Here is a 576,716-nt window from a genome sequence, read left to right as displayed (position 1 = left end):
ACTTCAAAAAAAAAAAACCAAAAACAAACAAACAAACAAACAAACAAAAAAAAAAAAAAAAAAACAGGAGAAAAACCTGTAGCTTAATGGAAGTTACTGGTAGTTTGGTTATGATTTTGAAGTCAATCTGTAGTCTCTGCATACTTTAGATTTAGACTTTGACAGAGAACAATGAACCTCACTTTGCAAAGCTCCTGATGACCTTCATAACAAGTAAAGTTGTACTTCTGTAATGGCCTCTTCTGTGTGCTAATTTCACATCAGAGAATGCTTGTCTGTTATTTAGATCACTATACTTTTCTAGCCCATTTTCCAGTGTCGAAGTTACTAAGTAATCATCTGTTACTTCAAATAATATAAAAATAGCATGTCATTACCATTAAGCACTAACTGCAAGGATTTAATTTTAAACCATTTCTCCTTTCCCTGACTGAAGAAATGGCTCTGCGATCATTTTTAACCTTTCATCAGCATAATTGCCAAATAATTAACAATAGTTAAATGATGAGAACCTGAGAGAATTGAAAATTATTATTGAAATATATATTTCACTGGAGCAATGACCTACATGAATGTTTCAAAATAAAAGCAATGTATATTTGGCAGCAGAGGCAACACACACTCTTTATATGTGCTAGATGTTCTTTATATGTGCTTATGCCTTAGTAACCTATAGCCATATAGGCACAAAGACACATCTCACTGAAGAAAACTGCTCCTCCAAGGTTATTTTACCATGCTTTGCAATGTCTTCATTTCCACTAACACAAATTACTTATTCCACAGAATAAGCAGTGGAAACCAGCATAAAGACTCTATAATCCCTTTCTAATTTTTGTATCAGATACTGCTTCCGTGCTTCTGCTAGCAGAGCAGATTAGTCTGCTGAGTTTTTCCTGCAGTTTCTTCATTTTCCTCAACGAGCTCCATGTGTTGACTTTATTTTTTTTTCTATACACCCTTTAGGAGCTGACAGTTGTCAGCCTCTCCGTCCTGTCTCATCTCTGTGAGTCATCAGGATTTACTCACTCCCCTTTGCCTTCTAACTTGTTTAGAAGCTGCTTGGATCCTGAAGAGCTGCTCATCTAGGTACTACCAGCACATCCTTTCCTGCTCTTTGTTCCAGGCACTCCTATCTATGATCCACTTACACAAATCTTAACATTTCTACTCCAACTGTCTGCATAGAAAGGTAGGAAGATGTGAAGGTACTGGTGGTATTTACTGGTGTCTGGAGGAGATCACAGGTAGGAGAAACCAAGGGGGCACAAATGTGTCAGAAGCTTGGCTGCTCCCCAAAGGAATAATTTTTCCCTCATCCCCTCCCCCCCCCCCCCCCCCCCATTTTTTTCAAAAGTTCGGGCACTTATCAGTGCACAATGCTATGATGGCACTATTAGAAATCCTAAATAAAACCTCTCTCTGGATTTTCATCAGCTCCTTCTTAAGTTCATCCTTCTTGTAGACAAGTTTGTCTTTCCAATAGTTTTTTGGTAAAATCATGGAAATTTCTCTGCGGCTTTCACTCCCCTTTTTAAGGGTGTGGATATATTGTATATGTAATCATACTTTCTGCAATATTCTTCTCTTCAGTTGCATCATGTACTTTTAGTGGTGGATGTGATCCTGCAGCCAGTGGCTGATGCAACTACCCTTTTAATTGCAGTTCCTTCTGGGTTCACTCAAGCCTCTCATAGCCACTTCTTTCTCTCTGCTTGCTTTCATCTATTGCCACACCATTTATATTGAGTCCAAGTTTATTTAATTTTCTGACTGAGGTTTTGGGGAAGTAGTGGTAGAAAGCATGTTATATTTTGTTTTTCTGCTAGTGGTTCCAAGATACATTGCTGAAGTACCAGTAGTGCCTATACAACCCTAGTGATCCTTCAACTCCTGTCCTGTATTTATGCCCTTGAGCTGTTTAAATCCAGAACACCTGGCTGGAAACAAAGGCAAGGGGTTGTCTGAGTGTTCTCACAAATAAAAGTAATGTGTCTCCTGCTTCAGCTACATCCCCGCCACTTCCTCATGGACTATTTAGCACAAGGGTGTTCAGCAGGCTTTGCTTTTGTTTGACACCTGCTCAGAAAAGCTTGTTGAGTACCAGAGTCCATTGGAGTATGCAGCCCATTAATGCTTGCTTTTGAAAATGCAGGTCTAACACTAGCACAGCAGTTGTGATCCTTTGTGGGAAAGTGCTCCAAATGCAAATTTTAATCAATGCTATTTCCTTATAAAATCAGTCCCTCCAGCTCCCTAATTATCAGTGCCAGGCTATGAATTGCCATTATACCTCTCATATTGAGGTCCAGATTGAAAATGATATCTTCCTGTGCTGCACAGGAAAGGATTATCACCCTGCTGCTCTACCAGGGATGGGAGCATACGTCAAGCTGATTAGAACATTTTCCTCTTTCCTGTGCATAAGGTTCCACCATTGCAGCTCTCTTACTGTAAAGCTACTTATCTTTATTCTTCTTATAAAAAAATAAAATAATAAAAAACCCTACATGATGCTTCTGTGTATTGTCATTTATAGCTATTTTTAAGAAATAGGAAAATCAAGGTTGAGCCAACATTAAGCTTATTTTTTTATGCAGTTCATAAGTACTGTGACCACACCTGCTGTTTCCCTTTCCTCCTATGCTAACATTTTTGCAGCCTTCTGCTTTCTCTGAACAACCAAAAGCCTCTAGATCAATAAAAGAAAGTAAATGTTCAACAGAATGGCTTACGGATACCTGAACTTTCAAAACCACTGTGAAATAATTTCCCTCCCATTAAAATAAATGTGAAACTGTTTGGCAAGCGAGTGCATGTTCTGCTTTGTTATGTGTAAATAGAATAAAAAAGAAAGCATGATTCCTACATTTGAATTGTTTGGAAAATAATTGTATGCTACCTGTTTCCATTACCAACAAGAAGAGCTACTTTTTTCATTTAATAATATAAAAATCATCATATGCTTTTATTAGGTTGTTTAGTTTCCTTGTGGTTGGATATAACGTTGTTATACTTTACTATATATATAATTTATTATTGGTAATATTTATTGCTAATAAAATAGTCCATGAAAATACAAATGTTATATTAAAAAAAAAAAAAGTTGAATCCTTTTGCTGCAACAAACTGTTTTTGCACATTTTAGAACTTCTTTGTAGATTCTTTAAATGGAGAGTCTTAAGAGATTTTTGCAAAGCTTTGAGGAAAGTCTTTCTTTTTGCAATTAAACCTGAAATTATAAATGCAGATTATATTTTTACAAGATTTTGCAGCAGCTCAGAACTCGGGATATTGTAGTTTATTGATGACTTCTGGGGACATGCTCTGTCAGGGAAGCCTGAAAATGTAATTGAAAAAAAAAAAAAAAAGCATAGTGGTCACAGATAAAAATAAGGATAATAACAAATATACAGAATAGAAAAAAAAATTGAAGGGTGAAAATTTTGAGGCATAATCTAAATTAAACCCAAATGCAATGTTTTATTTACCAACTACAACAAAGACAGTAGGCTTTTGTTTGCTTCTTATTTTGCTGTGCTGCAGATTAGCTGCTGCAAACGTTTAAAACTGTGTACCTGTGTCCTGCTCTGAGAGGGAAACAAAGGGATGCTGTGTGTTTGCAGTTGTGATCTGGGAAGTATCCAGCACACTCCAGCTCTGGGAGGGAAGCAGTGTTTGTGAGGAGTAACTTGGGTCTGGCCTCTAATGGCTGCTTTACAGAACAGAGGAATCCAAAGGTTTGTCAGTTTGACTATTATTTTCTGCAGCTAAACACTCTCTGTGTGCTTATTCCAAAGGATTTCTGGTAATTAGAAATCTGATTTTGTATCTTATATCATCCATATACTTAAATGGTTTATAGGTGATCTAAAGTCTAATCCACAGCCCTGCAAACAGAGCTACAGAAATGTCTGAAATGAACAGGGCTTCTTGTTGGCAGTGGCTGCCTATATGGATCCAAGCATGAGATGTGCACTCTGGTGCTAAATACTTAATTCTGCAGATATTTTACTCACATAAGCAACTTTATATGTGTGAGTAGTCACCTTGAATTATAAATATATTGAACTAATTACATTTCTGAGGCCTAGCAAGACTGGAACAGGAATTATTAAAGTTTTTTCTTCCTATTCTATCAAAACTGGTTTAATTTCTTACAATGAATGGAAATTTAAAAAAGAATGAAGGAAGAAGTCATACATGACAGCCTGAGGAATTGTTGTGCAGTGTACAAATACTGACTGATTTCAAAGCTTCTCTGTATTACCAAACATCTCAGCGTCTGTGTGATCTGCCACAGGGTGTGATGTTCATTCAAAACCAGTAAGCTTGGAAGACACCAAACTTGGGCTGGTTCCACTCAACCTTCATTGCAAAAATGAAGCTTAGAAAAGCCTGACAATTCAAATCAGTTGGACAAGAGAAAAGTCTTTGAAGAGGAGGCTGGCAAAGTCAAGGACTGATACTAGGCAAAGGACTCAGAGTACTCACATGCATCACTGAACAGGAGGCAATTGCTTTATACCTTCAGATGGAGTTTGTTGAGTGTGTCCTTGGTGAAGGCGCTGGCTGAATCAGCTGCAGGGGGCAGAAAAGGAGCTATTTCTGACTTTGGTCTCCATCCTGGCTCACCATGCAGCTGCACAAACCAAAATACTCCATGAAAAGGAAGGGGCAAGAGGGGCAGCTGCAAATGAAGCAAGGGCACATCAAATCTGGCCTGAGATGAACACCTGCAGAGGAGAGACTGCTAGAGAAAGCCGTGCCATCCATCAAGTTCCAGAGATACGGGTGGGCAGGTAGCTTGGGCACAGCGAGAAGAGTTTAACCTAAATCCAAAATGTGTTTAGAGCAGGGAGAAAATCAGAGAAATACACAACCAGGTTTCTACTGTTAGCTAAGGCAAAGCTGAGAAGGCCATTTATTTCTGCTGTGGCATGGTACTGATGGGGTAATCGCTGGGCACTGAACAGGCCAGTGAGCCCAGAGAAGGGTTTTGTGTGAGCTGGTGAGGAAGGTGAAGGGGAAGAGTTGCTACTAGTGTTAGTGCTGGTAACAGCAACCAGCAGGCATAAGGACATGTTTCTGGGAAGAGTAATAGGTGGCCTGGGTAGCAAGGAAGCCAGTGAAAACAGATGGGCCCTGTTTAGCCTAAGGAAGGTTTAAATCCATGCTGCCTCTGATGACACAACCTCGGTATGCTCGTGAATTTTAAGTGGGAAAGTTCATTAGGACAATTTGCTGCAATACAGACAACTCAAATGCTTTTTGCCAGTCCTGAAAACTATATATTTTTTATTTTTTTCCTACAAGCTTCATAGTTTTTATTATTTACTTATTATTTATTATAAAATTATTATTTGTTATATATTTACTTATTTATTATGTTATTTACATAATATTTATTAATTTACATAATATGGTAAAAGAAATATAAACAAAATATTTGCATTTAGGATAAAAGGCAAATAGCAGTCTGGATCCAGTCACTGATTATTGCTAGAGGACACAGGTGTTCTTAATGATAAAGCATGGAAGATATCCACAGCCAGTTAAAAGAGAGGGTTTAGAAGAATGAAAAACAATTACTTCATAAAATAAGGTGAATTCAGCAGAGTCCTTGTAAAATTTTTAAGCAAAAGAATCCCACATCCCTGCCTTTATTGTGTTACTTCAAATCCATCTGTATTTGAAATGTACTTCTGATTCAGTTAAAGCAAGCATTTCAGAAAACCTCAAATACAAGGCCATGTAGAGATAACCAATAAATGTCAGTAACAGTTTCAAACTCTGAGAAAGCAATGCATCTGTTGAAGAAACACAGAGCCTGAGAAGCCAGATTTCATTCAGTATAAATTCTGCTTCCCTCTCCATCTCAAACCTTGCAATACCTGAAAAGGAATAGAACTACCACAGTTTTGTTGAAAAGCTTAAGTGTACGATGTTGCAAATAGCTTTTCTGTGCAGTCTGAGGACAAACACAGCAGCCTGGATAGCTCACCCTAAAAGGATATAGAAGCCAGGCAGATCAGCGGGCCAGATCTGTTGGGTGGGCACAGGCAGGCTGGCAGGAGCGCTGTGAGTCAGCTGCTGCACGCCCTGCACCAGGAGGGGGAGGAAGGTGTCTAGCCAGCTCCCTGAAGCCAAACCAGCTACATGTAAGAAATAACAAGACCTTAGCTCTTATTCCTGAAACATGAAACGGATTTAAATGCCTTTATTCACAAGAAAGATGCTATTGAAGCAATAAGGTACCCATAGATATTTGTTACTGTGTAAGGAATCTGTTCATACACATGCAAAAGGACAAATTTAAAATTTCTTGCTTAATGAAAGAACAGAAATGTTTTCTCACAGTGCCATGCCTTAGAAGCGGAGTTGTGTACGTGTACATGAGCTGTCTCTGGCTGTGCTCCCTGAGAATCCTTTTCCTTTATCTGCATGCACATGGTAAATTTCCTTAGAATTTATAAAACCAAAAGTTATTGGGAAGATATAATTCATGGTACATTGGGTTTTCAACCTGCTCACTGACTCACAGGAAGAATACGAGGACTTTCAATGGTCTTATCTTTAGAAAGGATCATTTGGTGAAGTAATATATGCTATGAGTCTGTAAGATTTTTTTTTTATTCTTTTTTTTCCTTTACACACAGAAATGCACATTTTATATGTTTTGTGAAATTTTGTTATGTACTGTTTTATACTATATATACATATATGTGCAGTGATTCAGTGCAGGATAACATTCTTTGATAACCTTTCTTTTTATGGAAATTTTTATGTGTTACCTTATTAAGTAAAAATTGTTGCATGACTTCGTTCATCTCTGCCCTATTTTTCCCATCTCTCAGTATGAGCTGTTCTGAAATTATGTTCATGTACTAGAAGACAAAGTGCCAAGTACCTAATTTAGTACTCAACAGTTCCATCCAAATTTCAGTTGTTGTTTAACACCAAATACTGTAAAGCCAAAAAGCTCAAGAAATCCTTGCCTCAGACTTGAAAATTATCAGCACTTTGGTTTAGACAGTACTACTGATACTCTGCTTAAATAGTACCTTATTACCAAAGTGGCCTGAGTGATTTTAACAACCTACTTGTAATGCCTGTGACCTCCTTGAATGACGTCAGCATTGCCACCTGATTTGTATGACTTCTGATGCACGTGTGCAGAGAAGTGACACAGGAAGCCCTAGGGTTACAAAATACTTGGAAACAGTGCAAAACAACGACCAATGAGTGGGATTTTAAAACACTTATGTGGATTAGAAACAAGTCCTGTGATTAGCTTCCAAGGGTTTTGGATGTGTTTGAAAATCCTGGCCATTCTGACTAAGGTTACAGAAACATTTTAAGGTTAAAGATCAAAACAATGAATTATATTTGATACCACTTTTTCAAAAAGTATTAAGTTTGCACACAACAATGTTGATAAAGCAATGAGAAATTACTTCCACACGTTCCAAAATAATTTACTTCTCAATTATAATTACAGATGTAATTCCTTTCTTTGGTGAAATTGTTATTTTTTTAGCCATGAAATTCTGTCCTTCTTGAAGAGGATTTCTGACACATGGGGTGAACACCATATACTGAGTAACGGAACACCAAGTAACACCTTATTGCTGTAAAATGACCACTCTTCTACACCAAAGGTTGCATTGGTTGCATTTAAGACTCATAAATGCTTAATAAATATAATAAACTATGAAGCAAGGAAGCTTTAAGACTATCCATAGACTAGCAGACACAGTGATGAATTTTAAACAGCCTAGGCATTTACTCTTAAGAATGGCTTTTTTTTTTTTTTTAAGAGAGAGAGAAAGAAAGAGAGCAAGAGCAAGACAGCAAGGAGTTCTGAGTTATTGCCTCTAAAAATAATTCATATTTTTTATCCTCTTTCGATTCACTGTGTCTCACAATGATTGTGATTAGTGTTAGTATACACCCTGGAAGCCAATTGCTGTTTGTAAAGTTAGAAATCCAGCCTGTAAGAAGATGAAACTATTTAAAAATATGTATCTAAACTCTGTAACTGATCGGTTCTTAGATCATAGGTAGATCTGCTATTTTTACACTACAGAAAAAAAACTGTTATTGAGATTCTCCTTTCAATATATTCCCTTTCCAAATGATCCCAGTTTGATCCACATAGGAAAAGCAAAGATTTGTGTGTTTTTGTTTTGTTTTTTTTTTGTTTTTTTCTCAGGAACACACTTGTTAACTCTTCCTGGTGAGAACTGTGCCAGACTCCAGAATCACCCAATATGGGGAATGTGCCCAAAAGTGTAAAGCCATCTAAGACTACACTGCAAAAATCCTGTTCCTTGATTTTTGACTTTTGTCATCATCTAACCACCTTTATCCTGTCAACATTTTGCTATACTTGCTAGCAGTTCATTTTGAAGCTGGAAATTATATGTAAATCTAATGTAAACAAAAGAAAAGTTGGTGGTACTGCATATAGTTTTTTCAATAGGCAAATGCTAATAAACCCCATGGCCAAAGAGTGAGCAAGCTGCAGGGAGTCAGTAAGTAATCAAGCTTTCTGAGAAAAGTCTTTATTTCTTTATTTATTATTCTTGTATGCAAGCAGAAGAAGCAAGCAGTGCGGTTCTGGCACTGCTTGAGAGAGCATTAGGCACTTCGTCTAAGAGTCATTCAAAAGCATCACTGATGACCAGTGCTCTCTCTACTACTTCCAGAGTTAGCACTTCAGAGTCCTGTTTTTATTCAGAACTGTTATGCCTTGTATGATAACTGGTATGGTGAGCACAGTAGTTTCTCTTCTTCAGCAAGCACCACAGCAGTAATCCCTGATCATCCTGAGCCATCCATCACCAGAGTAAGCTGTAGACAACCCACCAAACCTGCTCTGTGGGATGGCACAAGCACCTAACAGGACAGGTAGGTTGGTGCTCGTCTCCTTCCCCAGCAGGCACAAAGGTGACCTGAGGCATGCCCATCTCTGTTCTGCTGTTAGGTGCCTTCCCACTGAACCTACAGAGACCAGCTCAAGATCCATACCGTTGTTATGTCACATGGAGACTCAAGCCAGAGCTGGTAGACCATTTTTCTGCATAGAAAGGAGCATGTTCCCCTTGTACTATGGGGGCTCAGGGTCTGTTGACAGGCAGAAACTATTTCTTCTTTGCAAGCTGTAATAAATTCCCGAGGAAACTGTGTTGAAGGAATGTGTGCAGCAGGACACTGACCACAGATAGCTTTTCTTCCCATGAAACATTTCTGACATTTCTCAGGTAGCTAACCCAAGTAATGCAGCTTTTAGGCTTCTATTTTATTTTTCTCAAGAAAGACCTTACTTCCTCAGTAGAAAGGAAAGGACAAGTTATGACGTATTTTATAGAAGATAAAAAGTAATTAAACGAAGTAATAAGTCACTGCAGAGCTTGCTGTGGGACATGCAATCCAACAGCTGATAATAGTACTTAGAAGGATACAATGAGATCAATGTCTTATTGTTTCCACCTGAGCACAAAGCATATGAAAAAAAGACACAAAATACAGTTTCTTCAGAACCTTGCAAAGATTCATACTACTGTCTCATTACAGATATGTCACTCATGCAAAGACCTTTGTAAAACAAAGGTTTTATCTTTAAAAAAAATATAATTTTAAGTGATGAACTTCAAAGTTATTGCCAACATGAGATAGCTATTTACAATATTGTTTTATACACTCTTTGTGAAGTATGATCATAATGAAATTTAGGTGCTTCAAAGCCTGTTGCCCCCACAGAGTGCCAGCCTGTGTTGGTCATTAAATGCAATCTCACTAGTTTGGGCTACCTGGGAACTTGAGTGTGGTTTCCATTATGAGTGTGATTTAAGGCTTTGTTGCAATTGTTTCAGAAGATCCAATCTCTCCTTGGTTCACGATTAAAAACTATCATTTGTGTTTAAAAGAACATTGCAAATTTTTATGCTAATAGCAGGTGAATGTGCTACCTTCAGAATTCATTGAGTGGTAGTTCACGTATTGAATACTGTAGCAGATCTTTTGTTTGTTTCTGTGATGTTTTGAATGTGTTCTGAATGCTTATGTTTCTGTCAGTTTCACTTACGAAGCCTTCTAATATTTATCAACATAGGAGGGACTTTTCCCACTGTTTTGCCAACATGAATCTGCCCGTATGACAAACATGTAAGGCTTTAAAGTAGTAGATAACTTTGCTGCTTACCCGTGAATACAACGATACCATCTTGTTATGATCATAAAATGCCACATAGAAAACATTCACCGTTTTTTATTTACAATTCATCATTGCCAGCCTACACTAACTGTAGTGCCTAAAGTTATTTACTGACTTACAATATGTACAATTTATGAAATGCAATGGTCTGCAACGTATATCTCTGGTTACTTATGCTAGATAGTGCTAGCTTGTGCTAATTAACTCTTCACAGTCATTTTTGACCTGCAGGTAAAAACAATTGTCTATCTACTGCATGGAGATGTAGAAGCAAATAGCAAGCAAGGCAGCAGAGTAAATCATTGCAGCTGGAGGATTTCCAGCCTGCCTGGTGCAAGGCTGTGCCCAGTAGCACTAAGTGGAGCAAGAGAAAGCTGTGGGAGGCTCCTCTGAGTGTGGCATGGGGTGCTGCGCAGGATGGCCACCATCACACCTGGTGGCACCTGGGACCAGTGTCATGGTGAGGAGCTGCTGCCCACTAGAAGTGTGTGTGGGGGTTGGTTTGGTTTTCTTTGATGACTGATTTTTCTGGAAGTGCAGCAGCTGAAGCTGGAAGCAGTAACTCCATTGTGAGAGCATGGCTCTGCCTGTAACAAAGGCTCTGTTGTGCTGGCACACAGCACAGCTCCCAAGGCTCAGGATGTTTTCAGCCTATTTACTTCTATTCATAGTTGAGTAAATCTGGCATGGCTGCTGGAAAATTATAACATATATGCAGGCTTGTTTTGATCAGATTGATCCTTGATACAAAAATACACAGTGAGTTCTTTTTACTGGCAGTTTGCATGGCACAGGCCACTAACTACAACTCTGAACTTCCAGTATAACTTCAAACAAAATTATTCATCTCAGAGTCTATCCTAGCAAATCCCTCAGCGGAGGAGACGCGGACAATTCTTTATCTTCAGCTCTCATACGTCCGATGGGTTGTGTTCTCTGAGAGAGGGACAGCTTTGTGACTCAGCGGAGGCCAGGGATGAGGTCAGTACCACAGATGTGCTCCAACTGGGACGCTGAGGGCAAGTCCTATAGCAGATGTTGACTGGCAGCTACAGGGAAAGCAGTGGTGCTTTTGCAAACTGTTTTAAAGGGAGAAACCAAGCAGTTGGAGCCTCTGTTAGATACAGTTCTCATACTTGGATTGAGATATAGTAATAGTCAATCATTCTGCAAATAACAAGAGCAAGATTATTGTTAGGATGAAGTTTGTAGATACTATTTTTTATTATGAGCAATTACGTTGCCCAAAAATGATGTCTTCAGCAGGAGATTTAAGACTGACAGCAACTTGACCTAGGGCAGTTAGACTGAAAGCAAGACGAGTCCCGGCTGGTTTTCTTCGGATTCCTTTCCAGCTTGCACATTTGTGCTTGAATTATTTTAGTCTTGGCATCATGTAGTTTCAGGATGTGCATCCAGGATTGGGTCAAGATGAGAGGTTATCAGCTGCAGTCCGGGGAAACAGATCATTACCTGTGTGGTGATGGAAACACCGCTGTCAAAAGGTCACAACAGGTGGAGGTAGCAGATAACGGCTCTGCCCACGCCGTTATCAAAGACCACTTCTCACCTGCGGTCACCCCGATCAGCTGGCGTCCAACACCCCGCCCGCAGGCTGGCTCCTTACAGGGGCCCTCAGTAATTAACGAGAAAGGGGCAGCACCCCTGGTGGCACCTCATTTACCGCAGGGTGCCGGGCCCCCTCAGCCGGCCGCGAAGGGCTGGGGCCAGCGCTCGGCACCCCCTAGCGGGGCGGCGGCCGCGCATTGTCTGCCGCCGGGGCGGGGTGGGGCTTCTCCTCGCCGGCTCGCGGCCGGGCCGGGACCCGCGCAGCGGCTCGGAGGGAGGGAAAGAAGGAGGCAGGGAAAGAAGGAGGCAGGGGCGGGCGGCTCCGCGCCCCGCAGGCGGGGGCTGCAGCGGCGCGGGGGCGGCCCCGGCAAGCCGCCGTCTCCTTGCTGGCAGGGGAGGGGTCGGAGCCGCCCGCCCCTCGCCGGGGGCCGCCGCCGGGCCAGCGAGGCGCTGCGAGCCCGGCCGGAGCGGGCGGGTGGGTCCCGGCTCCGCCCCGCGTCCGCCCTGCCGCCGGCCTCCAGCCTCCAGCCCGGCCGGGCCCCCGGAGCGCCGCAGCCCGGTGAGTAGGCGCCCGGGCGGAGGCTCTTCCCCCGCCGCAGCCCCGAGCGCGGCGCAGGCCCCGCGGCCAGGCCGCGCTTTGTTCCCTGGGCGGCGGCGGAGCTGCACGGGGCGGCGGCGGCGGCGGCTGGCCGGCTGCCTCGCGGCCCTGCCGGGCACCGAGCGGCGGCGGCCGGGCCCGGCGGCGGTGGCCGGGGGCAGTGCGCGCCCGGCCTCCCCGCGCGGCGCCGCCTCCTCGCCCGCCGCGGGCGGGCTGCCGGCTGCCTGGCCGCTCGCTGCCCTGGCCCCTCGCGGGTCTCCGGCCGGGGCAACCGCAACAGGTCCGGGCATTGTTCGCCCCGGCGGCGGGGTGGGGGTGCGTGGGGATGGGGGGGGCTCCTGGGGGACCACCGCCTTTGTGTGGGCGCCGCAGGGCGGCGGCTCCCTGCCGGCCCCGGGCTCCGGGGAGCTCCGTCGGGAGCCGCCTTGGCCGCCCTTGGGGCTCGCCCCGGGAGCCGCGGCCCGGGCGCTGCCTCGGCGTGGAAGCGCTGCCTGGTCGGGAGAGGTGATTCACGGCCAAAGCAGGGGCTGCTCGGAGCCGTGGCTGCCGTTTCTTTGGGTTTTTGGCAAGTCTATTGTCTAGCGATTTTGCCTTTTCTTCCTCCGTAACCGTAGCGTCTCTTGATACCCGCTAACAGAGCCTTTCAGGCAGATGGTTGTGGGCAGGAGATGCTCTGAAGTGCTCTTAAACAGTGTGTCACTGCGTGGATGCAACTGTTTAAGACGTGTGGATTGCTGCAGTGTGGCTCTGTGCTTCATGAATTTCTTTCTTCCTCTCAGTAAGCAAAACTGGCAGTACTTACACGGATTGGTGTTAATAGATGCTCTCGTCATTTGGTCTTTCATTTCATCCCAAAGGAAATACTGGTCTGCTGCCTTCTTAGCACTGCGGTGCCTGCATTGTCCTAACGATTGGATGCTGACTCTGTTCCCTCATTAAAATTCACTGTCACAAGGAAGCACTGCTTTTTCCCCTTCCCTGTTCCGTGATATCTGATAAGGTTCAGTGCACAGTAAATAACAAATACCATGATTACATTACGGGACAGCTATGGGGATGAACTTGTGTGCTAGTAAGTGCTCTAATTTTTCTGAATGTATGTCTCTTTATAGTCCTAGTGACATTGTCCATGCCAAGCACAAACTTAATAACGATGGAAGGGGGAAGGTGGACCACAGAGTAGAACTGAAGCTTGGTCAGAGAGGCCAGCTGCTTGTGCTTTGTTTTGTGAGGAAGAGCAAAACAAACAGAACTAGAGACAATTACAGTGTTGCTTCTAGTGATGGCTCTGGGGGGTTTGCACAATTCTTTATAGCATAAAATGTTGCATCTTAAAAAATCCGGTGAAATCATCCTAGCCAACTGTTTTTCTTAAAGTAACACGGTTGATGTTTTATTCAGTTTAGATCATCTGTAACATTGCTTTTCCGAGAAATGGAAATTAAGAAAACTTCGAGTGTCTTATAAGAAACAGTACCCTGATGTCTCCTTGCATCATAAGCTCTAATTCTCAATTAGCTTTGGAATCATATTGCTCAGTAAAGCTTACAGTAAGAAGGGAAATGCACATGGTTTTGGTGTTGATTGCTGTTTTCCAGCAGCAGGGGTAAGGTAAATTTCAGGTCAGTGTCAGTTTGCTGCTGCTGGAGAGGGAGGGGAACGGGAGGTACTTGTGGAAGATACTAAATCTGTCAGTGGTGAGCTTACTCATGATGATGATGCTATATGACTGGCAAAGTTTTTTAGGAGTAGAGCGTGAAGAGGAATAATTTTATCCCCTGAGTGATAATGACTCCTTGGGGAAATAAGGCACACTTATAGTAGGCAGCTCCTGATAAAGTAGGCAAAGCCTGCGCAAGGATCTAGCAGTGGCACAGGTCTTCCCCAGCATCTTTGCTCAAGTTGTCTTGAGCACTTACTATTGATATTATTGTTCCTGATCTATGGGTGTGTACTATTGCCTTCTGTCCATCTTTCTGGTGTATTTGCCTGACTGGCAAATTCCTGGTAATATCTCTCTTTATGAACTTAAAACTTGTTTTGAGAGAGTGCTGTAATGGCTGCTGCTGCTGAATAAATACCTGTGAAATGTGTTCAATATATTGGCTTCACCTGTGATACAATAAACACAGATCTGAGTTGTTGGATTTTATTGTTGGGTGGAGTTTGATAATGGCTGCAAAATTTCATGCAAGTCTTGAAGCATTTGCTAAGGTTTTTCATTTAATGCTGATCTCTTAATTCTGCATTTTCTAATACATAGAGGGATTATATCTTGAGTTCAATTTCTAATTTACTTTTTTAGTATTAGTTAACTTAATTTGTTGGAATACATTCATCTTCTTTTCACAAAAACAAACAAACAACAACAACAACACTGTTTTCATTTTGGCTAAAACATTGTGTAGATTACCTCCGCTAGAAAGCGTGCTGCAGGGATTCTGGTTCTTGTTGCTTTCCCACTGCTTCCGGTGCTGCCTCAGGAGCATTGCCTGCTAATTATAAACAATGTTGATGTCTACCATATGTTTTGGTAGAAAATATGGGATTCCTGCTGTCCTACTCAAATTGGATGCCTATAAGTATTTGTGAATGTGTAGTGGAGAAGTTGTTTTCCTTATCACATAACTTTCTAATAAACCCTTGTTTTCAGTCCCAAAGGAAATAAAATTTTAGTTTCAGGATTCATGTTGAAAAATATGGTCAAATAAAAATGTATTTTTTAAATTTAAACTTGTAGTATCCAGGATCTGGAGCTCAAACTTTAACGCCTACAGAAAGTGGTGTATTCCAGTACCAATGGTAAGAAAGATCAATCTGTTCTGAAAAGTAGATTGTTAAAAACTTCATGTGACTTACTTGGGTCTTATGAAGCTGATGAATATGCTGTGTTGAAAACTCTTTGCAGCTGGTGTTACACAAACTTCTTCTTAAGCTGTTACTTTTGTGTTTAACTTACCTACTTGTTTTTTCATCTTGTGATGTTTTAAAATCTTTAAAACCTGATATAACTAAACTGAAAGTTGAGATACTGAAGTTATGCTCGCAGTTCGTCTTTGGCATTATAAAGTAGTGCAATTATTGTCTCATAGTGTTAGTGTTTCTGAGCAGTGCTCTCAAATGTAGAGGATGCTTACTCAAGAGAATGGAGACACCTGCATTCTAAAGAGAGCTGTGATTGTGGGTGAGAATAAGGACAGGAGTTCTAAAAGCATCAAGGTAAATTGTTTCTGCTCTGCTAATGATAAGCCTGTGTACAGAAGAAAAATAAGAGACTTGAGCAAGTAGAATAACCCTCTGGCAAGACTTCTTAATCTTAGACTAAATGAGAATGAGAGATCTTGAAGTGAAGATATCCTTATGGGAGACACTAAACTCGACAGGAAACAAATAAAAATGAATATGGAGTGTTGTTTTCCTGTTTCGAAGAGAGAAGACAAGCTGCAGCGTTTTTGGACAAGCTGAAGTTTGGAATGCTAGGACATAACGTGTTAAGGAAATTACAGTAATTAAGAGGTGTTGAAGGTGTGACTTAGGGCTTTGCAGCAGCAATGATTCCAGGGAGATAGATGTAGTAGGCACATGAGAATGCAGAGACAAACTCTGCGTTCTCATGTGTTGGCAGAGTTGACTTTGAGATGTGTTCTTAGAAAGGTATCATTAAAGGATAAATATATACCAGACAAAATAAGGTAAAAAAAGGGAATCATAGGATAAATGGATTTGATGTTAACATACTGTTTTGGTCATTAAATTGCCTGTATGGCTGAACCAAAATAAATGGACATTCTTAAGGGAGCGGGTCAGAAATAACATCAAATACATAGATGAATGGTGCTGTGGCTTATACGGTATTGTGTATTGATGAAAACAATAGTTTCTAATCAGTATAAACTTAATGTATACTCATACTCTTGTCAGTTTTTCCCTATGCTAGCATAGTATTCGCAAATTCTTTCATGATATGTTCTAATTCAGCCCTAGTTCATGTGTTTTACACAGATACTTGTTACATCTATGCTTCAGGTAGCAGTTTTGAGCTTGGTTTTCATGTTCTCTGAAACGTGTGACCATCTGTTTATGATGGTGGAATACTGTATGTTTTATTGTGAAGGAATGGAAGAGAGGTGCTGCGGTTACTGCAGGTGGTTACTGTGGCCAGGTTCTCTTGTGGTTTGGAGCTGGAACATTCAGGATTTTTCATATGAGAACAAAATTGAAGATAACTGTTCAACTTAAGGAAAGATTTAAGATTTCTTTCACACAGTAACTTAAGGCCAGCACAGTTATTTTGTATAGCAATGAATCTGTAGTTCTGAAATATTTTGAAACTTACAAATGTGCATGGAAGCTATTTATGGCCCAGCTCTGGAATATTTCAATCATCTATTTTACATTCATGTTTGGTTAAGATTAGCAAAGTTCTCAAATTATTTATTCCTTCTGTAGGGATTTTAATTGTCTTCATTGTGTCTACCTTCTGTGCTGTGCAGTGGGGCTTGAGGAAGGAGGCCACTCCCATATATATTATTTGTAAATACAGAGGAAATTATTCATGGTGCTTTGAGGCCCACATGCAGATTTATTTTGGAGCTAGTAACTTTGTTTGTCAGATATCAAACATGAAGTTTTAGAGATGCGTAAACAGTCTCTTTATTAGCCTCTCATTTCTTTCTGTTTAGGCTTAGTTTTCTCCACCTAAAAAGGCTAACTGCTTTTGTCTGCTCTGCTTATGTCTGTGTTCCCCACTCGACTTTCCTCTCAAACAACCCCTTGGCCCCTGCCCCAGACTCTATCTGGCTTTCAGTTTAGAAGAGCATTTCGTTTTGCTTCCATGTAATTGCAGTGACATTATACTGGGCTGAGAAGTGATTCTGAGGGCCTGAGCTGCACGTACTTGTAACCAATGCCAAGTATGTGTATTGTTATGAAGTTGTAGAACTAGATTGTTTTCTTGCACAAATGTTATAAAAGGAACAAGAAGTTCTAATCTGGCACCCCCAGAGAAAAGTTATTTTTCATTTGCTCTAGACTGCCAACAGTTACACTCATCGGTGCAGCTGTTTGTCTTTTGACTTTGTCTTTTGATACAGCTGTTTATGGTATTGTCCAACCCCTTTCCTCCTACTGTCTATTTAGTTAGCTTTATAAAGTACTGAAGGCATAAGAGCTCTCTGATCTTTCATCACTAACTGGTTTTGGCCAGTTATTTAAAGAACTAGTGATAAGGGATTTGTTTTGGCCAGCTCTTTCATGCAAGCTTTTATGGTGGTTGGTTTGTTTTTCTCTTTTTCAGTAGAGGGAGCTAGAGGAGTCTGTCAGTTTATTCTATTATTCTATGATTTATTTTTTTTACAACCTGAAATTCAAACCATCTCTATGTGGGAGTTTACAATCTATATGATTTCTGTTATGTTTCCACGTGGTTTCCAACTAAGTAACATTTTAAGAGCTGAACCTGTGTTTTTTATGGTAATTAGCGAAGTGTCATGAGGGAGGAAAAAAATGTTTGTGCTATGCTTTGAACATAACATTTCAACTGACCTATTGGGAAGTAGGAAGGAATGGAAGAAGCCATCCCCCAAACTGCCTCGCTTCGCTTATTCTATGGTGCTCTGAAGTGAGTTGGGACTGTTGCAGATGACTGCAGCTTCTGCTGCATTGGCTGCCTGTTGCAAGGGAGGGAATAAGGTAGACCAGAGTCTTTTGCTGCTTGGGGAAACATCCTAAAAGAGCAAACTATGGAGTTCTACAGAAAGGTGAACACCAGGCTGCATAGTCCTGTGCTTGCCCTTATTCTGTGAGATGATTGAGGTATAGGTACCCTGTGTCCTAACTGTGGGTTGCTTGTTAAATTATTTGTGCTCTTCCTCTTCTTTCTCTCTGACACTTCCTCCAAGTCTGAGGAAAAGCTCTCATTCTGTGAAATGAATGGGTGACAGAGATCAAAGTTAAAACTTAGGAGCACCTCTTCTCAGATTGCATAGTTGCTCTTACTCACTTGTTCTCCATTTGCTTGCTCACCATTCATTAAATTGCTCATCACTTCTTTTTGCCACTCATCGTTCATTTCACTGCTCACAGAATGTTGAGGGGGAGGAAGAGGGTGGGAAACGAATATTGAAGATGGATTAAATAGAGGAAGTAGTTGTTAGATGCAGCTCTTCTAAATTTTGTTGCTAGCTCTAGTTAATTGACGAAGTGTGTAAGTTAGGACTTCAATGTCCAGATGAAAATGGGGCAGGAGAAATTGAGTACTCGTTCCCAGTACATTTGATATGTCTGCGACAATGTGCTTTTTGATGGCTTGGCAAACTGTTAACACAAATTTAAACAAAAGTTGGGCATGTTTTCCAATTGGCATTCATCTGCTGTCACGAGTTGCTGAGTTAAAGTACTAATTGCGTGTCTGTAATGTAACTGGCATTGTATGATTGTGTTTTGCTTTCAAAGTAAATACATTTAAATACTGATGAAATCTGAGTCTATAGTTTTTATTTTTTAACCCCTTAGTGTGAATTAACAGTTTGTGGAAGATCGGGAGTATTTTCTTTCGGTACAATTTGAAAATCGGGCACAATGTAAAATTTTAGTATGCCTTCTCTTTTCCTCTGATTTGGTCAAGAAGAATAATCATTTTATGACTGAACAAAATGGTTGGAAACAAAAATTATCTCAAAATGCAAGTTTTTTCTTTTTCTGATATCTTAAAAGACTCTGACACTTAAAAATAAATGAATAAGTAGTTGCTCCTAATATGCTAGTTATCTGCATTTGAGTACCTAAGCTGATGTTCATCTACCAGGTTTTATGGTGAATTTGAAACTGTCCAGCTGAGTGACCCAGTTCTGTGTGCTCTTTAATTAGAGACAAAGGTAACAAATGTTTACAGTCTTCTCTAACTCTTTGGGTAGGTTTAGTGTTCTCAAATTTCCCTGAGGTATCAGTGCTGGAGACACTGTGTCCTTCTCGACTTTTTGCCACTTATGATGTTGTCTCGCCCATAGCTTTAAAGGAAGGTGGAATAATAATCTATGTAGATGATTGTGATATTCAGTTTTCTCTCTTGCATATGAGGTTTGTGTTGAATGGATGAACTTTCTTTTAAAATCTTATCCAGGTTGTTTGGGCTAATACTTTGTGGGTTGAAGTTAATGTCTGAAAGAACTTGCATGCTGGTTTCAGGGAATGAAGCTGTTAATTTTGAAGGCCTGCAATTCTGAAGTTGATTTAAAAAAAAAAAAAAACCAAAAAAACACACCTTCTCCCTATACGATTGAGGCTTTTTTTTTTTTTGCAGTACTTCAGAATATCTATTGTTGTTTGTGCTATTGTTTGTGCCTGGACTTGCAAGCTGCTACAGTTTTGAATGTAGCTGCCCATCTGCTCCTTGGTTATTTATAGGCAAATCTATGGAACTCCTTATAATCTCCCAAGTCTGCAAAATGTTAATGAATTAAACATCACAATACTCCTGTAAAAAGGGAACTAATGTATAACATCTCCATTTTACAGATGGGGAGATTAAATGAAGACTAAAAAGCATAAATGACTTGCTGAAAGCCATATGTATATTTCATAGCAGAACAAGGAATGGGAACCAGATTTTTTTCTGAGTTTTGGTCCTGTTTAGCAGACCAGCCATGTTGCATTGTCTGATACGTGAAGAGAAAATGATGAAATTACCTGTTCTTTGAAACTTGCAGTAGATACTCATGAACAGACTAACCCATTTAAGGATCTTGCTCTGTGTACTATGCTGAACATTTCAGTTCTAACAACTCTGAGTAATTGTGTGTGTATTAATTCTCTGTGATCCTGAATTCATCTTGATTGTTGATGTTTTTACCAGTGGTTCCCATTGGATTGCTTAGAAAGAAAACATGTTAATTGCAGAGTCATGTTTGCTGTAGCATCCTCAAGGCATCTTACTTCCAGTCATCAGGTTGGTGCAAGACCTTCAGCGTCATCTGCCCTCTCTCTTCAGCAGACTTCTTTAAAATCATTTTAAACGGTGTCTGATTATTGGTTCTTATTTGATTAGTTTTATTGTAGAAGATGGAAGATATATGCAGAGCAAACAATATTCTTCATCAGAATTACACACTTTAACACACAGTTTTTATTGTAGGCCCTTTTTGTGAATTTGTTTCAATTTTTTAAAAGAATTTTTAGAATTTCAAACTGCTTTAAATTTAAAAAAAAAAAAAAGTAATTTACAGTCTTTCCAGAGCTTAGCTTTCCAGAGCTTAGAAATGACAGGAAATGCAGTCTGCCTAGTCGTGATTTGATTTCACATTGGAGTACAGCCTAAAATAGTTTGCATTTTTTATGTTCTATATTTTTTTTGACAACTTAGTGTCTCTCCAGTCCTTCTTCCTACCCCTTAACTATATCTATTTAATTCAAGTATGTCTTCAAGAGAATTTTATTCTCAGGTAGAATTAGTTTATGCTTTGTGGTGTGATGGGAAGAGATTTCTTTTCTTCTTTTTCTCTGGAACACCTTTCAAATGTTTAGGTCTTAAATACAGATATTGTCCGGATTTAATCTTGATGTATTTCCATAGAAATCTAAAAATGAACAAATATGTTGTTGGAGGTGAACATTCATGTATTGATTTAAAAACCTGAAAGCCCAGGTCATTCTAAACAAGTTCAGTGAGATTCTTTGGTGTGTTTCTTTTATTTTTAGCATGTTTCCTGTGTACACAAGTTTTATAACTTAGCCAATTAAAATACCATATGCCACGTAGAAGGGAGGTAGGCATACAGCACTCTAGATTGTTTCTGACCTTGAGCAAATGGATTTAATCTCTTTAACTCGTTTCATATCTGTATAATGAAGGATTGTAAAAGTTAGTCTTTGTTTTGGAATGGTAAAATGCAGCCTCTTGAAGCACTTGTCTTTTTGCAAGTGAAATCTGTTCTCTTCACTGCACTTGTTTTTCCTCTAGCTTTTTTCCCTGAGTCCAAATCCCTTTTTAATTATTTCTTTTTAATTTTCTTCTAATTTTTAAAGTAGGCAGGGGGTCTGCAGCTTTCAGCTAGACAGTGTTACAATACTGAGCATCACATCATTCATTCCTCATACTAAATAAAAAGCTTGATGGTCAGTTTAAGACTGCCATTTTGTCTTCTTCCAAACAAGTTAAAGACTTTTTTTTTAATAGTACTAAATATACTTTTTTTTTTAACATCATACTTTAAAAAAAATAATACCTTTGACAGCTGTCAGTGGAAAGTAGATGACAACTCTCTTGAAACTGTTTCACTTTCCAGTAGAAAAATATCATTTAGTTTTAATTCAACCTGAGATTCTCTCGTGGGCTAAGAATAGTGAGAGACAGTAAACATTAGTTCTGGAGGTTTTTATCTGGCTTGTTGTGGTAGTCTTCTGTTGCAAGAGCTCTCTTCTAGATAGAACAAATCAGAGCTCTCACAGAAGAGAGGTAATTGAAAACTTCCAGAGGTTCTGGAACAAAGGCTAGGTGTTTGAAATTATCATAGCTCTGACTCACCTCCCTCCACTCTCAGTGAACAAAATACTTCCTTTGGTTCCAGGAAATGCTGAACAAATGAGCTATTTTAATCTGTGGACAGTACCACTATTGTGGCAGAAAACCAAGCAGCACTTGAATATGAAATAAATCTGTGTTTTTACAACAGCAAAGTAATGTGTTCCCTAAAGTCACTAAGCTGATGCAAGCTTTTGTTCATATGTGAAAGTATGGAAATTCTGAAGTGTGAGTGTGCAAATTTGCCTTCTTTGTTGATTATAATACAGAGCCATTTGTAATAAGTTTGAAATCCCTCTTGGGGAAAAAAAAAGGAAAAATCATTACCAGGTGTGTGTTCCACATGTTAAGAAAGAAAAATGAATAGTGTCAAAGCTAAATCACTCACACAGCATGGTTTGAGCATGGTTGTAGTGGAGAGGCAAAAATGTCTGCTTGAGTCATTCTTGAGTTTGCTATTTTATGCAACAAATAGCCCACAATTTTTTGCCTGAATCATGCAGGAAGCTTTAATAGGATGCTTATCTGAGTAATTGTTTAAAGTGCAAGCTGTCTTGAGACTCAGTTTCCTGAAAGAGCCAGAACTTGTTTTTTTTTTTCTTTCTGTAATGTGCGAAATGTTTTATATAATTGATGAAAAAGACAATTAAATATGGAGATTTTGAATTAAGGGATGGAATGAACATTGTGAATCTTTACACATTAAAATAGGGAAGTAGAGTAAAAAGTTATTGAGTTATTTTTGTTTCCTGATAAAAAACAGTCATTTGGCTTCTTTCTGTTTGCAACGAAGCTTATTGCTTTAACAAAAAAGAACTAATGTATTTTGCCTTGGGTGTTCAGTTTGAGGCTTTTTTTCCCCCCTTCCACTAGATTACTTAGTCTTGATTCTCTTACCTGTTCCTTTTCCAAGGAAAAATGTTATTTGTATACATAAATACAGTATTGCCCAACAAGCTTCAGGTCTCAGTCTGAAGCCCTGTGCCTGGACATGGTTTGGTGTATTTTTCTTTTCCTTCTGGTTTGAGATGGAAATGAACTTAATCACGTAAGGATTGAGTTAATTTTGTATGTTGTTTGAAATCAGAAATGCTTAGGAGCTCTGGGTCTTGCTTTATCCTTTCAGCTATAGCAAAAAGACAATCTTCCTCACTGGGGTGGTGATCGTGAGCTACACAGTAGGAGTTAATGTAAAATAACAGTCACACTATCTCAGTGGGAACATCATGAGAAATGTATGGAAATAAAGTATTAGTGAAGTTTTCTCCTTGATCAGCATTGTGTTTCTTTTCTTAGGTCTCTCTTCCATGGCTTTCATGTTTCCTTAAAAAGCTAGGGAAGAAAGTCAGCATGCTGTTTGTCAACTGCTGCCTAGATGAATGTCTGTAGTTCTTATTCTCTGTAGGGCTGGGGTGGAATTCAGGTGCAAGATAATTGCATTGTGCTACTGTGCACTATGAGATGGTAAATATTTTTTCTTTATTTGTGTTATAAGGAGTGGGTGGTCATTCTTTCAGGATGGAAGTCGTGTGATAAAGATGTGCAGTGACAGTCATTTGTTGTTGTGCTTGCATGTTACTGTAGGAGTGCTGTTTTGCTTGGGGTTGAGTGAAACTAAGTGCATGGCACAAGTACAGAAAGAAAAGAGTCTGACAACATATATGGCAGCAATTTTAATCTTCAAATAGAGATATATACGTAGAAACATATAAAGTAGTAAATTGACAGGGTTGTCAAATACTGGGAAAGTGTAAATTGACAAAATAATGGACGGTTTTTCTTGGCATAGTGAATGCCACCTGAAATATTTTTGGCACCATTTTATCCAAGAAGCACTATGGCCCCCCAGTTTGAATGTTAGCAACAAAAAGCTAATCTGATGCTAAATCTTGGTGATCATATCCTAGCCTTTTGTCTGTTTTGACTGGTGGACTGGAGTGTACCTTCCCAGACATAGATCCAGACTTAGAGGAGGTTGGTGGAGCTGCCATGGAGTCCGTGATCTGTGGAGTCCATATATCATTCATCCAAGGTGATTAAAAGCCACTCAGTCAAGAGTCCTGTCTAAAACATACATGTATCTTTTTGGGTACTCGTCACCATCTCTGGCATGTTTGGAAAAAATGCAGATTTAGATTTTTTTTAAAGTTGTTTCTCATTTACCATTTGTATTCTTAAAGATACTTTTTTTCTTCATCATCTTCTTTTTCCTAAAAGTTTCTGCTCTTTTGCAGCTTGTCATTTACTAGTGTTCAGGCTGCAGTTTTTGGCATGGCGATGACCCTAGTCAGTCTGTGTCAAAATTTATCCTTCTATTTCTGTGAACTTACTCTACCTAGTTTGTCTAAGTTAATATTGTATCCTGATGTTCAGAGTTCGCTCCTGCTCTACTTCCTTCAGCTGCTTAGCTTACTCAATATATATCATGACCTGTATTGGGTTATTGATAGTTTCAATTGTCTCTGTGTCACTGAAACTTAACATTTCATGCAACTGCTTAGCAAACAATCATCAGTAGGAGTCACTTGTAATATAGTTATTCTATATAATTTTGGTTATATGTTGCCACAAGAAAATGTATCTTTACTTCAGCACTGAGATTTTTATGAAAACCAGTAAACTTAATACACTAATAACTAGTTTATGCCTAGTAAATGAAATGTTTCTCTGTGCTTTTAACTACAAATAAATTTCACGAACTTGCATGCCATTTTTGTGACACTTAAAATAGAGGGGGGGGTGGAAAGTAGTGTTTGAGCATCAAACCAATTTCTAAAGAAACAGTGTGCTTTAGTGATTTTCTTGGGAATGTGAGCAAGTTGTCTTAATTATTTCACAACTGGATTTTCAGTTGTGTCAGGAAGAGTTGTCTTTACATGCTTCTCTGAAGAAAGTTTGTCTATTTGGGAAGAACAAATGAATCTGAAAATTGTGATGCTGATCTTGGTGCAGGGGTAATGGGAGGGTATGAATGATGAAAGCTGGATGAAGTAAGTTTGTTACCAGGAAAGCACTGTACGTGGTGCTGCATAGTACAATAGGACATACATGTAGTAAAAACAAGCATGAACTCAGAGATACTTAGGGGAAGATGGCAGTTGATGCTTTGTGTGGGCTAGAAGAGGAGCTTGTAGTTCTAGCATGCTGCTGATAGCCCATAAAACACTGAGGAATAATCACAATGAAAAGTGATTTATAACACAATGGAAATGAGATGAAGGTAAGAAGGGAGTCGGAGACAAAAAGAGCAGAAGCGTTTCCATTTGTAGGCTAGACTTGCTCATTTTGGCTGTTGGTTGTTTTTTCTTTAATTGAAGACTTTCTAATGGCATGATAGTGACAGTGGCATAAGGTGTTTAATGATAATATACATGGTAATTTAAGGTAGACTACCCAAAAGTGGGTGAGAGTACCAATCTTATTCACACTTTCTATATCTGAATGATAGAGCAAAAAGATGATTTATGTGTAAATTAATTGTACTTTAGTGGACTTGGGGAAATAAGGCTTTTATGTGAATTATTTCTGTATCCTTGGTTGAGATTTCATTTTGATTTCTTTATTTTTTTATGAGGAGGAGGAAGATATACTTGTTTATCATCTTATGCATTTTTCATGTAGATATTTATTTTTTCCTTGTTTTTTACAGTGCTTTCAATTTATTATGTGTAATGACCTGATTTGTGATTTTGGCATTCTGTACTTTCTTCAGAAGAGTATAAAAGTGCTTTGGCCAGTGTGCTTTCTACTGAAGTGTTGCAATTGATTTTCCCTGCTTGGTGACTTCAATTTCTTGTGTTTCAGAGCTGTGGAAATTAGCTGCAGTAGAATGGAAGCGTCAGTAATATTACCCATTCTGAAGAAAAAATTGGCATTTCTTTCAGGTACAGTTTGTTTTCCTCAATCTGTTCCTTTCTGCATTATATGGATGGGATTTTTAGTTTGCTTTCTTCTATTTATTGGATGTTTGTAATGGAAATGAATTATAGGCCAGCATATTATCATATTTGAAAAGCATCTGTGTACATTTATTATCTAGTAGCCAAGCTATTGTAGTTGGCATTTAGCACTTGTTTACACTGTAGCCCGTAACTCAACTCCATGAAGCTGATGTCATGAAGTTGCAGCACATAAGTAAAAGAATGATAATTTAGCAGATGTCCAAGAATAACACTTTTTGTTTTGTAAGTGGTATTAAAAATGCAGGTGGTTAGTTTCAGGATTTCCTTTAGAAAATTTTTCCTTCCTTGTCATCCTTGTCTTTTTTCCAGTGTAGATGGAAGCAGAATTAGCCAGGCATTGCGACACTTGGATTTTTTTTTTTACTACCTAGTTAATTCAGGCAAGGTTGAAATGACTGTTCTTTTATGTATTCTAACTTCTTGAGTCTTGAATTAAATGTAACTTTCTCATCTCCACAAGCAAAATAAAAACAAAAGGGAATGCTTGAAATGATGAAAAATTGAAATTATGTGGATACAAATGTTGGCACTGACTTCTTTTTCTGGAAGCAGAACACAGTTTCTAGTGGAACAGTGTCTCATCAGGTTTGGAATTCATGGTGGTGTGCAGACAAAAGAAACTACAAAACAAAAAACACCACCAACAAAAAGAACCACTTCGGTGCAAACTAAATTATGGAATTTCACTTTTCGCTTTCTTTAGCTTACATGTATTTTTTTTTTTCAGTTTTCAGTTTGTAAACTGTACCACTTCTAAGTTAAGACACACGTCATGGTGATTTGCCATGGTGGTTTTTTTGGTTTTAGTTCTAAGCCTAAGGACTTAGCCTGAGAGTAGTGCTTCTTTGTAAGACAAATTCCAAGTTTATTATGCCTAAAATCATAATTGGATTTTGTGTTTCTCTCTTAGCATTGTATTCTGAATGTGGTAGTGAATGCTTATGGAATCAAATATTTAGAAGGATGTTAAATGTCATACAGCTAAGATAAAAGAGCAATTTACTTTTATTCAATTTAATAGTTTGTGTTAATATGGGCAAATGTAGACTGTATGATAACCATAATTTCTTAACTGGTACTTTTAGGGTAATATTTCTTTAAATCCTCAGTTTTTCAGTATTTCTTTTAAAACTAAAATTTTGAGTCAAAATGATTTTTATATGGGTAAAAATGAGTTAGCTTTTATATAAATCACTGGCTATCCTACACTGAACAAAAGAAGTGTTTTTTCTGGGCTCATCAAATGCTGTTTTAATGTAGGTATAAGAGTGAAAATTTCTGGGTGGCTAATATTTTACACAAGTAGACTTCATGTGATAATTCTAAATTTTGATTTGTAAGGCCTTTTTCAACACTGGAATCTTTCAAGTCTGTAAACTAAATATGAACTACTATTAACTGTTAACTTTCTTTGCGTGGATTGGTGCTAGTCTCATGAATCCAGAAATAGCATGGAGAAGAGCAAGTCTTTCAGCTGTGAATCAGCCATGACAAGACTAACTTTGCATAAATGCAAGAACACATTTCTGCAAACCATCCCAGTCCCCACTGCATATAACTTCAATGAAATGAACATCTTTAGGCCTCCATCTCAAGATCGCTCATAAGTTCATGGGAGGTGGTGAAGAGGGAGCATTAGATACCATACCTACAAATCCAGAGCTGCTGCCATGGCATGCATTGCTCAGCGTGGAGTTTCTGACTCTGGAGGTCAGATCAAGGCCAACTTTCAGTTGTTCCTTACGGAAATGCCTTCATAACTTCTGGTGTTATTACTTTTCTTATCATGAGCTCATTCAGTTTGATCTCCAGCTTCTGTCCATTCTGTGTTTTTAATCTTTATGGTTATTTGTGAAGTTTTTCTTTACTGTGTTTGTTTTTCATATTTTTCCATCTTGATGCACCTGAGCTGTTTATGAAATTAGCTGTTGCAATTTTCAGCTTTTAGTTTCAACCATTTTTTTTCCAAATTCTTAAAAATTGCTGTCCTCCTGCCTTTCAGAACTTTAAAAAAAAAAATCACAGCTTTTTGGATAAGGAAAGACCAAATGATGCCCAATCACACAGGGCAAGGCTTCATTCTTCATTTTAATGTTCTGTTTTTTTTTTCTTGTTGTTGAGATAGCTATCAAGCTATTGTTGAATCAGTATGGCTTCTGAGGTATTGTTTTACATCCACATAGCATTTTCCTCTAATTTGTTGGATTTAATGTGGGTTCACTAACCAGTGTAGGCAATGAGGAGAAATCATTTTTTCCACTCCAAGTGTGCAGATGAGAACAAATCTCCATTTTCTTTTAAGGATTGAGTTACTTTTCCTTCCTTTTTTTTCTTCCCCTCCCCCTATCCTTTTTTCAGGCTTTCTGACTGAAAAGGCTTTTGGCCTGAAACAGACAAGGATGAACAGTCTGTAAACAACTGTTCCTTTAAACTTTGAACTCCTTCATGGATTCTGGAGAAAGGATCTGCCTGTTTATCCTGTCTAATGTAGTACCACTCTTTAACTCTTATGTTTAGAAATACTTATTAAAATCTGTGTTATTGGTTTGCCAACAATTCCTCCCCTCCCTTGATTTCCCCATTTTCTCCCCCCCGCCCCTCCCCCCCCCCCCACACACACAAAAGAAGGGGAGGGGGAAAGGACACAACTGTTGGAATAGACCACCTATAAAGCAGTAATTTTGAAGATGTGGAATATACTCACCTGAATAGCAGTAGATCTTCAATACTCTTTGTGGAGCTCGGGCAGCTTTGGAAGCAATGAAAACATTGCAATTAAGATGCCAATGTATATTGTGCAAACGAACTTTTCATTATCACACCTGCATCTCTAACATTTTGGGGGGAAGTCTCAAATTACACCAATTTAGATATATACATATGCAGGCATTACTGTGCTGTACTTGTGTGCTTTGTCTTATTTCTCCACAGCTGTTGCTCTTTTTTTAAAAAGTTCTGCTTTTTTTAAAAAAAAAGTCCTGATTTTGGGGGGAGAGGGGAGGGCAAAACCATGATTTAATGGCTTTAACAACATAAACAGCACATTCATAATTTGAGAATAAAATTTTGCCCCCCCTCAGGACACAGGAAAAATTACTTTTCTTTCTCATCCCCGATGAAGCTGAGATTGTAACAAGGTCATGACAATTACATATTTAAAATCTGAAGTTACTAGCTGCCTCCTTGTATGTACTGAAACGGTTCCATGCTTTTGGACTGATTTTTTAATATACGTTAATTTTTTTTAAAGTTTTGAATAAAATGGAAAAGCCTTTAAAATGATCCAGACTGTGAGAAACTTACTTTGAAGCTGGTTTAATCTAGAGATGGGTATTAGTGTTTAAGTACAAACACCTAGCTATGGAGTCAAGCAGTAGGCCCTTCTGAAGTCTGTTCACATTCATTCATGTTTTTTATTTCATGTGTGAGTTCCCTTCTCCACTTCTCCTTTACTTTTTATCCTGTTTCCCTTTGAACAACAAATTTAATAAAAATAGTTGGAGTCTGAAATGATGTTTTTTTTAGCTGATTATAGACATTAAAAGATTTAAGGCTAGAGAGAAAAAAAGTAGATAAGCTGATTTGCTCAAACTAGCAAATACATAAACTAGATAGGAGCTGCTCCAGATTATGTGGAAAGATATAGCGCAGCTACCTCTGGCCCATTACTGAATTTAATTCTTTAACTTAACAGCTATTTACGACAAATTTTTTGATCCCAAGGCCTTGTGCATTCAGATCACCAGCCCAATCCCTGTACTTGGAGATGCAGTGAATATGGAAGAGTCTGCTGCATACCTGACTGGTTCCCTTCACACTACGAGATTTTCTGGCTGACTTTTCTGATAGAATAGAAGCACATAGCAGGGAGCTGTGTCAGTATTTATTTTTCATGTGATCTTGTTCTATTAAGTATTTTTGGCTTAACTTCCACTTTAAACTATGATAAAACCGAGTCCAAATCAATTTTGGTTGCTGGTTTATAGACATGTGACTCAAAAGTCAGTTTTTTAGAGCAATCACAAAATATCGGAGTTGGAATGGACCCACAAGGATCATTGAGTCCGATTTCTGTCTCTCCAAAGGACCATCACAAAAAAAAAAGAAAGGAGAGGACCAAAGAGAAAATTTCAGCTCTTTGAAAACAAAAACAAACAAACAAAAAAACCCCACAACTCTTTTTCCATTTAAACTATACTTTCCAGAGACTTTCTGGATCCTGTGTAATCAAAAATGACCCAACCCACAGCTGTAGAACGTTCTACTTAAATGTAGTACCTCAGCATCACTTAACAGTTGACCTTACTAGATCTTGTCATAGAAGTAAAAATGTGAGGCTAGCACTTTCCCTACTGTTTTCCTGTGTTTTTGTGGCTGTTACTGCCTGTATAACTTCTATTAGAAGGGTTTAAAACACACAAAGATTAAAGCAACTGGCTTGAAGTATTTATCTTAATTGTGAGGTGATTGTTACATGTTTGTAAGTAGGTATGGAAATCTTACAAGTTTGATGCTTGAATTATCAAATCAGAATATATTCCAGGGGCAGCCTGTGTGGTAAAAAGATCCACATATTTGTATAATGGGTGTTCCAGGAGGTCCTATGTTACATTTAGAGCTGCAGTGTGCTCACTCATCTTAGAAGCTTACCATGTCTCTGCCAGGCTGGTAGTGTAGACAGTTCAGGAAATGCTTTTTGGGAAAAGGAATCTAGATATGCAAAAATAATGCTTCTATTAAACTTGATGTAGGCTGCTGTTTATGTTGAAAGCACTAGATGAAAGACTAACCGGTATGAATGGGATCTATGCTCTGAAGCTTTGGTGATGCATTAAATGTTAGTGAGGTGAATGAATCGTCAAGTCTGAGGAGAAACTTCACTTGTGATTTTCACAGCAACTTGAAATACTGGATTTATGGTGTGTTTTGAGACCGTGTAGCTACTAAGTTTTTTGGTTTTGTTGTTTTTGTTTTTAAATTAACTTTTTAATGACTTTTTCACCCCCCAAATAGGAGGGAAGGACAGAAGAAGTGGCCTCATTCTGACAATTCCATTATGCCTTGAGCAGACGAGTATGGATGAGCTGAGTGTCACGCTAGACTACCTGCTAAGCATTCCAAGGTGATTTCAAAGGTGTTTGGCTCAGGGCTACGTGCTTTTCCAGTGATAGGAGGGGTCTCTTGTTGTTTTTCGTTTTTTTTTTTTTCAATGTGACTTTCAATACAAAATAAATTTTATGTAAGTGTTTAAAATGTGATACAATTTGATTTAATTAGAAACATATGTTTGAAAAAAACATCTATTAAGGCTTGTCAAAGTTCTTTCATTCTGTATATCTGGCTTTGGTTGTATTGTTTTTTTGGTTTGTTTTCCTTATGTATTTCCTCACTCCTTTCTTTGTATATCTTTGGTTATTTATTTCTAATGACAGTACATTTCTAATGACAGTACATTTGAATTGTGTTCTAGATTGAGCCACCATTGAAATTCTTAAGCTTACAAAGGTAGCATTGCAGTTGCTGAATTTACCCACAGTAAATTTTCTCCTCTTTTTTTATTTTGCTATATGCATACTCTCGCTAATCTCTAGAGCTTAACCATGTGCTGAGTTTAAAAATAGATGAAATCTCACTGAAGTTAATGAGTTTATGGAAATGTTTAAAGTTAATACCGCTTAAATGTGCTGAATTATGACTTGAGCGTTGTTCAGTCCTCACTGTAAAATAATTATGTTCTGCTTATATAACTCTGTAAATTTATGACAGTTTTTGGCCCTAGCTTAGCTGCATTTTGTTTTTTAAAATGTAGAGACTGGTCTTTACAGTTGCTTTGTATTTATCTAAAAGGAAAGAAGCCCGTCAACTAAATATTTGTATCCCTTTAAGTATGTTTTTTTTTTTTTGGAAATAAGAATAACTGAAGAATGTTTAGTGCACTTTGCTTATTGGAATCTACAAATGTGTTAAAAACATGGTTAAATAATCCAACTTCTTTTTGTATTTAAGGCTGTTGGGGAAAAATAAAAAAGCTCTGGTTAGGTAGAGAGTGTCAAAGAATAAGTTCAGTGTGTTTACAGGTAAAACATCAAAACGTGTATGTTGAACAGCGTTTTAGCTGTGGAAGCCTTAGGGTTTTTCAAACAGCTTGTCTTTTTTTTAAAGTCATGAAAATCCCAAATTGTCATCCATGCAAGTCATCTCATTGACTTAAGGACTTGGCCACGTTTATGGAACAGATGCAGGCATTGTTGTTCTCACAAGCATTAATTATTCTGCAGTCTCATCCTGCTATATGTTTTTACATATATTAGCGTAAAAATAACTGTCTGAAAATTCAACCAAAGCACTCTTTGTACTCTGTACAAGCTTGGAAATCTGTTTGAAAGAAAGGTTCAGTGTTGCCACTTTGAATGTTCTGTTTTTCAGTCATGTGGAAAAAATGACCTCTCTTTTATGGTGGCAGTATGGAAAGATTGTTGTCATTTTTGTTTGCATTTTGTTTGTTTAGTGGGAAGTGTGTACTTTTTGGCCAAAGCTCATGCCTTTTGTGTTCTGGAAAGAGTTGCTGAACAGTGTTTGAAAAGGAGGGATGTAGGAATGAATGTTGTCCCAACACTGGATAGCTGTCCAAGAAACATTAATGTTACTTTTTTCCCCAAAGTTCTATCTATAAAGTAACCTAATGTGTTCAACTTTGAATTTAGTTGTGCATTCTATATATTATAATTGTAACTATTTTGTAAGGCAGTTTCTTTTTTTAGCATTAGTGGTTAGTTGCTTCCAAATTTAAGAGGCGTAACTGTTTAGTGTCTCGGGTAACATTCTGTGTGTGAGTAACACACCTAGATCTTCAGAAATCACTTTTCTAAAGTTTCAAGTCAACTGTTATACTTTGCTTTGATGGAATTGAAAATTAGAGCCCTATTAAGAATATAAGAAAAGCAAAAGCAGCAGTGTTATTCTATTGTCTGTGATGGTAAAAGGTTGCTTGCTTTGTTGTGTTCTATGTACTGTAGTTCAAATCACTGAATTTTATTTTTTTCTTAAGTTTTCCTGTAAACATTTGTTTGGTTGCTGAATATTTCATAAGTCGTAGCTTACTTCTGGATTTGATTTTTATTTTTTTTTTTTTATGGGGGGGAATGGATTTAGTAGTTGTAGAGAACAGGTATGGATACCTGCAATACCTCAAGATGTTATAGTGCCACTATTCATCTTATTCTTGAAAGTACTGGTAGTCAGTCTTTGAGTTCATTCTGAACAAATATTGCATGCACAAGGTATGATTATTTTTTTTTTCAGAGTGCTTCCAGGAAAATCACATATGATTTTACAGGTTCCTTAAGCAAAATCAAAAGGACTTAAGGATTGGCAGCCAACTTTGTAATTAATGTTCTCCTAAATAGACATGTGAAACTTAATGCTTACTGTTAAAAGCAAGGTATGTTGCTTTTTGTAAGCTAAGGAGAAATGGCTTTGTTTTATAATCACAGGTTTGAGAACCTGGTCTCTAAAGAGACTGCACAATGCTTTTCTATCTTGTGTAAATGTCATGTTTTTTTAGTTACTTATAAATTTGCCAGATATCATTTCTCAGGTTGAAATTTTTCTATCTTATGTGGTAACTAATGTCAAAAAATACAAACACCTTTCCCTGACCTCTTCTGGCTGCTGCTGTGCTGATGGTCATATCCAGGGGTTGCTGCCACCTTTGAACTCTGAGCTGTTCTTGTTGGGCACCTTGCTGCCTGCTTCAGTTAGGAATGAGCTGGCCATCTGCTTGTGTTAATGTACTGAGAGCAAGGAAAGTTTTCACTGTTTTTTTCTCATTCAGTACTTAAAAATTCAAAAGCTATTACCACTTGTCTTTGCAACTGGTTTTTAAGCAGAGCTTTTGTATGTAGTATGCCCAGACTCAAACCTTCTTATTAGAAAAGATGTTTGTTTAAAATATTGTTTTCTAGATCTGTAGGCAAAGCCTCTGTCCTTGTAGAGATTTTTTTGTCTCTTCCCTGAACATTTAGACAATTTGTTCAGGGAAGAAATTCAAGGACGCTTAGATGACTTCCTGCTTGGACATGCATCAAATGATATATAGCTCTGTCCTCAAATCTGCACCAATTCACAGTGACCTCGTGAAAACTGGCATCCCTTTGCCTTTCATAGGAAAGTTTGATTTACAGTTTCATGTCTTTCTGAGGATTTTGTGAAGTTTATAGCAAAGTGGTGAAGTTTATGGTGTAGTTATGAAACCTTTTCAGAGATGCTAAAGTTTAAACAAATACTTTTTTTGTCATATCTATTATAATTTTTAATAATTATTGTGCATCAATATTGAAAATTACTCCTAAGTGAGCAAACCTAAGTTTTGTAAATAGTATTTTCAGAAGTAAACTATATAGCTGTATTTTTCAGTATATTTAAATCCAAAGTCATTGTGGTCTGACACTTGATGATGATTTTTTTTTACTTTTTCCTAAGCATTTTTCTTCTTTTTAGTGAAAAATGCAAAGCTAGAGGATTTACTGTGATTGTGGATGGTAGAAAATCTCAGTGGAACGTGGTGAAGACGGTTGTGTTAATGCTGCAGGTAAATCAATTTTTATATATTCATAGTTGACAGATTAGGTCTGTAGATGTAAACCTAGTAACAGTTTTACTGTAGAGGTAATAATTTCTTAATAGAGAAAGACAATTTATGGCCTTTTACAATCACAGAATATGTGCTCTGTACAGGAAGAAACAATCTGAAAAGGGAATGATTTCTTCACTCAAGTGAATGTGAAGTTCATTACCAGCTCAAAACATGAGTTTGTAGATCTTTTTCTAAAACAGAGTTTTAGTTTAAAGAATACAGAAGTATGCTCCTGTCAACAGCTATGAGTGGTAGGAATGTCTGCAGGGGACAGTTGGCACTGATAGTGTATCTAAGTAGGCTTTGATGCAATATGCTGTACTAATTGGCTTCCATTGGAATTGACTGTAGTAGTTGATTTTGTTGTATGTAATAGTTTCAGTCAAATTATATCCTGGATGCTATTCAAAATAGAGAGGGGAAAAAGTGCAAATTCCTAGATAGAGAAGTTCATAGTATATTATTTTATCTCTTCAGAATGGTGGGTTAATGAAAAAGTCTTATTTCTGCTAAACGGTGTAGGGTTATTTTCTGGTCTCAGTGGTCAAAGAAAATGTAAGATACAGCACACTGAAACAGAGTAGAGAACTTGGACTTTCATACTGCAATTTTAGTTAAGCCAATCATTCATGTTTTTCTGTATTAGTACGGCATGGTGTAGTGGTTGGACTTCAGGACTGGGAGTAAAGAGGTTAGATTTGCTTTTCAGTTCTGACACTTTTGCTATGCAGTTTAATGCAATCTAACATTAAGTATAATAGAGCCAACATGGAACATAGATGCAGAAAATTTTGTTTAATTTCTATCTGCAAATGTGAGTTTTTGAATAGATGGTGACACTTGAATGGAATTCAGTTCTGTGGAACAAGAAAGCTAAATCTTGAATGTTTTACTGGTTTCTTCCCCCTATCACCCCAATTTTTTTTACAGAATGTTGTTCCAGCTGAAGTATCGCTTGTTTGTGTAGTAAAGCCAGATGAGTTTTGGGATAAGAAGGTTACACACTTCTGTTTTTGGAAAGAGAAAGATAGACTTGGCTTTGAGGTATGTAGAGTTTTGTTTTCTTCAGTCAGAAATACTATTTTTGGAATACTAGATAAATGGATGCAAATGATTGTCATCTTAAAATAGTTTTATTTTAGATGCTCAGTGTATATTCTTAATAAACCACTGTTTTCTTGTTTTCTACTTGAAAAGAATATTAAATATAGTAATTTCAAATTAGAAATCTTTTCCTCAGCAAGAGGATAAAACTGTATGATACATTTGGCTGATGTTTTGACGGAGAAAATGCTACAGTGTTTAGTGTGAATTTTGTTCACGACTTTTGTACGAGATTGTATAGTGTCACCAAATCAGTAGTTACCATTTTGCAGAACATCTTATTGCTGCTGAATACCTCTCTCACCTTTGATTTTTTTCTGACATTAGCAACAAAGGTTACAGGGTCTTTCAGCTTTCCAAAAATAAGCTGATAGTATTACCTCATGAGGCAGAGTGTGTACAAGAGATTACAGCCTAATGTTATCAGTTCCATTTTTTATCTTTTTGGGAAGTTAATGGAAACTTCAGTTTTCCCTATTTTTAGGAAATTACCCGTATCATCAATCTTTTCAACTGTTTTTGAAGCTAATTTGTTTGAACTATGACAGGTTTGCTGTGTTTGCCAAATACTAAAATGCCTGCTTGTTTTGTACAAGGCACTATGAAAGCATTTTTTTTTTTTTATGACAGAGGTTGAAAAGAAAAGATTTTTGGCAGCCTTATCTTACACTGGTAAATTCTCTCAGATTGTAAGATTATAATGTTCTTGAATACTCCTGTTGAAAAGTTATTCAGGGAAAATGAGACTTGGAAATTGGCAGCTAAAGGTTATGTAACTAATAAGTAATATAGTCCTATATTAGGAAAGAGACTATCATCCAGATGAAACACTATTAAGTTGTATGATTTTTGTTCTCTTAAGTCTTTTATTATCAGACTTTACATAGAATAAGTGGCTTCGTTTCTTTTTTTAGAAACAATTCCTGCATGTCAAAGTGGTGTGCAGCAGTGGAACAGATGGCATGGGTTCCTATTTTCAGTCAAGTGGCCAATCCCTTTATTTTTTCATTTTTTTTTTTCATTGCATTACTTCATTTTCATTCTTGTAATGTGCTTTAGAGCCTTATAAGTAAGGAAGTCCTACATCTTTGTCTTCAGGATGTTTACCTTACAGAATAAGGTCGTATTTTCAAGTAGTTCGTTAAAGACACTTTGAAAAGTAGCCCAAATACAGTAGAGCAATGCAAAGAACCTTGGAAGACCTGTCTATGTTTCAGATAGCTAGGTGTTTGTTAATAAAGGTAATAAGGTAATAAAGGTAATTAAGTGCCTGAAGTTAAGGGCTGGAAGTGGTTCCAACTGTGATAATATTGTGACTTAAGGTACAGTTGCGTTCTCCTGGGTTTCACAGATTCTGTTTACCTTCACCTAAATCCCTTGAGGGGACTGACAAGGGGGTGTAGTCAAGGTTTCTGTCTTGAAGTTCAGCAATTAGCAGCTCAGCATAGTCACAAACAAGATTACCAGAGCAAAAAGAGATGAGTAGGTGATATCCACCTATTACATGCTAGTCAATTGTTTGTGGCACATCCAAGATGAGCATTAAAAAAGCAACTGAAGCAACCATCTGTACTAAGAAGTTTATTATTTTAATGCTAGGGCACCAGAATTCATATTTTTCATGGATTTTACCAAAAACGGATATAGCAGTTATACATTTTTTAAATAATCAAAATGGCATTTATTTAAATGCATCTTTCTTCCTCTGCACATATCTTTTTTTTTTTTTTTTTTTTTTTTAATTTAAACTGGAGCTGATGGGTCCTATGCTTTAAAAACCCGTGCCAAATCAGAGAATTGTCCCTGTGGAGCTAGGGTACATAAGCCTGTGTTTAGTTCACTTTCTGAATTCAGTTCTAAAGGAAGGTATGTTGAAAAATACCAGGTTTTGTGTGTCTATTAGTCTTTTCTCTAGGATGCAAAAAAGGTAATGTGTTATTGCCATGAGCCCAGAAGGGCAATGAGTAGGCAAAACTGTTTGTGCTGGAAAGTGAAGGAGAGGGTTATTGGGAGTGGAGCTGACATTCTGGTGGGTATCTAGGTTCTGCTTTCTGCTATTGGGTTTCTAGTATTCCAGATTTTCTGTATGATACTGACCAGATAAATATTTAACTTGTATTTCTCTACCTTAATGCTTAATCAAATAGTGTTTCAAACAATGTTTATCATGAAACAGTAGGATTTTTGTTCTTAAGAGGAGAAGTCTTTTTCTTTACAATTGTGGCAATGAATTGCCACAGACCTGGTAGGTGGGTAGTTATGTTTAGTCTGTTTAAAGTGCCATAGTTATTCTTGAAAAACCACCAGGAGAATAGTTGAATCCTTATTTCATTTTTCTGCAGGAGCTGAATTTGCTGAGGAATGAGCACAGCTAACTTGGGGGTGAGGGGGCAAAGATGAATCGGATTATTTGGAAAACAAGTAGGATTCATATTTGCTTTTCAAACAACAACAAAAAAAAAAAAAAAACAAGAAACGCATTACTGCTTTTTACACAAAGGCTGCCTTCAGCATATTGTGAAAAATGAAAATAGGAGTTCTTTGGTTTAGATTTTTCCACGGGTTGAAGTGCAAAGTTATGCTCACAATGTCTGCCTTGTTCATTGAAGATTCCTCTGTGTTTTCCAAAGCTGTTTGGGTATGTAAGCTGTTGGCATAATAGATCATCAAGAATCCATCCACTAATGGTGAATCAAAGAATCCTAGAATATCCTGGGTTGGAATAGATTCACAAGGATCATCAAGTCCAACTCATAAGTGCATAGGACGTTACCAATGCTTGGTGATAATCAAACAGGCTGTGACAGGGGATGAGCTTTCTGGTCTTCTGAGTGTTTCCTGGCAGAATTCTTGAAACATGGACAAAAACCCCTCTACTTAGGCCTCTTTGAATGGAATATGTCCAAAATTACCAACCTGTGGCCAGATAACTATGACCAGCTGTTTGCATGCATTAATAATGTTCTTTTAAAATGAAATCATACGTTTTAAGAATGATAGATTATTTTGATGTGCATTTATATACCTTCATATACTTTTGGAGAAGCTACATTTGTAGTCAGCTTCCTTGTAATATAACAAATTGGAGCAAAGAAACGTTACCATACATATTTAAAATTCTGTGCATAAGTGTTCTGGCTGTTGCATTTCTATCGCTTTCACATAACACCAAATCGCTATGTCTATTCTCTGTGAAATTCAGCGTGTTTTTAGATTTACGGTTTTATATAAATGTCTTTTAGTAATAAGAATACTTTTTTTAAGGGATGACACCAACTATTCTTTTAAACTAAATCTAATTTTTAAGAACTTTTAACTTTTAAGAACTGAGATTAAAAGGGGTTAATCCCTTTACAGTGCTTCTATATCTATTCCTCAGTATAATTTTTTTGCCCTGATGATAGGTATAGAATATTATTATTCAATTTGTTTAGATAATTTTCTTAATTTATCCCAGAACTGGAAAGTATTATTCATTGATATGAAGCTATGAAGATCAATACAGATACTTACTCCATTCAGAATATCATATCCTTGGATCACATTAGTTTAAATATTGTATTCTCAAGGAATATGTTTATGTTTTTTGAAATGTCACCATTTCATTTTAGATTCAGTAGCATAGCTGTTGTGATGTCATATGCTTCAGTTGCAAGTAACTTGTAACTGAAATACTACACCAGCTTGTCTTCCAGTAGTTTTTGGTTTTGACTCTGTAAATGGCATTTGTATTAAGGAGCTTTTTTATTCCCTAAAGGAAGCTTACATGGATGTTTCTATCATTTGGGGGGATCCGTTTGCACGTCCTATTGAATATTCAGAAGTTTCCATTGCTGATTTTGACATCTGCCTCCATCTGGTTGCAGACAATTGATGAAAACAGTTGGGAAAAAAAAAATGGAAATGACGTAGAGGGAGAGGTCAGCTTTGTACAAACAGTATTCAGAGCTCTTGCATTATTAGAGATTAGTGTTAATGGCACTGTTGCATCAATCAAAATCATGCTACTAGAAAAAAGTTACTGTAGTGTCCAGAGGAATAAAATACAGCACTTCTACTTTTCCCCAAACAATTGTCTATATTATTTCTGAAAAGGCTTTAACAATGTTTTGGCAGGCCAATATTGTCGATTAGAGTAGAACAATGATGAGAGGTGTTACCACTCTTACAGATTATAAAAAGAAGTGAGTACAGATGGTGATCAGTACCAAACAGGACACACTTGAAACCTGTTACCAGTCACCTTACTAGCTGTCACTTTGTCAGAAAGGGTGGGCCGAGTGGGAAAGGAAACAAAGACTTAAGGATTCAATAGGTAGTACTTTTCCCAGTCTTTGAAAGATCTTGTCTTACCATCTGTACAGACGTATTCATTTTTCCCTTAGGAGATTTAAGCTGTTCACATTATAGTCTGCTGTCCAAAGGTTTTTGCTTGAGATTGGAAAAAAAAATTTCTAAAGACAACATAATAAGATCATTTTGGAAAAGGAAAATCAGTCAAGTTGCAAGCAAATAGTGGGATACTTCTATTTTTATAACTGTAAATTGTCTTCGTTTATACCTGTGTCTTAACCAGTATTCAGAGCTGTCAATAGAGATGATAGCAATGAGAAGTCATCACGGAGAATGGCAGTCTTCACAGAGGAAAGAAATTAATGAAGATGTTCTTTGTGTTCTTTATGTTAAATCATGAAATACAGATGCAAAGAGGATAGAATGCTAATTCATAAAGAAAAATAGTCAGAATGTGGTGATCGGCTATTAATTTTCACAGAAGGCCAAAGACAATTACTGTGATCAGATTTTGAAAAAGTTTTAGGGATCTGACAGCAACAGTTTGTATGCTCTAAGTGCTGGCCTTACAGTAGAATTATCTAGAATAATAAGTAAAGATAGTCTAAGACAATATTCTATTAGTGTGTCTTTGAGAAGGGTCTTATCTGTTCTACAACATCACACCTTCCAGTTTTTAACCTTTTTTTTTTTTTTCTTTCCTCTTAGCCCATGTTCAAGTAGAGATCTGTGGTAGCTAACTAAAAGAGTAATTCAGAGAAAGTTACTAATGTAAAGCAAATGGAGGGAGTTAACATTAACACTGTCACTAGTCTAATTCAGTACAAGAGCTAAATTCTGTTGAGGAACCTCCCTTCCATTTCTACTTCATTAAAATTTCAAATGATTGCTTTCCTTTTTTTTGAAGTTTTCAAACAGGCTTACTGCAGTTGTCTGAAATAAGCCAATAACTCCGTTAGCTCAAAGTTTTTGAACTGTAGAGAATAAATGTTTTTTGGAGCAACAACATAAGTTACAACAAGACTTCTTATTGGCAATTTTGTCATCTTCAAAATTTTGCTAATAAGATGCACGTGAAGTTTGTGTTCTTTGATCAAATCCTACTTGTGGGGGGTGGATGGGGAGAAAGATTTTTATCTCATGTTGCTAATATTTGTTACATGAAGGTTTTGCTTTGCTAGAAAAGATTTTTTTAATGTCTCCATGGAACAAGTTTGTAAAGTGTATCCCCTGGTCTTACCCCTCCTTTGAAGTATTTCAATAAAATACTCAGACATAAGCAGTCTCAGTGCAGTCCATCCTTTTATTGAGGCAGTTTTCTTTTTTTAGAAGTGATATTTCAGTGGTATGAACCAGCCACTTTATTTACATTTGTTTCACTTCTGAGATGTCCTGAATGAGTAAATTAATTTTATTTTTTTATTAACTGAGAGGCATGGAAACAGAATGTAAAAATTACTTAAACTATATGTTCAGCACATTTGCACAGTAAATAGTGGTGCTTAACTTGTGTGGCATAAAGGACTGCAAGAGTGTGCTGCAAATACTTTTACTGCAAGAGAATACTGCAAACACTTCTAAGTACTTTGCAGCGTGATATCCTGCTACTAAGTTCACTAAAAATAGATCATGTGAAGTATGGCTTAAGATGCATCAGTTACCACAAAGAAAACAGCCAGGAACTATGTTTATTTCTCCTGCTGTACATAAACAAGCTGGTACAGGTGATTCTGGTAAAGGATTATGCATGAGATGTAAGCTGCATATAAAAACTACATGCCTGGTTTAGGTCCCAGTTAATTGCAACCAGTCATAATTGATATAAGTGTTTAGCAGTAAGAGGGTCCCTTCTTGTGAATCACAGAGAAGTTCTGTTCAGTACCTCTGGACACTTAGCACAACTTGTCAAGTACTTAAGTATAAACATTGCCTACACCTGTACCCAAAATTTCTTCTGTTGTTGCAGGTTATTCTGGTATCTGCTAACAAACTGACTCGGTATATTGAACCATGCCAACTAACAGAAGATTTTGGAGGAACTCTCACCTATGATCACATGGATTGGTTGAATAAGAGGCTGGTTAGTTTTCTCTTTCTTTCAAATGTCTCATTCTTGATCTATGAATTTTTATTTGTGTAGGAACTGCTCAGCACATAGATTTTTCCTATGCATAGAATTGCAGTTCAAATGGATGAATGTATGTAATTACTAACACTGGATTTTACTCAAGGGTAATTAAGCTAAAGTAATCAATTTATTGAATTAGCTTGTTCCTTATTGAAGCTCTCTTACACCATTAGAGCCTGAATGTATGGTATAGTGGCTGCAAAGGGAAACTTTCTGCCTACTCATAGGAGAAATCCCAAGCGAGGAGGAAATATTTGGACTCTGCAGGTGTTTTAAAGTTTTCTTATTCCTCAGTTACTGTGGACTGAGAGCCTGTCTATATGCTGCCCTACACTGAAATCTTTGTCAGTGCTGTGGATACAGGGATGCAATAAACGTCTAGGAGCAAATACGCCCCTAAATCATTAATATACACAAATTGTTACAGCGACTGTAGGTGCACATAGCACTGCAGAACGTTTCTAATCAGTTCTCCAATGTTACTTGTTTTCCAGTTACTTGAATCTTCAATACAACATTTAATCTTGAAAGAAACTGTTCTCCTGTGCAATGTGTTCTTCAAATGTGTATCCCCCTCTAGGATCTATAGGTGGGATTCTGGACACAAATTCTCCACAATGCTTTCCAACTCCAACTGCCCAAAGCCTTCAAAAGTACCATGCAGCCAATCTCATAGCAGAACTTCCCCTGAAAAAGTCTGAGGGCTATACCTTTTTCCCCATCTGGATCTTAGTAAATTGAAATGTAAGTGTTCAGACCCAAGGGCAGAAGGACAATCTACTGTGCCGCTGTTTTCTGTTAGTCTTTCATGAGGAGCAGTATGTGTGCATAGACTAGGGCATGGCAGCTTGTTTCTGCTCTTCCTGAAACCAAGAGAGTCTGGACACATGTTGGGGCAGAGGGAGGGGAAGGGATATTGAATATCTTCGTGGTCTTTCATTTTTTTGTCTGGTATCTACAAATGTGGCTTCTACTTACTTCTGACGTTCACAGAGTTGATCAGCACAGTATTTCCACTGTAGCTGGGACTTCTGTTTTAGTTCTGTGGATTTTTGTTTTATAAACCACTATCTTATAAATAAGCTTTTAAGAGCTGTCCACCTCTTGTCCTTCTTGTTTTTTCCTAAAATTTAACTGGTCTTACATCGGTTAAGGAAACTTCAGCTCTAGACCATGAATTAATAAATTATGAACATGAGAAAGACCTGAAAGTTACTGCCTATGTCAGTTCTGGTACCAGATCGTGTCTGGTTCTGTTAAAGCTCTGTTCTAGAGGAGTCATGTGAGCAGTACCCAATGTCTTACTAAACAGGTCCTGCTATCTATACGTACTCCTACACTTGAAGCAACTGATTAGGAGCATTTTTTAATTCATAACTACTCCTTCTTTTATATCAGTTATTTATTACACTATAGCTCTTATTCGTAGCAGTGAAAAACTGTCATCTTCACAAAGGTGGTTATTTTAATCCGTTCAAGCGAACTGTCAGATGTTTTTGTAACATTCATTCAGAATTATTCTTAAGATTTACTTAAAGATTGAGGCTTAAATCAAATGGTGGAATATATATGTCCATAAGGGCTTCCAGGTTTTGCAAAAATTAAAGATTTGTCAGTGTTTCAGAATTTAGCCCTTTTTCATTATATCCAGTGTTCTATTTCTTATTTTCTTAAGGAATCTTAGCGCTCCTAAGTGTTCCATGAACAAATCTTTTTATTTTCAGCCATTTTTACTGTGCCATCTGAATGCTGGGCAATAATATAAAGGTTGAAGTATATTATCAGAACTAGCAGATAAATTTGTAGTGATGCCTTCAAATACTGTCACTTAAAATTGTTTTTCTAAATGTAAAACATGTTTTATTTAGGTATTTGAAAAATTCACAAAAGAATCAACATCCTTACTAGATGAGCTTGCTCTAATTAACAATGGAAGTGATAAAGGAACTCAAGAAAAAGAGAGGTGTGTGGTTAGCTTCTTGAAATTAATGTTTTTGATATAAAATTTCATTGGAATTCAAAATGATATTGAAAATGTAATGTCTTAAATGTCATACAAAATATGTAAGGAAATTTTCAAAGTTTAAAATACAGACTACAAAATTTGTGATGTATGGATGCTCGCTTGGCTATTGATTGCATATAGCTGCACTTCTGATTTGATAAAAATGAGTACAAAAAGTGAGAATTTTGACTGGCTGTTTTTGCTGATACTTAGAATCAAGATGGGGGAGAGGGATTTACTCCCAGTACTTTGCTTTCTAATAAGCAGTTGTGTACCAGATGTAAACAGTCTCCAAAAGAAACTAAAGGACTATAAGATTTTTTTAACATGTGTGTTACAAAACATATCTAAACAATGTCAAAGGCAAGCTGATGTTTTCAGTTATTTCCTATGACTTTGATAAATGATAGCTCTTTCTATAGATTTACAAAGAGCTTGTTTAGTTAAGGAATTAGGCTGGGATGCAGGATATTTGTATTTCATTTTATACTTTGTTGGAAGTCTCTTACGACAGACAGTGCACAAGCCGGTGGGGCTATGGTCTTGTTCAGTTATCCTTGCTGGCAGGCCACATTTAAGTACAAAGCTGCTGCCTCTGTTACGCAGTTCTGTTAACTATGAATGCAGCTGTTTATCACTTGATCTGTTCTTTACCTATTTTGTAGTATATGATGTATTAGTTCTTTGGGGTATGAAGGAAGGAGAGGTGTGGAGGAAAGTAACATACAGTCTCTTAATGCTTTGTGGTAGCTCCAGTGTTGGTTGAAGCCTTGTAGTGCTACTGTATTAGAAATGAATGATTAATAACATGTTTATTACTTTATTCAAGATCAGTAGATTTGAACTTCCTTCCATCAGTTGATCCTGAGACGGTACTGCAGACAGGTAAGTTGAAAAATTATCATGTTGGTTAATAAAGTTCATTATTCATTTTCATGCCCCACATGAAAGCACAGAGGGCATGATAACTATCTTAACAAACATCTCAATGTAATGAATTTATCAATTAATGTAATCTTTAGATTAAAAAATAAATCTTAGCAAATACATGGAAGAACTCCAAATGATTTGTCTGTTTAAAATAGGTTTTAGTAGTGCTGATACCATCTTCATGGTGTTACCATAAATTCAAAGGTTTAATTTGAGAATACATTGCTTCTAGATGAATCTAGTATGTTGACCTTATGTAATGAATTAATCTCAGTAGCTACCAAATGGCTACAACACACATAGCATATTACACAACTCAGATAATTTGCATCAGCCTTGTTCTGAGTTGGCGATCTGTAGAAGTGAAACATAGTCTTCTGACTCTTCACTGCTTGGAATCTCCCCTGAACCTTAAACAATTACTTTTGTTCCTTTCTGGAGTCTTTAAAGCTTTTAAAATACAAAGTGTCTATAGACAATGTCAGTATATTTTAGTCTGATTATATATTCTCCTCTAATGGTAAGATGTTTGGACAAAGCATTTCAATTTGTTGAATAGGTGGCTACTAAGGAAGTTTGGAAACACTGTCTATTTTCTTAATTATTGCATAAAAAATTGTTGGAGCTTTTAAAATTTAGTAACTTTTGTCAAGTCACGGGAGTTCCCCACAGATAACTGTACTTTCTTTTTTTTTTTTGTCAGTTCCACTATATTGAAAGTTAGATATATTTTTTTCCCTGATTAGTTTTCTGTCTCATAAATGCAAATATGAACAAACCAAATGAAAAGAAGGAAAAATTGTAAGATTTGTTGGGGTGATGTTCTAAGGTTTTAAATAAAAGCCTTGCCTTCCATAATGTTAAGAACTGTTGCTTTCACAGGCTCCAAATCAAAATAAAAACTGCAGTTCTTAGTTTGATAAGAATCTAGTTTAAAAAAAAACAACAACAAAAAAACTTTTTACCTTGAAAATATTATTTACTGCTGAAAAAATACAGTAGAAATCAAAATTATCCTAGTATAACTGACTTGTAAAAACCTTATACTGCTTGCACTGCAGCTATCTGTGCCTTGTAGTGTTTTATAAGATGGAATAAAGGATGTTTATTTCCATAGCATGGCAAAATGTATTTGAATTCTTAAAGCTACGTTCATCTCACAATCAGAAATGCAGAGTAATTTATAGTTGCTTGCTGCAATCTCCAAAGCCTTTGGCATTTTGATTGTCTAGATGATACTAGTTGAATTTAGAGTCTATTTTTCTGCATTTTTCTTGAGGTACTGTAATTACTATTCCAGTGTCAATTTTTTTGTTTGCTTATTTTGGTGAACTGGCATGTTACCATTTTAAGTTCTGAATGGCTGATGTAGGTTTGGCAGATTTTTACTTGTATGCCAATGCTTCTTTACTGACCACTGTTTTATTTGTTAACTTGTTCATCGAGCTTTTGGGAGTACAAATAGGTTATCTGAGTTGAGTAGTACATGTAGTATAGTATTTATATGCAGAAATTTTTACCACAACTTAGCAATAACTTACATTCATTAAACAGTTTAATTGGAAGAATAAATAGCCAACCATGCTATTTTCATATATATGACAGTCTTTACACTGCTGGGATTCTGTACCATAATATGGTGTTTAAAAGCACAAATTAAAACGTGAGGACAGCAAGAAAATACTTTTGATCAAAATACTTTGGATTCTTTTATGCGCTTTCGTAGAAACTTATGAGCATTTTATAAAATCTTGTCAGCTAACAGAAGTGATATGTTTAATTTGTTAGTGCTTTTACATTGTTCATTTATTCTAAGAATACAAATGGTGTGAGAGAAATACTTTGGATGCTACACCATATTTTGAAATAAAAAAGAATACTTACAGTTGTTTCTGACTCAGCATTGTGCTTTGCAAGTGTTTTCTTATGTTAATATTATTGTCAGTGAATGTTAAATTCATGGTATCTCTGTTATATGTCTTATATATACCACTTTTCTGCCCTATTTTATGACTAGTACAGCGCCACAGACTGCCCTGTGCTCTGCATGTTAATAAAATTACATCATTAAATGTGCACAATGTATGAAAGATTAGCTACAGAAATGTACTGCTGGGCGGTCTAAAAATACATTTGCTGACTCGTCATTGTGTGCTTTTTTTGTATCCAAATTAACCATACCATTATACATTCTTTTAAAGGCCATGAGTTGCTATCTGAGCTACAACAGCGTCGATTTAATGGTTCAGATGGAGGAGTATCATGGTCTCCAATGGATGATGAACTACTTGCTCAGCCACAAGTCATGAAGCTACTAGACTCACTCCGAGAGCAATATACCCGCTACCAGGAAGTTTGTAGACAACGTAGCAAGAGAACTCAACTAGAGGAGATTCAGCAGAAGGTAATGCAGGTAAGGACGAAGTTGTTCTTGAATAAGATGGGGAAGAAGGCTTGAGCTCAAATCCCAGACTGTGTTCTCTGCAAAACTAAGAATCAAATGAGGAGCTTCTTGCTATTCTTCGTGATTCTTTTCACTCCTGAAACTGCAGCATGCTAGTTTGACCGGATGCTTTATATTTTGGCTACTAGGAGGGACTTTCTAAAGATTCCTCTGATACATGGAGGGGGTAAGAATGCAGAGCTCAGCTCAACCTGCTTTCACCCCCACACTGAATAACCTTCACATTGTCCCGTTGTTGTCTACTATGGCAATGTACTCTTACGTTGTTAGAGGGTAGAAACCTGACATGTTAGCAAAAGAAAGAACGTTGACAAATGAGACACAGTTGACTGTAGTTTTGCTTAAGAGTTGGAAAACTTCCCTGACACATTGTCTGTTACTGTTACCGAAAGTTACTGAAAGTTCCGGTTACTGAAGGTAAGCCATGATTCCTTTACTTGTCTAACAGTGTATTTTGAGGTTACTCTGACCAGAATGAACAGAAATCATCCTAATCAATTGTGTTAAAGGTCATAATGAATTGATCTGGTCCTTTGGAAACAGGCTTGTAATTGGCACTTCCAATATTTTATCATCATAGTCTTAGTAGAGATAAATTAATTCAATTTCTTTGATTATTTCTCAAGTGTTCGTTACTTGAAATTAGATTTATATGTTTTTAAGTTTCTGTGAAGCTTGACTATGGAGAAAATTGAATGAATAATGCTTTTAACCTTTACACACTGACATTTCTAAAGCACGGCGAGTGCAAATCAAGTACTGACACTTCAGTGTTCCAGGTATGGGAAGATAAAAACTAATCAATCTTGTTTTTATTTCTAGGAGTAAAAATATTAACCTACTGAGAGGAATCTTTTTCACTTGTGTAGTCATTCAGATAATAAAAATTTTTTTTAAAAAAGCGAACTTCTGATATTTTTGTGTTGGAAATTCAAAAAATATATGCAAAGGTTTCACCCTTCCTACTGTATAGAACACATTAGCATGGCAGTGTATACATGTATAATGGGGTGATGAGAATTTTATTCCCTGTGGTAAAGTTATAGTGGCTGAACAAGATGTGCTGATTGAAAAAAGAAATTTATAACTAGCTTGGCCAACTGCCATTGTTAATGCATTTAAATAACTTGTTTACTGTGGCATCAGCCTCATTTTGCAATATTTTTATTAGAAATAGTCTTTTCTTTGCTCTGTCTACAGTACGGATGCTGCATAATAAGTGAACTGAGTCTCAGCAAGAATGTGCTTTAATATTTTACTGAATTAATCTATTTTATAAAGTGCATTTTAAAGCTTTCTAAATGCTATACAAACAAAAAATTACTAAATCTATAAACTGATGTAGTTTCTTTTTGGCTTGTGGGGAAAAATTGATCTAATGGAGAAAAGTAAAGAAGGTAATGATGGACTGTTGGAGATAAACTGAAGTGGAATTTATTTTGTCAAAACAACTCATGGTATAACATGCAGTATTTTCAGTTGGAATGAGTGTGTGCAGAGAAAAGTTACTTGCTGTGTTGCTAATTTTTTCTGTTTTGATTTCCTGTTATTTTCATTGCAATTGCATCTCTAGTCATTAACATATGTTTTACAAAAATAACATTGCTGCCTTCCTCCAGCTCCTTTGGTGACTTTTCTCAGATCAAATATTTTTCACACAAGGAAAAATCAAGAACAGTAGGGTCTTAATATGACAACCGAGGGTTACTAGAAGTGATAAAAGTAGGGAAACCCCAGGATGCTTTTGGAACAAATATGGTGTGTTCTGAAATGGTGCTGCTTATAGGAAGGAGGCTGGGGTGGAAACCACAGACATAATGACTAAACATGAAGTGAATTGAGTTACCTTCGGTATGGATAATGGCATTTCTTTCCTACTGTTACAAAGTGGCCTAGCAGCACTAGAAAAATTGCCCAGTTGTCTCCTGAGTGTGTTTCATTTGTCTTTATAGTTACAGTGTTGCACTGTTACTGTATTTTTCCTGAAAAACTTTGGAGCTGTTCTGTTGTCTTTGTTTAAACAAAAGATGCAGTAAAAATTCATAGAATCATGGAATCATTAAAGCTGGAAAAGACCTCCAAGGTCATCTGGTCCAACCATCCTCCTTCCACTAACACTACCCACTAAACCATGTCCCTAAATGCCGCATCCAACCTTTGCTTAAAGACCCCCAGGGACGGTGACTCCAACACCTCCCTGGGCAACCCATTCCAAAGCCTAACCAAAGAAGCTGGCTTCCGATGTTCTTTCATTAAAGTTCAAAATATGAGGGTATTCATAGATTTCAGTAGGACTCGGATAGAGGACTCAGTAAGAGTCCTGAAGTAAGTCTCTGTAAGAGATTTTCTTTAGGTTTAATTATGGCTGTCTACATCCTGGAAATTTAAAGCTTTATTTTCCCTTAAGGTATAATCTGGTAATTCAGATGTGTATAAATTGAGATGCTCTGCTTTAATTTAAATAATAGCAAAAATGAGAATAGTTTTTAATAATAATAAAATCTCATGTCATAATCCAAAACTCTATCACCAGGACCCTGCAGAGTTCTGCCAGGGCAGATCCAATAAGATGATGCCATTAAAACTCTGTAAGAGGCTTCTGTAGTTTGAATGGAGCAAGTTGAACAAAATAAACATATAAAATACTAAAGGTATAAATTTTAATTTTGGAATAAATACATATCATGTACTTGTGTGTTAAGATATTCAACAAAACAGAGAGAAAACTCTCAGATGTGAGATTACAATGTACAGCTGTACATTGTAATTCAGTTAAAAAAAAAAAAGTCTTGTTTAAGTGTCCTTATCAAAAAAATCGTGTTTTAACTTGTTATAGACAGATACAAAGTGACACCAATCTTTGCTAGATCCCACCTGCTTTTATGGAGATGACAGGCTAAGGTTAATGAAAAGTAACTCCTACATAATGCTTTTGAAGATATGAATCGATTGAACAAGATAACTTCCATAGATTATATATTTCTGCTTATGTTAGAATTATTTTTTTCCCAGTTTTCATGTAATTGATCTGCTGTTTTATTCTTTGTCATCTTTATCTTGTTTACAGGTAGTCAATTGGCTTGAAGGACCTGGATCAGAACAGCTAAGGACCCAGTGGGGAATAGGTGACTCAATTAGAGCTTCACAAGCATTGCAACAGAAGCATGAAGAGATTGAGAGTCAGCACAGTGTGAGACTTCCACTGTCCTTTTCAAGTAGCAAAACAGTTTTAAGTGCTTGTCGTTACATGCAATGTTTTTTGGTTAGAGTACCTAGAAATTTAGTGAATGATCTTATGGTTTACTATCTAAGCAATGTAGGAACTTATGTTCACTGTATGTAGATGTTATTTATTTTCTTTTCCAGTGTGGAAAAATAATGATTTCTATTCATGTTTTTATTTTATTTTATTTTATTATGGTAGAGCATTTTTTTAAGGTTTCATATAGAACAGGTGGAGTGAATTTTTTTTTCCTCCCTGCCTCTGGTTGGGCAGGCAAGGGCTGAAAAATCCTATACTTCTTGGGTGAATAAGTTAATAATTTTCTTTATTAAACTACGTTTACCAGAAGCTGAAACTGGCTTAATGCTTTCATTGATCAAGATTTAAAATATACCTTTTGCTCATCATGAAATATTTAAGAGACTGTTTTGTAGGTGTACTGAATGTCTTTGCTTCTAAGTTCCAAGGCTGCCTAAGGTTCAGTATTTTTTTTCCATATATTATTAATAATTATAATTTATTATTAAACTTTAAGAATTTAATAATAACAATAATTTATTATTGAACCGGGATGTGAATTTTCAGTGTTCTCAAAAGGCAAGTCACCCACAGTGGATTTCCTCTTGTCTGACTTTTTTAATGTAGCCACTGAAAACTAAGCCCACTTTTCCGAAGTTCCCTTTACAGCTGTGGAATAAAAAATCACGGTTGGACTACAGCTTTTCCAATTTAGAGGAGAATAAAAAAAGCACACAGTAGTCTGAGAAACTGTGCCCTAGACTACATTGCTTCTGTTGGCTACGTCCTTTACTATGCTTTTGTTGCTCAGATGAAGGTGCATTGTAGGTATTCGTCTGTTTTGGTCAAGTGATCTCATCTCCTTTGTGTTTTCAGTGCTTTAAGCTCTTTGAGCAATGTTCTATGTTGAAAAACAGTATCTTCTGAAGTTTAAAGCATCTTATACTTAGAATCCTAATTTAAAACAAAAAAAATCCACTGCATTCTTTATTGACAAAAGTAATTGTGAAAACCTTTTAAACATACTAGCACTTCAGACTAACAAGTTAGTGTAGACTTTGTTCTCACTGTCTGTAGCATAGAGAACTATGCTTTAGCTGTGGCTAAATACAGTCTTTGAAGTCAGTGAAATCCCAGTGAAGTTTACAGTATGACCTACAGCTTGCTCATCACTGTAAGGCACAGAAAATGCCAAATATTTCCTGGTTCTCTTGTTGTGGCAGGATTTTGTAGAAACAGAAAAGTTATTTTCCATTTTTATACCAACAGTAATTATTAGGATTTCCGTTTATAAATTCAAACAATTTTTTGAAAACAGCAATGGAATGTGGTTGGCCTTTTTCTCTTATTTCTAAACATCTCACAATAGCTGAGTATTTTCTCTCCTAAAATTGATTTGACAGCTTGTTTTCTTTTTCGTTCATCTCTCTCATTTATTGCTGATTATATTGCTTGTATGTTAAAGACAATTCCAAAGATGCAAACAAGATTTGTTATCTTGTTAGACTTGTTATCAAAGTAGCCTTTTCTGCTTCAGTTTACTTTGAAAGTGGGAAAAAAAAAAAAAGGTATTTGTTTGTTATGTTTGGGGGTATCCCCATTTCCTGCCTGTTTTATTGATGGGCTCTATACTTGAGCTGTTATTTTTGTATGAGTGATGGCCTTTTTTTACATGGTTGAGGTGTCATGAACATCTTCGATATGTCCCTAGTGGAAAATAGGAGAAATACACATTTTATGTTTATTTTATATTATATTTTATTTTGTATCCATTTTAATTATATTATAAATATTATATAATTATAAGTATTTTATAATTATTATTTATATTATAAACCATATTGTATGGTTTACCAGTCTCTTAATTGCACTGATAGCTTACTGAAAATCAATTACTGCAAACATTTTACTTTCTTTAATGATGAAAATAAATTGTTGACCTAGATTTTTTGTTTGACTTGCAATGCTATGTTTGATTTGTCATGCTTGGTAAGCTTGATTTGTACGTTCAATATCTAAAGGTAATAACAGGTGTTGTGTAAACTGAGTTAATGAGCTTGTGTATCTATGTATCTATAGCACAAGTGTGATGATGGAAGATTTTTCACTAGCTGGCTCTTTTGGGGTAGATGAAAGATTTATTCTGCTCTTAAAATTTTGGTTGATTGCTAATTTAACTTTTTTGTGACTTTTTTTTCCTAATTGTATCTTATATTCTTTCTTCCTGTGAACAGATGGTAGAGAAAGCTTTGGGTAAAAAAAAAACAAAAAACACAACAAGAGCATGAATATTTATATTCTGTATTTTACATGCTTTGTGAATAAATGAAGCAAAAGCTGAAGGCATAACTTTAAAAAAAAAAAAAAAAAAAAAAGACAAACATCCTCACTGGAGATTGACAAGAATACTAATTCATACAGATATTTTAGGCCAATAGATGGTGCTGTTCAATGTTGTTAGAAATACATAGGGCATTTGAATGTCATTTTACTGTTGGCTAAAATAAAAGCTTCCAGGCAAATGTTTTATTTTTCAGGCATCTAAATAATGCAAGATGTGCATGTGATCTTGACATATCAAGTGATTTTTAAATCTCCCGGAATTGTTAAATATTTGAAGTACTTTCTTTTGCAAATATACCACCATGACAACATTAACTCCTGTATATGCATTCAGTAATCAAAACACTTGAAAATGAAGTTTTCAAGTTTTCTGCGCATTTTGAATTGAGTAGTATAAAGCTTTCCTTAAATAAGGAAGAAGGGTCATTTGGAAGTTCCAATATACAGAAAGCCCAATGTATTTAAAAGATGATGATTACTTTCACTTTGTGAACAGTAGTAGTTTTTTTTCTAAAGGTTTAGGAAAATTACTGCTGGTTTCAGTTGTGTCACTGAAAGTAACATCTAGATAGTCTTTTGAACACCCTTTGGAATGCTTTACTACTTGTCAAAAATTGCTTTATTCAATAAAGCACTATAGACATGTAAGTATTAGAAGTTTGTTTAAAAATGGTGGAATTCTTCTGTTGGTTCAGTAAAGTAGTTTGAGTGGGAGTTTGTGCTGGGAGATGGTAATTATGCTGTTTATGGTTTGTTATCTTCCCATCTTTCTACACCATTTTTTTTTATATTGCAGTATATGTGTTATTTAAAATGTGCTAAGCACTTTTTGAGTTGATTTAAAACTACAAAAGTTCTCCTCTCCTGTGAGATTTCATAATTATAGTGTAAGCTGTAATAAAATCATTTTAAAATCTGATTATTTATTAATCTGGAGTTAAGATGCATGCCATATTAAGAGAAAAATGTTTGGTATTATTTTAATAGTATTTTTTGTGTCTGTAGGAGTGGTTTGCTGTTTATGTTGAGCTTAATCAGCAGATTGCAGCTCTTCTAAATGCAGGGGATGAGGAGGACCTTGTGGAATTAAAAGCATTACAGCAACAGCTGAGTGATGTGTGTTACCGGCAGGCCAGTCAGCTGGAATTCAGGCAGAATCTATTACAAGCAGCACTTGAATTTCACAGTGTTGCCCAAGATGTAAGTTGTTCTTCCTAACTTTTCACGGGTTCACCTGCCAATGTGTTATTACTGTATTATTGTAAGCTTTCAGTTCATTGGAAAAGATTTAAGGAGGGAAGACAGAATGTCACTTGGAAAATGCCCTCAGTCTTCATTTACTGATTGAAACACTGGGAAGATGAATTTTTGGGAGAAAAGCTCATTGCAATATATCTTACATTTCAATAGCATTTGAAACGGAATGGCTAGTAAATAAAAAAAAATATATAGTTTTGCTCTTGCTTTTTTATTAGAATCATGTGCGTTACCTGTACCACGATGATACCTTTTTATTTTAAAGATTATTGGATATACACTTCATAGTTCCTTTTAAGAATTGTTTATTCCTTTTCTGTATTTGTTTAAAGAATCTTGGCTTTTTTTCCCCCACCTAGGGATGTATGCTTATAAGCAGGTGGGACATTTATCTCTCATCTTGAATTGATTTCCTAAAGATGTGAAAAGACACATATGAAATTACAGATTCCTAAACATTTAGGAAATAGATTGCAGACCCAAGTATCTCAAGCTCCAAACTTCTTTTTAAACAGCGATACTTGTTTTTTGTTTTAGTTGTCTCAGCAATTGGATGGCTTACTAGGAATGTTGTGTGTAGATGTAGCACCAGCAGATGGAGCATCGATTCAACAAACTTTAAAACTACTGGAAGAGAAATTGAAAAGCGTTGGTAAGCATAATATTTCTGCATTTCAGACTGATGCATTCTAATGAATGCATTATAGGAAAAAAGTGTCCTTGCTCCCCAAATCCCGTTTGAAAAGGACAGCAGATAAAGGAGTATCTGTCTCTTCAGATTTCTAGCTAAGTAAAGTTCCATCTAACTACCTTTGGCTTGCTGGTGCTGTCTAGTCTGGGGAAGTGTTCTGGAGTTGTCTTTTAAATGTTTTACTAATTAATTTACCGATTTACTAATTCATTTACTAATTTAATAATTAATTTACTAATTTACTAATTTATGTATTGGTTATATACCATTACTATGCATTTCATCTGTTAACAGACTTTTTCCCACTAATCATTCTTAATACCTTGAGAATATAGTGCTTAAATTGTACCCTTCTTTTTGTTCCAAGAACTGACCTTTAATGACTAAGATTGTCTTCCACTTGGTTTTAGAATGTTTGTTTCTAACAAGTATTTTGCAGTGTTTTGGAATGTGTATGTTAATAAACGCAACGCTTAAGCTTGTTACACTGTCAAGCTTATGTGGAAGAAGAATTGTAAAGCAAAATTGCATGTGGTAGAAATAATCATTCTTAGACTGTAACAGTGACTTATACGTGAAACAGATATTCCTTTAGGAGAATGAAGAGTAGACCTGCCAAATATAAATGCGATAGCAGATTGTAACTGTTAGCATATTTCAGTATTGAGAAATGTATCAACCATATCAGATGCATTATAAAATACTAACTTCTGCCATGGTGGAGCGTTTAGGTTACAACTGCCTAGCAGTGATGAACATTAGAGGTATTCTGAAACTGTGTGGATGAAAGATGTTAATTAGCTTTTTGTGTGCTGAAAATTTAACACTCACTGTCAGCTTTTATTCCTTTTCTTTTTATCTGCTAGATCATAAAATAGCAAAGACTTAGCTCTTTGTTCATCTGGAAGAATACTTGTGCAAACTTAGAAATTGGAAAGGGTAGAGAAATAGATGTAGTAACGTCCTTTTCACTTTCCAGCTACCCATCTCAGAGTTTCTATTTAATTTCTTCTCTTGACTTGAGGAAAAAAAAAGCACAAATGAGAAAGTTAAATTTTTGTTTTTTACTTTTTCTGTTTTCTTTTTTTTTCTTTAGACTTAGGCCTGCAAGGCTTGCGTGAGAAAGGTCAAAGTCTTCTTGATCAGATATCTAGTCAGGCATCCTGGGCGTATGGAAAAGATGTGACTATTGAAAACAAAGAAAATGTGGACCACATCCAAGGAGTGATGGAAGATATGCAACTTAGAAAACAAAGGTAATAACAGTCATAGTCACTAAGATTTTCATAAGCCATCTTAAAATACCTCTCTTTAAAAAGTCATCCTTAAAAAATCTCTTTTTAGAGAGACCATTTTGCTTTTTTTTCAGTGAAGAGATGTATTAAAATTCATAATTCATAATACATTCATAATATATTTTTTAAAAAGACAAGTTTCCATGTCTGGTCTACTGGAGCGTATTCCTAAATCCAGGCACCTTGGCATTTCAGTATTTGTTGGGAGAATTTGAATACTTTCCTATGCTCGTTCCTTTTATATGCAGTTATGGAACAGATGCAGGAGATCTTCTAAACGTTATCTGTTTGAGATAATAACACCAATATACCAATACTACAGTAGTGATCGTGGCTCTAAAAGTATGCACTGGTAATGTTCCAAATTTTCTACTTTCCTTCTCCAACCTCTACCCTTTTAGCTCTGTCCCCCCGACCAGCAAAAGGGGAGGCACAGAGTTCAGCTTTGGAAACATGTTCGGTGTTTTATGTAAGTTTAAAAAAAAAAAAACTTACATAAAAAGTTTTTTTAAAAAAAACTTACATAAAAACTTATGTAAGTTTTGGAAAAACTTACATAGGGTGGGGGATGAAATTTTAGCAGAGGAAAATACTTGGGAGAATTGTGGGAAGGATGGATTTTGCCACCCCTCACTTCATCCAAACTTTCCATTGATATATAATAATACTGTGGATTGGCTATATTACTGCCTTCTGCTCTATCTCAGAGAATCAGATGATGATGCTCATCATTTCTGTTGTAACATCTGAGACAATGAAGTACTCTCCATAGAAAGTGCCTGAACTTTGTGGATGATGGTTGAACAAAAAGGGGCAGCTAGGGAGCAATGAGGTTTAATGCATGTCAAGTTGCTCATTTTAGGAATGACTTCTAAATACAGATTGTTTTCTTAGGGAACTCAGTGTAAGGAACCACATAGTTTGATATCACTTAAAGAACATCCTGTCTTAAGTATGTCCCCTGAATCCTGTTTACTTGCGTAGTACTGTTGTTTAGAGGGCCAACTGCACAAAGTTTTGGAGGACCATGCGTCACTGCAGTAAAACAGCACTTGGAATTCAGAAGTAAGAAAAGAAAAGTACATAGGAAAGGGAAAAACTTGATATATGTAGTGATGAACTCTGAACTAGCTGCTACTTCCAAAGATCAAAGTTGGAGAAGTTTTTTCAAAGAAGTGTTTTGTCATACTGTGAGAAGCAAGTAGAATGCTAAGTATTATTAGGAAAGGAGTTGAAAACTAAAAAGAAAACATCTTGGTGCCGCTGTATAGGTGTGTGGTGCATTTGTGTTTGAAGCATTCCATAATTCTTGTCCCTCTCCTCAGAAGGGATATAGAAATGTAGCAAGTCAGAGGACAAAAAAAAAAGGCAATAAAATGCCTAGACAAAGGTATGAAACAGTTTTCAGATAATAAATGATTAAACTGAGTATCTTCAGCCTGGAAGGGAGACAAAAAGTAAGATAAAGGTCTGCAAGAAAGAGTGAGCCAAGGAAAAGATAGGGATAGGTTTTGTTTTTTTTTTTTCATTGCCTCTTTCTGTACAAAAGCTGAAGACATCAAATGGAACTGGCTTAAACGCTGAAAATTAAAGCTGGTAATTAGGTATGTAAATAAGGTGTGGAACTCTTTGCCACAAGATTGTTTAAGCTTAACTAGTTTCTGGAAGAGTTTGGACAAATTGTGGGAGGATACACATATCAAAGATCTTTAAATATAGATGCAACCTGTGCCTCAAAGTCAGTGGACTAGAATTGCTGGAAGCAAGCACATTTGCATTACTGTAAAATATTGCTGTATACTTCATCTGTTTGGATGCTCTTTCCTAAGCATCTGCTATGCCTATATGCTTAAATAGGTCTTTAAATGCTGCCTCAGCTCTCTAAGTCAGTTAAAGTCAGACATTACATGCCTGTAATTCTTACAGTTGTATGAAGTGATTTGTGAATCCCTAGGTTGAGAAGAAAGTCCTGTGCGTTGATATTTATGAGAGAGCAGATAAAGGCAGCAACTATTTAGATGATGTACTTCTTGATTAAAACGTTGAAGGACACTGTTTTAGCTCACATTTTCTCTGTTTCAGTCTTTCTACTTTAGCTTCAGCAAAGATCTTATAACCTCATGAATGTGTTCAACTTGACAAGGTTTTTAAACTAGCAGGAACTTTCATTCTGGCACATTCTGAATCTGACTTAATTGTCAGTATCCATAATCGTAATCCAGTTGCCCTAGATTAGCCATAGCTTCTTGCACCTGTTGTAGGGATTGTTGGAACTTTTCTTGGTTTTGTGTTCAGTTTGTGAACTAGATTTTTTTATGTAATATTCCAGTATATCAAGTGAAACTAAATGAAATTCAAATCAAGACTGAATAGAATCTGTATATTTTATTAGTTTTATTAGTGTAGTATCCTTCAGATGGTGAAAAGAAATGGGAGTTTGAATTTTAGAATGGGAAATTAAGTTTTTATTAGGTTTATGTAACTAAACAGCATAGCTTATTCCAGCTAACAAGATAAGCTTAACCAGGCGTGTAATACATCTTATCACAACACCAGAGGTTTCTTGGTTAAGTACATACAAGAGAGCAGGGTTTAGCAGTAGTCTTTTCTCATCAAAAAGATGTTTGTAGAGAGAAATAGAAAATAAGTGGTTGGGAAATTAATGTAATTTATTTCTGCCTTCTGACATTTGTTTGCAAAAGAATCAGACTTAACTTAGACTGAAAATAAAATTCTTTTTTTATAACTTTTATTAATTTAATTACCAAATTGTCATTGTCCGATGAAAAATACAGAAGGGTACTTTTAGAAAGTACAGAATACATAGTGTTCAGCGGTATTTTTTTGATGTTTAATTTTCCTCAAATTCAGTGGAATGTTTCTTGCTTACATATACATACAAGTAGTGTAATGTGTATTTCTAGGGACATTTTTCTGCCTTATTTATGCTTTCAGAGCACACAAACTCTTTCCTTGCATTATTAGAGCAATAAATTTCCTTTCTGTAAGCATTACAGCACTGCAAAGCACTTAACAAAAACACAGGATTATAAGGAACTGTTCTTTGGAAGTGCTTATGTGTTTGCAACCAGTTTGAAAAAGAGATGTGCCTGCGGTCTTTAGCATTTGCTTATAGTGCTAACTGTTGTTGACACTAGTCATTTGGTTTGCTATGTGAGACAGGAGTCTGAATTTTGCTGTTTACTTACTCTGAAATTGAAGCAGAAAGGTCATTCTGCTAAATGTTTTAACGTTTAGCTCTCACAGTTAAAGGAAAATGGGTTTCAATACTTGTTAATTCTGGCTACACAAAACTGCAAAATGTTCTTAATTCAGAGCAAGAGAATTGGAATTAGTTTTTATATGAATTAGAATCGTAAGGGTTCAACTGCTGCAATCTTTAGCTTAAAAAAAAAAGTATACTGTGATTTTAAACAGTTTACATTTTATTCACCAATAAAGCTTTGTCACCAGCTGACAGAACGAATCACAATTATGGCAGGTTCAAGACAGCTTTTGCCTAAATATTTCAGCAGAAAAAGTCTGTCTTAGCCATGAAAGCCTCTGGCCTGCAAATCACACCAGTGCAACAGGGTAAGGAATCTGAAATGCAGCTGGAAGGTCATCTATCTATTACTGGCACTACTTTCTGTAGCATAACCATGTCTAGACTCTTTAAGATTATGATGTCTGTGGGTTGTAGTGCTCAGTTCTTTTTATTGCTTACTTGTTTCTTCTTATTATGACAGGCAGTATTTATTTTGATCATTCTAAGCAGCACAAGAATGCTTTGGTCACCTTTCCATGGACACTTGCATTTTAATGTTGCTCCTTGAAAACATTATTGTCAAACTCAGAGTGTATTTTGTCTACTATGTATGTATGTGCTACTGTTAAAGGTGTGAGGATATGGTAGATGTGCGACGACTGAAGATGCTTCAGATGGTACAATTATTTAAATGTGAAGAAGATGCCGCTCAGGTATGGAAATGGCTACAGAATTTCATCATTCTGGTCTTTGTAATCCTCTAGCTAAATTTAGGGGGGATTGATAGTTGTACAGCATTATTTTTTGTCGCTTTCAGATGCTTTAGCTAATGAATTTCTACGGTGCAAATAAAGGATATGGCAGTGACTGAAAATAGTGGTTTGGGGGATTTCATGCACAATCTACTAGTTTAACTGATACCTTAACTTTTTCCAAATCAAAAGTATACACTAGTGTTGTAGTTAATTCACCCTGCTGGATGAATGTCATTTTAATTTCCTAGCTTTTATTCTTCTAATTTTTTTATATGTATTTTTAAGGCAGTAGAATGGTTAAGTGAACTGTTGGATGCTCTGCTGAAGACACATATCCGACTGGGAGATGATTCACAAGAAACAAAAGTTTTGCTGGAGAAACATCGAAAATTTGTTGATGTTGCACAGGTAAAATGAACTACCTGTAGCAGTAGTATGGGTTTGGTACAGTTTCAGAAAATGTCTTAAATAGGATTGCCATCTATATGTGCAGTAATAGAACAGCTGTTCCTCGTCTTCATGTTTTGTCTTAATGCTTGAACAAATAAATCATGATTCCTGAAATAGTTATGAATCTAATGAGATTTTGAAGTGAAGATTTTGGTGATCCATCACCAGTAGTGATGCTGCAGTTCTACTACAGCAGTTTACTGGCTATGCACAGGCAGTACAAACCACAGAACTTGAATTTCACATTGACCTTTTAAAAGTGTTTATTTTAAACAGCTTTGTAATGCTTTTGAAGGACTCCAAACAAAATAATGAAATGTTGGTGAGCAACATAATTTCAGTCTGTTTTGTGCTGTACTTCATGAAATGGAGACTGATTTTCCAGGTAGTTTATTATTGGTTTATGATAGTCCTGCTCAAGGAATATCTGTTTGGTAAGTTTAGATCAGCTGTCCTGGTAATGTTCCCTCCCCAACTCTTGCCAGGCTCTAGCCTACTGGCTTTGGGGGGCTTTGGAGGGAATCCTGGTGCTGTGCCAGCACCAGACAGCAATAGACAAAATAGCTAGCAATAGACAAAACACTGGTGTGATACCAGTGTTGTTGCAGCTCCAAGTGCAGAGCACAGCACTGTATGGGCTGCTGCAGGAAAAATGAATTCCATCCCAGCCAGACCCAGGACCCAGGTACATGTGAATTTCACCTAAAAGTAGAATATGTAAAAGCTATGCCTTTTTTATGTGCCATTTTAGATATATACTGTTTTCAGGAATGTCTAAATCACTGTTGCTAATTAACAGATGTAATATTTTGTAGTTACACCAGTTACACTAGAACTGATACTCTCTTTTAGTGAATGGAGACTATGTAAGGAGGAACTAGAGGAATTAGAACTAGAGGAATTAGAACTGACCATGACAAGGGGATAGCTTGTTGTCATAATTGTGTGCTACAAAGCACCTCGATGCTGTGTGACCAGAAACATGGTGATGGTGGTATCAGTGAGACGGTCATCTTGGCAGTAGATACCAAGCATACAGTGCAAAATACAAGCAGCTATTCTCTGTTTTCCAGAAGGTCTGCCCTTTTGCCTAGACACTGATATTTTTTCATTATTTTCTGGGGAGCATATTTTTATAGAACAAAGAACTGTTTGTGGTCATGACAATTTTATGCATGCTTCAGCAGCATTTTCTAGTAGACCGGATTTGTTCAATGTACTCCGTGGATCTAAGTTGAGGTTTCACAAACGTGTCTGCTGTCATTTTAAGATAACTTGCTCTTAAGTTAAATGCAGAGTTCTTATGTGTATCTTCCTGTCCTCCAACTTTTAGAGTACTTATGATTATGGAAGACAGTTACTACAGGCAACTGTTGTGCTGTGCCAGTCCCTACGATGCACTTCAAGGTCCTCAGGGGACACACTTCCAAGATTGAACAGAGTGTGGAAACAGTTTACATTAACTTCTGAAGAAAGAGTACAGAGGCTGGAAACGGCTGTTGCATTTCATTCAAGTGCTGAAAAGGTGAGTTGTTTTTGAGAAAAAAATCTATCTGAATTTAAGGAAAAATATAAGAAAAATGAAGTTCTCAGCATTTAAAACAACTTTTTTTTTTTTTTACCTCCCTAAATATAAAAATAAAAGATTTAGAATCTTTTATTAGTTAACTTCAGTACTTAAGGAAAAAAAAAAAAGCCAACCTAGGACATGGTAAAAGAAAAAAATTCAGTCTGTCATTGAAGGAAGGCATGGGCTACAAAGCAGGTTGGTATGCTCCTTGCTTGTATTCATTTCTTGTTTGTATAAATGGAAGATGTTTTGGATCCATAGGCATTGGGAGTTGCTGGTGATTCATGAAAGCAGAAGTATATCATCTGTGCTGCCACAGATGGCTGGAAAAAGTTTTACCTGATATCAAATTAGAATTCAGTGGTTCATAAACTTAAAGTTATCTCAGCCCATATTATGGATGTTCTTTCATTATTTCAATAGTTAATTGCTATATTGTCAGGCAATTAAAAGTAAAAGCAAGTAAGTGGATGGCTGAAAAAAAATCTGTTCATAAGCATGATTTTTCTAGCACTGTTGTGGCATTATTAATGAGACTGATGAAATTATGCTGCTAATGCCTATGCTTCATAGGAAAAAATAGGAAGTGTCAGAGGGAAAAGTGGAAGAAAATATAGAATTAAGTACAAATATTGGGTTCCAATACAGTCTAGAGACTTATATTCATATTTTATAAACCAGTCTGAGTTTTCTGCCAGATACAGGTTTTTGTTTTGAAGCAGCTTGTAACAGGCCCTTCAAAATTGTTTTTTTCCATTTTATGTGACTGTCTTGCAAGTCGCTTGATGCGGGCTACCATACTCACGCATATTGAATTTGTTGTTAGAATGTTAGCTAGCAAGACTTACTTTTTTAGTTCTTTGTTCTCACTTAACAGTACCATAAAACATACCAGTACAGAATATTGGTAGCCCGAACCTATCTTCTTGCTCAGTGGTAGCTTAACTGATGTTTTTGTTCTGGAATTTTATGAATATTTTCATTGAGCTCATTTAAATGTGGCAGTGAAGATGCAGAAAGAACATTCACTCTGCCCTGTAATGGCACTTAATAAATAAATAAATTACATTCTATGCCTTGTCTACCTTATTATATTTTGGGGGCGGTTGTTTTTTATTACAGATACTGCAAGAATGTCCAGAGCAGCCTGAAGCTTTTAATGAAATGGAGCAATTTCATGAAATTGAAGCAGTTGGGAAATCGTTGTTGGACAGATTAACAGTGCCTGTAGTTTATCCCGACGGGTATGGAAAATATTATTGTAATGCCTTTTGAATATGTTTTCGGTAAATTTTCATAATGCTTTCAATATGCAGAAGAATCCTGAATGCTTATTGCTGAAAATAAAAAGATAATGCACTTATCCTCATTAATTTTTCCCATCTTTTCACAGAAAGCAGGCAGATCTGATTTCAGACTTTCCAAAGACATGTCCACTATTCTCACACAGTAATTGTTAGATATATGCAGTCATTATACCAGCAAAGTATTATGTAGAAGCAACAAAAGTGACCAGTCCCAGTGTCTTTCCCTGAAAAAAAAATCACATTTGAATTATGATATTTGATTTATTCAGACTTCTAGCCATCTAAAGACTTAAGCCAATACGTTGAAGATATATTTACATTTGATTTATTCAGCTAATAAAACATTACTTCCCTCATGATCTACTCATACTAATTTAAAATTGGTGGTTGTATCAGGCTACAAAACAAAACTGAATTTGGAATTTCAACCACAATAACTATTCTGTTCAGCAAACTACAGTTGTCTGTTGCAATGCTGAGCTTGTGGTTAATTTCTTCCACCTTAGTGGAAGAAATTCCTCTAGTCCTGGAACTAGTCTCTGGGTGTGTAAGAGCACACCGTAATGAATGGGATTTGAAATCTGTGTTTTGAGTACTTTGAAATGATATCAAGCAACTTCATTATAGGCTACTTGAAGTTGATCTGAAAAATAGTTAAAAGAAGGTGGTCATGAAAATTTGTTTTGTCATATTGCCAAAATATTGTGTTCCCTGTGTGCTGTAGTTTTCTTTGGCAAGGACTATTTAAAGGCAGACCAGCAGCTGAACTAGTAGTAGTTTTAATTCCTTTCCAGTAGTGTATTTGAACAAGTGGAGTATTTAACAGCTGTGAGAAAAGAAAAGCGAAGAAATGTGTTGTTTGAAGCATTTTGGTTTAACTTTCATATAGCAGTTGTAGATGTATGATAAATGACCTGGTAAATACAGTAACTTAAAACTGCTGTAATTTGCAGATAGACTACTCAAGTGTAAATGGTAATGTTACTGTTTCATTAAATTTGCATGGCACATGTTAGAACCTGGGAAAGCTCTCCATGAAAAAAGGCACTTACTGCACTTTGTGATTTGAGTTATAACAGAGTGCTCTTATAATTCTAGATGTATACAACTATGTATTAGTTTGACTAATCCTGAATATTACTTATGTCCTCTCTGGCATTTCAGATGGGTTCTGCTTGTCCCCCTTTTCAAAGATGGGTGGTATCTTAGCTGTCCCAGATCCCAAGATACCCTGCTGATCTGCCCACAGCATTCTATTTTTAAAGCTAAATATAAACGATTGCAAAGGGTTCAGCCATTAGTACAAATAGTTTTTAAAATGTAGGTATAATAAAAATGTCATAAAATGCCTGCAGGCATACTTCTTTAGTCATCAGCTTCCTCACCATTTTGGACTTAGGTCAGTGTCTTCTTGCAAGTCCAGGTCACTGTTCCCTGTCCTATTCATGGCTTTTAATCTGCATCAGACAAAATGTCTACCCTCATTTGTGATCACATTTGCAGCTGTGCAGTCTGTTGTATTTGTGGATATCCCAAGTCAAACTAGTCAGCTTCCATATGAAATAACTTTTCTGTCTGCTTATGTCCATACCTCATTCAATCCCAAGTCCTTTGTCCTGCCACCATTTCCTCTATGCTTCATAATATTAGATTTGATACCTACTCTTCTGAAAGATTTCTTCTGTTCAAACCCTGGCTTTGCTGACAGCTCAGTTAGTGGTTTCCCTAACATTTCAGCTCTCTTTTGTTATATTTAAATAGGAGAAATCTGATTTAACAGCCGTATGTTCTTTACAATTTGAGAGAGAGATGATATGACTGTCAGCATGTGGCTGACTTTATATACAGAGTCCATCAATAAAGCAGCAATTGAATAACCTCAGTCAGAATTCATGTATAGACAGATTTCCTTGATTGTCATAGTATTCAAAATTGCAAGACTGGTTTGGAGAATGGAGGTGAAAATAGTGTTGGGAAGTCTCTAGTTGAGCTTACAGAACAGTGCCCTGCTGTTTAGAGAATATTTTGGCTGTAAGAGGGTCATTTGCTATTTATAATAATTTCATCAGGATTGCCAGACAAGTCTCATCACTGCATTTACAAAACTTTTTAAAGGTGGCTTTTAAATTTCAAGACAAAAAGTGCCTATTTTTCTTATGTTTCTTGTTATATAGATTGTCATTCACATGTATATTTGCACAGTCTAACTTGTCACTGATTTTCTTTTTTGTCTTTTTTTTTTTTTAGTTCTGAGCAGTATTTCGGGAGCCCAAGTGATATGGCTTCTGCAGCAGAACACATTAGAGAGAAGATGAAGCTAGTTAGCCTGAAAAAGCAGCAACTGAGACAACCAGAAGTCGCTACCCCAGAGAGCTAATACTGACCCTTGTCTGTCAATTCATAATAGGACTTCAGTTTGTAATCCAGCATGTTGTTTGCATATTACAGATTTTGGCATAATATATTAAAATGCATCTCACAGCCATTACGTCTCATCTTTTTTTTCAAAGTAAATGTTCTCAGCATCTTAACACTGTGCATCTATCAAGCCATAATTATTTAACATGCTATGAAACCATAGATTCCAAGTATCTTATGAAAAGGAACTGTAAACTTTGCACTGAAATTTGCTGTAAAGCTTTACCTGACCTGTCAGCTGCTTCTTAGTTAAACAGCTGATGCAAGCTTTGAATGGTGCTAATGAAAGTGTTAGGAGTTCCATATTACAAAATTGTAGTTCTTTGCTTCCCCCTATGCCCAGTTGATGTGGTAATTTTAGACTGTAGGTAAGGTACCTGCAGTGTAGACAGTGGTGACCCTATAATTTTAATTTGAAATACTTTAAAATAAGAGATTGGTTTTTTTATTGTGCCAGTATGCAACCTACCCATAAAATCTTTGATATATCAGATTCATTAAACAGATGTTTTCCTATTTGTATTGATAATGTATTAAAAGCTGTTTGTGCTTAATAAAAATCATCTTTTTAAAATCTAATAGAAATCTGTTCTGGCCTTTGTTTCCAAATGTTATTGCTATATTTTGTGATAAGTGGCAGTAAACACCCTCACTTCCCCAATATATTTATGCCTTGTTTTTGTTATAAACCACACTCTTTAACAGTGTAGCTGTAAGAGGAACTGCTCTAAACAATTATTATACAGGAGTGAGAGGCTGTGTCTTTTTTTTTCTGATAGAAGAACTCATACAAAGGTAAGATACTATGTGCCTAAGTCAGTGTTTTATTAACAATAGTTGTCTTCCCAGGTAAGACTGATATACATCTGTTGTGCTTTATTTTTAGGTCTTGTTTCTTTTTGAATTGGGAACCTTGAATAATGTAAATGTGAATAATGTGAATGCCCTTGGTAGTACCTTTGTCTAATATGAAATTGTTGACATGAAGTTTGTAAACATTGTGAAACCATGAGATTAAGTGAAATTTATTAAGGAAAGGGAACTGGGTTGAAACAAAATCAGCCATGTTCTTAATTTAGCTAACTTCTTACTCTTCGCGACTTAATTAGCGTAAATTGAATATTATATGTATATTTGCTGGAAGGTGGTGCATCTGACCATTGCATCTGACCATTTTAGAATACCGAGCGGAACAAAGAACTAGATCTAAGTGTTCTGTGTTGTCTTCTAACTATATTGTGCTCACAGTAAAGATCAGTGCCTGCAGGAAAAGAACATTTTATTGCTCACTAGGTTTTCTTGATGCATCTGTCATTCAATGTTATATTTACTTCTCTCAGTTTTTTCCATATTTTCTCCACAGGAAAGTGATGCATCAAATAAAGCAATTTCTCTTCAAACACAAAAAGAAAACATTAAAAATCAATGGTTTCTCTTTGATAAAGTGATAAAGGTATTTTTTTTTCCCCTCTCAGGGTATTTTGGCAGAGGAAATCCAATTATTCTTTTGATGCATTTGATGTAGTGCTGCAGTATTACATTAATACTAGCTTAAAATCAACTGAAGTTTCACAGACCTTTTTTGTATAGACTTTTTCAATGTAATAATTTAAAATTGGATTTGGTTGCTCAATTCTCTTTGAGAAAGCTGCTGACACTATTGCTAATATTTGGATGAGATAACTTTATTTTGAAACATGCAAAACAAGAAAAATCTGATATTTAATACAAAATGCAAAGACAAAAGTAAACTAAGACAATAGTCATTAATAAGCACTATGTCTCCAATTCTGCATCACTTGTTTATAAACTGAATTAGTTAAAGTAATTAATGGTCTGCAGTATGAAATCTTGTTGAAATAGTAGCTTATAATGAGTACGTATTACAAATTATATTTGCAAGGTTTTTATCTTTATTCTGTCAAGGGGCATAACATATGCAAAAGGAGAGCAATATCAGGGGCTTCTGACTCATTCATGTGACTGCTGTGCTTAAAATGTCTGAGTAGACCTAACGTAAATATCCTTGGCTTCTAACGCTTGATATGTAATAGTCTTTCTCTGGCAAGGCTGATTTAGCTTCAGATCACCTCTAAGTCTTCTATAGTAAACCATACCACTATCATGATATGACCGAAATGATCTGTATGACTGCTTTGCACGGTTAGCTAACATAGTTTCTTCTATGGAAGTGCAAATATACTGAGCTCCGCTGAGGATCCAGACATCACATATCCCAATCTTGTTCTGTCTGTTCTGCTGCAATTACTGTCAGTATTGGAAAGCAACATGTATGTTAAGCAAATTAAAAAAAAAAAAATCAAAAAGTGGTCTCATGGTAGCTGTGGGTCCTGGAACAGGCACAGTAAGCAGATGCTTGGGCAGTTCACTATTGGTATATATCACATGTTAAAATAAGGCTGTGACAGCTCAGTGCAGAAGAGGCTCAAGGCTTTGTGAAGTACTGAGAACCACTGGCTCCATATGAATGGATATAAATGCTCACTAACAGTGTACCTATAGGTTGGGCCTTAAAAACTTTCAGTTCGTTCCCACATCTTAAACCAAACATTAATTCTAATTATCTATGCCCAAGATGTTTATAGGAAAAGAGAGAGTGAATAATCAGTGCAACAGATTATCTTCCAATTCTATTTTCTTTTCCTAATGGAATTCAATAAGGGTAAGTAGAGATCTCAGATACACACATGAGCAAATAGTGCAAGACCTGAGGTGATTCAGGCTAACGGAAAGGTTTTGATGTCATGGAGATATGTAACAGCATATGTAGAAAGATGTTGCCCAGGGAAAAATAATGATCTTGGTGGTGATGATGATTAGGAATGGGATTGACATGGAAGATTCTCAAACAGCAGTAATTAATAAAGTTCTGGATTCAATAGTCTGGAAACATGGGGATCTCCATTGCTAGCAATCTTGAAGAACAGTTAGGACCTAAATATGCCAAGAAAATTGCAGGGTTGGTGTAGTTGGGTCCCTCCTGAATCTAGCCCTGTTTGTGACTTTGATTCTGTACTGAAGGAACTAACTGGTAGATCATTCTTGCATTAATTAAAAGTGCAATTTCTACTCTGATTTGTAAATGATAGCATCAGTTTTAGATGCTCTCACCAACCCCAAGTTTTATGTTCAAAACCAGCTAACAACTCAACTTCCAGCTACACAGAACCCAAAAGGAAGTGTCACTCAGCTGTTTCACTGGTTTGATGGTAAAAATTAAATTATAGAAATGAAATGGAGAGTGAAATTTATCTTAACTGTAAGAACAGCTTCTTACAGACACTGATGGGAGACCCATTACTCAAGACACTTTACATCAGAACAAAGTATGAACAAATACTTCACCTCTTTGTTACTGTTATCTTTTTTTTTTTCAGAATTAGTCAATGCATTAATTTCAGTGGTGTCACTTTTAGACATACTTCACTTATGCAAGTTTTGTAATGTATGGTTTACGATCTCATTTGACGGGATTTACTTTCCATGTTCACTGTTCATTTTCTAAATAACAGTTGCAGATGCTGGGCAAGTGACAGCACATTCCCATGTCATTGTTGACTTTCCAAGCATGCATGGATTGCTGATGTTCCCTATGCCTCACGGGACTGGAGGTTGCAGAGCTCTGGTAGGTTGGAGAGCTCCATTAAGACATTTTTCTAAAGTATAATGCCAGGATTTATTTTTATTAAAGCCATTGGCGAGTGGGAAGTAACGCTTGATGTTCCATTCTCTTAAGGATTTTTGGACTGCTAGGAAAAAGAGTAGCTTTCATGGTGTTTTGAGCATTTTCGCAGACATACACAGCATGGTTACTGGATATTTATTATGTTTGTGTGGTGGTGTGGGCCTGACTCAGAGAGACTTGGGGACAAGCCATGTTCTAAAACTGGTACTAAGTGCAGACTGTTCTTTCTGAACACTTGTATGCAGCTCTGCATGCCTCTATTGGATGATAGATATGTGCAAGCTAGGCTCAGCAGGGTGAAGATTGCACAATGTATTCAACACATCTGACTGCTACTCCACTTATCTGTGGTGATGATGTGAATGTGATGCCCCACTGCCTGTTTTATATCACTTGCTGCCTCTCGGAGCACGGCCTTCCTCTCCAAAACAAATGTATAGAAAGACACACAGTAAGGCGGTCAGCTGTAGCCAGGGTTTTTATTACTGCTTTTCTTGAAATGGCATAAAAAGGCTGCTGTGAGCTATATGCTCAATGAGCCTTGTAAGGTTTTCATTTTCCCCCATCATATATGGCCAATTTGTTGGGTGGCAGCCATTTGCAGACATCATTTCATGCTGCGTTACCTCTGCAGGACCAATCATTTCTGAAGAAGCCATGGCTTTTGCTCCTGCAGGTAACAGAAATGTGAATTTCTGGGGTTCATGTTGGTATTGTTGGTTGTGGCCCCTTCTCTAAGTATTGCTTTGTTTCCTGGGCCTGATCAGAGAGATGTCCACATTTCTACCACTAAACTTTCTTCTCTGCTAACGGTTTTGCAAAAGACCTTGCAAGTGATCCAATGTGTATTTTAAAGTGTTCCTTCATTGTTCCCAAGGAAGAATTGGTTGCTACTTCCAGTGAGTGTGCGCGTGCGCATGCCTGTGTTGGGAGGGGGTGACAGCTGAGTTCCGTGCTTTACAGGGGTGCTAGAAAGGAAGTCTCATTAATGTTTGGTAGTGGGTGAGATGATATAGTTATGGAAGTCACGTATGTGCACACAGGATATAAAAACTACAGCTGGAATCATTTTCATCTTAGAGCAATGAAGTGATGGGTTTTTTATCCTTTATATGGTAGTGAGACCTGAGGAGCAGTAGTTAGCAAAAAGAAAGGAGGGAAAAAACATGCACATGTAATAAAACCAGTTATCGAAATGAAGGGCTTTATCTGCAATGAAAACATTTGTACAAAACATATGGTGTCAAACAGGTGGGCTGTAAGGATGTTTGGGAAGATCAAGCTTCTCCCTTAAATGCGGTTAATCAAATATCCTGCAAATAGAACAGATCTAGCACAGCAAGAAAGAGTAACTCAGAGAAAGGGATTTAATTACAGAATATTTAGTAAATATCAAATCAAGTGTTCAAAAAAATTATGAAGCTTATTAAGTAGTCCTGCATGCCGTTTTCGTGCCTGGAACACATCAGGCAAAGTTCTGCAGTTCTGCAGTAAAACATGCAGTTCCTGCAGATCCTGCTGCATTGACTAGGTATGTCATCTAGCTCTGCCTTCTGAAAAGACTTCCATATAATGAAAGGATGACAGAGGAATTTTCAAGTGTTCAAATTAATTTAGGCTAAGTTCTGGGTTTCTTCACTGAAGTGAGGCTTTTAATCTTTTGATTCCTGGGACTGCTTATGTTTGATGAAAGCTCTGTCTTGGAGTTCAAAAATGAAGACAGTGAAATTTATTTTTTAACTTCCTCTTGATTTAGCTAAGAAGTAGAAAGCTCACAGTAGTTGTATAGCTGGAAAGAAAATAAATCTTTCTAAATGTGATATTCTATCTTGCCATTTTGGCTATGAGGATGATTACTTTTTTTTTTTTTTGTCAAATCAGAAGTATAACTCATTGCATGATTTTCAAGACACTGCAAAAATAGACAAATATGAAAGATTAGGAATTCGCAAATACATTAGCATTATTACTATTTTAAATTTACTTAGCATAAATCTCTTTTACCTCAGGGCCTGACAAGATGTCTCTTAAGAGTAAAAGCCTGTTTTATGGCCATTTGCAGAGTAGAGAATAGAAACAGACCAGAGCAAAACCTGCTGCACAGACAGTGGTATCTACTATAAGCCCTGTAGATATTCTTGATATCTCCTAAAAACCCTCTGTAAAATGTCAGTGGAGTTTTAATGCAACCAGTCAAAACCTTGATATAAAAGTTATTTTGCATGATGTGAACTTTACCTCAGCACTCTGGCGATGCTGTTGTTGCCAGTGGGGACACAGTACTGTTCTCAGGCCGTAACATTCAAGTAAATTAATGTGTCATCTGAGATTGTATTCCCCAGTATTCTGTCTCAAACGGTCTAATATTGAAAATGGGTTAAGGTTAAAAACAAATCAATCACCTCTGTGCAAATTTAAACATGCAAGGCTTTTTTACATTTGTACTTGATTTGACACTTCCTTCCTGCCCCCAACCCTACCACATATAGAGGATATCCAGTGCTGCTTTGTGTCAGGCTGCAAATTCTGTTTCATGTATAGAGCCTTGCATATACATTGCCTGCCTTTTGTCACCATACTGTGAGGAAGATCACAGGAGGTTACGCCAGAAAATCTTGCAACTACCATATCTTTAAACTTCAGTTTGTATCCTTTTTCAAACACAGTGATTATTGTCCTGTGCAAACCTGTTTTCAGGGTTGAAATTCAAGGTAATTAAGCAATTCTTGATCAAGGCAGCTGACTGCAGAGCTCATTAGTGGACTGTCAATTCAGAAGATACTTGTTTGAGAAACTGGAAAAAGTAGACAAAAATAAAATATTCAGTGATTCATGGGACAAGACTTTTATCAGGACAAAAGGATCCTGGTGACATTACTGGATGCTGTAAGAAGATTAAAGCTCTTGGAAAAGATACTCGAGTAAATGATTTGTTTGATCAATGCTGATGACCTAAGGTGAAAAGGGTCATAGCTAGAACTTCTGTCTCACAGGTCTAACACCAACAGAGGGGTCAGAGTAAATTTACTGATCTGGTTTGCAGCAATAGTGTAGTTTTGTAGTGAATTTCTGACTCCTTTCACTGCATGTTAGGCTATCAGAGCACTGTTACGATGTATACAATTTATTTTTCAGAAGGAAATCTGGAAGCTCAAATCCAAATATGATCTAAATTGTTCCAACAATTAGGTGTTTGACTAACCTGTGTGTCACCTCCCCACAAAATCCTTCAGATTATTTCTGACATGGTTCTCTTGCTACAAAGGGCAAAGTGCTGTGTACGCCCTTGCACTTACTGTTGGTTATCAACCTCTAATTCATTCCTGAAGTTCTCAGCTTCTCCTTTGAAACAGCCTTCTCCTGTTTCAAAATGTTTTCCAGTCTTTTCTGTTTCCCATCCCTGCTATGTTCCTTCTTCTCATCACTTTTATTCTTTAAATTGTTCTTTTTTTTCCTGGTTTTAAACTATTTTACCATGGTGAGAACTATGACTTCTGTCTCCTGCTGAATTCCAAGAGGAGAAACCTGAGATCCAAAGGTGGCTAGTCATTTATTTGTGTGTGTTGAGAGATGAAGTCTTTTAGAAACACAATTAGCTGACTCCTACTGCTTTCCAAACTATCGTCAATTTATCTTTTTACAGCTGTGGCTGCTCCTTAAACAACTATTCCCAAGCTTGCTTTCCACTATCCTGTCTCACAGAAGCTTTTATCAGATCAAGTGAGCTAACTCCTTTTAATCTTCCCTTTCTTCAGTCAGTTTCTACCTGAGCAGGAAACGGTCACAGGCTCTCATCTCCACCCTCTCCGCTCCAGTGGTAGAGGGCAGGCAGAGATGACATCTTCCAGTAGCCAAGACCTATGGAGCCATTGGACACCCCTCAGGAGAAAGGAGAGGAAAAAATATTCTTGAGGTTCTGGAGGAAGATATCAAAACCACTAGCTAAGATACAGGAAAGGTGATGCTGTCCTAAGGATCATACAATCTCACCAGCTAGCCCTCAGTTTTCCAGGCCCAGAGACTTTGGTAGACCACAGGCAAAAATAACAATAACAATAAATAAATAAAAATAATAAAATTGTTGCCATGCGGACAGCTTGGTTGCTGTAGTATCATTTGGCACCAACATGAAGAGCTGAGAAGAGGGTTGGGAAGAGAGAGAGAGAGAAAAGGAGTCTTGTTACCAAGTTTGTCTATTGAACCAATCTTTTTGCACTGGCCCACCTGCTACTGCATCCAGCAGCATTCATATTCAATGAACTCCGAGCACACAGTCCCAGAACAAGGAACAAATCACCTACTTCTACTGGTATACTACAGTAGTTTTTGCTATGGATGGCACACAGTGATTCTGTAGTGTGATAATCCACCTTAACTTTAGTTAGCACTGAAAGGGGGGGGGGGGGTTTATTATAGGCAATGCTTCCTAATTTTATGTGGGACTTAAATTACGCAGTGTAACGTGCCACCCTTTGTAGGGCATAGGGCATGAAGGGTCACTTGGATAACCTGGGAAGAAAGGGGGCTGATTCTCATGTACTGTAGTCACACCCCAGCTACATTAGGTGTCAGCAGTGAGCGCACATTTGTTTAACAACCCAGTGTCAGGCAAAGAAGCAGGGGGTGGGGGAAGGAGAGCTCAATTCTTCCTGCTGTTTTACCTCAAGTAGATCACACAATTCAGCACTTAAGTGATAGGTACAACAAGGACCTGTTATGTGCTTGCTGTATGAGGTAATGATTTGGAAGATGGAAATGTATGACTAGAACATATAGAGGAATGCTCAGCAGCATGAACCTTCAAGTAGCAGAGTTGCGCTATATGGAGTTACCACATTAAAACAAAACAAAGTGCTCCTATTTATAACTTCACTGATAAATGACTTTTTAAAAAGCCTTCTAAAGTCTCATGGTTCTTAACACTTGAAATTCAGCTACCCCGTTGAATCTAGCTTTTCTAGATAAATTCTTCCTAATATTAGACGTCTAAAGCAATGTGTTATTAGAAGTGGGGCTGTGTAACATATTTTGCTTTTTGCTCTAAATTGAGCTTTCTGAAATTTGTGCCTATTTAAATCAACTCTTCCAAACAATAGAAACAACATGGTTTGACTTTTTTCTTTGTGTGTGTGTGTGGTTAGTATGTTTATTATCTATTTAATTAGTCTTGTTAAATGAATGACTCACACAAATCTTTTTGGTATCATTGCTCACTGACTACTTTTGAAGAGGTTAAACAGATGTCTCACTCTTAAATGGTAGACCCCAGACCTAGTTACCCTGATGGTATATTTTCAAGCAGTCCATGTGTGTTTTTAACAGCTGGTTTTATTTTGAGTGTAATATATGCATCTATGTGTATAAACATTGAAAAATAAAGGGAAATAGTTTTTTAATACAGTTAAATTATAAATATAAACCAGAAATTGGCAACATGGAGCAAAACTGTTATTTACTGTTATTTACTGTTATTGTGTAATTACCTTATTAGCTGGACAGTTTGTAGCTGCCTTCAGACCAGACCTAGGATACAATCTGCATCTTAATTTATTTATTTATTTTTTTTTTCAGGGAGAAAGTGTAGCCTGGCTGACATCTATATTTGGTGCAGGATGCATACTCCTCTGCACTAACACACCACATCAGGAAGGAATTTCAAATGCTCCCAAGGAATTTAGTAACAAACGTCCTGCTGACTACATGCATGGATGAGGGAAAACACTAATAATGTTTAATAAACTGTTCTTTTTCTCCTGCTGTTCGTGAAGGACAAACAACAGATTAATGAGCTATCTAATATCTTTGTTCTCCTGATAGAATTGAATGCACTGGGCCACAGTTTAATTGTGCTTTTTTTTTTCTTTTTTTTTTCTTTTTTTCTGTTGACAGGCTTGTACCTGTGAGCTAACTGTTAAAACTGCTGCATTTCTGTATTCTACAGAGTATGGGTGTTTTGGACAACTCCTGGTGAGATACATATGTTGAGCTTCCCCTCTGGTGCTGTTGTAGAAAGCCTAGTTTCCTCAGAATCACATGGAGAGTGAAGGTGGTCTCTACTATTTCTTCAGTAAACTTAAGAGGACACACAGGTTGCTCTCTCCCACATCCCAGGTGGAATGAGATGTGATTGTTTCATGTTTCACACGTGGTAGGTTTTTTTTTGTTTAATCTTGTCACCCTATTCAACAGTTAACATTTTCCTTATTTATGTTTTGCCATTACATTGACATTTGAGAAGTCATCAAGTCACTCTTTTCTTTCAGTCTTTCCTGTAGCTGTTATTTTAAGGAAAGTTATAAATCCAGATTGTGTTTATTATTTTTTTTTCTATTGGCTGTGACAGTAGAAATAAAATTAAGCTTTCAAAGAAAGATGATACTGAGTAATTAATGTGTTTGGATTTGGAGACATCTGTTCAGATGAGTTAGTTTAGAGATGCATCTGTTAATCAGTCACAGCTGCCAATGTCCTCAGAATTATTGCAGAGACCTGTGTTGCTTGTCTCCCACCCCCTCTGTGATGCCTAGTGAATAAAAATGTAATCGGTCCTTATTTGTCAGTATTCCTTTTTACCCTGTATATGAGTCAAGTAAAGAACAGCAAGACCGCCCTTTTTAAAAAAATAAAAAAAAAAATAAAAATGTTAGCAATAATGGTCTATTACACAAAATTTAGGAGCTGGACTTTTAAATATAAAGGTTATAGAGCTTCCTTAAAATAAGCATGGAGGCTGAAGTGATATAACGTGGCTGTAAGCCCTAGTTAAATTTGGTGGATCTTTTCTATCATTGAGGAAATAGTGAGGACTTAGGTACTATTTTGACAAATGCCAAGTACAAATAGTATGTATACTTGTGGAAGTCAACTAGGGTCCAGTAAGAGGGTAACAAGGAAGAGAGTGCTGTGGGATGAAAGAGGAGCATGAAAAATTAATGACTAATGGATTGAAAAGCATCAGCTGTCACTGCTTTCCAGGTCTGTTTACTCTATGGGTTGTTTTAAATGTTGTTCTTGGAAGAACATAAATAAAGATTGTGCTCATATACACAGAATTAGCTTAAACTGTTTGCCAGTTTCTTGATCTCTGGTACACTCTGATTTTACACAGCAGATTGTTTTTCTTTCACAGAGACATTCAGTACATCAGGGATCAACCAGGATAACTCGTTTTTGGTCTTTTCTCTGCTTCATGTGACAGTGCTTTTCAAGTAGCTTTTTCTCAATGTGCTGCTTTTTCTGGGTGGCATGAAGCATCCTCGGGACTGGTGATAATCTAGCACGAGTAGAAGGGTTTTCATTAGGGTGATGACTAGGATGAGTGGAAAGATACAAGCTATAATGCTTAAATATGCTAATATGATTTTAAATAAGATAAATCTGTAAAGTGTAAAACATTAATTCATACATGGATGATGGTTCTTTCTCTACACTTTTTGCTGGGGGTTGTCTTTTACTCCTTGGGCACTCTTTCACAGTCATTTCCTAGTCCTTTACTGGGATTTCTGTGCCTTCTCTTTTTGTAGTATGCAAGTATGGCAAAAAAAAAAAAAAAAAAAAAATAAAATAAATAAAATAAAAATGGGGGAGCCACTGGGGTCACTGTTTTACACATGCCTTTCCTTAAGCTGGTGGACTCATCACTGATAGGGAAATGGTTTCTGCCCATACTTCAACCATTATCCACCTAAAATTAATCTCATTTACCTGGGCTGGCTCTTCAACTCCCTTACTCATAATAGTAACCCTGTTTTGGGTGTGGGGAGGTAATGCTTATTTGCTTGTTTCCCCCCCCCCCCCCCCCCCCCCTTCCCCCTTGGTGTAGGGCACCTGCCCTTCCTCAGGAGTTCTGACAGCAGTCTGGGTGCCCTGAGGTACCTGTGGGCCAGGGCCTGCAGCTGCTGTGGTAATATGGGATGGGTGTCCCTCTCCCACCAGTTCTGCTGAGGGGAGCAAGGTCACACCAGGCTGAGCTGCCCTTCACCTGGGCCATGGTCTGTGTCATAATCATACAGCCCTTGTGGTAGCATTGGGGTAACTTGTTCTCCTCATTGCTCTGCCTTCTGGGCACTGGGGCGACATTTTATGCCCAGCACCCTCTTGTCCTGTCTCTCTGGCCCTGAGTAACAGCTGAGGGTAATGTCTGCAAGTGCTTCCATTTCCTTCTGTTTTCTTGCAGCCTTCATAGCACGGGTCTCTCCAAGAAGCACTTATTTCAGCGTTTTCCCTATACGCATGTCAATATGACTTATGACATGACTTATTATAAAGGTTTAAATGCTCTGAGTCAGTGGAAGAATTATGTTAAACAGATGTATTCAGTAACTAGCAAACAAGTTTTTTTTTTTTTTTTTTTTTTTTTTTTTTTTTTAACCTGTAGAATGTGAAAATTTAGATTGTATAGTTGCATGCTTTGAAACCTCAGAACACCATATTTGTCTGTAGAGCCTCAGTAGTAAAATTGTTTCTAGCTCTTTTAATTTAAGAAACTTTTTTTCTTTGGTTAGTCAGTGCCAGATGAGGTTCATGGTTGCTGCACTTGACACTTCAGATGGTGACAAAAAAGAACAGACAGCTTAATGCTACCAAACTAGGGGTGTGTCAAATCTCTCTCTCAAGAATGATAAACTCAATGGAGTTGTCTATTTTTAACCTCCTGTTCTTTCCTTTTGGCAGAGTAATCAGTGTTAGCTGAGCTCTTTCACTGAATGAATCCAAGAAGCCCTGTTTGTTGCTTTCTGAAATGAGCAGTGGACCTTGTAAGAGCATTTCCAAGACTGCTTTAATGTATGAAGTCCCATTTTGAAACACAATGTCAAATGAAGCCAGTTCGGGGCAGAAGCTTTCTACAACAACTGTCAGTTCGGTTGCTGTTCATGCCGGGAATGCCAGTATCGTTATAGCTGTACTTAAGGTAAGGCAGCAACTGCTAGCACTTTGTTAAATATTCTGCACAAATGAATAGTTAGTACAAAATGACAAGGCAAGGTAATTTAGTTAATATCTGATAGAGATTCCTTGGACATAAACACTGTTTCTGTCCCCATTTTTTATTTTTAAATAGAATAAATCATTTGCCCAAAATATGTAGGCTCCTGGAAGCAAGTAATTCCTTCTTTTTTTTTTTTTTTTTTTATTTTAAAAGTAAGAGTGCCTTGAAAACATGTTTATAAACATATATTACTTCTTGAGGAGACTCAGCTACAATAGTTGTAATTTTTAAGTAAGGCTGCTTGTTATGTAAAATTATTGCTACCAACTCTGTAAATGCAGATTGCATTTATCTGTTTTGGAGTGTTTGCTGGAAATAACTACTCTTTATCAATTATAGTACTTTTTTATTTTTGAAAACTGTGAATTCATATTCACCCATGTACTTACAGAAATCCTGATGTGTGTATATAATTTTACTTATGAGAACCTAAAGGCCTGTTTATGAGCTGGAATCTGCACCTTCATCTCACACAAAATTTTGGTACATGGCATAAAGTAAACCTGGAGGTCTATGTACTGCATCCAAGCTGAAGTTTTTTGGCAGTTTAATTATTCATTTTCCAGGCAACTTGGAAAGCACCCTAGCCTCAGCCACTGGAGTTTGTCTATAGTGCAGAATAAGGTGATAATGTGTTAAGGCTGTCACCAAATTCGGGTGATTATTCAGTATGGGGTTACTTCACTTGTGCCAGTGGCTATGTTCCATCTTCAGTTCTGACCCTTTCTGGGAGACTCCATCTGCTGTCACAGGGCAGTGATTTTGTTTCAAAGATGCTTAAGTGTAGGATGAAGACACTAATTTTTCCTTTGAGTGCTGTGGGTTCCTTGTGTGCTAGCTTTCAGTGGCAACACCGCTTCATTCCTGGTCATCATCCTCTATGACTTGTATTTCTCAGACTGTAGCAGTTCTGCAGCACAGGGAGGAAAGAATTAGTTATGCTTTGGGTTGCTGTCATGCATCCTTTCTTTGTATATCCTCCAGGACAGTGTGAGAGATAGCTGTTTGGGTTCCTATTCCAACAGCTATTAATTGTCCCTGCTGCTTTGTGGAATCTCTGTATACCCAGTATTCAGGTATGTTGGATTTGTGTGCTAGAAATAAAATGTGGTATTAGAACTACTATATCTGCAGAAAAATATTTGTTCCTTCCCAATCTGAGTTTCCTTAACTGCACAGTCTTCAGCTGAAAGGGGAGATGAGTTGGTGGTAAGTTTTTGATTCATCGTGATAATCCTACTCTTCATAGGCAAAAGCAAAATCCCATGAGACTGGATAACTGGAGTCCATCGTTTTGATAGCTGCTTCAAATAAAGCTAGGTTTATATTGTAACCTCTGTCTTTGTTCTACAACTGAGGACGTCTATGTGTCCCTGTGATCCTATTACCATGGAAAGTATGTGTGAACTGAGAGTCTGTGTGAGTAAATAAATAAAGAAAATCCTGTGTTTTCTGAAGCCCGTAATTTTAATTTATTACAGTGTGGAAAATGGGTGAAGCTTCAGCTGGCTGAATCAACACCAAATTTATTAGAAATTGGCAGCAACCAAGATGAGACTAAAAAACTACTACAAGATCACGAACTCCTCCTAACTAAACTTAAGGTAAGATCTGATAAGGCAACACAAAAGTATATTGAATCGTTATGTTTCAGATTCAGTTGACATAGTTGCTCAGGCCTCCTGTTGTGATGTGTTTGTTAGGTAACTCCACATAGAAAAAATATTTCAACAGTTGTCAGTATAGCAGATCGATCTTAGGTCTCTGCATTGAAAAAATATGATCAATGATAATTAATATTCTGACAACAGAAGTAAAGGTGCACTGTTTTTTTCTGCTTTATGCATTACTGTCAAGTGAAAAATTCCTGCAGTCTTCAGTAACTGCTAAATATAAAATAATGTCATTATTATTATTATTGCTCCAATAGTGTGAAAAGTTTGGTTGTGTTTGCAACTTACTAGAAATTAATCAAGCTCTTCACAAGTGTGAAGTGGATATTCCAGGCACATTTTTATTGAATATTAATTGCTGTAAATTATGGTAAGAATGGTACTGTAACATTGAGTATTGCTTGTCTTGAGATAGGAAAATTTTAGCTAAGTAACAGAACTGAAATTAAATTTTAGCAGTCTTGAGAGCAGGATATAACAATTACATTTGGACACAGTGACATGCTTGCATGAAAAAGCTGATGTATCTTAAATATGAATGCTTGATATGGAGAAGAATGTAAGTCTTACAAGAAGGAAATACATTTTCCTGATTTAAAAAGGCAGATTGCTTTTATATGTGTAGACAAATTCATTTAAATTCTTAGAGCTATGCATAGTAAATTATCTGTAGACAAATAAATTCCGCTAAAATTTTTGATCTGTGTGCAGTGATTTATCTAACTGGGTTCTATCTATTTTATTTATTAACTTATTTATTGAGATTAGATAAAAAATCAGAGCTGACTGAGCAAACATGATCCGGATAGGTGTTAACTTGATTTAATATTAGTGACCACAGTCACATGTAAAACACATTTAAGGTAATTTAATATGGTATACAGAGAATGTAATATAATATAGTGTATAGTATAGAATTTGAACAACATGAATAGCATTAAAAAACAAAGAGTGGTTCTGCTGTCTTTGCTTGTGGAAGTGTCTCATCTTTATTGCCATCAGTGTTAGACTTGGGCATTTTTGGAACAAAATGCTGTATCCTGTTTGAACAATTCATAATTAGCTGAGTTCTTTACACACCGACAACATGAAGCTGAATTTTGTCTTCTAATACTCAGAAATTGTAAAGTGTGGAAAAAGAAAACATAATAAAAATCTTTAAAAGAAAAACAGATGTTCAAATAACATTTTACTGATGAGTCAAACCTTAAAACTTTATATATTCCTATTAAATATTGTTTGCTGAGGGGAAAAACTACTGTAAATATTGTTCTAAGAGATCTTGTGGTGTTACTGAAACTTATAAGGACATGAACAATGACAGTAAACAATAGAATCCTCCCTCTGGACTTCAACTTGAAATTACTGTATTATAGAAAACAGAAAACTTTTTTTTTTCCCTAAAGTATGTTTTGATTGGTCCCTAGATGCATCCCCAAGTTATACTTTTTTCTATTTTTTTTTTTAATCTTGAAACTAAAGTTAAGTTTTGGATGTTTCTTTTCATTACAATTTGCTTAAATACTGAGAATCAAATAATTCAAAAGCATTTCATGCTCTCTGATGCTAATTCGGATGTTTGACTAGTATAATCTTTCTATTCCAGTTAGTTTAGATGCATGGAGCCTTAAGTTCATTTTTAATTTAGCAGCACTTACTTTTCCTACTCACATCAAGCAGTAGGATAATAATAAAAAAAAAAATCACAGATATTTTAGTTAATATTAATGAAAATACTAACATTTTTCACTCCCATTTTTGAATCCTTATGACTGGCTGTTTGAACCCAGATGACCCATCTTTATATGGGTTTGAAAAGCATGGTAGATTGGATCAGAAAGGGTATTGTGCATAAACAGTTAAAGAATCCTAATTGGTAAAAACCTAATAAACACAACAAAACAACAACAACAAAAACTCATGATTTCATATTTTATACCTGTTATCCTATCAAAATTCAGGATTGATTAATGAACATTCTACAAAAAGATTAAACGTAAAATGAGTGTTTTTCTCTGTAATTTAAGAGCTGCAGTAAAACAAAACTACAATGTCATTATAATTCTTACTGACTGTGCATTATCAGAGATGACTCTGTCTTACAATAATCTGTTAACTCTTGCCAGTACTTATTGAGCCATGAGTTACTAAATCCACTCATCAAAAGTTTCATAAGAATGATTCTTAGTCTTGGAAGTATTGACAACTTTTTCCCCTGAACATTTGTTCATGATTTATGCATAAGTTATGTGAAGAAGGATAAAGAGGTATTAATGTTTCAGTCTTCAAAATCTATGAACATAAAGTTTTGATTTATGAAAGGATAAAAAAGAATTTAGAAATGTTAGTAGGAAAGAGGTTAAAAAGATGATATAGTAGGAAAGAGGTTAAAAAGACACAAAATTGCAGTTGTCAGATGACACATTTCGATGTAGTCCAGTAATTCTGTTTGGTCTTTTACCTTTAGTGAGAAACACAATTTTATGAAACTTAACAATAAAGAATTATGCATAAACAAGGCTTTAGCTGCGATCGTATCCAATGTAGCTTTTAATGCTTTCCTTTGGACTACAAGTTGTTACAGTAATTCACTGTCTTGTTCCAGCTGACTCTATCAATGTGGTCTACAGCAGTTTGTAACTTTTGCTCTTAATTAAATCTTGTAATTCGGAATGTATTATAATTAGTCTAAAAAAGATAAAGTTAAGGTCTTGTGCTCGGGTACAGCTAGCCTTACTACATTTTCATATAGTAAATCATAAATATCTTGTTAGAACAGCATGTTTATGAAAATGAAAGGTTTCCAAGAAATAACTCATGAATATCTTCCAAAAAGTTTTAGTTAAAAACAGTAAATTTATTGCACTTGCTATTATATTGATTATGATTAGAATTGCATCAAGTATTAAACTTAATTGAATATGAAAATTTGGTAGGGAACTTATTAGCTTCAATGCTTTTCATGATCCTTAAACTTTTTAAAAATATATTAGAAAGTTACAGTATAGCAAGAGTGGAAAAAAGCTTTTTCTACCATACTTCATTAAAAAGGATGCAATCCTATTTTTGAATTCTGGAGCTGGAAATAGTTTACAATGTAAACTATGTCAAAAAAAAAAAAAAAAAAAAAAAAACACTATAAAAATAGTGTAATTAAAAATGTCTCCATTTAGATCCTGAGGAAATAGTTGCAATTCTGTAAGTTGTACAATTTTTCAGTCACTGGAATTTAAAGTACAACACTGAGTCATCTTTGATTTTTTTTTCTTTCAGTTTCTCTTTTATGTTGTATTAAAAAAGATTGTGAAATGATCTGGGTTTTGATTCATCCTTTTGATTTTTAGTTTTATTAGTCTCATCCCAATATAAAAGTATTGTAAGTTATAATCAAAATATTCTGTCCAAATTCTTTTGTCAGCTTTAAAAGTTGAGCTTTTGCAGGTATAAGGAAGGATAAAATTTGGCATGGTAGTCTGTAATCAGTTTATAGTAAGCCTGATGGTACAGGAAAAGGAATATAATCCAGCTTGCCATTACAGGGAACTGACTCAGCAATGCCAACATGTTAAATAAATAAGAAAATAAGTAACCAGTTCAACATACAGGCATAGAGAATGGGGTACATTAAACTATGTTAGGAGAAGACCTGATGACTGAGAAGTAATTTCTGGAAAATTTATTTTCTGCTTTTGATTATCAGAATTAATGCGATAAAAATTGTGTGTGCCTTAGGATATTAGGAATTAAAAAACACCATATATAGTATAAACACCATAAATAGTATACTTCGGGAGAAAGTACTCAGTTACACTCATTACTGATTTAAACTTCTTCCATTTAATTTGGGAGTGGAAACACTCTACTTTTCATGAAAAGTAAAATAAAACTTTTCAAAAGGTCCACATTTCAAATGCTTATGGATTAGGAAAGACATATATTGCTAATAATGTGAAAGAAAAAATGCTGAGCAGGAAATATGTACATGGTCTTTACAGTATCTACTTAAAATTTCTTCATGTTCTACAGATCTCATTTTACTTGTGTGATGAGGATGTCCTTTAGAGTGCAATTATTCTGTTTTGCTAAATTGTCATATTTACTAATAGCGTCCCAGAAGGTTAATGAAACTTGTTTAGCAACAGACATCTAAAAGATAAACTATAGTTCAGTTGCCTTATTTTGTTCATTGATGCCTAACTGATCAGGAAAACCTATATATACTCATCCTTTTCCCTTCTTTTTAGACAAACATTGTTTGTTTGTTTGTTTGTTTGTTTTGTGGACATAAATTTACTGTTTGTATGTGTTAAAGAACTGAAATAAAATGTCTCTTATGAACAAGGTTAAGAATAATCATAAATGTTTTTAGATTTGGAACCAGAGCCTTTTCTTTGTGATTTGACCATTCAGTATTGTGATCTTATATATTCTGATTTAAAACTAGTATGTTCTATTGTTTTTTGGTAAATTAGACCATATCAGAAAAAGCAGTTTTGTAGGAAACATCAATTTCTGTATACCTCATTTTTGACAGTTTCAAAAATGTGAGCAGAATCAACCCCCCAAAAGCTTGGGAGACCAAAATTCTGGGGGTAAAATAATATCAATTACAGTGCATATACCTACTTTCTTCCATTCTCCATAATTCAGTTGTTTCTAACAGAAGCTCTACTGGGAGCTTCTCAGCTGTCTCAGTGGATGCTGTCTCAGTCACACAGAATCTCTAGGTTGGAAGAGACCTCAAGATCATCGAGTCCAACCTCTAACCTAACACTAACAGTACCCACTAAACCATATCCCTAAGTTCTACATCTAAACGTCTTTTGAAGACTTCCAGGGATGGTGACTCCACCACCTCCCTGGGCATCCCGTTCCAGTGCCTAACAACCCTTTCAGTAAAGAAAGTCTCAGTGTTTAAATCTCTCAATACTAATGTTTTCTGGATCATTAAAAAAGTGTGTGCACATGTATTGCCATGCTTTTGGCTATGACAATGTTAAAATCCCCAATAAAACAAACAGCAGCATTCTTGATTTGTCTCCAAAGTTCTGGTTTTTATTATGAAGCAGACTTGCAGAAGTGCTACAAAACACAAACAAATCAATTCTATAAACTTTAGCATCATCTCAGGGAGGAGGGCAGTTTACAACACTGCAAATTTTAAGTTACAATATTCACTGTAAGAATCTGAAGCTAGGCTTCTTTGTATGATTTTGACCTTTTGTACTATCTGATGCATTAAAAGGACTGCCTGAAATTACTGTTTCTAGGATGCAGGCACCTGATTTTTGTGACCCAGGTGTTGTAATCTTAACACAGGATGAAAATTCAAGGACCTATGTTTTATTTGAGTTCACCTTCACTTCTGAGATCCTAATTATACTATAACTAATAATACCTATTGTTCGCATTGGCATAAACTACTGCAAATTGTAATTTCATTGTTGTTTGTTTGTTTTTTGTTTGTTATACCTTAGATTGGATCAAGAACTGAGTTAGGAGCTGCTACCTGTCTAAAAATAAATATCAGGTAGTATTTAAGGGCAAAGCATATTTTATGATAATCCTGTTGCACAGATGAATGGCTTCGGGAAACAAAAGGTAAATGTTTTACTGACATGCAATTTTAGATTTTTTGAGATGCAAAGCAGTAAGGAATTTTAAGAAGAATGGGAGTAGTCCTACTTAAATTCTAACTGTACCTGACTGCAAACACTGCCATTCAATGATTAATTTCAAATTACATGCCATGCTTGCATTACCAAAGCATAAATTCATATCTGATATTAGCAGCCTTCTGGCGTAGGCCAAAGTGTCAGGAACACTGTCAAATCCCTTTTATTCAGGAAATTTTAGTAATCCAAATTGTTGGTAATGCCTGGAGGCCCCAGTCATAACATAACTGAACCTGTGGGATTGATTCACTTTTTTTTTTTTCACTGGTTAAACAAATAAAAAGATATTTTCATGCAATGGAAACTTGTATTCATTTTTTAAATAATTTGAGCCATTTTTTAACATAAACTGGGTTATGTTCTTTTTGTAATGGGATGGGTAGAACAAAGTTTCACAAATGTCTGCCACTCATGAATAGTAAGAGTGAAAACACTGAATTTGACCTATTTTTAATTTATTTTCTATTGCTCTGTTTGTTTCAGTTGTATGGTACGTTAATTATGATTCTGTGGTATGCTACATCTGCATTCTTAATTTTAGCTAGACGTGGAATATAAACTTATTCTAATAATAATAATAATTCATCAATAACATTATTAATAATAATTATTTGAATTATTAATTTATAATAATATTTTCAATTATATATAATATATGAGGTGTTAATAAATTATAATCATATAATACATTATAATATATATAATATATATGAAGAGAACAATATTATTAATAATATTAATTATTCATAATAATATTAAACTTTGTACTGAAATAAAGTGGCTCCATCATGCTTTAGTACTGCAGTAAGTAAACAATTGCTAAATTATACATATTATCCATTACTGTTACACCTTGTATTGCAGTACAGATAACACAAGGACTGCAAAGCATTTAGTGTTGACTTCCAAAGCACTCAGAACTGAAAAAAGTAGTTTTAATCCTGTGCTCCATCAGTCTTACAGGGTCCTCCAGCCTCTGAAGCCCATTCATACGCCTCATGCTAGAGCTCCTCAGCAAAGTATACTGTAATGTTGGTTTTTTCCTTCCTCTTCTTTTTAGAAATGATCTACTGTTTGTTTTAGTTGAAACTTTCCAGAAAAAAACAAAAACAAAAACAAACAAACAAAAAGCTTGGCTCAGATCCTGTTACATGAAATTTGATTCTGAACACTTTCTTTTTTAAATTCACAAGCAACAAGAGTCTTAAAATGACAGTGTCATAATTACAAGCATTAGTCTGTCTTAGGACTCCATGACCATAAAGCTTCAGAATGCTTAAACACCATGACATTGAACTTTTCTTCAAATGAACATACCAACAGAAAGGTTCTATAGAACTCTCTTCTGTTGTAAATTTATTGGCCTTCTAAATCAATCTTACTCTAACTTGTCCTCATAAATACTGTCTTTTCCTTTAGTTTTGCCCTGAGGTCAACAGCTCCATGCATCTTTTTGGATTGCAACATACTCTATGCTATCCACTCTAGGTCCCTGGGATGTTAAAGGCATATCTAGAATCTAGTCCTTATTTTAATCAGGAGTTTGCCAGTTTCTGACAGTACTTCAAGCTCCATAATAATTAGTTATCTTGCTCTGTCTGCTCTGCTTCCCAATCAAGAAGCTTTCTCAATGCACAGTAAGGGTGTTCTGAAATGTTCACTCAGGAAGGCAGAATTTTGCATCCCTCCAGAGAGGGACAATTTTCTCATTTCTTCAAAAAAATACAAAAGCTGTACTATCCTATCCATCACAGCTTGCATAAAAAAATGTTAACACAAGTTTCTAGACCTTCAGCTATTTTCTTGTATTTCCTTGGTATGGTATCAGGCTAAATGGAATGCCCTGAAAATGAGAGGGGTGAGTGCTGTGTGGCTGCACAACTGCTGTGTTTTGTGACAATGGTCATATATACCACAAGCCTGGGTTTGTGGTAAATCTTAATCAGAACATTGTTCCTTTCAAGCAACCAGTGTTCCTTTTATAGTATGGTGAATACAACAGTGTGGAAATGGAGAGGAAAAATAGCACTTCACAATTAAATTGAATTTGCCCTGTAGTTTTTAAAACAATGTTTTTCTGATGTGGTTTTATTGAGAACAGCAGAAGCTGCATGTTTGTACAAACTCCATTTTGATTACATGCCAGGCATTGCTTATATTGGCGAGCTTCATGCCAGCTCATCTGAGTTCAGAGAAACAGTTCTATTTTGGGGGCTTTAAAGTGCAAGATCACAAAAGGAAAAAAATAGTATATGAAGTGAAAAGTACTCTAGATGTGTTCATATCCCATAATTGTTAATCTGAGAAATAACAACATCATGTAATCAGAGCTGTGTTTCTTTTCTTTCCCCCAACATTAATTGTTAAAAAAAAAACAAACAAAAAAACCAAACTTTTCCAGGAAATAAAATCTTCACAGATTTGTTTCATTGAAACAATAAGTATATCAAAATGTATGGTTCTGATTTTTCTTTCTGTTATTTTAGAGATAGAAAACCAAACCAAACCAGAAAATTAAAACATCTGATTCAAAAATAATTGAAATAAATTTAAGGCTTCATTGGAATGCTCTGTAAAGTTAAATCAATTAAAATGACAAAAAATACCTCCCCCAAACAAACAAAAATAAAACAACTCCATCAAAATTCAGGTTACTGTGAAATATTTTGCTTTCCATGAGTCAATTTTTTGAATGGAAAAAAATCTGGAAATTGGGGGGAAAACAAAAAAAAGTGAAAGTGGTTTAACTGATATTACTTGAGTGTGGAAAAAACTCTTGTGATTAAATTCAGTTTAGAGTCATAGCTACTCCTGATGAAGGAAATTCAGATCCTGGGTCTTAAATAGTTGTAAGTCTGATGGGAGAAGGTCTGATGTCAAGTCTGATGTCCTTCCTAAAGGACATCACCTTTCCAAGGATGTGTGGAAATATTCTGAATTTCCTCAGCAGGGACTAACAATATGTTTTTTTCTATGGCCCAGACACAATAAAATGTTGCCTTTTTTCCTGTTTTTTTTTTTTTTTCAAAATAGCCTGTCAAAAGACACCATAAATTCCATCTGCCTGTTGCTGTTTTGCCTTTTTTTTTTTTTTTTGGTGCAGGTTCTAGTCTGAAAATTTTCAATAAAATTAATAAACCTAATGAACAGAGCAGATCACAATGCTTCAAGGCATTAGATTATTCTAGGTTCTGTAGAAAAAAGTGGAAAAGTAGGAGCTGATTTCCTTCCACTGTAAGGGTCAATGCAAATATTGGGAGGTAGAGGAAGAAGAGTGAATTTTCATATGTTTCTAATCATTGTTAATTGGCTATGTTCTGTAAAATAAAAATACTACTTGTAAGGCTGAAAAAAGCATGTATGGACCATAAAGCTATACATACAAACAGTGATTTTTCAGCTATCATGATCAAATTCCAAATCATACATTTCTGCAAATAGTCACAGTAACTATGATGGGATTAAAAAAAAAAAGTTTTATTTTTATTCATCAATTGATTTAGCTCACATAAGCAATACTGAATTGAAAGTATTTGTTGATATAGCATTCCAAATTGTTGCTCGGTTTGAGAGATTCACAGACTATCCTCCTAACAAATGCCACCACATTTGTGCTGGAAAAATGATTATTTGTGTGGATTCTACTACAGCAGTTTATATCTGAAAAAGAGATGCCCAGGAGCAACCGTCCATGGGTTATCCAAATGACTCTGCCATTGCTGTTTTAACAGTGTTCTGGTGTTTTCGGTATAGGAATGGAGTGCTTCATTCTGCCTGCTCATCCAACCCTTGATGCTTTTTTAATCTAGCATGAAGTTCTGCTGTCTCAAGAAAAACAGAAATGAAGAATGTATGTTTTTGGTTAGGAAGGTGAAGATGCGATTCACTGCACAACTTCTATTATTATTATTATTATTATTCAGAACATTTTTGGCTTGGGAAAAGCTGTTGGATATTTTTAAAGAGCTATTTAAGTTAAACTCTGAGTGAATTGAACATTAGAAGACTTAACTGTAGGCCATTTTGCCTGCAAAATGTATTGTTCCTCCTTACCCCACACTCATTGCTGTACTGTCTTTGACAGTTTTCAAATATTTCTTAAACATGCTATACAAAGGTTAAAGCAAAGCACTTCCTTGGCCCCAGAGCCAAGTAAACATTTTTCTTCACTTCTCTTCTCTTAATAATATATATTGTCTGAAAAACATTTTGTCTGCTGTGCAGGGAGCATGGAGCTGGCAACACCTGCCATATAACACTATTTCACACACTATTTTTTTAAGACTAAATTTAATTTTAGTTTATGAATTAAAATTCAAATTGTACTGAAAGTATAAAGAGATCCAATTACCCTTTATTATACGTTATATACCCTTTATTATATATTATATACTTAAATATGGGATTTGGCATTTGGGGGATTTATATATATATCATTCATTATATATATTATTATATATTTATTATTTTAAATATTTGTATATATTGTTATATATACTATATATTATTTTATATAATATATATTGCATACTTAAATATGGGATCTGGTGGATTTGATCTTTTTCTATACTATGAGGCTATTAGGAAAGGGATGCAGCAGAACAAAAAGAGCTAGTTTTACTGAGACGTTAGAAAACAGTATTCTCCCTTCCTGGTATTCAGAAAATAAAATTGAACGTTTGTATTTTTCTCTAAAACACTGGGTTTTTATTAGGTGCTCTTTATCACGGGTTTCTCACTAAACATTAAGTGTATTTCATTAGTGTAATTCGAGGTGCTGCTAATAATTACTTTTCCATGTACTTCAGGAAAAAGAAGGTTTGTTTGGTGCCCTTTTTGCCACTTATAGTATGACAGATGCATCTTTCATACACCACATTTTGGGTAAAGCCAACAAAAATTATTTTTTTTTTTTCTGAGTTAATCAGTATGTGAAGGTTAGTTAATTTCTTTTTTTTTTTTTTTTTTTCAGTAAAAGAATAAAAAATCCATATTTTTATACCACTCTTACAGTACTGCTTTTAGAAGCAGCTGATGAGCCTCTTCAAGCTGACAGTTTGAACTGTCAAGAGATTTTTGAGTTTTCCAATTTCTTAGTCTTCATCAGTTTGTGTCATGAGGATGATTTATCATGGATTTTAATTTGCCTAATATAGATTTCTTTTACCATTACAAATTCATGTGATAGCACTTGTAATAACAGCAGACATTGATACTTTTAGTCATGCGTATGATGAAGATCTGAGATAGGAAAAAACAAACAAAAAAGCCAACAAACACTAATCAATTTTCTTGATACTAAACATTTAAATATAAGCTGGAAATGGCCCAGCTTATACCTCTTTAACAAAGTTACCTTTGTTGTGCTGAAATTACTAAAGGGAATGAAACGCAATAGAATGGTTGTTTTGACCAGAGAATATTTATTATTTGGTGGCCAGCCTTGGCAATATGCAGTAAGTTGATCCTTGAAACATTGCATATATTTGGTGTTTTCTGGAGAATGCATGCTGTGTTCAAACTACTCTTTTCTGGATAGCATTGAACTAATCACAGATTTATTAGAAAGTTACAAGATAAAAAAATTACCAAAGCTTTACAAATTTTCTTCCTCATTTAATATCAATAGAGCATGACAGCATGTGGAAGAAGATCCAAAATATTTGTATTGCAACTACTTCCAGGAATGTTCCTGTGCTTAAACTGATGTAAAAGTAAATGAGTCTAAATTTTAGAGAGAGGATGATAAATACCCTTAACACTTGTTTTCATATGAATTTTCATAAAAATGTTTCCTCTTAAGAGCAGAAGAAAATCAGAATTTCACAATGAAACAAGCATTAACAGCTACACTCATATCTTTAGGAGCTGGAAATAGAGCATGAGTGAGAGATTTGTGGGTAGTTTCAGACCGACTAAAAAAGTATCCTAGTGCCAGTATTAGCACTGCATTTTGGGTTCTGTTTACAGAATTCGTTATCTTTTTCTTCCCAGGCTTTGGAAGACCAAGTATGGAACCTGCTGCATGAGGCAGACAAGGCTGCAGATGAGAACAAAGACAAGAGTCAGGTGTATGATGCCATGGCAGAGACACTCGGAGATGCATGGGATGCTCTCATCATTATGTTAGAGAAGCGACAGGCACTTCTGGAACTTACTTCAGTGTTCTTTGAAAATGCTCTGGAGGTTTGTTTTTAAATCAAATGTCTCTTAACTGGAAGCATTTCATGTCTTACAGAAACTCTTTCCATTGTGTTTTTACTCTGTTATACATGTTAATGTTAATTATACATGTTAATACATGTTAATGAACAATGTTATGCATGTTAATGTTTTATGTTAAATTAACATGTTAACGGTTTATTGCATTCCTAAGGGTTGAAGTGATCAAGAGATTATTATTTTCTTAATGTATCCTTTCTTTTCCTCCTACTCTGTAGTTCAGGATGAAATGGAACAAAAAATTAAAAAAAAAAAAAAAAAAAAAAAAAAAGATCTTAGTCATGATTTCTCCAAGATTTGTACTTGACAGAAAAGTAACAGTGAAAAATGGAACTGGAGCAAAACCTAAAATGCATAATTCGGTGAATGTGGACATTCTCCAGAGTTTGTTTCATTCATTGTGATTCAAATTATTTGGCACTGGAAGAGCTGAATTCTCAGATGTCTTCACTAACGATTATTGATGATTGGCCACAGAAGGTTTTACACTATAATATACATACAGTTATTGTAATTATGGTTGCAAACAGTAGTCTAACTTGCCAGTCCTTTACTCAAGACTTCCATGTCCTTTGCTCAAGACTTCCATTTGCATAAATACACAAAAAGGTATTTGTGTGAGTCCAGAAGACAGATTTTAGAATGTTGTTCTTTCCCCTGCTAATTAATTTCTGTGTCTCTCACCCTTGTCAAAGTGGTGATAATTCCTGTAGCTCCCTGCCTTCAATTTTCCTGTCATCTCTGGAACTTATAATAATTGTTTAATAATTTAACTTGATAAATTTCCTTCTACAATGGCTAAGGTTTACATATAAATTACCAAAGCAACCATTCAAATGCTAACTGTCCCAAGAGCTCCAAATGAAGGATCTGTAAGATCAACAGACTACTACTAATTGTTGTGTCCTGGCCGTGTGTATTATATGAAGAAATGAGTACAAAGTTGGTAAATAAATTCTGATATGATTCTATCATATTGATATGATTCTGATCATATTCCATATGATAAATTCTGTACCACAAAATGTTGACCTAGTGCAAATTAAATCCTTTAAGGGGTAGTTGAATTGTTCAAGCAACAGGTTTATATCATTAAAACACAGGGCAGCAGCTGAATCGTAGCACAAATCATATCTGTTATGTACAGATGGAAATTAAAAAACAAACAACAAAACACAATATTTATTTAAATAGGAATAACTGAAAATTCTTAGGGAAAGGCTTTTCTTTATATGACAACCAGTGATTATGGAAATCTTTGTTTTATTGTGATAGAACACAAACATTACCTCAAGAATTCTCTTTAACGAAAATCAGAAATCAAATCCCAAATGTTGATAAATAATACATTTCTTTTAGAGCAAAAGGGAAGGAAATCTGGAAAAATAGAAAAGGGAGAATAAGCAGACAGGTTTTCATCTTCCTTAATTTCATCATAGGTTTCAACATCTTTTATTACAGTGAAATGCAAATATGAACTCTATTGGTTTCTTCATTCTTGAAATGAAGCAATAGAATTATAAAGGTTAACTAAGATACATTATATGTGCCTAGGCTCTGAGGTACTCATACTTGGAGTTGTGCCTACACACTTTGAGTTGTGCCTACAAAGGTGCAAGCTGAAGAATTTCAATCCTATTTTTAACAATCTTAGCAGATTACCAGACCTGCTCCAAGAAACCTAGCATGTTACAATATTTAATATATGAAACCTATGGCAGAATGATTTGTAAGGAGTAACCTAACTTTAGGCTTCATTACAGAGATGCTGCTTCCCAATACAGGCAATCTATATGTTTACCATAATATAGCTTAAATTTTCTACTTATTACTACCTTCAAAATATTGCTTTGAAGATTGTATCTGTCTGATGTTTCCCTCAAATGTTTCTTTCCATCAACATATTAACGTGGGAAATAATTTCTGGGTAACATGGGAAATAATTTCTGGGAAGGAGATCTAAGTTAAATGTTTAATTCCTGTTAAATGAGATTTTACTGAAAGTTTTAAAATTAACAGATATTTCCATTAAGACTATCTTTGCAGTGTGTTTGAAGTCTATATTGAAAAGATGATTGACATCAACTGAAACTTTAGTTTCAGAGTGTTACAACTGAATTTTGGGTCCTCTTAGTCAATGCAAACCTCAAAAGAAGATACACTGAAAAACTGTATCTATCAGTCATTAAGAATGCTTTTTTTCAAGAACTTACAAATTCTAATGATTTTGCCCTATAATACGGAAATGAGGATTGAGTTCTGTAAAATACAGTTATATTGTATTTCCTCCCACTCTTTGTTTTCCTAATGCAGTTTGCTGTTAAAATTGACCAAGTTGAAGATTTCTTAAAAAATGCTCAAGAATTTGACAATATTGACACTTTGAAAGAACTCCTTCTGCAACAAGAGCATCACACAAAAGGTACAAACAATATTCTGCTCCTGGCGGTGTGTGTGTGTGCTGACTCCTTGGATAGTTTTTGTTTTCCCCTGAATAATTTTTTGAAAAATATCTCAGAACAAATATGATATTTTTTTCTAATATGCTGTTGAAAGAATTTAACTCTCTAGCAGTTTTTTATTGTGTTAAATGAAAATGTATTATGCTTGTGTATGTTAATAGGTATGCCATTTTAAAAATATTTGAGTAACATTTGAAAAATGGTATTAGATTTATAAATTATTTTTTCCTTGTGAAATTCTTTTCTTACAGAGCTCTTGGAAAAGTCGCTTACACTTCTAAACAAAAGCCAAGAACTAACTGAATTTATAGAAGGATTCAAATGTGAAGGGCCAAATGCAAATCCTGAGCTAATTCAGGGAGCCCATAGCAGCTGCTTGAAAATTGACAATCTCCTTGAACTGCTACAAGACAGGCGGCGGCAACTGGACAGATTTCTTAAACATCAGCGTCAAGGACTGGAGCAGGTTCTGCAAATTTTTTTGTGGCATCAACAAGAGAACAAGGTAAGACATAACAGTAAGGAAAACCACAGTTTAAAAAAAAATAAAATAAAACAATAAAAAAAATCATGGACTGTTTCACAGTAAACTATGGTAGAAAAGGAGCTTAAGTATATTTATTAGGGTAACATCCCTGGCTCGTTTTTTTTTTTTTTTTTTTTCTGTGAGATCCTAACTTGAATATTTGACTTTATATATAACATCCTCATAATTTATTTTAATATGTTTAATGCCTTCAAAGCAATATTTACATAGTGTAAGTTTCTTCTGTATTATTTCTGAAAAATATATCCTTCTCTAAGTTATCAAATGTGGTGCTTCAAAACAAACCAGATTCCCTTCAAATCAGATTCCCAGAACACTAACTAAATGAGCTATAGCAGCAACTGATAGCTGCAGAACGCTGTTTTTGGACCAGTCAGTTAAAGAGAAGATATAGCATAGTTAGCAAATTCGTGTGACTAAAAGTCTGACTAATTATTGTGTTCTTGGAGTCAAATCAAAAGTTTTTTCTGTATTGTTCTGTATTGTAAGGTTTCTGTATAGTTTAAAGGTTTTACATGCCTGCAATCTCTTTTTCTTCTTTCTCCCAGCTTAGCTCCCATCTCTTATTGAATCTCTCAAATACATCTTGGTTTTGTACCTTCCTTTCAAAGCCTAGGTATATCTGAATCTTACTCTTTCTTTTCCTCTTTCCAGTCCTACTGCCCTTTTCACTCTTCATCTCCCAGTGTTCAGATCAGATAACTTTTCTCTGTTTGTGGTGTGCATTATTTGATGAACTTCTGCAATAGCAGACTCTTGTGTGTCATTTTTATGGAGAGACACCACAGACTTTACCAGAGAAAAGATACAGGGAGAGTCCTGCTCTGCCGCCATGTCTTTGGATAGAAAGCATGCTCTGAGAAGGGGGAACATATGCAAATTTAACTGCCAAAGTCTAATAAGATTAAAGCTGAGTTATTTTAAGTGTTTTGTTAATAGGTTAAATTTTTGTATGGACCACAAACAGTACAGTTCTGATTGTAATGCCTCTGTATTCATTCCTTGCCTCCAAAATAGTTCCCCATTATATCAGTGGAAAATGCCAACCTATGAACCATAATCCATTCTGTAGGCACCTGCTCTGCACGTGAGGTTGCTTAAACTGAGAAGCACCTTACTCAACAAACAAAACTACTTGCAGTTTTGCATAGAGACAACATAATTGTTAAGGTACACAAGCAAACTGACAGCCTTATTTCTGGAGCACTCAACAGCAGTAGCTGCAAGAAACAGAGCAAGAATTATTTATTGATTAGATAGAACAGATAAAAATAGTGTTGTCTTTATGCAAATGCCCTAATCTCAATATCTAATTATAAAATAGCTGAAAAAAAAGCCCTTGATCTTATATGCTTACATGGAAATAATGAAAAATGAATGACAGTATAGAAGGCTTTATCAATTTCTACACAAACAAGTAAAAAAATATCTAGTGCCTGCTTAGAGATGCATATTGCTGTTACTGTTTTTCATGGCACTTTTTTTTTTTTTCCAGTACTACCACATAGCTATCGCATAAAAGAAAGATCTTAAGTTTAGTGAATTCTAATAAATTTACAACAGCAAGAATTGAACTGTCAGTATCAGTCTAACTCAGTAGATTGGAACTGTGTTGTTTTTCATCTAGGATTAAAAAAAAAATCCTTTTTTAAAAAAGGATTAGATATAACTACAATTACTTCATTATCCCTGTGTTGTCACATAGTATTCAAATATACAGGAACGCTCAAATGGAAGCATTTTTGCTATTGAAGAGTAAGAGAGAAATATGTGTTTGTTTGTTTGTTTTGACTCAAGCACACTTTTCAAAAACAATTCACATTATCTGAGATGGTAAAGACCACACAATTTCATAAATTTTGCCAAAGATTTCTACCTGTCCTCATTGTGCAAGGGCTAAATACTTGGGAGTAACCAAACAGCAGGTAGATAACCAGATAGGTATTTGGGAGCAACCAGACTGACCCTAATTTAAGCATAATTGAAAGAGGGGCTAGTATTTAACTACCTGTTAGCTCATACCTGCATCCAGTTTGAAGCTCGTATACACAAGGAATGACAAATTCAAATAGTTTTTAGAATCATGCTTTTTAGAATATACTTGTGCTTAGCCATTCAATCATGATTCATTACCAGTCAAGCCTGGTGTAATGTCTGCATCATTTACAAGTAATATATTCATATTTAAATACAAACACTGGAAAATTAACTTTTAGAGACTTTATGTAAAATGTCTCCCTCTGGTCTCTAAGACATTATGCATATATTTCTGTGCTGACAAATTCAATTCTTAAAGCCTCTCAGCAGATCTGAAATCTAATATTTTAGTCTCTGTACAGGACTGAACTCCGACTGATGTCAAATGTTGCTACATATGTAAGAAGAGCATATTGAACTCCCATTGATGTTAATGAGAGTTCAGGGGATACAGAGGAAGTGGTGTACTGGAGATGAGCTCTGCTGTGCAAGATACGAGTGGGTTTTTGCTCCTCTGTTTTGCTATGCACAATTACTAATGCAGATTTTTTTGTTTGTTTTTTTTTTTAAAAAAGCTGTAAAGTTTAAGTTTAAAGTTTAAAAATGCAGCACCTTCCTTTGATCTCCAATTGGAATGTGATGATAAGATGATTGCAACATGTTTCTTTATCAGTATTTTCATATGTGTAAGTGTACTTATTATACCTTTAGAGAAGGGTGTCTAGCCTTCCTTTTTGGAAGTGTCAGCATACTATTTTCTGATAATCTCATTAATGAAAATCAGTCAGACTAGACTATTTTGTGCATAATTAATTATCTTTGGAAGTAGATTTATGAATGTTTTTTTTTTTTTTTTCAATCATGCATATATGAGACAATTAAAATTATTTCTGGTTCTTGGTAGCATCAAGGGCAGACATAAGAGCTGAGTAAAATTCAGAGTACAGGTTAGTACACCCATATCAAGTATCCAGACAGATATATAGGAAACAAACTATCCTGGTGTAAGTCACAACTTCTTTTTTATTTTCTTTTCATTAAATGCAGTTTGACTAAAAAAAAAAAAAAAAAAAAAAAAAAAGTAAGGTATCTTTATCTTGGTGAATTATTCAGGGTGTTCTTCCCTTTTAATCTTTGCATAATAAATAGGTTTATGATCTTGACTAAAAGTATTTATATATGTCAGGATATAGAAAGGTTCTGCCGTTTCTTTACTTGAAATCAAATTTCCATTATGATAAATTGATATTTGCATTCTAACATCTAGTAAATATGATCTGGAAATACATACGTGAACGTGCACATACATGAGAAGAAATCTGAAGCGGTATTTAATGCACCAACACTGCTGTAGAGAATCATCTAAACATGGCCTACATCTGCTGGCAGTGTGCTCTTTGCTGATTTTTTCTGATAGCTGTGCCCAGCATTGTGGTGCTTCAATAGCTAGAATGAGAGCATCAAGTTTAGCTTGGACAATTTGGAGGCAAATATAACCATTGTCTTTTAATGTTTAGAACTATTTGAATGATTAAGATGTTGTATGAAGTTCATCTGTGAACTTTAGAGTTCACATATGATTCCAGCACATTCTGCAAAAAACATTTTTCATAAATATCAAAAATTATGTTTTACAATGAGTGCTGTCATATAGACCTGAATATAGTTAAGTTATTCCAAATTCTATAATCAAATCAAATTAAGGCTACTCCTCTGCTAGCTGCTAGTGGTGAAATCATGGCACCAGTGAATTTAGCTGTAGTTTTTCCATTGCCTTTGTTATGGTCAAGACTTCTCCCCTTTTGTATTTCCAAATGTCTGATCCCCAGTGCTGTTTTTTCTTAAAGTGGTAATTTAGTTCCTCTTACTATTTTTATATGTGGGGAGAGCCTGGGGTGGCTCTGTGCCAGACACAGCCAGTTTCAGCAAGTTCCAAGGGTGCTGTGGCAGAACTTGGCTGAGCTCTCCTTTAGTGAAGCTGTTGGTGCCTTAGTGAAAGCACAGTTGAGAAAGGAAAAAGGGCTGCACCAGCTGTGTGAAGAGTGAGGGTGGGGCAAAAACCTGTGAGGAACAGCCCTGAGAACACCAAGGTCAGTGAAGAAGGAGGAGGTAGTCCCGCAGGTGTCTCAGAAGGACACCTGCAGCCCATGAAGAGAAGCAATATAGGAGTAGCTACCCAAACTGTGGAGAAGGTGTGTCAATTGAGTAATCCCTGACAGAAGTGTAGCCACAGAGAGCCCATTTTGGAGCAGGGTATCCTGACAGGAACTGCAGCCCCTGGAGATCCCATGCTGGAGGAGGATAAAAGTGTGAGGAGGAAGCTGCAGCACAGAAAAGCTGTTATGTACAGACTGTAACGCCCTGGCCCCCCTGTGCTGCTTTGTGAGGGGAGAGATGTAGAAGAATTGGGACTGAAGGAGTGTGGTTGAGCCTGGAGAAATCCAAATCCACCATCTAAATCTGCAACTGGCAACAAATTAAATGAATTTTCCTGATATAGAGTCTGTTTTGCCAGTGATGGTAACCGTTAAGTTGATACCTTTATTTCGTTTGAAGAGCTTTTTTATCCTGTTTTCTCCCCCTGTTCTGTGAAAAATTGCTTCCAGAAAAAAAAAAAGTCAGTAAATACACATCTGGAGGATATGCTCAAGAAATTGAAGGCTTAGCAGCAACACAAATTGTTTACCTTCCAGGCTCTGTTGAGTAATTTGATAATTTGCTCTATCTTTTGTTTTTTATTTTTTAGATGTGTTGGAAACATTTTCAGTTTTAAGGTTCTTTCATTCTTAGAATCCTTTCTTTTTATTTAAAATAGCTTCTACATGAACAGATAGGAAAAAAATCTGGAGCATGCTTTAAAAATACGTAGTACCTGCAGTACAAAGTAATTCTGAGTATGCTATTAATTATTTAATTAGGGTGGTGATTTTCCAGACTTTGAAAAGGTTGAAAGAAGTCTACTTGATAATACTATTTTAAAATACAAAGCTTCACTCAGGAATTCCTGCCATGTGCAGTTTACAATGAAAGTGAGAGGTACATAAAATTAATCAAGTAGAAATAAATGCAAGTCATTCTGTGCAGTTTACAACAGTTTGACTAATGAAAGTGTTTGTTATTGACATTTGCTAAAGTCCAAATCTGTGAGATGTAGGATTTTTTTCATTTTGAAAGCTATTAAAGCTGTCTTGTTATATATATATTCCAGTATGTGTTTATTTTGATCACAATCCTTTTATTCTGTATTTATTAACTTTAAAATAGTACTAATGCAAACATTTGAATAAAAGTATCAACATTAGGAATGAAAAATTAAAAGAATGAAAATTAGGGCTGCTTTTTTAGATGAAACCATCTTGTACGTATTCAAAGAACGGACAGGCATTTTTCAAGTTTTCATTGACTGAGAATTCTTTATATTATTTATGTAGGTAACATCTTGGTACAAGAAGAACATCAGAGATTATGTACACAAGCAAAACCTAGGCTCGTCTTTATTGGAAAATGAAGAGTTACTTCAAGAGCATAAAGAAATGGAAGTCAAAGTGAAAGTAAGAAATATGATAACTGAATAGTGAAGTAACTTTAAAAATAAATATCAAAACATGAACTTATGAGTTTAATATATGAGTTTAATACACTCGGTATGTGTGGTATATATTTGTCTGAATTAGTGTGTTGTTTTTTTTTTTTTTCATTTTACTTCTTTTAACAAAAACTTTCATGTTTGACGGTATTTTTCACGTTTAAAACTTTAAAAGCTATTTACAAGGCAAAGGAAAAGTAATCCCTTATGCTGTTTAATTTGTTTTTCAATGTAGTGGCAATTTTCTATATTGGTAGTTTATGTATTAAACAACATTGCAAATACTAAAGAAAAACAATTTAATAAAATGTATCAAAATTAAAATTTTGATAGAGCATAAAAAGCCCGCCACTACTACCATAATCCATTCTTACTGAACTGCATATGTGATTGAAACAGGTGTATATCAATTTATTTATTAGGTACAAAAGTAATTGAAATTTTATTTTCAATGTGAATAGCAGTTTTCTAGAGAATAATCTTTTACCATGGCTCATAAAAGCAAGAAGGTATCTAAGAAAATGTTGATATCAAAAAAACACTTGTTTAATGTAAATTGCATATAATTTAGAACATTTCTTTAGGTGCTCAATTGTGCTCTCATCAGGTAAGTGCTGTTGCTGGGTCAAGATAAATCATCATGATATCATTTCTAACAGTTGTGTTTGGAGAACTCATGTGACCGCACAGCCTGTTTTCATCCAAAGACCATTCCTATAGGAACAAATACAGCATGTCAGAAAACAGATTTTCTTAATTTAGAGAAGTTTGTGTGTGAAAAACTAAATTCTTCTGCAGTGCTTGCACAAGCAAAGCAGGAGAAAAAAAAAAAGCACACAAAAAATTACATAAGTATGGTACGATTCCATGTCGTTTGGAAAATCTAGGAGCAGAAACTAAAAGTTTCTTTATAAAACTATTACGATAATGAACTGAATTAGTGCTTTAAAATTCCTCTTTTACAATTTTACTGTGTAATTTTATTACCTCTGATTCTTCAACATCTTGTCAAGATAAAAGCAGACAACTTTTGCTGTATATATATTGAAAGAAGAGCTTAGGGATATGGTTTAGTGGGGACTGTTAGCGTTAGGTCAGAAGTTGGACTCGATGATCTTGAGGTTTCTTCCAACCTAGAAATTCTGTGATTCTGTGAAAGCAATCTCTTGAGTAATAGCAAAAATACAGTATCAGATTTTTCTGGTAACACAAAAACTACAGATAGAATTGTCCTCCCTTCAGGAATCCCTTTAGTATCTTATATGCTAATTAAGAAGTAAATTGTTAATATTCTACATTAATTTCTGAGTGAAATGTAGTTTCCAGAAGGCTTCAGAAGTTTTATTAGATCAAACAGCTAACTGTTTTATCAGTTCATGTGAGCAAATATGAAAACAGTTGTGAAGAACTTCTCAGTTTATTTGCAGGCATAACTCCGAGGAGGACCTTACACAATACTTGGCCAATTAATTAATTACATGGTTTCTGTGGCTTGGTGATTGCTTAGAGCATAGCTGATGTCTGTTGTAATTTATGGCTAGTTCCCTGATTCCATAAACTGTGAATGTTTCCAAAAAGCAATTAGTAGCTTTAAAATATTTTATTTACCCCACTGCAATAATCTTAATTAGTGTCTTTCCCATACTGTCTGAATGGCCACTACGATTTCTAATAACATTCTATCAGAAATAATAAGGACTGATAAAATAAATTTTCAGATTTCTGTATTAGGTCTTACAGTGGTATAAATGCATCTTTTCAAGTAACATTTCATATGTATATTGTAGTTTTGAGAGTGTGGTGAAAAGTTGCTGTCATACAGACAAGTGTTAAGTGTTCCCATAGGGAGTAAGATAATGGAAAGAATTGAAACTGTGTTGTGAACAGTTTCAAACAGAAAATACGCTTTCGTTTACTTGCATGTATTTTTGCATTAAGATTGTCAGGGCACATGATTTGTTTAAATTGCTCAGAGGCAAGACTAAAAAGGATTCAGACCTTTATTTGTGTGACTGGGCTGACAGAAGATAGGAGAATGGTTTATTACGTTCTTAAGTTGGTATCTTCTCTTGACCTTGTTGAGAGGTGAAACCATTGAACATTAGTTCTGTCTTGTGCAATAACCAAGAGCAAAAACAATGATTCATAAAAAGAGGAAAAACAAAACAATACAATGCTACCCTCACAAACATTAAATGGGCCCCCTACACACTCCCACACCAGGTAAGATTTGAGAATAGAGGAGAGACAGATTGAAGGAAGAGTGATTCTAGTTCTTTCTGAGTTCATGCCTGGAATTCATTTTTCAGTGGGACTATGCTGGCACTAATTAACAACTTTCTGTCACAGTTCTGTGGGTTGCTTGACATGGTAGGAAAGAACCACTAGCAGTGCTTTGTGGCCAAATAGCGTTAGAGATAAAGGAGTAAAGGGTGCTGGAATCAGTCCCCCTTTTAATAAGGATTATTTGGAGAGCACGTCTTTCCTGTATCTGCATGGTTATTGAGTCTGTCATAGCCATCATAGGTATTAACATGCTCTATCCTGAAACTAGTGTTTCAGAATAGTTCTTAATGGCAAAATTCAGTATCACCATCACTGTTATCAACCATGTTTTTTGACATTTCATCCATCAGTTATAACCCTCTTGAAAAATACCTGATCAATCAAATAACCTAGGAAGAGCGGAAGAGCTCTTTTTTTTTTTCTCAGATGGAATAGTGAAACCAAATGTTTAAAAGGCTTACTACTGTGAGGAAAAAAAGGGAATAGTGATATAAGCTAAGGAGACACATTGAATATAGGCACATAATAGTGCTTTGCCGCCTCAGTAGGTCAGAGGAATTCACGCACGTTTCTTGTCAAAAAAAAAAAAAAAAGTCAAAGTAGTAGTAGCCTTTGTGTTCTTTACAGGGGAAATGAGTAACAAATATTTTAGTGCTGACAAGCAGACTGTTACAAATTTAACATGTTGGATGATAAAGTACAGAAAGAACAAAGATTTTTCTGCTGAGTTTGTATGTCCTTATTGACAGGAGGTATAGGCTTTTTACGTGTAGAAATCTTTCCTTGCAAATAGAAAGCTGGAAATACTAGAAATTCTCCAGCTACTTTATAGAAAGTTGAACTGGTTTTGAGTGGTGATGAAATAGCTTTTAGAGAGATCAAAATATTTTAAGAGTGTGCAAGGTTGTCATTTCCATACTTTAAAAAAAAAAAAAAAAAAAAAAAAAACACTATAAATTATTGCAATAAATTATGTTGTTTTATTTTGTTTTTAATATGTGTGTGAGAAAGGTTATGAAAGAAGTTTGGCTGAGTGTTAAAGAGACAGTTTAACCTTTGCTTCAAGATTATTTGAAAACTGCTATTGGGTAATATATACCCAATGGATTTGTGAATGTTTTTACAATGAAATCCTCTTGCAACTCTACAAGTTGAGTCAATTTCTTACAATTAGTCTTGCCTGCTGTAATGATGATTTACACATTGCAATACACTGAAACAATTCAGAACTTTTTTCTCTTTTTCTTTATCTGCTTCTAAGCTAACTCTAGAAAATTGCCCTTTTTGTTGCATTAAAATACTCTTTTTTCATTCTTGCATAAAATATTATTAATTATGATATGAATAGCATAAGAAATGAGGATGCACATATCCAACTGCACTTTCCTGGCCTTTTTTCAGTTTATTCATCCCAGTTAAAAGCTTCCAACTGTAATGTTTTCTAATTCTCATTATGTTTTAATGTAAACAAAGCTTTTTCTAATATGACCTCAGAATACATTTGGTACCACTCATTCCAGTCACATGTGCTGGAACATGGTGCTGATATTGTGGTGCTGATACAGTTGTATGTCAGGGGTCCAATTTAGCATGATTTGCTCATAACTAGGTCAATTAAAGTTGTGTGTATGGAGAGAGATCCTGTGCTATTTCCAACATAGACACTTAAGGTAAACAGGAATAAACATAGCACATTAGACCCTAATTAACCTCAAAAGCCTTATTCTTGCTCAACATTACTTAGAGCAGAGAGACAAAGAATTTTGTGAAAAGGGAGTTGTGCATTAAGGAATAGTGTATGATTTCACTTGATTAGAAGTGCAGACTGAAAATTTTTGCATCCAGAATTCATAAGTGGTCATTATTTTTTGTTTCAAATTAATACTAAAAAAAAAAAAAAGGAGTTTGCTACAGCTGTTTGTCAGTAACAGACAAAATGAAAGTATTTCAAAAGTAACAATAATAATTTGCTTTCATTGTGTCCCCGATTAATCTCTCTTTATTTCTCTAGGAAAATGGAGGTGTTCAGTTCAGGTTCTTAAGGAATACTTATATAGAATTAGAGGGTTTTCTTGGAAAAAAATGCAATTTCTTTGTGCACATTTCAGAGAGTTTGCATGGAAAAAATGCTCTCATATCTTTTAGATTTTTTCTGTCTGAGTTACCAGACATTTGATACAATTCTGTGGAAGGAAATGCTAAATTAATGTTTTAAAGTTTGTCTTATTTCAAAATACATTTAATTCATTACCAGAAAATGTGGAAGAAAGATGCTACCTAAGGCACTGGAAATTGCAGAATAGCAGATGCTCCTTTTGTTTTGAATAGCATGATAAGACACCAATTCTAAGTGCTGACAAACACAGCAGGGTCAAAGTACATAATGCAACTGTTACGGTAATTTATCATTTTCTCTATAAAAATGCAGCAAAATCAAATGACTAAAAACCAAAGCAGTAGTTGTAAGACAGGAAAAGGTGAAATTACTCTTAAAGTAAAACTCTTTTCCATTTGAGCTACCTAGTCTGATATGTCTATATGGTTAAGTCATAACCTAAAAAAGATAATGGGACTGAATACTGTAATAGTATTTACCATAGGTTTAGGAAAAAAATAAAAAGTTTGGTGCATGAAGGCTTAACCCCTAAATTTTAGGGATTTAGGGTCAGCACACTAGAAACACAAGTCAGTTCAGTGTGAGTAACTGAAAAAAGAAGTAGGAGTAAACATAAACAATCAGTTCTGATTAGATGCATCCACCTGGTGCAATGTATACAAAGTGTATGTAAACTTGTACTGATTCAACTGAATCCATTTTAAAGCACCTCGGTTTTACAGGACCTACCTCAATTAAGTGTCAGTAATGCTTTTGATTCTATGGCTTGAATTCCAAATTATGGTCTTCCTTTCTAAAGTACCTTTCCTTCTGTCTGTCACTGCCACTAGGAAGGTTCAAGATCAGGTAAGGCTTTGAATGGACTTGTATTTTGTCCATCAGGAAATCAGGGCAAATGTACAACTGATAGTTTTAGGGGTGATACCACAATTCACTGTAAAGGGTAGTCATCTGATTTAATTGATTACCAGACAGTTCTCAGCAAACATTGTCTTAATGGAAGCAGCTGTTACCCAGGCAATATTTTAATTTGTTCTTTGATGAACTGTTGTTTTTAAGGGGATGTTTGTCATAAAAGTTTTTTTATTGTTGTTTTTATGTTGTCCAGGCCATCTTGCCTGTGAAACTCTGTAAAGGAATGTAGGATGCCACCACTGACAGCTGTTACAAAGAAGACATAATTTGCTGAGAATTCATCCTAAAAGAAATAGCTTCAAACAGTGATAAATTTCAGGCTTGTAAACAAAATGTATGCTTTCAAGTATGAATAAGATGTTTGTGTAGGTATATTGTTTTCCTCCTGGTAATTGATTAAAACGGAATTTTTCCTATCAGGAATGGAACTCCACTGTGGAACAATTAGAGGCTGAAGCACTTAAGATTTTGCTTTCGGAGGACTATACAGAAAAAGAACATCTAAACCTCACAAATCAGAAAATCTGTCTGTTGCAAGAAGAAGTGTGCTGCCATATGGAAGAAAGGAAAGCCCTGCTACAAGAGGCCAATAACTTTTTTAATGCTGCTGGCAAGGTTGGTAAAAAGCCAAGCTTGTAATAATGTGATCATAACATTAGTGTACATTTGTGGGATGATAGGTGTGGGATTATGCAAACAGTTTTCTAAACAATTTTGAATGGAGAATTGCTAATCTGATTACCCTTTAATATGATCTCTTTTCTGAAACTTCTATCCAAAATGGCAGATGTATTTTTAAAAAGCATTAAAAATATGTATATATTGAGAAGAACACTCAGTTTCCCAAAAAAGTATTTGGGAAACATAGTTTGCGAAAATCTGAATTTAAAGGTCATTGTCTCTGCTATGATATCATTAAGCTGTATGAAGAGACAGAAGCTGTTATATAATACTCAAACTATTACAGGCTAGTTTGGATACCCGAAATGGTATATATTTACTTGCAGTGTTCTCCACAGGGGCTAATGTATAATCAGACATGAGGAAAATCAAGAACAACATACAATTCCTCATATAGGGCATACCATACAGTACATGCTCTATACATGACAATAAAAAAGCAGTCAGTTAAGACACAGAACTCCCATAATCACAGTGCTAATGATGAGACAAGGCCCACACTTGGGGTCCTTGCTTGATGCTGAGGTCAGCAAGATAATGTGTAGGTAGTAATTTCTATCAAAGATGTCCTCATCTGCAGACAGTGATTCAGGTTTGTGGTGGTTTTACTCAGGTGGGCAGCCAAGCTCCACCACAGCCGCTCTCTCACCCCCCCCTCCACTGACCAGTTGCTCTTGGTATAAGGAAAGTGGTTGTAATCCAGTTTCTAGTGGATGTGTGCTCGTATAATAAAAATCAAAACTCTCTTTAAACGCTAATTTGACACTAGCTTGTACTGTCTTCTAGAAACTCATCAGAGGTGAAAATAAAGTTGCATAAGACAATTTTTCCCCTTTCAAGTACTACTTGAGAAGTCTTGATAACTTCCAGTTTCACCCCAAACTGTTAGAACACCAGTGTTGTTCTAGCATTTAAAATGCTGGGGAGGGGAGGATGGTGCAATGTGTCTGCCAAAAATACAACAAAACTATTTTCTAGTATTAATATGCAACAATTTGTTAAATGAACTCTGATTTAGAGTAGAAGGATTAAGCAAGGAACCCTCTATCAGATTGGTGAGCTCTCTTTTTAAAAACAGTTTGTCAATTTTGTTGCCTTGATTTGGGGCATTAAGCTTTTGAGACATAAGGTGTTTAGCCAGCAGTGCTGGACCAAGTGCATATTACACTGAAGTTACACAAAACAAGGACTTGTGTACCCTTTTTGGAGATACTAGGTGCTTAGAATCTGCTATCTGAAGATATCCCATAGTCCAATTGATTTTTAAGTCCTTCAGAGCCTTGAAAATCTATTGCTACATTTGAAAATTTTCTACTGCAAAGCAGGACCTCAAAATTAATGACCAGACTTAAATTGTGAAAGCTCTTTATTTCTTTTTTACAATAAACCTGTTCTTCATGGGCACATACAGCAAGTAGTATTAGCTATGCATGTTTTTCCAAAACTTTTTAGTTAGAAACTAGTTAGAAAAGTTCCTAATTCAAGGTGGCCAAACACCAAGCGGTCTTCTGTAATTTTTAAGGCATGTTCTTTGTAGATCACTTAATGAAACTTTATAAGCAGATAACTTCCAGGGATAGCTCCAACAAACTTGATATATCTATTATACATGCTGAAAAAAATAACCAACAGCTTGCACTGGTTTTTGTTTTGAGCACCAGGTGGGGCTCTAACCATGTGTCTTTTAACCTATGATATATTCCTTCAGTATTTTTTTATTAAACGACATGTAAACATCACTTAGTATTGAAATTAGTTGTAGACCCTTGAAGTGACAAAGATCTTTTCTTCCAGTAACTATGATCTTTCTTGATCTCATTTACAATACAGAAACAGAGAAGGTTAGAAGGTTAGGTGGAAACAGTGCAAAAACTGTCCTTGATAGTGAATCCCCTTCTAATTTGAACAATGAGCTACATGAATTATAGGTCTGTTGCTTTGAGAGCAAAGGTAGCATCTTTTCATAATACAGGGCTGTGCTTTGTGAATGTACTTGATGAAGACAGGACTAGTTCTTGTGTCTGCTCAGCATGCCGCTGTTCCTGTTATGTGTAAGGGTGAATAAAACTGGATCTGCTACTCCTGTGGTGCACTGAAACTGAATCACTATAGTTCAGAAAAGACACATTTTCTATTTATTCTGAGGGCATATCTGAACCTTTGGACTATTTACATCTAATGAACAAATGAACAAAGTAGTTCAACAAAATTAGTTGTTTTGATGCTACTTTTAAGGTCACTGGAAAGCATAATACTTGCATTGTGTTTATGTTCATAATTTCCAGTGTGCATTTGACCATTTCTATTTTTACTGAAATTACTATTTACTAACTACTAATGGAGTATTTAAATGTTGCCTTCATTCAGCGTTAAAAGGCAGGAGTTGTCACTTCTGTTGTTTGAATGAGAACCTTCTTGCGTTAAAGAAAAATGGAGAACAAGTATAAGAAAACAGAAGTGCATGTCTGCAAAATCAAAGAATGTTTATAATAAAAATAGATTTAATTATAATTTACTTGTTGAATATGTTTGATATATTTAAAACATTAAAATAATAATGGTGAAACTCCTTGGTTGTGCTTCAACAAACCTGCTAACGCTGTCAATTGTATTAATCGTATTAGTGTTGCTATTTTGGTTCTGCTTCAGTATCCAATTTGTTTGACTATTTCTGAAAATTGAATAGTTTTAAATTCAGAGTAATTATGATCTTGCATGCCCATACTTGCATAAACTTTTGTTGAATTATACCTCTTTTCTTCTGTGACCTGCAAAATCAGTATCAGACCCTAAATTAAAATGTTGTTGTTCTGAGAAATGGGGAAACTGAAGAAATGGGCGATGTTAATTGCCCGTTGGTCATCAGTTTATGTAAAAGAATTTATGCTTGCATTTTAAATAGAAATATTGACAACAGTGTTTTTTTTTTTTTTTTTTTTTTTTTACAGGCACTTGATGCACTTGAAGATATTGAGAATTACTTTAGAATCCTTAATTCGGAAGGCTTAAGTCTGCCTATCTTGGCAATGAAGTACGAGGAATTAAAGGAAGAAATTAAAAGCTGCACAGCAAGTACTTTGCAAAAAGGACAAACTTTAGTTAATAAAGCAGATTCTCACAGGTATTCCCTCTATTTTTCATATTTGCTGTGTTTCTCCATATCTACCTGTAGCTTTACTACTGTACTAGTTAACTAAGTGTGGTTCTAAATGACCATTTCAGCCATGCTTACCTTTCATATCTCACTGCTGGCATTAATACAAACCTGTCTATTTAACAAAAATGTTTAGGAACACTACATTCTACTTTCAAGAGTGGTGTCAAATAGGGCATGGTTCAGAAATGGTGGTTTAGTTAACACTTTGGGAAAAAAACATGTAAAAGAAAATGTAAACAGCTGCAAACTCTTCCTGCAGCCCTTTTAGACCTTTTTTTCTGCTTCTAAAGGTATATATATATATATATATATATATATATATATATATATAAATGTCTGCTTGCATCATAAAAATAAGTCCTGTTGTAAGAAAACAAACATAATATGACTTTTCAATGCTTCCTTGCTGTCATTAGACCTCATGTGGAACACTTTACATGCCTAGGTATGGGCAATAGTTAAGGATTACAATCATGGAATAATTTATATTGGCAAGGAACTTTGGAGATCATTTAGTGCAATTTCTTGTTCAAAATGTTCAACTTAGATCAGGTTACTCTGGGCCAGGGTTTGAATATCTCCAAGGACAGACTTCACAGCCTCTTGGGCATCCTGTTTTAGTGCTTATGCCTTTTCCTTATGAAAAGTGTTTTCCTTTTATCTAGCCAAAATTTTCCTTGCTGTAATTTGTGAGCATTGCCTCTTGACCTTTTGCTGTACACCTGTGAAAAGACTCTGATCCTGCCTTTTGTGTAACCCCACTTCCTCATAGATAATGGAAGACAACATTTAGATCACCTCTCTACCTTCTTGTCTTTACTCTACACAGTTTCGTCAGCTTGCCAATGTACATCATGTGCTCCAACCCCCAACCATCTTGGTGGCCTCTGTTGAGTTCAGCTCAGTTCTGCTCCAGGTTGTCTATGTCTTTCTTGTACTGTGGGGACTCAAACTGGCCTCCAGATGCAGCTTCTTAAGCCCTTAATGGAAGGGAGTGACCTGCTGGCTAGGCTCTCCCCAATGCTAGTTTTCAATGCCACAATGATCCTGACTCACAGTCAATTTTTTGTACACGAAGACTAGTTTCTTTTTTTTTGTTGTTTCTTTTTTTTTTTTTTTTTTTTTTTTCCCAGTCCACAGCTTTTGGAGATATCGCAAATATTTCCAGCCAACTCATAAGCCTTCATTGCTTCATTGCTTTATGGCTGAAGCAATGAGTTCTGTCTGCAAATGTGCTAAAGTGTTTATATTGCAGATCAGTAATTTCCCCCAGAAACATTCATGTTTTGAAAGAGGGAAAACAGAGACCTTTGTCATGTATAAACTAGTATGCTGTCCATTAATACTGGCCAGTATTTAGCTCAGTGATTAACCCAATGGGACAACAAGATTTGTATGAACGGGTAAGGCCAAAGGAGGAAGATTTGTACAGGAAACAGGACTCCTATGAAGACTAAATCCTGATACTGTTCTGTTCCCATTATTGTACAGTTCACTGATAGCCTTAACTGCCTTCACAAACTTCCCTTTTCCTACTTCCCTGGGACTGGAAATCCTGACAAATATTGGCAGATGCCATTTGAAGGCAGAGAAATGGGTGAATCTGAAAAAATTATTTTATTCACTGTAATTACTTTTACAAAAAAAGAAAACAAAACACTGTTATTCCATAGGACAGATGTTTATAGTAGCTGGACTGTGTTTTAGGATGGTGCATTGACTTCAGTGGCATAATTGTAAAGCCAAATCACAGTATAAATGAAGACATAAGATTTTATTTCTGTATTATTTTCAAATCTTCTTAAAGCACATTACAACCCTATGCTAAAGTTGGAATTAGATGATCTTCAACGTCCCTTGCAACACAAACCATTCTATGATTCTAAAAGATAATACCAAGTAAGCTAAAACACTGAAAATATTCACATTGCAAGAGGAACGGAAAAGGACAGAATTCCTCCTGATATTAAATGTTATAAATTACATGACAAGCAATTGTTTTGTCATCTTTTCTTCTGTTAAAACATCATCCTTTAAAAAAATGTTGACTTAGAATGTATGAGACATTCATTGTCTACCTAATGTAATGACACTGAAGTACTTGAAAGTCCAAAGAAAACATTCTTTTTTAAAGTAGAAATTATGTTGTATAATTTTGCTCTTTTTATGGCCATTCTGCTTGTGGTCTCAGTCTTTAGATTAACTAAGGTCGTCAGTACTATTTGTAAAATTAAATATTTCTCAGTGGATATGGATATACGACAAGTGAATCTGATTTATGAAACAGGCAATAAATGATTTTTTTTTTGAAATGTCATGTCTGAGTGCTACTTGTTGTCAGTTTTGTTGGCATTCAGGTTAATATTTTTCTTGATTACTTTTCTTGTAAGTGTCACAGCTTAAAGTTCTTGTGAAATTACTTATAAAATAATCATAAATGTTGTTTTGTTTTTTAAGTCATTAAAAGCCTGATTGCTGAGCAAAACTGAGAAATGCTAATAGTTGCACTTTTCCATTTTAGCTCTTGGGTAACAGGAATTCAGAAAATCATAGAGTATGTTCAAAAAAAAGTGGATCAATTACTGAGGCAGTGTCCAGATTATAAAGAACTTACTTTGAAGAAACAACAATGGAGTACCTCACTTGAAGATCATCTAAATATGGTACATCGTAACATGCCTTCTTGTTAATATGTTAGCAATGCACTGCATATCCATAGTTTAACTATGTGAATATTAAGCTTAACTCAAATAACACAAATTACAAATAACACTGATTTGTTAGAGAGCACACAGTTTTAGTTAGAATGCTGAATGTTATCAGAACCAGTGAACCTAAAACTGTTCTGAGAAATGTTTCCATGAGAACATTTTACCAACCATCTTTTAATAAAGCAATGCTTTGCTTAGATAATGAGCTATTATGTAAGTTATTCTTTGGGAAATGAAGTGAATAATTAGTATTGTGACCTGCATACAGGTTTGCTATACTGTTTCTGTCTTCTGTTTCATTGTGCTGCAGATAAAAGTAGAATTATGGCAAAGTTGAGGGTTAATAAGCATGGTGGCTGAACTGCAGTAAATTTTTCAGTTAGGCTGAAGAAGAGTGGATTCTCTTCACTGAAATAATTCCTTTAATTCAATAAGATATGCTTTAAGGAAATCACAGCTTTTTTAAAGTGTTTGAATGTTCTGTAATAGTGTGGACTTTTTAATAATTTGTCAGAGATGAAGTAGACCCATGACTCCTAATTAAGGTTCCATATGTGAATTAAAAACAAATTAAAAAACTTACAATCTTTTAACAAAGTTCATACTAAGGAAATCCCAGAGTGTAGAAAAAAAGAAAAAGAAGTACTCAAACTTGATGACTGAATAATTAAGAATGTAATCTGATATTTCATATTTCTATGATGTTTATAATGAACTACTTTGAATCAAATGGCAAGGCAATTTGCAATACATTGGTCCCATAGCACGTTTTCAACAGAAGAGGCCTTAATAATATTAGAGTACAATGCGAATATTGTTGAGTTTGGTTGAAAGTATATTTGCTGATAGCTCCTCTTGGTATTGTAGCAATGATGTCACTAGCATACCATTGATCTTAAGCTAAAGCTACAATAATGAAGGTAATTTTTACTCAAAAGGTAGACCCTAATATTTACATGGTTTCATTCTGCACAGTTCGTTCTAATAACTTTATTCCCAGTCTTCCATTAGACAACATTTTGGAGATTTAAGTCATAATACATGATCATTCATACAAGGAACAGTGCTCGTTGTTATATTCCTACCAAGCAAAGCATTTCTAATCTTCTGCTAATACAAAGTATCCCAAAGAACATGGTGCTAAATTCAGCTGCCCTGAGATTTACTTCATGTCACATCTTAAAGTGACAATGAAATTGGAAAATGGAGTTGTGTATGTGTATTGAAAAATGAAAATAGGTCTTCTATCTTGGCAGAGAAGCCTTAAATGAACTTTCTGAAAAAAAGAATGTGTAGTCTTTTCATAGAATGGAGCATCACAAAAGTACTTATGCCAATATTACCATACCTAGATATTAATACAGCTGTGCCTTATTGAAATAACAAGCATGGAGTACTTAGCATAAAGGAAAAGCATTTCAGCAAAATGAGAGCAGACAGGAGTTTTTTCTTCAGTTTCTGACTGTACCTGTTAAATGTGCAATAGTAGAAATTTATTCTTTGGTCTTCTCATTTCTTAATTTCTCTGATTATAAAAAGTAAATATTTTAAACAGTGACAGCCAAGTGTTACTTCCTTTTTTTCTCTGCAAAATGATTTATTATACTGTCTACTCGTTTAAATTAACTATATAAATAATGCTTTCAAATAAAGGTATCACAGTTGATTAAAAAAATCACCCCGAAGCTTGCAGTTGCTTTGGAGATTGATTCCTGTTTGTCTGAGTCAGAAAGAATTTTGAATGAACACCTGGAACTGGCTAATCAAATAAAGGTAAAAAAAACAAACAAACAAAAACCCACAATAATGTTAATTAGTCTTAAAGACAAATGCTTACTGTATGTACTTCTAAGTAGGGTGAGGGCCTGAACGTTTTCTTGTATATTCTTGGAAAGAAAATAGGTCTATAGTTCTGTTTAAACACACAGATAACGTTGCAAGTGAGTCCTTGCCCATGTTGTCTCTTCATCTCTTGTTGTTTGTTTCTGTGTCAAGACTCTAATGCTGATAGGATCCAAGTGTCACTACCTCAAGATCCTAGTGTCAGCCCTTGAAAGAACAGCTCCAGATGTATATTCCTGCTCCCTCCTGAGGCACAAAATTTAAATATCGTGTATATAGAGGCACAGTAAACTATTCCTTTGTATTGTGGTGGTTGTGCCAAATAAAGGAGATGAATAAGGAAAAAAAAAAAAGGGGGGGGAGGGAGGGATTTTCCTCCTGAAAAAGTAGTTGCCAGGTAGAGGAACAGCAAAGAGGGCTGTAAAGCTACCATCTGATGTATCCATTGGTCATGTAGGGAATGCAGGCACTACATGAAAGCACTGCAGTACTCAGATCTGTACAAAGATAAGTTTGTTTTCAAGTCACATCTAGGGCCTTACCAGTTCCTCTAGCAATGCTGCAGTATCTAGAAGTGGGTTAAAGCCACTCCACATTTCATTCCCTCTGTGCTCTTGACAAAGGTGCTTTTATTGTGGTTAAGCTGAACAGCATTGCGGTGTATATTTTAGCTGTATCCTATGTTTTAGGAGCTCTTAAAAAACACGTTACTCCTATGGAGGTGTCTTTTGTTTCAGGCAACTTTTCAGTAGATCAGCAAGAGCCCATTTTTGTAGCACATGATGGTATAATAGTTTTTACTGTCTTTGTCAAATTGTTATTTGGAGGTAAGTCTAGGGTATTATCTCTTTTGCAGTGTACTATCTGCCTTGACAGCAGTAACCCATCACCTACCTATTCCTTCTATAGATTGTGATATGCTAGAGTTTGTGCACTTGGCTGAGTGACAGAAACAGATATGCTAAGTGGTTTGAGTTAAATATATAGAAGTAGATAAGCAAATCATTATAGCTATGCAGTGATTCTTATTATCAAGAGGTGAGACAACATTGTTAAAGGATCTTACAAGACAGTGTCTTACAATTTATGAGGTAATAATTCTGTAAAAATCTATTTTAAATAGGTATTGAATATCTTGGTTTCCAAAGTGATTTCCTGTTTCCCAGTTTTCTCATGTTTGACTGAAACCTGTTTACTTTGGCCTAAGCTGGATGTCATTCTTTCTTTATGTTCTTCATACGCAGTTGAGAACAAATGTTTTCTAGAAGTTCTATTTTGGTGTACGATTTCAAGGTAATGTTCAATAAGGGAAAATGTACATGTGCTTTATGTATGGTTAGGTTAGTATGATGCAATGGAAAAAGTTGCAAGTAAAATGAAGCCTTCATTCCTTGAATGAAGCTATGAGTTAAAACAAAGCAGCTGAAAACTATAATCCCAGCTGAACCATGGAAAATATTAGTAATTCCCAGTGTATCTGCATGACCACATACTGTGACTTTCTTCCGGGTTTGAGCAGTTGATGCTGTAACAGATATGACCTACTTTTTTGATCCCAATCTGATTTCAACAGGTTTACCCCATGCAAGAAAATGTAGCTTGGCAGGTAAGGACTAATCTGGAGCAAGGAAACAATTATTGATTCAACAGTGAAATCAGGGGTGGAAGTCAATTAATAAACCAAAGGGCTACAGGGACAGACCTTGAAACAATTACAGCAGTAGACTTCTGAAGACCCAGAGTCACACTCTAGAGTGTGATTAGAGAAAGAGGAAAAAAAAAAAAAAAGGAATGAGTTAGAAACATCTAAGGGGCATTTAGCCATAAGGAATCAGTTCAGATGATTGGGCTGTGTACCATTTATTCAAGGTAGCATATCAATTCTGGATGGCTGTGTTCGCATATTCTTGCACTGTGGTTTACTTGATCTGAATATGGAGATTCCTATTTTTTGTCCATTTAAAATGGCTATTTTGATAACTAAATGGATAATTTTTAGGTTTAAAATGTTGCAGGAAAGAAATGGTGTATTTCAGCACACAATGGACGTTACGAGCTCTTCAACTAAGTAATTGAATTATACAGAATAAAGTAATACTACTGAGAATTACAAATGTGTTATCAATATTCACAAGTTCATTGTGGTCATTATACATTTTGTTCTGTGTTTATGCCCTAAAAGGAAGCTTCACATGAACTGGAAGCAGCTAATGGAATCATCAAAGATATGGAAGAGTTTGAACCCAAGCAAATGGCAGCTTTTTCTAGCAAAACTGACTTTCTGAATGAAGAACTGAAAAAAATTGAAAGAAATATTAATTCAAAACTGGAAATCCTAACAACTTATGTGAACTTTTTAAAGTCAACAGTGGAGGTACAGATTTTTTACCTATTCTCTGACTAAGCAGTGCAAAAATCTTAGAAGGGAAAATATGTTTTAATTAGCTAAGACAAGTATCCTGTATACCATGAGATCCTCTATGAGAAGTATGCCTTGGAAGCTCCAAAAGTCTTGGTAAGCTTCTTTCTGCATTAAAGGAGAGCTGTTCCATCAGGGCAAACAGCCCTGATCATTGAACTTGCATCACCATAATGATTAGCCTACGTACAGATTTTCTACTGATCTATATCACCATAATAAGAAGTAATATCACTGGATTTTTGCTTTTCTCTTGTGTGTGTGTTCTCTCTTGTTCTCTCATTCTACATATAATAAAAATGCTTACATGTATGTACTCTGGCTTATAAATTTACCGGTTTTGTTTCATATATTTAAAAAAATATTTCTCATAACATATTTCTGCAATATGTTGATATGGATATTTATCACAGTCTTGCACTTCCACTGAAGGACTGATATTTCTGAATGGACTTAAAAATGAAATATAAACTAGTTCTAGCTGAGACCATAATCCATTAATACCATTAAAATTTTATCTGTGCTAATGATGCCCAGCGAAATTATATTTCATTTTGATGTAATGTTTGTTTTAATATTTTACAGCACTGTTGTTGTTCTTTTATATCTATAAAGAAATTGATGATGGAATGGAACCTATCAGATAAAATTAGGCATAAGATTTATTTGGTACCTTGCGTTTAAAAAAAGTCAAAAAATGGGATCACATCTACTTCTGATTCTTTCTAATACCATTTACTTGATATTAAACAGATCTGTGAAAATAATTGCATGGGTATCATGTTATAAAATATTTATGTAATGATATGTGACAAATTGAATGAATTACTGTTCTCTGCTTGCCATCTACTGGTATACAGGTTATTTGAAACATTGTTTATTGTTTAGTGTTTGTATAGGTCTTAGGGAGGAAGATAGATTTAAAAACCTGTAAAAGATTCAGTATAACATTAATTTTACCTTCAATTTTATAATGTCTATATACCTTCTGATTATAGCTATTGATTTTTTTTAATGTTTATTTTATATCTTTCATAGGTGAATGACCATATTCAAAATCTGAAGGATTTTTTTCAAACAGAACCACTACAAACAAGCAGAGAGGTTGAAAATAGAAGTGCAATAGAGTCAGCTAATACCAAGTGGCAAAAGACTATAAAGATGATTTTTTCCACTGAAAATTTGGGTCACAATTTCCTTAATTTAGCAAGTATGGTGAGTTTTTTTTTCATGGAGTTATCACTTTTCTCAAGGAACAAACTGAAATGATGACAGATAGGTGTAGTGGTTCTGCTACCCTTCATCAAAGAACTTGTCGAAGGCAAAGTGTATTTGTTCTTTGTTTCAGTAAGGAGAGTAGGGAGTTAAGAAGATAAAATGACTGTGATGTTTCTATGGAATCACAGTTAAAACAGAATAATTCTGTAAATTTCGCATTCCTAGTTCATGAGAAATTTTTCAGAATGAGAAACTTAATATCCATACTTTCACAGTATGGAGTTGTTAAAAAAAAAAAAAAAAAAAAAACACTTTGATTTGAAAATGTCAAAATGTTTACAAAATCAAAGTGAGGTAAAGTTTTAACCTGAAATAAGGTGATCAAACATTTTATACCACCATTTATACACAAGTATGTATAATATATGGCATGACTTTGCAGGTAGAACTTATCTCCCAAAGTTCTGAAGTATAAATTTCTCTTGCTCTGCACAGAATTGTTAGCTGTATCATGGTATTATTCACTGTTCTTTTGCATTTGTGAAGTGCCCTTTGCAGGCTTGGTACTTACAGAAAGGGCAAAAATGTGGAGATGTAGACCAGGAAGCCAAGTTGTAAGTCTGAATAAGCCAATCCTATGGAGTTTAGGCAACAAAGGTTATACAGCTAGCAATGCTATTTGTTTTGATGCTGAAAACCTGAAATTTCACTGAAATCAGAGCCTGCAAATTTTTTGTAATGGAAATTTGCCTTTTGTTATTATTAGCTGCACTGTACAAAATCTGTATAGATAAACGACCCCTGTGTAGAAATTCTGCAGCAAATGGTCAAATGCATGGGTTAATTGAGCATCCTATCCTGGTTGATGTGTAGGAAAGCTCATATTAAAAGTGTAAAAATCAAAGGAAGAATTCTGGAGGTTTTCATCAAGAAAATCTGCTGTGTGCCTTTTCGCTAGCAGGAGAGAATTGGCTTCTTGTTTTCTGTGTAAATTATCATAATCTGATAAACTGTAATGAGTATTTGATGTTTGCCTGTGATGAGGTTTAATCCTAATTCTGTGGCTGATGGTTTGTGACTTCTCCAGTACCTGTCCTTAAAGGGAGTAATTCTGCTATATATTTGTAAGATATGAAAGTGTGAGTGCTAATGGCATTATAACTAATATAAAAAAAAAAAAACTTGATTGGCAATGAAGTAATCCTTAATAAGTGACCCTGTACATACACATAAATATAATCCATGGACATATCAATTTTGCTCATATTGGAAAGAAGCATATATGTAAGTGCAGGATTTGGTTTATTTTACTTCCACTGAGAGTTATTCTTTACCAATGTAGTGTATGAAGTTCTAAGAAAATGGATGCTAGAGCTGCTTCCTTATAGATAATCTTTCCTGGTGTTACATTCTTTCTTGGGCTCAGCTGGATTGCCTGGGCATCCTTATCTAATTTTCCAACACCTCTTCATGATTGATTGGTTGAGATTTGCATACAATCATTCCCTAAACCATGCCTCCTGAACTGATTTCAGTTAATGTGGATAGCTTAGATACCCAGCTGTTATTTCTGTTTTCATTGGAGACATTAGAGAGCAATTACAATGAGCTGAGAGGGTGAGAAGGGGGAGATGGTCATGATAACATACAGGAGCAAGTAAGATGAGCTGGAAAAACCTACTCAGGGAAGGTATTCAGGCAGTTAGTGTGGGCTAAAGTGTGTGCTGTCACAACTGGATACAGGCAGGCATAGATAGTGTAAAGTCAAGCTGAATATGTCTCAATGTGCCACTTAAAATCTAAATGTGTATTCGGATGTTTTCTCTCTAAAGACCTTGAAGTGTGTTACCACCACAGAAAATACTGCTACTCTCTTCTCATGACACTCTTAGGTTGTAGATTTAAGTGTCTGGAAGGATACAGATCATGCTAGTAATCTACAAACGCTTTTCTTAAAAGAGAAACTCTGAAATGAGAAAAGCAGAAAGGGCATTACTAGATTTCCTACAGTGTTTCTGATATATGCTGTGCTAAAAAGAGGAAAACTCACCAATATTCAAATGCTGAACATGTTATCTCTCCCATGCTCCAGCGCTGCTTTGGTTATCAGCACAGAGTGGTCTGTTCTTCATACCCTTCACTTTCCAGCTGCTACTCCCCAGAAGTAGGTTTTTGGGTAGTTCTGTGTATTCAGAAATTATTTAAAGACACCTGGAGCATCAGAAATTTTCAATGAAAGTATTCTAGAATAATTGCTTTTTATTAAGTTCTGTTGGGACTTTAATGATTTTTTATTGTATTTTTTTGTTTAATTCAAATGTGGGAAAATGTGTGTTTATTTATTTTCCAGGCAAATGAGAGCTTAATATTGAAAGCAGAAAATAGTGTACAAGTAACAGAAGATACCATTATTAATCTGAGTAAAGGAAAGAAAGAGCTGACCGATCTTTGGGCAGTCTGGAATTTTAAAATTAATCAAGTAAAACCTATCAAGCAACAGTGCTTGATATTTGAAGAACAACTAACTAAGGTAAGTAAAAAAGCAAGAAAACAATGAGACAAGCATTTCTAGATTGTTACTGGTTTGTCTGTGACTCTCTCATCAACTGTTATAGGTATCATTTAAGAAAGAGAAATCATCAGTAAGATAATTCTCCATAGTCTATTCCACCACTCAGTCATTGAAGCACGAACAGTTTTTGATTTTTTTTTGCCTTTATTCAAATACATACAAGTACTCATTTCAAATTTTCAGTTTTAGTCAGTTTTCTGTACTATAGCAAAAGTGCTTTTTTATATGTTTTTCCTTTTTTTTTGTAGCAACATCTTGTTCTAATTTAAGTTACCAAATTAATCTGTGTCCTATTAGTTACTGAAGTCAAGTCCAACAACCTCTATGGCAGATGTGCAGTGTGCAGTGTTCCTTAAAAGCGATGCTAGCTGTGTTAGTAGCAGAACCAGAGGTTTATGGGCACTGTGTCCAGTGTGACTTAACACTAAACCACCACAACCACCACCACATCATCTGTTTTCACAAAGAATGCACTGTGTGCATGGGTCCTCCCATCTCAGTGTGTGAATCATTTTTGTGCACTATCGAGATCTCTTGTCACCCTTTTCAAAGTCAGAGGGTTTGAGGCAGAGGTTTATAGCTGGGGAAAAAAAAAAAGTTAGACTACATTAAAAATACAACAATCAACTTCAGAATATCCTCCTCATTATCCCCCCCCCCCTTTTCCTCCTAAACTGTTTAAGGAAATTTACTGACAGCTTTTATATCTGGCTTGGGAAAGGTTCTTGTTACAAATTTAGATTTGGGTTTAACTATTTTTTTATTTACTAAAGAAATACTGAAATGTCTGATTATCTTTTAGACTACTCATGGGCTAAAGATTCTTCAAGAGGCTCTTAGGCTTATATCAACAATTGATCTTGGAAGTGACCTTTGTATTGGCTTAGAACTGCAAAAGCTTAACAAAATGAAACCACAGTTTCAGGTGAGAAACTGGAATAGTGGAGTGTATGGTGGGTCAAAACCTTTTCTTTCTTTTTTTTTTTTTTTTTTTTAAATCTTGAGTAAATAATAACTGACATTGCTTTTAGACAGTGCCTGGGGTCTGTTCTACACTGTATATTGATTTTCCAGAAGGGAGGTTTTGTCTGTGTTGATGAGATAAGGGAGAAGATGTTTTACCTTCAGCATCCACAGAATATCTTGTGGAATGCTAACTGTGTATTGAAGTGACGCACAGGCATTGTAGGTGAGGAGAGTACAAGGAGATCATCAGCTTTACTCTTTGGAGTCAGAGATGGTCAGAGGCTGAGGTATATCATACTGAGTGTCCTGCATCCTCTGAATACTGTTACTAAGTTTTAGCAAGTAGGACAGTCTCTTGTTCCCCTAAGCATCAGAGCTTGACACTATTGTTTTGATTAAGGACTGTTTCTGGGTAATAGTTGATAATTCAACCTAGCAAAAGAGTAAAGAATATGGAGAGTGTTTTAAAGAGGCATTTATTTTTCCCTAAGATCATTTACTTTTCATAGGTTGTTTTATTTCATAAAATGTAAGGGAAATCGTGGAAACATATTTCTGTAATTTCTGCTCCTTTTTTCTAGCAACTGAATGCTGAAATGGAGTACATGATAAAAGTATTAGAATCGCCAAGTCAGAAAGGATTTCCTGTGAAAGAGAATTCTGAGAGAATGAGTGAGCTTATACATCTATATCAAATGGTAAAGAACACGATGACAGAATATGATGAAATTTTCAACAAAACAGTTAAATTCCATCATGTTAAAAAAGAAGTGAGTATAATCTTTTAAAATTCATCTTCCTTTTGTAGCCAGCCTCTTTTTTTATGTTGGTGTCTGTCATCTTTCCTTTTTCACCCAAATAAACAACATTCCCCTGCCTGGTGATCAGAAATTTTGGATCTAAAACTGCATGAGATTTGGAGAATTTAAAATAAAAATCTGAAATTTAATTACTCAAAATTTAGGTTAACAAGTTATGAATATGAAAGGAATAGTAAGCTTCCGCTCACATTCAAAACACACGCTGATTTTCAGTTTAATATATTGTAGCTGGAATGTCTATCAAAATCAGGAGAACTGGATATTCCTGAAATAACTGAGGGTCCTGAAGATGTGCACCATGCTAAAGCCTACCTTTTGAATGCTCAGAAGAAACATGCGCATATCAGACAGCTTTATAACCTGTTTATTACCCGGGGAGTGGATATCTTGTCTGCAGTGCAGCAAACTGTGAGTAAAATTTGAAGATTTATGCTTTTAGAGTTTGCTGATATACAGCCAACAAATTAAACAAAACATCTCGGAATTATATTTATTCTTCATTAGTTACTCTCACATTATAAACTGGTTTTGCTAAGAAGAAAAAAAAATGGCATTTTTCAAACCTTGTTTTAATTTTTTAATGATCTAATGAACAGATCTTACATTGGAAAGCCTCAAAATAGGTTTGAGATCAGGAGGAAATTTTAAAAATATAAGCATCGGGGCAGGGAGAGAGAAAGCACGACTTTCTGTTCTCTAGTAATTTTTGTGCAGGTCAAGGCCCTGTTGGTTGTTTCTTGAATGCCACACCTATGTATGAGACTCCTGATACTTTTTAAAGGTTATTTTGCATATTTATTCTCCTATAAGCAAAGGATAACAAAAGAACAAAAAGGAAATATAATGCATTACCTTATTAGTGGATTCCAGACTTGCTTGTATTGTGAAATGGATATAATTTAGAAAGGAGTTATATATTTAGGGCAGGATCGTCATTGCTCTGTATTCATTTACTATGCAGAAAACAAGACATTCCCTTCTGACCTGCTTAGGTTATCCATATTGCCAGCCTGTTCTTCATGCTCCATGGCCTGGTTGGCAGCAGAAATGAGCTAACATCCAAATGATAAAGACTTAGAGTATTCTCATTTCTCTCGGCTCAGAGAAGATACCATATGTGAGTTGTGATTTCGTTTCCTGGAAATAACCCCCCAGAATACCAGTGAATGAAATGTCTGTGTACTTGCTTTTGTTACAGGGGAGATATAATAGTTTAACCTAACCCATTGTTACTATTTATGCATGCTTTGCCTCAAAACAATTTCCATTTTAGATTGATTGAATTAGTGTATGCCCTGAATTTCATTTGTTCTTTTTCAGAATTGCTTGAATGTTTCTGTAAAGAATCTGAAGCAAGAACTTGCTAGACTTGAGTGCGACAGCATTAACTGGAGTTCCAAAGCAGATAAATATGAGGAAGAACTGTCACAGCATTTCCAATACTGTACCAATCAAGAGGAGATAAATGAGGTAAATGATATAAATACACATTAAAAAGGCTATTGTATTCTATATGTATATATTACATATATATACATTACTGTTTACTGTTACAGGCTCTGTCAGCTTCATCTGAAATGTAAGGATCTTCAGATGTCTTCCTTCTAAAGTTTGAAACAAAAGTAGAATTTACATCTCTTGCAGTTGTTAAGGCTGTTTCTTGTACTATTAAGAAGTTTCAGTCTTTTAATGAGTTCACAATAATTTACTGCTTGACGTTTTGTCAGAAATCCAAGATATGATGCTCAGAAAAATTGTTAGAGGAGAAATTTCCATGACATAATATTTTTTTATTATTTATTTATTATTTATAGAACATAGAACATAGAATAAATTTACAGAATTTATTATTGTAGAACATAGATTAGGAAAAAATGCTTAGTTAATATGATCATTAATTTAACATCTTAGTAGGCCAAATATAAATCCACTCACAATTTAGCAAGTAAAATGTAAAGACATTTATCTGCAAAAATCAGTTCAGGAGAAATATCCTATAGAATGAATCTTCCTAAAGTGATCTATTAAAATGAGAGGTTGAAGGCATTAGCAACTGCACTTGATGTTCTGTAGATGGCACGTCTGGGCGTCCAAAAAGTACAGAAACTCTTATCTGGAGATTCTTACCTGGAAAGATTTCATAGAATCATTTCATAGAATCATAGAATTATTCAGGTTGGAAAAGACCTCTAAGGTCATCTAGTCCAACTTTTAACGTCGTGCTGAAGTCCACCACTGAATTTCACACTAATGTTCCCAGAAGTGTGAAACATATGTAGAAGATACACAGGAGGTGGTGTTTTTTGGAAACAAAGGCATTGAAAGTTGTTTTTTCTTACTTTATCTTTCAGCAAGTAAATCCATACCTGAATAAAGCAAGACTATATTTTCTCAGAATCACCAACAATGAGGTGACTGAGATTTCTATCCCAATTATTTTAGTGAGAAAAATGTTTTTATTTTCTTTTACAAGACATTTGTTTGTGAAAAAAATGTAAAAGGTGAGAGAACATATGCAACGATATATATATTATACGATTACGTATCGATTAAATATATATATTTAATCTCAGTGGCTGTTCTACTCCATTGTCAGTTATAATCTGAATGTGTTGCACCCTGTGATGATCTGTGCCTCAGTCTCCTGTGATGTAAATTCTTGGGTGATGGTATAAGGTGAATGTCAGGTGATAAAGTAGAAGCACTCAGGCTGAGGAGCCATGCTGTAGAAATGAATGAAAACATGAATTACCTAAAAAATAGGTCCCATTATGCTTTGCAGTGACAGAGCAGATTGAGAATATTTGAAATTTGAATTTAACTATTCTCATTTTGTTGTTGTTGTTGTTTTTTGCTGAAAACACGTTTTCACGTTTTTTTGCTTCAATTTGTTGAAGATAAAGATAAATGTTTGCTCAGCAGCCCGTGTGTAAGACTGGCTATATTTGGACAGAAACTTGCATTAAATGGTTCTTGCCTCTTTCCTTAGTTTCTTGGGTTTCTTGGGTGAGTGCAGAATGTGATTCCTTTCTAAGAATTATTATTCTTCTATTTTCATTGCTCATTCTACTTTTTACTGAAAGCAGGATGTAGAAGAAAAAACCAATCATCTCTTTCAAATTTAAATGAAGAGCGTGTCAATTACACTTCTTACTTACCACGTCCTATATTATAAAATATGATGAGTGTCAAAACTTTTCGTAGTTGATGGAAACCCACTGCAAAATAATTGTATAGTATATTTTTAATTACAATATTAATTATATATTTTAGATTTTAAGTTGGGAATGCCATCGTGGCTGTATAGGTTAATACATGTTACATCCAGACCTACATGAATGTTGAGTGTAATCTAACAGAAATACAACTTGCCCTGTGAATATCTTTTTATTTAATTATATTCCATTTCTACTGAAAGTTAGCATAGAAGATATTTCCTAAACAAAGCTAAGCTAGTATACCTGTATATACTTTAATCTGCTGCTATTATGCTTCATTTTTCATTAATTATTTATAACTAAGTCTGTTTAGAGATAAAGAGCAAAGACATTGCAACAAACTAAAAGTTATGCGTATTCACTTAATTTATATTGTTAATTTTAACATCAGAAGTTAGCCTGAATATTGCTAGTATCTGATAGAATTATTTAAAATAATTATTTCTTTACCCTCTACTACATCGAAGAAAATAAATATTTCATTTTATGTGCCAGCAGCAAGCAGCAGCTGCTCATAGCTGTCACAGAGTAAACAGACAGCCAGATAACTTAGTTGTGATTTACCAGTATACAGAAACTTTAAAATTGACAGAAAATATTTAAAATTGTGATGTAAATATATAAATTCACATACATTTAATGTGTTGAATTTCAGTACATCCAAATAAGACATTTGGTGATTGGGACTCACCGGTGTTTGAAAATACCATACTTAAGTCAGACTACTTTACTAGCTCTGTGTGTTTGTAACATATTAGTACTTTTATGAGAAACACAGAAACAAAAAAAAATATAGCACAGGATATATAGAGTTGATTTAAAAAAAGTCTAGGAGGACAGAACAGTAAAATGTACATCTTTTGTGTGCTTTTGCTAACTTAAAGAAAATTTACAAAGGCCAAAAATGGATTTATGCCTTCTACATCCTGGTAAATATAAAGAAAGCTCGTATCACCTTTGAGATCTGCATTTGTAAATTTGGGCTTCCTGCTTCACTAACTAGCTTGAGTAGCAGCCTCTGAAGAGCCACAACTCTACACAACATTACATAGCAATCATTGGTGAAAAAGATGAATCAAGCATGTAGTTTAATACTGCATTGAATCTGCTAATAAGATTAACAGTTTCTTATAACCCTTTTATAACATCTTATAACCTTTTAATACCGTAACCCTCAAACTTCAAAACCCTTTTCACAAAAAACATTTATGTGTGGCTGCACAAAACTTGTAACAGAAGAGTGACAGATCCTGAAATAGGTTCTCTGCTCTCCCCAGCCATCTCAATTTTTTCCTTTCCACTTCTTTATAAACTTATGGAAAGGTATGACTGAAGATATGAATTTTAACCATGGAGAGTAATAAGCTATCTTAGTTCATTAGGCAGTAGGAGCTGATATTTCTTAGCGTAGTTCACCACTTGTAATTTATAAATGCTTGTGGTCCCAGAATTAAATAGACATTAATTAGACTTAATTAGACTTGAACAGCACTTTTTTTCTTACTTTCCACCTCCTGGCTGGCTTTACTTCAGCCTGTTAATCTTTGCCGTGTTGAAAATCTGTTTTTAGCAACTTACTTTCATGGGCTATTTTGATTCCTAGTGCTATTAAAAGTTCTGTGTGTAAATAAAAAGGGAAGAATAACTGGTTAATGACACTGAAATACCTTCTGGAAAGACTTACACAGAAATCAAAATGTTTTAGTGGAATTTTACTATTAACGAAAATGAAAACATTTAAAGCAGTTTTATAGCTTGCTTTTTCATTTATTTCATGATCGTGTGATAAATCTTAGCAATTGGCATCTAAACCCCTCTCCACCCGTGTTAGTCCAACTATAGTTAGGAACAGCTGCTGGATTAATGACTATGACACAATGGAGAAGTCACAAAGTTCCATTAAACTTGGCTGAAGTCACTGAAGCATATTAGTATGTATATAGACTTAAGTTATTCTCATTGTATTTTTCAGGAAATAGTGAAAAATTAAGATATGATCAGGTTTCTGTTTTCTAAAAATTGAGCTATATCGCCTTGGTACAGTTGCCACTGTTAACAGGCGTTAGGTACATGCACTCAGAGGATAATATACAAGTCTGAGCTGAAACTGGTTTTCCACTGAGGCTAAAAGAGAAAAGTGACAGCAGCTGCAGACCTTTGACACATGAGCTATCATATCTGAAACAAGGCGATCTGATTTCACATACTTCTTTGAGGAGAGCTTCTGTCCTTATAACCAGTCGCTAGCTTATGTATGTGCTTAAGCCAGTGAATAATCTAAAATAAACTCTCACTCATCTCTTGTTTTCCTCAAAATTAAATCAGCAAATAAGGCATTTGTGCTCTGAATACAAAATACTGTTCTATAGAGGTGGTTTTATTAACAGATTACTGTTAGGTAGATTTTATTATTCTGCATACTTAGGTGGGATAAAGAGTTTAAACGAATTGGAGACCACAGTGTAGGTGATAGAATTCCCTTCCTTTCCATTACACTGAGTGAATACCATCTGTCTGTTCAGTGCTGAAATAATGTGAGAGAATCCCACTAGATGAAATGAAAATGAAAAGAATATCCCTTGATGGATTAACATTAGTATGTAATGATAATGATGAATTGCTAGCTCTCCCAATAACAGCAACTGCAAAATGAGCATTCATTACTCTCTGGAGGGGGGGAAAAGGAGGGTAGGGGAAGAGAGATCTTTATATTGTGCTTCAAATATTTTAACTAAATATCAAATTGTGGGTGTCACCTAAACTTTTTAACATTAATCAAGTAAGTGAAGTTATTTTAATTAATTTTTATCTGGAAGAAAAAATCCTAAAGTAATAGAACTGCTGCATTTCTTTTATATTGGTTCCTTTGGATAAATACCACTTTACAGAGTTTATTCTACGTTCTTCTAAATGCAAAAGATTGTCAATCTGAAAGAAGTGAAAATCTCAAAAAACAAACAAAAACAAACAAAAAAACGAAAAACAACTTTCAGTCCTTTTTATATTCTTCCATTTCAAATGCTATAAATTAACACTTCCAAATTTTTTGTAATTATGGAATTGAAAAGTAATTAAAATAGTACCTTTTCTAAGGTATCAGCACCATATTTTAAGCAGGTATGTTTTTTTTTGCTGTTTGTTTTGTCTGGTTCTTTTCCTTGTTCATTAAAGGCATTTAAAAATAACTGTAATATATAAAAATGTGTTTTACAGATGTAAATGAAATTAAAATTATATAACTTCTAAAGAAAAATAATTCTGAAAAAAAACTTTTATACTTAAAGATATGTATGTATAGTGCTATAAAGATATTTTACCTGAGTTGTATAGTGCTATAAAGATATTTTACCTGAGTATGTTTGATATCGTTCTTTGTAGATCATTACTAATACATAGAATAAGATATGGTTGTATGGTTTATTAAGTGTATCTGGTGTACACACCCATACAATGACAATTAAGCAAACAGATACTTAGAGTTTGGAGAAAAAAAAAAAAGGAAATAAAAGGAAATGCAAATATGCTGTGTGTTATGGTAAAGAAATAGAGTTAAAGCTCCCATGGTAAAGAATACTGTCTTTACAAGTACTGATCATGTATAACCCTTCTTTTTGGTGTGTTTTAAAATAATCCTGGTAAATTGTCTAGCAAAGAAAGTGTAGTTTCCTAGAACTTCATCAGTATTATTTCTATCAATCTGAATTTTTAAAATATTTCATAGATTGAATAAAATATAGCCAAATTCCATCTAAGTAACAGAAAAGTTCTTCAGAAAAAATAGCAGAACTATATGTAATATTCATTATCTCATAGACTTATAGAATGGTTTGGGTTGGAAGGGACCTTAAAGATCATTTAATTCCAACCCCCCTGCCATGGGCAAGGATAGCTCCCACTAGATCAGGTTACTCAAAACCCCATCCAACCTGGTCTTCAACACTCCTAGGGGTGGGGCATCCACAGTTTCTCTGAGGAAGTCTCAGCTGATAGGTCCCCCTGAAAAGTCTAGAAAGGCACTAGTAGTTCATTATCAGAGCTACTAGTTCATAATTTATATGATTACAGTAATCATTTCCCCTTATGTTGAATTTGCTTTACCAAGCCAGTGCTAACTGGTAAAAATACTGTCACAGTACCATGTTTATGTAGTGGTAATAGATTTTATTTGGGTGTCTGTTAGGTGGAGTCACTCTGCTACCATACGGAACAGTTACTTAAAATGTAGGTGCTCATATAATCTACATCCTGATTCTGCAAAGAACCAGATTCATCTTTGTATGCTGTGAATAATTGTGCTGAAATGTTTGGACATTGTAAAATTGAGCACCTGTGTAACCTCTTCAGAAGCAAGGTTTCCAGTCTTATTCATTGCTAATAACTGTTATTTATTTCCATCTTATTTCCCCACAAATTTTATTACGTATTTGTCCATAGTTGCTGTAGTATAAGGATTATAGAATCACTGAACAATTTATTTTGGGAGAGACTTCATCTAGTCTTTAAATAAATCCTAATAAATATATCAACTTTTCTGACTACTGAATATTAGTTCCCAGTATAGTGATAAATTCCTATTTGGGGAAAAAGAAAAAAAAAAAAAAAAGACATAAATGAAATATTGTACTGCAGGAGAAAGATACTATTTGTAAATACAAATATACTTGCCCAAACCCAGTAAAATGATATTTTTCTGCAAACTAAATGTGTGTATACATTTACACAGCTACCATTTCCACCAAATGTACTACTGTTTGTATAAGTCACCTGTCTGTAGTTGAAGTCATTGAAAGCTCTAGAACAGGATTGTCTGAGCAAGGATCTCAACCTTTGAGTCAAACCTTTTTAACTCAGTCTGGAAACAATACTCAGTAGTCAGACTGCAAAAATTTTGATGTAGCAAGATTGAGTTTCCACTACTAGAAAAAAAATCTGAGGAAATAAGGATGTTTTATGAGATGGCACAGTGTTAATAATTTCTGTATTAAATTCTCAGTGTTCAGATTGTGGACAAGAAGCTCATGGAAAAAATACATGGAAGTGTGCTGATTTCTTTTTTTACTGACAAATATGCTTACTTTTTCAGCTCAGAGAATCATTTAAGGATCTCAAAAAGAAATTCAACAATTTGAAGTTTAACTATACCAAGAAAACTGAAAAAGCTCGAAATTTGAAATCCCTTAAAATACATATTCAGCAAGTTGATACATATGCTGATAAAATACAGGTAATACTAGAAATATCAGTCTTGATAAAGGCTTGACTGGTTGAATTGAAATGGCCTGTGCTTTGCAGTAAGAGATAACACAAAATGTATTGAGTTTCCCTTTCACTGTTTGGTATCATCCCCCTGTCTCAGTCACTGACATATTTCATTGTTCTGTTTCTTTAATTCTTCAGTATAATGATCTCATCCCAATTGCTAACTTCCTAAAGTTCAGTCCTTTTAAATCCTGTTTATCCTGTTGTTTTTTTCTGCATAGCTTTTTATTCTTCCTGCCTCTGTTCCATCACAGTGTGTGACCTCGTTTTCTTTCTCCTTAAAATAAATAAACAAATCATACATCCTATCAAAATTCTGAACAAATTAGCACATTCCCTTTTGTATCCGTTTTCCTTTCTCATTTCATCATGTAAACTTTCAGAGCCCTTCTCTGAATCCATTGCCTAGAGTTGATCATGCTTATGGCACCTAAGAGCCCTTCTCACTGGAAACTCCTCTTCCAAATCCTCCAGTGACCATTTTAGTAACCAAATTATCCTTTTAGTATCCGGAGCTAGCACTGCCAGTGTCCTCCTTCATAGTTTTTCTCAAGGTTTCAGTAGCTTCTATGATTCTATTCTTGCTATTTATTTTGTTATTACTTTTAAAAACTTTTCTTTCTCCTTTCTTGGTGATTTTATCTACAAATGTAAATTCAGATCACAGAATCAGTGGGGTTGAAATGGACTTCTGGAGATCATTTAGTCCAAACTCCTTGGACAGAACAGGATCAACCACAGCACATTGCTCTGTATAATGTCCAATATCAGATTCTTGTGCAATATGCTAATATTGTGGGGCAAAAAATGACTTGGTTTAAATTGACTTGTATTCAGTTGAAGTAAGTCTGAAGGATTCGTAATATTTTATTTTTTTTTACTTTGCAAATTCAGTCAGTGTTATTTTATTCAAGATCCCATGTTTTATTACCAGAGATATTTGTCTATAAACTGAAAATTTAATTCAATTCCATATTTAACAAATAATTATATTGATTTCAATCACATTGTAGATTTGCTTTGCTTTTGGAAATGCACATTATACTTGTCATTTTAAAACTTGGAAAGAGAATTAGATTTGTATATTTTTCGTACTCTTTTAACTTCTTATTTCTAAAAATAGAAATATTTTTTTTGTGGTGTTTAACATTGCTACATCTTTAAACAGGTTCTTAAAAAGAAGATGGATAATTTAGAGAAGAAATTCATTGACTCTGCAGGAAATGATGGTAGAGTCCTCTTGGGGTCAATTAGTGAGTTACAAAAACAGCTGAGTGACTTTGGCAGAGTTGTGGAGGATTACAGTCAAAATCTGAATCTCATGGAAAAACTGCAACAGATAATGGAAGAGGTACTAGTAAACGTGACATCCTCACTATGGCTGTAATAGCGATCCAGGACTGGGGTAAATAAGTACTTATAAATACAGGTAGAATTTGTGACTTCCAAAGGTTTGGAAAGTTCCAAGGTATTGCTAAAAATCTAGATTTTCTTTTTTTTTTTTTTGTAACTTTGTAGAGAAAAAAGGAAAAACATGCAACTTGACTATATTCTTGCACTGCTGCGCATAAGACCAGGTTGTGGTCTTAGCTGTGATCATACTTTTGAGCTCATTTACTGTAGGTGTATTGTGGGGCATTCTTTGATAGCAGCCAAATGACAAGAGACAGGTTATCACAATATCCAGTTGTCAGGAAGAGCTGTCTGTGAAGTGTGCAATTTTGGAATTGAAATTTAAAATATTCAATCAATTAACAAAAATGTAAAATGTTCAAAATCTTAACACCCTTTTTTTTTTAATACTCATGCTTGGTAAACATATATTTATTTATTTATTTATTTTTGACATGTAGCACAGTCTAAGTCTTTGAGGGGAATTCTCTAACTTAATATTGCCATATATTTTTTTAAAGTTTGTAACAGCATTTTCCCTTGCACCACACTGCATTGGTGCATCTGTTGTGAGTCGAGCACATTCCTGTCATCACTGTTTATATTTAGAAATAACACTGGTCAAATCTCCAAATTCATCAAAATGGCTGATGAATAAAATCCCTTAATTATGGGTCACAACACTAAAGTACGTTTTAAAACATGTTTTCATTGTCTAGTGATCACATAAATGTGTTATTTTATCTGTTGTTAGCAAAGAAATTTAAGTTATGCATTTTCATTGTTTAACATATGCCTTGCCCAGTCTTAAATTTGGAGAGCAGAACTTACTTTCCAGAGATAAACTTCAAGATTTTTTTTACTCATTGTGAAGTAGCACCTTTTACTTGTTTTCTTTCAGATGATAGGCACAGTCTTAAATGATGATTTTAATGGTAATTAAGTATACTGATAGCTGCTTGCCATAATGGTGTAATGCAGGTGATACTGAGTGAGTACCAGATTCAATTCTCTCGGTATTGTTAACCAAAACTTGTTAACCAAACTTGTTATTGTTAACCAAATTGTTTATTAGAGGTACATTCTAAAGACCTTTCTTGTAAATAGAAAGATTCTCAGCATCTTTAATGGCTGCTGAAAGTAACTTTGTTTGCCAGCAGGCTAAATCTAAGCAATCTTGCTGCCCTTACACAGGTATAACTGTGGCCATGATATGAAGTCTGTGAAATTAGACAGTAGATGCACAAAATAGAAAGAACTCAGAAATAAAACGTGTTGCAAAAGCTTTAACTAATAACTTCATGGATCTAATGATTAAAGAAAATGTAGCAGCTATTAATACTTACAACAGTATTTGTATTGAAAAAAATGTTTTCCAGGTTAAATTGTAATCACAGTATTTAAGGCATAGTATATGCCACTGAAAACAAAAAAAAAAGTCTAAGAATAGTCCACTCTATTCTACAAAAGCTTGAACTGCTGATAATTATTCATTATAATAGTGTTTTATCCTTCTCAATCTACTTTAGTGTCAATTTTGCTTTGAAGATGTGAGTGCAACAGTCATTAGAGTTGGCAAGTATTCTGCAGAATGCAAAACAAGAGAAGCAATAGAGACTCTCTACAAGCAATTCAATAAGTTTATTGAGTCTACAGTGCCTCAGCAAGAAGAAAAAGTTCAGCAGATTATAGACCTGGCTAAACAGTTATATGGTGAGGAGCTGTCTGCAAATGTTGAAAAAATAAAAATAGAAACAGTAGCTTAGGACAGAAGGAAGAGGATTCCTGGATTTGTTATTTAAGAAGAAAAGGTGTTTTAAAGTATTGACTAGAAGAGGTGAAAGACTTCAAAACAAACACCTAAAATATAGAAATATGGAAGTACTAAATAGTCTGGTAGTCTGGTAGCTATTTGTGTTTCCATATACAGACTGAGTTCGCCCTGAAATTTAAATGTGGATGTCCATGTAATATTTTGGGGCTTGTAATCAAGGCTTCGTGGCTTATGGTAATCCATAATAGACCAACCCTTTGAAGTCAAAATATATGAGAGAGTTATACTTCAGTGTTGGGTGAATTTTTACATTAATATTGTAAATAGCTAGTGGAATGTGATTGCCAACTTTATTAGCAAAAAAAAAAAAAAAGTGGATTTTTCTGTAAATATTGAATTTGCAATTGTATTGATTGGTAATGTTGACTTGATTGAAAAGAATGAAGGTCAGCCAGCTTCAGTTTCCTTTTTTTTTTTTTTTCTCCAGCTCAAAATCTTTTTACGCTGTTGAAGTTAACTTTATCCAAAAATAAGGTATCCATCCAGATGTGAAAGGATGGATAGCTACACATTAGTGTAGCCTAGAAAGTCAAGTAGTAAATATAATATATTTTCAATGCTGTGTTTTTAAATTCCTCTATTTTTATGTCAAAAAGACTATTTAGAGAACTGATCACCTTTTCTCCTTCCTTCCCTCCTTCCTTCCCTCCCCTACTCTTACCTTCCCTCCTCTCATACTCTCTTCTCCATTCTATCTTTTGTTATAGCAGGGATCTAGGTGTCTTCTGGCTATATAATTGGTCTAATAGTTTAGGAGATGCTTTGAGGGCAGTGGGTTTTTTAAACAATGTCACTTATCAGACAGTAGTAAGATCAAGGAGAAGCCCAACAGAAGACATGCGGATACTGTGAGGTCCAATCTCAAGTAATAGGTAGGAAAACACATTGTTCTGCATCATAGAACTCCAGCAAAAATAAGCACAGAGAAAAATAAAATTATTGCATTATATGGAGGATATAATGTATATTGACTGTTATACTTGTGTTTGAGGCATTTGGGGTTTTGTTTTTCATAAAAGAACTTTTATGTTATTTTGCCTTTTCAGGTTTTGAAGAAGGAAAGAAGTATGTTGAAAAAGCTGTATCAAAGTACAAAGAAATTCTTAATTCTGTTGATGAGTTGTGTAGATCTCTGAGAGAATTTAAGCAGATTCAGGTATTTTTCTTTTATGTGGAGAATATATTCCATCTGCATGAACATACCAGGTTTAGTGTCATCTATTATGGGAGTGTGAGACATTTCTTGGTTCACTTTTCCATTACCTGAAGTAATGATTATAACTCAATGAAATGCTACTTCTTTGGACACTAAATACTCATTGTGTGCCTTTTTTCATTTGTGGTTGTTGTTGTTTGTTCTGTTTTGTTTTGTTTCCTGGACTTCTTTCAGACCTGTTACTCCTTTCAAGTAACCTTTAGGGGAAAGTGTCACAATTTCTTTCTTTCAATACCTAGACAAATACTTTCTTCATATTTCTTTTCCCTTGGTACTGAAATACAGATAACTGCCAGATCTATAGAATGCAAAATGGTGTATTTTATTACATTATAGGAAAAAGTATCATGTTAATATATTGCAAATACAAATCATGTTAAAACCAAAGTCATTTAAATTTAAAAAGCCTGACTTATAAAGACAACAACAAATGTATTAGTTTTGTATTCTGCTATGCTTCTTTAAACATATCTAGGTAAAATGTATCAGCTAAGCCAGAATTATGGAAGACAGTTGGAGGGATAGATTTCTGAAATAATGACTCAGTCTACTCCATCCCGCAGTCTCAAAGTAATGCGTCAAACCACATTCAGCAATAGATGTTGGGGTAACTGTGTGAAGTTAGAAGAGTTAGAGGCTTAAATATCCTTGTTTTGTTTATGTTGAATGCTGTTTCACTTTTATTTTGTGGAATTTTTCATTATTTCTTATAATATAAAAACCGATCAACATTCGAATTATCCTTTAATACACTTAAAAGCAGTAAGAGATGCCAAAAGTACAAATGAGTTTCAAAAATCATTAAATGAATGGAAAGAAACTTTGCCCTTCATTGCTAGCATAAAGAAAAATGAATATAAATAACAATTAGCTTCTTTGAGGTTCTCCTTCTGGTTCACATATACATAATGGTACAAAATGGTATCTTGTGCAGAGCAGTAGCACCTGGTTCTGTCAGAACAGGGCTTCATCTTTTGATCTGTTTTGTTAGCTGAATACAATGTAATACTTTTTGATTTTGATAAATGTAAAGTTATCCCTTTAACAGAGGTTTTTGGAGAACATTTTCTTTTTCCTCACACACAATCATTCATAAACTATTTACTGACTGCTTTAACCTTTCATTTATGTGATACTTGGAGATGAATAAAAAATACTTATTGAATATTATCAAAAGGGAATTTTCTGCAATAGAGAGTAGTTATGCAACTTATTTCAGATGAAAGATTTTTTTTGTACTATATAGAGTATTCTGAGATTCTAAAACTAATATTTTTTTATTGTTTTCCACTGCATCTCAATAATTGATGTCTGAATCTTATGAGAAATCATTCAGCAAATTATCCAGACAAATTGACACCATGAGTATGCAATGCCATGGTTAGTAATTCAATTTCCTGTCATTTTTAAACTAACAAATTGAAAGAAAAATGTCATATTGCCTATCCCTTATTATCCTTTCCTTATATCAGGTACAAATGGGTTCCTCAGATTCTTGGCCATGTACTTGAGTTCCTCAGTCTTTAGTGTCCTATGCTTTCCCTACCTTGAAAAAGATCCCCTCAGCTTTAAAAAATGCTTTTTTTTTTTTTTTTTCTTATGCAGGAATGAATAAATCAGGTTTTGTGGCATATTTTTCCATAAGCCATATACAGCTGCCCTGATGAAAGGACAGGTCTATTTTTATTGTTTAACTACACCACTGTACAGAGCATGAGTACTAAGTACTTTCTTCTGTTGTGTATAACCTTAATTTTCTTTTCACATGGCAGAAAGATGAGTGTGTTAAAGAGTTGGTTACCGTGCAAAAAGAAGAAAGAAATAGCCAAGATGCATGTAAGACTGTTATAGATGAAGCAGAGGAAAAAAAGCAGCAGGTCAGTTCGATTTTTTTTTTTTAATTATTGTTGTATTTGTTTTTACCAGAACTATATTTCTTCAAAGATTTTGTGTATTACTGGAAACTTTACTACTTATCAGGCTTGAGCTTCCCTGAAATTGAATGCTGTCAGTGTACTCTTGGTATTTTAATTTCTATTTCAATTTTTTTTAGATGCCCCTTTGCCTTCCATCCAATGCATATATTCTTCCTTACTCACTTTATTATTTTTTTTAGCCTTTTTACTCATCTATGCATCTTCTCATCCTCCTCTAACAGAAGAAACAGTTTTATTTTTTTGAAAATCTTCTTTTCATACTCTTTTACCAGTTTTCCAATGTGGTACTATTGCCACAGTATTCATAACAAAGACATCTTATGTTTGACCATTCCCTTGAGGAAGGAGGAATGCACTCCCCTTAAGGGAAACTTAAGGGAGTATAGGAAGTAATAAAGGAGACTGTTGTTAGAATTTCTCAGAAACCTAACAGGCTTATAACCTCTATTAACAAGGTATGGAAGTATTTGAATTATAAGTAATATGCTATAATAGAAGACTCATAGCTTAGAACTTGAGCAAATAATGGTGGGAATTAAGATACTTTGAATCACTGAGGTCTTCATCAGAAAAAAAAAAATTAAACATTTTCATTTCAGACGGGATCAGATATATTGCTTACAACTTCAAAAAACATTACTGAGAAGAGAAACATGACTCCTACCAACACTAAGCAGGTATCTGCTTTTCATGTTGAGATTTATTTATTTTAAAATCATATTGATGGGCATTCTTGTGCATTCTCAAAGGAATTTTACTCCTCGTTTCATTGCTTGTCAGAAATAACACATTTTTACAGACATTAATGAGCTTAGATTCTCTTAATTACAGTATTAGAAATCCAATACAAAGCCAGAATTGCCTCACTTTTTCAGCAGTCTGAATAATAGAAAAGCAGTCATAGCAAAAACGTGATGGGACAAAACTACAGCTGTCAGTAGTTCAGTATGATGACATCATACAATCTGCTGTATTCTTAGTATGACATTATACCTCAACTAAACAGCAGAAATCAACATCAAATAGTTTACTTCACTCTCACATCAAAACACTTTAGTTACATTTCAGTTGCCAAAATTCCATGCAACAGAGATCATAAGTTCTGAAGTATGAATTGCATGTTGAAGATCATGCAGAAAAACAAATTAGGTATGTATTAGAATGGTAAAAGTTCTAGAAGACAAATGTCTTATTTACAAATACATGGTAAATGAATGTGAAAGATTTCAGATTGTCAATGAATAAATGTAGTCTTAGGCTTTACAAAAATAAAAATAAAAAATATAATTGACTTTAATTCCTTTATCTTATAGAACATTTTGATGCATTGGGGTCTTGGTCTGCAAAAGTAAATAATTCACTATGTGAAATCTTTCATGAGCATATGAATGGATGGTAGTGTATATATAAGTCTTTTCAAAGGTAGGATGCATTAGCAATTGATTTAGAGCCCTAAAATTTCTATTTTGCAAGCTGATAATGTAGACCAATATTACAAGACATTAAACTATGTCTAATAGAGATTCAACTAACATTAGCATTCCCTTCAGTTCAATACAGAATACCCTCTTCTCTGCTGATGAGACAAAATTGAGTTTAATTAACTTTGTCACCTCTGTTTCAAGCCAATGAGAGTTTCACCTTTGACTTGTAGCCTAGATTTTACTCAGAATTTTGTGTCTGTTTCAAAAAAGCCACCCTCCGGAAAATCACCTCACCCAGCAGATGGCCATAGCTCTATTTCCTATTTTGCAAGGCCACAACCCTGTCAGTCCTTGTCAGACTGTGCATCAGCTGTCAATGGAAGAAGTGAAGGGTATGCAGAACAGCAAATATCAGATGTGAAGTATGGCAACTATGATACCTCCACTCTTTTCATCACTCCATACTTCACTTAAAGAAGTAGTAGCTTCTTCTTACTAGAGCTTTTCTGTCTTCCATTTTCATTCCTTCTGAGAAAAGACCTGGCCCACTCTCAGCCTCTCCTCCAGTGAGACAACAGTATATACTTTTGTCTGCACTTCTGCAAGCTATTTTTGCAGTATTATTTTGCTTCAGTAATAAGTAGCACCCTCTAGAAAGTGGGTGCTTCTCGTGCTTATTTAATTGCAGGTATCACACAAGGACTAAAGACCTCATGCTGCCTGTCTGACAGTTGGCTCACTGCCCACCTGCAATTTTTTTCATCAGCACAAAAGCAGTTTCCCTAGGGTCATTTTGCAGCAGTGTTTCGAATAACTCTGCTCTATTCTGTAGTCCACCCCCTAGGTGTGTTGACCATGAAACTGGCAGCACAGCCCTGCACTAGGATACTAGATTAGTTAGTGGAGGACTCCAACATTGTTTTGGCTTTCCCATAGTTGCCCAAACATATGCCAATGTGTGCACATATGCATATGCTCTTCAATAGGATGGATCTGGATCATTAACTTCATTCAGACAATAGAAACTGTCAATTTGGACATTTTGACCCATGCTTTTTACTTATACCTGCGCAGAATGTAATATTCTTGAGACTCCTAACTTAATATTTAGTTAGGTTTGGTTTATTAAACTTGTTACTGCAATTCAAACTATAATAGCCTGATTTTTGCTGCCAAAGTGTCTATTAAAACTTAATTTAAGAAAGACTTGCAAATCTGGTCAGGCTTATGACTGACATGGTTACTTCGAACAATACTGGTAAGGATAAAAGAGCTGGGTGACAAATTTGCAAACCCAAGAAATTTTTATAAGCAAAATGAAATCTATTTCTAAAAATAACTATTTCCTAGGAATAGTTGACAATTATTTAGAAACCCGGTAAAAATTTTGAATACATACCAAGTGAAGAAGCAACTCAAGTGTTTATATTTTTTTCTTAGTAATTGGAAAGGTGAAAAAATTACATATTTCGCTAAACTGGAAAGAGAATTATTATGTTTATGTCCATGATGTATTCCTTTTCAGAGATATTTTGGGAGTTGGTGCTCATTAGAGCATGCATGTGGAAAGCATTTAATACACAAACTTGAGTTTCATCTTATAAGTGAAATGAATGTTTTAGATAAAATAGACACTGTAAAAAAAAAAACAAAACAAAACAAAACAAAACAACTTTCTTCAATTCATTCATTTGCATATTTGGCAAGGGTCATCTGGGTTTTAAATAATTATTTTATTAACTTAGAAAAAAATCTGTATTAATTTTACCATATCTACAGATATGGGTGCATACATACAGATCAAGTGTGCATGTAAGGTTCTGCTTCTTTTTTCTTTTACTGTGGTAATTAGTGCTCCAATGATTAGGTTCTATTATAAAGCAATAAAACAAAACAAAAGTCCAAAGAACTGTGCTGCTGCAGTTGTGTACTGGGTACTGCCAAAGAGGTCTGGTTTGGAGAGCAAAGACACCCGGTGTACCACACCATACCTTTGATTGAACTGTTTATAGGTGACAGAAACATTGCTTATTGGATTAAATATGTTTTTAAGAGAACAACAAGAGTACATAAGAAACATTGTGAACACCTTTGCTGTGAGCCATGACACAAACAAAGCCTGATAGCCCAGACTATGTGGTTACACACTAAACAAAACTCAAGAGGCAGGCAGTAATAAATCAAATGTCTTTGATGTTTTGCAATTGAAGTGAATGCACTCATGATAAATCCAATTACTTGTAAAATATGATGGGTTCAAGGAAATAAAAAAATAATTTTACAATTAATTTTGTGTTAATATCTGAACAAGGTCTTGTAACAACTGTCACAAAATAAGGAAAAGATAAAATGCTTGAAAAAAATGTCTTAAAGATTTAATTTTAAATTTTGAATATGACCAATGACTCAAATAACAGAAGTCCAGTTACTTAGCTGTTAATCTATTTTTGTTATGTAACCGTTTTCCATTGAGACGGCATTGTGCCATCTCCTTTCACACTCACACACTACAAATGCTCTTGTAAAAAGAGCAAGAAATCCACATGTTGTCATTTGTTTACAGGAAGAGGTACTTTTATTGTTACTGCTGTATTAAGTTCTTCTACTATGTTTTCTGCTAGTCCATCCAAACAGAAATTCCAGTTAACTTCTGCAAACTTTTCTAATGACTATCCTTTCCTCGTGTTTCTTCCTGTTTCTCAGAATAATTAAGCTTAATTAGAGGAAATATTCCAAATATTGTTGATAGCTTCTACATGAAAAGGTGACGCTTAGTAACTCATTCTTTCTCTCTGTTTTTCTTCTTTCGCTTCTCTTCTGTCCACTCCTAATTTAAGGAGAGGAATAAATTGGCTGATATTCCAATTATCTGCCCAGCTGGTAAGGATCTTGTTTCACAGGATACAGAGCTGTTATCTTCGGCCAAAGAGAAGAGCTTACAGACTGAGTTCCTGGCAGAAGAAATACCCTCTGGAGATGAATATGAGTGTATATCACCTGATGATATCTCTTTGCCACTGCTTTCTGAGACACCAGAATCAAATGTCTTATTTTCTGAAACGGAGCTAGAAGAGCAGTGCTATTGTAGTTCGCATAATCTGCATGCCAGTTCCTATAGCTTGCAAATACAAAAAAACCACTATTGGTAAAAAGTTGATGGAAGCATCTGATCTCTTAACAAATTCTACTTATGCTGATGCTACAAAAATTAGAATGGAAATTCCATCTGATCAGTTTGAGAAGTTTTATATCTCTTCAGCAGATTCTGATCCAAAAGTCAGAGTAGAAGCTCCTTTAGCTTATAGTTTACAAGCAATATCTGAGGCTAGCACTGCTTCCTGCACAGTGAATGCCAAACCAGTATATAGCATGAGAAGTGTGCAAAACACATTTGCAACACCTTGAACTTCGTAAAAGCATGGCAGAAGCACAAGAACAATTGCATGACTTGAATAACTGTAATAAAACCCAGGACAGGCTGCATGCTTTGCCTGATGCATTCTCAGGTTTCATGTTTCAATCAGACGCCACCAGAAGCTGTCAGAGGCAGATGGTTACCCGAGAAGAGATTAAAAGTGCATCAGAAAAGAACAGCATGGCCAGCCTAACTGGACAGGCGCCTAACTTCTCCCAGCTTCTGTCTAATGTAACCGTCATGGAAGGTTCTCCAGTAACCTTGGAAGTAGAAGTAACAGGATTCCCAGAGCCTACACTGACATGGTGGGTAGCTTATAACAAGAAAAACTAAATATACCTATTAGTGAAGCACACTGAATCACTTATATCTATATACATTAATCTATAGACTAGAATAAATGGCTTGTATCCTTACCACTCCACAGTTCTGCATGTTTCCCACTTTAAAAATTGTTTTGACAATTAACCTACTTGAAATAATCTCTCTGTACTTAATTATATGAATAATGAGAGTTTCAAACACATGCAAACATATCCAACATTCTTAAGTAATTCATCTTCGTTGTTTCAGGAACTTGCCACAATATACAGACAGACACAAATATTTATAGTCACTATGTATAGGTGTGCACAAATTTATACAGAAGTGAAAGAGTTGTCAAAACCAGGAGAGGTTACAGGTTAAAAAAACAAAACCCTAGTGTCTACACTATGAGTAACCATTTTATATGAAATACTTGCTCTCTCTGTTTCTCACTTTGAATTGCTACATGTCTAATTTGTCTAATTAGATTTCTTTATACTCTATTGTGAGAAATACAGATATTGTTATACAAACATTTTTTAATATAACTTTTTAAAAGTTCCATGCAAAGATAGACAGGGACTGAAAGAGGAGGCAGGATTCCAAGACTTCAGTGTTAGTCCTGTATTTGCTGGCCTATTTTTCATAAACTTTTACCTTGTTTGCCGTTCTGTCACTTATTCCATTAGACTTTCACAGTGGAGGCCTTCCTTTAATGAATTAAAGTAAGGTATGCCTCTTAATAATCTTAACTTGAAGACATTTCTAATAGTACACATGTAAAATATCTATATTGCGTAGAGGGCAAAACAAGTAAACTATAAGCTCTTAGTAAGCAGAATTTTATTCTATAGCACTGAGAAAAATACTGGACTGTGCAGCCTTGGCAGTACACTCTCTTGGTATCAATAAATTTAATTTAAATCCAATTATTCTACACTTTGAGGAGTATTGCTGGTGAAACAAGGTACCTTCAATTTTGTTTTATCATAAGAAAGCATTAATTTAGCTCAAAAGTATGTATACCGATGACACATGGTCTTTTTAAGAATAACATTCAACTGAAAGCATTTTGCAAACAATAAAGTTATGAAAATAGAAAATTAATCTTTGTGAGAAAAAAATAAGTATGGTAACACCAATACCATGTATGTTGTACTGATGTACACACTGTTGGATATATAGTTGGAAAATCACGTTTGCATTTGAATTAGGTTAAAAGCAGCATATACTGAAACACTATCAGGCAAGAAGAGCCAGAAGTTTCTCTCACTTCCAATTCGTAAATCAGGAGTCAATACCAATACTTGGTGACTGATTCTCAAGTGATCACCAATTTTCTGAAATAAATCAGGTTATGTTGTTCTATCCTGTCTATTATGTGAACTAAGTAAATGTAAGTGGGCTCAGGTGGAGGAATAAGTCCCTGACTGTTCTTTATGTAGTTCTTTGTAAGACAGAAAGTTTGTATGTTGCTTGTGCATTTAAGATGCTATTTCCCCTGATTTGAATATGGATTGACTGAACACTTTATTGGCAACAATGTTTCAGAACAAAATTGAGGGGACAGGTCTTCGTGCTACTCTCCTTGATTACTGCAGTGCGATAACTGGGTGACTTGTCCATGGAAAAACATTTTCAGAGCCACATTTTCTAGTGTTAAGATTGTCTTTTCCAACAATTTGAGTAATTTAAATATGCATCTATATTCATATATAACTTGGAAAAATGAGGATTGAGAGCATGACAGTGAACTCTCTCTTGCTGCCAACTTTGTGTTATAGAGGTTTTCTTAATTTGGAAGTTTCTGCTTGACATACATGATACAAATCTGACGTGAAAACTGACTCTCTGCTTCAGGTACAAGAAGGGCCAGAAAGTGACTGCAGATGAGCACTTAAAGCTTTTACAAAAGGAGAAAAAGCATACTTTACTCATTCAGAAGGTGTGTGATAAAGATGCTGGGCTCTATGTTGTTCGGGCTAAAAATTCTAGTGGCACCATATCATCAAGTGCCATTCTCCACGTGAAAGGTAACAGGCCACCTATTACAAGAATAGACTGGATAATGCTGTGTGTCATCTATATTAGCATATCACTAATGTACTGGCTGTTCACAAAAGTACAATATTGACTGCACTGTACTTAATTCTCACATGCTAAAGCAACATGAAATTTATTGTCCTACACCGAATCTTTCGCCATCTGTACCAAACTACTTTTGTGTCACACTTGATATATTGCTTGTTTCTCAATACCAGTATTATATGATTGTTTTTCTTTCTCATAGTGATGTTGAGATAAAAATAAGTTACAAAGATTTTCTAAAATTTAAGACCCTGTTTTGTATTCTAAATATGTTGGCAATATGAAGTGTTGAAAACAGTTTTAATGTCTATTACATGTCAAAATACACCCAGATAGTGCACTCAGATCAACATACTTTCTATGATACAATTTTTGTTGGGGATGGAGGAGGGCATATAATTTTATTTTAAACATAAGATTTATTATTTCCAATGATGTTTTTCTCATTTACCTTTTATTTATTTATTTATTTATTTATTATTTATCTGTAAGGTAAAGCTTCTTAGTATAAAATGGTAATATTCATGATTGTACTGCCATAGATCAGATTTAAATTTCAGTTTTATTCCAAAGAGTCATCTCCACAAATAAAAGCTGCAGTAGTTACAACAGAGATGTGATAATCTGCACTACAGAGATTTGACCCAGAATTGTCAGGATTTGTGTAAGCAATGCTTAGCATAAAGTAGAACAAAACCTGCAGATGTTTACAAAATGAGACCTTCCAACATATCCATCTGCTTAGAGAGATGCTTGTGATCATTCTCTGCCTTCTTATAAAATTAAAATTATAAATATTTATGATAGTTTTCTATACTGTTAATATAGAGAAAAAGAAAATTAATAGTTTATGAAATTAGCTTTTATGCACATTTAAAAATTTTAATGCACTTATTTCAAACAATCACATTGTAGAAATACTCAAAAGTACACTCACACCAAAAAATAAAGTAATTTAAAAAAATCAGTCAAATAGAATTCTTCTGTAACTTGAAAGTAGTTAATCCAGAGCAGAAATTTATCAACATATTGCATTTCATTCTTGACTAGGACAGCCGTAGATCTTATTTATTAAGTACTTTGCTTAAATATTTGATAAAAGCAACATAACTGCTAGTGGAAAAATTAATTCATAAATCCTTAAATGTCATTTGAATCCTTCTTTACTCCTAGTATTTGTTTAAGTATCATAAAACCAATTGAGAGAAAGACACATGATTTTTCCTGCATCTTTGATTTTCATCTTTCATATTATGATTATGGTGGTGTGGAAAATTTAGAGGAAATATTTACTTTCTCTTCCACATATTGCTGAAAGAAAATAAGCCTTCTACTGTGCAGCATGCTGTGAACAGAATACATATTGCAAATTGCAGGGCGTCAATGAAATTGAACACTGACATTTAGATATGTGAGTGTAACTTTATTAAAATTCCTGTACCCTTGAAGCAGGAGAAGTTCTTAAGGGAGTACAACCGCACAATTATAAGAGGGAGCTGGAGGAAGAGGAGAGGAGGTAGTGAGCAAATGATAAAACAAAATATTTAACTAAACCCTGAACGAGCAATTTTCTGAGTTCAGTCATCTCCTGAAAAAGTCGGTCCATTCTCCCAGCTATAAAAATCACCTCTTCTGTAAAAGTTTACTTTCTATTTCACAATAAAACTCTTTTTAATTAGAACAATTTTGAATGTTTCAATTTTCATAAAAGTAAAATTCAGTTTAGTGTGCTTATGCCCTTGTGACATTATCTGCCTTTAGTAGTTAGAAACATCCAGCAATACCTTCATGAGCAAGCTGACTTACCTAATTGTTTGTTACATTAAGTAGTATTATGGTAAGAACAAACTCCACATGACTCTCCTACACACTATAAAGCTTTGTCTGCTACACAGCTGCCAGTATAACTGTATCCTGTTTATAACACTTATTTTGTGTTTGGAAAAAAAAAAAAAAAAATCTTAGGTAATGGCTGCCTTCGGTGCTCTGTTTTTACTGAGAATTGTGACTCTTCCTGAAGCCCATCATTCAAAAATTAAAAGTACTCATGGATGTTTTGATTTGCTTTCTAGTTAACTTTATAGGACACTCAGATCACTTTCCCAGGCATTTTTGCCTTCAATCTTGAGGCTAAGTTTATGTACCAAGGAAGGAAAAAAAAAAAGGGAAAAAAGGGGGGGGGGGGGGGGGCAAAAAACCAGGAGAGAAAGCAAAGATGTTCTCTTCTGCCTTGCCACTTCCTGAATCAGGCCTTTAAATTAATCATTAACTGTCCTAAAGCTAGTACCAGAGTCAGTTCTGTAGAGGCTGCACTCAAAGCTGCATCATTTAACGTGTGGATGCTTCATCTTGAAAACCACAGAAAGTTCAATGCTAGAATAATCATTGTTCTGTCATCTTTATATGGTGAGTGGGTGAGTTCAGCACAAAGTTGACCTTTTGGTTGGAGGAAAGCCACTTGTGGATCAAAACAGCAATGCAGGGTGAGCTTCTGTCCTTCAGGAGTCAAGGATTCTAATTCTGTTCAGAAAATCTTGTCACAACCCCACTTGTAGTTCTATCAAAATGAAAAACTTGAACATTTCATCTTGTAATGGAGCAGAAACCAGAGGTAGCTTGGATATAGACTGGTAGTCAGATCCAGTTGCTTGATAGCACTTCAAGAAAGACTATTTACTATTTACAATAATCAGCCCTATGAGTTGAAAAGGCAACAGAAAACTCCTAGAGGGGTGTTCTTTCTCATTCCTCATGTACATCCAGACTGAGGAATTACAAGGGAGCAGCTATGTAGACCTTATCTCTCATACACATTTACATTAAATCTGTATCTGCTCTTATTCTTAATGTTACTTAAAAGGCTTTAGAACAAGCAGAAGAGATCTCAGTTACTTGGTTCATGTGAGATTTGACAGACAATATCTGAAGCTAGTTTGCAAAATTGGGTGAGAGAAAGCTTTGAACCCAAGTGGGATTTATTCAGTCTTTTCACTATTATTATTATTAGAAACTAACCAGTAATGTTATCTGCTGTTGGAGTTTGGGTTACACACACACTCTCAAGCATAGCAAGGAAGACTGTAATCTTTGTAATCTTTGTAATCTCTAAGAGAAGAAGAGATTAAAAGATGCTTCAGAGCAGGAGAGTAGATTTTGTTCAAACTGTTGAAAATCTATGTTCTATATGCTTATGAAGTATATTCTACCCTTTACAGTAAAACTCTGCATATGTATCATGCTTCATATTTCTAGTCTTGTATGCTTAACTTTTTGTACCCCTTTGCAGAAATACAATTAAAATCTGATTTTGTTCCTCTGAGTTATAGTTTAAATAATTCATGAAATGAGGATTGTTGCTAAAGATTGTATTTTCCTTATTTATTTTTATCTTTTTTAAAATAATATTTTGAAAGTCTTATTGGTAGTTCATATACTGAACAAGATATGGAAAAGTAGTTTATCTTAATGGACTTTTTTAAGGCATTGCTGTTTGAGTCTTGATTTAGGATGATAGTCCGGAAGACATTGTAGAAGAGGAAGCTGCATTGATGAAATGTTCCTGTAGATGATCACTGCTACAATATGGTGTTGAAACACCATCCATGCTCAATTTTGTTGGCTAGAGAAGGACATTCTTAAGCTACTTCTGTCTAAGAAGTCACTAAAGAAAAGCTGCCCTCTGACTGCGAAACTACCAAGGAAGAATGGTAGTGAAAGTCCACGCTTGGTGAGGTTAACACTCCTTTTCCAACTTGAACCATAAATGCCAGTTCTAACTGAAAAAATCCATACCTCAGATTTCAACAGATCCTCATCAAAGGAAAAAACAAAAAGTCAATGTCTTGTCTCCAGCTACATCGAGCAAAGCCAAAACAAAAATTATTCCCATGGGGATCACTAGAATGCTGATATAACAGTCTTTGAACACTGAGTAAAATTATATGCATCCAACGATTATATGGAAGACCCCAGTAGATTACCTGTCACCCAGGGAAGCCAGCTGCCTTTCTAAAGAAAGTAAGCATTAGTTTTACTGTTCAGTTCAAAAGCAGATGAAGTGGCTTATAATCTGTGCTCTTGCCAGCACATCCACTCTCATTTTTACTCAAACATGTTTTTTGTGAAAGAATAAGTTTCCTACCATTGGATTAAGTCCAAGAATTAAGCTTCTATTTAAATATTAAATGACATCTTTCAAGTTGTGAAAAGAGATTGAGATGCAAAGGAATCTAACTTTCAATATCTAAGTATACAATTGTATTTAAGGGTGCACAAAAGTATTACATTCATGCTGTTACTATGTTGACACACTGAAATAGTAAACATAGACCAACTCTGTACAAATACCTTAAAGGAGGCTGTAGCGAGGTGGGGGTGCCTGGTGACAGGACGTGCCTGGTGACTGGTGACAGGACGAGGGGGAACGGACAAAGTTGCATCAGGGGAGTTTTAGGTTGGATGTTAGGAAGAACTTCTTTACCAAAAGGGTTGTTAGGCATTGGAATGGGCTGCCCAGGGAAGTGGTTGAGTCACCATCCCTGGAGGTCTGAAAAAGACGTTTAGATGTAGAGCTTAGTGATATGGTTTAGTGGAGGACTTGTTAGTGTTAGGTCAGAGGTTGGACTCGATGGTCTTGAGGTCTCTTCCAACCTAGAAATTCTGTGATTCTGTAAATCAGTGCAGAAGTTTTTAATCTCATTTTTCATTAAAACATTCCTCAGAGAATTTGGAAATTTCTGTGAATTTTAGATTAACTAAACTTGGTTTTCACTTGTCTCAGAGTGAGTACCATATTGCATTGAACTTTAATCAGAAATATTTTTAATAGTTATGTGGATATCAGACACATTTTTAATAGCTGCAAGAAATAAAATTTAAAAAGGAAGAGGTTAGAGATACTGACTACACAGCGAGATACTTGAAAGCGTCCTGGTTTTTAATGCTTCGCTTTCTAAACAACAGTGTAGTCAATACTGAGTACTGCTTTGTTGGTAATCTGGTTTAAATACTCTTGTTTTGATGACTCTGATGAGTTCCACAAAAAAATTGCTGGAAAATTCCTGCCAGGCTTCCTTCCCCCTCCTCTCTCCCCACCCCTATTTTTTTTCTCTTTGTAGTTCGTGTTGTGTATACCTTGCTTCCTTCTTTTAACTATTCTGTACAAGCAGAATAGTACACATGGGTGTTTTGAATTCCATTTTTTCTGCATTCTTGTTTTACCATACTGAGCTCCCACGGCCACAGTTTTGAACCTACAATTAATGTAAGATCCAAGAATATTTATATCTTACTGACCGCTCTTTTAAGGAGCAGTTTTAGATATCTCTTCAGACTCACAACAAAAATATTCTGCTTAGGTACTTTACTAACCTAACTTCTCTTCCTCCTTCCCCATATACAGGCACCCGTTTAAAAAGAAAGTGGTGAACGAGATTGCATGACTAGAAGAAGTGGAATTATGTGAAAGGGTGCTTACACAAGGTGTACAAATTTGGAGGGGAAAGGGGAAATTCTTTTTATTTTTCAAAAGAAGCAGCTGATTGTGGGTCTAGGTGTGAGTCAATAAGCAAAGGGAGGCTGAGGCATTCCTCTGGTTGGCTTTGGATCAAACGTGGATGGAGCTGCAGTGGAGAAGGTGGCTTCCTCTCAAATGACTGGTAAAGTATGCCTATTTCTGCTCCTTTTTCTGGAGACTTTGGTAGACTAAGGTAGTATTATTTTGTGTGTGCGGGGGAGTCTTTAAAAATTACAGCTTAGTTTCCTTTTTGAGGCATGGTATTCAATGAGACTTGAGCTCTGGATATGGTTATTGCTGATCAGCTGGGATCATTGGCCCACTTGATTTTTCTTAATAAAATTCCTTCTGAGTGTGTTAGTAGCTTGACTAAAACAAAAATCACCAAACAATAAAATACAGTTTCAAGTAAGAGTAATGCTGAGAGTAATCCAAATTCTCTGAGCAGCATGGTATGAATCTCAGTCTAGTCTAAATTTTTGTAGACAATACAGTTAGACGTTGGTAAAATTTCCTAACATCGCATTTCAAGACATTCAGAGGTTTGAAAATTACATGCGCAGAGTAAACAGATTAAGAATAACCATGAATCATAGTAATAAAAACTGGCTGCTGAAAACAATTTGGCTTGATCTGGTACCACCTGTGTTTGAGCATCAGTGGGGGTGGTAAAAAACACGTGATGAAGTCAAACCCAGGTTTCTCCCCACCTGCAGTTTTTGCAGACCTCTGAGTTTTCCTTTTCATGCTTGCCAGTTCCCCAGTTCACAGCAGAATTGTACTGTTTCCAACATATATATAACATTTAATATTATGAATTGAATAGACAAATTTCTTGGATGAAGTTGACAGAGTGGGTTTTCAGTAGCCCTGACAACCTGAAATTTGGTTTCTTCCATAAGGCAGGGAAAAAAATCTGTTCCTGCTAAACTTTGTGGTTCATACGATGTCTATCCTAGGAATCATTTTTAATTGGCAAGTTGTTTTAGCTTATTCTAGCATTTCATTATGTTATCATGGGCAAATCATTGGTGAAATATAATCATATATTTCCTTTTGAAGGTTGCTGTCAGAGGAAGATCTCTCCTTTTTACATCAGAATGTTCCTTTGTTGGGTACTGTAGCATGTTCCTCAAAGAGTTGTAGTTACTGCCACTTCATGTTGTGTTTTTTGTTTTGTTTTGTTTTGTTTTTTTCTTCCACATACTTTTCACTTTGCTGTCTAGAAACTGGTCATCTTAGTTTCCGTGTTCTGCTGATTTAATGATCCAAAATCAAGATGTGATCTGATTGATCATTGTCACAGTTCCATTCAAATCTTTTATTCTTTGGTTGCTTGGTTGTTTCTCCTGTTGAAGTGAAGCTGCAAGTGAAGCTGCAGATTCCAAATCTCTGCAATGTAACAATGGTGGCAGCTTGTGTATGCTAGCTTTCAACAGCTGAGAGCTCAGCTGTTGATCTACTGAGCTATCTTAGGTTAGCAAGAGTATGAGAGTAAAAGTCACATACTTCTGCTTTGTGTTGTGGCCTCAGACCTACAGGATGGGAAGAATGTTATGCAGCTAAGACTTTATTGAAAGCTTCTTTTGAGTAATAGCTTACCTAAGCAAAGAATGTATTAATACAGGAGGTGAAAATGTCTGCCTCACCATGTTGACAGTCCCACGTTAGGCAAATACATCCAAAGGAGAGTGGCTAGTAATCCATATATTATGGATTTAAATGTTGCTGGCAACGTTTGTGACATATGCTGGTTTTTGTTTCACAATAACATAAAGCAAAAGTATTTATTGTAATACAATGGGGTGATGCTGGCATAGTTTGTAGTACATTTCAGTAACCTTCAATTTCTGAAAAGACTGATTAGTTTTGCTCAATATTACGGAGATATATTATAGTTTATCATAAAGAGGAATAAGAAATAGGGAAGCAAAATGTTTATATTTGTTACAGTATTTATCTTTCTGTGTATTCTGTGTGTTAGCATCAGAGCTGCTCTGAATTCCCTGTGTCATAAATACTTATTCTGAATTCTGAAGTCTTATTCTTCTTTTAATGTGGCCATGGAGGTAGAATTTAAGTGGAACTTTGGGTAGAAGTATGATGCTTCAGTACATCCAGCTTTACAGCTCATTAAAGTTATTGTCACATAAAGCAAAGCTCTGATTCAGTACAAACTGACTCAGATGACTGAAATTTCTTCAAATATTTCTGATGAGTTAATTTGTATTGGCCAGACTTTGTGCTCTGGTATTGGCTCAGGTATCATCTGTCCTCCTACAGTTGGCATGAAACCAATACAAACTCTACCTCATGTGCTCTGGTTATTGCAAAATAAATGCAATTATGTGTCCATGCTTCATCTAAATCAAATATGTACTGCATAATCTCATAGTGTGTGGCCTCAGTGTTAATGATGGCCAAAATATTGGTCTTGATGATAGTAGTACAGAGGCCGTGTTCTGGCTGTAATCATTGCTGTAAATATAGAACAATATATTTTTTTTTCAACAACATTTTAGACTGGAACATTGGAATAAAAAGAAGTAAAGTGTGATGTATGACAGTACACTAAATGCAAGTTAGCTGTCTTAACTTTTTTCCTTTAAACTTGTGTGAGATATTTATTTACTCTTCACTGAAACACAGTAATCCACATATATTTACCTATTACTACACAAAGAATGTGATTCGCTATCATTACGTGAATCTAATATCACTCCTGATGCATGAAATTCTTGGATGCTTTATATCTATGTGTTTCAGCAAACTTTATATTATGTAGATAAATGATGTCTGCCTACTCCTGTCTTGCAAACAAGTTATCCTGAGTTCCAGGTATCAGTGAAGGCTCTCTTTGTCATGGAATGTGGTAACGTTCTAACTATGAGAATGGATTTTTGCTTCAGTTGCTTTAGTTGTGCCATTTAAAGTAGAGTGAATAATTTTATTTATTTTTTTTTTCAGTACAGGGAAAACAGCCAAGCTTCATACAAAAATTTGGACATACAACTTTACAGGAAGGAGAAGATTTAATCCTACATTGCACTATACATGGAAAGCCCAAACCCCATGTCTGCTGGACTAAGGATGATATCCAAGTGGTAGCTGGAGATATCAGTGTATGTTCTAAAGTTCTTAAAATATTTCTTGGAGAGAGATAATACATTTTGCTTTATGCTCCTTATAATTTCCTATGTGCGTTCTATTGTTTTACAGGTTGAGAAATTAGGAGATACCTATTACCTCTTAAAAAGAAATGTAGTCCTTGCTGATACTGGGAAATATATCTGTGTTGCCAGCAATGAAGTTGGAAAGGCACACTGTTCTGCTGTTGTAACAGTGATAGGTGACTCACCCTGGCCAGCTGCATGCTTTAAGGCACATTGCCATATTACTTGAGAACCTAATTTCCACTTACTGATGTACATGTCTTGTTTCAGAGAAAAATAAAACCCCAGAAATTTCCACTGTAACTCAGACTAAATCAGAATGGAAAGATGGATATTTTTCAGAAAAAGTGCATGTCACCACAGGTGAACTACTACAAACCCAGGACACATTTTATGTGAGAGATCAAAGGCCAGTCACTAAACATCTCCCATTAAGGTAATTTGCAGCTTACTCTGTGCTACATCTTGTAATACTCAAATAGCTCTAAAAACTAATTTATGAAGCACCCATCAAACACTCTTTCTGTTCCTATGAATTTTTGCATAATGTAAACGAAGCACATACTGTGACCGCCTTTTGCATTTAATCCTGCATTAAAAGGTATTAAATTTTATTAGTTTAAAGACCTTGTAATACAATAGAAAAGTGAATTTATGTGGAACAAGATATTTAGTTTGGTGATTTATTTTTTATATCTAGCTATATTAATCTACATATTAACCTACAACTGAAAAACTCAAAGGTAAAAAGTATTCCAGAAGTTAAGGTTGATATGACTCAAGTATTTGTCCTTTGTTGTGCAGATGGACTTTTGACATGGCATTAGAGTATACCAATTTTTAGCCCATTAGCATTTCCTTTTTAAAGGAGAAAGTAGTTGCTAAATCTAACTTTTGTATTTAACATTTGCAGAACACCATTGGATATCTTGCAAAAGCCTTGAATCGTTTTCTTTGCAAGAGCATGTTGCCCAAGTAGAGCAGTTCACATTTTCTATATGTGCATACGTATATGCATAGACACTAATTTTCTTGTTTTACTGCAGTATATTCATTATTATTGTTGTTTATTAAAATGCAACATGCACAAAAACCTCTAGTAGCAATTATTTCTTATTATATGAAAGATCAGCCAAATATTAACCAACTATTGAATCTGTAAGTAATTGTAATACACAGGTAACATTTGACTGTACTGAAGGAGTATTTGTCTGCAAAATAATCCCATGGTATGTGATCTACATTTAAAAATTGTGATGTATTAATTAATAAAATAGTTGCAGCCTCCAGGACAAAGTTGATATAGGAGCTCCTTGTCTGCTGTGCCATGCAGAAATTTGTAATATTTTGGACCTTTAATAAGCAAAAGGAAAATGATCCTTATGAGAGTAGACCTCATTTTAATGTCATACATCTAGAACATGAAGTCTCAATAAACGAATATGCAAGCAAAGTTTTCTACTAGGTAAGCATCTTTGTAGAAGTATTAGTAACAATCCTACTAGCACAGGAGCAATCATTACTTGTTAACTGATTTAAGATGCCAAAGACATTCCATTATGCACTTTGAAGAGATTAAGTGAGGTATTTAAAGTCAATAGTCTTTGTGTTGACTTCCTGCACAAGGTTATATCTTGCCTTCTGAATTTAGGCTCTGATAGCCAACTGTAGCTTATAATGCTAGAACTTCATGTGCTTTGTTGTAACGTGTTCAGGGGTGAGTTTTTATATCTTGGGACTGTTACTAATCTGGTTTACTCCATTGTCAGTTCATTGTTTCATTGCGAGCATCAGGTAAGATGACATAAGATTGGGACTTGAGTGTTGGGAAAAGATTTATATTCACAGTTTTGCTGTCAGAGGTTTTCAACAGAAAATAACTGAACAATTCTACTAATAATGTATATTGCATGACTGAAACTAGTAAGAGTTTCACTGTTTTACAGTGAAAAGATGTTTTCACTAGGTATGGTAAAATAGCTTTCTTTCTTGAAGTTATTTGGAGCAATATAATGGAAAAGAGGCCCTGTGGGTCTCAAGAAGTAATGGTTAACGTAACTTTGAAAAGTGGTTGACAACCTGTGGGACTGCTGTCAGGCTTCTCCTTCATGGTCTTCTCAAAATATTAATTTTACACTGGTCATGTAAAAATGCATTTGCTTCCTGAAAATATCTAAATATATATATTTCTTTTCATACATAGTGAGTATTATGCCAAAAGGTCATAGAAAAGAGCAACATTTTTTTTTTCTTTCATCAGTTCTTGAGGCTTGCCTTATCTAGTTGTAGAGCACCATGCAAATGGAAAGTTATTCTATATGCTGATTAAAAAAGCTGTTCACATTTCATCAGAAGCTGCCTGCATGCTTTCTCTCATGGACGGCAGATCAAGCACTGGTCCCTTGTGTTTTGTTCTGTGTTTTCTATATCACTGTATCACGGTGAGGTGACGGGTATTCCAAAGCAATGAAATCAAATGCAAGATCGTGTTAATTTTATGTGGTGCTAATATAGAATTCAGTATGATTAAAACATGTAGATCATGCAGAAAGATTGAAATTCTTCTTTAAAAGATAATAATAATAATAATCTCTTATGTTTGTTATACCTAAAGTACTCTCTGATTATTTATCGTCAGTAAGATAGTGTTAGGATAATTTATGTTCTGTCTTGTCACTCTGCTTTTGCTCTTTGATCTCTTACTGCCTTAAGACCAACAACTTATGTTACCTACTATGGTGCTGATTATGAAAGGAAATGATGCAACAGCCACCATTTTAAAATATAGGCAATATTAACTGACTTTTTTTTTTTTTAATAGGTTTAAAGAGAAACTCTGGCTTCAAGGAGTGTATGTTGAACTTGTGAGGCCAACAGAGGTTAGCTTCAGTTTGGAACATGATCCTGTTCTGCATGCTTCAGAGGATCAGATGGACTGAACTACAAAATACCTGATTCATGAGTGTTCGTTTTGTTTGCTGTGTCCATTATTGGGTGTTGACCATGTGTGAGGAGAAAATGAGTCTTTGAGTGCTATTTGGTTTATATGTAGGTTACAATTTGTATTTTGGTTTCTCTGTAACTCATCATTAATAAAAATCCATCTGTGCACAGCATTTATTAGACTGGGATTTCTATTTATTTTGTTTTTCTTTGTGGTTTGTTAGACAAATCTAATAGAATAAAATGATGGGAAAAGGGAAACATTATAAACAATGCGTACCTCCTTGCTGATTCAGCAGTACCAACTGTTTTGTACTAATTCAGTCAATGACAATCAATTCCATCAACAGTTCTTCCTACTACCTTATATAGAGAATTCAGATGTAAACTCAGCTTGCAGAATGAGGAATTATGAGTTTATACTGTTTAAAGTAAAAAGCTCATAAACTGTATTACAGTTTATAATGTACTACTTTACTGTTTATATCTATTCCTGTATATTAAATACTGTGTTACCGTATTTCTAACAGTATTGAGACATTTCCAGAAGGGGCTGGGCTTCTAAAGAACTGGTAGCTAATTATTGCAAATGTTGTCTAATGCATACTTAGTACCAATAATGTCCTCAGGGAACAAGGAATCTCTTTAAGGCAGCATAACGGAGAATTACATAGCTTCTGTTTTCAGGATTGGATTGCTGTGACAAAGCAGTCCATTTCCAGTTGATGCATGTCATTGTGATCCAAAGGAGTGCATTTATGAAGCAATACCCTAGCTAGTTTGTAAGCTCATCCTTAGTTTAGCCAAGGGGATTCTTCCCCAGTGGTAAAATTGCTAAAGACATGCAGCATCCATTCAGGATACAGACAAAACCTGAACTGAAAAGTCATTTGGATTGTAGGGCAATCATTGGCAAGATGAAATTTTTGTTTTCATCTCTTGAATTCAGAGACTAGGTGTCTTTTTGAGTTGGAAAGCTCCCTGCAGAGAAAGAGGAGGACATTTGGAGTGTCATCCACTTGCAGCATTAAAACAATTGGCTGAGGAAAAGACCTGTTTTGGCTGGCTGTTTGACTGGCACAGAACATCTAGTTAGACTTGGGGCTATCTGTTCTTCACCTTGGTCCTTCTGATTCACATTTTCAAAGTCATAGTTAGCAAATGATTCCTGTTACTCATTTATCTATTTAGTGTACTGCATGTGGCTTGTATAATACAACAGATGCATGTGTTTTTTCTCCAACTGCCTATTGTGCAACAATTTGTCATTCTTTTTATAAACATTGATTAGTCCTACACTGGATTTATATATGACAACAATGCACTCACACTTCCCAGAGGGAGCATACAAGAGTTTAAGAAGCACAACATCTTTGTGCTACATCCAAGTAGATGTCATCTGTGCAAAATAAAGAATAAAATATTTTGACAGTTGCTTCAATCATAATGCCAAAACATTAAACATGTTTCCAACAGTGTGCAAGTTGGCTGGTAGTAACCTAGATTTCTCTCCAAATAAAAGCACAGTCCTAGAGAGGAAATGAGCTGAAAAAATATCATGTACATGTCTTCACCTGATCACATAAATCACTTGTTTGAAATTATATAAAAGTCAATGGCATTCTGCCCATGAAAGAGTCACAAGGCTGTGTATGTATGCATGTAAATATAGTAACTAAGGACTGATGTTCTTGCTCTTTTTAATTACACTGTATCTTTCACCAAAAGGAGTTTTTTCCAAGATGGAATGGAGACAAATATTAAACAACCAGTGGATCCCATACAACTATGTTTCTGCTAAACGTTTCTTCCTCTGCATATGTTGTTTAAAGATTTCAAAGGATATATTGTTTCTAACTGTAATAGCATGCAGAGGACTGAGAATATGTATCAGATATCTCAAAAAAAATGAAATCAACTCACCCTATAATAAATGTCCTTTTATCAGTGGAACTTTTAAGTATGGCTTATAAGATTTCCTGTTTAAAAAGCCATTCTGTAAAAATGAAAGTAGAATTCAGTGCCTTCTGATCTTAATATCTCAGCAAAGTTGCCTAATGTGTTGGGTGGTTCTTGCTTTCCTTCTTGATTGTCAGCCTGTAGAAATAAATTGAACTTTGTTATATGTGAGATGGGCTTTTTTTCCCTGATGCATATAGCATGACTTAAGTAAATAAATACATAATTTTCTTAAAACTTTTCTAAATAATACACAAGGCAGAACAGAAATCTGTGCATCTGTTCTGTCATATGGTTTTCTTACAAAACAGTAGAAACCTTTGTTTACAAACCGATAAAGAAAAGAACTGCCAACATTTTGTCAATGAGTAGCACAGATATTGCTCCAAATGATCCCATGGAATTTATCAGTTATGAAACATGTTAATTTTGTCTTTGTTTCTTGGTTTGTTTGCTTTTTTGCTTATCTTTTTATAAATTGTTGATGCCCAAGCTGCTGATAAAAGGTATGAAAAACTTGATGGGGCACATGCATCTATTAAATTCTAAGGAGTATCTCTGTGCAAGTTAATATTTGTCCCCACTATTAAGATTTTAATTATTATTTTGTGAAAAGAAATAGAATAGTTAGACATCAGTAAATATATTCTTGGTGTCTCAGGCGTTGTTGGTAGGACGTTTTCTCAGGTGAAGAGCTAAGTATTTTTTTATATGCCTTCCTTGCATATATGCCTTACATATGTAAACATGTGTATGAAATTGAAAAAAAAAAAAAAGGGAAAACTTGGTAAGTATGAGCTCTAAAGTGATGTCTGTAAATCTTGTTCTTAGATATTTCCAAGGATATGATAAGTGACAACTATCAACATGAAGTTATTGTATATGGATCCTGATAACTATTCCACACCCTTTCAAATCTAGTCACAGTTCTCAGTAAGTTGTTCACGCATTAAATAAATAGAGTAGTTTGAAAAGTTGCTTAGTGCCTTAGTTATCTTTTCTATGGTGGGAGCAACTGACAGTACCTTTTTCACTAGTAAGTAAAGCTATTTTCTTCAAGCAAAATTAGTTCATGTTGAAAAGGATTAATAGATCTTGCATAAACATGTAAAATATCTCGGATAAGAGATGTTAGCATTTGAAAATGTAGCAGCTTTTGAGAAGCCAGCTGCAGTACACAAACATGGTTCTTAATATTATGCAGTTTATAGTGTGTATTTAAGGTTCCCTACGTTTCATTACAAAGCACTGTTTATAGGATTTACTGGGTAAAGGGGGTTGATGAGGGTAGTGGAATTTTTGTGAGTTGATTTCAGGTAAGAATTTAATGGTTTAATGGTTATGAATTTTTTAGTCATTTCTAAGATTAAAGAAGGAAGGACTGTGAGGGGGAGGAACTGAAACCAATAGTTTTTTCAGAAGTAGGCTTTAGAAAATGGGAAATTCAGCAAGGATATAAGATATAACTACATTTCTAGTTGTGTTTTACCAGTCCTGTAAGGATTTAGGACAGCTTCTTATAGGTGAGAAATTTATTTAAAATAACCAAATGATTTTTTTCATGGCACATTTGGTTTTGTATATTCAGTTTGGAGGCAGAATGACATGAAAATAGTATACAGAAGGAGGTATAAAACACATCGTGTAGGAAAGGACAAAAATTATGAAAGAACCAAGGGAAAACAGAAGTAGAGAAGGAAATGAGAGATACTGGTTCTTTCCATGCAGTTTGCAAATTAACCTGTAGACAAATGAACAGAACCCTAGGAAAGAAAGCAGGGTTTATGTCATATTGCCTTTGCAGCTACAGCACATAGCAAACCACTGCTGATTAAGAAATTATGAAGAAAAGTTTGTGTGTTTTTTTTTGTTGTTGTTGTTTTAAAGCAAATTATGAATTTTCATTTCATTAAAACTGAAGTACATTGAAAACTTGCCCAAGCAGCTGTTTGAAGCTTTCAATATTTTAGAAAGAAAGATTTTGTTTCTAAGTGCTATTATTATTATTTCTAGTACTGAGCTTTCAAGCTATCTTCATGTGGGCCTACTCAAGTAATTGTTTCTTTTGTGTAGCTACGCTCATCAAGTCAATGGCATTGTTAGAGCTGAACAAGGTGAATCACATACAAAGTGGTTGTTGGTATCGATGCCACAATGTTTCATTATTATGTTACATTACCTGCTATTTCTCAAGTGTATTGCTGGCTTACAGTATAATATATATTCTGTAGTAACATTGACAATAAATAGTTTCTACTTAAAGTAATAGCAGCTTGAAGCAAATGCTGAAACTTGAATAATAATCCCCAGTTTTTCTGTCTGCCTGAAAAAAAATATCTTTGTTGTTATCTTGATCTATTTTTTCCTTGATCCTGAAGCAAAGAAATAATGTCATGTTTTTGCTAGCAATGTCTTTGCTACACAGTGTGAACACTGAACTTGTCCTTCTCCTTTGTATTGTAGATACACTATGTGACACTAAGCATGCAGAAATCACACTGGGCTGACCGTCTGTTAAAGCATGGGATGTAAATTATTCCTATTTCCTTAAGAGCATGAAAGAAATATTTCACTGATTTCATTTCTGAATCCACCAGCAAAAGAAAAAGTTGAGGAAGTACAAACTTTTATTCAGATGCAGGTAGATATAGTAGTGATCAAAGGCAATGTAAACCTTCTGGGAAAAAAAAAGGGGGTGGGGGGGAGGACTTGTATTAAAAATCTAGAATATTCTGTTTATATATTTGAATACAGCAGAATGTTTTTTCTTGTAAATTTCTATTTTTAGCAATTGTTGAATTGTTGCTGACTTGACTGAAATTGCAAAAATTGAACTTCTGGCTATCTCATCTTCAAAAGTGACAGTTTTCACGTTTCTCTCATTTAGAAATTACCACAATTTCATAAAAGTTTTCATTGTTTATTTGACTTAGACATCATCAATAAGCTGCCTTTTTTCTTTTTTTAATTGCTAAATTTGCAGATTTTAGACAGTGCGTTTTCTCCAAGTTGATTTTTTCAGTGAATATTTGAGTGTTCAAGTACAGAAAAAATTGCCATTTGCTATTTTAGCAAGTCTCTATTTAGAATCAGACCTTTACACAGATTTCTTCAGACATTCTGTATCCTTTAGTAGAAGATAAGTTTTCCTCTCTGCTAATAAGGTGCATTTGTTACCATGCTAAGTCTTATGCAGAAAAATTAGGTTCTCTGACATCTACTTGCACCAGAAATCAAATATGAAGCATAGTACTCTGACTTTCAACTTCTGCAAGACTCTAGATGGTACCAGTATAAGAGACTATTCCAGTTTCTGTTGCTGTTGTTACTGCTGCATGCTAGGTGTAGCGGTAAAGTTGATGTTATGGGATGGATAATTTAAAGGGCAGAGACCACCATAGTACAGATGGATAAACTGAAGTACAGAGTACTTCAGTACAGGCAGCAGTATGACCTTTCTTGTTTATTTCAGATCTGTTAGCCATAGTGTAACAACCCTCACAAGAACTATAGTAGTGGTGGTCTCTCTTGGCAGTTTCCGGAGCTCTTGCTGAAAGTTCCTTCAGATCATTTTCAAACACAACTTTAGCTGGTATTACAAAACTCCAACCTGTGTTTAATTTTCTAAGTATTCTTTTTAAACTGCCTTTCCCAGTTGTACTTTTCTTAATGTTTGGCGTTTGGCACTACTAGAGCCTTTTGGTTGAGATGGAATTGGTACTATGAAGCTGTTGGTCTCCTTCCTCCCTTAGTGGGAGCAAACCTATTATAAGGACAGCTCTCAGGGATGTGCTCAGGGGATCATTTTCAGTGCAGATCTTGGTAACAGCACACAGCCCCTTACCAAAAAGGCTAAGCACAAGCTTGACTTTAACCACATAAATAGTCTTATGAGACAATTATGTGCTTAAAGAGTTTGCCACATATGAGTTAGAAATATTCAATTTTATAGGGAAAGAAATGGATCTTTGAATAAGACAACAATGGGAACAGGCAGATGTGGAGCTGTGGTGATAAAACTCCCAGCTACAGACAAGAATACTCTTCTAATTCTGACCACTATTTCTGAGGGAACCAATCTAACAGCACAATTAGCTGCACAGGCTGGAGAAGCTGCAGCAGTGGAAGTTTGCAACCTAATACGCTAGTCCATGAATGATTAAATCTTCAGAATGCACAAGGCCACCACAGGTCTAGAAAAAAAAATGTTAGACTTAAAATCTACTTTTTAAGCAATTACAGTAGTTATCTATGTTAAATTATGCTCACCGAGTTTATACTTCTGCACTCTGCATACTAGTGTTTAAGCTCAACTGCTTGGAATATCCAACAGAAAAAATCATAAAGGAAACAAAAAGAATCAGTAGTCAAATCTATACATCCACAAATACGATTTTACAATTTACTGCTATGGGGAAAAAACAAACATACATACATTTTAACAGTATATTCTAATAGCATATGGCCACATGTCTGAGATCAGTATACTTATTTAGTCTGGTGATTGACAGATGCATTTGGTAGCTTCTTGTACATTTTATAAGGCAAGAAAGTAAGGCTAAATCTCACTGATGACTACTGCTGACTTGCCTATGTCCTCTGCTAAAGTTCTTACTAATTTTTCCTCTTTTGCTTCTAACTTAGGAAATCTGCAATGGCTTCTAAATTATATATTATAAACCAAACTGAATTATAAACCAAAATCTTTGGAACAGATGCTGTTTCCTCAGTGAATCCCTTCTGTGCTTCTAAAATTAGTATTGTCAATCAAACCAACAGGTGGTGTATGGTTACATAGAGTGGGTCCTCTCTCACAGGATACTTTCTTTTAGGAAACCAATCAGAATTGTCACTGGTATGGTGATGTAGACCTGTCAGCAGAGCTAGGGTATATAAAGTAAAACAACCATGTTAGCACTTCTGAGCAGTCGTGCATTCCCCGCCTCGCCTCGGGTGTAGGGATTGCAAAAACAAAACTACACTGTCAAGACTGTGTAGTTTTGTTTTTATGGTTAGAGGCTCTAAAATTCTCATGCTGGGATTGTCTAAAAAACCCTTACTCTGGATAAGGACGTCGTTCAAGAAGATTTCGTTGGGCTTAGCCCACTCCTACAGGCACTTTGAGAGATCAGGTTAGTAACACATTTCTCCTAATGTAACAAATATTTTATCAGTCAATAAGCCTAATGTGGTCTATTATCTATGTTTGCTCTTATGGGGTATAGACTTCAGACTATGGACATGGAACAAATAAATTGTCTAAAAAGATTATGTTTTAAATTTCAGGGGGTAAATTTTGATAATGCTCAGTAAAAAGGTTTTTACAGTATATTGTTAAAGTTGATTTAAATTAAGGTTTGAAAAGTGCATGGAAACATCTGCTTAAATTAAAAACTCCTTTCTGGTCTGAGTGTTCAAGGTTATGCCATCAAGAGATAAACTGAGAAGCTCCAAGAATAGCTCTGATAAAATGCATATGGTATCAGCTAAGCACTGATGACTTTTTAAGGGAATCAACTGCTAAGGTATCAATTACATGGCAGCTCTGGAACACTTGTCTGTTGTCATTCATATCTGGGAAGGTTATTTCTGGAACATGACATTTCAGATGCATACTTTCAATCCTAATTGTATGAAAAGCCTTATAAGATCAGATCTTCATCACCAAAATTTGCCTAGACAATGAAATACATAAATTTTATGTGAACTCAATGACAATTATACTTAAATGATTTCTAATCTATTCTAATGTCTTCAAATTTATGTATAAGCTTTCATAATGTTTATTTATATTGTAAGCTAATTTCCATGTATTTTAGCTGAGGTTCAAAACCTACAGTTGTAACTGAAGTAGATCTCAGTTAATTACATGTGAGAGGTATTTTTTTTTCACCTTCCTTTCAGAAAACTGCTGTTGTGCTAGGACAAACTGTTGGCCATTTCTGTCTAATTTGAACACATTTTCTCCCATGAAGCTGAGAAGTTTGATAGGAGTCTGTTTTCTGTCAAGCTTGAACAAGCATCCAGATAACTAGCAGGGGCAATAAAAAGCAGGTCTAAATCCTAAAATTATATCCATTGATTTCAATGAGAGAACTTGTCATGAAGAATTTTCACCCCTTTGAAAAGCTGCATAAATGTGGCTTGTTGTGAACTTCACCTTCTCGTTAATCTTGAAGTGTGGAACTGTCACAGAATCAGGCAGAAAAGTCAAAGTAAACACCAGTAAATGTGTGGGATTAATTTGAAAAGATAATGAGGTTAATCCTTTTTAGTAAAACATGATATGCTCAGAGGAGTATTTTTTTTAATGAGAAAAATGTAACTTAGATACATGATATTATTAAGATACTAGCTAAGTTTTAAAAAACTGAAAATTTAAAACCTTGAGTTTAACGTCACTGAATAAATATATTCGTGCAAATGTAAAATACTTCTGATAGAAACTTTTTCAGTAGCAGTATGCTATTTCAAAGTAGGATCTAGTGGCATAAGAAAAGGCAAACTATTTTTCTTTCAGATTTCACATAGGTCTGCAGTTGTCCAAACCATCAGTGTCAGTGGCTACCTTATACCCTAGCTCACATTTCGAAGGTGGTTGTCTCCCCATATTCAAAATTCCACTGAGATACTCTCTAAGAAAGAACAGTTTTATCTGTATCTGTAATGCCAGTATGGTTCTGTGTAAAATGAAATTATTAATTCCTTACAGGCTGCATTTCAAAGAGAGCCTGCTGGCAACTTTTTAATTATTAAAAGCCAAAATAGATTTTAGACCTTCACATGTTAAGTTGCTGCTTACTGACCTAGTTCTCTTCCCACTGCAGAATGCAAATAATTTACACTAACAAAATATTTTCAGATCATATCAAAGAACTTTTACATAGAGATTGTTTTCTCTTTAGATAAAGGAGAATAATGGAGAAATAGAGACTAGATGACCTTCACAAGGTCACACAATGATCAGGCAGAACTTCTGCAACACATTTGTAATGCCAATTCACAGCTTTACTAAATATAAGTTTCACATCCAGCTCAGCTAAACGTGCCCTAAGATTAACTTGCTATACAACTTTTCAAAACCTGCATTTTCCCCTTTCACCAGGTCAATGTGATTTAAAACTCTTAAGTGTGAATTATTATGAGTACAGACACTCCTAATATCTAGCAAGAAGAATGTGTGCATAGTAGTAATATGACCAGTGATATCTAATTATGTTTTTGTTGCTTTCAGAGTGCCTGTAAAGATGACGACAAAAGCACCAACATTTACGCAGCCGTTACAAAGTGTTGTGGCACTGGAGGGTAGTGCCGCAACCTTTGAGGCTCATATTAGTGGTAAGGTTTTGCTTCATTCTTGCAAGATTAATTTTTATTATTATTGTGATTGATAACATTTATGCTGTGGAAGACAAATGAAAACACTTATCATAGCTCATAATCTGAATGGGTAAAGATCAGTTGAAATATGTTGAAATATGAATGCATCCCCTCAGAGGTTGTGAGGTGCTGTCAGGTTTCCACAAACATACTGTACAAAATTACAATGGTTTCCAGTCAATAGCCAATCATCCTGCCAATGAGACTGGTATTGCAAGTTCTCATGTATGTTACAGTTGTCAAAACTGGGGGAAAATAGCATAAAAAATATATATACAGAAAAATGGATACTGTTCAAATCAGGGCCATTCATATCAGTGCAGAGAGTACTCTTATTTGGGTGATAATGAGAAACCAGGGTGCAAAAGTGAGGGCAAGTGCCAGTTCTTCATTGACCTAGTGCTAAGCCTCATTTTGGTTAAGGCATGCTTCTCCTTCTGTGTCCTTAAGTTTAGTTATAGAAGCACAAAATCTAGGTTCACATGGCCAATGAAGAGAGTAGCAAACTCTAATTTGCTAGGCAGTAGAGTTTTATATTGATCATGATAGTACAATGCTGAATTAATATAATCTAAGTTGTTATCACAATTTGAAGATGCATCATCACTTTATAGGATAATTCTTTTTGCCAATCCCCACAAAATGAAAACACCTTAGCATGTGGAAAAAACAAACAAACATGCAAACCCTGAGACAACGTTACCAGATAACCAACATGGTGTTCTAAGTGTGTCTCTGACCTCAGCAATGACTAAGTAAAAAAGGCACATGTTCTTGCTGGGGAATTATACTGTCTTACAGGCATTAGCAATGTGATGATCCACATACCATAAAACACTCTTCTGAGTCTGGAACTACACAGATGCTCTGTGACAGGTGCAAACACATGATCTGTCCAAACTATAAACCACTGACATCTATGGTCCACTATGATTCATCACTTGGACCCTTTGGCCAGCACTGGTTCGCACAAGGTGTTTGAACACCTTCATTTTCTGAAGACTAAATCTGTGATATTTTTTCATGTCATTTTTTGCTGTTCGGTCCTCTATACTTCAGTTAATTGTCTCTCTTGTTGTCTGTACATTTATGTGAAAAAGTTTTATCAAATAAATCCATTGTCCATTACAAAAAATATATAAATATGCCACCAGAAACAGTTAGGATGCTAGTATTATGGCTCAATGTGTGATTTCAGCTCTTTTCATTTGTGTAATATCATGGAGTACTTAGGGAGCTTGTTTTTCCTACAGAAGATACTGTATTTTTTCTAACTGTATATACCATATTTACCATATTTTTATTTTAGTTCCAAATCTCATGTGAGGATATCTCTTATTAGCTCTTACACACTCTGTGGGATTTTGGAATACTTCTGCACAAACAGCATTTACCAAGATTGACAAATTTGACAGTGGTTTAGTTTCTAATGCATAAGAAGTGTCAGTTTTCTTTCTTTAACTAATTGCATTAATAATGGGCTACACAACTTTATTTCTGCTGCATTATTCTGTCCTTCCCCTAAGTCATGAATTATTATGAACTTGAAATTCAAACTTTTGGTTTATCTCTGATGACTCATATATAACGGGCAATGTTAAGTATTAATACAGAGCTGCCGTTTGAATGTGGAAAGCCCGGTTAATCTAGGAGTACCATGAAGAGTTTAGCAACTGCCTGAGATGCAGTTGTATAGTCTGTAAGGTGAAACTGTACTGTATTGTATCAGACTGTGCATTAAGTACCATATTGTAGAATATTGATACCTGATAAAAATACCCAGTCTTTCTCTGTGCACTCAAAAAGTACAGCACCCTCAAGCCCCATGATTCAGAAGCAGTAAATGCTGGAGCAGCTGGTGCATAATCATAGGGATAGCTCTACTAGGTGAGCAGTGGCTGAGGGGAAACGAGACAGCATGTCACTGTCAAGAAGGTCTGCAGTGCAGCAGGTGTTAGAACTGTGCCCATCCTCATGTCTTCATAGTACTGATCAAGAAGTTCTGCTTATTTGTTTGTTTTGTTTTTGCTGTTTAAAGAATTAATGAGTACTTTTCTTGACTTTCTTTGAACCAATATATTGTTGTATTACCCAATGCAAGCAATCTTTACATTCGACATATTGTTGAAAGCAGTACATATATATGTAGGTTATAGGTTGGCAATTCCCATCACTTACATCATTGTAAGGACAATTTAATAGAATTAAACTTCTTAAACAGTAAAGCTGAGACACTTCATGCTCATATTCTTCTCTTTATCAATAAATCTCAAAAAACTTAAGTCGTAGTGTAATATGGTATGTACAAAAGTAAATCCCTACTCCATATAAACCAGGCAAAAATAGCAATAATCTGAAGTTGATTGTATCTTTTAGTACCCAAGCTTTGTGGCATTGAACTCAGGTTCAGAGTTTCATAATAGCTTCTTACTTTGGATCCCTTGAATACGACACTTTGAGAAATCAAAATTGCCTCGTTTTTAAAAAATATTTCCCTTGTTTGATTTACCACACAAACCCTTGTGTTCACTAATCATGATGTCACATAAAGAAAATAAAAGTATTGGCAATATTTCAAGAAATTCACTACCTTAATTTCTAATCTCCTCTAATATTAGCTGCATTTTCTCATTCAGTGTATGTGAATTTATATTTTACATGTGTGTAAAAATGTTTTTTTACACAAGTAGAACTTTCATCAAGTAAAACTAATCATCTAGTGTGACTACAGTCCTTCCTCAACAGGATTGCCAGAAACTGCAGTCCACTCTTTATTCAAGCAGTTCCCTGAATGCAGTTGCCAGTGCCCTTATCCTAATGTTCTATGTATTTTAAAGTCTTTCCTAAAAAAGAATTTCCTTTACTATTGTGTCACTGGAGGTATAATCATAGATCTGTGCCTATGCCATTGCTGTAACTGTGTATGCATGATCAAGTATTTTGGTGGGTTTGGATGTACAGTATTTCATAGAATCTTAATCTCATTTTCTCTTAGGTTTCCCAGTTCCTGAGGTGAACTGGTATCGGGATGGCCAGGTTCTCTCTTCTGCAACTCTGCCTGGTGTGCAGATCTCGTTTAGTGATGGCCGCGCTAAACTGGTGATCCCCACCGTGACAGAAGCAAACAGTGGAAGATACACCATACAAGCCACCAATGGATCTGGGCAAGCCACTAGTACTGCTGAGCTACTTGTAACAGGTATCAGGCAGCTAAAAAAAAAGATGTTTGTCTCTGCTAGTAATGTGAGAAAGGGAGCAATAGCAGAAGTGTCACAGATGATGAAAAAGGTTGGATAATCAGCAAAGAAATAAAGATTTTTTTCCTCAAGCAGCCTAGACTTCAGCATATATCCTCAACAAAAATTTATAATAGCATCCTTCACATGTTGACCGTATAATCTTCATTTTGTAAACTCTTAATCAGAATAACAAACATCTGTCCTACCCTACTCATCTGACCTGTCATATTGGTTACATTCAAACCAGTCATAGAAGAAGGATGAAGTTCTGCAGAATGGAGCCCTCAATGATATTTAGAAGAGTAACTCACTTACAGAGTCAGACACCCTCTGTGGTTATAATCAATGTACTTCTAATTCTGCAAACATTTCTAATCATGGGCATAATCAGAAATGACAGAAATGTAAAACATATGGAAAAAAGGGTGCTTGTGCTTTGGAAAATCAACTTCTAATGTTTTGAATATTTGAGAAGGTCTCTGTCAGTACCACATGAAGGAGAAATAGACCGTGTGCGCGTATAGTAAAGTAAATACCTAGCCCTTATAATTCTTTTAAATTTAAACTATTATTTTCTACTTATTTCTTCAATAAAACTGCAGCTGCAACAGCACCACCAAACTTCTCACAACGACTACAGAGCATGACTGCAAGGCAGGGAAGTCAAGTCCGTCTTGACGTGAGAGTGACTGGAATCCCTACACCTGTGGTGAAGTTTTATCGGGATGGAGTAGAAATTCAAAGCTCCCCCGATTTTCAAATTTTACAAGAAGGAGACCTTTACAGCCTAATAATTGCAGAAGCATATCCTGAAGACTCCGGTACCTATTCAGTAAATGCCACAAATAATGTGGGACGTGCTACTTCAACAGCTGAGTTGCTGATTCAAGGTAATTAAACTGAGATTACAAGCCATAAAAATAAGAGTATTTGTTGTTTTAATGGTACAATATGCACCACTACATCAAAGTTAATTTATAACTTCTTTCTCAAGAGTTACTAATTTCTAATAAAAAAGCATTCTCTGGTGAAATTTGCCAAAGGTTGCTGTCTGAGAATTTAAAAGGATCCTTTATCCAACGTAGGTCTTCTATAATCTGAGGGATATAGACAGTAGAGAGAATCAAGTGTAGAATAGTTTCTGTTGTTCTTGCTTTCTTCAGCATATTTATCAAGGTTATATTTTTAATCTGGCTTTGGTAAAATAGACATATTACCCTACATAACTGTACATGGTCTTGTAAGTAAGCTAGGTAAAATTGACAAATGTTCTTAGAGGAGAATTATAACACTGAATCATTCTACCCAGAGAAGCCTCTCTTGGATTTCATCTTTGTTAGACTTCCAAATTGCCTGTGTAGTCATTTGGGGTCCAGAACTGATTCTGAAGAATCTGCAATAAATGTATTTTCATTTATGTATGTTCTAATGATATAGTAATGCAGAAAGACAAATATTTTGACTCTTATCACAATTATCATTATATGGCTATTGCAGGAAAAACAGATGACTGCTTTATTCTTTCTCCATTGTTTATATACATTTTTATATAAGTTAAACTGACCGTTCATTTATTTTTGCAAATATTTATTGTTGCCATATGCAATTCTCCTGACCATATTTTCTCTTCCAAAAGGTGAGGAAGAAGCCGTTCCTGCTAAAAAGACAAAGACAATCGTTTCGACTGCTCAGATTTCACAAACAAGACAAGCCAGAATTGAAAAGGTATACTTTTTAAAAACAAAGGAGGTAAAGCTTAAATATGAATGATTATGTCTGCAGTATCTCAGACTTTTTTCTTGGTTTCATTGCAGAAGATTGAAACCCACTTTGATGCCAGATCACTTACAAGTGTTGAAATGGTCATAGAAGGTGCAACAGCCCAACAGCTCCCACACAAAGCACCTCCACGAATGCCTCCCAGACCTACATCAAAATCACCAACCCCACCAATAATTGCTGCAAAAGCTCAAATGGCACGACAGCAATCACCGTCACCTGTAAGACAATCACCGTCACCTGTAAGACATGTCAGAGCACCAACACCCTCACCAGTAAGGTAAACCTCATTAATCTTTCAAATAATATTAGGTTTTGAATCAGTTCTACCTATAGCAGAAATGCAGATTGAGAGAAATGAAAATGCACTGACTTAATATCAACTATGAGTTTATTCTGACTGTGAGATATAAAATGCTGTATTTGACACTGCTACAAAAGAAGTATGTACCTCCCTTCTGTAAATTTTCAGTCACATATGGAAGAAGAAATTTGTTTAGAGAATAAATCCCTTTTGACTATTTTACATACAACTGAAGTAGCGCACACAGCTCCAGGCTCATGATGAAAGAAGAAAACGGTCAGTTGTCCCTTGATGATTATTTTATACAAACAGAGAAAAGAGCAATAACACTGAGTGGCAAACAGAATGGAAGAATATACTTAAAATGTTATATGTACGTGCTCATAATGACTGCAGAAATCATGTTTAGAATGTAGGCAGGGTGAATGTGGTTATGGAAAATGAAATCTAGCTCTGCTGTATAAAGGGTCTTGAGGAGGAAGGTGAGTGATTTGAAGAGCAGGACCTGTGATCTGGGAGACCTGGGTAGGTCTATGCTGAGAGACAGGTAAAGAGATAATTGTTTCAGAAGTCCTGTAGTCCCAGCATCCCAAAGCAATATCTCCAAGCTCAGCAGAACCCCATCTAAATTGCCAATACTAGATGTGCTGATGAATTTTGCCCCAGCGAGAATAACTTGCAAGTACAGACAAAAATGAATTGATGCTAACAAGGACTAAAACGCTAGGTGAAAGAATAACTCAATAGTGCCATCTAGAGTGCATGTGTAACTAGAAGTCCCGTTCTGCTATGCTAGTCAAACCACTCGTAGACCAACATTACATTCGAAAATGAATCTAAAAGTTAATGTGATGCTGCTGCCCCCTACTGCTGTAATAGTGCAACATTAATGAACGTTATTTGGGAAATGAGACATACATGTATCTCCAAAAAAATGTAAGCTAGACAGCCTGTGAAAGCATTTTGTAAAGGCCTTTTATATCATTCCTATTAGGAAAACAAAGACAGAGGACATAGAGACTAATTATATATTTAGATATTTAAATATATATGCTTGTGCAAAATGCACTTTGACATTTGCCCTTAATTCAACTTGGAAATCTAAGCTACTGAAATGATGTGTTACAGTGATGAGTAGGAAAAGAATACACATTAAGTATAATTTTAAAAATAGATGTATGTAATTTTCAAGTGTAACACCCCAAAAGCTTAATTTATTACACTACATTAATACTACATCTTGTCATTAGGTCCGTTTCTCCTGCTGGAAGAATCTCCACCTCTCCTATTAGACCAGTGAAATCTCCATCTCCAATCCGTAAAACACAGGTAGTGACAACAGCTGGGGCTGAAGTCCTTCCTCCTTGGAAGCAGGAAGGATACAGTGCAACTACTGAAGCCCAGGTGAAGGAAACCAGATTATCTACAAGTGCTACCCAAATAAGAACAGAAGAAAGATGGGAGGGGAGATATGGGGTCCAAGAACAAGTTACCTTTAGTGGTGCCACCGCTGGTGAGGTTGCAACTGGTGCTAAAGAGGTAAAGTCTATTTTTGGAAAGAACATTGTTTTTGCTCTGTGTGTGGACTCACTACTGCTGAATCTGAGAGGCTGTGCATAAAGACTTGGGTGTAACTGCTGTTGAGAGATTCCTGCTGCAAATCTTTGTTTAATTGCAAAGTTCTTTCTATGTATTTGTCTTGTGCTTCTTTTGAGTGTATGCAAAACATGAAGAAATGTCTTTTGATGTGACTAATTTAGGTAAGAAAGGACAGTGAAAAAACAGCAGCTGTTGCTACAGTTGTTGCTGCTGTGGATCAAGCCATGGTGAGAGAGCCAGCTCCAAGTGTTGTAGAACAAACTGCTAAAAGGACAGCAGCGACTGCAGTACATGTTCAGGCTGTTCAGGAGCAGGTAGAAGTAGAGCACAGACATTTGATGATTTCCCCTTTATCCCTTCATCCAACATGCAAACAAAGCATGCGAAGAATTAACAAGCCATTACCATAAAAGCATGCATACTCATATAGAGCATCTGGACTGTAAAGGAATGCTTATGGATCACTTATTCCATCACTTCCCTTCATAGCAGGATTGAACTAATTATTCTTAAACTTTTTCTAAGTTTAAGAATGCCTTCTATGAAAGTGATCCAGTATTTTCCCTTATCAGTTATTTTCTAACATTTTTCATACCCTGATGAAGTCTTTCCTCTAATGTCTTATTTATACTTTCCCCACTAGAAATAAAATAATTCTCCCTTAGTATTTTCCCTTCACTTGCATTCCTATCTTCTTTTTCCTTCTTTTCATGATCAATTTGTTAAAATTAATTTTAAGGCTTTGGTTTTTTGTTTGTCTGTTACTACAAAAATCAGATGAGAAAGGAGGCAACGGTAGTACTTACCAGTGATAGAGCTACAAAACAAACAGTAATATCAAGATCTAGAGAAGGAATTGTTACTTCACAAGAACAAAGGCACATCTCTCATGAAAAGGTGAATACAGATGTTATCCACAATTCTTATACCCTATCTTATTTGAAAAAATCAAATCTGAAGAAGACAAGCCTATGAACAATGAAAATGACATCCAGTGAAATTATTTTCTCCTTTGATATTTTTCCATTCTTCTAGTTTACATTGCTATCGTTCTCTTGCCCCTCCTTGGTGATGCCTTTCTTTTTTTTTTTTCTTTTCTAAATTTTATTTCCACAGTTAATATTTAAGAATGTGATATATAACTTTCTGAAAATTTAACTTAGAAAAAAAAGCTATTGTTTATGTTAAATTTTCATATGTTTCTGTTTCTAAGCTTGTAGCCTGCTTTGTTTATTGGCAGCACAAAGGGTCAAAATAAAGAGGAAAAACTCATTCTGCATTGAAATCTGTTTTGACAATATTAGCAAGTGATTTGGGATTCAGGTTATTTTAGCATGTGTTTTATAAGATAAATTGATTTGATGGAATAGCAGCTTTTGCAGAGAAATGTTACATTTGCATTCTGAAATGCTGAAATGTGAGGAAGGAACTGTAATCCATGAGTACTGAAACAAAAACCCACCTGGACAGAAAATTACATGCTTGTGTTCAGGTTACATCTGGACTTCTTTGCAAAATGAAACTTACCTAAAACTTACTTTAAATATCCTACACTTTTTAAAGTGACTATGATGCAGAACAGTTTTTCTCTGATCCACTTTCTTTTATTACTGCTTTCAGTAGCAAAACAAGCATTTTTTCAATGTTTTATGATTTTTATGTTAAATGCATATATGTTTTATAAAAAGGTTGTTTATGTTGTTGGCATTGTTTCCAGACTAGATGATTTTGAAATCCAGATTTGGACATTTTTCCTGTCTTTTTTTTTTTTTTTTTTTTTGTGCTTGTTTGTTTGTTTGTTTTTTCTTTTGTATCCTTTTCCACTTTTACAGAAAATCACATACCTTATATTTTGAACAATATATAATTTTGAATTCCATATTTGTAAACATCCAGGTAAGAAAAGAACCAGAGAAAACTCCATTGCCCACAGTAATAATTGCCACAGACAAAGCCAAAGAACAAGAAAGAATATCAAGAGCTAGAGAAGAAGTATCTTCCAGACATGAGCAAGTGCACATTGCTCATGAAAAGGTGAGTAAAGATGTTATAGATTTTTATACTCTAACAAGTTTATAATACATCATTCCTCATCAGATGTCCCCTGCTTCTTTATGAAGAGGAAATTACAAAGTGAAAACTTATAAAACAACCTATCCAGTATTGCTGCTGCAGATCTACTGAATTCATATCAGCTCTGTCTACAGAGGAAGAATGTAGCTGTAGGTCCTGTGAGGATTATAGCTTTTATTGCCAATTTCATTTGATGATTAATGACCTTTGCTTTTCGTCTGAAGGCAGATTTATGAAGATAATTGTAAAGGTCATCCTATCATGATAGGATAATCCTTATTTATATGTGCAGATTGATTTAATGAAGTTCATATTTGTGTGAGGACTGAATGCACCTGCTAGATCATATTCTGGAACTATTGTTCATTGAAGTAACCAATGAAATAGTTCCATCTACTGATGGAAATAAATTAAGTCAATAATACTCATTTTTATTCAAACTTTTTCTGCAAAACATAGCAATAATATAGTACAATTGACTAAGAAGTGGGAAGATTCTTCTGTAATTCACACACAGATTAATGCAATATATTAATGGTTTTGAATAGAGTTGGTTCAGCTAGCATGTAAGATAGGCTACAACTGGGACTGTACAAAGGAATTATTCCATTTCAGCAGTAATGTTTTCTTATTGATATACATTCTGAAATCTTGTCCCAATTTCATGAAAAACTGTAATTTTGATGACAGACATTATTGATTACTATTATTTTTCTTTACCATAAAAACTAGATAAGAAAGGAAGATGTGAAACCTTCTGTACCTAAGGTAGTAATTACCACTGATAAACCTAAAACACCGGCCATAATATCGAAAAGTAAAGAAGGAATTGCTACCAAACAAGAACAAGTGAGCATAACCCATGAAAAGGTGAATAGCACTATAAAAACCTTATTTGTTTTGTTATCCTCTAGTCTTTGCAAATAGTTTCTTTCCCTGAACAAATACTAACTATACATTTACATCTCATTTTTTTCTAAGATTTATTCCACTTACAAACTTTTGGGATTGCCGTTAATTAGATTATATAATTCCACCTCCCATGCTCTCCTAAATGTCTTCATTAATAGGATGCCCATAATTATTTTTGACTGACTTGTGGAATGGACTGACTGACTCCTGAATTTTAACTTCTTTTTTTTTTTTTTTTTAAATCATGACTTTTACTTAAATAGGTGTCAGGGAGTAACAATACTTATCAGTATACATTTAATACAGAGCTATCTGCACTGCACAAGGTTATAACCCCTTAATTCACCTTCCCTGTTCCCATACCAAAAATGTTTTCCATTGTTCAAGTATCTTCCAAGATAACTGAAACTTTTATTTCTGCTGTAATAATTAGATTAAAAAGGAAGCTAAGAAAACTACTGTAGTTCCGAAAATAATTGCCACTGATAAAACCAGTGCACCAGTCACAGTGTCCAGAACTAGAGAAGAAATTACAGCCAAGAAAGAACAAATTCATCTAGCTTATGATCAGGTGAATACAGCTGTTGCAGATGTGAAATGCGCTGTTACAACTTGTCTTATCTGCAAAACTCACCTTTTAAGATCTACTTGAGTACAATAGAATGTATTTAAATTAATTCTTGTTAATATACCTGTTAAGTGGGTTGATGTCAAGTAATAGAACCAGTGTGATTAAATAAGTTTCTAGTGATACCAAGATTGATGCCTCACCTACATTATTCAGGTGAGGCATCATTCATGACTACATTCAGATATCTCTGTGAAAGCTTACTGACTACCAAAGTCTTTCAAGTAGTGTTTACTTGTCCAAATTTCTGACTCAGCAATCTTTTTTTCTACAAGCAGATTCCTTGCAAATTTATGGTTGTCAGATGAAACAACTTATCTATATTAAGGCTGGGATTATGTTGTTCTTTGTACAATGAAAACTTTAACATCAATTCAGTTCTGTTCAGTTGATTATTTCTGACAGTAAGACACTTGTTGACACTGTTTTATTCCAGTAGGATTACCATAGTAGAAAAGCTTTGCTATTGTAGTATAGCTAGGAACTCTTATCTATGGCAGAACACTACAGCTGCAAATAGCTTTTACTTAAAGTCTATCTACTTTGTTAGAAACAGTATGGAACATTCATGCAGTATTGTTATAAAATACAATTTAAAGATCATGGCATTTGAAAATGGCTAAAAGGAATCAGAATGCAAAGAGATCACAACTAATTGGTAGAAGATGTTTATACCAGCTTAAATTTGGTCCTCAATTCACAACAATTTTGAAATTGGCAGCAAACTGAACTGAGGTCTCTGTTACCTTAACACAAATTAAATAATTAAACAACATGTTTGTAAACAATCATATTTTGGCCTTGTTTAAGTCAATTTATTTTAATGCAATAATAATTTTGAAATCAACATTAGATTATAAATTAGTTTTGGAGGGGTTTTTTTGTCACCCAAAAGGCATATGTTTCATATGCTGTGTTGCTGCAGAGGACATCTGGATCAGTTACAGCAATAATACAGTAGGACCAATCATCTTAATATCTACTGTTCAATGACTGGACAGAAGTTTGGACCCTGATAACATTGAAGCTGACGTTATCCATCGGTTATTAGAAAAAAAAAAGGTCCCGATAAAAATACATTATTTCCAATTTCTCAGAAAGCATAGATTTCATTCTTTAGTAAAGTATTTTAAAATAGATTAGCATCTGAATTTACATATATGCTTGCAGTAGCTATTTCTATGGATATATTCCTTTGTAAATACATTTGCATCAGATGCCAGACATTTCACACATTTTTAGTAGCATCTAACAGTAGTATGGTGTTGATGAGCATACTGACTTGAAAATTGTGTATACAATTATATAGCTGTTGTACTCACAGACAAGTAGTCATAAATTTGACTAAAGTATTAAAAATGCAATTGCATAGAAATATTGATATGCATAAAGCATTCAAGCATAGTTATGTTCTAAATTTCTGTAGACAGAGCTTGGAAAAAAATATGTCTATATTTGAATCTACTGATTCTGAAGTGTATGGGTGAACATATTTGATGTTTGTTATTACTTTTGCACATCTATGTATGGAATGCACTATCTCTGTTTTGAATATACTTTACTGAGCAGTGTGTGCCCAGTAAAATACAAGTATTTGCCAAATATGCTAGCTGTTAGTATAATGATGAGTATCTGTATAAATTCTGTCCGTGTTATTTGTAGATTGAAGCTGGAAAAAGGGCTGAAGCTGTAGCTACAGTTGTTGCAGCTGTTGATCAGGCACGTGTTAGATCACCCTGGGAACCAGAGCAAGCAGATGAAGCTTATGTCAAGCAGAAAGGTTTGGAATACAGCTATAAAGAGCATGCTGTAAGAGAACATGTTTCTGAGGTGCCAGCAGAACATCATGTTGTCACTAAAGAAGTTAAAACTGTCTATGTTCCTCCTGAGAAACATATTTCAGCTGCTGAAAAGAAGGAAGTTCATGTATCAACAGAGGTTAGATTCTTTTTATGTTGTATTCTTTTCCAAAAACTATGTCCTGATTAAATCTGTTTCAGTTTGGAGAACAGCAACACATTCTCAACATTTTCTTTTCTTCATGTAGATTAAAAGAGACACAGAAACCAAGATAGAGAAAACAATTCATATAGAACACCCGCGACCCCGCACAGCAAGTCCTCACTTCACAGTCTCCAAAATTGCTGTTCCGAAACCAGATCATACATATGAGGTAAGAAGTGAAAACAGGAGAACAGCATGCTCGTTTATAATAACCACTAGCCACCCATTTTGTTCTTCCTCCAAGTCCAGTATGGTACTTTCTCAAGAAGGGTTGTATGTTCTCTACAGTTGTTTTTGTCATCTTCTTTGACTAATAAAGAGTAATGCTGTAAACAAACACACAAACCGCTAAAATGCGATGTGTAACTATTACTGGTTTAAACAAGATTATAGCATATTTAAGGATTCTGCCTCAATATTTTGCCTTGCAGTGAAACCGTAAACACTTTTCATACAACTTACATTTTTTAGAGCAGAAATATACCTTTTCAAGATTACTATTTGCATCACTTCACTAGCACATTGATAACAGTGCTTTCTTCTTTACAGATTACCATGTTCTAAGCTATTTAAAAAAAAAAAAACAGACTGCATTATACGACACTGTTTTTAGTGTTGTGTTTTCCATTCTTCTGACTCCTTCACATAATATTAAAAGTTCACAATTAATTCTCTCATTCAAACAAACCTTTTCTCCTCATCTTGACTTTGAGAATGAGCTTTTTTTTTCTCAAACATAATTAAAGACTAGAAACTTAATAAATACTTATCTATAGATTTATGCGTGTTTTCCAAATTCATTACACCTGCAATAACATTCAAAAATCTCTTTGAATGCATGCCATTTATATAATTAGAGGTATAGTTGGATGTAGAATCTATCAAACTGATAAAATGAAAAGCTAAGGCCTAAAGTGAATAAATCTAGGGGACTTTTTACAAGTTTCACTTAAGAGTTTCTTGACTGTTCAAAGATCAAATTCTAAAGTAAAAACTGAGAAAATATTTGAATATTAGCCAAATAGTAATAGTAATGCAGGCATTTTACATCTCCATTACTCTACTGCTGCAATCCAAACCTTCAAGTTGTTTCTATAGATATAGCTTTTGCAGCATCGACAAAGTAACAAGGGGAGCAACCATTACATATACAACCTGCTGAAGAAATACACTATGCTTTCGCTGGAAATAAGAAAACTACTAACTGCAACCCTTTTTCTTCTATTCTGTAGGTTTCAATAGCAGGGTCTGCCATGGCTACTCTGGAAAAAGAGCTATCAGCTACTTCTGCTGTGCAAAAGATCACCAAGCCTGTGAAACCACCTCAGCTAAAGCCACATGAAGTCAGGATGAAAGTAGAGCCAGTTGCTCCTCCACAGTTCCCCTTTGCAGAGGCTGCTGAGGCCTATAAGAGTCATTATGATGTTGAGACTAAAAAAGAGACAGGTGTAAGCATTAAAGGTGAAGCAGCACGGGAAGATCACTTGGTGTTGCGGAAAGAAGGAGAAGCAAAGGTATGTCATTAAGCAAATTTTAATCACTCTGACTTAAATCTTTAAAAATGAAGTATTGCTTATTTTCTATTTCCTCCTTGCAGTTTTCTCACTTTTACAAGATTTGACTGACTTTTATTCCTTTGCTGTTTAGCTCAAAATCTTCTAAAGACCTAATATTTACCTTTCTAATTTATTTTCTTACCTAATTCTGCTGTTTACTTCCTTGGCCTTATTAATTATGTTTTAAACAACCTAGGTGACAGAAACTGCCAGAGTTCCTGTGCCTACAGAAACCCCCGCTACTCCACCCACCTTAGTCTGGGTAAGGAATTTTTATGTAGATAAGGGTGTTATACTATGTTTACAATCATTTTGTACTGTGATTTTCTATTTTAATCTTTGAAAACTTGACTGTGAAAATTTGGTTTTATTTAATCTTTTTACCCTGTATTAGACTTACTCAACCATATACTTAATCTCTTATACAAACTATCCTGAATGAGTGTTATGTGGGTGAGTGTTCACAATCACGTAACACAGTAGGTTGACCTTTGCTGTTCTGAAAAAATTCTCACCATCATCTGGAATAAATATCAAGCTACTTTTTCATTTTCTTTTTAATGATAATAATGTTCAAAGATCCCAAATCCAGTTTCAAATACTTCCCTTTTAAAAATGCCTTTTTTTTTTTTTTTTTTTTTATGGATACACTGCTGAACAGAACACTTTTTTGTAGTAGTCATTAAATTTTCCATTTAAAGAGGTTTTAGTTGTTTAAATGTCTATTTTCTAGTGAAAATGTGTATTGACTGTGATACTTATTTTTTGTTATACAGGGTCTCAAAAATAAGACTGTGACTGAAGGCGAGTCTGTCACTCTGGAGTGCCATATCTCTGGTCATCCTCCACCTACTGTGACATGGTACAGGGAAGACTACAAGATTGAGAGCTCAATGGACTTCCAGATCACTTTCAAAGCAGGACTTGCTCGCCTTGTGATTCGTGAAGCCTTTGCAGAAGACAGTGGAAGATTTACCTGCACTGCTACCAACAAGGCTGGGAGCGTCAGCACATCTTGCCACTTACATGTGAAGGGTAAGTATATGTATCACTTTAGAATGATTATTGTTTTATTAACATTTATTGTTTTATTAATTTACTTATAATGTAACTTTGATATTTTGTCAGTTGTCAAGTAGAACACGTGCCTTGATTTATACTCCAGGGTAGTTAGGAGACAGAACTGGAAGAATATAAGAAGAAGAAAAAAAAAAAGGCTGACACTATTAATTTGTACTCTGTACAAGTTCATGGTCCTCTGACCAACTAACCAACTAGCTACTTAGCCTTCTTCTTTCTCTTTGTGTTAGCTAAACTCATTTCTTAAGCATTATTCTAAAGTATTCTACCATTCACTATATCATATTTGCCTTGCAGTTTCAGAAGAAACTGAAGCTCGAGAAACCGTATTTGAGAAGGCTGTTACAGAAGAGAAACGGTAAAGTTACTTCCTAAACAGATTGGTCCTACTGTGCTCATTAGTTTCCTGCACTATATTTATGAGAGCCTCAGACATCAGATCACTTACCTGCACTTTAATCTTGTTTCAGCTATGTGGAGACAAAGGATGTTGTAATGGAAGATGTCTCTGCTGCAGCAGAGGAAGTATCGGGAGAACCCATACCTCCTTTCTTCATAAGAAAACCTGTAGTACACAAATTAATTGAAGGTGGGAGCATTATTTTTGAGTGCCAAGTAGGGGGCAACCCAAAGCCACATGTCTACTGGAAAAAAGGTGGAGTTCCTCTTACGACTGGCTACAGGTATCTTAAATACAATGCACAAAAACTCTTTAAACACATTTTTAATACATGTTTAATTGGCAACTGAGCTGAATTAACCTGTCTTTTCACTCATTTCTGTGAAAATGATAGGATCTTGATGTGTAACTTGAGGTCTGCTGATTTTAGAAATATAAATATTCAAAAGATCATAAAATGAGAAATGCTACATATCTTTAAAAAAAATCTGGAAGAAATTTTGCATTTGTTTTATACTGTCTGTGCAATGTTTTCATTCTGTCTATGCAAGTGTCTGTAGAAAGCAATACACTTTCTAGCAGAAAAAATATGCTTCTGTAGTATTGACTTATATATTGACTCATTTAATGACCCGTATTAGAACAAACTATATGCACACTGCATGTAATGTTTTACCATGTCTAATAAGTAGATCTCTGATACTTCAATTCTGCTTTTGTATTTCATTTTTTAGTGACAACAAAAAGAAAATAGGCCTGTGCTCTAGTTTCAGTATGGTTACTTTTCCTGTGCTTTTTCTGCCGATTCATTAAGTTAGAATTGTCTGCAAAAGTTTCTCTTTAGTTGTACAACTAATCAGAATCACTGTTAAAATGAATTCATGAAAAATTCTGCTCAGAAGAATTATGGAGATACTGTACTTTTATGTTTTCTATAGATACAAAGTGAGTTACAAACGAGAAACTGGGGAATGCAAACTTGAAATTTCCATGACTTTTGCCGACGACGCCGGAGAATATACTATTATTGTTCGTAATAAATACGGAGAAGCTTCTGCAACGGTCTCCTTACTAGAAGAAGGTACATTGTAAATTAAAGGAATGAGGAAAATACTTTTTACAATTAATTTTAAAAAGAGAAAAACATTCTAAACTGTGCTGCAAATTCTTTGCAGTTTAGTTTGTTCAGTTCAAGAAACATAATGAAAATGTGCTGATACCCGTACTAACTGCTGGCTCTGTTTCTGCTAGGTAGTGTTTGACATCAGGTTCTTGATGGATTTATGTTCTTTTCTACAATGTGTAGCTATAGAAACGTTCTGTATGTTATAAGTGTATGTAACACATTTGCAGAGTTATGTGGGGAAAGGAGGTTAAAAAAGTATCAGGCTTTTCTATTACAGGAAAAGAAGTTAGCTTAGATCCACACAATATCCTTTTCTCTAAATTGAAGAGAGATGGGTTTGAAAGGTGGACTATCTGGTGGATAAGGGATTGGCTGGATGGCTGCAGCCAGAGAGTTGTGGTCAACAGCTCTATGCCCAGTTGGAGGCCAGTGAAAAGTGGTGTCCCTCAGGGCTCTGTCTTAGGACTGGTGCTGTTTGGTATCTTTATCAATGACATAGACAGTGGGATCCAGTGAACCTTCGCAAGTTTGTAAATGACACCAAGCTGAGTAGGTGCAGTTGATAGAACAGAAGAAAGGGATGCCACCCAAAGGGAGATGGACAGGCTTAAAAAGTGGGCCCATGTGAACATAATGAGGTTCAGGTGCAAGGTGTTGCACCTGGGTTGGTGCAATCCTAGACATGAGTAGAGACAGAATGGGAGAACTCATTGAGAGCAGCCCTGCAAAGAAGAACTTAGGGGCTCTGGTGAACAAAAAGCTTGACATGAGCCAGCAATGTGCACTTGCAGCCCAGAAGGCCCTTTGCATCCTGGGCTGCATCAACAGAGGAATGGCCAACAGGTTGAGGGAGGTGATAGTCCCCTTCTACTCTGTCCTCATGAGGCCACACTTCTTGGAGTACTACATCCAGGTCTGGGACCCCCAACATAAGAAGGACGTGAACCTATTGGAGCAAGTCCAGAGGAAGTCCTTGAAGATGGTCAGAGAGCTTAAGCACCCTTTCTATGAAGAAAGACTGAGAGAGATGGGGATGTTCAGCCAGGAGTTAGAGTAGGCTCTGGGAAGACCTCACTGTGGGCTTTCAGTACACAAAAGGGGCTTATAAAAAGAGGTGGAGATTGACATTTTACATGGGCAGATGATGATAGGAGAAGGGGGAATAGTTTTATATTAAAAGAGGGGAGATTTAGATTAGGTGTTAGGAGGAAATTCTTCACCCAGAGGGTGGTGAAGCACTAGAACAGGTTGCCCAGAGAAGTAGTGGATGCCTCATTCCTGAAAGTGATCAGTTCTATGTTGGATGGGTCTGTGGGCAATCTGATCTAGCAGGTGTCATCCCTACACATTGCATTGGGGTTGAAATTAAGTGATCTTTAAGGTCCCTTACAACCCAAGCCATTCTATGATAAAATTTGACGGTTATTTTCAGTTGTCCATGTAAAATGCATGAGACCCAGTTAGGTTGGAAAAGACCTCTAAGATCATCAAATCCAAACATTAACCCAGCAGTGTCATATCTACCACTAAAAGAGGTTGCAGGAGACAGAGCTGTGGGTAAAGAAGTAAATATAGTCACTTAAAGTGCTTCCACTTAAAGAACTAGAATACCTATAACGCAGAATAAAACTTTTACCTGTTTATAAAACTAGAGGGCACTAGTCTACATTTTATTAGCAGTTTCATTTTATTGCCTAGGCAGACAGAATCTCTGCTCAAATCACAAACCTTTCCCCTCCCCACACCCCATTGTACAAAATAACATTAGTTTTACTATTGCACAAAAGCAACAATAAATTAAGTTTGTACTTCTTTTTTATTTCAATCCAGTGAAAATCACAAACACTTAATGTTTTGTTAATTCTTAGCTGATTACGAGGCCTACATAAAATCGCAACAAGAATTAATGTACCAAACTCAAGCGGCTGCATATGTACAGGAACCTAAAGTGGCTGAGGTAGCCCCACCTATTTCATATGGTGACTTTGAAAAAGAATATGAAAAAGAACAAGCCCTAATTAGGAAGAAAATGGCAAAAGATACAGTGGTGGTCAGAACTTTTGTGGAAGATGAGGTATGTCTACCACTCCATGCTCATTTTGTATCCTGATGAAAGAAACTGTTTAAAATCTTTTTTAATTTTACCAGTACAAGTCATTTCTTCTCAAGGTCATTACCTGATATATGGAACTAATGGTCTTGCTTTTCTGTACAGGAATTCCATATTTCTTCTTTTGAAGAAAGACTTATCAAGGAAATTGAACTCAGAATTATTAAGACCACCTTAGATGAACTCCTCGAGGAAGATGGAGAGGAGATGATGGTTGATATTTCTGAATCTGAAGCTATTGAGGCAGGATTTGATTTAAGATTAAAGAATTACAGAACCTTTGAAGGCACAGGAGTTACTTTCCATTGCAAGACAACTGGATATCCATTGCCAAAGGTACTCCAAACCCGTATGACATTTTTGTATTTAAAAAAACCTCTGGTGCTCTACTTGAAAACACCCTTAACCATCTCACTGTCATAAATTCTACATTCTACACAGAAAATGGCAAATCTCAAAAGAAATGCCATCTTTTGTTTTGATATCAGCCTGAATTTTTCATTTGTCCCTTAATACAGCAGTGTTAGATTGGTTAGCTATTTCAAAGGTAGGTTAGGTTTAACTGTTAAGTAGGTCTTGCTTCTGAGTTTCTATGAGTTAGCACTCACAAGTGGGGAGCACAGCAACAAGTCTGGTCTAGGTCACTTTGCTCTCCCTCAAAAAAAAAAAAAAAAAAAAAAAAAAAAGACTTAAAAGACTTTGTTTCTAGCTCAAGAATATCAAAATTTATGTTTCAGGCTACTGTGGAAACATATTACTTTAGTCTAACATTTTAAACTAAGAAAATGTTAATACCTCTAGAGCAACAATGCATCAGCTGAAAAAACAGAAAGTTGTAATTGTTGTATGTACAGGCCATTACTGGATATTTGTCTTTAGCAGGGTTCACTTAGCATTCCTGTTTCTTTCCATGCAGATTGCATGGTACAAAGATGGTAAGCGCATAAGGCACGGAGAGCGCTACCACATGGAAGTTCTGCAAGATGGCAGTGCCAGTCTGCGTTTGCCTGTTGTTTTACCTGAAGATGAAGGAATTTATACTGTCTTTGCCAGTAATATGAAAGGAAATGCCATTTGCTCAGCAAAGCTCTATGTTGAGCCAGTTGCACCCACGGCAACTCCAGGTTATATGCCAGGACCAGAAATTATGAGAAGATATAGGTAGGTACACACTAATACACATTTCTTGAGACTTCACTCCTCTGCAATAGACTGTCCAAAACCTCATTATACAGAGGCTAAACCACTTAGGTTGTCAAAGCTTTCATGCTTCTGAAGTTCTTAATGCTGTTTCCATGGCTTGCACTGATTTATATGCCAACTTAATGTCTGATTTGCCTTTTTAGTGAGCACTGCATTTCTCAGAGTACTATCTTTCACATGCATATCCAGCCACAGTGTCAGATTTACAACCTCAATAGCCATATCTTTCTTAAAGTGGTTATATTTCACCAAAAATAAATAAATAAATAAATAAAATAAAATATTTATTTGGAAGTTTAGTACTGTATGCAACTCTTATTTCTACTCTTGAAATAGCTGTATTTCTATAACAGAAAAAAAAATCCAATGTTGCCATATTCTATGTAAATATACATATATGCACACGCATGCAAAAAGCATACACTGGATTACATTTGTGTCTGTACAGTGTCTGAAAAAAAATAAATTTCACTGACTGTGTTGTATCCTAATATGATTTGTCAATACAAATTGCTGTCAAAAAGAAAGAAAACTGACTACACAATTTCTCACATAGACAAATTTAAACTCTTTAAAAAATATCTTGTTAAAGGCAAAATTTGAGCTTTGATTATCACGTCAGCCCACAGCTGCATGACATTGCCATATCTTTTCGTATCCTTCCAGATCTATTTCTCCACGCTCTCCAAGCCGTTCTCCTGCCCGCAGCTCTCCTTCTCGTTCTCCTGCCCGCAGATTAGAAGAAACTGATGAAGGACAATTAGAGAGACTATATAAGCCAGTTTTTGTGCTGAAACCTACATCATTCAAATGTTCACAGGGGCAGACAGCAAGATTTGACTTAAAAGTTGTTGGCAGACCTATGCCGGAGACCTACTGGTTCCATAATGGTACATCAGTTTCATTTTCTTCAAATAATAATTAAAAAAATAATCTTTTACATCTTGTTTGGACACATTCTGAGTGCATTCTTTTTTGTTCATTTATTTCTGCAGGTCAACAAGTGGTTAATGATTACACCCACAAAATAGTGATAAAAGAAGATGGCACCCAGTCATTGATCATTGTTCCTGCTATGCCCGAAGACTCTGGTGAATGGGCTGTAATTGCTCAGAACAGGGCAGGCAAAGCTTCAGTATCAATGACGTTGACTGTGGAAGGTATCTATTGTGCATGCTATTTTTAGGTGGCTGGGCAATGTTTTCTATTAAAAAATGTAGTTATATCAATTCCTCTTGTGGTAACCTTCCTTTGCTCTTTCAGCTAAGGAAGACCTAGTCAGACCACACTTTGTGGAAAGGCTGAAAAATGTTAGTGTAAAAGAGGGCTCTAGACTGGCGATGGCTGTGAAAGCTACTGGTAACCCTAATCCTGACATTGTTTGGCTGAAGAACAGTGACATCATTGTACCTCATAAATATCCCAAAATAAAGTAAGCAGTTGTGGTTTTTATTTGTTTGTTGGTTGGTTGGTTTTGTTTGTAATAGTAAATGAGTTAATAATCACAGTCTTGTAAAGCACTGATTTCTCAATACTCTGCAGGCAAAACTGACATTGAATTAAAGGCTTCATATTACCTTCATTATCTGCTTGATTTGTAGGCATTGCATTCATAAACATGAATAAATGTAAGCAGCATGTCTAATTGCTCCAGTGAATTTCCTTTGGAGGCTTTGATCTCATTTTGGAGGAGTGCAAAAATGAGTAACAAGAAAGTGCAAAAATGGATAACAATGAAGTACTAAAACATTTTTTTACAAATTGTTTTAATATTTCAGGATTGAAGGAACAAAAGGGGCCGCTGCCCTTAAAATTGAATCTACTGCCAGGCAAGATGCTGCATGGTATACAGCTACTGCTATCAATAAAGCTGGGCGGGACACTACTCGGTGCAAAGTGAATGTTGAAGTTGAACATGCTGAACCAGAACCAGAAAGGAGGTTAATCATTCCAAAAGGGACTTACAAAGCCAAGGAAATTGCTGCACCAGAGTTAGAACCTCTCCATTTGCGTTATGGTCAAGAGCAATGGGAGGAGGGAGATCTTTATGACAAAGAAAAACAACAAAAACCTTTTTTTAAGAAGAAGCTCACATCATTAAGACTCAAGCAATTTGGACCAGCACACTTTGAGTGCAGGCTTACACCAATTGGTGATCCAACCATGGTGGTGGAATGGTTGCATGATGGCAAACCCTTGGAAGCAGCTAACAGGCTCCGCATGATCAATGAGTTTGGGTACTGTAGCCTGGACTATGGAGTAGCCTATTCTAGAGATAGTGGTGTGATCACTTGCAGGGCAACTAACAAATATGGTACAGACCATACATCTGCTACCCTTATTGTGAAGGATGAGAAAAGCCTTGTGGAAGAATCCCAATTGCCAGAAGGCAGAAGAGGACTGCAGCGAATTGAAGAGTTAGAAAGAATGGCACATGAAGGTGCTCTTCCTACAGTTGCAGTGGATCAAAAGGAAAAACAAAAACCAGAACTTGTTTTGGTTCCTGAGCCTGCAAGAGTCCTGGAAGGTGAAACAGCTCGATTCCGCTGCCGTGTGACTGGTTATCCTCTACCCAAGGTCAACTGGTACCTCAATGGACAGCTCATTCGTAAGAGCAAAAGGTTTAGACTCCGTTATGATGGGATTTACTACCTGGATATTGTAGACTGCAAATCATATGACACAGGAGAGGTGAAAGTCACTGCAGAGAATCCAGAAGGCTTTATTGAGCATAAGGTGAGAGTTGAGATCCAGCAGAGGGAAGACTTTAGATCAGTTCTTCGTCGGGCTCCTGAACCCAAACATGAACCTGTAGTGACAGAGCCTGGAAAACTTCTATTTGAGGTACAGAAGGTAGACAAACCTGCAGAGACAACAACCAAAGAGGTGGTGAAGCTTAAAAGGGCTGAAAGAATCACTCATGAGAAACTTTCAGAGGAATCTGAGGAGCTGCGCAGTAAATTCAAGAGAAGGACAGAAGAGGGCTATTATGAAGCCATTACTGCTGTGGAACTTAAGTCTCGCAAAAAAGATGAATCATATGAGGAAATGTTAAAAAAGACAAAAGAAGAACTTCTTCACTGGACCAAAGAGATCCCAGAGGAAGAAAAGAAAGCACTTCCTCCTGAAGGCAAAGTCACCATTCCAACATTCAAACCAGAGAAGGTTGAGCTTAGTCCAAGCATGGAGGCTCCCAAGATATTTGAACGGATTCAAAGCCAGACTGTAGCCCAGGGGTCAGATGCCCACTTCCGTGTGAGAGTGGTGGGGAAACCAGACCCTGAGTGCCAGTGGTTCAAAAATGGTGTGCAGATTGAAAGGACTGATCGTGTGTATTGGTACTGGCCTGAAGATAATGTTTGTGAACTGGTCATCAGAGATGTGACTTCTGATGATTCTGCCAGCATCATGGTGAAAGCAGTCAATATAGCTGGCGAAACTTCTAGCCACGCTTTCCTGTTAGTACAAGGTAATTTTAAATCTCTTACTTTTATTCTGCTGCCTCTCATATTTCCTATTATATTTAAGTGTATATGGCCAGTGCACTGTTGATTCATTGCATATTGTTTTGCAGCCAAACAGCTAATAAGCTTCACCCAGAAGTTACAAGATATTGTTGCTAAAGAGAGGGACTCCATGGCAACATTTGAATGTGAGACATCAGAACCCTTTGTCAAAGTGAAATGGTTTAAGGATGGAATTGAGATTCATTCTGGAGACAAATACAGGATGCACTCAGACAGAAAGGCTCACTTTCTTTCTGTACTAGCTATTGAAATGTCTGATGCTGATGACTACAGCTGTGCACTGGTAGAAGATGAATCCATAAAAACTACTGCTAAGCTTAATGTTGAAGGTAAGAAGCACACAGCTCCATACCATGGAGTACTTTTAACGTGAAATTTGCTTCAGGAAGAAATAAAACAATTTAGACTACTGTCTGATGCACGAAGAAGTGTTCAAGCTACTTTCATAGTTTAGAAATCCACTATGAAAGTTTATGTTTACAAGTGGTTACATTTTGTGTATATTTTTGTGTATATATTTCCTTAGGCTCAGTTTCATAAGAAATGGTTTCATCATGGGTGTTTAATCAACCTCATTCAGGAATGTAATTGTTTTTACCTGTAGGTGCTGTGGTTGAGTTTATTAAAGAACTTGAAGATGTTGAAGTCCCAGAATCCTTCTCAGGTGAACTTGAATGTGAGGTTTCCCCAGAAGATGTTGAGGGAAAATGGTATCATGGTGATATTGAACTCACTTCTAATCATAAATATGTGATTGCATCCCGCCGTGGTCGTCAAATCCTCACTATTAAAGATGTTAATAAAGATGATCAGGGAGAGTATAGCTTTGTTGTTGATGGGAAAAGAACTCACTGCAAGCTAAAGATGAAGCGTAAGTATTTCTAATATTTATATCACCTATATTAATATGTTTTATATTATGTATTGTTATATCTCACACTCTCTGAATATTCAATATTCTGGTTATCTGTTTTGAGGATTAATTAACCATTTCATTCCATAGCTCGTCCCATGATTATTCTTCAAGGACTTACTGATCAAAAAGTATGTGAGGGAGATATTGTGCAACTTGAAGTAAAAGTCTCTCTAGAAAATGCGGAAGGTGTCTGGATGAAAGATGGACATGAAATTCAATCAAGTGATCGCATTCATATTGTGTTGGATAAACAGTCACACATGTTATTGATAGAAGATGCAACAAAGGAAGATAGTGGAACTTACTCTTTTAGTGTTCCTGGTCTTGGTCTATCCACCACTGGACAGGTCACTGTGTACAGTAAGTCATTTTGTGCTTGATTTTTTGGGTTCTTTATGATAACTCTTTAAAAGTATAGCTTTTTCATGATGTTTATGTTTGTGACTTGGCAGGTGTGGAGATAATAGTGCCCCTCAAAGATGTTCATGTAGTTGAAGGAACAAAAGCTGTCCTTGAATGCAAAGTTTCAGCCCCTGATGTATCTTCATCCAAATGGTACCTAAATGATCATCAGATAAAGCCTGATGAACGTGTACAAGCTGTGTGTAAAGGCACTAAACAGAGGCTAGTGGTTACCAGAACCCATGCATCAGATGAAGGGCATTACAAGTTGATGGTTGGCAAAGTTGAAACAAGTTGCAATGTCACTGTTGAAAGTAGGTTTTGTTTATGGTGCAGATATTTTTGAAATAATTTCTTTAAATACAAAGTAGTGGAAGCAACTAATATATTTGTAATGTGCTCTTTTCTGTAGAAATTCAGATTATCAGAGGTCTTCGTGACATCACCTGCACTGAAACACAGAATGTATCTTTCGAGGTTGAGCTTTCCCATTCGGGGATTGATGTAATTTGGCATTTCAAAGGGCAAGAGATCAAGGCTGGTCCTAAATATAAAATTGAAGCACATGGCAAAATATACAAACTGACAGTGGTGAAAATGATGAAAGATGATGAAGGAGAATATGTATTCTATGCTGGAGAGAAGAAAACATCTGGAAAGCTGATAGTAGCAGGTTAGTAGGCTTTAAGTCCAAGATTATTTTACTGTGATTTAGAAACAATGCTCAGTGTACTGTAGTTTGTACATGTAGCAATTGTGTTGTTTCTATACTTTCTTTGCCTTTATTTTATCTTTTATTCTATGTTTTCCTTGATCTTCCCCTTATCTTTTCTAATCCATAAAATATGAATTCAACAGAGCTTTTAAATAAGTGCTTATACATTTTGCTAAATTAGAGTCATAGTAACAAACACTATAGTATGCTTTTGATAAAATTAATGTAAGAAAGAAGTTTGTTGTTTGTTTGTTTGTTTGTTTTCTTAAATGTTTGTTGTGCCTGTGTTGATAGCAAAAATAATAAATTAGAATAACTAGAATAGAAGTAAGAAACATTTTTTATGATGTTTAGGTCAGATTCTATTCTTGATTTTTCACAGAACTCAGAATGACTAAGGGCACGCTGAAAACTAGGGCAGAGAATTTTATTCAGCACCTGCTTTTCATGTGGTTGCATTTCCATATAGGGGCAAGTTGAACAGATGTGCAACAGCAACAAATGTGCTTTTGCTTTCCAACAGGTGGTGCCATTTCAAAACCTCTCACTGACTTGACAGTGGCTGAGTCCCAGAGAGCTATTTTTGAATGTGAGGTAGCAAATCCTGAATCAGACGGCCAGTGGCTCAAAAATGGTAAACCATTACCTATGACAGATCAGTACCGTGCTGAATCTGATGGTATAAAGAGGAGGCTTAATATCCCTGCCACAAAACTGGATGATATGGGTGAATATAGCTATGAAATAGCAAGTTCAAAGACGTCTGCTAAACTCAAAGTCGAAGGTCAGTATTTAGTGGTTTTATTTGTAAAACTATCTGATGCCTTTAAGACAGTCTAACATCACTCACTGTGTCTTAGATCAGGTCCTGAGATACAAACATATTTTATTTCATATTTTGAAAATAATTTTGTATTACGACATGCTTTGTGAGGTAGTGAAATTTTCTGTATTTCAGGCTGTCCATATTTGGAATTTAGCATATTTTAATAAAAACATTTTATTTGTGGTACTGGCAGATAGAAATAATTGCTAGTTGTGTAGTAAACATATCAAATAAATAAAATCTGTTTCTCATGGATAGTACAAGTAAATGTTCTTTTTTGTGTTCCAAGCACATTGCTTTGGTGGAAACTATATAAATTAATATATACATAATAGATTTTAAAATGAAGTGCCATAATACCATTTTATTATTCTATTTACTACAATTTTAAATTTTGGTCTCTTTTATCAATATTTTATTTTCTTCCCAGCTGTTAAGATAAAGAAAACTCTAAAGAACTTGACTGTGACAGAAACACAAGAGGCAGTTTTCAGTGTAGAACTGACTCACCCTGATGTGAAAGGAGCTCTGTGGATTAAAAACGGTGTTGAACTTGAATCAAATGACAAATACGAAATTTCAGTGAAAGGAACTGTTCACACACTGAAAATCAAACACTGTGTTGTCACTGATGAGTCTGTTTATAGCTTTAAGCTTGGAAAAATAGGAGCAAATGCCAGACTTCATGTGGAAAGTAAGTCAATCTATTTTGAAAATTTCCTTTAATGTGTGGTTTGAAATACAATTCAAGCACATTGATGAATCTTGCTAACTTTCTTCCTTAAGCTGTCAAGATCATCAAAAAACCAAAGGATGTGACTGCTTTGGAAAATGCTGTTGTCTCCTTTGAACTAAGTGTATCCCATGATACTGTACCAGTTCGGTGGTTCCACAAAAATGTTGAGCTTAAACAAAGTGATAAATACAAGATGATCTCTCAAAGGAAAGTTCACAAGCTGATGCTGCATAACATATCTCCTGATGATGCTGGAGAATATACAGCTCTTGTCGGACAACTTGAGTGTAAAGCTAAACTGTTTGTGGAAAGTAAGTGTTTTAAGTTTGTGAGAAAGTAATTATATGAGTTGCTATGCCAACTCATATAGAACAACTTGATCTCACACTTCATAGTCTTTACTCTTGTTTTGTGCTGTCTTGCACACATACTCACTTAATTTTTTTTTTCTTTTTTTTAACTTACAGCTATCCATATCACAAAGACCATGAAAAATATTGAAATCCCTGAGACCAAAACTGCCTCTTTTCAATGTGAAGTTTCTCATTTCAATGTACCTGCTGTCTGGTTGAAAAATGGTGTGGAGATTGAAATGAGTGAAAAGTTCAAAATAGTGGTCCAGGGGAAACTTCATCAGCTGAACATCATGAACACAAGCAGTGAAGATTCTGCAGAATACACATTTGTCTGTGGAAATGACAGAGTCAGTGCAACGCTGACTGTAAAACGTATGTAAATATTAAGTTAACCAGAATATTTTACAGTTAGCAATAAGAATTTATTTTAATACAGATACTTGGTACAATTCAGACAAAAACAGCAGTCTTGTGGAGATATTTTCAAATAACTGTGTGCTACATAAGTCACATTTTAAAAAGAGATATAGAAGCTGTGCGCTTGAAAGTCAGGTCCTTGACCCTTCTGTTTATACCAACATCCCTAAGCACCAGGTCACTATAGGAGACAGATTTGGGATTCCTATGTCATACAGAAGTTTTAGGAAATTTAACTGTAGTATTGTTTCTGGACACAGAGACCCAGGCTTTCATTTTCATATTTCCAAAAATCAGGATCTGTCTAAAAGAATTTTAAACATCTCTAAGTTAAAGTGTGTTTAAAACAAAACAAAACCCTAAACCAGGTTCATTTATTTTCTTTTAGCTATCCTAATTACCTCCATGCTAAAGGACATCAATGCTGAAGAGAAAGATACAATAACATTTGAAGTTACTGTTAACTATGAAGGTATCTCATATAAATGGCTCAAGAATGGGGTAGAAATAAAATCAACTGACAAATGCCAGATACGAACAAAGAAGCTCACACACTCCCTCTCAATAAGGAACGTGCATTTCGGTGACGCTGCAGAATACACTTTTGTTGCTGGAAAAGCAGCTTCATCAGCCACTTTATATGTGGAAGGTATTTGCTCTCTTGATTTGTATATTTAGTGACTTACAGTGGCTTAAATAGAAGTATGGCTCTCATTCTATTCCACCTTTCCACAGCTCGTCACATTGAATTTAGGAAGCATATTAAAGACATTAAGGTTGTGGAGAAGAAGAGGGCTATTTTTGAATGTGAGATTTCAGAACCTGACATCCAGGTTCAGTGGATGAAGGATGGACAAGAACTTCAGATTGGTGACAGGTAAATGATTGCTTCTACACCATATTGCCTTTTGTTATATATTTTCTCCCAGGAAATAACTTGTTCACTTTTTTTTTCCTGATTTCATTAGGATGAAAATTCAGCGTGAGAGATATGTCCACCGTCTCATCATTCCTTCCACAAGAATGTCTGATGCTGGTCAATACACTGTAGTAGCAGGTGGAAACACATCCAGTGCCAATTTGCTAGTGGAAGGTCGTGACATTCGTATCAGAAGCATCCGTAAAGACATTCAGGTACAGCATACACAGGAGAATAAATATTTCATAACTTTATCATTCTACTCAAATAATCATGCAAAGGAAGAGCAACAATATCTAACCTGCAAAAGTCCTAGGAGGACAAACTGTAAATGTAAGGTCAGAGCATTCCTCTAGGAAGGTTTAGTGAAGTGTGAGAGCATCTGTAAATACAAATGTTATTTGTAATATTTCTAATACTTGTTCTTAGGTCATTGAGAGACAAAGAGCTGAAATAGAATTTGAAGTTAATGAAGATGACATTGAACCACAGTGGTACAAGGATGGTATTGAGATCAACTTCCAGTATGAGGAAAGATACAGTTACGTGGTGGAACGGAGAGTTCATCGAATGAGCATCTTTGAAACCACTTACTCTGATGCTGGAGAATATACTTTTGTTGCAGGACGTAATAGGAGTTCTGTTATTCTCTATGTGAATGGTACGTATATCCAAAACCAATATTTTGACTTCATTTATTACCCTTTATTTTTCTGATATTTATATAGCTTTTCTCAAATTCTAACCTTGGAAATAAAAAATAAATCCAAAGGGAATCTTGTCTGCGGAACACTGCCAAAATCCTCATGTACCTGGATGTTTCTTGCTCTACTGAAATAGCTGTTTAGCTGCTGAAATGCAGTGACAGTTCTTTTTCCCTCTGTATTTGTTTAGACCAGGAAAGTCTGAGGTCCAAATAAAACTAATTTGCTCATATGGACAAATACACCTTGACAGAGGGACCAAACAAGCAATCATTGGAAGCATTTTGCCAAAAAAAAAAAAAAAAAAAAAAAAAAAAAAAAAAAGCCACTTATTTTAATGCAGCTAGTTCTGTTAAGACAGCTGCTTCTATATCATTCTTGCTTCTACCAAGGGCAGATTTTCATGAGCAAGCAAGACTGGAACAATAAGATTAAAATTGGGGATTTCCTTGCTAATATTTTTGAAGCCTCAGTAAATATAATTAATAAGATTTTTCTGTCTTTTTCTCCCTCTCTCACCTCCCCTTCCCCTTGCCTCCCAATTTGCAGCTCCAGAGCCACCCCAGATTATTCAGGAGCTAGAGCCAACCACTGTGGAGTCTGGTAAACCTGCTCGCTTCAGTGCTATGATATCAGGCAAACCCCAGCCAAAAATTTCCTGGTACAAAGACGATCAACAGCTTTCTCCAGGTTTCAAATGCAAATTTCTTCATGATGCACAAGAATATACTCTATTGCTGATCGAGACTTTCCCTGAAGATTCAGCAGTGTACACCTGTGAAGCAAAAAATGACTATGGAGTTGCTACAACTTCAGCTTCGCTTTCAGTGGAAAGTGAGTTTCCTATGCTCAAAATGAGCATGTCTATGAAATGACATTGTCAGTAATTAGTTGTATCTGATCTTCATCTTGAAAAATGGCTTCTTTTTCTTATCCTTTAGTCCCAGAAGTTGTTTCTCCTGAGCTAGAGGTGCCAGTGTATCCACCTGCTGTCATAATACCACTTCGTGATGCTGTTACATCTGAGGGACAATCTGCTCGTTTTCAGTGCAGAGTTACAGGGACAGGTGGGCTTAATGAAATACTGTACAACTTTTCATCTCAGAATTTTTTGTCTTCTTCTCAGAAGAGATGCTGTGCTATATATGCTGAAATCAGTCTTTCCCTAGAGATACAGTTGTCTGATAAATACACACTGCAAATTGTTACTCATTGACGACTAGCTGTTAAGCAAGTTATACATCATAGGTGGTAGCAAGCATGGAAATTATATTCTGTCTTAAAAAATAAGTATTTCTAAAAAGAATATCTAGCACATCTGATTAAAAAAATAAATGTGTCTTGGAAACTTCGGCGTTTCAAATGCTACCTGAAGTTGCAAAACTTTGTCACTGCAATAACATGCAGACTTTCTAAACAGAATATCAAGAGAGAAAGCCATTATCCTGTTACATGAACATGGCAAAGTTTCTGATGTCACACAGCATCACATCAATTATCTAAAGAAACAGACCAAAATTGTACTTTGATCATCCTATTATTGCTGAGTACTTTTACAAACTCTAAACTGCCATTGCATTATTTTCCTAGCTTTAAAAGGATTTCTAAATCTTTATTCATTGTCTTCTTAAGTGTAGAATTTTCCTTAAATAAGTTTTCTACTTTTAAGTAAATAGGATATCATCTTAAAATTTAAATAATTCCAAGATAATTAAAAAACAAATCAAACTACATTCCTTCACTTCAACAAACGGTCTTGAGTATGATTAGTAATAAAATTTTCACATGGCAAAGTGTAGAATAAGATCTAGGTCCAATCCCAAAGAATTTGCAATGATTTTACTATTTTAAAGATAAATAAAATTCCAAGTTAAGAAATAATATTGAGTGATATCTGCATAAAAATCCACAATAAATTGTTAGCACATGTGTATGTATATATACATATATATATACATATATATTTATACAGGCAAATATATAAAAGTTGCATTTCCATCACTTAAAGTCAAAATTCAGTTTTGATTTGTTTCTCCTTTTAAAAAGGCTGGAAAAATCTGTTTCTGCCATAAAAGTGATGATAAACTCAGAAAATACATATTCAAAAGACTGATCTGCCCTCTATGCTAAGCATGCTGGTTTAACTTTTTTTGAAAGAACTATATTTATGTGAAAGTTGTAGCACAGAGCATAAGGAACCTTTCATCTAACTCCCCTTTATTGAATACCCAAATGGATTTGCATACTGCTCACTTGTGTTATGAAAAATATTTCTATTACCTTTAGTAATACACTATTAAGAAACATTGTTTAATGGTGCATGCTGCAGCTGGCTATTGAAAACACTGCCTTTTTCTTCTAATGACAGTAATCACACTATTTGTGTGGAAAAAAAAAAAAAGAGAAAAAGAAAAAAAAAAGATTCATAACATAATATAGTGCCAGGTAAAGAAGCAAACTTCAAAGTCTGTTTCATTCCTTTTCTTTTCCAAGTCTATGAAATCTATAGAAGCAACACTTCTTATTTAGGACTGTTACAAAGAATCAAAGACAGGATATTTCTGGAGAGGTATGATATGTAAAACTTACAATATTTGCAATAAAAAAGGCAATATATTATTCTTCTTAGTAAAAATAAATACATAAATAAAACAGTTTTAATTTCTTCAAACAGTTCAGCATAACCTACTGATTTTATAACCTGTTTAATCAGGCAATTGTAGCATAATCCCTTTTAAAAAATGTGACTTTCACTAATTTTAGCAGTAGAAAAATATTTTTAAATGTATACTTTAAGAGAGGAAAGAGAAAACATGACTTTTATTCAGGACTATAGCCACACTAGAATAAGTTTTCCCATACAAATATTTTCAGGGTAGAAATCAAAACTTAAAAACCACATAGGCCATTTTCCAGTGATCGTATGTTATCAGTATAATGCAAGGCATATTCAAACTGATACTTGAGATTGAGACTTCTCTTACAAATAGAAATATAAAAATAGTATTTATTTACAAGTCTCTCATCATAACTTACAGATTTTTTTTTTTTCTTTCTGTTGGTTGAGCAGATCTGAAAGTCTCTTGGTATAGCAAAGACAAAGAGATCAAGCCATCACGTTTCTTTAGGATGACTCAGTTTGAAGACACTTACCAGCTGGAGATTGCTGAAGCTTATCCAGAGGATGAAGGAATCTATACTTTTGTGGCTAGTAATTCTGTAGGCCAAGTGACAAGCACTGCCACATTGAAGTTAGAAGGTACAGTGTACAATTAAAGATGTCTTGTTTAGGTCATGTTCCAATACTAATCTTAATATACACTGATGATATTTGAGTCAGTCTGTTGTCTTTTAACTCAACTAATTGCTACCATTTGCAGTATCCACAATATATGCATTATGCAAAGGAAAAAGTATTTCACAATTTTGCAATGTTCCATTCACATGACCTTTTCTTTCTCTCCAGTATTGTAATCTGGCATGCACCAAACATGGTAGTAATCTTATCTCTAATGGAAGTGCGTTGTTTACACATTCCTGCTTTTGATTGTGAGGAGGACCTAAGAAGAGATTTTGTGTAAAATACATTACTTCAAAAATTTTGAAAAGGATGTGTACCAGCCTTGGGAAGCTGAAAAGATGTAGTTTGCATTGATACATAGAATGGTTTTGGGTTGGAAGGGACCTTAAAATCATCTAGAAATACAAATTGATAAAACATTCATCAAAGTTTTAGAGCAGAAATATTGTTGGGAGAATCTGATATTTAAATTTTATATTGTCCTTGATATTACTTAACCATAAGCATTTTCTATGTTTTTGTTTTTGTTTTTGACAGATTTTTTAAATGATGCATTAGAATAATTAATGTTGTTAAGTTGCAAGTTAGAAAACAAAAAATCTTGAATGAAAGAGAAAACATAGCATAGAGTAAGAAATTAAAAGTTGGCATGCTTCTTTTCAGGATTTAAAAGGGTTGAAGAACTTACAACAAAGTCCCATTGGCATGTTTCTTCATCTATTTCACTTAAGGAGGAATTTATTGGCCAAAGGCCCACCTTTATCCAGCCTATTTCAAGCTGCAGGGTATGCAGTGGGGAAACAGTCAGATTTCAAGCTAGAGTCTCTGGCATGCCCAAACCAGAAATCCAGTGGTTTCATAATCAACACCTCATGTTACCAACAAAAGACTTAGTTTTCCACTTTGATGAGTCTACAGGTGCAGCTATGCTCATAATAGTAGATGCTTTCTTAGAGCATTCTGGCCAATACTCTTGCAAGGCAAGAAATAGTGCTGGAGAAACAACTTGTACAGCTACACTTACAGTGACTGAAGAAGGTAAAGCCCCATTTTTATTTCAGAGAGAATCAGTTTGTTGTATACCACACTTCTACACTGTTACTAACGTTCTTTCTTCATTTCACAACTTTTCTTTAGCAGCTAATGTTATTAGTACCTACTACCTGTAACCCAGACACTCTTATTTCTTCTGTTTAAACTATAACATATTTGAAGATTTTCAAATTTCTATCTTGATGTAGATCAAGAAATAGAATCATTTTGCTGAAAGGGTTCAGATTTTTTAAAATGGAATTACGTAATGGCTATAGCATTGACTGAGGTATTTTGCATTATCCTGTAGAAAATAAACAAAAAAAAAAAAAGAAAGAAAGAAAAAGAAAATACCTCCTTTAAAAGTTCCATACTAAGTTATCTAATACTGAAATTCGCAAGTGAAAGAAGAAACAAGCATCAACTGTGTATCAACTGCATGACTAGACTAGTCATCATTTGTCATTCACATCTGTGAATAGATATTCTTTCTGTCAAGAGCATAGTACATCTGGCATGCTGAGTTTTCAAGTGAAGATCATTCATTTTCATCCTCCGTGCTGTATGATTTTGTTCACATCATGGCCCAGAAGTTCTTTAGATACTAATATTGTTATTTTTTGTTACTTGATTACACAGTGCAAGCCCTAGATAGGAAAAGTTCTGGGAAAGATGTAAAAGAGTCTATGCGGTCGCAGGCTATATCAGAACATCATGTTGCTCCTTTCACAAAGAAGAACGTTAAAGCTTTTCAAAAAGAATTTAAATCAGTGCAACAACCATCACAGGAATTGAGTGTACAGGTTTATGAAAGCATATCTGAAAGTTTGACCATGAAATCTACATCACTTGAAGAAACAGAAGCTATGCACAAAACAATCTTTTCCCAAACATCTCAGGACACCAGAATCGCTATGGCCACTGCTCAGGAATTGAAAGATGTTCCTCCAAAGATTCTTCTGCAACTCAAAGACTTAACAGTGAAATCTGGTGACATTGCTCAGTTCATATGTGCCTTAGAAAATGAATTCTTCTCCGAGTTTCTTTGGGCTCATGAAGGTGAAAGGATAGAAGTGTCTGAAAAACTGAAGATATCACAAAATGGAAGTGTCCTACTGCTCACGATCTTAAATGCCCAGCTGACAGATCAAGGACTGTACAGTTGTACTGTATATAATAATCACGGAGGGACAACAACTACTGCAATACTAACAGTCAAAGGTGGTTATTTGACTTTAAAAATTATGACTTACCTTTTGCAACTTCATTGTCACAGCCTATAGGTCACTAATATTTCTTTAATTATCAGCATTTAATTGAGAAAGCTCTAGTAATAATTCTTTGGGTTCCCAAACGCACATACATTTATGGCTATATTCATAAGTGTTGTAACTTCACACTTCTTCCCAGTATGTAACAGAAGTCTGTGGCTTTTCATTCCTCATATCCTTCATGGTGTGCAATGAGACGTAAGGTAGAACAGGCTGGTAGGAAATTTTCTATTTTGAGAATTCCTGAAGATGGAGTTTAAGGGAGATAGGGATGTCAGGTAAGCAATATTAAACTACTGACCATTGTTTCAGATTGTAGGGGTCCAACTTGTTTCACATGAATCAGGATTGTAATTTGCTTGAAAGGATTAATGGGTGCAGGTTCTCTATGACTGCACTAATGGATTGTCTTTTTCCTTTCACTTGCTCTGATCTAAGTATTTATTTTTGCCAAGGCTCCTTTCACTTCTTCCTGACATCAGCATATTAAAGTGTTAGTTATTAGCAAAAAACTCAAAAATGTGTTATTACTACAATAGACAGGTTATAGTATTTCTGAGCTTGAAGGAATCAAGAGCAGAAAAATAATGAGGAAATTATTGATGCAGTAACATTGATTTGGCTCTTACATACTGACATTTCTTTAATCATTGCTGAACTGTGTGTAGTAGTTTACGTAATTTTCTGCTGCTACTTTTCTGCAGCTACATCTGCTGCTACATTGAAGCTCTAAAAAAGTGAAGATAGGTGTGTATTAGGCCTTATGGACCCAATCTTGGTCCCATGAAAGTCACATAGACTCAACTGGGACCTCAGCTTAGCAGGAAAAGAGCTCTTAAATGTGTAATCAGTCATATTTAATAGCCTTGTGACACTAATATGTTAGACATTCTTTTCAGTACTAATTAATGCTTGTTTTTCTTCCCCACCTAAATATAAGGATGCTTTTTATTCCTGCAAAACATCTGACCTAATCCTTTTCCTAACTTTATTCTTACCTAGCTAAAGAAGCACAAGCCAAAGCAGTAACAAAAATTACCCTTGAATCAGATACTAAAAGCTTTAAAGCAGCCAAAGATTGTCAGTTTAAAGCATCTGAAGTTAAGCAAGAATCATCCAAGAAAACCTCAAGCTTATTTGTATCTACCTCCCAAAGACTACATGAAGCTGAGAAGCAAAGAAGCAGAGTCTACTATCCTGATGTTGTGCCATGTGAAGACATTGCAGAAACTGATGCTAGAGCACCAAAGTTTCTTGAAACTCTTCCTTCAGAAACCATTGTAAAAGAAGGAGATGATGTTTTACTCTTTTGTATAATGAAGGGTGTGCCTACACCTTGTGTGGTCTGGCTGTTCAATCAGCTAATAGTTGAGGAGTCTGCATTGTGTTCCTTAAAACATGATGGGCCACTGTGCAGTTTAAGATTGTTGAAAGTTGGTCAGAACCACAAGGGTATATACAAGTGCAGAATAGTTAATCCTGCAGGACAAGCCGAGTGCAGCACCCATCTGAGAGTGACAGGTTGGCAACTGCATGCTCCTTCCAAGTATCAATTCCTCTTTCATAACATCATTGCATTACAGTACATTCATTCCCTGGGAGATGATAAAGAACGAGAAACATCTCATAAGCCTGTGGGTTGCTGAATGTTTTCTTCAGGAATTTAAGGCATGACAAAGGCATGTTACATTAGAAACCTTCTCCCACCCTTCCAAAAAACAAGCAAATCTTGTAGAGAAGTATACATTGCAAACAAGTTTGAAAGCATTCAATTACTCTGTTCTCAAAGTTTATCAAATATTTGAGTTGTTTGTTTGGCATGCATTTATGTGTATTCATGTGTGAATTTCTGTATCTTTGCAAGAGAGAGTGAATGTTTTTACTTCCTAAAATGTTGGCTCATACATTCAGCAATTTTAGCTCAAAATTTTTTTTTTTTTTTTTTTCCTAGCTCCTGAAAAAATTATTCATGAGAAGCTAGAGGAAGAGATTGAAATGGAAGTGAAAGGTACAGTCACTAATAATGTTACACTGAATAAGTAGTTACCAGTATTTAGTAACACTGTGAAAAGTGTTTATCTGCTTCTGTGTAGTGTCTGATGGGGAAAAACAGACACATTTTAAAGCATATCGGAACATGTTGCATGTTTGTTTTGATATGCAAAAGATTACCTGCATTATAAAGTTATTTAAGTTTTAAATTGTTTAAAACTTCAAATTTATAATTTTGCAGCTATATTCTGAACTTTTACTTCATGCTTTGCAGCTATTCACAGAGCTTTTATTTGTTCAATTTCCTTTTGAACGCATGGAATAGTTTACTTCAGAAGGAAGCTATATAAATTTTAATCATATTATTTTTAAGCAAGTTATCAACCTAATCTTAATCAGTTCAGTGGACATTATCAGATGGATGAATTCTACTAGAAAGCATTTGTTGTTTAGGATATGTGAAAGCTATACGTTCCCATTGATTCCTTGCACTTCATCTACGTACATTAATTCATCATTATACATCTCTTACCCTGGCTTGCAGATAGCATATGTGGTTCATGTTGCTTGCCTTTTTTTTTTTTCTTCCCTGTGCATAACACTGTGAAGTTAGTGGCTGTATTAGTTCGAATAAACGCCTTCTCATTTCATGTTAGCTAATTACTTATGTTTTTTGTATATCTTTCAAAATATTTTTTCTCAATTGTTTGAACATTTAATCTATAAACAGAAGGGTCAGAAAGGGCGTTTATTCTACTGTCTGCAAGTCAGGTAAGATTTTCTTCTTTGCTACCCAAAGACACACAGCTTTTCCAGGCAGCAAAAACATACACACAGAAGAACGTGTTATTTTGAAATTCATTTTTGCTTGTTCAAGAAGAAATTTCCACAGTCTGAAGAAAGAAAAGACAACGAACGATTTTCGTGTCAATCTTTTAAACAGAGCAAGGCATTGCGTTTATTCGAACAAATATGGTGAGTGAATTACTTTTTTTTCCTGGGTGTGTGATGAAATGTTGCATGCCCATTTTTTAATTCAATATATTGCTATTTAATTTTTTCAATCAGATAGCAGGCAGAGTGGGGCATGCTATAATCCAATCTCATTTTCTTGCAGGGCAGCACAGCAAGTTGAACCTCGAGGAACCTGAGGCAGCGTCAGTGTTGGACTGTCCCCAGAACTGCAAACCCACCTTCATGCAGGGCCTCAAGTGTAGGTCTGTTTTGGAGGGGGACCCTGCTGTCTTCCAGTGCAAGCTGGTGGCCTGCCCGCCACCCCATATGGCATGGTTTCACAACAACAGGCCAGTCCGCCAGGACTGCCGCAAAGTGATTCGCACTGAGAGTGAGGAGCACATGCATAGTGCCAGCCTGGAGGTGCGGGACGTGCGAGAACATGATGCTGGCAGCTACAGGGTATTTGCCATTAACAGTGAGGGCTCAGCTGAATCCACTGCCTCACTGCTAGTGGCACGTAGTGGTGAGCTTCAGGGCTTGGGTTGCAGGGAGAAAGTGGAGTTGATGCAGGAGAGCTGGGAGTGCCTGCTACAGCAGCGGCAGCAGGACCGGCTGCGGGTAGTGCTTCGTTGCACTGGTTCACCCTTTGACAAGGGGCAGGAGGCTGAGCAGCTGCTCCAGAACCTCTCCCCAGCCCAGGGCAGGGTACGAACCATCCGTTTCCAGAGGTTGCCACTAGTGGGATCTCATCGTCTGAGGCCAGCATGTGGTGGGGAGCAGAGAGACACAGTGGTGAATGCTGATGAGCTGTTGGATGAGGAAATCCGCTGGAAGCTGCAGCGGCTGCGGGAGGCAAAAAGGGCAGCACTGAAAAAGAAGCAGGAATGCTTTGTGTCTGTGCCCCAGGAGGGCCCTCCTGGGAAGCTCAGTCCACCTGAGGCACCTGGCAAGATGGATGGCTCTGAGTCCTTCAAGGTACAGGTGATGGAAGGGTATGGTAGGCCCAAGGCAGCAGGGAAGCAATGGCAGGCACCAGGTGGGCTCCTGGAGCCCTGCCCACCTCTCTTCGTCCAGGAGGTCAAACCCCAGGAGGCTGTTGAGGGGCACAGTGTTACCTTCTCCTGCCTCTTCCATGGCCGCCCACAGCCAACAGTCACTTGGTACAACAATGCTGAGCCTGTGGGGCGCATCCGGGGTACTGCAGTTCACACCACAGGATGCCGTTCTACACTGACCTTCCCATCTCTGCTCCCACAGCATGGTGGCACAGTCACCTGCGTGATCTTCAACCCACTGGGCACAGTCAGCACCTCAGCTGCACTTCATGTGAGGCGGCAGATGCCAGCCTATGAGGCCATTAAGGAGAGGGAGAAAGAGAAAGAGGAAGAGAAGAAAGAGGAGGAGGAAAAAGAAAAAGAAGAAGAGGAGGAGAAAAAAGAAGAAGAGGAGGAGGAAAAAGAAGAGGAAGAAGAGGAGGAGAAGGAGAAAGAAGGGGAGAAAGAGAATGAGGAGGAGGAAGAACAAGAAGAGGAGGAAGTCAGCCTGGCTTTTGCAGTGGAGCAGGGATTGCCAAATACCATTCCAGACTCAGACCTACTGTCACTGCCTGTGGAAATCAAAATCACTGCCCCCACTCCAACACCAGAGCAAGACACAGACATGAGGGAGACCACACAGCCCTCTCCAAATCAGGCTGCACCTGCCATAAAGCACAAGTTCAAGTTTTCATTTGATGTGGGAAATGAGCCACCCCAAATTGTGGCAGAAGCCCCAGCACACATCCATTGCTACGAAGGGGAGGTAGTTGTGCTGGAGTGTACTGTGTCTGGGCAGCCTCCACCTGCTGTGGCCTGGTCCCAGAACAGCCAGCATCTCTCTGCAAGTGAGAGGTTTATGTTTGAGGAGGGTGACAATGGCACTCATCGCTTACACATCCGAGGGGTCTCTGTCTCAGATGCTGGGCTGTATTGTTGTGTAGCCAAGAATGTGGCTGGAACAGCCCAGACTGTCTTTGAGCTGACAGTGCAGCCTAGTGCACACAAGTTGTATAGCAAGAATGGAGGTACTGAGGAACTGCCTGGCATGAACCATACCCTGCAACTCCAAGGCCTCAACAAACTTGGGAAGGAGGAAGAGGAACAAATCACATGCTCTAAGGAGGAAGAATCCCATCTGCTCTGGCCCTTGCAGTGGTCTCCATCTTCTCGTGAACAGGTGGAAAAGGATTTCAGGGAAAGTAAGATGGAGGAAACAGTGGTGCTGGATATCATGGAGGTTTGTTCGAGGCAGGAAATGGGTTATACAGAAGAGTGTGTGAGGGATACAGATGATATTTCTAAGATGAGGCAGCATAGGGGAAAAGCAGTCTCTGAAGAACATGGCTTTGGAATTGATGCCACTGTCCTGCACCCAAGTATGTCCAGGGAAGAGCATGAACTTGTGGCCAAGGATTCAGGTCACTTTTCAGAGGAGCTGGAGGTTGAAGGAGACAAGCTGGCACAACATACAGACAGTCTGTCCTGGGAATTCTTGAAGTCACCATTTATAGAAGTGAAAGGGCAAATGCCTGCCTCTGAGCAGTCTGCTCTGACAAGTGAGTGTGAGGATCCACAGTTTTTCATTCCTGTATCACCACTGGTGCAAGAGGAGAGTGACAGCTACTTGGAGGAAAGCAATGCACCTGCCTGGGAGGCAATGCCTTCTGATGGATCTCCTGTCGATGCACCAAGTGTGCCCCACCTACAGGACAATATTTCAAGCACACCCACAAAAGAGCCATTAGGCTTTTATAACTTCTGTGCAGAAGAGCAGCAGGAGGAAAAGGCTAAGCAGCAGGAGAGATCAGTAGATATTGAACAGAACATTGAGGTTGATGACCGCCTTCATAAAGAAGAAATGATTGGTGTTGGGGATGCTGCACACTGGGAAATATACAATGATAGACAAGTGCTGCAGGAAACAGAGCCTGACACAGGCAACTACTCTTTGGATCTAATTCTTACTCCTCCTGGCATAGAAAACACTGGTCAGGATTTTACTGAGGAAGCTGAAGTTCACCCAGAAACTCATTTCAAAGAGCAATTACTGTCATCTGAGACCAATGATACCAGTACCATATTTGATTTGAAGAAGTTTGTGGAGCCTTTGCCAGATAAAGAATCTGTGGACACAGAACAGGCACAACCCCCTGCAGGTTTGGAGAGTGTGCAGCTGGGAGAAACTGGGCCCATCTCTCCTGTGCACAAACATGAAGTGCTTGTGGAAGAGATTTCTCTAAGTGAGGAGCTGTGTCAGAGCTATAGGATGCAGCAGGAGGAGGTCAGTGCCCAGGAAGAAGAGCAGCCAACAGAAATTAGGCAGCCTCATTTGCGAATCCCCAGTGGGAACCTTGGCAGCATTGCAGTATTTGCTGAAGAGAGGACTTCTGCTGAAGAAATTAATGAGTCAGAGGCAAATGTCTGTGAAGAGGATTCACTTGAGGGACAAAATCATAGTTTTCTGGTGCAGCCCACAACAGAGTTCCAAAGGACAGTACAGAAAACACATGTGAGAGAGACTGGGGAGAGGCTGGAGTCAACAGACACTCAGACTGACAGCTTCATCAGTGACTTGAAAAAAGCTGCACTTGAGAGGAAACCCCAACCTGGGCATAAAATAGATGAGGAAGATGGCTCTGGGGTAGAAAAGATCTTTGAGAAAGTAGTCAGCAGTTCCACTTGTGAAATAGAAAGCACAAGTTACCCTGAGGAAACAGTCAGAGACATCCATCTAGAACCAAACACAACTAAGGGTTTCTCATTTGGGCAACTCCAGCTTGGTTCAATAATGGATGATTCTGTGTCACGGAAGGAGCAAAGGAAGGAGTGTGGGGACAAGAAGAGGACTCCAACTAAGAAAACCTCTGAGAACAGCTTGGATGGTGAAGGACTATGGGAAGATGTTTCTGCAGGTCCAGAGCCCAGTGCTGTTCAAGCCATAGAGTTGCAGCCTGACTTCTCCCTGGCCAAGTATTTAAGGTCAGCAGGGATGCAGGAAGCGCCAGATGTCAAAGGCACAGCTCAAAAGAAACAGCGAGAAACCATCACTTCCCTGGAAGTAGAGGAGGTTACCTTCAGCATGGTTTATGACTATTACAACAACCAGCAGGAGCAGGCCCGGCCCTTCTCTCCTGAGTCAGAAATGTCCATAGAGCTAGAGAGTGGGAACGGAGAGGAGTCACCTGATTCAGACCACTTCTACACACCTCCCTCTTCAGTGGAGATCTTCGAAACTGCTTCATCAGCATCCTACCACACACCACTCAGCACACCTGAGCGCTACTCCACTCCATCTGAGGGCTCAGAGTATGGCACACCACCTGAGCAGTACTCTACACCATCTGAGGGATCAGAGTACAGCACACCACCTGAGCGCTACTCCACACCCTCTGAGGGATCAGAGTACAGCACACCACCTGAGCGCTACTCCACACCCTCTGAGGGTTCAAAGTGCAACACACCCTCTGAGCGCTACTTCACACCCTTCGAGGGACCCAGCTCTGCGTTAGGGGACAGAACACCACCAGAGCGTTACCGGACACCCACTGGAGAGTATATGGATGCCCTGGCAATGTTTACTCCCTGTGAGGAAAGCTGTCAGACTCCAGACCACTCATGGGCTGAGGTGTTTAGGACCCCCCGTGAAGCCCTAGAGCCATCAGGCAATGAGATGCCACCTGCATTCCTCAAGGCATTGAGCAGGAGGAGGCTGTACAAGGGCAGCACACTTAGTTTTGTGGCTGAGGTGGTGGGTGTGCCTGAGCCAGGGGTGAAGTGGTATCATAATAAATCTCTTCTGGAGATGGATAAGAGAGTGCGGATAGAGAAGGATGGGAACAAGTGCATTCTGGAGATCATGAACATCCAGAAAGACAATGAAGGACAGTATCTGTGCCATGCAGTGAACATTGTCGGGGAAGCTAAAAGCATTGCCCAGGTGGAAGTTTTGTCTGAAGATGGGCGATCACTAGCACTGCCACCCCCTGTCACTCACCAGCATGTTATACACTTTGACCTGGACCAAAACACATCCTCACGGTCACCTTCACCACAGGAAATCCTTCTGGAGGTGGAGCTGGATGAAAATGAGGTGAAGGAGTTTGAGAAGCAGGTCAAAATCATAACTAATCCTGAGTTTAGCCCAGATAAGAAGAGCATGGTGGTTTCCCTGGATGTTCTTCCACTTGCCCTGTTGGAGCAAGTTTCAGGCTTGGCTTCAGAGGAGAGTGAGGATGTGAAAATTGATTTCCAAGTGACAGAAATGCCTCCCCGCTTTGTTGTGCCCTTTGCAGATGTGGAAGTTACAGAAGGTTCGGAGGTAGTCTTTGAGTGTGTGGTTACTGGTACTCCTGTCCCAGTAGTGCAGTGGTTTAAAGGTGACACCTGTGTGACAACCACCTCAGGGAAGTATGTTGTAAGTCAGAAAGAGGGACTTCACAGTTTGAAGGTCCTTAATGTAGGTTCTTCTGATGGTGGCTCGTATCACTGCCAAGCGATCAATAGGCTGGGAGAAGCAATGTGTAAAGGCTCCCTCATAGTCAGAGCTCAGCAGGGAGCAAGTGCTAAGTTAAGCAGTGAGGCAGACATGAGCAGTGAAACAGAGAGGCCCCAGAAGTGTGATTTGCTTATGAGTAAGACTGTGTCCCCAGGAAACTGGTCAGAAGTAGAGCTGGAATTTAAACCACACATGGAGAACTCTGAGAGAGCAATACAGCTGCTTGCAGTGACTGAACAGGAGCAAGAGGTGGAAGGGCAGAAACGTGTCGATACTAGTTTTGATGTGTTTGAAGAGACATCCCAAGAAGAACAGATTGATTTTAAAGCAGAGGACTCAGAGAGCTGCAGTTTTGAGCTCCAGGCCACAGAAACCCCTCCCAAATTTCTGAGGCTCATTTCTGACTACAGTACATTTGTAGGTGCCTCAGTTTGTTTCCAGTGTCTTGTGACTGGTTCCCCTTACCCAAGTGTTCATTGGTACAAGGATGAGATATTGCTGGAAGGAGACAGGTACTATGTGCAGGAAGAGCAGGGGGGTTCTCATAGCCTTACTATTGAAAATTTGATGCAAAGTGACAGTGGGAAGTACAAGTGTATAGCTATTAACAGGGCAGGAACTGCTGAGACTTGTGCAGTGTTAACACTATACTAAATGTCCGTAACTTAGAGTCTATTCTGAAACACTAAATGTTGTACACTGTTGTTCGCTACAGGTAAAAATGCAACAATCATTTTAGGGGCATTGATTTTTGTCTCTTTAGGGGTGAAATTCACTCCACATGGGCATGTTTCTATCTCACTTAAATTTACTTTCACTGGGGAATTTAAGTGAGATTTATGGTGTGCATAAGTTTTACACACACTTTCTGTACTGAGGTGCATTTCAGATTCCTCCCAAGCTCCTTACTCATTCTTGTAAAGATATTTTAATTGACATTCATATATATAGGAATCATTTGTATAGTGTACATACCCCTGTGTGTCTGTAGCCATGCAATTATTATTTTATGTAGGCTAGAAATCACCTAAAAATGCTGAATTTACTTTTATCTTGTAATCTAACAGTATGGAATACTGACTTAGGCTTGCTTTTTAGTTTGGACATAATTCCATGAAATAACTCCTTAAACTGGTATTTCCCCTTCTCACAATGTTGTGTCAGAAAATGTGAGTCTCTCTGATTCAAATCCTGTGTCTACAGTTTCTGTCATTGCAAAACTCTTATATCCATTTGTCTCACTCTGTTGACTCATGGAATCCTATGATTTTTTATTTATTTTTTTAATTCAGTCAAAGAAATTATTCTGTTGCAAAGAAAAGTGATACAATGGGAAGAGAATAAAAGTTTTGCTTTAGTAGAGACTGGACAGGATTTTTACTCTATTACCAAGTAATAAACATAAAAATCTATTTTGTACTGTATCTTTAAAAGTTAAAGAGAAAGGAGAGGGAGCTTAATAAATCCATGATGTAACTGTAAATTCATTAATATAATTTTTTTGGCCCCATATGCCAGTGTCATTCATAGGAAATACATAGTAGTAAAAAATAAATAAATAATTTTAAAAAATGCAGTATTCTTGTTTCACATTAGAACTAAATCTCTACAAATTCTTTTTTTTTTCCATTTCCTTTTTTTTTTTTTTTTATTAGTAAAAGTTGTGTGCTGTTTCAATATGACCAGAAGTAAATAGAATACATTCAATTGTTACCTGTGGCATTTTCTCAGCATAAAACATTTTTACATTAATGTTCTCAGTGTCAGTATATAATTTTGTATTTAAAAATAATATTTAGGAGGAGGAATCAGCTGTAGCTGACATAATTAAATCAAAGCTAAATTAATCTGTCTTACATAAACAATGATAATTTGATTAAGCATGTTAAAAGTATAAGTTATTAATATTTATCAGAAGTTAAATAACTGTAATGCATGTGCCAGCTTTCCAGTTGCAAATGTTCCAAAGTGAAACCCTAAACAACCCTTAGCAAAAATTACTTTTACTTTAATTATTTGTTTATGATGTTCACCACATTATTTACAAATTGCTATCTGTTGCCTTGCAAACTTCTTTAAGGAGAATGGTGATTTTAAGTGTGAGGGAACTATTACTACAGTACAGCCAGCTATGTTCATGAATGTTCTTGTTTCTGAGTTTGACATATCCTCACAATGAGGTCAGTATGCCTCAAAAACTCGATCTTTTAAGATAATCTCATCACTTACTTTGAATAGTCATTTTTGTTCAAAAGATACACTTTCCCCAATTCTGCTGCCCAGTATAAACTCAAATTGTAGGAGAGGCAACTTCTAGTGACCCAGTATGTGGGCAAAATGACTGGAGTGGTTAGGTCAATGCCATTATGTCACTTTGGTTTCTTCCCAGTCATGACCCCATAAAGAATATTTAAGTATATTGTTAATAGGTGGAGAAAATTTTAATTTTTTTTAGGTAACAGTGGTAGGAAAGAGAAGTGGGAGTGTCTGACCCAACATTGTGATGGGAGTTAATTGCTTCTTCATCTGTCCTTATCCATTCCTTGTGCAGATGTGTAACACTAACTGATTCATTAGGCAGCAGAGGTCCCTAGGAAAGTTGAAAAGAATTGTTCTATGCTATGCATTAGCTGTGACATGAGTCTTTTAGGTACAAAGTCAATGAGGCCAGAAAGCCTTTGGTTAGGCCCTAAGCAGTTATGACCTGTGTTTAATTTGCACATAAATTAACTGATTTTTTTTAGTAGAAATATGTCTACTTCAAAGCCTTGTATCCAAACAGGTCCAAGTTCATAATCACACCTGAAATATATGGCCAGGCATATTTATCTATATCTGTGCAGCAGTGTTTGTGTTTTTCTGTAAGCTTAAAAGTCTGATTTTAAGTTTCATACGTTAGCCAGGAGCACTATGTTGTGCGTGTAAAGATAGAAAGCCTTACCTAAGATACAACAGTATAAATCTGGAATAATTCTAGTTTAAATAAACTTCCTCTGGGGCAACTGGTATAGCGTTAAGCCATGTTTGATCATCTCCCTTCAAAATGTTTTGCTTTCAAAGGAATTTAAAATATCACAATTTTATTCTCAGGTTTAATGTCTTCCATTTTACAAGTCATGTATCTTTAAAAAAAAAAAAAAAAAAGTGAATTATGTTTGTCACCAATGTGTACATGTTAGCATGTATGGCTAATTTGTGAAATAAATATGTAAAATATTTAAGTCCATCGCTTCTTGTACTTTATTCATTTCACAGACATAGCTACAATATAAAATAATCTGTATTTTTTGTCATAAATATGACAAACATGAACACAAAAAAGTGCATTAATTTGTACTCCATGCCTGTATATAATGTCTTCCCATGTCTGTTATCATAAGTTCCTTTCTGCAATTTTTATACCTTCTTATGGGCCCTATTTCAATTGATCATTCTCAAGTTCACTAGCACATTATATTTCTGAGGAAGTTGCTCTACTGGTTTAATGAGGCTGTTAGTTAATACTAAGGGACAGATGTAATTTATTTTTTTTTTCCTAAGTGTCTCTTCTGTGCAGGTGATCACTGTACGCACTGTGCTATGTCAAGTACACTATGATGTTTGTTTTTAGCAATTATGAATCTTTCTACAATGAGAAATAATTACGTATGGCATATTCTGTTCTTCTCCATAGCTGTGAGGACAACAGGATTTGATTTCCAAAAGTTTTATTTGTGTTGTGCTTTTTCTGGATAGCTTGTTTTGTTCTGGGAAATCTCAGAATTCACTGATGTTTCTAGTGTCCAGGATCTGCAGAGGACAGACAACATGTTCTTTCCATGATGTCTGTTTCCTCACATTTCAAAATCACCATTAGAACAAAGTGGTTCATCATATAACTGTCCAAGTTCACAAAGGCAAGAAGAAAAACTTTGAAGTGCTCTAATGTATTTTTCTTGGGTATAATATTGGTTTTAATATGCAGGATAGTGCTAGGGAGGGGTTTAAAAGCAGAAAGGAAAATCAATGACATTAAATCAAGAATGTAAACTCATGGTTTTAGTAATAATGGTGTTGTAACTGCAAGGGTCTACTGTTAAAAAAAAAGGGGGGGGGGGAGGGGCAGGATAAAGGTGGTAAGGGAGTGGAAATATCTTGTGTTAGACAAAAAATAGAGATGAAAGTAGTGAAGTAACTGCACCAGAAGAAAGTCTGGTGTGCTGTAAAGTTTGTCATATTTTTCCAGAACTAAATCTAACAATCTGCTTTTTTCTTGGTGTTTTAAATTAAAACAGCCTTAGCACTGTTCTCCTGTACTTGTTTGTATGACTGCACATATAAGTATCTACGGCGCATACCACTTTAATTATATTTTTGAAATGTACCAATGTTGTGTAACTGTTACTTGTAGCATACATTGAATACTACAAGAGGTTATGACTAACCCATACTGTGATGTTAGTTTTAAAGAGAAGCCCATGTTGATCAAGATGGCAAGTTCATAAGTAACCTAACAGCACAATGTGTGTGGTTATTTATGGTAAGTGTGTATTTAACAGAAGGAGGACCTCATGTTCATTGCTACCTACTGCACAGTATTAAGAAAACCTCCACATATACAAAAATAGTTGCACTAACAGAGCTGTATTTTACTCTTCGCAGTTTATTGCTACCTTCAAGTGGTCACTTCAACATTCCAGTAAAACTAAACTAATTTTTTTCCCATACAGACTTCTCTAGTTCTCTTACTGTGTCTTCTGAGGAGGGAAGAAGTGAAGGCTACAGCAGCAGCTTTCAGTTGCCTGATAGAGAAAAAACACTTGAATTTGAGCCTGAAAAAACAGTTTATTCCAGTCAAACAAAGATGAAAATGGAGGAGGGGGGCAGTGCACCAGTTTTCCTCAAACAGGTCTCAGATGTTGAAGTCTGGCAGGGAGATGTAGCTAGGCTTTCTGTTACTGTTACTGGAAGTCCCACACCCAAAATCTTGTGGTTTTTCAATGGTGTCAAACTAACCCCATCCGCAGACTGTAAGTTAGTGTTTGCTGGAAATGACCACAGTCTCATCCTCCCATATGTGAGCATGCAGGATGAAGGCAAGTACACATGTATGGCCAGCAATGTACATGGTGAGGCTGAATGCAGTGCCCACCTCCATGTGCAGCAGCGGGTACCTGGGGCTCCTTGTTTTGCCAGGACACCAGACAGTGTGCAGTGTGCTCCAGGTTTCACCGCTGTCTTTGAGTACATCGTGGCTGGGGAGCCATGCCCTAATGTGGAATGGTTCAAGGGGACCAAGCAACTTTTTTCTGATGCACGTCATTCTGTGGCTCACCACCCTGATGGCTCAGGCTCCCTGACGGTGTGGGAGTGCATGGAGGAAGACACTGGTCTGTACACATGCAGGGCAGTGAGCACCTTGGGTGAGGCTGCATGCTCTGTCGAGCTCCTTGTGCTGCCCGAGGAACGTGCTGTGTGTAGGCAGAGCCCAGCCTTGCAGCACTCTGCAGTGGCAGAGGACCAAAGCCCCCTCTCCTACGAGGAGGCCAGCGAGCTTCCCACTGTGAAAGAAGCACTCAGTCTTGAGGCCATGAGGGAGCCCAGGGCTTTCTTCCAGCTCCAAGTAAGCCAGGTGGAGCACATGCTGCCCAAGGAGAACATCTTGCCTAGCCTGCCACCAGCCTGCCTCGCTGTGCAGAGTGTTGAAGAGATGCTGGCCCAAGCAGCCACAACACAAGAGACCAGCAGACTCCTGGCAGAGTCACTGCAAAACCTTCCTACTGGCCCCCAAGGTGCAGTGCCTGGAGCAGCAATTGAAACACAACTGCCAGGCTGCCTTGGGACTGTGGCTGCACAGATGCTCTTGCCCAAAGAGCGAGTCATCCCTGAGGAGGAGGAGCAGATGGCTGTCCTGGAGACAGAAGTTTCCCAAGCCCTTCTGCAGGTGTCAAGCACCACCGAGAGTTGTGCTATAGATGGTGACCACTTAAAAGTCCTAGAGGGCTTCCAGGCAATGAAAGGTGAGCTAAAGGCTGAACCCGGATTTCCCTCTGAATTGGCCTGCACTGGGAGTCAAGCTGTCCCCTTGGAGAACGTTTCTGCCCTGGAAACAGCAGAGGAAGATTTTGCTTCAAGAATTTGTGAGGGACAGGCTATAAGATTTCCCTTACTGCTAGAAGAAAAACAGTCATTGGAGGAAGAACATGTTGTCGATCTTGCCAGCCCACTTAGGCAGTGTCCAAGGGTAGAGAGACAACCCCGTGAAACAATGTACACTCACCAGCTCCAGGCAAGCCAAGTCCTTACCAAAGAGAGCCAGCTCACTGATCAGGTTCCCAAGAGCTGCAACCTCGACATAAAGTCCCAAATTAGGGATGCACTAAAAGCTGCAGTTGTAAGTGAGCAAAATGTCTTGTTTACAGAATGGTTGGCTGATAAAGAAAGCATTGAAGTACAGACAATTAATATCACCAAGGAACATAAACACACTTTGTGCACCTATGTTGTGACCACAGGAGGACTCACTCCCATAGAAGTCCCAATCTCCCTGGCAGAAGTCAGCGTTGAGACAGCTGACCAGAAAAAAGTCTTGAAGGAGGCTTTCTATTCTCTTATTTATGAAGAAAAACATCTCTTAACAGATGAAAAATCCAAAGCATTGCCAGTCCATCTCCATTCACTTAACTCAGGAAAATCCTGTGATGTAACCTCTGAGCTGGAGCAACAGCAGGCCGAGAGAACTATGGAGGCAGAAATACCCCTGGAGCAGCCTTTGCATGCAAAAGTAATCAATACTGTGACTGAACACAATCAAATCAAGGATGTAGGGGCAGCTGCAGCCACTGCTGATGTAGCCTCTGCAGGTGTTCCTGTTGAGAAACCCACAGAAATACTGAAAAGGAAGGAGAAAAGGGAAGAAATATGTGAGGAAGAGGGCAGAGGGGGTCTGGAAAACAAAGGTGGGAGTCTAGAGGATGAGTTGGGCAAAGAGAATTTCCCTATTATACACAGCACACTGGTCGATACTACTGTGGAGGAAGGGGAGAGTGTCAATCTAGTGTCTGTCATAACAAATGTCAGAGAGGTGAATTGGTACTTTGAGGGTAAACTGGTGTCTTCAGGCAACAAATTCAAGTGTTTGCAGGATCAAGATACATACACGCTAGTAATCAGCCAAGTGTGTGGGGACATCCACCAAGGAGAATACACATGTGAGGCACTGAATCAAGGTGGAAAAAGAGCAACAACAGCAAAAGTCACAGTTGTTAAAAGAGGTTGGATGATGGGGATAAAATTCTGCCTTTCTAATACACGGTTGTGCTAATGAAACTGCCCTACTCTGTCTGTCTGAATACAGATACAATACTAATATAATCACAACACTAATCAGAGGGTCCCCTTTCTCTCTGGATTTATGGTCTCCTTTTATCACATTGCAGTCTCTTAGTCTTGCATCACACAAGCAAGGTCAGGACAAGTTATACTGCAGTCCTGACTGCTTCATCCCATGATGAAGTTCACCTATACTTGCCACTTTTCTCACTTCTGCATCCAGTCTTCAGAGTCATTGCACTGTTTCAGCACAATTTCTTATCCACACCACCATTTCTTGCAGCTCTAAGATAATGTGTATATGTTTATATTGTAATGTTACCACATTGCTATTAAACATTGTTTTCCAGTTTCATCACTGTGTTTTCTGATGTCATTATGCACCATGACGCTGTCTGTCCACAGTTGTTTTTTGCCTTTACAATCACTTAATGTGGATTGCAAATAAATAATGTTTTGTTTCAATTAGTCACTTCACTGTTACTTTCTAGAATGCCAGTATGCATGGTTTTGAATTACTCTCTGCTTCTGATTTCAGTTGCACCAATCCTGAGAAGGCGGCTTGAACCTCTGGAGGTGGCCGTAAACCACGTGGCCAAGTTTACCTGTGAGGTAGAGACTGCTCCCAATGTCAGATTCCAGTGGTACAAAGCTGGCCGAGAGATATACGATGGGGACAAATATTCTATTCACACCTCCAACTACCTTTCTACACTGGAGATTCCGAGGCCTCAGGTTGTTGACTGTGGAGAATATAGCTGCAAAGCCTCCAACCAGCATGGCAGTGTAAGCTCTACAGCCCTTTTAACAGTAACTGGTAAGTACAGAGTCAAAAGCACTTCAAAAAATGTCTTGGTATATTGTAATGCTTTCTGTGGGTTACCTACAAACATTTCTGGTAGTGCTATTGTCATTGTTATACATAACGCATACCTAATTTTGATGAGCACAAGCACAGAGAAGGAATAATTTTTGAAAATGCTGCTTCTAGGCATTTTCTGTACCTAGTATGAAAAGTTTCAGGAGGAAAGAAAAATAGGAAAAGACTGGGAAGAACTATGTTGTCTATAGAATGGGATTGCTTTGTGAAAACATTCTTGAAGAGAGTTTATTTTACTTCCAGACAACAAGCAAATGTACAGTTTTAAATCTGATTTATTTGGTGTAGTAATCACTGTGCAATTACCCGACCATCTTACATTTATTCTTCAGTTATACTTCTGCGGCAGGCTGTGTGGCTATGCTTACCTAAACATCTGTGTACCAGAGGAAACTCTGTGTGATGGGGGAATAGATCATCTCAAGCAAACAAAAGACAGTTCAAAAGTTATTTCATTTTACAAAACTTTTTTTTGGTCTATTGATAACTATGCAATTATCTTCTTTTTTTCTTCCTTTTTTTTTTTTTTTTCTTTTAAATATCTTTTGGACCTTTGTGGGTGCATTTTTATTTTTTTCATTCCTATTTTTCGTTCTGTGGGAAGAGTCTTTATGTAGTCTTTGCTAAATGCCAGATGCTAGAGACTAAAGAAGGATACTCAAACTGTGCAGCATATGCAAACCTGTCTATCTTAAGGGAATCCTACACAAACATGTCACTCTTGGGAAAGGAAATTCTGTCTTTTGGTTTATTTTCCTTTGGTTTGTACATTGTTCCAGAGTCAACATGCCTTCAAGCTCTAGAGCAATATACAGACTCAAGAAGTACAAAACAAAAAGCCAAAATTCATAATCTTTTAACATCTCTTTTCTCCTTCACTGCTCTGGCCTCTTTTGCTTAAAAGTGTCTGCCCCCTCCTGCTCTCTGTCCTTGGGAAACTTGGAGAAACAGCATAAGCTCTATTCTCCACCTCCAGATAACAATGAACCCTTTATTTTGCAGAAGCACTTCCACCAACCTTTCTTACCAGACCTGAATCTATCACCACTTTTGTGGGCAAAAGCGCCAAGTTCCTGTGTACTGTTTCGGGCACTCCAGTCATTGACGTCGCCTGGCAGAAAGATGGCACGACCATTTCACCTTCGGACCACTACAAGATCTCCAAAGTGGAAAATAAACATGTGTTAGAAATTTCCCTTCTCACCACCAGTGACAGAGGGGTTTATACTTGCAAAGCTTCCAACAAGTTTGGGGCTGACATTTGCCAGGCTGAAATGGTCATTATAGACAAGCCCCACTTTATTAAAGTTTTGCAGTCAGTGCAGTCAGCAGTCAATAAAAAAATACGTCTTGAATGCCAGGTAGATGAAGACAGGAAAGTTACAGTAGGCTGGACGAAAGATGGAAACAAAATCCCTCCAGGCAAAGATTATAAGATTTTCTTTGAAGACAAAATAGCCTCGCTTGAGATTCCTCTGGCTAAACTCAAGGATTCAGGCCATTATGTATGCACTATCTCAAATGAGGCAGGAAGCAGCTCCTCTTCTGCCAGTGTCACAGTCAGAGGTAAGATTGTCCTAGGTACTGTTTACCTTTGCTCTTCTTCGGTTTCTGCTTTTTTCTTTTGCAGGTGAAGTCTTCTCTGGGGTGAAATCACACTGTGAAGTCTTCTGAGATCTTCCATCAGCTCCATTCACCTCTTGCTTTTTACCCAACTGTCTTCCAAAGCACTGTGTATTGCTTCAATATTTCTTCTGTTAGCCACATCCAAGAGTCACTCCTGCGTGTAGGGGAGATGGTGGGAGAGGGCAAGAGAGACCACAAGAATTGCAGCTCAGCGAATATTATGCTGATCTTTTCTAAAGTCATGTTTTGTTTTTGCACTAGGAACCAATGTCTTAAAACTTTGTATTTCAGACTGCTTTTCTTTCCCTCTCCTTTTTACCCTTTTCCCTTCCCTTCCCTTCCCTTCCCTTCCCTTCCCTTCCCTTCCCTTCCCTTCCCTTCCCTTCCCTTCCCTTCCCTTCCCTTCCCTTCCCTTCCCTTCCCTTCCCTTCCCTTCCCTTCCCTTCCCTTCCCTTCCCTTCCCTTCCCTTCCCTTCCCTTCCCTTCCCTTCCCTTCCCTTCCCTTCCCTTCCCTTCCCTTCCCTTCCCTTCCCTTCCCTTCCCTTTTTTCCTTTTCTTCTGTTTTCTTCCCATTTTTAGAACCACCATCTTTTGTGAAGAAGGTCGATCCGTCTTACTTACTGACCCCAGGTGACTCTGCACGCCTTCAGTGCAAAGTCAAAGGGTCTCCTGAAATCCAAGTTACTTGGTTCAAGGACAATAAGGAAATCCGTGAAACCAAGACACACAAGATGTCTTTTATCAATTCTGTGGCTGTGTTAGATATTTTGGAGATGAAAGTTGATGACAGTGGAAGCTACTCATGTGAAGCTGTAAATGAGGTTGGAAGTGACAGCTGCGCCACAGAAGTAGTTGTCAAAGGTCTGTTCTTCTTGCTACTGCCAGTCACACTTTTGAGGAAAAACCTTTTTTTTTTTTTTCCTGGGCAATTAATTCTTTCTTGCTGCTTTTATAGAGCCTCCATCTTTCATCCGAACACTCGAACCAGCAGAGGTAGTGAAGGGAACAAACACAATTCTTCAGTGTGAGGTTGCTGGCACTGGACCGTTTGAGATTAGTTGGTACAAAGACAAGAAACAGATTCGCAGTAGTAAAAAATACAGGCTGACCTCTCAGAAAACTGTTATTTCCCTGGAGGTGTCATCATTTAATAGCGCGGATGTTGGTGAATATGAGTGTGTGGTAGCTAACGAAGTTGGAAAGTGCATTTGCAGTGCAACATACGTCTTGAAAGGTCAGTGGGAGAGAGAACACTCCACTTACTGCAGGGAACCTCTTATTTCTTATAATGTATTTTCTCTGAATTTCTGTGTAGCTAGGGTGGTTGGGGATGGAGGGTATCTTCTTCTCTTAAAAAATTTGTATGTATCTTAACTCTTACCTGTCATCAAACCCATGAATTTGAAGAACATTGGGCTTAAAGGACTATTACTCTTATGCTTAAAAGCATTACTCTTTTAGCTGGATAATGAAGCTCTTCCCTTTTCCTGCTCTTTAGCTGAATTGTGCCATGTACTGTGTATGTTGTCTCATATAACTATCTTTGAGCATTAGCATGAAAAGGTGTTACAGCAGATGCGTATTTCTTTATGTCTCTTTTCTTTGAACTAGAACCACCATCTTTCATTAAAAAAATCGAAAATGTGACAGCTCTGGCTGGAGACAATATTACATTACAAGCTGTGGTGAAAGGATCAGAACCTATTTCTGTGACGTGGATGAAAGGCAAAGACATTATTCAAGATGATAACAAAGTGAGAGTGACATTTGAACATGGGCTAGCAACACTGCAAATTACTGGTGTCCAGCTGAGCTCTGGTGGCAAATACACCTGTGTAGCTGAGAATGATGCAGGAAGTCAGTCCTGCTTTGGTGAAATAGCAGTTAAAGGTCAGTGGAGGAGTGCTGCGACTTCTGCATTGTCTCCCACCTAAGAAGAGCAATTTACTTTTGTTCTTAACACTGATTGTTTAATTTTGTTGTAGAACCTGCCAAAATCATTGAAAAATCTGAAGTGATTCAGGTGACAGCAGGGGATCCGGCCATTTTGGAGTACACTGTCACAGGCACTCCAGAGTTGAAAACCAAATGGTTCAAAGATGGAAGGCCACTACCTGCCAGCAAAAAATACAGGATCAGCTTTAAAAATAACATTGCCCAGCTCAAGTTTTATGCCACTGAAATGCAGGACAGTGGAGAGTACACCTTTGAGATATCCAATGATGTGGGGACCAGTTCTTTTACTACCAGCTTTACTGTGCTAGGTCGGTACTGACCCTTGGCAAAGAGGCCTGTTATTCTGCTCTGAGCCCAGCAAAGCCAGAAGCAGAACTGTATTCTCTTTTGTTCATGTGTTGGTTTATTTTATTTTTTTTCATACCCAACAGATCGCACTCTCCCTCCCTTCTTTACCAAACCACTGAAGAATATTGACAGCATCATTAACACCTCATGCCACCTAGACTGCAAAATTTCTGGCTCTCTTCCAATGACCGTCTCTTGGTTTAAGCAGGACACTGAAATCACTTCAAGTGCCAAGTACACAATACACTTTGCAGAAGGCTCTGCATCTTTGGAAATAAAACACCTAGACGCAAGTGATGCTGGAGTTTACATTTGCAGAGCCACAAACTCTGCTGGTAGCAAAGACAGCAGTAGTACTTTGTTTATAAAAGGTTTGGCAATTTGTTTCAAAATTCTTGTCTTTTTTTTTTTTTTTTTTTTTCTTGTGATAATATTTTTCTTCCCCACAGTGCAAGCTGTGTGTCTTATTCTTGGCAATTGTTTCCTTTCAATGCAATCTAGAACCACCCAGCTTCATTGTAGAACCAGAGTCTCAAGATGTGCTGCCAGCATCAACTGTACGTTTCAAGGGCACATTTAAAGGCACAACACCACTGACAGTGAAATGGTTTAAAGAAGATACTGAGATGGTGACAGGAGGAGCTTGCTACATTATGACAGAGGCACTAGCAAGTTACTTGGAGCTTTATGCAGTCAAACCAAACGACTCGGGAAAATATATCTGCAAAGTCTCCAATGTTGCTGGTTCAGTAACATGCAGTGCAAACTTGTTTGTAAAAGGTTTGCATTCTTACTCTCTTTTCAACTTTCAGCTACTGGATTGACCCAGTGGCACATTTTGCTGCCTTGTTGATACTGAAAGCTTTTCTTAAATCCACAGAACCTGCTGCCTTTAAGGAGAAGCTAGAGCCAACTCACCTGGTCAAGAAAGGTGGATATGCTGAGCTGACCTGCAAAGTCACTGGCACTCCTGAGATTAAAATCACGTGGTTCAAGGATGACAGGGAACTGAAGGAGAGTGACAAATACAGGATGTCTTTTACAAAATCTTTGGCAGTACTCCATCTTTCAGAGGTTGAGACTGAAGACAGTGGGGAATATATTTGTGAGGCCAAAAATGATGCTGGGAAAGATACTTGCAGTAGTGTTGTTACAATCAAAGGTGTGTGTGCCATCCAAGCACTCAACCAGTTTTTCTCTTTAAATGCAGTGCAACTTTCCAGGCTTCCAAAGTGTGATTAATAAAAACTACACTCTCTCTTTTGCACTGTAGAGTCACCTTATTTTAGCAAGGAGTTTCAGTCGATGGAAGTCTTGAAGGATTCTGACGTGGTTTTGGAGTGTGAGGTGCTTGGCACACCTCCCTTTGAAGTGTTTTGGGTGAAGGATGATAAGCCTGTGCGGAGCAGTAAGAAGCACAGAATAAGCACTGAGAAATCTTTAATTAGCCTCCATGTCTTCAGATTTGATGCTTCTGATGTTGGCGAGTATCAGTGTAGAGTAACAAATGACGTTGGAAGCTGCCTCTGCAGTTCGGAGGTCACACTGAAAGGTTAGTACAAGGTGGAGAATGCCACTAGCATGATCTTATGCTGATGTGGGTTTCATGCCACATGGTCATGTACCAAACCTGTACTTACTTAGCCACTTTCTTCCTGCTAGAACCCCCACAGTTTTTGAAGAGGATAGAAAACATTAGCTCCCTTCGAGGGGGCACAGTCGTGTTTCAGGCTGCTGTTAAAGGCTCTTTGCCCATCACTGTATCCTGGCTGAAAGACAATGATGAAGTGATTGAAGACAATAATATCAAAATGACCTTTGTGAACAACATTGCCACTCTTCTGGTGAGGTCTATTGAGTTGAAACATGGTGGAAAATATTTCTGTCAAGCTAAAAATGAGGCAGGAATTCAGAGGTGCTCTGCTCTGCTGACTGTCAAAGGTTGGTCTTACACTGAGTGCTGGCAGTGATCTCAGACAGTTCTCTTGTTTTGGTTTGGTTTGTTTGTTTGGTTTGGTTTGGTTTGGTTTTACAGATGCTCCTAACTCCCTTCTCTATATCTCTGTTTAAAACAGAGCCTGCTACAATCACAGACAAGGCTGTGTCCATAGATGTGACTGAGGGAGACCCAGCAACCTTGCAATGTAAATTTTCAGGAACAAAAGACATTACAGCCAAATGGTTCAAAGATGGCAATGAACTGACTTTAGGCCCAAAATATAAGATCAGTGTTACAGATACCGTCTCAGTCCTAAAGGTGCTCCATGCGGAAAAGAAAGATAGTGGGGAGTACGTCTTTGAGGTTCACAATGATGTTGGGAGCAGTAGATGTTCTGCCAGCATCAATGTCCTAGGTGTGTATGATCTATCTTTTAGTATTTGTTTTTACTTACAAAATCTCTTCTCTTGACTTTGCGTCTACTACAATCATGGTTGAATTTCATATTTTATCTTTTCACTCTGTCTTGGATAGATCTCATTATACCACCTAAATTCACCAAAAAGCTCAAGAAAATGGACAGCATTAAGGGTTCTTTTGTTCACCTGGAATGCATAGTGTCTGGTTCACATCCTATAAGTATCCAGTGGTACAAGGATGGACAAGAAATAACAGCGAGTGAAAAGCACAAATACTCTTTCCATGATAACACTGCCTTTCTGGAAATCAATAAACTGGAAGGCACAGACAGTGGCTCTTACACCTGTGAAGCAACAAATAAGGCAGGAAGCAACCAATGCAGTGGGTTCTTAACAGTCAAAGGTTTGAAATTCTTCTTCTTCTCTTGTGTTAGGTCGCTTATTCATAATTTGGAAATTCACCTATCCTTGAGTAATCCTCTTTCTTCTTTTTAACATGTTATAGAACCGCCATATTTTGTGGAAAAGCCCCAGTCCCAAGAGGTTGTGCCCCATGCTAGGGTTCAGTTCAAAGCAATGGTGAAAGGCTCTACTCCTCTGCAGATAAAGTGGTTTAAAGACAGCCAAGAGCTCCTTTCTGGTGCCAATCGCTCTGTTTGGAAGGATGACACATCTAGTGTGCTGGAGCTCTTCTCAGCAAGGATGTCTGACTCTGGGAACTACACTTGTCAGATAAGCAATGATGTGGGGACTGCCACTTGCAAAGCAGCTCTGTTTGTAAAAGGTGTGAAGCCCAGTGTTCTTCGCATTGTTGTGTTTCTGATTTTTCTGTGCAATTTGGGGGGAGGAGTTAAGAAATGCTTGTATTTCCACAAACTACCATGAATATTATAAAGCCTCACCTTTTTTGTCTATCTTCTAGAGCCTCCAAGGTTTGTTCAGATGCCAACTCCTATAGTAGCTTTGCGTGACGGACAGTCCACCACTTTTGAGTGCCAGATAGTAGGCACACCAGAGATCCATGTAACATGGTACCTTGATGGGAATGAAGTGACTGATGGAGCTAAGTATGGCATCTCTTTCATAGATGGTCTAGCCACTTTGAAAGTCACTCAAGCCAGAGTATCGGATAGTGGGATTTATGTTTGTGAAGCCCACAATGATGCAGGTAGTGAGAGCTGCAGCATCGAGTTGAAAGTAAAAGGTTGGTCTTGAACATTTGTCACCACCCAGCTATGCCATGAAGCTGGGGTAATGCAATAAAGGAGACCTCTTCTTCCCTAATAACCATCAAGGTTACTATCTACTTTTCCCTTCTTTTTTGTAGAGCCTCCAACATTTGTTCGGGAGTTGAGACCTACAGAGGTAGTAAAGGGATTGGAGGCCACACTCGAGTGTGAGGTGACTGGTACTCCTCCATTTGAGGTGAAGTGGCTGAAGAACAATAAGGAGATGTTCAGCAGCAAGAAATATGCCATCTCCACCAAAGAATCAATATTTACCCTTAATGTGACCAACTGTGATGTCTCAGATGTTGGTGAATATCAGTGCATTATATCAAATGAAGGTGGGAGTTGTTCTTGTAGTACAAGGCTGAGCTTGAAAGGTCAGTCACTAAGAAGTGTATCCCAAACATTGTATCCCCCAGATGAAATGTAGTGACTAGGATGACCTTATATGATCTCTTCTCCTTCTTCCCTTTCCTTCTCTTCTGTGACTTCTAAACAAACAAAACCTCACACCACAGAACCACCATCTTTTGTCAAGAAGCTGGAGAATGTCACTAGCATTTTGAAAGGCACCGCATTATTCCAGTGTGTTGTAGCAGGTGCTCAACCCATATCTGTGTCATGGATAAAAGATGAGAAAATACTGGAAGATGATGATTACCACCATATTACCTTTGAGAACAATGTGGCTGCACTGAAACTTACAAGTGTTGACCTCAGCCACAGAGGGAGATACACCTGCCAGGCAAAGAATGAGTCTGGAGTGGAGAAGTGCTTTGCTTTGCTTTTTGTGCAAGGTGTGTAGAAGTCCCTTCATCCTGGATGAGTGCTTGGGAATTCAGTCACCTCTCTGTAGCTAACAACCATTTTTATACACTTTGTACCCCAGAACCAGCACGGATCACAGAAAAGGCTAAATCACTTAAAGTCACTGAAAGAGACCCCGTAACTTTGGAGTGTACTGTGGAGGGGACACCAGAACTCCGAATAAGATGGTACAAAGACGGCAAACAGCTTCTGCCCAGTAGATACTACACAATGAGCTTTGAAAACAATGTGGCCAGTTTCAGGATTGAACCTGTATCAAAGGAGGATAGTGGTACATACAGTTTTAAGGTTGAAAATGACTTTGGAAGTAGCACCTGCGAAGCTGTCCTGACTGTGTTAGGTTTGTATTTGGCAAACTCATGAAGCCAGCAGGGAGGGATTAAAAACAAACTAACAAACAAAACAAAGAAACAACTAAAAATAAAAAGTGTTTCTGGAAGATAAGGTAACCATTATGTTTTTGCCATGTTTTGTGTTGGGCAGATCAATCAATTCCACCCACATTTATCAAAAGGCTAACCAAAAAGGATACTGTTCTGGGATCTTCTATCAGAATGGAGTGCAAAGTCTCTGGATCACTTCCCATTACTGCAAAATGGTTTAAGGATGGAAAGGAGATAACTGACAGTGCCAAATGTAGAAGCCTGTGCCATGAGAACACCATGTCACTCGAGATTGCTAATCTAGAGCTGTCAGACAGTGCAAATTACACATGCAATATCTCTAACATTGCCGGAAATGATTCTTGCAGTGCTGTCCTGACAGTGAAAGGTTTGAAACTCTTTGCTACTTGTTATTGGTGATGAATGCTGGGAGAATATATTATATCTTGTGCTAACATAACCCTCTTATACTTCTTAATACTAATGCTGAAAGTCTGGTCTCCCTTTTCTTACTGTGTATCTTGAACCTCTTACATATTCATTGCCTCTGCTTGCCTCACTAACTTTCTTCATTCTTAGGCATTCATGATGTAACTGAACATTTCTTTTTCTTAAAAACTGCAGAGCCTCCAAGCTTCTTAGTAAAACCTGAAAGCCAGCAAGCCATCCCAGATTCCACGGTGGAGTTTAAGGCCACACTAAAAGGAACGCTGCCATTTACAGTAAAGTGGTTCAAAGAGGACTTAGAACTTGTATCTGGTCCAACTTGTTTCATTGGGATTGAAGGGTCAACTGTGTTCTTAACCCTCTATTCAGTGGATGCTTCTAGGAGTGGGCACTACACTTGCCATGTTTCAAATGATGTTGGCAGTGACTCTTGCACTACAATGTTGACGGTAACAGGTGTGCACACTTTCTAGATGTTTGGCAGTCTTTTTATCTATTTGTTTTCTTTCCTTTCTAACAAGCCTCCCTTAGTGATCTTTGATACCCTGTCAAGTGAATTCCCTGCCCTATATTTGCAACCAACTCTTGCTTGTTTTGCTCTTTTCCCTCCTTTCCTTTCTAGTATTAATTCAGACCTTCTGATACCACTTTTCTGGTTTTTTAGAACCACCCAAGTTTGCTAAGAAGCTAGAGACGGCAAGAGTAGTCAAGCAGGGTGATTCAGCCCGACTTGAGTGCAAAGTCAGTGGTTCTCCAGAAATGAAAATAGTGTGGTTCAGAAATGACCATGAAATTATTGCCAGTGAAAAATTCCGGACCTCATTCATCGACTCTGTGGCTGTGCTTGAAATGAATCATCTCAGTACTGATGAGAGTGGCGACTATATCTGTGAAGCTCACAACCCCGCTGGCAAGGCCAGTTGCAGCACCAAAGTCACAGTGAAAGGTCAGCTGTTCTCTTGTTCTCCAGTTACACCTTTTTTTTTTTTTGTGGTTTTCTTCCTTGGAAATCCATAGGAACATGAAATTAATTCCTTATTTCAGGGAATGCCTTTTTCTTCACATTCTGTTTGTTTTTTGATGACCCCTTACCCCCTTTGCTAGGGTCTGAACAAGGCAGTTGTTGTTCTTAATACAAACATGTCCTAGGTTAGGTGTTCCCCAGTTCTGTGATTGCAGGGTCCAAGACAGGTAGATCTGATATACCATGAAGCCAAAATATGAAGTAAAATAATAGACCCTAACTGGTCAGTGCCAGCTTTACACCCTGCATGTGAGACTACTGACAGCTAAATGGGACCTATATCCTCTCTATCAATCTTCTGTTTACCTTTCATACAGAGGAGCTCAGAGCTCCTCTGTATAAAAGGTGTATGTTCACCTGCCTGTTAGATCATTTCATTATGTGTGCAGAAAACAAGGAAAAACATGTCCCATTCAGTTAGTTTTCCCAGCAATCTTGTGGAATAGCTGATATCAGTAAACCGTTGGTCAAATGCCTCAAGACTCCTTTCTAAAAATGCTCCTTTCTTCCCTTGGTAGAACCTCCCGTCTTTAGCAGGAAGCCCTCTCCGGTAGACATGCTCAGAGGAACTGAGGTTAGCCTGGAATGTGAGATTTCAGGAACACCACCATTTGATGTTACCTGGTACAAAGACAGGAGACAAATCCGCAGTAGTAAGAAGTATAAGGTTACAGCCAAAAACTACCATACAAGCATTCACATTCTTAACGTTGAAGCTGCAGATGTTGGTGAATATCAGTGCAAAGCTCAGAACGACGTAGGAAGTGACACTTGTTTTTGCACTGTTAAGCTGAAAGGTAAGGTATTGGCACATATGCCTTCTTTAGCGCTCCCCGTGGCACTGCATTGCTCTTAATTTACGTGGATACCATAAGAATTTACTACAACTGCATGTTTCCTATCCAGAACCACCAAAATTTCTGACAAAAATAAACAGTGTGACTGTTGTGGTTGGCGAACCAGTAGAGTTACAAGCAAGAGTGGAAGGCTCACAGCCAATTTCTGTACAGTGGCTTAAAGACAAGGAGGAAGTTATTAGAGAAAGTGAAAACACAAAGATCACATTTATGGAAAACACTGCAACTTTACAACTTGTACACACAGAAACAAGCAGTGCTGGAAAATACATCTGTCAGATCAGAAATGATGCTGGAAGTCGGGAATGCATGGCTACCTTAACTATTCTAGGTTGGTAAAAAGCATATATTTTTTATGTTTTTGTTTTTTTTTTTTTTTAAAGTTAGGAACTTGTTAATTTAGTATCAGCTGCATGCTTTGCTTATACCCCTAAGTTCAAATAATCAAAACAGAATCCTTGTTTCTCCTTTAAATCTTATTTGGTTTCCTTTTTTTCCAATTGTGTAGGGGTTGTAGTGGAAAAAAATAATACAGGCCTTTACATTACGATGGAATTCAGTTGACTGTATTCACAGTCACATCTTCTGCTTGGAGGAGGACAGATAGTTGTATTTCACTCCTAGTAATTCCAAAATATTTTTACTTTATTTTGGGGAGCATCTGAAATCTCCAGATTAGGGTAGAATAAAAGGTGGAAAAAGCAGAGCTGAAAAAATTCCCAAACCCAATGAACTGAGATATCCTTAGTATCAAATGTATAAACCCCATCTTATAATGCAATAATACTTACAGCTAGTAGTAATCAAATCCAGTTTTCACCATCCTTGTTACTTGTCTCTTCTTCCAGAGCCTGCAGTCATTGTAGAGAAGGCAGAACCAATGAGGGTTACTATAGGAGATGCCTGTACTTTGGAATGCAAAGTGTCAGGTACACCAGAGCTTTCCACTGGGTGGTTTAAAGATGGCAAAGAGCTGACCAGCAGCCAAAAATACAGAATTACTTTCCTCAACAAAGTATCTACACTTAAAATTATGGATGCAGAGAAGGAAGATGGTGGATTGTACACTTTTGCAGTGCAGAACGACGTGGGCAAAAGCAGTTGCACAGCATCGGTTGATGTTTTAGGTTGGTTGGGTAGTTTTTCTTCCATCTTTTATCAGAACTTTCTTTTGGCCATGTTCTCTTTCTTTCCTTCCATTCCTTTACTCCTTTTCTCTCTAACAATGGATGTATTATATTTTCTTATGCAGATCGAATCATTCCTCCTTCTTTCACAAGAAAACTAAAGGAAACACCTGGTGTACTGGGTTCCTCAGCACTGCTGGAATGCAAAGTGTTGGGTTCACCTCCTATTTCTATTGCCTGGTTCCAGAATGGACTTAAGTTAGTTAGTGGGGAAAAACATCATATCACCTTTTCGGATAACCTATGTATTTTAGAAGTGAATTCACTGAGCAACTCAGATACTGGAACGTATACCTGCAAAGCTACCAACATAGCTGGTTCAGATGAATGCAGTGCTGTATTGACCGTACAAGGTCAGTATATGATGGTCAGCAACTTCTCTGAGCTACTCTTTTTCTCTTTCCCTCTTGAAATTCCCTGTGGTCTTTTGTAAGTATACTGAGGAAAATGTACTGACTAGAAAGTAAAGGCTTTGTTCTTTATCTTTGGTAGGTGTGTGGAAATGCCAGAGATATGCTGTATTGGTCTGTCTTATCTCTCCTTTTCTCTTGTGTGTTTAGAACCACCTTCTTTTGAGAGAACACCTGAACCTTTGGATGTTTTGCCAGGCACAAGCATAACTTTTACAGGTGTTATCAGAGGAACCCCTCCTTTTAAGGTGAACTGGTTTAGAGGGGCCAATGAGCTTGTGCCAGGGGACAAATGTAATATCTACTTGGAGGACTCTGTTGTGGAGCTTGAGTTATTTGATGTAACCCCTCTCCAAAGTGGAGAGTATACTTGTCTAGTGACTAATGAAGCTGGCAGGGCAAATTGTACGACACACCTTACAGTAAAAGGTTTGTAAAAATTGCATCCCTGTATTTACCCTAAAATGTTGTTGCCTTCCCTCCATTTGTACTGCTGTGCTCAACATTTCTGACTTCTCACCCTTCATTAGAGCCGGCTGTCTTTGTGAAGAAACTGAGTGATCAGTATGTGGAACCTGGCAAGCCCATCGTCCTGGAGGGCACTTACTCAGGCAGCTTGCCCATTTCTGTGACATGGAAGAAGAATGGCCACATACTCGCTCAGTCTCAGAAATGTAGCATCACCACCACAGAGAAATCCTGCATCCTGGAGATCCTTGACAGCACCAAAGAGGATGCAGGAGAATACACTTGCCATGTTGAAAATGAGGCAGGAAGAGATGTTTGTGAGGCTGTAGTCTCTACTCTAGGTGTGTGCTCCCTTTGCTTCTATTTTTTTCTTGCCTGTTCTTTTGAATGTATGCTTTCCAAGGCCTGGCACTATGATGAGCCTTTCTAATTTCTTCCTTTTTTAGAACCTCCATATTTTGTTACACACTTGGAACCTCTTGCGGTGTCAGTTGGGGATTATACAACATTGCAATGCCATGTTGCTGGAACACCAGAAATTACTGTGTCTTGGTACAAAGGTGATACAAAACTCAGGTCTACTCCTGAGTACAAAGTGTTCTTTAAAGACAACGTTGCTACGCTCATTTTCAACAAAGTGGTTAGCAATGACAGCGGCGAGTATATCTGCAAGGCAGAAAACAGTGTAGGAACTGCATCTACAAAGGCTCTCTTAACAGTTCAAGGTGATGATTTATACTGTTGCAAATTCTTCTTTACAGTACTTTTTCTCTTGAAAAAATATATTTAAAAAAATCTTCCTGGTGCATATTTATCCTTCACTTGTTTTCTTCCAGAGCGCAAACGACCACCTTCCTTTGCAAGAAAATTAAGGGACATCGAACACCCTGCTGGCTTACCCCTAAAATTTATGTGTCGACTCAATGGTTCAGAGCCCATTACTGTGACTTGGCATAAAGATGGTGTGCTGCTTAGTGATGACCACAATGTGCACACATCCTTTGTAGATAATGTAGCAGTGCTACAACTGGCACGAACTGAGATGAATCACACTGGACAGTACACCTGCACAGCCACCAATGCTGTGGGCACTGCCACCTCAAGTGCTAAACTCACAGTGGCAGGTGTGTTGGCTTACAGAACTTTTGCCCAGATCATAGGCACCCCCATCCCTTTCTATGTGTGCAATGGTATTTGTATGCTGGATTAAATTATTTTTATTATTATTATTATTTTGAGATATGAGTATTATTTTGTTTTCTTGTGTTTCTAGAACCCAAGCAGGCACCTATCTTTGATGCCAAACCAGAATCTATTGATGTGCCTTTGGGAGAAAGTGCTGACCTTGAATGCCATGTTACTGGAGCCCAGCCAATACACATCACCTGGTCCAAGGATGGTCGGGAGATACGAACTGGAGGAAACTACAATATTACATTTGTAGCTAACACAGCTCACCTTCGAGTGCTCAGAGTGGGTAAAGGAGACTCTGGCCAATATACTTGCCAAGCTAGTAATGAAGCTGGGAAAGACTTTTGCTCAGCCCAACTCAGTGTCAAAGGTATTGAGATTAAGTCACCTTCATTTCTTGTTTTTCTTTCTCTTGGATAAAAAAGGCCTCTTTGTTACTGAGCTTTGTCTTCCACCCATTCCAGCTTGGACATATACAGAAAGTAGCTTTTCAAAAAGCAGACATACCATGAGGTAACTCTCTGCTTCTATAATACTGCATGACAGTAGAAGCCTTGTGTACCTGCAAACTCTACAAGGGGACAGGTCTTCTTGCTAAGCTGTTTGTTGGTATGGATAAATGCACACAACACTTTCCTGCTTTTTACTTTATCATTAGTGCTTAAACTACAATTGCAGGGGTATTGATACGTATCATTACTATATGGAACAAGAGTAATAGGGTAAATACAATCACTTTGCATTTGTAGGCCAGCATTGGTGTCTCTTTCAACTTTTCTGAATGTTTCAGTTGGAGTAATGAAATGCTGATTTAATCTAGGCTCTAAATCATTTAAGTTCTTCAAGTAGAAATACTCATTAACGATGTGCAAACAAGTGAAACTGTACATACCATGTTTCTGCTGCTCCTGGGATAAGATCTTGGGGGTGATGGGATTATTGATGCTTTCATGCTGGCTTGGGGACATTTTTGCCCCCCAAACGAAACCGCAAAAAAAAAAGTCTCCTGGGTGGAGCAATCATCCTTCATGTGTCTTTTACAACCACAGATGCCTCAAGCAGCAGGCTCCAGAGTTGATAGAACCTAGTTGTAGTTGTTTTTGCTGTTTCCTCCTTGCATCTTTTCTTGAGAGGAAGCTCTTGGAGATACAGCCAGCTGCTGTAGCAAATTCACCTTGTTGCAGCCCAATATTCTTGCGCTCTCTATGACTCTTGCTCAGCACTGTAGATTTCACATGGCAAACGTGTGTTGTCACATGCTTATTTGTTCTGCAGAACCTCCTAAGTTCATCAAGAAACCTGAAGCTTTGCGATTCGTGAAGCACGGAGACGCAGTTCAACTTGAATGTAAAATCAGTGGCACGCCAGAGATCAGGACTGTGTGGTACAAGAACGATCAGGCACTCCAAGCAAGCAACAGGCTCCACATGTCTTTTGTAGACTCCATAGCGGTGCTAACTATCTTGGATGCCAGCACTGAGGATGGTGGTGATTACATATGTGAAGCCCAAAATTCTGCCGGCACTGCCAGCTGTAGCACTTCAGTAGCAGTGAAAGGTTAGCAGCACAGCTCTGCACACAACTAGAATCCCTGGCTCCTGGTCCTGGTCCTGCTCTCAGCTGCACAGCCCCCATGCCCCCCCCCCCAAACATGAAGCTGCTGCTGTGGCAGTCAGTGGCTGCTGGTGCAGTTTCTTTCCAGCTGCTCTCAGATTAATATGCTGATGCGTTGTAGACATCAGAGAGACTAGGCAGGAACTGGTAGTGGGTGTTGAGTGCTGTGCAGCCACTCCCTTGCCTTCCTATTTAAGCCAATTGTAAGCTGAATAAGGCAAGGTTGTTGGGTTACACAGGATGTGTGAACTAGATGAAGCACCAGCTGTGGTGAGAGAGATGGACACACTTTGTAGACATCCCTCTGCCTGTTTTTTTATATACAGTGATTCTGTCAGGAGTGAAATTTAAGAAGCAAGAGAGGGCTGTTGTACTGAGCCTCACTGGTGGTAGCTTTCATGATTGGAAAGAGGTGGGGAAAATTGGAATATGGTCCTGAAGAAAGGGGAGGGTGGCTTTTGGGAGGGGCACTAAGTACTAACTCCAAACAGGTGCAGAAATGTCATATTTTCTGCCCTTGGGAGTGCTTGGGATGGCTTTCTGGAAGGTGCCGGAGGCTCAGCATTTTTTAGAGATGAGACCACATATGATGAGGATGCTAAATATAGGTTTACAAGAAGAAGTGTAGGCCCCCTTCCTGAGTATGTTGTGTCTTGCTACTATCCAGAAACCTACTCAGGGAAGCAGTCTCAAATGTATGATGTGATTCTTTTTTTTATAGAACCACCTGTTTTTAGCAAGGTGCCGAGTCCTGTGGACACACTTAAAGGCTCGGATATTATTCTCCAGTGTGAGATAGCAGGGACTCCACCCTTTGAGGTGGCTTGGTTCAAGGACCGGAGGCAGGTCCGGAGCAGCAAGAAGTTCAAGGTGACAGCAAAGCACTCCATTGCCAGTCTTCACATCCTCAATCTGGAATCTCAGGATACTGGAGAATATCAGTGCAAAGCAATGAATGAGGTGGGAAGTGACACTTGCACCTGCCCAGTAAAATTCAAAGGTTTGTATGGTAGAAGACCAACAGCATCAGTGCCTTCTTCTCTTGATCTTCTGGCTGTACCTCTTCCAAGCAGGCATGCATCATTAACCTTCCTCTGCCACCTTGTTTTTGCCATCAGAGCCCCCACGCTTTGTCAAGAAGCTGAGTGACACTGCAATCTTCGTTGGAGAGCCAACAGCTCTACAGGCAGTGGTGGAAGGATCCGCACCGATTTCTGTTGTCTGGCTGAAGGACAAGGGTGAAATTATTAGGGAGAGTGAAAATGTCCAAATGTGGTTTATGGACAACATTGCAACTCTTGAGATTGCCAGTGCAGAAGGAGCTGATATTGGAAAGTATATCTGTCAGATCAAAAATGATGCTGGCATGCGGGAGTGCTCTGCTTTTCTACAAGTCCTAGGTGGGTATAGCCTGTTCCACAAGTATTCTATCTTGCGGCTCTCACAGTTGTCTCTGCCACCCCTTGTTTGCTGCTTGTATCCTATGCTCACTGGTTTGCAGGTGGATTTCCTGGTGACACACTGTCCCCTCCGTTCCTATTTCAGAACCAGCAGTAATATTAGAGAAGACTGAGCCAATCACAGTGATGGCTGGAAACCCTTTTACCTTGGAGTGCAAAGTAGGAGGAACACCTGAACTTATCACCAAGTGGTACAAAGATGGCAGAGAACTAAGGAGTGATCGCAAATACCAAATTACCTTTTTCAACAATATCTCCACTCTGAAAGTCTTTTCTGCAGAGAGGGGAGACAGGGGCTTATATACTTTTGAGGTGCACAATGAGGTGGGGGACAGCAGCTGCACTTCTTCAGTTGATGTTTCAGGTCAGCTCTATACCTTGTCTTTAAAAGCAGTGTTGTTGTTGTTTTTTGCTTTGTATTTGTTTTCCTTTGCACTGGAAACAAACAAACAAAACATTTTTCTTATTCTTCTTCTGCCTTGTCTTACTTAGATCGCCTTGTTCCTCCTTCATTCTCAAGAAAATTAAAGGAAACAAATGGGGTGCTGGGATCTTCAGTGCTGCTGGAATGCAAAGTGTCCGGCACATCCCCCATATCAGTGGCCTGGTTTCAGGATGGGAATGAGATTGTTAGTGGGGAAAAATATGAAATTTCATTCTTGGATAACATTTGTGCTTTGAGGCTCAATGCCCTGGATGTCACAGATACCGGGCCATATACATGTGTAGCAGCAAATGTGGCTGGATCTGATGAATGTAGTGCCTTCTTGACTGTACGAGGTCAGTGGAAAGATATTACAGCCCCTTCTACAGAACACTTCTTCCCTCTTTCTTTCTTATCTTTGATTTCCCATGGCTTCTTTTTCATAGTTTCTTTTTCTGTTTTCTGCCTTATTTTTATTTCTAACCTGCTTCAGTTTTCATCCCCAACAGGAACTCTCCTATTAACATCTTTCTCCTTCCTCACTTCTTTGTGTGACACTTAGAACCACCTTCTTTTGTGAAGACACCCGATCCCCAGGAAGTTTTGCCCGGATCAAGTGTGACATTCACCAGCTACATCAAGGGCAGCACCCCCTTCAAAGTCACCTGGTTCCGAGGCATCAGGGAGCTGGTGCCAGACAGTACCTGCTCCATTTCTCTGGATGAGTCTGTGGCACAGCTGCAGCTGCACAACGTGGAGCTGGGCCACAGTGGAGATTATGCTTGCGTGGTCACAAATGATGCTGGCAGCATCTCGTGCACAACTCAACTCTTTGTGAAAGGTGTGTGTGTGTGTATGTGTAGGTATCTCTCTCTTCATGGTCTGCCTGCAGCCCTGCCACATTTGTCCCTCTCAATTTGACCTTTGCCTCCACACAGAGCCTGCAGTCTTCGTGAAGAAATTAAGTGATTTCAGTGTGGAGCAGGGGAAGTCCATTGTTCTGGAAAGCACCTACATGGGCACCCCTCCCATTTCTGTCACCTGGAAAAGAAATGGAATGCCTATTGCTCAGTCTCCACGCTGCAGTGTTACAACTACTGACAGATCTGGCATTCTCGAAATCTTCAACAGCACTAAGAGTGATGAAGGCGAATACACCTGTGAGGTGGCAAATGAGGCGGGTGGGGATGTTTGCCACAGCCTTGTATCCATCTTAGGTATGCATCACCCCTGATCCCCAAGGGGACCCCAGTGATGCTCTGTCTCTGCTCACTATGCTCTTTCCTCCCCTAGAACCACCTTATTTTGTCACGCACCTGGACCGTGTGGAGGTGAAGGTTGGCGAGCCTTTGATTTTAAAATGCCAGATAGGTGGTGCACCAGAAATCAAGGTGTCTTGGTACAAAGAAGACACCAAGCTCAGATCAACACAAGCTTACAAAATGCACTTCAAGAATAACGTGGCAACACTGGCATTCTCTACTGTGGAGGACAGTGACATTGGAGAATATATCTGCAAAGCAGAAAATAGTGTTGGCTTTGCTACCACCACAGCTTTGCTTGTCATTAAAGGTGATGGTCGTGGGGCCACTCTTTCCTGGGGTAGTTTGTAGGCACTCTTTGTTGTCTACAGAAAGGGGTTCTTATTAAGTTCCGTGTCAATTAAATCTAGGTTGACAAGGTAGCTTCCTACTTATGGTGATGATTATTATTATTTTGCAGAACGTCAGCTTCCCCCTACATTTGCCAGGAAACTGAAAGATATTCAAGAGACAGTTGGTGCTCCAGTGACTTTTGATTGTCGCATAAATGGCTCAGAGCCTATCCAGGTCTCCTGGTATAAGGATGGGGTTCTTTTAAGAGACAGTGATAACGTGCAGACAACCTTCTTAAATAATGTTGCAGCTCTTCAGATCTTGCAAACTAGCATGGCTTACTGTGGCCAATATACTTGCTCAGCGCAAAATGCTCTGGGGACTGCATCTTCCAGTGCCAAGCTTCTCCTCACAGGTTTGTAGCTCACACTTAGAGATATTTTTTACCTATTTGCTGTCTTATTCTTTTACTCTTTCTCCTATTCTACCCATTACATGGTGGCAAGGGAGTGTGGGCATGACATGGTCAGGTGTGTGTTTAAAGGGAGCTTAGTGGTGAGCTCTGCCGTGCTTTCCTCTTTGCAGAACATCTACAACCTCCTTTCTTTGATGTCAAGCCAGTATCTATTGATGTGGCACTAGGCGAAAGTGCAACCTTTAAGTGCCATGTGACTGGCTCTGTACCTATGAGAATTACATGGACCAGAGACAACAGAGAAATCCGCCCAGGTGGCAACTACAAGATGACACTGGTGGAAAACACGGCCAGCTTGATGGTCCTAAAAGTGGGTAAAGGAGATGCTGGACTCTACACATGTACTGCTAGCAACAGCATTGGAAAGGATGCATGTGCAGCTCAGCTGGCTGTGCAAGGTATTGCTGGGATCTTTACTGTTCATCAGGCATTTCTTTGCAAGGCAGACACCCACAAAAAGCCCTAAATAGTTCGAACACATGAGACTAACAATCTTTACAAGAGGTCATGTTGAGATCTTTCAGTTAATTTAAATGTTATTTTAAAACTTAAATGCTTGTCCATCTTTCTTCTGGTCTGGTATAGTGAGTCTTATCAAGGGAATTCTGTCACTGAAATATTAACTCTGACGTAGTACCCCGTTGTGCTTTTATTAATAACTGTTGGCCAGCAAAATCTGTCTGCCTTAAACTCTTTCTCTAGTACTGTCATTTGCTAAATTGTCCAGGAGAGAGAAAGGTAGCTGAAAAAAGCAAGTCCACTTACAAGGCTTAAATGTATTTTTAACAGGTGTGCAGTTCCAGAAAATATTTGATAACTCCTGTTGTTGAATAGGAAAAATTGAAGGATCTGAGGGCAGACTTGGTGACAAATATCTGCTCTGCCAACACTTTACTTCTCTACATAGTGTGTGAATCTTATGATTTTCAAAGGTCTAAATTTATAACTGGATTAAACTGTCCTGGTACAAGTGACACTTGTACCTTACTGTAATTTCCTTAATGTAGGTGGGAACCTTGGATTTATAAATAGCTGTTCCGGATACTTTATTCCTACTGATTTTATTAAAGGACAAATGTGAAATACACTACTGAAATGATGCATGAGTTTAAATGTCCTTGTTGTTTCAGGGCATTCTTCTTTTCTCTCTCTGTCTTTTTTTTTTCTTTTTTTTTTTTTCCCTCTGTATAAGTTTGGAGGGGAAATCAAACATGTTACAAGAATATAATTGAATTATAATCGAGTCTTGTGGACTCAATGGCAAATAGGGATGCTGTTATTACACAGTTTGACTTTAAAAATAAATAAATAAATAAATTGAAATACTGTAAGAAGAAATCTAAGCTCTTTTAAAGATTTAAAGCTTATTTCCACAACAATCATAATTCTGTTTATTATTAATGATAAAAGTACTAATAGGTTAATTTGACTGGAATTATTCTACATAAAATGATCCTAACTGACCTTATTCCTTTTCTTACTCTTCAACTCTTTAGTCTTCAACTCTTTATTCATAAAATTGTAAATTATTCTTTTATTATTTTTTCAAGGATTATTTTTCCTTTAATTCTTCAGATTTTGTACAGATTTCCCAACGATGTAAAATTAATTTTGCTCATTGCTTGTCAGCCTATTCCTACAAAACTTGGAAGTGCAAGCTCATATGTGCATCGATTTGCATGTTTTTAATTTCAGAAGATGCTGTCTTATCTCTGATACAGTCTTTTGTTTGTAGAATCAAGATCTTATGTCCAATTGACTTTCAACACCTCCCTACCTCCCACTTTTTTTTTTTTTTTTTTTTTTTTTTTTTTTTTTAATCTAGTGTTCCCAATCTGGTTTTTAACACCTGCCTTAGGTTCTAGAACTACCTAACATTCTAAGTACTTTACTAACCTATACTCACATTTTTGGAAAGGAATGGAATTAGTGTGTGACTAGTCAGCAACTGTTAGTATGCAGATAGGAAATCAACTGTTTATCAAAATGAAATCTGATAACAAAGTAATGAGATTCCAAGAGTTGTTGTGTTAACAAGACGTAACTTTTATTTTTAGAAACTCTAAGGAAGTTTTGTTACTAACAACATAGGATGTTCTGCAAATGTCCCACAGATTGAAGTGACCCACAGTAAAATAGATATTCTTCCTACAAGTTACAGATACACAAAAAGGCAATTCATCCTGTTCTGTACAGAGATTTGTTACTTGTTCCCACATTACCACCTCTTGGTTTTACTGCTTTTATCTTTGATCCATGAACATTCAGTCTTGTGAATCTGAATTGTCTGCATGGTACTTGTGATGTAAAGTGTCAAACCTCCCTTTCTTTCTCTCCTTACAGAGTAAAATGTAACCATCTGGTTTACTTTCCAGTCATATGACCTTTAAACCCAATTTCACTAATACCAACCATCTCATAATTCTTCCCAGCATGACTGTTTTGAACTTCTCTTATTTGCTACCTGTGATCCTTGACTTTTAGTCCTTATATGCACCTTTATGTTTGGCTTTGCAATAAACGTGCAGAGGATTATAACTCAAATACACTTATCAACTGTATCAATTCTTAATGACATATTAAGTTATAAAGCAGTTGCTATAATCTCAGCCTAAATTATCTAAACAATAGCTCTTAGATGAACAGTTTGGATTCTTGAATTTCCATCAGGCATTTTTATTACCCATGTGCAGCAAGAGGATATTACTTAAAGAAAACCACACGTGTCAGCTGAACATAGAGAAGTAGAATGAGAAAACAAAATAAGGAGAAACTATCTAAAATGCAAATAGAGAACTTGTTTGCTGCCTATTTTGGACAAACTTCAAATCTAAATAAAAAAGAAAAAAAACAACAACAAAAAAAAAACAGCAATTACAAAATTAGAATGTTTGCATAAGTCCTCAAAGTTTATATTTTCTGTTAGATATTTGCCTGTTTATTCAAAGAATCTGTGCAGTTAAAAACATCATTTTCCATTTTTGGCTTTCCAGAACCGCCAAGGTTTATTAAGAAACTAGACTCCTCAAGACTTGTGAAAGAGCATGAGTCCACTAGGTACGAATGCAAAGTAGGGGGATCTCCAGAAATCAAAGTCATGTGGTACAAAGGTGAAACTGAGATCCACCCCAGTGAAAAGTACCGAATGTCATTTGTGGATTCAGTGGCAATCATTGAAATGCACAACCTCAGAGTTGAAGACAGCGGTGACTACAGTTGTGAAGCTCAGAATCCAGCTGGTAGTGCTAGTACCAGTACCTCACTGAAAGTTAAAGGTCAGAATCCCAGCTCTTCCCTTGCCTTTCTATCTGTATGAGTACTCTTGTGTGGAAAAGCTGTTAAATCCCACTTTCTTTAATCAGACAGACCAAAGCCTGTCTGAAAAGATGGCAAGCCTGCTTGTTATATCGTGGGAGATCTCTCACTTACAGTGTTCCTTTGCTGCTCACTATCAGTTTGGCTACTTGAATACTCTCCTCTTTAATATCATCAGCTCAAATAACACAGAATTTAACTCCTTTGTTTCAGCACCCCCTATTTTTATCAAGAGGCCCCATCCAGTCCAGACCTTGAAAGGGTCTGATATTCGTCTGGAATGTGAGCTTCAGGGCACTCCTCCGTTCCAGATTTCATGGTATAAAGACAAACGAGAAATTCGGAGCAGCAAGAAGTACAAGGTCATGTCTGAGAACTACCTTGCTAGCATTCACATTCTCAGTGTGGATACTGCAGATGTTGGTGAATATCACTGTAAAGCTGTAAATGATGTGGGAAGTGACTCCTGTGTTGGCTCTGTAACACTGAGAGGTTTGTATAAGGACTGTCGCCTTCTTGGAATTTCATTTTTCCAGTTAATATCCTCCTACATTTCCCCTCCTGGAGTGTTTTTTACTGTTAAATATCTTCTCTTAAATAGCACCACCAACCTTTGTGAAGAAGCTGAGTGATCTCACTGTTGTAGCTGGGGAGTCGATTGAACTGCAGGCTGCAGTTGAAGGATCACAGCCCATTTCTGTTCTGTGGTTAAAAGAGAAAGGGGAGATCATTAGAGAAAGTGAAAATCTTTGGATTTCCTATTCAGAAAACATTGCAACTATGCGGATTGGAAACACAGAACCAGCCAATGCTGGGAAATATGTTTGTCAGATAAAAAATGATGCTGGAGTTCAGGAGTGCTTTGCCACACTTACAGTGCTTGGTGGGTAACGTCATATAAAAAATATAATATGTTTTTATGGTGCTAATTACTATTGCATTGTTGTTTTTAAAAATGCTGTGACTTGCGTCTCATTGCAGAACCTGCAATCATTGTAGAGAAGCCAGGCCCCGTGAAAGTTACAGCTGGAGACTCTTGTACTCTGGAATGCACAGTAGACGGCACACCAGAGCTTACTGCTAGATGGTTTAAAGATGGGAATGAATTGTCTACTGACCATAAATATAAAATCAGCTTCTTCAACAAAGTATCTGGGCTTAAGATCCTCAATACAGGACTAGAAGATAGCGGAGAATATACTTTTGAGGTGAAAAACAGTGTTGGTAAAAGCAGCTGCACAGCTTCAGTGCATGTTTCAGGTTAGTTGACTACTCATTTTGAGTCACATCTGATCCAAATTTCTTTTATAATGCCTTTAGATAGCATACTGTTTCCCATGATTAGCAGTCTGGGGGACTCACTGCTTGTATAATCTTTGACTGCTTGGCACTCCACTGTCACAAGCATCAGGAACAGATGCCTACCTAGCATCTGAGGGGCAAGAGTTATAGCAAGGGTTTGATTTCTTCAACTTTAATCCATTTGTCTTTTCCATACAACTGGTGCAATATTGTTTCATATGAAAAAGAACTGCAAAAAGCAAAGGTATTCCTGAAGTTGATTCCTTAACCATCAACTATTTTTCAGTGTTTTACACAAGCAGGAGCAGATTGCTAATGCAGATACATCAAAATAAATGGGTTTCATTACGCACTGAGAACCCTCTGTATTTTAAACTCCTGTACTGAAAGGTTTTTGTTGTTGTTGTTGTTGTTTGTTTTATGTTTAAACAACTGCAGATCGTATTATACCTCCTTCTTTCACAAGAAAACTGAAAGAAACGTATGGTCAACTGGGTTCTTCTGCTGTACTGGAGTGCAAAGTTTATGGGTCACCACCTATTCTTGTTTCCTGGTTTCATGATGGACAGGAGATTACCAGTGGAGACAAGTATCAGGCTACCCTTACAGACAACACCTGTTCTCTGAAAGTGAATCTACTTCAGGAATCTGATATGGGAACTTATCTGTGCACAGCTACTAATGTAGCTGGATCTGATGAATGCAGCGCATTTTTGAGTGTTAGAGGTCAGTATCAATAAGAAACCAGAGCTGGATGACTCAAATTTGTTTTCAAAAAGACTTAATTCTTGGTTTTGTTATATATTTCTGATTATTATGCTCTTCATCAGAAGCTGAATGTACTTCTTCTCTGTTTTATTTATATGCTTAGAACCACCATCTTTCATGAAGAAACCTGAACCGCTGAATGTTTTCTCTGGGACAAACATAACATTTACGAGTATCATCAAAGGCTCCCCTCCACTGGAAGTTAAATGGTTTAGAGGTAGTGTTGAGCTAGTACCAGGGCACAAATGTAGTATAACCTTGCAAGACTCACTTGCAGAGCTGGAGCTGTTTGATGTACACCCACTTCAGAGTGGGGACTACACCTGCCAAGTCTCTAATGAGGCAGGGAAGATTTCTTGCACAACACATCTTTTTGTCAAAGGTTTGTCCAGACTACTGTTTCTTATGCTTCTTTTAAAATATATATATATATATATATATATCCTGGCTTTATTTAATTTATCTTTTTGTATTGTTCATTATAGAACCAGCAAAATTTGTGAAGAAGGTGAATGATTTAAGTGTAGAGAAAGGGAAAAATTTACTCCTGGAATGCACATATACAGGTACTCCACCAATTTCAGTAACATGGAAGAAAAATGGAGTAATATTAAAACACTCTGAAAAGTGTAGCATCACCACTACAGAAACATCTGCCATACTGGAAATCCCTAGTAGCAAACTAGAAGATCAAGGGCAATATTCTTGTCATATCGAAAATGACTCTGGACAAGATAATTGTCACGGTGCAATCACAATATTAGGTGCGTCATCAAGCCACCATTATTTCATCAAGTGTTATTTCAACTACTTGTGGTCATTGTGCAATACCTTTTTTGTGCTGTTTGTTCTTCAGAACCACCTTATTTCATTACACCCTTGGAGCCAGTGCAGGTGACTGTTGGGGATTCAGCATCCTTACAGTGCCGGGTTGCTGGAACACCAGAAATGATTGTGTCGTGGTACAAAGGCGATACAAAGCTGAGGGGAACGGCTACTGTGAAAATGCACTTTAAGAACCAAGTTGCCACTCTGGTTTTCAGTCAGGTGGACAGTAGTGACAGTGGGGAGTACATCTGCAAAGTAGAAAACAGTGTTGGAGAGGCTGCTTCATCATCTTTGCTCACAGTTCAAGGTGAATCATTCTTTCCTAAAAATTAGGAAAATGGCCTATGTTTGTTCTTTCAAATACAAAGATTGTCTTTTAATTTTTAAAAGCTCTATTCTTTTCTGACCAGTAAGATAACCTGTGGTAATGTGTTCTATTAACAAAGGTCTAACAGTAAATCTAACTTAAATATATCTCTTACTGACCACATTTCTTCTGTAGTGATAGAAGCTTCTGCATCTTCATTCCCCGTTTAGGATATTGCTTTGACTGTTTCTGCAGTTCACGAGTCCTGAGATCATAAGCTAGCTAGTCAGTCCTGAGGGTTAAATAGTCTCACTGGGTGTAAACAAGGGCAGAATGGTTATATATTTTCTTGCATCCATATGCACCATGTTCTTTTCACTTGAGCTCCCAAATTAAATGATGTACATTTAAATGTAACATTTTTTAATAAGTTAAAAGCAAAAATCCATCATACTCTACAGTATTGATGAGTACAACAATAGGTGCATAGCTTTTGAAAGACCTCATGGTACAATACCTGTTTTCTTACAGAGCGTAAACTTCCTCCTTCTTTTACCCAAAAAGTAAGAGATGTTCATGAAACCATTGGCTTACCAGTTACATTTGATTGTGGCATTGCTGGTTCAGAACCTATTGAAGTATCTTGGTTTAAAGACGGTGTACATGTAAAAGAGGACTACAATGTTCACACAACCTTCATAGATAATGTAGCAACTCTGCGGATTTTGAAGACGGACAGGAGCCTTATTGGGCAATATACCTGCACAGCAACCAATGCTATTGGAACTGCTTCTTCCAGTGGCAGGCTTGTCCTTACAGGTTGGTAGGCTGTGAAACATTCAATTGAAGTATCTTAAAACTTGCTTTTACTTTATATGTGTATTAAATATTGTACAAATAATATTTATTTTGAAAAGATTTAAAGCAAATTGTGATGTTAAAGTGATGCTTTTTAATTTCTTTCACTCTTTAGAAGGGAAGACTCCTCCATTCTTTGATACTCCAATTACATCTTTGGATGGTATCATTGGAGAAAGTGCTGACTTTGAGTGTCACATTTCTGGAACACAGCCTATTAGAGTCACATGGGCAAAAGATAACCAGGAGATTAGAACAGGAGGAAACTATCAAGTCAGTTATGTAGAAAATACAGCCCATTTGACCATCTTGAGAGTTGACAGGGAAGATTCTGGAAAGTATACATGCTATGCTAGCAATGAAGTTGGAAAGGATTCTTGCACAGCTCAACTGAATGTTAAAGGTACTGAACAAATAATACATTGTGTGTAATTTTTCTTTTCATTGTAAAGGAAGTTGGCATTATTGCTGCAAGAAAAGTTTGAGAAAAAAACTTTAAACATAACTTTTATGTTTATAAAACATAAGGTATAGCTAAAAATATCTATCTGGATGGTATAATACACATGGATCTTTAAGGAGAAATTGAAAGGACCATTAACAATGAAAGAAAGGATATTTTCTTCAGCCTAATTTCTTTATAGCCTTTGTGTTCTACAGGCCTATTTCTTCCTTGATAACTCATCAAAAAATCTTGTGTTTTTAGAGGCATTTGACTTAGATCAATCATCAATTAATCAAATAAGTGTGTTTTTTTCCTGTCGTTTTTCACAAATAAGAAAATCCACTAACACAGTGACTGTACAAGTAAGACACTTGCCATTGATCTTGGAGTATTTTCACTAAAACAAACAAACAAACAAAAATCCTATGTAAATGACAGCAACTATTGATTCCCCAATGTTTTTTTTTTTTTTTCTTCAAACACTTTCCTTAGAATTTTTTATTTCAGTTTTGGTGCATATGTTCTTTTTTCACAGAACGAAAAACTCCACCTACTTTTACTAAGAAATTGTCTGAAGCAGTAGAAGAAACAGAAGGGAATGAACTTAAACTTGAGGGCCGTGTTGCTGGCTCTCAACCTTTGACTGTTGCTTGGTATAAAAACAATCAGGAAGTTCACTCAAGTCCTCATTGTGAAATATCATTCAAAAACAATACCTTACTTTTGCATATTAAGAGTGTAGAGCAATCAGATGCTGGTTTATATACCTGTAAAGTGTCCAATGAAGCAGGAAGCGTGTTGTGTACATCTTCTGTTGTTATCAGAGGTTAGTAGAAATCATGCTTTTCTTTACTTCTTGATTTTCTTTCTGTGTTAGCTGCAAATAGCTTCTGTCTTATGACTTCGTACAGCCAGTAAACTAATTGTGTTGTGCTTAATTGTTTTTGTTTGCCTTAATATTAATAATTTGTACTGAGATGGACATGATAAAACTGGGTTAAACCACAAAATCAATAAATTATTTTGATTTTGTGATTTAAATTTGTGTGTGTGTAGGAGCTTCTTTTTCAGTACGTGCTATGACTGATCTAGAGTAAACACTGAAATCTGAAATCTTTAATGTGATGTTTTTTTCTTCTTTTTTTATTTTGCCTTTTTTAATTTTATTTATTTGTTTATTGAAAAACAGTTTTTCTGTGCAATTACAACTAAGCTTGTGCAGCTTTGATGATGTGTTGTGGCAGCAAGGCACATCATCCTAATACTATTGTAGGAGATTGCATATTTGATTCTGTACAGGTGTCTATGTAGTTTTGCAGCCTAATAAGTGTTTTAGTTATTCTAATATTTTTGCATGCTACTGTCCTTATTTTGTGGAGAAAACGTATTATATAAAACATTTCTCGCATGTTTGCATACAAAACATATACTGTCTTGTTATTAATTCTATTTTCTAAAACTGACTCATATTCTCAGACTTATGCTTATCCTTGTTCATTGCTTTCCTATGTCTTAAGAACTGCATGTGTTTCTTTTTCTCCTATGTTCTTCATATTTTCCTTCCTTGAATCATAGAATTATTAAGGTTGGAAAAGACCTCCAAGACCATCTGATCCAACCATCCCCGTACCGCCAATATTACCCACAAAACTATGTCCATAAGCACCAGATCCAACCTTTCCCTAAACACCCCTTGGGACGGTGACTCCACCACCTCCCTAGGCAATCCATTCCAATACCTGACTACTCTTTCTGAGAAGAAATTTCTAATTTCCAACCAACCTGAACCTCCCATGGTGCAACTTGAGTCCATTCCCTATAGTCCTATCGCCAGTTATCTATGAGAAGAGGCTGACCTCCAGCTCCGCACACCTTCCTTTCAGGTAGTACATAGAGAGCAATAAGGTCTCCCCTGAGCCTCTTCTTCTCCAGACTAAACAATGCCAGTTTCCTCAGCCACTCCTCAGAGGACTCATGTTCCAGGCCCTTCACCAGCTTCATAGCCCTTTCTCTGGACATGCTCTAGAGCCTCAATATCTTTCTTGTAGTGAGAGGCCCAAAACTGAATGCAGTTCTCAAGGTGTAGCCTCACCAGAGGTGACTACAGAGGGATGATCACCTCCCTGGTCCTCCTGGTCACACTATCCCTGATACAAGACAGGACCCCATTGGCCTTCTTGGCCACCTGGGCACACCACCGGCTCATCTTCAGTCAAGCATTGACCAGCACCTCCAGGTCCTTTTCCTCCGCACAGCTTTCCAGCCACTCTGGACCCAGCCTGTAGAGTTGCATGGGGTTGTTGTGACCAAAGTGCAGGACCTGAGACTTAGGCATATTGAACCTCTTCCCATTGGCCTCTGTCCGTCAATCCAACTTGTCCAGGTCCCTCTGCAGGGCCTTTCTACCCTCTGGCAGATCAACACTTCCCCGTAACTTGGTGTTGTCTGCAAACTTACTGAGAGTACACTCAATTACCTCATCCAAATCATCAATAAAGATATTAAAGAGGATAAAGAGAATTCACTGAAGCACTTTCACCTTCCAGAACCTAAAAAGCCTCCACGTTTTGACCAGCCCCTTCAGCCAGCAACAGCAGAGGAAGGTGGTAACATACAGCTCAGCTGCCATGTCCAAGGATCACAGCCAATCCGGATTCAGTGGCTGAAGGCAGGAAGAGAAATAAGAGCTTCAGACAGATGCAACTTCAGCTTTGCGAATGGAGTAGCTCTTCTGGAACTTGCTGCAGTTACCAAATCTGATTCAGGAGAATATGTGTGCAAAGCTTCAAATATGGCTGGCACTGACACTTGCAGATCTAAAGTGACTGTTAAAGGTACAGTAACATGAACAAAATCAAGGATTGTGGTGGAAATTTAAAACTCCATCCTACTTCATTTTGTGTGGAACAAAGACACTAACATTGTAATAGCAAGCAATTAGTATCTTTTAGTTCTTTTCAAAACTGTAGAAAACAGTACATTTAACAATAATTTATATATAAATAGAAACATAAACAATGGAATATCACTGTCAAATCAATAGCATATTCTTACCAACAAGATTAAGAATTTAGTTCCTATAGCTAATCACAGAATTTAAGAAAAATGCAATTAAGTGAAAATTACTTGTGTCTGCATATTTTATGGGAATAGTGGTGTTTATTTAAGAAAGTACAAAAATAATTTTATTGATAGTGTGGCCTTAGAGGTTAGCTGTTTCAAAACTATTACAGCTTCAACACGTTTTGGACTTTTAGCTAGAAGTAAATGTTGCTGAAGCATGAGAGCTTCCATGTAGAGTCTTGTATTTTTGCATTCAAGATATGCAGGTTCAGTAATATGTAGAAGCAGCATCTTTTTCACTACATGGGTGGCAGCAGAGCTAAGAACTAGTCAAAGGAAAAAAAAAAAAAAAAAGGGAGGGGGGGAAATAACAGATCAGTGTTACAAAAAGTTCAAATAACTCTGAGGGTGAGATTTCCAGAAGCAGAAAAGAGAACACCTCACTAGAAAAAATGACTAATTTTAGAAAATTCTTATTTGTATGAATTTGCATATCTATGCAGAATAAAAATGACCTGACTGATGTTAGTGGAAAGCATAACATGTCCTACAATGCTCAGTTTCATTTGCAATGTAAAATACAAGTTACTTAAAATATGAAAATATTTTACATTTTTTTGTATTTCACATAATATTTTGTTTCATCTTGTAACTCATTCCTTTTCACACAGGTAATTTTGGAGATTTTCAAAAGCCATCTAGACATGGTCCTGGGCAAACAGCTTTAGGTGTCTCTGCTTGATTGGTTGGAAAATATGACCTTCAGAGGTCCCTTCCAACCTCATCCATTCTGTGATTCTGATAAAACAGTCTGTTTAATTATTTGACTCCTTTTACTTATTTATTTTAGAAAAAACAACAGCTGCACCAGCAGCTAAGAAAGCAGAAGTGGAAGGAAAACTTTATTTTGTGTCAGAGCCTCAGAGTATCAAAGTCATGGAAAGTAAGAACTCTTTTTCAAAAAATTATATGTCTTCTATTTGTCTATACCTGTTGCTTGAGATTATGTCCTGTTGTCATAGAAACATCTGCAAAGACTTATCTTCCTCATTTGCATCTTTCCGTAGAGACTGTTGCAACATTTATTGCAAAAGTTGGAGGAGAGCCAATTCCAAATGTTAAGTGGATGAAAGGGAAATGGAGACAACTCAACCAGGGAGGTCGTATTTTCATCCAGCAGAGAGGAGATGAAGCCAAACTAGAAATAAAGGACACAACAAAAACGGATTCTGGCATGTACAAATGTGTAGCTTTTAACCAACATGGGGAAATTGAGAGGAGTGTCAACCTACAAGTTGAAGAAAGGAAGCAAGAAGTCATAGAAGGGGATGTCAGGGGGAAACTAAAAAGGTATATGCAAAGATTTTATAATTACTTTGCAATCAACACAGAAAAACTTTCTGATTAAACCTCTCAGATCAAGATATAATATTTTGATATTCATGATAAAAGTATAACTGTGTACTTAAAATAGAAGCACCTAACTAGGTTACACTAAAGGAGTGCACTACAGTAGTTCTGTGTTGATTCATTTTTTCATTGACCATCTTTCTAGAAATGAAGTATTGTATATTTAACTTATGTCATTGATTTGAATAGAACTCCAACAAAAAGAAAGGAAGATGAGGAAGATCAAACTATTGATATCTTGGAACTTCTCAAAAATGTTGATCCTAAAGAATATGAGAAATACGCTCGCATGTATGGAATTACTGATTTCCGTGGCCTCCTGCAAGCCTTTGAGTTACTAAAGCAAACCCGAGAGGAAGAAAGCCATAGATTGGTAAGATACAGTGTGACTACAGCATTGGCTTTAAGAGTAACACAGCCCCTGTGAACAGACTTGGTGTCCATGATGTGATATTACTGTGTGAACAGGATTTTCTGGTATCTGTTTAGATCTTTTAGTTCTCAAATTCTTGCATGCTCAAACTGAAAAAGAAGGAATGGCCCTTCTGGCCAGGTATGTTGTCTTGACAAATTGGTTGCTATTTTTTAAGATGAGAAGATAGGCTAGATACAGTATGGCTACAGCAAGCGTAAGAACTAGTTTTATGTTGGATAAAAATGACAGCTTGACATTTAGGATCCTTTAATCTTTAAGTACATTCTGTCTTATTACAGGAAATTGAGCTTACAGAAAAGGCTCAAAGAGAAGAACAGGAGTTCGATGAACTTGTATCATTTATTCAGCAACGACTATCACAGACAGAGGTAACTTATTTTTGTCCTGATTTGTGAAATATTCAAACCCATAACAGGGAACTTGAAACTAATTTAAATTAATATTTTTCAGCCTATTACTCTGGTCAGAGACATTGAAAATCAGACGGTTTTAACAGATGAGGATGCTATCTTTGAATGCGAAATTAAAATTAACTATCCAGAAATTAAACTTTCATGGTACAAAGGAACACAGAAACTGGACTCCAGTGACAAATATGAAATTAGAATTGAAGGTGATCGCCACATACTTAGGATCAAGAACTGCCAGCTTGAAGATCAGGGAAATTTCAGAATAGTGTGTGGACCACACATTGCCAGTGCTAGGCTAACTGTGATTGGTAAGTCTACTTTTGAACTAAGTATTTGAATTCTTTGATTATTCTATTGTCTGATGTCTGCTAAAAAATATATATATTTTAACATGCTAATAGAACCTGCAGTTGAACGGCATCTTCATGACACTACTTTCAAGGAAGGAAACATATGCACGCTCTCTTGTCAGTTTTCTATCCCAAATGCCAAGTCTCAGTGGTATAGAAACGGGAGGCCCATTAAGATAGGAGGGAGATACTCAACACAAGTCTCCGACAAAGTACACAAACTCATCATCAAGGATGTTAGAACAGAAGACCAGGGACAGTATACCTGCAAGCTTGAGAATCTAGAAACAACTGCAGATCTGGCCATTGAAGGTTTGTAAAAAGATGTAGAATCTCTTTATTACATTAGTGGTAAAGAGTTGCTGGATGTTCCATTAACAGAACAAATGAAAATAAAATGGATTTCTTAAAGAAATATCCTTGAACTTGGAAATGGATTAAACAAGAAATTTTGTTGTTCTTTCTCTTTGAACATTATGTGACATATTCATGTAAGTTAGTATTTTTAACTAAATCATCATTACTAATGGCCCCTTGCTCTCAAATTGTTTGTCATACTTTCTTTTAACTTCTTTTATCCTATTACTCTCCTGTTTTCCTCATATTTCCTCTTTTTCCATAATTATTCTTTACCTTCGCTTGATTTCCCTAATGGCTTCTCTTGTATATTTTCTGTACAACAATCTTATGTTTTTATTCTTACATCTTCTAATCTTCATTCTTATGTATAATACTTCATAGTAGATGGAATTCCTTTTCTCTTATTTGTTATTACATCTCATTACAGTGTAGCTATTTTTATGAAAACAGTGAGAAGGGATTAGTTAAACTAAATGACCTGGTCTTAGTTAATAACAGATTTTTTTTTTTGTTGTCCCTGAAACAGCTGAACCAATTCAGTTCACAAAGAGCATACAGAATATTGTCGTGAGTGAACACCAATCTGCAACCTTCGAGTGTGAGGTGTCTTTTGATGATGCAGTTGTGACTTGGTATAAAGGCCCCATTGAACTGAAAGAGAGTCCTAAGTACAGCTTCAGAAGTGAAGGTCGTTGTCATTATATGACTATTCACAATGTTACTGCAGAAGATGAAGGTAAAAAATCATGGCATATTTTGGCCAATGTCATTCTTTTCCGTGATTTTATGTTCTTTTTTTTCTAATGATACAAGCATATAAATATGAAAATTTGTGTCTGCTGCAGGTGTATATTCTGTAATTGCTCGTCTTGAACCAAGGGGAGAAGCAAGAAGCACTGCAGAGCTCTATCTGGTAACCAAAGGTTAGTGAATTTTCTAAACAAATTTATGATCCTAGCTACATATAAATTTGTGAGTTTGAAACATGATTCTGGAAAAACAAATAGTTCTAAAAGAAATGTATTACTCTTTTGCAGAAATCAAACTGGAGTTGAAGCCACCAGGTAAAGATAATGCACAAGATTACCACAAGATCATGTCTGTTATCTGTCATAGATATATTGCATTGTTCTGCTTTATCCTTTTCCCCTGGCTATAGAAAGTGAAACCTACAGTCTGAAAAAATATTCCTCAGCCGTGCATATGAGGAACTATTTATTCTTATACATAGTGGCAATGACTACTTTGATAACTCTGAAAGCAGTGATTATTTTTGGGTCTGGGTCTTATTTTGTTCTGGTTGTGTCTGGTCTTATTTTGTACAATATGGGAAGCCACATTCTATTAAAACAAACAAGTATATTTTTATTTAAATGACTGAGGAACAATGAAGAGGTACCAATGAATACATTCAACATCATCTGCACAGCTGAACAGTTAAACAAGGAAGAAAAATGGGTAGCAATCATCTCCTTATGATATATAATGACCTTCCTTTCTGAATGTTCTTAAGAAAGAGCCTACTCCAAAATGACGCAAATCTATCCATCTATCTATCTATCTATCTATCTATCTATCTATCTATCTATCTATAAATAAAATGAAACAGTGCAAAGTTGGCCAGATAAAAAGATTAATTAATTATCTATACATGGGCTTGCTTATGCTTGAGGAGCAAGTTACAATAATTGTGTGCTAAAATATAAACAAATAAAGGCCCATGAACTAATCTTGGGGATAGAAAATTCAGATCTGTATTTTTGATTCAGTTAAACATTTTGACTTTCCAGATGTTCCTGATGCCAAGGTAGCAGTTCCACCTCAAAAAACAGCTGAAGGTAGGATAAAAAACAAGCAAAAAAATACTTGTTGCATAGTGCTTTTTTATATCATCACTGAAGCAGCAGAGTCATGGGTACCTCAGAGAAAAATCTTAGACAGATCCAGTGATAAAATCTAGTTGATTCTCCCTGTAGAAATGTTATAAGAGAAAGCATTGGTGTGAATAGACTTCTTTTGCAGCATCAAAGATAAAAATTATACACAGAAAAGAATGAAGCTATGTCTCTTAAAAAGAAAAAAAAAATGCCCATCATTCCAGCTTGTTTTTCTGTCAGTCTGCTGTTAACTCCACTTTCCCTTTATTTCTGTTTTCCTGTTATAATCATTCTTCATTTTTACCATATAAATATCTTTTAAACAAACTCTCTGAACTGTGATTTTGAAAAATAAAATAAAATCTAGCAATAATAATAATTGGAAAATAAACAACAAAGTCTTTTGAAGACAGAATAAACAGTTTGCATGTGTATTGTCAGTGGACTTCTCTACCCAGGCTCTGTTATTCTTCTACAGACTACAAACATTACAAATGTTTCTGCTAGATTCAATCATTTAGTATAGATTGAGAAATGCAGTCTTCTAAGTTACATTTCCATGCCAATTTTGTAAATGCTTGGAGTGACAGCAGGAGGGAAAAGATTGATATTTAGATGAATTACTATCAGAAAAGATAGGAGAATGATGGCAGGAAAGAAAACAAAGCTGTGAAGGGTTGGGGTTCAAATAGCAGTAGACTGGAGATTCGCATTCAAAATATATTGTTCCAGATACAGTGGATGGTCAGAATGAGCACCATTTTTCCTTTTATTCATAGTTGCAATAAAATAATCTCCTCTGCCTGTTTTCCAAATGCACTAAGATATTTCTTCAAGAAGACTTGAAGAAATACTTCCACGGCTTTATTCTAAATATTTTGTTTTTCTCAAAGCTATCCCTATTCCTATTCTTCTGCCTCTTGTTCCAACACCAGAGGAGAAGAAGCCAGGTAAGAATATTTAAAGTACTTGGATAGCATGTATATGTTTAATTATAACTGCATTGTTTTGGTTTGTTTTAATTAAAATTTTACTTTTTTTTTTTTTTTTTTTTTTTTTTTTTAAGCAGAAAAGAAGGTTTCAGTAAAGAAAGTCACCAAAAAGGTGGTTAAAAAGGGTCCTGAAGACGTCCAACAACCTAAAGGTAAATTCAAAAAAACAAACAACAAAAAAAGTATCTTAAGAATAGTAAATTTACCTTCTGGAACAGACGTCTGTTTGATTTCTTTCTATATGTTAAACACATACGCATTTAAAATCCAAGCTGATTAGGACTGCTGGGGGAAAAAAAAAAGGGAGGGAAGAGGCACTTAAACTGTCTGTAAGGGAGAAATCATTTCATTAACTGTGATCATCCAATACACCTTGCAGATTCCAAGCTATATTTTATTTATTTATTTATTTGTTAAGTTCCTGAGGTTCTGCCAGAGAAGCCCAAAGAGGTCAAAATAACATCTATGGCAAGGAAAGAAGAGATTCATGAAGAAAAAAAGGAGATATATGAAAAGTCCAAAGAGCCTTATGAAGAATGGGAAGAAGATTATGGAGAAGAGCATGATTATTATTTCAAGGAAGAAGGTTATGATGAAGGGGAAGAGGAATGGGAAGAAGCTTATGAGAAAAGAGAAGTGGCTTATGAAGAAACACGAGTCATTCATGAAGAAGGTATAAAAGAGTTTTTATTATCTTACAGTTTGAACTTTAATATGCTGCCAAGTTGTGATTGCTACTTGACAATACAAGGAGCGTGGTATGGCAAGATATAGGTGCAGATAGAAAGTGATACATTATAATATGATTACCAGTGGACTTCGCAGATTGGAGCATCTTTAAAACTTAATGTGAATTTCTAGTTTGTAAGGTTATGTGTTATTTTTAGTTATTTCTCCTATCATTTTCATGCATTCTACATATACTTGATTTAGGTTACATGTTTCAGATATCAATTTTTTGATGTTAATAACTGGATAATTTTGCAAATCTTTGTATGCTTTAACTGTCTAAGGTGGTAGTAATGTGTATGCCTCTAGGACCAGAAAATGGTTCTGATGAGAAAATGTCAAACACAGAAATGAACGAAAAATTTTACTGCTACAGTTAGATCTTCAAAACTCAGTGTATGTTTCAACTTCATAATCATATAATTGCATAACTAATTACTTCTGTCCTTAGTAAGCCCTTAGACAATGCATTTTGCATCATTAAGAATTGTTTTTATTTTTAAAGTGGTTGAAGTTCCTAAGATGCCTGTTCCTGAGCAGAAGCCTCCAGCAATTACAGCAGAAAAGAAAGAAAAGAAAGAAGTAACAGTTCGTAAAGGTATGACTTTCCTGCAAAACTAACAGCAACATTCAAATTTCTCTCTCTAATGCATTCCCTTCAAGCTGAACTGTGATTGCTATTCAGATTTCCTTGAATAGGAATTTTCCTCATGTTGGACAGTTACATGACCAAGGGGCATGGCAAACCTTCCTCTTCTTCCACCTCAGATTTTCCAGCAGAGAGAGAATACTGGCAAGGGTGGTTGAAGCAAACCAAGAATTGCGAGCAAAATCAATCTAAGCTTCGGTTGTCTTTCCTCCTCACTATATATTAGCCTTGGCCCTGGGTGGTGCTTTCTAGCCAGTGAAAGCTGCACTTCTGAGAAGCATCCTCCAATCACTGCATATCTCTCAGGGAAAGTGGGCCATATCACCTGTTTCACATGTACCTTTACCATTATTGTAGCAAACAAAGCAAACAATACCCTAAGTAATGTATTGGATACACAAAGTTTATCACATCTTAAGCAGAGGAGGGAGAAGGGGGAGATATCCAGTTCTACCTGTTTTATGCCTAGAAAATAATTTGCAAGATGATTTAAATGATAAATATATATTAATCACTTACAGTTGTCAAGAAACCTGTTGAAGAAAAAGTTGAGATTACCACTCAGAGGGTTGCAGAAGAAAAAGTCAAACGGGCTGAGGGTAACTACTGTTTAACTGTGATACTGTTTAGTGTCATCTTTACATGAAAGTTGCAGTTGTTGTTACTTAGGTGATCTGCATATGCTTTGTCTTCAGTTAACATGGATCTGAACAATTTTTCAGCCTGAAACAGCTCTAGTAAAAGCTTCTGCTGAATTGTGTAAAAGGAAGACACACAAAAAAAAAGGGGGGGGGGGGGGGTGGAATAGAAAATGTAGATATTAACATTGAATGCTTTAAAACAGGAAGGGAGTGTAGATTTACATCAAGTGACAAAATACGTTCCACTCTGAGCTCAAGATGTGAAATCCCCGTCTTCCTCAGCTTTCCACCTTGACTTGTCTGTCAGGGTGTCTTGAATAAATGTTTGAAATAAAGATGCATCCTTATTCTCTTTGTAACTCACTCTTCTTGTATAGCATTTACCATTCTGCAGCTGGAGTCTGTTGAATAGAATTCAGAATATATCAGGATATGACCTTGTGTCATATCCTGAGCTACCCACCCCCTTTAGAAGGCAGCAATAAAATCAGTGAAGCAAACACATTCATTCTGTTGCTTTGCACAGTTCTGAAGAGCCTGGCTTAGGTGCTGAGCTTGATTATGTTTGTCAAGTGTTTTTTTTTGGTTTTTTGTTTTTTCTTTGTTTTGTATTTTCAGCATTATTCCTAAATAGCTGTAGATTTATTTTTATCTTGTTGACAAATATATGACTGATTAACCAAATTTAATGTCAACAGTAACAAAGAAAATTCCACCACCAAAACCTTCAATGATCATTGAAGAAAAAGTTATGAAAAAGGAAGGTACAGATCAACATCTTTCAACTGCTTTGTTTTCATCAGCACCCTGAGTATTCTTGCATCTCTTGTGATTTTGTATGGCTGTTTATGTACCTGAATTTTTTGTACTGGTCATGCTGTGACTAGTTGCATTGTTTAAAGCATTTGTGATTGTGATTGTGATTCATCTTTAAATAACTGGCAGGATATTGCAGTGTGACTTAGTTTTTTCTCTTCATATTCTCTGCCTGCTGACATATGCTTACATAATAATGGCCCTGTGTCCCAACACTTCTTTGAAGAAACGCCTTTGGTGTTATTCTGATACACCAGTTCTGAAAGTCTATGCATGCATATATTTTAAATTCTGGGGATAAAAGCGTCTGTTTCTTTACACTCTTAATAAATACTACATTTTTACTTGTTATGCTTGTTTTGTGTTCAGTATTTTAGAATGTGAATACTGACTGTCTAAATATGTCTAAGATTTAAGTACATAATACAGATAGAGATTTTGTAAAAACTCAAATGCTCTCTACCACTACTGTGGATCTAGGATATAAAATACTAAACCAAAATCCTATCTTTAAAGTACCGACAGTAGAAACATGGACTGTTTCAGAAGAAAAGATGTCGGTTTCTGTCCACAGAGAAGAAGAGTACTCATTTGTCACAGGTACGTACAAAACCAAAAAGCTGTACACCCCCCAATAAATAAATAAAATTAAATACAATGAAAAATAACACTAAACAAAAAAATCTACCTTGCTATACTTTCTTTAAATCTATTTTTATATGTGGCAAATTACATATTTAGACATATTGTACATTTACATTTCAATATGCATTGCTTCTTTTTGTTTGTTGTGTTATGTAGCCTGTTTTCTTTAGATTAACAGATGTTAACATCTAAGCTATTTTACCTTGTTAAAATGCTTTTCTTTGAAGAGCCAACAGAACATGAGAAGACAGTTGAAGAAAGATTCTTTGAAGCTGTTTACCCAACTGAAGGTAGATAATGAGAAGTTAATATTTAAGATTTTAAAAACATTTTGAATTCATTTGACAATCAAAACTCACTGTCAGATTTGCACATGCTGTTAATTTTCTGGCTGCCTTTTTTTAAACATATTAATGTATGTGTTTCAGTGGACCTTGGAATACTGGATACACATAGTATCTTCCTAAAATATTTCAGATTTACTACAGATGTTGACATTTCATATCTCCAAATTTAACATCTTTCAAATTCCTATTGCAGCACGTAAGGAAGTCACAGAGGAGGAAGAAGAAGAAGAGATCATTTCTGCAGAACCAGAGATCCCTCATGATGAAGGTGAACAATATCATCATCACGTGGCTAATTTTTTGGAGCTTTCATCTTATTTGGCTGTACTACTCTTTACCAAAGAACAGCATATTAGAATTCAGATCATTCCATTTCACTATGGGTCTACTCCCAAAAGTTCTATACCTACTGTATTTCTAACCTCTGCTTCTTCATGACTGCTTTAATTAATTGTTTGAAATTTTTTTTTTTTACATGAGACTGTTGCATCTGTCTGATAAAACAACATATTTTTTGACATATTGTGTTTGCTTACCCAGCATGTTGAAGGCAGCCTACAGTGATTTACTAAATATTTTCAGTCTTCTAAATGTTCACCACTTCTCTCTTCAAAGTGCCTGAGATACCAGAGAGGCATGTCCCAGAAGAAAGAAAGCCTGTTCCTGTCCCAAAAGAAGTTTCACCAGCTAAAGGTATTTCTACTGCCCTAGACACAAACAAACAAAAGAAAAAAAAAAAGTTATTTTCTTTCATTATATGTGTTTTAAGTTGTCTTGAATGTATTTATGAATTTAATGTTTATGTGGTTTTGGCTCTGCACTATCTCCTTTCTATTTTTTTTGCTTTGTTCTATAACGTTATTTACAGTGCTTAGGTGTCTCAGTATCCTTTCCTAACAATTTTGTGCTTGTTTGTATTTAGATTGTGTGGCTTTTGCAGATAAGTGTAGAGTGTTTTTCCTTCAATACAGTGCCATGAAAGATGATAGTACATTAATATTAATGTTGATATTTTATACTGTATTTTATTGTCTCTCCTAAGTAAAGACAATACATGCTGCATGTCCAAAAGGTTGTACAATGTATTGTGCTGTGGTGCTCAGCTGCTTGTCCAGATATTATGCTTTATAAAGCAATTTCATCACTGAAATCTGGATAAGTGTTACAAAAACTAAAGTTCTCTCACTTTGACAATGCTTTCTAAAGTGCCTGAGGTACCTAAGAAACACGTTCCAGAAAAGAAAGTTGCTGTTACTAGAAAGGAAGTGTCTCCCCCAGCAAAAGGTACAGCATCTTTTGAAAGTGGACTTTTACCAGTCCTGTACTATTGTTCTAACTTCTAAATATAAGTGTATGTAGACTTTGTGTGCTATGTTATATGTCTGTTCTTACCTAAGACAAACGCAAAAACATTGGAAAGATTACTGAAACACATTTTAATATCTTTAAAGTGCCTGAAGTGCCTAAAATACCTGTTCCTGAAGAAAAAGTACATGTTCCTGCTCCTAGAGAAGAACTTCCACCTGCGAAAGGTATACTTGGTGATGGACTATACTTAAATATCTGTTTCTGTTGTTGTTTTTGTCGCTGTTCTTAACCTACCTGTGTCAGAAAAGTACATATATATATATATATATATTTAAACTATAATTGTTTGTACATATATAACACTTTTTAAGGTCAGGTAACATACTTGAACAGCTCTTTCTTCAGTTAATAAATCTGTTTCAAAACACTTTCCAGTGAGTAGTTTAATATTTTTTTTCAAATATTTGTTGATCATCTTATATCTTTCCATGTTAAGTGTATTATTTATGTGTTCTGTGGTGTTTCTTGGTATCCTTCTAAACAAATGCCTTTCTATAAGGCATCTTTCAAAAGTAGAATCTTTCAAAAACAGTAGATCTTTCAAAAACAGAATTCAGTTGTCTTACATTTTATCTTTTTTAAGTGCCAGAGGTGCCCAAGAGAGCTCCCCCAGAGAAAAAAATTGCTGTTCCAAAAAGAGAAGAAGCTCCACCACCTAAAGGTATACCTAAATAAAATATCACTCTTTTCTTGTTATCTTAAACATCTTGATTGTGTGGGTTAAATTTCATTTTGATTGTTAAGTAAATCTGGTTTTGGTTGTACTTCAGTTATATTAGCTATGTACCTTTTGTGTCAGTTTTGTCAGTCCTTTAGATGTAGTCTTAAAACACCTGTAATTTGAGTTATTTAATATTATTTTAATTAATATACCTGAAGTGCCAGAAGTACCCAAGAAAACAGCTCCAGAAGAAAAACTACCATATGCTCCCAAAGTAGAAAAGGCTCCACCTGCAAAAGGTACAATATTGTTTATTGTAGTCTTCAGAACTTCAATATTTCCTTCAATTTGCTCAGATGTTGTGTTTTATAAACAGAATATGTCCATGTGCAATCTTCTTTTTCAATAATACATTTCTGTTATATGTTTCCTTTGCCAGTTTTGCACTTTCTAAATCCTAAAACTGAACGCTTTTTTTTTTTTTAAGTGCCTGCAGTTCCTAAAAAACCTGTCCCTAAAGAAAAAGTACTTCCTGCTGTTCCTAAGAAAGTTGAAGCTCCTCAAGCTAAAGGTACGCTTTCCAGTAGAATGAAAGAATATGCTGTTTCTCAACTTCTCTGTGATGTATGTTCTGTGTTGTTTTCAGTCATTGATTTGTGCTTGCTCTGTGAATTGTGCTGTACTGATTTTGTGACAATTCATCAATGGATTATTTTGTATGTGTTGTTCAGTACTTACAAAAATATTATTTGTAAATGTTGAATCTCTGTTATATGTTATTTGCTCAATGTCCTGAAACAATTCTTTGGAAACTTAGATTTAGCATCTTGCAACATTGCTTCCACACTGGGATTAGAAATTCATCCATTTAATGTTATTGTCTTTCAAAGTGCCTGAAGTGCAGAAGAAAGCAACTTTTGAAGAAAGAATATTCACAACAGAAGAAAGAATATCTGTAGCCATTCCAGAGGAAATTCCACCACCTGAAGGTATTCTATAAACAAACACTAGTGAGAAACTTGTACTAGAAGTCTGTTGTTCTAAAACCAAGATCAAAATAAAAAAATAATAAAAAAAAGGATTTGTTACTTACCTTGAATAAGTTTTCTAGTGAAATACTTTATGGACTTGCAGGCAGTTAAGATCCTCTGAGTGCCACTTACCATTTCAGTCCTGAATGCCAGGATCCCACCCCACTGACATGAATGGAAACTCTACCACCAAACACAATGATCTTAGGATCAAGTTCTCATGAAATCATAGTAAGATGTATGTGTAGGTGTATAGTGTTGAGGTTAGACTCCACTACTTAGGACTGTACCTATGAATTTCTTATAATCCCTACAATGTTCTCTGGAGCCCTGCAGATAGGTAGCAGTACTATGCTCTCTTCAGCTTTAGCTTCTCACTAGCTCTTTTAGGTCAGATTCTCATATGCAAAGGAGGTTGAGATCACTTATTTTAAGTTGGCATAATTCCAACAAAGATCTGTTCCAAGATATCCAATATCAACATTGTGACTGTTTTCCTATCCCATTAATGACTTGCCAGTCAATACAATTTACATATTCTCTTGAAAAATAAAAATAATTTTTAAAAAGAGTTACGTAAGTTTAGTGGAGGACTTAGTGTTAAGTCAGAGGTTGGACTTGGTGATCTTGGAGGTCTCTTTCAACCTAGATGATTATCTGATTCTGTGAAGTTATCCCTGTCAAATATGAACATGCAAGTACATATATTCATATGGATAGATACACTGTTAATTTCTGTTCCCCGCTTGTCAACCTTTTACACTCAAACAAGTTGATGTTTTCCCCCATACAGTCATATTTGTAGATATATGTATGCCAGGTTTTCCTTTCAATATTTGACCTATCCTTATGATCTTGGTTTTGTCCCTCTTACTTTTATGTAGCAGGGTCAATCTAATTCTTTGGCCCTTGTCTCCCCACATCAGTTGTTGTGATGGAGAGGTTTGGGGAGTTAAGGCATTCTGATGTACTGACCATTGACCAGTGAAAGATATTTGAGACAGATAACACCACACAATAGGGTACATGGGGCATGCATAACAGACATCATTTAGTGCAAGTCATACTTATGTGTGTGCATGGCAGTTTCATAGAATGAATCATAGAATGGCCTAGGTTGAAACGGACCTTAAAGATCATCTAATTTCAACCCACCTGCTCTGGTCAGGGTCGCCAGCCACTAGAGCAGGCTGCCCAGAGCCGCATCAAGCCTGGCCTTGAATGAGGGTGAGCTTCTGTATAGTATGCATAGTTTTTTATAGTTTCTGAAACTTCTGCAAGTTTCTGTATAGTATGCATATCTGCCAGTGTCATGCAGAACTTGTCTTGATCTTCTTGCCCATCCACTGATACATCCACCAAAAACCCTAAAACTAAGTATTTTCTTTAAAGAACCAACAGTTGAAGAATGGGCTGAAGAAGAAATAGAGGAAGTATCTATTTCCATTCACAGAGAGGAGATCTCTGAAGGTATGACCACAATTCAAGAATACTAGGCAGAAGCAAACAGAGATTTTTATTTTATATCAAAAATATCATAGATTCTAATTTAGTCTAATTAGAAGGAAAATGTACTACTGAATAAATACGCCTTAAGTTTCATATCTTACAAACTTTAACACTACGAATGTCTACATTTTCTTTGACTTGCTTCTGAAAACTGTGGTTAATCCTGTTTTAATATGGTGAAAATAATAAGTTATCTCTTGGGTGTTGAGAATTATCAGCCCTTCGCTATTTTTTACAAGAAAAATCTCTATTGAAAATTACTTTTTCACCTTGTTTCTCAAATGAAGTAAAGTCTCTTCAGAATATCATGATGTACTGTTTCCTCAGGCTGTTTCATGGCAAAATGACTAAATTGTTTCCACCTGTAAATTTATTGGTGGTAACATATACTGATTGTCTCAATTACCTTTACAGGTGACACCATAGAAAGTATTTGCAAAGGATAGCTTTAGCCAAAAAAAATTTCTCAATATCTGGGAGAGAGAGTTTCTCAAAATAGACAAATTCTAATATTAGTGAACTAGTGAGCAGAGGAATGGAAAGTGCTAATCTGGCATTTTAAATGCTGAACATTTTCAAATTCCACAGAAATACAAGATAGGAGCTCAGTCTCAGTTGTGTTTAAATTGCTTGGACTTGTTTCATTGGCTTCAGAGGAAGCAGGAGGGTTTGAATCTAGTTTTTGTAACCTAGTAATTCCAGGGGTGTCTTTTAGTAATGCACACTGCTTATTCTTGTCTTATCAAATATTTTATTACTTACAAAGGCTATAAAGACAGTAATAAATGTCAAATACTGAAATTCAAGTATCTTTATTTTACTATTTTCAAGTGACCGAAGAAGAGTCTTACTACATAGAGGAGAAGGTAACTCTTCCTAAAAGAGAGGAGGTCCCACCCACTAAAGGTACACATTAATTTCATTTACGAAATACTGATTGTTTCAGTGTTCCTTGTTTCATCAGTCTGAGTGTTGTCACTACACGTTTCTCTAGTTGTTTTTTTTTGTGTGTGTGTGTATTGTTTTTAATATATTAAGGAAAGCATGCATGTTTAAGTGGTACTATTCCTCTTTGTAAAACTATGTATTGTAATCTCTTAAAGTGACTGAGAAGCCTAGGAGAGTGGTCCCTGAACCAAAAATTCCAGCTGCCCCTCAGGAAGCTCCAGCAGTTAAAGGTATAAAACAGTTCCTCATCTGGGTCATATATTCTTGTTTCCTCCAAGGGGGTATTGTTTGCCTTACTGTCTTTCTGTGTTGACATGTGCAATGTCTGCTTTCAGTGATGAATGGTTGTCTCAAATTCCATCTTGTACTACGAAAAGTTTGTGATAACTCAGTAAAATTTTACTAGTTTAAAAAAAGAAAAAGGTAATAGACAATTACAAATAAAGCAGTTTAATATTATTTCTCAACTTTCCATCTTACTTATTTTTCTGAAGTACCTGAAGTTCATAAGAAAGCAGCTCCTAAAGAGAAAGTACTGATCCCTGTTCCTAAGAAAGTGGAGGCTCCACCAGCAAGAGGTATATCAGTGGTTTGCTCCTGTTGGAAAAAAAAAAAAAATAATAATAATGACTTTACTGCTGCATTCTTTCTTTGACATATATCATGATATATATCTTTAAATAGATATATCATACCAATTTTCTTCAACATCAATATCAAATTTCTTCAACATTAAACATGTACTTATGTCTGTTTGTCTACAATGTGGACTGTGTTCTCTGTCTTGCTAATGGAATTTATAAGCTATTTCATCTTTTATGTTATGCCTTTTGGTGAGATCAATCCAATTTTCTAAAGTTGCACAATCTTTTTTAAGAACCTCCAGAAGAACAAGTGTCCATTTTCGAGAGAGATTTTGAAGTAACTCCCTCAACCAAAGGTAAACAGAGAATGACATCATGGAGTATTTTTGGTCAGTCTTGTAGTACTTGTATTTAGGCATTTTACATAGATAAATTTGTTTTTATTAGTATCTGAAATCTGTCTGCATCTTCCAGTTCTTTTGGTTATTTACTGTGCTTTGTTTGCACTGTGCCTGTAAAGTACGCTCTTTTTCAGTGTCTTATTTTTGTTATTGAAGTTTCTTTAGCATTTTCTTTTACAAAAAAAAAAAAAAGGCAGATGAAGTAGAAAAATCAAATATATCTGCATTTAAAATACTACAATTAAATATTCTTATTCTTTTTAAGTGACTGAAGTGCACAAGAAAATTATCACAGAAGAAAAAGTTGCAGTTGCTAAAAAAGATGAGGCTCCACCCAAAAGAGGTATATAATTTTTCAGAGCTACACAAGAGAAGTCTTGTTTCAGAATACTGATTTATATTTGTAATGTCTGATTGTAACAAAACAAGTTGTTTCAATGTTTGCTGTCATTTCTTTATTTGACTTAAAGAATTGTCACGTCTCTGGTTTTGTGTTTTGTCATCTGATCATGTTAGCAAACTGTGATTAATTCAAAATCTTTTAAAATAAACATTTGTTTAATAAATAAATTTAATGCCAGCAGTGCCCAAGAAGACTCTGCCAGAAGAGAAAGTTCGTGTTCCAGTTTCACAGAAAGTGGCAGTTCCACCAGCTAAAGGTATATAAGTTCTTTTGAATGTAGAGAAGGCTTCTAAATATCAGATGTATGTATGCATCATATTCAACATCTGCCTGGTAATACAAGGCTCTCCCCAGGCTCTCCCAACTTGATTTTAAATTAAAAACAGTTTTGTCATCTCCCTTGCAAAAAAAAATGCAGAAGGTAATAGAGAACAGTCACACACCTGCATTCCTTGCATTTTCTAAGCTACTAGTAACTTAATTGATTACACTATCTGCTTAAGAGCTTTGGAAAGCTGAATGAAGACATTTGCTCGGCGAAGACAATTTATTCAATAAATATCAACACATCCTAGGAAAAAACAATCAATATTTTATAACATTTTCAATATTCAAAGTGGAGGGTTTCAGACTTAGAAATACGTCTTCTGCTTCTGTGATTTTCTTGTATTTGAAAAGCTATTTTGTAATGTATACTTTATATGTTGTCTTTTGTGATTAAATAATGTTTCTGACGAGCCTGGAGACATCTCACCTTCATCTCCATCTTTGTATCTTCATGTTGTGTCAATATGCTGTTTGCTTAATGATGCGATTTGCATTTCTATTCTGTCTCTGTATTTCTTATTCTAATATTTTATGTATTATTTTAGTATCTTATAATATTAACACTTGATGATATTTTTGCTGTTACTAAACTTGCAAGGTCTTTCAAAGCATCAAATTTACCTAGGGAATTTTTTCTTGGAAAAAAAAAAACAAACTAATCCTATGCAAAATACTTAATGCATATATAGCTACTATGCATTAAAATTTCAGCTGATATTTTCTCTGTGAATTAAATGTCTTTATCTTTGTATGTTCAGTGTACTTGTTGTGTTTATTGTAAGAGAAGTATCCTTGATATGTAATCATGCACTATTTCCCCATAATTGTTTGCCCTTAATTCTTTTATATGAACTTTGTATGGAAGTGTGTTACTCCTTTTAGAATTTAGTATTCTTACAACTACTCTTTCTTAAAGTGCCAGAAGAGCCAAAGAAAATTATCAGAGAAGAAAGAGTATCCATTGCAGTTCCAAAAAGAAAAGTGTCACCACCACCAGAAGGTATTCCTGCCCATGGATTAATCTATGAACTAAAAGCTCAGAGCTTTAAACCTGCCACTGGCACGTTACTTAGAGTTCTACTGCCTCAGTATTGTCCCAAATGAACCTTAACAGTGCCTTTGAAAAACACTAGATTTTCCCCAGTTACCCTGGGTGTGGGAGGTGTCATGAAATAATAATTAGTTTTCTAAGAAACACTTAATGGGGTATTTATTATTGTACACAATATTGCACCAGAGAAAAAAATGTTAAAGTTGGACTCTGTCTTTGAAGTACCAACAGAAGAAGAACACTGGGCTATGTCAGAGGAAGTATCCATTTCTCTTCACACAGAAGAGGAGATTTCATACACAGGTATGAACAGACTAAAAAGATTCTGTGTCCAAATTTACAAATTTTCAACTACTTAGCATAACATCCCCCCCAACCCCCCCAAAAAAAGAAAAAAAATAAAATAAAAACAGCCAATCATAAATCTTTGTCCTATGCAGATCACCAGTAACTGGTTTATCCCAAAGGTGTATCGTGTAGAGTACTAAAGGTACCCAAGGGATTCCAGAATAGCATTCCATTCTCACAAAAGTCTGAAATTTTCCCTCTTGGCTTATTGCTTTTGTCATAGTTGAAGACCAACCCTTTCACTAGCCCATCCTTTGCAAATCTTGCCACCTCTCAGACCTTTGAGGAAAAACAGGGCAGCCTTTTTCTTATTTAAATTAACATGCTTTCCTCTTCTGAAAAGAAAGTGTGTGTTTTCCTCTTCTGTGACAGCAATTTCCAACCTAAATCTGAAAGTCAAAGCAGCAGCCTTTACCTTTGCTCTGTTTACCAACTGGCTAAGACACTTAGCACAATCCCATGTATTGGACATACCAGTTCAATGGCTTTGAAGAAAGTCTCTTAATTCATTATCCTATTACTTTGGGTAACAGTCTATTGATTTATGGAAAATGAGTCACAAGATTCCTCATATTTACTACTTTCAGTCCTGTTGTTGGTGGTAAACATTATCAATCACTCTGAACATCGTCACACCAATGTGAAGTTAAATAATTTATTTAGTTTCTCTGTTGGAGATTTATGAGGGTAAAGGCAGATCATGATTATTATAAGGATAAAAGGGGAACTTTGTCTATAAGGCAGGAATAATATTCTAGTTCCTCTTGTAATAGAAGGATCAAAGCAAAAGGACATCAGATTCAACAGTTCTCCCATGGGATGCCAAAGAGAGGTGGTGTAGCAGGGACAAAACAATCAAAAAAATACATGACTTTCCTGACAAGGATACTGATGCACAATGCAGGTTTTGTAATCAAATCAACTGAAGTTACCAGGTCCAATCAGTTTTAGTTTAAGATTTCAAATGCACAAGTACCTGACCTTTACAATTATACATCAAGAGGGATTTTGCAAGAAAATCTTTAAGGTGGTGGTCAGTGTTCACATTGCCTTTAAAACTAACACCTTTTCTTCTGTTAAGAAAAGGCCAAAGTTATTATCTTAGCAAGCCCAGCTGTCTCCCAGATATTAAAATGCTAGAGTCATTTTTTTGTTCAGTTTCCTTTGATATTGGTCACAAAATCCCATGAGACCTGCCTCAGAAGACAAAACCTATGCACTGCTGCTCTAAAAAAAAGAGAATATGCTGCTTGAATATAGTGTGCATTCTTTCCTGAATAAATCTTACAAACTAAACATATTTGTATCAATCTTTTGGAAATTTTTCTGCCATTATAGGCAATGGTTGCTTGTCATGCCTGAATAAAGAGTCATTGTATAAAGCAATTGACAGAAGACAAACAATGCCTTCCCCATTGAACAATGAATTCTTTTGCCTTTAATTAGGTCAGAACTCTTATCCATTGTCATCCACTCACACAGCATTTTTTTTCTATATGCTCCTTTTTCTTCATTTGGAGTTTCCTTTGCAAATTTTTTGTTGGCAGTGATTGAGACCTTGCTCTATTGCTGAGGGTAGTATAAGATGTCACTGTTGTGGATAATGGCAGCCACAGAGGACACACATGGAATTTAGTGATTTTGTAGCTGTTTGAATTTGGATTTTGAGTTCTGCACATCAGGAACCTTAAATCCACTGCTGGCAGCAGAGGATGAACAGGAATCATCTCTGATACTTACGTTGGAACCTTGAAATGTTTGCTGTTGTTTTATTGAATAGCAGTCTAATTGATTCCATAATTACAAGTCCAGTGTCAATATATGTGGTTGTCTTCTATGTATCAGCCATGTATTTGTAAGATATTTTTAATGTGTTTTGACAATAATATTTTTGCTCTTAAACACCACTTTTTCAAGTTATTAAATATAAATGTACTGTATTTTTTAAGTGCCTGATGTACCAGAGAGGGCTATCATTGAAGAAAGAGTACCAATTTCTCCTCCTAAAAAAATGCCAAGAGCACCAACCAAAGGTATACTGGATAGAGTACTGAAATATGATTTAAATGTTTTTTTGTGTCTTATATGTTCCATGTACAGAGAATAATACTGATTTGTTTTCTAAGGAATGTTTGTCCTTTAGTGTAATTCTTACTTGACAATGCTTGTGATCCTTAGCGTCAGTAAGATCTACATGCTAAATTTTAAGATTCTTTTCATTAATGTCTTTTTAAGTGCCTGAAGCACGCAAGACAGTTGTCCGAAAAGAAAAAGTGTATGTTGAAGTTCCTCAGGATGAAGAGGAAGAAGTTCCACAATATGAAGAAGTAACCAGATACGAGAAGGAAGTAATCCATTACAAGGAGGAAGTCCACCATTATGAAGAAGTTAGTCCCTATGAAGAAGTTCCTCAGTATGAAGTTTCTCAATATGAAGGGGAAGAAGTCACTCATTACGAAGAAGAAGCTGCTTTTTATGAAGAGGAAGTTCCTCCATATGAAGAGGAGGAGGTGGAAGCTCCCCAGTATGAACAGGAGGCTCCCCCACCAGTTAGAGGTATACTTTAATTTTAGAACTGTGTGAAGAAAAAATAGTATCTGTTCCTTCAGTTAATGTATCCAAGTTTTGTTTCATATGTTCCAGTTAGTTTACATCTTACTTTTTCCAAGGCATTTTATGAATAGAATATACTGTAGAAAACAAGCTAGGCTGCTATATGCCTACTCTTCACTTCTACATATTTAAATGTTCTATGTCATAAATGTTAGTTCCTCTTTACATAAATTCTGTATAATCCACTAAGAAAAAATAATTTAAATTTATCTTTTCCTTGTCTGAGATCAAATTTTGCTATCAGCCTCTGAAATGTTTAGAATTGTGTATAAGAACTGTGTACCATGAACAAAATTATTTGTATTGAGAAAATATGTGGGGTATTTGAAAATAAGTGATTTTGGAACACTAGTCTTTTTTACTTCCTCTCAGAAATGTTTGAGAAAATCTATAGTTGTTAGTATATTTATTTTTGAAAGGGAACAATATATTGTCATGGAACACAATAAAAGTTCTATTAAATCTAGTTTAAATCTCTTACATTTAGATGTTTTCCTTAAGGTTAATGTATATAGTGATGGTGTTAATTTTCACTACTTAGAGAGGACAACTAGCTTTGGTCTAGGTCTTGCTAATAAAGTTTTGCTTCATAAAGAGATAGGCTAACTATATCTATTTTTCCAAAATTATATAATCATCTAAGAGTACATAAAAGAGTATATTTTCCAGTCCTGATTCAAATCACATAGTGCTTCTTCTCCAAAGGGAAGTTCAGGATTTCTTTTGACTAACTAATGAATTTCAAAACTATTTTTAACATTGTTTGTACTAGAATTTTGATACATTGATTAGCACATTTTCCTAGTAAAGAACAGGCCATGCTGCACACAGCAAAAGTGAAGTTTATCCCAAACAGGAAATATTAGGATTGGCTAAAGTTTTCTTGACTTTATTCTAGCAGTTAAGTTTAATTCGTACATGCATCAATCTCTCTCCAGTATGCTCAGATCAAATGATTACTCTCCTATCATCATAAAACTTGTATGGATATTTGGGCATTTTGGAGGACAAAAACTGTTAAGATAAAGTTTAGTTGAAATTTTTGCCTCACTGTAGTTAAAGGGAAAAAATCTACTTATTTCAGCATTCAGGATTTTATTTTATTTTATTTTAATTGAAGTACACCACTCATATACAATGCCTGTACCCACCAAATTATGGTATAAACTGCTGGGTACTTGTCATATATTTATAGTTGTGTGTTAGAGTTAAATCAATTGATAAACTTGATCTGCTTGCTTTTTATATGTAGATAGCACTTGGAAAAATCTGAAAAATAAAATGTAATCAGCAATATATATTCAATATATACACAAAACCAGCTTATTCAACCTGATCAGATTAGCACATTACATGCCTGAGAAGTGCTAGGATCATAGCTCTGGGGGAAAATAAGGAGAAAAATAGTGAAACCATAAAGTATTTAATAAAGTAATTCAAGCAGGCTTTTATTGCAATCTTTGTTTTCATCCACTGTTAGCATTTTAATTTGCTCCAAAAATTAGAGGAAAAAATTAAATTTGTATTTTTGCAAGTTTCCCTGCTATAATTCTTCCTGATCTTCTTTAATAGCTGGTTCTAAAAAGTCACTCTCTGTCTTCTTACTCTAAGCAACAGATAAACCCTTGAAATTAAAACTTTTTTTTTTTTTTTTTTTTTTTTTTTTTTATGGTATTAGTGGCTGAGCAGGAAGAATGGGGTTACACGCAGTAACCTGTTTTCTGTTTTATTTTGTCTTAGGGCTCAAACCATTTTAAATCATAACTGTATGTTTTGGTTATGTACTTGGGATTTGTGCTAGGGGTGCTTGCTTGCATTTATGTTCCTGTTGTTTTCCAAGTAAATACCTAAGATATTAATGGTATCTTTCAAGTGCCTGACGTGCCCAAGAAGGCTGTTCCAGAGGAAAAAATACCAATTCTGAAGAAAAAAGAAGCTCCTCCAGCAAAAGGTATATAATCTCTTGATGTTAGCAGACATTCTCTGAATTTGTAATTCACACTATATCTTAGATGCATTACTTTTTCTGTTCTTTTTGGAGGGGGCTCCGCATATGAAATATTTGTTCTGCTGTCTTTTTTGTTTTATTTCTGTTTTGAATAGTTTGTGGATTATGTTTTAATTAAAATAATGTTTTTGAAGTGACTGAGGTGCCGAAGAAACCTGCACCTGAAAAGAAGGTCCAAGTGCCAAAGAAAAAGGAAGCTCCCCCAGCTAAAGGTATAGCAACTTGTATTAACTGTGATCAAAAAGGTCTTCTAGACTTTATTTATCTTCACTTATGTTAAACAATATGAAAGCAAAAGGATTATTGATCTTAAGAATGGTGGTTCTATGTGTTTGTGTTAAATTGTTTTGTGTCACTGGCTTTTATGTAAAGGTGTTTTAGCTGCTTATTCTAAACTCATTTTACAATAATATCTTTAAAGTTCCTGAAGTGTCAAAGAAACCTATGCAAGAAGAGCAGGTTCCTGTCCTTGTAAAGAAAAAGAAGGATATACCACCAGCTAAAGGTATATCAGCTCTTGCCTAAATGTTTGAAAAAAACAAAATGTTCTTTGTTCACCCTTCCTCTTTAATGTAATATGAAGAGTCTATTCTTGTTAGTTCATTTTGTCATTCCATTATATTGATTCGTGCCATTCATATTGATTCATTCAATTTTTATCAATTCTTTACACTGTGGTTCAAAAATGAAATTCTTAAACTGCAACTCTATTTTTAAAGTGCCTGAAGTACCAAAGAAACCTGTGCCAGAAGAGAAGGTACTTGTCCCAGTAACAAAAAAAGTGCAAGAGCCTCCACCAGCCAAAGGTATACCAATTTCTGATTCAACCAAGTCATTCTAATTTTATTTCTTTGGCTTTAGAAGACAGCAAGTAACAAACCCATTCCTCTTCACTGTATTGTGACTGTTATGAGCATTTCTTTTTGTCATGGGTGATGCACACTTATTCTGTGCTTTGGAAATGTCTGTATCTGTGTCTTACTATTGTCTGTCTTTTTTTGGAGAGGAACAAAAGATAATTTTTATTTACATATCTGAATTATTTAAATGTACATGCTGTTTCAAAAACAGCTGCTCCAGAAGATAAACAATATTTATCTTCCAGAGATAAACATTAAACAGCTATTCTCTTCTCATAAGTGAACCCGTGGACAATGTTTCTTGTTGTTTTTGTATGATTGTTATTAGAATTTCACTGAAGTATCATAGCAGTTTGTGATGAATGTACTTGATAATTTAAACTCTTCATCTTCTGTGTAAATCATCCGTCTGCTTAATCTTCTTACAACTAAATACTATCTTTGAAATGACAGAAGTATCAAGACCTCCCCCTGAAGAGGTACCTGTTTTTGTTCCTGAGGAAGAGGAAGAAGAGGAAGCTATTCCAGAGATACCAGCAAAAGGTATAGCATTTCTTCCTGAAAATTACCAAAGAGCTCTGTCCAGTTTATTAAAAGACCTTCATCTCTGTTAGTTGTTTTAAGATGGATGTAAATCTTAATTATCTTTTTGAAGTGAGTTTTCTTCGTCTTACGGGTTTTTGTGATCATTTTCCACTTTTTTAGTAGTTTTGATGCTCTAAATATAATTGAAATTTTCTTATCAAAACAATATCTTTAAAGTGCCAGAGGTGCCCAAGACAGCTGTCCCTGAAGAAAAAGTGCATGTTGCAGTTCCCAAAGTAAAGAAAATTCCTCCAGCTAAAGGTATATCACTTCACAGTGTGTACAGATAATTCTGCTTCCTTATATTTTCATATTTCAAAGAAATCTCCTTTTAAAGATCAATTTATAGTCATTCAAAGTCAGATCCTTGGTTCTAGCACAGTTTTGCTTCCCAGCAAGCAGTACTAGATTGCAGATAGGGCTTGATTTTTCATTTTGTTCTAGACTTTAATCAGAACTCATGTTCCCAAGGAACAATGATTAAATGACGTTCCTGGAATAATGTCCTATGGGACTTTATCTCAAAATTCTTCAATTCAGAGAGATCTTTCCGACATGCACCTTGTGAGTGCATGTTAAAATTTCAAGCCTATTAGCTAAATTTATACAAAATAAAATGAAAGCACATTGGACTCTGTAAATAACCAGAAAATGGACCCTGTCAGCAAACACTGACAAGTTTTTACGTTAAAAAATTAGACTAAAAATCTTCAACAACCTCTCATTTGTAGTATATGTTGGTTATACAGTTGCCAATGATTATATGTAATTAAGAATTGGGCAAAAGAGCTAACCCTCATGTAATTCTTATAACCCAATCGCATTTTGCTATTCTTAAGGAAAGAATGAAAAATAATGAATTTAGTTTGCCTCATGTTTATTAGTGTTGTTAGTTTAAAGTTGGTGTCCTTGTGTTTTGTGTTGTGATGTTTTCTTTGGGATGTTGCACGAGTAAGGTTTTTAATATCTTTAAAGTGCATGAGGTGCCACAGAAAGTTGTGCCTGAAGAAGAGGAAGCTTTTCCAGAGGAAACTGTACCAGGAAAAGGTACAACATCTCTTCCAAGTTACCCATGTAATCTTTTTAGTTGATTAAAATGCTTCTTTATTTCTTTTTCTGTGTAAACCTTGATGATCTTATCAGGGTGTTTGTGATCTTGTTTCATGTTTTTTAATGTTTTTGTGCTCTGAAGTTTTAAAATGTATTTGCAAAATAATATCTTTAAAGAGCTGGAGATTCCTAAGAAACCAGTCCCAAAAGAAAAAATACCTGTACCCACTCCTGAGAAGCTGGAGCTTCCTCCATCAAAAGGTACATAAATTAATAACTAAGAAAACAATCTGTGCTGTTAGTCTCATTCTCTAGCTTTATTTATTTTATATTGTTTGTTAATGTTATTTTTGTGTCCCTGCTGTCTTTCTGTATTGATGTCTCAGAATACCTGTCTGATTCCTGGCAAAAATTAATTTCTGAAATGCTTTGACTTGCTCATGAAGTCTCACATTGATATAAAATGTCTTTTTATTTTAATTTCTTTTTAAAATACTTTAAATACGTTCTTCAAATCAGTTGTTTTATTATGTATGTATGTATGTTGTCTTCTGTTGTCTTTCTAATATTACTGGTAAAGGACATTCTAAAAAGAAAATAATATCTTTAAAGTGCCTGAGATGCCTAAGAAACCTGTTTCTGAAGAGAAAGTACCTGTTCCTAAAAAGGTGCCAGCTCCACCAGCCAAAGGTATTTCAGTTTGTAAATGCTGTGTCATTAATAGATAATACTCTTCATACAAGTTGACCTTAGCACGAGCCTTAGTATGTCTGTCTTGCATTATATTTGTCACAACACTGTAAGTTTTTGTTCTGCTGTTGGTAAGCTTCTTGGTTTGTGTTTATTTAAAAACTATGCAACAAGTACACTGAAGTCAGTCATATCTTTAAAGTATCCAAGGTGCCTAAGAAAGTTGTTCCTGAAGAGAAGGTAACTGTTGCTCCCCCTAAAAAAGTGGAAGTTCCTGCTGCGAAAGGTACATATGTTCCATAATGTTGTTAATATATATGCTAAAATACTTTTAACCTTCTTCGTTCTGACTTTTGTCATTGTTATATAAGATTTCTGCTCTAATTTATGTCAAAAATCTTCAGTATCAATGTTTGCATTGTAAAACCATAACACTGCTTATTGTGTTTGTTTTTGTTTTTACTTATACTGCTTTAAGTTTTCATTTTAATTGCTAAAAGAAAACCATATCTTTAAGTCCCTGAGGTGCATAAAAGAGCTGTTGCAGAAGAGAAAGTACCTGCTGTTGTCCCAAAACCCAAAGAACCAGCACTAAGTAAAGGTACAAATATTTTTCTTAATCACATTTTTTTTTTCCTCTTCACTCCTCAAATCTTTTAGAATATATATACTGTTTCAGTAGCATGTTCTTATATTTTAAAGTAACTTATGCTTGTGGTTATCAATCACATTTTCTGTTCTGTGTGGATGGTCTTGAACAACTGTAAAGAATATTATTGTAAAGTTAGTAACAATAATACTGTCTCTAAAGTGCCTGAAATATCCAAGAAACTCATCCAGAAAGTCCCTGCTCCTGCAGTGGAGAAGTATGAATATACATATGAGGAGTATGAGAAGTATGAGACATACGAAAGTATTGAAGAGTTTGAGAAGGTTGAGGAATATGAAGAAATTGAAGCATATGAGGAACCTGAAGAACCTGAGGGATATAAGGAGATTCAGGAACAGGAGTATGAAGAGGAAGCTGAGGAGAAGGAAGATATCTATGAGAAGTATGAGTTTAAGGAGAAGGAAGAGATCTATGAGAAACATGAGGAGGTTTACGAGGACGAGGAGACTTACAAAATCCCACCAGCTATAGGTACATCATGTCATGATTTCTTTATTCTTATCATTGTTTGTTGAGTTTCCAGATGCTGCTTAAGCCTCCATCTTTATATATTTCCCCATTTATACACCCATGTATGTCTGCTGCTGGTGATGATACATCCATTCAAAAGTTGTTTCCTACGCCTTCCTAAGGAATTCTTCCCTTCAAAGTGGAATAGAAAGATTCCCCATCTGACTGACAGAGCTAGTGTAGATATGATACAAGCAAAGTAAGTTATAATTTTCTGGTGCAGTTCAGATTCAGTCTGGATTCAACACTTTCACGTGTCAATGTGTTTCTTTTTCCCAGTTTAGCTCCAATGAGTTACAGAGATGTTAAAACTCATGTAGGGCCTTCCTTCTTATCATTTTTACGATTACAGGATCATAGGATCCCTCATGCCAAACAGAAATTGCATCCAAAATGCACCAGAAATATGTACACTGAAATTTCTTAGCTTTTGTTGCTCAAGATCTGAGTCAAATGTCTGTTCTTCTGGCTCTGCATATATTAGTTGATTCTTCTAAAATGAGTGATTGCTCTGCTTGATGTCTTTGTGTCTGTTGTAATTCCTCATAAATAACTTAAAATCCATAATTAAATATTTCTTAAAGTGCCTGAGGTGCCTAAAAGACCTCTGCCAGAAGAAAAAGTACCTGTTCCAGTTGCTAAAAAAGAAGCTCCTCCAGCTAAAGGTATGCAAGCTATAAGATAAATTTGAAAACACAGCCCTCTGTCTTCTCAGAATACTCAATCTAGTAGTCAAATCAAAATAGATTTGACTACTAGACCCTTAACTTTCTTTTCCAATGCAGTGAAAGACTGGGATTAACATACTAAAAAGATAAGTAAATACTTCTTAAATGAATCAAAATTTGGACAAATTACATGCATTGTGATGGCAAAGGAATTGTGAGAAGGACCTCCACTATTTAGTAGTTTACATGAGAATGTAAATTACATTTTTTATCTAATGATTGAAAACAAGCAGATGTAAAAATTAATAAAAGTCCATTGAGCTCAAAGTCTATGTCAGTTAAAATCTAGTTTCCCATCAAATCCCCAAAACCAAGGACTTTCTTCACCCTAATTACAGGCTGGAGCATGCAATTAGGGTGAAGAAAGAACACATATAATGTTAATATGTGTTCACTGTATCAGTCTTTATAAAAGCTAAGGGTCATGAATATAAATTGTCAGTGTATGTTAGTAGAGTTCCTGTACTAGTCCAGAGTTCTGTAGTTTTCTTTTCAGAGCACTTAATTTGCCAGAAACTCATCTTGCACTCATTTTTTTTAGCTGTTTCTCATTCAAATTGACAGAATGAAATCAGTGGGAAGGGGCTTAATTTTTACATGATGACTTGGAGTTAATTGATAGGAAATGATAACTTTACCATATTCCCAGATGGTATTAATACAGCTGACAGTCCATAAAGCCTGATTATTAAGGCGTATCCTGCTCAAATGTTCACCAAACAATGAGTGTGAATCCAAGCAAAATAGCTGAGATGTGTGGCCTTCAAGGTCACCACCCAATAGCAATGGCAATACAGCGTATTTTGTATTTTTCTAACTTCTGTGGCTCTTTGCATTGCTTGCTTCTTGTTTACCTTTTATTCTTACATAATATTAATACTGCAAAAATTCTTAAAAACACAACAATATTTTTAAAGTGCCAGCAGTGGTGAAGAAGCCTGTTCCAAAGGAAAAAGTACTACCCGCTGTTCCTAAAAAGGAAATGATTCCACCAGCTAAAGGTATATACTTCCTCTGCATTGTCCTCACAAATCATGAACTCTGATTTCAGTCTTTTGTCCTCATTATTTGTTGAGAAACATGTGTCTGTTTTATGTCTTCATGGTGCTTTTTCAGCTGTTTGTGATTGAGTCTTTTTTGCCTGTTTATGTCATTTTTTGAAAATATGTAAGTTGGGTTGAAAAATGTGTGTTCTGTCTTTAAGATACATATGAAAGAAGTTCAGAAAGAAAGAATATCTTTGGTCATTGTGAAAAGGAAGCAGTTTCCATCATCCAAGACTATGGCTGTCTTTCACTAAAATGTTTTTAATGTAATTCTTCAGTCTAATCTTCAAAATTAACATAGATATTCTTTCAGGAAGCATTTAATCCGTTGTTGCTTCATCAATCTGTCTTAGATTTGTTAGATTTGTTCTTCTTTCTAACTTCTTCCAAGAGATTTAAAAGCCCTAAAAGCAAACAATGTCTTAAAGGGCTGGCTGTTCTCAAAAGACCTGTTCCTGAAGAAAAGAAACCTACGCATGCAGCTGAAATAGAAGTTCCACCAAAGAAAGGTAGAACCTTTGATATGAGATTTTACAGAAAGGAAATATTTGCATTGTTTACCCCAACTAACACCTTCTAAAAGAATCCTAAAATTCTTTAGGCCATGACAAGGATATAATCTAGTCTCTAACTGCAGATTCAGCTCTGAGTGATAAATTGAATGCTCTTAGGCAAACATTTCATACATGTGCTATACATGTGCTAGATGGTAAATACACTGATTTATGAAAGAAAATGTGATGAGAACGTATTGCTACTTACACCATCTGTACATAAAAGCTTCAGTGCTTTTATTTTTGTGATGTAGTTGTAAATTCAATTTAAACTGGGAGTTGGAAACAAGTATAATGGTCATGATATTCTGAGAATTAATACAGCAAGAGCAAGTAAGTTTAAACCAAAAAAGCTGTTATAAATACCAGAAGGAAATATCAGCATGAAAATGCAGAGAGAAAAGCAAATGGCTTATTCTCTTTTAGAGCAAAAACAATGAATTTTCTACATAATTCATTGTTCTAGACTGTATATCTTTCATCAAAATGCACAGTATTTGGGCCATTAAAAAACCTTAGTTTTCTAGGTTTATTTCTGTTTGAGATTTTAGAAGTTGAAAAATATTTTGAGGTTACTAAAAAAGGGATAATATCTTTTCAAGTTCCTGAGGTTCATAAGAGAGCTGTCCTTGAAGATAAAGTATCCACCTTTATCGTTGAAGATGAACCTACTTTGTATGAAGGTACATCAGTGAAATATCTACCAAGAAGTAAACTGCAGAGATTCATGTTCTAGGTTGTTTTTTAAAACATGAGATGTTTTCAGTGTGTGTATTTTTTTTAGTTATTTAAAAGTAATTTCTATGCATGTTTTTGAGACCTTCTAACCCCAACATTTATAGTTTAACATTTTTTTAGATGTTCATTTCTTTCTTCTTGTTGGGTGAAAAAAGCATAAGAGAGAAACTAAATTTCTGATCCAGGAAAACACTTCAGCCATATTAGAACAAAAAAATGGACTAAAGTAGATGTTGGCTTAAAAACCATCCTGATTATGTCTTAGTTCTCCATGTTACATGGGACATTGTATTTGAATTGAGATTCCCATTTCCCCATCTGGAGTTAATTATCTATATCCCAGCTCAAAATTAATTAAGACAACTAACTAGAAAATAAAATGAAATATTTTTGAAAAATTGTATTATACTAATTGAGAATGATCACTTCTAGCAATAGTAGGTAAATGATCAGGCTGAAATGAGATATTTATGTTCAAACAGGTCTTTGTCCATATACATGTCTGTGCATTATAAGTTGTCTTTCTAATTTTGTCTTGTAAATAATATTAAAATCTGTAAAATAAACTAATATCTTTAAAGAGCCTGAAGTTTATGAAGATCTTCCAACAGAAGAAAAACTCCCTGTTGTTATTCCTTGTAAACCAGAAGCTCCAGCAGCTAAAGGTACAGCAACTATTCAAACAATATATAAAGTGATGTGTACCCTACAAATCAGTTATTCATTGTCATCATTCCATCTGTGCTCCAGTCAGCTATTTAATGTGTTCATTCTAATGTTTCCTTAGATACTATGTGCTTATCATTGCTTCTTTGTTTTGTTACTTACATTTTGTTATATGATAATGTTCTTAAAAATGTAATATCTTTGAAGAACCTGCAGTGACAAAGAAAACTGTCCCATTTAAGAAAATACCTGCTGCTGTCCCTAAAGAAGCTCCTCCAACTAAAGGTAGAGGATCTCCAAATGATTTTTTTTTCTATTCTCACAAAATTGAGGTACTAAGAGGTACCTCATGCTTGATTTTTCTGAACAGCATTATAAAGTGCTATATACATACTGTTTTCTCCCCTTTGATTTCCTATTATAAAAGTAATTTGTTTGTCTGAGGAGAGAGCATGTATACAGGGAGGTCAGAGATGAAAAACATATAATCATTTTGCAAATACAAAGAAATCCAAATATTTCATCAGCTTTCTTCGTATGTTAAACTAATGAATGAGCATCATTCAGGAAAACAAATGAATGTTTGTGTAAATTCTTATTTTTGGCTTGTGTGAGGGACTGCTCAAACATTAATACATTTTGCATCAAGAATTTAAAATTTAAACAGACAAATTTATGCAACTACTCCCCCCTCTCAATAAATAAATAAATAAATAAATGAAAATTAGTAGACAGGTAATTCATTACAGGCCCAGGGATTAACCTTATATTTTTTAACTTGTCATATTCCATTTCCCAAACTACATTCTCTGTTGCTATTAAAAAAAAAAAAAAGCCATTACAGAGCTTGTTCCTGAAGCACTTTTTCCAGTCATGTCAGAGGTTCTGATAAAGATTAGGTTAAGACTTCAATTAAAAAAAAAAAAAAAAAATTCAAAAACCCCACAAAATAATTTTATAGAAACATAATTTTGTGATATACAATTCCAGTGTTGAAAAACTATGACAAAATATTTGATTAACTTCACTGGAGTTTTGCTTTGCCTTTTTTAGGTAATTTTGAATTTTCAAAAAAATAAAAACATTTTAATTGACAAAATTCCTAAAGGTTATTTGATAACAACAACAACAAAAATTATTATCCTTTCGGAGAAGAGAAAATTCAGACCTGTAAATGTTAGGAGTTCCAAAAACAGAGAAATGCATGAAGTTAAGTTGCCAAGTTGTATTCACAGTTTAATAACATATATTTTAATATTTTTCTAGTAGCATTTTTTATGGTTTTACAAAACTGTAATACTTATTTCCTACTGCAAATTTGTAAAATAAACCAATGTTTTTAAGTTCCTGAAGTACCAAAGAAAGATGTCCGCAAAGAAAAAATACCTCCTGCTCTATCAAAAGAAGCTACGCACCTTAAAGGTACAAGACATTCTGACTGGGGTTTGAATGATAAAAGATATGTTTTCATGTGTATATCTTTAATGATTTTGAGAAAATTCTACGTATCATAACCTAAAGTGTAGTTAGCAGCCACTGTATAAAATTAATAAATAAATAAATAAATATATATATATATATATATATATATATATATATATATCACCTGGAGTTGTCCTTGAGGGGAAAAAATTGTTTAGATTTAGGGTCAAAAAGCAAGGGACCCTGCTGCATGAGATCAGTCCAAGGAAACAGACAAATTGAAAAACTGATAGAGAGTAGTTAGAGAAGTCCATTTCTCAGCACTCAAGAAGTAGCTCAGTTTAGAACATAACAAAAATCTTTCTTCTCGCAACCTGCAGAGGTCAGATCATACAAGCTTATTTCTTCCCTCATTTATAACAAGACTAAATTTTAGGGTTGATACAAAACAGACCTGTGTGTCTTAAGCGGCACCTGAACATTTGATTTTCTCTGTTATTTTCATATCGTCTTGTTGTATGAAGATATTACTCTGAGTTAATTTAAATATTTAAACTAATATCTTTCAAGTACATGAAGTTTATGAGGAAGTGTACATAGAAGAAGAAATTTCTACTGTTCATAGAGAAGAGGAGGCACCACCACATAAAGGTATATGATCTTCTTGATCATCTTTCCTGAAACTTGCAAAGTAATGACCTCCAAAAAATTAAATTAATACTGTTCATACTTTATGTATTGTTCAGTATAACTAATATTTGTGTGCATTCCTTTTGTTCTTTACTTACGTTTCTTTTTTTTTTTATGTATGACTTGTCTTTCTGTCCTATATAAATTCTTAAAATGAACTAATATCTTTAAAGTGCCTACAGTAGTTAAGAAAGATGCTTCAGAAGAAAAAGTGCCTATTGCTGTGCCTAAAACAACAGAACCTACACCATTGTCTAAAAGGCCAGAACCTCCACTATCTAAAGGTACTTTAGTAGCCCAATAAATCTGAGGTTGTCTTCTTTTGATGATAATATATATTTTGTGTTTCTTACGTCACTACTCATTTAATAGTTTATAATCCATGTCAGTTTTGTGATACTCATGTTACACATGCCTGTTCCTCTGTTTCTTTACTAGTCTTATTTATTTGTATGTTTACTTTAAATAATAAAATTTAAAATCAATAAATATCTTTATAGTGAAGGAAGTGCCCACAAAAGGTATCCCTGAAGAAACACCTGTTCTTCAAACTTCAATTTGTTTTTTGCTGAGACTTTTTTGAACATGTAACTGTTGTCAGACTGTCTTTTAACATCTACTTGTTTTGTCTTACTTCTCTGTATTCCATGTTTTATATTTCTATTTCTAAAAAGTACATATCTTTAAAATTTCCAAGCTACCTAAGGAATCTGTCTCAGAAGAGAAAGTACCTTTTGCTGTACTTAAAAGGCAGGAGTACCACCTGAAGGTTATATGTCAATAAAGGTGACACTCTTTCTCTTGGGCAGAAGGGTTAACATTAAAATAAAAAAATACCCTTCATTTCTCATTTATAAAAATTCCTAGTGCTGTGTAGTACTATACAAATCTTTTGCATTACATATTTCTTTTCATGTCTGATCTTATGAATCTTGACAATATTCTTCTTGTGACACTCTTTCTTCTTAATATCACACATCTTTAAATGCCTTACATATAACAAAAACTAATGTTGTTTTCTTTAAAGTGCCAGAAGTGCCCAAGAAAATTCCAGAAGAGAAACTACCTACTACTGTGCCTAAAAAACTGGAACCAACGCCAGCCAAAGGTATGTTTCATTACATATAACTAACACTTGGAAGAGAAAAAAAAACTCTACCCTGATTTGGTGAATTAGTTTTTGATTGCTTGTACGTGTTGTACTATTATATTTATTTTCTGTGGCCACAGTTTGTATATGTTACTGCTTTAGAAACTCTCTTAGAAACTCTCTTTCTTGAGCGATAGCTGTAAATAGCATATCAGTGAGTTAGAAATACTCATGAAACTGGTCAGAGATGAGACCAATACTCAAGGACTACTGAAGAAATCTTACAGTAAAAAATTAGCTGCAAAAGAGCATTTAAGAATCTCAAAATACACAGTGATACAGTCGTCTAACACAGGGGAAAAGCCTCCATGAAGAGACAAATTGATAGAGATGACATCATCATGCACAGAAGGATGTGACAAGGAAGGCAGAACGGACAACGGCAGCCTTTAGTTGAATGCAGGAGGTCATTGACTTAAATGGAAAAATAATTTGATAGGGATTAAATAGAAGGATGTGTTTAAGTCAGCCACCTTGTTGATCTGCATGTGACTAAGGCTTTAAAAGGCTCTGAGGTTTTACCTCAGACTTTACAGGGGCATAAAGGAATGTAAAGTCAATAAACATATTAGATCAATGGTTGCATTAATTTTCAGTTTGTACTCCGAAGTTTTGAATATAGCTGTAAAATCCTACATACTGATTGAAAATATTTTTTGTCCTCAAAGAGCCTGAAGTACCCAAGGAAGTAGTTCTAGAAGAGAAAATCAAAGCTCCTGTGCCTAAAAAGCCAGAAGTACCACCAGCTAAAGGTACTTGTCATTAATAAATCTATCACAATAATTTCTTTTCCTTCACTGATAAAATGTTTTGATACTATTTCCCCATCTTTTCTATCTCCTAAACTGTGATTTATATACTTCATTTTTGAAGCAGACTCTTTTTCCCCTTGATACTCTCAAATGTCTATCAATCTTGATTGAGAGCAAAACGCATATTTGGTAAAGGATATTATCTCTAATTCATCCTACTTGGTGTCCTTTTGTTTGTTTCTTTTTCTAATTTAATGCTATTTAAATTTCTTTATATTCTTTGTATTAACATAAGTATTAATTTTAAAGTGCAAGAAGAGCCCAGGAAAGTCCCAGACAAGAAAATACCAGTCATGGAGCCTAAAAAACCAGAAGTTCCACCACCTAAAGGTATTTGTCATTATGGAGAAAAATAAAATAATAAAAAACAAAATGGAAAATATTACTCTATTGTTTTGACACCGTAGAAGACAATACCCAAGTCCCTTGTGGAGATTTTCTTCTGTTGTCTGAGGTTTTTCAAGTGAACAAACGTGTTGTTTTCCAACGTGGAAAAAGATAATCCTTGTAACTGGAGTACTCACTAACACTATTCTGCTGTTGTTCTTTAATGCTGCTCATGAAATTCTTATAGTAAAAGTTATTAATATTTTTCAAGTGCCTGAGGTACCAAAGAAAGTGGTCACAGAAGAGATTTCAGTCAAAGTACCGAAGAAGCCAGAACCTCCACCAGCTAAAGGTAACTGCTGTAAACAATGAATGACAGAAAACCCTTTGTGTATAATTTTAATAAATTAGTGTATTATTTTAATAAATGGTTATTTTCTTGTATTATAATGTTCTATATTTGTTGTTGTTTAAATTGTACCTTTTATATGTGTGAGAGAGAAACAGAGAAGCTAACCTATTTGTAGCCCGTAAAAGACCATTACCTCAGAGAATATTTTCTGTAGGAATACAAAAAAAGTCGATATTTACATCCAAAACCACTGATGTTGTTATGTCCCTGAGTTTTACTTTTTATGTCCCAAGTGCTAAAGACACTCTGTTTGAATTTCATACAAATAACAGAAATTACTTTTTTTAAAGTGCCTGAAGTGCCCAAGAAAGTGGTTTCGGAAGAAAAAGTACACACTGAAGTTCCTAAAAAAACAGAACCTCCACCACCTAAAGGTACATTTTCAGTACTGATAAAATCACACAACATTTTAATTGGTTTATCTGAATATAATCTTTTTTTAATTCTGTGTTATCCTCTTTGTTATATTCTAATATTTGTAGGTGTTACAGTTTGAGTTGTCATTCCTTGTGAATAACTTATTTAGCAACAACGGCTATTATTGGTGCATGTTGCGCAATATTAAAAACAAATAGACTATTTATGAGGGGCATTTTTTTTTGATGTTGTCTGATAATTTTCTCTTTGGAGCCCCTTTTTAAGTCCAATTCTTCAAATTCCTGAAAGTAAAACAAATAAATATTTTTAAAGAACCTGAAGTGTCAAGGAAGCTTGTTCCAGAGAAGAAATTACCTGTTCCTAAAACACCAGAACCTGAGATTTTGCCTAAAGAACCAGAACCTGTGGTTGTCCCAGAACCAGAGGCTGTACCTGAAGAACCGAAACCTCTACTAGAGAAAGGTAAATGTCAACATTAACAAAGTAATAAGAGCAATATTTTCCTCTTTTCTTAAACACTGTGGTTTTCCAGGTCTTCTGTCTTCTGAGAGACTGGACTGTATTTGTTCTATGTATCTGCATATCTGTGTGAAATAGGCATACATGGGTCTTTTTGACGAATAGCAACAAATTCAGCATGTCTGAATTACCTGCATTTTTCACTTCAATTCTTCTTACTGTTTTGGATTATTCTTACCATTCTACTATTCTTACCATTACTACATGCTTTGGTTCATGAAAACGACCATAACTAATATTTTTCAAGCTACAGTAGTAAAAGAGGAGAAACTCTCCATTATAATAGCTAGGAACAGAACATACCAATATACTTGAAATATCAGAAGCTCCACCAAGAAAAGCTGGATGCCATCACTGATAATTCTTGAGTCTTCAGCTTATTACCTGCAAAATTATTAATATCTTTTGTCCTGTCTACTTTGTTTGTAAATGTTGTGAATTCTACATAGAGCTTAAGATATACTGTCAGTGCACGTGCATGCTTACATGTGTGGGGGCATGAGGTATGTATGTGTGTGTATTTGAAGTAAGAAAAGCCAAAATGTGTAGTCTCCATCCTTAAAAAGGCTAACATAAATGCTTGGTACCTCATACGTTTTTAATGTTTCCATTCCAATTGTCTTTTTATGTTTTATGATTTACTTAAAGTAGGTATATGTGTCTGAGCAACTGTTAATTTAGAACTAATATCTTTTATGTACATGAAGTGGTCAAGACAACTGTTCTAGAAAAGAAACTACCTGTTGCAGTTTCACGAAAACCAAAGGACATTGCAGGACCCCCCAAAATAAAACACTTTGCGGAACCTCAAGAACCAGAACCTGTGACAGTGGCCCAAAAAACAGTGCATGCTGTGTCACGTGAGGTTACAAAGTCTGTTGTGGCACCCCAAGAAACAGAGAGTTTTGTGGCATCTGAGGAGCCTAAGACTGTCTTGGCACACCGAAAAGCAGAAACTGTTGCAGCACCTGAGGAAACAGAGCCAGCTGTGGCAGCCCAAAAAACATTACGTGTTGTGGTGCCTGAGAAAACAGACCTTGCTGTGGTACCTGAGGAACCTAAGCTTGATATGGCACCCCAAGAACTAAAGCATGGTGTGATATCCCCAAAACAAAAGCCTGTTATGGTAGCCAAAAAAACAGAGCATGTTGATTTACCTGAGAAACGAGACCTTGCTGTGGTACCTGAGAAACCCATTCCTGATGTGGCACCCCAAAAAATAAAGCATGGTGTGATGCACTCAAAACAAAAGGCTACTGTGGAACCCCCCAAACTGGAGCCATTCATGGTCCCTGAGGAACCTGAGATCACTGTGGTACCTGATGACTCAGAGGCAGCTGCAGCACCCCCAAAAACAGAGCACATTGTGATGCTCCCCAAAACAAAATTTCTTGTGGCACCCCAAAAAGCAGAGCTTGTTGTGGCAGCTGAAGAAACAGAGTTTGTTGGAGATTTCCAAAAATCAAAGCCTACTGCAGTGTCACAAAAATCAAAGCCTGTTGCAGTGCAAGACAAGCCAGAACCTGCTATGGTGCCTAAGGAATCAGAACAAATTTTGGCACCCAGAAAACCAAAGAATTTTATAGCACTTCAAAAACCGAAGCCTGAAGTGGCACCTGAGAAGCCAGAGCCTGTTTTGTCACCTGAACCACCACTGGCCAAGACGGCTGAAAAGCCGGAGATTGTTGCCATACATAAAAAACAAGCAGCTCCACAAGCTAAAGGTACATTTTATGAATAGGATGTCTATTCTTTCTCTCAAGTATAGTATGTTTCACTGCTCACACGAAAGCTTAATACGAATAACTAAAATATACTAATATCTTTAAAGAGCCAGTAATGCCTGAGAAGGCTGTCCCAGAAGAGAAAATTCCTGTAGCTGTTCCTGAAAAATCAGAACCTCCATCAGCCAGAGGTACATATTATCATGAATATATGGTAGACACATCTAATCTTCTTAAATATGATTTTAACCTCTTTTGTCATTTTGAACCTTAGATTTTAAGTTGTGCTTGCCGCTACAAATCACAATGAGCATGTTTGTGACAGATTGTTATTTCACAAGATTTCACATCTTCTATGTTTCAGTCTGTGTACTTATGGTTAAATGTATTTGAATTGTAAAATGAATTACACTAATATCTTTGAAGTGTCTGAGAGGGCTGTCCCAAAGGAGAAATTTTCCAATGGTGTACCTAAAAAACCAGGAGCTCCACTTGCTAAAGGTACATGTCATCATGAGCACCATCATAGGGATGGTGGTTTTGTTGTTACTGTCTGTCTGTTTGTGTATTTGTCTTATTTATTTTTATTTTTTTTTAATGAATCCCATTTTAAATTGATCTTTTATTGTCATACTCTAGCACTGAAAATGTGTGAGAGATATACCGGATATGAATTAATATGCAAGGTTGTCAAATGAGGACTTTATTTTCTCAGAATACTAAGCTGAAAGATGTTAGAGTTGAAATACTCAAAACCTGTATGCATAACAAACTGATGCACTGCTTCACTATTTCATTACATTTAGAAAGTCCCAAATATTGTCTAGAAAAGTAAACATTTTCTCAGGCACCAGATTCCGTCCATCCAAAACACAAGGATATAATTCAAGTGAAGTGCTATTTGCCTCTGATGATGTTGAGAGTATTTAAATATTATAAATATTTTAAAAGAATATTACATGAAATAGCTATAAGCAGCATATAGTGTATACTGAAAAAAGAAATGAAAAGATGACAATGAAAGCATACCAAGCCAATAGCAAACAGTCATGAATGCTATGCAACAGACCTTCAAGTACAGTTGGATTCCATAAATGAGTTTCTGACCAGCTGTTAGAAAGATGGGGTGTGTTTTCTGCATTTTCACCTTACCTCAAAAACTGAAACTAAACAAAGACTTCCCACCTCCTGCATGACATCTTTGACACCCTTGGCATTCCATGTGTGTGAAGCAAAGCATAACTGGTGACTGAGTGTAAGCACAGCGCTTTCTCAGGGAAGACTGTGTGCGCATGTTATTGATTGTCTTATTGTTTCATATACATCTGTGCAGCCCACAAAACTAAAATATACTGATATCTTTGAAGTGCCCAAGGTACCCAAGAAGGCTGTTCTGGAAGAACCCATACCTGTTGCTGTGCCAAAAAAGCCAGAACCTGCACCAGCTCGAGGTACTTGTTACCCTGCACATAGACCCAAACAAGACTGTTTCTTACTATCTGAAATGTTACTTCTGAAATCTGATATCCTGTCCATTTATGATTACCTGAAATTTCCAAGTTCTGTGTGTGAATTGGGAATTCAATCTATTTAGTATTTTTTATGAACAACCCAAAAGATATTTTGAATGCACTGTTTCACTTTCATATTCTAAATCTTCAGACACAAAAATTTGATTTTAAAAATTTGGGTTTTTTTTTTTTTTTAGAGTATTGCCTAACAATATCTAAAATTGACAACGCAAATGTCCCCATGGCTATTTTGACAGCCTCAGTGACTGTGCATTATAAGCATGAGTCTTTCAGAATTTAAAAAACAAAACAAGTTACTCAGAAACGCACATACGAAGGGAGTTATAAGAACTGATAGCATATTAGTGCTTAAAGAAATATCTGATCTTTTCAGAGAACGTAGTGAAGAAGGAATGGTTATAAAATCCAGTGACCCATGTTAGCTGTGGGAGTTGCCACAGTGAGAGGAGAACTGAGGGATGAGAACTACTCAAGAAAATAAACCAGTGAAGTGGAAAGCATAAACAAAGAATGGAAACAGAGAAGGGCAGGAATAGAGATGAAGGAAAACCAGTGGGATTTCTGTTCCTCTCTTTATCAATGACTGTATGAGGAATGACAATAGATAAGGTATGGGCTGAGGTTGTTCCCAGAGAACCATCAGATCCCAGCAGGGCTGAGAATGACAGTGTCTCTGCTGGAGGGAAAGCTGCTGAGTACATGGAGGGGTACCCTTATTCTCACCTTGCCCTTGAGTTGTACATAAATACAGGCACTCCGTATCTGTTTGTGTTTTTGTGAGCAAGTGAGGGAGAGATGAGGTTGATACCATGAGACCAGTTTGGTTATTTTCTTGAGGGCACCTTTCATTTACGTTTCACCGTTCATCATTCTGTTCAGTGTATAAAACTGACTGTTACTAATATCTTTAAAGCGCCTGAAGTGCCCAGGAAGGCTATTCGTGAGGAAAAAATACCTGTGGCCATTGCCAAAGCTCCAGAGCCTCCAGCACCAAGAGGTACCTGACTTCATGGATAGCTTGACAAAGAAGATACTTTATCTCCTTCTCTTAAGTGTTGTCCTACCCTCTCTTGGCCTGTCTTTGTCTTAAATCTGAGACTTGCAAAATTATGCATGCTAGGCATACTGTGCAGTGCGTGTCAGGTTTTGAACAGGCTTTTGTGGTGTTCAGCGTCTGCGCTGCCCTGTTTTGTGTTCCTACTTGGCATGTCTTTTCAGCAATGTAAAATGAAACACACTAATATCTTTGAAGTGCATGAGATGCCGGAGGCAGAGGTCTCAGAAGAGGAAGAGGTGGAAGAAGTACCAGAGGAAGCGGTAGCAGTTGCTGAGCCTGGAGAGCCGGAAGCTCCTCCAGCTGAAGGTATATGGTGGTGTCCCAAAGCGCCTGCCGTGCTCTCGGTGTTGACACAGTACTGACTGCTCTTTGCCCCTCTGCCCCCTAGGGAGGGGTGTGAGCAGCATTTAGCCATGCTGTGTCTGGATGAGCCTGTATGGGCCTGTGGCAGAGGGTGGGGCTGGTTGGCAGACGCTCTGTCATAAGCCCCCACTCGTGTTCTTTGTTGCAAGTAGTCTACCTGAAGGAAGTGGTGGTGTCTGAAAAAGACTCTTCCTTTCCTGCTTCATTGCTTGCCATTAAGCTGTTTGCTGATCTTTGTCCCTGTCAAGTAAAACGAACTAATATCTTTAAAGTGCCTGATGTGGTTGAGGAGGAAGAGCCAGAAGAGGAGGTGTCGGTGGTTGTTCCCCAAAAGCCTGTGGCAGTGCCTAAGAAGCCTGTGGCTGTGCCAAAGAAACCAGATGTTCCAGAAGCTAAAGGTACATTTTTGAGAAGAGCTGCTTTATATTTTAGTATCTTGATTGATACTTAATAATTTCTTATTACCCTCCATTTTTGTGTAAGATTTCTTATGCGTGTCCATCCCCAGCTTCTACTGTGCATAAAGCTGCATATGTAATTAACCAACCACTCACTAGATGAAACTCAATTTTTAGAAATAGCTAATCTCTTTGATTCTGTCATCAGTTTTATGATCTTTTGTATTTTTTCTAAACTGCGAATTTAAGAGAAAATATCTTTAAAGTGCTTAAGGTGCCCAAGAAAGCTGTCCCACAAGAAAAAACACCTGTTGCTGAACCCAAAAAACCAGAACTACTGCCAGCCAAAGGTATATATCATCATTATAGTATCATCATTAGAAATAAACATAATGCTCTTCTGCAGTTAAATTGAACTAACTTTATGAATTATGTTCTGAGATACATGCTTAATTAATATGAAGTGGAGGGGCAAAAATGTGGCATGCATTACAGATAAATCTAGTTCATTTAAGAATATCATCAGCTTTCTGATCTTCTTGTAAACTTTAAAAATGAAGATTTTCAGAATAATTACTTTAAAGAGTATAAAATGTTGTTCTGAAAAACAGTCTGAAAATGTGGCTTCAGTTTAAAATACATAATTTAGCACCCCAGAATCTCTCAATAATCATTACTAATGGATGAGAGCAGCTGTATCAGTTCTCTATCTCTTTAAGGGTGAGTAAATTCCACTAAACTGGAGGTAGACTTGCTACTGAAAGAATGGGTATATCTGCTGATTATTCTGTTAGCACATGAAAGGGCCATTCATTAATATCAGCCAACAGAGAGGAGAGAAAGTACACATTTCTGTAGGAAGAGGGATCTGCAAAGACAGAACTGTGGAAAACAGAAAATGAAAAGGAGATAAAACTAATGGAAGTAACAGAGGAAAAAGGAGATTAATAGTTAAAGCAAATGGAAGTTTTGTTAACAGTTGAAACAGTTGACAAAGCAGTCATGAATGCTATGCAACAGACCTTCAAAGTACATTTGGATTCCATAAATGAGTTTCTGACCAGCTGTTAGAAAGATGGGGTGTGTTTTCTGCATTTTCACCTTACCTCAAAAACTGAAACTAAACAAAGACTTCCCACCTCCTGCATGACATCTTTGACACCCTTGGCATTCCATGTGTGTGAAGCAAAGCATAACTGGTGACTGAGTGTAAGCACAGTGCTTTCTCAGGGAAGACTGTGTGCGCATGTTATTGATTGTCTTATTGTTTCATATACATCTGTGCAGCCCACAAAACTAAAATATACTGATATCTTTGAAGTGCCCAAGGTACCCAAGAAGGCTGTTCTGGAAGAACCCATACCTGTAGCTGTGCCAAAAAAGCCAGAACCTGCACCAGCTCGAGGTACTTGTTACCCTGCACATAGACCCAAACAAGACTGTTTCTTACTATCTGAAATGTTACTTCTGAAATCTGATATCCTGTCCATTTATGATTACCTGAAATTTCCAAGTTCTGTGTGTGAATTGGGAATTCAATCTATTTAGTATTTTTTATGAACAACCCAAAAGATATTTTGAATGCACTGTTTCACTTTCATATTCTAAATCTTCAGACACAAAAATTTGATTTTAAAAATTTGGGTTTTTTTTTTTTTTTAGAGTATTGCCTAACAATATCTAAAATTGACAACACAAATGTCCCCATGGCTATTTTGACAGCCTCAGTGACTGTGCATTATAAGCATGAGTCTTTCAGAATTTAAAAAACAAAACAAGTTACTCAGAAACGCACATACGAAGGGAGTTATAAGAACTGATAGCATATTAGTGCTTAAAGAAATATCTGATCTTTTCAGAGAACGTAGTGAAGAAGGAATGGTTATAAAATCCAGTGACCCATGTTAGCTGTGGGAGTTGCCACAGTGAGAGGAGAACTGAGGGATGAGAACTACTCAAGAAAATAAACCAGTGAAGTGGAAAGCATAAACAAAGAATGGAAACAGAGAAGGGCAGGAATAGAGATGAAGGAAAACCAGTGGGATTTCTGTTCCTCTCTTTATCAATGACTGTATGAGGAATGACAATAGATAAGGTATGGGCTGAGGTTGTTCCCAGAGAACCATCAGATCCCAGCAGGGCTGAGAATGACAGTGTCTCTGCTGGAGGGAAAGCTGCTGAGTACATGGAGGGGTACCCTTATTCTCACCTTGCCCTTGAGTTGTACATAAATACAGGCACTCCGTATCTGTTTGTGTTTTTGTGAGCAAGTGAGGGAGAGATGAGGTTGATACCATGAGACCAGTTTGGTTATTTTCTTGAGGGCACCTTTCATTTACGTTTCACCGTTCATCATTCTGTTCAGTGTATAAAACTGACTGTTACTAATATCTTTAAAGCGCCTGAAGTGCCCAGGAAGGCTATTCGTGAGGAAAAAATACCTGTGGCCATTGCCAAAGCTCCAGAGCCTCCAGCACCAAGAGGTACCTGACTTCATGGATAGCTTGACAAAGAAGATACTTTATCTCCTTCTCTTAAGTGTTGTCCTACCCTCTCTTGGCCTGTCTTTGTCTTAAATCTGAGACTTGCAAAATTATGCATGCTAGGCATACTGTGCAGTGCGTGTCAGGTTTTGAACAGGCTTTTGTGGTGTTCAGCGTCTGCGCTGCCCTGTTTTGTGTTCCTACTTGGCATGTCTTTTCAGCAATGTAAAATGAAACACACTAATATCTTTGAAGTGCATGAGATGCCGGAGGCAGAGGTCTCAGAAGAGGAAGAGGTGGAAGAAGTACCAGAGGAAGCGGTAGCAGTTGCTGAGCCTGGAGAGCCGGAAGCTCCTCCAGCTGAAGGTATATGGTGGTGTCCCAAAGCGCCTGCCGTGCTCTCGGTGTTGACACAGTACTGACTGCTCTTTGCCCCTCTGCCCCCTAGGGAGGGGTGTGAGCAGCATTTAGCCATGCTGTGTCTGGATGAGCCTGTATGGGCCTGTGGCAGAGGGTGGGGCTGGTTGGCAAACGCTCTGTCATAAGCCCCCACTCGTGTTCTTTGTTGCAAGTAGTCTACCTGAAGGAAGTGGTGGTGTCTGAAAAAGACTCTTCCTTTCCTGCTTCATTGCTTGCCATTAAGCTGTTTGCTGATCTTTGTCCCTGTCAAGTAAAACGAACTAATATCTTTAAAGTGCCTGATGTGGTTGAGGAGGAAGAGCCAGAAGAGGAGGTGTCGGTGGTTGTTCCCCAAAAGCCTGTGGCAGTGCCTAAGCCGCCTGTGGCTGTGCCCAAGAAGCCTGTGGCTGTGCCCAAGAAGCCTGTGGCTGTGCCCAAGAAGCCTGTTGCTGTGCCAAAAGTAACGGAACCTATGCCTGTTCTTAAAAAACATGAAGTTCTTCCAGTTAAAGGTACATATATCAGTGACTGAGGCCATCCTTTTCTCTATTCTCTCCATTCAACTTTATAGGCAGTACATAAATATCTGAGTGTGTAATGTTACTGAAGCTTTTATTCTTCATATGTTGAATCTCTTCCTCATCATTGAACTTTTCATCATTGTGCATATATATGCATTTTATATTCACAAAAATGAAAATTAACTAATGTTTTTAAAGCCCCTGAAGTGACACAGAAAACTGTCCCAGAAGAGAAGGTGATTCTTGCAACACCTAAAAAGCCAGAATTTAAACAACCAGAGCCTCCTGCAACCAAAGGTACATATTGCTGGGAGATGCCTCCTGAAAATACATCCTTTCTTTTCTATTCCCTTTTCTTTGCTTATAACTCAGTATATAAAATGTGTCAGTTATATTACCTTGTTGACTACCCAGGGAAAGATCTTCTGTAGCATAAACACTCCTTAATTTTTATGGACTCTTATTCATTGTGATTTTCTGTGTTCTAGTTATCTTTGTCTTTCTAATGTTTCGTACATATCTTTGTATACATGCATGTAAAACAACCTAATATTTTTTAAAGTGCCTGTGGTGCCCAAGAAAGCTGTCCCAGAGGAGGAAATACCCATCACTGTTCCTAAAATACCTGAACCACTACCAAGTGAAGGTATAGGCCATCAAGGCTATTATCGTAAAGATAATCATTTTTCCAGTTCTTCCAAACATAAGCTTTAAAAATAATTTGTCCTCTTTTTTGCCATTCTAGTGTTTGTAAGTTTTGTAAGTTTTTCACTTCATGTTTTAGATTATATCAGTCTGTTTCTTACATCTAATATTATATTCTCATATATGAGAGTAAAATATAGTTTTTTAAATTAAGTATTTTCACATGATTCTACATGGGATATTCTTAAGAATGAGTATCCTATATTATTCTCTTTTATACAATAATCAATTCTCACTAAATTCAAGTCTCTTGCAACCTACTGTTTGGTATTTTATTCATGTTATAATCTAGAATGAACTGAGAACATATACCATTTTTATTCTTTCCAGTAACAAATACTCATCCACAAATTTAATTTTTAATTTATGTTGTACGCATAAAAAGCACTATTCTTCACACAACATTTAGTTAAACTTACATATAAATAGTTTTTTCAAGGCATGCACTAACTGCAGAGGTAACAGTATGAACAGATTCTGAGTGAAGGAATCCCAATGTGTTATTTGTCTGTGTATATTGAAGTAGCGTTCTTTTTAGTGTTATTTGCATGTTTGTGTGAAATGATCTTATCATTGGAAACTTACACCAGTTATCAATGTTCTTTAAAGAATATGAAATCTCAAAGGAAGTTGAACTTGAAGAAACAGAAGAAATTTCAGTTGCAGAAGTAGAGGCTTTGCCAGTTGAAGGTATACAAAGTACCTAGAGGCTTTCAGACACCTTTTATTTTTGTGCATTATTATTTTTTTCTTGCTGTGTTGTATGTGTACCTGTATGCTCTTATTTTAGTTGCTTTCTCTTTGTTTCCTGTCAACTGGAGTCTTATCATTTTGCTTCCCATGTTTGTTCTCATGTTATTAATGTGTTTTTTTTTTATATCAACTTGAATATTTGTGTTGTGTGCAAGCTACAAAGCAATAGCTCTTTTATACTCCAATTAATTCTGTGTGATTTTTTCATTAACCTAATTGGAAATGGAAAATTACCATCTTTATATTTGCACTCTTCACACACCTACTGTGGTAGTGAGTTTATATTAAATCTACCTAATATTACTTAAAGCGCCGGAACCTGAAAAGAAGCTTCCTGAAAAGCGAAAACCAGCAGCACCTACTCCACCAACAGAAGATATTAAATTGGCAAAAGAACTACTTAAAGGTATAAGCATCTGAATCCACCATTAACAATGGGAATTCAAGCATATAATCCTTTTTTAATTATACTGATGAATCTTGAAAAGCGTGCTTTAAAACATATCACCGTGGTTCATTTTTTTAAATTTTTTATTATTCTAATGGTTCATCTTACTAATGCTAAAGCCTGTATGAATTTTCACCATATTTTGCATATATATTTTTTACTTCACCAGTGTCATGCCAAGTCAGTTTGCGTGGGTTCTTTTCAAAACTTATTGATTAAATCCATGTATTTTAAAAAAATATATTTTGAAAGTTAACACATTCTTCTATTCTTAACATAATTCTGCTATCTATAACACAGTCTTGCAAATGAAAAGAACTACCAGCAATAATTTACTGGTGCTACTTTGTGAACATGGTTTTCAGATCAACTGTGATTCATCATACTTCTTCTAAACAGTTAATCAGCCAGAATCTTAACTTTGTAGTTCTTGTCTTTCTACTAGGTCAACAGTATTAATCAGTTGTTTGAATTTTTTGGAAAGTTTGAGGTTCTTTTGTTTTTTGTTTTTTGTTTTTTTAATCTAATGATGTATATGATAAAATTCAAATAATTTTCTTTAAAGCTCCTGAATCAAAGAAGAAAGTTGTCACTGCAAAACCTGTTGAGTCTCCAAAACTGGAACCCCCACCTGCTAAAGGTACCTACCTAATAGAAGCATCTTACTTCATTGAAGCCTCTTTTGAGCCCAGAGTTGTAGTTTTCAGTATCCTCTTCAATTTGCTTAGAAATACCAAATGTTGTCTTTATTAGGTTGTAATTCGAGTGGACTCCAGTCTTGAATATATATGTTCATGTTATTGTATTTATGTTCACTTTAATTTCCCATCTTGATATTAACGAACTGCAAAAAAAATGGTAATCACAGAAGAGTAAGAAAGAGAGTGGTTTTATGAGTTTGTCTCTTGTGTAGATGTTCATTTCAGTTCTCTGCTTAAGGAGAAATAAAAAGTACTATACTATTTAAATGTGTATGGCATAGTTCAACCATTTGTCTGAAATGTAACTTAATTTTGTGAGAAGACAAATTAGAGTTGGCAATGAATTATGAATTGACCAAGCAGCTTTACAAGTATTCCCTTATATTTTTCATATGTACTGGACCTTTAGACAAGCTGCTAAGCAGCACAGTAAACATATCTTTTTAATGCTGCTCAAAGTTTAGCAATTAAACTGACTATATCTTTATGAGTATCGTAGATAGTGCAGATGAGTTACATAAACATGTAATTCAAGAGAAAAAGGTGATTAAAATGTAACTATAACTCTTTGAATACATAACTTTTCTAGTCTTGTTAAACCATATTTCTCTTTTGTTGTTTTGTATGAAAATTTACCTTTATGTATAAGTCTGTAAGGCAACTGAAAACAAATAATATGGAAAAAGGATTAAAAATAATCCTTTTATTAAAAATAATCCAGTTTTACCTTTGCTTTGAATGTTCAGTAGTTGACCATCATTTTCTTTGTGTGTGTTTGGAGTGGTTAGTTGTTGATTAGCTCTCACTACTGTTATGAACCTGTAATAAAATCTGGAATAATATTCTTTTAAGTTCCTGGACTTGTAAAGAAACCTCGCAAAGTAATTCCTGAAGTTACCCCACCACCAAAAGAAGAAGTTGTTTTGAAAAGAGGTATAGTAGCTTGTAGTGGTATAAAAGCCCAGCATATTAACATCGCTCAGTGTATTCCCCTAAATAACTTTGTATGGTGTGAAAAATTACATGAACAAAGTACTACTTCATGTATGTGTATTGGGGAAAGAGTTTATAGCTGCAGAGATGAAGCAAGAGTATCCCAAAGTCTAACAAATCCAAAGGATGTATGCTGAAAACAGGCAAGACACTGAAAACTGCTTCCCTATTATAGTTTTCTTCTGTTTTCCTGTTCCATGTAAAGCTTAGGGAAAACTTCCACTGTCTTCAGCTTGTGGACACTTAAATATTTTCCAGCAATAGTGTAAATGTTCTTAAAAATCACATAAGTAAAACTGTATTCTCTTTTATGGTTTTCTTAAAAGTACTGCACCATTCCCAAGGGTTAGTTGGACTGTTGGACATCAGTGCTGTTTTCTGCAAAGTCTGGGGTCTTATGAATTACTTTGTGCTCAGTTACTGCTTAAAAAATAGGTAGCACTAATTCCCATTCTCTTTGAAACATGGGCAGGGATCATTATTCATGCCCATGTACCTTGCAGCTCACCTTCTAATTTCAGACAGTCTAGTAAAACATAATGTTCATTTTTCTGACATGTCTCATCAGATGCCCAAAATGAATATCTGAGAGGACAATTATAAGTAAAATGAAAAACAGCCACAATAAAAATTTTTCTCCAAACACAACAAATTATTTAGCCTTCTTCCATCACTGATGTCAATAGGAGTTTAATCCATAATCCTGTGTTTTGTCCCCTAAAATTGCCTGTAACTTCAATTATTAAGGCATGATTATGTACACTAATTCATCATTCAAATGTACTACATGACATTTTTGGCAGAAGAAGGCAAGGGACTGACAAGTTATTCAAGTATTCTATACAGGCACTTGTCTGCTAACCAGAGCTTCAAAGAATAAATCCAATATTTACTCAATGTAGATGCAAAAATACATTAAGAACAGTTCCTAAAATGTATTGAAAAGCAAGCATTAGGAAACTGAAGTGATGTTATTTAATCTAACACAGTTTTAATCTCATACTGGTTATGAGTTTGTAGATTAAAAATAACTTGACATGAAATGTCATTATTAACTAACCTACTTTACGCATATACGTGTGAATAGATCATGTTATTTTTTAAATCTCAGTATTATAATAATATCTTTTACTATTTTTCCAAAATATATACACACCATATCTTTTCCATGAAGGTTCTACAATAAGAAATTTTATTCTATCATTGGCAGTTAACACTCACATCTTTTCTCTCAGAGGGAATGGTCTTAAATAAGCATCTTTTTGCTCTAGATGACTTTGAATTTTAAAATGCTTTCATAACAGTATCTTACTAAATATTTTATGTGCTTAGTTCTTTATTGTTGTTTACATATGTTTAGTCTTCTGTCCTGCTCACTATACTATTATTTTGTTTATCTGTGCTTTAAAAACTGAAATTCCTTTTCTTTTAAAGTTCTTAAAAAGAAGCCAGAAGAGGAAGAAATTAAACCAGAGAAAGAACCTAAGCCTGAAGTTAAACCAGTACCTACACCAGTAGAAAAAATTAAGAAACCTGAAGGTATTAGTTTTCATTCAAATCTATCTGCTAAAACATAATGCCAAAAATAAATAAAAAATAAATAAATCCCACAATATTCTCTGAAATTCAGAGTTCAAAATTCTCTGATTTTTTAAATTCGTATTTTAATGGGTGGCTGTTATAAACCTAATTGTGTGAATTAAAGCTTTGCTGGAAGCATATCCAAATTTGTCATCCACATTTCCATATTTGGATCTGGTTTCTGCATCATGTGATTACTTCTCATCTTCACTGTGTATAGTCGAGAACTTTACAAGTAATTTATAACACTGATAAAAATATAACTATGCTGAAATAGTTAATCCAAATATTCTTTGGTTAAGGTCTTGCAAATATTTGTCCTTTTGCCCCCTTAGCGTTTCTATTCAAGTCCTTGTCTTAAAGATAGATTACAAAAATCTAAAACTCAAAGTCTAAAAAGAATGAAAACTTTTAAATATATTAGAGAAATTTGTATTTGGGGATGCAAGATGTTTCAAAATATCTTACAAAATAATATTTTAAAGTCCCAGAAGTTCCTAAGAAGAAAATTGAGATACCTGTCATAAAAAAGGAGGAGAAACATGTGCCTGAACCACCAAAAGGTACAGATGCGTGGTGCTATATACCTTATTGCAGCAACTAAATTATATTCCTTGCTGCATTTCATGCTATATTATACATATGCATAATATGCATTACTGTCATCCAGTCTGTCTGTGACATATACTGATTAACCACTTTGTGTTCTTCTGGATTTCTTTTTGTCTTTGATTCTTCAGTGCTTGAAAAATTCATCTTTTTTTCTCTCCCCCCCCCCCCCCCCCATTGTATCTGGCATTACAAGAATTCATCCCAAGTAAATTTCTTGCTTTTTGGCTAAATAAGATACAAATTCTGTCTTCTATTAACTTTCTCTGTAGTGTTGCTTCTAACTTTAATATTCAATGAGATTTTAAAACATGTACATTAACCTATTTGTAATCATTGTGTTTGAAATGCCAGAACCTAAGCAAGCAGCTATCCCAGTTCCTGGGCCTGAATCTAAGCCTGCAGTAGGTAAGTCGTCTTTAGTCATGAATACCAGTGTAGCCTTTCCTGTGTATCTTTTTTATTTTCCATTCAGAACTTTAAATTCAGAGATTTCTGGATAAAAGGACATTAAAAATACATCTTAGCTTTAGTACTATAAAGACTGGAACATTCGTACATTCTGCAGACCATCTTAGAGAACACGGTGTCTAAACCAATATTATTTATTGAAATAAATAAATGAAAATAAATAAATGAGAACTCCTTTTTTTTTTCCCCCTACAGCTTTAAAATCTCCAAAACCAGTAGCAGAACCAACGCCAGCTATTACTACTCCAGTGACAGTCCCTGTGGTTGGAAAGAAAGCAGGTATTTATGTTAGTTCTATTCTATTTATAGGGATTTTCTCTGTTAGATACATAAATACCTTCAAGATAAAGAGAATTACAAGCTGTACAATCATACAACTCATTCATTACAAGGAGATTTGAGATCCTATCCCAGTATCGTGTTATTCTTGATACTGCCACCTAATGTAAAAGAAGCTTGTGTCTGTGAGAAACCATTGAGATAAATCTGTACTCTTGTTTCTGGATAGTTAAATGTTTGTTTTTATTAATTGTCAAAAATTAATATGAAACTATGAAATTTGTGTTTTCTGTTGATTCCTTTATGCAGTTCTGTGTTTTGATGTATGTCTTACGACTCACATCTTAAGTTTTCTGTGTAGCAAATGAAGGTTTACACATAATTCTAAACAATTCCTGCATTATTTGGATTTCTGTTTTATAAATTGTTACTGAAATCATGAGGAACAGTAGCAGTAGTCTTGAAAAACTAGAGTATTGCTAGTTTCCTATTATATGCTTAGGATCCTAGGTTGTATCCACTGTGGAAAAAAGAGTCCTTTCTCCTGGAAGCACTCCAAGTCTGAAGTCTGTCAATAGAGCTGATGTACATGCTGCTTGCCCATCATTCAGAGAGCCTTATCTTAAAGCACAGCTCAGACCTTGGGCACTTGAGAAGCCCGCTCATGAATGTCTCATGGTCATTGATTTGGTGATGTAGCCAGACCTGCAGTGGCACCACTGAACCATTTTATGTAGAAGGCCATGTCTTAGAGAACCATTATTTTCTGGTACTTTCAACTTAGATTGGATTTGGATTGGCATACTAGTGGGATGATGCTCTGCACCATAACAGAGGTTTACTTAGGTCTGTTTGTCTGTGCCTTTCTTATCTTTTCTGTGTGTGTGTTGCATTATAAATTTTGTGTTATATGAAGATAGTGTTCTATGTTCACTTTATTTCAGGTATAGCTGGAAATTTTGTCTTAAAATTTATGATGCTTATTCTTATGGATTTTAACTCTCTAAATTACCTGTGAAACCTTTGTAGCTGCAGAAAAGCCTGATGCACCATCTGTACTAAAGCATAAAGGTAAAATGCCCCCAGTGGAAGAAGACAAGAGTGAGTCAATTGTGTTAAAGAAGATTTCAGTTGAGAAACACATACATGTCAAAGAGAGAGTAAGTCCTAAGGAGACAGTTCTGGATGTTCAAATGATAGAGCCACTTGAGTTGAAAATCTCACTGGAAACAGCTGATGGAATACTGAAGCTAGAGAGAGATGATCAAGCGGCCCTTAAATATTTTGTGCTGGCTCCTGAAGGAGGGGAGCCAGAAATGACACAAACAGGTTCAAGAAAAACTCCTACCCCTACAGGTGAGAAAAGAGAAGTTACAATAGATCACATTATTTATGAAAAAGATGAACCACTACTACCTGATGGGGAATTAAAGTTGATCTATATGTCATCTGAATATGAGGAAAGTGATTCCAGAGAAGAAAAGGGGGGTGGAACTAAATTGGCTGTTCATAAGAAACGTGCTATAGAGAGAGTCTCTGACAAGTCTAGGGTTCTTCAGGAAAGAAAGATTCCTGTGCATGAAAAAGGAGAGGAAACTGAGTCAGCTTCTGTACCTAAACGTATACTCAGAGAGCCTTATGAGCCCGGAGACCAGAAAATACTAAGAAAAGGGAGAAAATCAAAAATAAGTTTGCAGCCCGAGGAATCTCCCATTATGGATGAAACTTTGTTTGTAAAGAGTATCACAGAAACAAAAATAACTGAAATTCCTCTGATTAGAAGTGAGGAGAGAGAAGGATTTACTCTAGAGAAATCTGAAGTTCCTCTTCAAGAATCCATGAAAGACAGTGACATACAGAAGAAAACTCAACAGATGAAATATGGTACTACAGTAGCTGAAATTCCTATTGATGAGATTCTTAGTAAAGAAGCAAATAAAATGAAAACTATTCAAGATGATGAGAAAATGGACCTTACATCAGCAGAACCATATTCCTTAGAACTATATTCCTTAGAACTGTTGAATAAGACTACTGAGCCAGCATTGAAAAAAGGTGTTGATCTAGAATACCCCACTGAAGAAGAGGAGATTCCCAGAGAAAAATTTTACAGAATCTTTGAACAGTCTATTCCTAAGCCACAAGTAGTGGAAATGAAACCAGGAGCTAAATATTCTGCACAGGAAGGAGAACCCACTGAAGTTTATTATGCAGAGGGTTCAGAAATATTGACTGAGAAAGCACTACTAAGTGATAGAAAAATCAGCAAGAAGATAACATCAGGGAATGAAGACAAAACTACTTTCAGCACCCACTTAAAAGACAAATTTAGACAGTCAAATGCCCCTGAAAAGTTGCCTGTGGAGAAAGAATTTGATACAGTGATTACAGGAGGAGGAATAGAAGGTGAAGTTTCCATAGGAGAACATGAAAAAGGAGTCACAGATGAAATAGCTGACAGAACTGAGTCCATAAAGAAAGCTCTTATTCAGCCACCAAAAAGCCAAGATAAAAACCAATTCCATAAACTTCATACCTCTCCAGATGAAAGTGAAGAAGCTCCAGCCCTTAAAGGCAGCAAAGCTAAAACTGAAGAAGAGAAAGACTCTTTGACTGTGGAAGAAGTGAAGATTTCTAGAAGACAGCTTCAAGGTACAGAACCTACTTCAGATGAAAAAACAGCAGCTAAAAATGGCATTAGAAAAAGCACATCTCTTAGCAAGAAAAAACAGAAGGAAAACCTTCCAGACAAAATACCATCAAGCAAAGGAATATCTGCAAGTGAAACAATCACTCACTCCTCAAGCATAGGTAAGATAATCACTCCGAAGAATGTAGGAAAGAAGGAGTACTGGAAATCAGAACCCACTCACATGAATGAGCAGGCCGGTAGCCTTTTAAGTGAGGGCAGGAATTTGGATGCACCTGGAGAATCACATCAATTTCTGGACGTTCCTGCAAAGTCTCATGCAAAGCGAGGTGAGGAAGACTGCTGCCAAATTCTTCCACAAAGTGCTCTTACTATTTGCTTCAAGAGAAAATACTATTTTCCATTGTGATGTTTGTTTCTCTTCTTTAACACCATTCACATTTCCATCCAGTGTATTAGCTGGCTGCATTGGCATTCAGCCACTCTTGATATGTTTGTCTTAGTCTATGTATGTATATCCATGTAGTTTATGTTCGTTGTCTGAGCTTTACATTTTTGTAAGACAGCATAAATCATGTTACATGCCATTATCGCCTCAGAAAAACTAAACCATTTCTTCTAGTATTCATTTTTCCATCCACTGCAATAAAATCTGTCCTGCATTTCATTCACATCATTCTGACATTAAAAGTATATTTTATATTTCCTTTCACAAAATGATGATGAGAAGCAGTATAGTGGGTGAAATATTTTCAAAAGTTTTAGATGTGTCATCACAATTTGGGCAACTGATGGAAATTATAAGAATGTCACATTGTACCAAAACATATATTTAATTTTTACAACTTATATTTTTGTTGTCTTCATTAGTAAAAGTGTGTGTTTTTCTCAATTAAAATGTATTTTTTAATAGATACTTGAACTATTGTGGTTGATGGGTGAGTATTGATCAAGAGTTTAATTGTGAGAAAAGTGTCAGGGAATGGCAGAATTTTACAAAATAAGGGACAAGACTGAGGAACTAGGAGTTCCTAAGCTGCCTTTCAGTCCCCATTGCTGAATATATGGCTTTTCCACCCTTGAAGATACTGAACTTACCATTCAGATATAGACTGTATAAGCTGTATAGACATATATGTATGTCTATATCTTCCTTCCCTTGTATGTGTATATAACTAAAAAAAGAGAAAATCTCATTTATAAAAAAAAAAAAAAAACAAAAACGCTTGTCTTAATTTTCATATGTAAGTCTATTAAACTCCATTCCTAATGCTATTGCTGTTCTGCTTCAGAGGCCAAGCCATCAAAAGAAGAAACTCCGAAGGGTATCAGCCCAGTCAAAGGTAAAAGTTGTTATGTGATGGAGAATGGCTGTTAACCTTCTGTGCTTGTTTCAATAGCTAGACATTATGAGAATATTAGATAGGTCCAGAGTCAGATATAGTATGTATGTAGTTAGAGGTTGTGCTGGAGAACGGCTGTTAACCTTCTGTGCTTGTTTCAATAGCTAGACATTATGAGAATATTAGATAGGTCCAGAGTCAGATATAGTATGTATGTAGTTAGAGGTTGTGCAGACTCCCAGCACAGCTTCATCATGTAAGCAAGGCAATGCATTCCCCTTCAGGGCACGACTAGTCCACTCGGGGCAAAGAAAAGACAGTGGGAGAACTACTCCACCTCCTTTGAAATATATAAAAATCAAATAGTTTTTATGTTTAAGTTTAAACACAGTTTAAACACAGTTTCCATCAAAATACTTATCCCTTCAGATTCAAGACATAAATGCATGATTCTGTTCTCCCATGTTTTGATCTCAGTAGATGAGATTTGGTAATCAGGCATAAATTTTTGAAAGATTACATAGTAAAACTTGGTCAGCACAATTGTACTGAGACCCAGTTATTTCAGTTCAGGTAATATAACTCAAAAATTTAATATTACTCGCTAGCTCTGTTGAAATTCTATTAAAGGTTCCACCAACACTCTGAAATGCATCAGTGAAATAGGTGGGTCACAAACCCATTCCAGTTTGGCTCTGCAGAATACTTACAATAAAAGCAGTAAATCAGGGTTAGATTATTAATTTCTGCATCTGAATTACAGCCAAGAAGACACCTTCACCAGCAGATGCAGAAAGAAGGAAACTCAGGCCCGGCAGTGGTGGTGAAAAACCTCCTGAAGAGCCTCCATTCACTTATCAACTTAAGGCTGTGCCACTGAAGTTTGTCAAGGAGATGAAAGATATAGTCCTGACAGAAGCAGAGTCTGTTGGGTCTTCTGCAATCTTTGAAGTTCTTATTTCACCATCCACTGCAATTACCAGCTGGATGAAAGATGGAAGTAACATCCGAGAGAGCCCAAAGCACAAGTTTATCGCAGATGGAAAAGATAGGAAGCTGCATATTATTGATGTCCAGCTATCAGATGCTGGTGAATATACTTGTGTGTTACGATTGGGTAACAAAGAGAAGACCTCTACAGCCAAACTCATTGTTGAAGGTAATCCCTGTTTCAGATCTGTCAATAATTTAAAGGCTAGCTACTCCTAAAGCTAGTAATACTGTTACATTCTGAATTTACAGTGATTGTTAGATGCATTCTTTAATTTTCATTGATCACTACACAATTTGATATGTAAGATATTCTGCATGACACATTCTTTGTACAAATGAGACAAATCAAAACGTGTTTCCCACAGAACTCCCAGTGCGGTTTGTGAAAACACTTGAAGAAGAAGTCACTGTGATTAAAGGCCAGCCACTGTACTTGACCTGTGAGCTTAATAAAGAAAGAAGTGTGGTTTGGAGAAAGGATGGGAAGATCATCAAAGACAAGCCTGGGAAATTTGCTCTGGGTATTATTGGTTTGTCGCATTCCCTCACCATCACTGATTCAGATGATGCTGATACTGGCACCTATACTGTTACTGTGGAAGACTCTGAGTTGTCGTGCTCATCTTGTGTTAAAGTAGTAGGTAAGAAATCAAAACCAGGTTCTCCTTTCTCTGTGGGATATTGGGGCTGTTTTAAAATTAGTATTTTCCACATAGCATTACAGTATAAACTGGCAGATAACATTTTACAGATATTAAAAGCTTGTTTTAATATAAAATCTCTAAGTTCTGTTTCTTCTATTTTATTTATGTTAAAAGTCCATTAATCTGTATCTTGTGTAACTTTTTATGCAGAAGTGATAAGAGACTGGTTAGTAAAGCCTATAAGAGACCAGCATGTGAAACCAAAAGGAACAGCTACTTTCACCTGTGATATTGTCAAGGATACACCAAACATTAAGTGGTTTAAAGGAGATGAGGAAATTCCTGCTGAACCAACCGATAAGACAGAAATCTTGAAAGAAGGAAATAAAATTTTCCTGAAAATCAAGAATGCTGGCCCTGCTGATATTGGAGAATATTCAGTGGAAGTTGAAGGTCGCAGATACCCAGCTAAACTAACCCTTGGGGGTAAGGAACCTTTTATTTGCTTTATATTCAAAAATGAAAAGTCAAAATTAAAAAATCTCTAAACAAACAGGAAAAAAAAAAAAGGGTAACGACTTCCTATAAAGTTCTATCAAAACTTGCCTAATTATTTATGTGCTAATTTGTATATTCTAGAACGTGAAGTTGAACTTCTGAAGCCATTAGAGGATGTCACAGTTTATGAGAAAGAAACAGCAAACTTTGATACAGAAATATCTGAGGAAGATATTCCTGGTGAATGGAAGCTGAAAGGTGAAACCCTGAGACCCTCACCTGTAAGCATCCTTGATTTAACATAGTTTACTTAAAATTAAACACTGTGATCAGGTTCGCTTCAGTCATTGTGGTATGATCTTTGCAGGCATGCCAATTTTACTCAGCCCAGAATGTAGAAAGTTTAAATATTTTTGTTATTAAAAAAAATGTTTATTGAAATAAGAGTTATGTACCTTAAAGGCAATTTTTTTGAACTGTTTTGTTTTCTCACAGAATTACAGCATTTTATTATGACAACAATAAAAACATCTTACGTAGATTGCAGAGGACCATGCTGACATTTAAAAAAAACTCTGGAAGGCTGAAGAAATGTGCTCTTTTTTATTGTTATTATAATTTTTGAGTTAAATGTGTTACTTTTAACCTTTGAATAAGTTTGGTCTTCTTTCTGACTGACTCATTACTGTGTATCAAATATTTACAGAATTCCTTTATTAAAAATGTATAGCAGCAAGGAATCTGCATTTATTTACCAAAGTTTGTCATCCCTGCAGACATGTGAAATCAAAGCTGAAGGAGGGAAACGCTTCCTAACCTTGCACAAAGTCAAGTTAGACCAAGCTGGTGAAGTCCTTTACCAAGCTCTTAATGCAGTTACTACAGCTATCCTGACAGTGAAAGGTACAATGCAGCATGAAATGAAGTACAACAACAACTTAAAAAGTGTTCACTTTGAGTATGTTACAAACTACATGTTCCATTTTGTTTTCAGAAATTGAACTGGACTTTGCTGTTCCCCTAAAAGATGTCACTGTCCCTGAGAGACGCCAAGCAAGGTTTGAATGTGTCCTTACCAGGGAAGCCAATGTTATATGGTCTAAGGGCACTGATATACTGAAAATTGGAGAAAAATTCGACATCATTGCAGATGGAAAGAAACATATTCTTGTAATCAATGATTCTCAGTTTGATGATGAGGGAGAATACACTGCTGAAGTTGATGGCAAGAAGAGCACAGCAAGATTGTTTGTGGAAGGCAAGTATCTTATTATGTACAAATTAACAGATAATAAATATGTAAATAAGTATCTTTTAAAATCACATTAGCCTTTTTTCCAGTGGTACTTACATATGCCTTCTTTCTATGCTATAGGTGTGAGGCTGAAGTTCATTTCACCTCTACAGGATCAAACAGTGAAAGAAGGAGAAACAGCTCACTTTCAGTTTGAGCTTTCTCATGAAGACATGCCAGTGAAATGGTACAAAAATGATAAGAGACTCCACACAAGCAGAACAGTCGTAATTACTTCAGAAGGCAAAGTTCATAAACTAGAAATGAGAGAAGTAACACTTGATGATATCTCTGAAATAAAGGCTGTAGTCAAGGACTTGAACACACAAGCAAACCTCAAAGTCTTAGGTAATTATGGAAACAATATAAAACACACTATAGCATAAGTATAAGCAATGTTAATAAGTGGAGCGTGACAAAATATTGATCTTTTAGTAAATTTATATTACTAACTTAATGTTTCATATCCAATATGCCTTTTGTAGAGGCTGATCCATACTTCACTGTGAAATTACAAGACTACAGTGCTGTGGAGAAAGATGATATTACACTGGAGTGTGAGCTTAGCAAAGATGTTCCAGTAAAATGGTACAAAGATGGTGAAGAACTAGTTGCTTCAAACAGAATTTCCATAAAAACAGATGGTTTGCGCCGTATCCTAACGATTAAGAAGGCTACAGAGAGTGATAAGGGTGTTTATGAGTGTGACTGTGGAACAGACAAGACAAATGCTAATGTTGGCGTTGAGCGTAAGTCATCATGCCTTGGCTAAGGGAAAGTACTGCAACCTTTGTAAAACATTGTAGGCAAACAGACACTCTATAGAGTACAGCAGCAAAAAAATGTGCCTTTAGAAAACATGTTGTTATGATGAGTAGTTGAAATATCTAAATTTACAATTGTCAAATATATTTATGAGAAGAGACAATATATCTTAAGATACATAAATGGCTGTTTTAATGATAGCAATGGTCATTTTTTCCCTATGTCCATTTACAGTCAAGAAAACAAAATCAATTTATTTAACTGTAACATATAAGTGAATTACATGGAAAAATATTCTTACTGAAGCTAACTGAACTTTCAGACATATTACAGAAGGAGGTTATATACTGCCCAAACTTGAACTTTTTAAAAAAGAAGTTAGATACTTATTGGTGACAGTATATGAATTTCCTAAAGAAGGGATAATAAGAGAGCTGAAATCCTTTCCAGTCATGCATTTCTGTGTTACAGAATGAATAAATAGATGTGAACTTTTTTTTTTTTCTTTTAGCTCGCTTAATTAAAGTGGAACGCCCACTGTATGGAGTGGAAGTATTTGTTGGTGAAACAGCACGTTTTGAAATTGAAATTTCTGAGCCTGATGTCCATCCTATATGGAAGTTGAAGGGGGAGACCCTAACACCTTCACCTGTGAGACTGCTACTCTATTTTTAGATCATAATTCACACTAGAAAAACATATTTGATAATAATGTTTGCTGAGTAGTTTCCTAGAATACTCGTATTTTGATGGATTCTTTTTTCTTTATCACCAGGAGTGTGAAATCATTGAGGATGGGAAGAAGCATATTCTTGTCCTTCATAACTGCAAACTGGATATGACTGGAGAAGTGTCTTTCCAAGCTGCTAATGCTAAAAGCGCTGCCAATCTGAAAGTGAAAGGTACAGTATGCACTTTGCCAACATTTCCATGTGTGTCTCAGGGCACTAGAACAAATCTAAGAGCAGAATGATCTATATAAACCTATTACTGAACTGAAAGTGCTCTTCTTTGATTTCAGAATTGCCTCTCATCTTTATCACTCCACTAAGTGATGTGAAGGTCTTTGAGAAGGATGAGGCCAAGTTTGAATGTGAAGTGTCTAGAGAACCCAAGACTTTCCGTTGGTTAAAAGGAACACAAGAGATCACTCCTGATGAAAGATTTGAAATTATTTCAGATGGAACAAAACATGCTCTGATTATTAAATCTGTTGTGTTTGACGATGAAGCTAAATATATGTTTGAAGCTGAAGATAAGAGAACAAGCGCAAAACTAATTATTGAAGGTTTGTCTGACTTTGCCTTTCTAGGAAAGAGATACACCAAAGTTGTCCTTGAACAGTTTTTATTGGTAGCATTATTATTAATGAAATGTGTTGTTAATATAGGTATTCGCCTGAAATTCATTACTCCTCTCAAGGATATAACAAAAAAGGAGCGAGAAACTGCAGTGTTCACAGTGGAACTCTCACATGAAAATATTCCTGTTGTCTGGTTCAAGAATGACCAGCGACTACATACCAGTAAAGTGGTTTCAATGACAGATGATGGAAAATTTCATACACTCACAATCAAAGATCTTACTATTGATGATACTTCTCAGATTAGAGTGGAAGCTATGGGCAAATCCTCAGAAGCTAAACTCACTGTTCTTGGTAAGCATACCCAAAAGAATTCACATGAAGTATATTATCAGAAGTATTAATGAAAAATGAATAGATCATCAGAAAGTCTTGGGATTTGTTTGATTTGTTTTTTTTTTGTTGTTGTTTGTTTGGTTTGGTTCAGTTTGGGGGTTTGGCCTAAACCTCCTTGGTGATTTTTGACAATTTGACAATTTGCTTGTCTTCCTTGGGGCTCCACTTTCCAGAAGGATAATTAAAATCACTTCAAAATTTCATCCAAGTGTGGTGAAAATAGCTATAAAATACTTATATGTTGCTCTGAATATCCTAGAACAGCAAAATCATGTCGTCAATAGCATTAGTAGTACACTGAATTTTTTCTTAGCTATTTGTTGTTTTCTCTTTTTGCAACATAACTATGCAATAATTATAAGGACTGTATTTAATCCCCCTTGCAGGGCATAAGCATGAAATGTATCTTATGGTAAGAACCCTTTTCCTTTCTGAAAGACATAATCTTCATATTAAAAGATGTCTTAACTTTTACTTGCAGAGGGAGACCCTTACTTCACTGGGAAGCTTCAGGATTATACTGCTGTAGAGAAAGATGAAGTGATTTTACAATGTGAAATCAGCAAAGCAGATGCCCCAGTGAAATGGATGAAGGATGGAAAACCAATTACTCCATCAAAGAATGTTGTTATTAAGGCTGATGGTAAAAAGAGAATACTTATCCTCAAGAAAGCCTTGAAGAAAGACATTGGAAAATATATTTGTGATTGTGGTACTGATCAAACCTCTGCTAACCTCAATATTGAAGGTATGGTTATTTTACTGGGTTGCTATGTCAAAGAGAACTTTTGGATGTTCATTAGCAACTAAGGTAATCAATCATTTTTTTCCCACCTGCCTCCCCAGACAGGGATATTGAAATTATACGTCCGCTATACAGTGTGGAGGTGATTGAGACAGAGACTGCCCGTTTTGATATTGAAATCTCTGAGGAAGGTGTCCATGGCAATTGGAAACTAAAAGGAGAACCCCTGACTGAATCACCTGTAAGCAGATATTTTAAGATGTTTCTTATGTGTGGCTTAACAGATTGCATGGAACTGGGATGTGAAGGAGAAGCAGACAGCTGCAGAAATTAAGTGAAAATTCTTTCTGCTTTCTATTATCATGTGTCTGAAGTGCTAAGGCCACATAGAATTCTCTTAAACGTAATGGCATTTAAGAATTGAAACTTTGGATTTGGTGCATTTACCTTTTGTTTTTTTCTTATGTTTGTTTTAGATATATGTGGATGACATTTTCAAACTCTTCACTATTGCTGTAGTAGCTAAAATTTGTTTAAAATGGCATAATGCTTAATTAAATATTCTTAAGTCCTAGCTGGTAGGATGTGGAAATTAAAAAAATGCTACAATCATGACTAACTGTAATTTGGCAATGCTTTGATGTTACAGTACTGATGTGAAAAATACATAAAGATAAAAAGTTCCATGAAAATCAGTGTAAGGGTAAAAGAAAAAGACCCTTCTCAAGGAAAAGGGACAACAAAAGCTTAGTATTTCCTATTTCTTCTCAGCCTTCTGACTGGTCTGTATCTGCATATATTGGCTAGCCAATCAGCTAATGCATGCTACCCTCATTAATGCATTGCTTCTTGCCATTTCTTGTTAAGAGGAAGTAGATTGTATTAGAACAGAGGAGACTGAAAGAAAAGGGCCTAAACTATGGATGAAAATTTAGAGGGCATATTAGGGAGTTTGGGTCTGAGGTTTGTGGAGGAAATAACAGATCCATAGTATGAAGCTCTTATGCTGAGCATGGAAAAGATACTGAAAAAATTTGCTTCACTTTTCTTTTTGAAGGACTGTGAAATCAAAGAAGAAGGCAAAAAACACTTCCTTACACTGTATAATGTACGCTTAGATCAAGCTGGTGGAGTAGATTTCCAAGCAGCAAATGCTAAATCTGGTGCTCACCTTCGAGTGAAACGTAAGTGTCTTTGAAATTACCTAAATGAAAACAAGGTGGAAAAATCTCTATACTATACTCAACCCAGAGCAATTATTTCTAGAACAGCAACTCAAATATTAATTACTCAAGCTGTCTTCTCTTTAAGTTAAGGAATGTTCTCTCTTTTTCCATTTACTTATTTATTTATAATTTATGTAGTTTATTCATATGGGAAAAGAAAAAGTAAGGAGATGGTGTTGAATGCTTCTTCATGGTCTGGCATCATATGCACTTATGAAATCAAAGTATCATAAGCAGAGGCTTTACAGCATTGAAATATCATGTTAACCTGAGAGGATGGGATCACAGTGATATTTGGGGATAGGGTTAAGAATGTGATGGACAGGGACAGACCACATGGTTGAAGACCACTTGTTTCTCACTCCAATCCTAGCCCTCGCTATTTTGGAAAACACATGCCTTATCTAGGCATGCAGGGCTTGGCTGAGAGACAGATGCACAGCAACTTTCCTGCTGACCTTGTTCAATTTAAAGAAACGCGCTCTGCAAATAGGAAATTTTTGGTCACTAGCCCTCCCCCTAAAACCCCAGGGTGGCCCCTTCTATTTAGGGAATTAAACAAGCAGCACTGTGATGTCTGTTTCTCTTGAGGGAAGCCACCATGGAGATTAGTACATAAGGACAGTGGTTCTCTCTTGGGTAGAAGTGACTAATCTGAAAATAATGTTGTCTTCTTACCAAGCTCGAGTAATAGGCTTGCTGAGACCCCTCAAGGATGTAACAGTGACAGCTGGAGAATCAGCAACCTTTGACTGCGAACTCTCTTATGAAGGAATCCCAGTAGAGTGGTTCTTGCAAGGAAAGAAACTGGAGCCCAGTGATAAGGTAAGGAGACTAACCTTTATTTTCCCTCATATTTGTGCCTCCTTCCTCTCTTTCACTTTTCTTCTCCGTATTATTTCTCATTTACTTTCTGCCAGTAAAATTACTAAGTCACAAGAATATAATAGTGCTACTGTGTTGAATGGTAAAAATGGTAAATCCTCACTGAATCAGACGTCTTTTTTTTTTTTTTTTTTTTTTTTCCTGGAGAAGTTGGAGGATCTGGAATGCTATAAGTTTTTATTGTACAAAGGGAAACTATGACTTAAGTGCCTGATAACTGTGGGAGACTGAGCTACAGAGATACTGAAAGATTTTTTTTTTTTTCTCAGATTAATTGCAGTAACAGTGAGGAGGGTTTGAAAGGTGCTATCAGGAAATGCTTTTTTTCTACTGAATGCTGAGTTGCAGTCCAATTCTGCATATAAGGGGATTAAGAGGATTCAAATTCCATTTCAGGCATTTGTTCTGGCTCTCCAGATAACTTTCTAAACAGATTTGCTTGTCAAGCACTTCTCACTAACTATTTTTAACCCTTCATCAAGTGCTGGCTCTTAGCTTTGAGATCTGGGTAGTCTGGAATGCAGCCAACTTAATATTTAAAGTTAATGGAAGAGGAGATACTATAAAAAGATAAAATTAAAAAAAAAAAAAAAGAAAAAAAAGATTTTAAGACTGGTTTTAAGACTTCTTTTTTCTTTTTCTTTTTTTTTTTTTTTAATATTAGCCCTAAGAGAAGTAATGCAAATTAAAGTATCAGTTGTAAACCTCATACAAAGTAAACTTTAAAGGCATTATATGACGTAGCAAAGTTTAAGAACCTGTAATAATGTGGCTGACAATACTTCAGTCCATATTTTTTACCTTAAGATATAATTTTAACAGTTTGTTTTCAATTTTGGAAAATAGATCTTTCAAAGCTTCACCAGATTTGCTTAAATTAAAACTATTTCCTACAAAAAATAGAATATAGAAATCAGAAAAAAAAATCATCAAAGAAGTAGCAACTCTATTACTATGTTTAAAGACAGATAGGCAAAACTGAAAATCAACAGAAGAGACATTTAATAAATCAAGGTAATCACTTCTCAGCCTAGCTATAAAAATATGGAAAGGTATTAATCACTACAGTGACTTGTTAGTTATTACTGCCTCACAAGATACTACAAGTTCTATAGTTCTGTATGATGGAGCATAATTTTTTTCTTGTCTTTGCTGTCATTTGAATTTCATGGAAAAAAAAAATTCCTTCAGCTTACATATACACTCAAAACTGTCATTTGTCTTCACCTGAAATTTTGTGAAGTGGTGTTTATGTAGGAGTACCATGTTAAAATGCATCATTGCAAAGAATCATGTATTTTAATCATGCAAAGAAAACAAACAAACAAAACAGAAACGTTCCTTTACACAGAACCTTCTACCAAAACTTAATAATAGAAAGCGAATTTAGTATTTGAAAAAGGGTATATGGGGAGGGTGCCAAACCCCTTTAAATTTCTCTAAAAGTTTTTACTTTGATGTAGACAGGAATAACACATTTTCCCATAAAGTTATAAACTAATTAATTGGTGTTTATTAGTATATGTTCAAAATGAACATGATCTCAAGGTTCATTCTGAATTTGATAGTAAACTCAGGTTTTCTAATATAAAGACACAAGTAAAATGTGTGGGAACATGAAATTCCAGCTTCTCATGAGTGAAAGAACAAAACAGAAATGATTCTCAAAATCCTCACAACATTTGTATCTTGAGATATATCTAGTGTATACAAAAGGAAATAATCCAAACTTCATATAAAAGTAAACAAAAAACTCCACAGGTAACAATTAACAATTTCAGTAAATATTCCTCAAATATTTATTCTAGATATTTACACAGGTATTTTTTTATGTACTTTTTAAGGTTGTCACACGTGCTGAAGGGAGAGTTCACTCACTCACTCTTAGAGATGTCAAGTTAACTGATGCAGGAGAAGTTTCACTTACTGCAAAGGATTTCAGAACTCAAGCAAATCTTTTTGTGAAAGGTAAGTCAGTCATTTTAATTATACCATAGTCTCTATTAATAGTCTGTTCATGATTCACCCTGCAAAAGGACATAATATGTGTATATTATATGTACACCATATATCGGATTAGGAGGTTCATACATGCAATAGTGGACTGGTAGACAACTTTCATGATTAAAATATCCACTTAGTTAAAATGTTTATGCTTCACAGAAGATCTGGGGAAACAAAGAAATACTGGAAACATGTCAGATACGGGAGTTGAATTAAGGTTTCCAGGGCTTCACTGCAGATTTGAACATTCAGCTGGCCTCAACATGACCCATGAATGCTGGCCACTATATCTCCTCACAGCTTGCTTCTGATTCTTGCATTAGAGTATCTAGAAACCTGAGAGTACAACTATGACACCAGTCAAGTGACATAATATTGGCTAGATTTCTTAGCTGTGTGAAGCTAAGTCAAAAAAACTGCACACGCTTTTAATTTAGCTATTAAAAAAAAAGAAAAAAAAGTTCCTAAAGTTCAGGATAGAACTTCAGAGTTGCTGAGCTCACATGGCTGTAGTGTGGCTAAAGAAGCTGAGTTGCAATAATGTGATAATGGCTTTGTGATAATGATTTGCGATTAAAATCTTCTTGGACAAGGAGATAATTGAAACTATTTTTACAGTAAGCTGAAAATGAGTAAATTGGCTGAATTAACTGAGTATTATTAGGGATTAAAATAATAAAAAACTTCAGTAGAGAAGTCTAAGAACATTGTTAATTATTCAGTCAAAAAAAAAAAAAAAAAAAAAGGTTAGTAAACCACATGGGAGAGTTCTGTATTAGCAAAAGGCCGGAAAAAATTTGCATCTTTTCTATCGAAAATCTATCTCCCCCTTTCAGAACCTCCAGTTGAATTTACTAAACCACTCGAGGACCAGACTGTTGAAGAGGAGGCCACTGCAGTACTGGAATGTGAAGTTTCCAGGGAAAATGCAAAAGTGAAATGGTTCAAAAATGGAGAAGAAATTCACAAAACAAAGAAGTATGAAATAATTTCTGATGGCAGGGTCAGAAAACTCATTATCCATGGCTGCACACTGGATGACGCAAAAACATACACCTGTGATGCTAAAGATTTTAAGACATCATGTTTTCTCAATGTAGAACGTGAGTCATTTATGAATTTCTAGAAAATATCTAAGTACTACAGACACTATGTACATTGTCTATGTATATAGATACTATGTACTATATAGATACTATGTACTAGTATCTATGAATAGCAATAATAAATAATATCAGGTGCAGCAATTTATCTTTTTTTTGTTGTTTGTTTTTGTAGCAATTCGTGTTGAGTTCCTGAAACCACTAACTGACCTTGAAGTAAAAGAAAAAGAATCTGCTCGGTTTGAATGTGAAATTTCTCGTCCAGGTGTTAAGGTCAATAATAATAATTCTTAATCTGAGTAATTTTTTTTACTACACATTGTTGTGTTTTTTGTTTTGTTTTGTTTTTAATTCACAAGTTCATAGTGTTGTTGCAAAACAACACACAACTGAAATCTATTGTAAGTATATTAACGTTAATAAGCATGTCAATTTGTTCTAAAACAGGTGAAGTGGTTTAAGGATGGCATTGAAATTAGAAAAGGCAAGAAATACGACATAATTTCCAGAGGCACAGAACACATTCTTGTTATCAGTAAATGTGTCCTTGATGATGAAGCTGAATATGCCTGTGAAGCAAAAACAGCTCGAACTTCTGGCCTACTTACAGTGTTAGGTGAACACAGCTTTTTAATAACCTAATATATGAAGAAGAAAGAAATTTATTTTGATGAAAGTTTTTAATTGTTTTTCCAAATTCTTGTTGCAGAGGAAGAGGCTGTTTTCACAAAAAATCTTCCTGATCTTGAAGTAAATGAAAATGACACTGTAAAATTGATCTGTGAAATCTCAAAGCCTAATGCTGAAGTTACTTGGTTTAAAGGAGATGAGGAAGTGCCTGATGGTGGTAGATTTGAATACATTTCTGATGGTAGAAAGCGAATTCTTGTCATACGTAATGCTCATCCTGAGGATGCTAGCAAATACACTTGCAAGCTCCCAAGCTCTAGTACAACAGGAAAACTTACTGTACATGGTAAGAGAGTTACTTTTGTGTCTTTGTTTTCTGAAAAAAAAAAAATGTTCAATAAGAATACACTATTTGATTTATTCTCTTCATAAATAGAAAGTAAAACGTTTACCTAAAAAAATATTTTCTTTCAGAACTTGCAGCCGAATTTCTTACCAGACCACAAAATCTTGAGGTTCTTGAAGGAGACAAAGCTGAATTTGTGTGTTCAGTATCCAAAGAGGCAATTACAGTACAGTGGCTTTGGGGTGACACAGTTCTGGAGTCTGGTGATAAGTATGACATAATTTCAGATGGCAAAAAGAGGACGCTTGTGATAAAAGACTCTACTCTAGGAGATGCAGGAAAGTACATTGTCATGGTTGGTGAAGCTAAAGCTACAGCACGCTTAACAGTGATTGGTAAGCTTTATTTTATCAACATACAGGTACATATTTTACTGTATTCCTTCTACTACATGATGTCATATTTCTTCTGTTTTCTGAATTTCAGAAAAACTCAGGATTATAACTCCACTTAAGGACCAAGAAGTTAACGAGGGTCAAGAAATTATCTTCAATTGTGAAGTCAATAAAGAAGGTGCCAAAGAGAAATGGTACAAAAATGATGAGGCAATATTTGATAGTGCAAAATATATTATTGTCCAGAAGAATTTAGTTTACACTCTCAGAATCAGGGATGCACAGTTGAAAGATCAAGCTACCTATACTATCTCACTATCAAACCAGAGAGGAGAACAAGTCAAGAGCTCAGCTGCATTAACAGTATTAGGTAAATAGCTTCCACTGTATTAAAGCTGTTTAATCATCCTGTATTCAATTTCATGTAAGGATAATGAGGATATAAATTAATCACATTTTATTTTTTGTCCTAACAGAGGAGGATCTCAGAATTGTTGAGCCCCTTGAAGATATTGAGACCATGGAAAAGAAAACTGTCACATTCTGGTGCAAAGTCAATCGCCTTAATGCAACTCTCAAATGGACAAAGAATGGTGAAGAGATCACTTTCAACAAGCGCATTTTGTATAAAATTGATAAATACAAACACTCTCTCATCATTAAAGACTGTGGCTTTATAGATGAAGGTGAATACACTGTAACTGCTGGACAAGACAAATCTGTTGCAGAGCTTCTCATCACAGAAGCACCAGCAGACTTCATTGAACATCTCCGGGACCAGACCGTCACTGAATTTGATGATGCTGTCTTCACCTGCCAACTTTCCAAGGAGAAAGCTAGTGTGAGATGGTACAGAAATGGCAGAGAAATCAAAGAAGGCAAAAAGTATGCATGTTTTATTATGCTTGTTAATATGCTAAACACACTTGCTTTACTTTGTATCTTTATCTGGGTATTATAATGCTGCTTACTTATTTTCTCCCCATAAAGATATCAGTTTGAAAAGGATGGAAACCTGCACAGATTAATCATAAAAGACTGTAGACTAGATGATGAGTGTGAATATTCCTGTGGAGTGGATGACAGGAAATCTAGGGCAAGACTTTTTGTTGAAGGTATGTATAAAATTAAATAGGATTAATTTTTTCATTATTTAGTGATAGTAGAAATGATACACTAATACCGTCAAATGAATTGATGTTTATTTCAGAAATCCCTGTTGAGATTATCCGACCGCCACAAGATATCTATGAAGCTCCTGGTGCAGATGTCATCTTCATGGCTGAGTTGAACAAAGACGGTGTGGAAGTCAAGTGGCTGAGAAACAACATGATTATTGTTCAAGGTGACAAACATCAGATGATGAGTGAAGGAAAGGTCCATAGGCTGCAGGTGTGCGATATAAAGCCCCGTGACCAAGGGGAATACAGATTTATTGCTAAAGATAAAGAAGCTAGAGCTAAACTTGAATTAGCAGGTAAGTTGCTTTCTATTTACTTCATAAAGTTTGAGATCGGAGAATTAACTCTTCAAGTAAAGTTTTTAAAATGAATATGAAATCAGGCTGAGACTAGTGCAAGTCTGTTAAACTGTATGAATTACAATTCAGACAACAAATATTTTTTATTATACCATGCTTGTCCAGCTGTCAAGGAAATTATAGGTCGCTTTTCAGTGTCTACAGTAAAGAGCATAAATTGAGCTTACAGGATAAAAAATCTTTTCATTACATCACTGCGGATGAAAATTATTGCATTTCATTAGGTCATTGCAGATGCAATGCAGTATGCAAATTATTTGACCTACTAATTTCAGTCATATAAGACAATTAGTTCTTCATTTGTCATTTACGGTATCAGACCAATAAAATTAATGGTCAAAAAGCAGCTTCCTCTTCCCTCATTTTATAGGAGAGCACGGTACATAATGTCTGAGTTTCTTGCTCTCTGGAGCAATCCAATAAATATATAAAGGAATTTGTTTAGAATTGACACAACAGTTCCTTTTACTTTTCTGTGTGCGCTTCTTAGATGACTTCGCACATATATCATTCTTATAATTTGTAAGCACTCACTTGTCATACTGATCTTCCTTAGCTGCTCCTAGAATCAAGACTGGTGATCAAAACCTTGTTGTTGATGTTGGGAAGCCTTTAACTATGACTGTTCCATACGATGCCTACCCAAGAGCAGAAGCAGAATGGTTGAAAGGGGAGGAAGGTCTGCCAACAACAACTGTTGATACAACAACTGACTGTACTACCTTCAAAATTTATGAAGCAAAGAAATCAGATAAGGGAAGGTACAAGATTATACTTCGAAACAAACATGGCCAGGCAGAAGCATTCATCAATGTAGAGGTCATTGGTAAGTGCTCCCATTGTTAAAACCTTGAATACCTTTTTTTAGGCCAAAACAAATAAAAGATGCAATGCTCTAAATTATTGTTGTATGTTTCTTAGATGTTCCAGGTCCAGTTAGAAACTTGGAAGTCACTGAAACTTATGATGGTGAAGTTGGCCTTGCCTGGCAGGAACCAGAAAGTGATGGTGGAAGCAAAATCATTGGCTATGTCATTGAAAGACGTGATATCAAACGTAAGACCTGGATTATGGTCACTGATCGTGCAGAAAATTGTGAATACACAGTTACTGGACTTCAAAAGGGAGGGGTTGAGTACCTCTTTCGTGTTAGTGCACGGAACCGAGTGGGTACCGGTGAGCCAGTGGAAACAGAGAGACCAGTGGAAGCTAAGAGTAAATTTGGTGAGTAGAAGTTATGAAAAACTCACTGTTTTATGACTGTGGAAAAAAAAATATAACTAACTCTAGAGAACAGATAGAGAAACACATACCTTGTTTTTCCTTTTTCTTTTTAAAATAAAATTTAGAAGTTCCTGGTCCTCCTCAAAATGTAGAAGTTACTGATGTGAACAGGTTTGGTGCTACACTTACCTGGGAAGTACCTGAGTATGATGGAGGAACTCCAATTACTGGCTACATAATTGAACTGCGTAACAGAGCTTCCATCAAATGGGAGCCAGCTATGACCACTGGAGCTGATGAACTGTCAGCTGTCCTGACTGATGTTGTGGAAAATGAAGAATATTTTTTCAGAGTAAGAGCTCAAAATATGGTTGGAGTTGGCAAACCAAGTCCTGCTACACGTGCAGTAAAAATTATGGACCCAGTTGGTAAGTTCTATTGTGATTGCATTACAACTTAAGGACATTTTGGCTATTTAAATACTAAGTGTACAGGAATGTTCCCAAAAGCAATCAGAGAAATGGGTGCTGAAAATAATGGGTATAGCTAAACTTCTCCTGACTTTAGTATTTCACAGAATTTCACAGAATTTCTAGGTTGGAAGAGACCTCAAGATCATCGAGTCCAACCTCTGACCTAACACTAACAAGTCCTCCACTAAACCATATCACTAAGCTCTACATCTAAACGTCTTTTAAAGACCTCCAGGGATGGTGACTGAACCACTTCCCTGGGCAGCCCATTCCAATGCCTAACAACCCTTTCAATAAAGAAGTTCTTCCTAACATCTAACCTAAAACTCCCCTGGTGCAACTTAAGCCCATTCCCCCTCGTCCTGTCACCAGGCACGTGGGAGAACAGACCAACCCCCACCTTGCTACAGCCTCTTTAAGGTACCTGTAGAGAGCAATAAGTTCAACCCTGAGCCTCCTTTTCTCCAGGCTGAACAAGCCCAGCTCCCTCAGCCGCTCCGTGTAGGACTTGTTCTCCAGACCCCTCACCAGCTTCGTCGCCCTTCTTTGGACTCGCTCAAGCACCTCGATGTCCTTCTTGTAGCGAGGGGCCCAAAACTGAACACAGTACTCGAGGTGCGGCCTCACCAGAGCCGAGTACAGGGGGACAATCACTTCCCTAGCCCTGCTGGCCACACTGCTTCTTATGCAAGCCAGGATGCTGTTGGCCTTCTTGGCCACCTGTGCACACTGCTGGCTCATATTCAGCCGACTATCAACCATCACTCCCAGGTCCTTCTCTGCCTGGCAGCTTTCCAACCACTCATCTCCCAGCCTGTAGCTCTGCTTGGGGTTATTGCGCCCCAGGTGCAGGACCTGGCACTTGGCCTTGTTGAATGTCATGCAGTTGACCTCAGCCCATCGGTGCAGCCTATCCAGATCCTCCTGCAGAGCCTTCCTACCCTCAAGCAGATCAACACACACACCAAACTTGGTGTCATCTGCAAACTTACTGAGGGTGCACTCAATGCCCTCATCCAGATCATCGATAAAGATATTAAAGAGGACTGGCCCCAGTACCGGCCAGTACTTAAACAGTCTTTAAACATAGAAGAAGTACCTTACTATTATTTGACACAATAAGAACTTCCAATATTTCTGCTCTGAAATTAGGACCAAACCCCAATTTAAAAAAACAGTTTGGAAAAAAACTCTGCATAGGCTTTAAAACTAGTACTTAAATATACAGACAGCTGATATGCAGAGATACAGTCCTCTACCAGTTGCCAATATTTGTTTCTCTCAAATTATTTTCAGAGAGACCAAGTCCTCCCATTAACCTTGATCATTCAGATCAAACTAAGACATCAGTGCAGCTCACATGGGAACCTCCCCTCAAAGACGGTGGAAGCCCAATCTTAGGGTATATTATTGAAAGGCAGGAAGAAGGAACAGACAAATGGATCCGCTGTAACCCAAAGCTAGTACCAGCTCTCACTTTTAAGGTAAGATGTTTGATTTATCAACAAAGTACTCAAAATGTGTAGATCATCTTTAATATGAGTTAATAAATAATTATATGTGCTTTTTAGGTAACTGGATTGAAACCAGGATCCCGCTATTACTACAGAGTCTCAGCAGAAAATGCAGCTGGTGTGTCTGACCCAGCTGAGGCTATTGGGCCATTAACTGCAGATGATACTTTTGGTAAGCCATATGCTATGTATCAAAGATATTTTATCAGAAAAAGATGCACAATGAAAGTGCATCACGTGGCTAAGATGCATATCTTTCACCATCGGTGATGCCAACTAGCAAAAACAGCCTTAGACCTTTGAGATTCCGAGTTATTTCTCCTTCGTCTCCTTTGTTTCTTCCTGAAGGAGGAAAAGGCAGAGAAGACTAAAAAAATAAAAAATAAACAAACAAACAAACAAACAAACAAAAAAAGCTATAAAGTTTTTATATTAAAGGATAGATTAATCTCCTATCTATTGATATATTGGTATCTCCTACCTATGATCTATTTCTTAAAAAAAAAAAAAAAAAATTAGCTAAAAAACTAGCTGGGAGAGCTAATTAGCTGGGAGAGCTACAGCTGCAACCTGCTGGCAGAGATACAGTCAGAATAAGCCAGAAATCGTTAGCCATATTCAGAACATCTGAAAATATTTCATGGAATCAATTTTTCACTTTTTCAGTTGGACCTACAATGGACCTTAGTGCATTTAAAGATGGATTGGAAGTTATTGTTCCAGAGCCAATCAAGATCCGTGTTCCTATCACTGGCTACCCTGTGCCAACTGCCACATGGTCTTTTGGTGATCAAGTCTTAGAAGAGGGTGATCGTGTAACAATAAAGACCACTGCCTCCTTTGCAGAACTTGTAATTACTCCAAGTGAACGTCCAGACAAGGGAATTTATACCTTAACATTAGAAAACCCTGTGTCATCTGTTTCAGGAGAAATTAATGTTAACGTTATTGGTAAGTGGATGGATACATATATTCCAACAGTAACATTTTTAGATTAATAATGTGAAATCACACAACTTCCAGTAAACCAAGAATATTAAGACATAACTAAAAACTAGAAATCCATCCCATAAAAGATTTTTCTTGTTTTCAACATCCAGCTGTTTGTTGTTTTAGGAAGAATAACTAAGTACAGTAAGTCTTTTGATGGGTAAATGAAATAGAGATGATCTGACAAGTTCTGATTACAGAATTAATATTTTTTTTTTGATTTCTAGCTCGCCCAAGTGCACCAAGAGAACTTAAAGTTTTAGACATAATCAGGAACACAGTACAGCTGTCATGGGAACCACCAGAAGATGATGGTGGAAGTCCGGTTACTGGCTATATCATTGAAAAACGTGAAGTAAGCCGGAAAACATGGATCAAAGTAAGTTCATTTTTTCTCACTTCTGCTTCTGTTTGCTATATTGTTTCCACACATGCTACTGAATTTTATGTCATACTTTTGTGATTGTTCTTTGGAAATAAATTTTAGAAGCACAGTGGATTCTTCCTTCTCTTTAGGTTATGGATCAGGTCGTTGACCAAGAATTCACTGTTCCTGATCTCATCCAAGGAAAAGAATATTTATTTAGAGTTTCTGCATGCAATAAATGTGGCCCAGGAGAACCTGCATATATTGATGAACCTGTAAATATGTCAGCACCAGCAAGTGAGTCACCTTTATCATATTGTTGGTGATTTTCTTGCTGTTTCTAAAAACATTGCTGATTTTCTTTATGATAAGACAGGAAAAAAATCTCCCTTATATGGTATCTTAGAAACCGGTCTGTATTTAATTTTCAATAGCGGTGCCTGATCCACCAGAGAATCTTAAATGGAGAAATCCAACATCAAAAGGAATCTTCCTAACATGGGAACCTCCCAAATATGATGGTGGTGCCCGCATCAAGGGCTATCTGGTAGAAAAATCACAACGTGGCACAGATAAGTGGGAGACATGCGGGGAGCCTGTTATTGAAACAAAGTAAGTAAATTAACATCCTGTCTTATCACTATTTATCTGGAAGAAGAGGCTGACCCCCAGCTTGCCACAACTTCATGAGTTGTAGAGAGCAGTAAGGTTTCCCCTGAGTCTCCTCTCCTCCACACTAAACCCCAGTTGCTCCTCATAAGACTTGTGTTCCAGGCCCTTCAACAGATTCAGAGCCCTTCTCTGAACACACTCCAAGGACCTCGATGTCTTTCTTGTAATAAGGGTCCCAAAACTGAACACAGTATTTGAGGCGCTGCCTCACCAGAGCTGAGCACAGGGGGACAATCACCTCCCTGGTCCTGCTGGCCACACTGTTCCCAATACAAGACAGGATGCCATTGGCCTTCTTGGCCACCTGGGCACACTGCTGGCTCATGTTCAGGCGAGTATTCATGGTGGAAATTAGAAGAAATTTCTTCTCAGAAAGAGTGGTCAGCCATTGGAACAGATTGCCCAGGGAGGTGGTGGAGTCACCATCACTGGGGTGTTTAAAGAAAGACTGGATGTGGTACTCAGGGACATGGTTTAGTGGGTAACATTGTTGGTAGGCAGACATTTGGACTAGATAGTCTTGGAGGCCTTTTCCAACCTTAAGGGTTCTATGATTCTATGATATCCCTTCAATTAACTGTATCATCTGCAACACTTTAAATATTTGTTTGTTGTTCTTTTTAACAACCAGAATGGAAGTAACAAAACTGAAGGAAGGAGAGTGGTATGCATATCGGGTTAAGGCTTTGAACAGAATAGGAGCTAGTAAGCCAAGCAAGCCAACAGATGATATTCAGGCCATTGATGCAAAAGGTAATTGCATATATCACTGAATTACAATAGACACTATTTTTACTTTTATCACTTTATGATGTGATATATGGTTTCTATAACAATGGCTTACTTTTCTCCTAAATCAGAGGCTCCAGAAATTTTCTTAGATGTGAAACTGCTTGCTGGACTCACTGTGAAAGCTGGAACTAAAATTGAGCTGCCAGCTAAAGTAACTGGAAAGCCAGAGCCCCAGATTACTTGGACAAAGGCTGACAAAATTCTAAGACCTGATGACAGAATCACCATTGAAACCAAACCTAATCATTCTACAGTCACTATTACAGACAGCAAAAGGAGTGACAGTGGAACCTATATTATAGAAGCTGTAAATTCCAGTGGACGTGCTACTGCTGTTGTTGAAGTCAATGTTCTCGGTATGCCTGTATTTCATATTGTTTATAAAAATCATCAGTAACATACTGAGGTATGCAAGCAGAAGATTAACGTCTGAATCTTGTCCACTACAGATAAACCTGGTCCACCTGCTGCATTTGATGTATCAGAAATCACAAATGAATCCTGCCTTCTGACATGGAATCCTCCCCGGGATGATGGGGGTTCTAAAATTACAAACTATGTCCTTGAGAAAAGAGCTACAGACAGCGAAATATGGCATAAGTTGTCATCAACTATCAAAGACACAAAATTCAGAGCTACAAATTTAACTCCTCATAAAGAATATGTTTTCCGAGTCAGTGCTGAGAACATGTATGGTATCGGGGAGCCAGCACAGTGTAGCCCCATCATTGCAAAATATTCATTTGGTTAGTGAATTAAATTAATGTTTACTTTTGACAGTATTTTAACAGAGATAAAAACACTTGTGATGGTTTTGATTTTGTTGTTTTTAATTTGTTAATTTATACAGACCCACCAGGCCCTCCAACAGGTCTCAAGCCTATAGAGGTCACTAAAGATTCAGTGACCCTAACGTGGAATGAACCAGATGAAGATGGTGGCAGTCCCATAACTGGCTACTGGGTTGAACGATATGATCCTGAACAGGATAAATGGATAAAATGCAATAAAATGCCAGTGAAAGATACAACATTCAAGTAAGATATAGTTACTTTAGACTGAAATAGGTAACAGAGACATATGAAAGTAGCCTTTTAAGCAGTTCTTACATTATGCTTGCTCTTTTTTCCTTGCTTCAGTAAGTTGAGATCCAACTAGCATCCAGTGACATGCTTCATTTCATAGTTAGTTTTTAAAAAGAAGAATGTCTTTACAGAAGACTGAATCATTCTTTTTCTTTTTTAAAAAAAAAAAAAAACTTTAAAAAAAAAACTAACTTTAAAAAAAGAAACTTTAAAATTTAAAAACTTTTTAAAAACTTTTTAAACTATTTTTAGAAAACTTATTAAACTTTTTTTTCATTTTTTAAAAACTTTTTAAAAGATCCAACTAAACTTTTAAAAGATCCAGCATCTAATGATATGCTTCGTTTCATAATTAGTTTTAAGAAGAGTGTGTTTACAGAAGACTGAATCATTCTTTTTTTTAACTGATATGCTTAATAACTTCTGCGCTTTGTGATTACTCATTCTAAACATTCTAAACACAGACATTCTAAGATCTCAGACGTAACTACCTAATGCATCCGTTTGCTAACATCCCTTTCTTTTTTCCTCCTGAAACATATTAGCTAACAATAATGCAACAAGCAGAAATGCAAGATGGCTCTCAACACATTGATTTCTCCATCACAGCACTCCATTCTATTGTTGGCATTTTACCTATTCTGAATGTTCACATTTTCATATAACATTAACAGTAACCTGGGTAATCTCAGATTGTCAAAGAAAATCATAATATGAAGAATATGGAGGATAATGTTTTAGGCAAGAGTTAACGTGTAGATTTTGTTTAATCAAATTTAATTTTGATTTCCAGAGTTAAAGGTCTTACAAATAAGAAGAAATATAAGTTCCGTGTCTTGGCAGAGAATCTTGCAGGACCTGGAAAACCAAGCAAGGAAACAGAGCCAATCTTAGTGAAAGACCCAATTGGTATAATAAATGCATTTTTTTCCTGGTTTAATTTAACAATATATAAATATGTATGTTTGTTTTCAATCATGTAATTAATATTGGGCTCCTGCCTAGATCCACCATGGCCCCCTGGAAAGCCGACAGTGAAAGATGTTGGCAAGACATCATTATTCCTGAACTGGACAAAGCCAGAACATGATGGAGGGGCAAAGATCGAATCTTATGTCATTGAACTATTAAAGACTGGAACAGATGAGTGGGTGAGAGTGGCTGAAGGTGTTCCCACAACTGAACACTTCCTCAAAGGGCTTATGGAGAAACAAGAATACTCATTCCGTGTAAGAGCTGTGAACAAGGCTGGAGAGAGTGAGCCCAGTGAACCCAGTGACCCTGTGCTGTGCAAAGAAAGGCTGTGTAAGTACCGTTTCAGAGAGTGTTGCTACTGCAAGTACACTCTCACTATATTTTTAAAAAGCGCTATGTCTGCCTACCTGTGTAGGTACTAAGTGAACTCTTCCAGGTTTATGAAATACTAAAATCTCCCCTACTTCATCTAGGAAAATACAAAGTTTTTATAGTTTCAGTATTATTCTGTGTCTTCCAAGATCTTTTTCTATCAACCTTTTCCTTGTATTGATATTTTACAGATCCTCCTTCACCACCTCGGTGGCTTGAGGTTATTAATATTACTAAAAACACAGCGGATCTTAAATGGACAGTACCAGAAAAAGATGGGGGTTCTCCAATTACCAACTACATTGTTGAAAAGAGAGACGTAAGGAGAAAAGGCTGGCAGACAGTTGATACAACAGTAAAAGATACCAAGTATACAGTGAGCCCACTGACTGAAGGCTCACTGTATGTTTTCCGTGTGGCTGCTGAAAATGCCATTGGTCAAAGTGACTACTGTGAAATTGAAGATTCAGTTCTTGCTAAAGATACTTTCAGTAAGTATGAGATTTGCTAGCCGAGTGGTCAGTAGAACAGCTCACTTGTCATGGGTTCCTCTTCTTTTCATGTGTGTATGTTTTTTTCTTTAGCAACCCCTGGGCCTCCATATGCTCTTACAATAGTTGAAGTGACAAAAGGTCATGTTGATTTAAAATGGGAACCACCTAAGAATGATGGTGGCAGACCAATTCAAAGGTAAGATCATTTTATGTTTCTGTAGTGTTTCCTGTAGATTAAGATTATTTTTTTTATAAATGAAGATATTTTAGTCAACATTTTTAAATTTTAAATGGACACATTTTATATGAAAAAGAGGTGAATTTATGAAAAAAAAAAAAAACAGCTATACGATTACAGCAATTAAGAATTTAAAGTGGAAGTTATACAAATAGATATGACATGATGTGCATAAACAATGAATGTGTCTAAACATTATCAAAAGAGCATCTAATCAAATCAGATTAAATTGAATTGTAAACAAAACCAAACTTTAATGCAGCTGTAGTCTCCATCTCCAGCTGGAGCTCTAGCCACTTGGCCGGTCTACCAAATAACATTGTTACATTTTCCTTTTGCCTGAGTTTCTCATTCAAACTACATATACTCTGCTAGTGCAAAGCCTCATTGTTTTATGTTTATTCTCCTTGTTAAATTTTTCAAGCAGACATTTTTCCTCCTTTGGGTTTCTTCTAGATTCTCCTTTTCTGTGACTTCTCAAATATCTGAGCTCTGAAATTTACCTTGAATACTAGTTAGATTTTTCTCTTCATATTTTCACCTTTCCTCTTCTTCCCAATCACAGCAAGCATATTTTAGACAAACTGACAACTACAGAGATCTGCCTGAAGCAACATAAATCACTCGATTTGCATTACTTTCCCATAGCCTGTCATAGACAAAATTTTGACAGCTGAACAACTAATAGATAATATCTACAGATGTTCTCAGTGGAACTTATCCACTGATGACTGAATTAGTGAATATTTAAGTTTAGCATGGAGGTTCTTTTCTTCACTTCTGCAACTCTCCAAAACCTGATAACACAGCAGAAGTTCAGGAATAGTTTTTCGAAATTGGCTCTGTCATTAATGTCAACCTCATTATATCCAAGACCTACTAGGGCAATCAGGAATATGTCGCTGATATATGAAATAAAGCCTACTGAGTCTGTCACCCATGACTGTCTTTACCTTTCAATTGGCCACATCATTCCAGTCTCTCACTATTTATTTTATTGAGCATGAAGTCCAAAATGTTCGTATTTCACATGCCTGATATTATTTACTCCTTCAGATATGTTATTGAAAAGAAGGAAAAACTTGCTACCCGCTGGGTAAAAGCTGGCAAGACATCTGGTCCAGATTGCAATTTCAGAGTGACTGATGTCATTGAAGGTACAGATGTGCAGTTTCAGGTTCGTGCAGAAAATGAAGCTGGCTGTGGTCATCCCAGTGAACCAACTGACCTCATTCATATTGAAGATCCAACAAGTAAGTAGTGTAGTAACGTACAGTATATGAGTTACGGAAACAGGGTGTTTATCTAGAACAGATATTCTGGGGGAAAAAAATCAAACAATTCTTTTTGATTTTTGCAGGCCCTCCTTCACCTCCTCAGGATTTACATGTCACAGATGCAGGTCGAAAGCATATTTGCATCTCATGGAAACCACCAGAGAAGAATGGTGGAAGTCCTATTATTGGGTACAATGTTGAGATGTGTGAAGCAGGAACAGAAAAATGGATGCGAATCAATTCTCGGCCAATAAAAGATCTAAAATGCAAAGTGGAGGAAGGTGTTGTTCCAGACAAAGAATATGTGCTGAGAGTCAGAGCAGTCAATGCTGTTGGAGCTAGTGAGCCATCAGACATCTCAGAAAAAGTTGTTACCAAAGACCCAGACTGTAAGAATAGATCTCCTTTTTCAAATCCGCATAACTGATAACTGAAAAATGACTTCACTGTATGGCAACTTTCTAATAATTTTATACTTACTTTTACAGGTAATCCAACAATTGATCTAAAAACTCACGACATTGTTGTTGTTAAAGGACAGAAATTAAGTATCCCTGTGCCCTTCAGAGCTGTTCCATCCCCAACTATAACATGGCACAAAGATGGCAAAGAGTTGAAAGCTGGTGACAGAACAACAATGAAGAGTGATTACACTTCTGCACTGCTTGAAGTCACAGACAGTGTTCATGCTGATGCTGGTGTTTATACAATCACATTGGAGAACAAGCTGGCATCAACAACTGGCTCAGTCAATGTCAAAGTCATAGGTAACTAGATTTCTTTAATTCTGTGAGAGAGATTTATCTCCACCTGAACCCACCAACTGATGGGAGAAAAGACTAGTAAAATCTCTTTTCCATGATGTAGAGGAATCACTTCAACTCAGACGCCATGCAAATTGCTGTGAATACCTTAATGTTACAAAAATCCCACCAAAAAAACATGTTAACCCCAAATTGTTATGACTGCTATTTACTGGGTGCAGTGGCTACTCAAAGTCCAATTACTAAGAATATTCATCATATAAATATAAAAAAATCTTTTAAGAATTATGGTTTTCTTCACCTTTAAGAACATAAATTCATACATATGCTGTATGGCTAACATTTGTGTGTTGGTCTGCTTTCTGCAGAGCAAAGAAATGCAGTATAATTGTATATTTGTAATAATACATATCCCATCTATTTAGTTAATTCTTAATTAATTTTATTATTTTTATTACAGGTCCACCTGGACAGTGTAAAGACATTAAGGCAAGCGAAGTAACTAAGAATTCTTGCAAGGTAACCTGGGAACCTCCAGACTTTGATGGTGGTACTCCTATTCTGCATTATGTTCTGGAACGCAGAGAAGCTGGTCGTAGAACATATATCCCAGTTATGTCTGGTGAAAATAAACTTTCATGGCAAGTCAAAGATCTTATTCCAAACAGTGAATATTACTTCCGTGTTAAAGCTGTCAATAAAATTGGAGGAGGTGAATATCTTGAACTAAGAAACCCAATTATTGCAGAAGATCCAAAACGTAAGTTTGATACTAAGTGACCTATCAAGTTGAATTTTAATTAAAATCTTCTTTTTTTTTTAATTTATTTTTTTTTCTCATATGATCCCTTTTTTGTTACTATTCCACAGAGCCACCAGATCCTCCTGTTGACCTTGAGGTCCACAATCCAACATCAAAATCAGTAACGCTTACATGGAAACCACCTTTGTTTGACGGTGGAAGCAAGATTATGGGCTATATAATAGAAAAGCTTGCTAAGGGCAAGGAGAGGTGGGAGAGATGCAATGACTATCTAGTACCTCTGTTAACCTATCCAGTGAAAGGTCTTGAGGAGGGGAAGGAATACCAGTTTCGTGTTCGTGCTGAGAATGCTGCTGGCATCAGTGAGCCTTCTCGTATTACTCCTTTTGTGAAAGCTGTGGATCCTATTGGTATGAATTGTTTTTTTGATTGTTTTTTTTTGTAATTGCCATTCATCCTCAAACACGTGGGTAGATTCTACTCTCCATTTGTCATTCTGTATTATTACAGAGGCTCCAAAAGTTTTCCTTGCTGCAAACCTGCAGTCTGGCCTTGAAGTGAAGAGAGGTGATGAGATCATACTTGAGGCACATATTTCAGGGTCACCTTATCCATCTATCACTTGGCTGAGGAATGATGAAGTTGTCAGACCAGAGGAAATCAAAAAGAGAGTAACGACATACACTAGAAAGAAGAAGGGTGAAGCTGAAGAAGAAGAACCTTTTCAGCTTTCACTGCCAGAACGTATGAGTATTGACAACCATAAAGAAGGAGAGTCTGTGCTATCAATTCGTGACTCCATCAGAGCTGACCATGGCACATTTACAATTAAAGTGGAAAATGATCATGGTGTTGCAAAAGCCTCCTGTGAAGTCAATGTGTTAGGTGTGTAGTGAATATGCTTGTAAACAGCTACTTGTTCAGAGAGTTGTGTGACAAGTACACCAAATGAGTACTCATCATTTTTCCTTGCTTTACTAACAGATACTCCTGGACCTCCAATCAACTTTGTATTTGAAGATGTGAGGAAAAATTCTGTCATTTGCAAGTGGGAACCTCCTCTTGATGATGGTGGAAGTGAAATCCTGAACTATGTACTCGAAAAGAAAGACAATACAAAAGCTGAAATGGGTTGGGTCACTGTCAGTTCTACACTCAGGCAGTGTAAATTCCATGTATCAAAACTGATTGAAGGGAAAGAATATCTCTTCCGTGTATTTGCTGAAAATAGAGTTGGATCAGGGCCACCGTGTGTTTCAAAACCACTGACAGCAAAAGACCCTTTCTGTAAGTTTCCATTTTGAAATACAGTCTTTTCAGAAAACCACTGTAAATCTGCATAGGCTCTTAGAAAATTCAACTTCATCCTTGTGAAAGTTTTCCAGAAGAAAATTGAGCAACATGATTATTGAACACCATGGAAAACCATTATTGAAATCCGTGGAAATAAAGGGAAAAAGCATTCTAATTTCAATAGTGAAGAAATAAGAATAAAATTCGCTGTCATAAAACTTTACATTTACAATGCTTAACATCTTAACCTTGATATTCTGTGTTCCATAGACTAATATTCTTACTGAAAGAGAGAACCAGTGCAAGCTTGATGACTGATTGCAGTTAGGAATCAAAGTTACTATGAAAGAGAGTAAAATAATTAAGGATTACTTAAAATCGGTCATTTCTCATATCTTTGTTCTATCTTAGCTCTGAATAAGACAGCCGTGATGACAAAATTATAACTTTTTTTTCAGCTCCACCAGATCCTCCTAATAAGCCTGATGTGGAAGATGTTACCAGCAACAGTATGTTGGTTAAATGGAATGAACCAAAAGACAATGGCAGCCCAATCATAGGATATTGGATTGAAAAACGTGAAATTAATAGTACTCACTGGGCTCGGGTCAACAGGAACCTTGTGAATGCTCTAGAAATCAAAGTTGAAGGACTGTTGGAAGGGTTAACCTATATCTTCAGAGTATGTGCTGAAAATGCAGCTGGCCCTGGTAAATTTAGTCCACCATCAGATCCAAAAACTGCACAGGACCCAATAAGTAAGTAGCTTACCTATGGTAAGATGGTAGCAAACTGATGACAGAATAGGATTCATAAACTTTAACTTCAATTTACATTTTTTTTTTTATAGTGCCACCTGGCCCACCCATTCCAAGGGTTGCTGATACAAGCTCAACTTCTATAGATTTAGAATGGGAACCTCCTATGTATAATGGTGGTGGAGATATCACTGGTTACCATGTATACAAACAACTAATGGGAACAAAAGAGTGGTCACGCTGCACAGAGAAACCCATTAAGGTTCGGCAGTATACTGTTAAAGAAGTCAGAGAAGGTGCAGACTATAAACTCCGTGTCACTGCACTTAATGCAGCTGGTGAAGGACCACCTGGTGAAACGGAACCTGTAACAGTTGCAGAACCTCAAGGTATTGCAATTATAATATTTTCAAGAAATGTCCAGCTCCTTAAGGTGTATATGAATCTCTGTTTTGAACTAATGAATTACCCATTTCTCTGTCTTCTGCAGAACCTCCCACTGTTGAGCTGGATGTTTCTGTCAAAGCTGGCATTCAGATCATGGCTGGGCAAACTATTAAAATTCCTGCTACTGTGACAGGGCGTCCTACTCCCACCATTGCATGGACTGTCGAGGAGGGTGAATTAGACAAAGATAGAGTTGTTATTGAAAATGTTGGTACAAAATCGGAGTTAACTATTAAGAATGCACTGAGAAAAGACCATGGAAGATACGTAATTACTGCTACCAACAGTAGTGGTTCCAAATCCGCAGGAACAAGAGTAGAAGTATTTGGTGAGAAAAATATTTTCTGAAATCAACTAAGCATTTCTTTTGGTAAAATAATCTTTACACTTTATCCTACTTGTTTGATTTTTATTTTCAGATGTTCCTGGGCCAGTCCTTGACCTAAAGCCAGTGGTCACAAACAGAAAGATGTGTTTGCTCAACTGGTCTGATCCTGAAGATGATGGAGGAAGTGATATCATAGGCTTTATTGTTGAACGGAAGGATGCCAAAATGCATACATGGAGACTAGCTATAGACACAGAAAGATCTAAATGCGATATTACAGGTCTAGTTGAAGGGCAGGAATATAAATTCCGTGTCAGTGCCAAGAACAAGTTTGGTACTGGTCCACCTGTTGAAATAGGACCCATTCTTGCAGTTGATCCGTTAGGTAAGATGATTAATTATGCTTTTGTTGTTGTTTTTACATAATTTAAATCTCTAGGGATACAGGTTAATAAAACAATAATGCTGTGTGGGTTGCTTTCTGTACAGTTAGTGTTATTTTCTTTCTCACTACCTGGATAAGACATCTACCTTTACAGACCATTTACTTAACTCAGACCGTAAAACAGTTCTGTAAAATTACTATGTCTTTTTATGTAGTGAAATACCAGTGTCTACTGAAGCGCTTCTTGTTGCCTTTTTATCCGTATACATTAGAAACTTTCTAGTATCCATAACCATACGCAGATATTTTGCATATGAAAGATGCAGATTTAAAAAGCCAGAGCTATTGTAGCTACTGTATTCGTATAATTTAAAATTATTTAATATTGTCAATGTTTTTTCCATATGATTTATCTGTGTTAATAGGTCCTCCAACAGCACCTGAGAGGTTCATGTATACAGAGAGGACAAAGTCAACCATTACACTTGATTGGAAGCCTCCACGTAGCGACGGTGGTAGTCCTATCTTGGGATACATTGTTGAGAAGAGGAGACATGATGCAAAAGACTATGAAAGAGTTAACACAAGGCTCTGTCCTACCACATCACTTCTTGTTGAAAAACTTGATGAGCTCCATATGTATGAGTTTCGTGTCAAAGCTGTTAATGCCATTGGAGAGAGTGAACCATCATTGCCTCTCAATGTAGTTATACAGGATGATGAAGGTATACCTGCTTTAAAAAGATCTATACAAATATCTCCAAAAACTGCAATACATCTTCTGTTTCATCTCAATCTTCTCTGTCCCTTTGTGTGTGTGTTTGTGCTTTTCAGTGCCTCCAACTGTAACATTACGCTTGTCTGTGAGAGGAGATACTATCAAAGTGAAGGCAGGAGAACCAGTTAATATTCCTGCTGATGTGACAGGACTGCCAATGCCAAAGATTGAATGGGACAAGAACGAAGTTTTAATTGACCAAACATCCAGTGCACTTAAGATAACCAAGGAAGAAGTATCTAGAAGTGAGGCAAAAACTGAACTTATTCTGCCTGCAGCAGTGAGAGATGATAAAGGCACTTACACTGTGCGAGCTTCCAATCGTCTTGGTACTGCATTTCGCAACGTGCATGTTGAAGTGTATGGTAAGGATATGACATTTAAATAAAATGACAGCTAATAAAATGTTTTTATCTTTTTCTTAATGTAATTCTGTGTTCTTTTGCTTTCATGCAGATCGTCCTTCTCCACCAAGAAACCTTGCTGTTTCTGATATTAAAGCAGAATCATGCTATTTAACATGGGATGCACCTCTTGATAATGGTGGTAGTGAAATTACCCATTATATTATTGAGAAACGTGATGCTAGTAGAAAGAAATCTGAGTGGGAAGAAGTCTCCAAAAGTGCTGTTGAGAGAAGATTTGGGGTAATTTATAAAATATTTTTATTATGTACGTCAGTTTGCTTTAAAAAATGACAATAATTCACACTAAATGAAAACTGCTACTTGCATAGATACGTATGTTAGAGTCCATAATTACTGGATGCATGTTGCCTATCTATGTGGATGTATTTTCCTCATGTGACAAAACAAAATAAGTTGTTCCTTTTTGCTGTTTAATCTTAGCTGAGTTTGAATGACATCTTCTTTTCAGTTTTTCAGTCTTACTTGCAGCTTTACCAAATGCAAAGAGAAACCTGGTGATGTTTTTATTTATATTTGGTCCTATGAACGCGAATAAAAATATACCCAGGGCATGGCATGCGGCTACATAGCTACATATGCAAAAGTATATCAATAGTATTACAAGATATAATGTAAAGCCAAACCCCCTAAATAACTACAAATAAACTTATTCTGAATATAGACGCATATTGACTGAAATCTTATTTTTCAGGTGTGGAATCTTGCAACAAATGAAAAGTATCAATTTAGAGTCCGGGCTGTAAACAAATATGGAATAAGTGATGAATGCCTCTCAGAAAAAGTTGTTATTAAGGATCCTTACGGCCTTCCTGGACCTCCCGGAAAGCCAAAAATTTTAGATCGCACTAGATCATCAATGCTGGTGACATGGGAGCCTCCTTTGGACAACGGTGGCAGCCCAATAACTGGTTATTGGCTGGAAAAGAGAGAGGTGGGAGGTGTTTACTGGTCACGTGTTAACAGGGCTCCAGTAACAAAACCATCAGTAAAAGGTCTAGAGTACAACGTGCTTCGTCTGGCTGAAGGTGTGGAATACCAGTTCAGAGTTATGGCTGAAAACCTTGCTGGAATTGGCCCTCCCAGTGAACCATCAGATCCTGCTTTAGCAGCAGATCCCATATGTAAGTCTATAATTTGTATGTCTACTTTTAACAACTGTATCACACTAGAACCACAATGTGCTAAATGTTGAATTTAGTGCAGTTAATCAAATGCATTGTTTTCCTTAAACCAAAAAGATGTTGTTGATGCAAAATAGTTGCCTATTTTGCTGTTTTTCACTGTTTTAAAGATAATTAGCTAATTTTACTTTCTTACATGTCTTTTACGTACATTAAACTGTGATTATATCTGTGCAAATATTGCCAAATATACCTGAATTCAGAATCAGATTTTTACATAATTATTTTCCTTTGTTGTTAGAGTTCAACATTTATGCCTCTTACCTTAAATATTCTTCAATAATATATGTATGTATGTAATTACTAATTATTATGTATGTATGTAATTACTAATTACATATTAGTAATACGTATGTAATTACTAATTATTACACAGTGTACAGAATTATACACTTTACATATGACTGGGGAAAAAAAAAAAAAGGTGCTTGCGTTCTGCTAGAAACTATTCAGGAATACATAGGTAAATGCTAACTCTCAGGTAACTTTTGCTTCCTTGCTCTTGTTTTACAAGTTGTGCCTGGTCCACCATCTTGCCCTGAGGTCAAAGACAAAACCAAATCATCTGTGGCTCTAGCATGGAAGCCTCCACAGAAGGATGGTGGCAGCCCAATAAAAGGATATATTGTTGAAATGCAAGACGAAGGTAGTACTGATTGGAAAAAGGTGAATGAAGGAGACAAACTCTTCCCCACTTGTGAATGTGTCATTCCCAATTTGAAAGAGCTCAGAAAATACCGATTTAGGGTGAAAGCTGTAAATGCTGCTGGAGAATCAGAACCAAGTCCTGCAACATCTGAAATACCTGTCCAAGATATTCTTGGTAAGTGTTTGGGGAATTATTTTAGGTATTTATGAAAAAATGCCACCCACTGCTGAGAATTGTTGAGTGGGATGCCAATCAAGCAGAGTCAAAACCAATCAAATAATTATGCAAGAGTGTAATACAAGACTGACATTTTGGAAAGTGTAATGATGGTCCTTATGAGAGTATGATACATTAGAACACAGATGAGCACCAGCAGCTATGTTACAGAAGTACTTTGTATTTTATGAAGAAATTACTACCCAGAAAAAATGCTTTCTTTATATACTTCCCAGGTTTTTGCACTCAGCTTTTTCACATAAACATGCATTCTGCATGTGTGACTATGAGTTTAGACAAGTGCTGACAGAAATTTACTCAGTAGCTCTGAAAATTTATGTACTAAAATATTTTTGCAGAGGAGCCAGAAATCTTCCTTGATATTGGAGCACAGGATTTTCTCTCTTGTCGTGCTGGCACAACAATTAAAATCCCAGCTGTTATCAAGGGTCGTCCAGTTCCAAAATCATTTTGGGAGTTTGAAGGAAAAGCAAAGACAGCAGCAAAGGTTAGTAAAAGAAAAAACTTTCTTCTTCATCTATTGCTAGACATGTAAGTATATCCTCTTCATATTTGCTTTTTCCCTTTATTTATAGGAGGGAGGTCATAATGTACCTGAAGAAGCTCAGGTAAAGTAAATGATTTTTGTAACTTCAGTATTGCAACATCTTTCAAATGTAAATATTTAAAGTTCGTCTATAACTTCTCTTTCTTTCTGTGATGCATAGGTGGAAGCAACTGATACACGTTCAGTGATTATCATTCCTGAGTGCAACAGAAGTCATTCTGGACGATACAGTATTACAGCAAAAAACAAAGCAGGACAAAAAACTGCACATATCAGAGTCAATGTGCTTGGTATGGTTCACACACACTGAAATGTTCAGATAGTAGGTTTTAGATTTTTGGTGGTTGTTTTTTTCTACGTAGTTATGTGACGTTGTTTCTATTGTGCTTTTACTTTAACAGATGTCCCAGGTCCACCCAAAGACCTAAAAGTAAGTGATATCACAAGAGGTAGTTGCAAACTTTCATGGAAGATGCCAGACGATGATGGTGGAGATAGAATCAGAGGATATGTTATAGAAAAAAGAACTATTGATGGAAAAGCCTGGACAAAAGTCAATGCAAACTGTGGAAGCACTTCCTTTGTTGTACCTGATCTCATAGCTGGCCAAGAATATTTCTTCCGGGTACGTGCAGAAAACCGTTTTGGTGTTGGCCCTCCTGCAGAAACTATTCAACGGACCACAGCCAGGGATCCAATTCGTAAGTTAAATCAAGGTGAATAGAATTCTTTGAAACCAAATAGTACTGTACAGTGTATTTATTCACATTTCTGTTTCCTTTGTGAAGATCCTCCTGATCCACCTATTAAATTAAAGATTGGCCTTGTAACCAAGAACACAGTGAGCTTGACATGGAAGCCACCAAAGAATGATGGTGGAGCTCCTGTTACTCATTATAATGTTGAATGTCTGCGCTGGGATCGTACTGGAGAAGTAAAAGAGACTTGGAAACAATGCAACAGACGTGATGTAGAGGAAACAAAGTTTACTGTTGAGGATCTTGTAGAAGGTGGAGAATATGAATTCAGAGTCAAGGCTGTAAATATAGCAGGTCCTAGTAGGCCGTCAGCCACTGTTGGCCCTCTCATTGTCAAAGATCAGACATGTAAGTAGTAGCTAATACCAGTAAATACTGATTCCACTCTACAGTTGTGAAGCATTTTTGTATGTTAATTTTTTCCAACATTTTATCATAGGCCCACCATCTATTGAACTCAAAGAATTTATGGAGGTTGAAGAAGGAACAGATGTTAACATTGTGGCTAAGATAAAGGGTGTACCCTTCCCTACATTAACATGGCTAAAAGCTTCTACAAAGAAGCCAGATGACAAAACACCAGTGCTGTATGACCAACATGTCAACAAGATTGTTGGTGAAGATTCTTGCACTTTATTGATTCAACAATCTCGCAGAAGTGATACAGGCTTATATACTATAACAGCTGTAAATAATCTAGGAACTGCTTCAAAAGAGATGAGACTAAATGTTCTAGGTAGGTATCAAGAACTCTTATATGTTACACAAATTGATAACATTCATGTGATGCTTTATTTGAATCACATTTGACATTAATTCTTCTTTATAAAAATTCATCTTTTAGGTCGTCCTGGACCTCCAGTGGGACCTATTAAATTTGAATCCATTTTGGCTGACAAAATGACAATATCATGGCTTCCACCATTAGATGACGGTGGTTCTAAGATTACAAATTATGTTATTGAGAAAAAAGAAGCAAATAGGAGGACATGGGTACCAGTTACCAATGAGCCTAAGGAATGCTTATTCACTATTCCCAAGTTGATGGAAGGCCATGAATACGTGTTCCGCATTATGGCACAAAATAAATATGGTATTGGAGAACCTTTGGACAGTGAACCAGAAACAGCAAGAAACCTTTTCAGTAAGTAGGAATTTCAAATTATGTCAGTTGTCTTCATACACTGGTCTGTGTGCAGCGTCTGCAAAATACTACTACTACTACTTTTCTCTCTTCACTTAAATAAATTTTCTAGAGAAGATTAAAGAGGTTTATCATTAGTATTTGGTTCTTAAAAGCATGTGTAATATTGGAAAAACACTGTTTTTCCTCTTTCTGTAAATTAAAATGATTTCTATTTTTTTTAAGGTGTAAACATACAAATAAGGTTTTATCTTAAAGATTTAGGTCAGATTCTGTTGTATTTGAGATATTATTGATCTTATAGATTGAAAAATTTCCTCCTTGAATATTGAAAGAGAAATTAAACTAAGTAGCTCTGATGTAAAAGGAATGTTAGACTAAGATAAATCAATTTTTAAAAAAATCAAGATCAGGCCAGACATTGAAACAAGGTACTGGTCAAGGAAGACAAGGAAAACTCATTCTTCACTATTGTTATTAGAAAGAAAGATACTTTTTCACAGAAGTGTACATACATGAAAAGGGATAGGAAGATGAATAAAGGAAGGCATCTTGTGCAGATGAGTAACTACTTAATGCAATTACTGTCATGTGACTGCACAATTGTTTTGTACCTTAGATGTCTTCATTCTCCAGTAGTATTTTTTTCCAAGCTATGTATACTTTTTTTTTCCCCCAGCTGTTCCTGGACCATGTGAGAAGCCAACAGTTAGCAGTATAACACGTGACTCTATGACTGTAAACTGGGAAGAACCAGAACATGATGGTGGCTCACCTATTACTGGTTACTGGTTGGAGCGCAAAGAGACTACTGGAAAGCGATGGACCAGGGTTAACCGTGATCCAATCAAGCCTATGACACTGGGTGTTTCATACAAAGTTACGGGTCTCATTGAAGGCTCTGAATATCAATTCCGTGTATCAGCTATTAATGCAGCTGGTGTTGGTCCACCAAGCATGCCATCTGATCCAGCAATTGCTAGAGATCCAATTGGTAATGTTTTTAGGTTCCTATTTTTGAATTTGAAAATAATAAAATGAGAACATATAGTATATTGTTATGCTCTAACTGTGTAATGATATCTTTCAGCCCCACCTGGCCCTCCTATCCCAAAAGTTACTGACTGGACAAAATCTTCTGTAGACTTGGAATGGACACCACCATTAAAGGATGGTGGCTCTAGGATCACTGGCTACATCGTTGAGTTTAAAGAGGAAGGAAAGGAAGAATGGGAAAGGGTAGGTGGAAAAATATGGCGGAATCTGAATTTCTTCTCTCAGTGTGTTTATCAAATGAAATCCCTCCATAAAATAAATTTTCACAAATTTTCATTATGCAAGTTATTTTCTAAAACTTCATATTTTTGCACCATAATTATTTTCATATGTTTAAAATATAAGACCAAATAAGTGCCATTGTAGTTTCCTAAACTTAGATTTTATTTCTGTATTTAAAGATGTGACAAAATAGGTAGGTAATCTGTGATTTGTTTTTAAATTCCGTGTTTAAATATTTGACAAAGGTATGTAAAGGTATTTATCTTTGATAAAAACAAACCAAAAACAAAACAATACAAAAAAAAAAAAAAAAAAAAAAGAAAAAACAAGTTATCACTGGCTTAATCTGTGCCCAATTATTTATAACTACTATGTCCATACATTTTCCTACTTTTTTGAGCAATGCATTTCTGACAACTTAAGTGATGGCCATTTTTTTGTATCTCCATAGACACTGGGCTGCATTTAAAGTAATACCTAAATTTTCTACACTGTGTCCTTGAAAACAGGCTTCATATTGGGGTTTATAAAAGAACAAAGGATTCCCTTTTTCCTCCATAGTCACTTAGATAAAATTATTTGACAAATAATTCTTCTGAGACTACAGACTATTGTAATTTCTGTAACCTTCTTGTTTGTTAAAAGTACCAAAAGTGTCAGTCTTCAGAACAATAGTTTGTATGTCCTGTATTTCTTTGCAGTTTCTGAAGACTTACATATGAGCTAGATCACTGTATGCTTAATACTGTCTTGTGCTTATAAATGAAAAAAAAAATCTCATCTGTTTCAAACATCACAAAGAATTTGATGATACTTTGATGGTGGCTGATTTTATAATATTTCTTCCAGGTAAAAGATAAAGAAGTTAGAGGAACCAAGTTTGTTGTGGCAGGATTAAAAGAAGGATGTTTTTACAAATTTAGAGTTAGGGCAGTGAATGCTGCTGGCATCGGGGAGCCTGGAGAAGTTACAGACATTATTGAAATGAAGGACAGAATTGGTATTACATTTACATTTTTATCATTTACATTTACATTTTTAGTTACATTTTCTCAAAATGAGAATAAAAACCACTGATTTTTTTTCTTGCCTCCTGCAGTGGCTCCTGATATTAATTTGGATGCAAGTGTCAGGGACAGAATTGTTGTTCATGCTGGAGGTGTAATTCGGATTATAGCATATGTCTCAGGAAAACCAGCCCCAACAGTGACTTGGAGCAGAGATGACCAAGCTTTACCTGAAGAAGCTAAAATTGAAGAAACAGCTATTAGTTCTTCTTTAGTCATCAAGAATTGCAAAAGGAGCCATCAGGGTGTATACACTCTTCTGGCTAAAAATGCAGGTGGTGAGCGGAAGAAGACCATTATTGTTGATGTGCTAGGTAAAAAGCAATTCCACTTCTTGTGAACAAGTTAAATTTCATAACATTCAGTATGTATACTTAAATACTTCATTTCTTCTTTGCTTTCAGATGTGCCAGGCCCTGTTGGCATGCCATTCCTTACTGAGAACCTAACCAATGATTCTTGTAAATTGACATGGTTTACTCCAGAAGATGACGGTGGTTCTCCTATTACCAACTATATAATTGAAAAACGTGAATCTGACCATAGAGCTTGGACTCCTGTAAGCTATACAGTTACAAGACAGAATGCTACTGTTCAGGGGCTGACTGAAGGGAAAGCCTACTTTTTCCGAATTGCAGCTGAGAATATAATTGGCATGGGTCCATTCACGGAGACAACAAAAGAGATTGTCATTAGAGATCCAATAAGTAAGTACATTTGACAGTATAGATTATTGTCATATGAGACAAATCTGCAGAAAAAAATGTATTTAACGTATCTTTATATTTGTTCACAGCTGTTCCTGACCGTCCAGAAGACCTGGAGGTAAAAGCAGTTACCAAGAACTCTGTTACATTAACTTGGAACCCTCCAAAATATAATGGAGGATCAGATATCACCATGTATGTTTTAGAGAGTCGTCTCATTGGAAAAGAGAAATTCCACAAAGTTACAAAAGAGAAAATGCTTGATAGGAAATATACTATAGAAGGCTTAAAAGAGGGTGACACCTATGAATATCGTGTGAGTGCTTGCAATATTGTGGGGCAAGGCAAGCCATCATTTTGCACAAAACCAATCACATGCAAAGATGAAATCGGTATGTATATTTCCTTTTTTTTTTTTTTTTGAAAACAGTTATCATGCTTAATGATTTCTTATTTTGTTCTTATTAATATTGTTGACAATAGTGGAAACTGTGTTTTTTTAATTTCATTTTTCAGCTCCCCCATCACTTGACCTTGACTTCAGAGACAAGCTTATTGTTCGGGTTGGTGAAGCATTTAGCCTGACTGGACGTTACTCAGGAAAGCCTACACCGAAAGTTACTTGGCTAAAGGATGATACTGTTGTGAACGAAGATGACCGTACAAAGATCAAGACAACTCCTACAACTCTTTGCTTGGGGATACTAAAATCTGTCCGTGAAGACTCAGGCAAATATTGTGTTACTGTAGAGAACAGCACAGGATCAAGAAAAGGATTTTGTCAAGTTAATGTTGTTGGTAGGTTTTCCTGATCAATAGTATTGTCTTTGATGTTTTATAGTGATTAGAATTCATTGAATTTGTAAAATGTTAATGCATCCTTTATTACAATATTTTGATGTATTGCAACCTTATTTTACTGAAATACTATTTACTGATTTTGAGTTCATAGTTAACTCTTAGTTTATTCAATATGAATAAGTTAATATTTTTACATGCATTTAAAGAATGTCAGTAGAAAATGATAGTCATCAAATACCTTTATACGCATTGAGGAATAAGGTCCAGTGAGTCAAACAAGTTTTAAAGAAAAGTAGTCTTGAGGGTTTGACTTCTTATTAAGAATATGATCCCAGGTTTCTGTTTTCATTTTATATTTACTATATTGACACTATTTTAATCTACATCATTATTTGAAGTCCTTATAAAATCATAGGTATGATTTATTTATTTTTTTTCTTAAACAGATCGACCATCACCTCCAGTGGGCCCAGTTATATTTGATGAAGTTCATAAAGATCATATGATAGTTTCCTGGAAACCTCCACTAGATGATGGAGGTAGTGAAATTACAAATTACATTGTTGAGAAGAAGGATGCACACAGGGATCTGTGGATGCCAGTTACATCTGCCATGGTTAAGACAACATGCAAAATTCCTAAGCTGCTTGAAGGAAGAGAATATCAAATTCGAATTTATGCTGAAAATCTATATGGCATAAGTGATCCTCTCATCTCTGATGAGATGAAAGCCAAAGACCGTTTCAGTATGTCACTCATTTGCTATCTTAATTTGATACTTTAATCTTTAACCTGTTTGTTGTGCTCATGAATTCTTATTTGGTTGTTTATTTCTAGATGTTCCAGATGCACCTGAGCAACCAATCATTAAGGATGTTACAAAAGACTCTGCAGTGGTGGTTTGGAACAAACCATATGATGGAGGCAAGCCAATAACAAACTATATTGTAGAAAAGAAGGAAACAATGGCAACTAGATGGGTCAGAGTTACCAAAGACCCAATTTTCCCCAGTACTCAGTTCAAAGTACCTGACCTCCTTGAAGGCTGTGAATATGAATTCCGTGTTTCAGCAGAAAATGAAATTGGCATTGGTGATCCTAGTCCACCATCAAAGCCAATTTTCGCTAGAGATCCAATTGGTAAAGTATTAAATCTTATTTCTCATTGAATTTTTAATACATCTTGATTTTAGTTAGAAATCTATATTAATGGTTTTCTTTTTTCCTTTTTTTTTTTGTTAATTTTTTAACAGTTAAACCAAGTCCACCTGTTAATCCAGAAGCAGTAGATAAAACTAAGAATACAGTTGATTTATCTTGGCAACCACCACGCCATGATGGTAATGGCAAGATAATTGGCTATCTTGTTGAATATCAGAAAGTTGGAGATGAAGAATGGAAAAAGGCCAATCTTACAGCAGATTCTTGTCCTGAAACAAAATACAAAGTCACGGGACTTACTGAAGGTTTGACCTATAAATTCAGGGTCAAGGCAGTCAATGCAGCAGGTGAATCTGAACCAGCCTATGTTCCTGATCCAGTAGAAGTAAAGGACAGACTTGGTGAGTATAATAAAATCTCACATAAGTTTACTTAAGAATTTTTTTTTTCTCGTTTTATAAAAAAATATAATTTTGATTCCAGAACCTCCCGAGCTGATACTGGATGCTAATATGGCCCGAGAACAGCATGTAAAAGCTGGAGATACCCTGAGACTTAGTGCTGTTATTAAAGGTGTTCCATTCCCAAAAGTTTCTTGGAAGAAAGAAGATCGTGAGGTCTCACCGAAAGCTGATATTGAGATTACAGGAGTTGGCAGTAAACTTGAAATTCGTAACACTGTCCATGAAGATGGTGGAATTTACTCCCTGACAGTTGAGAATCCAGCTGGCTCAAAGACCGTTTCAGTAAAAGTTGTTGTCTTAGGTAATATTTTTGATGTTCCTTTTGTACTGCTTCTTTTTATTCTTTACTTAGAGATTAAGAAAGGAATGTCAGGAAAATATCAGTAAATTAAGATATAAGAAATTACAAAATACTCAGTAGGGAGGAAAACTGAAGCTTATAGGAAATACTTTTTCTCTTGAGGTTTACTAGTTGTTTGTTGTCTATTTTTTTAATGCTTTGATTATCAAATAAGTAACAGATTTGTTTTTGGCAATATTAGATAAGCCTGGTCCACCTAGAAATCTTCAAATCAGTGAAGTTAGAAGTGATTCTTGCTACCTCACTTGGAAGGAACCAGAAGATGATGGTGGTTCTGTCATTACCAACTATGTGGTGGAAAGGAAAGATGTAGCTTCTGCACAGTGGGTACCCATCTCATCATCCTCCAAGAAACGTAGTCACATGGCTAAATATCTGATGGAAGGCACTCAATATCTCTTCCGAGTTGCTGCTGAGAATCAGTTTGGTAGAGGACCATACGTGGAAACGCTCAAGCCAATTAAAGCTATAGATCCATTGCGTAAGTGTTATTCAGCTGTGTTATTCATCTGTTCATATTGCTCTTGGTAATTTTTGAAATGATTTTGTTGGTACTAATATGAACATGGTATGCTGTTACTATATATTGGCCATCTAGTAACTTGTTTGTTTTTTGTATTTTAAAAGATCCTCCAGGGCCACCAAAGAATCTACATCATGTAGATGTTGACAAGACTGAAGTTTCCCTTGTTTGGAATCGACCAGATCGTGATGGTGGTGCTGAGATAACTGGATATTTGGTGGAATATCAGGAAGATGGTGCAGATGAGTGGACAAAGTTCCAGACAGTCCCCATGCTAGACTGTGTTGTTACAGGCTTACAAAAAGGAAAAATATACAAATTCCGTGTGAAGGCTCAGAATATTATTGGTCTTAGCCTTCCAGATACAACTATACCAATAGAATGTCAAGAAAAACTAGGTAATTTTTAGTTTTTCATGTTGTTTCACCGATTCTTTCTCTCCTTTAAGTATTCTCTCTGAAAAGTATAACGTAATTTCTGTGTTTGTTTGTTTGTTTGTTTTTCTAATTTCAGTACCGCCATCTGTGGAACTAGATGTGAAGTTAATTGAAGGTCTTGTTGTTAAAGCTGGTACCACAGTGAGACTTCCTGCAATTATGAGAGGTGTTCCAGTTCCAACTGCAAAATGGGTTACTGATGACATTGAAATTAAAACAGAAGGCAGACATAAGATTGAGACCGATAATTATTCAACTGTGCTTACCATCAAAGACTGTGTAAGAAAAGACACAGGAGAATATCTACTCACAGTATCTAATTCAGCTGGCAGCAAAACTGTTGCTCTACATCTTACAGTTTTGGATGTCCCTGGCCCACCAACGGGTCCTATTAATATTCTTGAAGTAACACCAGAACATATGGTTATTTCTTGGCGTCCTCCTAAAGATGACGGTGGAAGCCCTATAATAAACTATATTGTTGAGAAGCGTCAATCAAAGAAAGAAACTTGGGGAGTGGTTAGCTCTGGAACAAGTCACACAAAAATTAAGATTCCACGACTACAGAAAGGCTGTGAATATATTTTCCGTGTTCGGGCAGAAAATAAGATAGGCATAGGTGCACCTCTTGATTCAGAACCAACAGTTGCTAAACATATGTTTGATCCACCATCCCCACCTGGTAAACCTACGGTTTATGATATTACAGAAAATGCTGCAACAGTGTCTTGGACCCTACCAAAGTCTGACGGTGGAACTCCAATAACTGGTTACGTACTCGAACGTCGGGAAGCATCTGGTAAATGGGTGCGTGTCAATAAGACTCCAATACTTGATATGAAATACAGAGTCACTGGTCTCTTTGAAGGCAACACATATGAATTCAGAGTTTTTGCAGAAAACATGGTGGGCTTAAGTAAACCATCCCCAAGCTCTGATCCAATAAAAGCATCACGTCCTATCACTCCTCCTGGACCACCCATTAACCCAAAATTAAAAGACAAAACCAAAGAAACAGCTGATCTTGTATGGACAAAGCCCCTCAAAGATGGTGGCAGCCCAATTCTGGGATATATTGTGGAATGTCAGAAAACTGGAACTACACAGTGGAATAGGATTAACAAAGATGAACTCATTCGACAATGTGCCTTTAGAGTACCTGGATTAATAGAAGGAAATGAATATAAATTCCGAATAAAAGCTGTCAATATTGTGGGAGAGGGAGAACCACGAGAACTGGCAGAAACTGTACTTGCAAAGGATATTCTTTCTCCTCCAGAAGTAAACCTAGATGTGACTTGTCGAGACTTAATTACTGTCCGAGTAGGTCAAACAATCCGTATTACTGGTAAAGTAAAAGGCAGGCCAGATCCTGAAATAACATGGTCTAAGGATGGAAAAGTACTGGTCCAAGAAAAGCGTGTTGAAATAGCCCATGATCTACCTAATGTTGAACTGCAAGTGAAAGAAGCCAAAAGATCCGATCATGGCAAATATATAATAGCAGCTAAGAACAGCTGTGGCCATGCTCAAGCTTTTGCCATTGTTAATGTACTTGACAGACCTGGACCATGTCAGAACCTGAAAATAAGCTATGTCACAAAAGATTCTTGCATGATTGCTTGGGAAAGTCCAGTGGATAATGGTGGCTCAGAAATTACAAATTATATAGTAGAGTACCGTCAACCAAACCAGAGGGGATGGTCAATTGTGTCTTCTGATATCACTAAACGGTTAGTGAAGGCAAATCTTATAGAGAACCGTGAATATTTCTTCAGAGTTTGTGCAGAAAACAAAATAGGTCCAGGTCCTTGCATTGAGACCAAAACTCCCATCCTTGCCATAAATCCTATTGACAAGCCTGGAGAGCCAGAAAATCTTCACATTGCAGAGAAAGGAAAGACGTTTGTATATCTGAAATGGAGAAGGCCTGATTATGATGGTGGAAGCCCTAACTTAAGTTATCATGTGGAGAGAAAACTGAAAGATTCAGATGAATGGGAAAGGGTTCACAAAGGCAGCATTAAGGAAACACACTACATGGTAGATAAATGTGTTGAAAATAAGATCTACCAATTCAGAGTTCAAACCAAGAATGAGGCAGGTGAAAGTGACTGGGTAAAAACCGAAGAAGTCACTGTGAAGGAAGATCTGCAGAAACCAGTGTTAGACTTGAAGTTAAGTGGGGTGTTAACTGTGAAAGCAGGTGATCCAATTAGAATTGAGGCTGGAGTCAGAGGAAAACCACAGCCTGAAGTTGTATGGACAAAAGACAAAGATGCTACAGACCTTACCAGATCTCCAAGAATCAGTATTGAAACAACTTCTGACACATCTAAGTTTGTTCTCACAAAATCCAGGCGCAGTGATGGTGGGAAGTATGTGATTACTGCGTCTAACACAGCTGGTAGTTTTGTGGCATATGCTACTGTTATTGTTTTGGATAAACCAGGTCCTGTAAGAAATTTGAAAGTCACTGACATTTCGAGTGATAGATGTACTGTTACCTGGGAACCTCCAGAGGACGATGGCGGTTGTGAAATACAAAACTACATCCTAGAAAAATGTGAAAGCAAGCGTATGGTTTGGTCTACATACTCTTCCTCTGTCCTAACAAACTATGCAAATGTGACACGTCTCATTGAAGGTAATGAATATATATTCAGAGTTCGTGCAGAGAATAAGATGGGCACTGGTCCACCAACAGAAACACAGCCAATTATTGCAAAAACTAAATACGATAGACCTGGACGCCCTGACCCTCCAGAGGTCACAAGATTTAATAAGGAAGAGATGACTGTAGTTTGGAATCCACCAGAATATGATGGTGGCAAGTCAATTACAGGATACATCTTAGAGAAGAAAGAGAAACGATCATTAAGATGGGTTCCCGTTACTAAAACTGCAATCCCTGAGAGGCGAAAGAAGGTTACTAATCTCATCCCTGGTCACGAATACCAGTTCCGCGTCAGCGCTGAAAATGAGGTTGGACTTGGAGAACCAAGCTTACCATCAAGACCAGTAGTAGCAAAAGACCCAATAGGTATCGTACTACTGTATACTACTGTTGCTTGTTTGATTGATTTTAATGTTAACAGATTGTTAAATTGCATAACTATTTTCTTATCTGTAACTTCTATTGTCTTTCAGAACCACCTGGTCCTCCCACAAACCTGAGGGTGGTTGATAGCACAAAGAGTTCCATAACCCTTGGCTGGGGAAAACCAGTGTATGATGGTGGTGCTCCAATTATTGGATATGTTGTGGAAATTAGACCAAAAGTGGAAGGTGCTGATCCTGAAGCAGGATGGAAACGATGCAATGTTGCTGCCCAAGTTATTCATACAGAATTCACAGCCACTAGCCTGGATGAGAACCAGTTATATGAGTTCAGAGTTTCTGCCCAAAACCAGGTTGGCCTTGGCCGGCCAGCTGAGCTGAAAGAAGCTGTGTCTCCCAAAGAAATACTTGGTAATTTTTCCCATCTTCTTCATGAGTACTTGCACATACACTTTATTTGCTCTGTTTTTCCTTTATTTCATGTACTAAACTTTGCATTTTATTTCTGTGAAATTGTCTTTCAGAACCTCCTGAAATTGAATTGGATGCAAGCATGAGAAAGTTGGTCACAGTCAGGGCAGGTTGCCCTATTAGACTTTTTGCTATTATTAGGGGTCGCCCAGCACCAAAAGTCACCTGGCGGAGAATGGGTGTTGATAACGTTATCAGAAAAGGACAAGTTGATCTAGTTGACACTATGGCCTTCTGTGTCATCCCTAATTCAACACGTGATGACTCAGGCAAATATTCATTGACACTTGTTAATGCAGCTGGGGAAAAGGCTGTGTTTGTGAACGTCAGAGTTCTGGGTGAGTATCTGAGAGAACTACATGTAGACATTGTTTTAACTTTTCACATTGTTTTAATTATATTGTATGTTCTACACAAAAATCTTTATTTCCCCTAATGCTATAATTTTAGAGTACAAATGTATCAACTAGTGCTACCTCCCCCTGTCTAAGAGCCTATTAACTCCCTTTAATTTTAATTTATTAAAGAAGAAAAGACTAACATAAATTGAAATTCCTTTATAGATACTCCTGGACCTGTAGCAGACTTCAAGGCTTCAGATGTCACCAAGATGTCATGCCATCTTTCATGGGCACCTCCAGAGAATGATGGTGGTAGCCCAGTGACTCATTACATCCTGCAGAAACGTGAGGCTGACAGGAAGACCTGGGGAACAGTCACTGCAGAACTAAAGAAAACTAGTTTCCAAATTGCTAATCTTGTACCTGGAAATGAATATTTCTTTAGAGTAACAGCAGTAAATGAATACGGGTCAGGGGTTCCAAGTGACATACCAAAACCAGTCTTAGCAACAGATCCCCTATGTAAGTATGCCTTTATGCACATTTTATCATTTTCTCAAATTTAAGTAAGATTTTGCATTTATGAAAGCAATTGTTTCTAAACAGGACTTTGCAACAAGCATAAGTATTTGTGTCAGTTACTTTCATATAACACAATCTGTGAATATAGTACCTTTGCAGTCATTCAAATTTTTCCTCTTTTCTGTATTGTCGTTGTTGACTTAGCATAGGTAGTATCCAGTATTTCAGAAATTCATGGTAATTCAGTGTTTAATGTTTCCTTTCCTTCTCCCCATCCACAAAAGGTGAACCTGATCCACCAAGAAAACTTGAAGTTACTGAAATTACAAAGAACAGTGCCACTTTAGGCTGGCTGCCACCACTGCGTGATGGAGGCTCTAAAGTTGATGGGTACATTGTAAGCTACAAAGAAGATGACCAACCAGCAGATCGCTGGACAGAATATTCAATTGTCAAAGATCTCTCCATTGTTGTAGCTGGTCTGAAAGAAGGAAAGAAGTACAAGTTTAGAGTGGCAGCTCGAAATGCTGTAGGAGTAAGTTTGCCAAGAGAAACTGAAGGAATATTTGAAATTAAGGAACAACTCAGTAAGTACTTAAATACTACCCATGTTGCAATATTCTCTTTAATAATGAAATGAACAACCATTCTTGTTCTTAGACTGAGACCCAGAAAGTCAAATACTTTATGAAGTCATCTGGAGGATTATGGTTAACTGTACTGAATATTTTGACAGCTCAGAAAAGATGATGCTTGAATACTAATTGAGAATTGTTAAAGAATTTTGTGGGTGTGGTTTCAGTTTGAACCAGAAGATGAGAGATAAGGAGAAATAATCAATACATCTAATTAACTAAAAATGGAAGAGAAAAACAGAACAGTAGTTTGAGAGATAAGTGGGCTCAGAAGTGGGCGTTGTTTTAAGACAAGAGAAAATAAAGTGCTTATATTGTAGAGTCAGTTGAGGATGTAAAGCTAAAGGTACCAAGGATGAAGTGGGGAGGCCCTGAGGCACAGGAAGATGCAGGAGTCTGGGACAGGTAAGAACAGCCTTCTTCGTCCGTGACGTGGAAATAGGTACAGGAGCAAGAGACTGAAACAGCCAGTGGCAGGAAGAAAAGTACACTAAGCATATAGCCAGGCATCTTTTGCTATAAATTGGAAAAAATTTGTGCAGAAGTGGGAGAAGGGGCTCTAGTTGAATAATTCAAAGGTAGTAAAAAGAGGTTGCAGAAATGGGTTTAATTCAGTGAGAATTCCAGTCTTTCTTTTCTCTTCTTTCATGTCTCTCTTGTAGAAAGTCAGCAGGAACCTGTATGTCCAGTAGGTTAGCAATGACAAATTCCACATACACATGGAAATTATGTGTGCAGGAAGGTGATCCAAACTTAAAAATATTCTCTTATAATCTGGATGAGAATGTGAAAGTAAGACTGGAGTGGATATTGCACACTGCAGAATCTCTAGTTGTTCATAAGTGGAACCTAAATTAAAAATTACCAAGACATTCTTACTGGTGATTCCACTTAAGGAACAGGAAGAGAACTTTCACGTGAAAACATAAGAAAAAGTGAATTAATATGTCAAAGAAGTTGAATTTATATGTCTCTGTGTATTTTTCTACAGTCCCACCTAAGATCCTGATGCCTGATCATGTTCACATTAAAGCTGGGAAGAAACTGAGAATTGAAGCACATGTTTATGGGAAGCCTCAGCCAGTCTGCAAATGGCTGAAAGGAGATCAAGATGTAATTCCATCCAGTCGCCTTGCTGTCCATAAAGCAGAAAAGTCTTCTGTTCTTATCATTAAGGATGTGACTAGAAAAGATTCTGATTTTTACACTCTTACTGCAGAAAATAGCTCTGGTAGTGATAGTCAGAAAATCAGAGTGATAGTCATGGGTATGTTTCATTTAATTATTTTAAATCCAGATTTATACAAAACTAGTTTTAGTGTATTCCAATGGTTGCCATTTTCCCTTATACCTTTTTCTTAATGTATTTCTTTGTGTAGATAAGCCAGGTCCACCACAGCCCCCATTTGACATTTCTGAAATAGATGCTGATGCTTGCACTCTTGCATGGCATATACCTCTTGAAGATGGTGGCAGTAACATTACAAACTACATCGTTGAAAAATGTGATGTAAGCCGAGGAGATTGGGTAACAGCTTTAGCTTCGGTCACAAAGACAACCTGTAGAATTGGAAAACTGATTCCTGGAGAAGAGTACATGTTTCGTGTTCGTGCTGAAAATCGTTTTGGGATTTCTGAGCCACTTAATTCTGGCAAGATGATTGCAAGGTTCCCATTTGGTATGTCAGCTTTTAGTAGCAGCATTTCTCTTTTTAGTCCTCCTAATAAGACATGTGATTGATATCCAATTTTGTATTTCTTTATAGATGTTCCCAGTGAACCAAAGAATGCACGTGTTACCAAGGTTAATAAGGACTGCATTTTTGTTGCCTGGGATAGACCAGATAGTGATGGAGGCAGTCCAATCACTGGTTATCTCATTGAGCGAAAAGAAAGGAACAGTTTACTGTGGGTGAAAGCTAATGACACAGCTGTTCGCTCCACGGAGTACCCTTGTGTGGGGCTCATTGAAGGTCTTGAGTATACTTTCAGAATTTATGCGCTGAACAGAGCTGGAGCAAGTAAACCTAGTAAACCAACTGAGTTTGTCACAGCAAGAGCACCAGTCGGTAAGCCAAATGTATCAATGATTTGCAGCAGGTTGTTGTTTTTATGGTTATTTTCAGTATATCTGCAACTCTATAATCTTCAGTTTGCATTTACATTTATGTTTTCACGTTTGCTGTAAGTGCACTGTGTGGTTGTACTGTAAACAGGATTCACCACAATTAAAGCCACTTTTTAATATGTTAACCCTTTTGGCAAAACAGACTATAACATGATCTTACTTGCCTTAGATCCCCCTGGAAAACCTGAAGTTATTGATGTCACTAAGAGTACTGTGTCACTGGTATGGACAAGACCAAAGCATGATGGTGGTAGCAAGCTTATTGGCTACTTTGTTGAAGCTTGCAAATTACCTGGTGATAAGTGGGTCCGGTGCAATACAACTCCACATCAAATACCCCTAGAAGAGTACACTGCTACTGATTTGGAAGAAAATGCTCAATATCAATTCAGAGCAATTGCTAAGACAGCAGTTAATATTAGCAGACCTTCAGAACCTTCTGATCCAGTGACCATTCATCCAGAAAATGGTAAGAAATGCAGAAGAATTTAAAAACTCTGATGAGTCTCTCCATGCTGAATTCATGTGAAGAATGAGGTGTTTACCTTGTACTAGATTGATTTACTCTTTTGCTTTTTCCCTTCAGTTCCTCCCAGAATAGAGTTGGATCTATCTATGCAATCACAGCTTACAGTAAAAGCTGGAACTAATGTGCGTCTGGAGGCAAATGTATATGGAAAGCCTATGCCAAGCATCACCTGGAAGAAAGAAGGAGAAGTTTTAAAGCCATCAGAAGGTGTTAAGATCACCACTAAAAGAAATCTTGCTACTGTTGAACTGTTCAGTGTTAACAGGAAGCAGACAGGAGATTATACTATTACTGCTGAAAATGCAAGCGGATCAAAGTCAGCAACCATTAAGCTTAAAGTACTCGGTAAGCTAAAGACTGTCTGTTAATAAATACATTTATGGTTAAATGATATAACAAGAACTATAGCTGTAATAATGGGATGTTAATTCTTCCAGATAAGCCTGGTCCTCCAGCCTCTGTAAAAATCAAGCATATGTATGCAGATCGTGCAATGCTTTCTTGGGAGCCTCCCCTAGAAGATGGAGGTTCAGAAATTACTAACTACATTGTTGACAAACGTGAAACAAGCAGACCAAACTGGGCCCAAGTCAGTGCCAATGTACCCATTACAAGTTGCACAGTGGAGAAATTAATAGAAGGACATGAGTACCAGTTCCGCATATGTGCTGAAAACAAATATGGTGTTGGAGACCCTATCTTGACTGAACCAGCAGTTGCTAAGAATCCGTATGGTAAGTGTTTTGTAGGATAGTTTTGTGAGTCACTCTTTTTTATGTACACTTACAGATATGAAAATAACTTTCAAATAAATCTTCACAGATGTACCTGGACCTTGTGATCCACCAATTATCAGTAATGTAACGAAAGACTTTATGACTGTTAGCTGGAAGCCACCAGCTAGTGATGGTGGATCCCCAATAACTGGTTATATACTTGAGAAGCGTGAAACTAAAGCCCTTAACTGGACTAAGGTAAACAGAAAGCCTGTCATTGAAAGAACTGTTAAGGCTACAGGACTCCAAGAAGGAACAGAGTATGAATTCCGGGTGATAGCATTGAATAAGGCCGGACCTGGCAAGCCTAGTGCACCATCCAAAGCCGTGTATGCTCGTGATCCTCAATGTAAGCTAAAAGTCTCAGACATTTTCTATGGTATTTCCAAATACTTTTGTACAACATTCAGTATGATTAACTTTCTGCTCTTTTAATTCTCAGATCCTCCTGGCCCACCTGCCTTCCCGAAGGTGGTTGATAGTACTCGTAATTCAATAAGCCTGTCATGGAGCAAACCAGCATATGATGGTGGAAGCCCTATTATTGGTTATCTAGTAGAAGCAAAAAGAGTTGACACAGACAATTGGGTCAGATGCAATCTACCTAAGAATTTACAGGCTACACGATTTGTCGTAACGGGGCTGATAGAAGATACAGAGTACCAGTTCCGCGTTTATGCTGTCAATAAGATTGGATACAGTGATCCAAGTGATGTACCTGATACACATACTGCCAAAGATATTTTGAGTATGTTCACTGAAAACATATTGTGACATTAACTTTTGTTTTAATTCATGGGATGGCTTCTAAATGAAGGGTTTGTCGTAGATCAACAACAATAACAAACAAACAAAAAAAAAGAGAGATTAATTTGGAATGTGTCCTTTCTCAAATAAATGTAGTTTAAAAATGGCTAATTTGGAAGAGAATGGGGCAGTTAGGAAATGAGAAGAATCTTCCCAGTGTCTGCATTTTTAATTTGTATCCCAGATACTCTTCCACCTCCTGTTGTATTATTTTTTTTTTCTATCTGATCCTAAAATTGGACTTTTCATGCCTCTCTTCTGTCTGAAAACTTTAGTCTTCTTCGTGTCTTCTAAATAGTTTGAAGCCAGATTATAATCCAAAAAATCCACTGACATACAATTTAATTGTATGACACATATTCCTTAATGCTGGCTTCTGTATACACTTTGCTATCTGTAGAAAAGCTTCAGAGAATTGCCTCAGTTCAAGTAAAGCAGTGCAGTTTTTGAAAATCCTTTGAATTATAGAAGAAATGGGAGTCCTTTTCATATGATAAGTGATGTAAATGGTGAAAAAGACAGAAGAAAAGCAAGTGAAATAATTGGGGGAAAGAAAAAAAAAAACAGATTTATAAATGAGCTTGAAATGGGAGTCAGAAAACTAACTCATTGATATCATCATGACATAAGAACAAGCTAATTAATCTAGTGAAATGCCTGTAAAAAGGTACAAGTCACAGAATCTTTAGTGATAGTCTTAAAGATAATGTTTTAATCACATATTTTTTGTTAAACACAGTTCCTCCTGAAGGAGAACTTGACGCAGAATTAAGGAAAGTCCTTGTGTTGCGTGCTGGAGTCACAATGAGGCTTTACGTGCCAGTAAGAGGACGTCCACCTCCCAAGATTACATGGTCTAAAGTGGGTGCTAACCTAAGAGATAGACAAGGATTAGACATCAAGTCAACTGACTTTGATACCTTCCTACGTTGTGAAAATGTAAATAAATATGATGCTGGAAAATACGTTCTCAGTCTGGAGAACAGTTGTGGCAAAAAGGCATACACCATTGTTGTAAAAGTACTTGGTAAGTGCCAGTTTTCCCCAGTATATTTGTTCATTTTTTAACTGATTTTTTTTTTTGTATTTTTGTTTACTAAATCAAATTGTGGTGGGGGATTGTGTTCTTCCAGATACACCAGGCCCTCCTGTTAACCTTATTGTAAAAGAAGCATCTAAGGATTCTGCCTACATTACATGGGAACCTCCACTAATAGATGGTGGCAGTCCAATCACAAATTATGTCGTTGAAAAACGTGATGCAGAGAGAAAATCATGGTCCACAGTAACAACAGAATGTCCAAAGACAAGCTGCAGGATAACTAACTTAGAAGAAGGCAAATCCTACTTCTTCAGGGTTTTTGCTGAAAATGAATATGGTATCGGTGACCCCTGTGAAACTCGCGATGCTGTTAAAGCCTCTGGTAAGAAAAATGAATCCATTTATCCTATTTTGGTATTCAAATCATTTTTATTTTTAGTTTGAAAGGACACTTATTATGCTTTTCTTCCTCTTCTAGAAACACCTGGGCCAGTTGTGGATCTAAAGGCTTCCGCTGTAACAAAATCATCCTGCAATTTAGTATGGAAAAAACCTATCAGTGATGGTGGAAGCCGTATTTTTGCGTATGTTGTGGAGGTTCTCATTGGTGAAGATAAATGGCAAGAAGTCATGCGAGCAAAGAACCTCCATTTTTCAATGAGAGATCTAAAAGAAGGACAAGAATATACTTTCAGAGTCAGAGCCCAAAATGATGCTGGATATGGAACTCCAACAGAGCTCACAATTGTGGCAAGAGATGATGTTGGTAAGAAACAACTTCAGATAATTAATTATTTTATCCAAACCACATTTATTTCATGCTTAACATCATTGCTATGCATGTGTACAAATCAGATGCCTTTAAAAGAACATCTGAATTTTATCAGAGTTTATGCATAGTTGAATAATTGGTCCCTTGATTTTTTACAGTGGCACCTGATCTTGATTTAAGAGATCTACCTGATTTGTGCTATGTAGCTAAAGAGGGTAGCAATTTCCGTCTTAAAATCCCAATTAAAGGCAAGCCTGTCCCAACTGTAACTTGGAAGAAAGATGAAGACCAGGCCCTTACCGAGAGTGGAAGAGTTGCATTTGAATCTACAGCAGTTAACACCACCCTTGTAGTACGTGACTGCCAGAAAGCTGATGCTGGAAAATACACAATCACTCTGAAGAATGTCATTGGCAGCAAGGAAGGCACTATTTCTGTGAAAGTTGTTGGAAAACCTGGCATACCAACAGGTCCAGTAAAATTTGAAGAAGTCACAGCTGATGCCATAACCTTAAAGTGGGGTCCTCCAAAAGATGATGGTGGTTCAGAAATCACTAACTATGTCCTAGAGAAGAGAGATAATGTAAACAATAAGTGGGTGACTTGTGCCTCTGCAGTCCAGAAAACTACATTTAGGGTTACAAGACTTCATGAAGGGAATGAATATACATTCAGGATCAGGGCTGAAAATAAATATGGAGTAGGTGAAGGTCTTAAATCTGACCCTGTCATTGCAAAACATCCATTTGGTAAGTATACATTATAATTTTTTTAAAAAAAAAAAAAAAAAAAAAAAGCTTTACAGATGATACATATTTTTAATGCTTCTGCATTTTTTATACTGTTTAGATGTGCCAGATGCTCCTCCACCTCCCAACATTGTTGACGTTCGGCATGACTCTGTAGCTTTAACTTGGACTGATCCCAGAAGAACTGGAGGCTCACCAATCACAGGTATATCCCCAAAAGTCTCCTTAATATTCCAGTTCTTCATACTTCTTTCTCTTTGCCAAAGGGTAAGATAAGGTGTTTATTATTTTGAGTGAGTGTGTGATTTCACTGTTCTTCTTCCTACTTTTTCTTGATGATGAAACCTTCAAAGGCTTACCTTAAAAATCAGGGAGACTAACAGAAACAGTATTTTGGCAGAGAGACAAAACATCTGAAGAACAAATAACAAACTCAACTACATGTTACATCACTCAAGGCTGTAAAATCAGAAATTTGCATTTGCAAGCATCTCATTCTTGCAATTACATACATATTCAATGTATGTTCATATCCATTTCTTAATCTGTTTTTCAATGTTGTTCCTGCACAATTCTTATTTGGCATGCCATACATACATTACAATATTTTGCAAAGCTAGGTTAAATGAAGATTTATAGAAAATTCATCATTTTCACCTCATCATTTATCTTTTAGGTTATCACATTGAAGTCAAAGAAAGAAATAGTCTTCTGTGGAAGAGAGCCAATAAAACTCCAATAAGAATGAAAGATTTTAGAGTGACAGGATTAACTGAAGGACTGGAATATGAATTCAGAGTAATGGCAATCAATATGGCTGGAGTAGGTAAACCAAGTCTGCCATCTGAACCAATTGTTGCACTTGATCCTATTGGTAAGTCATGAGAAGAATAAAAATAAAAATTCTGAAAGTTGAAATCACTCTTGTTTGACCATGGTTTATTGTTTTTTCTTTTAGATCCTCCTGGGAAACCTGAAGTTATCAATGTAACTAGGAACTCAGTAACACTCATTTGGACAGAACCAAAATATGATGGTGGACATAAGTTAACTGGCTATATAGTTGAAAAGCGTGATTTGCCCTCAAAAACTTGGACGAAAGCTAATCATGTGAATGTTCCAGACTGCGCATTTACTGTAACTGACCTTACTGAAGGCTCCAAGTATGAGTTCAGAATTAGAGCTAAGAACACTGCTGGAGCTATCAGTCCACCATCTGAATCCACAGGAACCATAATATGCAAGGATGAGTACGGTATGTAGAAGATATCAAAATAAATTTTATTTAACTCATTAAAAACTTTTTTTTTTTACTTTCTTTTTGTTATGACAACCTGGTTTGGTTTTGTTCTGTTTTACAGAGGCACCAACAATTGTTATTGATCCTACTTTGAAGGAAGGTTTAACAGTGAAAGCAGGAGACACAATTACAGTGTCTGCTATTAGTATCCGTGGCAAACCACCTCCAACTTCAGCGTGGTCAAAAGCTGGAAAAGATTTTAGACCTTCAGAGCTTGTGCACATTGAAACCACACCAACTTCCTCTACTCTAAGCATCAAATATGCAACTAGAAAGGATTCTGGAGAATACATGATCACTGCAACCAATCCTTTTGGCACTAAGCAGGAGAGTGTACATGTGAAAGTTTTAGATGTTCCAGGACCTCCAGGACCTATTGAGATCAGCAATGTTTCAGCAGAAAAAGCCACTCTTACATGGTCACCTCCTGCAGAAGATGGTGGATCACCAATCAAATCATATGTTCTTGAAAAGAGAGAGACTAGTCGACTGCTCTGGACATTAGTTGCTGAAAATATTGAGAGTTGTAGGCATGTTGTTAGCAAGCTCATTCAAGGAAATGAATATGTTTTCCGTGTATCAGCAGTAAATCAATATGGCAAGGGTGAACCAGTACAATCAGAACCAGTCAAGATGGTGGACAGATTTGGTAAGTAGAACAAGCTAAAAGGTTCAAGTGTGCTTTTATTAATCTCTGAAGACTTGATTTTTGTTTAAACTTTGTACTTTTTTCTTTCTTACCAGGTCCCCCAGGTCCTCCTGGAAAACCAGAAGTAACAAATGTGACTAAAAATACTGTGACAGTTACCTGGAAAAGGCCAGTAGATGATGGTGGAAGTGAAATCACAGGTTACTATGTGGAGAGGAGAGAGAAGAAAGGTTTAAGATGGGTCAGAGCAACAAAGAAACCAGTTTCAGATCTCAGGTGCAAAGTAACTGGTCTCCTGGAAGGAAATGAATATGAATTCCGTGTCAGTGCAGAAAATAGAGCAGGAGTTGGACCACCAAGTGATGCTTCAAACTCAGTCATATGCAAGGATGTTGCATGTTAGTATCATGCCTTTTGTTTTTCAAATGGTGGGTGGGGGATAAGTTCAGACAGTGTAAGAGTGACTTCCTCTGTAATGTAATGATGTTGTATAATGTGGTACTTTATCTTTTGCTCACTTTTCAGACCCACCAGGTCCACCTGCAAATCCAAGAGTGACTGACACTACAAAGACAAGTGCATCTTTAGCCTGGGGCAAGCCTCATTATGATGGTGGTCTTGACATCATTGGCTATATAGTGGAGCATCAAAAGGAAGGAGAAGAAGAATGGGTAAAAGATACAACAGGCACTGCTTTAAGAATCACGCAGTTTGTTGTTGCTCATCTGCAGCCAGGAGCCAAATACAATTTCAGAATCTCTGCCATGAATGCTGTAGGTGTTGGAGAACCAGCAGTAATTCCGAGTGTGGAAATTAAAGACCGGGAAGAGATTCCTGACTTTGAATTAGATGCTGAGCTAAGAAGAACACTTGTTGTTAGAGCTGGGTTAACTATTCGGATTTTTGTGCCAATTAGAGGACGTCCAACTCCAGAAGTTACGTGGACAAAAGATGATGTTTCACTCAAAGGACGTGCCAGTATTGAAAATACAGACTCTTTTACACTCTTGATTGTCACTGAGTGCACCAGATACGATGCAGGAAAATACGTAATGACTCTTGAAAATGCTGCTGGTAAGAAGACTGGCTTTGTAAATGTAAAAGTCTTGGATACACCAGGTCCACCAATAAACCTTAAGCCTAGAGAAATAACAAAGGACAGCATCACCCTCCAATGGGATATGCCTCTGATAGATGGCGGTTCACGTATAACCAACTATATTGTTGAGAAACGTGAATCAACTCGGAAAGCATATTCAACAGTCACAACCAACTGCCAGAAGTGTTCTTTCAGGATTCCTAATTTGGCGGAGGGATGTGAATACTATTTCAGAGTGCTGGCTGAAAATGAGTTTGGTATTGGTGAACCAGCTGAAACTGCAGAACCAGTAAGAGCTTCTGAGGCACCATCCCCACCTGAGAGCCTTAATATTATGGATGTGACACGAAACTCAGTTAGCCTGGCTTGGCCAAAACCAGAACATGATGGTGGTAGTAAGATCACTGGGTATGTAATTGAAGCACAAAGAAAAGGAACCAACCAATGGGCACATATCACAACTGTAAAAACACTGGACTGTGTAGTGAAGAATCTAACTGAAAATGAAGAGTATACTTTCCAGGTTATGGCAGTTAACAGTGCTGGAAGAAGTGCCCCAAGAGAAAGCAGACCAGTTATTATCAAGGAGCAAATGATGCTTCCAGAGTTTGACCTCCGTGGTATCTACCAGAAAACAGTCATTGCCAAAGCTGGTGACAATATCAAGATTGAAATCCCTGTGCTTGGTCGTCCAAGGCCAACTGTGACTTGGAAGAAAGAAGACCAGATACTTAAGCAAACACAAAGAGTAAATTATGAAAATACTGCAACTGCAACCATACTAACCATTAATGAATGTACACGAAGTGATAGTGGTCAATATCCACTGACAGCTAAAAATATTGTTGGAGAAGTTAGTGAAGTTATTACAGTTCAAGTTCATGACATACCTGGACCTCCTACTGGACCAATCAAATTTGATGAAATTTCATCTGACTTTGTTACATTTTCATGGCAGCCTCCTTTGAATGATGGAGGTGTACCAATAAGTAATTATGTTGTGGAGATGCGTCAAACTGACAGTACCACATGGACTGAATTGGCAACTACAGTAATACGTACTATATTTAAAGCTACTCGTCTTAGTACTGGAGTAGAGTATCAGTTCCGAGTTAAAGCTCAAAATAGATATGGAATTGGTCCAGCCATTACTTCAGAATCTATTGTTGCAAACTATCCATTTAAGGTACCTGGGCCTCCTGGTACTCCTCAGGTGATTGCAGTCACCAAAGAAACCATGACCATTAGTTGGAATGAGCCAGTTACTGATGGTGGAAGCCCCATTTTGGGCTATCATGTTGAAAGAAAAGAACGAAATAGCATTCTTTGGCAGACTGTAAGTAAAATGCTGGTATCAGGCAATATCTTTAAATCAACTGGACTTACTGATGGCATTGCATATGAATTCCGTGTTATAGCAGAAAATCTGGCTGGCAAGAGTAAGCCAAGCAAGCCATCTGAGCCTGTATTTGCTCTAGACCCAATAGATCCACCTGGTAAGCCAATACCTCTGAACATTACCAGACATGCAGTGACATTGAAGTGGACTAAACCAGAATATAATGGTGGTTTTAAGATAACTGGCTACACTGTTGAAAAACGAGACCTTCCTAACGGCCGTTGGCTGAAGGCTAATTTCAGCAATATACTAGAAACTGAATTCACTGTAAGTGGTCTGACAGAAGATGCTGCCTATGAATTCCGTGTGATTGCTAGGAATGCTGGTGGGGCTGTCAGTCAGCCCTCTGAGCCATCAGATGCAATAACTTGTAGAGATGACATTGAAGCACCAAAGATAAGGGTGGATGCTAAATACAAAGACACCTTAGTGCTGAAAGCAGGTGAAGTTTTCCGACTTGAGGCTGATGTTTCAGGTCGCCCTCCACCATCAATGACATGGACAAAAGGAGAAAAAGAGCTTGAAGACACAGCAAAATTAGAAATAAAAATAGCAGATTTCTCTACTGTTCTTATCAATAAAGATTCTTCAAGAAGAGATGGCGGTGCCTATACACTTACTGCAACAAATCCTGGTGGCTTTGCCAAACATATCTTCAATGTTAAGGTTCTTGATAGACCTGGTCCCCCGGAAGGACCTTTGGCTGTGTCTGAAGTCACTGCAGAAAAATGTGTGCTGTCATGGTTACCTCCACTGGATGATGGAGGTGCAAAGATTGACCATTATGTGGTTGAAAAACGTGAAACCAGTAGATTGGCATGGACAGCTGTAGCCACAGAAGTTCCATTAACTAAACTTAAGGTTACTAAGCTGTTGAAGGGCAATGAATATGTGTTCCGTGTTATGGCTGTTAACAAATATGGAGTTGGCGAGCCTCTGGAATCAGAGCCCATTCTTGCAGTAAATCCATATGTGCCACCTGATCCACCTAAAACACCTGAAGTAACAGCAATTACAAAAGATTCTATGGTTGTCTGTTGGGGCCATCCTGATTCTGATGGTGGGAGCCCAATAACTAATTACATTGTGGAACGTCGTGACAGAGCTGGTCTTCGCTGGGTAAAATGTAACAAACGGGTTGTTACTGACTTACGTTATAAGGTGTCGGGACTAACAGAAGGCCATGAATATGAATACAGAGTCATGGCTGAAAATGCTGCTGGAGTCAGTGAGCCAAGCCCAACCAGTCCGTTCTACAAAGCTTGTGATACTGTGTTTAAGCCTGGTCCTCCAGGTAATCCTCGTGTTCTGGATAGCAGCAGGTCCTCTATTACAATAGCATGGAACAAACCAATATATGATGGTGGTTCAGAGATCACAGGTTACATGGTTGAGATTGCACTGCCAGAGGAAGATGAATGGAAGATTGTAACTCCACCAGTAGGTCTAAAGGCCACTTCTTTTACCATCACTGACCTAAAAGAAAACCAAGAGTATAAGATCCGGATATATGCTATGAACTCTGAAGGTCTTGGAGAACCTGCTCTTGTTCCTGGGACTCCAAAAGCTGAAGAAAGACTGCTACCTCCAGAGATCGAACTTGATGCAGAACTACGTAAAGTTGTAACTATTAGGGCCTGCTGTACTCTAAGACTCTTTGTCCCAATTAAAGGAAGACCAGCACCTGAAGTAAAATGGACAAGAGAACAGGGGGAATCTTTGGATAGAGCAAGCATTGAATCAACAAGCTCTTATACTCTGCTTATTATTGAAAATGTAAATAGATTTGATAGTGGCAAATACATGCTGACAATTGAAAACAGCTCAGGTAGTAAGTCAGCATTTGTGAATGTCAGAGTTCTTGATACCCCAGGGGCACCTCAAGATTTGAAAATAAAAGAAGTTACAAAATCATCTGTTACACTCACATGGGAGCCTCCTCTCATAGATGGTGGCTCTAAAATTAAAAACTATATTGTTGAAAAGCGTGAATCAACAAGAAAAGCTTATTCAACTGTTAATGCCAATTGCCACAAGACTAGCTGGAAAGTCGATTCATTACAAGAAGGCTGCAACTACTACTTCAGAGTCCTAGCTGAAAATGAGTATGGAATAGGCCTTCCAGTTGAAACTTCAGAATCAGTAAAAGTATCAGAAAGACCACTTCCCCCAGGGAAGATAACCTTGTTGGATGTGACAAGAAATAGTGTGTCCTTATCTTGGGAAAAACCTGAACATGATGGCGGTAGCAGAATTCTGGGCTACATTGTAGAAATGCAAAGCAAAGGCAGTGAAAAGTGGTCAACTTGTGCTACTGTAAAAGTTACTGAAGCCACTATCACAGGATTGATCCAAGGTGAAGAATACACTTTCCGTGTTTCAGCTCAGAATGAAAAAGGTATCAGTGATCCTCGCCAGCTGGGTATACCTGTTGTTGCAAAAGATCTTGTGATTCCACCAGCTTTCAAACTACTATTTACCACTTTCAGTGTTCTAGCAGGAGAGGACTTAAAGGTTGATGTTCCTTTTGTTGGTCGGCCCAAACCAGCAGTGTTTTGGCATAAAGATAATGTGGCATTGAAGCAGACTACCAGAGTAAATGCTGAAAGTTCAGAAAATATCACAGTGTTAACAATAAAAGAAGCATGCAAAGAAGATGTGGGAGCATATTTAGTTAAACTTACAAACTCTGCAGGTGAAGCAACTGAGACCCTAAATATTGTTGTCCTTGACAAACCAGGACCTCCAACTGGCCCAGTTAAAGTAGATGAAGTAACAGCAGATAGTATTACCATCTCCTGGGAGCCACCCAAGTATGATGGTGGTAGCTCTATCAATAATTATATCGTTGAAAAAAGAGACACATCCACCACCACTTGGCAGATTGTGTCAGCTACTGTTGCAAGAACAACCATAAAAGCATGTCGGTTAAAGACTGGTTGTGAATACCAGTTCAGAATCACAGCTGAGAACAGATATGGGAAGAGTACATATCTTACTTCAGAGCCGATTGTAGCCCAATACCCATTTAAAGTTCCTGGTCCACCTGGAACACCTTTTGTAACAAGTGTTTCAAAGGACAGTATGGTGGTACAATGGCATGAACCAGTCAATGATGGTGGTAGCAAGATCATTGGTTATCACTTGGAGCGCAAAGAAAGAAATAGCATTTTGTGGGCTAAACTGAATAAAACACCTATTCCAGATACCAAATTTAAGACAACTGGCCTTGAGGAAGGTCTTGAATATGAATTCAGAGTTTATGCAGAAAACATAGTGGGCATTGGAAAAGCAAGTAGAGCATCTGAATGCTATACCGCACATGACCCATGTGACCCTCCTGGTCGCCCAGAACCTATAATTGTCACAAGAAGCTCAATAACACTTCAGTGGAAGAAACCTGTATACGATGGTGGAAGTAAGATCACAGGCTATGTTGTTGAAAAGAAGGAGCTACCTGATGGTCGCTGGATGAAAGCAAGTTTCACAAATGTCATTGATACCCACTTTGAAGTAACTGGTCTGGTTGAAAACCAGAGGTATGAGTTCCGTGTTATAGCACGAAATGCTGCAGGTATTTTCAGTGAACCATCTGAGAGTTCAGGTGCCATTACAGCAAGAGATGAAGTAGAACCACCTCACATAAGTATGGATCCAAAATACAAAGACACAATTGTAGTACACGCTGGTGAGTCATTCAAGCTTGAAGCCGATGTACATGGGAAACCAATACCTTCCATTCAGTGGCTAAAAGGTGATCGTGAACTGACAAATACTGCTCGTATGGAAATTAAAAGTACCGATTTTGCAACAAGTCTTAGTGTGAAGGAAGCCATTAGAGTTGACAGTGGTCAGTATATACTGTTGGCAAAGAATGTTGCAGGTGAAAAGAAAGTTCCTGTTAATGTCAAAGTTCTTGATAGACCTGGACCACCAGAGGGACCTGTTGAGATTACAGGTGTTACTGCTGAAAAATGCATGCTGTCATGGAAACCTCCACTACAAGATGGTGGTAGTGATATTTCACACTATGTTGTGGAAAAAAGGGAAACCAGTCGCCTGGTTTGGACTGTTGTTGATTCAAATGTGCAGACCCTTAACTGCAAAGTTACTAAACTTTTAGAAGGAAATGAGTATGTTTTCCGCATTATGGCAGTAAATAAATATGGTGTTGGTGAACCTCTTGAGTCTGAACCAGTACTTGCAAAGAACCCATTTGTAGTGCCACTTCCACCGAAGGCACCAGAAGTCACCGCAATTACCAAGGATTCTATGATAGTTGTATGGGAAAGGCCAGCTTCAGATGGAGGTAGTGAAATCCTGGGCTACATCCTTGAAAAACGAGATAAAGAAGGTATTCGCTGGACGAGATGTAACAAACGCCTGATAAGTGAACTGCGATATAGAGTGACTGGACTGATAGAAAATCATGATTATGAATACAGAGTTTCAGCTGAAAATGCTGCTGGTCTTAGTGAACCAAGCCTGCCTTCCACTTACTATAAGGCATGTGATCCTATTTACAAGCCAGGACCACCCAATAATCCTAAAGTCACGGATGTTACAAGATCATCAGTTTTCCTCTCATGGGGCAAACCTATCTATGATGGTGGCTCTGAAATTCAGGGATACATTGTGGAAAAATGTGATGTAAGTGATGGTGAATGGGCAATTTGTACTCCTCCAACTGGAATTAAGAATACCCATATGGAAGTAGAAAAACTAGTGGAAAAACACGAATACAAATTCCGCATCTGTGCAGTTAATAAAGTAGGAGTTGGAGAGCATGCAGATGTTCCTGGTTCTGTTATTGTGGAAGAGAAGATGGAGGCACCAGACCTTGACCTTGACATGGAATTAAGGAAGATTGTAAATGTGCGTGCAGGAGGTTCCTTAAGACTGTTTGTTCCCATCAGAGGTCGTCCAACACCTGAAGTAAAATGGGGTAAAATGGATGGTGAGATCAGAGAAGCAGCTATTATAGACACCACTAGCAGCTTTACTTCCCTTGTTCTAGACAATGTTAACAGATTTGATACTGGAAAATATACTCTGACTTTAGAAAACAGCAGTGGAACAAAGTCTGCCTTTGTCAGTGTAAGAGTACTGGATACCCCAAGTGCACCTGTTAATTTAAAAATTAGAGAGATCACTAAAGACTCTGTCACACTTTCATGGGAGCCTCCTCTCTTGGATGGTGGAGCAAAAATAAAGAATTACATTATTGAAAAACGTGAAGCGACAAGAAAGGCATATGCAGCTGTTGTAACAAACTGCCACAAGACTTCATGGAAAGTAGATCAACTTCAGGAGGGCTGCTATTACTTCTTTAGAATCTCTGCTGAGAATGAATATGGAATTGGCCTCCCTGCAGAAACCAGTGACCCAGTTAAAGTTGCTGAAGTTCCACAGCCTCCTGGGAAAATAACAGTGGATGATGTCACAAGAAACAGTGTTTCACTAAGCTGGGCAAAACCTGAACATGATGGTGGCAGCAAAATCATACAATATATTGTTGAAATGCAGGCAAAGGGTAGTGAGAAGTGGTCAGAGTGTGCTCGTGTGAAAACACTTGAAGCAGTTATTACTAACCTAACTCAAGGGGAAGAATATCTTTTTAGAGTAATGGCTGTAAACGAAAAGGGTAAGAGTGATCCTAGAGCCCTTGCTGTTCCAATAGTTGCCAAAGATCTGGTGATTGAACCAGATGTAAGACCTGCTTTTCACAGTTATAGTATCCAAGTGGGACAAGATCTGAAAGTAGAAGTACCAATTACAGGTCGACCTAAACCAACTGTTACTTGGCTAAAAGATGGCCAGAAATTAAGGCAGACAACAAGAGTCAATGTTAGTGATTCAACTGATCTCACTATACTTAATATTAAAGAAACTAGCAAAGAGGACAGTGGCACTTATGAAATCACTGTGGCTAATGTTGTTGGGCAAAAGTCTGCCTCTGTTGAAATTATAACTCTAGACAAACCTGACCCTCCAGTAGGACCTGTGAAGTTTGATGAAATAAGTGCAGAAAGTATCACTCTGTCATGGAATCCTCCAGTGTACACGGGCGGTTGCCAAATCACCAACTATGTTGTTCATAAGAGAGATACCACAACCACAGTTTGGGAAACAGTTTCAGCTACTGTTGCAAGAACTACGCTGAAAGTGACTAAACTAAAAACTGGTTCAGAATATCAGTTCAGAATATTTGCTGAGAACAGGTATGGGCAAAGCTTTGCTTTGGAATCTAAACCAGTTGTAGCACAGTACCCCTACAAAGAACCAGGACCTCCTGGCACACCATTTGTGACAATGATTACAAAAGACTCCATGGTCATACAATGGCACGAACCGATAAATGATGGTGGCAGTAGAGTATTGGGCTACCATCTTGAGAGAAAAGAGAAAAACAGCATTTTGTGGACTAAAGTTAATAAGACTATTATTCAGGATACAAGTTTCAAGACAACTAACCTTGAAGAAGGAATTGAATATGAATTTAGAGTTTCTGCAGAAAATATTGTTGGTGTAGGCAAAACAAGTAAAGTTTCTGAGTGCTACGTAGCTCGTGACCCATGTGATCCTCCAGGTCGCCCAGAAGCTATAATAATAAAAAGAAGTTCTATTACTCTACAGTGGACCAAACCAGAATATGATGGTGGAAGTAAAATTATAGGTTATATTGTAGAGAAACGTGACTTACCTGATGGTCGCTGGATGAAAGCTAGCTTCACAAATGTCATTGAAACTCAATTCACTGTAACAGGGCTTACTGAAGACCAAAGGTATGAATTTAGAGTAATTGCAAGGAATGCTGTAGGTGCAATAAGTAAACCTTCTGACAGTACAGGGCCAATAACAGCAAGGGATGAAGTTGAACTTCCACGAATTTCAATGGATCCAAAATACAAAGACACAATTGTTGTAAATGCTGGTGATACATTCAGACTTGAGGCTGATGTTCATGGAAAGCCACTACCAACTATTAAGTGGTACAAAGGAGATAAAGAGCTTGAGGAAACTGCTAGATGTGAAATAAAGAACACAGATTTCAGTGCATTAATAATTGTAAAAGATGCTATTAGAGTTGATGGTGGACAGTATATTTTAGAAGCTTCTAATGTTGCAGGAACAAAGACAGTACCAGTGAACGTAAAAGTCCTGGACAGGCCAGGCCCTCCTGAGGGGCCTGTCCAGGTGACAGGAGTTACAGCTGAAAAATGTTCGTTGGCATGGGCTCCTCCTCTTCATGATGGTGGCAGTGATATTTCTCATTACATTGTAGAGAAGAGAGAAACTAGTCGCCTAGCATGGACTGTTGTTGCTTCAGAGGTTTTACCTACAATGCTCAAAGTAACAAAACTCTTGGAAGGAAATGAATATATTTTCCGTATTATGGCAGTTAACAAGTATGGGGTTGGTGAGCCATTAGAATCTGTGCCAGTAATGATGAAAAATCCATTTGTAGTTCCTGGTCCACCAAAGGCCTTGGAAATTACCAACATCACAAAGGATTCTATGACTGTCTGCTGGAGCCGACCAGATAGTGATGGAGGTAGTGAAATCATAGGTTACATTGTAGAAAAGAGAGACCGAGCAGGCATCAGATGGATAAAATGCAATAAACGGCGAATTACAGATTTGCGATTAAGAGTTACAGGATTAGCAGAGGATCATGAGTATGAATTCAGAGTTTCAGCTGAAAATGCTGCTGGAGTGGGTGAGCCAAGCCAAGCTTCCCCTTACTTTAAAGCTTGTGACCCCATATTCAAGCCTGGTCCACCTACAAATGCCCATGTCGTAGATACCACCAAAAGTTCAGTTACACTTGGTTGGAGTAAACCTATTTATGATGGTGGTTGTGAAATCCAAGGATACCTTGTAGAAATCTGTAAAGCAGATGAAGATGAATGGTCACTTGTTACTCCACAGACAGGTGTACGTGCTACTCGATTTGAAATCACAAAGCTTGTTGAACATCAGGAGTATAAACTACGAGTGTGTGCTCTCAATAAGGTTGGTGTAGGAGAGGCTGCATCAGTTCCTGGTACTATTAAACCAGAAGACAAACTTGAAGCTCCAGAACTTGATATTGATTCAGAGCTAAGGAAAGGGATAGTGGTTAGAGCTGGTGGGTCTGCAAGGATTCATATACCATTCAGGGGACGACCAACACCTGATATCACGTGGTCTCGAGAAGAAGGTGAATTCACGGATAAAGTTCAAATTGATAAAGGCATAAACTACACACAACTCTCAATTGACAACTGTGATAGAAATGATGCTGGAAAGTACATTCTTAAGTTGGAGAACAGCAGTGGTTCTAAATCTGCATTTGTTATCGTAAAAGTCTTAGACACACCAGGGCCACCACAAAACTTAGTAGTAAAAGATATAAAGAAGGATTCTGCTGTATTATCTTGGGAACCACCCATTATTGATGGTGGTGCAAAGGTGAAGAACTATGTAATAGACAAGCGTGAGTCAACCAGGAAGGCATTTGCAAATGTCAGTGCTAAGTGTGGCAAGACAAGCTTTAAAGTTGAAAATCTTACAGAAGGAGCAATCTATTACTTCAGAGTCATGGCTGAAAATGAATTTGGAATTGGTGTTCCAGCTGAAACCGCAGATGCTGTGAAAGCCTCAGAGCCACCTCTGCCTCCTGGAAAAGTAATTCTCACTGATGTGACTCAGAGAAGTGCATCACTCGCATGGGAAAAACCTGAACATGATGGAGGTAGCAGAATTTTGGGATACATTGTTGAAATGCTCCTTAAAGGAACAGAAAAATGGAGTGTTGTTAGTGAGACCAAAACATGCAGCGCAGTTGTGTCTGGTCTGAGTCCAGGACAGGAATATCAATTCCACGTGATTGCCTACAATGAAAAAGGCAAAAGTGATCCCCGAGCACTTGGAGTTCCTGTGATAGCTGAAGACTTGACAATTGCACCAAGTTTCAAGTTGATGTTTAATACATATAGCGTACAGGCTGGAGAAGATCTAAAGGTAGAAGTACCATTTATAGGTAGACCAAAACCTACTATTACTTGGACAAAAGATGAGCAGCCACTGAAACAGACAACCAGGTTAAATATTCAGGATACATCAACATCAACTATCTTACATATTAAGGAAAGCAACAAAGAGGACTTCGGTAAATATACAGTAACAGCATCAAATACAGCAGGAACTGCAACAGAGCACCTGAGCATCATTGTACTGGAGAAGCCTGGCCCACCACAAGGACCTGTGCGCTTTGATGAAGTTAGTGCAGACTTTGTTGTTTTATCATGGGATCCACCTGATTATACTGGTGGCTGTCAGATAAGCAACTATATAGTAGAAAAGCGTGACACAAGCACTACCACATGGAGTATTGTGTCAGCAACTGTTGCAAGAACAACTATCAAATCAACAAAGCTTAAAACAGGTTCTGAATACCAGTTCAGGATTTCTGCTGAAAATAGATATGGAAAGAGCTCTCCTTTGGACTCTAAGCCAGTTGTTGTGCAATACCCCTACAAGGTGCCTGGGCCACCTGGAACACCATTTGTAACAGCAGCTTCCAAGGACCATATGATTGTACAATGGAATGAACCAGTTAATGATGGAGGAAGCAAAGTGCTTGGCTACCATCTTGAACGTAAAGATAAGAACAGCATTCTTTGGACAAAACAGAACAAGTCACTAATTACAGACACCAAATATAAAACAGATGGCCTTGAAGAAGGTCTTGAATATGAGTTCAGAGTTTCTGCTGAAAACATTGTTGGCATTGGCAAAGTCAGCAAAGTATCAGAATTGTTTGTTGCCCGAGATCCATGTGACCCACCTGGCCGCCCTGAGGCCATTGTTGTTACAAGAAATAATATCACACTGAAGTGGAAGAAACCAGAATATGATGGTGGAAGCAAAATAACTGGATATATTGTAGAAAAGAAAGAACTACCAGATGGTCGGTGGATGAAAGCTAGCTTTACAAATGTGTTAGAAACGGAATTTACAGTAAGTGGTCTTGTTGAAGACCAACGATATGAATTTAGAGTAATTGCAAGAAATGCAGCAGGTTGCTTGAGTGAACCATCTGAAAGTACAGGGCCCATTACTGCCAGAGATGAAATTGAAGCACCGGGGGCTTCACTGGATCCTAAATACAAAGATGTCATTGTTGTTCATGCTGGAGAAACCTTTGCTCTTGAAGCTGATATCCACGGCAAACCTATTCCTGACATTACGTGGTCAAAAGATGGTAAAGACCTTGAAGAAGCAACTGCAAGAATGGAAATTAAAACTACCATTCAAAAAACAACTCTTACTGTCAAGGACTGTGTAAGAGTAGATGGAGGTCACTATACTCTTAACCTTAGGAATGTGGGTGGCACAAAATCTATACCTATCACTGTAAAAGTTCTTGACAGACCAGGACCTCCAGAAGGACCTTTGAAGGTTACTGGTGTCACAGCAGAAAAATGCTACTTGGCATGGTCTCCGCCTTTACATGATGGTGGTTCTAGTATCTCACATTATATCATTGAGAAGAGAGAGACAAGCAGGCTTTCATGGACACAAGTAGCTACAGATGTGCAGGCTCTTAACCACAAAGTAACCAGACTCCTTGCTGGCAATGAGTACATTTTCCGTGTAATGGCAGTGAACAAATATGGAACTGGAGAACCCTTGGAGTCTGAGCCAGTTGTGGCTCGTAATCCATACAAACCACCTGGTCCTCCTTCAACACCTGAAGTTTCAGCAATCACAAAAGATTCTATGGTTGTAACATGGGGTCGTCCAGAAGACAACGGGGGTGCTGAAATCGAAGGTTATATACTTGAAAAACGAGACAAAGATGGTGTCCGGTGGACAAAATGTAATAAGAAAAGGCTGACAGACTTGCGATTCAGAGTAACAGGTCTTAGTGATGGGCATTTCTATGAATTTAGGGTTTCTGCTGAAAATGCTGCAGGTATAGGGGAACCCAGTGAGCCATCCATTTTCTATCGTGCTTGTGATATATTATATCCACCAGGTCCACCAAGCAATCCAAAGGTTACAGATACTTCCAGATCATCAGTTTCCCTTGCCTGGAGTAAGCCCATTTATGATGGTGGTGCTCCAGTTAAGGGATATGTAGTAGAAGCAAAAGAAGCAGCTGCTGATGAATGGACTACCTGCACTCCACCAACAGGACTACAAGCAAAACAGTTCACTGTAACAAAACTTAAAGAGAACCAGGAGTATAACTTCCGCATCTGTGCTATCAATTCAGAAGGAGTAGGAGAACCTGCTACTATACCTGGTGCAGTTATAGCAGCAGACAAGATTGAACCTCCTGAAATTGAACTTGATGCAGATCTCAGAAAAGTAGTTACTGTACGTGCCAGTGGTACATTACGTCTGTTTGTCACCATCAAAGGAAGACCAGAACCTGAAGTTAAATGGGAGAAAGCAGAAGGAACAATTAGTGATCGAGCTCAGATTGAAGTCACCAGTTCCTACACAATGCTGGTAATTGACAATGTGAATAGATTTGATAGTGGTAGATACAACCTAACTTTAGAGAACAGCAGTGGCAAAAAATCAGCTTTTGTTAATGTCAGAGTGCTTGATACGCCCAGTGCACCCATAAATCTGACGATCAGAGAAGTGAAAAAAGATTGTGTAACACTAGCCTGGGAAGCACCACTTATTGATGGTGGAGCTAAAATTACCAACTATGTAGTTGAAAAGCGAGAGTCCACAAGAAAAGCATATGCCTCAGTTACAAGCAACTGCACTAAGAATTCCTTCAAAATTACTCAACTGCAAGAAGGATGTAGTTATTACTTCCGTGTTCTAGCTGTAAATGAATATGGGGTTGGCCTACCAGCAGAAACACCTGACCCAATTAAGGTTTCTGAACCACCTTCTCCACCTGCAAAGGTCATTCTTGTTGATGTGACTCGCAACTCTGCTTCAATTAAATGGGAAAAGCCAGAGAGTGACGGTGGCAGTAAAATTACTGGTTATATAGTAGAAATGCAAACCAAAGGAAGTATAAAATGGAGTGCATGTACCCAAGTGAAAACATTAGAAGCAACAATAACAGGCTTAAGCCTGGGAGAAGAGTATAGTTTCAGAGTGATTGCTATTAATGAAAAAGGAAAAAGTGATCCAAGAGAACTTGGTGTCCCAGTCGTTGCAAAAGATATTGAAATCCAGCCATCTGCTGAGCTCCTTTTCAACACATACACTGTGAAAGCTGGAGATGATCTTAAGATTGAAGTGCCATTCAGAGGGCGACCTCTTCCATCCATTAGCTGGAAGAAGGATGGGAATCCCTTAAAAGAGACAACCAGGGTAAATGTTCAGACATCAAAGACTTCAACTTCACTATTTATTAAGGAAGCTTCAAATGAAGATTTGGGACATTATGAATTACATCTTTCAAATACTGCTGGATCATCAACAGCTTCATTAACTGTAGTTGTCCTTGACAGACCAGGACCACCAATTGATGTTCATATTGATGAAGTTAGTGCTGATAGTGTAACTCTGTCTTGGAAACCTCCAGAATATGATGGTGGGTGCCATATTAGCAATTACATTGTAGAGAAGCGAGAAACTACCACAACAACGTGGGATGTAGTATCTGCAGCAGTTGCAAGAACATCAATTAAAGTAGCTCGACTTACCACTGGTTCTGAATATCAATTCCGTATTTGTGCAGAAAATCGGTATGGGAAAAGCACTTACACTAATTCTCCATCTGTTGTGGCAGAGTATCCATTTAAGCCTCCAGGACCACCTGGAACTCCTCATGTGGTACATGCAACTAAAACTTCCATGATTGTAACATGGCAGGTACCAGTTAATGATGGAGGTAGCAGAGTACTAGGGTATCACTTGGAGCGTAAAGAAAGAAGCAGCATTCTTTGGGCAAAAGTCAACAAAAGCCTTATACCGGACACACAAATGAAAGTTACAGGTCTTGATGAAGGACTGCTATATGAATATCGTGTATATGCTGAAAACATTGCAGGCATAGGCAAATGCAGTAAATCATGTGAACCAGTTGCTGCAAGAGATCCATGTGATCCTCCTGGTCAACCAGAAGTTACCAATATTACAAGAACATGTGTCTCACTGAAATGGACTAAACCAGAATATGATGGTGGAGCTAAAGTAACAGGATATATTATTGAACGCAGAGAGATGCCAGACGGTCGCTGGCTAAAGTGTAATTTTACTAATGTGCAAGAAACATATTTTGATGTAGGTGGACTTACAGAAGACCAGCGATATGAATTCCGTGTGATTGCAAAGAATGCGGCTGGACTTTTCAGTCAGCCGTCTGAAACAACTGGACCTGTGACTGTAAAAGATGATGTAGAGGCTCCAAGAATTATGATGGATGTCAAATTCAGAGATGTTGTAGTTGTGAAAGCTGGAGAAGTGTTTAAAGTCAATGCTGATTTTGCAGGACGGCCAATTCCAGTGATTTCATGGACAAAGGATGGCAAAGAGCTTGAGGGAAAAGCTAGAGTTGAAATAGCCTCAACAGACCACACTACTGCAGTAACTGTTAAGGACTGTATCCGAGGTGATTCAGGACAGTATGTACTAACATTACAAAATATTGCAGGAACAAGATCTTTGGCAATTAATTGCAAAGTACTTGATAGACCTGGCCCACCTGCAGGCCCATTAGAAATAAATGGCCTTACTGCTGAAAAGTGTCATTTATCATGGGGACCCCCTCAAGAAAATGGAGGTGCAGATATTGATTATTATATTGTAGAAAAACGTGAGACCAGTAGAATTGCATGGACTCTTTGTGAAGGAGAGCTTAGAACAACATCCTGTAAAGTGACAAAACTGCTGAAGGGTAATGAGTATATTTTTAGAGTGATGGGAGTTAACAAGTATGGTGTTGGTGAGCCTCTAGAAAGTGTTGCTGTCAAAGCCCTAGACCCATTTACAGTTCCCAGTCCACCTACATCTTTAGAGATAACCAGTGTGAGCAAAGATTCAATCACTTTGTGCTGGGCAAGACCTGAGACTGATGGAGGCAATGAGATCTCTGGCTATGTAATTGAAAGACGTGAGAAAACTAGCCTAAGATGGATCCGTGTAAACAAAAAGCCAGTTTATGATTTAAGAGTGAAATCATCTGGTCTCCGTGAAGGATGTGAATATGAATTCCGAGTTTATGCAGAAAATGCTGCTGGCCTCAGTCTTCCGAGTCAAAACACACCATTGATTCGGGCAGAAGATCCAATTTTCCTGCCGTCTCCCCCATCTAAACCTAAGATTATGGATTCTACAAGGTCAAGTATCACAATTGGATGGACAAAACCACTATTTGATGGAGGTGCTCCGGTAACTGCATACACAGTTGAATACAAAAAAATTGATGAAACTGACTGGACAACTGCTATTCAGAACTTAAGAGGTACAGAGTACACAATAACTGGGTTAGCATCAGGCTCTGAGTATGTCTTTAGGGTGAGATCCATCAATAAAATTGGTGTCAGTGAACCAAGTGATATCTCAGAACCTCAGGTGGCAAAAGAAAGAGAGGAGGAACCTACTTTTGATATTGATAGTGAAATGCGGAAGACACTAATTGTAAAGGCTGGTGAATCATTCACAATGTCAGTTCCTTTCAGAGGCAAACCAGTGCCAAATGTAACATGGAATAAACCAGATACTGATCTCCGTACACGAGCAAGCATCGATATTTCAGATAATCGCACATCTCTTACTATTGAAAAAGCAACAAGAAATGATTCTGGAAAATATACATTGACATTACAAAACATCCTCAATACTGCTACCTTGACTTTAGTTGTCAAAGTTCTTGATACTCCTGGCCCACCATCTCATATTGCAGCAAAAGATGTAACTAAAGAATCTGCTGTGTTATCATGGGATGTTCCTGAAAATGATGGTGGGGCACCTGTGAAGAACTACATTATTGAAAAACGAGAAGCTAGCAAAAAAGCATGGGTCACTGTGACCAATAATTGTCATCGTCTGTCATATAAAGTGACTGATTTACAAGAAGGTGCCATTTACTACTTCCGAGTTTCTGGAGAAAATGAGTATGGTGTTGGAATGCCTTGTGAGACCAAGGAGGGAACTAAAATAACAGGTATGTTTCACTAATAAAAATAATTTAATATTATGTAGCAATACATATTCTAAAATGTTTACTTCAAAATAATATAAAAACATGTTAAATCTATTAACTGTAAGAAAGGTAAATATGTGGGGGTTATGTCTGTGGTTTTACAAAAGGAAATGCTAAGTAGTAGCTTGAATGTTAAGTTTTGCTTGCATTTTACTTAAAATGTTTTTAAAATGTTTCTAATATACAAATTCATTAAAAATATTTTTCCCAATCCAGGTGGCATTCCTATGTAATTGTAACATAAAAAGGAAATACTTCCTATATTGCTTAAGCTGTTAAAATTTTTTTGTTGTTGTTGTCAGAAAAACCCAGCCCACCAGAAAAACTGGGAGTAACAAATGTCACAAAGGACAGTGTTTCTCTTTCATGGCTAAAACCAGAACATGATGGTGGAAGCAGAATTGTGAGCTACCTCATTGAAGCTCTTGAGAAAGGACAGCAAAAATGGGTTAAGTGTGCAGTTGTAAAGACAACTCATCACGTTGTACATGGTCTTAAGGAGAACGTTGACTATTTCTTCAGAGTGTCTGCAGAAAACCAAGCAGGTTTAAGTGATCCTAAGGAACTACTGCTCCCTGTTACAGTTAAAGAACAATTAGGTAAGCTTCCTGACATGAGACAAAAGTTGATATACAATAAATTGGGTTCATACTTCAAAAGAGATAATATTTTTAATGATTTGAAAATATTTTCTTTTTCAGAATCTCCTGAAATTGACATGAAGGGCTTCCCTCATAATACTGTGTATATTCGAGCGGGTTCAAACCTGAAAGTTGAAATTCCAGTTTCTGGAAAACCATTGCCAAAGGTGACATTGTCAAGAGATGGTGTCCCAATCAAACCCACCATGAGATTTCACACTGAAACTACAGCAGAAAGTTTCATTATTAACCTTAAAGAAAGCGTAGCTGCTGATGCTGGCAGATATGACATTACTGCTGCCAACTCGAGTGGCACCACAAAGTCATTCGTTAATATTGTTGTGTTGGATAGACCAGGTCCTCCTGTTGGTCCTGTTGTCCTTAGTGATATCACTGAAGAGAGTGTAACACTCAGATGGCAGCCACCAACTTATGATGGTGGAAGTCAAGTTACCAACTATATTGTACTGAAAAGAGAAACAAGCACTGCTGCCTGGTCTGAAGTGTCTGCAACCGTGGCTAGAACTGTTATTAAAGTCATGAAGCTTACAACAGGAGAAGAATACCAATTCCGCATCAAAGCTGAGAACCGTTTTGGCATTAGCGATCACATTGACTCACAATGTGTGGTTGTCAAGCTTCCTTACAGTAAGTAATACATTTCTCACACTGTACATCAACATTTTAATGTTCAGATGTTTGAAGTCTCATTTTGTTAACAATTAATCAATTCTTTTGATATCATCAGCTACCCCTGGTCCTCCTTCCACACCATGGGTCACTAATGTCACTCGAGAGAGTATTACTGTTGGATGGCATGAACCAGTCACTAATGGTGGCAGTGCAGTCATTGGATACCACCTGGAAATGAAGGACAGAAATAGTATATTATGGCAGAAGGCTAACAAGACCCTTATTCGTACAACTCACTTTAAAGTCACCACCATCAGTGCTGGCCTTATCTATGAATTTAGAGTTTATGCAGAAAACGCAGCTGGCATTGGAAAAGCAAGTCATCCATCTGATCCAGTCCTTGCAATTGATGCTTGTGGTATGTATTCTCTAGAAGATAAAGAAGCCCAACTACTGAAGTAATGTTTACCCAACCCCCATGATACACTGTCTTGTACAGGAAGCCAAAACAGCTGTTATTTATTACAAATACTCTGTTATTTATTACAAATACTTTCATGTTTCCTACTGCAGAACCACCAAGAAATGTTCGTGTCTCAGATATCTCGAAGACTGCTATTACTCTGTCATGGAAGAAGCCAGCATTTGATGGTGGTAGCAAGATCACTGGATACATCGTAGAAAAACGTGATCTTCCAGATGGCAGATGGACAAAAGCTAGCTTCACCAATGTTATTGAGACTCAGTTCACAGTATCTGGTCTGACACAGAATTCTCGTTATGAATTCCGTGTCTTTGCTAAGAATGCTGTTGGTTCCATTAGTAATCCGTCAGATGTAGTGGGTCCTATTACATGTGTTGATACATATGGTAAGTGTTTTGTAATGATATAATGGTATCATTTTATGTTACTAGAAAGCTTAATGGCAGCACTATTTTGCAGAACCAGAGCCTTTTTAATATGGAAAGCTAATTTACCTTGATTGATTTACTAAGTTTGAATGATTTTGAGCTATTTGGGCATGGTTGTAATGAGCATCTTTGGCTGTATCTGCATTTTTACAGTCTTATGATATTTTTATTATTTTGACAATGGAAGTCAGCCCATGGCCAAAGTGATAATATTTATACATTTGGTTGCCTTTTTGGTAGTGTTAGTTCTAACTTGTTCCAGGATTCTGATTTAAGTTATGCATGCTAGCTTTACTTTAACCAATATTTATAAAATGCCTGTAACTGACTGCTTAGAAAAATAATTATTATTTTATTTTCATTAAATACAAGTTTAAAATCACTATGTTTGTTTGTTTGTTTCCTTATTTTTTTCTTCAGGTGCACCTGAAATCGATGTGCCACCAGAATATACAGAAGTGGTAAAATATAAAGCAGGAACTTCAGTTACATTAAAACTAGGCATCTCAGGAAAGCCTGTACCTACAATTGAATGGTTCAAAAATGGCAATGAGGTACAAACCAGTGCACTACTCTCAATGGAAAACACAACAGAATTTGCTTCTATACTCATCAAGGATGCAACCCGACTCAACAGTGGAACTTATGAATTAAAACTGAAGAATGCCATGGGTTCAGCATCAGCCCATGTTAGAGTACAAATACTTGGTATGTCTTGAGATATGACTGTACTACATTATTAAACAGTAATCTACTAATAAATACTTACATCTGATTTCTTGCACCTTCCACAGACAAGCCAGGACCCCCAAGTGGACCTATACAGTTTAAGACAGTCACTGCTGAAAAGATTACAATAATGTGGGACCCTCCAGCAGATGATGGTGGTGCACCTGTAACACACTATGTTGTTGAAAAGCGGGAGACAAGTCGGGTTGTATGGTCTTTAATTTCTGAAAAACTGGAGGGGTGTATTGTAACTACAACAAAACTCATCAAAGGAAATGAGTATGTGTTCCGTGTCCGTGGTGTGAACAAGTTTGGAGTTGGTGATTCACTGGAGTCTGAACCAGTTATAGCCAAAAATTCATTTGGTAAGAAACATTTAAAATAGCTAATAGAACTGAATCATCTTGTGTATTATTTATACATGGTATTGATCAACTAACATATATGTATTTTTATTTCAGTTGCACCTGGACCACCTAGTGTACCAGAAGTCACAATGATAACCAAGAATTCTATGACTGTTGTCTGGAATAGGCCCACTGTTGATGGAGGCAATGAAATATCAGGATATTTTCTTGAGAAACGTGACAAGAAAAGTCTTAGTTGGTTCAAGGTTACTAAAGAAACCATTCGTGACACCAGACAGAAAGTAACAGGTCTGACTGAAAATAGCGAATATCATTTCAGAGTTTGTGCTGTCAATGCAGCTGGACAAGGCCCATTCTCTGAAGCTTCTGACTTCTACAAAGCTGCAGATCCTGTTGGTAAGAGACAATCTGCAATATGTCTAATTGGTTAGAGATCAATGGACAGCGAGCAATTAGGGTGGCTTGCATAAACGTAACTGAAACAGATTTTTTTTTTTCCTTTTTATTATTAATATGTCTTTTGATATTTTTTTTCTTAAACTATAACTTACAGATAAACCAGGCTCACCAACAAAGTTGAAGGTTGTGGATACAACGAAGACATCTGTCACCCTTGGCTGGATTAAACCTGCCTATGATGGAGGAAGTCCAGTTACAAGCTATGTGGTTGAGAAAAGGGAAGGTGAAGAGCAAGAATGGACTGTAGTCAGCACTAAAGGAGAAGTGAGAACAACTGAGTATGTTGTATCCCACCTTCAGCCAAGTGTTAATTATTATTTCCGTGTGTCTGCTATAAATTCTGCTGGACAAGGAGAGCCTATTGAAATGACAGAACCTGTTCAAGCTAAAGATATTCTTGGTACTGTACCTTTCAGTGACTTACCACTTTTCTGTGTTTTGATTTTTCAAAGCACTTTTTATTTTATATTCCAAATATGCATTATTCATTTTTTATTTATTTCCACAGTGGCACCAGAAATCGATCTGGATGTTGCCCTCCGGACCTCTATCGTTGCTAAAGCAGGTGAAGATGTGCAAATAACAATTCCATTCAAAGGAAGACCTCCTCCAACTGTCACATGGAGAAAAGGTGACAAGAATCTTGGGACTGATGAAAGATATATCATCCAGAACACAGAATCGTCTACGTTACTTACTATTCCTCAAGTTACTCGAAATGATACAGGAAAATATGTTCTTACAATTGAAAATGGAGTTGGAGAACCGAAATCGTCATTTGTGAATGTAAAAGTACTTGACACACCATCTGCCTGCCAGAAGCTGCAGCTTAAGCATGTTTCTCGTGGAACAGTTACACTAGTATGGGAGCCACCTCTCATTAATGGTGGTTCTGAAATAACAAATTATGTTGTGGAAAAAAGAGATGCTACAAAGAGGGCCTGGTCAACTGTAACAACAAAGTGTTCTCATACCACTTTTAAGCTAACTAACCTGTCAGAAAAGACTGCATTCTTCTTCCGTGTTCTTGCTGAAAACGAAATTGGACTGGGTGAACCTTGTGAGACGTCTGAACCAGTGAAAGCTGCAGACGTACCTGGACCTATAAAAGACCTAGCCATGAAAGATTCTACAAAGACATCTGTTAAACTGCAGTGGAGCAAACCTGACTATGACGGTGGTAGCATTATATCAGATTATGTTATTGAAAAGAAGCTGCAGGAAGAAAAAGAATGGACATATGCAGGCACAAGCAAGAGCTGTGAATTTGAAGTTGAAAAACTTAAAGAACTTTCTGTCATGGAATTCAGAGTTTTTGCAAAAAATGAAAAGGGCATGAGTGATAGTGTTATGGTTGGACCCATTACAGTGAGAGAATATACAATAACACCTGAAGCTGACCTTTCTGACATTCCTGGAGGTCAAATTGCTGTAAGAATTGGACATAACCTGCATATTGAATTGCCCTATAAAGGTAAACCTAAGCCATCAATGAGCTGGCTCAAGGACAACCTCCCTCTTAAAGAAACTGAACACCTTCGTTTCAAGAAAACTGAAAACAAGATAACCTTAAGTATCAAGAATGTGAAAAAGGAACACGGTGGCAAATATACTTTGATTCTTGATAATGTCATCTGCAGAAAAACATTTCCAATCACTGTCATCACTCTTGGTCCTCCATCTAAGCCAAAAGGACCTTTAAGACTAGATGAAATCAAAGCAGATAGTGTAGTTTTGTCATGGGAAGCTCCTGAAGATGATGGTGGAGGAGAAATTACTGGCTACAGTATTGAGAAAAGAGAAACTTCACAAATGAACTGGAAGTTGGTGTGCTCGAGTGCAGCTAGAACAACTTTCAAAGTACCAAACCTTGTTAAAGACACTGAATATCAGTTTAGAGTTCGTGCGGAAAACAGATACGGAGTAAGCCCACCTCTTGTCTCAGCAGACGTTGTGGCAAAGCATCAATTTAGACCTCCAGGTGCCCCAGGCAAGCCTGTTGTATACAATGTAACTGCTGATGGAATGACCATAGCTTGGGATGCTCCTGTTTATGATGGCGGCTCGGAGATTATTGGATACCATGTTGAAAAGAAGGAAAGAAACAGTATTTTGTGGCAGAAGGTTAATGTTGCATTAATATCTAACAGAGAATACAGAATTACTGGACTGCTTGAAGGCCTGGATTACCAGTTCCAAGTATATGCAGAAAACACTGCTGGTCTAAGCCGAGCTAGTGAGCCGAGCAAGTTTACTTTGGCAGTTTCTCCAGTAGGTGAGTGAATGACCAGTCACACTTCACCCAAGAAAATTCTGGTTCTGTAGACTATGGTGAACAGTAATAGAAATAAATTATTTTATTTTATTTTTCCAGACCCACCTGGTACTCCTGATTACATTGATGTCACCAGGGAAACAGTCACTCTTAAATGGACCCCCCCACTGCGTGATGGAGGCAGTAAGATTGTGGCCTACAGTATTGAGAAGCGGCAAGGAAGTGAAGACCGTTGGCTCCGATGCAACTTTACTGATGTCAGTGAATGCCAATATACAGTTACAGGACTCAGTCCAGGTGACCGATATGAATTCAGAGTTCTTGCAAGAAATGCTGTTGGCACAATTAGCCCACCTTCACAGTCTTCAGGCTATATCATGACCAGAGATGAAAATGGTAAGATTTCTTAATATGATTGTATTTGGGTACTGAAGCCAACTAGAGCTTCTGGAAGATGTGGGCCAAAGTGGGAGGAAACCATGACTGCCCTTCCAGCCAACTCAGAATCACTTCTGTTTGAGTGCAAGATGGGAGGAGCTAAATTTAAGACCTAAATCTTGTAGACATAGGTAATCAATTGCTGTATTAGAGTAAAGCAGTAATTTTTTATTCAATGTACTAATAGACTTCTTTTTGTCTTATAAATAGAATTTAGCTGGAATTTATTTGAAAATGAAATATCATCCTACAATATGTTTTTGATGTAGTTATGGTTTTGTTACTCTGTGGCAACTTTAACAGTTCATATCATGTACTCTCGGACTTGGCAGAGATAGTTATTCTGGATGGTGGCCCTGTAGTTTTCCTTTCCAAAGTTTCTGATGATTGTGACCTTCAGGAAGGTATCCAGAGTAATTTAAACCTGTCCAGGGAAATCAGAGTTTCTAGATACTTTTGCTTAAAGTCATGGCACTCTACATGTGTTTGATAAGAAGCAACAGAAAAGTTGGAAAGGAATAATAGACTAATAATCTGATGCACTGAGTAATTTAGAAATGAAAATTTGACTCAGCTTGACATGCTGTAACAACAAACATTAATGTATTTCACCTATGGTAATCCGCTGCACGGATTGCTAACAGGAAAAATAAGTTTACAGGTCATAATTCTTTATACAAGAATCGTTTGTAATTACTGTGTTTAAATTAGTATCGGGAAAAATTACTTAGCTGTATGAGAATTGATTTATGTTTTCCTTTTTTAGTTGCTCCGACAATTGAATTTGGCCCTGAGCACTTTGAAGGCCTTACTGTTAAAGCTGGAGAGAGCATTAGACTTAAAGCTTTAATCAAAGGACGTCCAGTACCTAAGGTGACATGGTTTAAAGATGGTAAGGAGATTGAAAAAACAATGAGTATAGAAATAACTACAGCTATTGGATATAGCACAATTTTCATTAGAGATGCAACTCGGGATCATCGTGGAGTATACACAGTAGAAGCCAAAAATGCATCAGGAACTAAACGAGAAGATATTACATTCAGAATACAAGGTACTGCACCAAACACTTTCAGCCTCTATTTTTTTTAATAGAATTTTAATCTAAGTGCCAGCAAATTTTAATTCTGAACCTTTAATTTTGCAGACACACCAGGAAAAGTTGGTGGACCAATACGATTCACAAACATTACTGGAGAAAAAGTGACATTATGGTGGGAACCTCCAGCTAATGATGGTTGTGCTTCTATTTCCCACTACATAATTGAAAAACGTGAAACCAGCAGGATTGCTTGGGCATTAGTTGAAGACAAGTGTGAAGCTTGCAGCTACACTGCACTTAAATTAATAAAGGGCAATGAGTATCAGTTCCGTGTCTCTGCAGTAAACAAATTTGGAGTTGGCAGACCACTGGAGTCTGATCCAGTTACAGCACAAATACCTTACAGTAAGTTTCTGTCTCATTCTGTAGAAGTAACTGTTGAGTTAACATTTTGTATTTCTAATGATGTTTTTATTTTTATTTTTATTTTTATTTTTATTTTTATTTTTATTTTTATTTTTATTTTTATTTTTATTTTAGCTCTTCCTGATGCCCCAGGAACTCCAGAGCCCACGAATGTAACAGGAGACAGTATCACACTCACGTGGGCAAGACCAAATTCAGATGGTGGAAGTGAGATAAATGAGTATATTCTAGAAAGGAGAGAAAAGAAGAGCATGCGCTGGGTTAAAGTATCCAGTAAGAGGCCCATTGCTGAGAACAGATACAGAGTAACTGGCCTTATTGAAGGCAACGAGTATGAATTTCGTGTCATGGCTGAAAATGCTGCAGGAGTTGGACCTCCAAGTGATGCTTCAAAGCTGATTAAATGTAGAGAACCCGTGAGCCCACCAAGTGCTCCTAATGTTGTAAAGGTGACAGACACATCAAAGACTAGCGTAAGCTTAGAGTGGACCAAGCCAGTTTTTGATGGAGGCATGGAAATAATTGGGTACATTATTGAGATGTGCAAAGCTGACCTAGAAGCATGGCAGAAAGTCAATGCAGAGACCGTTCTTGCTACTAAATATACTGTTGTTGATTTGGAGGCAGGAGAACACTATAAATTCAGAGTTAGTGCTGTCAATGGTGCTGGAAAAGGAGAAAGCTGTGAAGTTCCTGCTTCAGTCCAAACTGTGGACAGGCTTTCTGCACCTGAAATTGATATCGATGCAAACTTCAAGCAGACTCATATTGTACGAGCAGGTGCAAGCATTCGTCTGTTTATTGCCTTCTCTGGAAAGCCTGTTCCTACTGCTGTGTGGTCCAAAGCAGATGCAAATCTTAGCTTGCGTGCTGACATTCAAACAACTGATTCATTCAGCACATTGACTGTGGAGGAATGCAATAGAAATGATGCTGGCAAGTATGTCTTTACTGTGGAAAACAACAGTGGAAGTAAGTCAATTACATTTACTGTCAAAGTTTTGGACACTCCTGGTCCACCTGGTCCTATTACATTTAAGGATGTGACTAGAGGATCTATTACTTTAATGTGGGATGCTCCTGTTTTGGATGGAGGTTCACGTATCCATCACTACATTGTGGAAAAACGGGAAGCAAGCCGTCGTAGCTGGCAAGTAGTGAGTTCAAAATGCACTCGACAAATCTTTAAGGTCACTGATCTGGCAGAAGGTGTCCCATATTACTACCGAGTGTCGGCAGAAAATGAATATGGTGTAGGTGAACCGTGTGAACTGACGGAACCAATTATAGCCACTGAAGAACCTGCTCCACCTAAGAGACTAGATATTGTTGATACAACTAAATCTTCTGTAGTTTTAGCATGGCTTAAACCTGACCATGATGGTGGTAGTCGTGTTACTGGATACCTTCTTGAAATGAAACAAAAAGGATCTGACTACTGGATTGAAGCTGGTCAAACAAAACAACTTACTTTCACTATTGAAGGCCTGGTGGAGAACACTGAATATGAGTTCCGGGTCAAGGCAAGGAATGATGCTGGCTACAGTGAGCCAAGAGAAGCTTTCTCTTCTGTTATCATTAAGGAGCCACAGATTGAACCAACAGCAGATCTCAGTGAAATAAGCAGACAGCTCATAACATGCAAGGCTGGAAGCACCTTTACTATTGATATACCTATTAGTGGCCGCCCAGCTCCAAAAGTGACATGGAAACTTGAGGAGATGAGGCTGAAGGAAACTGAGAGAGTGACCATCAAGACAACAAAAGACAGAACAACACTTACTGTAAAGGACAGTATGAGAGGTGACTCTGGGAAATACTACCTCACACTTGAAAATACCGCTGGTGTGAAAACATTTACTGTCACAGTGGTAGTCATAGGAAGGCCAGGTCCAGTCACTGGCCCAATTGAAATATCATCTGTCTCTTCTGAATCCTGTGTGCTGACCTGGAAAGAACCCGAAGATGATGGTGGCAGTGACATTACAAACTACATTGTAGAGAAACGTGAATCTGGAACAACAGCATGGCAACTGGTAAACTCCAGTGTAAAACGTACACAGATCAAAGTCACTCATCTTACAAAATACCAGGAGTACAGTTTTCGAATAAGCTCAGAAAATAGATTTGGTGTCAGCAAACCCCTTGAATCAAAAACTGTGGTAGCTGAGCATCCATTTGGTAAGTGAAACTTTTTTAAAATCTGTTGTTTTCCTCAGACTACTGTAAGTATTTGTAACAACTAACGTTTTCCTCACCTCCAATTTGTGTTTAGTCCCACCAAGCCCACCCTCAAGGCCAGAAGTCTATTCTGTGTCTGCAACTGCCATGGCAATTCGCTGGGAGGAACCCTATCATGATGGTGGCAGCAAAGTCATTGGATACTGGGTTGAAAAGAAGGAGCGCAACACTATTCTTTGGGTGAAGGAAAACAAAGTGCCGTGCTGTGAATGCAACTACAAAGTCACAGGATTGGTGGAAGGCCTAGAATATCAATTCAGAACGTATGCTCTAAATGCTGCAGGTGTTAGCAAAGCTAGTGAAGCTTCCAGACCTGTAGTGGCTCAAAATCCAGTTGGTAAGTATTACTTTCAATAGTTGTTTTGTTAATTAAGTTCAAAGAGAATTACACTTCTCATTTTTTGTTTTATTTCTCCAGATCCACCAGGAAGACCAGAAGTAACAGATGTCACCAGATCTACAGTTTCCCTGAGCTGGTCAGCACCACTTTATGATGGTGGAAGTAAAATTATTGGATATATTATAGAGCGTAAACCATATAATGAATCTGGTGATGGACGCTGGCTGAAATGCAATTATACCATTGTCTCGGAAAACTTTTTTACCGTGACAGCTCTTAGTGAAGATGAAGCATATGAATTCCGTGTACTAGCAAAGAATGCTGCTGGTGTGATTAGCAAAGGATCTGAATCAACTGGTGCTGTCATTTGCAAAGATGAATACTGTAAGAAATACTCATTTGGAACAATTAAAAAAATAATGTTCAATTTTTAATACTGTCATGTAATTTGTTTTTAATCTCTTTTTTTTTAATTTATGACAGCACCACCAAAGGCTGAACTCGATGCTAGATTGCAGGGAGAAGTTGTGACCATTAGGGCTGGATCTGATCTTGTTCTTGATGCAGCTGTTGGTGGGAAACCAGAACCAAAAGTCTTCTGGTCCAAAGGTGACAGGGAACTGGACCTATGTGAAAAGATCTCTCTGCAATACACCAGCAAACGAGCCATTGCAATTATCAAGTTCTGTGACAGAAGTGATAGTGGAAAATATACTCTAACAGTTAAAAATGCCAGTGGGACAAAACAAATTTCTGTTCTTGTCAAAGTGCTTGGTATGTATTCCATGATTAATATTCTTATATAATATATAAAAAAAAAAAAAAAAAAAAAAAGCATTATTTTAAATAAGAGTGAGAATTTTTTCTTAGCTGCTAATAACAATACCTATTTTCACCTCTACTCAGATTCACCAGGTCCATGCTCAGGCAAAATCACAGTTAGCAGAGTAACAGAAGAGAAATGTACTCTGGCATGGAACATTCCTGAGGAAGACGGAGGTGCACAAATCACTCACTACATTGTAGAAAGGCGTGAAACCAGCAGACTTCACTGGGTTATTGTTGAGGCTGAATGCCAGACATTATCATGTGTGGTAACAAAACTTATTAAAAATAATGAGTACATCTTCCGTGTCAGAGCTGTCAACAAATATGGGCCAGGTGTTCCAATTGAAACAGAACCCGTCATTGCCAGGAATGCTTTCAGTGAGTGTTAATACCTTCCATCCTGTGTCAGAATGTGTGGAATGTTTCTCATAGATTTAAAAAAAAATGGTAAAACTTCTTTTTTTTTTTTCACATTTAAAAAAAAAAAAAAGCTATCCCAACGCAGCCTGGTGCTCCTGAAGAAGTGAGTGTTGGCAAGGAACACATCATTATTCAGTGGACAAAACCAGAATCAGATGGTGGCAGTGAGATTAAGGACTATCTTGTAGACAAACGCGAAAGGAAAAGTCTGCGCTGGACACGAGTGAACAGAGATTACACAATTTATGATACCAGACTGAAAGTCACTGGTCTTATGGAAGGCAGCCAGTACCAGTTCCGTGTCACTGCAGTGAATGCTGCTGGAAACAGTGAGCCTAGTGAAGCTTCACAATACATGTTATGCAAAGAGCCATCATGTAAGTTGCCACATTTAAAATATATTTTTATAAATATATTTAATATAAAATATATAAAAAATATTTTAATATAAAATACATAAACTGTGAAATGTTCCCTGCACCAATATGAAATATATTTTCTTTTTCAAAGATACTCCTGCACCACCTTCAGCTCCAAGAGTTGTGGATACTACCATGCACAGCATAAGTTTAGCGTGGTCAAAGCCCACATATGATGGTGGTGCTGACATCTTAGGCTATGTTCTTGAAATGAAAGAAGAAGGTACTGAACAGTGGTACCGACCACATACAACTCCCACTCTGAGGAATGCTGAGTTCACCGTAACTGGCCTTAAAACAAACCAGAAATACCAATTCAGAGTTGCTGCTACAAACGTGAATGGTATGAGTGAATTTAGTGAATCTTCAGCAGAAATAGAACCTGTGGAAAGAATAGGTAATTTGAAAACTCAGTGTGTATTTTAAGGAATAATTATGTTTTCCTTCAAAACTACTAAAAGATTAATTTGTTTTGTTTCTTACACCCCTTCATCAGAAATACCTGAGCTTGAGCTTGCTGATGATCTGAGGAAAACAGTAACAGTGAGAGCTGGTGGCTCCCTGCGCCTAATGGTCTCTGTGTCTGGCAGACCTGCTCCTGTAATCACATGGAGCAAGCAGGGTGTTGACCTTGTAAGTCGAGCTATTATTGATACTACCGACAGTTACACTCTACTTATTGTGGATAAAGTTAATCGGTATGATGCTGGAAAATACATCATTGAGGCTGAAAATCAATCAGGAAAAAAATCAGCGACTATTTCTGTAAAAGTGTATGGTAAGTACTGCTACAGTTATGTAGAGGTATGACACCACTCATAGTGCATGTTGCGTGGGAGTAAAAAACTAAGTCATTTCCAAATGAATTTTGCAGTTTAAATAACATGAGAATGTTTGGGAATTCAAAGAAACAATAATAAGGAAAATAAGTAGTTTTAAAAAGCTCTGCTAGTTTATAAATCAAATCCAAATGTTGTTTTTCCTCTTTTTTTTTATTCAGAACTGAATCATTGACCAGAAGAGGAAGGGATCCAGAAGAAAAAAAAATAACTTGTTGTTGTTGTTGTTGTTTTAGATACACCTGGTCCACCAGCTGCAGTGAGAATTAAGGAAGTATCAAAAGATTCTGTGACACTTACTTGGGATATTCCAACCATTGATGGTGGAGCCCCGGTCAGCAATTATATAATTGAGAAACGTGAAGCTTCCATGAGAGCTTACAAGACTGTCACTACCAAATGCAGCAAGACATTTTATAGAGTTACTGGACTTCTAGAAGGAGCTTTGTATTATTTCAGGGTACTGCCAGAAAATATTTATGGCATTGGTGAAGCTTGTGAGACATCTGACGCAATACTAGTATCTGATGTACCCATGGTACCACAAAAACTTGAAGTGATTGATACCACTAAGTCAACTGTGACTCTTGCATGGGAGAAACCACCACATGATGGTGGAAGCAGACTGACTGGCTATGTTATTGAGGCCAGCAAAGCTGGAACAGAAAGATGGTTGAAGGTAGTGACAGTGAAGCCTACTATTTATGAACATACAATTATCTCTCTCAATGAAGGTGAACAGTACTTGTTCAGGGTCAGAGCACAGAATCAGAAGGGTGTGTCAGAACCACGAGAGATTGTCACAGCAGTGACTGTACAAGACCAAAAAGGTAGGTATCTACGATTAAAAGTAACAGCTGACACCAAATGAATGTGGTATTTATAAAATGGATACCAAAAATATCAATGCTTTTCTTTTCTTAGTTCTGCCAACAATTGACCTTGCTGGAATACCTCAGAAAACAATTCATGTACCTGCTGGAAAGCCCATTGAGTTAGCTATTCCAATTGAAGGACGGCCACCTCCAGCTGCATCTTGGTTCTTGGCTGGTTCTAAACTAAAAGAATCAGAACGTATCAAAATGGAGACTGTTGCCAAAATGGCTAAATTAACTGTCCGTGAGACCACTATACATGACACTGGCGAGTATACACTTGAACTGAAGAACACAACTGGAACAGTTACTGATACAATAAAAGTTATAATCCTTGGTAAGAACTTTTGAAAGTAATTGTCCATGATCTTTAACTGTCTGAACTTTGTCACCAGTTATATGATTTCTTTTCTCAACATTATTTTTTGGCCTTTAAATTTATTTATTTTTCCATAGACAAACCTGGACCACCTGTTGGACCTATCCGAATTGATGAAATTGATTCAAATTATGTTACCATCTCCTGGGAGCCACCTGAGCTGGATGGTGGAGCTACACTTAGTGGCTATGTGGTAGAACAGCGTGATGCTCACCGTCCTGGATGGCTGCCAGTCTCGGAGTCAGTAACCAGGACAACATACAAGTTCACCAGGCTTGTTGAAGGTGCAGAATATGTATTCCGTGTGGCTGCTACAAACCGCTTTGGAATTGGATCTTATCTGCAGTCTGAAATTATAGAATGCAAGAGTAGAATTCGTAAGTCTACCTTTAAAAATATAAAAACATATATGTACATGGGCTTATGTAGCCTCACAAAAATACAATTTTCTAGATGTAACTACCTCTTTTTTCAAATAGTATACATCATCATGCACAGTAGTCTTGTTATACTTCCAGGGAACAATGCCATACACAAGCCTGTGCAGGTATTATAGATGCGTTGCACAGAACCTGGACAGTAAACTTGGATTTTATACTCAGGTCTACAGTTGACCTTGAAAAATTGCTTTCCCCCATTATAAAAGCAGGATTATTTCACTGATCTAGTTTCTAAACTACTTTGATATCTGCTGATAAAAAGAATTTGATAAGACATTGATATTTTCTTGTTCTACATACTATGTTGCATATTTCTGTGTGTAGAACCATCAGGTGCTTTCTTCACTAATTCTGTGTTTTCTTTTTACAGGTATTCCTGGCCCTCCTGGCACTCCAGAAGTGTTTGATGTCTCTCGAGATGGCATGACATTAACTTGGTATCCTCCAGAAGATGATGGTGATTCACAGATTACTGGTTATATTGTGGAACGCAAAGAAGTTAGAGCAGATAGATGGATCCGTGTAAATAAAGTTCCAGTTACCATGACTCGTTACCGTTCCACTGGGTTGGTTGAAGGATTAGAATATGAACACCGGGTCACAGCAATCAATGCCAGAGGTGCTGGGAAACCCAGCCGTCCTTCCAAGACTGCCATTGCCAGGGATCCAATTGGTAAGTAATTTCCTATATAGATTAAGCACATGATAGCAGAATGGAAATGATCCTACTAGAAGTCACTCTTTTTTGTAATTTGGAAATTTATCTGGCTATGAAAATGAATGACTGGAGGAAACCAAGGAAGGAAAATGTTAGTGAAAATCTTTCATTCCAAGTTGCCCTATATAAATCCTATTATGACTTAATACAGATCATATGCTAGAAGTTAGCATTTGTTATGTTTTTTAAATGTTCATTAAAAAAATTCTCACTGAGCCTCTCCCCCCAACCCCCCAATCTCATCTTCTCTTCCAGCTCCTCCAGGTAAACCTCAGAATCCAAGAGTCACTGATACTACAAGAACATCTGTCTCCCTGGCTTGGAGTCCACCAGAAGATGAAGGTGGTTCTAAAGTTACTGGCTACTTAATTGAGATGCAGAAGGTTGATCAATTTGAATGGACCAAATGCAATACTACTCCAACCAAGATTCGTGAATATACCTTGACACATCTCCCCCAAGGCGCAGAGTACAGATTCCGTGTGCTAGCTTGTAATGCTGGTGGGCCAGGAGAACCTGCTGAAGTGCCAGGAACAGTCAAAATAACAGAAATGCTTGGTAAGACACTTGTCTTAACTCCCATTGAAAGCTGTCCTAAAGACCTATTTGCCTAAAGGAGGCATATTATCTGTAAAACAGACATAGCATGACATGTTAATTTTCTTTCAGAATATCCTGACTATGAACTTGATGAAAAATACCAGGAAGGTCTTATGGTGAGACAAGGTGGAGTTATCAGGCTTACAATACCCATTAAGGGTAAGCCCATCCCAATATGCAAATGGACAAAAGAAGGACATGACATCAGCAAGAGGGCCATGATTGCAACTTCTGACACTCACACAGAACTCGTGATCAAAGATGCAGAAAGAGAAGATTCCGGCACCTATGATCTGGCACTTGAAAATAAGTGTGGCAAAAAAGCTGTGTATATTAAAGTCAGAGTGATTGGCATACCAAATCCACCAGAAGGACCACTTGAGTATGATGATATACAAGCTCGTTCTGTCAGAGTAAGCTGGAGACCTCCTACAGATGATGGTGGTGCAGATATACTAGGTTATATTGTTGAGAGACGAGAAGTACCAAAGACTGCCTGGTACACTGTTGACTCTAGAGTAAAAGGGACGTCATTAGTAGTGAAAGGGCTGAAAGAAAATGTGGAGTATCATTTCCGTGTTTCTGCAGAAAACCATTTTGGTATTAGCAAATCTCTCAAATCTGAAGAACCAGCCATACCAAAGACACCTCTAAGTAAGTCCCCATTTTATATTTTTAGAATATATTTTTTACTACTGTTTGCTTATTACAGTATGGTTCTAAAAGTGCCATAGTCTATGCAAATGTTTTAATGCTATCATTATTATTATATATATATATATTATAATGCTATCATTACTTATGTTGTTATCGTTATTAACAGATCCTCCAGAGCCTCCAAACAACCCACCTGAGGTACTTGATGTCACAAAGAGTTCTGTTAACTTGTCCTGGTCCAGACCTAAAGATGACGGTGGTTCTCGTGTAACCGGCTACTACATTGAACGTAAAGAGACATCTACAGAAAAATGGGTCCGGCATAACAAAACACAGATCACCACTACAATGTACACGGTCACAGGACTTGTTCCAGATGCAGAATATCAGTTCCGTGTCATTGCTCAAAATGATATTGGTGAAAGTGAAGCAAGTCCTGCTTCTGAACCAGTAGTTTGCAAGGATCCATTTGGTAAGAAAATGTTTGCATTAACAATTAATTGCTTGTGTATAGCAATTTAGTGACATTCAAAAAGGAATTTAACTTCTGTATATACTGCAATTTTCAGATAAACCAAGCCAACCTGGAGAAATTGAGATCACTTCTATATTTAAAGACAGCATTACATTAGAATGGGAACGACCTGAAAGTGATGGTGGCAAAGAAATCCTTGGCTATTGGGTTGAGTATCGACAGTCCGGAGAAAGCACCTGGAAAAAATGCAATAAAGAACGGATCAAGGACAGACAGTTTACAGTAGGAGGTCTACTAGAGGCCACAGAATATGAATTCCGTGTTTTTGCAGAAAACCAGACTGGGCTCAGTAGACCTCGAAGAACTGCTATGGCCGTGAAAACTAAACTAACATGTAAGCAAAAAAAAAAAAAAAAAAAATAAAAAGTAATATTTACTGTGATATTGCCATGTTATGTTTCATAAACCATGGTGCTGCATTTAATATGCTGTTTGCTTTACATGTTATTTGCCAACATGACTGTCCTACAGCACAGCCCAGTCATTCAGATATAAGAGGCACAGTTTTAAATAAAGGTTAAATTCCAGTACCATAGTAATAGAGGAACATTTCATCTTCATTATTTTTTTACTTTTCTTTCTTTTAGCTGGAGAAGCACCTGCCATAAGAAAAGAAATGCAGGATGTTACGACTAAACTGGGTGAAGCAGCTCAACTGACATGCCAGATTGTTGGGAGACCTCTTCCTGATATTAAATGGTATCGCTTTGGCAAAGAGCTGCTGCAAAGCCGAAAATATAAAATGTCATCTGATGGACGCAACCATACGCTAACAGTAATAACAGATGAACAAGAGGATGAAGGTCTCTACACTTGTATGGCTACCAATGATGTCGGAGAAATTGAAACTAGTGGCAAGCTATTATTGCAGGCTCCTCCTCAGTTCCACCCGGGCTTTCCATTGAAAGAGAAATACTATGCAGGTGCAGGTGGCACCCTCCGCCTTCACGTTGTGTATATTGGCCGACCAGTACCAGCAATAACTTGGTTCCATGGCAACAAACCTCTGAGAGGATCAGAAACAGTTACTATTGAGAACACAGAACATTATACTCATCTTGCTATTAAGAATGTTCAACACAAGACTCATGCTGGGAAGTACAAAGTGCAACTCAGTAACACGTTTGGAACAGTTGATACTGTACTTAATGTGGAAATACAAGGTAATTTTATGTTCAGTATTTTTCTGGAATATTTTATGAAATATTAACTGGCAAAAGAACTGAAAATATGCTGCTTTTTTCTTTTACAGATAAGCCAGATAAACCAGTAGGACCTATCGTTATAGAGTCTATACTGAAGAACTCTGTGGTGATTAGCTGGCAACCACCAGAGGATGATGGAGGTGCTATGATAACAAACTACATCATAGAGAAACGTGAAGCCAAGGAAGGAACTGAATGGCAACTTGTTTCTTCAAGCATTTCAGGCACAACCTGTAGAATTGTTAACCTAACTGAAAATGCAGGCTATTATTTCCGTGTTTCTGCTCAGAATACATACGGCATTAGTGAAGCACTGGAGGTCTCATCAGTTGTTGTTATGAAGCCTCCATTTGGTAAGTAAACACCAAAATATCCAGTTGTGTATGTCCCTATAATTACTAAGGCAAGCTCACTTAATCTTTGAATTGTTTTATTCTTTATAGAAAAACCAGGACAACCCGGTCAGCCAGTAGCAAGTGCTGTCACAAAGGATTCTTGTGTTGTCTCATGGAAGCCACCTGCAAGTGATGGAGGGGCAAAGATTAGAACTTACTATCTCGAGAAGCGTGAGAAAAAACAAAACAAGTGGATTTCTGTCACAACAGATGAAATTCGTGAAACTGTCTATTCTGTGAAAGATCTTATTGAAGGTCTTGAGTATGAGTTCCGTGTAAAATGTGAAAATCTAGGTGGTGAAAGTGAGTGGAGTGAGGTATCACAACCAGTCATTCCAAAATCTGATGTACCAATTCAAGCACCACATTTCAAAGAAGAACTAAGAAATCTGAATGTGAAATTTCAAGCTAATGCCACGTTTGTCTGCAAAGTCACTGGTCATCCTAAACCAATTGTCAAGTGGTACAGACAGGGCAAGGAAATCATGCCAGATGGTGAAAAGATCAAAATACAGGAATTCAAGGGTGGATATTACCAGCTGGTCATAACAAATGTAACGGATGATGATGCCACAGTATATCAAGTTAGAGCTACCAACCAAGGAGGATCTGTGTCTGGCACTGCCTCTTTAGATGTTGAAGGTAATGAAGGATCTTGATTCCCAAGATAAATTATTTTTAAGTTTTGAATATTTAGATTATTGGTGCTCTTTTCAGGTGTTTTTGCTCAAGTGTTGTTTTTTCCTTCCTCTTTCCTTTCCAGTTCCTGCAAAGATTCACTTGCCCAAGAACCTGGAAGGCATGGGAGCTGTTCATGCCCTCCGAGGAGAAATAGTGAGCATCAAGATTCCATTCAGTGGCAAGCCACACCCCGTGATCACATGGCAGAAGGGACAAGATCTCATTGACACTAATGGACATTACCAAGTTATTGTTACACGATCATTCACATCTCTTGTTTTCCCAAATGGTGTTGACAGAAAAGATGCAGGGTTTTACATTGTTTGTGCCAAAAACAGATTTGGAATTGATCAAAAAACAGTTGAATTAGATGTGGCTGATGTGCCTGACCCACCTAGAGGTCTGAAGGTAACTGACATCTCAAGGGATTCAGTTAACTTAACCTGGAATGAACCAGCTACAGATGGAGGAAGCAGAATCATAAACTACATTATTGAGAAACGTGCTACAACAGCAGAGAGATGGATTCGTGTTGCACAAGCTCGTGATACACGATACACAGTGGTGAACCTGTTTGGCAAGACCACCTACCAGTTCCGTGTAATTGCAGAAAACAAGTTTGGCCAAAGCCAGCCCTCTGAACCTACTGAACCAATTATAACAAAGGAAGATAAGACCAGAATAATGAACTATGATGAAGAAGTTGATGAAACCAGAGAAGTCACCACAGTTAAAGCAGCTCACTATTCTACAAAGGAACTCTATGACAAATACATGATTGCAGAAGAGCTTGGACGTGGGCAGTTTGGCATTACACACCGCTGTGTTGAGGCAGTTTCAAAAAAGACTTACCTGGCTAAGTTTGTCAAAGTAAAAGGTGCTGACCAAGTTTTGGTAAAGAAAGAAATTTCCATTCTAAACATTTCTAGGCACCGAAATATCCTATATCTTCATGAATCATTTGAGAGCCTGGAAGAATTGGTCATGATCTTTGAATTTATTTCTGGAGTTGACATCTTTGAAAGAATCAGCACTGCCTCATTTGAACTGAATGAAAGAGAAATAGTGAGTTATGTACGGCAGGTCTGTGATGCACTAGAATTTTTACATCGCCACAGCATTGGACATTTTGATATCAGACCAGACAATATTATTTACTTCACAAGAAGAAGCTCAGTAATTAAAATTGTTGAATTTGGTCAAGCCAGACAATTGAAGCCTGGAGACAGCTTTAGACTTCAGTTCACTTCTCCTGAATATTATGCACCTGAAGTACATCATCATGATTTGGTCAGCACAGCAACTGACATGTGGTCAGTTGGTGCTCTAACATATATACTTCTCAGTGGCATTAATCCTTTCATTGCTGAAACAAACCAACAAGTTATTGAAAATATTCTAAATGCTGAATACAGCTTTGATGATGAAGCATTCAAAGATATAAGCATTGAGGCCATGGACTTCATTGATCGCCTACTAGTAAAGGAAAGAAAAGCTCGGATGACAGCTGCTGAAGCACTTAACCATGTGTGGCTAAAACAGCAAACAGAAAAGACCAGTACTAAAGCCATCAAGACCTTAAGACACAGGCGTTACTACCAAACTCTAGTAAAGAAGGAGTGGAACACAGTTGTGTCAGTAGCCCGCATTTCCTGTGGAGGTGCAATTAGATCTCAGAAAGGTGTAACAGTGGCTAAAGTTAAAGTTGCGCCAATAGACATTGGTCCTATTGCTGGGCAGATAAACCATAATGTTGCAGAAGAAGGAGGGCATGCCAAATATGTATGTAGGATTGAAAACTATGATCAGTCCACACAAGTCACCTGGTACTTTGGTATGAGGCAATTAGAAAGCAATGAGAAATATGAAATCAAATATGAAGAAGGTGTGGCAACCATGTATGTCAAAGATGTTTCTAAATCAGATGATGGGACCTACAGATGCAAGGTTGTAAATGACTATGGTGAAGACAGCTCTTATGCAGAACTTTTTGTTAAAGGTGTGAGAGAAATTTCTGAGCACTACAGATGTAGAACTATTAGGAAAGTGAAACGCCGGGTTGATACAATGAGACTACTAGAGCGTCCACCAGAATTTACTCTGCCTTTGTATAATCGCACCGCATACATTGGAGAAAATGTCAGGTTTGGTGTAACTATAACAGTCCATCCAGAACCTCGTGTAACATGGTTCAAATCAGGCCAGAAAATCAAACCTGGTGATGATGATAAGAAGTATACTTTTGAATCAGACAAGGGTCTTTACCAACTTGTCATCAATAAAGTCACTGAAGAGGATGATGCTGAATATAGTATTGTGGCACGCAATAAATATGGGGAAGACAGCTGCAAAGCTAAGCTGACTGTAATTCCACATCCACCTCCAGCAGATGCTACACTAAGGCCGATGTTTAAAAGACTGCTGGCAAATGCTGAATGTCAAGAAGGCCAAAATGTCAGTTTTGAGATCAGGGTATCTGGTGTACCAAAACCAACACTGACATGGGAAAAAGATGGTCAACCTCTATCCTTTGGCCCTAACTTCGATATAATTCATGAAGGTTTAGATTACTATGCTTTGCATATCAGAGATACTTTACCAGAAGACAGCGGTTATTACAGAGTTACTGCTACAAACAGTGCTGGATCTACAAGCTGTCAAGCTTATCTAAAAGTTGAACGCTTGAAATATGTCAAACGTGAGTACAAGACTGAAGAAGAGCGGGAGAAGCATGTACAGAGGCAAATTGACAAAACCTTAAGAATGGCAGAAATCCTTTCTGGGGTTGAACCTGTTCCATTGACACAAACAGCACAAGAGGCTCTCAGAGAAGCTGCTATCTTATACAAACCAGCTGTCAGCACTAAGACTGTCAAAGGTGAATATGAAATTAAGAAAGAGGAGAAGAAGGAAGAAAGAAAGCTTCGTATGCCATACGAGGTCCCAGAGCCTCGCAAACATGTGCGCACTACTATTGAAGAAGATCAGAACATTAAACACTTTGTGCCTCTGTCAGATATGAAGTGGTACAAGAGGCTGCGAGACCAGTATGAAATGCCAGGAAAACTTGAGAGAACTGTTCAGAAACGCCAGAAACGCATACGTCTTTCCAGGTGGGAACAGTTCTACGTGATGCCACTGCCACGCATTTCTGATCAGTATAAACCTAAATGGCGCATACCAAAGCTAACACAAGATGATCTTGAAACTGTGAGACCAGCACGTAGGCGTACCCCATCTCCAGATTATGAATTTTACTATAGACCAAGGAGGCGATCACTTGGTGACTTGTCTGATGAGGAATTACTCCTGCCAATTGATGACTATTTAGCCATGAAGAGAACTGAAGAGGAAAGACTGCGCCTTGAAGAAGAGCTTGAGTTAGGCTTTTCTGCTTCCCCACCAAGTAGGAGCCCCCCACGCTTTGAATTGTCTGCACTTCGGTATTCTACTGCGGGAGCACAGGTCAGTTCAGAGGAAGAAAGAAAAAGAGAGATGAGGTACTCAAGCTATCACATTCCAATTAAAGCTGAAACCAGTGCAAGCTATGCAGAGCTTCGTCAGCGGCATGACAGGGCTGCCTACAGACCACCAAAACAAAAACAAAGAATAATGGATGAAAGAGAGGATGAAGAACTGCTTCGTCCAGTTGGCACTGCTCAACGACTATCTGAGTACAAGAGTGAGTTGCAATATATGGCAGAAGAGGAAAAGAGCAGACTTAGGAGAAGGAGGGAAAGAGAAATAACTGAGATCACATCAGAAGAAGAAGAAGAAATAGAAATGGTGCAACATGTTCACAGGGAATTTTCACCTCCCTCTAGATTACTACGACGAAGAAGATCTCTTTCTCCAACTTACATTGAGTTGATGCGCCCTGTATCTGAATTAATTAGACCCCGCTCACGGCCTCCTGAAGAAAGTGAGAGAAGATCCCCAACACCAGAGAGAACTCGACCTCGCTCACCTAGCCCAGTTTCTAGTGAAAGATCACTCTCTCGGTTTGAGAGGATGGCAAGATTTGATATATTTTCTCGATATGAGTCCATGAAATCTGCTTTGAAAACTCAGAAAACTATGGAAAGGAAATATGAAGTTCTAACTCAACAGCCTTTCACACTTGACCATGCTCCCCGCATCACCCTGAGAATGCGCTCACATCGGGTACCATGTGGCCATAATACCCGGTTCATTCTGAATGTCCAGTCAAAACCAACTGCTGAAGTGAAGTGGTACCACAATGGTATTGAGCTGCAAGAGAGCAGCAAGATACATTTCACTAATACCAGTGGGGTATTAACTCTGGAGATTCTTGACTGCCATATTGACGATAGTGGAACATACCGGGCTGTATGCACAAACTACAAAGGAGAATGTTCTGATTATGCAACATTAGATGTTACTGGAGGAGACTACACTACATACTCTTCCCAGCGGAGAGATGAAGAAGTACCAAGATCAATTTTACCTGACCTGACAAAAACAGAGGCATATGCAGTCTCCTCATTCAAGAAAGCATCTGCTACAGAAGCAAGTTCTTCAGTAAGAGAGGTCAAATCAGAGATATCAGCAACAAGAGAATCACTTTCATCATATGAACACTATGCTTCTTCTGAAGAAAAAATCACTGCAGCAGAAGAAAAATCACTGGAAGAAAGGACTGTACACAAAGCATTTAAAAGCACTCTGCCAGCAACAATCCTTACAAAACCACGATCAATCACAGTTTCTGAAGGGGAGACTGCAAGATTTTCCTGTGACGTTGATGGTGAACCAGCACCAACAATAACATGGTTACGTGCAGGTCAACCTATTGTTTCTTCAAGGCGCTTCCAAGTAACACGCACACAGTACAAGTCTACTTTTGAAATTTCCTCGGTCCAGATGTCAGATGAGGGGAGTTACACTGTTGTGGTGGAAAACTCAGAAGGAAGACAGGAAGCACACTTTACTTTGACCATTCAAAGAGCAAAAGTTCCTGAAAAAACAATTACATCACCTCCAAGAATCAAATCTCCTGAGCCCCGTGTAAAGTCTCCGGAACCAGTTAAGTCTCCAAAACGAGTGAAATCTCCCGAACCCATCAGTAGCCCTCCAAAAGCAAAGTCACCACCTGCAGACAAAACAGTACCAACAGAGAAAGTACAATTACCAACTGCTTCTCCTCCAAAGATAAAACAGCAGCTGAAAGCAGAAACTCTTGGAGATAAGGTAAAGTTATCCTGTGCAGTTGAAAGCAGTGTTTTAACTGTGAGAGAAGTGGCTTGGTATAAGGATGGCAAAAAACTGAAAGAAGACCATCATTTCAAGTTTCATTACGCAGCAGATGGCACCTATGAGCTCAAAATCCATGACCTCATGGAATCTGATAAAGGAGAATACACCTGTGAAATTACTGGGGAAGGAGGCGTTTCAAAAACTAACTTCCAGTTTACTGGACAAGTATTTAAAAATATCCATTCCCAGATAAGAGGGGTATCATCTGAAACTCGTAAATCAGTTCAGAAAGAAGATGAAGTACTTACAGTTTCTACCCAGAAGAAATCATCAGTGGCAACTGAAGAAAAAGCAGCAGTTCAAGAAGTCATTAAAAAGTCAATTGTTACTGAAGATGTCAAAGAATTGAAAGCAGAAATTAGAGCTTCTTCAACTCAAATGACAGTGTCTGAAGGACAAAAAGTGACTTTGAAAGCCAGCATTCCTGGTGCCTGTGAAGTAAAATGGGTGCTGAATGGAATGGAGCTAAGAAATTCAGATGATTACAGATACGGCGTTTCTGGAAGTGATCACACACTAACTATCAAGAAGGCTAGCAATAAAGACGAAGGTATACTCACCTGTGAAGGTAAAACTGACGAGGGAATTATTAAATGCCAGTATGTTCTTACCTTTTCTAAAGAGCGCTCAAATGAACCAGCATTTATCATGCAACCTAAGTCTCAAAATGTCAATGAAGGACAAGATGTATTGTTCACCTGTGAAGTTTCTGGGGATCCTTCTCCTGAAATTGAGTGGTTTAAGAATAATCAACCTGTAAGTATTTGCTTAAGGTATTTACTTGAAAAATTAGAATTCTTCATAAATCTGATCTTAATGAGACATTTTTTTCCCTCCTCAGATTGCTGTTTCATCACACATCAGAGTAACTCGCTCTAAAAACATATATTCTCTTCAGATTCAAAATGCTGCAGTGAGTGACACTGGAAAATACACAGTCAAAGCTAAAAATTACCACGGGCAGTGCTCTGCTACAGCATCTTTGACTGTACTCCGTAAGTTTGTTCTCTGGGTCTTGTGTTCAGACTAATCAGGACTTTTTGCTGTGGTGCATCTACTAAAACAATTTTTGATTAAAAAAAACTCCGATAAAGTTGATACAGGTAGTTTAACAAGTTTCTATTTATTTTATATATTTATATGTCTACAAAACTAAAACAGCATTAGAAATCTTCCCACAGAGCACACAGATGCTCCATTACATCAATAGGTGAGTGTTAACAGAAAGCTGTGAACATTCCTTCTAGGAATTACCCTGTTACTAAGACCTTGGTCTGGCAAGTACTCTTTTCTCAATTGCTAACCAGAATCTGTTTTGATAAAGTAATTCTGCATTTAAAAACTGTTACAGTAACTTATCCATAATTGAACATGGTTTAGGATTTTACTGGCTGTACAGGGACATCTCCATTCCAACAGGTTACTATAGTTTGCTTGGATGAATGTGCTTGTGCTTAAAGGAAAGCTGCAGTGACCGATCTCTTCTGCTTTCTTTGATAGTTACAAAACAGTGCAGTGAAGTATAGAACTCACAATACCATACTTGTGAGAACTTGAAAATGTTTCACAACTTCTACAAATATGAACTGAACACACAATTTCTCAATGTCAAATTCTAATAATAGCTCTAATAGGAAATGCTATATGATGACCTATTTCTTCTTAAGTATGTTTTTCCTTCAAGCTCATACATACTAGTAACAGTTCTGTTTCCTACTTGTTTCATTTACAAATTAGCGTTTGTAACTTGGACATCTTGAATCAAATGATTGTAAAGCATTTTACTCTCCACTGCAGTTTTCTATTGAAAGCAAACAATGCACTTTTCATTTCTCTGAAATTAACCATATAGACTGCATGACTTCTTTAGTTAATGCGATGTTATTGGTTTTTCTTCTATGTTTGCGATGCTCCCAGCTCTAATTGAAGAACCTCCAAAAGAGGTAGTATTGAAGACAAGTGGCGACGCAAGCATGCACGAAAGTTTTTCTTCTCAGTCCTTTCAAATGGCTTCTTCTAAACAAGAGGCTTCATTCAGCAGTTTCAGCAGTAGCAGCATGACTGAAATGAAATTTGCGAGCATGTCTGCCAAAAGCATGTCCTCCATGAAAGAATCCTTTGTAGAGATGAGCTCCAGCAGTATTATGGGGAAATCTAGTGTGGCTCAACTGGAAAGTTCAACTAGTAAGATGCTTAAATCAGGTCTGAGAGGTGAGCAATACAATTATTGGTAGAGTTAGTGCTTTGAATATCCTGAAGTAGTCCTTAGAGTAAACCTGCTACATGTCAAAAGGGCTTAGTAGAAACAGACTAACTTGATATTTCTTCTCCTGTTTTGTAAAGGAATACCACCCAAAATTGAAGCTCTCCCATCTGATATCAGTATTGATGAAGGAAAAGTTCTCACAGTATCTTGTGCCTTTTCGGGTGAACCTGCTCCTGAAATAACATGGTACTGCAGAGGGAGAAAAATTACCAGTCAGGACCAGCAAGGCAGATTCCACATTGAAACCAGCGAAGATCTAACCACCTTGATCATCATGGACGTCCAGAAGAATGATGGTGGACTTTATACCTTAAATTTAGGAAATGAATTTGGTACCGATTCTGCCACTGTGAATATTAATATTCGATCAATTTAGAGAGCTTGATCTGTATTATTTACACTTGTCTTTTTACAAGTGATTAATATATGGACTGAAATACCTAATCTGTAAATATTAAAAAAAAAAAATATTTTTGTACCTACCTGAATGAGACAAAGTCCAGAGCTATACATTATGACTTATAGTCATTATTGACCTAAGAATTTTAAACACTTTTTTTCACTGACATGTACATACTGTATATAGCCGAAGTTAACGGTTATGAAGTTTTGTACCATTTATTTTATGACATTTTGAAATGTAACTTTTGGAATTAACAGTTGGTAGGAGAAAGTTTCCTAGCAAACGACTACCCTGCTGAACATTTAACTAATTTTTGTGCCTCAACTCATTGTTGATGTCTAAGAATGCCTCAACAGGTAGAGAGGCTCCCTGTTGAAGATTATCTACACCTAAGAGATGATACTGTGCATTGTATTTCATATGTGCACAAATATTTATGTTGAATCAGAAATGTAAGGCATTAGTGATGTTTGCAATTACCCTCCTGTAAGCATTGCTTTAATGTTTTACGTTTTATCTGATTATGTCATACTTTCCATGCCTGACTGACAATTTTTGGACAAAGTGCAAGCGGCCAACACTTTGTTCACCCACTGTTTGGGTACTGTTTCTGACACACTGACTGCCTGAATAGCTTTAAAAAGTAACATCACCTGGCCATCCCCTTAATCAACAAAGCTATTGAGGTACTCAAGTGCAGCAGCAGTACCAACACTCGGAGGTTCACAGGGTGCAGTGATTGTGTGGTAGTATTAGATACCTAGTAGTCACTTCCAGGCAACTAAGCAATGAGCCACAGTTTGAAAACAAACTGTTGTTACAACATCAAATACCGCCCTGCACTTCAATTTGCTTTAGTTCTCCTAATGTAGTAATAAATTTGTTAGTTGTTGAGCCTCCTTGAGATAGAATTGTTAATTTGAAATAAAGCATGCTATCTGCACCTTAAAATGTGTGATTCCTTGTTATTTATTTATTGTGCTCTGCTTTTATAGTTCATATACTATACTACAGAAAGAGAGTCATTGAAAGAAAAGTCTGGGTAGAACTGCGATTCCCTACTGTAAGCTGGGTAACTGTTGAAAATTTACCCATCTACCAGAAACACACTGGCCATCAGACTACTATAGAGGACTAACAAAAATAAATAAATAAATAAATAATTTTTCGTAGGTTCTTCACTAAGGATAAATTCTAGCAATTGCCTAAGCATTATGCTGTTTTTATGTCTCTGAGTGCATTTCCAGGCCTTCCACTATGCCCTGTATGGAAACATTAGTAATCTCTTTTCTTAATAGCTGGTCTCTGCTGGAAGCAGTTTAAAAACTGCCTCCAGGAAACCCAGCTATTGGCTCCTCTTTTTGCCAGCTGCAGCTAGTGTAGACTAGTTGACCATTGGCTAATTGCTTGGACCTAAAAGTTCTCACCTGCTGTGGGTCATTAAGGGTCTGTACCCTATCAGTTCTTCGCCCTTCAAATCAGCTGACGCACCCTATGGGGAGAAAAGCTTTTACATTCTGGGGCAGGGGGAGAAAATCACAAGTCCCATACAGGCAGGTCACAGTTTTGGTTATGGGAAAAGACTATCAAGTTCAAAAGAGCAATTCTGCTTCTACAATTCACTCTGATCAGCAGAAAGTGCTTGAGAGCAAAAACTCAGAGTGATGCAACACTGCTTCAGAGCCTGTAGAAGTCTCGTAAGTGGTGCAGAAGAGTTGTTTGGCAACACCGCATATTATGACTCCCAGCATACTACTGCTAAAAATAAAGATCCCAAGTTTGTCAAAAGCAGTAAACACAGGTCGTATGTTTAAAAGCTTATCCTAAAAAGACACACTAGAGAAACAGACCGATTCTTTTTTCTTTCCTATAAGCCTATATGCTATCAACCATTAGCTATCCAAATAATACATTTTTTTTTATGTATCATGTAACAGACAACAAATAACAGAAAACCTTAATTACTTCATCAAGCACCAATGTAAAGCAGTTTTAAACTTAGATGAGACAAACCCTGTATTGAGAACAAAGTAGCAAGCTGTTACTAAAGCCACCACCTCTCCTCCCTGATCCTTGCTACTCTACACTCTTACCAGGCAGGGCAGTTCCACCCCTAGGGCTAGGATGGGGGGGGGGGGGGAGGGCAGCATTCACCTGACATTTATCTTCCTTGATGTTAACGCATTTCAAATGGTCACCACAGAGAAGCTAGTAGGGTTATAAATCAATTCTGAAGAAAATTTTATAGTAATAGAATTTGAGAGGGCAATTTAAACATAAAGCTGCTTGTATTTAATAATTTTAAGGTACTTAAAAATAAATAAATAAAATCACTATTTGAAGCCACAGCTTAAGTTAAAATGCCCTCAAAACCATCTACTGCAGCACTCATACCACTGTAAATCTCCAAGAGCAAGAGAACATGTTTTAGCCAAAGTATGAAACGTTCCTAGATATGTTGTCAGAGCTGGGGACTTATACTGTGCAGTGTACAGTGAGAGGCTTAACCCCCCCAAGCCCCATGTTAATCAGCCTACCTAGGTTAACAGAAACACAAGATCTAGCACCATTCACCAGCTGGGAAAACAGACTTGCTTCTCAAGAGGGTATCGTAGCTTAATGCAATACAGCACTAACAGGGCTGAAATCGTCCATGGTGCAAGCTCGGCATCACGTGGATAGTGTTAAAGTCACAAAGCCAGAGACAAAGTGAGCTGCTCTCTGGCTAATAAATGGAGATGAAACAAGATCTAAAGTCAAAATACGGATTTCAGAAGCTAAGTTTTGTGTCAGGACAAGATCCAGACATTTTCAAGTTCAAGAAGCCATCTCATTCTAATTCCCTTACAGGTATTAAAAAATAATTTTCAAAACAACGCACAAAGATAACACAGGTACAGCCAACCAGCCTTGTTTCAGCAACTTGTATATACCTATATCTGACAACATTACCACTAGAAATGAACTAAGCCAGTAGTCTTAGCAGAAAGTAATAGTCACACACGCACACGAAAACAAACAAACAAACAAGAAAAAAAAAAAACACTCCAGACTTAAGCATGGATTCTATTCCACAAATGCTATTGAAAATTCAGTCTTCAATGTCCTCTACTGAATCTAGACACATTTCCATGATCAAATGGAAAACATTCTGGTGTGGCAGCATAAGCAAGTTTCTTGTCTGTAATGCTGCCTCAACTCTGCATGGTACTTAAACAAGCACACCTAACTTTAAGCTGATGAGTCACTCCTGTGCCTAAAAATAGGATTTAAAGCACTTACAGGATTTACTGGAGTACAATTTTAATAGATAATTCTACATGCCAACCTGCTGAGCCGTTGTTTTTTTACATGACTGCTAAATGAAAGCCAATGTAGAGGTGACATTGACAAAGTCACAACATAAAGCTTCATTCTTCTTCAGTTTCATAGAAGACATCCCAAAACAATTCTCAGACAAGAGATTAAGCAGTCTCTGAATAAAAATAAATACATAAAATGAAGCATGAACATTTGAAATTATTTGCCTACTCTATTCAGGTAGAATACTGGGATTTTTTTTCACTTTACAGGCTGACACTCTGTTTAAAGACAAAACCAATTGCACTACAGGACCAAGTTCACAAGAATATCCTAGCACTGATGTCTGAAGACATTTAGACAAAGAATGACATGTCACAATGATCGTGCATAGAAAAATGAGTCAGCCCCATGCAACAGCACCCTGCTTCTGCAACTGTCATCTAAACTTCGCAGAAAATGTCTAGGCAGCCAAGGTGAAGATAGATACAGAAATAGCCAAAGCAACATTTAGCTCAAGAGAATATGGAGGAAAGGATGTGACATTCTTAAATCCTGACTCACCCACCCCTGCTTTGAACTGAGAAGAATTACCTTTGGCATCCTTAATCAACACCCTTGGAGCCATGTATCTACCCTTTTCTTTAAACATAAAGTATTTGATTTACTTGTTTTTCAAACAGAGTCATAAAATACAGTTGTGCTCTTACCTTTAGCTCTCTCTCCCATATGAGTACTATTTAAGAACAGTCAGGATATGGCTACGAACGTACCTACAGTATCCTGTCCTGAAGTAAAAGACGGTACCAGACAGCAATGCAGGGAAATGGTGAGACTACTTTCTTATGGCACTCACTTGCCAAACAATATTCTGAATTGCTCATGCAGGCTTAACGACTACTCAAATGGCAACTGAAGCAATTAAATTCCTAAATGGCACCTTCAAATCAGTATTGTACACAGTGGGAACAAAAATGGTAATGCATTTCTTTTAGCATGTTATAAAGCAGAGCCCAGTATGCTCACTTTCTAGTAAACTTGGTCATGCTTGTGACTTCCTCTACAAAGTAACAAAGAACAGGTTGCTCTGCTGTATGGGTATAAGAACGCTTAGTTTCTGAATCTCTTACCATTTCATTGCTTAAACTAGCTGCTAAGCTGCTGAGTCCTTCTGAGACAGTGACATTTCTAAGGGTGTTACAATCATCTGATGAGCTTTGTAAGTGAAATAATAATCTGTATGATCCTTCAGTCTTCAGTGTTAAGCAGCAGATATTTTCAGGATAGCAGCTGTGGCTTTGGTGACACCCCCTCCCCTTTAATCAGTAACATTCCCTTCTAGAGGTTGATCTGAAATGCTTAGGTGGAAGTAGTCAGCAAAGAAATGTTAATGACAGGCATGTTTTACATTAACTCTTTTAAAGCTGAATAATGAGGATCACCTGACAAAAAAAAAAAAAAAGAAAAAAAAAAGATATCAGACAAAGAAGTTTCCTCCATTCGTGTATTATACCTCTGTAAAAAGTTGCTAAGTGCAGCACCAGCAGTAACAACAGCTACAATACCTATATTGATTGTGGTGTAACAAGCAAAATTTAAATTCACAGTTTGAGAAATTAACTGTAACACAAATACTTATGTCATTTTAAAAATAAATTAAATGCAAACATTTTATGCATTGCAATGTATCTATATATGTTTTGGGATACAGTAATGCCTGCATTCCAAAATCTGACCACCACTCGGGGCGGGGGAGGAAGGAAATCAAGCTCACACTGTAAGCTTACTTACTATACTTCCATACAACAAATGAAAAGAAATACAAACATTAATTTTCAGTTTTAGACTCTGAACATTGTAATGTAAATATTCATGAATTTCTAAATTATTCTGAGTGCCTGATATTTAATTCTTTATAGAGTACAAGCTGGTATGCCATTTAAGTGCATTCCATTTCCAATCATCTAATGTTAGAAACTTCATAAATAAAAGTCAGTAACTAGAAATTAGCACTTTTAGCCTAAGTATACGTAGTATGCTTATATCCTTTAAGTGATAAATGCTTTAAAAAATGAATTTGGTTTCACTGGGAGCTCTTCAGAAGCAAGTGAGATCAAAACTGGAAGCATCAATTACATATCCTATGTTGACATTCAGCTCCTATTCTCCACCAGAAAGAGTAACAGTATAATTATCAATTACTGATTAGCTCTGCCCTAACTCTGAAAATGAAAAGGGCATATAGAGTTTTCTAATCTTATCATACATGGACCACTGTGGTTCTTCTACAGTATCATTTTCCAAAATTACTTCTTAGATCCTTGACACCAGAAGCATGATGGCATATCTTCACTGATTTCCTTTAAATAGATTTTAGGATTTTAGCCATAGAGTTTAGCAGAGGTAGATAAAAAGGATGATCTAACTTTAGCAAGAACATGTTGCATATATATTAAGACATCATTACAGCTTGAGTCACATAAAGAAACCCAACACGGTACTGAAGTAATTATATAACCATTGTGCTGGAATCTAAGCCTTACAACCTGTGTCTAACCAATCCTATTAAAAATATATTTTATCAGCAGTATTTAAAATGCTGATTTACAACTACATGCACAATCAGTCTCATCGATCTTTTTTCGCACAATGCGGAGTCCGAACTATTTTTTCTGTAGTAGCTGGAAGCCAGAAATAGATACCTGTTAATGTGGCATGGACTTAACTCTGTACAATCTGGAAGAAACTTCAGTGAAATTTCAGTAAGCAGCTAGAAAACAATGTATATGATTCAATGAAACACTCAGCAATATGTTGTTTACTTCTCTGAACATATCTTTAATACTTATTTTTACAGTTGTCTTAAGTGTCATACAGAATACATTAAAGCAAAATTTCAGGAAAAATGTACAAGCATGTGTATGGCTGATATGCAAATGCTAGTTGCATGAAAACTGAGCACAAATAACAGCTCTGAGCTGGTATCCATAAATAACTTTACTCACACAAGACCTTCAACTCCATTTGACCCCTACATAATGGTTTAAAACCTGTTAGTCTAGACAGGCAACAGGTTGTATGATTTTCCTCAACACTTGGACCTATTTTGATTTAAATGAATCAACATACCAGAAGTTTATAATGAAAATTTCCATTCCAAGCCCATCTGTCTTTTCCACACTGCTTCAAAAACACCAAATTATTCATATACACCAAAGGAAGACAAGATAGACCAAATTAAAGACTTGTTTATAAAAACAGATTTTGGTATGTGCTTGAGTGCAAAAAACCCTGTGCATTTACTTAGGAACTGTGTAAATCAAAAACAGTAAATGGCTTGCTTAAAGTGCTCTACAGCTAAGACTTTATAGACCAAGTTTATCCCTAAATTAATACCAAAAACAAAATCCCCCAAAGTTTACAATGCTAACTCTAGCAACCTTATGGACCAAGGTGCTAATAGGCACTGTTATTATATATAACTCATGAATTATTCAGAGTCAGAATCCAATCTCACTTACAGTAAATGCAAATTTACATTGATGTAACTGAGAGCAGAATCCATCTCATGGTTTATACCACCTTGAAATGATATAAAGAAGTCACCAAATCACAAGCTTCCTCTTGTATAAATACATCATAAATAAAATATGTATAGACACAAATACCCATTTCAACAGCAGCTTCATGGTCTAATAGGTTCATCTCTTACTTCTATAATACTTTCCTGAAAATACATCTCAAGTGAGCAGAGTAAATCTTAGCCGTGTTGCATTAGTTACTTGTGATGCTACACACCCCAGAAACAATTTATGGACATTTTGAAGCCTTTAGTAGATCCTCAGATCTTTAGTAGTGAAATTAGGTAAAAAAATTCTGATGCAAAAAAGAATAAATAAATAAAAATTATTAAATATCCAATGCTTGGTACAAATGCTTCATATTAAGTTATTTTCATATATTTGTTTAGAAAAATACACTAAATATTTCTACTTTCATTGGCTAAAAATAAGGACCGGATTATGTATATCCTTGTGTTTTTAAAGAAGGCAATGTCAATTACCATTAAGCCGCTAGAGTAGACCTATTAGTGGCCAGTCCCACAGCCCTTATACAGGCAAAAAAAGCCACTGCAGGGCTATCATAGCTCCAGGCAGATTGCTTGTACAAATGACCAGCAGGCCCATGGCACAAGTTACATTTTCTTCAAAAAAAAGAAACCTTTTTGCTAAAGTTTTTAACCTGTACATTTACTAATGTATCAGTAAGACCTTCACACTTTAAAAAGAGCAACATTTACAAATGTAGATGCTTATCTGTTAAACCATCATTTGTTCCAAAAAATGCACATTCAAACTGTGAAATATTAGGAAAATACTCTTGCAAATAAACTATATAAAGATAAAATACACTTCAAAGATAGTTTTTATGTTATTCTATAAAGTGCAGAGAAATCCTTCTAAAAAGGGAAATGACTACTTTCTATAACAACAGTATAATTACAGCAGCCTTTGCATAGCATTATTTATAGAAAATTGAATACTTTCAATTTCTTCATGAAGAAAAGGATGAGAAAGTCTCTTCCAGTTCAGATCTTTCCTTTGATACTGATCTATTTTCTTCAGGAATGGTTGATGATACCACCAGATCTCCATTGACAGCACTTCTAGAACAGTGAGCAGATCCTATGAAGATATCAAAAAGTATTTAAATTTCAGTGAAAAAACCCTCATCCAATCTGTCAGTTATTCTATTTGCTATTTCCTATTGGACTTCTCCAAAAATACTTCAATTAATAATATAAGAGCAATAAAAATAAAATAAAAATAAAATAAAACATTAATAATATAAGAGCAAGTGCCGGGTCCTGCACCTGGGACGGGGAAACCCTGGCTGCACGTACAGACTGGGCGATGAGACGCTGGAGAGCAGCCTAGAAGAGAGGGATCTGGTATCTGTCGTGGTAGACAGCAAGTTGAATATGAGCCGGCAGTGTGCCCTGGCAGCCAGGAGGGCCAACCGTGTCCTGGGGTGCATCAAGCACGGCATCGCTAGTAGGTCAAGGGAGGTGATTGTCCCGCTCTACTCTGCACTGGTGAGGCCTCACCTCGAGTACTGCGTGCAGTTCTGGGCACCACAGTATAAAAAGGACATGAAACTGTTGGAGAGTGTCCAGAGGAGGGCTACGAAGATGGTGAAAGGCCTGGAGGGGAAGACGTACGAGGAACGGCTGAGGGCACTGGGCCTGTTCAGCCTGGAGAAGGGGAGGCTGAGGGGAGACCTCATTGCAGTCTACAACTTCCTCGTAAGGGGGTGTCGAGAGGCAGGAGACCTTTTCTCCATTAACACCAGTGACAGGACCTGCGGGAACGGGGTTAAGCTGAGGCAGGGGAAATTTAGGCTTGACATCAGGAGGGGGCTCTTCACAGAGAGGGTGGTTGCACACTGGAACAGGCTCCCCAGGGAAGTGGTCACTGCACCGAGCCTGTCTGAATTTAAGAAGAGATTGGACTGTGCACTTAGTCACATAGTCTGAACTTTTGGGTAGACCTGTGCGGTGTCAAGAGTTGGACTTGATGATCCTTAAGGGTCCCTTCCAACTCAGGATATTCTATGATTCTATGATTCTATGATTCTAATACCATGGCCAAGGATGACGGACACAATGAATTTTCAGTTAGTATAAATGTGGTAACTTTTTTCTTTTAAACAATGATTTTTGAAGAAGAAAAACTGATAAATCAATAAGCATTTGATTAAAATATTTTCTATTATCAAAATGAGATGGATGACTTCCTGCAAGTTCAGTATTGTTAGGCTACCTGGCACGAAAGAGAATGAACTAAGATAACTAAAAAGGTAGTAGAGGGAGTTTCTAACAAAGGAAAAAAAAAAAAAAGAGGGGTGGGGGGGAGAAAGTGAGTTAGAAGCTAGGGCTAGTAAGGAACCAAAAAAGTCGGGTATTAGCAGAAACACACAGGACTTCTCAGCAATTCTGAAAAGAATCAGACTGGGTGACCAACCCCAGGAGAAGGTCCAGATGTTAACAACAGACCTAGGTTACAGAAAGCAAGACTGATCTGCAACTACCTAGGCAGTGAGATGCAGACTGGGGTCTAAACTAAGTTTATTAGCTTGGGATAGATGCTAGCAGACCCTAAACAGGTGGCAGGTGAGTAAGATCAAAGTGGTGGTTGTCTTGCGGTACATGAGCATCAGAGAACCAAGAAGATGGTGCGGCAGTGCAAATACTTGCACTGTGATAGTGTAAAGCATTAGTACCTCTTTGGACTCGCACGGACTTTCAGCACGGCACAGGCCCCAGATTTTTTGTGGTTTTTTTTTTTTTTCAATCTAAATGAGGCACTAGGAACTCCAGAAGGAAGCAAGACTAAACCAGAACTAGCCAAGAAGAATTAGTCATGTTAAAGTCTCCCTGAGAGAAATTAGGATGGAATCAAAAGGAGAGTAAGATACAAGACTTAATAAGACAGAACTGTATACTAACTCACTCAGTAGGCCCCTCTAACCAGTAGGGTCTAATATTCTGAACATGACATCATTTCATCATTTTTTTGGTTGTTTTTACTTATTATTACCAGGGCTGCACTATTTCAGAACAGTGCTGCTCTCCACAACAGGCAAGCAGACACTGAAATGAATGATCTTTCAGCAATGCACTGTGGGGAAATTAACCACCACACACCCCTATTCAGAGAGACCAAAGAAAGGAGAATTTTTTTAGTAATAACAAGCAGATAGCAAGTAACAGTATACCACATCACATACCAAAATAATGTTCATGCAAGGTCCTTAGTACAAACACTCCTGTTCTGGTTGGGTCTCTATTTTAGATTACAAGCAGTCCTACTGATTTCAGTACAACTACTCCAGGTGTAAGATCCTCTTCAACAGGAGTGAAAGCTAGAAAAAGTCAGCTACATAAAAATCTACACAAGTGATTTGTTTTATAATGTTGCAACCTTACAACCAACTCTTTTTTCTTATACTGATATCAGCACTAAAACAGATGCTGTAAACAGGGTAATAAATTCTACAGAAAGATAGAAAAGAAAATCATCCCTTTTCCAAACTCACTCTGAGAATCTTCCAGGGGACTATCACTGTAAGATTCTGTATCTGAGTATGTTCTTCTGCGTCGCTGTGATAATCGGTGAAGGGATGAAATTGGTTCTTTTACAGAGTGATTATTCCTACAAATGAAACAAGATATATTAGTAAGTAAATTCTGTAACAACCCACACAAACTTAATACTTTAAAATAATTCTGTTTTTTAGTTTGTTAATATCAATAATGTTTTTCATTAAGAAAAAAAAATAACACAGCCAACAGAACATTTTGATTTGCATAATTTCAATGCCTGAAAATTGAAATAAAAATCTAATACAGCATTTGCAAGCAGAAAACAGTAATTCAAAAACTCTGAAAGACTGACCCAGAAAGAATACAGCATTTTAAGTCATATATCTAATTTTATGAAGTCAGCAGAAGAAGTCATTTGCATAAAGTTTCTAGCAGGAAGAAATATTTACAGGGCAAGTATGAGAGACATTATGACACAATGAGCTCCATTATTTGCCACTGACACCAATAATCTGCTCCTGTTTTCAAAATTAGATCAATTTATGCCATTTTATTATTTTCCCAAGTGAAAAATTTCTCTCATACTTTATTTTTATAATGCCAGCATGGTCAGGGAGGTGTTTTAAGAAATTAAGAAAATAAAATGAAAAATAAAATTACCTTTCTGAATAACAAGGACCAGGGTGGCTAATGGAACGCTTCATCTAGAAAGAAAAAAAAAATGCCACAAGCTACTTTCAAGAATAGTATACATACTTACACTAATTTATACTCTATTTACAGCCTCTACAAAGAGGGTGGGTAATCTCTCTCTTTTTTTATATATATATAAATTAAAAATAACTGTTCTTAATGGGAAGTCTGCTCTAACTATATGGAAATGGATGGATTGCTACCAATATTAAAAGTTTTAAAGCGTTCACACAGGACATGCAATTTACTACATGGAATACTATCTAGTTAGAGAGCCATTTGTCAATTGACATGATATAGAAATGCTGAAGTATTTTCCCCCACCAAAAGCCAGTTTAATTCTCCATTACACAATAAAGCCAAAAGTCTGCCTCTTGATTCTTTGCAGTTTTTCTGGTATCACTGCCAAATCTCTATGTGTGAAAGTTATTAAGTTATACAAATGACATACAGAATTGTATGTCATTTGATGGGATGGAAGATAAAAGGATAATATCCAAGTACAAAGAAAGGGACTCCCACAAGAGAATCCTACAACACAGCCTATCTTAGAAACTATGTATGTTATCAGTACGACATTTAAGATGATTTCACGTACACTGCCCTCCTAAAAAAAATAATTAGTAATGACGAGTTATGCGAGTATCTTTACCATTATTGGCCTTTTTGAAAAAAAAGGGCATGTTATATTAATATGAACATTTTTGAATTATATACATTGAAAAATAACCTATGTTGCTGAAGTGCTTCAAGTCACAAGGCAGTTGTCTGTTTAACTGAGGAAAAATTAAATCGCATTTATTTATGAGATATCTCAGAACAGGGTCTTGACACATGTGACAAATTACCCCGATTATGTGAATGCTAGCAAATGAAGACTGGTAACATAGAAGTATTGATTTATAAAATATTTAGGACCTGCACTGATCACAGTAGTGTAAAGATTTCATTTGCTGATGTAATAGCACAAAGCAATACTATAGTCTTTTGCCATTCTTCCCCACATCTAACCAACTACATGACACTTAGAAAAAATAGTATTTTAAAATGTCTGAACCATTTGGACAGGTGATGGTGACACAGGAGAAACCAAGGGATCAGGGTGAGGCAGCTGGAACATCTCTGGCTTAAATTTGGCATTAGCAATCTTCACACATTCTTCAAGCGTTGTGATAAATGTATTACAGGTGGCACTAAGCAAGGAAGAGGCTTCATTCATGTTCTGAAAATAAATGAAAGCACAAGCATAAGCAAGAATTCCCCCCCCCCAATACCCACTTATTTTTATCACTCTTTACTACTAAGAACTAGGGATAACTTCCATTTCCCACTTAATCAAATGTACACTTACATTGAGGTCGATTAAGCAACTAAATGTGATAGCACTCTAATTTCTTTCTGACATATGAATTTTTTAGGGTATCAGCCAATGACGCTATAATGTTTTCACTGTAAATACAAGAAGTTTGTCTCAGAATAGCTATCTGGTATCAGAAGGTCAGTGAAATAAAAGAATGGCATGTGAACAGCTTTATCGCTTCAGCGCAACAATTCTGCAGGCCAATTTCACCTTGCTGTTGCAAACTGACAGCCATTTTCTCTGTTGTGACAAAGTGTCGACACCTTGCTTTACTTTGCTCTAAGTCACAGAATCATAAAATAGTTTGGATTGGAAAGGACCTTAAAGATCACCTAATTCCAACCCCCTGCCATGGACCCCCCTAGACCAGGTTGCTCAAAGCCCCATCCAACCTGGCTTTAAGAACTTCTAGGCATAGGACATCCACAGCTTCTCTGAGCAACCTGTTCCTGTGCCTCACCACCCTCATATGAAAGAGTTTCTTCCAAATATCTAATCTAAATCTAGTCTAGTTTAAAACCATTAGTTTTAAACCCTTTAGGTTAAAACCATTACTCCTTGTCCTATCAGTACACTCCCTGATTAGGAATCCCTCTTCTGCTTTCTTATAGGCCCCCTTTAGGTACTGTAAGGCCACTATAAGGTAACCCCAGGGAAGAACAGCCCTGTCCATGGGTGGGCTTCAACCACCAACCTTTTAGTGACGTGGACAACTGTATTTTCCACACACTATTCAAGAGTATAAAGAATGAGGACCAGCATTAACTCTCATTCAAAAACAGAAATACTAGAATACTTTTATTTGTGTATATTCAGAGAAACTTTGCAGGTTTCCGATACCTGTAACACTAGCTCTCACTAACAACAAAATGGAATACTCTCCTAAAGGAAGTAAAGAATGGACAAGCAAGATAGTTTCAACCACCCTGCACGTAACAGAGATCTGAAACAAGATATATGTATAGCAGATGTGACGGCTCTTCTGGCCTTTTAACCAAATGACTCAATAACACAATTGATTCCTAATACATTTTATGGTTAAAATTAAATCATACAGGTTCTTTGTGCACTTATAATCAATGACAGCATTATGTACACACAACCACTCAAAATCTGACTTAAATCTGAGTCAAAACTCCCAACATTCAGAAGAAAGGAAAAAAGCATAAGATATCAGCAGAAACTTTAGTTGAACTATGTAATCAGGTTCTCCAATGCCATTCTAGAAATTCAATACCTCAATGCTGGGAGGAGAACGAGTCTCATCATGGTGAACAAATTCTTGTATTGTATGAACTTGCTGCATTAAAAGATCACAGTAGAGACGAAGTTCAGACATTTTGGTTTTAAGAGATTCATTGGTCTCACTTATTTCTATAAGAAATAAAGGAAATGTCAATTTATGGCATATCATTTATTACATATTCTAATTTTTTAAGTGCACTTCTTATTTAAATTTAAATATTGATTTAAAAATTTGCTTAAGCTATCACTCGAATTTGAGAAAAAATGGATTCTGCAATGAATCAAGCACTATACTTGAAGCAGACACCAGAGTTCGTACTTTTTGGTAACTGATGCGACTTTAATGACCACAATGACAGAGGCATATAACAAGAAAAGATAAAGTTGCAATCTTTCTTAGCTACAGCCTAATGTAGGAAAAAAATCAGTAGATGAAATTTATCCCTGTTAGAGTGGGTAAATGGTTACATCAAGACATTCAAAAAATATATATATTCTCATGTTATATTGACTTCCTTCAGTGGAGGTAATGTCATCCAGTGTGTTTTAGTGTTCTTTTCCTCCAGTAAAAGGAAACTTGTACAATGCCCATATACTGAAATTCTAGATGCCTTACTGTCAAGGAAGACAGGGCTGAATACATTTAGGAATTTTAACAATGAAGCATGTGATTGGTTTTACATACAAGTGATTTTTTATAACGTGGACAGAATAAAGACTCAGAATATCACCGCCAGAATGTTTGTAAAAATATATTAGGCATATAACTAAGATGCATGTATTTTCTCAAAAAGGGTCCAGGGAATTAGACATCTAAACCCCATGGACTTTGAGTTTAAACTCCCTGTCCTTCTAACTGTTAGACTCCTAGTAAGACATGCATATCTGTAGAAGAGAAAGGAGTCTGAACTGATAGCAACTGATACAGGTTTCTTTGAAATAAACAGAACTCATATTCATGGCAGCTGTGAATTTGATACTTCATATGGTCACAGCAACATTCCTAGAATGCCACACAGATATGAAGTGCAGGACAAATCTGAAGACAGCACAGAAATCCAAAATGGAAAGGCAATACAGAAAACACAGAAGTGATAACGCCTATGATCAGCAAAATAAAGTCAAAAACAGACTAAGTAACACGGTGATTTGCATCATTTGCTAGCACAGTTCATACATCATGGGGAAATTTACATTACAGATGACTAGGAATAATTACAGTTCATATTTTAAAGACAATAGTACTCAATTTCTAACACAACATTTGCGCTATCGTTACCCGAAAACAAACATTTGAAAAGGTGGTTAGCTTGTGCATGCTCAAGGTAACACACATACCTTTTTCTTTTTTTGTTCTAGTATCTGCTAAACAGGCTTTTGCACTCCCCAGTGCTACCAGCCACCTCTGCCTTTCAGCTGCATTAACTGCTTTCATATAGAAATGCTGTTCCCCTGGGATGATTAGCTCCATTCTGGTGTTGTCTGTTGCATGAACTTATGATAGAGAAGAATAAAAGAACAACTTTGAAAAAAAACAAACAAACAAACAAACAACATATAATCTGGTAACAATTATTTATTAAAAACAAATCAAAGTATTTAGCAATACAGTACACCACAGTAATACAGTAAATCACAATGTGCTGCTGCCAAATAACAGAAAGCCCATGCCCTCAAGTGAAAAGGCAGGAATAACAGACACTAAACAAACAATGGCTACACTCAAGTAAAATGGGGTTCCCTTACTGCATTAAGAATTCACTGCATGAATCTGTAGTAACTTTTATACTCCAACCCCAATCTAAATACGGGAAACTGAAGAGTTTTGTTACAAGGACAATATTTAGAGAGTCCTAGAAACAAGAACTGAGGTGGACTCCATTTACAGTCCATTATATTCATATAATATGATGAGTTTTAAATCTCAAAAAAAGAGCTCCAAGTGTCAAAAACATTTTTCTTTGTCTCCAATTCCTAATTCACTTTCATTATTATCTGTAAACTATGAAGCAATGACATTGGACTATGAAAACACAAATACAGAGAGAGAAGTTTGTGATGCAAAATTGGTGATCCCTGACAGCTAAAATTTCTTCTAGCAGAAACATAATTCTTACCTTTTATTTCACACACAGCCATCTTTATACTTCCTTTGCTGCCTTTGCAAACATCATCTTGTGAATCATAGTACGACAATATCCCATTGTCTAAAACAAACCACCGAGGCTGCCAACCTAGCAAGATCAAAAACAGGAAAAAGAACGTTTAGTCTTATTACTGAATTTCAAATTAAATTCAGCTCTTTGGCTGCTAAAACTTTTACAAAAGATGCAAACATTACACTACTCCCATGACACACCAGGAAGTAAAGAATCTGAGTACCGAAGACCAGAGCTGCTCTACAATCAAACCAGTATTATACAGCTATTTTATTCCCATTCATTTTAAATGAAAGGTTGGCAGTATTTCAGTGTTCACTATATTCCATTCTACCACAAAATAAAATTTTAATTTAGCCTCTACGGAATCCCATTTTGAAGACTGATAAATCGCATAGCTCTGAAGAAAAATCCTTTTTTAAATATATTTTTCAGGCAGACTTCCTTTAGATTGTAGTCCCAGAAATAAATGACTGTCGTCACAAACTGCTCTGTTCATTCGCCTCTCTCTGCCTCCTGTATTTCAGTGAAAATGTCTATATTTTACACTTAACAACTGACATACTGTTTTCTCTGAAAGTAGCCCAGCTCCACTGTCAATTTAACAGCAGGAGTTGTGCTGGGAACTGAGACATGGCTTACATTACTAAGAGTCCACTTGTGAGGACCAGCTCCCCTACTACTGTTTTCACCAGCTTTACATCAGCAAAACTGTTTAATGATCTCTGACTTCATTATGTCTACAAAAGAGAGCAGCTTACACATGCACATGCAACTCTCTTTGAGAGCTCTATGCAGCATTACACCAAGTAGAAATGCTGATTTATTTTAATTAGAGAGGGCCTTGACAATCATTTATCTCTTAATTTATTTTACAGCTATTTCATAAAGCTTAACACTCAGTGGATGGGTACTCTATTTTTTAATACTACCAGATATTAATGTTTTTGCCTAGCAAAGCACCTTGGTTTCTAAAAACAACCTAGAACTAAAACATTCCAGTAGAAGATAGCAAGCGCTCAGGCCTATTACAGCCTGGGTCGGCTAGACGATGGGAGCAGGCTCTCCCTCTATTTTACAACTGGAGACCAAGTGTATACTTTCCTGCTTGGCTTATGGCTCAGAACAGCAGTAGCTGTGCAGCCAAGAACTTGACACATCTGGCGATATGACAGTGTGGTCCGCGGTGTTCACCATCCTGTCATCCCGAGAGAGCAAGCAGCAGCCACCCAGCAGCACCGCACTCTAACACCGGAGGCTTCCTCAGGCATCCACTAGAGGCTTCACACTGCTCACGTGCAGTCATTACCAATTTTAACACTAATTCAGAAAGTGCAGGACCAGACCACATCACATCATGTCAGAGTTCCAGGATAAGGAAATTATAATGCATAACTTTATTTTTTTAATTATTATTATATATTATTTTTTAGCTATAATGGTAAACATCTTTATCATTCAAAATGCAGATGAGTAATTAATAAGTAGATCCACATTCTCACAAAAAAAAAAAAAAAGAAAAAAAAAAAGTAAAAACACCAAGGAACCCCAGTTCCCATGGGAAAGATTTCAAGTTATATGTACAACTTACAATAAAGTAATATGCAAACTGCCATAAAATGACTGTATGGAAGACCCCGTCATGTAAAAGGCAGCTCAGAAACATGCTCATGTTTTTTTTAAGCTATGTTGTGTTGCAAAACATTGACTCTGCACTGTCCTTATCTCCTAAGTGCATGCCCATGTCAATGCCTTTCTAAACAGGGTTATTCTGATAAAAAGGGACCCTATGTGGATGATTAATTCAGCCTCATATTATGCTAGCTTTGAAAAAAAACATCCACAAGGGATTTAAAAGACCTCGGTGCCTCACAGAAGCAAGTAAAAGAATAAAGCCACTTCTTACTTGAATTTGGGCAAATAGGGTTTCCTGTGTTCAACAAAATATTTAATAAATTCCTTCACAAGTCCTTAGATGAACATCTATTATTTAAGTAAGAAGGAGGAAACTAAATAATGTTTTCCACAAGCAACAATAACAAGCTCCTTTGCTGCTTGGCTTCTACTGTAAATAGTACCACAAATACCACAGCCTATTTTTGGCTACAAAAACATGTACGAGAGTAACAAGAAAGTTGATAACAACTTTAAAAAAATTCACTGATATGCTTTTTTTTTTAAAAAAAAAAAAAAAAAGTTTCCCTCATATTCAGAAAGTTCTTGGGTATTTCTGACACTATAATTTCCAAATGCAACTGGAGCAGATGCTGTCAGCTGGGCAACACACATGGAAGGAAGGGCTCTGCAGTTCAGTATATTGGAGGGCTGCTGACTTTTAGTAGAAGTTAGCTGCATATAAGTTTTTACCAAACACCACAAAGGTTCATTACCCATGACCTTTTACCTTTCACTGAATCACTTCTGGTCACAAAAAATGGAAGTGAAAAACACCATTCTATTTTGAAAAGAAATTTGCAGTCATTTTCATACTTAGCCACTTTTTTTTCCACTATGTTATTTCCCCGCATTCACTGTGAAGTGACCAAAACATCTAATCTAACAGCTATTTAATTCCAGCACAAGAATAGCATCCTTTCACTGGAAGGCCAGTATACCTGGATGTGGATTTCCTCTGAAAAATACAAAACTACGTACATTTCAATTCCAAGCAAGCACACAATCCTTCTAGTGTGGGGCCTGCACTTTATAAACGCTCAGAACTGAGTTTTACACCACTCCGCATTCAACACCTGAATTCACCAAACTTAAAAAAATAGCGCAGACGAAGACCAAGAGGGCAAAGAAGGCACGGACGGACTGCCAAAACCACCGAAGAGGCCTGGTGAGGCACAGTATGTGATCCGGCTCTGATCTGCTCTACAGGCACAAGTACAGCATCAAAGAGGAATCTTCTTCCCCTTGGAAGTACAGCCTGTCCACTGCTGTCTCCGGGGGGAGGTGACAACTCTGCTATGACAGAGGGAGAACCAAACACTTCTGACAGCAAACGCAGGCCTTTAGTGCGCTTCTGCCCACAGCACTTCACAAAACACATTTACCCAGAACGTGTCCTCCAGAACCAAACTTTGTTTGCGTATTTCACAGGGTAGGATACAGTCGCAGAAAGTCCAAAAAACGACCATCCCAGGCCGAACCAAGAGAACCCAGGCTCGGCAAGCCTTTAGCACCCAATATTTAAAGACCGAGCCCTGCCTGACGCCTCAGCCGCACGTGGGGACACCGGCCGGGCTGCGCGCCGCAAGCATAAGATGGAGGGGAAGGATGCGACAGCCGCAACGAGCCGCACGGGGCAGCGGCCGCCCGCGGGCCGCCCGGCAGAGCCCCCGACCCGGCTGTCAGCCCGCAGCCCCCGCCGGCCCCGGCTGCCCGGAGCCCGGCGCCCCTCACGTAGGCTCCGCCGCGCCGCAGGCCCGGCCGCCCCGAGCCGCCCCCGGCCCCGGCCCCGGCCCGGCCCCGGCCCCGGCCGCGGCGCCTACCCGCCAGGTAGTTGGTCCACTTGTACAGGGCCCCCTCCATCGCTCACAGCCCCGCGCCGCCCCGCATCCTCCTGCGCCGCCGCGGGGAAAGCGCGGCCGCCGCCGCCGCCGCTGCGGGGATGGGCGCTCCCCTCCCGTCCCCGCCGCTGCTCCCTGCGCGGAGGCGGAGCCGCCCGGCCCGGCCCGGCTCGGCCCGGCTCGGTTCAACCCAGCCCCGGCACGGCGGCGGCCCCGGCGGCGCCACCCGGCCGGCGGGGCGCTCCGCGCCTCCCATGCGCGCCCCCCCCCGGGCGCTCCCAGCCGTCCCCCTCGCTTCCTGGGGCCGGCCCCAGGAGCCGGCCCGGCCCGCCCACAGCCAGCCGGCCCTGCTGCAGCAGTGCCACGCCGGCGGCCTGCGCGGAGCGAGATGGGCCGCGACATGATCCTGGTCCCCATCCTGCTGCTGCGCCTCCTCGCCATGGCCCCGGCCCCGGCGCGGGCCGAGGGCGTCGCGGCGGCGGCGGAGGAGGTTAAAATAGAGGTGCTGCACCTCCCCGAGAGCTGCAGCCCCAAGAGCAAGAAGGGGGACCTGCTGAACGCGCACTACGACGGCTTCCTGGCCAGCGACGGCTCCAAGTTCTACTGCAGGTGGGCGGCGGGGCAGCTGGGGCAGCGTCTGCTGACATTAATACCCTCCCTACCCCCCCCCCCCCCCCCGCCCCACAAAGCCTTTTTTATTTTCTATTTTTTACCCCTAAGCTGAGCGCTGAAGGATTTCTGAAACCAGCGCGTGGCGGTTTGCTGGAAATAAGTAGTTTTGGACAGAAATGTCAGTGCAGGCTTCTGCCTGGTTGGCATGGCGGCTGTCGGGCTCTCCTCCTCGCACCCATCTTGCTGTTTGAGCGTGCACGCCCCGTCCATCCCTCAGCAGGCTGCCTCTGCGCGTTTTGCTGAAGCCGTTGTGCAAAAGCTTCGTTTTATTTTTAGTCTTAGTTTTAACAGTGCCTTGCTTTTCTTGTTGGTGCATCCTGCCGAGAGTGGCAGGACTCACTGTGCAGAGCTGCAGAGGGGAAGTCCTCCTGCGTCAGGCTTGTTGCTTGCCCATATATCACAGATCTGGCTGGCATTGATGGGCCTAGTTTATTACCCAACCTTGATTCATCCCCTCCCTTGCATTATTTAAGAAAAAATCAATAGAGGATAATGCTACATTTAACTGCCATTTTACTGACACTTTTTTCCTGTTGGAGTGTCTAATTTTGACACATTTAGTGCTGCCCTTTGACTTTTGAGCTGCTCATTCACAGCTCAGTGTAGCTCCCATAGGAGGGACGCCTTCGAGCGGAAGCTGGCTCAGACACTGCTATAAGTGAACAGAGCAGCGGGTGAGCACACAGCACTGTAGCCGAGGTTTCCACATTCCCCCAACACTCAGTAGTGTGCTCCGTCCCGTCCCGTCCCATCCCATCCCATCGTGAGCAGCTGAAGTTGTTCTCAGTTCACAGCAGTGAATTCATCCCAACTCTCCTCTCACAGACTTCCTGAAGTAACACTTTGCATGCAGCCTATCTCATCAGGAGGATTGAATGGTTTTAGTAAGAAGTTAGTTTTTTACATGTCCTGTGATTTCAAATGGAGGTTACCATTTATACATATCAAGATTTGACCTTAAATAAATTGTGAGTGTAGCAGAAAAATAGCGTTAATACTTAGGATATTCTTGCATTCTAAATGTTCTTGCTTTTAAATAATTTAATGCATACTTTTACCAACTGCTAATTTAAAGTCATTTAAAAAATACAAATGCTAAATTAATTGTTATCCACTCACAATTGTTTTAATAGTCGGACGCAAAATGAAGGTCATCCAAAATGGTTCGTTCTGGGTGTTGGACAAGTCATAAAAGGTTTAGATATTGCTATGATGAATATGTGTCCTGGAGAAAAACGGAAAGTGATCATTCCTCCATCATTAGCATATGGACAGCAAGGATACGGTAAAAAAAAAAAAGATTTTAAATACTAAACTTTGTCTTTGCTTTGTTTTATTGCTCTGAAATCAGGTATGAATTTATGATGCTTAAGTGTGCAGTCCATTTAAAAAAAATGTTCAAGTAAGAGCATTATGCAGTGTCAGTACTCAGTTGTAGATAAATTAAATTCAGCTCTGGCTTGGGTGTAGTAGTTTCTCTGAAAAGGTAGCTCCTGCTGTGTAGTAATTATTTGGCAATGGTATTGTGTTAGAATCACGTGCACTGGTTCTGTCTTTGATACAATTCTGTTCTAGCCAATGAAGTTTAGTAGGAATAATTTGTTGTCCCTTGAGTGTAATGTTTTAATAAAAAAGTCTTGTAACAATAAGGAAAAACACTGATACAAAAATACATTCTTTAAATCTAATACTAGCATTGTTTGTTCTAGGTAGCACTTCAAGAAAATACTGCTTTCCTACAGTATACTTGTCCTCTGTCTCAGCGTATTCCTGCATGTTGGGGAAGATGCCTGCCTAATCTTGAATTAGAAAAGATGCATGTGGCTTTCTAAATCTTTACATGTCTTTCTTTTGTTGGTATGTATATTTGTAAACTACAGGCACTGAATTCTAGTACTGTATCTTTATTTAGTAGATAGTATATAAACCATGACATATGTTCAGATATATTTAAAACTTCTACACATTCAAGCTTGTAAGATTAAAATCTTTTGAACTCTGAAGCATGTCATTTTTTATACAGATATTTTAGATGAGAAGTGCAAGTAATAGTTTTGTTTGCCTTGTGCTTATAAACAAGTTTATGAAAGATGGTCACAAGCTCAAAATTCTGTCAAAATTCTGAGGTTACAATGTCATGCTCACTAGCTTTGGCTATGAATAGAAACAGCTTGCATGTTTACATTTTAATTTTACACTGCACAATTTCTAGATGCTTTTTTGGCTTTACTTTCAGACCTCATTAATTTATTCTTGTCTCTTCCAGTTCCTGTTTTAGCCAGATGCATGATGCAATGATCTATGCTTATAGGCAAATGCTCTGACACAGGAATAATAGTGTCTAACATGTTTCGGTATCTTTTTACTAGAGACCAGATAAAATATTCAAGTAGTTCTCTTTGTTATTGTTGTTGTTTTGTTTTGTTTTGTTTTGGTGAATCAGTTCAATTACACATTATTGCTTCTTTCTAGTAAGATGCATATTCAAATCACCATTTTGCATAATGTCCTTTTAACCATAGATATAATTCATAGTAAGTTTGTAAAACCTGATATTACCTGCTTGTTTCTTCAGAAAGAAAATACATACGAGTGTCAGCCTAGTACAGTAATCATTTAAATCACATTACAAATATTAAATAAAGTTAAACATCATAGAATTTATCTCTCAATAAGCCCCATCATAAGACAGTATGTGAAATAGTGAGAAGTTCAGAAATAGCTATTTTTCACAACACACAAACTCTTCTCAAAATGATATACATCTTCATTTTTAAAAGTACCTGAATTGATATGATCAATATAATTTTGTTTTGGGGACGTATATTGTTTGTAAATCTCTCTTGAAGTCATTTGTGTAACACAGTTACCTGCTCAATGCATGCCACTTCTGTTTTGCCAGAACATGAACAATCGTCCTGTCTAGCTGTGTAATATTTAAATCCAGAGTTTAATCTGAATATTAACAGTCTTTTGTAGTAGGAAAAATAAGACAATTTACATGTGCATTTACCATATGTGTGATCACCGAACATTTTTTTTGATCTCTTAAATGTGTTCTTTCTTTTATTCATAGCACAGGGCAAGATTCCACCAAATGCAACATTGATCTTTGAGATTGAACTTTATGCAGTAAATAAGGGACCTCGCAGTGTTGAAGCATTTAATCAAATAGACAAGGACAGTGACAGGAAACTCTCTGAACTCGAGGTAATGTGGCATAACGAATTTGGAATAGATTATACAATTATGGATATACTTTATCAGCATTAACAGTAGTTACCTCTCTTTCAGTTCATCATGTAAAGCTTCTGTATACTTACACAAACTGTACAGTGAGATGTACATATTTGCTTTAATATATTAATAGTCCCAAACTTGGTAGGAGAGAAACTTCAGAAATCTGCACAGCAGTCACAGTAACTCACACATATATGATAATGCTCTTAAAGATAGATAGCTGCTGAGGACTGATATAAAAGCCACAACAGTTGATTTTTTATTTCTTCTCTTCTAGATAAGCCAGTATTTGAAAGAAGAATTTGCAAGAGATGGCAAAAAACGTCACCCCTCAGCACATGATGAAATCTTAGCTGATATATTTAAGAAGAATGACCATGATGGCGATGGTTTCATATCAGCAAAGGAGTACAATGTCTACCAGCATGATGAACTCTAAGCACTCATAAAATCTTTGGCTGTTTTCTGGACACTGAATTAAAAAAAAAAAATCCTAAATAATATTTCATCGCAAAATCTTTTGTATTTTTTTATAGTGGCATCTTTTTATATCTAAGGTGACTGTAAAAATCTTATTTTTAACACTCAACTAATAAAATGTGTTAGGTGTTGCAAAAGAAATAAATACAATTGGAACACAACAAGAGCTATTGTTACTAATTTGTCATTTCCTAATCTACACTATTGCTCAGTTGTCTTCCTTAATGTGTAAATTACTGATCAAAATAATTGTTTCTGTTCTGTCAGTCACCAAAAAAAAAAAAAAGTTCTAGTAGTTGTTGACAAAATGAGAAAATAACTGGATGAATACTTATAAGGTCCCTTTAAAATAAAAGGAAAAAACAATTCCAGGAAGGTAACTCCATTAAAACGCTGCATAGGCCATTGGCCATTGCAGCAAATTTATCTATAAAAAGCCTTAAAACAAATGAATCTTGTCTGTGGAATTTCAACATAAAAACACAAATGTTTTTAAATCAACTTAAAATACCCTCTTTGTAATATTAAGTTGAAGTTTGGTGTTTATGAAAATACAGTATTTTCAAGGAAATTTTTAAACTTTGTAATAAAATTACTAATGCAGTTAGCCAGATTGTTCAGCAGCACAATGTTGAAAATCTACAATATCATATTTTATTTGAATGAGGTGGAAGATGATAGGAGATATTCTATATAAGGTAATTATCTGGGCATGAATCTGTTTTCCCTCACTTTGGAAAAATGCAAAGTAACACTGATAGTTAATACAGAGCACTTGCGCTTAATGAGCTGTTCTGCGTATGTAGATGCCATCACAACACTTGCGTAACGTACCTTTCTATTGAGAAAAATGGTCGTTTATTTCATTTATTTCAACATGGAATAAGGAGATATACACAGTGAAAATGGCAGCCTAGGTAAAAAGATTTCTATATATGACTGACTTATCTTAAAACCATGATAAAACATACATATGAAATTTAATTGTCTTTTAACATACCATGGGGAAGGTTTGAACAGCACTCCCAATCTCTGTATTGGGTGCTAGTCTCTAGTGCCCCCTGGAGTATATTTTCTTAACATCACAAACTTAATTTCTCATAGATGAGGTCTATAGATTGAAGACCTTCAGGCAGAAGTCTGGTTGGAAGGATTTCGTTCTGTTATCTTTGTAACTTTCATAAATGTTTCCGGCTAAACACTTTTTTTCTGAACACATAAATGGTATGAAAGTCATGAGCAGCTATGACCTTAAAAACAAACTCAAAAAAGGTAGACTGGCTTGTACCTCGTACGTAAAGACACTCAACTATGAAACTCTCATCACCAGTTTTAGTTCCCTTTTGTGAATGAAACATTAGACAGAGCTAAGCTTTAGCATGTCTGATACTTCAATGAAAGATTCATGAGAACACTAAATTATTAACAAATATTCTCATTTTACCATTCTATTCCAGTGTAGATAAAGGCAACGTTTGGGGGTTTAACAACAAATTTATGTAAACAACTTATTTATAGGTAGGTCCTAGCATATATTTTGACATTATGAAAATACAGTTTAAAAGCACATTTTTAATTATGATAATACAATGAGAAGGTACTAGAAAAAAGAAAATCAAAATGTCAGGGAATGCATACATTTTCAAGTAATTAAGGTCATTGTGAAGCAAATTATTTGAAAATAATAGTGTTATAAAAAGTTTTGCACTTTCACTATTTTGCATTTAAACAAAATGAGTCACATTTACTAATTGTGTAAAGTTTGTGGCACAGTTATTTATGCCCATGTCTACAACAGGCACTTACCTACATCAGTTACTTCACTCTCTTATGCCAGAGGTCAAAACAGGGCACAGCATGCAGTCGTACATACTTTTGTCCATTAAAAGAACACTCTAGGCATCCATAGACTGTCTCCCTTTTAGAACTTCCCATTCCACAAAGGACACAGGGACCTTTCGTGATGTTATTATGAAGTAAATTAATCCGGATATGAGCCCCTTCTCTGAGATAGCTTGTAGAGAGATTGGTCAGGCTTGCAGATTTTTCATAGTAGTCTGTAAAAAGGTCCTCCAAGTAACCATCAGAGTTAGCGATGGCATCCACTACTCTTTTATCTGAAAAAGAAGGCACACAAAAAAAAGAGCAGTGTTTTGTCATTACATGATGAACTGTTCACAAAACAATCTGTAAATCTACTGATGGAAATGACAACTGATTCATGAAACCGTTCTAAACATGTCACCATAGATGACTTCTTATCAAAAGCCCTGCATGATGAAAGTTTTCCTTTATTTTCACAAAAGACATTGGCAGAAGCTGGAATTATTTTTACAAATGACCAGTATAGTATAATTGTAATTTATTTTTTTTAGAAATGCACCTAATCAATCACAAATCACAAATCGCCAAATCACAGCTGTGTACTTTCCTGTTTAAACATTTTCATTTTAGTTTTTCAAATTTTGTTTTCTAAAAATTGTTAATTCTGTTTATTTAATGAAAAAGAAGAAAAAAAAAAACGCTTAAAGGATTTAGAAAATTTGGAGGACTCTATGCTGAGTCCTAGTCTTAGAAGACTTCTGAGCATCCAAACACCCCAGGGAGAAGTCACTCTCAGACTGACCCACTTTTCTCCTCTTTCTTCATTTCTTCTTAGTTTAGATAAGATGACCAACTTTTAAACAGCCAAAACTAGCAATACATAGCATACCCACAGATTTGCTCTCTTAGCATAATACTGGAGCAGAACTGAAGGCTTGGTCCATAAATGTCCTTTGATCAAGAATGGGATACGGTGGAGCAAGGACACATGGACAGAACAGCCTTTAGAAGGATGTCTTTGATTCTTAAGGTTTATCTTCACTTTCAGATTTGCGGCTTTCCACAACAATTAGACTAAGAAATCTTAAATAAATAAAGAGGCTACATTCACTAGAACAAATCCCCAGATTTGAGTAATATAGTCAGAGATATCCCAAAGAAGACATAGCTACCTACATAAAGTGACACTTAGCGTTGTTGGCTGTTGTGTTCATATCAGAATGAGAAAGAGAACTATGATGCTATCATGCCGATATCCCTGCTACATGAAGATATAGCCTAAAGAGTACATTCTAATATTTAAATTGTTTGATACTTAAAATTAGTCATAAAAAGTATGCCCTGCAATACTATTTATAACTTGTATTGCATAATGCTCTATGTAAATTGCAAACATATGAAATAAGGTTAATATTAACTGATTAGTTGTATAATTACTCAATACCACTTTATCATCAGCCATGGACTATTATATATTTTAAGATATTTAGTTTTAATGAACAGTAACACCATAAATTTGTTATTGTGAAAAAGATTCTGTCATAACTTGACAATCAGTACATAAGAAATTGGAGTACATTTTACACTGAAGTTTTCTCATTTTAACGTTCATCTTGCACACAAACTAAAGAAACAAATAACTACTCTTCATGCGTTAACTAAGACATTTGTGTATAAATATCAAAAACCGTACTTCGATGAAATAGATTACTCTTTAACATCCTTAATTTGTTCATTGAGGATGATGTGGATTTCTCTTTTTCAAATCCTCCTTTTGAAATTGGAGTCACACATAGTTCTGTAAAAATGAAACATAAGCTATTAGAAAAATGCAACATAAAAGCAATAGCTGTTCAACACAATTTAATATGCTTTTCTAACCTATAATAGGTTGATGAAGCTAGCAGTTATTAAATTCAGCTTTGCTAAAAATTGTAAAGGCTAGTACCACTGTCTAATATAAGTCTGCACACAGCAATAACACACAGAATCAAATGAAACATTCAATAGGATTTTTTAAACATTCATGGTTTCCAACATACATCATCAGTTTGTTTATAGTTTTTTTTTTCATGCAATTCCTGCCCACGTTAAAGGTTAATTCCTTAAATCATATTGATGGAGCTCCTACTTCTGAATATCTCCATAATCTCTGTAGACTCATTTGAAACTAAAAATAAGAACTTATAAGCAAGGGTGCAAGATCTATAGTCCTCTCTTCCAATGGAGATTCAACTGCCAAAAGTTGTTTTTTTGAAATGAAAATAAATATCACATTAGTTTCTATCCATAACTTGAAAGAAAAACTTGAAAGCAAAATATATGGATAATCAATTACAAGGAACTGAAAAAGCAGGACTTCAATTGATAATTATTTTTAATTGAGTTAGATAGACATCAGCTTCATCGATGATTTCAATGACTTAGCTAAAACGTTATTCTTGTGCTTGTACCTACCACTATATACAGGTAAAATAAAATCAAAGCACTTCAGAATTTGAAGTTAATGTTTTATGGAATTGAATATAAAGAACTACTGTACTGTATTCTCTCTTCTACTTTTAATCCAGTAATTAAGCCTGATTGGGAGTGTATTTAAAGTTTTTACAGTGAAGTTCTTTCACTGCTCAGTAAAAAGGTGCTTTAAAACACAAAGTTCCTGTCATAGAATTTGAATACTGCATGTGCCAAAGAATACAGAGCTATTTGCAAATTCTAAAACTGGTACTGCTGTAGAGATCTGCAGAGGTACCTGCAGAGGTACAGAACTTCCCTAATCTTTTGTCTTGCTATTTTAAAAAGGCCACAATGATAATCAGAGTTAAGAAGCTCCTGAAACAATTTAGCAACTCTCACAAAAGTCCCTGTATTTAAGTACATGTAAATTTGGTGGTTGAAACACAATCTAACATTATTTGGTTTTACCAAGTTCTAGATCAAATCCTAAAATTGAATTTCTGCTTTATTGCAAACAACACCAATAACATTACAGGCTACACATTAATTAGTGTAAATAATGTAAAAACATAAACTCTATCCTTTCTCCAAAAGGAGACAAATTTACAGGAGCTTCATAATGTTTTCCATATTTGATTTCAGTAATTCTATTTCTTTGTAAATCTTCAGATAGCTATACATGTAATGATATATCAGAATGAAATTACAGCCACAACAACAAAAATTCTTAGCTTTGCTTAAAAGTTCTGCACACTTTCTTCTTTACTTAGGTCTTTTTACTTTCCCATTTTATGAAAGTGTTCAGATGGTCATAAAAGTCTCGATATATAAATAAATGATTTTTTGTTCCTTGCAAGTGGAACATGGGGGATGTAAAAAACCAAACCAAACCAAACCAAACCAAACCAAACCAAACCAAACCAAACCAAACCAAACCAAACCAGTAAAACTTAAGTTTTAAAACTATTTCCATGGCAAAGTATTTTCCACTACCTGCTTTGTTAATCTTTTCAGTAATAACCATTTTCCCCAGAAATTCAGACTAATGTTCATAAAATTAAGGCGTGCCCATTTTATGGGATTGAGGCTTATGTAAATGAAGAACAAGAAAACTGTTGAAAAACCTCAAACCACTTTAAAAAATGACAGTAATGACAATAATGCACAACTTACCAAAATTACCATCCAAATGAATATAAAGCTCAAACACACTAAAAGCAATTGTTGTATGTGCAGGAAAAACAATGGCTTTGTCCCGTCCTTTATAATTTTGGTCTTCAATAATGTGAAACTATAATTTGGAAAATCATCAAAAGAAAAAAAAAAAAGAAATAAAAAATAAACAACATCTTAATTGTATATATTGAGAACTATTATACCAGGAGGAAGCTCTGAAACTGAAGATCAAATTTCATCAGTAAAGAATTTCATACTATCAGTGTTGCATTTATACAGAGACAGTAACTTAACTTGCATCAGTCACCAAAAATTGTGTGAATGTTATAAACGCTAGCAATGGACAAACCTCAGAAGATTCAAAGTTTCAATTATTCAAACATATTGATGACAGCAAGGGGGGGGGGGGGGGGGGCAGAAATGGGACAGGGAGTGAGATGCCAATCTTTGAAATAATAACAACCTGAAGTTGTAATGAGTTATAGAAGATGTATATAGTAATAAAAGATATATGATTATCAGAGTTTCAAACTGAAAAGAAGGAATTTCCACATTTTTGCCGAGACTTCACCCAAAACAATGTCTCATTGTCTAGCCATCCTTTTATGCATTTTCCTTAGCTCACTCGCATAAACAATACAAATAAAGAAGTTATTCAGTTTTACATCAGTGTGATAACATAAATTCACTTTAGAATTTTTCTAAGCTTACTTCTGTAAAAATACAATTAAATCCAGCCATAAAATCTATAAAAATGAGCTTATTGTTTGCCTGTTCGAGTTACAGAACTTTATTTATCCTAAAACATATTTACCCTCATGGTTTCTCCACGCATTCCAGTATGGACAGTCAATGAGCACTGCCTTGTAGTCCTAATACTTTCCATGACCACGCACAGAATCTCCATCCTACTTTTTCTTGATTGATGTACTAGACAGTGATCAAAGTTTATTTTTCTAAAATCAAGAGGGAGACAAGGAGGACATTCAGAGATTATTAGCAAATTGCAAAGCTTCTTGTATAATCAATAAATTTTATATTATATATATCTTGTATATTAGTAATACAGTTATGAATTTTATAAGTAATAACTTTAATACTCTACCTTTGGGCTTCCATAAAGCTTATAATTGTGGAAAGTTTTGGTTAGAAATCTAAAATGATAACTATAGAAGCTGGCATACACTGAATGGATTAAAAACTAGCTGATGTGTATGAACTATAACTGCAATATACTATATGAAGTACGAACATGAAATGATCATCAAACAAGTGTGTTTCTAGGAGAATCTCTACAGGCACTGGCTCTTAGTCATATAACACAGAATTTTTGTTTGTTTGTTTGTTTTTATCAGCAGATGAGGATCTCTTCTTCCTAATGTTATTTGAAGTAAATTTCAAATTTGCAGTAGTAGGAAATTTAATACATAGGATCTTTGATGGACTCGTCCTCTCTAGACTTTTTTTCTTTTTTTCTTGGAAGATGCACTATAATTAAAACAAGAATTAATTCTGATAAATTCTATAGCCCCTGTTATACTGGAGGTCATGTGTCTAATTGCAGTGATTTAATCTGAGACTTGTTAGTCATACGAGAAACCTGGAAAATATCTGATGGTGAGTGCTATTTATTGCCTAAAATAACCAAAACCTAACCCTTTTTTGTATTAATAGATTTTTTTCAGAGATTCAACCTAACTGTATGAAATATAACTATGGAACTAGAAAAAAAAATATATATATTTATAATATAACCTTGTAGTGAGTTCTTTAAGTAATGTCGGTACTTCAACTTCATGTTTGGTCACTATGCCAAAAGAAGCTTTAAAGGCAACAGAATCTGATCCAGCAACATCAAAACCAACATCGTTCATTATCTGATTTCCTCTTCTACCATTGAGTGTAACATCCGATTTGTCTTCATAATTGAGCAACTGGTAAGATGAGACACCTGAGTAAAAGAAGATAACCATTGTGTGATGAAGATCTGAACATAGTACTTTTACATAATGTTATATACTTGTAACAGGACACTTTAATTATTTTAAATTTGTATAGAATAAATGTAAAGAAAATAATAAAGTGCACTGTTCTTACTATACTTCACAATTTTGATATAAAATTCACAGCTCCATTATGTGCTTATTTATCAGTGCTACTACTGATGATTAACGCAAAGAGAATGCGTGGGGTCTGAGGGATCTCTGTACCTCTCACTGGCAGAGTTTTGCTCAGAGTCCCACATGGAATATATCTTAAGAATGAAATGGTGATTAGGAATATTTCTGCATTTCTGTGCTTAGCGCTATTCTCCTTTATCAGGAGATATAGAACAAAAAGATATGCAATGTGTTTAAAGGTTTATTGAAACACATTACTCTGAAACACAAACAAAATGATTTAATGAAGACTGCACAGAATATGAAAACTAGGAATAAAGAGAAAGCCAACATGGTGGATACACGTCATGTCCATTTACTAATAACTTCAGCGCAGCTCTGGTGCATAACAAGTCATTGTGAAGACTTACTATACAGTAATATATATACATATAAACATTACCTGTGTATAAAATACACAGGTAATTTTTCCTTTTTTCTAATTTTTTGAAGAACTAAATTATTTTTTTAAAGTTGCATTTACATATTTTCCTTGTAAAATAATGTTAGGAAATTCTAAAAATTTCTGGATGTAGTACAAATGAACCTTACATTGTTTTCCATTTTTGCAATACATGTTTAAAGTGCAGATCTGCCAGTAATATTACCTTTGCCTTTTTCCCTGATAGGTCACAATCAGAATGTCTTGCCACACTTTCAGTGTGTCCCTAGTCATTCTAAAGTGTGTCAATTTAATCTGAAGGAAAACAGATTAATTCTGATTTACGCAAAAAAAAAAAATAATAATAAAATAAAAAAAAAAAATTGCTCTATTGTACAATAGAAGGGTGGGTTCCAAAACATTTTTTAATACTATAACATCTTATTATATATAATATATGTTATAATGTAACATTTTCTTCATAACTTTAAATACCATTACACTACCAGAAAAAATATTAGAACACATTGCTTGAAAACTTAATATGAACAGAGCAGGTAGATAAGGGAATTAGGCATCCAACTACATTGAAGAATCCAGGTTTTATTAATTTTTGTCTTATTCTTTGAAGCGTTTAGGATAAAGTGACACTAGAAAGCCACCCAGTGTTAATCCTGTTTGTCTTTATTTCTAACAACAAAAAAAAAATTCACATATTTTTTCATAACGTTAAAAAGATTTCAAATGTTTATATTTGTGACATTAAAAAAAAAAAAAAGGAAATTCAATTAGAAATGTCTTTGCTTACACTAAAGGACAAAACCTTCCACACACGATGTCTAACCTTTACAGAAAAGACTAAAGGCTTTGTGAGATTTTTAATGAGATTTTGACTCAGACTTTTCCTCTGACTTCTTAAATGAGATTTTTCAACTTTTTCAGCTGGCTTGTCCTGAATGCAAGACTAGTAGGATTGGTAGGATTCCAATTTTGTTTCATATTGCTTTCATCCTGAAATCACCTCTTTGTGGAGTCAGGTGGCATCTCTGTCTTCCTGTGCACAAACTGGCTGTCTTAGAGTTTCTAGTTAATGCATTTGTTTTGTAATTAATACCTTTTTAAAAATATATTTTAATAAATAAAACAAAGTCACAAAACTGTTTTGAGAAAACATATGCTGTTATAAATTGCATAGACTTTTCAAAGGAAGGTACAAGAAAATATAGTTCAATTTTGCACCTCTTAATTCTCATAGGATCTTCTCAAAGCTTTCTGACATTGCATAGCAAAAGCAATTTAAATAGTGCTACTTCTTTAGATATGTGAAAAAGATTACAAACATGGAAAAAATTTACAGAAATCCTATTACTTCAGTCAGATATCTGCTGTCAAATGTTTCTGCCTATGCAGAGCTTAGTTCAAGACATGAGATCACAAGCATGAAACAGATACCAAACTGAGTTCATTGTTACATATTTAAAAGTGAGAATATAAAGAAAGGTGCAAAATAAAAGCAAATATTAAGTAGCAATTAATCATACATGCATAAATAAATATGCATTAGTACATCTTCCAGAAACTTGTGATTTGGAAAAAAACACAAAGCTTAACTAAATCTGTTGTGTATTAGTTCCTATCAAGGTTTTGAAATATAACTGACTTTTTTATACTTCTTCCAGAAGTTGTGTTTTTTTGTTGTTGTTTGTTTGTTTGTTTTACCAATCTAACTTATACTTTTTTCCTAAATATTTATTATATGATGAAGCAAGATACATTATACTACACATATACTAAAGAACCATCATACTATCAGTACAGACTAAGCCGTAACTACTGGTCTGTATTTAGGGGGAAGCATGCATTATTCTGCTTTCAAGAAAGATCAAAAACTTACCTGCAGAAATTTCTTTCTCCCCTTGAAGAATGTCTTTTAATGTGAAAGGTGTTGATGCAAATTTAGATTTTTTTGAAAGCAAACACTTTCTTTTCTTAATCACAAGGCTCAGAGGCTGGTATTTATCAGCCTCACTGAGACTGGGCACTGGAACTAGTCTTCCTCCATCACCAACCTGTTTAACAAAGTTTTTGGTTGCAGCAGCAAACATATTACAACATTAGTGATGATAATAATAAAACCCTCTGCATCAAGTGTAACTTCCAGACCTCAAATCCATGTTCAATTTCTCTTTACAATGTTCTTTGAAGCAAATTAATATAAAAAAAAAAAAAAAGCCAAACTTTTTTTCCTTTTTTTTTTTTTTTTTAAAAAAAAGCAAGTTATATTTTACTTGGAAAGGCTTGAAAGCATCTTAACTATCCAGCTTCTAGGTGTGTTGCTGAAGACCTCTCCCAAAGACCTTCAGCTAAGCTCTCTAGTTCTGCATCATGAATAATGAATTACCAATGTAAACTGATATGGAAATGCTTGTCCTTTCCTCTGCAGTTTAACACCACTGTTTGGAAACCAAAATTAAAATCTTAAAATGAGAAGACAGCAACTTCTGCAATCCTTAGCTTCCTGACAGGGGTTATTGATTTATTGCTGTTCATTACAACCTTGCTGCAGCCGAATCCTAGCATGTTTTGCCACCAGCATCAGGGAGAGCACCTCAATTACACATTTGTGGAAGCAAACAGACCTGCTGAGGTAGTGTTTCCTTTCAGCAGCAGCTGCACAACAGAACCTGCTCAAGCTCAGCGAGGGAGTCAGTGGCATGGAGTCTGTGGAAGCACAAAGGCCAAGCAAAGGCTGGAAATTGCTGGAAGACAGCAGTGGGCTCTCACTCAGCGCATGGTACTCTCCTCCCATGGAACACAGGGCTGGTTTTGAGACAGACCAGCTGCATATATTTGGCTCCGAATTTGAAATTTCCAAATTTTCAGTAAGAGCTCTCAGAAAGTGCATAGAGTGTACTTCTGGAAAATAATAAATGTAAAATTACAGACAGAAGTGAGATTATTGATATTAAGGAGCAGCTCAAGAATCCTAGAGGAAAAACATTAGTACAAAAAGATAAATTGCAAAGGGAAGGAAGAGGACTCTCTTAGTAGGCATCACTGTGGTGGACGCTGCAGGAACTGAGATGTCCCCATGTAATCATGATGGTCCAGCTGGCAGGGACTTGAACTTCTTACTTCCTGGAAGAGTGGTGAGCACACAGCTGCTTGGTGTTGGAGCACTTCTTTTTGGTGCTCCTTCTGCAGTTACAGAAGATAAAATATCAGCCACAGCCCTGTGAAGTTACACTTCAATATGAATATTATCAGTTGGTGCTGGGTGAAAAGTTTATTTGGTTGGCTTTTTTTCCCAAAGTACAATTTCCATGTGAAAACATTTTTAAAACTGTTTTAATAATAATGACATTTATTTAATAATAGAAAACATTTCAATATCTGTTCTTTCCAATACTTTCATAATTATTTTTTAAATGGTTAGAGTATCAGGAAGTCCAACACAAAGGGAAAAAGAGAGTTCCTCATCTGCCTGAGATGGAGGCAAAGGCTGTCAAAGCTTCCTGCTTACTCTAGAGGGTGCTAAAAAATCGAAGCTGGCTGTACAGACTTTGAACTGAACTTGTGAAATGCTGCTGCTCAGTCTGACTGTCATTCACATTACACCACACTAACAACAACAAAAAACCTGTACATATTTACTCAATCAAAACAAATCAGCAAAACTTCAAAAAGCTATAAAGAGAAGGAAATGCTAACAAAATACTTAAAATTGATTATGATTCAGATTCATCTCATGTTTGTCTTGTAATAACTGTTTGACAGGAGACTATTTTTTCTACAAGCTATTAAGCTCTGCTGCCTGTGTTTATTCAACATATTTTTGGTAGAAGACCATACTCATTCTGATTCTAGCACTATTTCTGTAGCTAGTGGTTTCATTGGATATGTTTATGTGGTACTCATGTTACTCCAACACCCAGAACGTCCACCAGAAATGCCACAGCAGCTGCTTGTTATTCTCATGCTACAAGTCAGAGAACTGGAGTGCAACTATGTTAACTTTGCCATTTCAGAAAACATTTACTAATTATGCACATCCAAGTGAAAACTAAATTAAACTGAGATGGTGTATGTCTTGAAAGAGTTAAGTTCACATAAACAGTACCAAATTATGCCAGTAAATTGCATCATATCTTAGCATACAAAAGGGTGCTATCAGTTGCCAGACCTCCTGACGTAAGTGCCTTTGAACTATATTACATTTACCCCTTCCCCCCCCCCAAAAAAAGGTGCAAGAATTTAACACCTAAAAAAAAAAAATGAAAAAAATGAAAAAAATGAAAAAATGCTACTGAAAAATTACTTGCTGAATTCCATAACTTCCCAGCAGATGGCATGAGTATTTCCCTAAAAAGCAAGGGTCTCAGCAATATAGATCCTGTTATACATGTACTTCAGAAGCTGACAAAAATAACATCTTATGGGACTTATTCCATATATGCGTCATTTTATACTATACCCATATTTGTAAGATGATTTAAAAGTTACATTCATTCAAATAACTAGGTAGAATCTAGTTCTTAGAATAGAGCTGGAGGTGGCATTCAGCAGCCTGGAAGTGCTTGAAGCTGAGAGGAGATGAGCCTCATGTGAGGAGAAGGGAACACTAAAGCAACAGAGGTTGGGAGACAGAGAGCTTATCACCAAAGCTCAACAGATAAGGAAAAAGTGTCTTAGTGTCCACCACTGGCACTAGGAGAAACCCAGAGGGAAGAGTGGGCTTCTCCCTGGGACCATGAGAGGGTGCTCTGTCAGCAATACTGCTTTCTGTGCTTCGTAGGTATGTTGTGACATAATGTATTCCAACATAGCTATCAAACATTTTGGAGAGATCATGTTCATATTGTGGTATTATTAGTCACTGGTACACTTCTCTTTTGTGATCTGGGTGGCATTTCAATCTATCTAGATGCAAAAGAAAGTAGTCTGTATGTCGTGGTAACTGTGATGCTGTGAGCAGAGTTAGGATTGAACTGCTGTACACCAGAGCTGGCCAACCTTAGATTTTCTTTCTGTTTATGCCTGTCCCAGAGATGGCTGAAGACTGACAGTTCTACTCACCGTGGTCTGACCAAGCCTGCTAGACTGTTAACATTTTTCCCCTTTCATTTTGCTGTCTCTCAGTTTTCTCTTACGTACACAGTTCTTCTCTCCCTTCTTAAAGTGCCTTTATTTGATATGCAGTATGACATTCTAAAGGTAAGAAAGAGATAGATGGGACTACCAGTACCAAAGTGAGCAAAGATTTTTGGCTTCAAGCTGAGATGCTGTTACCACTATAAAATACTGTCCTCCAAATACAGATGTCACAACAAATGCTTTTACACCCTAATATATGTATATTCTGACAATGCTTGCCAGGAAACTCATAGTTCAGTTATTAGGAGATTATTAAAAACATCTAAAGCCTGGTATACAGGCACTTTATTCATGTGCTGGACAGGAAAATAACACACTGTAATTTTGTTTTCCACATTGCTGACAGTTGCTCTAACCAAAGCTCCTGCAGAATGCCTACAAAACACACGAGGGGCAGGGAATAAGACAGACACTGCAGGCTCATAGGACTGCAGCGTGTGTTCTATTGTTCCTCTTGGATTTCCCATCCACATGGGAATGCTGTCAAAGTACACAATTATAGTACACAATTATAGTACACAATTCAGACTCTTTTGCTGTTCTAAGCAGTTTTCAAATCAGTTGATTAATTTATTCCCCCTCCCCCCCAAGTGGTGCTTGTCTAGCAATTATCTTCTATAAGCAAAAACAGTTTAATATGGTGACTTACATTCCTCTGGAACTCAGCACTGATGTCATGATGAACTCCTGGTCCAGCAGTTTGCCAGGACACTGGCGTCTCTTGGTATGATGTTCACACTGACTGATGCTCCCAAAACTGTGTGGTATTTAGATACTGTTGTGGGAAGAACAGCAAATTAAGAACAGATAAAAGCTTTCAGCAGACTTGGCTTCAGCATGCATATACCTGCATGTTGGATTTCTTTATTATCTAATTCAAATGCAGTGAAACTTTAAATCAGTTCACAAATTTCAATTATGCAGTATAGTCGAACAATTAAATTAGCTATGGCAGTATTTTAGTTTTGTGTAGACTTACTTTATTAAACTCTCAGTTTGGTAAAGTTACTGCCTGCGTATCTGAAATTTAATTAGTTCATTATGGAAACTTCTCTAGGCAGCATGATAAATATGCCATATTATTAGAGAGCTCAGAAATTAAAGGATGCAACTTATAGGAAGCCCAGTTTTAAGTCCCCACATTTAAAGTATGTTCTACTTGTGGGGTCAGATCTTTTTGAATATTCCACTACTATCTATGTTCACAGGGAAAAAAAATAATAATGATGAAAAGCTTCAACAGATAGGTTTAACAGACTTTCATGTTTTATGTATATGGGAACTTTGTGATCATTTTCTTCACCACTTAGAAAGGATCTGAAAAGAAAAAAATTAAAAGTTGTGGGAAACACTGTTGTCCAGTTCTATTATAGTGTTCTATCACTCTTCCAACAGATATCTAATATGTATCATTAGGGCTGTTCTATAGTGGAATATATGTCATCTTTAAATGTATTTATCTGATATAACCATGAAGGGAAATCTCTCTTACAGCTCTTACAGTAATTGTCTCTTGTTCTGCTCCTTACTTCATTCTAGTTACTCAAGAGAGTAAGTACACATTTCTCTAGATAAGCACACCTTTAAATACTTTGATGTCACAGGAATGTTAGCTGAGTAGTACTGTTTACGTCAGCGATCAGGATAATCTAAGTTGCATTTAACAGTTCGTTTGGAAGACAGGCGCACACGTACTCACTGTAACTAATGTTTCTTCTATAATACTCCTCAGGTTGACAGTGCAAGTAAACTGCTGGAGCCTCCTTGTATGCTGTGTCACAGAACAGACTGTGGTAACGCATATTCATAGCCCATCCTACAGTACATACAAAAGGCAGATTTTGTGTCAGGAGGTGCAGTATTACAGCACAGCACTTGCCCAGCAATCAATGTATTAAAAGCTGACCTTTACGGTAAGTGTTACACAAATGAAAGGCTGCAAGATGTGGAGTTACCTCGCTCCTTTATGGCTTCTGGTTGGCATCATCCCCTGCTCACCTTTACACAAGCACCTTCTGTTGATGAAAAGGGAATGTGTTGCACAGCTGGGTCCTTTGTACTACCTTGCTGCCTTCCCGTGAAAGCCACATTAATGATGAGGGAACACAAAAGAGATCAGGGAGCAAACATTTTGATGGTAGCTTCATCGTCTCTTCCACAGACTCACCTTTCAGGTCACAGAGCTTTGTTCGTGGCTGTGGATGCAAAGATTATTTGATCCGTGCTTCAAGCACACATATTGCAATAACACAATATTAAATGACCACTTATAGTTGATGTGTACAAAATATACCAGCTTTAGCTTCTAATTGCCCTAAGTTTATTGGCAGTGTTTAGAATGGGCAGATGGATGTGTTAGCTGTAAAGCATTTACTAGTAAGAAATGCAAAAGTAGTACTCTAGGGAGAGATTTGCTGAGACAGCATGCTTGCATTTAAACTTATCAACTACGAGGAGAGGGCACGTATTTCAGCCAAAAGAAATGGTCTGTCATTTGTTACATAAACAATACTGCACATAATGAGGCTATTTTCATCATCTAGTATTATTAGGTTAGTGAAGACAGATCTCCTGGAAACAAACATCCCAGTGTGATTTATTGTGGGTTTATCACTGCCTTTCCTTTAGAGGATGCTGCCCTACAAGCTCAGGCCTTCTACTAGCATATGTGATCCGGCATCTCTGTGTTGGAGGACAGCATTGTGGGCTTGAGCATTTACCTGCCGAACTGTAGCTGCTGTGTCACAATGTCTGAAGAAAAACTACAAAACAAAGGACTTGTTTACTGTTATATAATTCAAACTGTCCATGCTGGTCTGTCTGATGGGCACTGGTAAAGGTAGCTCTATACAGTACATCCTTCAGCATAGACATTGTGCTCCTTGCTTCTTGTTACATTTTCATCCGAGCAGCAGACTTAACTGTATTTATTTTTGGCATTGCCACTGGCCACTGTGTGATACTGGGCAATTAACCTCAGCCTATGAAACCTACTGTATGCGGCTGTGGTAAGACATCACTTCCCTGAGTAGGATCCTGCAAGAACTGACTAGCATTTTAAAGTACTCTCAGATCTTTGGATGGAGACTATTTATAAACAGATTAAATGACGTAGGTGTTTGTAGGGCGTGCAAGAATTCAGCATCCTCTTTCATAACCATCCCTAGTCTTATTTAGGTTGTTTCTTTTCATGCTACAGGAACACTTCCTCATCTAGTTTCCTTCCCTCTCCCCCCCCACATACACACATATAAGCATAAAATAATATACTTGAGCAGTTTCCAGATACTAAACATATTAATAGACAGATCACATAAAAAAATCTTGTCACCAAACATAAAAAGCAGGCTGACTAATACTGTTGTACTGTGCTAGCTGATCAGCATTTAAGTGAAATTAGCTCCTTAACTAGAACTGAAGAATGCATGTGCCCCTGTGCTGCATCATTTCAGTTTCTTTGACAGCTAAGTGTCATGCTTAGCACTCAAAAATAATGTACTTAAAAAACAATCCATATCTTAAATTTTAACATTTAAAAAATAAAAAAGCTGGAATGTCCTTATCAGAATTTGCTATACATTTACAGTAGAAAAAGGGTAACCTCTTGGAAATGTGATTTATATTTTTTCCTCTACCTACTCACCAGAAAACCCAGTCAAGAAAACCGGGATAGCTGTGAAATTTGAGATACTAAGTAGTCTAATTTCTTTGCTAAAGAAAGACATATACCCAGACAGATAGCAATAAGAAAAGCAATTAAGTATCTGACTTTACTTTGGAAGATTTCCATGTGAACAGGCATTGATTACAAATGTAATCTAATCAAAGGTAAAACTGTTTTCATAACAGATTCGTGCCTGTAACACTCTTTTATCTGTCCTGTATTAACTTTCCCTCAACACTTGTTAAATTTACCCTTAAAAAAAGGCACTTGAGATATAGATATGGATACAGAACCTAGCCTCCCTCTTCACTACTTAGCTTAACAGTTACAACTTGCACATAACTTTCAGAAATAAAAAGCACAATCTAAATGTATGACATTTTATTTACTGGCCTTAAGTAAAATTAGACTCACCACTTAGTCTAAATAAAATATAGGGTACTTTCTCAGTTAGCCCATTGCACCTTATTAGTTTTGAATAACATTTCAAGTTAGTGTCTTTTAATCTTATTTAGTAATTATTACTTAATGGGAAAAAAAAAAGTTGCATATTCGGGTGCAGGAACAGTCAACATTGCATATTTGTGGGTTTTAAGGCTATTTTTAATATTTAATAAGCTAATAGGGACTTGGAGAGCCATGCATCTTGATATGTTAGCTAGGCAAAAAATGCTGTGCATCATCCCATCAGAACAGATTTTTGTACCGGCAGTGCCACCGGGAGCAGCTTTCTGTGGGCAACTCCTTTAGCTGAGTCAGGATGAAATCCTGTCAATAGCTTCCTACACTGTCTCACTTCAACCACACCACTGTGCCTACATGTTTGTGGTGAAGAAGAAGTATCATCTGTCTCTTGGTTAGATTAAATTTAAATATGAAATTGATTCCCATGCTCAAGGAATAGTTTTTCTGCTACTTTAGATGTCAAGAGAGAGGCAGAACAGCAGTGCTGCCTTACAGGCCTCTTGCACTCTCATCTCTTCCCAAAGGTTTAGCGGTTGTTTTTTCAATTAAGTAATGACATTTTACTTTTCCCTCTTTATCTATGCACACCGATTTTGCTGAGCAACTGTCACTGAAGAAAGTTAGACTGGTTTTGCCAAACACTGAGAGGCAAAGTACAGGTCCAAACTACAGAAATGTGAAACCCAAGCTGAATTCCACTGAAGTAACTGTTTAACAGAAAATTAGCTCAGAGCCTACATCCATGCTCAGAGCATCTGTTTGGATGACATCAGACATATACTCTGCCACCACACACAAAATTAATAATAATAAAAAATTTAAAATTGCCATTCATGAAAAAGGTGTTTTTACTCCATTGCTATTGCTTCCAGGCAAGCAGCCTTCCAGACTGCTTGAACACTTGTTCTTCTATAATGCCAAGAAACAACACAAACTTTAATTTCTGCCCCCAAACATTCTTTTTTTACTGTGCTTTCATTTTAAATAAAATATAATTGATTTAAGGGTTGAACAACAGACAAGAACACATAACGGAAAAATCCCACATACTGTTGTTTTTTCAAAGATATCAGAATGGGTGGGTGTCTAGTAACTTTTTTCCCCTCTATTTCCACACCTCCTTTTTTCAATTCTATTAGAGAACATCAGGAACCCATTTCCCCCACTCTCTCACATACAACTTGAGAAACATACCACAAGCTCCCTTTAATCACAAAATGCAAGCTGACACGGGAAAAGAAAAAAAAAAAAAAAGGCAAAAGGCTCTGACCAGCTGTAGCACGAAGATAAAAGTAGGAACTGCCAAAAAGAAAATTATCTTCTTTGAGGCCGCAGTTGGTAGCTCCTGCCAGATTTAAAGGAACTGCACAGAGAGTCACATGGCACAAGTATTATAAAATAATCCTGCGGTGGAAACAGGTTAGAAAGGAACAGGATGAAGCTTCTGAGAAGCAGCTTTTTCAGTGTTACTGCTGCCACTATCACCCACCTCTACAAAATCAATCTGCACAACGTATATTCAGAATTATACGATTAATAGCCAGTCCACTTATCTAGTTACAAACAAGTCATTCAAGACTCATATTCTGAGGCATTTCTCATGTTAATAAATCAGAACACAGATGACAGCAGATTAAACAGTGTACATTGAGTTTTATTAGAACAAGCACTAATAGCAGCAGTGTACAGAGTGATGGAGACAATGTACTGTATGCACTGAACAATAATAATTATACAATTGCACTTCTTCAGAGATCTATTAGAAAATGCTTTTCAGTAAACAGTTTCCCAAATCTAGCATTGTTTGGATTTGCCTCTGAGGAAAAAAATACAAAAAATATGCTTTTTTTTTTTTTTTTTTTGGTAAGGCATTAGCAACATTCATTGGCAGGCTAAACAAGTCATTTGTACATGCATTATCCAATTACATTGCAACAGGTAAAAGAGCATCATGTTTCCTCAAAAACTAAAATTTTGTGTGTGTTTTTTGGACATAATGTCCTGATAAATCCGGCTCAGCTTGAAGGAAACAGATGACATCTTTTGTTACATTTTAGAGCAAAACAGAAACTATAGCATAGCCAAGATCACCTTTATTTCCTACTAGAAGCTGTAGGACCTTCCTCAGTTGGAGTTGGTATCGTGGGTATTGTCTATACCACAAGCATCACTGGATTAAACTCCTAATTAAAGTAATTTCTCTTGTTTACTACTACCTCCACTACCACCTCCCTGAATCACGTGGCCAACAGATGCTCCTGTTCCCAAAGGATCATCACCAACACCCACTGCTGCATGAGCTTATTATTTATTGCACGAGAGGTAGTCGGCATGAGGCCTCATCTGCATTCAGGGTTACTACAACAGCATGGTCAAAAACAACTCATGGGTGCAAAGACACAGAGTAAGTGCATTGCAGCTGTGCTACGTGAGAACTTGAAATTATTTTTTTCACTGCTGTTTCCCAGCTAGCGAGTGGGTTTGATCTCTGAAGTAGCCAGAGAACTCAATATCCCAAAAACAGTAATTCTACTGATGTGCTAAAGCCTAACAGGAGAGAGGGGAGGCACTTTCTCACATTCATGCTTTGTAGGCTGAGATTTGGAGCATGCTCTTAGTTAGCCATCCCTTCTTCACAAGTCAGCAAAAGTAGTCTCCTGCTCCCCTTGGCATATGGCACTAGCAGCCTTTGCTCTGGCTCACACTGGCTTGAGGAGCGCACAGGGAAACAGGGACAGGAATTGCAAATATTCTCACAATTAAGCTTGCCAGAGTGAGATAGTATGATTAATTGTCAATGATCTGTTCTCCTTTATTTTCTTCCAAATGTCATACATAATTGATCTTTGCAGAGATGTAACGTTAACTGATTCTTAAACACTGCAAGCCGCAGAATAAGGTCCCAAAATGCAAAAGAGTCAAAGTTGAATAAATTGCTCTGACTGGCAAGCAGTGAATACAGCTGCATTTCACGCATTGATCTTCCATGAGACTGTGCACATGGTCAAAAATAAGCTTAAGTGTAAGTAGCTGAATATCTATGCTTGACTGTATGATAAGCCTGAAACTGAAATATGATTTGGGCAGCCAGACCATCCACTCCCCTGCAAGTTCACTAAGTTCAATGGAGTATCAACAGGAGCTGCTCAGCCTCATCTGCATTGATGTTCATTTGTTTAAGCTCATAGGGATTAAAAATCAAGTGTTACAAAGCCTGGTGCAACCAGGTACATTGTTTTGATTTCTTAAAACTATCAACATTGAGCCTTTTCATTTAAACATGAATATCTCCATCTTTTTAACTGAATTCAATGAGACAACTTGCAATAGGTATCCTAAGGATGTACTGGTGCCTGTGCAAGATCAGAGTCCAAGCAGAAAAAAATCTGGGGTGTACATTGCTGATTAGCTATTGCATTTGAATTAAAAGTCTAATACAAATTATATCCTACCTATGTTTTTCATCAACTGTTGATGCTTAGTAACTGTAAGCAGTAGAAGTGCTTTTTACAGGCACATTTACAGTCAGTATTTGGAGCATAGGATCAAGAAGATGTAAAGAATCATCATCCTGAAAGATCCCCCAAAATGGCAGTCAAGCAAAAATGAGTGAGCATTTGCAGGAAAGCAATCAAGATGAAGATTTTTTTATTATTTTAAATTACTCAATGTACTATGAATCACTAAATTTAAACCTTTAAGAATTGCAATACTTTAAGTAGTTTATACAGCTTTTAACACAAAGATTTGCACATCAATTTTCAATTGAGTCATTTAAAAATTATTGTACTGACTTTTTTTCCCCAGTATCTTTTTCACCTTCATCTTATGGAAGTCCATGCTGAACTTTTGAGCATAAAATGAAGGGTGCTGCAGGTGCAGTTTAATATTGCAGTGTTCAAAAATAATGCTTTCAACAATGTTTCTGTATCTGGATACATAAATGCTTCTTCTTTTCTTTTTTTTTTTTTTTTTTTTTTCCTTTAGTGACAGTTTCCTATTCCTTTTAAACAACATAAAAATTTTTGTCTGGTGCATCAATGTACATAGACCCATTGCAGTTACAGTGTTACTGCCCTCCAGAACAATCACTGTCTATCTGCTACTCACAAAAGCAGCACTGACTCTTTATGTTGGGCTTCTTAGAAAGCAACTATTTGCTTTTAAAATTCATCTTTAAAAAAAAAAAAAAAATGAAGCAAGTTTCTATATACCTTTCTAGTTAACACAATTGTATAATCACAGTGGAAAGACTCTGAGGACCTCCTTTTACAAGGATGCTATATAAAGGTGCACAAGAAATCAACAGATTTGTTGGTGTGGGTGGGTTTTTTTGTTTGTTTCTTTCTTTGTTTGTTTTTGTCAAATAAGCACAGAGGTATGGAAAATCAGCAAATAATGCCCATTTAGCTATTTATGTTTTAACATTTTTACGTAGTAAAGAAATGGTGCAAGGTTGTTTCCCATCTGAAAGTAAATGCTGATAAAAGTGATGAAGCTCAGTAAGCAAAGTAAAACTTACAGCTAATCTAAACCTTACTCTTATAATGGCATTTTCAGCATGTGAGCAATCTATAAATACTGGAATTTACCACGTCACATGTGTGCATATGGGAACTAATCTCACCAAAAAGTGTGACATTGCTCCCAGTTTGTATTAACTTTGTGCAAAAGGAGAGAAAATACAGAATTCTCTGCTGTTGAAATGCTCAGAAATTGCAATTCACAAAAAAGATATTTATACAAAGGGAAGTAGATACAGACTGAAAGAAGAAAGCTTGCTACTGGTTTCAACAAAACGAATATACCTAATCTCCTAATACGAAACTATCTTAATGATCTCTCTGGATGCCACAGTAGTTCAATTTTATGATGTCTTCTTATACACTAAATAAAGCATCTGCATCAGAAAACCTGCTGCAACAGTTAATGAACAAGCAGTTTGGTGAAGGAAAATATTTCAAACATAAGATGCTAACAGCTTGATTTCTCAATTATTATATAGTAAATTTCAGACACGAATCAATATACAAAAAGAAATACCATCCAGAAAAAAAAAAAAAAAAAAAAAAAAAAAAGCTTACAAGTATTTATTTTGGGTCCACACAAAATTTTAGTGAATGATTATTCTAGGTCTACCTTAATCTGGAAAGTGGAGGTTTAGCAAGATCTGAGCATTAATTGCATGACAGGAGAACCATCCTCCGTGCCTGTCAAGTTCCAAACACTGTTTAATTTTTAAAGCTCACACTTGACATGTAATTAATTCTTAGTGGGGAATGAATGCTTGAAAATAATTAGTCTATAAATAATTTTAAAGAAACAAGAACACCGCTTTTACTAATTATAGCAAAAGCTTAACTAAGCTATTAGTTGCTATCTTTGCATATATGCCTGCATCCCAATATATATTCATCAACATCTATTCTCAGTTCATAGTCACATCTTGTTTGAAACCCAGCTAAATATAAAATTTATTGTGATCTGAATTTGTTATGCTACCTTTAAACCACCAAAGAATATCAGTCACACTTATTTTAAGAACTAAATAGACCTCAATTCTATCCTCATATTAGAATGGTAAGTTTCAACACTGACTTCAAGATAGGTGAAAAATGCATGTTCAACATTTTTATGTATTATTTCATTATTGCTGGTCTGATCTCAAATATTTTTTATAAAATATTATGCAAATACAATGATAGTTTCACATCACATCTCTATTTATTCAACACAGTTAAAGAAGAAATCCTGAATTCTCCTCTGCCCAGAAAATACTGAAGGTTAAACTAAAATTAACTTTTTAAATGCTACTGTAATATTCCTGGTTGAGGTGAATTTACCAAAGGAAGAGGACTATGAGACAAAGGAACGCAGGATTAAAAGAAAAGAAATCTGATCTTGCAATCTTTTCTACTGCTGACTGTCCTTGGTGGGCATGATAATTGTCACAAATGCAATCATAAACAGCAATACAGTTCCGGGGGGGGGGGGGGGGGGGGAAGGAAAAATATTTATTTGTGGCTGAACTGACTGGAACAAGGAAGAATTCAAGGAAAAATTGTTCTGGTTGAATATTTATCACTCTAAGTGCTGCTTTTTTTTATGATGACTTTCATCATAAGGATGCCCAGAGTAAAACAATTAAGTTACCCAATTCTGCATTTTTGCAGGAATCTGCTCACCTTTTCCCATTTTGCATCCATAATAGTTTATGGCAGGAAGATTATAACTTATCGTAAGATACCCCTCATTCACTAATGCAGACTATTACAAGTAGCACTAAATATGGAAATATGTTTTAGTGTTTCATGGGAGACAACATCTGGATCACTGCTCTAAGGGTACGTATAGGTAGCTTTGCCACTGAACTGTTCAAAGGTCATGACAATATATTACATGCTGCTTACTGGAATATATGTTCCAACTTTATGGTTTCCATATTTATAAAATCTGTAACTCTCTTTGTCCACATTACCAATATACTTTTACCAAAACGTTGTCTACAGCAGTTTTTATTTATAAATGGAATAAAACTTTCCCTCACCTTCAGAATTCATTCAGAACAAATGTGACCAGTCCTCCCTTTTCTCATGCTGTCATGGATCAGTGGAAAGATAAATGGTATTAACATAACCTGCCTGGAACAGATTTAACAGCTGCTCTGACATTTTAATTCATGCAAGTTTGAAATTTTCCTATTTTTTTCTATTTTGTTACAATGGTGTCACTGACAGAATTGCTGTCATTAGTTTCACTGTTTTCTTGCAGTCTTTCTCTCCCTTCTCTGAGGTACGTTAGAGAACACAAGGGAAAAAGAATTAAAGACGTGATGGGTTTAGTAATACCACAAAACTCGACAAAGGAGGAGATGGGTATATAAAGCAGCTACAAGTACATTGCTGTCACTTTTTAACTTACAAGATGCTGTATAAAAATCTTCCAGAGGAGGTTTTAGAAAGAGGCTTTCAAATTTAGTGGAAGGAAGATGGAATGTGTACCAAAGCTCATCAATGAAGGGGTTTATACATTCAAATTTAAAGAGCGAAGAATGTTTGCTTTTGTAAGTAGACCCCTTTACAGTATATAACACAAAAATAAAATAAACTGCTGTAAATAGGCCATTTCTTTGAGCTTACTGAGATTCTTAACATTCTTATGGATGCCATTCACTTTTCCAAGGTAGCTTAGGGAGATATCCTCCCAAGGAATAATTAAACCTTTACTCACACACTTAGTCTAGATTCTTCTGTTAAAAGCAACTATGACAAAAAAAAAAACAAAACAAAACACAAAAAAAAAAAAAAAAAAAAAAAAACTTTCTCCATGAAACTTATCTTTTGAGTGAAGCAAAATTATAATAGAAGTAACCAGGCATTCCCTTGCAAATTTAGTAGATGAACACAAAAATGTAGTTGTAATTGTATCCTTGACCACCTCTACTTTTAACAATATATGCTCAAAAGAACAAATTAAAGTTTTATACTATTTTGATGACTGTTACTTAATGCCAGCCAAGAAGAAAATGCTAGATAGCAGCTCCAGTAGCCACTGAGATAAGCAGTTACGACATAACACATTTGTTAGCTTTCTCCAAAGTCTGTTTGTAACACAGGCTGACTGGTGAGGACATTCCAGTGTTTCTTACACAATTTTGTTAACGCTGATCATTTTTCCCCTAGCCACACGAAACTCTCTTTAACATAACCCTTCGATTTTAGTGCATGATCAAAAATAACTACCTTTCAGGTATATTTAAGCTAAAAAACTCTTCTTTTTTTCATTATGCAGCTCCAGTATTAATCCTGACAACCGAAATAGAGGTAATTCCTCAACTGCAGCCAACGACATTTTAAACAGCTAGTGTTGATCTCTGTCTCTGATCTCACCAGTGCTGGCAACATGCATCTCCTGCAATACTTAAAATCAGCCTGGTATCTGTTGTTCAAACAGAACTCACGAATAACATAAAAGTTCATTCAGAGTCAGAAGATCAAAATGAGGAGAAAAAAGGGTAATAGTATTTGTAAGATGACCAGAGTATTACAGTGGGATTACATTTTTAAAGCCAAATAGAAAAATAGTTTATTTCATGCAACCTACATCAGTCTAGAAGTAGAATGGGTGTTGAGATGACTTTTTAATCACAGTAAAAATATGAAAATCAACTCATATTCAAATTTTATCTCCTGCTGAGGTAATGGTTTCTAATACACAGAAAATTCTGCCATCTTGTTAATATGGATCCTAAATAGGAATGAAGTTAAGTAAGATGACATGACTTTTGATGAAAATAGCTATTGTTAATGAATCATATCCGGAACAAAGTACACTTTTAAATATTAATTGAAGGTACATTTCACTATTGTGGAAATAAGGTATAAGGGCTGTGTATTTTATACACAAATATGTAGTTTGAGAAAACAGGAAAAAGCGAAAATGTCTTTGTAATAAAAGTCAGAACTTCTTAAATTGTTTAAGAGTTTTTAAATACGCTAATTTTCACTGTATACTAAACCTGTAGCAATTAAATCTACTGAGTAAGTATCTTTTATGCCTTACCAAAGGAAATACTGCCTGGCTGAATGGAGGAGTTTTCAGTGGGCTGAAAACTGACTGAAGCCCCAGGCTCGAAGGGCACTGACCAATGGCTTACACCCCAATGGCATCCAGCAAGGAGGGGTTAATTTTGTGGCCTTTATTGATGGCTATCTCACCAGTGACCTGGGCAAGGTCAGATTACACCCTAACAATTTGGCATTAAATGAGGATTCAATGGCACACCAAACGGCAGAGCTTCTGTCGGGAGGACCTTGCTCAGCCTGAGCCCTGTGCCATAAGACACTTTGTGAAGTTCAACAGAAATGGAAAGGTCTCCACCTGGGGCACAAAAATCCCACAAGCTGGCATGGACGGTCAGGCAGCAGCAACATTGCCAAAAAGCAGCAAGTGCTTACAGCAGGTGCCAGGCTGCAAAATAGACTTCCCACCACACTGCAGGAAATCTGACTGCACTGCACTGGCAGAAGGGTGGGCAGCCTGCCATCCCCCTCACCTCAGAGATGGTGAAATCTCATAGGATGTCTGCAAATCATAGTTTGGGCACTAGCCCCAGGACCTGTCTTTTAGTAATCCATTCTCTAGAAACAGCACAAAATATGTCCCAGTGTCTCCCCAAGGTTGCAGGAAAAAAGTAATCGATTTTACACAGAAAATTGTGAGAGAATTCTGTACTATAGGAAACTGCCCTATGGCACACCTGCTGGCACTGTTAGAATTCTGGTAAAGACAACAATATCTTGCAACACTTTGCTTTGCAAATCCTCTAACTAATAATTAACTAATTTAACAATCAGTTAATTTAATATCCAGTACGTTTAAACAGTTCCTTCAATAAAAGATTAAGCACATCACATTTTTTTTAATTCTAAAAATTTGAAAGCTATTTTTCTTTCAAGGAGTATGAGATAAATAATTGTAAAAGAATAATTCAAGCAGTAATAACATCCTCAGTGTTCGCCAAGTTTCAGTTTGCATTGGAAAGAATGGCATTCAGAGAACACTAGAACACTAAAACTAAATACCTTATTTCTATATTTAAATTAAAAGTCAACTTAAAAAAATATAAAAGAAAGAGAACATGCAGTTTCTGTCCCCCAAATGTACTTGCAATCACACACTTTCTAATACTTTCTAATATCACAGTGAACTGCACACAGGCTGGAGTGTAATGTGGGCAAATAATAATGTTGCATTTAAGGGAAGTGACAAAAAATAATTGCTATTTTGGACACAATGTGCCGATTTGATTCATAGTGTAACACCATTAAAGCAAGTATGATGAAGTCAACCAAGTATGACTAAAACAAACAAACCATTATATATTTTCATTTTCTTATAATAACAGCTGCAGAAAAAAATGGGTTCAAGTAGGAAAGAAAACTATATCATTATTCAAATAATTCACAATTTTCTTTGGAAGAAATCCTGGTAATCTGCACACAACTTTTTATACCAAGCATTCATAAGCAATGTTTACTATTCAAAATTCTTTAAAATTCTATCTAATATTTTCTTTAGGTTTTCATACTTGTTCCTGATAACATAACTGTGTGAAGAAGCTGGAATACATCAGTAGCTAGTTGCTCTGCCTTACAAACAAGGTTGAGAACTAAATGGGTATTAAATAACCACAGTAATCTCAGCTCTGTAGGGACCTGACTCTGCAAAAGGAAGAGGCAGGTAGAAGGATGGGTACATGTGGTATTCCACTGAGAGCTGTTCACACAACTCTACTGGCAGGATCACATAGCTATCCAATCATTCTTTTAGGTCTCATTACTGGAATCAATCTTAAAAAAAAAAAAAAAAAAAAAGAGTGCATTATGTATGCTGTGTATATGTAGAAAGAAATACAGATACAGTGCATATACAACAGTGTCTGGAGGATGTATTATGTGTGTGTAAATGGAAGACTAGGTCATACCATATGAAATGCAATTTTTACCTAATAAAGTTATTTTTTTATTTTATTAAAACCTGTCTTTCTACTCTTTAGTGTTTCCAAGATTTTCACACAGAAAATGCCAAGACTTCTCCCACATATATTAACTGAGGCTTAGCAACACACATGAGACTTGGTTCCTAACAAAAACATATAGGATCACTTTATGAAAAATTGTAAAATATAATCTTGCACAAAAGTTATTTTGGCAACACAAGTAGTAGTAGCTATCTACAGTGCATGGGAACCTCTTCCCTACTCTCAACTATAAATTTAGATAAGAAGAGTGGATGGGGAAAGAATGGAGCCAGTAAACAGCATGTATGGCAGAAAACATTAGTTGCATTTAAAGTACTATTCAACCTCTAGAGCGAAGCCAGAGACCTTCCCATGAAATCTTTCTGTGCTTTAACACTGTTGCAAAGCTTTAGGGAATCCTAATTGTATAAGCAGTTATAGAGAAATGAGATTCGCTGTAAGACCATGTCCAGTCTGTGGTAAGAGATGATCACATCTCAGAATCAGTCATTTAGAATATGATTTTTCTGACTAGCTATTCATATGCATTTACCAAAATTACCTCAAATTTAACCAGTTAGCAGCTTCTTTTCAGTCTGATTATACAACCAGCTTCCCAAAGCTAAAGCATGTACAGTAGACCTCATCCCTCTGAAATACAGTTGTTTGGTTGTTTTCTGATTTTAAATAATACAGGTTCTCTAATATTTATAGCATGATAAAATCCTAGTGCTTTAAAAATCTGCCCTTCACACAAGCCTAAGCATACATATTTTAAAATGACTTACTGTACATCTTCATATTTTGTTTAAGGCATGAACAATGGCATATGAATGGGAACAGCTTCCAGAAAAGCCTCTTTTTGACAAGGTCAGTCCAAGCACATCACACCAAAGGACTAACCTGAAGCCAGAAATGACAGTGTGGTGACACAAGAGTTTTTAACAAAAATAGTTGAAACAAAATGGATTTTTTTCTGTTTTTCTTCCTCTTTTTTTTTTTTTTTTTTTTAATTTAAATTACATTACTCGTAATGTCTGTTTAAAGCACCGGTTGCAGTTTTGTGTTTACCACCTCTTCAGAGTGACTTTGGATAACTGCTTCTCTTGTTCTGAATTTTCAGTGTATGAAACTTTAAAAGGTTTCTGTTTGTTCCTTTTTCTTTCTTTCTTTCCTTTTTTTTTATTTTTTATTTTTTTTAATGGCTGCTGCAAAATTAAAAAGATCCAGAAGTGGTCAGGGGCCTGGTCTAATGCACTTTCAAAAGTCCGTTATAAAGATGAATATAAATGCAAATGATAGGTTTTTCCATAGACCCACAAACCACGCTTAGCTATAAGAAACATATTGTGCATAGTTATTTTTTCTTCGGAGAGTGATATGTTTACTAGATCTACATTCTCAGTTTACCAGAGCACGGGAATTTCTACTTTACTAAATCCAGGATCCTTTCGCAGTTCCCAGTAGGTTTCATTGGTAACCCAGGCTTCTCTTTGATTAGCATCGATAACTTTTCTGTAGAAGAAAAAGGAAAGATAAAGATCTGACCATAGATCTCTGCTCCTATACAATATGCAATCAAATTCCATACCTCTCTGATCTATCCCCAACATTAAATCTGATTTAATATTTCAAAAGGAGGTAAGACCAGTCAGGGATTTAAAAACAAAAATCAATCTCTGTCTGTGCCAGAAGTAGAAAGTTCAGAAAACAATCAAACCTACAAATCCATTGTCTGATCTTGGTAAGCAGGTTTTAAAGCTACAAAAAGCCTCTTTGGTCATAACAGATTCAGGTTCTGTGCAGGGGATCAAAAAAGAGATCTAGCTTGCAGAATACTTGATTGTTTGCTCTGGATTATGTTCATTTTCCACTAAAAAAAACACATTAATCACTTTCAATCTGTTCACTTCTGATTCCCCAAGCTATCACACTATTTGATATGATTCAATATGTCTTGATTCAGAAGAATGATTAATTTAAAAAAAAAAAAAAAACACTCTCAAAAATAAATCAACTGCAATTTAAATGCATATATATACATTATATGTATGTGTGTGTATGTATGCTTTTTTTTGTTCAGGTCCCTATTTATTACTTTGTTTATGCAATGGCTTAAAACAATAGCCTCCTAAGAGCTAGCAATGATCTAAGCTAACAGCTCCTAGAACGTTATACTTCTATTCCATTTCAAAGTTCAAAAACCATTGGCTATGGGGTGCAGCAGAATTATTAGCTGTTGCCCACTGTGAGAAAATGATCAGATACTCTCCATTACAAAGCTTTAAACTACATAAAAATTGCTTCAGACTGAGACTAGGTATCTGATCATTACAATTGCCATTTTCCAGGCTTTCATGATTAAACAGATTATGCTGGTGGTAATTGATGTAGTTCTTTGTCCAGTTACACGAATAAAAACAGAGAGAATTCTACTGAAATGAAAAGACTCACTTAAAAAATTTGGGTACATATTCAATGCTGTTTTCTTCCATGTACCGCCTCCGACTTCTCTGGAGTTCTTCTATTCTTTGTTTCTCTGATGCTGCTGCTTCTACATTTCCTTCTTCCAGAAGCCTGTATGGATAACAGCAGGTCCTATAGCAATCATACAGTATCCAGAAGAAGGGATTTTCCAGCACCAGTCAACACAAAAGACGAGCAGAAACCAAGCCTGTTGTCTGTGTTGTACTTTAAGATCTAGTCATAACCCCATAAAATGAGAATAACTGATATTTGACTCCCCAGTTCCATGTACCTGACCTTCAGCCTTAGGCATACAACTTCTTTAGCTACTTCAATGCATCACAGATGCTGAAGTAGTGTGAACTGAGAATTAGGAGGGAATTAATATTGCCTCAATTCATAGCTGGAGGGCATGACATTACAGAGCATGTCTTTCCAGCTTGTCATGAAGAATCCTACCTCTGCTAAAAGACTTGTATTATAGCTTTACAAACAGGATACTTTCTACTCTCCCTCAACTGGGTAAAGCAGAAATTTGATTGCAGTACTGAGTACCTTCTCTGCTAGCAGAATCCTCCAAGTTCAGACTGCAGTGAAGACATAAACAAAATTCAATACTCAGCTAATCCCAGCCTTAAAATGACCAAAAAATTAAGTGTTTAAACAAGCATTCTTGCCTTTGATCTGGCCTGAATCGTGCATCTGTTGTAGGAAGAAGATCTTTCAGCACAGGATCTAACTCATTGAGCTCAATAGCAAACCTCGTGAAGCCATAATAACGTTCATAATTGGTTGGCATGGAGCCTGTATGCATATGCATGAGAAACAAAAACGTTTTTACTATTACTATTACTCTGAATATGTAAGAGACTCATTTATTTATTAAATTATAAAAGAAAAAAATACTAATATATTTACCCTTATATACAGTTATTAAGCATCAAGAGCTATTCTCCAGAGAGAAAAATGTTCACACAGTATTAATTTCAACTGCTTGTTTTTCATAGGTTATAATTATATGATAATAGATTCAAAACATTTATGATCTTTCATTTTTAAATAAAAATTACTGTTTTTAAGATTTTTAAGCTAAACAGTTTCCCATTCCTAGGAAAACAGGTTTATCAGATATACATATACAAGCTAACCCTAGCTAATCTTCAGTGTTGATTTTGGAACATACACTTGCTTGAAGACAGATTGGGCACTGTTCTGAACCTTCAGCACTAAAAGTAGTCAGAGCAGAGTGGGTGCAAAGCATTAGCAATAATGACAATTCCTGGATAATCACTCTGCACATATGAAAAATACTGTATGTGCAAAGGAAGAGTAATTTAACGCCAAAGTCTCTAAGCAAGCAATAATGAAGCTGAATTCAACTACTGAAATTACAGGAGTTCACCACCTCTGAAGACCAGTCCTTCAGTTTAATAAAGGACTAAGACAGCAAACTTGGTAAAATTGGTAAAATGATATTTCCTATTCTATTGAATCCAAACAAGTTACCCTCTCTCTGTGAGAAAGCAGTCAGGCAGACCCAGACACCTGATTATTTTCTTAACTTTATTCTTAGGTTGTCCCCCAGAATATATGACCAGGAGCCATATATTCAGAACAAGATGTAAAAGTCTAGGCCCTGTAGGAGCATTTCCACTTATCATTATTATAAACTGCTGTAAATTCTTATTTATATATCTAGTAAAAAAAAAATATTTCCCCCATAGTATTTTGTGTATTTAAAATGATGGCTCAAACCATTTTACAAAGTTTAGAGTTATACCATGGTGCCCGCCAGAGTTTACCACAAGCTTCTTACCTGGCCTCCATACACATTTGGCTGAAGGTGCAACCCCACAGTAAAGACCTTCATGCCACTTTCCAAACAAGCGATGCACCACCTTCCCTTCTTGATCAATCACAACACCTTGGACTTCATTTACATTTGAATTCCAGTAGTTTACCTGCAAATTTAATGAAGAATTCTGAGTTAACTATCATGTTACTCTGTACCAAAACAGTTACTGCATGAATCTTAACTGTCCAAATTTTGTATCAGAAATGTTCACCTGAAACCAAGAATATCAGTATTCAAAATTCAGATGATTTAATTATTAATTGCTTTAGTTTAAGAAACCTTGAATGACTTGATATGTGGTTTCAGCATAAGGTATTCAAGTACAGTTAATTACCAGAACATATGGGAAATATATTGTTCATTAACCCAAATCCCCAAAAATAGAGCAGTAAAATGAGACTTTGAAAGCTGCAAGATCACAAGCACCTAACTCTCTTCTTTCCAGATGGGGAGGTATTGAATATATATATAAAGGAAAACTTTGATGGGTCCAGCACACTGCTGTTTGTAGCAGGGAAGACTCTCAGCCACTATTACTTGGTATTTGCTTTCTCTTTCTCTTCTCTGTTTTGCTTTTCTTAGACACATTTAACACCTTCATCTACTGTCGGTCACTCATCAGAACATCCAACAAGACACGAACTTCAGATTTGCAGTGATACACCATTGCTCACACTGCAATGGTATCAATATATTTTGTCATAATACAAAGGGCAAACATGTTTTTAGGGAAAATAATTGATACTAACAGATCTATATATTGATCTGTTTTTATATATGGTTCCTGCCTGGATATTAAAATAGTGTGAGCTATTGAAGCCAAAGAGATAAAATATCAATGGCCAAATTCTAGCAAAAGTAGAAGTAATATGGCACAAACGTCTATACAGTTACTTTGCATTTTTATAGTATTAATAGATAAGAAATTTTGTCATTTTATTTTTAACCTAAAAACAACAACAGTATAGCACACAAGTGTATAGCAATGTAAGACATTGATATCAAATGTACCAGTTCAATGGAAAAGTCACACTACTTGACATTGCACTCTTATTTGATGATTTAGATATTCTCAAATGTTGGTAAGGCAAAATGTGGAATGTGGATTTCCGGAATACTGAAGAAACACCTCTATGCATACTTTAACTGTGTATTTTTATAAATAGGTGACATGCATTAGAATACATACACTACCTTGACAAATGTGAGTTTACAAATACAAACGCTGCTTTTTGTGTTTCTGATAGTTATCTCTCCATAGTGTTCTATCCACCTCCTTCCACTAAGGATGTTATGTATGCACGTAGTGACTTTGTTCCAGACATAGTAATCTCCATACCTAAGAATAGATTAACAAGTAGCTGGTAATATAAATTAATCAAGATCATAAACGAGAAAAAAAGTAAGCCATTATACAATTTCACATTTCTCAAAAATGTTTGAAACAATAGCTTACTTTATTAAAATAATAGGTTCTGGGCACATTACTGATCCTACATGGAGGAAGTCACCTATGGTCTAGTGCAGAGAACTGAGGAATAATGCTATGAACCACAAATCAAGATGGCATGAATCACTTAAGTCCTGCACGGCAAATTCACTTTCCCCAGAGCATTAAGGTGCTTTGACCTCAATTCCAGGAGTGCTGGATGCAAAGATTAACATAAGGCTGGATTTAGGCCACAGGCAGACAATGCAATTGAATTACAAATAGAGCAAAATAAATGTGGAAGGAAAGAACAGAAAGGAAGTAGGCAGGAGCTAACTGGCACACCTTTTCCTCTGTAACAACTACTCATATTCAGAGCACCTCTGTTGTCAAACAAGGGACTAAAATGAGAGAATGTGCAAAGCACATTCTCCTTCAAAGACTGAGGTACAAATATGGAGACAGAAAACAAAGCTGCTCACGAGTGCATTTACCTCTATTTCAAGAGACAGATAAAAAGGTGATATGGAATCCCAAAGAATGTCATACTGTTAGATTCAGAAAGAAAGATGGCTGCAACATATAGGAGCAGGAATAGTACTGCAAAACCTGCAGATGTACTTAAAATATCCTCTCCTTGCATATTTTTGACTTACAACCAGCTTTGTTTGTATTGAAACTTCTTCCTCTCACTACTCAGTCAACATCTGAAGAACATTTTTGGGCTTTGACATTTTGAAAAACGACATTGCATTATCAGTTCTTCTGAGGAAACAGCACTACTGAGAGCTTTAGTAAGGACAGTGCTAGCTGCTGACAGTCCTATATTGAAGCCTTGTTTTGAACAGTTGATCACTACTGTATGTGTAGAACTTGTGTTTTCTCTCCTAAAACATTTCCATTCTCCTCTGTCTGTCAGTTTCTAGAGAGTTCATACATGAACATTTTTCCTCCCAAAACCCAAATAAATCTTCAGGCATAGCAATGCTTCCGTACCTCCATCTGCAGACTCGGGAGAAATTTGAGCTAGCCGCTGTCACCCATACAATTCATGCAATCTCTGCATACACTTTACCCAATCCAGTCACAAAACAGCTTAGATTAGACTACATCAAAGACCAAACCAAAAGGAAATAAAAACGAGCTTACTTTGGAAGTGTCACATTCAAAGTTCCAACTGGCAGAATTTCCATTGATTTTCCCCAAAACTTGTTTTTCCACCTGATATCTGAATATAATAGTGAAAGATAGTGAAAGATTTACAAAACCAAGAAGACCAAAGTCTTCCATTCGTAGTGATCTGTGGTAGATGAGATGATTTATACTACACCATCCAGTTTAAAACAGGACAGTATGAGGTTCTCATGAAAATACAAATAAATAAATAAATATAAAACAACCTAGAAAATGGCATGAGGTCAGAAAAAAAAAAAAGAGAATTTTGATTTTCTTCTAGGAGTTATGCCTGCGTTACATTACTGTCAAATCTCTCATGAGAGCGTTCCATATAAATTAAATGCAAATGCCAGTAGAGACAAGAAAAGAAACAGCTGCTTGTTCAACTGTGTAAAAAGAACTGCTTGTGTTTATAAGAAATAACAATTTTCTTGGTAAAAATCTTTTAAGCAGAAAAGTATAAACAGACTGCAAGTGACAAGGAAAGTTGTAACACATCTACTCACTCTTCAAATTGAGAATTTGGAGTGCAGTAATTCAGAGCATCAGTTTGTAACATGTTACTATAAAAATTGTAAGTATAAAAATTTGGGGTAAGTTCCAAACAAAAGCTCAGCTTGTACAGACAGAGTTTTTATGTGCTAATAAAACAAGTTTTATGCTTTTGAATTAAAAAGGTATACCTTGCCAAAACACAAAGTTCTTCGATTCACAGTGACAGGCCGAAATGGGAGGATGGTGGCTAACCTGAAAAACAGTTTGGCTGAGTTAAAAGCAATTAATTTTCATTTCTAAGACAAAACAACTATTACTGCAATATAACAATATTAAATAGCCCACACTATCTATTAGCTTATGTTGCTACGAAAACAGATGAAACTTATGCTTCAGTTTTACACTATGTACTTAAAACAACACTACTACAGTGATTAATATGAAAACATACCTTCCAGTATTTAATGAGGTTCACTCATACTTACCACCTTTTTTTTTTTTTTTTACTATCAAGAAAATAAACCTTTTTTAACCAGAAAATAAAAACAAGGTCAATCTACTAAACAAAGAAACCAAAGTCTAAACTTTACCATCGGTGTCCATCTAGAAATAAGCCTCACCTGCTCTGAGAAAAATCGAAATCCTTTGTCTTCTCTAATACATTCATAAGTTTCACCGAGCACTGGGTTAAATGGCTTGCTTCCCGCTCTAAAGTATGTAGAGGCATAACCTGACGCTGCAAAAGCAGCTATGAGAACCTGTTGAAATGCAGACAAGAATATAAGATAAAATAGGCAAAGATTCCTGTGCATGTACCATCACTGTAGGGTATCACACATTTTCTGTGAACAGGTAGAGTGAGAGAGGACTCTGCACAGACCTCCACACAACAGCTCCCTTTTTAATATAGGCATAAGAAGTGCTACGCTAAATTTATTACCATGCGTTCATAAGGATCATCTGTTTCTGCAGCCTTATCCAGGAGTTCACTGTATTCCAGTTCTTCACAGAGGTGTTGCAAGGTATTCAGAGGTTCATTTAGCTCAACTGGCATGGATACTTTGGAAAGATCTTTGCCAATGTTATTTCTCAAAATATTCCACAGATTGATGTTACTGGTGTCAGGACTGGGAGCTGGGAGACAAGTTCGCCGTCCATTCCTGAATGCACCTCCTGTTAGCTCACCATTGAGAACTGAGAATAGAAAAAAATGTTATCACAACAAAGCACCACCTTAAGAAAAAAAGATTTATTCCTTGAACCAAATTCACCACCAGAACAAGCAAGCAGCAGAGTTGGTCTTGTATAGAGAAGCAGTTAAGTCTGGTATATGAACAAAACCAACATTATTTCCCAAAGTTCAAAACATAGCAATATACTTTGCCGAGAAATGTTGTCTGCAACACTGGTGTTGTCCTCTGATATATTATCACTCACATCGCTGATATAAGATTCATCATCAGAAGCCTAAAAAATAAAATATCAATTAAGTCAAGTATATATGAAGCATACTGACAAATTAGACAAAAATAATTACTTGAAACACAAATACTCAAAGAAATCATCTGTACCCAATTAGATATATTTTAACTAAATCAACTAGATGTTTCAATCAGTCCATACTGCCAATTTGCTAACATTGTCAAAACAAATGCTATGCTCTCCTTATGTTTTTGAATTGCTATTATGAAGCCAAATGTAGGCATTAAATTTGCAAAAGGGTGACTTCAAATGAGATCATGGATCAACAAAAAATTGACAATACAACACACTGGGGTTGGAGGTGAGAAGAGACAGTCAGGCTCCTAGTCTTTATACAGAATCCAACATTAAAATGTAGCTTGTATGTCAGCAAAAAAATACATAGACATTGACCTATCATTTTGCAAAACAAGAACTACATTAGCATTAAGACTACTTTTAAGATTTTTTTTAAACATATGAGAAGCCCGAGCTCTCAAATTCTATAAATGACTTATTCTTTTACATTTATTAGACAAATTTAATTGTAAAAGAAAGGATTTTCAGTTTAAGAAAAAAAGTTTTATTGGAGTCTGATGGAGTGCCTGCCATTCAGATTAGCTGAAGTGAGCCAAAAACAGAATCTAGTTTTGGGGAATCAAAGGCTTCTACTGCAATCCAGAGAAACTGATATTGAGAAAAAAAATAATAGTTTATCACAAGCCCAAAATTGGATGAAATTGCTCATTTTAAAATTTGCTTTAGAAGGGCAGCACAATTGTATAGCTGAGGAAAATAAACCACTCTTTTCTCCCTTTCCTGAAGAGTTTAGCACCTTATCATCATCTTGACACAAGCAACAAAAAAAGTATAGAAGACTTTTGCACACTTTACTTTCTAGATACTTATACTCTTTGTCAAAAGGGAAAACTCTGGATTTTCCATAATCTGGAAGGACTGAGAATGTTCCCATTTTGTTTATTTTTGAAATGACACTTTTACTCTCAACTGCTTTCAGCCTTGAATATATCTCTTCCCTATCCTGTTTCTGTCAACATTGCTTCACATTGCTTACTTCTAATGCCACAGGCTCCTCTCTGTGCTATGAGAGCAAGCTATGGCTGAGGCTGAAATTGAAACTAAAACTGTCAGCTTCAGGTAGACACCCTGACAACAGGCAACAGCACTCTCAATTTAACATAAAAGAATTCAACACTGTAATTGTTTCCCATTATAAGGCAGCAGCTCTGGACAAACCCACCCTTTTGGAAAACTCTTTTTCTGCATGAAACTGCTATGGTCACAAGCCAGTTGAACTGGCAATTTGTAACATGAAACTGGATTTTCAGGACAAAAAAAAAAAAAAAGCCATTTGTTCCTAAAAAAAAAACACACACTGGACAGTGACAATTTAGAAACAGGATGTTCTCCACTGTCTGAAACTATGGCTTGCTTTTAGTTTGCATGCTTAGAAAAATAAAGCTTGAGAAACTCTAAACCCATGAAATTTTGACAGAGCTCATCAGATAGCAAGTTAAAGAGATCAATGCTCTTAATGAAGGTGGAAGCAAATTATAACAGTCTGCTCTGCAGACAATCATTTTATTTAGAATCATGGTAGTTTGTGATTGAGTTTAGCAGTTTTGTAAACAGCTTTCTTAGAATTAATTATAATTAATCACAGATGATTTTCCAAAACACACATGGAGAAAACAGTTAAGTATGAACAACAAAAAAGACAAATTGGTAATCTCCGCTTGTCTGATGCACAACTGATAGGATGCTGAAGTGCCGACCCACAATATACCAGGTCACTTAACAAGATTAATTGCATGGGAAAGGTGGGGACACCCATGTGACAGAGGGCCCCAAAGTATCCAACTGTTTCCCCTTTGAGCTTCAATGAGGCAGTTTTTTATGCTTGTCTACTTCTCTGATTACACAGAATAACCTTATATGTATGATAGAATACTTTTTCTTTGTTTTTAATGAGTAATTTAAAATAAAAATCTGCATAGACAGACCTATTTGGTCCTCTCTGTCATCCATATCTGAAACTGCCATAGTCTATCAAGGACATGTACTGAACACAGTAATTATACAACTTTCAGCTCAGTTTTATACTTCAGGAAACCTCTGCAGCCCATCGTGAGTGAGTCTCATGTGAATTTATCTACATCTTATGCGTTCTGACACTTTTTTACGCTAAGCAGCATTAAAAATAATCATCCACTAGAGGCAGCAATACCTGAATCCATCTGACAGCAAAGCTGCAGCGTGCCATCATAGCCTACCTCATTTTCTGATGAGCTGGCAGACAGAAGCACCTCCTGTGCATCAAAGAACTCTGACACTGATTCAGACATAGAGAGCCTGCTCTCATTAGAAACTTGCTGGGACAATGGCAAACTGACATGAATTTGTTCACCTGCCTGCAAATAAAGCACAGAAAAATAAAAGTATTATTTACAATAATAATAAAGAAATATGTAAAAAAGGAGTAAATCATCTGAATATTTTTCTATGTCAAATATAATAAAGACAGCATTTTAGCAGAATTTTTGTGTACCAAACATGTGAAACTCAAACAAGTACAAAATGAAGTGTTATCTGAGCAGTGACATACATGTCTTCATTTGAGGCCCGCTCAGCATCAACTGCTAAGCTTTAGCAGCATGAGTAATCACAGAGCTAGTTCTGTATCCAGAGGAGTGATTTTGTGGACAATAACTGGACTGTGTCAGACAAGTTCAACCACAAAATTCAGATGAAAAAGACACCTCATTGTTACAATTAATATTATTGGGACCTAGGCTTGATACAACCAAAAACCAGAAAGACCAGGAAGTTATAAATTACTCTCAAAATAAATGGCCTTGCTAACCAGTTCAGTAATGTTTGAAAAGTTTGAATATTCAAGAGGATAGCTATAATAAACATTTATTTGCCTTTATTCCATATTTGTATTCCAAATTTCATCTGAATTAATCAATTAGTTCTGACTTACTACTACTAGTGGGAATATACTTTTTGGCTTATTATAAAGGGAATTTAACAGCAAAGGTAAGAAATCCCAAACTGTGACGTGTATGTGAATATGGGGACAAGCTGATTTAAATAGCTTGACATATCTTCCTCTTCTTGCTATTTATGGGAAGAACACCACCTTTCAAAAAGTTACCCAACAAGCTTTAAGAAGGGAGAAAAAAAAAAAATTAAGATTCTCTCCCTTTACCATTCCACCAAAGTAGCTGCTGCTCTGGAAGCAAACAGGCTTCTGACTTAATCCCCCAATTTATACAGCATAATGCTTCAGGGATAATACAGACAAAACTACTGAAGCCCTTTTAAACACCATTATTCTTCAGATGGGAATGCCACTCACATTCATCTTACTACAGAAATCCTGCAAGTGATTTTGTTGACATCTTAATCTTGTTTCTATATAGTTGCCTCAAAATGAACTAACAATAAGAAAATCACAAATAAGCCAAGAGGTCAAAAAACTTTCATTTTTCCCTGGGGTTTTACTTGGGCTTGTGGATAGGTTTCAATTTTTGATGAATTATAATGGAAACAGCAGCTCATTTCAGTATTACCTTTACAGAAGTGATTAAAATTTTATTTTTTTGTACAAGCTGGAGGGACTTGGAAAAATACACATGCCCCTACCTGAAAAGGATGCTTGCTCATGCATATATCTACAAACTGTAACATTATATTTATAAAACAATCAAGAGAGGTGAGAGGGAGACCTGGGATCCTCTTTGAAATACTCCTTCAGTCAGATAAACTTGTACCAAGATAACTATGAATATAATAAAAGGAAACAGCTAACCAACAACAAATACGAAAGAAGAGATGGTCATTGCTCAGATCCTCACTGCCAGATATTCTGAACACATGTTGCTGTGCTGTGGCACTGCATCACCTCTATCTTCTGTTACCAGTGTCCAACATCTGGGCTTTTGGAAAAATTGTATGGACATTTTCAAAAATCCAATAAACAAAAGTAACCAGAAACAGATTTTCACCTGCCTCTCTTGTTGGAAAAAATTATTAGGAGACAACATTATATTAATTGGAACAATGTATGCATAGAAAATAATGAGTGGAAATGACAAATGTAAAGTATTTTGGTAAAATGCAAGCAGAATGGTTGTCAAAATGACAGTATTTATTAATTGCAACATATAACTCACAAATTCAGATCTGTCCTTCTTGTGAGGGAGACTGATTTGTAATTAATATAAATGTTTGGTAATCTGTTTACTCAAGAAAGCAAAACAAGATAGACTATATGTTGCAAATGTGCTATTAATATAGTGCTTGCTTCATAGACTGAACTGTTTGAATGCCACTTAAGAAATTAAACATCAAGCAAGCCCTTAAGCACTTGCAAGATCAGGCTATTAAATGCTACACTGTTCTGTTGATTTGGCAAGAAACTAAGATACAGAAGTGGTTACCTACTGTGTGTTATTGTGTGCTACATTCAAATACAGTATAACCTCACTAATTCCCACACTCAACAATTAATATTTCACAGTTGCAGTACTTCCCTATTTCTCTGCAGAGGCCAGAGTTATTTTGTTAGCTTTGACATACACAAAAGACAGAAGTTTAATTTTGTATAGAAAAAATAAAATCTGAAAATTTCTATAAAAATCTACTTTCTGATCTTTAAGATTTGATAATTTGCTAGGTGTGTTTCACTATGAGTGAGAATTAGCAAGGTTTGATTGTACTCTAAATCCATTAAAGGCTGAAATCTTACCTCATCAGGACTAGGGATAATATTTACACTGACAACCTGATCACAAATAACAGATTCTGAATGTATTCTGTTCAAGCGACTCCTTAGTTCAGCATTCTGGTTGAGAGCCTTAAAATAAAAATTGCACATTTCATTTAAAATTAAAAAGCCAGTGTTAAACAGGAAAAAAAGGAAAAGAAAAAAAAAAAAAGAAAAAAAGGTTATTCTCAGAAATTTCCTAAGAAATCACAGAACTTCCTTTCTTCCGTTTATAGATAAATACCCATTTTGAGATCCTCTCTAACATGGCTTAACTTTTTGGTTGGCTTGTTTTCAGTAATCTTCCAGGGTCAAGGGGAACAGATATTCTCCCCTAATATTACAGTTGCATTCTACCTTGATTCTTCAGATAGCTCCTTGGCAGCCATACCAGTGGGTTATGTACATTACAGAAATGGAGAGTGAATGCAGCAAGAAAGAATGAAACTGCAAAACAGCTAACAGGAACCACTGGCAAAATTCTTGATTTACAACTCTACAGCACTTTCTGAACAAATGTTATCAATGCTAAGAGCCCACAAAAAGAAATGGCTTGCTTTCCAGTGGGGAAAAATAAAAATAATAATTAAAAAAAACATAACCACTAGCATCACTAGGTGCCTGTCTATTGAGATCAAGCTGATAAATTTGCATGTATGTGTCCAATTCAAATTACTGATCCATTTGGTATCTGCTATTTTTTCTCCTTTGTTAAAGCCCAAGCTAGATAATACATTTGGGTGCACATACACATGACCTGATGTCTAGAAGCACCTGTTTGTTGAAATCCAGAAAAATACAATGTGTTACCCAGAACATGAATTGACTTAAACCTAATATACCCTCAGTGCTTGGGATCATAGAAGCAAACAGCAGACAGACATACTGATTTACTGGACAGTAATAATAATACTGTAATAATCTATTTACTGTAATAAACACAGTAAATAATACAGTAATAATCTGCTCCTCCCTCCTCCAAGAGCAAACTCTGAAATAGGTCCCATGATTGCACTGAAACAAAGTAGGACCAAAGTAAAATAGGTTAGCTTAAACTTTCTCTGAAAACATTTTAAATTATGCCATTTTGCTTTGTTCTGAAATGGTCTGGGTACGTTCATAGCTGTCATCTACCAGGCAAACAGACACATGGCTAGACCACTAACAACAGCTGGGCTGTAGTGTCTTAAACTTCTCAAATCTGGTCACAAGACTGGTTGAACCCATCTGTCTGACTGTGCTAAATTTCCACTTATTCACCATTGAGACAACTAAATATATTTGAAAATGATTTTTAAATTAACACTGGAGGCCAGGAACTATAAGAACATGACCACCTATTTTATACAAGTTACTAGTGAGTCTCGACAGGTCCTCGTTAAATTTTTATCAATAACCAGAAATGGTTACCCTCACCTTTATTACAATATACAGCAATCAAGCTGCATAATATGTTACACACCTATGTCTACAGAAACATTATGCATCAATTTTAATCTCACAGCAATAAAAGAAACAACCACAGTAACAATAATAGTGTTGGAAATTTTCTTCACATTTAGGTGAAGTTCTGTTTGCCTTTAAGTCTCTGCTTTCATTTCTTGCAGATGCAAAGTTCCAAAGAAATCCACTTTTTATAGTAAAATCTTTCTCTTTTCCTTGTCTATGAAATCAAATGTTCGAGTTATTTTGCAACCCAAAGATGCATCTCATGGAATGGTGTAGGGTAGGAGCTCACCAGAGCACTTACTGTTGCTTCATCTGTTCTTCCCAACTAAAGCCAATGACAATTTTCCTTTTGGCTTAAGCGGGAGAGACACCAGCCAGTAACAAGTTAGTATCTGAAAGTCCACTTTATTCATGATTATTCTGTCATCGTGTAATAACCCATGATTCCTTTTGCAGTTGGAGACATGGACATACAAAACAAATCAGAAAATATACACTCAAAATGTAAAACTTAAGAAAATGAGACTATCTCCTTGACTGTGGTGGAAATAGCTCCAATAAAAATATATATCATTTGCATAAAAATCTTTGATACCCTTACTTTACCTTGGAAAACCATAATACATGCATGCTTACACAAGCAAATGATATTCTCCACATGCACTGAGGTTAGGCTTATGTTCTCATGTCCATAACAGAACATATGCCATAGTTCTGGTTAAGAACCTGGCTATTTTCTTGGCGCCCTTTACCTCAGGGAATGGCCAAAATACAAAAGAAATAGTGCATTTGGCAAATTAGATGTGCCTGGAATCAAATCAAGAACATACCTGAGAGAGGGACTGTCTGAGGTGTGCTATTTGAGCATTGTGACCTGTAAGATCCTGTTCTGAAACAATCTGCTTAAGCTTCTCCTTCTCTATAGCTATGCTGTTAAAGGCAGACTTCAAAAGAGAATGCACTAAAGAAAAATGAAAAAAAAAAAAAAAAAAGAAAACAAGTGTTGTCTCAGCAAAGGATCTGGACATTTACATTTACTAAAATATTTCAGCAATAAAGACAGAGAGTGAGATTTCCATCCCACAGTTACATAAATTCGTAACAAAGAGCTGAACTTCCAGTAATCTGTGCCCAAATTAAGTACAAACACTTACAGCTTACAGGTTGTAATGTGCATACAATATGTTCACATATGTCATCTGAGCATATTCTTGATGCTGAGCATATGGAAAAGAATTTTTTTTTAAGTTTTCTAAAAAAAATATATATATATCCCTTATCAGACAGACTTTACCTATCTCCATATTCACAACATCCATGGAAAATATATTAAGGACAACACGTCGTCTTTATGTAAGCCACGTGTCCAGCTAAAAATTCTCATACAGTATCATCTAATACAGATGAATGTCTTGGTCATAACTAAGTGAAGGAAACAATGAAACACAACAGAGAAGCATAGTGAAGGAAAGGCTTGACATTTTCAGTTACCTTTTTGAGCCATCAGGCAGAATTCTTCTTGAAGCTTCATGTACTCGGTAGAGCACTCCAGAGGGTCTGTTACATGGCTTGGGGGAGTCTGAAACTCGATGTCTGCACAAAGGTTTGGATTGGATGAATGCAGCCGAACAGGGGACATCGTAGCACTGAAAGGGACCTACAGAGAGAAACAGTAAATAAATATTGTTTAAGGTGCAAACAACCATTTGATTCTGTTGAAGCAAAATATAAATTCCTTCTGAAAACAAAATACATGATTCACAATGTGAAGAACATAGTAAGAAAAAACATTTAACTTTTTACTGTCCAAAATCTCAGTACAGTTGACATAGAATTCCTTGTACGTCTTGAAAATTTTCACTGAAATAGACAAAAGAAAGCCTAAATACAGAGCTAACTGCTAACAGTGGAGTATTTAAGTTCTAACATTTAGAAAAATGGACCATCTCCTAGTGCTTAAAAAGAAGATTGGAAAATTGAACCACCAAACATGCTGCTTTATATTTTGGCATTTGAGACTCCATATCGTATGAATCTGTCTTTACAATACCAACATCTGAAGTATGCAAGTTCCTCCACAGATCTAGAAATAGGACACAATATTCTCAAATATATTATTAAAGACTTTCTATATTCTTTCTAATGAAACAAACAAAAAATAAATCAAAACTCCATCTGACTTTCATTTAAAATGTATAAGCCATAAATTAATGCAAAGAGATGCAGTTTAGTAAAATGCAGCAAACATTTTAGATTATAATTTCCACTTCTCTTTTTCCTTCTACAGTTTTTATGTACAGCAATATATATATGCGTGCATACCTTACTTAGAAGTAATATATATAAATGTATCATATGTACTGAACGGTTACCTGTATGCTCCATATGCAGTGTATGGATACTGCTGTGTACATCTGTGGTGTGTGTGAGAGTATATGTTTTATTTTAATTTCACCATTTACATACATTTGTATAAAAAACAGGCCGAGAACCTAATTTTCAAGTCTAAATGTAAAGGGAAGGCATGCAGAACTACATTTTCTTACTTCAATATTAAGCACTTTTAACCACATTCAACACATTCTACAGTCAACATCTAATGTATTTTATGATATTCATCAAATGTATAAATAATTTCCACACTGCAGCCCAATGTAATTATTCAAATATGAAAAATGGGGACAAAAAATAAAGTGTGTCTTCTGAGGCATGATAAAAGTGGCATATAATATAAAAAGTCATATTACTAAGATTATTTTTTTTTATCAACAGAAAAGCTATATACTGCCATCAGTATTTGAAATTGGTACCTTGTTATTTGATTAAATCAGAGAATGGTTCTATAAATCGCTTCCCATAACAATTGACATCAACATATATTTTAGGTTTCTTATTCTCTGATGAAACTCTCAAAATCCTATTGGACCTAGTCATCATATCCCACTTGAACCTGGAGCACTTTCTGCAAAATGCCAATTTCCACCCTGCTCTTCAACTTACAGGTATGTACAGCACAAACTAATGGCCCTATGACACCTATCCAGTGTCAGCTTTGTCCTCTTCTCTCATGTGTTTTGATTTCTAACTATACCAACAAAGCAGTTATTTTTCATTAGACATAGTTTTTGACTCATATCAAGAAGGCTTTATTAACAAGAGATATAGAATAAATTCCTTCCATGCATGCTGGACATTTGTTCCATTATCTTCTTTGCCAGTACCAGACTGCCTCTCTAAGCAGCCAAACTTCCTTATATTTTTTACACAGCTTAATTTTGTTTCCTTTACAAAACCTTTTCTCTTCTTACATGAAAGAATACATTTCCAGAACTTTCTGCCTGGGCGCACTGCAAAGGTCTAGTTGCTCCAGGCAGCTCTAGGACAGCAAGGTAGGTGGCTACAGCATAGCACTGTGTGGGGAACATGTTCCCGGTCCTCAAACCCATCCTGAAGACAGGAAAGCAAGCTGCCCTGTTATAACACAGGAGCTGGAGGGAGCCCCGCAGCTCTGCATGCCCACGGTGACAGGGCAGGCTGTCCCAGCCCCATGCAGACTGGAAGATCTGTGGCCCTGCTGCCTGCACGTGGGGGTTTCTTTGGACACTTCTTGATGAATCTGGCTGAAGAGACCTGCTCTAAAGTCATCACTTCTGCCTTGTACCTCAGCTCGCCAGGCTGAAAAGCGATATTCCTGCAGGTTTGTGGAAAAAAGAACATGTTCTCCAAATATTGTCACACTGTTCACAAGAAATGTACATTTACATGACAGAGACAAGGAGCTGTTTTGCTGATCGCTTTAGATACAAGAAACAGAAATTCTTCACTGTTGACTGATATGAATCTTCCCATTTCCTTTCACTGATGTGCTTTCTTTTATGGTGACTTCATACTGCCTTGAGTACTTTTTCATTTTTTTTCTGTTTTTAAAATATTTAACTCCTTGAGACATCCCTCTTTTTTTTTTCCTCCTCACTCTTCTAGACATAACCGCAGGTGTACCTTGTCCTGACTTTCTGCTTTACTCCAGAGGTTGAAATACCCACTCATCCATCAGCCTCTTCAGAATTAGATACCCATGTAGGAACAGACTGTTCTTGGTAGTGTGGTACAGGAACCAGTGGTACAGGAGTTATTTTGGTGCCTCCAGCTTTCCTCCCTCCTGCACTTTTTCTAGCTCTTCCAAGACCTCTGTCCTCAGCTCCTCACATCAGCTGCAGGTGACAACTCAGCAATCTCCTGGACATCTACCACCCCTTTTCAATGCTGGCTGCCTTGCAGTCCAGGACCAGCTGTATTTGGTCCACCTGAGCACTCCTTGGCACAGCCCTTGTCCAGGCTGTTTAACTCCTACTGAACATTCTGGTCGAGCCTCCCATTGACATTCAACACCCAGCATCAACTGATTACAGGAGATTAAATTTAGATGAGTTAATTTGGGAACTGGAGTAGCACTGACTTCTCTCATATTTTTTATGAGGACCTAAGAGTAAATGAGGTTTGTGGTTCATGCAGCTCGGCTTAAGCAGAAGCTGTGTCTGATCTAGCAGATTTTAGCTATGGGCTAAAGCTGCAGACTCTCGAAAACTTTAGCTTGATGTTCACTGCTTGATCTCAGTAAGGGTTTCTGTTTAAAGCTCACTTTATTCTTTAGTTACACAGAGTTCTTTTTTCTTATTTTTTTTTGTCTTCCCTATCTAGCTGTTGCACTAATCAGCTAAGGGACTAGCCTAATGTCTGCATTGTGCATTCCCAATAATTTTTTCCTGACAAGGCAGAAGCTGAAGATATACTTATGATGCTAATTTGATTTCACAAATAGCATCTCCCCTCTCAATTAGAAGCCCCCAAGTTGATTTTAGAGCTCCAAATTTTGTTTCAAAGACTGGGAGAGGTAGCAAAATGAAATACAGACACTAGTGGTAGTAATATGACTTTCTGGGATAATGGAATGCAAACAGAAAGTGTCTTAAATGGAAAGGCTAACCTTGTATTACTAAAAAAAAATAATTAAAAAATCAAGGAATTTCATGATTTCATGTTTGTAGCAAATCTCCTTGGTTCCGCTGTCTTGCTATGGACTGTCACAAGAATCTTTTACTGAATTTGATAATTTCTTTCCATTTTAAATAATAAAGAGAGAGTATATCAAAACTATGTTCAAACAGCGCAGGGCCTGAGTCTAATCACCACCTGCACTTGCCTAAAGGAGGAGGGACATGTACCACAAAAACAAGCTCAGATCCACATCTGTGAAGTTCAGTTGTGTCAGGCCTGACCACTTCTACATGACTCAGCTGAGTGGGTAGCATGGACACCTCCATAAAGCGTACGATACATCTTCATAAACTTATTACACATTCAAGTTACACAGCTTCCCATCTTTAGAGCTATCCTTTGATTTTTAAATCCACTCACTGTTGTAGCCACTGCAGCTGCTAGTCTCTGCCGGCGTCGTGTTGTGCTGAACTGGCCCTTCGGTGCCGGCCCTTCCTGACAGTGAATGCGAGAAGAGAAGGAAGTAGAGAAAGAGAAGGGAAGGGGTGATGGGACACAGGAAGATGAAAGGTGATCAGAAAAGGGAGAGGGAAAGTCTTTAAGTGGATTTCAATTTTGTTAACTTGTATGGCCTACACATTCTGAGAACATACAGCATGTTCTCACCTGTGTATGCCAGAGACTTATATAGCTAGGTACTTTGCTAAAATTATCCCCATAAGGTGTGGACTGCAGTGCACTCACTAAGACTACAATAAATAAATAAATAAATAAAATAAAAGTTAGCTCTGCATTTCAGAACTGTAAGAGTTATGGAATAAGAAAACAAAAAGGATGTTATGGCATGGCAGAAAACACAAAACCAAAACTCCTTCTTGGGGTCACTTGACCATCTAGAAAATGAATTCTGGAAGAGATCACTTTGCATTAGTGGAAGTGCATGAACTCCGTTTACTGGAGATGCATGCATCTCAATGGTAAAACTTGGGGTGTGTGTTACAGGGAGCTTGCTTATGTAAACATTCCTGTGCACAGCTCTAGAATTTCTGTGTCCATCCCTGGGCTTATTTGTTCATTTTTCCCACACACCAATCTTTGACTTCCATAGGATCAGATTTCTCCTTCTGTACATTACTAAAGGCAAGGCTTCCAAAGCAATGCAAAATCTCAGATAAAGCAATGCAAACAAAAACTAAGTATTCTAACAACTACTTCCTTTTCTGCATGCCTAACTTGTGTCCTTTTCCTGTCTAATTTCACTTATATTTTACTTTTAAGAAAATTCATCTTGGTACATCAAAGTCAAGTACATGGTACATCAAGTCTGCCTAATGAAGAAGAGCTCCACACCTATCATAAAGCCCTTCTATTTTATGTCTGATCAAAATGCCACTATTTTGAAGTCATTTAAGGAATTTGGAAGACTAGAAAAGCCACCTTTCTTCTTATAGAAAACAATTTTTAATTCCTTTACATTCTTCTTCCCCTATATCTTCATCTACAGCCACTTCAGTATTTGCGAATCTATATACATTTTTACTTTTTTTTCTGAAAGCTACATGGGCACCATGGAAATAACAATGGTATTGACTGGACACATGGACATCATGCTGAAGAACAGAATATTATAGTCCAATTATTAGCTGAAGTCTCCATACCCTCCACCCTCTGGTTGATGTTACTAGCAATGCTACAGACTGTGGAAGGTTTTTCTGATGATAGCAGTAAGAGAAGCCTTGCTTTGCACCTTTTTTCGTAAAACTGTTATATTAAAAACACATATAAAACCTCTAAAACAGAGAGTACCAACTTCATTAAATTAGATACTGCATCATATGCAGAATACAAAGCTCTCTGTACTACATAAGTATGTCTATCCTCTGAATAAGAATTTAGAAGAATATTACAGTTTAATAGGGACATATATGAGTTTATACATACATGTACAGAGAGAGAATCATGTGCAAATACATATATTAAGCACTCAAAATCTGCAAGATGTGGAATGCAAGTATACTTTACTAAACTTAGAACAATGAGCTCTGCAGAACCACTACCCTCAAACACAATATAACGTGAGGTAAAAATCTGAGTTACGATTAGTAACATTTATGTAAGTACTTATTTAAGGGAAAAGGTAGCAACCCAGTCTTAGGGTCTGGTTGTTTATGAGCTGAAAGCCTCAGTAGAGCAAGCTGACTTTTCAGGTCACTCTGTGCTAAATAGTTTTGTTAATCATATTCTCCTTCCACCTCCCTTTAAATCAGTCTTGGAACTTTACATCTTGGAGCACTGAAGGAAATCAAATCAATGATAGTTCATTTTGATCAGTAGTACTGTTCAGTAGTATTTTATTTTTTACTTCCTTTGAAGATCTCTAGAATGCCATGAGAATGACAAATTGGTCTTTTACCCAAAGTAATAAGAATGTCAGTTATTGTACAAAGGTATCATTTGTAAAATGAATGAATACAGATCAACTAACCTGTTGTTGTGGACTATTTTCTTAAGACATTTTTAAAAAAGACTCTTTAAAAACAAAATAAACGTCCTTTTTATGTAAGCAATCCTTCTTTAGAGAAGCACTCCAAGTACATGTATTTTTTCTTTTGAATTTAAGCCTGTAATTTAAGCTGTTTATTCAGAAATACTAAACCCCAAATCTTACAAAAGTATACACATATGCTGTTTTATATAGTCATATATATATATAGTCATATACATATATAGTCAATTTTACTTGGGGAAGTGACCCCACTTTTGTCAGGGGGCAAAGTCACTATGTGAGCAAAGTTAAACGTATACAGAACTGGTATGCCTAAATGGTAAATATGTACTTGTAAAAAAACATAAAAATAAAGTAGTCAAACTTATGTAAGTTGTGTTAAGTACAAAGTATTTAAAATATACTTTTTTAAATAGCAATTTTTTTTTTAATAGCAACATGAGCAAATTATGAATAACACAACCAGTCAGAGTGAGGCCATCTTGCACAGATCACAGCTTTAGACCTTTCCTGGGACAGGACAGCCCTTAGAAGAAACGTATTCGAGCTCATAAAGCTAGTTAAGATACCAGAGCAGCCATAAAGGAGTAAACATCCTTGAACTTGCAATTTAGAATAATTTTATTTTTTCTGTTTCCATTCAAATTAATTTGTAAATCAGTCATCAATAATTTAATGCTTTGCTCTAATAAAATAAGCTTTACATTTCCACCACTAAACTTGCCATCAGTTAATCCCTGCCAAGACCTAACTTTGCTGTTAAGCAGATTTGTTTTTCTCCCCAGCAGTGACAAACCCAAGCAGAGCAGTCCATGTACACAAACTCTCTCAGGGGAATCTGCAAAGTCACCATACTTGAGATATTCAGGAGCAGGAGCACAAGACCTGTCAAGCCACCAACAGCAGTTTGAGAGTCAGATGTCAAAAGGACAGTCTGCCAGAGAAAGCCCAAGATGGTGTCACTTTGGCAAGGTGCAGGTGACACAAGGATGACTTGCCAATTCCTCATGGAACACACTAGATAATCATACATTGACTGCTTTCATCATTTTTTCGTATTATTATTATTTATTTATTTTTATTTGTGGAGATGAATTTCTCCAAGACCACTGTGGTATGAACGAAGAACATACAGTATTGACTTTCTTTTCACAGGCACCAAGTACTTGCATCCATTTTCCTGGTATTTATTAGTAGCCTATATTATTCAGCAGCAGGAAAACACAGTGATCCTTCAAATGCTGGGGATAAGGTATGACATCAATCACCAAAATTCCTCCATTACAAAATGAAGCTTTACAAACCTAACAAATAAAGCCTTTTAAGCCTAACAGATGCTTTATTGTACAACCTGTTATCATTTATCTAGTATAACTGTTAGAAGAAAAGTCACCTAAAACAGCTGCAATCAGAAAGCTGGCACAACTGCAATTTCTTCTTTCCTTAAGAATGTCAGTCTTAAATGAGCCACAGAGTACTCTATATTGTTCCTCTGAGTCACAGAAAAGTCCTTATTGTATCTCTAGGGAACATATTAAAGGCTTTCAAAGTTTGCATGAATTTCAAGGAATTTAAATGGATTAGAAGTTGCTGACATTTATTCTGCAACAGACAGCACTGTGGTGATTGTTTGCTCCTGAAGTCAGTTGACCGTAGTCTTCATTAGAACTTGATGAGTTATGAAAAAAATATATTTTTTTCTGAATTAGGCTTCAAAACACACACTGACTTCTGGCAAAACACAGTAAGACATCCTGGATCGAGCAGTGATCTAAACTTCGTATGCTTATTTTTGTGCTTTTACTTTTAATCTCTAAGGCAGTAGGGATGACGTAAATTCTTTTTTCTTCATGAAATTTATTCTTTAGTTTATTCAATTTGTTCCCATAGTAGCCTTTTCCGTAAGAGAGGGCTTTTGAGAATACTTCTAATTGGTAACATTCCTAGTATAGGTCTTAACAAAAACAACTGGTATGTTTAGTATTTCACTCATGCTTTCTACTTCTAGCTTGATGTCACCTGTTCAAGTGCCCTTCTTGGCAAGTTTAAGATGGAACATCGGTATCACCATGTGCTGCATGCATATTGCCTTTTTTGCACCTTAATTGACTAGTGTTCAGCTTCTCCTCCTCTCCCTAGATGGCAATGTTTTCATATGCATGAAAGTAAAATCAATACATTTTTCACTATTTTATCTAGGTTTTAAACAACCAACCGAGATTTAATTTACATCATCAGAACCATAAGGGACAGTACATTGACTTCCTACTTTCAGTTAATATAACATTTCATGCTTAAAAATTAATCTAAAAGTACAGTGAAAAAGAAAGCATTATGCATTCAGTACCTGAAGTTGAATTTTTGCATCTTTGCTGACACTTTTTGTTCTCCACCGTCTTGTGACCCGCTTGTCTTTCTTTGAAATATCTACACAGTTAGCCTACATTACACAAATAGTTAAAAGCGACAAAGTGCTATTACGTTGACACAAGCAACACAGACAAGTACACCAAGTTAGTAAAGAACTGTAGAGTTAGACATTGACAAATTAGAAAGTAAGGAAGAGAATGCTGCTGCCAGAGCCCGCAACTACAGCAGTGACCAGGTGTAGCTACCCATACACTTCTATAAACTAATAGTGTATTTAACTTATTTAGCAAAACTATTGGTATACCTTTTTCATAGTGCACAATATTTAGGACCAGATTATGAAACCCTCATGTATTTCTATTCTGTTACTACTCCAAGCAATGCAGGGTTCACCTGTTCCTGAAACCAATGGTAAGCCTCATCTCATTGGACATGAGATATGGATGACTTTCCAATGCAGCAACACCACTGGGAGATTTGTGTACTCAAGGGGGCTGAGTGAAAAAAGGAAAATAGTATTTAGGATTTAGGATCTGCTGTTGCTTTCTTGTGGTCAGAAGGAAAACTCACGCTGAACTAGGAAATGGTGCAACCCCCTTGGGAACTCTGTGACTATGCCCTTTTTTCTAGAACATGCAGTGTGCTTCATCTTTGAGGGTTTGGGTCTCCACTCCTTAAAAACTTAAAACAGTTTCTTACTCAGCACGGTAACAATTCAATAAATATAATTTCAATGCATGCATCTATTTCTGTTGCAATAGTTCTGCTTTTGCAAATGACTTAATCATTTGATTTATCTTATTTAAATCAAATAACATTAAATGAATACACCTTATCTGTTTACACATTAAACACTATTACATACAATTAACACACAATTCAGATAAACTTTCCATCCAAGAGTTCCTATGATTTCAGAAAATCATTCTAAGTTAATAAACAATGTCTTTATACTTCCCTTAACACAAAGAACAAATGTTTCAACATGATTACTTATTCTCAAACATATTTACCTGCATGTCTGTGAAATTTGGTGCTGACTGAGTTCTCTGCAGTATTTCTAAATTTTGAAGAAGTTTACTGAGTTCCACAAGGTTTGACTGACAATGAGCAAGATCTAACATATATGAAACAAAAATAGATTAGGTGCTTCAGTTCAGACATATTTTTTTGCCATGATGTCCATCACCGGCATTGTATTGTATAAGAGTTAAATGCCCCAAACCCTACTAAGTAAGGCATCTAATAACCTTATTTTCAGAGATGCTGAGCACTTTTTATTTTTATTTGAGTCAGCAACAAGACCGAACCTCAAAAGTTGATTGCATTTTAACAATGATATCCATTAAGATAATATAGATTATTAAAATAAATTTAAAAACCATCATCCCACCACATGTAAAGAGGTAATTTCCCACCACAAGCATCTAAGTACCTGAAGAGCTCCCTCATGTGCATGTAAAGATGAAACTTAACCACTTTCATTGACCACATATTATTTTATATCAACAAGATGTTTTGCTGAAAGAGTAAGGCACAAAAAAAGTAAAGACTAACCTTCTGCACATCTGTCCATCTCTTCTGAATCCTGCAACCAGGCTGCTACTTTACTCTGACCAGTAGTGCAAGTTGCAGGAAGACTGTTACTGCAAGGTATAGGAGACTGCCATGGGAAGTTATTTTGTTGTACCTAAGACATAATAAAATGCTTACACTTGCTGTTGCATGTCTTGCTCAGTCAGTCATACCCTATCCCCATCATACTACTTTCAAATAAAGAAATAAAATAGGCGTTGTGATTTCAGTGGTATCTACGATTTGACTATATGCTTCCCCAAGATGCAGGGGTTTCTGTAGAGCATATTGAAGAAACAAACTAAACACAAACTCAGAAGCACACTGTGTTTGCTAACCACTATGAAATGGTGTTAGACAGATTTAGACAGAAAAATAGATTTATTTCCAATGCCAAATGCTAGAGAAAATTTTTTTGGAGACGTTTAATTCTTTGCAGGATCTCTATAGTAGCCTGTTTATGAAGTCTATGGTACAGATAAATTAGACTGTCTTTCAGCTGTGTGCTCTCAGCTTTTTGCTAGCCATTGGATCCCCCAGCAGGTCTTCTCTATTGGCATTACCAGCAGAGCCCACTGAAACTGCCCTTAAGCAAGCCCAGAAGGCATGAGCTTCCAACAAAAGGACACTACATACCTTTCCATCAGATACATTAGCAGCTGGTGAAGACTCTGTAGTAGAGGCTGAAGGGAATATATGGAAGCTAGCATCTCTTGGAGATCTCACAATCTCATTCTGACGGTACAACCGGTGGTGGCGTAATTTTGAAACCCATGCATCAAATGAATCCTGGGACTTCACCTAGAAAGAAACTCACTGTCAGGAAGGTATTCAAAATATTACTCTTTTCCCGTATCTTTTACTGTTGTTTTTTTTTGTTTGTTTTCTAATTATTATTTATTTTCACTGCAGATGAAAAGAGAATAAACATTTGCACCATTTTTTACCTTCAGATGATAGATATGTTCTTCTGTGTCAAGATCTATTCTGCGAGCCTTCTTCTTGATGGACATAACTGATAAACCTACATCAATGCTCCCGTGTACTTTGCCTTTCTGTATCTGAAATCAAAAAGCAGGGTAAGAAATTAGTAGTACCATGCACTTCACTACAGTTAAGAAAAAACTATCTTGTGCTGATGTGTTTTCCCATTTTAGGAATATTTTAATATAATGCCACATAAAAATTAAAACCTCAATCAGACTAAGCATTTAGTGTTTTTATACATGAGAAAAACATCTCACAAGTGTTTCGTGCAGTCCCAACTCCAAATGAAAAATGTGTTAGTTCATAACCGCACACAACTACAGGTAAGTGAGAAGCTGAGAAAACTAGACAGCTCTTAGCTCCCTGCTGTTACAGCTTGATGGTTAGTGGTATTTAATCTACCTAATTTAATGCTACCCCCTATATCTCAAGTACATTGTATTACTTCTCTGTCCTATCCACATATCTCAGAATAATCAGCTCTCACTAACGTTAAAATTGAAAAAGCAAAATACATGGTTGGGCTAATCTCTCAAGCACCTTCACTGAATAAATTACTTTAAGAAATGTAGCTTGTATTCTCATAGAAGTGAGAAAAGCCAGAAACTGGGGGGATATAACTCAACCAAAACCTCACACACTTTATATAGCTCTCTCTCTGAATCCATCAACAACTTTCATGGGTGTGATGTCATAAATACGCCTAGTATGAGAATGAGGTTTAATCACTCTGGCAGGTTGAATTTGAACACAAATTTTAAAATAGTATGCAACTTTACTTACATCAATTGGTGACTTTGAATATTTTAACAGTCCATTATCAAGGACAAAAAATCTCTGAAAGTGAAAAAAAAAGAAAAAACACCTTACTTTATTCATGAGCAGATGAAATTTAAACTATGTACAATTATTTATCCGCTAGAGAAAATGATTACCCTGTAACAATTAAGAGTGTTTATGAGTTAGAAAGAATATAAATATGGTAGTGACATATTTTAATTCTTGTTCTACGATGACAGTGATCTTCTAAGGAAGAAAAAGTAGATTCTCTGTTTCCAGCAGTATATTCTAGGTTTAATTTAAGAAACCTCAAAAATGAAGCTTGTTTGTTTTTTTTTTTTTGTTCGTTTTTCAGTCAATTCATTAATGTTGACAAGGAAGACACCATAGGCTGAAAGAGTTAAGTGTTTTTCTTTATTTTCTTCCTGGTTTTCTTCCCGAATTGGCTCTGTAAGCCATCTGACACGGAAGGGAATGACAATGTTTTCCTGATGGGATCCTATTAAGTTGACAATATGAGGAAGGTCAGTACTTGTATGGCAGAAAATATCTCCTGAAGATGCTTCTGGAAATTATGTCAGTTGCACAACAGACGGTACCAATATCTCACACATGTTGAGAAAACAGTCCTTTTCTGGAGACATAACTTTTTGAATAAGATGTCAAAATAACAGCATTGTTTTTTTGGTTTTTACTGGGTAAAAAAAAAAAAAAAAAAAAAAGGTTCCACACACCAATGACCTTTCCTCATATTCCATTTCAAAGCATACTGCACTTCAGAAAATGGTGAGTTAATCTGAAAATTGTACACATTATACCTGATATGCTACTGAAGCACATTGTGAACCATCAGAATATGACATAAAGCATTCAGTAAACAGATGATGGTACAGCTTTGCTAGCAGGTACAGTTTTTGATGGTACAGCTTTTAGCACAGCACATGCTAAAAGTACTGTCTCTTGAACTCACTATGCTCTCAGCACAAGGTATTGTAACAGAAACTGCAGGATATCAAAGCAGTAGTTGAAAAGGAAAAACCTTATTAACAAGTCCACAGTTTCGAACCGTAAGTTCAGCATAAATCCCTAAATGAAATGTAAGGCAGAATGAAGGGGGATGCTGAACTGTGAAGCTCTTACTACAGTAAAAATTATTTACTGGTAACTGGTATTTTCACTGGTAACTACTCTAAAGTCAGCACAAAAAACAGATCACCAGTAGTAAACTCCATTACAGAACTGTGAAAGTTAGATTCCCCTTGTTCTCTTGTTAAGCTCCTAAAACAGATATTTGTCTAAGAAACAACATATTAACATAATGTATTTTAAAAGAGTGGAAGCAGTGGGTTATCCCATAAGTTCTTACGTATTCGATTGTTTTTTGCTTTTTTGCTTTTAGTGTTTTGTTTTTAAATAAGCTCTCCTTTTATGTTCTTTCAGTGTTTAAATATATCATTAGGCAGCACGGTCTGCAATGTTGAAGCCACAAACTGTGTGCAAACTAATTCTTTACACAATCTGAAGAAAAAGTCATACATTGAAATCCTGGGCATTTATTTGACAGCCATTCTATTTCCCCTAGACAAAACATCCCAACTCACAAAATGAAGTAATAATCATTTGACTGTTTTATGAGACCTTTACCTTGTGCCAACCTTTTAAGGGCCATTTTCTCTTTTTCAGCATGAAGCCTTCATGTTTGTCTGGCTTCTGGACATTGGTTTGGCCAATTTTCAGACCCTCTATGATTTCCCAGCTGTCAGGTTCCTGGTGAAAAAGTATGAAGACACATTGATTAATAACTGTGTGTACACATAATATAAAACTGCATTTATATGTAGGACAAATTCTCCAGTGCAAAACAAAGAGTATCTCTGCATTGTAAGAACTAAAAGGATTGGACAGGTGTTACAAGTGGAGCACAGGCAAAATCTGTATGCTAAAAATCTACCTTTACTTAGAGTATTCCTTCTCAAAAAAATAATGGGATCATGAAATAAGATGAGATGAGATGAGGAAGAAATCTTACTACTGACTATATGTAGTCTGCACTTTGTGGTATTCCCTGATCATAAAAATGTGTAACTTTTCTGATCTTTAAAGTACAATCTACATTGATTCTAAATACTCTGATTTTTCCTTAAAATCAGACTAACAAGCAGCAGAGGTTGGTTTGTTGTTGCTTTGAACATAGCCTAGCTCTTGTCTTCAATTACATTTTATGACACAGAGTTTCAGAGGCTAATTGCACCTTTAGGAATCTGTAAAAGGAAATTAATCTTTTAAAAATTTTCCTGTCATTCCTTTTCACTGCATTAAGAGAAAAGCATAGGGGAAGCTAGCTAATTTTCCCCCTAGAGAAAAGAATATGAACTGTATCGTTTCAGACACAACCAGCTGTATGCCTTTCTGAGAGCCAATTAAAGCACATTCCTTGCACACAACACTTATTCCTTGCACACACCACATTATGTATGAAGACTTGTATGACTTGAGCCTGACTTGTGATATACCATAATGAACAGATAAAGAACAAAGTTTTTAAAGAGAAAAAAGAGCCATGCCTTTATTCACATTCTCTTGCTACTATTGCAATCAACAAAATTATAAGAATACTAGATAGCTGTAAATTGGCATTTTCTCAACTGCCACAACTTCCAGTGATATTATCAAAAGTTATTCGGAGAGGAACGAGGTCATCCTGCATCAAACTTTTAAAGAAGAAAAAAGTTTTCCTCTATTTTCCACAAACCTGTCTGAAGACAAGCACTGTCAGCCTTTCCTAACTTTCCAAGTTACACAGCACTGATAACATGAACATTACTATTGTGGAAATACGATTTTATAAGTAACAACAAGCTGTACGTTTACAAACCTCGTTAAGGAGCTGCTAATCTGACAAGGATGAAAAGCTCTATTCCAAACAATACATATGCAAATTTCAATAAAAAGTTTAACTTTCCCTGCATAACTGCAAACTGGAACTATCATGGTGCTTGTAAACACTGTGCTCAAGAACCATCTTTTTGATTTCACTGTGTTTTACTTGGACATTCTATTTCCATTACTGTAGAGGGAAGCACATATGCATTATTTTTTCCCTATGAAGAAGCACTTGGCTCTTGAGGGAGGAAATTAAACTACGAGTCCCCTGGGGCAAGCAGAGGATCTCTCTCCACTACTCTGCCAACTGACTCCTAACCATATTGATTTCTCTTTTAGAAGATCAGCTGCAGGCATAAGTCTTTTATCTACTAGATAACATCAGTATTGATTACTTCTCAACCAGAAATCACACAATCTCATACAGCTATTCATTTAAACAAAAGGCCAGATACAGGGGGACAAAATGAGCCATTATTCAGTGCAATACAGATACCTGCCTTCTGCTGCACCAGTGCCAGAAGCTGCTATAAAGCCACCCTGACAACCTTAACTGTGGCTCACCGCAGTCCAGGTTTGGTCTGAATGTGCCCAGTAAGAGGGACATCATGCCATGGACCCTTCTGCTGCAAGAACAGCAAGAAGCAAGGGAAAAACAAGGTGACGGTGATGTGCTTGAAGGGCCTCCATCTGATGTTGGCTCATCCAAAGCACACCTCTACTACTTCACGACTTATGCAATTTAATACATATGCAAAACAGCTCTGCACAGAGCAGTAGGACCAGGAAACACACACATAACTTACAGAATCATGTTCTGCTTATGCCCCAGGTTCTGGCAATAAGGAAGCCACTACCAAACATTTTTTTTCTGAACCTTGTCTTTTTGTATACAAAGCTTCTTGTCTTTCTTTTTTTTTTTTTTTCAAACAAAACAGAACAAAACATTTCATTTTACCCAATGGAACAGAATCTTTCATGTGGGATTTGTTTTCCCAATGCTGTTTCAGAACTTATATATTATTTTTTTTCTTTCCTGACAAGTATTCCATAACAGCATCCTCACATTTTCAGTAACAATATTACTTTTTTATTTGAAGTATCTTAAAATTAAGTCTTCTTTATGAATCATTAGACTTATCTGGAATCAGCTATTCCAAAACTCAGGTATTCAGCCAGGAGGACATTGACTGCAAAGCACTGAACACTGCATCTTTCAGAAACCGGTGGTGTCATCTCTACAGTTCTATCAGCAACAGATTTCTTTTTTTAAGAAACTACCCACAAGAAATGCCATTAGGAGGACTGGCCTATATTTTTTTACATTAATATCATTATTGATTAACAGTTCTTTGGGACTTAGATATGATATGCTCTGCCTTTAGAGGATTGTACTGAACATTTTTCAAAGACACTGCTAGCTCCATATTGTGATACTATAAAACTTGGTCCTGGGAGCTATTCATGGGGGGAAAAAACAACCACTACTATCCAAATCCTTTATTTTGCTAATACAGCATCTGCTAAGGATTACTGACTTCTCTGAGACCTCAGCTGGTAAACAGGAAGTTCCAGGGCAGGCACATAATGTATTAAATAACAGAACCATAAAAACCAATATCCCAAAGCTCTTAGTCAAATAAGGTTGTAACCACAGAAGGAAACACCACCTAGACCACAGCCTGTGATTTTGCTTACCTTGGATAGAGAGATAGGGTCAGTTTCAAGGAACTGCTTGCTAAAGGAAGGGTCTGTGCTCCCCGAAGAAGCCTTCCGCTCCAAAATATGTATGCTCTAAAAAAAAAAAAAAGTTATTAAAGATGACCACTTATCATTCAATGGTATTTTTTTAAATACATACTCAGTAATGAGTGACTGATCATTATACCCTTTATAGAATATAATTCAAAGTATTATAATAAAATATAAAACTTTCTATCAGCATCATTAAGGGTCCCTTCCAACTCAGGATATTCTATGATTCTATGATTCTATGATCATGGCTCAAAACATATATAAAGTACTACCCATGCATAACTAAACTGCACAGTTTGTTTTCCAGGGCAACAGACATCCCTTTCCTTCCCCTCTTTCATTTCTTATCATTGGTTCTAAAATTAACTGATCTGTTCAATCTAGAAATGATTGGGAACTAATAAAATAAAATAAAAGCCGGAAAGGCAGGTAGTGCAGTTCTTTCCTATGGAGACTCAAAGTGCTCCCAACCAGATCAAGCACATTTTCTGTTGAGCTATAAGACACTGACCATACATATCATGCAGTGGGCACCACCACACATTCACTTCCAAAACAAAACATTACACCTAAGTTATTACTGCCCCGAACATATTCATAATCGTATCTTGGCTTTTTGCTGAAGTGAGGTGAAGTAACTCATTACTTGAGTGCTTGCAACAGACTACAAGTGTTCACAAGTTCATTTAATGGGTCTGTGCTGACAGGCTTATTGGTGAACATTTACAAGGCAAAACAACCTCCAACCACTACAGCTGTTTTTCTAGATATGACTACTTCAAAATTTTGTATCTTTAAGGACTGGTACAAATGTGAAGCATATAATCTCAAAACCAGCCTTGAAAAAACATTCCTTTAAAAATAAACTAACAAAAAATAAAAGACGTCTTCCCATTTTCCAGAAAAGTTTTTTTCATATTTTGTAAAAGAAAAAGCACTCTTGCTGTAGGTTGGGAAAAAATAACCTTATCCTGTCTGCTTGGGTTTGCATTTTGTTCTCTGGTGAAAATTCTGCTACATCTCATACTAATATTTGGTATTATACCACAGCACATCAGTAGCACCTCTGTGAAATGATAAAAAACTGCTTCATTTCCAGCACATGTAGCACAATGACAAACTATTGCAATTACAGTTCTCTTAAAAGGGCAGTTTTTTTTTTCAACTCAAACAACAATTACATTTTTGTTCACAATTAAGCTTCTTTACGTTCACTGAAGAAGAGATTACACAGGTACAAGTGAGAGCAGAAATAAGCAGGGAATATAAAAATACATATAAACAGAAGACTATTGTTTATACAGACAACTAAGTACACAAGGACCATAATCAAAGCAAATTATAATAAGCACAGCTATTCACATAAATGCACATATAACATAGGCTGTATCTTGCTGCAGAGAGACTCGTAGACCTTTCTTGTTCTCTTTCAGTTTGCAACTGTGAATGAATAGGAAAACATGGGGACTGACTCTGCTGTCAATGAAGATTAACAAGCATCCCTGCCACTTTGCAACAATAATTGGTATTTTTTTCAGTTACTTTTTATTTAATTTTACAGTGAAGAATGAGGAAAAGCGGCAGTGTTATTGTATCTGCCACATTCCCCAGGGCCAACAAGCAAGAGCTTTGTCATCTGTGCTTTGAAGTCTTTCTGCTTTATCAAAGAAAGGCCAACTTCATTATTTAGCCCAATGTCCACTACCAGGCAGATAAGAAAAGGGTTATGTTTATTTAGCACAAGTTCCTACATGTTGAGTAAGTTAATACACTTGTTTGAGCTGAGCACCACATGGTTACTAATGAAAAACTATGGTAATTTTTTCTCACTGAACAGATGAAATGCTACATTTCCACACATAGCATCAGATTTGAACAATATGCAGTAAAACCTTAATCCATTCTTCCAAGGAAGATTAACATGCCTCTTGATTATCACAGTCAGGACGATTCCCAACTTTCTTGCCAGTTTTGTTTGGCAGGCAGGAGCCCCTCCATCTCGAAATGGAGCACTGCCCAACACAGATGTTCTGAAGGTCTCGCGTATAGCAGCCAATGCAGTTTGTTGTTACATAACTGCAATTTCATTTTGTAAAATATTTAGAGTGGAGCAACCCAGCAGCCCCTGGCTTGCCAGATTTCCAGTAACATTTTCAACCACATGATTCTAAGGCGAGGTTTTTGTGTGTGTTGTGTTATTTTTTGTTTAATCAGCTCTCTGTTATTACAGTTCCACTTCAGCTGAGAAACACATTATTAGCTAACAGCACTTTAATGAATGCTGACTTTTTCAACTATTTGTCTGGAAATCAGAAAATGAACACTTTTAAAATAAAATTGCCTTCTTTACATGCCTTACTTCAAGAAGCGTTATCTCATTTTCTGTAAAAATCTCCTTTCCAATTCTTTTCTGTCATAACCACTATTACATTGACACAAAATAATTCCTTTAAATTTATGACGTCTCTAGCATAATATTAAGACATATTATTTGGTGCAAAATGTTTTCCATTAATGTATGTTATATTTCTGCAAAATTACTGCTAGAAATTACACAATTATTTGACATTTTGAAAAGCTGCTATTTTTATAATGTAGGAGTTTCTTTACCTATTTAGCACCACAGAAAGAAGAATTATTTCAATCTAAAAGTTATTATCAACTTTTTTGGTTTTAACAAGAAAAAGTCAGTAAAACAAGCACTTAAGTCAGTGAAAGAAGCACTTTAAAAAAACTTATGGGAAGAAAGACGCAGATCAATACAGCTTCTGGGTGTTGTTTATAAGAACTGACTAATCCATGAATCCAGGCATATTGGCCAGCCTGGAACACTCCCTCATCCCATCCCAGGAGCACAGGCAGACTATTTCATTGCTCAGTTCCAGGTTTCCTGCATGCTTCAGGATTACCTGTGTGCTATTTCTGTCCTGTTAGAAAATGCCAGCAGTTCTTGGAAATTAATTCAACAGAACTATGAGTTTGACTGAAATCGTTTCATAATCCCACTGCTAAATCTTAGTCCTAACTGTGACTCTTCCTTCAACTTTGAGATTATTCACAACATATGTTACAGACAAGACCACAAATCTGCTCCAAAGTGTCCCTAGGAACCCTACACATGGTGAACACAAGTGTTGATTCTTTCCTGTGTTTATTTCATGTTGCTTCCCAAAGACATGTAATGGAGAAGAAAGCCGATGGACAGAATAATGATGTGATGATGTTTCATATTCTCACCTTTTCTGGAGGGCAAGAATGAAAAATACATTTTACAGTATAAAGATATCTTTCTAGATAACTTGGCTCTACATAACTGGCTCTACATGCCAATTTTGTTTCTCAGTGAAGAGTTCAGTGACCCATCCACCTCATCCACCAGACTAAATGCTGGCATAGAGCATCTGGTCTCCATCAGGCCATAGAGGCTGAAGACTCTAATGTTTTTTAACTGAATGTGACTTCCCCTGTAGAGAAAAGATATTCAGGTATGTTTTCAAAGGGAAGGCAAGGAAAGAATAGTGACATTGGGTAAGTAAAGACATGAAATCCAGTGAATGACAGGTCCAGCACTCAAGCCTCCCTTTCTGCTTTGCTTCTTAATTACTTAATGGAATTAATTATACTTAATAGAATGAATTCTCTCTTATTTGATTTATAATTTATTGATTTTTCAAAAAATAGACAATCTGGTGAGGAATTTATTGCTCACATCAGATTCAGACTCCCTTTAGTTAAAAATATGCATAATGTGGCTATCAATTAATGAAAATGGATTGGTGGGTCACTCTCCTTGCTCACAGCACTCATAACCAGAGCATGCATACAGACACTAAGAGAGCAATGCAAAACATAGTTTTTCTCTGTTTGTTGTTGTTGGGTTGGTTTTTTGTTTGTTTGAGTTTTATTTTTAATTCAAAGTACTGGTTAGTGCATCTTCGTCTGCTATTCACTGGAATTCTTTTCAGAACCTAGCTACCCCTGCACAGATGTGTGTTCTGTATTTGAATCCTGCCTCATATGAAGTGCAATGCTTAATAACATTGTCATCTAAAAATGTAGCATTCTACACTTATCTGAAAAACAGCAGTAGAAAAAGGTTAGATACAGATGTAAATGCAATTTTGCTATCTTTTAAATAACACTGCAATACATGCTTTCATCTGCAATATTATTTCCAAATGGAATAACCTTGAATTTGGTTTTATCTTAGGCTACATCTCAGTTTTCTCTGGCTTTCCTTCTGCTGATGTTGGAATAAAGACAGAGTCCTGAATATCACTGTGAGAGAAGGGTGCGTACAAAACAAAGTAACCACGTCTCCATCACTGTATTTCTCCTTTCTTTCTTCTAGCATGCTTTTTTCTTTGTATAAGACAATGACAGTCCTATTTTTATCCTCAGTCTCTCCAACAAACCTGCACCATACCTGTCTTCCAACAATCTGAGCTATCAACTAACAAACAAAGGAAATTAATACTTCATGAATATCACCTGTAGTTCATCTTTTTTTCACCTTGTAACACATGCTCATCTTGTATAGAAATGTGCTTAAGAGCAGTTCATCCTTAAACATTGTCTCTTTGTAACCTTTTTACTGAAAGACAGATATATCTAAGCAGCAGTTCTGCACCATATTAATAATACACAGGTATGCAGGTATCCACTTCTTTCCCATGATGTAGAAAATAAACACTTCTTGTATTACAGAAATGTCAAGGATTTGTTTGCACAGGAGCTCTATATCAGCCCTTTTTGGAACTCCAGTTTTGCATTGCAGGCAGTATGTTACAGGCAGTATGCTTTTAGCTGCTGGAAACAAAGAATCCTTTGCTTTTAAAAGATTTTTTTTGACAAACTGAAAAGAAGTAAGCTCCTGCTCCTCTGAAGAGATTCTTGGAGGGAAGCACTAACAGAACTGGACAAAGCAGAGAAAAGCTGTCATTGTATCTGCAATCAGCTGGAGTGACAGTGAGCTTGGGATGACTACCAAGTTGCAGCCTAAGTCTTTAATGATAACTTTCTTCTTTCTCATTTTAGATTTTGACAGGCTTATCTCAAAACAGAGCAAACAGATAAACTGACAATATCTGACTGAGAGTATTTAAATGTTTGCTGATGATAGAAAGTGATATTATGACTATTGAAGAATCACAATTCAAAGGATTGAGATTTTTCTAAATCGTTCCAGGCTAGCAATTCTTTTTATTAATGCTAATATAGTAAAAGAAAATGAACGAAAATAAATCACACGCATACAAGAAAATTTCCTTGCTCTGTTAATTTGTTAACTAATACAAGCATTCTAGACATGGTAAATGGCCTTCTTTAGAAAATATAAGCAGTTTCATTCTAATAAATGATTACAATCAAATTTAAGTTAACACAAATTAAAGGATGAAGTTGGATGCTCACCTAAAATTGTGTGTAGGTTCAGAAAAAGAAAGCCCTTTCTTCCTGGGGCTCTTTCACATCCTACTGTAAGCTACCCACTTAGACTCTTTCAATATAATCTAAGCTTTCATATACACAGCAGAATAATATGAGGTGTTACTGGGAAAAAAAAAATAATATATATATATATATATATATATATATATAAAGAAAGAAAAGAAATTAAAACAGGATATTTGATATTTTTTTTATTTTATCTAAAATCTTTTTCTACTGAGAAAAAAAAAGTTTCAATTTAACAGCTTTATTTTCAAGGCCAGTATTTAGTAAAAACAGTAAAGCTACTTCCTGTTCTGACACCTCTCTAAGGCACACATTTATTCTGCTCAATACATTTGTATGTCTTCAACATGGATCCTCCCTGTCTTGCACAAATGTCTTCAAAACGGAAGCCTTCATATCATGCCTGCCATTGCTCCCATCTTCTTTCCACTTTTGTGTCTTTGCCGTCCACTGAGGAAATGAAAAAAATCATGCCTCCTTTTCTTTCCAAAAAACCGTAAGTCACTTCGAAAGTGTTGCACTTCCCTCCTCAGAATTCCTGTATGAGTGTACATGCACGCATCAATCCTCAAAAGCCCATTTGGGACTGAGTTAGAAAACGAGTGCATATTACAGTAATCTCAATTCGTGTCTTAAGACACTGGAATCGTATGACTTTTTAAAAATTTCTTATTCATGTATTGAAGTCCAAACCAACCATTTAAATTATGTTCTCAAGAAGAAGGAAGACATTCCCATATAGGTGGATGCATGGCAGAGGGGAAAAAATGGCACAGGAGGAAAGCAGGAGTGACCGTGTTCTAAAAATACCACTTTAAATTATCTATCTTAATTTGCATGGGTAATTAAGCTTTTATGTGAGCAATTTCCTGGGTTTTGTAACAGAAGATAGCTACATAGACCATGTCTAATTGAAATGACAGTTTAAAAAAGGGAAATCTCTCTTCATAGCAGACCTGTGAACCTCAGCGTCCCCCTTGTAGTGTCTGAAGCATTCCTAGAGCCAAGATAACTCCGACTGCCACATTTGCAAGGCTCAGACATGCACACAGCCCCGTGGGACAGCACTGCATGCACACTATCGCTGTCATGGATCAGACCCATTCTGCTGCTCAGCCTGCTTCCCACACTGTGCCAGAGTGCCTTCTAGACCAGCCGAGGCTGTCTTTCCTTCACTGCTCCAGCCCCTTTTATTTCTTCAGCGGCTTTAACACAAAATCTTTCTTAGAAACGGGCATCATCTCTCCACTATTAATTGCCAGGATTATACTCTGGGAGATCTACAAATCTCTACAGGTATTACCTAGTGCAGGAGCACTCGTGATCCAAATATCTGCTGACTGGAGAGGGCCTACCCAGTGCACGTGAACATGGACAAACATCTTCTGGCTGACATAAATCTGTCCTGCAAATTCTAGGCAGAAATAAAGGCACGAAGTGAGGATTTCTGGGTATGTGGTGCTGCCAATCTGTGCCAGCAGTCCTTGCCCTTGGGACGCCCAGTGCTGAAGCCAAATTTCCTCATGCTTTCACTGCACCCATCAGCATATGTTCTGGGGGATGCTTGCCTAACCTCCAGGGTCCATTTGCATCAGTTCAGTCTGAGTCTTATTTACACAAGTTCCTATTCCTGTCTCACACTCACAGTCCAAAGAGCTTCACTCTGGAAGTTCAGACTTTCTTCTGAAGGTCTGATTATAACACTCATAGACACTTACTTGTGGATTAAGTTCACTTTTAATCACTGAAATGATAAACAAGAAATCTAGCAGGCCTGAGAGTTATGACTTCCTTTAAGACAAGTGCTATGGCATTGAACATTCAGAGATGTCCTACAGCTTCCTGAAATTACTCTATTCATCATTTTGGGCATTTTCTCAGACACTGAAATAAAAGCCACTACCTTCTGAACATTTTCAGACTGTATTAAATGCAGAGGATTATCAAGACTTGTAGAGTAGCAGTAGTTAGCTGACTTAATGAATAATTGTGTGTTTTTGTTACCAATTTTGCCACTTCATTCTTTGGCTCCCTCAGAAGATTTGCTTGCTCCAGTGAGTTACTGCCATTTAAAGTATTTATTTAACACTTCCTGCTCTAATGCTGCTTCATCTGTATTATCTGAAGAGAGTTAATTAGGAAAGAGAGGGCAAAAGAGAATTACATCACTGCAACAACAGTACTTGGCATTTAGCAGCATCTCCAGTTTGAAGCTCTCACAGAGATTAGCAATTATTATTGAAATAATTCTCACAAACCATTGAGAAGTAAAAAGGCTCATAAAAGTCTACACTTTGTTACAGTGCAAGGCTGGGAATAAAGCTCCCTGTTCTCACATCTTAACTACTAGACAACCATCCATACTTGCCTTTCTTTCAAGACTTTTAAAGTCACAAAGAGATAAGAGCATATGAAATTTCCATCAGGAATTTTTTCACAGATGTCATACCAGGTTGTCAGCAGTGAGCAAGAGTATAGGTTTCTATAGGTTTCTACTCAATTAAAGAATAAAGAAGGAATATGCCCTCAGACTTCCTCATGGAATATATTATGTTATACTGTGTTGCAGCCTTGTATGAGCAACATTTTCTGAGGCACACTGAACAGATAGGCAGGCACAGTAAAAAGGCCCATCAACTATATTGTCATCATTTATGAGGCAGAAATCTATAACAGAGCGTCAAAAATGTCCTTGATAATGTGCCTGTGATCATAACTGGTCATAAGAAGAAAGTTGAGTTTGAAGTAACTCATCAACATACTAAAGACAAAAAAAATAAATTACACAAGTATGAACACTCCTTTCACTAACTTTCCTGTCCTTCCACCAACTCTAGTGTCCAATTACTTCAAGTGCCTCAGGAAAAGTACCAAAAATGCTAAATGAAACAGGACAATGAAAAGAGAGAGACTTTTTCAAATGACAAGTTTCCAGCAACCAAGATGGACCGGTGTACACGATGCGCCTCACCCTGCCACTCTAACATACCAAGAAAAATTGCTAGTAGCTGAAATCTCCATTAAAAATAAATATACTTAAAAGAAACTTTATATATATATATATATATATATATATATATATATATATATAAAATCACATACCAGTGACTCACAGAATCTGTTTCAGATAGGTGATTCATAAGTATCATCTTGATTACAGTGGCCTTCAGCTAAATTACATGATACATGAACCATTGCAAACTTCTGTCACAACAGCTCTTTATCCAATTGTACATCTACAACTGGCAAGCTCGCTCTTCTTCCACACCTACACCAAGGGGCTACAAAAAGAACTGCTTCAACATTTTAACTTCAATTTCCATGTTCTGGCTCCCTCCTCCTTTCTCCTTAGCAGAACATTCAGGAGCCAGTTAAGTACATGAGAGCATCAGCTACACTGCAGCTCAGTGAAACTAGTTCTGTGTTTCTACTAAGCTTCCTTTCCATGAAAACTACATCTAGACATAATAGAAACTTTCCCTCCAAAACCTTGATGGCATTTTTCTTTCCCAAGAGTCTTCCCTTCAGAACTTTCCTTTTACTCTTCTCAACATTAGCCAAACAGAGGAAGCTGGAATTGACATAGAGTCTATGGTACTCTCCTTTCATGTACATCTCTTATCATTATGTTTTCTCATTAGTTGATGAAACAGACAACAAGTCACCTCTGTATTTCCTTTTCTCCTTCTAATCTACGTTTGTCCCATCTAATCAGCATTTTATGCTAGCAACTGACTTTTATTACATGCTTAACATAGTGCCCAGCAGTGACATGCCTAGATTTATACTGTATTCCTATATCCAAATAACAATTATTAGTCCTTTTTTTTCCCACACACATTTTTCTTGGTATACATGCATTTTTCTTGGTATACATTTCACCTCCAGATTCGCCTATTGCAATAGCTTTTTTATAGTCTTCCAGTTACTCTATAAACTAAGGTTTGGTTAAGGGTTCTGCACACAAATTACTCTATCCTTCCATCATCATTAAAGCCTTTATTCCTATAAAATGGGGATATTTGCCTTAGGAAAAACTGTTTTCAGAAGACTACTTTGTCAACTAAAATACAGTGGCTACAAAAAGCTAACATTTCCCAGCACAGACCTCCAGGCAAGTCTTGACTTTGGAATCACGCTCTCTTCCTTCATTTCAAAGCCAGGTTAACATCTTCAGTCCAAACTCAGCCCTTTCTCCATCCCTTGAGTACACCCTCTTCTCCTATTAGTCATTATTACTCTTACAGAAAGATAAAAAAAAAATACATTAAAATCTAAAAAGCAGACAATTGCTGCTCTAGGAAATCTATTCTCTTTTTCCTTCAAAGACCCTTCTGTCTTTCAGTCTTCACATATGGCTGAAAGACAATATTCATTTGCAATATGAAAGCACTGCCAGCAGAAAGGTGACCATACAAGACTTAATGCAATAGGACTAAAAGCTATTCTACTTTTGTGTTTTCTGTGTGGAAAAAGAAACAAGGTTTTGTTGAAACAGCAATCTGACAGAGAGAAACAGAAAGATAAAGAGATAATAGATAATCATATCTCCTCCCTAAAGGACCAAAAAGAAAACTGAGACATTAGAAGAGAAATCCTCACATGTAAAATAGCAGACACTGCTAAATCTACTTTATATCATGTATTAGCTAACCTTTACAAGTGGTCAGAAAAGTCAAACTCTTGTCTTTGTTCACAATTTCATTATTATTACTCTCCTCCTGTATTACTCCCTCTTTGTTCTGTGACTGCAGGCTTAATAGCCTGGGGTCAGGCCCCAATTTACGAAACTGCACAACATTAACCCTATAACCTACATGCTTCTTTCTGCCTTCTCAGCACATTGTTACTTCTTGTGCATTGCCGTGAATATATAACATATTACAGTCCACAGCATTACTTGCATGCTCAGTCAATAACTATAATATAGAATATTTATAAAGAGCTTACAATCATCTGATTGAATGCACAGCATATGATTTATGACATTCAACTGTACTTTCTAAAAACAGCACTAGTTTTCCTCCAATTTGTTAAGTGAAACAGTATGACTAGCCTTTTCAGAGTTTCACAAGGAATGGAGAACAAGAACCTCCCCTTCCAGCATGGCCCATAAAAAAGGTTGTTATAATTGCAGTTTTTACATTCAGTTTTGTAAGGGGACTCAGTTTTGCTCAGGAGCTTCTGTAGTCCTGACACTTGAAATGACAGGAGCTCTATGTTCTGCAACAGCTCCACTGAAGGAAAACCTGCTGCTGCTACTTGTCTCTGCAGTACTCCCATCAACACAGCACAACTGTCCTGCAGAGCTGCTCAGCTCAGAGGTTAACAACATGGGTTAGGCCTGGGCCTGTCCAATCAGCCTAATTAATCAAGATTTCAGTGAGAACAAATGATGCTAAAGTTCCTACGATGATAAAAATCTGAAACAATTTTTTTTTGGTCTATTACTGGCTCCAGTACACTCTGTTCATTTATCAATTACTTTAGTCATGGAGGCTGCAAATTGGCAATGTCAAAGCTTCTGCTGACTGTTAATTCTCTTAGGTGATATATATTGCACAAATAAGAAAGCTACATTAAAATGCCAGCATTATATACAGCACAACATTTTCCACTCTCTCTGAGATGATTTATCATAGTCATTCTGCCTCCTGCACTGTAATTTATTGGGAAACTGTTCCATAATTGCTGGTATGACTTTGACAAGAATTATATGATGAGAAGATTTCAGTCATTAACCATCTAGAAATATCAAGTGTTATCCTCACATATGACAATGAAAGCTACATGGACACTTTACCTAGTCATATCACTTCCCATATCCATAAAGATTACCCCTTCAGGGAGGGTGCTTTTCTCCCAGCTCGTATGAAGAGTTCAAGGAGACAGTAAGACAGAATTTTCAAGCCTTCTCAGAGCAAAAACCAAGAGCCCCCAAAAGAAAATCCTCCACAACCTCAACTATCACTATGTTTTGGGGAAATCCTATAAAAAGCAAAACATATACAAATAGTGCCATAAGTGAGGAAAGAAATCAGACATATAAACATTACAGCAGATGGCCCAAAGAAGCCAAATTATTTGCTGCATCTAAGAATATGCACAAAGAAAACATTCATATGTTTACTTCCTTAGGTATAGTACCATTGCATCTCATGCTGTATTGCTCGCTGTAGTTTATTCTCCTGGGTATTTGTCTGCCTGTGACACCAAGGTAAAAAAATGAATGCCTTGCTGTAGCCTTTCCAGTCCACATCTACTTGCTAAGCATCATCAGACATTACTAGGTCCAAGGTAGCTCCAGATGCACCATCACATCATCAACCTCTTCAAGATTATTTTAAAATTATGCTTTATGTTTCAGTGACCAAATACAGACTTAAAGCTAAGCATCAATTTTATTACAATGATGGCTATACCTTACACTACCCCATTGCCATGGTAACAAATACAGTAGCCACTAGATTTATGGTAAAATGTATTCCCAAAAGGTAATTTTTTTCGTTCTCTCTTGCATGATCCTACCAAACTACATAATAACAAAGAATATTCAGAGGATATGCTCTTAGCTGAGCTCAGCAGCTCAGTCACAAGTCCTGCATTCATTTTCTTTGGGTTTAATAAAATACACTGACACTACTTCAAACAAAACTGGATTTCAAACAGAACTACTGAAAAATTAAGAGGAACTAGGTGCTAAGACTTAACTGAGTACAGCTATCCCAAGTTCTGTACAACAGAAAAGCGGAAGTATTTATTATCTCTGAGGAAACCATTTCTGCCTTCATTGAAAGGCAACAGAAATTATTTTAAAAATTCCAGGCACATTTCTTGCCTGTTACTGAACACACATCAAAATTCTCTTGATTGTTTAACATTTTTTACATACCTTATGGTGAGACTATTTACATTCAAAGCCATAAATGTTATAGTTTTCATCAAAATTTTTACAAGTCAAGTCAGGTAAGAAAAAAAACTATTAGCAACTGAGGAAAAAGCATCCCAGCTGGAATACAAGTTGCTGGAAAACATTCCTAAGCTATTGCCATTCAAGTAAATGTATACCGCATAAACACTAATTTAAGTTCTTTTCCTGCCTCTTCTTCTTGTCAAACTGAAAAGAAGTCAGTATGGCATGAATAATAATATTTTCACATTATCTAAAATTATTAAGTTGTAAGATTCTTACATATAACAATTCTCTTTGGACAGAATTCTTTTTTTTTTTTAATTGTTAAATTAGCTCAGAATCTGATTTAGTGTTGAAGGTTTCCATAGATCCAATCTTCAAAGTATGTTTTTGGTCTAATTAGATTTTCAGTATAAAACATTGCATTTGTAACAACTTATCTGAAATCTGATAGTAGATCTGATGCTTCCGAAGGGCTCCCACTGATGCTGGAGCCAGACTATACAGCCAGCTCTCAAAAAACAAATAAACAAAAACACATGAATGTGTAGATTGTTTTGAGACAAAATAATAGAGCCCTTATCTGAGGGGGATCCTGGAGAAAAGGTGTGATACATCCACATAAACAAGAGCTTCTTGATAATGGAAGTCTAACATAATTAGACCAGCACTGCATGATGTGGGGGCAACTGGTGTAAACTTGTAGTAAACCAAGTATTCAAAATGTTACGTGCTTCCATAAAGGATTAACAATGAAACATTTAAATGGAATTGAATTTTGCTGTGGAAATACAATACTTCTCTGTAGTTAGATTAACAAAAAGAGATACTCATGTAGGAGGAAAAACAGTTTGAAGCAACTGTAGGCTCATGCTGCCAAAGAACCCACTTCCCAAAAAATGTTAGAGCTCATCTCCTACTTGTCCACATGATTATATCCTTCCTGCTACAGTACTACAATTAGTGGTCATGTTGCTTCTGAATCTTTCTTCCAAACCCTGTGGGAAGTGGGGGAAAAACAAACAAACAAACAAACAAACAAACACAAAAGCAATGGTTCTTGGCTGTAGTGATAACATCCAGTGCTGTGAGGAAGAGAATTTGGAGCCAGCAACAACAAACTGCCACTCTACAGGAATAAATGAATCCTTTCACCAGATGTTACAAACATTTAGATCTTTTCCTTACCTGCCTCCTATCCCTCTGAGATGATGACGAAGAGGAGGCACTTCTATGTGATGGAGTGGATGTTTTGTGAGCAGGAGATATACTCTTCTCCTCCGAACTCATCTTTGCAGCAAACTTGTAGTAATGGTCTTGTGCTCTTATCATTCATGTACAAAAAAGCAAGGGATACTCTTCTGCATCCTTCTGATTCACAGTTTACGGAGGGACGAAAAAGAGTTCAAACTCAGCTGAACTGCACCTTAATAATAATAAAAAAAAAAAAAATGTGAAAGAGTGAACGAAGACACCTTTGCTCCAAAATAGCTCTGCAGAAAAGAAATCTGTTGACAGTCATTATTTATTCCAACAGATCTTCTGATTTTTTACTTCCTTTCCTAACATTACTCAACACAAACACAAATGCATTGCTCTGCATTCTCACAGAAGACAAAAGTGATGTTGTGTTATTAAAAAAAAAAAAAAAAAAAAAAAAAAAAACATGGAAAGGCTTAGGAAATTCACAGCAATTCTCATGCAAAGTTTACAATCCATGACTGGGGATCAATATCTCAATCTTGCATGTTACCATAAAACTATCAAAAAACTCCTTAGTAGCTGCACCAGAGGAGATGGATATTCATAAAGGAACTGCAGCCTGTGGGGAACCCACACCAGGGTGGGGAAAAGCATGAGGAGGAAGGAGTGGCAGGGAACTGTTCTGTACTGACCGTAACCCACCACCCACTGCCACATCCTGTAAACGCATTGATTTAAATTGGTTTAATTTGGTCTTCGATTTCTCTCTACCCAGATCTATTTTATTTAGCAATAAATTAAATTGATTTTCTCCAAGTTGAGACTGCTTTGTCTGCAACAGTAATTGGTATGCAATCTCCCTGCCTTAATCTCACCCCAGGTACTTTCCCATCCTATCTTCTCCTCCCATGCCACCAAGAAGCTGGGTGGGCACCTGGCTGCTGGCAAGGGCTAAGCTACCACAGCCACGTAGGCCATTCTCTCTCCTGCTTACTCAGCCCCTGCAGTGTGCCTTACCTCTTTACAACTTTTCTCTCACTGAATCCTCTTCACCCAAATCTTGAGTTTTGATCCAAGAACGGAAACTTAGATACATGTAGCAGCACAGAGGATATTTACGTTGAATATAAACACTACTACACATTTGTCATCAGTACACTGCCACAGTTCAGGAACAGAGTTACGGTTCTCTGACCTTAACAGATAACTTCAGACTTGCTTCAGCTGATAGATTCTGTGTCTATTCTTCTACTAGCCTTGGATAAAACAGTTCTCTGAATGATGTCCTTTGCTTGAAACTATTATCCACCTCCTCCACCTCTCCCTAATTTTGAGCTGGCCTTCCCTTTGCTATGCATTCCTCCCTCCTGTCTGAGCTATCTTCTGCACTATGCTCAGCTACTCTGAAGCCTCGAAAGCCTAAACAAAACAAAACAAAAAACACCCCACCACAAGCAAAAAAACACCTCCAGAGCTATTGCAATTCTTCTTGTTTTGCCACTCCTGTTTAAAGACATTTGCATTTGGTTAAAGACAAGATATACATGATGGCATTACTGTGAATCTTGCATTTTTATAACACATTGTATACAGCAAGAAAAATACTTAACTTTTTTTAAACATCCAGCACCAAGTCAAATCAACTTTTCCTGAGAAAATACATCTCACTAAGAAGTACTGAACTTGTTCTTTCATCATAGGAATGAGCAGGAGAAAGCTGACATTTGTCTCTAAGGAATAAATGAACAGCATCTGGGAGGGCATTAACCAGCAGTGCTGTTTTTGAAAGAAAAAAGCCGCACAACACAGTTGTTTTAGAACTTCAGAGAGAAAACATAATGAAGTTGCATTCTGAGAGGCTTTTCCTTCCAGCCTAGCATACCAGGGACTGCTGATCTAGCTTAACAGCATTTTCATATCCTACAAATGCATCAGGCGAACTTCAGCCAAAGATGTGAACTGACAACAATGTCTCAAGACCTATGCAAATTTTCCTACAAATAATGACTCAAATTACAAAAATTAGAAATAGCAGAACACTGAAATAGTAATCTCAGTTCACAAAGATGTGCAAAACAGTTGAGTTATGAAATAGCTGCCAGGACAAATTTTCAGTAACTTCCAGCCATGAAATCACTGAAAAATTGTTAGCAGAGCAGCCTTTGGGCAAATGAAAATCAAGTGCTTTTTAAAACATCTGATCTTCACTCATTTGACTCATGTGGAAAAATTTATGTTTAGCATTGGCACAGGAGGACAGTGATCTGGCACTTCAAGTTTTTTAAGGCTTTCCGGAACCATAGGTGCTGTTGTAAGAATCAAACACAAAGCCAGCAAGAGGTTCCTCAGGAGGAACAGTTCACTGAGTCTGTTCTCACCGGGTTGGCAATTCTGTGAAGTATCTGCTTTTTCTTTTGAATAATATTAAAACCAAATAAAACAGTCACACCTGAGCCAAATTCCCCAGTGTTTCTGGGGTTTTTCCCAAGTCTGAAGCTTTCCAAAAACTTACTTAAAGCACACTAATTTGTCAATAGAAGGCTCTCAAAAAGGGCATACAAAACAAAATCTTACCCTTCACGCTACAAGAAGCAAACTGCTTCTTGCCCTATTTAACAGCAGCAAGAACTTCAGTACAAAATTGCAATTACTTATATGTAGAAATTTCTGATAGAAGAACAGTTCATGGTTAAAACTTAAAAAACACAAGATATTTGAGAAAATGAGCACTGTAAACACAACAAAAATATTAACATAAACTAGCAAGAGCTAGCATTGAGCTTTTTGTTATTGCTCTTGCACATTAAGTTTGGATTCTGTTTCTCTACATTGCTAAGAGCTTATCTTCCAATTCTGGCTTAAAATTTGGGTAATACATCTTTTTTAGAGCATGTTAGAAGGAATAAATGTAGTGAAACTGATGTTAAGAGGCGCCACTCTCTCTGTAACAAAGATTGAAGCAAACAATTATAAATCTAATTTTTTGGCCAACCAATTCAATTTACCAAAATGAAACCAATGCTTTTGAGGCATTTTTCATGCACTTTTTTTCCAACTGTCACTGGCAATTTTGCTATTGGCTTCAGTGGGAACAGAAGGAAGCCACACACTGTTTTAGAGTGTTTCTACACTACTTCTAGAAAATACAAGAAAATCTAAGACAAACATTCAAAAACTGTGATGTTGGGATCGTGAGTGGGGAAATATTATTATTCTAGTAATTGTGACAAAGACCAAACTGTCTGATTCATTGTAGGAGGTCAGTTTTACCATCTCTATACCACAGGAAGTCATCTAAAACCTAGAATTATTTTCAGTGATTTCAGTTGGGCAATTCAAACAGAACAGCATTACCCTTCAGAAATCAGGGTGACAGAATTGGCCACTGGATACTAATTGCTTCTTATCCAATTATCATTGACCTGTAGGCTGCGGTTTGCACCACTACAGCTAAATCCCTCATGAACTGCTACAATCCACCATCAGTTTAGGACCATCACTTGATTCAGATGTGACTGGCTCACTTCAAAGCTACTTTGCCATGAGGTCCCAGGGTGGGAAATACATTAATTACTTACAAAGAGAAACAGACCTCCTGGAACATGTTAAACAGACACTGCACTGAGATTTTGGTCATCACAAGTGACAGTCACCTAGGTGGGAGTTCTGTCATCACCTTTTTATTTGGCATCTCAACTATTTTGAATGTAAATCATCATTTGTTATTTAGCAATGATTGAAAAAAAATACCCATTCTTCAGTACATTCTTTTCTCAATCATTTACTTATTTTCTAGGTAAAGCAATGGATATAGAAAGGTAAAATGCCCTGTCCAAAGGCCAAGAGAGCAGGCGAACCTTGTAACCAGAACATGCAGTGAAGTGTTATAATTCCAATGCATAAATAAAAATAACATGTGCCATGACTGTAATATCCTCCACATAAGCCAAAACATCTGATGCTATTCATAAAGGAGTACACAATGACTGTATGGAAACAACAATAAGAAATTATTCACGGAATATACTTAAGATTATTGATTATACACTGAGTTATCAAGAAATTGTTTCTTCTTTCTTTTTATTCTGTTTAACCGCTGAACACTTAATACACTTAATTCTTACTGTTCACTCCTACTATGCTTGTTTTCAAGCTACCCTTTGAATTCAGCTTTTTTTTTTCCAGTAATGTTTTTGTGTTTGATCTCAATTGTTACAGCTCTTCCAAGTCTGAAAAAAAAGGAGGTAGAAACATAGAGATTCCCTTATTCTACCTTTACTTCCAAAATATTTTAATACACAATAACTTTTTTCCATTTCCTTTTGGTTTATGGGGTTTTTGCCTTTTTTTTCTGGTGTCTTAAGTACTAAACAGGTCTTAAAAATAAAGTGATTATTCATTTTCTTTCCATCCACAAAGGGTTGTGGTTTCTTTTGGTCTCTTTCTAGCTAAATAAATAAAAGAAAACTGTGATGTTTTCTTTTCTTTATTTCTCTCTCTTTTTTTTTTTTTTTTTTCTGACAATAGAATTATGTTAATCCAGAAGTTCTGCTTTCTACCATCAGAAACAATTGTTTCAGATGCATCAAAATAACCTATCTAATACCAAGAGGTAGTATGATTATTTTTTTATTACACAATGTTACACTAAATAGTTGGAAAGGCAAGAAAGCACTGAGAGCTACATACTGATTTCTCTTCACCTTCTATCCCAGTATACAATGGTATGTATTATTAATCACCTCTTAAAAGAAATTCTTGGGAATTTTGTAGACTGGACTGTTCAGAATTACAGAAATATTGAGAAGGCACTTGTTCTCAATATAAAAATTCATTACTTTGTAGCTTGTTCAGCAAATAAAATAAATTATATCTAGAGTTGCACATGATCCAAAATTTCATTTTAAAAGTAAGTATTTTTATGTCACTAGCTAAAATTAAAAATTAAAAACAAAAAAAAAAAAGTGAGAGAGATTGTCCTGGTTTCAGTTAGCACAGAATTAATTTTCTTCCTAGTAGCTGGTGGAATGCTGTGTTTTGGCTTAGGATGAGAAGAGTGCTGATAACACCCCGATGCTTTAATTGTTGCAGAGCAGTGCTTATACTAAGCCAAGGACATCTCAGCCTTTTGCTCTGTCCTGCCAACGGGCAGGCTGGGGGTGCAGTAAGAGCTGGGAGGGGACAGACCCGGGACAGGTGACCCAAACTAGCCAAAGGGGTATTCCATACCATCTGACGTCATGCTAAACAATATATAGGGGTGGCTAGCCGGGGGGAGGGGGCCGGACTGCTCGGGGTTAGGCTGGGCATCGGTCAGCGGGTGGTGAGCAATTGCATTGTGCATCACTTGTTTGTACATACTATTATTACTTTCGTATTATCACCATTGTATCATTATTGTTATTATTGTTATTATTATTTTGTTATTATTATTTTCCTGTCTTATTAAACTGTCTTTATCTCAACTCACGGGCTTCACTTTCCATTTCTCTCCCCCGTCCCAGAGAGGGAGGGGGGAGGGTGAGCGAACGGCTGCGTGGTGTTTAGCTGCCGGCCGGGTCAAACCACGACAGAGATTAAAATGGGAAAAGGCTGTTTCTATTGGAAAATGTTTGTGTAAAAAATATTAATGGAAATGATGAAAACATACAAATACATGACTTGCATAAATCTGGAGTTATAAATAAATCTGCATCTCATATAAATAGAAGTTTTCAATGGGTAACTCCAAATGAAGTCTAGCTTCAAACAGCAGACTTCTGTGATTAATGCTGTATTATTTCTCACTGGCTATTTGTTTCCTCCGATTGATTCTTCTCTGCAAGAATGCCCAGAATGCTTTATAGTCTGTTTAATATCTTATGCAGTATTGGAATAATTTGAGAAGACAATTTAGGGTGCAGAATGGAGTGTCTGGACATAAATGAACTAAAAATATGCAACCATCACTGGCATTATTCCAACCAAAGCATCTTCACACTGATCTGTCAACATGGGGCTTTTTTTCACTGGGAGGGAAGAGGCTTAATGTGGTGCTCTGCAGCTGTATAGCCCACATATTCTGTATTCAGGCATCCAGTGGAGCCCACCCTCTGTTCTCATTTCACAAGGAATACACAACTGCATGTTCCCCCCCCCCACCTGCTGACCTTTCATGCAGGGAAATCATAACCACACTTCTGCTGCAGATCCCAAATGTTGCAAACGCAAGAATGTAATAGAAATAATACATCTCAATGCTGTGGCAACACTGTCATGGTTTCATAGTCCATTTATGGGAAACAAACAATTTGCCTTTTTTTTTCTTCTCTCTCTCTCAATAAAGCAGTGAATCAATCACTTTACAGCCGCTATTTGAGAATCAGCCACATCAGCATTCAGCTGGGTGGGGCAAACTCTTTAACATGCTCTAGGTGTACAGAGACAAGAGAATTAAAAAACAGTGTGAAATCTGATCGACAATTAAACCCAAAGAAGCTGAAAGATGAGCAGAGACCACACAAGTAATCTAGCAAACAATTCTGGATTCAACAATTCAACAGCTGCATTTGGTAACTAACAGCCTCAATTGGTTACATGAGAATACCAGCTATGACGAACTTCATTAGTTGTACTTTCAACTGAGAGCACTGAGATGCTCTAACTTTAATGCCATCCTCTAGTGGGACTTGGTGCACCCCAACACATCACATCTGGTATGATTTCTTTAACACTGATTTTTTTTTTCCCCAGAGTTGTTAGTCCAGGTATGACTCAATAATAATAAATAAAAATAATATTTTAAAAAATTACTTGTGTGCATTTATGTCTGTAAAATGCACAGTTATGACAGACTTCATCAAATAGATGGATGAGGTCAAACAGCAGATAATCAGATTCAAATGAGAAGAGGTCAGTACAGCATCTGCCTTTCCCGTTTTCTGCTTGCCTACATGATTAAACAGAGTTTTCCGCCCTTCCAGAATCCCTGAAGCACACATGGCAATTAGTGGCATTCCAGCATGTCCAAACCTCCATCTTAGATGATAATTTCAAATTAAGCCCTCAGCTCATTTCCAGCCTCTGAGGATTGCTTCAATAGCTGAAGCGACTGTAGGATTTTCATTAGGATTCCTTTGTTGTTCCTCATTCCTCAGGCTGTCACAATAATAGAATACTATCGATTTGCATGGCATTGAAATTTTTACATACTATAGAGGCAGCGTTTTGACCTGTGGTGCATGCATTTGTAAAAGACTGGCTGCTGTGAATAGAGGATTATGCAGCGTATATACTTACAAATACAAATATGCACTATAACCCAGTTAGATATAAAACAGGAAATATTAACTGCTAGACATCATAATCCTTTCTGGGATGACAAAAGACCATGAGACTCACACAGCCTTAGACAGGAAAACAAACAAACAAACAAAAACAACAAAAAACACTGTCATCACACACTGTCACATTCCTCCAACCCTTTTTCAAACACAAAACATTTTAGGGGAGGGGAGTTCTGTGAAAAATTTTTGAAGAATTACATTTTTCAGATTTTTAATATAAGTCATAAAGAGACTGTAAATTGTAATCAAAACTCAGAAAATTATTTAAAGGAAAAGAGAGTAAGTTTCATGCATCTTGATTTTTTTTTTTATGGATAAAATAACCCAATTTTCATCAAGCTCTTAAAAAAAAAAAAAAAAAAAAGCCTTTTTTTTCTCTTTCTGTTTAGTGATTTTTTTTTTTAAATCACTGTGCAGTTTGGACAAAGAAAATAGTTTAGAAGCCTAAAGACTCAGGTTTCTTTCAAATAAGAGTTTCAGCTGGATAGTGATCTAAAGCACAGAACTTAATTTATCTTATAAAGGGGCTGCCTTTTACTGCTTTATTTATTATCCTATGTCATTTCCCTGCATCCACTATCCACTATTTCCACTATCTCATCACCTTTACATTTTTACTGCGTTTCAAACCTATCAAGTAAAATTTTTGATTCCTGGGTCTCAGAGAAAATTAAGAATTGCCTATTTTATTGATCTTGAATTTTGAACAGTGCATTATCAAATGCTTGTAAGGAGGATGCCACAAAAGTCACTGCTGTCCCAACATAAATGCTGCATTTTTATGGGAGTATATCCAAACTAGTTGTTGATGGAATTTGCTCAGGTCACAGAGAATGGAGTGGGGATGCACAAAATTGGAGGATCAGTCAGAGCTTCCAGGAACCTAGTTTTTTGGGGTGCTAAATTGAAGGTCACATCCAGGAACAAAAAGACAGGGTGCAATTACATGATGGGAACTTCATTCTTGAAAGCAATTAGTTTCACAAACATTAAGTGTCACAGCAGTTTATGGCTGCACGGGATAATATAGTTAATGGCTTACATATAATCTGAGAAACATCAAGAAGGAATAGGGAGGTTGTATTACCTCTGTGACTGCTACTAAATCACTTTGTCCAGCTCTGCCACCAACATTTCAAAGACATCCACAAATGGGTTCAAGAGAGAACCATAAGCATGACAACAGGATTGAATAACATCACTACTAATAGAGGTCTATATATTTAGTTTGTCAAAGAGAAGATTAAAGGGTCACTGCATAACAATCTATAGCCCACTATATGGGGGAGAAGGAATTTAGTATTAGAATTCTTCTCAAAGGATATAACAAAAACTAAAAGCCCCCCCCCCCCCCCCCCGAAAAAAAAAAAAAAGTGAAGGGTAAGCTAAATGAATGCAGGTTAGAAATAAGACACCCAAATATAACAGCAATAATAATTGAACACTAATAAAATACACTGAGGCTTATTCTGGGTGTTTGTAGGGGATGGTTAGGCATTTTTTGATCAAAACTGGAATTCTTGTTTGTTTTGTTTTAAGTAAGTATGTTCCAAAGCTCAACCACTGCTACTAATTTAGAAGCAGGTATTCATACAGGGCAGTCTGATTGCCTGTTCCATCGTATAAGGTCAGGTTATGCCATATTGCAAACAAACCAAACAATGAAATGAAAAACAGAAAAAGAAGGATAAATTGAAAGGAATACAACTGCTTCTCCTTAACTCTGATCTTTGGTGTACCCCATTAATCTCTCCACTTGAAGGACTACAATTTAATCCTCCTATATCTCTAGGCATTTATGAAGCCTTACACTTTGTATGAAACATTAAATGTTCATAAAGTCTAGAGGAATATATATTCCAATCTCCGCTAATATTTGTTTTTCTTGCTACTTTAATGAAATCTGTCTTACTGACACATATTTAAAGCATGTGACCATGAAAGAGCAGGCGCACATCATAAAGCCATTTTCTTATCTCATTTACAACTCATTCAGTGAATGAATTCATGAGAAAGACAGAAAAGAAAAATAAACTGTTATAGTTTGTGCCAAAGCAGCACCAAAAATGTCTTGAGCACTTTAGAAAAACATTAAGAATCACAGGAAAGGCTGAAAAGACCATAAGATGGATAATTGCTTCTGAAGCTCCTGCAAGGTCTCAGAAACATTAACTGGAATTAAACTGAGCACAAGAACAGGTGGATTGCTCACAAGTAGCTTCTTGACAGAGCAAATCAGTGACAAAACAAACAAACAAAACAAAACAACTTTCCTTGTAATACACAGATGGTTATCAAAGCTATCCTCCATGAGGGCAATGCATAATACTTCCTAACATCAACACTTCCTATCATCAATAGTAAAATACACTTAGTTCATCCTACTTTTGAAATACTAATAACGCGGCATTCAGTTACACTGACAGAGAACATAGTGTAAAAAAAACTCAATAGTAACATTCATTTGTCATAGCAGGAATTCTCTGCCCCCAACGTTACTAGTAATTTCAGCTGAAATTACACAACATTAAATTTCTTCCACCTATGTACAAAGCACAACCTAATATGAGAATGGAAATGTCCTCAGGCACTTTGCCCATAAAAAATACTTCTGCAGTCCTGGAGTATTCTCATCATGGGAAAGCTGTACGCTGTCCATCAGTTATTAATTTCCAAAATGTATTATAGACAGAAAACTACTCCTAATATATATTGATTTTTGTACATAAATAGATTATAAAACCAGAAGAGACTACTGTGGCCATCTAACATAAAAAGCGTCAAGGGAATTTTCAAGATTAGTTACTCTTAGAGATATACACTATAATTTAGCAAAACATCCAATACCAAGGAAATAGCATCCAATGGTAGGCAGTGACCATAAATCCTAACCAGTTCTTGCACAAAATATTTTTCTTGCATTATTAAGTATGCATACACCATTTCTGCTTTAAATATGTCTAACTAAAACTTGGCCAAGGGACCTTCTTAAACTTGCCAACTACATGGAACATCCCTCCTCAAACGCAAAATTTGCTTGTGCACAAATACACCATATTTAGTTTTGACACAGGAATATAGTTTATATTTTATATAAAATATAATACACATATTATATTATTATATGTATTATACTATATATTATATAGTATATACTATATAATATATAATAATATAGTATATAATATATAATAGATATATTATTATATGTATTATATATTATATTATATATTATATACTATATATAGTATATAAACTATATTCCTGTGTCTATATATTATATATTATATTATTATATTATTATTATTATATTATTATTATTATATTATTATTATTATATTATTATTATATATATTATATATTATATTACGTCTTACGTCTTATAATGTCAGTTTTCAGTTTTCTTTTTAATATTTTAAACAAGGTTGAGAAATTTTAGACAAGAATTGACATAGTTAAGGAATTGACAAACATTTTATAGTCAGAAAGGTACATGTTCTGTCCACAAGAAGCCAGGATGAAAGGTTACTTGGATGAAAGGTTACTTGGGTGCAGTGGTAACTTTCCCGGTTACCACAGCAATGCACTTGTTTGTGCATTTCTGGACTTCAGCATCCAGCTCAACAACATTGCACAGGCAGCTTACAGTCAAGTAATTGCCCTTCATCAGCTGTAAATCCCTTCAAAATAGTTCTTGTGGGCAGCGCTCCTAATCCTTGTCTGGATAAAGGGGGTCATGTGGTGTTTCCTATGCCTGTGTCCCTCTGGACCACCAAACCACCCGTAATTTCCTGTTTTAAGCCTTGGCCACCTACTTAAGTATTGTCAGACACCCGCTGTCTGTAAGATGCCATACCTGTCCCCCCTGCAGCCACCGGCTGAGGAGGTACCATTGCCGCAATGCCACAGGCAAGGAGAGGCTCCCACCAGGCAGAGGACAGCATGGGGACAGGCATGAAGCACAAGCAGCAGGCATGAGGTGCTTCGACAGTACAACAGTTAGAGACATGCTTGAGCTATTACTCTAACCACAGGCACATTTCACAGTAGCCAGTTGCTCATATATTCATATTCACCTGCTCTACATCTCACATCACCTGCATGTAAAACTGGCGTAGGCTGTGCAGGACACACTCCCAAAGACACTCCTTGAGAGGCCATGTAGACTTCACAAATTGTAACAAGAAGTCTGAATGGTAAAGGAAGAAAATGTAAATTAGAAAATGTAAAAAAGCACAAAAGACTTTGGCCACAATTAACAGCTGCACAACAATAACCTGGCAATACAGTAAAGGTGCCAGCTGGCAAGCAGTACTCTGCACGACTATTTTTCTGGGCTGGGAAACAACCATGCTTCCCTTCTAACACCAGACATTGCTATTCTCTTTGAACACCGTATACAAAAATTCTACTTACACTTTTCCATAATTAAGGACGGGACTCTCACATTCAGTATCTTTTGGTGTCTTACAGAAAGCACCCAGGGTAGGAATGCCTCTCTAAAAACAACGTCTTTTAACACTTCAGTGAGTGATGACCATTGTTGCATGACCTGCTGCATTAGCATCACTTGCAAGACATGAAAATAGTTTTTGACTATGGCACATGATGAACCAGAACGCATGCAATGACAGCAAGGAATAGGATTGAGATTTAGATGGAGCTACACAATTGGGAAATGGGGTACATGGAGATCAGTCAATCAACTGAAAAATGCATTAATTTTACAGAGGCCATAGAGAAGTATTTTGTGTTAGTGATCAACAATCATATCTACCAACCTTGTAAGATACTTGCGATCTTTTTAATGCTTAGTAATGCCTCCATTCTCCAAATGCTATGTGAATATCCTGTGCTAGCCAGCACAGACTTGTAGGGATAGCAGAGAAGCAGAAACACAAATCCCTAACACACCATTATGAATCGCCCACATCACAACTTTTCAGTAGATTCACTTTTTCCCTCTGCTGCCAACCTCATGAACACCCCAGATTCCCACAATACACCGTACCTCGCAGACCCATCCCTCTGTCCTCACTCCTGTATTTTTCATTCTTCCTCTGACTCATCCTTAGACCATGAAGCACACACTGAACCCTTTTGCTCCTTCATATTTCAGGACCATGCCAGGTCCCTTTTCCTCTTTCTTTCTTTATGCTCCTCTCATAAACTTACTGAAATTATGACCTCTGCACTTCATCTTTCCATTTCTCACCCAGGTTCTATACTTGCCCCACTTCATGTTACACAGCACATCCCAGATTGTCAGTTCAGAGCAACAAATTATTTTGAAACAATTTTAAACATATTCTGTATTTTCAAAAACCTCTCTTCACAGGAGAGGCCATGGCTGCAGAGTCAAGTCACAGGAAAAAAACAAATAAGGGAAGAGAACTTACCGTTAGAATTAAAAAAACAAACTTCTGTGTCCTCCCACTTTGTAATACAGATGTCTATGCCCCAGACTCTCTCCCTCCAGGGACAAGATAGGAGCAGGACTTTCTTCAGCCTGATCCAAACAAAATTTGAGTGGCTTTGAGTGGCTAACAACAAGCAAAGTATGTCTCCTTTCAATATTACTAAACCTGAAGTGCACTATCACTTTATCACAAACTATTTGTAATTTTCTTTGCAAAATAGTTTGTAATGAGGGGCTTACATTTACAGCAGCAACATCAGCACCTACACAATGCTTTTCATCTGTAGCTCTCAAAAGCGTTTTAAGAAGTTTAATTTTAGCATGAAGTCAGCCACAGCAGATGCAGTTTGCAAGTTGCCATCAATTCTCACAAAGTCCTCATTAATGATCTGAAATAACAGTTCCATTCAAGCTCTAAATGGAAAGTGGCTGCCAATTATGCACAACACTGTTTGTCATTGTGCTTTAGCTGAATATTTACTGAGAACTAATACATTTTTCTTTTGTGCCCAAATACAAGATTCCCAAACTGATATCAGGAGAAAAATCTGAAATGCCTAATTTCAATACCACTTTAAAGAGACATGGAGGAATTATTCAGTTTCACCAGTAAGAAACAAATTCATTTTTTTGACAACTAAATCATTTTTCAGGATTGCATCTAATTTGCTGACGTAGCCAACAAATAACTATTACCTAATGTTATCAACTTATATAAGGAAGTTGGCTTATTTATCAAAATTTAGTATACGTTCTTAACTAAAAACACCACACATATACAGTATTTCACATTCAGTTACTAATTTTTGAAAATTTGATTTATCAGTCTACTAACTGAGAAAAAGAAATATAATCTTTTCTTTTCTTTTCTTTATGGAAACATTGTATTTTGAAAAATTCCATGTATATAGGAAACTAAATTTCTCAATTTTAATTTTCTGAACTTTCCAAATCATTATATTATTATCTATAAGGTATAGTTTGCATTCTAACTACACTGATAAGAACATTTGATAAAAAACAATTTTAAAAGCCCTGTGATTATTTAAGGTGAATTTAAACTTTTTAAAAATAGGTCACACATAAAATGATATATTGCTCTTCCTCTCTAAATGCCACAATTTCACACTTCACATTTGTAGAAGTAGACATCATTAGGGACATTTTGGAGAGCTACTCTGAGTAACAGTGAGGTAGACCAACCACAAAACCCTCAGCAAGGTTAGACACGCATCACAGAACTTGGAAGGAGAAAGTTTGCTTCTTTTAAGGTACGATGAGAGAGAAGGTGATTGGATTATTACAGAAAAAAAAATATTTCCATCTTTTCCTGAGCACAGACAAGTGCCCTGAGTTGGTCAGCTGTTCACCAAACATGAGCAATCAAACATGGACTTAAATTGCCAAGGCCGCATTTAGAGCACTTTGCCCTATGGTAGGCGTTAACATCCCAGCAAACTGCAGCCAAAATGAACAGCCAAGAACCAGCACGTGGCCCTCAGTGGCCAAAGGCAGGGATTCGGCCACAACAACAGCACATTGGAAGGGACGGAAGCAAAATCTTGTAGTCAACAGAAAACTAATGAAGTTAACATACAGTGCTGAAAGAGGGCTCTTCTGCAGTTCTGACCATTTCCACCCAGGTCAGATGGCCAGAATGAATCATCAGTCACGAGCCAAGTCACATCTTTTCATCAACCATGATCTTGCCTAATGCATAAAGGAAATTAAAGATTTTTTTCCAACACTTTCAAGGTTGAAGTAACATCAGTTAAGGATGAATTTAGATGAAATCTTTTCTGTCTATAACCCTACAAATGAAAACTTCATGTCATCTAAAATAACATCTTGCCCTCTGATGATCATGAACATCAGTCAAGTAACAGAGAAAGTTGACAGTTGAACCTCTTCTCTGTTTCCAATTTTATAAGACAGTTACTTTTATATCACATGCATGTGAGACGTGTAAAAAGCCATGTATTATGAACTACAAAGCTTTCTACTAACTCAGAAAATACAATCTTTTGTGTGTGTGAGGGTAACAGAGGACTGACCAATAACTGCAATGGAGGTCTAAAACTGTTGCCATTTTGGCTCATGGAACAATCAACATGGCAGGATTGAGCTTGAAAAAGGAATCAGAAAACCAGTTGGCATTGCTCTTGTCTACTACAGGAGCTACAGTGCTACTATAGTGCTACTGCAACTACTCAAAAAAGCTGATTTTTTTTTTTTTGGACTTTTGTGATGGAAGTACTACTATATCTTTATCAAAAAAATAGCAGTGGGAATTTAGAAGATATCAAAAGAAATCATCACTGGTAGAACAAGGATTATGTCTAATTTCTCATAATTAAGTTTTTATACACTTTACAGCAAGGAAAAAAAAGTATTGAAGTATTCCAAATGTTTGGTGGTGTTTTTGTTTGTTTGTTTTAATTTTTCATTAAAGTTGAATTGCAATTAAATATTTATTTAACTGAGCAATTATTAACTTACAGTCTCCTCATCTGCAAGGTAACTATCCAGACGACCACCCTAAAAAAGAAGCATTTCAGCAAAAGCATTGTCCTTGAATGACCACACCATCTTGAGTAAGATTTTAGGAACATTTCCACACATACTTCTTGGCTGACAGCATCACTTCCAGACACAATGGCATTATTTTTCCTCTCAGTGTAAATTCCCATATGTCCGTTTGCTATAAATGGCACGTAAAACAATTTTTCTATTTATCTTTCCATTACTAACACGTTTTACCATACTTGAAATAGAAAACATAATTGCAAAACAATTCTTACATACTTTTAATTAAACAAAATAAACCTAAATACAGCCTGTTTCCCAAGCAGGATGAATAACCAAACAGGGAGCTGCTCCAGGTCTCCTGCAGTCCACGAATCCCAGACAGACTGCAGAATTAGGCACAGGTATCATGTGTCTGTTGCTTCCTAGCTTCTTCAGGTTACCCCTGCCTCTGATGGCAATGTCACACGTGATTTCTGCATTGCATCATACACATCAGCATGAGGGCTCACAGAAAGCATTCACCTGGAAATTTTTACTCTCATAGGTTATATGATGTCCACACTAAACAGACAGACTGGAAACACAACCTTTCTAATACTGAGAATAGTTTTCTGGAACGAGCCTATAAACTCACCATGAGAAGGAAGCAAAGTTCACTTCCTAAATGTAATTCAGAGGATTGCATTTTTAAAATGCAACTTAATGAGTAATTTAGAAAAAAAATGTGTTTCAAACACGAAGTGAATTGTATGATGCCTCACCTTTGTTTCACAATACAGGTAAGCAAAGCAGCCCAGTCTAAATTTATCAAGTAACAAACAACCATAAATTAGACCATTGCATTAGGGCCAGTATGTGACTGCAAACCAAGCTGCATCTGCAGATACAACAAAGGCAATATGACTTCGCAGTATTTTAACCTTGTTCTGCAGTTCCCAAGATTCGGGGCATTCTGCTTAAAGGGAGAATGGCTGGTTCTTTTGTAATTGTAATTAAAAGATATACTGAGATTCAGGGTGTACAATTTTTAAGTGCTGGAGAAAGTACCAAAGAAAATCACCAAATTAACATGTATCTGCTGTCTCAAATAGTTTGAGTGAAATGTTTGCTATACTGTATACACAGGATAGTTTGTACGCCGGTACCCAAAGACACGGCTATAAAAGTGCCAAGTACTCTCAGTGCAGCACCAAGCAGCTTCCAGCATTTTGTCCTAAACAAAACGTAATAGAATATGGCCCTAATTCATTTTCTCAGTTTTGCAGCAACCCATCATAAGCTTTTACAACCAGGAAGTGTTTATGGACAATATAAGGTAGCAGCTTTGCACTCAGGTACACAAATTCCTTGCAACAACGTGAAGCATTTCCAATTTGCGTTAAATAGAGACAGAAACAAAAAAAGCAATTTTCTACAGCTCTATAGCAACTGCTGAGAATTTGTTATTAAAAATACCCTTCTGTGTTTTTATCCAGTGCTGATACACATCTGATTTCAAAATGACCACGTACATCACTAGCATTTGTGCTTCCATTACCTGAACAAAATCCCACTACCTATTTCCTCAAGCACACAGGGGCTCTATATCACATACATCTATCATTTGACAGCCCAATCTTCAAAAGTAGTCTCATTACTGACAAAACCCAACACATGTTTTTCTTTCTCAAGTTTCCTCTGCCTTCTCTTCTTCTAGTACCTTTTCTTCCCTGCCTTTTAAGTGTTGAGGTTGTGTTTTGTCAACCTGATCCATAAAACATGCTTCCCCCCACCTCATACTCCACAATAAACACTGTCCCACCTGAAATTCTGTTCCTGGCACAGAACATTAAGCTGAACTCTACCACCAACCTCCAGAGAACGTCTTAGCAGGAGTTAGACACCCAAACCATTTTTATGTAGAGGACAAGCTTGTTTTCCCAGACTATATTTTCACATAGAGGCTCAAATAAAAATCCTATTTCATTATTTATAATGATTATGCCCTATCATTTTCTAACTCATTATAATGAATATGAAAAGGAAGCTATAGAAAACTAAAGAGCTTTTATATTAATTAACAAAGTAATTATACGTTGTGTTTTTTTGCTTAAACAAGCCATTTCAGCCTACAGTGGTTACCCTTAGAAACCCAATCTTCCTGTGGCAGCTGAGTGCCAATACCACGGTTATTTGCTATAAACCACATTAATCTACATGCCAAAAATTCAAAGACTAAGAATGTCACAGAGACCACATCATTCATTTTACCTGCTGATGTTGATTGTCAACTTTTATAGTCATGTCCATTAGATTTAAAGTACAAATAAATGGAACAGAAAAAAGTTTGAGAGCTGCAGCAAGTATACAAGAGCATGCATTAATATTTTGGTAAGAGAACTTTACAAAATACACAGAAATTTTAATCCAGCACCATCAGGGATAGTAAATGCTCAAGGAAAGTCAATTTATGATCAAAGCCTGCAATACCCATAGGTTCGAATTTGTTTTGAGGCCTCCTTTACAGTCTCAGCATAGAAAAACTGAATGATGAAGTGCAAATAATAGAAGGATTACCAAGCAAGCGTAACATAAGATTAAGACTGCAATACCCACAATTGCAGGATGATTCAGCAGATAGTAAGAGAAGGATGCATTACAAACTACCTTTACATTGTCTTTGAAATTTGATTCAGCCAAATACAATGATTAATACAACCTATCCTCTAAATGGGGACATTGCATAGGAAAACATTAGCGAGAGAAACGTCAAGTAAAATATTCTGAGTTTACATTTTTCCATGTTTGTCTAGCAGATACTCAGTTATTTCCCTTGACTTCAAAATGCAAAGCTAAAGCAAATAGCTAGCAAACAATATAAAGTCTAATATTAATGTTTCATTTTCTTAAAATGTTTGCATGTTTTCTCAAAACCTTTATGAAACTACTTTATAGTTTGTCCACCACAAACATGTATCTTCTTACTTGTCTCTCCTCCTGTTTCTCCTATTGCACTGACTTCATCAAGGTAGACCTGGCAGTTAAGAGGTTTTCTCTTTTCAAAGAGAAAAAGCACTGACTTGTGAATGGCTTGTTACTACATGCAAGACTAAATCAGCAGTAAATGCAGAACATAAACCTATCTAGCACACAAACAGTGACACAAGCACTGGGGTTTTTCTGTAAAAGCTCACTCAAAACATGATAGGGAGGGACAAGGACAGGAGAATGACCTTGTTCTGCCACTTCTACATCAAAAAGACAAGGACTGCATTTTTGTATGTTCCATGCATCAGAGCAAAAGCATTGTCACATTTCTGTTGCCTTTCTCTTTCCCTTCCACCACCTTTATTCATTCACATGGTAACCAATTACCCCCTTATCATCCTGAGGAACATTAACTGAAAGCTAGCAGTTCACAGATTTTTAGTTCAGAAGAGTAACCTGCTATATGTAGGTTGACTTCATTAAGTCAACTACATTTGGTTGGTTATACAACAAGAATTATTTCAAGAACATTCAATTAAATCGCTTATTGTATTATCAGATCAACAGCAGTTTCTGGTAACTGGAGATATTTTTTGAGCAAGACTTTCTTCATGACTTCATCCACTAGACAAATAAAAGCATACAGAATGGAAACGCTAAGAGAATTTGATACTCGGATTTCCAACATTCTATATTTTTATTCTGTCCTGGCTGTCATTATCATTTCAAAGCCAGGCTTCTTCATAGATTTTTTTTTCCTTTGCCTGAGTCAGAAATGACTCATCACATAAGTTATGATGAAATGTTCAAAAAGATGGTACATTCAAGCGAATGGACTAGAGCCAAAGGCTTTTTGTACCCTTTCTTTCAAACATCTTCCAGTGACAAACACATTATCTGTTCCACATGGACATAAACTAAAGTTAGTACTCTTTCTCTTAAAAAACTTCTAATCATGACCCTACTAGATAAAATGGAGGAAGGGGAGAAAACCAACCTGCCTTCACTGAATGTTCTAGTCCTACCCCAGCTAAAACACTCCTAACTTTTTGCTGCATGACATCAGGATGCAATTATGATTTAGAAATCAAAAAGAGAATGCTACCTTGACTAAGGCCATGTAAAAGTCTGCTACAAATAGAAGCTCCAATGTATGATCAATTACCTGGATATTTCTTCCTACAATTTTGAAGCACCTATTAACATAAAACAAAGAGGGCTGCAAAAAATAATAATAAATAAATAAATAAATACATAAATACATACAATTCCTTATGTTGTCCTGAGCACAATACACCCCACCAAACAGTATTCACAAACTTTAAGCAAAATTGATTGTACTTCACTCTGAAGAAGATAGGTTATAAACAGAATTATCCAGATAGTCCACACCTATTTGCATGTCAGTTCAACTCTTTTTGATCTAACTACTGTGCATGTCATACAGCATATACTTCATAACCCTTAACTATTCAGCCACCATAAAGACCTGTCTGAACAAGATGGCACAAGAAGTGGTATTTAAAATGCCTGTCATCAAAGAATCTCTCCTTTTTCTATGTGGTTGGGAACTGGAGAGTGCAACTACTACTTTCATTCAGAACGGGTTTCAGGAAATCAGGGAGCTCCAAGCAGCATGGAGAAATTAAAGAACAGAGAGCACAGGATAGCAGTCATCAAGCTAACACCTTCAAACAGTTCTCTGCAATTGAGAAATTAACTGAACAGTTGTCCCTTAAAGTAAACCACACTCCAAGATACTAACTGCTACTCCAAGGGAAATAAAAATTGCATGCAACTCTGCTGACAGAGTTACTGAACATGGAAGGTTATTAAAACATAAAATGTAAATACCACAATGACATTCTACAGCTTAAGGAAATGGACAGAAATAAATGATACCTACGTTTTGCTGTATTTGCCCTACAGACCTGTATCTATTTCATTGTCTTTTAATAGCAGGTGAATTTCAAGCTACCTCTCTTCCAACTGTTGTTTAGCCATATAAAGGCAGCTGTTTGTAAATCTGCAAATACTCAAACAGCACTTCTCTGTGATGTGGAGAAAATGGTACAATACTATGCATCTATGCATGTAATTTCTACCAAAAAAAAAAAAAAAGCCCTTTTTTTTCTTCATATGTTTAAAAATAAAAGAGAAATAAAAGGCAGAAATTAGAGGAATGAGGGATGTTTTATACAAATACCTAAATTTGTGCATTTTACTGTGCTTCCGTATTAGAAAAAACCCAAGATTCATCATTTTATTTATAAAAGGAATCCCAGTTATTTCCTATTCAGCTAAGCTGGCACACCCATCTCAAATCAGAGCTGTAATTCAAAGCTCAGGAAGAGTCAGAGACCAGTAAGTCAGAGGTAGTCACCAGCTACTGGTCTACTACATCCAAAAAAGTCACAGGAGTCACCAATACAATCAAGAAATGCTTTGCCATCATAAAACACACCAGAGCAATTGGCACAATCTTGCCTGAAAGCCCCTGGAGAGCAGCCAGAGCTGAGGAATGCAGGATTTGCATTATTCTCCCTCCTACGAAGTCAGCTAGGACAGTAACGTGTCTGTGACTCATGGCCCGTGCTCCACACTGCCGAAACCAGCAGTGGTCTGCAGTGCCCTAAGCACACATACAAATCAGACATTTTACTCACAATGGCACCATTCTACTTTGAAGTGTCTTATTTATCCTGAAATATTAATGGTTTAGATTTTGACCGTTCACACATCTAGTGGGCTGAAAGAATTTAGCAAGAACCAATTATTAGAGAAATACCTTTGTTCAAATTTACCACGGCACCAGGCTTAAGACCTAGTAATATTAAAAGCAGCATCCTAGCTGAGATGATTTAATAAATACTTTAAAGTAGAAATGTTGACAGACAAAAATAAAATGTCTATGCATTGGTACAGCCAGTTCAAAGGTATGACACACATATTTGTCACCAGAACAGCATGAATGAAATTGACACTGTCATTTAACAGGCCTCATTTCTTACTCCAAGAGGTACATGTAAGGAACACAAATCCTTTTGTCACTGTGATCTGCCCCACAAAATAAACAGATCCATTCCTAAGGAACACATCACTTGCAAAGCAAACCCACCAAGAAGAAAACAGTGTCATTAAATACTTGCTCTTTGAAAGAGCTAACACGCTTGTGAAGATTGACAGCACTACAAAGCTGCTGCAAAGCAGCAGGTGCTGCTCATGCTGTCTTTCTTGAGCCAGAAGAACTGCTATGAGAGCCTCGGCAGATACAGCACACAATGGCCAAATATATCATCCTTAAAAACAATGGGACAAAAACAACCACCAATAACTTAAGATGAGCACAGTGTCTCATGCGGTGGTGTACATGTATATCCATCATTATCATTAGCAGCATGGTTGGGTCACCAGTGTTTACCTGCAGCTCCTTTACACCTGACAATGCCACCCACTCCTTGAAGCCACACAAGGTAAATGTGCACCAGTCCCTGACTAAGGAAAAGTACAAATCACTTATAAAAGAGTATCCTGAAACTTGTCACGCAAATAAAAATATCAAAAGAAAAAGAAGTCAAAACTGTGAGCCCAGTACTATATTGAAAGCATTCCAATTAAATGTATGCATGTACCAGAATGAAAAACAGAATATATACATCTAAGAGATGGCTTTCCGTAAGTATAGATAATTAAGCATTCTTCAATATCTCATATTGTGCTCATATCTGTTGATAGACTTTGTTGCATTATTTACTGTCATTTGTCATTCAGAAAGAAACAAAGATTGTAAATTTTCAATTACAAAAAAATCAGTCCTTTAACAAGTAAATTTGCCTGCAGCATACAAACTGAAATGCAAAGATTTGAATAAGACACACATATCTTATTAGGCTATCAATAAAACTAATACTCTAAAAATAAATTCTCTCAGAAATTAGATCAGCTGCAGTATTGTGAGAATCCACAGCTGAATCTTTAAAACAATTATTTTGAGTAGATTTTGTAAAGCATAAAATCCTCCCTTTGTTTTCTTCCTATTTGAACATAACTTTGCTTATTAATTACTGTTATCCCAGAAAATACAATGAGCTAAAATTATGACAAAATCAATTATCCATTGTATCATAAACAAGTGCTACAAAAAATAACAGCACAGGAAAGACAACAGACACTGCTGAAAGGTATGTTGAACAACAATGGATTTGCTCTTTCTTTTTCCTTAATTGAACAGGATCATGTTCCACCCTTGGTGCCAGCAGTCTGCATACACAAGAAAGTGGCCTTTTTCTCCCCCCCCCCCCCCCCCCACATTTCTGGAGCAATTGTGAACCATCAGAAGATACAGGTCAGTTGTATCAAGAACTTGCACACTTTCAGGGCTGATCTGATTACCAGATCAAGACTGGTACAGTTTCCTAGGACCAAGCATAAGTTTTTCCTCTTGCTCAAATTGCCAGGACTTACACAGAGATTGCAAGAAAGAAAGCAGCATGGCATGTGACAGGTGAGTATGAACACTGCTGGAGATGTATCAACACTTCCAAGTCAGTGCAGTACCTCAAGACAACGAAGATAGTCTTGCTCTCTTGGTAGTGCATTGCACTTCCATTTCTAGGATTCTGATGCAAGAAGACTTACGATGATGGGCATATTTCTGACTTCTGGTAGAGCAAGGGCTTGTATAGATAGACCTTCTGGACTTAATGTCCACTACAAAACTGCATATGACACTGCAGGCTGAAATCAGCACCTCAGGTGGTTTCTTCTACTTCCATAGTGTTATGTTTCTAAATAAAGTTGGTAAAAACAAAGAGCAGAATTATTGCTGAAAATAAATATAGTGCAGCTCAATTGGATATCACAGGATTGTTGCAGGAAGTGAAGGTTTCTAACTTGTGTTATGTAGCAGCCGATCATCAGAAGACAGCTATCATCTCTTTCTATATTCTTAATTCCCTGACATATATAAAAGTGCAGTTCTGTTCTGAAAGTTGCCTGATAAAAAAAAATGTTTTATACTACTTGGTCGGCTTCTGACATCAAAACTCACTATGTAGTTACTAAAAAACTAATTCTGGAAGTATCAATGCTAGCGACAGATCTTGAAGTGCATGCAAGAACTTTGTTACTGGCATTTAGTTTGCACCCTTTGCCTACCACCTGCGTGCCAGTAAATACTTCTCCTTATTCTGTTCTGTACATGTACTACATATGCCACAGTAATGTTTTAAGAAATAGTAAAAATGTATCATTGAAGTCAAGAGATGATTCATTACCAATGACCATATACCTTTGAAGAGTTAAGTAAAATGAGGTGGTTTTTGAGTCTAATCTAACTAACACCACAGTGACTCACCAATCCACTTGACTTGCATAACAATATATGACAATGCACTCTAGCGTATGGATACAAGCAAATAAATAAATAAATTAAACAGCCCAGAGAGTCCCTTCCCAATTACATTAATAGCGGACATACAGAAATGGTTTCAGGAATTCTATTTTAATCTAATAAAAATAATAATGCATAGAAATCTCCTGGGAAATATGGGATCGGAAGAATAGAAACTAAGAAGATTAATCATGCTGCAAGTGAAGGAGATAAATGGAAGAGGAAAGAAAAAATGTTATACAATTATAGAATGGTCTTTTTTTTTTTAAAGGAAATTAAAACTATTTTGAATATTATAATGAATGTAGTGTTTAAAATAGGAGGTAATCTAGGTACACCAGGCAGAATTTACTGAACAAACTATGAAATACACAGCTTTGCAAAAGATAAAGTAACCTGCAGTAACAGTAAATAATTTTTTCTCTATCTTCTTTATTTTCTTTCTAGTCAATGGACAAAAATAATGATTTTTTACATACACATAACAGAGAAGGTAGAAGGAAGAAACACTTCATAGAATGTATTCTAAGCACTGGGAAAATTAAGCTGGGCCTCTCTGTTTCTTATTTATAACACATAAGAAATGATAGGAAGAATGTTATCTACAGCCACACTGTAAAAATATATAATTCTTTATTCTCTAAAATAAATAAATAAAATCTCTTTTACATAGAGATGCTTTATACTGTGGACAGTGCACCCAAATGTATCATCTTTTCATTTTAGTTAGTTATGTTTTAGAGATTAAAGTCCATATTGGGAAAAAATTATATATCCTAATAATAACCTCCTAAATCTGTATTTAGACCTGAAATCTAAACAAAACAGTAATTCCCAGCAGTAGACAGCCTGGCCAGAAAGCTGGCTGCACAAGGCTCTTGAGAAAAATCTGCTCCAATTCGTACAGCAGGATGAATAGTTTATATGCCTAGCTACTTCAATTGCTTCAGGTTTATAAACATGTTAGCAAAAATGGAAACAAAATCAAGCCCAGACTCTCCAAAAGATGAAAACAGATCCTTTGAAATGGGGCACTTTGAAGACTGAGTTGTATAGGGACAGGGCAAACTTCATCAGCACTTTTATGTAGCAGATTTGTTATGTTCTGCTACCGTGGCAATTGATGTTCTTGTAAGTAGATGAACAGGCAATCAAAACTTCACATTGATATCAAAACATCATGCAATAACACAGACACTAGTCAAATCATAATAAAACAGGACATGAACAGGAGTGCCCTATAAAAACATCAAATAAGTTCATACCACCTATTTAGCAGTCTGGAGAAGGGGGGTGATTTTTGCTGTAGCTTGCGCTAGAGCCCTGTCACTCGTAAGCCAGTGCACCCCAATTTCTAACCCCATTTCCATGGCTCCCATATGCATGGCTCCCCCATAAATACCTGTGATTGTCTGCAATGGCAGCCACACTAAAAGCAGCTGACAGAGCAGAATACTACAGAAGACCAGTGAAAATTAGATTTTAATAAATTAGGATGTACATCAATGTAACAGGTTTTGTCGATCACATCAAACCACACTACTGGAGCAAAAAGCCTTAAGATGACATCATCGGTAATGAAATTACACAGCAGAAAAGCAGTTAAAGGAGAATGCAGCCAGTTCTGGACTAATAAGCAGTGCCTCTGTACAAGAACTGAACTGGCATCCAAATGATAGAATGAAGTCACTCTTAGTGACACCTCAGCTGATAAACTAAAAAAAAAAAATAAACATACCTTTCTCAGGAAAACCACTGAAAAAAGTTATTTCCTATTTAACTATTTTTCTGTTGTGCTCTTCTCATGGGTTCTTTTATTCTGAAGGACTTCCATGTTGTATAATTCTTTACTGGCTGAAGAAAACAGTCAATGGTGAGTTGCTCAAAATGTATTAAAAAGTTCAAATGCTCTCAACAGATATATTCAACAAATACTTTGAACAACACATGAGCTATCCAAGCGGTCACAGACAGTTTGTGTATAAAACCAGGAAAATAAGCTGGGTTAGCAGCATTACAGCAGCTACAGCATCCCGCTCCGGATGCAGAGACGTGAGCCTTTGCCTGGCCTGATGCCAGGGCCTGCCCGCGGTTATCCTCGCTGTAAGTAGGCAGCTCTTCATTCAAGCTGGGAAGCAAAAAAGGCAGACAGATGTGGTACTAGCCATATTGCTCCCTTGTGTGCTGTTGGCTACAAAATACAAGAGTGCCTTAACCACACAGAACTGATAAGCCACCTGCACCCAGAAGGGATCTTTGGCAGGTTTTGTATTAGGGAAACAAAAGCAAATATCAAAGCACCGATAAGGCTGTTGATTTCTTTTTAATAACAAACAAAAGAAAACAAAACTGAAATAGAGATTTTTCAGCAATGACAAAAGACTCCTGTGAAGAAATGCAGTTTTAGCATAACAGTTGCAAGATGCTTGGAAAAAGATGCTTTTTTTTTTTTTTAAACCTATTGCTCTTTAATATTTCCCATGTTTTTCTTATTCTCCTTTTCTAAATGGTTTTCTATGCTCTCCCATGTTTGATTTTTTCCGCTGTTTTGCTCCTTCATCCACAATGAGGGGCATCTCCCCACTCCTTCCCAGGGGACTCCTTTCCTTCTTCATGTCACTTTTTACATTTTTTTCTACTCATCTGTTTACTCCATGCCTCTGATTATTTTCCACCGCTTCATCAGAGAGGAGTCCAAGCAAAGACAAAAAGCAAATGGGAAGCAACAACATTCCTTCGATGCTCCACGGTTTTGAGCATGGAAGCGTGCCACTTCTGATGAAAGGTTCCAACTGGCATCACAGCAATCCCTGTGGTATTCGACAAGGATGTTATGTTGCTCAGGCAACCACTCTTAATTGTCTTTTGGGATGCTGAGCAAACAAGACGTTTTTTCCTGGGCTGTGTGAAGGTCACCCTATCATGGTGGAACCGAACACAGGTCAGTGCTACAGCAAGTGAGGCACTGGAAAAAAATAGATGAGGCAGCCCTGAATGCAGGAACATGTTGATCATGTATAAAACTCAATCTATTCTGCCACTACAGCCATCTAAGATAATGTGTACAACACAGTTGTCATACAGAACTAAAACAACTACCATGCCAGAAACATTAATGCTATTCTAGACACAAGCTGAACACAAATCTGAATGTTTCTCATGGCTTGAAAAAAAAATAAATTAAAAACCTGTTTATATACAACAGCATCCTACAAGAAATAGATTGTCAACAACAGTTTGGCAGGGCACTATTAACATCTTTTAGAGATTAGGAAAAAATTTTTTTCAGAAAGTCAGTCTCTGTTGAAACATATAAAGACAGAAGCTTTGAGAGCAGTAGCTATTGCTTCAAAGTTCCTCCAGAAGGTTCATCTCAGTATATGAATATTTTGCATCTTAAAAGAAATGCACCATATGCTAGGATGGCTTTTCTTAACTAGAAAAGTCTGCCTTACATTTTTGGAACAGGCAAGTTTTTCCTCAGGCATGTTTATTAACATATTTCATAAACCTCAAACCCTTAACTGAAAAAAGAACCTACTTTGGCTGTATCAACAGTGCATATTTTTAGTTCAGGGACCAACAGAAGGAATAAAGATGAAGTTTCAAGTATCACGGAAGAAAAGTCCATTTCAACATTAAAACATACCAATGTGAGCATTCCATTGCAAACTTACTCAAATGAAACTTTATTTTTTTCTCCATTTTTGCTTAGAAATAGAATCTGTTTGCTAAATTTAATCTGAATTTACTAACAAAGGTACAAAAAGGTACAAAACTTCAACTTTTTAAGGGGTTCAACACACTGAACCCATAAACTGCTTTTTAATCTAACAGAATTAAAGATCATATGTGGATGCGAGTCCTGCCTCTGCATTTTTTGCCTGATCCACAACAGGTTCAGATCTGCCTCTATGTCTCTGGTTCTCACTTACACTGGAGAACCGTGTGACAGATGCCAGGCAGAAACTTCCAATGGATACTTTTAGATGTTACCACAAATATAGAACACGTAATTATTTTTTATCTGCACTTACTCCATTTTCACTTTAATCTCTGCTCTGTAACACACAGAGAATTCTCCAGCCCACATTCCTTTGTGTAATATCTATCTTCCCTGACTTTCTTCAAACATACACACACCGTAGCACTGTATAATAAGCACATATACATACGAAATATAAGGTCTAGGAAGTGATGGGACCACCTAGTGAGGGCAAGAGGTGCTTCAAGCTGAGACGCCTCCCAGTCCCACCCCGCCAGCAGCCGAAAGCCCCTGGGGAAGCACCACAAGAAGTGTGCAGTGCAGGGATGCCAGCGACACAGGGCTCAGCAGAATTAAGGTGCCACAGCCAGCATGTGCTCAACTTCCACATGGAAGAGAAAAATATTCTCAGAACCATTCACAGTACTTTTCTGAGGAAGCTGTCTTAAGTATAACTCAAGTTTTTTCCCATGGATCATTCTAGTTCCCAAAACCTAAGAATAGCTCTCACTCAATATAGTAAGAGGTACAAATTTAGTGATTTCTGATGGATTTATTTAGACAATACTGGTTGTGAAGCTCCTGTAAAACCTTTGCTTGGCTGGATTTGCAAGCACTTGCAACCATTTTGGCCAAAATTTTCTTGACCTCTCTTATTCCAGAATGGGGATTGCTTCTTACAATAGTTTTACCTTTTCAGATAATTTTCACTGTCCAAGGAAAGCATACAGTTCTTTAAAATGAGAAAGAAGATTCTACCATTGAGAACACTTGAGCAAGACCCTCTAAAGAACCCCATGTTGTAGAAAACTGACTATTGAGGTTTTGCGCATCCTGAAACGCTGACTCCAGTACTTACTACACCAACAAGGTCAGCGATAGCCTGGCTTATCACTCAATGGCTTTCAACTTTCACAAAACATATGCAGAGGCATTTTCAATTTAATAATGACACTTTCACATACAGAATATAAACAGATAGGAAAAGACATTTTCTCATTTAAGTCTGGAGGAAGGGAAAAATGGAGCCATAATGCTCTATTACATATTATTGTGCATTCTGGAACGTTAATAAAACAAGTGACGGTGGTGAATGCATTCAGGAGATAAATAACAAGAAAATTAAAGTAAGAATTTTCCTTAAAATTACTACTACTGACAGTATATTAATTTTCTGAGGACCTGTATATGTAACTGAGGAGTTAAAACACTCCTTGCATTATTTGGCATTCTGAAAGGGAGGAGTGAAAAACAAAAACATTAACAATGTTTTCATGCATTTTTATTTTGTTTTCAGTTCTGAGCTAATTTGGGGAAGACGTTTTTTGCTGGTACAGATATTTACATGCAGAGCATGGAGTTTCCAGCATACACAGCCCTTCATCTACTCCAGTGGGACTCCAAAGGGACAGTGTTCAAGTGCTTCCAATTGCAGGACAGAGACTCTACAGAATAACAGACTTGTGCTATTCTTGGGCATCCACACTCATCTTCACTTGAACCAAATCATTTTTAGGGACTTTGTATAATATTTAGAGGCAGGAAGACAGGACACCCCTCCCCAGTTCAAAATAAAATAAATCAAAACACAATATAAACTACCAAACAAATGCCATAGTGTTTTCATATCAAAGACTATATGTTGAAATTTAATAAAATACACTAGCAGCAAAATGAACAACATTCTGTTGACATTCTGTACTGACATACTGGCAAGAAAAGTAATATGTATGATTTCTATCACTTAGATGAAAAAATGATCTAAATTACACTGCATTTAAGCCAACAAAAAGACCTCCAGCAGTAAACACCTGAATAAAAATCTGGTTGTTTCAGCTACTATTTTGATGAAGTATTAAATATACCTGCAATTCTAGCATGACTGAATCTCAACCTGAAGAGGAAGCCAGGATACTAAGCATTTTCTTCCATGACATCTACACTCTTTTCTACAGCTTCTACACTCTTTTATCACTGAATTCCACAGCTGCCAGGATCCAACCCACACCTCCACCTCTGCTGGTAACAACCACTGCACGACTTCATTTGAGGTCTCCGACAGAGCCAAGACACCATGCTGGCCATCGCCTCCTCTGATCAAAGCAGGTCCAGCAAGTATTGCTCCTCTCCTTGTTCAATGACCTTGACAAATCACAGAGAGAGCTTCCTACTCTCACTTGAGATGGTGAGCAATTTAAATATTCCACCACAAGGTTCAACAAAATATTGACAGGATCTAATGATAAATTTGTATGAATAAAACTGGTGGCCAAAACACAAGCATCCTCTTCCCTGTTCCAGAGGAAGGGCACAGATTTATAAAACACAACAGAATAGAGTGGTTTATTTCACATTTTGTTTGCCATGAAGACTTAAACATCTTGAGTCTGAAATTTTAACTCAAACCATCAGTTTTTCCTGTACTTCTAGTGCCATACAACTCCTGGTTTGAAGTTCAGCATCTCGTTTTTAAGCTTCTCTTACTGCTGCCTACTGATTTCATAGCTACTGAGAAATCTTGTAATGTTACCTGACAGCAACATCCAGGCATAAGAATACTCCTGAAAAATATATTATACACAAGAGTAACACCAAAAGTATTAAATACACTACTATATTAAAAACGCTAATATATTAAAAAACATAAAGGCACAGCAAAAATGGAAATACAGCTAAAATTTTCTCCCTTTGCTCCTTGTTTCCATTCACAAGTTACGACCTCTGGTTATAGGCAAGGCAACTCAGTATTTGTCAATTCACAAGAATAAAACTGTTTGGCTGCATTGACTGTGAGCTATCTACCATCTAAACAGTGAAAATACACTATGATATATCTATTTATACATAGATGTTATCTCAAAAAATTATTGTGCATTATTACATATTATGAAGTTATAATTCAGGCACATTTACAAATAAATATATTTGCATCAGAGGACTGAGTTGCAAAGAAGTATCCATGTTCTTCTCAAAATTAGGCCCTATTCCATGTTTTTCAGTTGAAGCTCTTCATGAATGTGCATATTTCCACTCAACAGACAGACAAAAATATTTCATTTATCCCCCTTTTTTTTTTCTAAAGAGCTCTTCAGGACAACTTCATACCCAAACATCATAAAATATTTTGTTAACCTCACCACTTATTTAATCTCAATATCAAATATCAAGTTCTGTTATAGAATTCTTTCTTCCTTTGAAGGAGAAATCACTCCAAATGTAAGTCATTCTTTTTAAGTAACTCAATTTATTTTTGCCACATTCCCTAGTCCTAAGTCAGCATGTATCCAGATATGTGTCAGAAACCTCAGCCAAGATGCCCATAGCCATTTGTACAGAAGAGAAACTCCCATGCTGTATGCAATACCTGTTCCAAAATTAGTCAACATCAGAAAATAGCAGTAAAATAATTCTTGAAACACCACCAAACAGACAGGCTAAAAAGAAGGGCTTGTAAAGCTAATTGTCTTAGTGCTACATAGCGACACCTGACAAGTAAGTGTTTTGGGACAGCTTCCTAAATATCCACATTCCAAAAGGAGGATTAATAAGAAGAGAGGAAAAAAAGAAAAATAATAAAAATAAAAATAAAAAATAAAAAAATAAAAAGCAGTTTAGATACTCAGTTGGAAACAGCAGTGTTCTCAAAAGAAAAATCTCATATTCATCCAGATGTATGAACTTTTTTTAAACTCTCTCTACAGCAAGGAAATGCACCAGTCTTCAGTTCCATGCAACTCCAAATAGAGCCTCAGCAAGTCAGTAGGCAACTGTGCCAAATGGCTGGTATGAATTTGAAGTCTGTTATTAATTCCTTTTACATTTTTAGGTTTTAGTCTTTGAACTACTTGCAAAATGTTACGTTCTCTCTTTAATATAGTAATAGCACTGGGAATGATGTGCTTATTTTTTTCTTTGTCATTTACTTTATCCTTTATGCTCTTTTCTTTGAGAATGGCTTTGTCCTTACAGCTAGACTGTTTAATAACAAAGATGGAAAAATGTTTTTGTGTGCAGAAAGAACTGGAACATGGTACTAACTGTACTGAAGCATGTACAATGTTTATTATAATGAAAAATACTGAAATATGTTCTCAACTTGCTGCAGCATTACTAACCAAAGTATACAACTACGGAGATTTGCAGATACAAGCACATTTCTTGGGGCCATAAATACTTCTGAGCTGCTGCTGGGTGATGCTTCACTGCCCAGCACAATCCTGGGCTGCAGATGAACAAGGAAGGCAGCTTCATAAACTCATGCATGCCCTAAAGTGGAAAATATGCTCTCCCTGCTTAAATTTTCTGGTACTGCATTCCCAACAACAGAGCCACTTTGCTGAATACATGGAGTTCAGCTGTTACCCACATAGCCTTTTTTTCAGAGATCCCACATTCTCCATCTACATTTATGTAGGTCTTTGTAGCTCATTGGGTGAAACTTCATACCACACAGTCCCTATAAGCCACTGCTACAATGTAATATTACTCTTATGTTCAGGCAAACATTGCAGCAAATATTACGGGAGAAACTTTAGCAATATTCTAGTATCATTGCAAAATCCATCTCCTCCTAGAATGGAGCACTGTTGACCTGAAGTATTTTGTTTCTCTACTTACATCTAGCAGAGCAAGATGCAAGCTGGTGCGTTCTGCTTATATGCATATATGCTCTTATTAGCAAAACAAAAATAACGAGCAAAATCCAAACATTGACATAATGCTATCTTTCACTTTTGACCTGCCATGCTACCTTTGATCATGCTGTTCCCTGCTACTCTTGATAAACCTATAGAAACAGAAATGCAAAGTGCATATTTGCTTCAGATAAGAGAAAAAGTATTTTCTCTAATTCAGACCTAAGGTATGTTCAAAATATGTTTATAGGGAGATCTAAAAGATCATTAAAGCAACAAAGAATGTAATAAAAATGAAATACATCTGGCTTGGTCATGGCTCAAATAAAACACGCTCCTAACTCGAAGTACTTGAACAAAGGCTTTAAAAACTTGCCACAATTCCATCACACCTTAAGTATTTAACTCTTAAACACAAGCTATGGTTGGCAAAGAGAATTAAATGACAAGCACTAAGTATGCATTATACAAAATATAAAGATAAATAAAGATTAGCTGTCTGGGAAATGCACAGAAGCCAGAGAAGACTGGAATCCTCACACTTCCTCATTTATCCTTTAATGGAAAAAATTGACATTAGCTGAAAAAGTATTGATTTTCTGTGCTGCAATCTGTGGGAAACTGAAAAATTTAAAGTCATTTTTTGCAGCATACTGAGATTGTTTAAAAAGAAAAACTTCAGAGAGGTCTGCTTGAACTACTTTCTGGATCTCACAATACAAATACATTTATGTCTGTTCAGACTTGTCCTTCCAAATAAAAAATATTTGGAAGTTGTACCATTGCTTTTAAATCTGCTTCTGAATTGTTTAAATGTACAGCCCACCTTGACAGAGTGACCAACATAAACTGCAAAAATATTTCACTCACTGTCATTAAGAAACAGCACCTGACACTGCTACTAGGTAAAAAGTCCATCAGGAAAAGAACTGATTTTCCTTGATATGCTCACACTGAAAATTTCAAAGCATTTTGTTTACACTTCATTTCACTTTTTCCCTAGAGAGTGAGCTGTGTTTCCATATTATCATAAATCAGTAGGTAAGAATGGAAAAAAAAATTGAACTGGTCAACTGGATTCTGGTTAAGATCCAACACATCATAAATCAGAGGACAAAAGCTGGAGAAGCACATCTTGGTGCTGGAAACCTGGATGACTAATGAAAGACAGGGCAAGAACACACTCCTGCTGCATTTAAAAAAAAAAAAAAAAAAAGTTTCAAAAAATAATTTGCATATTTCTGAGAAACTAAACAGATTTATCTAACGTTTGTGTTTTCTCCAGTGTTATATCACACAGCTATGACACATTTTTCACTCCCAACTATCCAAGAGGCAGCCAGGAAGGCAGAAGAACTGCACGTTCCCCAAGATATCTGTGGCCTAAGAGCAGTTTGTTTCGATCAGCTTTCAACATGGGAATATTGCCAGAGATGCTATTGCCAGAGATGCTAAAGTATAAAACGAATAAAGCTGCCATGCCCTTCTCAAGCATTTCTGCATTTCTCAGCACAGTACGTGGTGTCCACAGCCGGATGAAACAGAAGAACAGAAGAAAGAAAAATAAACCCATACAGCTTGTCAATGAACACACATGGTGGCATTGAGAAATGAAACTTCTTTGTCATGAGATGCTGCTCCTTTTCTCGAGAGTGCTGTGAGCCTACCTTGCATCAACCTCAACTTAAACATTGCTGCCTTACCAAGCTTACCAAGCTTTAAACCCCTTCAACTGTTGTAATATTACAGATTAATTCTGAACCTACTTCTATTCCTTAAACTCCCAGGCATTGCAAAAGCATGTTGAATTACTGAAGAGTCATGTAAAAGCTTAAGGGTTAGTCAGCTTGACTAATTCTAATCCTCAAATTCTGATCTGAGGCCTACCCTATTAATCCTGAACGCACATTTCGCAAAATACACAACCAGGATTGTGTCAATTAGAGGCAGAAACCACCCATTTGATTTTCTTTGTAAGTTCTGTCACACAGCAGTATTTATGGTGCCTGGGCAGGGACATATTTCTTCCTGAAACTGCAACATGCAGCTACTTTAAAAAAAAAAATGCATTGCATGTCACTCTGCATTGTATACTGCAAACTGACCACTGGTTTTATGTGTAGGGTGCACTGCCAGTCATAGAAGAGAACAAGAAGCCGGCTCAGTGGACTGGCTTTATATTTAGCTTCCCGTAGTGTACGTGCAAAAATACAGGTCACAGGGAAAGTTAAAGAACTTTTTTTTTTTTCCCCAGGTAATTGAATATTTTTGCTTGTGATTTTTTCATCCAAGAACATTAAGCCAGGTGCAACTATGACCTGGACATAGTTAACATGAGTTACATATACAAAAAGAAGAAAAAAAGCACAGTTGTCAAGTGTACATGAACTCAGAAAGATAAAATTCAATTAGCTGACAGGAAGAGAAAAAAAAAAAAAGGTTTTACGCATGAAGAATTATTACAAGGAAAGTCAGAGAATTTGTCTGGCTACAAAACTAACCTTCCAGTATCAGAGGCATGCTGACACTTCGTATCCAGACTCATTCTCTAAATAACATATACTCCATTTTATATCAATCCCATCCTGTTTTCTGCAACTATCTTCTGCACAAAGTTTGCTTTCCAGAAACATATTAAAACCATGTTCATGCAAACATGAACTTTAAACACAGAAGAGGTAAAACCTCAAGTCAAATTACCAGCTTAAAATCATTCCTGTGATGCGTTCACAGAAACTTCTCTTGACCAAAATCCTCTTTATCATCACCTTACCCATGCTGGGATTGTCACAGGTGAATGGGGTGGGCTGGTTGCAAGAACAGAAACTCTGCTCAGTGTCATGCAATCTAGTATTGCTTTATTAAACATGACATGTGACCAGAGATTTCTGTTCAGGATTGCCTACCCCGTGAAGCATGCACTCAAATCAAGGTCCAGGTGAGACTGGCACCAGAGAACCAGGGGAAAATGACACTCACCCCCTGTGACTTGATGTGTCCAAGTCCTGGCTGGTGGCCTGGGCCTTGTAACAGGCTGCTCTCCCTCCAGCTCAGTCTTCTAAGTGTCATGTGCTCATGTCCTGTGTCATGCTCCCTCCACCTCCCACCCTCAGTGTTAATGTTTTAATTATTTATTGCTTTCTCATTTAAACTGTCAGCATGAACCACCAAAGAGAGCTCCAACTCCATAGTCCGTCCAACTAGCAGTCACCACCACAGTTTCTACAACTGTTTGGTCTCCCACCCCAATTATGTTACAGAAAGTGTGAAGTAAAGTTCTTCTATTGATTTTTCCATTGGAATGGACTTAAATTTCATAAATGTGAAATATTTAACTGAGGGACATAGAACCTTCAAGAGATGCTTAGGGACAGCACTCTGCTAGAAACAGAAATACCATCCCCCAAACAAGGATACATCAAGAAAAATAAGTTTCCCAGAAATAAAATGATTTTTTGCCAGAAAACTTACTCTTGGAACCTAATGCACCACGACACCTGTTACTTGAAGTCCCTGCAGCTCCATACAAAGCTCATAATCTACTAGAGATTCCTTTACACCCCAAGTTAATGAATCCATTATTTTCTTCAAGAAAAGCATTCTCAACTAGTATTAAACTATATTCACCTTTAAGGAACACACACAACAAAAATATTTAATTTTGTTCCAGAATGCAACTGTTCTCCCTGCTGCAGTGATGCATTTCAAAGGATCGCTGTACAAGCTCTTGTTAGGCCGTTACAGCTGTAATACATTCCCAGGGAAGCAGTTACAGCTCCAAGCCTGCCAGAGTTCAAGAAGCATTTGGAAAATGCTCTCAGACATGTGGATTAATTTTGGGATGGTACTGTACGAAGCCAGGTGTAGAACTCAATGATCCTTGACAGTCACTGCCACTCGGGTTGTTCTAGGATTCTGTAATTTTCCAGACCCTTCCTCTCAGTCTTTTTTTAATCTCCAGCTTCCTCCTCCTCCTCCTTCAAAGATTCACTTCTTCAAGCCGTGAATCCATACAAGAAATAAGATACAACATTCACCAGTTTCCAACCTGGTGATGGAGGCACTTGCATTGAAATCATTTGAACAACCAGTCTGCAGCTTTCTCAGAAAGACAGGCTTGGAAATTCTGCACCTTCTCAAAGACAGGCTTGGGAATGCAGCATCTCACTCCCTGCTGCCACCCTCCCTAACCATGTATACCTCTCAAGCACATACTGACACACTTTACTTGGAGCCAGCACCCAAACTAGTTGCGGGTTCTCTGGGGTTAATACACAGAGAAAGTAATTCAGAGTTACTAAGGTCCATCTATTTTCCATTGTAAGGAGCAAGCAGTAGTGTCTGGGTTATGCCAAAGCAGTCAGAATAAGTCAGGTTGGAAGGAATCTCTGGATGCCACTCCATCCAGATCCCCTTTTAAAACAGACACACACGCACACGTACACACTTCAACTCTGTTTTCTTTCAGCAGTTGTCTCCACTATTTTAGCATTGTTCACCTTTTTTTTCCCTACCTCAATAACTAAACTGGTCTATTCAGCCTAAAAGTTTCCTTAAAAGACACTGGTTTGACTGCCTGTACATCATGACCCTCATGTTCTTCTCCTATCTACTATATTTCACGCTTTAGCTAACCTCACTGTGACCGACTTATCAGCTGCCTGCACTGAAAAGCTCTTCCATTATTTTTCAGCTCTTTTGAAAGGAACAACCCTGCAGAGCGAAGTGCTAAGAACACTGTTCAACAGGACAAACACAGCAGCATTTAAAGAAAGCTCTTAACTGCCCTTATGTCTACATTCTGCCTTTATGTGTATATACATGTATGTCTATTTACTTAGCAGAAACAGCTGAAAGCTACAGGTTTGTATTCACAGCTTGGAAAACCTAGGTATGCAAGCAGTTAAACTAATTACAAACATACGTAGATAACATTATTTATAGCACAAACACTACTATAGTTTAATATTCTTAATGTTTCATAATATTTCAGCCAAATTTGGCTAGCCTCAGCCACCCCGTCATTACACAACCTCCTCCCCATTACACCTCTTACAGTTGGAGTTTCCCCATCTATCACCACAGCTATGTTTTGAATCGGTCAAAAATCCAACACCCTTCACATGGCCTAAGTAAAATTACTCACATTTGTATATATTACCTGTTGCCACTTCCTTTGACATTTAGAACCTTGATGTTGCAAATTCAATCAAAAAAAAAAAAAAAAAAAAAAGAGTAAGCATTTACTTTATTATTCCACTGGGAAGGACTTTTTATTAATCTCATTAAAACCCATCTTAAGAAAAAAACACAAGCCTGAAGGAAATTCTTGAATAAATTCCTTTTAAAAGTGCAATTGCCCAGAGTAACATTCCCCATGAAAATTATCTACAGAAACTGCTGCCTTTTCCCATGCCAGTATAGTCAAAAACTTCAAAAACATTTAGTTACCAGTCAAATAAATAAATAAATGAGCTTCACAGGTTTTAATCATCATATACACCAGAAATCTCTGGGAACTGTTTGAATTGTTCAGTGTTTAAAAAAATATGTTAGAAAAGACAGGAGAAACAGACAATTATTTTCTATCCTGTATATAAGACTTAAAAGTTAATTAAACCATCATCACAGACTTACTGTATATATGTGCACACAGTAAAAATGCAGACATACAACTTCAGTAGCCCTTCCTACCTCCCACTGCAATGCCAGGAGCAGTGACAGCAGGTTCTCCAGTGGGACGTGGCAGGACTGACCTGCAGGGCTAATGTTCTTTGGGAAATACAGCTCTCCTGAGACAGAAACACGTGATACCAGAAGCCTAAACTCTCAGAAATCTTAAGAAATATGAAAAGTAAGCAAACAACAACAACAAAACACAGAGATAACCCATGGTAGTATCTCATGTATTAGGCAGCACAACAGCTAAGCCATTCACATCTGTCACACTAAGAAATCTGGTGGCAGATCGTACTTCAGAAGAAACGCAAGGCACCACGGGGTAGATACACATGCACATCCTATTCACACGCATGCCGAAGAAGTGAAGGAAAATGAAGCAGTAATATGAATATCCCCTGCCTCCATCTCCAGCCTGGGCTGAAGGAAGAAGTCACATCTCCAGCAGCACACACAAGAGAGCAAGAGGCGGGGATGGACCTGCTGAAGAAGCTGCAATGCTTTACCTTTCCACAGCCACAGCGCCTTTGCAGCAAGGCCCGAATGGGCTGCTCAGTTGCAGAGTAACACCTGCAAGCAATGTTACATTTTTGATGGTTGTATAAACAACACATCCAAACATCTAAATGTAAATATGGTACAGCCTCTCAACACCAGCACTTGGAAAAAACAAACAAACAACAACAACAAAAAAACTCAGTCATAGAGATACACAAATCAATGTTTGCTTATCCCTGGGTGGAACCAAAGCAAAATAAAGATTAGAAAAATGGCAACAGAAACTTGGAGCATCATGGACATGTGTGAGTAAGCTATGAATGGGCTAAGAACTAAGAAGGGCAAGTGACAAGAAAGGCTGCTGACAATAGCCCTAATGCTACAGGGCTCAAAAGCCCTGTGAAGCATCTGGGAGCATACAGGAAACCAAAAGGCAGTGGAAGAAGTGAGCTTGAGGAAAATTCACAAATCCTGCGATATTTTGTTTTTCCAGGTATACATCATATTACTTACTTGTACAGAAAAAGTAGTTCAAATATAAACATCATTTGGATATTTTAAATAATAAGTGTTTAGGTTGTTTGCATCTCTTAATTTATCTGGAATGGAGAGAGAAGAGATGGTATCCCTCTTCTGCCAACTTCTTAACCCAAATTAAAAGAAAACCCTATATACTATATATACATAAAAATAGATGTCCTATTAAACTTTTAAGATCTTGTCATCCATACAACCAAATCTGCTTAACCTCTAGAGGTCAAGGTCATGTCATTCACACCAAGATAAAAAAAAGTCTAATTACAGTATCTCCAGCTACATGGACAAAGACCAGTTATTAGAAAAGATCTATTATAAACCAAACACAATTATATTATACAGAAACCATTAGATATTTGATGAGATTTTAATCTTTGAGCTGGTGTCATTCCGCAAGTTAATCATCTGGAGAACAGAAAATCTGTTAGGCATGCAATTAAACGTACTAGTTCCATTAAAATTGAGTTGATACAGTTGATTGTACTCCCAAAATAGCTATTTCCTCACACCTTCACCAAGGAGTTTTCTTCACCTACTCCGTGAGCGTCTGCTGCCGACGCTGCCTGTCCCTTCAGCCCTCGGCTAGGACCCGCGGACACTTTGCTCGGTTGGGCTCCCCTCGCAAGTTGCACTGCAGCTCGCGGTTCGACCTTGGACTCCCAGCTCGCCCCGAGAAGTGCAGCAAGGTCTTTTGTTTCACGTACTGTTATGTTAGTCCTTTGCATCTGCATTGCCGAAGCTTTGGGGAAGAGCATCAGCGATGTAGTCGTGCAGCACGCTAAAGCGGTTGCAGAATAAAATTAAGCGATGGGCCGAAACGACGGGCAAAGCCCACGTCAGATGCTCGCTTTAAGCATCAGCACTTCTGGGAAGAGGATGCTCTCCAAGCCGCTGCTTTAATGAATTCATACGTAGCCCGAGCGCTCGCACGGGTTTTGCAGCAATGCCAGGACAGCGGGAACGCCGGCCATCCCTGCCCCTATTTCTGACAGCGATTGGGAGAACGGGCACACGGCGGTACCCAGCGCCAGCACCGGCTCCGCGCAGCGCCCCGGCGGCGCACGGACCTGGCGGGGCCGCGTCCCACCGCCCGCCTCGGGGGGCCGGGGGCTGCCGGGGGGGGTCTCCAACGCGCGGGGGGAGCCGCGGGGCCGGGGGCTCTCGGCCGCCGGTTACGTAACGCCGGCTTCGCCCCGGCCCCGCCGCGGCGCCCGCTGCCGGATCAGGCCCCGGCTCCCGCACCGGGCCCCGCAGCCGCCGCCGCCGCCTCGCTCCCACCCTGATGGCGGCACCGCACCGCACCCCGCACCGCACCCCGCACCGCACCCCGCACCGCTCCGCACCCCTCCGCACCCCGCCGGGCCCGGCGCCGCGCCCCCCCCCCCCTCACACCACCGCCCAGCCGCTCGGCGCCCCCACCTCGTCGCTGGGATCCGCGGCGCATCCCCGCTGCGGCCCGGGCGGCTGCGCCCCGCCGCCGCCGCCGCTCTCGCTCCCGCTCCCGCCCGCCGCAGCTCCCCGCCCGTCTGACGGAAAGAGGGAGGGAGGCAGGCAGGGAAGCAGGGGGCGGGCAGCCGCTCCGCCGCTCCGCCACGCCGCCGCCGCAGCCCCGCCGCGCCGCCCCCCGCCCCGCCCGCACAAGGTGCCCTCGGCGCCGCATGGCACCCGCCGGCGACAGGCGGCGGGGACAGGGCAGGGCAGGGCAGGGCAGGGCAGGGCAGGGCAGGGCGCCGGGGGGCTCGGCGGGGCCGGGCGGAGGGCAGGGGACGGGAAGGGAAGGGACCGGAGGGGACCGGAGCCCGGAGCAGTGAGGGGGGCAGCGGCGTGGCTGCGCCCCGGTGCAGCCAGCGCCGTGCCCGGCCCCGCGCTCTTTGTCCCCTGATAACGGCAGCTGCTAGGTGCTGTCGCTCAGCGCAGGAGAAATCGCTTCCTTAGTTTGATGAGCGTGCTTTATTATTATTATTTTTTAGCCTCTGTAGATGCTCCGTGACAGCTGCCGTGACAGCCCAGACACACCTCTGGAGGCTGCGCTGCTCCCGCGGGGCCGCCCCCGGCTGTCAGGGGTGGCCGCGGGCAGGCTGCAGGCTCCGGCGCTGCCCCGAGGCCTCCTACGGCACCCGCTGGAGAGAGGGACCGAAAGGCCGGGAGGACAGGATGCCGCTGGGGGCAAGCTTCAGGGGTACAAGGTGGGGAAGAGTGGCGATGGCAAGTTCATGAAAGTAGCGAGAGTTACAGGAGCCCAGCAAGATAATGACAGGGCCTAGACAATTCAATAAGCTAAGATAGACAGGGTGCATGCCGCTGGGGTGTTTTCCCCCATTTCTCAAACTGGAGGTTCCAGCTTTGGTACCGTCATTGTACAGCAGATCGTTTGGGGGACTGTGGCGGATGAAGAGCTCTGTCTGTTTTCCTGTTGAAGCAGAGACCATCAGAGGAGGTTCTCTTGACACAGCCCCCTTAGTCTACAACAAGCTTCTCAGAAAATAAAAAAAAAAATCCATTATTCTCTCAGCTGATTTTGCAAGTCTCATTTTAAATGCAGTGAAAGTAAGTAAGGGAATTCATTAAGTAACATTGTGTGTGTGTGTGTGTTTTTCTTTCTAGATGCAGTTTCCAATAGTGTAAAAACATGAAGCAGGATTTTAGGAGGCATCAAAGTAAGCTAAGTCAGGTGGGCACTCAACATTACTAACCTAAAAAAGAGGACACGGACAGAAAGAAACTTCAGAAAACTGTACTTGGTAGTTAGTTGTCTTGTTTCAGAACAACACGCTCTTAAATATTCTCTGACCATCTCAATACCAAATTCTAAAGTTGCTGAACTACAAAGATAAAACTTTCACAGGTTAAATCAGATAATTTTTTCCATAATTGTTAGCAGGACACAAATGTCTTTCAAATATCCCATTCTTTAATGGGGGAAATTTACTAAGTATATTAAACACTTTTCTACCATCCCTATGATGAGGGTAAGTAGATCTATGGGCATTAAAATATTTACTTGAAGAAACCCTAAAGCAATATGTATCTTCTCCTGTAGTGAAAGTATTGTTCTTCTTTGTTGCTGTTTATTGTTAGGATTTGTACATGTGTTTGGAAAACCCGTACCTGCAGGCAAGGAACAGATCCCAGACGTGTTTTTTTAAGATATTTGCAAGCTACACCTTGCCTTTCTGCAGATTAATTCGAATTATGCAAAACTGAGAGAGTACAGCAGCAGTAGCTAGTGAAATGGAAATGCTTTGAAGAATGAGCACAAAGCAGAGCACCAAAGAGCACTGAGGAGTGGCAGGCAATAAATTAGGCAGAACGAAAATTCAGGATGTGCTGGGAGGATCGCAGCAGTGCAGTGAACAATGCAAAAGGCAAGCACCAGTGATGGAAAGGATGCGTCCTCGAGTTATAGGAGTGCACAAGGCTGAAAAATCATCTCCAAGTGTCAGAAAGCACAGCGGACATCACAACTGACATCAGGTACCTCTCTCCCAAGTAGAAAACCAGATCAACCTCCAGTTTCTTTCCCAGATACTGACTACCCAACACTACATTACTGACTTTCTTCTTTGAGTTCTCCTTAGGACTGAATGGATTAGAGTACTTCTGGCTGAAAAGCATTGTACTTGAATAGCCTAAAATTCCTTCTGCAAGGACCAGGAGTCTCTGAAGTTTCCTAATGACACAAAATTATTCATGACAAACAAAACTGAAGCTGACTGTGAGCAGTTGTAGAAGGATCTCACAATAGCAAGTGATCAGGCAGCAAGATGGCAGATGAAATTATACGACAGTAACTAATGTAAATAGCAATGAAAATAACCCTAACTAAACACACACAATAATGGACTCTAAATTAGCTTTTATCATTGGGAGTCATTGTGAATAGTTTTCTGCAAACATAAGCCTGCTACTCAGCAGCAGTCAAGAAGGCAAACAATGTTAGAAATGACTCCAAAAGCATCTGAGAACAAAGCAGAAGAGCTCATTACGCTGCTGTGTAAATCTCTTGTGTACTTGAATAGTGTTTACAGGTTTGTCTCTTTCATGGGAAAGGGGGGGATCTAGAAAACATACAAGGCTAAATGTTCAGTGTATGGAAATGTACAGAAATTTGTGTGATGAGATAACTTCTAACTGGGAAACGGAGGGAGTACGGATTGTCTTCAGATTCATGAAATCATGAGCGAGATGTAGGAGCCCAACAGGAAATAATCATTTGCTATTTTTCATTACACAATACCTAAGGGAGACGCAGTAAATGATCAGGCAGCAGGTTTAAAACAATGACTGGGAAGAACCTTTCCATACAAAGCATTATTAAATTGGATGGCTTGCTGTGACATGACAGTATGGAGCTGAAGACAGATACTTCTAAGCAGGGATTATATGACAGAATGAAGGATAGCTGTAGCTATTAAGCACAGTGGTTTCCTTTTCAGATCCTGCTTAAAAGTGCCTGCCTGTTGCCTCCAGAAAGTTGCCCAAGGAAGGACACTCTCTGTGCCTTGTGTCGACACTCTCAGGCATCAGATTTTTTATTCTTTTCTTCCTGATCGGTTAGGTGTGAGAAAGGAAGGACAAACAGCATCTCTAGGTATGAAAACATTCTTCTACTTTTCCCCCATCCTCCCTGGGAGTAAAATCAGAATCTTAGTCCTTTATCTTCTTGTTTGTGTGTTTTTCTATTCCCCTAAAAAGAATTTGGAAAAAACATGTTTTCCCCAGTTCTTACCCATTTGCTCTCTGGTGGTTAGAGCCATTCAGTAGTGACAATCCACATGCACTGGCCTATCCATATCAGTACTATTTTTCTCTCTCCTTTACACAAAATGTACTACAGAGCATGAGAAATCATAAAGTGGAATAACATAAGACATGTATAGAATATATTAAAAATACTTTCTGCAGTTGTCGATCAGCATAGGAATAAGACCTAAAGCATTCTTCAGCATTCTGGAAGAGAAAGGGATAGTAATTTCTTCTCATTGAAGAAGCTGGAAAGTGAAGTAGAAACACACAGAGATTCTTTAAAACTCAAACAATACGTAAATATCCTACAAATATAGTTTCTAAGAATTGTATTAAGGATACCCCTATTAAATAGAAGAAACTAGAAATCTGAAAAGCAAATCTAAAATGACGTTTGACAGAATTCCAAGAATCTTTGAAGACAAACATATGATAAATCATCTGGAGCGGTTAAATCTCCTATAAACAAAATCTGTACTGTAGATAATCTGTATAGCTAGTTATCTGCACCCAGAGATAAGGAAAAGAGTTTGTTTCATACTTGATTTCAGCAATGGATAGTAGTGCTTAATCTTCATAGGCTTCATCTTCAGCAGAATACATGATTTCTTTTACTGTTCAGACTACAAAACCAAAACAGTATAAAATCTTTAAGGAAAAAACCTAGGTACTTATGTGTATATAAGAAGCATAAGAAATCTTCACCTAAGTAAATCAAGTCTTACTTGGTAAAACTGAAAAGGTATTGACTGCAGAAGAAATCTGAGGAATATTTTTAAATTGATACAACTTATTAAAAGTGTTCTTACCATTTTGTAAAGCATGTGTATGCTTTTAGAAATCTGTGGACTCGATTAAAAGCTTTAAAAAGTCACTTGTTCAAGATATACAGTGCATAATTTTTTGTTGGTGGTGGTTTTTTTGTTGTTGTTGTTTTGTTGTTGTTAATATGCCATTGCCTTTGATTTTGTTTCACTGGTTAAATATAACCACTCCACACTTGCTGTCCTTATATGTAACAGACACATTGGGAGAGAGATTTAGTGGGGGATTTAGTGTGCCCAGGATAAGGACAAAGTTCTGATACTTAAAGTAACTTCCAGTTTTCCTGCTTTGTGAAGTTGCTTATCATTTCACTTTCAGAAGATATTTCCAGTATATATTTGCATTTCCAAATAGAGTTTTTATGTCCCCATGACTAAATATGATCTGTTAACAATGTCCTGGATTTCTTAAAATGACAGCTGAAAAAGTTACTCATTTGCACTTCCAGAAAAGAGAACTCCATCAGAACAGCTGGAAGATTTCCCAGGATATCTGTATCTTCTTTACTCTCATGTCAAGATTTGTAAATGCTTTCTCTAAACATAGAGTAGTGTCTGGTTAGCAATTAACTCTTTCAGTCTTAGCAAGGTCCTGCAGATGTATTATCAAAAGGCTGCTCCTCTGTTATTGCATCTCTGGTCAAAGATCACTGGAGGTAATTTTAATAGAGCTCTCTTTCTCATTGTTCTAGATCTCCTCTTCAACAGCTACTTTTTATTTTTTCAAACTGCAGTCCTTTCATCTGTTACCTATAGTTTCCAGTTAGGTGACCAGTTAGCCTATTCAGACTCAGTTCATTTTCTTATTTTTACATTCTTCAGGTCTCACCTTGTATTTGAATACTTTACACTGTGGGTGGTACTAACTCCCATATGTCAGCAGGTAAGCCACATTTATTCTTAGCCTTATGCTATTTAGATCTGTTTTAAAGACTCACCAAAGAACTTGCTACAAAGAAAGAGCACAATGAGTCGACAAAACAACGAGAGAGTTTATCCCAGAGTTATCTCCTAGGAAAGCTATCATTTGCAGTGGTTTAGTGGCATCACAGCTAAAAGAGCTGCTTCAAAGTATTACCCTATCTGCTTTCAGTCTTCTGCAAAATATTTATGGGTTGTTGGATCACCCCCTCTTACAACCTCAGGAAAGCTGAGAACCTAATCTAAGGCATCTTGAAATTGCCGCAAATAGCCTATGCAAAAATAAATAGATCTGTGTTTCTTATATTGTCTGGCGTGCCAAGGAAACAGACCCCAAGAAACGCTGGGGTCATTATGCTATTATGCAAGATAGGAGCTAACAACTCAGCTAAGAAGTGAAATTCGTAGATTTTTTCCTAAGCCCAAGTCTGTAGACTTTAAAGAAAAAATGTCACAGTAAGAGAATTGAGTAGCCAGATGCATGGTGCTAAAGTTGATGACAATAGCCTCACATCAATATCTATTACCTTATATCTACTACCTTATTGCAGACCAATTTACCCTAGAGTACAAAGGAAGCAACTTATAAAAAAGTATCATAATGGCTCATTCACCATTTCAAATATATTCCCCTGTTAATGTTACTCTTAATTCCTTGCCTATGTCTAATAAGTTTTCATGAGAATTTTCTGTTGGCTGAATTTGACTTTGAGATCACGCTATGTTGATTTACTCCTCCATTAAGGTAGTATGTCAATATGCTGCACCAGGTTTGCATGCCAAGATTTTCTTTCATCCTCTATTTAGCATTTCAGAGGTGTTAAAAGGAAGTGATGGGGCTATTATGTCAAAAATTGCCAAGAACCACACGCATCAACAACAATCAGATAACAAACATCCTATTGACTTGGTAATCACTTGCAATCAAATCAGTGTGAGTACCTGCTGCATTCTTCCTAACTACTACATAGAAAGAGGTACCTCAGCTACCACGTGACCCACGATAGATTTTAGCTCAGGAACTTCCAACCTACATGGATCCATGAGAGAGGATTGCTTTAGGGTATATGTATTCTACCCAATTTTGACAGACAAAAATCTCAGAAGATTCCAGCTATAAACATGCTTTGAATGAAACCATTGTTTAGCTTTGTTCCCTGAGCTAAAAGCCTTGTTGTACAGCAAGAATAGAGCAGGTCCCCTTCTTTTGCAACCAGTGATAGGGCCCAATATGAGCTAATACTCAGATTGCCATGTAAAGCATTATTGTAATAAGTAAATTGCATTTCTTATAAGCTGTATCTTCATTATGTGTCACATATTTCATTGATTTTCTGTTTAGAATTTATTAAATAAACTCTTCACAATTAGGATTTTTAAGCTCAATTTTAATATCAAAATGTAATTACGTTTCTTGAAAATCAATTTGAATTGCCAAAGAGAAGGGCTAAATAGTACAACTTTAAAAGAGACAATATATTTCAATTTTGTAACCATATTACTAGCCAGCATGAGAAGGTCTAAACTCTCCCATTCCTTTAAAACTGTTTTTTTCCCCTTAACCACAAATTGCACTGTTTCCATTATTTTTTTTTTCTCCTCATTGACTTTTCTGTTTTCAGAGCAATCATTAAAAGTTTCTACATCTAGAAGCAGTATTTATCAGAATTTTACAGTACTACTGGTAGCAGACTACAATCTGTGCTATGCCATTTTGTCTCTTAACACCCTCCATTATTTGTTTATGGCATTTCAAGTTTGTTTGTTTTTAAGTCTTCATCAATGTAAAGCTCCCGCTTCCATGTTAATGGAGACACAAATACAGGAAAGTTATCTGGTTTACAGTCATATGCGTAAACTGTGTAACTTTTTACCCTTCAGTTTAGCTGTTTCTATTCAAGAGAAAATCTGGCAGTGCCACGCATGGGTGGTAGGGCTGTGGATTTGAGCTCTGAGATACAGGGATTGTACAGTACTGAAAAGTTACTTAAAAGCTGTGATTTATGGTGTTTATAAGGCCCCAAGGCCATGAAGGCCATCATCCCTACAAGCAGCTGCTTCTTTCAGCTTCCTACAAAGGATTTGTAACCAAGCAGAGTGCACAGGTGAGCACTGCTCTTACAGCCACCCAGCACAGAGCTGTTTCATTTTTATCTTCCACAATTTCAGCTGGCAGAGCTGTCTGGAAACACCTTTACTGTTTCATGTGCAGTACAGAATCAGTCTGGCCCCAGGAGACCTGATCCTGCCTAACTCAAGCTGCTGTTGTTGTATTTGTTCCTGCCAAAAGTACAGGCTGTGGATGAGCTGCCTGATGTGAATTTGTGCTGCAAGCTTTTCAATGAACTTAAAGCAACTACAGCCACAGGGCGGGCTGTGAATGCAAGAAGGAACAGAAGCACCACACAGGCAAAGAATGAGGTTACCCAACAAGATAAAAAGGCTCAAGAGAAAGCACATGTTTTGGAATAACAGATACAGCTTTAAAAGTAATCTTTGTGCGGTGGTATTATGTGCATATGAAAATACATGGTGCATGACATGGTGAGTACAGTTCTCATGCTGTGTATTTTAAAAGTAAGGTAAGACAAAAAAAAATAAAGCTACTACAAATCAACTTATGAGCTTATGTGGTTCATTCACGAGAGACAGCCACCCAAAAGACTTCCAGTCCTTAAACCCAACACCTGGTAGCGAATGGCTTCCAGATCACCACAGTTCTATCTTGTCTGTCTCATGACAGAAGTAATTTATATTATCCTAATTTTCCCAGTATCAGATTTGACTTTCCCCTGGAAACCCTCCATGCCTTACCTCTTCAACTATTTTCTATTTTGTTGCCTCAAAATCAGAAACCCATTTTTTAATTATCTTTTTTTTTTTTTCCCCTCCATATTCTGTCTCTTTCTTCTGGTTCTCTTCCTAGTTCCTGCTCATTCTCTCACTCAACCTGTTACTGAAAAATGACAAAAATGTCAAGTAATGGTAGAAAGAAGTGTTCTGTATGTGCTGTTCTCAGGTGTCCACTAGAAAATTTTCATAATTGGTGTTATTTTAAAACTATTTGACTAATTCTGCTCTTGTGAAACTATAAAAAGCCTCTAGAACAGCAAGTAGAAACAAGTTACACAAGTGGGACTGTGCAAGCAAAACTAGATTATTTATATTTCAAAAATAAGAGGCTGTGTAGAAATAAATGGTTAAAAAACAAATCAGGGAAAAGATAGAAAAAAAAAACTAGGATTCTGTCTTCTCTTAAGTACTTCAAAATACCAGAACAGTATTTTGAATTGTTTTTGCAGATGAGAATCGTCATCTATCAATCTGAAAATAAATCCTAACATTTTTTAATTCTATATTCAGATTGATTATCTTAGAAGCAAGTTAGATATTTTAAAAAGCAGTATCAATTTTGAGTTACATCCTACACATATACATCCAGAAGACCAGTAACCTCTGCTGGAGTAGGGGGGATTACCTAGTAATACTGTAGGCTCCAGGATCACCCTTTGTGCCTTTGCTACAATGACTGTCAATGAACTTTGACCCTCCTTCATTTATTTGTAAGGTCTCCGGTTTGTTCTGGAGAAAAGTTTAGCAGTGCACCTGCAGTTCAAATATCACATTCTGTGAAGAACTCCCACAGAATCTTTGTCAAATATGTTTAATAAACAAAGATAGAAAGTTTAGAAAAATGGTATGCTGAGAACCTGAATTCCTTAACTGGACCTCTGCACAAAAATCACATGCTGTTTTCACCTTCAACTGCTTCCACTTCCATATGGTTATTCCTCCTGTCTCTCATGCATTGATATAGTAATCAGAAGAGTGGAGGTGCCTGGCATTGCAGACATGAGATATCTCTGTAGACTGAGCAGACATAACAAGATGAAATACCTTGCGTCAGAAAATGGACTATTAACAGGAAGGGAGAGGAAGCATGCAAGGGAAACTGAACTCCACTGTGCATTACAAGCCTGGGCTCTGCCCCACTTCAGGTACTCCAGTAGCAGCTTGTACCACTAAAGGAAAAGGTCTCAACTAGGAGCCACGAGACCCATTGCGGACAGCTAATTGCAATCAGACTTGCAGATCACATTCTGGATACACAGCCCTCTTGAGAATGGCCTCGTTGCACTTAACGATCAGAAATACTTTAATGTAGACATTCAGGCAACATAAGCAAATTAGTATCTTTCTACAGTTACACTAACAAAAGGCTGTTCTGCTGACCATGCGGATATGATTCACTAAATGGATAAAATAATTTCTATGGGACATTATTTAGCATAATTTATGAAGTCTGTATTATCTCATTTTCAGAAGGTTCAAAAGCCCTGTTCAATGCCAACAGAAACTACAGCTGATGAACACAGCTGAAATCCAAATCACTTACAGATAAGCATACGAAATTCTACTTACAACCATTAAAGTGCTATTACTACAACAGAGCATGTGCGTGCACACAGAGTAATCTGTGCAGTTCTTGCCAGTTCACTAGCCACCAAAAAGAGCAATATAGATGACGATTTTTTTCTCCCCCAGTACAGGAACCTAATGCTCCTCCCCAGAGCAGACAGCGTTAGCACTTGCTCATGAAAAGACCTGGAAAAGCAGTGTGACAGCTACTTAGCTGTAGTGCTATAGTACAATTTAAGTGGTGGGATGAACACCACATCCAACCAGAATTGTTGTGTGAGTTTAAAGCAACTAACACAAACTAGTATTTAGCCGGGGAAGACCAGTACATCTAACTAATGCTCTCCTGAGTAGCTGTTCAAGTCATTCAGTTGATTCTTCTTTCACATCTTAGATGAGCAAACTCAGACACCCATCACTTAAGGTTTTTCAGAGCACTGACACTCCCAGGGACTGTTAATATCACCTAAACAAACAGGCATCTTCAGGGTCACATTAGAACTCCAGATCCTGACATAGGACAAAAAGGGCAATTAGAGGACACAAATTAACAGGGTTTTTTGCTTGTTTTGTTGTTTGTTTTTTTTCCCCTCCCCAATTGACTGTGCAGACTCTCAGTATTTCACCTGGCACCTACATCACAAGCCCCATATTATCCTATACTTTAGAGCACCATCTTGAGCAAAGATAACTCTGCTCCAAACTGTCTGCTTTGAGCGAACACTTCTGCATTTTATGTCCAGGCCTTGTATTCAAGTAACAGAAAATAAGTACAAACACAAGTCCCCTGAACCTAAAGGAAAAGTTTAGTTGAAGTGCTTGTGTAGCATGATGCATATAGTTGCCTCAGATTTGTAAAAAAAGAAAAACCATCAGATCTCCTACACATACACTGCAAAGATGTTTGCACTGGCACAGCATACCACCACTTGTAGGCTGTGTTTTAGCTTACTCCTGACACACAGATACACTGCATCATGCACACTCAGCAGCATGCCAGACCCACTATACAAGCAGGGTGACTGTCACATTTGCACAGCAGAACCAAAGCTTTCTAAAAATATTGGACTCACTGCACACATGCGTGCATACATACACAATACAGTTAAGTCTGCAAAGATGCTGCTTGATGATTCTGGAGTTTTGGATCTATGGCACACTCGTCAGAACTGTTTCCCCTAATCAAACACAAGAAAGCCCCAGGTTTACCTAAAATTTATGGGGAAAAAGGGAAACAGTGATGGACAGACAGGATTTTTCCAGAGGAGCTTCAGAGAAATGGCAACAATCCTCACAAACTTTAGTGTTACAGTCAAAGGTAAGATCCAATTCTCCAGGCTTAACCATAAAGCACTTTAGTTCACTATATAATTTCTAAAATGTGCAACAAGTTAAGCAGGAATTTTATAGTCTCCTTTAACCATGCAACCTCAATTCATTTTCAGTCTTTGTGCTGAACGAAACAATTGCTCTTGGGGAAAAAAGCTGATGGTGATTCATCAAGGACTGCATCATAACAGACATGAGGGGAATGGAGAGGAGCAAGAGAGGTTTCTTAGGCAACCTTCATTCTGCAAGTTCCCAATGCTTGCGCATTTGAATTTTAATACTCTTTTAGCTTAAGAAATAATGCTGTTCTGCATTAAGTACAACTTCTGTCACTTCAAATCTAAACTTCTGAACCATTGCAACAGCAGCTCATTCTCACCTACCTTCTCTTATGTAAAAATACTCTTAGCAATGCCTCTCTATTAAAAAAGCTTGATGTGCCTGTATCTTGCATCAGAGAACAATTCACTAAATACTTTAAAATAATCGCAGCGCTAGAAGAGTTCTGCACTCTGCCTGTAACTATTATTCTAATTGTATGAATTCAGTAGTAGGTGCACTCACATTACATTGCTGAAAGGCTAGCCTAGGTTTTTTTTTATTACAGAAGTAGTTTGAGACAGCTGACTGTGAAGCACTGAATGGTAAAGGTGTAAGTTTTGAGTAAGCATGTTTTCCAGTTAAAAAGATTGTATCAAGCTCTGCTCTTCCGCTTGCTCCTCTTCCCTACCTTCCCCTCCCCACCCTCCGCCAAGTTACTTTGATGGGTACATGCCTTTTGACTCTGTAAAACACCACAGAAAAATTCTTAAATGGTTTCATCCTCAGTTCTTAGCTACTTACAGTTGGAAAATACCAAAACCTTATTTCCTCCTTCTCCTTGAAGAGTAAACAACGCAAGAAAAGGAGGTCATCTTTTGTACTTAAATGCATAGCTTAAATTAAGAGACAAGAGACAAATCACTAATTAAAAGGCATTGTGCTCCTGCACGTTGACCATTAGGACTGGGAAAGTCAAGAGCCTGGAACACTAGAAATGTGGAACACTAGAAATGAGGCTGCAAAGATTCCCCCAATAAGAAATAGTTGTCTTGAAAAGAGTAAGGGGGCCTAAGAAGATGAAGAAGGCAAAGACTGTAACAAAGTAGTATGATTCTGCAGCACAGAGAGCTGCATAGAAACAAATGCCAAAGCCTTCCTAGGAATATTAGATAGTAGGACTGCATTCTCACCTATTTTCCTGTGGATTGGGGAATTTTTGGAGGGATATCTTTCCAAAGGTGCTCAAAAAGAGAGCAAGTTGTGGCTGCTCACTTGTCTCCCCCCATTTGATGATCAAGGGACTGCAAATGGAAAAATTGGAAACCAGGTACATGTTTCCAGGAGAGCATGCTTGTACACTAGTGTGCATACAACTAGAATTTATCAATTTTATCTGTAAGAATTATTTTAATAACAAGCATTTATTCAATTCAACAAATAGTACTCAGGGTACACAGGAAAGTATTTGGTGTTTGAAAGTTATCTGTGCTAATACTTATCCAAATTAAGTTTGTTTACTCTTCATCAATGCTCAATTCTCTTTGTCCTGTCAAAACACCGAATTGTTCGATTATCTGATTCTTAAACAACATATTCATTGAAAGATTCTGAAAAAAAAAAAAAAAAAAAATAGCACTCAAGCACTCAAAAATGAAAGATGGGAAAAAAAAAGTCCCCGGACTCCATGTTTTCCCCATAGTTGTAATGAAAGTGACTCAAGATGGTAAAGGGCAACATAAGCAGCTCTGATAGTCTGACCCATAGTCAAATGTCCTTTGCACTAAACAGCACATAAAGCTTAATGAATACTTTTGGCCCAAATCAATGAAATATTTAAGAGCATACTTGAATCATTTTTATGAGTACAGCTGTTCTCTTGAATTTGACTTAATACTGATAGACTTGCTAGTACATTTTGAAAGTTATTTAATTTTAATTTACTGATGTACTTCAATGAAATTCTGGCCACTGGAAGTGCCTTCTATTTTAGCAGTCATAATCTGAATCATTATCAAGTCAAGCCCCAAAATGCTGACTCCTTTATCCCCCCTCCCATCATTGTACTTTCCCTGTTAGAGAAGGAATTCAGTTAAGCACAAGAGATATATTTCCATAATACAGGATGACAGGCTACTACAAGAACAACCATCAACATACAATTTTAGATGGCTTAATAGGGTTTTTTTGTTTGTTTTTAAATAGGTGCATGGCTATGTTTTTGAAAACAAAGTACCATGTGTAAATATATATATATAAAGATCAATTTTCTTAACAAAAAAGGAGTCACTGTCCACAGGAACCATGTCTAGTCACGTTTTCAGTCAGTCAGTCAGTCATCTGAGGGTCATGTCATTATTTAGTTTCTGTAGAAAAAAACACAAGTATAAAAATAGTATCAAAAAGCAACATACCTATTTGTGTTTTAAAACATAATTGTTACAATAACATAAGTGAAAGAAAAATTAACATATTTGGAGAATCATATTATCATATATGTGCTTCTTTATCTTTTAGAGAAGTACCTCTTTTTCTGAGCAGCGTGTGAAAGCCAGAATTTTTCTGCAGTACACTGTTGATAATAAAGTTATTTTTAAAATATATATATTATTTTTAATATCTATTTCAATGATGATACAACTGCTATTTAAGAGTATTTCTGCACAGTAATAAATCATTATAAATACATATTAAACTTGGTGCTTTTAATAAAGCCCTAACACACAAAAAATGCAAATCAAATCAGTGATGTAGGACTTTCAAACTTCTCAAAAGTCACTATGGAAAAATGTATGTATGGGTGCACACAGGGTAACTTCTAAAGTTCTTGCTATAATGGAAAAACATTTCTAAAATATTAGCAAATATTCCTTTTAGATATCTCAGTAACCGCTACCAGTACCCAAATCCTTACTGTGAATTTGGAAGTCCAACACAATCATTTTTTCCACTCTTTTGATGTTAGTGGTATTATGAAAATTAGAAGGTAAGAAAGACAATTTTAATAACAAAGAAAAAAAATCTAAACAGACACATAAGGCTAATCCTCTCCCGATTTTTTCGCATTAGTGTAATAGAAAAAGTAGTTTCTGCAGTCAATGGAAGTCTTCTGTTTTGGTATGCTAACCAATACCTTCCCTCCTATACCTGCTCTTCTGCTTATCCCATCTGCGTATATTCTCTATGGCATCATCTATGACATTCCCAGTTGTTCATACTACAGCTTAGAGCGCCATAATACACGTTTTTGAAATATTAAAACAGAAAGCACTATCACACATTCAGTTTAATTTCTTAAATATCTCAAGCCATAGGAAAAAAAAAAAAAGTCTTAGTCTGGAATCAAGATACAATCTTTACTTATCTGTGCCTTGCAAAACACATTATTCTTCCAATGTAAAGTCATCAAATTGGTAATTATCATCTTAAAAAGCTTATTTGTTATGTCTACCTTGTGAATATGCCTGGCATCAGCTTCCTACCATAGGATCCTACAGTTTTAGGATCCTAAACTAGCCTTTGTTTAGGTAAAAAAAAAAAAAAAAAAAAAAAAAAAAAAAAAAAAGCACCACCCACTGAACTCTTTGCTTACTTAAGCATATTTATAGATGAAGTTTAAGCCATCTCTTCAGTTTCCAAAGTTCTGAACTCAGTTTTTTGTCTCTGAATAATTGAATAATTTTTCTGTCATCTTAGCATCCTTCAGACTGTTAGACAACCCTTCCAGTATGGACAGTAATACTTTCTCTCCAGTGCCAATATTCCCTCATATTACATTCAGGAATTCCTCAATAAACCCAAGAATTCTCAACTCTTCCACTTACTTCATTACAAAGGGAATAGTTAATTATCTGTAAGCTCTAATACCTTTCGGAGTCACTCCATTTCTAGAAAGAAAATCTTGCAATTCATATGCAACATCATCCTCACTCAGGACATGACTGTAGCCTGTTACCAGTTTTGGAGAAATTAGTATTTTCCTGAGGTGTATTACAAAAGAGCAGAAGAATAAAAGCTTTATTTCTAAAAGATGGCTACATAAGCAATTTGGGGGGAAAAAATCACTTCTAGCTTGACAATCAAAAAATGAAAGAAAAAGATGAGCGAGAAGATACAAGTACAGATTCTCTTACTAACTTTGGATGTGTATTATTTACTTTTCTAGTAAAAAGTAGTCTTTTCCTACTATGAAGACAGACCTGGTATTTCATTATACTTTACATCATCATTTTTCCACTAGTGACAAAGAGGTTGGTCCTCTATTATTGGAAGTTTAAAAAAGTACCTTTAATAACAAAAATTGGGTAGATAAAAGCATGGGTAAAAATTACTTGAAGTTACATTCACCAGAGCTACCGATTTTAAAAAAAAAAAAAAAAAAAAAACTTTCTAAAGAGTGTTAGCACCAATTGCATGCAGAAAGAAAGCAAAAAATGTTTGTTTTCAAGTAAGTTGTATATAAAGACTAGGAAGGCTTTTAATAACTTCTGCTTAACAAAAGAAGAACATAAAAGTCCTTAGGAAAAAAAGGGAGAAGAACACTGCGGGTAAAGTTGCTCTTGGTCTTTATAACTCCTTGATCATAGGAAGTATCTACATAAAGACAGGTACAAGGAATGAAATCAAGTAAAATATTGATGTGAAGAGAGTTAAGATTTAAAGTAATGTTTTTTGACTGGGTCAAGGGGGGGTGGAAACTTGTATCACACTACACTAGTAATATGGCTACTGAAATTATCTGGGACTATAGTCCTATTCCAGTAGAGGCCTGAGTATAAAAAAATATATGTAAAATTTATATAGATTTTTATAATTTAATTCAAGTCAGTATTTTAAAAGAACAAGTGAATTTTGGCTCCCGAAGTCTATAAAACCTCTCTATATGAGCTTTGCCAGTTTTTATTGGACATAAACATACACCTCAACCCCACCACAACAGGCTCCACAGTATCTTCTTCACCATAACACGTTCCAGCTACACCCAATTTCTGAGCGTCCAGATTAACCAAGTCAAGGCCTTTGGTTTCACCTGACAACATTCCCTGTTCTTCACACGTCCACTTTATTTATCCCTTCCTTCATCTGTCTTTCAAGGTTAAACTCTGTACCCTTATCCAACACCATTCTCGGGGCATATGTTTGTAGTGAAAGAAAGACACGTACAAGCTGATCTTTGTTTATATTGTTTATTTTTCAATTCTCTTTTCAGTAAGATCTGATACTCACTTTATGTATATAAAATTATTTCTATTAATCAACTGGTTTGTATTTGTTCAAATGTTACAAAAATAAAGATTTCTTTACTAAAATAAGTGTGTATACATAAGCATACACACAGCTATATATATTAGATATAATTTGTGTGCGCATATATATTTCTAGCTAACAACTAAACTATAAATTTCAAATTAACATGACATGCACAACTAACTTGAAAATGCTTTGCCTCTATCTGACATAGATTAACTTGAACTTAAGTAACAGCTCAGAGTGGGTACTCACCTACTTAGTAAGTTCTCTGACGTTTGTTAGATTCCTCCGTAGGCGAGTCTGCCAACCTTACTTTAAGCCTGACACCATTCACAATCTTGCCGTGTAACGCAGTTATGGCATCACTGGCACTTGCTCTGTCTGCAAATTTCGCATAGCCCACATTTTTTCCAGACACAAGGTAAACTTTTATCAAGTGGCCAAAACGACTGAAAAAGTAGTAAGAAAGATAGTTAGGTCAGAGGTTTTGCTGCAGCACTGATACTTATTATCCAATCTCAACTATATGTGATTTCGTAGTTGTGAATTCAACATAGCATACATACGAGAATATAGTTTTGTGCCACCCTGCTTTAAAACCCCCCAATTTTTTTTAAATTAAAACTAAAATTTGTTTATAAATGTTATGAAACTAGACATTCTCTTTCTGATTACATAAATCATTAATTAGCCAGTTGCACTGGTAATGTTACAATCTGTTTCCAGACAAATTCCATTACACGCCTGTTTCAAAAGCTATTAGTTATTTATCACTTGCTTTTGCTGTGCATGTTCTTTTCTGAAAAAGAGTTTCCCTGACAGCAACCTTTTTTATTTTCAGGATTTATTTTAAATATCTCATGGTTAGAAAATACTTATTTGCTTATGGGCCTTACCAGAAAACATCCTCCAATACATTCACAGGTAAAGGATGAGGATGAAAAAGTATGAAAAGCCTTTCTTTTACAGAAGTGTCAGGTGGAACTTTTTTTTTGTGTGGTGGAAGTATGGCATCAGTTTGTGGTTGAAGTAATTGTGATCCAGAGTTTCCTCCAAAAGCCTGCTGAGACAGGAAGAAAAGAAAAAATGCAAACATAAAATAATTGATAAAAACTGACACTTTGTTATTCAGTTTACAATTTTTGTTCTTACCACTGGGCATAGATAGACTCTAACAGCTAATTCTAATCTTAGTCCATTTATTTTGGTTATTTTGTTAAATTGGAAAACAAATACAAATAAAGCCAGACATTTAAAGAAAACAGAAATACACAAACCAACCAGAGGTATTTCTTTTAAAGATGTAGTATCTAAAGCAGTGAGCTACGTTCTGTACTGACATACTCTTATTATCTTTAAAAACTCCAGATATTAACAGTATACATTATATTAACTTACAGGAGGTGTCCTATACTGCTGAACAATTGGATTGTTATTCCGCAACACTGAGGACACGTGTGCTGTTACCAGTTGTGTTGCCATTTTTCTGATGAGGCTGCAAGAAGTGATAATAAACTACTTTAGATAAAGAGCTAAGTAACAGTTAACTTCAGCAAGAGAAAAAGATTTTTTTTTTTTAAGATGTCCATTAAAATTTGAAAAAAAAAAATATCTGTAAACTCAAGTAGATAATGAAAAAGTCAGGCTTTCATACTAAGCATGATCTGAAAGTACATACACTACCTGGAACTCACTGACAACACTTGCATTTCTACATACAGAGATACAAAACTTTCCTCTACTTTTTCCAGTACTATCGTAAAAAAGAAAACTAACTACAGAGCCCACAACTTTTTGTGAAGGGTGCCTAGATGAACAAAGGGACAAATTTCACCTGTTTCTTTCAATAAAGAGCACAGAAAAACAATTCAGAAACCAGAACATTAATCACAGGAAGTTCATTTCCAGCTGTCATTCTCCAGTATTTTTTCCTTTGTTCTGTTGGGGAATAAGAAAAGCAATTGCACATTTGCATGAATTCATAGCCTATCATAGAATATCCCGAGCTAGAAGGGACCCATAAGGATCATCGAACCCAACTCCTGGCACCACACAGGTCTATCCAAAAATTCAGACCACATGACTGTCCAGACAGTCCAAATACTTCTTAAACTCCAGCAGGCTTGGTGCGATGACTACTTCCCCGGGGAGCCTGTTCCAGTGCGCAACAACCCTCTCAGTGAAGAACCGCTTCTTGATGTCTAGCCTAAACCTCCCCTGCCTCAGTTTGACACCATTCCCTCGCATCCTATCGCTGGTCACTAAAGAGAACAGATCGGAACCTGCCCTTCCACTCCCTCTTGTAAGGAAGCTGTAGGCTGCGATGGAGGTCTCCCCTTAGCCTCCTCTTTTCCAGGATGAACAGGCCAAGTTACCTCAGCCGTTCCTCATACATCTTCCCTTCTAAGCACTTCACCATCTTTGTAGCCCATTGCTACAAGACCATGATATAACAGGAAGTACCAAAGAGTAAAGAAAAACATTTGCAAGAAGCATGGTTACAATTAATTATTTTAGTTTAAAGCAGGCATGCACTTCTGAAGTGTATCTCCAAGTTGTCCCTCCGTACAGACTTTTCATTCATATCCCGGAATAGCTTTGATGACGAACTAGATTCATTTAGGATGAAACTAAGCTGAAGTTTTCAATACTGGAATGCACCTAAGCCATGCCAATTTCTAATGAGCATTTGAATCACAGGAACAAACAAGAGATGATTTAAAGTAAAACCTGACAATCCTCATACAATGCAGGTATCAGAGCCTCAGCTATAACAGTTTTATTCTACCTACAGGATCTATTGGCAGTGTTTGTATATTGCTAACACTGCCAAGAGATCAAGTAGGTGATACGTATTTTTAAATAGAAAAAGACTAAAATACATATTTCTAGGGTATGTTAGAAAAACTTGAATTTATTGAGAATCTTTGTAAGGGTCCCCGTGTTGTGTAACAAGGCCAGATGAGGTTTTAGATGAGGTTTTCTTTTTCTACCAGGCTAAGAAGTGTCAAGAGATTCATTCTAAACTATTTAAAAAAAAAAAAACACACCTAGATTTCAGAAAATATTACGTCCAAATACGAAACTAGATTAGTGACATGGCTCTTCCTTTTCATATTTAAATAAGAGTAATAATAGTTTTGCTCTCTAGAAAACAGGTTACATGCTTCTCTATGTATTAGTACTTACTCTGAACTATCGTTCCCATCTTCCAAAAAAATGACAGTTAATCGGTTTCCAGGAGGATACTCAAAACCATGTAGTTTATACTTGGCATATATAGCTGATGCTGCAGTACTGTACTGAATCACAGCGTACCCTACAAATACAGTGCACATGGTTTAAGCACAATACAAGTACATCCTAACAAACTACACTCACTTAAAGCAAGCAGTAGGATCAAGCTACATATTAGTCTGTCATGGATGCTACAAAATTCCTAGGTCTCTTTACCAAACAGCACATTCCTTACTAGCAACATTAGTGTTTGGGAATAGAACTTCTGTGAAATTAACTAGTGACAAATCACCTTTATTCGTATTAATTTGAAAATCTAGTAATAAAGCAACATAACAAAACATGTCTTCTTCTCCAAGACAAAACTAGAAGAAAAAGTTACATATTTCAGCTTAAAATGCAATTATTCCATAAACAAATGAGTCTCAAGTACTGTAAAGTTACAACATAACACTCTGAATTGTTTCCATTTCAAGCTTCACTCTCATGCTTTTCTCACCTATAGCAAAACAACAAGACTGAAACAAAAACAATCCTTCCGATACAAAACAAATTTTGTTTGGAACTATTTTATCCTGTTTACTCATATCTGCTCTCAGACAAATACACACAGTTATTTCAAGATGAAAACTCAAATTATCTGTTTGCAGAACATTCAAGATAGATGTTTAATTTTCAAAAATTTTCGTCTTCTATTATACCCCAAACTATTAACTTCACTTGACCAAAAAGTTAATTCTCATGGTTTTGATTCTGCCCTTCTTGAGATTTTATTAACCTTATTTATATTTATTGTTAGTTATCTGTAAAGAGGTGTTCAAACAAAACTGAATTTTTGGGCTTATGCATCGGTAATAGCAGCCAGCATTGGTACGTAAGACCATTAATTATTTCCCACAACTACTTGATTTTGCAATCTGAATGTACTGAAATACAACTAAAAGGTGGTGTTCTCTTCATAGGAAAAAAAAAAAAAAGTGAAGATTTTTTTTTTGTACTTCTACTTACCATTATTAGTATGAGGATCTCGCTGAACATCACAATACTCTAGTCCTGGGACTAGATCAAAGAGGGCAAACAGCTGCTCTTGGACAAAAGGAAGTCGTGATACCACTGACAGACGTTTGGAGACTGACTCCTGAATTCGGCTCTCGTTTTTTTCAAAACTACAAAACTCTGGCTGCCCACCTCAAGAATCAACATAAAAATAAATAAACCAAAGTCATCGCACTAGCAAGCCTTCATTTCAAACATATTTTTCATTCAACTTTTTAAATTATTCTAAGTGAATTAAACACTAAAGGTAACATGTTTATTTCATCAGTGCAGATCTTGAAATAATCAGGCAACAAGAGCAAAGCAAACCATGAAAATATTGAGATGAAATGCCTGACTCATTTTCTAACTCAATCTATTAGTAGTCAAACTAAACCTCCATTAGCCTCCCTTCTACCAAACCACACTCTTACATTGCGATTGAGACTACAAATCATTTTTACTATGAAAAGCTGTGACTTACAAAATGGAAATGCATTTCCTCTTGGTTCTTGTCTTGTGTTATTACTGTAGTATTCATGTTCAAAAGACTCTGATGACTTATTTTTAGGTTCAGCCAAAATGGCCCGGTAGCCTAGAAGAAACGATCACATATAAGAACACCTCTATGTACCCCAAATTTCCATGATCAGATCTGCATTCTCCAAGTACTGTATTTAGCAATATATTATTCAGAAAACCCATTTAAGTGCTATCTTTTAATGTGTTAACATAACACATAAAGTGTTATGTTAAACACATAAAGTTAACATACTCCACGTAAAACATTCACATGTTAAGTGCAACAGAGCCTACTTATTCTAGGGGTGACCAAGCATTGGAACAAGTTACCCATGAAAGCTGTGGCATCTCCATCCTTAGAGATATTCAAAGCTGCCTGGATATGGTTCCTTACAGCCTACCCTAGGCAGCCCTGCTTAAGCAGCAGGGAAGACAAGACCTCCAGAGGTCCCTTCCTGTCTCAGTCATCCTGAGATATTTTGCAGGACCCAGAGATGTTGCAGAGGCAGTCAGCTGCCACAGACCTGGAACTGCTCATTCATGTTTTGTACTGATCTAGGTTCTGCTTATCAATAATTTACGTATTACTAACTAAGAAATAAAATTTAACAGTTAAGCAATCTCAGGCTCATATTTGTGACAATTCCTGCAAAGGCATAAAACATTCATGTAGAACTACTTCTGATATACCAGGTATACTACTTAAACCAGAAACAAGCAAACAAAAAAAAAAAAAACCACACCTACATGCCAAGGTGCTTAAAATTTGTGATTAAGTGAACACTGAACAGGAGGCTAGACCGGAAGGCTGCTGCTAAGATTTGGTGCTAGGATGTAAATGACAATTGTTGATTATGAAACGGGGCAAAGTCTTACTTTCTGTAAAAGATTAATCCTTGAATTAAGTTTAAAAAATAAATTAAAACTTCAATTAGCCTAATTTTGTTCTTAAGTAAATGTAATCACAACAGAATCCCTAAGGATTATCAAATAAAGTTTTATGTCAAATATAGCAATATGTGTTAGCTGGAAAACAAATTCTCAGGGATACATAAAAATCAGATTCTCCCGTGTATGGAGGCTACATTACAGACCGATGATAATTCATGTAAGAAAAGCACTGCACTCATTTCCAAACTCTTTTCACTGATCTTACTTACAAAGTTTGGTAATGCAAGAATGTAATCAGGTGAACAATAGTAATATTATTTTTACTCGCAAAATAATTTGCCTGCAAACAACACTGAAAATTAAAAGGTATACAAATGATGGTACACACTCATTGTGAGAAACTTTAAAGAATTCAGTAAGATTCTTACTTCGATCACACTCTTCAATTGCTCGGGCAGCTTGTGATGGTTTTAAGTATCTCACATAACCCAACCCTTTACTTTCTCCAGTAGTCTTGTTTTTAATAATGCTGCAATATTCAATGTCTCCATACGTCTAGAACAAATAAAAAGTGCATTAATTAGAACAAATTGAAAAAGCCCTTCTGATAAATTAAGAAAAAAAGCTAGTTTAAAATAATAACTAATATTTTTTATTTTTTTTTTAACTAATTATTTTCTAATAGTAGCAAATTAGTACCTTAAACTTCTCTCTCAGATCTTCCTCTGTATAGGACTTTGGTATCATAACAAAGATACGTGTAAGCTCCTCATCTTCAACATCTCGGTGGCTTCCAGAAGCCCTTGACTGTGCAATAAATACCTAACAAGAAAATTACATAAACATTAATTAATGGAAAAAAAGGGCTTAGTAACATATCAAGTTTGTTTTCAAACAAATCTTTATATTTATCTTTCACATGATGTAGCTTTCCTAATGTGAACAAGGACATCTCTGATCATAGATGCACCTGCAACAAGAGACCTACAACTATGGTACACCCACACTGGTTTCTCAAGCACGACAGTGGCCAGTAGAAGTTCTGACTTGAGATACCAAAGAACAGTCAGGAAAAGCAAAACTCTGTCCAGCACTATCAATGATACAGGGGGCATCTGAGGTAGCAACAAATGCATCTCTGCAACAGGCCAGCCCTGGTATACCAGTCTTAAAAACGACAAAAAATAATTAGTTAAACTTTGCTCCTGCAGTTCACCTGGAGGCATTCAAGATCAGAATGGATGAGGCCCTGGATAAAATGATCTAGTAGGAAAAATCCATGCCCATGGCAGGGGGTCTTTAAGGTCTCTTCCAACCCAAGCCATTCTGATTCTATGTTTATCTGGGGACTATGAAAACAGTTCGAGAGATTGAAACCTACCAGCCACTGATCAAAAACAAACAAACAAAAAAGTTTCAATAAAACCAGTGCCTACGATTAAAAGCTCCCTGGTTTAAGCTCCCAGCAGCGCTTCGCTCTCGCACCTGGCTGCCCGCTTCCCCACAAGGAGGGCAGAGGGCGCTGGGGGGGCTGCTCCCGGCCGGCCCCCGCCTCAGGCGGCCCCACGGGGCGGCTTCACCTCTGTACGTGGAGGCCACCGCTCCTCGAAGCCGGCAAGCCCGGGCCCGGCGGCTGAGGCCTGCCGCCCTCCTGCCGCCGTGCTGGGAAGGCAGGGAGGGAGGGAGGCCGGGGGCGGCCGGGCAAGGGAAGCGGTGGCTGCTGCAGCCCCGATGCCAACAGGGAGGGGGAGGAGGCGCGGTACCTTGATGGGCTTGGTGTCGGGGACCAGGCTGCGGCCGTGCATCTCCTCCATGGCCCGGCAGGCCTGCGAGCTGCGGGCGAACTTGATGAAGGCGATGCCGCGGGACTCGTTGGTGCGCTTGTCCCGCAGCAGCCAGATGTTCTGGATGTCCCCGAACGGGGAGAAGCGCTCCCGGATCAGCGCCTCCCCGGCGTCCTTGCCCAGCACCACGAACACGCGGCTGTTGGGCGGCTCGTCCAGGCACTCGGCCGACAGCCGAAAGCCGCCGCTCTCCTCCATGGCGTGGCCGCCGCCGCCGGGCTCCCGGGCCGCCGGGGCTCGCTTCTCGGGGGCCGGCGGGGAGCGGCCGCAGCGCCCTTTCCGCCGCGGAGACAACATGTCCTCCGCCCGCCTCCCCGAACCACTCGGCGCACAGGCCCCGCCGCCGGCGGGCGGAGCTCGGCTCCCCGCACCGCCCCGACACCGGCACCAGCTGGGGGGCGCTGCCGCAGGGGCGGTGTCACAGCGGCACAGCGCCGCGGGGCGGGGGCGGCGGCACCCTGCGGGGGCACCGTGCGCGGCCCTGGTCCAGGCGGGCCGCCTAGGGCAGGCTGGCCGCCATCGCGACAGCTTTGAAGCGTCTCCAAGGAGGGAGGAGGCTCCGCAGCCTCTGCGGGCTGCCCGTGCCAGCGCTCGGTCACCCGAGCCTGTGGTGTTTGCCCCTTGTCCTGTCACGGGGCGCCATGGAAAAGGGCCTGGCTCCTCGGCACCTTCCCTTCAGACATATATATATATATATATATACACATATATACATAAATAAAATATATATAAAATGTATTTGTATATAAAAATAATATGCATAAAATAAATATAAATATATATTTAGTTTATATATAATATATATAAATGATTTTTATATATAATATATACATATATATGTATAATGCATATATACTATGATATATATTATTTATATATACAAATAATGTGAAATGTGTTCATCTGATTCGTGTCAGTATGGAACGGTGCTAGGGCCGCATGGTATGATGAATGTGACCTTCTCTCTTACCCTTGTATAACCACAAGTCTAAGAAAAACAGAATGGTTAATGTATATAGTTCTTGTACCTTGCAAAGGCATATTTTAACAATTCGTGTCAATAGAGAGCAGTTCTGTCTGTCTCTGGGTCCTGCACTGGCAATTTAACTCTTCCACAGATGTGGTTTCTTCCCTTTCCTCCCAGTGTCCCAGTCTCCCCCTCATTATAGTCAAATTATCAAATCTTCAGAAATATTCCTCAAATCCATGAGCCTATTTGCTTTTGTTATTCTGAACTCTTATTCCTAACAGTTGCAGCCTTTTTGCCTTTGTGGTTGATTTAGCACTGCTATAGATGTGACTGGAGTGTCCCTGTGAATGGCCTGTGAGGAATGTTTTAACAACACCTGAAGTGTCAATAGAGAGCTATTTGTATTTGTATGTTCTTTCTTTGAAGTCTCTGATGTCTGGGGGTTTCGGAACAACTGCTAACAACTAGTAACTGTTATGGCTTCTGAATGGGACACTATGCAAGCCCCTGATATCTGGCCAGGTGGCCAGGAGATTAAGGAGAAGAAAGAAAGAAGCTGAAGGACGGCTGGAAGACAAAACTTGCAGGGGACGCTGTGTAAGCTTTTGACATGCTGCCAAGGAGTACAAAGGGGAAGGACAAGAAAAAAAAAATGAGAGGAAGACTACGAGCCTTCAGCATGAAAGACCCCCAGAGACCCCTAGGGGGACCACCAGAGACTGATGAGCATGCTCCAGTAGGAGGGTTTGGATCCCAGAAGCTAATTATAATAACCCGTTTTTTTAAAAAAGTAGTAATGAATATGTATTAGCCTAGGAGCATAAAAATCAGCTACTTGAGGTAACTGGTGTGTGTCTAGGTGGAGTGGAGACTCGCGACGCACCCAGCGCTGTTTGCTTACCTCTATTCTTTTAATAAATTGTAAACTTTGATTATAATCCTATTTGAGGACTGAGCGAATTTGTAACACATAATATATATAAAGTAAAAAATATAAATATATGATATCAAATATATATATTACATTAAATAATATATATTTATATATATATATTTATATATATATATATTTATATATATATATTTATATTTATATTATATATATAATACATATAAAAGTCCTGAGGCAGCCTTCTCCAGGCTGATCAGCCCCAGCTGCTCTCAGACGTGCCCCTGTCCCATAACCATCTCCGTAGCCCTTCCCGGACTCCCTCCAGCCGCTCCATGTCTCCCGCTCCCCGGGGAGCCCCGACCTGGGCGCAGCAGTGCAGGCGCTCCGAGGCAGCACCCCTCCCTCGTCCTGCAGTCACCCTTCTCCCTGCACAGCCCAAGGTGCCATCCACTTTCTCCACAGCCAGGGCACTGGCTCATGGTCAGTTTCAGCGTCCACCAGGTCCCTTCCTACAAAGAGAGTTCACCACATCTCCCACAGCTGGCTCCAAACGCAAGCAGCTCTCCACGCCGTCGTGGCAGTGACCCGAGGACGCCATTTGCTGGCGGCTCCCAGCCCTCTGCCTTGCCGCACACGGGGCCTCCGGCTGCCGGCCGGCCCCAGCCTGCTGCTGCCTGCTGCGGAGCCCGGGGGCAGCCCCAGCTCGGTACCGGCCACGGCCCCCCCCGCGGGGCCCTGCCGTTGGGACCGTTGGGAGCGTTGGGACCGCTGCCACATCGCGCGACGCCCACCCCTGCCCGCTCCCGCCAGAAGAAGCGGGAGAGGCGGCTGCCGGGGGCGGCCTGCGGCGGGCCCCTTGGGCGCTGGGCGATTGGCAGGCGACAGAGTAAGAGGGAGTCTCTGAAGGGACGCGGCCTGAACAGAACTTTTCTTTTTTATTTTTTCTGAAGTTTCAAGTTGAAAACCTGTTTGGGGATAACTTAAAAACCTGTTTGGGGGTAATGAAAAAATTTTCTTCCTCATTCTTGATAAGGCACTAGAAGAAGCACAGTCCATGGGCTGTAATAGCGCACTGGGCACTTCCCTTTCTAATTGTACATCGAATTTATTTTTATTTTTTTAAAGGGTGATTCGTGCATAGTAACTGAAGTAGGGAAGCACGATCCTGTGGCTGGCTGTGGCTAGTTCTGCGCTGTGCTGTTGTCCCACTGAGGCTTCTGCCCTCCCTGGCGCGGCCTCACTTCGAGTGACGTGGAGTTTGGACGTGGAGTTTGGATCCAGTGTAACTGCTCACCCTGGCCTATGTGGCTGATGCAATTTGACTTTTTATGAGGAAAAACACAGCTTTTTTTTTTTTTTTCCTCTGATTATGTGAAAAACTTCTGCAAACAGGCTGTGGAATTCTGTGTTGTTTCCTTAACTATGCCAGTTCCTGGCTGGTTCACACTGCGTGCTGAAGCACTGCTTTATCGGCTAGTCAACCCTGCAGACTGCATGCGGAAGAAAAACACAACCAACCTAAAATAAAACACTTCAGTGTTTCTAGATAATCGGTGCCTGTTCACCACCAGCAGTTCTATCAAGTGATTTCTAGCTGCTGTTTTATGAATGGATGAGGAAAACTGCTTTTGTTTGCACTTCAGCGATTCTAATGCACAGCATGGTTATCATCGGTAACTATTCTAGAAAAATGAGGAAAGGAAGGGTCTCCTGTGATACGGACCGGACCGTGCTGGTTCTTAAATAGTTCTGTTCTTTATCTAGATCTCAAATAGCTTTCTAAAGGTCCAGATTGCTTTTGCAGAGATGGAAACTGACATATGAGTAATAGTATGTCAGTTTCCATCTCTGCAACATAGTACCTGACCAAAACTGCATATAAAGCTCAGGTTCTCTGAGCTTCTGTCCAGTACTTTTTTTTCAGAAAGAAACATTCACCCCAGAAGAGATTTTTTAAAAGGCTAGACATTTACTAGAATAAATGTCAAAACCCTGTAGTGGTTGATGAAGGCTGTTTTTGAATATATTGTGTAGACTATTAAATTTTTTAAAAGTTAGAACCAAATGGTAAAAAGTAAACCTAACATTGTTCTGTAAGTCAAATGCAGTGTGAAGCATGAATATCTTCTTGGGCAAATACAAAGAATCGACAGCTCCCTTTTATATATAATTAATCACTTTATATTAGCTATTTATTACACATTGTTGGTTTAGTTAACATTGTCTAACATGCATCTGTTGAGTGATTGTTAATTGGCTGATCATTGTATCTGTACTGCAGTGAATTTCTGTCATTGTTTGATCAGGTTGATTATATGTCTTTGAATACTGTGTTTGAACATTTCCCAATTGGCATCTCATCATCAATACAATACTAAGTTGTCTTGGATACAGCAAACATTGTTCCATACTTGCTTTATTAGACTACAGATAGCTTGCCTCTGATTGCATTGTTTAGCAGTTTTATTGATTGCATTCTCAAGTGCCCCATTACTGAAGTGGTATATCTACAATGACCAGACTTCATTTTTCAGGCCTTTATACATTGAAGTCATCCTTTTAATTCCTTCTATTTGGTTTTGTTTGGAAAAGGTGTTACAACACATTTTATACTTGTGCACAAAAGTGTCCCTTCTAGTAAAGACCAAGTTGTTGTATAATAACACATTGAAACTCTTGTTTGTCATTGTTTGTTATTGCTTGCATTCAGTTTTGCTTTTTTTTTTTTTCTTCTTTTAATTTATCAGCTTTCCTGTCCAGCCCTCTGATTTTGAATTCATACTGTCTACAGATGTTATTTATAGGATCTGTAAGGGAACATATTTAAAACAAATATTTGTGAAAACAGTCTTCAACAAGTTCTGAATTTTTCATTACAATGCTTTCCTGTCTAAATCACAATTTCAGCATATTGCTGTATTTGGTTCTCAAGAGTACTCTTTGTATTGTTTAACTGAAAACATGCTTATATTCAGATTGTTATAAAATAATTGCATCGTTTTAATAAATCCTAACAAAACTTATTCCTAAGTAAAGGGAAAGTAATTACAACTTTTCATTTTCCTATACTAGAAAAGCAAATGCTTGGTTATTTTGATGTCAGATTAGGGAACATTTTTGAGAAGTCCTTCTACATAAATTATCATAGAAAATAACGTTTAATCAATAAATATTAAGGTTATTCATCAAATATATTAATGGTTACATTAATATGTTGTATTAGAAAACATTAAGCTTTGCATCTCCCTGTGGCTTTTTCCTGTGAGGTCAGGGTGAGGTGCTCCTAGAGGCACCTGGAAGGGCTCCTAGAAGTTTGGTTTCTAGCCAGGAATAATCCTTGTGAATCTTCACATCTCTACTGTGGTGGCAGCTTCCCTCCTGCTTTCAAGAGATTTCCTGGGTACAGGAGGATAGACCAGAGTGAGGGATGTTTTGGATAGGTGATGGGAGTTGAATTCTACAGTTCTGGAGACATTCTAAGTATCACTGTAACCCACAGGGAAATCCTGAGGTGCTGCTGTGTTTTAAATAGGTCTTCTAGACAGAAGTACATTGACCTTTACTCTTACCATGGAAGTAACTCAAAGCTACCATAACTTCCAAAGATGTGAGTGGAAAATTCAGTCTCCCTCCGAGATGCTGCAAAAAACTCATGATGCTTTTCTCTAATTGTAAGTTAGATCACTTAAAAAAATAAATAATAATGACCATCAACAACCAGATCATGTTAAGAAACTTTGCACCTTAACAAAGCCTTATTGAAACTTACATCCGTAAGTAAGTCAGGTCATATTTTCATTAGTTTGAGGCATGTTATCTTTTATTACTGTGCAAGAAGAAGATATTCTCTAAAACTGTAGAAGATGACAAATATAACAACAGCAAACATTTCTATAACATCGTGCATTTTTTTTTTCGGCAGAGCTCAAAATGGGTGATGTTGAAAAAGGCAAGAAGATCTTTATTCAGAAATGTTCTCAGTGCCACACAGTTGAAAAAGGTGGAAAGCACAAGACAGGACCAAATCTTTGGGGTTTATTTGGCCGCAGAACAGGACAAGCTGCAGGATTTTCTTACTCAGATGCAAACAAGAACAAAGGTAAAACTAACAGATGACATGGATGAGGTGCAGTGCTGGAGAGAACATAGATGGGAAAGAAAAAATTAGAGGTACGATACCAAGGCTAAATCACATTGAGTTACTCTCACAACCATCTACTTTACATTACTATACATGAGTCTGAACTATAGTTTCAGAAACAAAACTATTCATCCCCTAAATTAAAAAGAAATTCTTGCAACATTTAGCATGCCAAGTCAGAATGTATATAGCTTCCCGGAGCTCTGTAGTGTCAATGGGCAGATTTTCATTTCTGTTCCTTAAGAATGCTGCTAGATTTTGTTTGCTGGTCACTACCCTCTACTGGCATTGTGGCGTGCTGCAGTTGTTTCATTCAGCAACGCTTTACTAAATACCATCACCTACTAGTAAGCAATGACTTGCCTTGTGTATTTAGTACAGTCAGTCTTGAAAGGCAATGGAGCACCAAAAAGTGGAAAATAAGTCTGTGTATTAATTTTGAGGGGTTGTTGTTTTATAGATACTGTTTGAATATAAATTATATTTGAATCAAGCTATTAATTACAAATGCAGTCTTGTTGTTTTTTTTTTTCTGGTTACTATGGTATTGTAGAATTTACTCACTTTTTATTTTCTTTGATTTCTGGGAGCTATTTTTTGACATTCACTTTATAATGGTAATTCCTTGGTGCAAAACATCATGTACTTCAACATGTTAATTATGTTTTTTCATTGAAAAATTAGTAAACAAATAATACAGATGTTAGTAGTAATTTTTGAAAGAAAGCTAACAAAGTGATACCTAAATCCACTTGAGGTAATGGGAAAAGTCAACTTTGGAGGACAGAAGATAAAACTGAACATGTCATTACGATGAGGTATTTTGATAGTATCAGCACAACAGTAGGCTTCAGTTGACAGAGACAGAATTTAGCCATGCTGGAAGAAAACACTAATGCTTTTTTAGCTTCTGTGAAGATATTCCAGGAAGTTGCCATTGATTACTCTTTTTCTAAGGCCCTTCAGTGGAACACAACTTCAATGAATTTAATGTCGATCTGCAGACACTCATTTTCAACAGTTAAATAAAATGACAGTTGTATCTTCTGGATACTGGAATTACAAAGATACATACTTTAAAAGCAGTAAGTAGTTTTATGCTAATTGGCTCAATAACTTGCAACTCCTGATGATGCTAAAAAATATTTGAGTTACTTAAAGTGACTCAAACACGATCTATACCTTGTGCATTTTATATTATGCTACACTCACGTTCACATTTCTCTTGGATTGTGGGTACGTTATGTTCAGGAGCACCACCGCACCTTAGACTTGAGACCCTTGGTAATTGTTGTAAACATATGATGTTGGGCTAGCCTTGCAGTTTACTGTGTTTTTTTTTTTGTTTGTTTTTCAGGAGTTACCTGGAATGAGAGTACACTGATGGAGTATTTGGAAAACCCTAAGAAATACATTCCTGGTACAAAAATGATTTTTGCTGGAATTAAAAAGCAGAATGAAAGAGCTGATCTTATTGCATACTTGAAAAAAGCAACTTCTTCATGAAACATGGCTGCAGCAGCTGTAGTAAAAGTGAAAATGCTTTTAATTTTGAGTAGCTGCTATGTCCGGTTTTAGCATTTTGATGTTTATTGTTCATTAGGGACTGGCCTTAGCAAAACCAAAGAAATGTATGTTTTAAGATGCTGCATCCTAATAAATAACACTGAGAGGTGAGCATTACTTATATTGTGTCATTTAGTAGTTCATAGACCTTTGTGGACTGCAATACAGGAAAATACTGTTCTTTTCTCTACGGAGGTCTGGGAGCCCAATTCTGCAACTAGTTATTCAAATGCTCACTAAAACTATTATTATCTGGTTGTGGCGACATAAATAGGAAAACTCCTCTAAGTATTAGAACTGATGACTAAATTAAGTTTTTCTTTTGGAGAAAAGCCCTCAGCATTACCATCTGGGAAGAAAGGTACTGTATGCAATAGACAGGAGAATATGATCTTACATTAAAAGAACACTGTATGTATATCTTCTTGTTTTTAAAATATAACCCTGTTCAATGTGTTGTTAGTGTTCCTTCAAATTTTAAAACAGCAAAATCATCTACCAGTCTTCTGCAGAGATGTGGATTTTTTTTCTCCGCTTGATGCTAATATATGAAGATATGCTCAAACATGTAGAATGAATGAGGGCTGACTAGCTCAAGCAATTGAGATTAGTGATAGGTATTTTCACGAACTGGAGGATTGATGAAGGTGATTACAGTCCTCCTAAAACCTCCTCCTGAATCTCTTCTCTATGACTTGAATTGGGATTTACAATGTAATTAATTATTTGTTTATGCAAATGTTTTTTAAATGATTAAAACAAACTCCACTCAAGCAAGTTTTCCTTATGTGATCACAGGAGGGAGCATTATTACAAAACTAATCGTATCTGTTCCCAGGTACTCATTTTACCAGTATTGTTCCAATGCTTGCCAACTACAGGCTTTAACTAGTTGCCTTACAGTGCTCCATAGAGGTGAATTCTGTTTTTAACTAAGGGAGTAAGTGAGAGTGGGGTAAAAAGTTCTGTGACACAAGTGAATGAGTACCTGCTTTTCTTTTCTTCTGTACTCTAGCTATAAGATACCTTCCACTTTCAATTTAATAGTTAGGACTTGTTCTATTGACTGTTTAGACAATTAAAGTAAAGCACCTGCCTGAATGACAAAAGTTTTCTCAAGTGCTTTCCTCAATTGCATTTTGAAGAGTGCTGTGCCCCTGCCTTTCTCAACAGAGAAACAGACTCTGCCTGAGAAATGCACTGACACCTCTGCTTGTCCTTCGTTTAGAGCATCTGTATGCCTTGTGCCTTAGCAGACCGGGTGAGGCTGGCTAAAGCCTGCCTTGCTGTCAGAGTTGGCGTTACACATCCACACCGATAATAGGTGGGTGCATCATGCGTAAGGCGCATCGGATACACACCACCCGGACCTCACTGCAGCATACCTGCAGAACTACGACAGCAGCACAGCGAAATTGTGGAGCCAACAAAATCCATTTGTTTTTTGTCCCTCCCACAAAAAAGCTGTAGCTCATCTATCCCAGGCCCACACATGAAGCTGCAGCCCAGAATACAGTGAGCTTGGTGTACTCATCCTGCAAAGGGAGGCATGCTTTGATGTGTGCCAGGATGCAGAGACACGGGTTCTCTCCTACAGTCACTAAAGCACACCAGGCCAGGTGTGTTTCAGTGACAGGTTTTAGAGTGACAGCATGAAGCCTGCTCAGTTTACAGAACAGGCAAACCACCGTG

The 576,716-nt window shown here is 36.9% G+C and overlaps 10 protein-coding genes and 2 long non-coding RNA genes across 37 annotated transcripts in view; 7 read left to right on the top strand and 5 right to left on the bottom strand.

Annotated features, from left to right (window-relative positions):
* The window catches only part of LOC137858317 (uncharacterized), a 20,566-nt gene extending 20,557 nt beyond the window's left edge, over positions 1-9 (top strand). Inside the window, exon 6 of the long non-coding RNA XR_011097641.1 lies at positions 1-9. This exon is cut by the window's left edge and continues 1,715 nt beyond it. This is a non-coding gene — a long non-coding RNA (uncharacterized lncRNA).
* Positions 10-10,257: 10,248 nt separating this feature from the next.
* Positions 10,258-12,084, bottom strand: LOC137858316 (uncharacterized). 2 transcript variants are annotated; one of them, XR_011097638.1, is made up of 2 exons: positions 11,790-12,084; positions 10,258-11,665 (listed from the first exon to the last, which is right to left on the bottom strand). It is a non-coding gene; the product is annotated as an uncharacterized lncRNA (long non-coding RNA). The 2 variants fall into 2 exon arrangements; XR_011097639.1 differs by having other exon boundaries at positions 10,258-11,692; positions 11,790-11,922.
* SESTD1 (SEC14 and spectrin domain containing 1) lies at positions 12,040-66,604 on the top strand. Of its 5 annotated transcripts, XM_068685836.1 has the most exons (19): positions 12,078-12,347; positions 15,127-15,188; positions 25,708-25,787; positions 30,879-30,987; positions 34,365-34,455; positions 35,431-35,544; positions 41,864-41,977; positions 43,894-43,988; positions 44,860-44,915; positions 47,162-47,373; positions 50,492-50,614; positions 54,014-54,208; positions 54,803-54,917; positions 56,053-56,212; positions 60,151-60,232; positions 60,560-60,682; positions 62,058-62,249; positions 63,417-63,538; positions 65,849-66,604. In XM_068685836.1, exons 3-19 carry the CDS (start codon positions 25,733-25,735, stop codon positions 65,976-65,978), a joined length of 2,088 nt encoding a protein of 695 aa, XP_068541937.1. In that variant the 5' UTR covers positions 12,078-12,347; positions 15,127-15,188; positions 25,708-25,732; the 3' UTR covers positions 65,979-66,604. The 5 variants fall into 5 exon arrangements, with proteins under 5 accessions (XP_068541941.1, XP_068541937.1, XP_068541940.1 ...); XM_068685840.1 differs by lacking the exon at positions 15,127-15,188 and having other exon boundaries at positions 12,040-12,347; XM_068685839.1 differs by lacking the exon at positions 15,127-15,188 and having other exon boundaries at positions 47,162-47,364.
* Positions 66,605-75,742: 9,138 nt separating this feature from the next.
* On the top strand, positions 75,743-158,358 carry CCDC141 (coiled-coil domain containing 141). Its single transcript, XM_068685835.1, is given in 32 exon segments — positions 75,743-75,873; positions 78,399-78,636; positions 80,196-80,318; positions 92,057-92,248; positions 94,598-94,706; positions 94,998-95,251; positions 100,702-100,821; positions 106,594-106,788; positions 109,803-109,975; positions 112,533-112,674; positions 114,376-114,495; positions 116,747-116,938; positions 118,022-118,198; positions 120,552-120,731; positions 121,576-121,698; positions 122,321-122,509; positions 122,789-122,968; positions 123,881-124,030; positions 130,862-131,002; positions 132,206-132,388; positions 133,959-134,142; positions 135,310-135,419; positions 137,252-137,356; positions 138,016-138,093; positions 141,678-141,971; positions 141,973-142,211; positions 142,213-142,560; positions 144,422-144,594; positions 153,132-153,286; positions 153,384-153,513; positions 153,608-153,773; positions 156,159-158,358. Coding segments are annotated over 31 exon segments (5,145 nt in total). The 5' UTR covers positions 75,743-75,873; positions 78,399-78,534; the 3' UTR covers positions 156,277-158,358.
* A 4,791-nt stretch (positions 158,359-163,149) lies between these two features.
* On the top strand, positions 163,150-406,265 carry TTN (titin). Of its 11 annotated transcripts, none has more exons than XM_068685807.1 (323): positions 163,150-163,371; positions 165,474-165,577; positions 168,615-168,818; positions 169,461-169,748; positions 170,495-170,583; positions 170,673-170,917; positions 172,192-172,480; positions 172,702-172,854; positions 173,318-173,437; positions 174,437-174,574; positions 175,346-175,483; positions 175,959-176,096; positions 177,816-178,091; positions 178,201-178,326; positions 179,390-179,671; positions 179,910-179,975; positions 180,490-180,748; positions 181,091-181,151; positions 181,264-181,476; positions 182,132-182,274; positions 184,188-184,393; positions 184,535-184,765; positions 185,346-185,590; positions 186,299-186,522; positions 186,628-186,792; positions 186,896-187,064; positions 187,411-189,101; positions 189,207-189,488; positions 189,764-190,030; positions 190,163-190,435; positions 190,528-190,791; positions 190,890-191,150; positions 191,716-191,976; positions 192,449-192,712; positions 192,805-193,065; positions 193,222-193,482; positions 193,916-194,176; positions 194,263-194,404; positions 194,496-194,661; positions 194,876-195,107; positions 195,700-195,984; positions 196,092-196,217; positions 198,221-198,409; positions 199,115-199,489; positions 200,123-200,704; positions 201,757-202,275; positions 202,706-202,762; positions 217,085-217,363; positions 218,429-218,992; positions 219,632-219,913; positions 220,008-220,286; positions 220,664-220,942; positions 221,038-221,316; positions 221,440-221,727; positions 221,858-222,136; positions 222,237-222,518; positions 222,630-222,908; positions 223,019-223,297; positions 223,432-223,710; positions 223,830-224,117; positions 224,220-224,498; positions 224,637-224,918; positions 225,042-225,320; positions 225,462-225,740; positions 225,833-226,111; positions 226,255-226,542; positions 226,779-227,057; positions 227,266-227,547; positions 228,144-228,422; positions 228,532-228,813; positions 229,331-229,609; positions 229,735-230,022; positions 230,230-230,508; positions 230,610-230,888; positions 230,994-231,272; positions 231,384-231,671; positions 231,821-232,108; positions 233,014-233,295; positions 234,074-234,352; positions 234,471-234,752; positions 234,898-235,176; positions 235,305-235,592; positions 235,799-236,077; positions 236,175-236,453; positions 236,530-236,808; positions 236,959-237,246; positions 237,417-237,704; positions 240,300-240,581; positions 240,835-241,113; positions 241,223-241,504; positions 241,603-241,881; positions 242,362-242,649; positions 242,795-243,073; positions 243,177-243,455; positions 243,548-243,826; positions 244,358-244,645; positions 244,800-245,087; positions 245,665-245,955; positions 247,676-247,963; positions 249,043-249,135; positions 249,260-249,542; positions 249,792-249,975; positions 250,317-250,406; positions 250,489-250,756; positions 250,850-251,110; positions 251,685-251,894; positions 252,004-252,081; positions 252,196-252,222; positions 252,949-252,996; positions 253,929-253,985; positions 254,105-254,179; positions 254,446-254,700; positions 255,262-255,354; positions 255,927-256,004; positions 256,745-256,810; positions 257,379-257,462; positions 257,735-257,797; positions 258,048-258,122; positions 258,470-258,547; positions 259,061-259,138; positions 259,306-259,386; positions 259,806-259,883; positions 260,102-260,182; positions 260,371-260,454; positions 260,774-260,872; positions 262,307-262,384; positions 263,255-263,329; positions 263,527-263,601; positions 263,866-263,949; positions 264,249-264,311; positions 264,622-264,699; positions 264,938-265,015; positions 266,003-266,086; positions 266,360-266,440; positions 268,435-268,518; positions 268,721-269,041; positions 270,972-271,049; positions 271,241-271,318; positions 271,528-271,611; positions 271,826-271,912; positions 272,420-272,509; positions 272,729-272,812; positions 273,527-273,598; positions 273,779-273,862; positions 274,214-274,291; positions 274,494-274,577; positions 274,809-274,892; positions 275,103-275,432; positions 276,056-276,136; positions 277,117-277,200; positions 277,674-277,754; positions 278,402-278,482; positions 279,119-279,202; positions 279,411-279,488; positions 280,548-280,625; positions 281,196-281,276; positions 281,489-281,599; positions 282,343-282,423; positions 283,134-283,217; positions 283,527-283,607; positions 283,876-283,956; positions 284,307-284,390; positions 284,707-284,856; positions 285,621-286,637; positions 286,745-286,828; positions 287,064-287,138; positions 288,005-288,088; positions 289,083-289,166; positions 289,422-289,532; positions 289,862-289,987; positions 290,254-290,337; positions 291,309-291,392; positions 292,387-292,470; positions 292,726-292,836; positions 293,166-293,381; positions 293,589-293,687; positions 293,953-294,036; positions 294,705-294,785; positions 295,159-295,254; positions 295,862-295,936; positions 296,850-296,930; positions 298,425-298,529; positions 299,057-299,134; positions 299,535-299,588; positions 299,847-299,930; positions 303,873-303,923; positions 304,687-305,082; positions 305,282-305,557; positions 305,771-306,046; positions 306,200-306,339; positions 306,835-306,961; positions 307,053-307,316; positions 307,434-307,700; positions 307,838-308,101; positions 308,629-308,768; positions 308,893-309,019; positions 309,139-309,405; positions 309,508-309,774; positions 310,298-310,564; positions 310,663-310,802; positions 311,619-311,745; positions 312,470-312,612; positions 314,517-314,640; positions 315,513-315,779; positions 315,955-316,052; positions 316,227-316,395; positions 316,489-316,755; positions 316,884-317,150; positions 317,242-317,520; positions 317,627-318,035; positions 318,141-318,265; positions 318,361-318,627; positions 319,247-319,516; positions 319,612-319,914; positions 320,040-320,342; positions 321,684-321,871; positions 321,959-322,073; positions 322,568-322,852; positions 323,119-323,270; positions 323,408-323,555; positions 323,693-323,870; positions 324,562-324,683; positions 324,791-325,078; positions 325,172-325,468; positions 325,573-325,759; positions 326,601-326,716; positions 326,813-327,112; positions 327,346-327,645; positions 327,739-327,844; positions 328,943-329,139; positions 329,247-329,552; positions 329,652-329,930; positions 330,388-330,687; positions 330,798-331,100; positions 331,201-331,575; positions 331,675-331,977; positions 332,442-332,741; positions 332,834-333,130; positions 333,232-333,516; positions 333,608-333,901; positions 334,327-334,626; positions 334,736-335,044; positions 335,136-335,326; positions 335,799-336,228; positions 336,803-337,111; positions 337,513-337,661; positions 337,750-337,782; positions 337,882-338,011; positions 338,123-338,422; positions 338,510-338,827; positions 338,919-339,215; positions 339,324-339,623; positions 340,303-340,617; positions 340,714-340,862; positions 341,751-341,901; positions 342,001-342,282; positions 342,373-342,675; positions 342,765-343,067; positions 343,192-343,473; positions 343,923-344,222; positions 344,314-344,616; positions 344,730-345,038; positions 345,121-345,402; positions 345,644-345,943; positions 346,090-346,383; positions 346,499-349,465; positions 349,573-349,893; positions 350,007-350,291; positions 350,517-350,816; positions 351,101-351,403; positions 352,443-352,718; positions 352,831-353,130; positions 353,218-353,520; positions 353,749-354,048; positions 354,166-354,453; positions 354,546-354,842; positions 354,931-355,233; positions 355,327-355,632; positions 356,431-356,718; positions 356,825-357,115; positions 357,212-357,499; positions 357,664-358,254; positions 358,355-358,459; positions 358,931-359,128; positions 359,213-359,509; positions 359,616-360,203; positions 360,299-360,601; positions 360,729-377,834; positions 378,176-378,472; positions 378,575-379,162; positions 379,263-379,565; positions 379,721-380,017; positions 380,480-380,767; positions 380,854-381,153; positions 381,250-381,552; positions 381,710-382,015; positions 382,124-383,890; positions 383,990-384,286; positions 385,095-385,382; positions 385,476-385,775; positions 385,911-387,977; positions 388,072-388,374; positions 388,456-388,761; positions 388,861-389,151; positions 389,284-389,583; positions 389,697-390,002; positions 390,136-390,441; positions 390,541-390,822; positions 391,120-391,713; positions 391,808-392,095; positions 392,215-392,514; positions 392,948-393,250; positions 393,551-393,853; positions 393,965-394,549; positions 394,719-395,024; positions 395,122-395,421; positions 395,675-396,250; positions 396,340-396,645; positions 396,736-397,329; positions 397,451-403,401; positions 403,487-403,640; positions 404,563-404,856; positions 404,989-406,265. In XM_068685807.1, exons 2-323 carry the CDS (start codon positions 165,487-165,489, stop codon positions 405,285-405,287), a joined length of 102,744 nt encoding a protein of 34,247 aa, XP_068541908.1. In that variant the 5' UTR covers positions 163,150-163,371; positions 165,474-165,486; the 3' UTR covers positions 405,288-406,265. The 11 variants fall into 11 exon arrangements, with proteins under 11 accessions (XP_068541908.1, XP_068541907.1, XP_068541911.1 ...); XM_068685806.1 differs by having other exon boundaries at positions 254,102-254,179; XM_068685810.1 differs by lacking the exon at positions 175,959-176,096 and having other exon boundaries at positions 254,102-254,179.
* Positions 203,633-213,598, top strand: LOC137858308 (muscle M-line assembly protein unc-89-like). Its single transcript, XM_068685818.1, has 2 exons — positions 203,633-203,721; positions 203,864-213,598. The coding sequence occupies exon 2, from the start codon at positions 203,944-203,946 to the stop codon at positions 209,887-209,889; it is 5,946 nt and encodes a 1,981-aa protein (XP_068541919.1). The 5' UTR covers positions 203,633-203,721; positions 203,864-203,943; the 3' UTR covers positions 209,890-213,598.
* A 5,161-nt stretch (positions 406,266-411,426) lies between the features above and the next one.
* On the bottom strand, positions 411,427-424,880 carry PLEKHA3 (pleckstrin homology domain containing A3). 2 transcript variants are annotated; one of them, XM_068685831.1, is made up of 8 exons: positions 424,674-424,880; positions 421,135-421,251; positions 420,356-420,511; positions 419,010-419,146; positions 417,470-417,634; positions 416,380-416,423; positions 415,713-415,828; positions 411,427-413,299 (listed from the first exon to the last, which is right to left on the bottom strand). In XM_068685831.1, exons 1-8 carry the CDS (start codon positions 424,711-424,713, stop codon positions 413,169-413,171), a joined length of 906 nt encoding a protein of 301 aa, XP_068541932.1. In that variant the 5' UTR covers positions 424,714-424,880; the 3' UTR covers positions 411,427-413,168. The 2 variants fall into 2 exon arrangements, with proteins under 2 accessions (XP_068541932.1, XP_068541934.1); XM_068685833.1 differs by lacking the exon at positions 424,674-424,880 and having other exon boundaries at positions 420,356-420,539.
* Positions 424,881-425,003: 123 nt separating this feature from the next.
* FKBP7 (FKBP prolyl isomerase 7) lies at positions 425,004-429,247 on the top strand. The gene is made up of 4 exons (XM_068685834.1): positions 425,004-425,300; positions 426,497-426,648; positions 428,440-428,573; positions 428,881-429,247. The coding sequence occupies exons 1-4, from the start codon at positions 425,080-425,082 to the stop codon at positions 429,040-429,042; spliced, it is 669 nt and encodes a 222-aa protein (XP_068541935.1). The 5' UTR covers positions 425,004-425,079; the 3' UTR covers positions 429,043-429,247.
* PJVK (pejvakin) lies at positions 428,439-447,845 on the bottom strand. 2 transcript variants are annotated; one of them, XM_068685829.1, is made up of 7 exons: positions 442,885-447,845; positions 438,976-439,997; positions 436,296-436,491; positions 435,355-435,496; positions 434,538-434,655; positions 432,601-432,705; positions 428,439-431,200 (listed from the first exon to the last, which is right to left on the bottom strand). In XM_068685829.1, the coding sequence occupies exons 2-7, from the start codon at positions 439,184-439,186 to the stop codon at positions 430,899-430,901; spliced, it is 1,074 nt and encodes a 357-aa protein (XP_068541930.1). In that variant the 5' UTR covers positions 439,187-439,997; positions 442,885-447,845; the 3' UTR covers positions 428,439-430,898. The 2 variants fall into 2 exon arrangements, with proteins under 2 accessions (XP_068541930.1, XP_068541931.1); XM_068685830.1 differs by lacking the exons at positions 438,976-439,997; positions 442,885-447,845 and adding an exon at positions 437,308-438,951.
* A 2,466-nt stretch (positions 447,846-450,311) lies between these two features.
* Positions 450,312-543,990, bottom strand: OSBPL6 (oxysterol binding protein like 6). Of its 7 annotated transcripts, XM_068685819.1 has the most exons (25): positions 543,818-543,984; positions 503,419-503,656; positions 489,807-489,902; positions 486,870-486,992; positions 485,229-485,282; positions 484,406-484,519; positions 484,095-484,259; positions 483,441-483,573; positions 482,897-483,000; positions 481,861-481,953; positions 477,428-477,502; positions 473,504-473,669; positions 472,843-472,973; positions 470,546-470,653; positions 468,063-468,200; positions 465,687-465,774; positions 465,248-465,501; positions 464,928-465,065; positions 464,496-464,559; positions 463,786-463,864; positions 462,402-462,546; positions 461,169-461,313; positions 460,030-460,156; positions 459,341-459,463; positions 450,312-458,401 (listed from the first exon to the last, which is right to left on the bottom strand). In XM_068685819.1, the coding sequence occupies exons 2-25, from the start codon at positions 503,560-503,562 to the stop codon at positions 458,293-458,295; spliced, it is 2,916 nt and encodes a 971-aa protein (XP_068541920.1). In that variant the 5' UTR covers positions 503,563-503,656; positions 543,818-543,984; the 3' UTR covers positions 450,312-458,292. The 7 variants fall into 7 exon arrangements, 6 of the variants coding, with proteins under 6 accessions (XP_068541920.1, XP_068541923.1, XP_068541921.1 ...); XR_011097637.1 differs by lacking the exon at positions 460,030-460,156 and having other exon boundaries at positions 543,818-543,990; XM_068685822.1 differs by lacking the exon at positions 470,546-470,653 and having other exon boundaries at positions 543,818-543,986.
* A 12,091-nt stretch (positions 543,991-556,081) lies between these two features.
* RBM45 (RNA binding motif protein 45) lies at positions 556,082-567,807 on the bottom strand. Of its 3 annotated transcripts, none has more exons than XM_068685828.1 (10): positions 567,375-567,807; positions 566,311-566,433; positions 566,040-566,166; positions 564,683-564,793; positions 564,172-564,351; positions 563,116-563,245; positions 561,325-561,421; positions 560,823-560,986; positions 560,179-560,375; positions 556,082-557,042 (listed from the first exon to the last, which is right to left on the bottom strand). In XM_068685828.1, the coding sequence occupies exons 1-9, from the start codon at positions 567,750-567,752 to the stop codon at positions 560,183-560,185; spliced, it is 1,503 nt and encodes a 500-aa protein (XP_068541929.1). In that variant the 5' UTR covers positions 567,753-567,807; the 3' UTR covers positions 556,082-557,042; positions 560,179-560,182. The 3 variants fall into 3 exon arrangements, with proteins under 3 accessions (XP_068541929.1, XP_068541927.1, XP_068541928.1); XM_068685826.1 differs by having other exon boundaries at positions 560,823-560,989; positions 567,375-567,806; XM_068685827.1 differs by lacking the exon at positions 556,082-557,042 and having other exon boundaries at positions 559,847-560,375; positions 560,823-560,989.
* A 1,790-nt stretch (positions 567,808-569,597) lies between these two features.
* Positions 569,598-575,426, top strand: LOC137858303 (uncharacterized). Its single transcript, XM_068685805.1, has 3 exons — positions 569,598-570,203; positions 573,240-573,416; positions 574,816-575,426. Exons 1-3 carry the CDS (start codon positions 569,795-569,797, stop codon positions 574,962-574,964), a joined length of 735 nt encoding a protein of 244 aa, XP_068541906.1. The 5' UTR covers positions 569,598-569,794; the 3' UTR covers positions 574,965-575,426.
* Positions 575,427-576,716: the final 1,290 nt, after the last annotated feature.

Source organism: Anas acuta, chromosome 6, assembly GCF_963932015.1.
Source record: "Anas acuta chromosome 6, bAnaAcu1.1, whole genome shotgun sequence".
Lineage (NCBI taxonomy): Eukaryota > Metazoa > Chordata > Aves > Anseriformes > Anatidae > Anas > Anas acuta.
The sequence above is the reverse complement of the archived record's forward strand: the minus strand, read 5'-3'. Positions and strand labels throughout refer to the sequence as shown.

Bases quoted from the DNA above. Each gene is read 5' to 3' on its own strand.
- SESTD1 (XM_068685840.1), top strand. From the start codon at position 25,733: ATGGAAGCGTCAGTAATATTACCCATTCTGAAGAAAAAATTGGCATTT. The intron at 43,989-44,859 runs GTGTGTGGTTAG...ACTTTATTCAAG, and splicing joins GGAACTCAAGAAAAAGAGAG to ATCAGTAGATTTGAACTTCC. The intron at 60,683-62,057 runs GTAAAATGAACT...TCCAACTTTTAG, and splicing joins AATTTGTTGATGTTGCACAG to AGTACTTATGATTATGGAAG.
- TTN (XM_068685817.1), top strand. From the start codon at position 165,487: ATGACGACAAAAGCACCAACATTTACGCAGCCGTTACAAAGTGTTGTG. The intron at 186,523-186,627 runs GTACATCAGTTT...TTATTTCTGCAG, and splicing joins GACCTACTGGTTCCATAATG to GTCAACAAGTGGTTAATGAT. The intron at 324,684-324,790 runs GTAATTGCATAT...CTCCTAAATCAG, and splicing joins TCAGGCCATTGATGCAAAAG to AGGCTCCAGAAATTTTCTTA.
- LOC137858308 (XM_068685818.1), top strand. From the start codon at position 203,944: ATGCAGGGCCTCAAGTGTAGGTCTGTTTTGGAGGGGGACCCTGCTGTC.
- PLEKHA3 (XM_068685831.1), bottom strand. From the start codon at position 424,713: ATGGAGGGGGCCCTGTACAAGTGGACCAACTACCTGGCGG. The intron at 420,512-421,134 runs GTAAGAATTATG...CTCTATCATAAG, and splicing joins GGCTGTGTGTGAAATAAAAG to TTCATGCAACAGACAACACC. The intron at 416,424-417,469 runs GTTCAGACATTT...TTTTCTTTCTAG, and splicing joins CACCATCACCTGTCCAAATG to ATGAAGCGTTCCATTAGCCA.
- FKBP7 (XM_068685834.1), top strand. From the start codon at position 425,080: ATGGGCCGCGACATGATCCTGGTCCCCATCCTGCTGCTGCGCCTCCTC. The intron at 425,301-426,496 runs GTGGGCGGCGGG...TTGTTTTAATAG, and splicing joins GGCTCCAAGTTCTACTGCAG to TCGGACGCAAAATGAAGGTC. The intron at 428,574-428,880 runs GTAATGTGGCAT...CTTCTCTTCTAG, and splicing joins GGAAACTCTCTGAACTCGAG to ATAAGCCAGTATTTGAAAGA.
- PJVK (XM_068685829.1), bottom strand. From the start codon at position 439,186: ATGTTTGCTGCTGCAACCAAAAACTTTGTTAAACAGGTTGGTGATGGA. The intron at 434,656-435,354 runs GTAAATATGTTT...TCCAAATTATAG, and splicing joins TGCGTGGAGAAACCATGAGG to TTTCACATTATTGAAGACCA. The intron at 432,706-434,537 runs GTAAGTTGTGCA...TCATTTTTACAG, and splicing joins TCATTTGGATGGTAATTTTG to AACTATGTGTGACTCCAATT.
- OSBPL6 (XM_068685819.1), bottom strand. From the start codon at position 503,562: ATGATAAGAGCACAAGACCATTACTACAAGTTTGCTGCAAAGATGAGT. The intron at 485,283-486,869 runs GTAAAGGTCTCA...TTTCACTTTCAG, and splicing joins CCTTAAAAGGTTGGCACAAG to AGATTTTTTGTCCTTGATAA. The intron at 477,503-481,860 runs GTACTGAATGCA...ATTCACTGTCAG, and splicing joins ATGCAAAAATTCAACTTCAG to GAAGGGCCGGCACCGAAGGG.
- RBM45 (XM_068685827.1), bottom strand. From the start codon at position 567,752: ATGTTGTCTCCGCGGCGGAAAGGGCGCTGCGGCCGCTCCCCGCCGGCC. The intron at 564,352-564,682 runs GTAAGTCACAGC...TTGATTCTTGAG, and splicing joins AGGAAATGCATTTCCATTTT to GTGGGCAGCCAGAGTTTTGT. The intron at 563,246-564,171 runs GTAAGTAGAAGT...CTGTATTTGTAG, and splicing joins AGATCCTCATACTAATAATG to GGTACGCTGTGATTCAGTAC.
- LOC137858303 (XM_068685805.1), top strand. From the start codon at position 569,795: ATGGTCAGTTTCAGCGTCCACCAGGTCCCTTCCTACAAAGAGAGTTCA. The intron at 570,204-573,239 runs GTAAGAGGGAGT...TTTTTTCGGCAG, and splicing joins GGCGATTGGCAGGCGACAGA to AGCTCAAAATGGGTGATGTT. The intron at 573,417-574,815 runs GTAAAACTAACA...TTTGTTTTTCAG, and splicing joins AGATGCAAACAAGAACAAAG to GAGTTACCTGGAATGAGAGT.